At 41.5% G+C, this 576,716-nt stretch overlaps 4 protein-coding genes and 1 long non-coding RNA gene across 14 annotated transcripts; 3 read left to right on the top strand and 2 right to left on the bottom strand.

Annotated features, from left to right (window-relative positions):
- Window positions 1-4,846: 4,846 nt before the first annotated feature.
- OXSM (3-oxoacyl-ACP synthase, mitochondrial) lies at window positions 4,847-15,948 on the bottom strand. 4 transcript variants are annotated; one of them, XM_037070864.1, is made up of 5 exons: window positions 15,743-15,948; window positions 14,828-14,934; window positions 8,855-12,387; window positions 6,974-8,086; window positions 4,847-5,319 (listed from the first exon to the last, which is right to left on the bottom strand). In XM_037070864.1, exons 4-5 carry the CDS (start codon window positions 7,954-7,956, stop codon window positions 4,917-4,919), a joined length of 1,386 nt encoding a protein of 461 aa, XP_036926759.1. In that variant the 5' UTR covers window positions 7,957-8,086; window positions 8,855-12,387; window positions 14,828-14,934; window positions 15,743-15,948; the 3' UTR covers window positions 4,847-4,916. The 4 variants fall into 4 exon arrangements, with proteins under 4 accessions (XP_036926759.1, XP_036926762.1, XP_036926760.1 ...); XM_037070867.1 differs by having other exon boundaries at window positions 4,917-5,319; window positions 8,805-12,387; XM_037070865.1 differs by having other exon boundaries at window positions 4,917-5,319; window positions 14,832-14,934.
- Window positions 15,522-59,259, top strand: NGLY1 (N-glycanase 1). Of its 4 annotated transcripts, XM_037070860.1 has the most exons (12): window positions 15,524-15,763; window positions 23,678-23,792; window positions 28,545-28,796; window positions 35,324-35,489; window positions 38,715-38,937; window positions 41,239-41,360; window positions 42,330-42,475; window positions 44,423-44,533; window positions 45,786-45,950; window positions 50,448-50,633; window positions 57,673-57,850; window positions 58,210-59,259. In XM_037070860.1, the coding sequence occupies exons 1-12, from the start codon at window positions 15,633-15,635 to the stop codon at window positions 58,383-58,385; spliced, it is 1,971 nt and encodes a 656-aa protein (XP_036926755.1). In that variant the 5' UTR covers window positions 15,524-15,632; the 3' UTR covers window positions 58,386-59,259. The 4 variants fall into 4 exon arrangements, with proteins under 4 accessions (XP_036926756.1, XP_036926758.1, XP_036926757.1 ...); XM_037070861.1 differs by lacking the exon at window positions 45,786-45,950 and having other exon boundaries at window positions 15,522-15,763; XM_037070863.1 differs by lacking the exon at window positions 57,673-57,850 and having other exon boundaries at window positions 15,522-15,763; window positions 58,210-58,275.
- A 42,252-nt stretch (window positions 59,260-101,511) lies between these two features.
- Window positions 101,512-166,888, top strand: TOP2B (DNA topoisomerase II beta). Of its 2 annotated transcripts, none has more exons than XM_037070721.1 (36): window positions 101,512-102,187; window positions 115,742-115,897; window positions 116,842-116,932; window positions 121,246-121,309; window positions 126,577-126,722; window positions 127,151-127,248; window positions 128,165-128,377; window positions 131,287-131,460; window positions 132,843-132,944; window positions 133,027-133,164; window positions 135,110-135,248; window positions 135,575-135,732; window positions 135,884-136,009; window positions 137,009-137,119; window positions 137,199-137,304; window positions 138,557-138,666; window positions 138,998-139,090; window positions 139,184-139,298; window positions 140,895-141,016; window positions 141,212-141,360; window positions 142,233-142,464; window positions 144,062-144,196; window positions 144,838-145,038; window positions 146,039-146,234; window positions 146,379-146,470; window positions 149,360-149,515; window positions 149,661-149,744; window positions 152,476-152,670; window positions 155,543-155,687; window positions 155,895-156,062; window positions 157,627-157,831; window positions 158,753-158,832; window positions 159,933-160,043; window positions 163,025-163,147; window positions 164,852-164,946; window positions 166,396-166,888. In XM_037070721.1, the coding sequence occupies exons 1-36, from the start codon at window positions 102,125-102,127 to the stop codon at window positions 166,561-166,563; spliced, it is 4,860 nt and encodes a 1,619-aa protein (XP_036926616.1). In that variant the 5' UTR covers window positions 101,512-102,124; the 3' UTR covers window positions 166,564-166,888. The 2 variants fall into 2 exon arrangements, with proteins under 2 accessions (XP_036926616.1, XP_036926615.1); XM_037070720.1 differs by having other exon boundaries at window positions 115,727-115,897.
- Window positions 166,889-166,939: 51 nt separating this feature from the next.
- RARB (retinoic acid receptor beta) lies at window positions 166,940-522,621 on the bottom strand. Of its 3 annotated transcripts, none has more exons than XM_037070722.1 (8): window positions 522,174-522,621; window positions 291,635-291,783; window positions 252,609-252,750; window positions 191,656-191,816; window positions 179,149-179,325; window positions 171,109-171,313; window positions 170,128-170,286; window positions 166,940-168,417 (listed from the first exon to the last, which is right to left on the bottom strand). In XM_037070722.1, the coding sequence occupies exons 1-8, from the start codon at window positions 522,349-522,351 to the stop codon at window positions 168,221-168,223; spliced, it is 1,368 nt and encodes a 455-aa protein (XP_036926617.1). In that variant the 5' UTR covers window positions 522,352-522,621; the 3' UTR covers window positions 166,940-168,220. The 3 variants fall into 3 exon arrangements, with proteins under 3 accessions (XP_036926617.1, XP_036926618.1, XP_036926619.1); XM_037070723.1 differs by lacking the exon at window positions 522,174-522,621 and adding an exon at window positions 320,508-321,264 and having other exon boundaries at window positions 167,972-168,417; XM_037070724.1 differs by lacking the exon at window positions 522,174-522,621 and adding an exon at window positions 320,865-320,973 and having other exon boundaries at window positions 167,972-168,417.
- On the top strand, window positions 169,292-170,007 carry LOC119004032 (uncharacterized). Its single transcript, XR_005070098.1, has 2 exons — window positions 169,292-169,661; window positions 169,878-170,007. It is a non-coding gene; the product is annotated as an uncharacterized LOC119004032 (long non-coding RNA).
- Window positions 522,622-576,716: the final 54,095 nt, after the last annotated feature.

The following is a 576,716-nucleotide window of genomic DNA, read 5'->3' as shown; positions in this document are numbered from 1 at the left end:
TAACGGGGTTCCCAATTTGAGGGGGCTGGCAGCATCCCTGCTCCAAGCCTTCCTCTTCTGCAAAGCTCAGAAATTCCCTTGTTCCCAGAAAGACTGAAATCCAATCCAAATCCACGCCCAGAAGTTCCTTATCATTCCTTATCTGTCCTTTTTGAGCTGGAGATTACTACACAAACGGGTCTCCATCTCTCCAGCTTTCGGACCTCTCTTTCTGGGGTGTGCATGTGTGGGCTGGGGCGCCGCCATCTTTTCACAGCAGCTTTCTCTCCCTCCCAGGGTCTGGGATGCGCTGCCAGATCACTACAGCTGGTCACGCAGGGGCTCAGTCCACTGGGTCCTGGAGCACCAGGCTGCGGTTGTCCCACGGCTGGTGCTGGCTGGTGCTGTTCCTGGCCCGTGTCTCCCAGTGCTGCTCTCAGGGTGACAGAATGGAAGCAGCGCTGCACAGGTCACAGTGCCTCCGAGATGCCGAGCAAGGCATCTCACAAGGCTCACACCCCAGTGTGGGACTCCGCCTCTGCGAGCTGGCTCCTGAGTGTGCTAGGACTAAGCCCAGAGCACTTCCTTGCCCTACTCCAAGTGGGGAAAGCCAAAAGAACAAGAGGGCGAGCTTCTGTGTGCATTCCATTTTTAAAGCCGGCTCCCAAACTCCCTGCACGACGTAAGTGTCTGGCCTTTCAACCAATGTGGGCCAATGTCAGCCATGTTTGTCTTTGCCCCTCTTTCTGGCCGCCACACTCCACAAGGGGGCAAGGTCTCCAGTCACAGGTAGGAGCACCGTGTCTCACCCCAGTGCCAGGGGGGTTGCTCCCTGCCGCAGCTTGCTGGCCACGGCCATACACGTGTGTTTTGACCTTTTTGGTCTCAGGCAGCCTCAGAACAAACTTCTTCCTGCTGGATCAAGAGTTGCTTGCCTGCCAGGGCCAAATACTCACTGTTTACAGTAGCCTTGGATAGGAGACTCAGCCCACAGTTCCTCCCCACTCTGGGAAAGCTCAGGCTGGGGCAGGTTTCAGCTTTAATCTGCAGCCCTAGGCAATTCCTGGCTCACCTCTGCAAGGGTTCCTCTGGGGAAGTGCAGGTTCTTCCTCAATAAGGAGATCCCCTTCCCAACTCCCCAGCAATCTGGCCTGACCACCCAGTTACAGCCCCATTCTGGGGGGAATAGTTGGGTCCAAAATATCATATACTCTTAGCGCTAGTCCCTAGGAAATCATTCTCATATTTCTAGCAGTTCTTTAAGTATTCTCAACAAAGTATGTATATATAGATACATACATATACAAACATACACACATGTACATGTCCATATAAATATATACACCATATATATAGATAGATAGTGTGGGGCAAAAGTAGGCTTACATTTGTGAGTATACAAAAGTTTATTCTTGTGTTATTTATTATAGTATTTTCTATATGAACAACTGTAAACCTACTTTTGCCCCACCCTATGTATATGTGTAAGTGTATCCTTGTATGTTTGCAATTTTTTTAAGGAACGATTCTTTTTGCTTTAGAAGCTATCACAGTCCAAATTAATGTTTTTAAATTCTTGTCTTCTGTTCAAAGGCAATACATACTAAATAATAGTGAAAGGAAAATATAAACCGACACACTCAATGATATGGGTAAGTCTAAAAAACATTGAATGAAAGAAGCCAGACATCAACAAGTATATTCTCTGTGACTCCATTTATATAAAACCCCAGAAAAGGCAAACCTTATCTACAGTGAAGGAAAGCTCTTCAGGGACTGTCTGGCACTGGGGCGACTCACAACAGGGCACAGGAAGTTTTTGCAGTGATGAAAATGGTCTATGTTTTGATTGAGGTAGTAGTCACACAAGTGTGTGTATGCCTTTCTCAAAGCTCATTTAACGCCACACTTAAAAATGGGTGCCTTTTGTGGAATATAAATGATGCTGGAGTAAAAGTTGATTTTAAAAATCGCACTATCTTCAACTTCCAAAGAATCTTGGGTCAAGATATCCTGCGTTATTCAGGCTACCATCTTTTCTTACCTGGATTTTCCAATACTCTTCTTACTGGATCCCATTATAGGAACCAAGCTTCCCTCCAATCTGTTCTTCACTCTGCAGTTGGAATGACGGTTCTAAAACAAAACGTGATCATCACTCACAGTAACTATCATTCTTCTTCACATGTATCAGTCAGGGTTTAATTAAAAAAACAGAACCACTAAGATAGACATAAATATAAAGAGATAGTTATTACAGGAATTTGACCTCCCACAGTAATAAGAGTTGGTTGAACAGTCTCTATAAGGCTGTTACATCAACCCATTATTTTCTTCCTTTTCTCCCACTGATATTTTCAGTATTTTTAATGAACTAAGTTTGAAACCATAGAGGAAAGTCAACAAGATATTCAGCATACCCAGGGGTTTCAAGAGATTGTATTTGCCTAAGTGACCATTTAGTAAATTGGGCAATTACTTAAACCCATTCCTTTCTGGTGCTGCGGTTAGTTTGAACCCACAAGGCAGGCAGTCGGGAAGGTGGATGTAAAGTCCCCCTGACGAACTGAAACCTGCCAGTTCTTGCTGCTTCTGATCTTGGCAGGTTTGGGGGAGAAGCTAGGGCCCTTCATTATTATGGAGCTAAACACATTCCTGGCCCAGGAGTCACGGAAACTGAGGGTCCGGAGAAGGCGAGGCCGCTGCAGGCTCAGCCTCTGCCTCACTTCACGGTGTGCCAGCAAAGCCACAACCTGTGTGAACTACAAAATGGCTGGAGCTTCACTCCCGCTTTCAAAATCTCTCACAAGACGCTCTTAAGGTCAGTCCTAACCAAAAATAAATAAATAAAGTAAAAAGAATTCTGGGAAATGTAGTTCAGCCTGGTCAAGATGGCACATCATGAAACCATCCTAACACTCCGAACCTTCCCATTGCTCTTACAACCTTCAGAAAACATGTCAGGTTCTTTGTGACCTGACTTCCACCAGATTCTCTGGTGGAGATTTCTATCACCTACTGACCCCATGTCAAGTCATATGCATTTATTAGTATAAATGTTCTAACTTCTCCAACCTTTCCACGCTACGTTTCTCCTGGCCAGAATAATCTTCCTTCCTTGACTTTCTTCCCCTTTAACCTGGCTAAGACCTGTTCACCCTTGTGGCTTCAGCTTCTTTTAGGAAACCTCCCCTGACACAACGCTTTATCATTGGTGGCCAGTACAAAACCAGATTCAGGGTTGGTACCCAGCAAATTTCAGTTGAACAAATCAACACATGCCAAATGAGAATTAAACCTGATTGTTGAATGAACGTGGCTGAAGTCTTAGATGTAAAAGGACTAAGTGCTGTAGTCAAGGTAAGTGGACAGGCAATATATTCAGCCTATTAAAATGTGGGACATTCTATTGACTTCTGCAGAAATGAATGCAGACACACATCCCATTTAACCATTTATTCACTCTATCCCTTTGATATATAAACACCTATTGCAACACTAAGTTCCTTAGTCTGAGTTCTCCAGAGAGCAGACCCTAAAACAAGGTGATTAGATTGAAATGTGAATCCTGGAAGCAGGATTAAAAATCAGGGAGTGGGAGCAGGGCAGAAAATAAAGCCAGTAAGGCAGGTATTGTTGACCTGGTTGATACTGTGAATACTGAAGTTTTAGTTCACTCAAAACCCTTTGATAAATTGCATAAAACCTTAGATACCCCTCAGAAGGAGGCTGAGACACTTATTCACCAACTCCCATCCCTCAGAAGTTGCTTCTAGGGAACTTGTGCCCCTTCCCATCCCAACACTTCCAGCCAGTGGAGTTGAATGGGATGCACTGGCTTCAGAAAAAGCCTCAAGGTGGAAAAGTAGAAGTACAGCAGCACTTGCGGAGAAATGTTGGAGGCAAACACAAGCACTAATTATCACTGCTGCAGTCAAGTTAGAGGTGGGCCCAGGGGGTGTGGCTTGGATCACCAAGTTCTGACCCACCTCCTAAGGACCCTTACCTCCATTAATCACTAGGTACTGCCATCAGTACAGAAAGAACAAGAAATGCCAAACTAATTTCACTTCCTTTTTTCAGAGAACTGATGGTTTGGGAATTCAGGAAAATTCCACTAATTTACTAAATCTTAGCATAGATAATATGAAGAGAGCTAGATAAGTAAGGGGTAAATACCATATTTTTCAGTATTTCGGACTATAAGACCCACCCACCCCCTCCAAATTTGAGAGGAATAATGGTTGTTAATGCTGCTGTTGACTTCTGTTTACATTTACATTGGTGAAATATTATGTTATTTATGTTATTAAATATTTACATTTTTTCTTCAAAAAATGTTTTCCTATTTTCCTCCTCTAAAATCTAGGGGTGTCTTATGGTTCAAAAATACGGTAGATCATTGCTAGCTGTCTGCTTTACTCAAAGAATGTGGATCAATGATACGAGCTTCATTATATTTGTATTCCTTTCCTATGTACTGTATGGAATGGTATGCCTGGAGTCGTACCACGCAGCAACCATACCTAGCACAAAGTAGCTACTCACCAAATGTTTAGAGGACAAGAGCAGATGAAATGTCATAAAGAATTGCTCCCTCTAGAATGTCAGAAAAACACAGACCAGTGCTTTTCACATGGAGGCTGTGTTGCACCCCAGAAAACATTTGGCAATGTCTAGAGACATTTTTGGTTGTCACAGCCGAGGAAGGAGCTGCTGTTGCAATCCAGCACATAGAGAGTATTCTACAACGTAAAGGACAACCCGCCTTTCCCCAACAAAGAATCAAAGCAGTGGTGCCAAGACTGAGAAACCCTGACACAGATAAAGGTATAATGTCACGTAAGTATATGCATTTACACAAACATAATATTTTTCCACTTCATACAGTTTGTATATAACATTAAAAATCAATGCTTAATTACAAATGATTCGTCCTACATGCCAGCAATACACAGTGTTGCATTAGTACCACCAAAACCAAAGGAATTGGTGAGTCCAATACGTCTTTTCTCAGTTTTCCATTCCTGTGCCTTTAGTGGAACATAATTGAGATCAAATCCTGGTTCTGTACAGTCCAGGTTTAAAGTAGGTGGTAGTTTTCCATAATAACAAGCCAGGGCAGTAAACGCTGCCTCAACCGCCCCTGCCGCTCCCAGCAGATGTCCCGTGGCTCCCTTAGTTGAGGAGATGGCAAGGGCGTGGGCATGGTCTTTGAAAAGGTGTTTAATGGCTTTGTTTTCAGCAGCATCTCCTAACGGTGTGGAGGTAGCATGCGCGTTGACATAGGATATCTCTTTGGGCTCTAAATTTGCATCCTTTACAGCAGCTGTCATACATCTAATAAAATAACAAAAGACATTTATCAGAACCAAGTTTAATTTTAACACATAATTCATTATCTGTATGGCTGATGTGAAAGAAATATCCAAGTACACTGGATGAAAATAATCCTAATAACAGAACCCTATCTTGGATTACCACGTGAGTTAGTATGCCATCTGCTTGGGAATAATGACTCACCCCCAGTACCTAGGACAGATTCATCACCAAGAGATAAACATAGAAGCCTAGAGATTTTATAATCTCTAAAAAATGTATTTTAATTTCTCTGAAATGACTTATTCCCTTGGGAGAAAAACACACATTGATTCAAGTCTAGAAGAACTTTTCTTCCAGGAATTTTTGTCCGTGGGATGTGTGTAACTGTGGGCATGCATGGATGTGTGTGTGTAGATTTAAAATGTGGAGACAAATTTTATAACCGTGCTTTACGTTTTCCCTCACATTTAAAAGTAAAACTTGGCATATGTCCCAATAATCTAAAAACATCTGTACCATTACTTCAGTGTTTCAAATAACCTTTCAAAATCCTCTTTATTTAGGCTGTAAGAATTTGAAATAAAGTTCAAAGCCAAGCCAAAAACAAACAAACAAATCCAAAAATAAAACATTTTCCTGGAAAAACCATTGAAAAATCTCTTGCATGTCAACACCTTCTTTTTTAGTTCCAATCTCTGGGCTGGGCATATTTCCTTAAGAGGCAGCCTAGAATATAGTGTGCTTAAAAAGTTTCATCTAAACATAACTATTTCTTCAACTAGCTGGCTACTTCACATCTCTAGCACTAGCGACAACTCACTAAAACTCAAAAGTATTAATTCAGGGATCAGTAAACTATGGCCCTGGTCAGATGCCTGTTGCTGAAAACAATGTTTCACTGGAAAACACCCATTCACTTATGTACTATCTATGGATGATTTCACACTAGAAGGCAGAGTTGGGTGGTTGTGACAGATATCTTATGGCCCAAAAGCCAAAAATACTTACTATTTGTCCTTTTACAGAAAGGTTTGCCAACCCCTGGCTAATTTAACCCATTACAATATAGTTTGATCTAAGCAGGCTAACCATTCAGCTAACACATTAGCAGGGATTTCTTTTCTTTAACTTAACTCACTATCTCTTCTACAGTGGCAGCTAACAACTTGCTTTGAAAAGTGTGGTCCTCAGAGCAGTACCATTAGCAACACCTGGGAGCTTGTCAGAAAAACAGAAGCTCAACCACCATTCTAGGCCTACAGAATCAGACTTTGAGCACAAACCAGACACATCTAGAGGGAAGGGCTGACTTTTACTGTCTAAGCCTGACGAAGGGCCAGAGTGGAGGGGTGTGAGAGAGAGCAGCCTGACAGTTGTTAAGCACAATTGGAGGTATGAAAAGTTCACAAAGGCACACATGGCCTTCTTCACAACTTTTGGCCTTAGCTAAAATCCAGCTTTTCTAAGGATTTTCAAATGCTTTCAAATACTTTTATGCAAAGTATTGCATAATACAAAGAACTCAAAAACACTTTGTTTAGGCTAAAATGGAACAACAGAGATACCCTACACCAAGACGAGATGATAGTACAAGTTCCCCTGATTTGACACTCCAAATAAAATGTCTTATTTGAATAAACATTTTGAATGAAAAGGAAAAACAAGACTTTACCTTAAGGCACCTTCTCCTTCCGGGTCAGGGGCGGTTATGTGACCAGCATCACCTGACAGTCCATAGCCCAAAACTTCTGCGTAGATCCGAGCTCCTCGTTGAACAGCATGTTCGTGTTCTTCCAGCACCAGCACAGCTGCACCTTCTCCCATTACAAAACCATCTCTCTTTGGGTGAAATGGTCGACATGCCACCTTAGGATCAGAGTTTGTGCTCAGAGCCCGGGCTCTGGAAAACCCAGCAAGAGATAAAGGGCTGATGCAAGAATCTGTACCTCCAGCCACCATCACGTCAGCATCGCCATGGGCAATAAATCTAAAAGAGTCTCCCACAGCATGAGCTCCTGTGGTACAGGCTGTAGATACTGCATGATTGGGGCCCCTGAGTTTATATCGAATGCTGACCTGGCCTGCTGCCATATTGACCAGAATCTTGGGGACAAAGAATGGGCTGACTTTATTGTAACCTTTTGTCTGGAACAACAAAGCAGTTTCAGAAACAACTTCCAGAGGAATCATTCCCATGCCAATTGCAACACCAGTACTCACTTGGTCAGCTTCTGACTGAGGATGCCAGCCAGAATCTTTTAGGGCTAACTCTGCAGCCCCAATGGCCATAATGGTGGGCGAAGACATGGTCTTGATATCTGATTTGGACACAAAGTTTTGTTCATCGAACTGACCTTCATCACGACCTCTTGGCACATAAGCAGCAACACTGCAAGGGATACTCTTATATTCTTCACCAACCAGTGAAACAATTCCACTCTCTCCTTGGATCAGACGATCCCATACCAGTTGAGTTCCAACACCAAGAGGGGTCACTAAGCCAATGCCTGTAATGACAACCCGCCTGCGCAATCTAGATGCTGGCACAGATCCGAACAACCTCCTTTTATTTCTTAGTAATTGGTGGCAGAATCCTGAATATAGAAGATGAGGGTTTGTAATTTTTAGCACATTCTGCAAGCAGCTTGAAAACATGGTTGAGATTCAGATGATGGGAAACACGCTCCAGTAACAGACCACCAACGCCCAGGAAGTAGTGTTGTTTAAATAGCTTAGAGGTGTAAGAAACAATAGCCAAGGTGTTGTTTCAGGTGCTTGGTGTGAGCTGTTAATGAGTACAGGGAAAATAATGTTATACCACAGGTGGCAACCACAGGCCCCAGGGTCCAAATCTGGCCCTCCACCTTGCTTTATCCGGCCAGCACCTCGCTTCCATCTGGCAGCAGCACAGAGCTCTTGCTTAATTACTAAGGAATAGTTACATTTATACAGTCCTAAAATTACATTCAGCCCTTTGAAGGCAATGGAGGCTGATGTGGCCCTGGATGAAAATGAGTTTCATGCCGCTGTTATATCATTTTAATTTATATATGTTACCATCAGACCACCTATTTGGACTTAGCTCTGTTTTTAGTCTCTAAGTACCCTAACATTCCAAGACAGCTGAAATGAGGATTCAAGCAACTCACCAAACAGGAATCATACCATGAAAAATATTATAAAGGCACTATAAGCCTGATATGGACTGCAGGAAGCATCCTTTTTCAGGTTTACCGAGACCTTATTCTAAATGGCATTTCTGGTGTCAGTGGCTCTACACATACTTCAGGGCCTATTCTTTGAGGTGGGAGTAAGTAGACTTCTTTGATCTTCAAAACGTGGAGATTACCAGGGTTTCCAGACCACGTAGACCATGGGCAAGAATAAAGGGGTGTGGCCAAACCCCCGGCACTTCCTCTCAAGAAGGATCACGATCACACCCACCGGAAGAAAGCAACCAAAGCCCAGGTCATTAGACTCCCCTCTCCCAATCTTATCCCGACCTGATTTGGCGGTGGCAGGGAGGAATAAGACTAGACAGCAGCCAAAATACCTTCACTAGCCCTCTGGCCGCACGCACAGCCGCCGTCCTCGAGTGCGCAAGCGCACGCGCAGGTCCGCACATGCGCGTGCACGGGCACGCCTTACGGCCGAAACCGCTTCAGCGGTCACCTTGGCGGAGATCGGACTGTGGGAGGAGACGGCGTCGGGCCGCTGGCAGGAGCGCCGCCCGCGCCACCTTACGGATTCGAAATTAATCAAGAACTCGCACCTAACGGATAAGATGGCATCACAAGGGGAATTTTGTTTTGTGAAATAATAATGCCTACGCATCATCTTGTGGGAGAAGGAACACCATAATATTCTACTGCAATCGTAGTAATTTAAGCCTTAAAGTTATTAATGTAACTCCCAGAATTATTGTCGTGAAAGAGAAGTAAGCAAAATGCCTAACACCAAGAAAATGATTGTGTATTCTGTGGGTACATCTAAATGCTGTGAAACTTTAAAATAATTTTGTAAATGAATACTAATGTGCAAAGATGTTGAAACTATGTTAGGAGAAACAGATTACCCCCAAAACGTGTATATTTTTAGGTTTTTTAAAGGTCTGCAAGGATGTACAATGATCGTGATATTATCCTCTATTTTTTTGTTTAGCACTAGTCACTATATTTTGTGACATTTCTACAATGAATAATGCTTTTGCAATAATAGTTATTTTTACTTTTTAAAAATTGTCATTGGTTCTGAAGCAGTGCTCAAAATACCACACTCAATGTCTGACAAAAAAGAGACAACAGAAGAATATAGAAGTTTATTTCTAAGGGTCTGAAAAGTTTAATATCTTTATCTGCCCACAGCTGGCTATGAATCTGAATGGAAAATATACTACGGAAATACTTTAAGAGGCAAGAATCAGCAAGGTGGCATTTAGACAACCATCTGCATTGCTCACATGCCCTCACAGGTGTGAGTTTGGTATCCTATTCTTTAAATGATTGATTATATGATCTGCGTCTGAATGTCTGTTTTTGCTTTCTTCTGAGCAAAGTCTCTTGAAGTAATTGCTTCCAACTAGAGTGCTTAGCCTTCTTTCCCAGCTCCGGAGAAAAATACGGGTCAAATTTAGCTTTTCCTGGTTAGCACTGGATTTAAATTAGTTTCATATTTTATCTAAAATAGTTCAGTGAAGCCGAGTATGACCTCAAGTCACTCTTAATCCAAGACCCATTCAATCACTTCTCAGCATGACCTTCATTCAATGACAATAGTTACTTTAAGATAAATGCATGTAGTTATAAAATAACTTAAAACTTGATAAATACCCAAACTTCCTCTTTTCCTTGTAATATATTTTAAAATCAGTGTGAAAAGACCTACATTTTAAAGATGAAGTCATATGAAATGTACAGTTTTAATGTGCTATTTTATTTTTCTTCTGTAATATTACAAAATTATTTTGGATAAGTGAAAAATCAATTACAGTTTGTCAAAAAGTCAAACCACACACCAAAAAAAAAGTCAAACCTCAAAAAGTCATTTCATCTTTAATTCTACCTCTTATCTTCTCTTTCATTTGGAAAGAGGTGGGAAATCTTATTTTATTGGCTGTGATTTACTACCATATTCCTTGCTATATAACACCATGTTTTCCTCCATCAAAATCTTCAAAAGTGCTACATTTAACATAGACTCCTGCTCAGACTATTTGTAATCTTATTTCAAACAATCTTTTTAGCCATAGCTCCCCTCTATTAAATGGAATTCTACCCAGCAAAACTTTTACTATCTTTGGGTTGACTTTAGTTTTATGTTTTCATCTTTGTATCTTTGATCGTACTTTCTTTTCTTCAACATTCATTTTCCTCCCACCTTATGCTAGAAGCTGCCATACAAAAATGAGTAGGACGTGTTACTGCTTTCGAGAAGTTTACAGTCCAATAGAGGGAGACAGCCATGGAAGCGTGTGTGCAAACTACTGCAACAGGTGCTAGTGTGGAAGAATATAATAGAATTATAATAACACAGAGAATGAGTAGATCAATGCTACCTTTCAAATTCAGAAAAGCCTTAAAAAAGTGATCCTTGAGCTGCACCTTGAAAATGAGTAAATGGATGCCTAGTAAATTGGGTGGGAAAGAGCATTCTGACAGGTGGAGTAGAACAAAGGCCTGGAGACGTGGTCATCTGCCACAAACTACTAGTAGTTCAAATGGCCAATGTTAGATCTGAGTTATGTGACAAAGCAACAGTAAAAGTATGAGTAAAGCAGGGACAATCACAAAAAAATCTTGGGTGTCATGTTGAAGATTTTAGATTACAGCCTATAGGTCACAGATGACAGACTGGCAGTCCTGGTCTAATTTGGACTGCAATCTCTTACTGAATCTAAATTCCTCTAGGAAAGATATGGTCAACTATTTCCTTCACCAGGGTCTCTTCTACATCTTTTTGTCTTCAGCAAAGCCACTTCGTACATTGAAGTTACTTGCTGGTTCCTGACACCATCTAACCTTAGAGTGCCACAGGTAACTTTTTTTCCGACGCCGCCACTGCTCCCCATAGGTAACATTTTAACAGAAGGATAACATGACCAAATGTGTGAGTTAGAAAGATCTCTCTCGCAGCAGTGGGCAAGGGAGATCTGAGGGATGTGGAGATGCACATGGGAATCGACTTAAGACTGAACAACAGGTGATGAGGACTTGAAGTGAGGAAATGGCGCCGAAGAGAGATACAGGAGATGTTGAAAACACTGCTAGGGTGCTGTCCCGATTAAGTGTGGGAGGTTCTCCCACAGCTAGGAAACCCTCTCCTCCCGCATCTCCTTACCCTCCAAATGTAAGGGATACTATTCAAACTCTTCCTTGTCCATGAAACTGTGGTCAATGAAATTCGCTTTCCTTTCAGCTGGTTCTCCAACTTTATTGTGCATCAAAATCACTGTAAGGGCTTGTTGCTACACAGATTGCAGGGCCTCACCTTTAAAGATGGGGCTTGAGAATCTTTCTGACAAGTTCCCTTGTGTTGCTGCTGTTGCTGGTGTAAAAACTGCTGTAAGCTTATGACTTCCATGAAGCAGGGCCTGGCTTATCTCCTTCACTGCCTCATTGCCTACCATGGTGCTTGGCATTTAGTAGCCAATGGATGAATGAATGAATGAACACACACCCTTGTATTGGCTCGTATACAAACACTGCTTTGTACATTTCTTACTAAATAATGTTGTTTTGCTTTTCAAAATAACTTTTTTGTTTCATCAGAAACCTTTACATACTAAAGGGCTATCATCAGAGAGATATTATTTTTGTCTTTCCTACTAGATTAAAAATCTATGTCCTCTGTCCCTGACTACTTTGCACAAAACAGGTATACAACAAATAATTGTTGGTGAATCACTTAATACAATCACACAAAGGTGAATCGCCATAACAATTCCTGTAAGGCTTCAACCCATCTCTTGCGGATGATCTTTATCGAGTTCAGTATTTTCTTCTTTTTGACAAAACCAAACATGGGGAAAATGTAATAGTTTCTTCTTTCTATTCCATTCTAAAGATGGTATGCTATAAAGCTAGAATCCTGAAAAAAAGACAACAACATTATTTGGGAGCCAAAAAAAATCAAGTAAAAAATGGAATGGAAATTCAAAGTTGATTTAATATAGAACATCCTTCAGTTGCTTGAACGATAGTGGGTATAAAGAGATTAAGGGTAGCTTAATATTTTCAATTTTTGTTCTAAAAGAAACTAAGAAATCAAAATATTTTCAGCCTGACTTAAGTGGAAGAAGCAGATGGGGAAAAGAATGAGTCAAAGTCCCTTATAATAAATTACCTTAATAGCTTCCTAAATGGGGGTGTCCAAGAGAGACTAATTACTCAAGAACTTTAATGAAGTATTGGTGAAGAGTAATTTGGATTAATTTAAATTTCAGGTGATTTAAAATAAAGTACTGATCTACCCTTAAAATGATGATTTCTGTGATTTTATGAACTGTATGTTATTATTACAGAATTAAGTCCATGACACTGGTTTTCACACTGTGGCTGCACATCCCCCCCAGAAGTACCGTAAGGCCATTATCTCTGTCAAGGGGATGGCAAAGGGGATGGCATTCTGTCCCTCATATAAACACACTCCTGCTTCAATTCAAAAGCACCGCCACTTTCATGTTTTGTATATGAGTACACTGGGTTTCCTCCTTCGATTTTATTTTTGTGAAGTGTAGTTTTTTTAAATAAAATCATTAAAACTATCCAGTATTTTAAAACGTGCACAATTGTTATAAGGATATATACTGGGAATAGCCCTGGCTGGTGTAGTTCAGTGGATTGAGCACAGGCCTGCGAACCAAAGGATCGAGGTTCGATTCCCAGTCAGGGCACATTCCTGGGTTGCAGGCCAGTTCTCAGCAGGAACACACGAGAGGCAACCATACATTGACATTTCTCTCCCTTTCCCCTTCCCTTCCCCTCTAAAGATAAATAAACAAAATCTTTAAAAAAATACTAAGGATAATGTGTTAATGGTAAAAAAGAACAATTAAGAGGAATGTAATTTGTGGTAGAAACAGCCATTTTTAACCCCAGACCCCAACCTTTCATCTTTTTAGAGTGGTGGGTGGTACCTGTCCAGCCAGGGAGTAACTACATTTCCCAGCCTGCTCTCCTTTAGCTAGATGGGGTTTCATTTTTTTCCACAGCATGCTAGAGAAAATGCAGTATGTCATTTCTGGGCCCACATAGTTAAGCAAGTAGGCCTTCTTTTTGCCCAACTGTTAACTAGTACAGAAGTCACTATAAATCTCTCTATTCCAGAACTTAGCAAATTATATGTCAAATCCAGCAGGCCAGCTGTTTTTCTAAATAGTTTCATTGGAACACAGCTAAGCACATACATTTTAAAATGTTGTCTTTGGAACTACAACTGCATAGACAAAGTTAAATAGTTGAAACAGAGACCTTATAGCCACAAAACCTTAAACTATTTGACCCTTTACAGACAATATTTGTTGACCTCTATTCAATGGAGTGGAAGGAGCCTGAATCCCTGAATAAGTACATGGAGGAAAGCTGCCTTTTGACTAATGGCACGTATATTACTAAACTGTTACATGAGCATGAAAGCCATTTCTCTGTGTCAAGTCACTGAAAATTTTAGTTATAGCAGCTCCCAATGTACTATCAGTTAAACAACTATTCTTTGAAGCTGGTCCACAAACCTACATATTTAGCCCTGACCTGTGTGACTCAGTTCGTTGGGCATTAGTCTGCAAAGCAAAAGGTCGAGGGTTTGATTCCTGCTCAGGGCACATTCCTGGGTTTCTGGTTCAGTCTCCAGTTAAAGGTCAAACAAGAGGCAACCTATCAATGTTTCTCCCATCGAAGTTTTTCTCCCTCTCTTTCTCCCTTTCTTCCCCTCTCTCTAAAAATAAATAAAAAATGTATAAACCGTACATATTTATTAAAAACTCACAAATAAACAGATGAAGTGTAACTGAAGTAGATGGCATAGCTGAGGGCCTTGCTCATAGATACGAGAAGAAAATTTCAAAGCAAACAAAAGGTAAATAAAGAACAGTTAAAGAAGTTACTTAGGTAACTTCTCTCAAAAACATAAAATCAAGACAAATATTTGCTGAGGTTAGGAACGGAATTTCATTGGTAAAATACATTTTTTAAGGGCATGATAAGGTTGAGAATGGATTATAGAGGCTGAGATTCATGGTCTAAAAGGAATGACACTGACCTCATGATCTACCTGCAAAACAGAGTCACAAAACAACACTTACCCTTACTCTCTATATTTTTATTGTCTTTCCTCTCCCCACATTCTATTCTATTTTGTCCTTATTGTGTCTGCGTTTAATGCTGGTCACACTACTGGGTAAACTGAGTCCACAAAACACCATATTGCAACCTGCAGTTTGAAAAACTTCTTTAAAGAGCCATCATGCTATTTGAGCTGGGACTTACGCAAGTGATTTTCAAGCATTCACGTAACTCTAGAAATAATTCACATACCAGAAACCCAGCAGCGTTTTACTGCCAGTCATTTGTTTTTGAACGTTTGTTGCTCCTTCCTTCTGGAGTCTTTCGTCACTTCTATCCAGGAAGGCCTGGCAATCTTGGAGAATGAATTGTAAGATTGTTTTATTGGGGGGAGGGGGACGAGTGAGAGCCTAGGAGGTTTCCTCACCTCTGGAGGGGGAGAATCCCTCCCCCAGCCCTGACCACCAGGCGGGCACCCGGTCAGTCCTCCAGAGTAAATCCCGAATCCAACATACTGACCAACAAGAACCCACCCTTTCCGGTCAAAGCCCGCGGGACTGACAACCAGACCCTGCCCATCCTAGCGAAAACCCTGATCCCCCGAACCCCACACCACACCCAGCCGAGGCCGAGAACTCTGCCCCCAGAGAACAGTCACCTTGATTCCTCCGCCCAAGCCCCGCCCCTCTCTACGCGCCTATAGCCCCACGTACCCACCCTCCACGTGGTCTGGCCCCCTGACCCGCCCCTACTCGCAGAGCCCCCAATCCCTTTTGAACACCCCCTCGCCCCCCGCCCCCGCGCCCCCCCGCCCCCCCCCAACCAGGCCCTCGCCTTACCCCACGCCAGTTACCGGGCCAAGACCCCCGCCCTCGCCGACCAAGACCTGCCCCTCCCATCAGGTCCGCACCACCCCCTCCAGACCGAGTCCCCCGCCCCCGCACACAGCCCCCAACCCCTCCCGGCTCGCCGCAGGGGCGGCCGCGCGCTGAGGCGCCTGCTCAGTGCGGGACGCGGCACACGAGGGGCGGCGACGGCCGCAGGCGCTCAAGCATGGCGGCGGCGGCGCTGGGCAGCTCGTCGGACTCCGCGTCCCCGGCGGTGGCCGAGCTGTGCCAGAACACGCCGGAGACCTTTCTGGAAGCCTCCAAGCTGTTGCTCACCTACGCGGACAACATCCTCAGGTGCGGAGCTGCGGGGCCGGGCGGGTGCTGCGCCTGCTCAGCCAGGGTTTGGGGGCGCCCGGCCGGGGCCCGGGAGGGCGGAGACACCAGGGGGATAGGGACCTGGCTGTGACTCAGCGCCGCCGCCCGCGGGTCAGGGGCCTGGAGATCCGGCCAGGCCCCACCCCTGCCCAAGAAAGAGGAAGTTTTTTTGCACTTGTGACTTGGCACCTGACTGATGTCGGGGTGCACTGGCCGGACTGTAGGGCTCGGGGGGATGGCAGGGCGAGAGCGGTGGGAAGGCGTGCCCCCAAACACCTGCCTCTGATCGGCGTGTTTAACAGTTTTATGTGACAGGCCGGAAACGGTAAACAGCCTTTCATTCCCACTGCCTGGATTTTTCCCGACCTGGGAGCCTTACATTTCCATAGGCTTATCAGAAGTTAGATACTGACAGAATGTTTTCTTCTCAACATTTTGTGAAATCCTAATAGTAAGCACAATCCTGAAATGGTGTGATTTTTTTTTACCTTTTTATGGCGTTTTTGTTGATTGAAACCTTGTTAACTGCATTACTTTAAAGTTACAATTTTCACGTTAGTATCTAGATTTCACTTTAAGACTGAGTCTTTCAATAGGAATTTGTGAACATAATCTCCGTGGGTAGGAGTAATTTGTTTCATTGTCCTGTGAGCCAAGGGACAGCTCTGGATCTCTAAGGGACCTGGCAGATTTGGAGAATTGGGAGGCGAGTTTGAGTGTTCATTTTGAATCATCACCGCCCCAACTCTTAGATCAAATGATGTGGTGTCTTCAGGAGGGAAATGAAACGGAGGTAAAAGGAGCTCCAGGTGCCAGGTGCTTTAGCCTGTGGCCTCAGTTACCCGCTCAGCGTGATTATCCAGATTTTCTGTACTCCCTCAGCCCCTGGTGCACTTGGTCTTCTGAGGGGTGGGTATACTGGCCTGAAATCTGAAAGGAAATCTCTCTGAGCTTCCGGTTATAGATTTTATGTGACCCAAGTTTCAGAGACATTAGTTGCAAGGGCAGGATTTTAACCTTGGCAGTCATGACAGTGTTCGTACAGGAAACATTCATGATTTAGAAGTAAATTGAAGGAAAAACCTAGCGAGCCCTTATTATGTGCCAGTCGTGGTAAGGTGTGCAGCAGTTGTGACCTCTGTGGGGACCGCTTCCTCCTTTGTGACCCCCTTCTCTGCTCGTCTTCGCCCCAAGCGGTGTAACAGCTAGCTCTTCAGAGCGCGAGGACGCCGGTGGACGCTGCATGAATGAACTCCCAGGCTGAGTTCTCCAGAGCCCCATCAGCTGGGACCGCCCACTTGGAAAGCCAACGAGCTATTTAAGCCTCACTATTCAGAAAAGGGAGGTGGCTTTGTTATGACGATTTACTTCTGCTTTTGGTGCTGTGAAACCCCAAAATTCTGAGATCAGGGTGTGTTTCAGGAAAGAAATCCTTTGCATGCAAGTTATAGCTTGGCATCATAATCATCATTATGAATATTTACCGCACTCATAAGAGAAACTTGTCATGCTGCCAGCTTTAGCCGGCTTGTGTTTCTGATCCTAAAAAGTGTTTTATCAAAAGAGGGAATTAGGAGTTTGGAACTCATATAACTGGAGATGTGAGAAAAACTACCTTTTGTAGTTTGTCTTGAGCAATAGTATTAGTCCCTCCCCTCATATTCTTAGAATTTAGACTCCTTCAGGGGTGGGGTGGGGCATCCATCTTTGCTTTCCTCATTCAAGTCCAGTGGCTTGCTAACCTCTTAACAGAAAAGCTTCAAATTTTTTCTTTATTCCTAGCCACACTACATTATGGATCTGCCTATCTAACTTATTTGAGAATTGAGAACACTGAGGTTGTCTGGTACTTTTGCTGTTTGGGGAAATCTTATAGTGTTAGAGATATCCCTAATACTAATAGTGTCTTGATATCTCTTCCTCTGTCTCAGGGTATTGACATAGTATTTCATAGAATGGGAGCTGAAATGAGACTTTCCATTATCAGTTGTGTGGTTTTTTTAATACAATGATACTTGTTGCTATACACAAGTGAAAGTAATTCTTCAGGTTGTTTTAAATTTCTGTTTTGTATGATATTTATCCTATTCCCCAATTAAGAGTCATAAAGCTAGTGAAGTTGCAGAATAAAATATATGCTAATATATTTTAAATAAACAAATATATTTATATTTATTTGCAAATAAATATTTGCAAATAAAATATTTGTATGCACAGTAGGCAGTAGAATTGCAACTTTTACCCTTTTTTTTCAGTTCACTGATTTCTAGATAAAAATGTTCTGTTTGTTCTTTTCAAAAATTTTGATTTCTCCCCTATTCTCCTTTGCAAATTTCATGCAGTTGTTCTTTATGAACAGAACTATATATGATTGGGAAGGCCCAAGAATAGAAAGTGGTTTTTACCTTCAAAGAAAATAAATGTGGCCCTGCTTGGTGTGGCTCAGTGGTTAGGTGTTATCCGCATATCGAAAGGTCATAGGTTCAAATCCTGGTTTGGCCTGTGCGTTCGGTCCCCCACTGGGGCACTTACAGAAGACAACCGATTGATGTTTCTCTCCCTTTCTTTCTCCCTCCCTTCCCTTCTGTCTAAAATTAAAAAGTAAAATAAAATACTTCTTTTAAAAAAGAAAAGAAATATGTCTGGGAGAAAGATACAGGTATGGAAAATAGCCACAGTATAAAATCTAAAGAACAATTCCAAGATAATGTTTAATCACTTAACGTGTTTATCTGAGCAGATAGCGCAGGGACCTAACATGGAACAGTTTTTTATTATGTTTCTTTGTTTGTTTTAATTATTCTCACCCAAAGGATAGTCTCGATGACTTTAAAAGGGGGGAAGGGAGCAAGAGAGGGAAACATCATTGGGGAAAAGATCAGCCAGTTGCCTTTGTATGTACTCCCCCTGCCCCCAGCCAGGGATTGAACCAGAAACCTAGGCAGGTGCCCTGACTGGGAATTGAACCTGCCTCCTTTCTGTTTATGGAATGATGCTCCAACCAACTGAGCCACAGCTGCCAGGGCCTAACATGGAAGAGGTTTGAGAGGAGAGGTTTAATGAGTTGGATCTGGTTGATGGAGTAGCAGAGAACGTATATTTGACATCATAGGCAAGACAAAATGATTATAGTTTCTAGACCGAAAGAAAAGCATATGAAGGAGTTTGGTCTAGAATAATGATGTAAAAAGACAAGGCATGGGTTTCATTTGTGAAGCTATTTAAGTAATCATAAACATAAGTGAGGTTAGACTGGAGAGAGAAGTATTATAGGCAGGGATTGGCCCTTCTTGACTGAGTGCAGGCAGAGCTGGTAATGGGAGGAGACAACCAAAATAACTTCAGATTTCTAATCTAGGTTATTACTGACACCTGGAGACTTTGAGCGAGGGGTGGGGAGTTTGTTGGCATCTTGCGTGGTGGAGAATATGTACAGTAAGCTTTGTAATCAGGCCAGTTGGTTTGAATCCCAGTCAACCATTTCCTAAATGTGTGAATATAGGCAATTTATGTAAACTCTCGGGGCTTCAGTTTCCTCATTTTTAAAAGAAAAGAAAAAGACCTACACTATAGGATTGTTGCCAAAGTTAGAAATAAAGGACCTGGCACATATGTTGTCTATTGTTGTTATTGTTCCATTTTTCACGTTAAACTAGCTAGATTACATGAATGTTTCCCTTGTTGTCCGCTCAGAGAATGGTAATAGTCAGAGCCAGAGATGGTTCCCAGATGGTTCTAAGGCAGATAGGTATTTTTGAAAATTTATATGTATCTCAGAATAACAGATTTTTCAGGAGGACTAGAATGTTTAAAATGACCTACAAAGCAACTTTTGTGATTAGTGATAAAAATACAAGGTTATAGGGTGTACTCATGTACTGGGTTTCCATTTGTATGAACCCTTTCTGGGACTTTTGCATTCAAAAGAGGAACAGGCTAGTAAATTATCAAAATACTTACCTCTCAGTGTTTCTGAAATAGAAACATTTTGGTTTTTCTTTTTTCTGAAATGCTATCACCTCAGTGTGAGGCCCACTGTTAACGTATCTTAAAATCTTAAAATATAGATTATGACTTTTAGAAGGAAAAAAAGCATGGCTTTTCCCCACCATTGCAATTGTAAAAATGACTCCCCCCCCCCACACACACACACACAAATTAGACAGTCTGGTAGATATCAAAAGTGAGACAACGCTGAAGACATCAAAATATGTTCAAAATTATGGCTGAGTGAGATACAGGAAATTTTGCTGCCCTTTCAAGACCACATTCATTCGACATCATCATCCAATGACACCCACCCAACCCCTCCCCAAAAATCTCATGTAGAGATGCAAGATAGTTGGCTAACAAGCAAGATAAATATTACAACTTGCAGAAATGGTTAATGATCAACAAAGATAAAGGGAGAAAAGACACTGAGCAAACAACATCTGGAAAAAATCTGGAGAGGAAGTTAAGTTAATAGAATAAGATCGAGCAAAAATAAAGGTGATTCTTAGTGATACTTTAAATACCACAGATTCTGGATAGTAAACGAGCTCAAGAATAGTGGACACTCGGGGGTGATGCTGTAAAGCTAGAGGTCCTGAAAGTGTTTGCTTGACACTTTTCCAAGAGAAAAAACGGAAACTGAGGAGTCGAGGTCTGATAACGACCCTGTCACCAAGTGCTGAAAGCCTTCGACCGTGGACTTGGGCGTCATGCTAGTCTCAGTGAAATGGGTCAGTGCTCTCAGGGGTCCCTGGGACTGTCTCTTGCTTCAGCAGGGTTGGACAGAACAGACCCAGGACGCTGCTGCTTGCAGCCTCCAACCAGCCACCAACCTCTTTTCCAGTCACCACCTTTGGAACCACTTCATCCATTCTCAGCCTGACACTGCTTTTGATTGAACTCCTCATTGCCGAATAACCATGAGCTCCCACATTCATCAGAGTTATTTCCCTAAGGTGGAGGCTGCCAGCAACCAGCTGGCCAACCTGCATCTGCAGGGCATGGGCCACTTCTTGCTTGAGTTGGTGGAGAGGAAGCGCAAAGTTGCTAAGCATCTCTTAAAGCTGCAAAACCAGCACAGTGGCCACATTCTCTTCCAGGACGTACTGAAGCCTTCCCAAGATGAGTGGTGTAAAACTCAGGAGGCCATGGAAGCAGCCATGGCCTTGGAGAAGAGCCTGAACCAGGCCCCTTTGGATCCGAAGGCCCAGGTTTCTACCTGCACAGATGCTCATCTCTGTGACTTCCTGGAGAACCACTTCCTGGATGAGGAGGTGAAACTCATCAGGAAGACAGGTGACCACCTGACTAACCTCTGCAGGCTGGGCTGGGCAGGGCAAGTATCTCTGGAATGCTCACCCTCAAGGACAACTAGGAGCCTTTGGAACCTAGAGGCCTTTGAGGGGCCCCTCTGCATTTCCCTGGTATCTGGCTTTGCCTGAGCCCCTCCCTGCAACCACTAGGCATTTTTTTAACCATGTGGAGCCCTCTGGCATGCATTGGACCAAATGAGAACAACAAAGCTTTTTGCAGTGCCCCCCCTCCCCCCAAAAAGAGGAAGATAAGATTTGGGTAACTGGGCATTACTGTAATTTTTGTTTGTTTGCAACTTGCTTTTAGTGAGAAAAATAGATAAATGAGGTCCATCCATGTTGTAAAAAGAAAATAGCTTACTAGAAACTAAAGAGGAAAATGTAAACTATGCAAGGTCTGTTGTGGAAAAGCTTTATATCAACAGTTATTTTGAAACGTGTAAAACCCAATAAGCTATAGCAGAACAAGAGGGAAGAAACAGTAGAAAATGAAGCCCAGTGAAAGTCTTTGCTCATGTTGAACTCTGAAGCACTTAGGAAAAAGTAGATTAAAATAGCTGAAGTCGTTTTGCACCAGTGGAATTTATCATCTGGTTGGTACTGATGCATTTATTGGTCTATGGAATGTGTGGAATATCATGAAAGGATGCATCGTTTATCAGTAACTTGCTTTGATAAATGTAGGATTGTTTTATAGTTTAATGTTTCTTGGTTACATGGTAAGAAAGGGAGGCACACTTATGACACAGTGTGGCATAGAGGCCAAGGATGCTAAACATTTACTGTGCCCAAGGCAGCCCCCCAAATGCCCCGGAAGTCAGTAAGTAATGCCAAGGTTGAGGAACCTTGCTCTAATCCACAGAATGAAACAGTAGACTGTATCTCTTTCTTTGAGTTTGTTTCTCAACTGTTGTTCTCAGATGAACTGGGGTGAATAACCATGTTTTTGTTTTTAATTTCCAAACTTTGTGGACAATAATTTCTGTAAAATACAATGAAAATGTCATGGCAATCTCAAATTGTTAAAAAAATTACCAAGTACTCTCAATTTCTTTACTTCTCATGAATGGGTAGCAAAGGTAGATTAGTACCAATCTCTGTGAACGTTTGAGAACTTTAGAGCTTTTGTCTCTGAATATTCTAAAATAAACTTGTATAATTCTTAAAAGGTCTTATTTATATATTTTTAGAGAGAGAGGAAGGGAAGGAGAAAGAGTGGGAGATAAACACTGATGTAAAAGAGAAACATCGATCTGTTGCTTCTTTTATGAGTCCCAACCAGGGACCAAACCTGCAACCCAGGCACCTACCGCAGCCAGGGTCAGAGGGTGAGGGTGGAATTGGCAACCTTTCAGTTTGTGGAACAATACCCAACCAAGGGAGCCACACCGGTCAGGGCAAAGTTGTGTAATTTTTGAAATTAAGGAAATGGTTTTTAAAAGATTTATATAGTATTTATGAGAGTTTGGCAGTAGGGAATTATTTGATGGAAAAGAAATGTGAGATTTGTTGAGACGTTCACAATTAAAACTTTTTTTGTTTTATTTTATCCTAATATCTAGAGAACATGTACAGTTAGGGCAAGGATGGTCCGTCAGCTGCTAGCGTTCTTACCTCTGCCACCATTCTCATACCCCAGCCAGACGGCCTCAGCACGCCTTGCTGTCGGCCCCTGCCCCAGCGTCCTTCTTAATAAAATGCTGATAGAAGCCACCACCATTTTAAAGATTTGGTGTCTGATATGACAACTGCTTATCCTAAGCTATATTCTGAAGATCTTGTAAATATAATGCTGTGCTTATCTTAACTTTGTATTTCTTTTGTTTGTTTTTTTTAACAGCCTTTCTGATTTATCAAGGCTATTAAAAATCTCCAAGTTTTTCATGTTCTGGTCTCCTTGCATGTATACTATTCGGTCTTAATTATAGTGAAAGAAATTTACAATTTTATTTTATTACCATGTTTGCTATGACAAAAATATATCTTAAGCCAAAGAAGAACTTATGGTAAAGACAATCATCGGTCTAGGGAAGAAAGAAAATCAAGTGGCTTTACAGGTGTACTTAGGTTCCTGTTGGTCAGAAGTGAAGTCTTGAAGGAGCTATGGTCCATGTTCTAGCTTCTTAGTTTCTTTCATGCATTTCACAAGTGTTTATCAGCCACCATCTGAGTGTCACGGGCCATTCTTGATGATTGAGGTTCATCAGAACAAAACTGGTAAAACCCTCTCCCCCCAGTCTGGAGCTGACATGGATTTTTTTTTTTTCTCAGCAACCTAAAAACTCATAAAGGTATCTAGCTTGACTAGCACAGGATTAAAATTTCACAGGATTTTCTTATGTCAGCATTGGTATTTTCAGCTGTGAAATTAAACTGTGAGTGAGGTTGTAGTAATTGTATAGCGAGGAAAGAATCACAAAATCGGGGACTATTCCAGACTGCTCCCCTTTTCTTTAAAGTTGGGATTTATCCCACCTTGGATAAAATCCAAGTATAGCTAGTGTAAAATTTGCAAAGGAATGCAAAAATGTTGTGAAAGATATTAGCTGTTACATATAACATACAATCAAACTTTTTTTTAAATCAGAAACCCTAATGATGAAAAATACAGGTCCATCCGGATTGGAAACACAGCGTTTTCTACTAGACTCTTGCCCGTCAGAGGAGCCGTCGAATGTTTGTTTGAAATGGGCTTTGAAGAGGTAAGTCTGTTCTAGAGTCTCTTCTCCCCAGGTCACATATAAACCATTCATCATTGTGTTGATGGGTCATTACCTAAGTAAGGTAATATTTTAAAATTAACTGATCGTTTTGGAAATAACTGTGGAACTAGTTATTTCTTCACCTATTAGACCTTTAAAAGTCACAGTAAATATACCAACTCTCCCACAGGGAAAATTCTTACAGGTCTTAGGCCTTCTTAATTGGAGGTCAGATATGCAACCCAAGGACCAAATTATGGCTCACTTCAGACTTTTAGCAAAAATCTGATTTGTGAGCACATGTGAGTACTAATAGGGTATAACCACCTATCTCAGTGAAAAATAAAAAGAGTAAACAGAAAAACTGAGTTTAGTTGCCACAATACAAGTTTTATGGCAGGAGAAGAGAATCTTACTGTCTTTTGTTGTTTTGGGGTCAAAAGAAAAATGCTGTCTTTCCATCCTCTTGGATGTCTTATGGCGTAGTTTAATCTTATGACACTATGAAAGTAATTACCAAGATTGTGAATTTTCTTTGTGTCTGTATGCTTAGCCATTTATATTTTATAGAATACTGAAAGAAGTAGAACCAGGTTATGGAGATCCAGTAGTCAGTAGCAGTCAGAACTGATGAGGCGTAGAAATTGCTGGAGACATGCTGAGTTGCTGTAGGATATACTCTTCCTGCCTGTTTGCTTGCCTCCCCAGATTCTGTTCTCGGCCCTGGGGATACAGCAGTGTGAACTAGGTAGATACAGATCTTCCTTAACATGACGCTTGCATTCTAAAAGGTTTGACAGACTGTAGACTTGAAAACACAGATGGATGCAAAGAAGAAAATAAGATATGGTGACACAGTAAAAAGCAACTAGATTGCTGGGCAGCTAGCTACATAAAATGCGTGGGTCAGGGAAGGCCTCTGAGGAGATAACACTTGAACTGGGACCCATAAGACAAGAAGCAGGTCAGGTACCCAGAACTCTCCAGTAAGAGTATTTCAGGCAGAAGGACTCATGTGTGCAAAGGACTTCTGGCAGGAGTAGTTATGACACAGAAAACAGTTATACAGAGGAGTCTAGAGCATGGGGTTTTAGGAACTCTGGACTTTATTCTAAGTGAGATACATCAGAAGCCGTCAGACGTATTTAAGCAAAAAATGTTTTTAAAGATTTAAATGTTTTTTAAAAATGTTTTAAATGTTTTAACATATCTTTACATATGTTAGCTGTTGTAAAGATAATGTTCTGGGTGTTCTGGGATGGAGCCAAGGGGTAAGGCGGGGAGAGCAGTTAGAACGTTTGTTGTATCAGTCTGCGTGAGAAGTGGTAGTGGCTGGTGTGAGTTCCAGGAGGGTAGGGCCTTCTGTCCGCGTTGTTCCCTGTGCTGCTCGCTCCTGGATCAGTGCTGGTGCGTTCAGGTACACAGTGAACATTGTTGGATCAGAGCCTGGCAGCTGGGGAGATTGGGGAGAAGTGGCGGGATCCAGACTTCTTTCTGAAACGGAATCTGTAGGACTTGCTGGTGAATTGGGTATGGGGTGTAAGGGAAGAGAAGAAATCAAGATGATTTCTAGGTTTTGGTTTGAGAAACAAAGTGAGTGGAAATACAATTAATTGAGAATGAGAACTGTTGGAGAGTCGCAGATAGCAGGGGATAAATCACTGCCTCGTTTGCATAATTATCACGGATATGCTACTAAATATTCAAGTAGCAGGTAGTTGGATATAAGAATCTATAACTGAAGAGGAGAGGTTAGGCTAGAACTATAAATTATGGTGTCAACTAAACAGATTTTAAAACTATAGAAGGGGAAAATTGAGACCATTGCAGAACTTGTTTAAGGAAATGCAGATTGTTGAGTCAAATGACAGAAAAATTGAGTGACAACTGGAGACTGTACTGCTTTCTCATTGTTGAAGTGTCAAAGATTCAGTGGAATCGGATTTGCCTTCATTCAGCAACTAATTTGAGTGCCAGGTGGGGTGACCGACCATCAGTTTGTCTGCGACTGTTCTGGTTTCAACACCAAATGTCCCGCTTTCAAGAAAACCCCTCTGCCTCAGGCAAACCAAGGGTGATCACGCCAGTGCCAGGTGACAAGCCAGCTTGAAACTTGTAATAATATTTGACACAGATGGAGCCACAATTTCAGAGAAGATTATCAGGTTATGGGAAGACTAAATCAAACTTACAGTTTCTGGCTGGCTTTGGACTTGACACCTTGGGACCTGTCTGAAGTGAATGTTTCAGTGTGGCCAGGTTGCAGGAGGAACCAGTGGAGCTGAAACTGAATCTACCACTGAACAAACCTTGGATGGCTTTGAGAGGAAGTAGGAATCTAAGACCTACCCTGAAATTCTCAGCTGTGTGTTAAAATTCTGGGCACTTTGGGGACCATTTGTCTCTGAGGCTGCATTCTTTTTTATGAAAATTCTGAGGAGATTGAGAAAGACTGAGATCCAAACGAGTATGTGACTCATCGGGCCAACTTAGTGGACTGGTTCTCACCAGGAACTATACCCACTCTCCACCCGTGCCCCCATCCTCACCTCAGTAGGGTGAAGTTTTGGAGGAGGGCAGTTTGGGTTGTCTTGGTAACCGGAAGATGTTAATTACAGCATTCAGCAGGCTGGCAGGGCCAGATTTGCTTAACATCTGACAAAGAGAATTATCTCAGCAAAAAAGCTTTGAGAAACATAGGTTTGTTAAATACTAGAGTTCTCTTTGGTGTCTTAAAATGTTACTGGATGGAGTATATTAAGCCTTTAATTTTTTCCTTTAGTGAAAATATAGTGCCATTGATAAAACTTTTTTGCTACAGACACTTTGGCTGTAATCATGTTCTATTAGAACTGGTCCTGAAAAGAATGGAGGGGAGCCTAGCAACAGCAACATCTCTGTCTTATTGGGGGGCCTCTCTGACAGGGGGTCTGAGGCATAATGCTTGTCATGCTATTCTCCATCGCTGTCCATGGTGTTAGCTCTTTCTCAGCATTCCTCCACTAGTAACAGTACGAGATCAGAGCCCTCTATGTTTGAACCAAACGTCGGATTTCTCTTCCCACACTCATCATTAGATATGAGGTGGTTCCTTCTAATGTTGGAAAAGTCACCGTGTTCTAATCTGTGCCAGTTACCATGCAGGCAGTCAGCACAACGGTGGGAACAGTCTCTCTTTACTCAGCCCTTCCACCTGTACAAACGTATGATTTTTGGTCTCTGTTCAGTCTAAGCTCAAGTCAGTTATAGCCTAATGATTAAGATCATGGAGTTTGAATCCTTATTCCAACAATTCTGTAGCATTCAGCAGGTTATTTAACTTCTTGGAGCCTTTGTATTTTTATATAGAAAGTGGAAATTAACCTAATGCCTCTCTTTCAGGGTGGTTGTGAGAATTGCCTGAGATAATGTATATAAAGTGCTTAGCACATGACTAGAACATAAACACAGTAAATGGAAATAGTCTTTTTTGGAGCTATTATGAGTGTTGTGTGGAGCTTGCTGGCCTCTTTCAGCTTTTTGAAAAGTGTTCTCGGGGGACTGGTTTTCACATCTTTATCGAGTAACACCTTGGTCAGTTGATTCTCCTGGGTCTGCCGTCACGAGGAAGATAAGGTTATTCTCAGGTGTGGAGTTCAGTTTAAATGCTTACAATCTGCAGTCTGCCTGCAGAAATTTTAACAAATATTTTATCTCGTTTGTAGTTGGTAGAATTACTGTTGTAATACTACTGCTTCTTACCACCTCACAAACTGATTATGTTTTCACTTAACCTCCTTTCTCATTTTGTAATTTACTGATTTGCATTGTGAGCTTTGTTAGAATGTTTATTGTATCTCAAAGCACTCTGATTACACTACGGGTATTTATGAAATGAATCACTCCGTAAAGAATCGGACTTCTGTTGTTTGGTATTTTCCTTTGTTTGGAACACAGACATATGTATGCTCTTATTAGACTAATGTACATCGGCTCTTATTTCCCTAGTCCTTGGGACAAGTATTACTGTTAACTATCCATAGTTTAGAATCAACCAGGATGTACTTTTTGAAATCTGGCTAGAATTAGTGACCCCTAAATACAGACTTCTAATCATGTAGCTGTTCTCTAAAGACTTGGGTTTGAAAGATTAATGTGACCAGTGATCATTTTGTTTGACCGTATCTCTTTTATCATTATTTTATAGGGAATTTCATAGAAAATAGTACTATCATATACTATTACAGAGGAGTTACGTATTTCCAACTCATAAGACTTTCTCTTATTCCTAAAATATAAATATTTTTCTAAAGGTTCTTTGAACTAATAAAAGGTTCAGCTAACAAGGAAATAAATTTTCTTAATTTTCTGGTTTATATTAGGCATTACCTTTAACTGTATAATTTAGAAGTACCGTATGATGAGAAAACAGAATGATTTTTATATAATATGTATTCTATAGTATTGGCTTCATTTATTTATACACACACATATTCAGGGTCTGGGACAAGTAACACCTGCTTGAGTGTGGTTGGTAGGGCAATAATATGTGTGTAATAATTTCTAGTTTTAGTTCAAACATGTCACCTAAAATATCATATGGTGTGCTTGGGTGTGATATTGTTATTGTTATGTATGTTTTTGTTATGCTTTTGATAAAAGATTTTGAAATAAGGGGTGGTTTTTGTGCCAGACCACCCCTAAGAATATATCTAAGAATGACTGTGAGTATAAAGCAAAGGTTAAATTTTTTTCGAATTTTACACATTCCAGGGAGAAACACATCTTATCTTTCCTAAAAAAGCTTCAGTAGAGCAGCTGCAAAAAATTCGTGACCTCATTGCCATAGAGAGAAATAGCAGATTGGATGGATCAAATAAGAGCCACAAAGTAGAATTATCTCAGCAACCGGCAGCCAGTTCCAGTGCCCAGCTTCCTGCAACACAGTCGTCAAACCCTAGTGGGTTAGCCCAGCATGCGGGGAGCAGTGAGGGGCAGCCATCAAGTCCACCGTCTGCGTCAATGGTAATGTCCCAGTTAAACCTTAACTGTTTTTCTGAAGTGTCAAAACAGCGAGTGTACTTAAATACATTGACTTATTCCTGAATTTTTATCCCAGCTAGTCATAATTCTAATATGTCCACATTTTCCCAGCTCTGAAAAACTGTCAAATTTATAACAAAAGTGAGGGAAATGACTCTATTTTATTTATACTTTTAAATCTTAACTTGTGGTTTATTGCTTCCCACACTAAGTTTTGTTTATTATTTGTAAGTGTACTTGCACTTAAATGCCTTGGCACTTAAAGCAGTTATTCAGATTAGCACAGAACCTAAAACGAAGTGACGAACTTGCTGGCCAGTGGTAGAGCTGTCAGACAGATTGCCTTTACTGCATCGGTACTTCTGACCCGAACTTCACCTGTGGCCGTTCACCGTGGCAGTCATTAGTGCCAGCAGCCTAACCATTATCATTGCCTCAATTCAGTGAAAAATTCGGCTTCTTTAGGTTTAAGGTAAATAAAGCATTAATCTACTGAGAGGAGTGCTAGCAGTTAATGAGGTTTAGTCATTAGCACATATAGATGTATACTTCCGCAGAATTGAAATCCAACTGCTGTTGTCTTACAGGCATTTTTAAATAGATTTTATTTATTTATCTTTAGAGAGGAAGGGAAGGAGAGGAGGAGAGAAATATTAATATATGGTTGCCTCTCATGTGTCCCCTGCTGGGAACTGTCCTGCAACCCAAACATGTGGCCTAACTGGGAATCGAACTGCGATCCTTTGGTTCCCAGGCCTGGGCTCAATCCACGGAGCTACACCAGTCAGGGCCTCTTACAGGCATTCTTGATACACCTGAGTGATCTCCTTTAACAGGAAATTGTCCTTTGTACAAAAATCCCTTGGATGTAGGTCCTTAAGTATTCTTCTCTCAGTGTTCACTGTCAGAAAAATGTTCATGATTTTCTATCGTAATTTATCAGTAGCCAGCTTAAACTCATAGTCTTCCTTTAACTTTTGTAAAACACCTTGTCATTATTCCCCATATAACAGAACTTTATATAGAGAGTCAATTATTAAATCTACTCTTAATTTTCTCCAGCTGAATAACTCCACAGATTTTAACCTCGCCTCCCTGGTAAGCGAATGATTGGCAGTCATTCCTTTCTGTAGAGCTGGGAAGGCCTGAAGCTTGTCTTTAAAAAAAAATGAAGAAAAGCCCAGTTGGTTGGAGTGTTGTCCTGTACCCCAAAAGGTTGTGGGTTCGATCCCCGGTCAGGGCGCATGCCTGGGTTGCAGGTTCAGTCCTCAATTGAGACACACACGGAGGCAAACAGTTGTTTGTCTCACATTGATCTTTTTTCCCCCCTTCCTCTCTCTCTCTTACTGGAAAATACACATATACACATGCACATTTAAAAAAATAAAAGTAAAAATAGTGGTAGGAGCTGGTAGAAGAAGAGACGGTTACTGTTCTCTTTTATAATTCTTCTTGAGTGGTTTCTAAACTTCCTTTCATGGAGGATTAACCCTTATAAGAATATTTCTTTGTGTCTCCATCAAAAAGATAAACAAAATTAACAAACTGTTAACCAGACTCATCAAAAAAAAGAGAGAGGGAACCCAAATAAATAATATCAGAAACAAAAGAGGAAAAGTTAAAATAATTTTGAGAGTATTTCATTGCAATTATAAAAATAATAGTTTTATTAGATAATGATAAATAAAATGATTTAATTTTTAAACTAATCTTACAAGACATCATCTTAGTCTGGATCTGTATATGATCTTTATAAGAGAAGAAATCTCTTTGGACAGAAGATTTCAATGTCCAATTTTTTGTTTGTTAAACCTATTATTTTTGAAGGTAAAATACACCTACATACCTTTCAGTAGATTACTTAAATTACAAGACACATCCTTAAATCAACATTTTTTGCATTCATTATAAATGATGATGGGGTCTATTTTGACACAGAATTATTATGTGGGGAAAAAGGTAAACTCGGAATTCCAAAGTTAAACTCACATGTTGTGTGTATGTGTGTAATTCAGTTTTTCATAGGAAAAATGCACAAAAATAAATATGTTTATTTTTAGCAGGTCTGGAAAGCTATACACAGACATCTTACACATAATTTACTCTGAGTGGTGAAATTATAGGTGATTTCATATTTTTATACCATTCAATATTTTCTGAAATAGTTTTTGCCACATTTATTACTTTTATAAATAGAAAAAGGGAGTTTTGTAAGAAATAAGTTTATTGAGAACTGGCTGGTATGGCTCAGTGGATTGAGTGCTAGCCTGCTAACGGAAGGATCACCGGTTTGATTCCTGGTCAGGGCATATGCCTGGGTTATGGGCCTGGTTGTGGGCAAGGTCCTGATTGCAGGTGTGTGGAAGGCAAGAGATCAGTCTATCTCTTGTACATTGGTGTTTTTCTCCCTCTCTTTCTCCCTCCCTTTCCCTCTATCTAAAAATAAATAAATGAAATCTTAAAAAGAAATACATTTATTGAAGTCACAAATTGATTAAAACTGTCGTTAAAATACAGAACTTTTGTGTGTAAAACAAGTTCTAAATTTAAAAGCCACAAAACTGCAAAGGGTTGTATAAAGGTACGAAGAGGACTAGTAGAATGTAGAAGCGTTGGTTCTTTACAAAAGAAGTGAATTTGCTAATCTCCTTTCGCTGGTTGTATGATTTGACAAAATATGCACATTGTACTTTTTCTTATAAAACAATCTTAAATATATCTCACATTAGAAACCAAAATAATTGGAATCAAGTATGATTAGTGAAGAAAAAATCTTTTTGGTTTAAAAGATACAGATTGCACATTTTAAACTTCCATTTTTATTCCAAATAACTAACTCCCAAGCCATCAAGTGCTGCCTCGTGTACACGGCTGTGTGTGCAGCTGCTGTAATTGCCATGCAATCAGCAAACTTCTATTTTTATGACTTAGCTTTTTTCTGGAGTTGTGCCAATTAATATATAAAGAAACAAGTCAAGAAAATAAACGTTATCGTTCAAGATCGTTTGACTGCCTTTAAAAACCACAATGAATGAGGTAATTTTCAGACTGAAAGTATTAAATTGAAAATAAAAATTCCCTGGATACATTCTTACCCTCTTGGTAAGTGAAAATCTGCACTTAAGGGGGGAAAAAAAAGATGCCACAGTAAATGCCTCATTTTTATAAGAATTCTTTCAAATAAAAATGGAGACTTTTTTTGAATGTTTCTGTAGCAGTTCTAGTAAAGGAGTGTATTTCCCCCTGTTATGAATACCCCAGATTTCTTATCACCAAATCATTCACGTTTCTTTAGTCATCTGTTGAATTCATCATCCCTTCTGTTAATACAGGGAATGCGTCTCCTCAGTAAAGGACAGGACCTTTTCTGTGCCTTTTCCCCTTCTCTTCCATTCCCTCTGGGATCTCACGTGGACTGGGCCCAGTCTTAAGTCTCCTTTTCTTGAGGATTCTTCTCAGTGGCATTTAAACCTTGTTTTGAGGCCAGTTTTCATCAAAGGTTGGATGATTGACATCAGAATAACTTGGACATTCAGATTTCTGGACATAACCCAGACCAGCTGAACCAGAAAGGGAGCAGGAGAATTTGGGACTCTGCATTTTTCACAAGCAGAGTAATGTTTAAGGACCTTTTCTATAAGTTCTCTATGTCAGAAATAAGCCAGCACACAAACACCCCTGGATCCTGCATGTCCTGTACTCCTCATTTCCTCTTGACACTGAATTTTAGGGACTGAGCCCGCTGTGCTCATCACTGCATCTCAGGTAGCAGGTCTTCATATTACGTGCACTATCAGTGAAATGTTTGGGGCCATATCATCTCAGTCTATATTTGTTTATAAATTATATACATCTACTTTTATGCCAAATACTTACTGTGTATATTATAAACAATGTAAAGAGGAGGTTAAAAGTGAGAAGTGTTTATAATTTTTTACAAATATATTGACTATCATTAACAAATGTGAGCATGAATCTATATTTTAAATACTCTCGATAATTTGGAATTTGGGGGGTATCTTTGTAAAATCCCAGTAGGCTTGTGAATTTCTTTTGCTTTAAAATATAGCTGTTGAAGGGCTCATACTAAAACAGCGAAAGGTGTGTTAGCCCCGCAGTTTTCTTGTTTGCATGTACTTGTGTTATTAGTATTAGCGTCAGTGCCTACGGGTCTTTGTAATTGTTTTTTTTAGGCCACTTTGAAAGTTAATTTAGTTAAAACTACATAATATGATCTGTAAGTCCTCTTAACCAGGCACATTTAAACTGCAAAACTTTGAAACACCGTGAGAGTAGAAGCGGGGGTGGACCTTCCAGTGTTTGCCCCTCCACCAGTCCTTTCCTCCCGCGGGACAGCTTCTCTAGCCTGAGAGGGAGCCCCATTAATGGAAATGTTGAATGTCATTATAACAGTGCTCTACATTTTGTACAGAAAATGATGTAAGTACAAGTTCTAATATTCTCTGTTCACATCCCAGTGGACCATTTCGTGCAGCTCCTTTGGGTGCACGTGGCCCACTTTGGGGCACCACTCAGACAAGTCCGTCTCTTACTAACACTTACAAAACTTCTCACTAAGATCGTTGACAAGCTTCTTGCTGCTAAATTCAATGGACTTTTCTTCAGCTCGTTTTTTATCGGTGCATACATAATTTTTACCTCAGTTGATCATTTTCTGGTTTTTCTCCTACTTTAAGTAGTTCAACTGTTGGCCCCCTTGCTCATATCAAAAATCTGTGGATCATTTCTGTGTGCTTTTCTACTTTTCTAACGGCCCCCTGACCCCACAGTTCAGTCACTAAGACTTGTTGATTCTGTTTCCTGAGTTCTTTTTTATATCCATTCACTTTTCTGCCTCCCCCATTTAAGCCGCCAGCTCTCTCAAGAGTTCTGCAGTCCTCCCCATTGGGTCTTCTTATACCTGCTTCTCCACACTACATTCTGGAAACGCTGATCTGATTGTTTTACTCCTTGCCTGAGCCTCTTTCATAGTTTCCCATTGCAATGGAAAGAGGTGGGGAAAATCTAGCTTCTTACCAGCCCAGCTTCGTTCTAGCTTTCTCTTTCTACCATTCCCCCCTTAGTTCTCTATGCTCCGATCTTCTCTCTGATGCTTCACATTATACTAAGCATATCCCCTACACACATGCTCCCCATCTCCCTACACCCTGTTCGGGTCTTTTTCTTCCCCTACATACCAGCTGCTTCTCATCCTTTACATTTTACCACAGATACATAGTGATGGAACTCTAGGGTCAGAACCCTGTTGAAAAGTCTCACTATCCTCATTATTTGCTTTGTAATTCTTATCACACCTATGAATAAATTGTCTATACCATTATATCCCCAGTACTTTGCAAATAATAAAAGCTCATTAAATATTGGACTAAGTAAACATTGTTGTATCAGTGTTTTGTTTCCATATTCACAGACTACTTTGTGAGGATAATGCCCTTGTCTCTTTTGGTCTCTGTTATTTTTGACTTACTGTGGTGGTTCTGTCATTCCTGTTCAGTGCCTCCCCCCAGCCCCTTAGACTGTAAAGCGAGCATGTCTGTCTTGTGCACCCATCCCCAGTGCTCAGTACAGTGCCTGACATTGAAGTAAGTGTTTGGCAATGGCTTTCATTTTTTTCATTAATCTATCGCTACCTTTTAATAGACACATTTAACTCATTCATACTTACTGTAATGACTAACATGTTGGAACTTATTTCTGACATTTCATTTTGTATTTTCTATGTTCTCGCTTTCTTGGCTTTTTTTTTCTTTATTTTTATTTTTTCTATTTTTGTTTTGTCTAAGTGGACTGTGCCAGAAGTAACTATTCTTAGCTTGGGCACTCCTCTTTCCTTTTAGGAATCTAACCATCCTCCAGCACTGTTCAGAGGCACAGGGAGTGACAGGGAGTGACAGGGTGAGGGGGTACAGATGTCTAGGTGTTCCTGCGGAAGGCCCAGTCCAGGCTCCCCCATGCTTACTCCAAGGCCTCTTCCTACTCTGGGGATTCTGTGGCTCCTTTGCCTTAGGGATTATTTTGAGAGCTTTTTAAAATAGTTTTCATAACCACTCCCTGTGGAGGGCATATTGCTGTGATTTCTTCTTTTATTCCATTTGTATTTGCCTTTCCTCTTTAAGAGTAGTACTCTCCTGTGCGAATGCCGAATAGTTTTAAAAACGTATGTTACTTACAGGAGTGTGAAGTGGAAAGGGCTGTCACATGCGTTGCACAGAGCATTGTCTTGATCCGAGCTTGTGGACAAGAACTTACCATACCCCTGTTCCAATATATTCTCAGTGATACACTCGGAGGGAAAAAGGAGTGTACGTCGGACTGTGACTTGCGTACGGCAGTCTCCTAATGCTGATTTTGCAAAGGTTTTGAGCATAATTATCTCAGTAAATCCATACGTTCCTCTGTATGACATCATAGAACCACTGTTTTGTAGTATATGTTATTTCTGTAGCATATGAAGAAAAACTAATTTCAGTGGCTTTTTTTCCTTTTAGGTTACGGCTGGCCCAGTCATTATAAAAGTGCTTCAGGCCAACCTTCAGCATGTGCTGGTTTATGAGAATCCTGCTCTCCAGAAGAAAGCGTTGGCTTGCATTCCAGTCCAAGAGCTAAAAAAGAGATCGCAAGAAAAGTTATCTCAAGCTAGAAAATTGGATAAAGGTAGTGGCTTTACATAACCATTCATTGCTAAAAATGCATCATTGCTCAATAAACAGAAACATGAAATGGTGCCTTTTGCTGTATACATTGTGAATATCTAACCTATTTGTATTGGGACTTTTAAGGAATACAGTAACAGCATAACTTTATTGCATATACCTAGTGGACACGTTTGTTAACATTTAAAAAAACTTTTTACATGAATGTGTATTTCACAGTTTAATCATTATTATGGGTAGGTAAATTTTTTTAGGTATAGTAGAACTGGAGTCCATGGAATATACGATGGCATTATTAGTGAATTTTAATGTAAATCTGACAGAAACCATATTCATAATTAATTCATGTGATTAGACCATTGGCTCACCTCAGTTAATGCAAAGACATTATTTACTAATTAAGAATGTGGATTTTTGAAGCCAGCTGCCTGGGTATAAATTCATTTCTGCCACTACTGTGCATCACTGAGCAAGTAACTGACTCTCTGCCTCAATTTCTTCATTTGAAAATCGAATAGGAATGACAGTTTTAAGAAATAAATGAGATATCACATGTAAATGGCTCTGAACAATGCCTTCCACATCCATCTACCAACAATTAAGTTACTGTTATCATTAATGGTCTTAGGATTTTAGTTATTAAATTATTCCAACATCAGCATTTGACTTTGCATTTCTATGCAGTTGTTTCTTTTCCGGCTGTGAGGACTCAGAGGAGAATGATGATGACAGTGCTGTGTTTCTAGAAGTTCATGTTTAATCTCACAGTCATGACTGTCTTTTTGTTGGAAAACTTTCATGTTACGCAGGAAAAGCTAAATTCTCCCTGCCAGTCAGTTCTCTTCTGTAGATAACCGCTGTTATTTTGTGATATGTTCCTTTTCATCTTTTTCTGTGTTTTTACACTCATTTACAGTTATCTGTAAAAATAGTTTAAATACCATATGATCTCACCTTTAAGTGGAACCTAATAAACAAAACAAACAAGCGAGCAAAATACAACCAGAGACATTAAAATAAAGAAAAAAAATCTGACAGTAACCAGAGGGGAGGTGGGAGGGGATAACAGGGGGGAAGGGTTGTCAAGGAAAGTGTATAAAGGGTACATGGACAAAGCCAAAGGGAGGTGGGTTCAAGGGTGGGAGGTGGGATGGCTGGAATGGGGGGGGTGGAGATGACTGTACTTGAGCAACAGTAAAAAAGAGAGAGAGAGAGACATTGCTTCTCGGCTTTTTGGCTAAGATCATGTGTGAAAGAGAGAGAGAAAAGTAGTTTAAGTTGTGTGGGTTTACATAGTATTTTATCGTCCCGTGCATCCTCAGCTCCTTGGTGTTTTTCATTTACTGTTATGTCTCAGAGATCTTTTTGACACTCCGAGATGTTCTGTGGTATGCGTGATGCTGTTATTGGTACAGTTCCCTGTTGGAGGACACAGAGGTGTTTTACCATTTCTCTCCAGTCTAAATGCTGCTGCAGTGAAGATTGTTGCAAAGCACCCCTCCTGGCATACGTGCACAGATGTTTCCCTGAGACATATATACAAGTGTCACAAGTGTGTGATGTACTTGTTACAGTGGATCCCGGCAAACAGACTTTCAGTTCATACCAGAAGTGTCTGAGGGTATTGGTTTCCACTTAATGAAATTATTGAACTTCTTTTAAGGGCTTCCTGAATTTTTCTGATGGTTTTGTTAGTATTCTTACTTATTTGTAGAAACTCTTCATATATTCTAGGTACTTTTCTTTGTTAAATATGTTACTTTTCCCCCACAATGTTCTCTGTTTAATTTCACTTGGTGTATATTTTGATATATAGAGTTATAAATTTTATAAGTAATTGTTTTTAGTTTACAATATTTGTCTTGGTTAGATAATATTTTTATATAATAATATATAACATAAAATAATTGGGATGAATGAATTATAATAGGGATCTGTTATCTTGATAGGTACCTGTCCCCATGTCATTTGTGGAGCAGTCCATCCTCTTAGAACTGCTTTGAAAGGCTAGCTTTGTTAAACATGATTTATCACCTAGAAGTCTGACTTTCGGAACTCTCTTTTGTCTTGTTGATCTGTTATCTGTTCTTCACCAATATCACAATATTTTAATCATTAGAATTTTGTAATGTGTTTTGGTATAGTGGGCAAACTTATCTCATGGTTACTATTCAAAGTTATATTGACTATTTTGTGCCTTTTTGCTTTCTATATGAATTTTGCATTATTATTTTATAATTTTAATTGGGATTGCATTAAATTTGATTAATTTGTGGAGAATTAACAACTTGAGAATATTGAATTTTCTCATCCAGGAAAATAATGTTTCTGGCCTTTTAATCTTGTCTGTAGTTTTTCCTATAGTCTTTTATTTTGAGATACTTCAAACATAAATACAAGAATAGAGCATAATATATCAGACACCCATAACCAGCATCAGATGTCGTTAGAGCTTAACATTATGCCATACATTTCCTTCATGTATCAATTTTTAAATAAAATTAAATATAGAGATGAGACGCCCTGGATAGGTCTCCTAGATTTTTTCTCTTTCTCCTTTTCTTCATTTCAGAGATACCAGAGCGTTGAATATGGTCAAGAAAAAAATTTTATTTGATGAAGTAGATATGATATCATATGTCATGCTTGCATGCTAGGGTCGTTATACAGTGTAGGCATTGCCATGTCTCTGTGTGTTTTGTGGAGAGTATCCATGGATGGGCTAGGTTGTGTGTTGAAGCGCCGATAGAAAAGCTAATAGGATGGTTTTTAAAGTGTCTGGGATTTTGTGATTTCTGCCTATGATTTTGTGATTGTTTCATATTTACTTACATATATACCCAATACCAAATTTAATGTAGTAATTTTAAAGTATTTTTCCAAGTCAGATTTTTTTTCTTACTTTCTATGTGCTTTGGGATTGATTCCAAACTGACCATAGTTCCCTGAGAGATTGTTATGTCCAGCTGAGGTTAACAAATAATGTCATTTCAAGGGTACAAAGTGACAAACGCCACCCTACTGTTGGAAATGTGCCGTATACTGTTACTGTATTTCAGCCCAGCTCCCATTGGACTGGCATTTATTTCTTGCATCAATATTCTGTTCAAACCTTTTCATCATCTTTCATTTTCATATATTTTAGCTCATATTTGAGAATAAAATATGTGGATACTTTCATGTTTGTCAGCTTTAGCTCTTACTTGGTTCTGTTTCGATTTCTCAGGTACTAATTTAAGTGATGAGGATTTTCTTTTGCTGGAGCTTTTACACTGGTTTAAGGAAGAATTTTTTCAATGGGTGGATGACATTTCGTGCAGCAAGTGTGGTGGCAAGACTAAGTCTAGAGGTGAAGCATTATTTCCCAATGATGATGAGCTAAAGTGGGGTGCAGACAGGGTAGAAGATCATCACTGTGACGCGTGCCAGCTCAGCAGTCGGTTCCCGAGGTGGGTATCCCTGGACAGTAAAATCAGAGCAATCACTGAATGGAATGGGTAGGAGAGAACTTTGATTAAGTGGCCTTTTTAATTTTCATTTCAGATTTTAGGACAGGGACCAACAGACTATGACTGGCAGGCCAAATCCAGCGCACGTCATATTTCTGTCAATAAAATTTTATTGGAGCACATCCATACTGACTTGTTTGTGTGTCCAGCCTGCGGCCCACGGGTGCCAGGCAGCCCAGGGTGGCTGTGAATGCAGCCCAGCACAAAATCAGAAACTTACTTAAAGCATTAGGAGTTTTTTTTTGTGATTGTGTGTCACAATGTATTCACTGTGTGGCTTAAGACAACTCTTCTTCTTCCAGTGCGGCCCAGAGACACCGGAAGGTTGGACTCCCCTGTAACTGTTTTTACATTGCAGTGGCAGAGTCGAATACTGAAAACGGATCAGATGGCCTGTAAAGTCTAAAATAATTACTGTCAGTCTTTTTATAGGAAAAGTTTTTTGAAACTTGTTCTTGAATAGAAATTGAGTATAGTCCTAGCACATTTAATACTGTTAACCTTGTATTGTTCTTTTAATACATAAATTTCTATGTTCTGATAACTGTAATAATAATACTTGATAGAATATAAAAATAATGCTAGTGATAGTAACAGTACCGATAATTGTGGTGGTGAATACAATGCTGTACTTAATCATCAGATGGTTATGTGGAAGACAAAAGTGAAGTAACATCGTGTGTGTGTGTGTGTGTGTGTGTGTGTGTGTGTTTAATTACAGACATTTATTTTAATTAGGTGCCTTTCCTGCCCAGCCTAACCTACTTTCATATCTCTAAATTTTAAACTAGGGAAATTTGAAGTTTTCAATTAATTTTTCTATTAATTTATAAGCCTGTTATCAGATTTTCTTAATTGGCAATACTTGCAAAGCTTGTATGTATCATCAGGCAAGAAAAGATATGTGTTTAAAATAGCTAATTTTGTGTGCTTAGGGACTCTATTCTGTCCTAACTGGGAACCGTCCCTGTGATTATACAGACTATAGGATAAACAAAACCCAGTATCCAATAATTAACTAGAATTTGTGCAAGTTATTTCTTTATTCAGCATACATTTGCACAGCATACTTTGCAAAGATTTGAAGATAAAAGATACATAATCAAATTCCCCTCAAAAATTCTTTCTAGGCGATTGAATATAAACTGATAATGCAGTATAGAGGGACACAGGCCAACAAAGATATGTATACAGTGCTGTTTTTTCGTTCTGAACCGTGCTTGATTTCCTGTTAGCTGCTCTCTGTATAGGGCTGGGGTGGTGAGCACTATTAATCAGGGGCTGAGCTGGTCCTTCTACTCAGCACAAGTGTTACACAGAAGATGGTGATATAGGATGTTCGAATTCTGCTGTTTGACTTCTTAATGTAAATTTATAACTTTTTTCAATGACTTAATTACCTAAATTATAAATCAATTTAACTTATTTTAAGCAAGAGCACCTGCTTAAGACAAACTTGTCACTGCAGAGCCAGTTCATTACTGCAATCGTGTCCTTCCCTCCCAGGCTCAAGGCCAGCACTTCTGCGCTGCTGGGGCACTTGTCCTGCTTGGCTTTATCTATCAGGTCAAAATCCTTCTCAACACAAATGCAAAATTTACTGTTCTCCAGTTTTGTGGTAATTTTTTAATTGGAGACATAGCAAACGTCTTTCAAAAAACAACCTCCAAATTAACAAGCACCACATTAATTCAGAAAAATTAAATTTCAATCAGAATGATTATTAGACACACAAATAGTATTTTAAGTAAAACTGTGTTCAGCTAAACTTTAAGAGCTTTATTGAGTAGTCTGCTCAAGTTGTTCACCTTTTAAATACAATGAGGTGATTGTACTACTTGTTAGGGAAATACTGATGCTCAAAGCAGATTCTTGAAGAATCGTTTTCCCCGGGCAGGTCCTGTCTGTCCTTCAGGACCAGCTCAAACAGAAACCCTCTTCCCCAGCCACTGTCCCGTGATGCTCACCTGACCTGTATGGTCTGGACCACGTTCTGCTGTGGATGCGAGTTGTGTTCATTCCTTCTCCCTCTGAGGACTGTCAGCTCCTTGAAGGCTGCACCACTGTGGAATCATTTTTACCAAGGATTCTAGTGCACTGCCTCGTGTGCTTCTAGGCTCTTTAATTATTACTAGTATGAAATTAGAAATATTACTGCTTAGCACAGAGGTGATATAAATTCATTAGAATTCTTATTTTGGATAGTGAATCAAAACTTTTGTTGTCGTTGTTTAAATCCAGGTACAATAACCCTGAGAAACTTTTGGAAACGAGATGTGGACGATGTGGCGAGTGGGCCAATTGTTTTACACTGTGCTGCCGAGCCTTAGGGTTTGAAGCTCGCTATGTTTGGGATTACACAGGTACAGCACTGGTTGGGCAGAGAGTCGTAGGGCTTTGCAGATTTAAGGAGTGGGATTTACAGTCTAGGCTTGTTATTCTCTGCCTGTTACTTTCTGGCCTTGTCAGTCTGAGCTTCCACTTGCCTTTGGTGAGATAACAGTAATACCGACCTAATTGGTTCTTTGTGAGGATCACAAGATTTTTGCAGCACTCCTAGCATTTTGCTTAGTGCTTTGCACTATAAACATTCTTCCCATGACATTTTTAGTGATAGTGTTTCTATGTAGATAAGAACATGTGTAGTAATGTGCTATAGAAATCTTCCTTTTGTAGGGATTAGCATAAAAGATTTAATAATCTTAATATACAAAAAGTAATAAAAGCCATTGAAATTTATATTGTCCTTGTTTAGAAATGACTCACTGTCCCCTACATGTGAAAAAGTTGTCTCCCTTGTTCTTAATATTTTACTTGTGTTTCATTGTTGTTGTTGTTTTTTAAATAATAACATTAAACCTTCACTTAATAGTTACTGTTCTATTACAGTCAAATATAGAACATCAATAACCAGAGATCCTCTGTTGGACCACCGTCTGGTCCTGGATCTTCAAGGTCAAGAAAGACTGCCATTTCCGAAAGTGGCATTAACTTCTTTATATTAGCAAACTGATCCCTCTGTTTTTTATGCTGTTGTTCAGTTCAGTGTGTTCACCTTTCCGAAAGTCATGGCTCACATTATTTTTAATTAAGCCTGAAACTGACTCCAGAAACATTTTCAAAGATTGCAAAGAGACAGAGAAAACAGATGTTCTAAGGTATTGTGTTCCACAAAATGTTCAGTCTTATTAAGTAAAATTTAGAATATTACGAATAACTTTATTATATGATTCTTAGGAGTTTGTATATAGTTTCTGGATGTCATTCTGGTTTTATAAACTTAACTTTTTTCCCCGTTCTCCCTGTTGCTTTCTTGTCTCTCCCTCGGGTAGACCATGTCTGGACAGAAGTCTACTCTCCTGCTCAGCAGCGGTGGCTCCACTGTGACGCGTGTGAGGATGTCTGTGACAAGCCACTCCTCTATGAAATGGGATGGGGCAAGAAGCTTTCTTATGTCTTAGCATTTTCGAAAGATGAGGTAGGGCATAAGAGAAAAAAAATTTTTTCTAAGAATAAAATACAATTTTCTGACAGCTTTTGAAAGTATAATTGACATGAGAAAAGTGGCATGTATTTAAAGTGTACCATTTATTAAATTGTGTCATTTATATATATACCTATGAAATTACATTTACAAAATCAAGATAGTTAACATATCCACTGTCCTTGGAAGTTTCCATATGTCCCTTTGTTATCCCTATTTCTTGTCCCTGTCCAAGCAACCACAGGTCTGCTTTCTGTCATTATAGCTTAATCTACATTTCTAGAGTTTTACGTAAATGGAATCATATAATATATAGATGGTCCTACTTATGACTATCAGGTTAACGATAGTTGGTCTTAAAATTTTTTCAACTTTATGATGGTGCAAAAGCAATGCGCATTCAGTAGAAACTGCACTTCAATTTTGGAATTTTGATATTTTTCTGGACTAGTGATATGTGGTACCATACTCTCAGCATGCTGGGCAGTGGCAGTGACCCACCGCTCCCAGTACTATATTCAGTCAGTCACGGGGTAATAACCAGTACCCTACAGTGTACTAGTATTAAGTGTGTTTTCAACTTACGATACTTTCAACTTATGATAGATTCACTGGGGTGTAACCCCATCATAAGTTAAGGAGCATCTATATCCTCTTTTTGGTGAGGTGAGGAGGAGAGTCTAGTTTCTTTTACTCACTGTAATTATTTTGCAATTCATTCATGTGTTTTCATGTATCAGTGGTTCTTTTTATTGCTGAGAAGTATCTCATTATATGGATGTACCTTAATTTGTTAATCTAGGCACCTGTTGATGGACGTATTTGGTACTTCCCCATTTTTTATTATTTCAAATAAAGCTGTTACGTACATTCAACACAAGTGTTTACATGGCTATGTGCTTTTTCTCCTTTGGTACATTCCTAGCAGGAGAATGGCTAGGCCATATGGTAGGTGCACATTTAGCTTTTTAAGCAACTCCTCTGCTGCTTCCCAAAGTGCTGGTGCCACTTTACGTTCTCACCAGCAGCATGTGCGAGTTCCCAGTTTCTCCACGTCTTTGCTAACTAACATTTTTTATGGTCTCATTCTTTCATTTTAGGCTTTTTACTAGATGTGTAGTGGTATCTCGTGGTTTTCATTTGCACTTCTCCACAATCCTGAGCATCTGTGTATGTGCTTATTTGCCACCTATGTGTCCTCTTTGCCCATTTTTAAATGGGATTTTTTTATTACTGAGTTTCGAAAGCTCCTTACATATTCTGAATGCAAGTCCTTTATTAGATATATGCTTTGCAAAAAATGTTTTCCTTATTTGTGGCTTATTATTTCATTTCCTCATGACTTTTGAAGAAAAGAAATCAGTGAAGTTCAGTTTATGGATTTGCTCTTTTCTGGATCATGCTCTTTGATGTTGTATCTAAGAAATATTTGCCCAAGACAATGATACTCTCCTTGGTTTTATTTTATAAGTTTTATACTTTTAATTTTGCACGTTTATTTTGTATGTATTCCAAGTGATGGATTGAAATTCATTGTTTTACATGCAAATAACAAATTGTTCTAGCTTTTATTGAAAGGATTATCTTTTCTCATTCGAATTGCTTTTGCAACTTTGTCAGAAATCAGTTTTATAATATAAATTTTAGACACTAAAAAATAGAAAAAAAATTTATTTGTTGAATTTTGTGAAATTTATAGATAAGTTTTAAAAAGCCTAAATATTATGAAAACTTCACTTTATCACAGTCCCTTTCTTGGAAGTGTGCCCATTAGAAAAGGAATTTAAAAAGTAGCAGGTTGTCCAGTGTTTTTCCACAGGTTTTTAAACTTTAAACAAAGAATAGCACTTAAAATTTTATATTTAGGAATTACATTCTAGGTATAGGTATTTAAGGTTGATGGCTGTAATCTTCTTAAATATTTGTGTTCTGTAATTTGAGGTGGTTGATGTCACTTGGCGATATTCTTGTAAACATGAAGAGGTAATCTCCAGAAGAACTCAGATTAAAGAAGAATTACTTCGAGAAACTATTAATGAGCTTAATAAGCAGGTAGGTGGTGGGCATTTGTCATTTTTGAGAGGACATTTGAAATTTTTTGTATAATCAAGAGCCAACTTTTAACCCATTGAAAATTTTAAAGTCGTAGCATGGTTTTGCAAGCAAAAATATTTTATACAATAAATGTCTTTTCATTGAAAAGTTTCATGACCTATTTTAAATATTGTACTTTTTTACATTACATTGTCATATCTCTTAAAATTCAGTGAAATAAAATTTCAGTATATGTAACACTTGACAAAAAGGATGTTGTTTTATTTAAGTAATTGTGTCTTGAATGTAATTACATACAAACACACTTATTCAAGTATGGAAATTTCTAAAACAAGGCACGGGAAATTGTTGACAATGACTCCTCCAAGAAGACCCAGGGTCCATCCAGGGAAGATTACTTTTTTATTTTCTATTCCTTTGGTAGCATTGAGATTTTTTGCTATATATTTGTATGCTGGTTTTTTAAAAATAATTTAAAAATCAATTTTGCTGCTGGAAGACAGTTAGAATATGGGCGGATCGCCTTAATGCAGGCAGTGATTGAGGTTCAGTCTATTTATAATCTCACCCTATTTCTAATGTGTAGCCCATCAGAGATCCCAAGCTGAAAACCTGGAGAATTTTCGGAAGCCCTTCCCCTCGGAAGGCTCTGGACTCCAATTATTTACTTGCCAGCACTTTCTTTCTGCTAAAAATTCTGCTTTGGTTTTTCAGCACTTTAGCCTCCATTTCATGCTTGCTTTCTCAGCCTCTCCTCATTTCAGTTAATAATTGGCCAGTGCCTGGAAGGGAAAAGAGGTGCAGTATTGGTTTACCTCAATTTATTTCTTGGGATCTTGGTTTCTTTGGTTCCGGCTGTGTAGGTAGATTTCTGTTGCATTTGAACAGGTCTTTGTGCATGTGTATCTGCGTGTGTGTTTTCCCACTTTTCCAGCTGTTCTCAGTAGGACAGGGGTCTGACATGAGCTAGTTTGTCGTGGCCATCACTAGAGTTTCCCACCTTTATTTTAAACCTAGGACAGTAAAGGTCATGGAGATTTGGATATGGGTATGAGAATAAAGTTTCTAAAATTCTTTTGAATTTTCTAGTGTCCATTTTATTTTTCAAATAATTATACATGTGAAAATAAAGTTTCTTACTTCTTTTAAGATTCCCTTAAATACAAATGTTTTAAGTATATTCTTACTTAGAGATGGACCTCTACACTTTTCTAATCTTAATGACTTCTTTTTAAAACGTGAATTGCAGAGGCAAATGTCTTTGTCAGAAAACAGAAGAAAAGAACTTCTCCAGAGAATAATTGTGGAGCTTGTTGAATTTATATCTCCCAAAACCCCTAAACCTGGAGAACTTGGAGGAAGAATATCTGGGTCAGTGGCCTGGAGAGTAGCCCGAGGTGAAATGGGTCTAGAGGTATATAATTCATTATAGCATGATAACCTCCTCACTTTCCTGCTTCTTACACTGCCCTCTTTACTATTACAAAATGCATTGGCCATCACCTTTCAATTAAGTTTTCAATATAATTACTAAAAAATATAAATATTTAGACTGGCCAGATTGGTTAGTTGTTTGGAGCTTTAACCTGTACACCAAAAGGTTTTGGACTCGGTTCCAGGTCAGGGCACACACTTCGGTTGTGGATTTGATCCCAATCGGAGCTCTTATGGAAGGCAACCAAACCGATGGATGTTTCTCTCTCTCTCTCTCTTTCTCTCTCTCTCTCCCCCCCTCCCGCCACTTTCTCTTTCTCCCCCCACCTCCTCCCTCTAAAATCAATAAACGTATCCTTGGGTAAGGATTTTTTAAAGAGTTAGTCTATAATCAAATATAGAGTTAGCAAAACATCTTAACATAGGATTTTCCTAATTACCTATATAAATTTTGAGTATAGTATAACTTTTACTGAAGTATATACAGAAAAATGCACAGATTATAAGTGTACAGCGGAACAAATTTTCACAAATCGAGTAGCTGTGTAACCACCAACCAGAATAAAATAGAGCATCAGAAGCTCAGAAACTATGAGCTTCTATGAGCTTCCTTTTAGTCACTGCCTTCTACCCCCAGAGTAACCATTATGGTTTCTGATGAGTCTTGCCTGTTACTGTGCTTTACGTCAGTAAACATATGTATGTGCCTTTTTTCAAATGGCTTCTTTATCTCAGCATCAGGGAATCATACTTGCTGCTGCGTGTTTATGGAGTGCTTATTCTCATTGCTGTGTAATACTCCCTCATATGAATTTCTGTATAATTTATCCATGCAACTCTTGATGGGTACTTGGGTTGTTTCAGCTTTTGGCTCTTAAAAATTGTGCTGTGAACATTCATACACATGTTTTCAGTAAATGTATTGACACATTTCAGTTAGGTATATACTAGGTACATGGTCGGAATTGCAAGGTAACAGAGTAAGAGCACGTTCAGCTCTCGCAGAGACTGCCAGGTTTCCAACGTGGTGGTGCCAGTGTACACTCTCACCAGCAGTATATGAGATTTTTTCACATCTTTACATATAGTTGGTATACTCCTTTTCACTTTAGCAGTTCTGGCAGTGTATAGTATTAGTATGTCATGATTTTAATTTGCATTTTGGTGATGACTAATGAGGTTGGATTCCTGTTCTTTAAATTTTCAGATATTGTTTGGGAAGTGCTCAAAATAAGATTTTAATGCATTTAAAAGAGTTCTGTTTTACCTTTTTTCCCCACGTGAAAATTTTACAGTGGGAAAATAACAAAATTTGGGTAATTCCTCTGATTAAAGTGTTTCTGTCTTGTTACATACTTGTATATATGTGGTATTGGCTAGAAATTATTATTGCTGTTGTGATTGCTATTATATTGTCAAACTTATTTTAAGATATCTCTTGATTAATCTCCCAAAATTGAATAATGAACAATGTAAGTATAATGTCTATAATTAGAGGCCAGGGGAAAAGCTCTGTAATAGACATTAAGAAAGTACCATAGACTGTCCCTTGTCCATCAGGAGTCCACAGTTGACTCACTAGAAAGTATTTTATATGAAGGTCTAAGATTATGCATCATGAAAAATGCGTGAGAGGAAAAGAATCCATCATGGTATCCGTATCAACAGTTCTTAACAAATTAAAGTTTTTTATCTACTTTTTCTAAATTTGCCACTGTTGCATTTCATTTCTCCAGTAAAGAAATATATCCTAAAGGAGGAAACTATTCCCAGGCACTTCGTTTGCTTTGTAATTTATCCCAGCATCTTTAGCAGGCAGTTGAAAGTGTTGGTTCAGCCATAGAATTACAAGATCTAAATTCAACGAATAATTCATATCACTGCTGATGCAGTGCAAGTTACAAATGTAAATCGAAATGAAGCCAGTTTAAAAGAGCTCATTTAATTCACAGCTGTGATCAATTTAAAACATTGACATTATTTAGGTCTTCATTTCTTTTTCTTTTTTTGGATGGGTGTGCTTCCTCTTGTGTAGCCTATAAGCTTAAACTTTAAAAATATGAATGGGGTCATGGGCTTAGATTGTTTCCCCTTTTCAAATTCTTTTCTAAATTTCTCAATTGTGGGAGACCATATTAGGGCCATGGATTTAAAATGTCATTTTCTTCTTCGGAAAAAGATGTTTATTTTAAACGTAAGTTGAAAAATGTCAGTCCTAAAAATATTATGAAACTATGCCTTGAAATGAGTTGGAAAAAGAAGAAAACATTGGTGATATATACCATTTCCACAATAGCTTTATCTTAGATTTAAAAGATTTTATGAAATAGTAATGTCATTCATTCTTATTCCAGATTGTTTGTTAGTTGCATGCATGGTATGTTCAATAACATTTCTTTTTCTTTTCCCTTTTGCAATTAGTTATCCTTTGTAAAATAGTAGATAATGCTGCTTTAAATTTTGTTTCCATTTGGCTTATGTCCATTCTGAAATATATTTGCTGTTACATGCTTCTTTTGCAGTATAATACACTGACTTACACCACCAATTTCTAAAAATAATGAGCTGCTTATCGTTTGACTGTGTGGCAGTTAATTATATGACAGGTTCTACTAGGGTATGATCTTCTTATTTTATGCACTTAATGTTACTACTTTATAACTCGGACAGTGATTATTTTTCTTTCTGTCTCTAAGGTATATATATTCTTACTGAGTTTTCTGTATTTGAATTTTTTATATTGTTTGATACCTAGTACCCAAAGGACCTGATGTTTAACAAAAAAAGCACTGACTACTATCCTGATGGATTAGTAAATACATTAACATAGACTGGACTAGTGATTCTGTGAAGGTGCATGGTTTTGCCTTCCAAGAGACATTTGGTAATGTCTGGAGGTATTTTTGGTGGTTGTCATACCTGGGAGGAGGCCTCAAATGATTGCTGAGGTCCGGGATGCTGCTAAATGACTTGCAGCGCACAGGGCAGCCCCCTAGAACAAAGCATTATCTGACCCAGAGTGCTACTGTGCCAGCCTAAGCGAGAGGGACCATCGTATGAGTGGCGCAGAAAGATCGGATAAATGTGTCATCCTTCTTAAACTTTAGATTCACTCAGTGATTTCAGGGTTTTTGGGGACTGTTTCACATTAAAAATGAACATGGATTTATTTGTGGGTAGAATAATTTTAAAGTAAAGTACGAGCTGTTGTACACATGCAGGCAGTTGTTTCAAGCTCCCAGGCACACCCCTACCTTTGGGTGACAAAAAAGGACACTCCAAAGGGCTTGCAGCTGAGCATTGAAGAATGAAAAAGAATCCGATATGTGGCAAATAGAAAAAACAGCCCTCCAGGCAGTGGGAACCTCGTGTGTCAAGGCCCTGAGGCAGAAATGAGCAGTGCCTTTTGGGGGGACTAAAGGAGAAGTGATACGGAGGGAGCATAGTGACAAAGGGGAAGAGTAACATGAGATCTGGTTGGGGAAGTAGGCAGGGGACAGAGCACGCAGCACCCTGTAAGCCTTGGCCATGGTGCAGAGTGGAAGTCAGCAGAGTAAGTTAGGCAAGGAAATGACGTAGTGCAGTTTACTTTTTTTTTCCCAAGATTTTATTTATTTCTAGAGAGAAAGGAAGGGAGGGAGAAAGAGAGGGAGAGAAACATCAATGTGTGGTTGCCTCTCGTGAACCTCCTACTGGAGACCTAGCCTGCAACCCAGGCCTGTGCCCCGACCCCACCTGGGGATGGAACCAGTGACCCCTTGTTTCTCAGCCCAGCACTCAGTCCACCGAACCACACCAGCCAGGGCAACTTACACGTTTTTAAAAACTTTAATTACTGTGTGGCACATGGGCAGAAAAGGTAAAACTTGAAAGCTGGCAGTCGGCTTTAGGAGACAATTGTAGTAGTCCAATTAGGATAGGGTAATGATGGAAATGAAGAAAAATAAATGCATTTAGGTGAAACGAGAGCTATTGTTTATACTTCTCATTTTCTGTTTTGTAACAGTTGGTGCTGTATCAACATTATACTGATCATGTTTAACCTATAAAATATTTTCCAGATTTTTCAGTGGTACCAATCTTTCATTTCCTTTTTAGAGAGAGAGGAAGTGGGTAAGAGAGAAACATCAATTTGTTGTTCCCCTTATTTATGATTCATTGGTTGTTTCATGTATGTTCCCTGACCAGAAATCTAACATGCAACCTTGACTGTTAGGACGATGCTCTAAACAGCTGAGCTACCTGGCCAGGGCCCAATTTTTCATTTTCAACTTGAAGAAATCTCTTACTGTTTTACGTAGAATTCTCTCTTTCTCCCTTTCTCCATCCTTCTCTCTCCCCCTCCCTCTGTTCCCCCTTTTCTTCCTCCCTTCCTCCCTTCCTCCCTTCCTCCTTCCATCTTCCCTCCCCCCATATTTATAGATTTAAATGTATATATATCATTACCTTGAAAAACTAATTCTGTTTTCTTTTTAAGAAAAAAGAAACTGTGTTCATCCCCTCTGAAAATGAGAAGATTTCTAAACAGCTTCACCTTTGTTACAATATTGTGAAAGATCATTATGTTCGAGTTTCTAATAATAATCAGACCATTTCTGGATGGGAAAATGGTGTGTGGAAAATGGAATCCATATTCAGAAAAATCGAAAAAGACTGGAACATGGTAACTTAATGCATGGAACTGTTTATAACCTTTGTCATTGTTTAAACAGATATAGATTGGCTTCATTTTTCAGTTGTGCATAATGTGAAAACTGATATGTCAAAATTATTTTTAGTATTCCTTAACCCTGTAAAAGAAATTCTATTCCCAACATTTAATCAAGAGACCATAAGAAAGTTTTGCATTTATAACAAGGAAGTGTCTGTTTTCACCAAAGAGGCTAAATTTAATACTTTCATGGGGAAAAATAATCAGGCATATGACCAAAACTAGTCCATGGGACTAGTCCATGAGCCTAGTTTTTGCTGAAATATATTAAATATATTGTTATTTAATTTCTTCACACATACATATTGATTCCCTACTAAAGACAAGCTGTTAGGGAATATAGCATTCAGTTCAAAGTCCCAGAAGCTAACCATTTAATACACTTTCATTTCATCATAATGTGGATGATGGAGCAGTGATGTTGGTTATTAACACTCTGTCTTAAAGATTAGAGAAATGCATTCTGGACCTATCGTCATTCCCATATGCCAGCCTTCATATTGTTGTCTCGCATTATCTGTAACAAGTAAGAGGCTTTGCTGTTAACCTGCCTCACCCCTCAGATATGCACCAAAAATAAACTCAGCTATTCAAATGACCTGTACAGACCTAACCATACTAGTGATAGATTTCCATAGGAGTTAATGAACTTATTGAGAGCTTTTAAAGTTAACTTGCCAAACGTTTGAGTGGGAAGGGACTTGTGCCCTTGTAAGACACTGGGTAGACTAAAGAGCGAGTCCCAGCTGAACGAGCCACAGTGTTAGGAGCACCTCCTGCTCGGTGCTTATCACTGCAGTGGGCATTCCTTGGAGTGCAGAAACGCACAGAGACAGGAGGGTCCCTGGTTTTTCCCCAATCAGGAGTTTGTGTTCTAAAACTTAGCTTGGTGATCTTTTTGTCTTAAACCAAAAACAGCTCATAGCATTTTTGAAATTGTGGATTTAGTTAAAGAAGGACATAAACAAAACTAGATAAAATTTAAATTTTCAGGATTTGACTCTATTCTGTACCTGTAATTGATTTGTAGTGGGTGAGAGGCACTGAACAACTTCTGGAAGACTATTCTTAGCCAAAAAACGTTTCTGAACAGAAAGCAGTATAAAGCGGGTATGTTTTTGATCCAAGTACTAAAGTAGTCCGGCATGCCATTCTTCCTGGCCAGCAGTGTGAATGGAGAGAGTAAAGGTAGAGGAAGCAGTGCTGTGCTTCGGAAGGCAGGGTGTGCTGAGAAACAGGTGTGCTGTGTGGCCTGTGTCTTCCCTGTGTCGCTTGCTCATTGGTCCATTAGCAAACGTTTACTGGGTGCCTCTTGTGCGAGGCGTTGTTGTCAACTACATGGATGCAAAGAGGAAGGTACAGTTCCTGCTCTCAGTCTTTACGGGAAACCCCAGCATAAACAGCCAACTTAACTAACCATGATGAAGAGAGCTATAATAAGGATATCAGCACATTGCTATGGAAACACCAAGGAGGGGTGATTAGCTCTGGCTGTGGGAGTTGGGCCAGACTCCACAGAGCAGGCAGCGTTTGAGCTGGACGCTGAAGGATGAGTAGGTGTTCATAAGGCAAGGGAGCAGCAGGAGGGAACCGTGGAGTACATGGCATGTTTTGAGATTTCTAAATAGAGCATTGTGGCCAGAGGAGGTGTATTGTATGAGAAAGATTTAAATAATGTAAATGAGATGCAAAGGCGATTAAATGAAAAACAGGCCCCCACTCAAGTCAAGTTTATGTCTTTATAGGCTTTTACAAAGGGCATCTTTTTTGAAGTTGAATGGATCAGTTTTCAGTTTTAATATTTAGTGCCAAATGAAGAAAAATATTAGAATCTTAACTATATTGTAGGGGCTAATAACTCAGAAGTAATATATTATCGTTAAAACTTGAGTTTACCCCCAATTAAAACTTGAGTTTCCCCCCCAATTAAATTAGTATTTTTAGTTCTGTACTATCATGTCCCCAAGTTAGGGGTTGTCTGGCTCCACTAAATAGAAACAGCCTATTTCTTTTTATTTTTAATTTTGTTTTATTTGCCAATTACAGTTGACATTTTGTATTATTTTATGTTGGTTTCAGGTGTACAGCATAGTGGTTAGAGATTTGTATAATTTACAAAGTCATTCCCCCTGGTAAGTTTAGTGCCCACTTGGCACCATACATTGTTAGAACAATATTATTGACTGTATTCCCAGTGCTGTACTTTTATATCCCTGTGACTGTTTTGTAACTGCCAGTTTGCACTTACTACTCAACTTTCACATTGGCTGTTACCACACCTTTTCTCTATAATCTCCAGCCTGGAATCAAGGCAGATCATATGCAGCCTGCTCTTGGGTATTTAGATTCTCACTGTCTCAGAGGGTAGCGTCCCAGGAGCTAGGGGGCTTCTGCACTGTACTGTTTAGCAAGTACATTCTTCAGTGATGTGTGGATTTGAAAGGAATATAAACAGCAACAAGACCAGTTCACTCCTTACGAGGCAAATGGTAACACCTAGGTAAAGGGGATGTTAATGGCTTCCCAACCAGGCTCCCTGTGCACGTCCTGGTCCCTTCCAGTCTGGCCCTTGCCCCCTTCTCTGGCGTTGCCTTGTACCATGATGCCCCCACCCCACACTGCACTGTGGTGCCCTGCCCTTCTGCCCTCTCCCCAGAACCTCCTTTACTTTCTTTCTTGTTAGATTAACTTATTCTTGTCCTTAGAACTGAGCTTAAGCCTTATTCCCTCCACTCCCAGCTAACTGAATTCATTTTCCCCTTTATTGACTTAACACCATGTCCCTCTCCTTCAAGACATTTATTCAACAAATATGCCTGGGAAGAGATTCTTTGTCTCTTGCCTACTAGATTGTAAACATTCCCTGGGCAGAGACCTTGTCTTTTTCTACCCACCTTTGTGTTACTATTAGTATTCATATACTTGTCGTAGTATCTGACACATGCAAATGTTTAGTAAAGTCTGCTGAATGTAAGACAGAATGAGTGTGTATGGCATGAAAATCGGCTCGACCCTATGGCTGTGTAGACCACCATAGTAACCCTGTCTTAGCACAAACTATGTCCCTTAGACATTCTTACATACTTTGCATTTTTGAGCAGTTTTATCAATATTTTTGTCACTAGAGTCATTTTAGCACTTTTTGATGTATGGTATTATGTCAAGAATTCATTCATTTAGTCATTCAGCAAACATGCACATTGTCAGACATTGCACTTGGCATTTAGGATATAGGTTGAATTAAGAAGCAAGCCTCAAAGTGAGCATAGGCTAGTGCAGGAGAAAGACACATGGGCCAGCTATTTGGATTAGTAAGGTAAGTGCTGGAAGCATAGGGAGAGAGGGCAGGAGGAGGAGCTATTGCCCCTTCCAGGGAAGACCCTGCAGAAGAAGTAACACCGAGTGCAGCAGGTGTTACTCCACTCCTTTTGGAGGAGCAGGCAGAGGGAGTTTCTTGCTGTAAAAGGACAAGATATGGAAGAGGGTGGTGTTTGGGGGCATGAGAAATACCATGTGCAAAATCACTGAGGGGAGAAACAGCTGCTCCATCCAGGGAAGAGTAAGTTGCAGGAAATATGGGGCAGAATAGTGGGAAATGAGAGTGGAGAGGTACACAGGTGCCAGGTCCCAGGCAGTTGTGTAATAGGAAACCGTGAAAGTTCAGGCGAGGAGAGGAGGTGATCACACTAATGGCCCAGAGGCTGCAAATGGAAGGAGAAGCGTAGTGTAGAAAGATTACAGTGGGGACTCATAGTGGTTCATGTTTGATTTCGGCTGTAAAATGGAATAACCGAAAACAAGATTCGTGAACAACACCAGTTTACCGGCATTAAATTAAAGTCTCTTGAAATACAACTGCTCTTTTGGATATCTGTAGGAACGGCTGAATACAGAGTGCCTGCTGTGCAGTGAACTTAATTAGAGTTAACCCCAGCAACCTAAACAGGTGAATGATTTTAGGAGCATACAAACTTCAAATAGTGCAGTACAAACCAAACCTCTGGGAATCCGTAGCAGCAGGCAAACCAGCCTGGCCTGCAGTAATCAGAAAATTTCTAAGTGGAGATCTTCTGCAGAATGTGAATGTGAAAAAGCTGACCTGCAAATTGTTCTGTCTTGAAAGTAGTGGTTACAGACACAACCCAAAGGACAAGTGTCATTTGTGTACACTGTGAGTGTATAACTTACACTTTAGTCCACAGACACACGCTCTTGTTCCCACCTACAGGTAGTGACATGTCTGCATGGCCTTACAGATGCCAGAGGGGCAAGGGTGGGTCCCGGGGGGTGCCATAGAGATTTCAGTCCGTAGGCAAAAAACGCCGTGACCTGTAACATCACTGCTGCTAACGCAGGGGTAGCGGCGCTCACCTCTTAGTAGTCCCATAAGTTGCAAAGACGTACATGTAGAGCTGTACAAAGTAATGATGAATTTCAAAAGCCAACAGGCAAAAAGTTGTCTAACATCACGACCTTAGGAACACCCAACAGTTACAAAAATGCTTTTGGGGGGTTTCAACCCAAAATTGAATATTTGAGAGCTTAAAGTATATTATTCTCCAAAATAAATTAAAATTACTCATTCTGCAGGCATTACACATAGGACTACATTTGGAAGTGTATGTAAATACTATTGTTTTGGTGCATTTCAAATTACCAAACTAAGTATGCATATTCTTGGTAACTTCCTACCACCTCTAAAAATGCTGAATCAAAATAAATTGGTTAAAATGCTCCTAACAATATATTTTGTGAAGAAGATGATATGAATTTTTAATATAAATAGGGTCTGTTTTACCTCCATATACCATTTCTTTAGCCTGAGACCTTTTATTTGTTCACAGTATGTTTGACTGTTTATTTAAGCATTTAAAATTCAATGATGAACCATCTTATTCTTTAACTATATAGTCTTAAAAGCCGGTATCTCTAGGGTTGAGAAAATGTGTTGGAACAAGTGATTCTCTCAGACGTGTTCAGCAGCTCTCACAACCCTCCTCTGACAGTTAAAACCACAGTTCTGGCCCAGAGCCACCTGGTATAGTTCAGACAGTTTGAGGGGTAAGCTAGAAGTTTGAAGCTATGCTGACTTCAGCCTTTCATATTTTCTACCCACATTTTGGGGGGGTCATTTGAAACTACTGAGCCCTGAAAATCCTTTACATAGAAGTATATACTGAGATAAGAATTTGAATGTATTTCTGTATTAAGATTACTTTGCCCTCGTCTTTTAGTTCTTTCCAGCAACCCCACGCCCCCTTTCTTCCTGCTGTTTGGCTCATCTTTTCCAGGTAATGTCCTTTCCTAGCCACTTCTCTGAAGGCATGGTTCAGCTACAGCTAGCCAGTCGTCTGGGGTAGGTTAGACAAAGGTCTCCCAGGGAGCACTGGTGCAGTCCTGAGCCACAGGGTCTCCTTGCAAACGCTGTCAGAGGGGCGTGCAGTAGAGGACGGAACAGTGATGTTGCCCAGAACCTCAGTGAAGCAGCTGGCAGTTGCATACATTTAGGTCTGTCATCAGAGTGATAGTTGTTGATTATCTATATCCGTGTATGCATTCAAATCATTTTCCTTGGAGGGTGATTGTTTAGTTGTTTCATAATCTCTAGCTCACTGATTTTTAAAAACTTTCAAATTATATTAACTGACATATTTAACCTGGAAGAACAATATCCATAAGTTGCCAAATAGAATGGAATATCAATAGAATGCTAACAGTGATTTTTTTCACTTGGTGCCTAAAGACATGGAGTAGGATGTTTTCACACAGATGGGTTCTATATGGTTCTTCCAACTATTTGCCCCTGAGAAGTAGATTTGACATTTCTAAAACACTATGTATAAATACTTTAATAAAATGCTATTTATTAAATCTGCCTATGAATTCAGATCTTGGGCCTCCAGGGAGCTATGATTTGGTTAAGATTATGCAAGTACACCAAAAATAAAATAGTTACAGTTGAATAAGGGAATATTGGCACTTCAAAGTGGAGTAAAATCCTGGAGGACCGTGAACGCTGAGAGCTTAGACTTAATACAAGAGCCAGGTGCGTGCTGTGCACTCCAGACCAGGCAAATGATACGAAGGAAGTGGGATTTTAAAATCATTAATTAGGCAGTTGCAGAAAGATGAGCATAAACTCATGACGATAGTGACAAGTGTGGTATAAATGAAGAAAGGGCTTCCCCCCAAGGTTTATTTCAAACAAATGCACAGGTTATTGTGGGAAGTTTGGACATGAGGGATTAATAACTAAAAAGTCAGATCCTTAGGGGTTTGAGTCTGAGACCTGGCTGGTGGTGTCGGTTTTCACATCATTTTGAAGAGTGTGGATGAAATTTAGAGAAGATAAGCTAGCAGCAGGCAATGAATCTGGATGCCTTTGGTATAGATTTAACGTGGCGAGGGGCGTTGATGATGAAGGAATGGGGAGTATACTATGTAGGAGGCCATGATGAGTATTACCTTTTATTAAACCATTACTGAGTAGTGACTGAGACTCTGTGCTTTGTTGTGGCAGTGTTCCTTCCTTTTTTTTTCTTTTCTTTTTCCATTTTTTCTTTTGATTTAAAGGACATGGCCCCTCTCACCTAAGAAGGCTTATCTGAAAATCCAGTCTTTGAAAAGAGGACAAATTAAGAAATAACTTCATTAAAAAGGATTCTTCATTTTCAGCAGGATTCATCATCACGTTTAAATAGCTGGACTTACTAATTTAAAAGAAAATTATTTACCCAATTTAGTTAGCATGCAGCTCTTTAGGGCTGTACCTGTTGGGCTGCGTTCAAATAATATCTTTCTTCCACACAAAAGATACTATAGGAAAAACTGCTAATAAAAATTTTTAATGTAAAAATTTTTTAGTGGGAAAATTAGGATTTTAATAACCGTTGGTACATAGTAGCCTGTGACAATAAGACTTTGACTACATGTGTTTTCTACATTATTTCATTATTTCCGATAATTCCTGTATTTTCCTCTTACTTTGTAGGTGTATTTAGCCCGAAAGGAAGGATCGTCTTCTGCTTGTATTTCCTGGAAGTGCGAGTGCGGGTCCGTTGGCCTGAAAGTAGACAGCGTCTCCGTGAGAGCCAGCAGTCAGACCTTTGAGACGGGCGCGGTGCAGTGGAAACTGCGGTCCGGCACAGTGCAGGTGGAGCTGTCGGGCGGTGAGCATCTGCCCAGAGTTAGTCCCAGCCTGTGTGTTTACCATCTGAAGAGTAATTGTACTTATTTGAGATGTAGTTTTGAGTTTTTCTTACCCAACAATTATTCATCCTATTGGCAGAAAAAAAATTAAGTAAAATCTCTATAACCTCATTCTAATAGAAAGGCTTATGGAAGAAGAAGAATCATTTTTGTTTCAAAAGACATGTTTCCTCCATAAAGAATAATTTGTATTTATATTTATTTTTTAAGTGTTGACTTTTACCTACAAGTAAGTGTATAAAATGCATTCCAAAACCATCTCTTCATGTTCTTTAAGTTTCGGAAAGCAAAGTGTTATTTTTTTCTTTTCCTCCCACAGATAAAATTCTTCGCTCCTATCATGATTTTTCTGGAGCCACTGAAGTTATTTTGGAAGCAGAATTGAGCAGAGGAGATGGTGTCGTTGCTTGGCAACATACTCAGCTGTTTAGACAAAGCTTAAATGACCATGAAGAAAATTGTTTGGAGATAATTATAAAATTCAGTGACCTTTGAGAACCTGAACATTATAGAAAAGCTGGCAATAATCAAGGATTTACCATGTTTTAAATTAGTCTGTTGGTTCAGTGCATGCTTAGTGGGCAATTTACTACCCTCTGCTAGCCTGTTTCTTTTGCTGGCTATCATGTAACCCTCATGAAAATATATTCTTTGTACTATGGACCATAATGAAACCTTGAGTTAAAAACTCCTTTCCATATGTGACTGTAACTCGGAGTAAAGTCTTACTGCCCCAATATGAGGTTTTAATCAAAAAAGTATAAGTATAGTTTTAAAAGTAAAATGACATTCATGATTAAATGCCGTTCATGATTATGATAAAATCTTAAGCTAAAAATAGTAACAATATTTTCTGTTCAGCCATTCATTTCTTCATAAGTTAATTCAGTTTGGTTTCCTAAGATTTTAAATAACTGTGAAGAGTAGCATTCTCATAAGTTATAATGCATGAAAATTTTTATGATTGTAAATACATAGGCATTTAAGAAATAAAATCAGTTATTTTGCTTTATATCTTTTTAGTGGTTACTTTGCCCAAATAAAAATCTTTAATAAGTATGCTAAACATTGAAAAGTGCTTGAATAGACAAGAATTATGAAAACATTTAACATTGTATAAATTCAGAAATACATTATAAATTCATAATATGTAGACATTCAGAAAATACTTATGATTTTATTTTTGAGTATTTTTATCTACCTCATTGAATAAACTATCAATCTTGACTTTGCAACTGTGTTACTGTATCATACAGTATTTATATGCTATATCGAGTTGTTTGTGTGCGTTTCATATAACCTCTCCAGTTGAATTTAGTGAACATTTATGGTGTTTGTGTGCAAAAGCCTTGTGATAGTGCTCTGAAGGTGGCGGTGGTAAAAAGATGCAGCCCCTGTGCTCCACGTGCCCTCGTGACAGTTTGCAAAGTTCTCAGCTCTTCCCACGAGAAAAGTACATTCACAGAGGTTCTCACCCTGTGCAACTCCGTGAGGCTCAGTCTGCGCTACAACCCGGGAACTAAGATCTGGGAACAGGTTTCCTATTTGCTTCGTAACTGTAGTCAGACTCTCTTGAGGATCACTTTCTTGCTGAAAAGTTTCATTTCAAAAAATTACTTGGTTCATCTAAAGTTTATGAATACATTTTAATATGGAATTACATTTCAAGTCTGGAATTCTCGGACTCTTGAATTAATCATAATATTGTTTAGCGGCAAAACACATACAATTGGAGACTTTACTCAGAACCTGTTTTGAGGTGTGTGGTGTTGATGGGCACGTGAGTATTTTGATGATCAAGTGAACAAACCTGCTTAGTCCTCCTGAGAAAACCTGGAAGATCTACATGCAATTTTATAAAGCTAGTAATAAAAATGTGGGAACTCAGCTAAATGTCCTTTATCCATGAAAAGGGTATCTTATTGTGGCGTTAAGCAGAAAAACGGTCAGCGGTCACATGTCCTACATCATGGAGTTGACCCGTGGAAGAGGGAAGGTAATTGTACACTTTTCTTCCATGTATTCCATGAGAGTTTCAACCTCAACACATGGTAATAAATATTTTATTATCCAGGAAAGGTTGGAAATACTACAGAAGGTCTGGGATGAAACAGTTAATAATGTGTAAACTAAGTGAGAAGAAACTGTTAGGGCAAAAGTAACTTAGCAAAGAAGGGTCAGCAGTACAGATGTACTCGGTAAACTGGCGCCGGTATTAGGAGTCACCTTTTATAGCAGTCGTTTAGTCCGTTGTGACTGAAGAGTGAGTGTGAAGCCCTGGAGAAACAACCACACCACACCGTGTTCCTGAAACATGCTGTGATTGATTAGTCTACGACTGCCGTTGCTCCTCGTTTAAAAGGAATTTATTTCTGCCTGGTTTCAGGTCAGATCCTGTTAGGAAAAATTTTACAGAGTGCATTGTTTGGCAGTGTCTTGTTTTTTGTTTTGTTTTAGTAAGTCCTTTGCTGAAAATCACATTCTCAAAATGAATGAGAGACAAGACAACATCTGATGCTTTGATCGGTTTACAAGGAGAAAAAGTGCCTCAGATTAAGGGAGGGCTAGAGAACCTTTATCGTGGACTTTTGAGGTAGGAAGGGTTGGATTTCACCCACGCTCCTCATTCTCACTGCGGAAACTCAAACCTGGAGAAGTTATGTGACCTGTCCAACAGTGCAATGGATTAGTGATGTAGGCAAGGTTCACGTGCACATCTCAGTCTCCTACCAAGTCGCAGGGTTACAAAATTAGGGTCCTGTTGTGTGTGTGGCTCTTTTAGTGGGTGTTCTATGAATATAGGTATTTTGATAGGAACATTCTATTTGGGGAGGTATTGAAATCGATATTAGTCCCTGGCTGGTGTGGCTCAGGGGATTGAGTGCCGGCCTGTGAACCAAAGGGTTGTGGGTTTGATTCTCAGGACTCATGCCTGGGTTGCAGGACAGGTTGGGCCCCCAGCAGGGGGCACACTAGAGACAACCACACATGGATGCTTCTCTCCCTCCTTCCCCTCTATGTAAAAATAAATAAAATACTTTAAAAAAATTTTTAATTGACATTAGAACCAATTATTTTTCTCACTATTGTTTTTTGGAAACTATACTGTAATTTGACTATAGATTAGATATGGGTGCTTTCATATTGAAGGGTTTTTTTATTCCTCTACAACAACATAAATTGTGTTTTGATTTTATAGTCAGAATGAATACCCTCTTAGAAGCAAATAGCTCTGACCCAGGTGGTATTTCTTCCTCAAACACTTGGGGGAAGAAGAGTAAACCAATACAAGCTTTGATTTGTTTCATTTCACGGAGCATGTATTCCATCAGGTCTTTACATTGACCAACAACACTTGTATTTCCGATGAGAGATTTAGAAAGGACCTAAACGAACAATGGCCACCTCTTGAGTGTCTAATAAGTGCCCGTGACTTCAGCATCTCATCTGAGTAGGAAACAGGCTAGGTGACAGCCAGTATTTTACTGCCTGTGGGTCTGACAGCCATTCCCAATTCATTGCCCCACCACAGGTGAAAAAGACTCAGGTCGACACCTTGCTTCTCTTAATTTTCTAAAGACTTGCTCTGAGATCAGTGAAGCTGTGGCAGCAACTAAAAATCCATGAGGCAGGAATGATTCCTGAAGAGCTAAAATATAAAGTCCAAACAGTGGGGCCCATATTTCTTCCCAGAAGAAGGCATTTTGGGTTGTCAAAGTCTGTTACTGACTTTAAATGTTTACATTATTAAAGCCATTTTTGCTAAAAATTTAAACAATGAAATACCATGAAGTAGTGTTGCCACCATTTCCCACACTCCACCATTTTCAGAACCAACCACCAAAATTGTTACATGCCTTTCGGAGCTTTTATTGTAGATTTTCACATCCGAACATACACGCAAAATCAGTTTTCCTGGATTTGTTTTTTCGATGTAAATGGATGTGTATGTTCTTGTTTTCTTAATGTGTCTGTCTAGAAATCGTTTTTTGGTCGAAGGTCTGCCACATTATTTTTAACTGTTCATAGTATTCCTTCACCCACTCCCTTGTTTGCAGATGTTTAAGTTTTCTGCCCTTTTTTATTACGAACACTGTAGTGAACATTCGTATACACATTTCTTTCCCAGAATTTATGCAAAGATGTGTGCATTTTAATCCTTACTGTCCACTGTCCAGTCACGTAAATGAGATACACCAGCTTACCTACCAGCGGTAGTGTATCAGCGCACACTCTTTCTCTCGTTCTTGCCAAAACGAAACATTGCCGCGTGGCAGCCACTCTCCAAAGATCCTCACCTCCCGGCCTTCATGTCTTTGTGTTGTCCCTTCCACACTAAGTTCGACCTGGCCTGTGTGTCCAGTGGCGTATGGTGAAAGTGGCCGTGTGGAAATTCCGAGGTGTGGCCATAAAAGCCTTGCTTTCTTTGCTTGCTCTGGGGGACGTCAGTCTCCAGGCCATGAGGCTTCTCGGGCAGGTCTGGAGAGGCCTCCAGGGCTCCCTCCAACCTCCATCACCACTTTGCCCTTATAGAAACAGGTCCTCCAAATCCAGCCCAGCCTTCAACGACTGCTAGCTTCGGGAAAAGGACAGCAAACTGGAATTGCACAGCCAAACCTCGACGGACTTCTTGACACACAGAAACCATGAGACATGATTTTTTAAAACACGTTTGGAGTGATCTGTTTATACAGCATTAGATTACTGTTACAGGCTAGAGGTCTGTGTACCCCCAAATTTTCTGTTGCAATCCTAACCCCCAATGTGACAGTATGAGGAGGTGGAGCCTTTGGGAGATAAGCAGGCCCTGAGGGTGGAGCCCTCATGAATGGCATTTGTGCCCTTAGAAGAAGAGATACAGGAGAGCTTGCTTTTTCTGCTTTCCACCGTGTACAAATACAAGAACAGGGCCATCCACAAACCAGGAAAAGGGGGAGCGCCTTCACGAAAACCCCAACCCGATCTCAGACGTCAGCTTCCTCAGCTGTGAGAAATGTTTCAGCCCCTGCAGACCGGTCTTTGTAATTGGTTATCCCAACCCTCAGTAAGACAATCACTGAAACAGCAGTGGTATTTTTGCCAATCTCATAGGTGAAATATATCTAATTTTAAGTTACATTTTCTTGATTACTTGTAAGAGTAATAATTTTTCATACATTTGTTAGGCATGTTTGTTCAAGTTTCCTACACGTATCTCCCTGTTAGGCATGTTCTTTTTGATCATTATTTCCCATATTTTTTCACTGACTACTTTCCTTAATATCAGCTGTACTTGTTTAATGGGTGTAATGTCCCTTCTATAAGATTAGTAAGCAGAACTTGTCTAGAGGTCTCATGTTTAAGAATTACCCCTCTCTCACTCTTTTTTTTTTTTTTTTGGATGATATCACATTGTTCATCTTGGTTTCCCTTTCATGTTACCAGTTTTCCTCTGATCAGGTATATTTATGACTAAGGACTACACTGTTGATAACAGGGCGCTGGCCTGGGTTTTCTCACTCATTGTGTGGGGTATTTCTTCACCAGCTCCCTCTTCTGGTTGGGAAGACTGACTGCAGCACAAGGTGAAGTGCCTGGGGAGGCAGGCCAACAGCGAGTCCCCCACAGGGCACCTCAGCATCCAGCAGGCAGGCATGCTGTAGGCTTTCACACCCCATCCCTCCCTGCTCAGTATCATTTAGGTTCTTTTGTTTCAGAGATTTTCTTTATGGTCTAATTTTTTTCTTTGATAAAACATTTACAGAGTTTCCAAGTCAAAACTAATGTGAAAGCACTAACGTCTTACTTCCATCCCTGTTCTCTCTCTCACTTCCCTATTCCCCCACCCAACCCACTGTCGTGGCTAACCACACTGATCTGGTTTGTTTTGGTTCATTCTTTTCTTTTTGAAAATGTGGGCAAAATTTTTCTCCCCCTTTGCATCGTGATACAAACCCTACTGTCTTACTGTTTTGCACCTTACCTTTTTTTTTCACTTTATCATGGAGCTCACCCTGTATCAGTAGTTTAAGAGCTTCCTCATTGAGTGCATGATAGTTCGTATTGGGGGCTATCTCCAGTCTTTTTCAAACAACAATTTAAAATTATATTAGCAGATTTAACAAATCTGGATTTTGGTTTACATTGAAAAATTGGGTGGTGTGACAACACCGTGTTCGTAATGGCAGCAGTCAGCTGGGCCAGACGAGTAGCCGTGCTTCCTGTGTGAAGGGACCTGTATTCCCCACTATTGGGGTAATAGGGACCATAACCCCCCACCCTCTGTCCCCAGATCCAATGCTGAAGCCCAGTGTCAGTCGTCATTTACTGTCATGCTACCGCTATTTGCTCTTTTGATGGGGGACTCAAGAGTTGGAAAATTTTAGTTTTAGGTAATAATAAGCCTAGTAGTTAATGCACGTAAAAAGCTATTCCTTCAGGAACTACAGGGACTGCCCCCTCCCCACCCCCGACTCCAGGAGACAACAAGCAATTGACCTCTGTGCTCCAGAAGAGACCCTGAGCGATCAAGGTGGTATCCGAGCCACGGAGTTCCAGGGAGAGACAGTCCCCCACCCGGAACTCATAGAAGGAAAATGGCCCAGGACACAGGACCCAGATAAAATGACCAGTCAGCAGATGAAAGATCGTCAGGGGAAATGCCAGACTGCCGCTCCTACCAGATTAACCTCTTTCCTGAATTCCAAGTCCCATACCTACACTTTTCCCTCTTATAAAAAGGCCGTCGTGAAAGAAAATGGAAGACAGTCTGTTAAGGTACTACATAAGCCGCCGTCTTCTCAGATCGCCGATCATCTGAATAAAGCGCCCATAAAAACTCGACCCCTGTCTCTGCTTATTGGGCCTACTAGGTGACAGGCAGCACGGACACCGGCTTTTCCAGTTTCACTTTGAGATATATTTCTCCATTCTCATGTCTACCAAAATTGTGAAATCAAAGGTAAATAGGTTGCATGCTTTTATTTATTCATTAATTTACTTTTACCTACGGTCACTTTATTCATAAAAGTTATCTGCCTGTCCATGTTGGAGTTTGCGACTGCCCTAAAGGAATGTACTATTTTATTTGTGAATATTTCAGTCAAGTTGAAAGTAATTGCTTTATATTACACGTTGCTTAAAGCAGGGTAATTTGACATACTGAATAGCTTGGGGGAAGGAAGTTGTCTTTGAATTTTCAGAAACTTAGAATCCGTCAGTAATTTAAGCTTAACGTAATTATCTCCACTGTCAAATACAAATGCAGGAGACTTTACTTTTAAATCTTTATTTCTATAATTTGTGCCTTTCCCAACTTCTCCCCGTCCTGTGGGGCAAACACAGCTCTTTCTTACAGTCCTCTTTGGGTCTTTGTCACGAATGCGTCTCAGAGTGCCCCGCGAGCCACACCGCTGTGGCCTGTGACCCTGCCTCTGAAGGGGGGCCACACCACGACAGCACTCTCCGAGGTTCAGGGGACTCGTTAGCATCTGTAGCTGTTTTCATATTTCCCGTGCTATTACTTCTTAATGTTTTATTTTATTTTTAAGACAGAGAAATACAAAAAATGAGAGTAAACCAGTGTACTCGCTCCACCCAAAAGTGAAATATGTTAACGTTTTGTTTCATTTGCCTAATCTTCTAATGAAAATCAAAACAGCGCTTAAGAAGTTGAAGTTCCCTATTGACCCTCTTTCGCTCCCATTTCCCCCCTTTTTTTCTTCCCCAGAGGCAACTGTAGTGGGTGAGTTAGAGATTGTTTCATGTTTTCTTTTTAATTTTTACTATATAGATAAACATTTAATAATATATAATGTTGCCCTGGCCAGTGTGGCTCAGTGGATTGAGAACTGGCCTATGAACCAAAGGGTCACAAGTTTGATGCCCAGTCAGGGCACATTCCTGGGTTGCAGGCCAGGTCCCCAGTAGGGGGCATGCAAGAGGCAACCATACATTGATGTTTCTCTCTCTCTCTTTCTCCTTCCCTTCCCCTCTGTCTAAAAATAAAATCTTTAAAAAAACCTTTTAAATAATACATACTGTTGACTTGTATAGTTTAAATACACCTACATAGTATTATAAATAGTACCTAATGTTCTACAGTTTGCTTATTTTTTATATCCATGTTGATAGAGAACTCGCCTATCTTACCTTGCACAGGTGTCATCACTTAAGAGGACCATAATGTATTTCCCCTTACCAGCCTGATGGCTACGTGCTCATTCTCAGTATTTATTATAAGCAGTTATTACTATTACAACCAGTGCTATCTGTATTTCCTCGTGGATAAATGCAGTCTCTCTAGGATATGTTCCTAGAGATAGAACTGTGGCGTCACAGGCTATGTATTGCCCATCGTTCTCCAAGGTGTTTAGTGCCAACCTGCAGTCTTATTTGGCAGTTTGCTCAAATGTCTGCTTCTCGACATCTTGGCCTGCACGAAGTATTATTAAGACTTGTAATTTTTGCTGCTGTGATTTGAGTTAGATAGTATTTTGTTGCTGTGTATTTTCCTGATTCCTGATGAGTTTGAATATCCTTTCACGTTTATTGACCATTTAGGTTCCCTATTCTGTAATTGCCTTTCCAATATTTTGCCTCATTTCCTACTGGATTCTTTGTCCTTTCCCACTGATTTTTAGGTGTTCATGTATTTGGGACCCTGATTACTTCGCCTGCTGTATCTTTCTCCACATATGTGATCCATCTTTTAATATGTTGATGATTCTGTGTCAGACAGAAACACAACACAGCCAAAAACCATCTCCCCTGCTCGATCTATGGAAGGAGATAACAACCTTTAACCTAGAAGCCCTAAAGTGAGTCTTAATAGCAAAAGGGCTTTGTGTGAAAAAAAGGACAAAGCAGTATCTGCTGACGATAAAGAATGGTGTGTTAACTTCCTGGTGTTTTTGAAATACAAGACTGAATGAGATCCCATGTGTATGACAGCATGCTTATAGTTTGGAGATGGTTCAGCTTAGGGAGAAATAAGTGCTTGAAAATGAAGGCATTCTCATGCTGAATTCTTTGGTGGAAAGAAATACTGTCATCTGAAATGTTATGTCATCCCTTGCAGATGTAAAAGACTGAAAAAAAAGCGAAGAGAGCCTTTGATCTTCACTTAATAAATATGGAACCATCAAAGCCCTGGTACTTCTTGTAAACTTAAATTTGAAACAGATCAAATGCTCAGGGTGAGTGATGGCGGGAGAACTTTGTAAAATGAATTCCGGAAGCAGTTGAATTTCAAAAAAAAATCATGGTTGAAAAAAACGAGTGCTGTGATTTCAGTTGGATGCAGATTGTCTCACAGGGTGTGTTAGCCCTGAATGGTCATGTAATCAAGTTGTGAGTCTTTGCACTAAGGAAAAACATGATACTTTTATTAATAAAATACTACTAGCCTGAAAATGCTGGGTGGCAGAAGAGTTGTCCAAAAGATAGAGCACAAATCGTAAGCGCCAGTTTTTCCTTATCCACATGCATGGGAATGTGTCCACACCGAGGAGTCACAAAGTTCCTGTTCCACCTGGAGCGCCTGCCAAGGGCGCAGCGCTTCACCTCCTGCTCTCCTTCCACGCCCCTGCAGAATCCTTCGCACCAGTTCCTGGATTCACACGGGAGCTGCATATATGCCTGCTAACAAATATGCATGCATATTAAATAATCACTTCTCCAAAAACGTATTTTCAGTGGGACAATGGAAATACTTCATATGTGGTTTCTTAGACTCTGCTCCTCACATCATAAATCATGATATTTTTTGGAAAGTTGTCATTTTGCTTTGTGAGGGTAAGTTAATTATTTTTCTTAGTTTGAATGTAGTGTTATGTGTAAGCCTCATTTCCTGATAAAAGTGTCATTTTGATTTCATTCACTGCAGAAGGAATTGCATGCAGATGAAATTATACTTCTCTTTATGAAATAATTTCCACTTTAAATTATTTGCAAATGTATTGTATACATTGGGATTATATAAATAGAAACAGGAAGAAAAGAAACTACAAGCTATGTATTTAATATTTCTGCTATTTCCCTTTTGTAAAGGTCATGGCTCAGTGCACAGAATTTCTCAGGCAGTGTTCCCCAGAAAACCGAATTACACCATTTTCGGAGTTCCGTCAAAATGAAGATTCTTGGGCCTCTTGCAGGAAACTTTAAGTCAAAATTCTTAGATTGAGGCTGAGGGGAATTTGGCTGACTAACTTCCCTGATTCTTAAATGGACAAATATTTGAGAACCAGTGTTTTAACTTAATGCTCTCGTTTTTACGGTGAGGAAACCGAAGGGCAGAGCAGAGAAGACATCGGCCCAAATTCACACAAGTTAGCCCTTCCTTACCCAGTACCTAATGTCTAGAAGCCTCCATTATTGGTGACTTAGCTCATTCTCCTTTTTACCAAGATTTGACTAAGCGGGGCTGTTTGGTTCTTTCCTGTGCATCATAATATTCTAGCTGCTGCTTCTTTAATGCAAGGGGGATAAAATTATTTTTCTGATTCTCTCCTCTCAACTCTTAGAGCAGACCAAGGTTACCTCTAGAGCAAGAAGGTGAGAAAGAACAGGGAAAGAAAGAAAAAAATGGTATTTTAGATTAACTGGGTCCATCTCTGCGTCTTATTTCACTTGAAACCCACCGCTGTTTTTGTTTGTTGGTTGGTTGGTTTCTTTTTCCCCCCTCTCTTCTGTGTTGAAAACAAAAGATGGCAAGCCCATTAAAGCTGGGGACTGTGTCCTATTCTTTCCGTTGCCCCTGCTTATACCTAGCACAGCACCCAGAAGGAATATAGAAAGAAGCAGTAGAGAATAAGCGAGCAAACTGCATGAGTAAAAGGAAACCATAGTGAGTTCACTGCCTCTTCTGGGAATTGCTACTCTTTGGGTGTATATTTAGCAGTTTTGCCCCAGGACACAGTCTAAACATTTTGTACACGCTATGCTGTGGATTCTTGTACAAACTTGTGAAATGTCATTGAAGATCTGCTTCTCGACTCTGCCTTATTTTCCTTTTAGGTAGTAGTCTCAGATAAATGGATACCTTTTCATTCTTCCTTAGTCACTGGGATCGGCTCTCTCAATCCACATTCTGGTTCCTTTTCTGATTGGCTCTATCAGCATAACCGAATTGGCTTTCCTTTCCTTTTGGCTTTTTCAGACAGTGGGGGAAGGGAGAGAGAGAAACCTTGATGCAAGAGAGAAACATCCATTTCTATTTCAATTACAGTGCCCTAACCAGGGACCAGACCCACAACCCAGGCATGTGCCCTGACCAGGAATTGAACAAGCGACCTTTTGCTTTGTTGGGACAACAACCAGCTAAGCCACACCAGTCAGGGTGGCTTTCTGTTACCTTAATCAGTTAAATAAGTGCCCATATATTTTTAAATGGTATTAATATTATCTAAATTAAAACCTCTGGTTGAAGTAATCACTGGGACGCTTGGACAGCTAGTGGCACATACCACATCTTTCTTCAATTCATTAAGAATTGTCACCGTCAATTCTTACTCATCTGTCAGGTCTCCTTTACCAAAGAGATCCTTTACCAAAGCTTCATTCTGAGCTTTCTTCCTTATTTCACTTTTTCTCTTATATGACTGAACCTGTCTGGTCATTTCACTGATCAACAGCATAGATGACGCCCCCCGCTGGACACGTTTCAGACGCACCCGAGTTCTCCTGTACATCCACACCAGGTCAGTTTCTGTGCAAACATCCCATTCATTGCCTTTCTCAAACACAGCCCAGTCTCCTGGATGTCAACCTTCTTGCTAACAGCTATGTCTGAGCCACCTTGATGTCCATGACAGTTGATTCAGTCATTCAATAAATATTGCTGACAGCTGATCTGCATTAGGAACTGTTTTCTATATGAGAAATACAGCAACAAATACAATAGCATTCCCTGGCCCTGTGGAATCTATAGTGTACAGAGGAAGAAGGATTTTATGCAAAACACACACACATATTTAGATAGTGATAAACTCCAAACAAAAAGATACTGGATTATTATTTTGTCAACATGCAAAATTAGGCTGATAAACCAGTAGTGTCTTGCTTCAAAAAAGAAATCAGAAATATCGAAGCTAATGAACCTTGCTGACTGCCCAGCCTCTGAGTGAAATGACTGGCAATTTGGTGTGGCTTTATTGTCTACATTCACCTCTACCTGACAGATGATGGTTACAAGGACACAGTACCATGCATTACCATGTCACACCGAAAGCACTGAATAACTCACATGGGCTGTGGATTTTCTTTTTAAGATTGTATTTATTTATTTTTAAAGAGATGAGATGGGAAGGAGAAAGAGAGGGAGAGAAACATCAATGTGTGGTTGCCTCTTGTGTGCCCCCAACTGGGGACCTGGCCTGCAACCCAGGCATGTGCCCTGACTGGGAATTGAACCGGGGACCCCCTGGTTCGCAGGCCTGCACTTAATCCACTGAGCCACACCAGCCAGGGCCTGGGCTGTGGGTCTTGTGCGATTAATTCCCTGAGGTGCCTGCAAGCATCCCTCTTTGCGTCACACTGGTTGCCTGCACATCTACTATCCTCAGGATGAACCCAATGCACTCGTCCTTCATACAAAACACTTGACTTTTCCATCTGGTGTTACTAATGTAAATTGTGGCCCCACCTGTTGAAGGACCAGCCACTGGCCTAGTGATGTTAAACCCAACACTGATGAGCAGGAACACTGTGGTAAAGTCAGTGCTTAGCATCCGAATTCGCTTCCTTGCAGATTAGGTCTCACTAATCTTGTCAGCTCTAGTGTAGCCATTTTCTTAAATAGTTCTATAGCTTTAAATAAGTTTCACCTGACTCTGTGTTATTGCATGATATGTGAGGATAAGAATTCCAATGTTTCAAGAGTGTAGTGAGGATTAGAGAGATTTCGCATAAAGCATTAGCATGGCTCTTGAAGTAATAGGACTCAGGGCCTGGTAGTAGCCACTGTGAGCGAGCTTCTTCCCTGTCCCCAGGGGGCCAAATGGGGCCAAACTGCATGTTTTTCCAGAACTTAGGCCTTGGCCACTCCTGTTTAGATATCTTTCTACTCATTCACAGTTTTAGTTCACCTTTAGCATCTTTTCTGTAAACTTCATTTTTTTGTGTTCAAAAATGTAGCAAAAAAGAAAAAGAAACATATTAGCATGCAGTGATATTTTAACTTAAAAGCAATTAATTTTTTTATTTTTTTCTTATAACTTTTTATTGTACATCAACTCTGGAAAAAATTAAAATATATATAAGCAAAAATTAAAAGTTACCTGTAGTCTCATTGCTCAAAGATTTTAGATTCTGGTAATTGTCTTTATATAAGGATATATATTTTAAAGTTTGTGTGTCTGGTTTTTTCAAAAATAGAATTGTGCTCTGCATAATGTTGATCTTTGAAATATGTCGTGAATCATAATGTGCTTTTCACTGTTTTTTATGATTGTATAATTATCCTCTATATAAATGCATTGTAATTTAAAGCAAACCAGTATCTTGTTGGATTTTTAGTGTTTTGATTAGCTTGTTGCTTTGTTTTGTTTTTTTGCCAAGTTTTTGAAGGTAAACGACAAGAAAAAGCAGCTCTTAGCAAATATTTTTTTTTTAAATAAAAATACCCATAACATGTCCTGAAAAGATAGAGATTCAGTCTAGTTCTCAATATTTGTTTAGTAACATTTTTGTAATACCACAAATTCATGACCATTACCAAGGACCCTGATTCCTCCCTTCCTCCTTCTGCCCTTGCTGGGTCCTCCAAGATGCCAAGTCCTATCGTGGGGACTGAGGAGCCAGGCCAGCCCTCAAAGAGCTATTTAACTCTCAGTATAGGACTAATACTTTGGGGGGAGTAAATATTGAAACAAAGATTTTAGAGAGACATTTTTGCTTTAGTCTAATATAAATAAAGTCAGCCAGATTTTGTGGCACATGTACAATGAGTCCAGACAGACTTCAGATTTGAATTTCAAATGTATGGCCCTGGCTGGTGTAGCTCAGTGGATTGAGTGCGGGCCTGCGAACCAGAGGATCGCGGTTCGATTCCCAGTCAGGGCACATGCCTGGGTTGCAGGCCACTTCCCAGCAGGGGATGCACGAGAAGCAACCATACATTGATATTTCTCTCCCTCTCTCCTTCCCTTCCCCTCTAAAGATAAATAAATAAAATTTATTTTAAAAAATGTATGAACATGTAGTCTCAACATGTAGAACATCACGTTAATCAGTTCCTACTCCTTTGTTTCCTACTTACCATGAGCTTAAAAAACAAAACACAATCCTATTGCTTATTCCCATGTAACGTAACACTTAAATGAATACCATAAGACTTCTGTAATCTGTGGCAAACGTGTTTGGCATTGCAGAATGACAGGAATTTTGAAAAGGAAGTGAAATTAAAATAGAACCTAGTGGCTAAGCGTAGGCCTGACGGTCCGGGAGCCGCATGCAGCCTGTTTACAAGAAAGCAGACCTGTGGAGGCTCCAATTTTTAGAATTCAGAGATCCACATTACCATGAATATGCTGGCCTCTGTGGGCTGTTTTAAAAATAATGGCAGGCTGTAATTAACCGAGTGTTATGCAAAGTTCCCAATCTCCTGACAAGTTGCCAACATGGGCGAGGTTTGAACCTGTTGACTGGTAAGATGTAGACAGTGTTTATTCTGTAAGAAAGTAAAGCTTCAAAGATACGGTTAAACTTCAGCCTTCTGCAAGAGATGTCATACCTGATGATTATTAATTAATAGAAGGTAAATGTGTAAAAATATAATTATAACCCATTGCTTGTTTCAAAACTAATCATTGCATAAATTATGGCACCACTGGGAAGAAATTACACATACTTTGGATTCTGATACTTAATTAATTGATCCAGTAACCATTAAACGAGTCCCCATCATCTTAAATTAAAGGTGTTCCACACCAACGTAAAATCTAATTCCACATCTTTCAGTGACTCCCTTTCCTGTCTTTTCTATTTCTATCTGGAATGCCACCTTATCTCATGAAACTTGATCAAGTCCTTCTTGTTGATGATTCCTTTTAAATAGTTCTGTCTTTCCCCCATTCCTTTCGAACCCTGACAACATGATCCCAGACTTCACCCTCCCTGGCTGGTCTCTGTGCCTCTCGTGTCTCCCTTTTCTAAAATATCCCATAAATCATTGTTCACATGACACGTGATCTTTCTAAAACATTCATTTCACCAGATCATCCCCAGCTCTAAATTCCCCCTTTCCCCACGAGTTTAATTCTTGGCACATCGTAGGTTTTACAGAAATGTTAAATGCTCGATGGACTAATTCATGGACTGGTTTCCAAATTGTGAGGGTTTGCTTTTGTTTTAGCTTAAACACATGATCCACTAAGCTTGAACTTGTGACTGTGGCCTTATTTTTCTTTCAGGTTATTTTCCTGTACGACTATTAGATGCATGGTGGCATTGGATGACTGTTGGCAGTGAAATAAACCTAGAGATGAAATCATTAAATACACTTCTATCTTGCGAAATAATTTGAAATCACAATCTAACTTGAGCTTTATTAAATCTTGAATCATTCACAATATGTGTTTTTAAGGTGAAGAAACTGATTCCCATAATCCTCACTTGCAAATCAGCCTCATTATTTTCTACCTCCCTGTGTATGCTCAGCCCTTCTTCCCATTCTTTTATTTTTAGACACAACCAACCTGTCAGTCATCTGTCTGTGAGTTGCTCCCAAGCAAGACCATCTCTAAACAGGATCGTAATGTTAGGGTTTGGGGCTACTGCATAAATGTTTGTAAATCAGTTGAATACATTGAGCTTATGGAGTTTAATCATTATACATTGAAGAGAAGTTTTACATGAAACTTTAAATGTTTGCATTGGAGTTAAATGTTACATGAAACGTAAAATGCTTGCATTTGCCCACTTAGGGTTTCCAAATTTGTGATAATTTAACTTTAAGCTAGGTTTAATAATAATCTTAGATTAATTGTGTCCCACAGCTCAAATGACACATAGAATCTGAGTGCACTAAATGAGCAAAACCTGTGGGTTGCTTGAAACAGTTCCTAGGGCTATTCTGATGCATAGTTATTCTTATGCATTGTTGCTCCTCCATGACCCCAGTTGATAAACATTGCTGGCCTTTACCAGAGCTAGGTTTTAGAACCCTAAATATGAACTGATAGGAAAGTTTTCCTTTTCTCTTAGCTTAATTGCTATAAGCACTCCTGAAAAATATACAGCTTGCTGATCAGTGACTGCACACAAGGGAAATAAAATAGATTAGCCAGATCTATTCTGGCTAATGTCAGATGATTCTGGATCATTAACTCCTGAATAATTGACTGTGATATGCGTATTTTTTTGGTTCATAGTCAGACGCTCTTTCAGCTCTTCTGACTGCACGCTCCATACTTTGTAATCGTAGGCTGGTGTCAAGTCACCCATGTGCGTGCCAAGCAGACTGGGAAGAAATGTGGAAAGTTAGCTTATGGTTAAAAGTTATTTAAAATGCAGATAGCCAAAGAACTTATATGTACAACCCATGAACATGAACTAAGGCAGAGGGTCATGCTGGAGGGTGGTGGGGTACAGGGCGGAGGGGGAGAAAGGGGAGAAAAAAGTGGGACAGCTGTAATAGAATAATCAATAAAATACACTTTTAAAAGATTTTATTTATTTATTTTTAGAGAGAGGGAGCGGGAGGGAGAAAGAGAAGGAGAGAAATATCAATGTGTGGTTGCCTCTCATGCGCCCCCTGCTAAGGACCTGGCCTGCAACCCAGGCCTGTGGCTCAGACTGGGAATTGAACTGGCGACCCTTGGCTTTGCAGTCCAGTGCTCAATCCACTGAGCCACAACAGGTAGACAATAAAATATACTTCAAAAAATAAGTAAATAAATAAAGTAATAAAAAAAATAAAACGTGTACCACTCTTTTAAGCCATGCTGGAGTCTGCTTGCCAATGAGCTGCGTTTGACATTTCTCTCAATGTGCTGGCACAATGTTGCTACTTTAAATTGCTGTTGTGTAGATTGGAACTTTAAAGAGTCATTACATGTCCAAAGGACTTCAAGCCAAGTTCTACTGCGCGTTTCTTGACACCCTTGCCTCCAGCCAGTATGATAAATACACAAGTTACTCCTTCTTAAGCGCAAGACAACACCTGTAGCAGAGTCTGGAAACACCTGAACAAGTCATTCCCTGCTCAAGTGGAAATCAGCAGATACACGTGATGCGAAGCATGAATGATGCGGGGACTTCCCTTGTGCGCCTCGGAGTGGGAGTTCTCCTGAATACCTTCGAAGGGTTATTTTTACACGGGGAGCATTACCTTCTTCTAGTTTATTTACGTATCATCAAAGCGGGTCTGTGATTTGAATTAGAAATTATCAAAGGAATATATATTATTGATTTGATTCTGTTTGTCCTGAACAGCCAAGAGCATTAAGGCAATAATCTGAGACATGTTTTACAGAGATTTTTGGAACCCTTATACATTATAAGGGCTTTTTGCTTTTTTAAAAAAATACTTATTTATTTATTTTTAGAAAGAGGGGAAAGGAAGGACAAAGAGTGGAAGAGAAACATCAATGTGTGGTTGCCTCTCATGTGTTCTCCTCTGGAGACCCAGCCTGCAACCCAGACATGTGCCCTGACTGGGAGTTGAACCGGCAACCATTTACTTCACAGGCCCTTGCTCAGTCCACTGAGCAATGCCAGCCAGGACGGCTTTTTGCTTTTTTAAAAAATGAATTAATGATTCTGCTATTCGTAAACACAGGCTCTAGTTTAACAATACTTGTGTTCCATAAGTCTGTTTTGAAGTCAGTTAGTTGACATAGTGGAAAGACCAACAGCTATTAAGTAAGCCAGACCTGGTCAAATCTTGGTTCTATTGTTTCTTAACTGGATGAGGTCCCTTAACATTTCAGGGTTTATTTTCACATGTGGAGAAAAGGAATAATATCTTCCCTACTGAGATGTTAGATAGCTTAAAGAGAATATATATAAAATGCAAAACATAGGGCTGGGGACATAGTAGGTCTTTTTTATATGGTTTTACTTATTTTTTAAAGATTTTATTTATTTATCTTTAGAGGGGAAGGAAAGGAGAGAGGGAGGGAAGTATCAATGTATGGTTGCCTCTCATGCGTCCCCTGCTGGGAACTGGCCTGCAACCCAGGCATGTGCCCTGACTGGGAATTGAACCCTTTGGTTCGCAGGCCTTCGCTCAATCCACTGAGCTACACCAGCCAGGGCCATAGTCTTTAATTAATAACAGTAATAGATAAGCAGTAGAATATATACCTACAGTTATTGTCAGAACTCAGAATTTACACCAGAAGTATAGGTTACGCCGCCACTCATCATGAGAATCAGTTTTTGTGGAGGAGTCCGGAAAACCCATTTTATTTCAAACCAAGGTGAACACACAAAGAAAAGTTTCCATTTCTAAAAGCACTAACCCCTCCCCTGAGGGCTCCACCCTCCCGATCAAGCACCTCCCAAAGGCCCCGCCTCCTAAACCATCACATCCACAGCAGCACTGCAGCCAATGAATTTGAGGGCAATGCAAACACTCAGACCACAGCACCCCTGACCAGTGCACACAACTTCTGGAAGTTCTAAGAAACAGAGAGGTTCCTTGTGGCGCAAGGCAGAGTGGCGCTGGCAACTCCAGAGAGCATGCGTCACTCGGATTTGCGTATTTGGGTTATTTACTTCCGGACAGTTGACCACTGGTTGATCAGTACCTCTCAAAGCACCGGGAGTCAATGCATCCTACTTTCTAAAATTCAGCAACATTCTATGACTATCATTCTCTTTAAAAAGGCCTTTTGCGGTGGTTTTCAAAATTTCTTTCAACACACGGGAAACCGCATTCTGGTTCTGCAGAGCTCTGGCCCACGACCGAAACAACAGGCAGACAAATGTCCGGGGTAGATATTCCAGTGTTTAAGAGCAGGAAGTAGGGCTTCACTTTTTTTCTCCTTTTGCAGTGTTCACAGCATTTTCATAACAGAGTCCATGACTCAATAAATTGGGGTTTTGAGGTTTTCTGGATTCAGATCATGGGTTGGTTTTATTACTTTTCTCCAAAGCATAATATATTACCGGGTTTCTTTCTCAATATCCAAACAGTAATCGTTTTTGTTGAACTGGGTTCTCCTCCCCAAGAAGGAAATTCTGATTAACTCAAGCACACTTTGATTCAACCTCTAAGCAATTTAAAGAAGGGGGAGGGGTGGTACATTTGGTCTTCGTTTCTTCTAACGTCCTTTGTTAGCCTCATAAAAACTCCTATGGATATGAATCTTAATAGATTTCAGTTCTGTTCTATTTTCGCATTCCTGCTTGTCCTGAGGGAGTAGTATAGTTTGGTTATTGTTGGTCTGGCGGGCAGCTGGAAGAAGAATGTGGAGTTTATGGGAGTAGGGGGCCTCTCGGCTCGTTGCTGCTGCCAGAAATGTGTGTCTTGCAACTCTCAGGTTTTGTGCAAGGCACAGTAAAAGGAACCATACACATCGATGGGTATAAACGAGCTGGCTGAGGTTGGACATGTGTGTACCTTAGTCAATGGGGAGGCAGAAAGATTATTCATATCCTGGGATATTTTTCCCCTTTCCCTCCCTCTCATTGTTTTTTAAATGCCTTTCTCTTCTTAGAGTTTCTCATTTGGGTTAAGGCAAGGTGCTCTGAGGAGTCCTCTTAACACGTAGGTCAGACAGCTGACTTGTCATCTGAAATGGCAGAGGCTAGAAGCTTGGCACCTTTGAGCGTGGAATGGGCAAATTTGGAGAGGGATGTTAAGCGACAATTTCAAGGTTACACAGCTAGTAAGTGTCATAGCCATAAGCAATCTTTGACTTCTTCCTTTCTCCAAGCCTCTCAACCTTCCCATTGCTTTGCTTCCTTCCCCACTCAGCCTAGACTCTAGTTGAATTATTTCAGCCTCTGCCTCACTCACCCCACCAACTCCCATCTCTCATTGGGTCTCCTTCTCCTCAGCATACCTGGGGTTGGTCAGACCACTGTGACGCTATGCCTTACAGCCTCTTGCCACTTTGCATGCTCTCCCTGAGCCAGTGCACCTACCTTCACTGCTTCACCTAGTAAACCTGTGTTGTCACATTGCAAACTTTTGTCTGTTGCTCAGCTTCTGTCCTGGGACCTACTTCCTCCCATTTCATGAAGGTACCCACTCAGACGTCCAGACAGAATTCGTCTACTTCCCTCTCAAATCTACACCTCCCTCTATCGTCAAGACTCTAGGATCCTTGGAGGGGAAAAAAGCCAAGAAATTGAGAGCCAAGAACTTGGAATTTTCTGCCTCTTCCTCTCACCCAAAGCTAATTAGAGCCCAGTATGTTGAAAGTGAGGCTGACACTGTCTCATGCCTTCACCAGCAACATTATGATCTAAGTCACTGTGCACAGAAGTTCACGTTTCAGGATGGGACATGTTCATTCACTTACTAACGATGCCAGATATGGGCCCAGGATGAGGAGGGTTACTTTGATAAATAATGCTTGGGTGTGCTTGTTTCTTTATATGCAGTGGGGTATGTTAAACATTTCCTGAATAACCAGTCTCCCTGGGATATGCACACATCTGTACACTTCCCACCCCCACCCTGCTATCATGGGAATAATTTGTATTTAAAGAATTATCCTAAATGTATACCTGTTAAAAAAGCGACCATGAAAAAGATCATTGATTTCTTTTGGGGTTTATATAAAATAAATATCCTATTGAATGGAGAAAAATCATATGCTTTACCCAGGAAAGAACTGTAAGATCAGGTGTGATTAAACTTTGCCTGCAGGGCTGAGCTCCGAGAAGGTTTCGGGTTGTGGGACAGGTTCTCTGTTGTGACTTGACTACCACGATTGCATAGACTTGTGCCCTTTTCCGAGTGCAGCTCCGGGCACCTTCCAGCATGCCTCAACCTTGTCTCTGTGATTGCTTGCCATTGCTTCTAAAAAAGAACACCATGATGATTTGGACTTTACCTCTTCAGGAAAGATTGTCAAGAAAATAAAGGTGCACCTGCTGAAGTTCAGCTTTTTTTCAGGGATATGTTGAAGTAAACAAAGCAAGGAGCCAGGGGCCAGTTTATGTGCCTGTGAGCTGTGTGAGCTGAGCCAGGTCACTCCACTTCCCCCCCTTGGTTTCCTCTCCTGTTAGAAGATGGTTTTAGTGCTTTATAGCACAGCTCAAACAGGACACTCGGGAATTCATTGCTATGTGATAAATATGCTTTCCCAATACAGAAAGACCAACTATCTTACTTAAGACCTCTGCTATTTTGACTCTAAGATAATACCTGTATTTTCTTTAAAAATACCTACAACTATAATTAGATTTGGAGTACTTGTTGGACTTGGAGAATTAATTTTAAAACTCTGGTTATAGCATTATAGACTGTGAGCTATTAGGCAGCAGGACTCCTTGTAGAGACTAACGATATATTTTAAACTGGAGTATTTTATTGGGTGGCTGGTCTGTGACTAAGAAAGAGAACGGGAACTGTAAGAGTCAAGGTGATGGAAGGGCCTTTCAGTGAGATGTAGAAAATAGGGAAAAGGAGGCCGCCGAGGGTGGAATCTAAGATGAATCAAGTTATAACACGCCACCCTTCTGCTCAGGACTCAGGTGGCTCCCACTTCACTAAGTACAGAGTGAAGTCCTTTGCACAGCCTGCTGGACCCTGCTGCCACCTGGTCACTGCTGCTTCTCCAGACGCACCTCTCATGACCGTGCCTTTCAATCTGTTGCTCCAACCTGGCTGTTCCTGAGATGAACCAACACCATTCCGCCTCTGAGCTTTTACACACTGATTCCTTCATCCTGGAATTTTTACGACTACCACCCCCAACCTCAGCCACCATGGCTCATTACCCCACTTCCTGCAGGTTTGCACTCAAATGCCAGCTTATCGGAGGGGGCTTTCCTGACACTCTGATAATGACACTCCTCTCCCACGATCTTGGCTCCAGCATGCTTTCTTTTCCTTACCTGCCTCTATTTTTCTCATAGTCTTACCACCAACCAATGTCTATTTGTTTATGATCTATATGCTCTTTTTTATTTATAGAGAGAGGTGAAGAGAGGGAGAAAGAGGGAAAGAGAAACATCGATGAGATTGGTTGCCTCTCACAAGCTCCCACCATACCCCCACCCAGGGACCTGGCCTGCAACCCAGGCAGGTGTCCTGACTGGGAATCAGACTGGTGGTGTTTTGGTTCTCAGGCCAGTGCTCAATCCACTGAGCCACACCAGCCAGGGCTATATGCTTCTTTTATGTAAACTTCAGATGCAGGGGAGGGGCTATGCTCAATTATTACTCTTTCTCCAGCACCTAGAATTGGCTCATGGTAGATGCTCAATAAGCAGTTACTGAATGAACAAATGAAGTCAGGACATGCTGAATTAGACTTATCTCAGTTACATCTAAGTGGCATCACAAAAGCAATAGAATAATACAGGTTCATTAACGAAGTCTGGGCCATCGATTGGGAATCAGCAGCATATGTAGGGCGTGAGAGTGAACGAGATCAGGCAGCAAGGAGTGAAAACAGGGAAAAGCCGAGGATATGTCCTGAGATTCACCAGTCTTGATGTACAAGGAAAGAAAAATGGATCTTTGAAGGTCACTAAGAAGAAGTAGTGAGGAATTGAAACACAAAACCACCGGGAGGGGTATCCAGAGGACAACTACAGATGGGGTCCCCATGAGAGAAGGATACACAGTGGCGAACGCCTCAGAGCAGGGCCCCCAGAATGGTGAGGGGGGCAGCCGGACTGCAGGGGGCTGAAGACGGAATCAGAGATGAGACGGGGAGGGGAGAGGCTGGTGATGGAAGAACCAAGTTGGTAGGGTCAGTAACAAAATTTTTAAGTGAAGACGGTAGATTAATTAGATGCCATTAGATGGCAGACTTGTGTGTTGATGGAGTGAAACCCAGAAAGTGAAGGGAAAAGACAGATTGCGGGGTACAGATGACCTGATCACAGTCCCGGGGAGAGCCATCTCTCCCGTTGTTGGGGACAGGGAGAAAGAGTGGGCGCAGAGGTGAGCAAAATTGTGATGGCGTTTAGGCTGTGGGAGCAGCAATGGAGGACCTCCCGCCTGAAGCTTTTTATTTTCTTTTATTTTATTTACCATAAAGGAAGAGGTAATGTTATTTGCTGACAAGAGGGAAAAAGTCATGGGTGGATTTCCAAAGAGAGCACAGAGTCCCCCCTTATCCGTGGTTTCACTTTCCATGGTTTCAGTTTCCTGCAGTCAAGCGCACTCTGAAAATCTGAAGTGGAAAATTCCAGAAACAAGCCATTCAAAAGTTTAGCACGGGCCTGAGTAGCATGATGAACTCTCGCATGCCATTCCTCACGAGACGTGAATATTCTTTCATCCAGCATCACTACACCGCATACACGCTCCCTGCCTGTTAGGCTCTCAGGAGTCAGCTCCCTATCAGATCAATGGTCGAGGTATCACAGTGCTCGTGTTCAGGTAACCCTTATTTTAATTAATAATGGCCCAAACGAGAAGAGTGGTGATGCTGCCAATTCAGATGTGCCAAAGAGAAACTGTAAAGTTTAAGTGAAAAGGTGAGTCCAGTACAATAAGTTATTTGGCAAGAAAGAAACCACATTCATATAACTCTTATTACAGCATATTGCTATAATTAATTTTATTAGTTATTGTTGTTAATCTCTTAGACTAGTTTACAAATAAACTTTATTTTAGGCAGGATTGTATAGAAAAAAAACATAGCATAGCAGGGGAGTCCAACATATTGGCGTCTCTGGGCCACACGTTAAACACACAAACACTAACAAAAACTGATGAGCAAAAAACAGGTTTTAAATAAATTTATGATTTTCTGTTGGGCCCCATTCGTAGCCATCCTGGGCCTCAGGTTGGACACCCCTGGATAGGGTTCATTACTATCTGTGGTTTCAGGCATCTAGTGGGGGTCTTGGAACATATTCCCCGTGGATAATGGGGAATCGCTATAACACGTTTGAAATCACACCTCTGGGCCCTAGAGTGACGTGCCGCCTAGGAAAATCTGTCTGGACTGTCCAGAGATGCCCAAAGCCAGTTGTGACTGGAGAGCATGATTCTTGTAGCCACACCAGTGTTTTCAGAGGATGCCTGACCGTTTTAACGTGCATAGGAATCACCCAGGAATCTCGTCCAAATGTGTATTTTGATTCAGTGGACCTGCAGCAGGCCTGAGATTCTGCAGTTTTCACACGCTCCCGCATTATGCTGAGGCTCAGGCTCTTTGAGTAGATGGTGATTTTTGTACTCAGCAGCCCTGGTGGTCAAGTGGAACTGGTGGCAAGTGGGAGCCAAGGAAAAGTGAGAGCCAGGAGTTGAGTTTTGCAAAGTGGGTTCAATAAAAGGAAAAGGAGGAAAGGGAAGTTGAGGAAGTTAAAAGGAGACACTGAAACAAGGAGCTATTGGTCTGAGGAGGACGGAGAAGACTTGAAGATAGAAGTAGTCATCTGATGGGGTATAAGTAAAGAAGACAGGTACAAGTTACCAGATGTGGTTGGCAAGACAGATCAAAAAGCAACGGATGCACTTTCTAGAAGCCAAGATAGAAATGCAGCAGATCATTGAAGGAAAAATACTGTCCACAATCAGTTTTTAGTACTTTCTAAATGTGCAAAAGTTAACTGAATGCAGTCAAATTCTTATCCTCACTCTTTCTAATTAAACCACACTTTTTTTCTTGTTGTCTTTGCTCTAGATTTCCAATTTCTACTGGGCAGATATTTTGTTTTGGGATTAGCATTGATACAGTCCTATGTTGCACGGGGAGCTTGGCTGATTAATATATTCAAGTACTTTCCTTCTGGGGAAGTACAGGGACTTAAATGATCTCTAAATCTAATCACTCTTTATCAAGAAAAGCTTTGACCATCGTCTTTCTTGATAAAACAGGGTAATTCCATTATTCCAAACTTTAATTTTCTTTTCCATAGGGTATCCTCCGCATGCTTAGGAACACAACTCTGTTCAGTACAAGACTGAAATAATGTGGCAAGCTCATAATCTGCTTTGAATTATATTGTTTTTCATAATAAGGATCTTTTTTATTCGAATGAATTATTATTAGCAATTGTTGCGAGATGGTGTGACACTGCATGGTGAAAATACAAAAAGACACAAGGCAGGATCCCTCCACCTGGCTCAATTCCGAGACCAAGACACACAAGCATAGAAGTTGCACAAACACCACCAGGCAGTATGGTCCTTAAGTGCTGGAATGAATGAAATAGAGATTGTACCAAATAAGGCGCCTTGAAAGGAAAAGTGAATAAGGGTAATTCAAAACAAAAAGTAGTTACCAGAATGTTTGGCTGTAGGATCAATTTGAAGGCATAATTTCCAATTAGCATTAATCCTAACTTGGCCTTTAATGCTGCCGTTTTTTTATCAAAATCCAAAATCAATAATATTACCAACCAATGTTAAAACTGAGCAATTTAATTACTGCTTTAAAATTATTTAGCATAAGCTACTCAGACACACAAAAAGGCACAAAGAATAATAAAAACAAATACAAAATAACTATTCTTTCCTACTCAGTCTTTAGCCCAGTAGATACTCAGTAAATGTTTGTTGAATGAATAAATGATTCTCATTTATTATTTAATGACTTGTCTCTCCATATTTATAGTATCCTTGGAACCAAGGACACTGTTTTAAATTTGTCTTCCTCTCCCCGGTGCCTATATAATGATGGCTAGGTGGCTGGTGTTCAATAAATAATGCTTGTAGGTTGTTGATTACTTAAAGCCTAAGTCTCCCCATGCTTTTAGCTATTTTTAAACTTTAACCCTAACCTGTAGGTCTCTTTACTCAAACCCAGTACTTAGCCTAATTGAAAGTATTTTAATTGCAACATATTGATGAAACACACCTCTACAATGCTAAATTGAGAAAAGTTGAAAATTACTTAGATGATAGATTTTATTTAATTTTATTATAGGTATACCTCATTTTATTGCATTTCACAGATGTTGCATTTTTTCACAAATTGAAGGCACAACCCTTCACCGACAAAAGGATTACCACTCACTGTAGGTCAGTGGTCAGGGACCAAACCCACAATGTCTCCAAGGTGTGACTGTCTATTCTAAAGTTCTTTATTACTCATTCTACTTTTCATGAACAAATTAAAAATGGAGATTTGTTTAAAGCCTGATTTCTAATTAAAGCTAGAATTAGTCAAAAGTTGACATTGCAAAAATGGTGAAACATAGATTTTTTCTGTAAAAAAACTGACTCAGCTTGAATTTTAAGTCCTTGGGTGACTACCAGAGATTCCACAAAACCCCAGAAATCATTTCTACACTGTAGTGCGCATCTATATTACACTTCTTCCTCTAGGTCACTGTTTCAATGTGGAGTGAAAGAAACACTTGCATTGGAATTGTCTGGGGTGCATGTTGCATAGATTCCTCACTCTTACTTCAGGTCCTGCTTTATCTGACCCAGGGAAGCGGAAGTGGCAGCTTGGCTGTCCAGATGCTTCTGACTCCAGTGAGGTGCTCCAGGTGTGCGCCCCCTGTTGTCATGGAGCCTTGATTGCTATTGGTCGGCTCCTCAATGGGAGGGAAAGCCCCAGGTTGCTTGATGGCAATGACAGGCTGTGACTACAGTGAAGGATCAGCGGTGCAGAGCCCACCCCTCAAAGCAGGACTCACTTTAGTAGGACTCTGGTGCCCACCACGCCCGCCCAGTGAGTGTTTTGCTCTTGGAGGTGGTTGGGTGGTTATCCGGCATGGTCTGAAGCTGGCCACTGGGTGTGCTGGCTCTGGAGCCTCCCAGGAGGTGCAGACCAAGGTCAGCTGCTCATTGTGTGCCCTGCCTGGGACAAGGAGGCATGAGCTACTCTCTGCAGATGGCTGCTACTTGTCTCCCAGATGCTTCTTAAAGAAGCTAAGGGTGAATAAATTGTTACTGCTTTGTCTTGGCTCTGGTACTCTTGTTCAACTTTCCCTCCTACATTATCTTTATATTTCGGTTTCTATTTTTTTATTCTAATGATACCTTCCATATCTACCCCTGCTTCCAACTGCCACACTTCCCTAAGAGGCCTTTTCTCTCCTCCACAGTGCCCAGACCCACCAGCCAGTATAAAACCTCTGGGTAGTCCCTCTTACATCAGTCGCCCTCCTCACTTTAAATCATTCTCTTTGAAGTGCAAAGTGCTGTAAGGCAGTGCTCCTCGAGGATCTTGTCTGTGGGATAAGAAGCTTTGCTTGGACAATCAGCACAATACTTTCTTTTTTTTAGAAAGTCTTCCTACAATATTACATTTAGAGGCAAGCTCCTTAACTCTTTGTGAACCAAAAAAACAAACCGTTCATGGATGGCATGATGCCACTAGNTCTTACAACATCAGTCGCCCTCCTCACTTCGGTCTCAGGAACCGCAGTTACCAAAGACACTGGAAATCATTCTCTTTGAAGTGCAAAGTGCTGTAAGGCAGTGCTCCTCGAGGATCTTGTCTGTGGGATAAGAAGCTTTGCTTGGACAATCAGCACAATACTTTCTTTTTTTTAGAAAGTCTTCCTACAATATTACATTTAGAGGCAAGCTCCTTAACTCTTTGTGAACCAAAAAAACAAACCGTTCATGGATGGCATGATGCCACTAGCCACATGTTCAGCATCTATGCTACAGATGTTTATTTGCAAAAGTTTTATCAATATATATATGCGTGTGTGTAGATATTATATCACATACCATACACTTAATTTATTTAAGTACACAAAAAGAATAGTCACAGAGTTGTACCATTCACCATAATCAATTCTAGAACATTCTTATCACCTCAGAAAAAATTAATATTCTTTCCCTATCATCCACCATTCCTCCTATCTCTCCTTCCTCCAGCTGATCACTAATTTAATTCCTGTTACTATATAGTATCCTACCCCAGATATTTCCTATAAATAGAATCATGTAATATGTGACCTCTTTTTGACTTCTTTCACTTAGCATAACATTTCAGAAGTTATCCATATTGTACCATGTGTTAGTACTTTATTCCTTTTATGGTCAAATAATATTTCATTGTATGAACATGTTCTGTTTGTTCATTCATCAGCTGATGGACACATGGGTAGTTTCCACCTTTTGGATATTGTGAATACTCGTGCCATGAACATTCCTGTACTGGCTTTTGTGTGGACGTATGTTTTCAGTTCTCTAGGGTATATACCTAGGAGTGGAATCTCTGAGTCAAATGGTAATCATACATTTAGATGTTGAAAGACTGTAGGCTGTTTTCCAAAGTGGCTGCACCATTTTATGTTCCTATATGCAGAGTATGAGGGTTCTGTTTTCTCCATATTCTGTTATATGACTTGTGATATGACTGTCTTATTGTAGCCATTCCACTATGCGTGAGTGGTGTCTCACTGTGACTTTGACTTGCATTTCCCCGATGACTGATGATGTTGAGCATTTCTTTCATGTGCTTATTGGCCATGCATTTATCGTCATACAAATGTCAATTCAGATCTTTTGCCCTTCAAAAAATTGGGGTATAGTCTTTTTATTATCAGGAATTAGAATTCTCCATATGTTCTGAAGACAAATCCCTTGTTAGATGTCTGTTTTGCAAATATTGTCTCCTATTCTGTGGCTTATCTTTTCACTGTCTTGAGAGTATCTTTTGTAGTACAAACATGGCTAATTTTGACAAAGGCCAATTTGCCTACATTTTTGTTGATGCTTATGCTGTTGGTGTTATATTTAAGAATTCATTCTAAGTTCAAGGTCATGAAGATTTACCTCTAGACGTTTCTCTGAGTTTTATAGTTTTGGCACTTCCATTTACATCTTTGATCCATTTTTTCAAGTTAATCTTTGTATATGGTGTGAAGTAAGGGCCCAATTTTAGTCATTTGGGTGTGGCCATCCAGTTGTTCAAGCACCGTTTGTCTACGAGACTATTCTTTCCCTACTGAATGACATTGGTACTTTTGCTGAAAATCAGTCGTATTACAAGGATTTATTTCTGGACTCTGAACTCTATTTCATTGATCAGCATGTTTATTCTTATGCCCATTCCACATTGTGGTGATTGATTTCTGTTGCTTTGTATTAAGTTTTGAGATTAGGATTTGGGGTCTTCCAACTTTGGTTTTTGTTTGCTTGTTTGTTTCAAGATTGTTTTAGCTGTTCTAGGTCCTTTGTGTTTCGTATAAATTTTAGGATCAGCTTGTCAGTTTCTACAAAGAAGCCAACTAGTATATCATTAAGAATTTCATTGAATCTGTAGATCAGTTTGGGGATTATTGTCATTTTAGCAGTATTAATTCTTCCAATTCATGAACTTGAGATGTCTTTCCATTTATTTAGATCTTATTTAAGTTCTTTCCATAATCTTTTGTAGTTTTTTAGAGTATAAGTTTGCACTTCCTGTGTTAAATGTATTCTAAAGTATTTAACATTATTGATGGTATTAAAAATAAAATTGTTTTCTTAATTTTTGGACCATCCATTCCTTGTTTTTACTTATTAAGAACACATAGAAGAAAACCCAACTGTTGTATTTGCACAGAAAACTTTGTTGGCATCCTCTGAGCCAGTATTTTCCAAAATGCATTCCCTGAGATTTTATGTGGAGAAAAAAGTGTTCTGTGTCAAATGACTTAAAGCTCCCTAATACCTGTAAACATATAGACAGGTCTGAGAGGCCGGGCAGCACACTGAAGCTTTACGTTCTATAAAAAGCAAAGCCCTTTGTCTATTTGGAAGGACTTAATCCCGAATAAGGATGATTTTTACATCCTTCTTAAGATGTAATAAGATACAGAATTTATGTGGCTGAGGTCTTGAAAGACACAGTGAAACTATTTCATAAGTTTGCCTAGAATAGACATTAATAATTGGTCATGATATTTGTAAAATGCACTCTTACTGCCAGTGGGGGGAAAAAAACCCTTTTTAAAAGTGACATTCGAATTCAGCCAGTAAAATACTGCCTTTTATAGAATTTTTTCCTTGGATCAAGTATTGTAAATAGAATTTTCCTAACTGAATGTTTATATCAATACTCTATAATGTTCAGAAAAGGATATTTAAGACTGGAGATATGGGGCCTTGGGGAACTATTAGATGAATAAGCACACAGTCATTCTGAGTGTGGGAAGGTATAAAAAGGAACATAGTCTGAGCTGACCATACTCACATTGTCTCAGCTCCATGTGAGTTACTTAGATGAGGGTAGATGTATCTAATGACCTCCCCAAACCTCGCTTCATCACATTAAAATGGTTTTAATAGCTGTATCATTTTATGGAATACATGGCACGGTACATACATAACTCAAATATAAAATGGCTTTGTTCCCTAAAGTAGGGATGGACTATTTATTATTCTATTTTGCATATGCTTCAGCTGTGTCCTTCTGATTTGTGTCTGATGGAAAGCAACGCTTGGGGGTGAATTTTGGAACCAGTTTAGGGCCTGGGTTAAAGACAGTGGACTCAAGCATTCTCCTTACGTGAACTCAAAGCTGGCCCTTGGCAAAATTTGTATTCAGACAATTCATCTCCAACTCTTTTTTCATCTTCTTTTTCCGTAACTCATTTGCTCCTTCTCTCTAAAATACCAATCTGTCCTGACAAAACCAAATTTCTAAAAAAGTAACATGTCTTAATCTGTTGGAGCTACTGTAACCAAATGCCAGCAGCTGGGTGACTTATAAGCAACCAAAAGTCCTGGCTGCTGTGGCTCAGTCGATTGAGCGTGGCCTGTGAACCAAAAGGTTGCTGGTTTGATTCCCAGTCAGGGCTCATGCCTAGATCATGGTCCAGGTCCCTAGTAGGGGGTATGCAAAGCACAACCACACGTTAATGTTTCTCTCATTCTCTTTCTCTTTCCCTTCCCCTCTCTCTAAAAATCAACAAATAAAACCTTTAAAAAAACAACAAACATTTGTTTCCGACTGTTCTAGAGGCTGGCAAGTCTAGGATTACGGTGCCAATCAATTCAGGGTCCAGTGAAGGCCCTTGTCTGGGTTGCAGAATGCCAGCTTCTTGGTATATCTCAATGGATGGTACTGGGCAATTTGTATAGCCTTCCTTTTTATTAATAAACATACATTAAGATGGTAATTAGTTTTATAGATTGTTCTTTCTAGTTTGTTTCCCTCAAGGGCAAGGCCATATCTTACACAGTTTTTGTTAAGCTTCTCTTATGAGGTCATTAATCTCATTCATGAAGGTTCCACCTCAGGATTTAAACACCTCCCAAAGGTTCCACCTCCAAATGCTATCATCACATTGAGATTTCAAATGAATTTGGGGGTGGGGGGACAGCAACATTCAAACCACAGCATAATGTAAAGTAAAATTGAGTGAAGTTACCTATAACAGTGATATTGCAATTTTTCTGTCCTTTCTAAATATGGATTGCCAAGTAGTATTTCCAGTTAAATAAATTTTGGAACCTTGTCATGGAGGGTAGTGAGAAGGTATTTTGAATGGTCGATTCTTTCCTAATGCTTCTGGTTTTATTATGTTTGCCAGGTGACCAATAATTCCATTACACCCAGTCTACTTGGTTCTAAATGATCACCTTTCTGGGAGAGGAAAGTATCAACCTTGGATTTTTGAGGCTTTTTTGGCTTTAGGTTTTAGTGCTAGAAAGTTGGGGTGGGAAGGAGGGAAGAGAAAAGCTAGTTACAAGGACACTAAGTAGACAGATGGGAAATATCAGTAGATTTTAGGCCTAACAATAAAGCTCAATAATGTGGCTGTTAGTCTTTGTTATTACAATCTCCAAAAGGTTTTTGTACTAGAGATAACAACTCTCCAAAATATATCTGTGGAGATGAAAATAGAATTATAGCAAGTTCCTGGAGGCTATGGCATTGATTTCTTTTATCCTTGATTTTCCTACAGGATAAGTTGATTAGCAAACGATTTTGTGACTTGTTTTAAGCTTATGATTCAATATTTAACATAAAAATTGGTCAAGGGGTAACACAGGGAGCTTCAGAAATGAAAACAAATCTGTTCAATAAAAGTGATCCAGCCCAAGTGCAGGCCTTTAAGGAACAAGGAAAGTCTACATGGTTTATTCCTCGGAAGTGAAATGAGTGACGAGCTCACTCAGGGCCTGAACAGCTCTAAACACTGAGGTGCTTCTTTTGTTTGGACTCAAGGTCTCAGCTCTCTCCAGTGAACAGAGAAGCCGGATGATGAAATCAGGTGAAACTCTAGTTTCCCCAAAGCATGACTTTTCCCCACCATGACCTTTGGTGAGGACACTCTCAGAGCAAGATACCCAAATCATTTTTTAACAGCAAAAGTCCTTTTTGACATGACCAATTTCCAACACCAAATGGATCTGGTCACATGCCTCTCTCTTCTGATTTTAAAGTAGAATATTTGAATTTTCAGTCCTACCAGTAAACAATGGGGCTCTCTCTCATTAGATGCTGTTGAAAGAAGCCTGGCTGTATTCAGTCTTTTAAAAGCCAACAGTGTGGGCAAAATATGAAATGTTTGGTATCAAGTTACAGAAAAGAAGCTTCTCTATAGCTGTGAAGGGGTGAATGCAACTCAGTGGTCATGTTCTCAAATTACTCCTCTTGCATTTGAGTAATGGGAAGATTAAAAAAATCATAGAACTATTGAGCTAGGAGGGAGTATCGAATCCAAATTCCTTGCATTTTAAGATGAAGCAACTAGAGACCTAGAGAAATTGTCCTTTGAAACGAATGGTTTAACAAAGAAAACCTATAAAATTGAGGCTAGGCAGTAAAAAACAGCTGTGAAAAACATCATTTGAAGTTAGTTCCTGCAGGCAGGTGAATAAACAAGAACTAGAATGGGAAAGAGTGAAGGTGGGATGGAGCTGAATTAAAAAGAAGGAATTGTGCCGTATAATAAATTTCCTGAGAGGAATTCATGACCAAGCTAATGGCAAAACACTTCAGGATTTTACTATCCTTATCAGAGTAGTATTATCGGAGACACCCATAATCAGGGGAGGCGATTGTTATGTGGTCGTCAGAGACCCTGTGGGGTGGGTCGGCTCCACTGTAATGGAGATTGCTTCTCCACCAGTCATCCAAGAAAGCAACGAATTTATGAATGATGTATTCAGGGAGACGGATTTTTCAAAGGGCAGCCGATAAATCGTAGTTGCCTGGACTTAATATTAGAATCACTGGGAAATTTTTTTCTTATAACTCTATTAGCAATCACTCTTCCATTCATCATATTATTCCTCACCAGAATAGTCATCAGAAGAAATCTTCTCATTTTACAGGTAGGAGAATTAAAGAACAAAATAGAAGCAGAGAGTCAATAGTAACATATCCTCTGTTAAGCTTTCGAGGCCTCGGTTCACACTGTTTAACCAGGGGTTCCATAATCCCCGATAAATTTAAGGATAATACTGTAAAGGAGCCATTACTTAGTAAAGGGGAGACAGTAATAACCCTGACCCTCTTTACTTCATTGTTCTAGTAGTGAAATAATTTATGTAGTAGGCACGTTAGTTTAATTTCTAAGACTTGGCCTCTGATTTCCTTCTCTTTGAGAATGAGATAATAGTAATATTAGAGCAAATCGAATGGGAAGCTCTTGAGTGTAATAATGACCCTTCACTGCTTAAAAATCCTTCACTGCTGTTCCACAGATGTTTTAGGACTAAAGGTAAAAGTTCTTAACCTGAGCCAATATCCCCTGCTTGATCTGACCTTAGCCACAGTTGTCTTCTCTCACTTCCTCAGCTATATACCATGACCCATCCTGCCTGGGAGGTTCCATACCTGGTCAGGTGCATACCTGGGTGGCAGGTTCCGTTCCCAGTCTGGACATGTAAGGAAGGCAAATGATGGATTTTTCTTTCTCTCTCTCTCTCTCTCCTCTCTTTCCCCCTCCCTCCTCCCTCTCACTAAAATCTATAAAAAATGTATCCTTGGGTGAGGATTAAAAAAAATCACACAATTTTGTTTAGTTTAAATGTTTCTTATAAGTGGCTTGTTCTGCTACAGACATCTTTTAAATACTTTTATTTATTTATTTTTACAGAGAGGGGAAGAGAAGGAGAAAGAGTGGGAAAGAAACATCAATGTGTGGTTGCCTCTCATGTGTCCCCTACTGGGGACCTGGCCTGCAACCCAGGAATGTGCCCTGATTGGGAATCGAACCAGTGACTCTTTGCTTCACAGGCCCATGCTCAATCCACTGAGCTACACCAGCCAGGAGTGCTATAGACATCTTTAGAAAGCTGAGAAGTTTTCACTCCTGGTTCTATCAGAAGAAGCTGAGGATGTTTGAGTTAAGATATCTTTAATAGTTGTTTATGTTACATTCAACAGGCAGGGATAGTCACTGTTCTGACCATTTTCCTGTGAGTGGTCTCTAAAACAACCTGCTGGGTAGTAAAATTGTAGAATTAGAAAGGAGATAAAATTACAATCTCTGGAGGAAAAAAACTGAATTCATACCTCACTTTCTACTACGGATGGCGATGGGGCCTTGGGCAGAGCAACGTTTCTGACCTCAGTGTTTTCATCTCTAAAATGCAGCTTGTAATCAATAATACCAAGACGTTCAGTGAATCCCTTTTATGTTGTTGAAATTACAACATAAATATCCTTCTATATCAGTGGTCCTTTATCCTAATTGAATTTTGGGGGTGAGGTTGGTTCATAAAATTATCTAGACTTCAGGGGTAGAATTCTGTAATACATCAGTATATATTGTGTTCACCACACCAAGTCAAGTTCCCTTCCATCACCATTTACTCCCCTTTTACCTTCTCCTCCCTCCTCTGCCTTCCATCCCCTCTGGTAATCGCCATACTGTTGTCTGTCTATGAGTTTTTTGTTTTGTTCTGTTTTGTTTTGTTTTTGCTGAATCCCTTCACCTTTTTGACCCTGCCCTCCCAGTCCTTCCCCCTCTGACAGCTGACATGTTCTCTGTATCTGTGAGTCTGTTTCTACATTGTCGTTTTTTGTTTATTTTGTTCATTAGAATCCACACTGATGGTGGTGGGAGGTGAATATTTTGCCTTTCAGGGAACAAAATGCCTGGACATAATGAACGTGGGTAGGCAAGTGGGTGGGGAAAGGTGGTATGCTACTGGATTCCAGTGGGTAGAGACCAGGAATGCTGGTAAACATTCCACAGTGCATAGGACAGGTCTTTAAAGAATTATCCAGTCCAAAAAATCAGTGGTGTCCCTGGTTGGGTGCCTGTTTATAGTGAAATGGTTAAGTCATCTGTGAAGTCATTACAAGACTGAAATAGATTTATGGACAGACATAGAAAGATTTCTAGGAAATAAAGTTAAAGTAAAGCAACTCAGATGTGTTCATCTGATCTCCTTAATTGCTGACTTCTCGTCTGTGTGCTTGTGTGTATTTCCACAAAAATGCTGTACAAAAGGTCTGGAAGAATACATACCAACCTTTTTAATTAGCAACATTTATAGGGAAAAATACGTTAAAGAATGTTTGCATTTCTTTCTGGACACATTTTTATTGGGTTTTTACAACCAGGGGGTATTACATTTATAATTTGAAAAACCTTTTGCAAATAAATTCTTAACTCGCACAGTTCTTATGTTATAGTAAGTAATGCAAGTGCTAGCACAGTGTCAATGTGTAGTCAGTGCCAATAAAGAATAGTTGTAAGACCCTGGCTAGTGTAGCTCAGTGGATTGAGCGCAGGCCTGCGAACCACATGATCGCGGTTCGATTCCCAGTCAGGGCACATGCCTGGGTTGCAGGCCAGTTCCCGGCAGGGGGCTCACAAGAGGCAACCATACATTGATATTTGTCTTCCTCTCGCCTTCCCTTCCCCTCTAAAGATAAATAAATAAAATCTTAAAGAAGGATAGTTATAATTACTGTTTGTTGTTAGGAAAATTATATACTTTTTCTTCTTGAAAATTGAGGGAGTTCAGGAAGTGAAGGTACGCAGGTAGATGTAATAATCAAAAGGTTTCATGAATGACTTGGCGGAACTTCCATGTGGCAGCATTCTTATTTCATCACTTCAGTTTCATTTGGTGCTTATTGAAAGGACTCTTCGATCCCACCCTTTTGTGTGTACCTATAAAAGAAAACATACATGAAATAAATTGGCAACGGTGTTCCTACCACTTCACATTCACAGTATGAATCTTCTAAATTACTGATCAACTCAGTGGCATCGATGAACATGGTCTCGTCCTTATTTCTGTCAGGGGTTGGTAATACAGCATTTGTAAAAGTTGGCTTTTAAATTGAAGCATCCTATCCATATAGAAAAAATGTAAAATTAAAAAGTATACAGCTGGATGAATTTTCAAGCAAATATAACGATGTGTTCACCACCTAGTTCAAGAACTAGAAGTTATCAGCACCCAGAATCTTCCTCCTGCAGTTAACCACATCCTGACTTCTAACGTCGTAGATTAGTTTTGCCTGTTTCTACATTTTATGTAAGGGGAATCATAAGGTGTATATTCTTTTCTGTTTGACTCCTTTAGCTTAACATAATATTGTGAAATACATGTTAGGCGTAACAGATCATTTTCTCTGCTGAATAATATTCCACTATACTCAGTTTTGGTTCATATTTTATTGTGGATGTTTCCCTTTAGTAGATACTATGGAACAGTTTTCCAAAGTGACACTATTACTAGGCTACAGAGTACCAGCAGAAATGAGAATTTCTGTCGCTCCGCATCCTCACCAACAGTTGGGACTTGAGTTTAGCCACTCTGCTGGGAATGGCTCATCTTAAAATTTTAAATCACTTACTAGAGCTATTGCTTCCTTTTTACAAAGTATGTGGTTTTGTATATTTACAAAAGGAATAGAAAGATACTGTATTCACCAAATTGTTAAGAGCAATTATCTGAGTGGTGGAAGTGTGGGTCATTTTGTTCTTTGCTTTATATTTATGTATACTTTCTAAACTTGCAAACATGTTGTGATAATAGAGACAGTGTAAAAAGTGGCAGTATCCCTCAAAGTCTTTTCATTAAAATATAAGTTCTCAGGAAGTTAAGAGATGTTCCTGAAAATAGAGTTTCAAAGCCAAACAAGTTTGATTTGTTTTTTGCAGGAGTGCTCAAAGACTTAAAATGTTAATGCGTTTTATGAACCCTTTATGCATGGGTGGTCTACAATAACAGTGTGCATGGTGTCTGGGTGTAATAATTTCCAAAATAAACATTTGTATCTCAAGGAATTAGTATATTGAGACATCATTTGCAAAGTGCTGGAATGGGAGGTGCCAAAATATAACACACAAAAATAGATTACAAAAAGACAAAAAAAAGATGTCTATGAACAAGTCCTCCCTATAGGATTGAAAACTTAGAGGATTTTTAATGCTGTTTTAAGTATCTTCTACTGTGAATTTGTAGGCACTCAAAGTGTGAATCCAAGAATCCAGTCCCATGCTACTTCTGTGTTTTTCCTCTTGCAGTTTTAAGTTAGCTCTTCTATCATAACACTGGGTTGAGAGTATAAAGCATATAGCTAAAGAGATGTGGCAGGATCGGCAGGGTTTTTTTTTAATGACACTTTGTCTCCAAAAAGCAACTTATTTTTTAAATGAGGTCAGAAAAGCAGATTCAGGCTGGTTTCAAAGAGAACTTCTAGTTAGTCATACAAATTGTAGATGCATGTCATCATAGTTCAACAATAAAATTAACCACCAAAGAATTTTACTGATGGCCAGAATTATTCACCGCTATTGCCAAGTTTCTAACACATTGCCAAATATGCTATATTGCCAAGTATGTTAGCCAACTTGTCAGTGTGACAAATGGGTGTGGTTTGGAGTAAGAGAAACTTGGGTTTGAATTTCAGTTCCACCAAGCACTCAGCTGTGACTTTCTGAGTTTTCATTTCCTTGACTGTGGAATAAGAATGATAATCCCTCTCTTGGGGTTAATTAAGCTAATAGGTATGAAAGCACCTATCTGGTACTGTAACAAACAGATAGCAAGGTTCTCAGTAAATGGGGCTTTCCTTCTTCATGAAACGAAGTGTAAGCATAGAGAAGGCTACAGTTGATCTTCCACAGCAGAACGCACTTACTTTCTACAGTCAGTTTCACAGGATTGGATGCTTTTTGTCAGTTCCCTGTCAGCCCCCTCTCCTCCCCTTCTTTTTCTTCATACCATAACCTCTCTTCTTTCCTTCCTAATATCTTCTTGTTTTATATTCCTAAAGAGGAATAGTGCTTCAACCAACTCTTGATAATCTGTTAACTGATAGAGATCAACCAAGAACACTTGAAAAACCAAAAGACAAGGATCCTGGACACGTTTCAGCACCATCATGGGTGGTGGGTGAGATGTTTCACTGCAAGGAACTTCTTGGTATGTTTCAAATTCATGCTATGAGCCATTATGTATTGAACTCCTATGTTTCCAGGTGCTTTCTGGGATTGGCTAACGCCATGTAATATACCATTTACCAAACAGGATGGCCTGGTTCTTTTACTTTTTCAAACACCATTTAAACTAAAGATACATTCTTTGAAGAATCAGCATTCCTGGCCTTCTTCTGGATCTTTCCATAATCAGACAGCCCTCTCAAAGTAGGGAAGGAAGCTTGTAGACAAAGATAGTACACAAGGTATCTCAGCTAGCATTATGTAAGATATCTGGGCTAATCTCTGCTTAACTGTTATGGAAATAGGAACAAGTGCATTTTTGTTGTTCATTGGCACAGAGGTGTAGCTTTTCAAGGTTCAGATTTTTAATTTTCATCTTAGATAACCTGCAGGTACCTTTTTGGTTCTGTTTCAGAAACCCCTCTAACTTGAAGGCTCCACATCTTAGATTCTTCTTTTGTAAATATTTCTCACACTTCCTGGGCTTTCCTTTCCCCATTAAATTTTTAAATACATTGCAAAATGAAAATAACTTGGCAACTGAAGCTTTAGAGTTCCCAGCTCTTTTGAAATGGAAACTGTTTTTTCCTGACAGTTTAGTTAGAAAAGTCACTGCTGTCTTATTTCTTTAGATCCTTTAGATCTGAGTCTTATAAACCTACTGAGTAGCTGAATCAGATGACTCTGGGCAACCAGAAACTTCAAATACAATTTAGTAATACACATGCTAGAATCTATTGGTGAAGGTTAAGTGAATGACGGCACCTAATGTCCTCCAAAGCTGGGTTTTCCTACAACAAAAATGCTCTTCCAAAGTCCAAACCTAATATTAGACCCTTTCAGAGGTCAAAAACAGCCGTTTAAACTAAGGTGTATGCTAATTATATTCTCCAGGACATATAATTCACCACAGTTAAGAGCCCTCCTAGGGAGCATTCCAGCCTCTTTCTGCATGTGAGGATACAGTGAGAAGTAGGCAGTCTGCAACCGGAAAGAAGGCCCTCACCAGAACTTGGCCATGATGGCACCCTGGTGTCAGACTTGCAATCTCCAGGACTGTGAGAAATAAGTTTTTGTTGTTTATTTTCTTTTTTTAAATAATTTTTTAATTTAATTCTTGTTCAAGTATAGCTTTCTGTCTTATATTCCCAACCCTGCCCGCCCCCCCATGCTCCCTGCCTCCCTCCCATTTCCGCCCCCCACCCTTAGTTATTGTCCATGTGTCCTTTATACTTGTTCACGTGAGTCCATCCCCTTGTTGTTTATTTTCAACAAGGAGGGGAGGCGGAGTTATCCTGACTTAGTGCTGATCTATATCATGTAAAATGAGTGAAATATTCCTTCTATCGGTGCGAGTTGTTAGAAACATTACTAAAGAATCATCATAGCTTACTTGGCCAAAACCAATCAAAACAAACTTCTCTAGACCAAAAAAAAAAGTCAAACAAAACAAACACCCGATACTTATTATTATAGGTAGAAATTGAAGACCGTTAGCCTTTGTGTCTTCCCAGTGGTGACAACACACAGAAATGTGGTGCTCATTGATGTCTTTACTCATCCATAAACACCTGTTACCTTTGGTGCTTAAATGCCTTTATTATATAAGTAAAAATATACTCACAAACTATTTAGAGCAATTAAATAGTCACAAAAATCAGAGTTAATAATCTATTACAGTATTTACTATAGAAATACTTATACCCATAGCTTGAGACTAGCTTTCCTACCTTCAGCCACATTTAAAGACATATTTGCAGCCCTGGCCTGTGTGGCTCAGTTGTTTGGGCATCGTCATCTGGCAAAGTGAAAGGTTGCTGGCTGATTCCCCGTCAGGGCACATGCCTGGATTTCAGGCCAGTTCTTGGTTGGAGTGCACGCAAGAGGCAGCCTATCAGTGTTTCTCTCTTTCTTTTTCCTTCCCCTCCCACCCCCTTGTCTAAAAATAAATGAAAAATAAATTCTTAAAGAAAAAAAGAAATATAACGAACTAAATCACATGGAAAACATTTAATAGGCATTACCCGGACAACCATTTATAAGGTAATAGGTTAGTTTTTCTTCGCAGCCTAGCAACTTTGTACACCACATACATTAAAGGTCCATAAAAACTAACAGAGTGAGAGGGGGAGATAAAAGTGCAGACATTGAACTTTTAATTCAAATGCTATCTTATTTAAATGCTCACTAAAGTTTGGTCCCCCAGGCCCCAAGTGAATCTCAATGATGGAACAATACATGATGTGAGTGAAAACTCTATTGAAACTTTGCCAGGACAGTTTAGACAATTTTTATTGATTAAATTATCTACTGTATACAAATTATAATGATAGGTGTGACTCATCAGGTAAAACAGTTATTAAATAGCAAATAAATATAAACCTGCTTTTTGGCTTTAAAAGATTAGCTCAAAATTATATAAGTCAAGTTGTGAAGTTAAGGCAGAGACCTAATTTCAACACTTTTTCAAATGCCTAGTTCCTGAGTACCTAACACATACTAGGCATAATAAATACTTTTTTGATTGCTACAATAGGAAAATATAAGATCTAAAAATAAAAATTCTGAAGTTGTTAGGATAAGCTCTCATGGAAGCTACTCAGGAAACTTGATTAAATAAAGAAATTTATTTTTACAGTTCATAGAATTGACTTTGATTTTTATAGTTTTTTCATTTTGGCTAGTGTTGCTATAGGGTAATAATTATCTTTAAATATATACACATATGAATAAAGTAGTATTTCAAACAAGACAAACCTGATATAGAAGCTTTTATGATGTGGCAATGATTGCTATAATTACTGTGTAAATGATAATTATTTGACGAAACCCCAGAAGGGAAAACTGTGCTTAAGATGAGTATAACAAATTTTACCATAGATATGTTAAGTCTTCTGCACACAGTTGAAAACATCAACAGTTTTTTCAGGAGTTGAGGGGTTTTTTTAGGGGGAAGGGTAGGAATATAGTATTTACAGGGGAAGGCAAAAGTAGGTTCACAGTTGTAATACAAATAATACAATAATTAAAAAATAATACAAGAATAAACTCTGTGTTTCACATACTCGCAACTGTAAACCAACATTTGTCCACCCCTGTATCAGCTACAAAAGAAAAATAATGGCAGCATAGGTGGAGAAACCTGGCAAATTCCACTGTAAGAGATACTTTTGATATAGATACCTCCTTCTATTCATCACAAATCTCTGCTTTAAACTGGTGATCTACATACCCATATATTCAACAACAACTATTACTCATTCTGTTAGGCAAGCATTTTCATAAGACTAAAACCAGCTATAATTACTAGCCTGTCTTCTATTCAGAAAGCTAACAGATTCAGTGCCTCACCTATGAGGCAAGTAAAAAGATAAGCATGATTTTCATTAATTAACTTATTTTACTTTGAATATACTTTATTACTTCAAAATCTGAGGGGGAAGATATTTGACAAATAAAATTTAAAAATGAGACAGTTTTACATTTTATGGCTTGCTTTTATTTAATGCATGTATCTTTATAAAAAACTCACAACCTTTAAAATTATTTACTCCTTTTCAAACTTATAAAGTATGTGTACTTTGAAGATGTAAAGTCATAGTAAGTACAAGAGCAAAACCCCCACTTTAACGAGGCACAAACAGAGGCTCAGAGAAGTTAAATAACAGGCACAGATACTTAGTTGGTCAGGTTCAGAGTTCAGATTAGCCCCTGGGGTGTCTTGATTTTACAAGTTTACACTTCAAGTTCAAGGTAAAAAAAGACCTCACTGTTCTGAACCAAAGCTCCAACTACGCCAAAATTACATGGCCACTAGAGAGCTAATTAAGAAAAACTGTGTTTAAATTATTTCCATGTTTTAGAGTTCCCCATTTCTCTGTACTCAGAAGGCAGTTGAAAGATGTGACCCTCGACATTTTTGTTTTCCCTGGAGAGGAAATGCACAGTTGGAAGAGAAGTTCACAAAAACACCTTTTCACAAAAAGCAGCAATAGGTTTTTCATCTCTTTAAAAAAAGCTCTCTTGTCACAACTAGTTGATGGCACTTCATGTCCTCAAGTACTCATTTCATTGACAGTTAACTCTCTTTTTCATCTGCCCAACAGACCAGATTAAAAATGGTTTGAAATCAAAGGCCCTGTTTTTCATTTTGAACCCGTCGCAGAGCCTGGCACAGGGAGACAGAGTGCGCGCCCAACAAATACTTGTTGAATGAAATTACATTGAAAAGCAGGATGAAGTAAAGCCATCTTCCATCTGCCAAAGACTTTGGTGTGACTGTATGGGCAATTTTTGTTCTTAGAAAGCTTTAATGTGGATAAAATTATTCCTTAGTGTGCATTTAAAATTCCACCGAAAGCAATTTAAAATATCAGACATATCCTCTTAGAGATGGTCAGGCACAGTTCTGGAGAGATGAGAAGAAAAAGTGACAGTGACATTTCCGCATTGTTCGGAGCAGAGAGAAAGGTCAACAAAGAGGAGAAACGGACCCCTCAATCCAGCCTGCATTCTTTCTCTGGAACCTTCTCGGTGTGCCTCTTATCATTTAAGCTCTTTAAATGCAGTTTTCTGGAAACTGACCGTATCCCTTTTGAGGATGAAGGGAGGAAGAGGGGGGAAGGAGACGGAGGAGGGGAAGGTCTGAGCAAAGCATTCCTTCGGCAGCAGCGTTCATTGGGGACTTGGAGAGGCTGGGGTCACAGGGCCCTCCTGGCATCGGTGATCTACAACGTCTTGTTTGTGGTTTACAACCGCTCTTTAAAAATACTTTCCCTTTGGGACGGCCCCGAGCTTCTTCCTGTCACCCCACCCCCAGCGGCCCCAGGCTAAGGCAAGCCTCGGCTACGTGGGCAGCTCTTAGAGTAAACAGCACGCTCGGAGGATTACGATCGACCCGAGGCGAATTCGACCCTTTCCCTCCGCCGCCCTCAAATGACCCTTGACAGCAGCCCCTGATCTCCCTTCAAATGGAAAACCCACAGGCGCGCGCGCGCGCGCACACACACACACACACGCACACACACGCGCGCGCACACACACACACACACACACACACACACGCACAAACAAAAAACCCTAAGTCTTCCCTTCGGTTGCTACCCGCAATGACGTTTCCCCCTCGGGTCCCGCCCCTCAGGGGGCCTGGAATTTTGGGATTGGCCGAGAGCCTGGGCGACAAGGCCCCGATTGGGTGACGGGGCGCTGACTGACAGCGGGGGCGTTCGCCGCACCCTCCCTCCCCGGTGTGCGAGTGTGTGTGTGTGCGGTGTTATGCCGGACAAGAGGGAGGCGACCGCGGCGGCGGAGGCTCTGTTTATTGTCCCTGTCGGTCCGAGGAAGTCAGGGCTGCAGCACGGCCCACGAAGGCCGCCTTTGAGGCAGCAGCGGCAGGCGGCATCCCCGGGACCCGGAGCAGCCTGCCCTCACGGGGCGTGAGGAAGGACAAGGCGTCTCTGCGTCCTCGGGCTTCCGGGCCGAGCTCTCCGCTTGCACCTCCGGACCCCGGCCCCGCTGGCGGAGGCGCCCGCCGGAGGACGAGGAGCAGGAACCGCTGCTACTCAGCTGTCGCCGGCGTCCTCCCGCTTCCTCCTCCGCCTTTGCCTTAGCGACGGCGCTAGGCCCGGGCGACGCGATCGCCGCGCCTCGAGTTTGAGGGCGGCTGGCGGCGCGGCCTCCTCGGTGATCTCGGTCGGGCGTCCTCCCCGGGTCTCGGCGATGGGGCGCGGGGGGCGGCGCCGCTAAGAGCACGGCGAGTGCAGCGGTCGGTGCGGAGCGGCGGGGCCGGACGGCCCGCGAGGCGGCGGGAGCGGCGGCCGGGGCCTCGGGGCCTGTGAGCGGAGGCACCCGTCATGGCCAAAGCGGGCGGCGGCGGCGGCGCGGGAGCCGGCGGCAACGGGGCCCTGACCTGGGTGGTGAGTGGCGGGCGCCCGGCGGTGGGGGTCGGGGCCGCGGCATTGTTCCCGGCCCGCGGCGGGGCCGGAATTCCGCAGGGGGAAGGGGGTGGGGTGGACGGGAGGGGGAGAGGGAAATCCGGCCCTCGGAACGCGCGCGGGGTCGGGGCTTCTCCCTGCAAAGCCCCGCGCACCCCGCCCCTTTCCTTTCTTCTCCGCACCTCCCGGAAGGCTCCGGCTGCGGGAGCGTAACGCGCACTCGAAACTTTGGGGGACAAACCCTGAGCAGGACGCGGGCCCCCGTCCCGTACTCTTCCAGGGCAGCGAGAATGAGATGATAGGCATGGCGATAGGCGAGTGTGACTGTGTGCTTCAGCACTTTCTCCAAGTGTGGCTTAAAGAAATCCCGAAGAAAGGTGTGTGTGTGTGTGTGTGTGTGTGTGTGTGTGTGTTGAAAATGCAACCCTTTCCGAGGGTCTGATCTCAAAGAATGGATTTGGCGAGGAACGTGTCTACCGCCGTTTACACGTTCGTTCCGAGAGTCTGGGTCACTCGGGACGGCGGCTTCGCGGCGGTTAGTAGGTGTCGCTTGTCCACCTGTCAGGGCGGGATCGTTGAAAGGGACCTGCGTCGGCCTCGCAGGTGAGACGAGGCCGAACGGAGAGGCCGGGGGAGGTGACTGAGAGTGATCTGTCCTGGAGTTAGAAGGATTTCGGCGCCCACTTCCTGCCGGGAAGTAGTAGTGGAGGGAAGACCGAGAGAGACCCAGTTCCCACGGCAGATCGATAATTCACTCGCTCAGCGTAGAGTTCAGATCGGGGTCATTTCCTACACGGAGAAGCCCAGCTCAGCCAGCTGGCGATGTACCCAGGAGAAAAAGAAACAAGCATTCCATTTTCCAGGGGCTTTTGATAGACCCTCTTTCAAAACACCTAAGGAAGCTTTCAGAACGGCGTTTTTATTACTTAATTCTTCATTTTCTCTTTGCTTGGGCGAGGTGTGGGTGAGTTGAGTGGCCCTTCTGCTGTATTGGCAGGTACTCCCTGTACAAAGCTTGTTGCCCATAGCAGGAGAACATTGGGACCATTTTTTGTATGGCAAGGTGTTTTGCAAAATAACTGGCCAGGTTCTTACTGTTGAATCTCTCTAAAATTTGTGTATTATTCCAGTAATGTAATATGAGCAGACTAGAGGCCAGAGACTTAAAACGTCATCTGACATAAGTTAATGTTCCGTGTGGACATTTGGGGGAGAGGGGGAATGAAAAAACACAAGAAGAATGATTTTTTTGAAATCAACGGCCCTTACCCTGTTACTAAAATCGAACGACTACTAAAAAAGGAATTAGTTTGCCAGATAGTTCTCCTTCACTATTTGGGAGTGTTGAGGCCTGATCAGTGTTTTCTCTGAGGACCTCTGATTCTATAATGGTAAACATGTTTCTCCAAGATTGAATTGGTTGGCTTCAATATTTGATAGCAGTATTTAATTTGCTGCTATTTTACTTTGTAGATAATTAAATGATCATGTTTTCTTTCAAGCTCAGTAAGAAACTTTAAGAAATTTTGTGAAATTTAGAGTGTCTTGTTTAATATCGGAAAAATTCGTTTGAAACAAATCTATTTATTGATTAAAGATTTTTCATTATAAAAATGTTAATATAGGAAATAAAATAAAATAAGTAGGAAAAATCTTTTTATAGATTATATCCTCTTGTTGAATTAGTTCATTAAAAAGATAATTACCCCATAAGTTTACTATAAGGTTTGATGCATGCTTTAAATTGAAGTCAGATTATATGAACATCACTGTGTTCATAGTATACACCATTGATCATAGACTTGTTTAACTTTGTGGAAGATGATTAAGTGATGTGGTTATGAACATGGACTTTCAGGTGAGATTAATGGCTAAAAAGTTCATTTAGTTTTTTTCTGTATGATGACTCTACTAGTACTTAGTTGTCTTTAAGTTCTTTCGAAACAGTTTTGTTACAATGTATTTTGACAGCTGTCAAATAAGTGTGCATTTCAAAAAACTATCAGAATTGGTGAATTTTTGTGCATTCACTTTACTATTGAAGATGGAAGAAAATATGCAGCATTATCAGTGTATTATGCTTTATTTTCTTAAGAAAGGTAAAAATGCAACTGAAAGGCAAAAAAAGATCTGCGCAGTATATGATGAAGGTGCTGAGACTGATCAAACATGTCAAAAGTGGTTTGCGAAGTTTCTTGGTACAACTGACATTTTGGCCAAATAATTCTTTGCTGTGGGCCTGTCTTATGCATTGGAAGAGGTTTAGCAGCGTTGGCCTCTACCCACTAGAAGCCAGTAGCGGGAGATAGCTGACATTCTCAAAATATCCAAGTCAATGAAGTTATTGGTAAAAACGAAAAATGTGTCTTTTATTTTAAGGAAAAATGTAATGGTTTTTTGGCCAACCCAATAGATTCAGATCCTGTCTCCAACAGGAGTGCATAAGGAACTTAATATTTTGAAGCTTGTTTTCTCATCTGTAAAATAAGGTTGCCTTGAAAATTGAGATAACATATTTGGCACAGCACTGGTCTTAATAAATGTTTGTTTTTATTGATGAAATTCAAGAAGTGCACAATCAGAATGATAAAGTTGTTTTATATAAAATATCTTTAAGCCAGGGTGAAAGCAAATTATTCCTTTGCAAAGAGTTCAGGGGTTTGCTGCAGTGGCGGTCATCTGTGTCTGAGGAGGCTATGTGGAAATCGGTGTTATGTTGCCACCTGCTTGTGGGTAACAGGAAGAAGTAAAAATGGAGTTGGTCTCTGATATTATTTTGGGAATGCCATGTGTTGCTCATATTGACTTCTGTTTAGTTGGATGCCAGCATTTGGTGTTAGCAGTGAGTGTCACTGCACGAAAGTTTACATTATGATATCTGAAACCACAAAGCAAAGTGGTTTAAGACTAGCATTAACTCCTTAATCGTGTATTTGGTTTGTGTTAGATTTGCAGAATCTAAAATTTAAAAAGGTGAAAAATATAAATCCAGTAAAACTGTTTTGAGTTAAAATAGCTATGAAGGCTTCTCTGAAGGAAGCAGAGTTTCCTGAATTAGCTTTTTGTAAAGCTTTGATTTTTAGACCCTAATAGTTGATTGGATATTTTACTCCAGTCATTTATCATCTTTAAGTGGTTGTAAAAAATAAATTTGTGAAAATATAAGAATATAGTTAATCACTACGTGAATATTGATTTTTTCCTAGTAACCCTCTAATTTAATAGATTAAAAACATTGTAATAGAAAATATTCAGCATATAAAATAGTGGTGGTCAGAAAAGTATAAGGACTTTCTTTGTATCATCAGTCTTCAGCAATCGTCAGTTCAAGGTCACCCACTTTTCCCCTTCTCGTTATTTTGAAGTAAAGCAAACCCTATAATTATATCACTTTATCTGTAAATATTTTAATATTCAAATCTAAAACATATGCCTCTTTTTAAAAATTTAACCACAATTAACTGCAGTATTTATAAAGTTTTATAACATAAAATAAAATGTTTGAGTGGAAACATGGCTGCATATGAAAATATTGTTTAAAGACTTCTTTTATTTTTATTTAAATTTTATTTATTTATTCTTAGAGAGAGGGGAAGGGAGGGAGAAAAAGGGAGAGAAACATTGGTTGGTTGCCTCTAGCATGGCTCCAGCCAGGGACCTGGCCCACAAGCCAGGCATGTGCCCTGACTGTGAATCGAACCAGAGACCTTTTTGGTCCCCAGGCCAGCATTCAGTCCACTGAGCCTCACCAGCCAGGGCTAAAGATTTGTTTTAAGAATATTGTTTTAGTGGCTCATTTTTGCAAGTCTAAACTGCTCAAACAGATTTTCAAAGGCAGCTTTTTCTTTTTTAAAAAATATTTTATTTTTTTATCTTTAGAGGGGGAGGGAAGGAGTGAATATCAATGTATGGTTGCCTCTCATGAGTCCCCTGCTGGGAACTGGCCTGCAACCCAGGCATGTGCCCTGACTGGGAATTGAACCCCGATCATGTGGTTCGCAGGCCCGCGCTCAATCCACTGAGCTACACCAGCCAGGGCTTCAAAGGCAGTTTTTTCATAAATTATATGCCCTCCCAAACGAAATACATTTTGGATAGTTCTCATAGATTTATTTCTTCACAGTCTCCTTCCTGCACGTCATGTTTATTTTGGTCATTTTGCCTTAGTCTCCTTACCTTTCATCACAAATGCCTCTTTCATCCCTCTTTACCAGTCTAAATCTTAGTTACTCATCAAAGGCTACTTGAGAGTCTTACCAACCTTTTATCCTCCAATTCCTACTCATCTTTTTCTGTTACTCTTATGGATGATACAACATAAATGTCTTTTTACTGTAATTTTCATGTGTGATACCTTTGTCTTAACAATTAGATTATAAACTTTTGAAGTTAGAGATCATATATTTTACTTGTTTGTATTCTTTTTAGTAGGGGTCCCCAACCCCTGGGCCATGGACCTGTATGGGTACTGGACTGCCGCCTGGTAAGAACCAGGCCCCCAGCAAAGCTTGCCTGAGCTCCATCTGCTGGCCCACAGTGCCAGAAAGTTTGGGGACCGCTGCTTCATAGCAAAGAGCTGGATAAGTAATCTGCCCCCAGTTATTGTTAACAAAGTGGATAGTTAGTATGTACTTAACTTCCTGACAACTCTTTTTTCATTATCAGGACAAGTGGTCAAGTAGCAATATTCTTTAAATACATTCTCAAATAACATAATAGCAGTTTTTAGAAACAGTTTTTTATTCCATATATTTTATTTTTTTAATAATTCGTAATTTTTTGTTGTCATTCCATTATACTTGCCCAGTTTTCCCCCTTTGCCCTCCTCTGCCCACTCCCCCGCAAAAGTCAATCCCCACACTGTTGACCGTGTCCATGGGTCATTCATACATGTTCTTTGACTAGTCCCTCCCCCTTCTTTCCACCATTATCCCGCTTCCCCCTAGAAATAGTTTTTATAAATTGTGCTAGGTTTTCTTAGTAGAAGTGTGTTTACCTGCATGGTTTCAGAGCCGTTCGGTACTTAGATGGTAGCAACAGTTACATTTTACTAAGTATGTTTTTTACCAAGCCTCTTATATAAATTTAAGATTTAAAAAATTAAATCTTAATACAAATATGACCCCATTTTAAGGAAAAGGTTTAGTTGTTCCCATGTGCAGAGAAGGAAGCAGGGTCCTAGAAATTAGGTAACAAACTGTTAGGGCATGGCTAAGGCAGAGGTGGGTTTTAATCCAGGCTTATGTTCTTAACCATTATTTTATTCTTTTCCCCTCCCCCATTCGAAACTATTAAAAACTAAACCTATCTTTTATACCTTAATGTGACAGGATAAGCAAAGCATTTTGGGACATACCTATTCTACTAACCTATTTCATTCACACAAAAAGCTAGGGAGTACATTTCCTTTTCAGGGTATATAAATTTTGTATAGCATAATGCTCTTTAAGAGTATGGGCAATGAAATCACATCGTCTGGTTTTATAATTCCGCCTCTTTAAGTACTAGCTTTATTAGCGTTAGGAAAACACCTAACTTCTCCAGACCTTAGTTTCCTCATCCAAGAGAATCATAGTAATGGTTTCAACTTTATGGAGCTCTTATTAGGATTAAGATTATTTATATAATTCCCATAATGCTTGGCACATAGTAAGCTCTCAGATGGGTACAGGTACATACACACACACACACGCGCTCATTTTCCTTTTTTTATAGGAAGATTTTCTGACTTTTATTTACTTACTTACTTCCTTATTTATAGAAGGGAGGAGAGGAAGAGAAACATCAATGTGTGGTTGCCTCTTGCACGTCCCTGCCAGGGACCTGGCCTGCAACCCAGGCCTGTGCCCTAGACTGGGAATTGAACCCACAACCGTTTGGTTCACAGGCCAGCACTCAACCACCGAGTCACACCATCCAGGGCCATTTTCCTCTTTTTAATCCAGTGATAACCTATTTCATTTCTTTTGTCTCAGAGAAAGTGTACTTTTTATTTTGAGCAATAATCACTATAATAACTCTAGTTTAACATCTATCACCACACAGAAAACCTTAAAGACCCACTCTCAGCAACTTTCGCACTATACAATACCGTGTTATTAACTACAGTCACTATGCTGTACGTTATACTTCCAGAATTTACTTATTTTGGACACCTTTAGTCTTCCCTCCACCCCAATCTCTGCCAACTCTCAGTCTCTTCTTCATATATATGAGTTTGCTTTTTTGTGTTTGTTTTGGTTTATTTTAGGGTCTTTGTAAGTGAAATTATATAGTACCTGCATTTGTCAGACTTAATTCATTTAACGTAATGACTTTAAAGTCCTTCCATATTGTCACAAATGTCAAGATTTCTTTTTTTATGGCTAAATTATACTCCTTCATGTGTGTGTGTGTGTCACATTTTCTGTATGCATTCATCCATGGACGAACACTTCAGGTTGCTTCCGTGGCTTGGCTATTGTAAATAATGCTGCAGTGAGCATGGGGGTGCATATATCTCTTTGAGTTACTGTTTTCATTTTCTTCAGATAAATACATAGAAGTGAAATTACTGGGTCATATGGTAGTTCTATTTTTAATTTTTAGAAGAGTCTCCATACTGTTTTTTATAGTGACTGTTCTTTATTGGTGGGTAGTACATTCCTACCAATGGTGCACAAGTATTTTCCTTTCTCTACATCCTCACCAAACTTGTTATTTCTTGTCTTTAAAATAATATACACATATATACACATACATGTATATACATATATGTTTATTTATTTAGAAAGAGGGGAAGGGAGGGAGAAAGAGAGGAGGGAAATACTGATATGAGACAGAAACACAGATTGTTTGCCTCTTGCACAGGCCCCAACTGGGGACCAGGCACACAACCCAGGCACATGCCCTGACTGAGTTTGCAACTGATTGGATTTGAACTGGTGACCTTTTGTTCTGTGGTATGATGCCCAGCTGAGCCTTCTCACTGTTGATAATAGCCTTCTAACAAGTGGGAGGTGATATCATTATGGTTTTGATTTGCATTTTATGGTGCTTAGTGATGCTCAGCACTTTTTTATGTACTTGTTGTCCATCTGTATGTTTCTTAGCAAATATTGAGATTCTCTGCTCATTTTTTAAATTAAATTGGTTTTTATTGGTGCTATGTATCAGATAGATGATTTGCAAATATTTTCTCCCTTTTGGTAAGTTGCCTTTCATTTTTGTAATGATTTCTTTTGCTGTTTAGAGAGAAGTTTTTTGTTTGATGCAGTCTCACTTGTTTATTTTTGCTATTGTTGCCTTTGCTTTTGGTGTCCGATCCTAAAGATCGCCACCAACACTGATGTCAGGGAGCTTACTATCTGTGTTTCTAAGAGTTTTATGGTTTCGAGTCTTACATTCAAGTCTGTAATCCATTTTGAGTTGGTTTTTGTTTGATTTCTGTGAAAAAATGGCATTGGATTTTTTATAGGGATTGCATTGAGTCTGTAGATTGCTTTGGGTAGTATGGACATTTTAACAACATTGATTCTTCCAGTCCCTAAGCACAGAATACCTTTTCATGTATTTATGTTTTCTTCAGTTTCTTTCCTCAATGTCTGGTAATTTTCAGTGCAGAGGTATTCACCTTCTTGGTTAAATTTATTCCTAGGTGTTTTATTCTTTTTGATGCAGTTGTATATTAGATTGTTTTCTTAATTTCTTTCAAACAGTTTGTTATTCAAGTATAGAAACAACATTTTGGTATATTGCTATTGTATTCTGCAACTTTACTGAGTTCATTGGTTAGTTCTAGTAGTTTTTTGGTTGAGTCTAGGATTTTCTATATATAATATGTCATCTGCTAATAGTGATAGCTTTACTTCTTTTCAGACTTGGATGTCTTTTATAGAAAGTGTATTTTTTTTTCCACAGTGGACATTTTAGCATTTCTTATAATCTTAAGTATCCCTCATCCTCCACACTTCTCCTTGTCCTTGTCTTAGGGAAGACATTTCTGGAGTAGCATAGTTGGAAGACAAATTTATAGCTTTTGTTTCTATTAATGGTGGGTAGGTAACATAACTCTTTCTGTTGTTAATATAGGTGAAATGTGGCTAAAATAGACATAAAGCATGGCAGCCTTGAGGGAGAAAAAGGGAAGAGATGATGCAGAAGGAGAATGAAAGTGAAGGGATACTATAGAAGATAAGAGACTTGTTGCTAACGCTTTTGCTAATCCTACTCTTGTTTGCTTGGGGAGGATGAGATTTTGTGCCGATTATGTGAATGAGTGGCGCAGTTCGTTTTTAGCACCAACTGGCAGACCATCTCCTCGCCCCTCTCTGGCAGCAGCTCATCTTTCTATAGAAAAACAAGAACTGTGGATGATTGCCCCAGATTCCTATATTTTAAGTGACAACTCTATGTAAGAAGAATCTTTCTTTTTACAAAATAATCTTGGTATATACTCATTCTAAAATAAGGAGTTTGTTTTATTGGAATGTTTTTCTTTTCTGGGGTTTGAGAAGTATTCTTGATAAAGGTTGAGTCTTGGATAAGTATGAAATCTATATTCTTTTACTACCAGAAGTTAGTATTGCAAAAGTGCTATGAAGTAGATTAATATTTAAAAATAGATTTTATATATTATTTTTATTCTTTTGTTATAACTTAAGTGTCCCATATTGTATCACGTAGCTCGACAGCCAGCTATTGAACTGTGGAAAAAGTCACTTATGTCATCATCATATGTGTAAATCACAAAGAATAGAACGAAAACAACCTTTTCAGATATGTGAAGGATATGTGTCTTAACATGGGATTATTTTACATTTTCATTGCTTCTAATTTACGTAGGAATGAAAATGTTGCCCCGATTTCTTAGATTGCAGTGTAATTGGGTGCTGGAAGTATAAACAGTTTGGTAATTTGACCAACAAATAAATAAATCACAAATAAACTTAAATCACATGTTTTAACTTCTACTTTGATAAAAGTTTATTTGGAATTCTTTTGATAGCTAATTACTTTTAATGACATAGTGTTAATATCTAGTCAATATGGAATACTTAATGTAATTACTGTAAGTGTAATATATCATTACTATGAACATATAAGAAAAAGAAAAGGTTTAATCATTTTGAATCAAAAGACCCCTTCTTTTCAATATTTAAAATGAGCATAATTCTCTTAGACTGAAGGTATCAAATATATATCACTCTCTTTTGTCATGTGTACAATTGAGTGTGCTTTTTATAAATGTGTACGTATGAGTTTGCTGGTCTGTTTTTGTTAAGGCTTATTTCTTGATCTTTTTTCTGAATATTATCAGTAACAGTATTAAAACTTGATGATACTTGGGATGACTGTCCTCCTTCTTCCCTTTTTAAGGTAAAGATAGTGGTAATAATGTGATCAAAGATTTTTTTCATTTAATTTCTTTGTTCTTAGGTGGGGGTTGGTTGTATTCAAACCTGTTCTAGGTATGGGACCATCTCATTGAATAGAAAGGGAAGGGGAGTTGCCCTCTCTTGCTTTACCCTCAGATTTTCATTTTTAGTGGCCTGGCCATTACTCAGAGGACAACTTGCTAATAAACAGGAGCTGAAAGAGACCATTAGTCTAGGTTTCTGTCAGGAAAGCTTATTGACATCTTAGGAGAGAACCTTCTTTGTTGGTTCTTTGTTGCTCATAAGCTAGTGAGCATTGCAAACTATCATTTGCAGACGAGAGAGTAAGATAAATCTGATGGCAATATTAATTTCTACTTTCTACTTTGTCAAGGCTGCCAGTCTTCCTTGTTGATTTGGGCTTCACTTCCTGTTTGCCTAGATTGAAGTTAGACGATTGGGACAGCAGAAGTAGTAAGAAAGTACAAACAGTGCCTCTGGAAAAAAGAAAGCTTCAGTTTTATCCTAGCGTAATTACATTTCACATAAATATGTTAACAAGCTTTAAAATATATGTTCATTGTAGAAAATTAAAAAGTGTGTATCAGAAAATGACCAATATTTCTATTTCTCACAGATTGATTTATTGATATTCTGTGGGTATATTTTATATTTTCTTATGCATATATATAACTTATTTTGTGATGAAAATTGGCTCATTTTAATAACTTTGTTCAATATACAGGGTAGTTTTAATAAACTACAATCTTAAAATACTTGATATAATTTGAATTAAAAATATAGCAATAGAAGTCTATAATTAATACAAATATTTATTTTGGTCTGAGTAACTAAAAATACTCAGTGAAATATCCAGTGAAATATCCAGGTTAAAGGTTTATGTGAAGTTTTGGGAATTCTTTAATATCATAATTAAGAATCGATTTGAAATATCTACAAAAGACCTTAAAACATCTGTTTGATTATGATATTCTATAAATAATATGTAATTTCCATTACTTTAAATAGAACAATACATCTTTTTCTTCAACACCTGTCATGTGATAGGTAGGAACATGTATTTTGGCATAAAATGTTTTACATATATTGTCACATTTATGTTCTAATCATTTATATACAGAGGGGGGCAAAAGTAGGTTTACACCTGTGTAAACACCAGTGCACGAAACACCAGAGTTTATTCTTGTATTGTTATTTATTAATTATTGTATTTATTTCCGTGTGTATAACTTTAAATCAACTTTTGCCCATCCTGTATTATTCCTAGAGAAAATTACAAATAGTAATCTGACAAAGCCAGCTACATTTCACATGCTCTGTGATTTTTGAGACATCCTAGCAAGAATGACAACTTTTTGAACTTGATAGGAAGGTGGTAGGTGCAAGCCAGACATTCCTTACTTTCATGTGTCCATCTGGAGATGGTGGTGGCAGTTGGTAGTAAGGGGCTGTGGAGAACATTGTAAATTCTTGAAAAAGGAGTTAGGTAGTCCTTCACCCCATACCTGAATGCCACTTGTTCCAATGTGGAAGTCCAAATTAGGGAGACACGAGTCTCTGGTTGTGTCTGATCTTCAAAATGCTTCATTTGTCGTAGGATTTGTTTGAGAGAGGTAGTCTTGAATAGGAAAAAAAAAGCCCTCACTTGGATGGTTTTATAAGTTCCAATTTCATGCCAATAATTGCAAAGTTCTAAGTCAGTGGTAAGAAGTTAACTCACCTTTGATTCCATTGTATTTATCATTATTAAACACTTTTTTTAAAAGATCATTAAGATCAAAGTCATTATAATCTTTGTTTTAACTATTTTGTTTTCACCATTAGATTTTTTTCTCTAATCATCTCATCATGAAAAGCAAGGAACATAATTAGAAATACTGAGAGTGTCTAGTATTTTAAAAATATGGTTCATATTTTTGGCCAGCTAGTTCATAATCTAACTTTTGATAGAAACACAATATAAAGACTTTATGAAACAGAATTATTTTCTTTTGTCCAAAGGTATTTTTTTAAATTAAGAACTCTTTAATTATTTATGTCATTTTTCACTTATTGTTGTGTGTTTCTGGGAACTTTTTTTTTGTCTCAGAGATATTTATTCATAAACTACATTTAAAGTAATACAAAAGTTGCCCTGGCTGGTGTAGCTCAGTGGATTGAGCGCAGGCCTGCGAACCAGAGTATTGCGGTTCAATTCCCAGTCAGGGCACATGCCTGGGTTGCAGGCCACTTCCCAGCAGGGGACACATGAGAGGCAACCATGCATTGATGTTTCTCTCCCTCTCTCCTTCCCTTCCCCTCTAAAGATAAATAAATAAATAAATCTTAAAAAAAATAAAGTAATACAAAAGTTTTCCCAGGAAATCCACAGGCTTCTCACCATGCTCACTCTTTAAAAAATTTTTTCTTGTATTTTTTCCATTCCCATTTAATCTCCTTATATCTCCCTCCCTACCATAATCACCACACTCTTGTCCATGTCCTTGAGTCCTTTTTCCTTTTTAGTCGATTCCTCCAACCTCTTAATCTGTCATTTTGCTCTCTATCTATGAGTTTGTCTGTATTTTCCTTATTAGTTCACTTTGTTAATTAGATTCCACATGAGTGAAATCATGGTATTTTTAATGAACTCTGAGCAGATTTAATGAGTAGCCTTATAAGTGAGAAAATATAAAAGTATCATTTAAAGTTTAGAAAATGAGTTATGATACTGTTTAATATTGTAAAATATTAAATATGTTTAATTTTAATTTATGGTATTAGAAGATTTTAATTAACATTTGAATTTCCATAGGGTTTGTATGTTATAATTCTTGTTTCGGTTTAGACTATGCACAGGTTCTATGGTTTGATTTTTAAATATACATGTAAAGACCATGTAATGATATTCTTTTTAATAATAACTTTAAAGATGATGGAATGGCTATTATCTTTGACCTGAATTGAAGTGGTACACTGCTTGTTCAAATGCACAAAATCTCTCTCACTGTTCCTTTGTTTCTCTTCTGATTGTTTCACTATTACTGAAGTTCAAAGACCTGTGAAGATATTTTATTTTTCTCAGTGTCTTGTATTTGAGTTTTTAACCACTTTATTTATTTTTATTTTTTAAATTTATTTTTATTGTATTTTTCCATTACCATTTATCCCCCTTATACCTGCCTCCCCCTGCCCTGCAGTCACCACACTGTTGCCATGTCCATCCATGAGTCCTTTTTGCTCAGTCCCTCTACCCCCTAACCTCTCTCCCCAGAGCTGTCAGTCTGCTATCGGTGAATCTGTCTCTGTTTTGCTTGTTAGTTAAGTTTATTTATTTATTGACTCTAAGAAACTCAGGCCTCATAATACCTTTCTTTTAGTTGGATGTCTTATTTGTCAGTATTAGGGAATTCCAGAAGGAGAGAGGTGTTTCCCAATGCTATTAAGAGGACAGGGAAATTTCCAGACCATGGGAATTCGAGTTTGGGAGCCTTATCTGCTGTAATGGATATTATCAGGATTACCTGTCTCTGCCTCCTCGGAACTGGAAGAGACACTGAAATCATAGGGTGCCTCAATAAGGAGGCACATATCACCGATGCATAGCAATTATGGCATGATCTGCAAAAGTGTGACATTTGAGATTTCATAAACCATGTTTAGTATTCTCCATTATATTAGTGTTTACTAACTACATAGGTTATTATTCTATGTAAGTTACTTTTGCCCACTCTTTACTATAATCTTCAATAGGTTAATGGCAGGGGACTTAATCTGCCAGTTTTTAGGACCTTTGCAGCCAGTCAGGTTCAATCATTGTGAACCTGTAACCTGATCAGAACTAATATTCCTTGGGTAGTTTTGAGGACTACAAAAATTAACTTGATTATCTTACAGAAATAGGAGATACTTATATTTCTAGATTGAATAGATATAGGCTTTTCTAGCTGTTCTGGTGACTATGCATTATAGTATGAAACTGCAGTTTCACACTATATTATAAAAAGAACTAGGCTGTCAGTAAATAGATTGTTCTCTTAGGACTTGAAAGTCAGTGCACCTGAAAGATAATTTTGTTAAAAAGAAAACCTATGACATGTATCCATATACATTTTAGTTTACCCCTTGGTAGGTTATTTAAATTTGATTTTTTGGTTAATTTTAGACTCTTTTTGATCAGAACAATGCTGTAAAAAAAGAAGAGTCGGAAACTGCAAACAGAAATGATTCTTCAAAGAAGTTGTCTGTTGAGAGAGTATATCAGAAAAAGACACAACTTGAACACATTCTCCTTCGTCCTGACACATACATCGGGTCAGTGGAGCCATTGACACAGGTAGTCGTTTTTAAATTTTATTGGAATTAGGAGATGTATATTTATATCTACTTTTTAACACAATTTTTGTGATTATATGCTTTATAAGTATATAGTTTCGTGTCTCTGTCATCATAAGCAAAATAGAGGCTATAAGAGAGTTAGAAATATCTACATTTCTTGCTAGGGATAAAAAAGCTAAGAGATAAAAACTATCCAAAGTAAGAAGTATAGAGTAAAATGGTACTATATGTACTTTTAGAAAAGTGCTTAATGAAGTTCATGCATGCTGTGGTTTACTTTAAATTCTAGAATTTATACATACATACTAAAGTATATATGTATAAATTCTAGAATTTACGTATGTATGTAATGCTATACATATATACTAAAGTATGTATGTATAATATTATGGACTTGGCCTACACATATTATCTTGTTTGATTTTTAAAATTTTGGGAAGTAGATACTGTTATCTTCATTTTATAGATGAGGAAATGAATTTATATAAAGTAACTTGCTCAGATCTGTCAACTAGGGAGAGCTGGGATTCAAAGCTGGGTCTCTTTGACTCCCAAGTCATGTTGCGTTCATATTATTTTAATCTGGGCTCCTTATAAAATAGAAAAATATAGAGCTTATAGTAAAAATGTAAAGTATATATATTTACATTTTTTCTATTTTTCTTAAATACTGTTTCTTATAATTCTTGGTGCCTTATATTAAAACTAAATTTATGGCTAAAATGCAGATGATACAAAATGAACAGTTTTTCAGTTTTGAGGTTATTTAAATTAATTGTGAATACAGTGATATTGATTGTAACTGAAGTAGTATATGTTTTTTTTTTACTTTGAAAGTCTAAGTATTTACAGCATAAAGGACAGATTTATGTTGATACTGTGCAAAATTGATGCTAAACACTTTTTTACTTAATAAGTTTTCTTGAATTTCTCTCAATGCAGCTAATGTGGGTGTATGATGAAGATGTAGGAATGAATTGCAGAGAGGTTACCTTTGTGCCAGGTTTATACAAGATATTTGATGAAATCTTGGGTGAGTACTGGCTTGAGATTTAATGCATCTATTTCTGCTGGTATCATTAAGTCCCTATATATAAAGCCAGACTTACAATATAAATTTTAAAGGCATATTCCTTTTTTTATGCTGAATATAAATGTTCTTTAGAACATTTGCATAATTTACTATATGCAATATTTTTGTATCTGCTTAACATATCTTTGTGTTTTAACTGTTTGTTTGAAAAACAAATGTGATATATTTGATTAGTGATCCTGAAGTTGCTTTGTAGTCATGTATATGTAATAATCTGGGAGTTGCTTGCATCCCAGTCACCTGGGAGGTATCTTAAAAATAGAGATTACAGCCCTAGCCAGTGTGGCACAGTTGGTGGGAGCTTTGTCCTGTAAACCAAAAGGTTGTTGGCTTAGTTACTAGTCAGGGCACATGCCTAGGTTGTAGGTTTGGTCCCTGGTTGGGGTACATACAAGAGTTAATCCAATGAACTTGATCTCTTCCTTTCTTTCTTCCTTTGTCTCTCTCTAAAATTAATAAGTATGTCCTCAGATGAGGATTTAAAAAAATAGAGACTACAGGGAGCCTGAGCCTTGCAGATTCAGTGAGTTTAAGGTGAAATATGTAAAATTGTGTTTTTACTAACAAATACAGTATTTTTTGTTGGGCAGTCTAGTTTAACAGTCTTTGTTATGCCCTGGCTGGTGTGGTTCAGTGGATTGAATGCCAGACTGGGAACCCAAGGGTCACTGGTTCGATTCCCAGTCAGGATACAAGCCTGAGTTGTGAGCCAGGTCCCCAGAAAAGGGTATGCAAGAGGCAACTGCACATTGATGTTTCTCTCCCTCTCTTTCTCCCTCCCCCTCTCTAAAAATAAATACATACAATCTTTATAAAAACCAAGTCTGTTCTGAATGATCTCTTTGCTTTCCAAATCACATCATTAATTAAATGTCAATAAAGTCCGTAGCCTAATTAACTCCTAGGGGATGCTTGCACTTTGGAGATGTTTTTCGCCAAGGACTTTCTAGAAACTGTGCTCTGTCTCCTTACCAGTGCCACTTGAGGTTTCCTAGACAGCAGAATTGTGTGGGTTTGAGCTTCTTCCAGTGGGTCTTTGTGACAAGGAGAGGAGAGTAAAACCAATTACTCATGTTTTCTTTCTTTCACTATTGCCCCTCAGCTGTCTTCTAGTGGTTAATATATCAAGTACATTACTTATACTGCATAGGATTTAGGGATTTCTAAGGATGCTAAAGACTTTGCCTTTGTAATTCAAAAATAACTTACTGGCTTTAGTTTAATCTGTTCATAAAATCACTAGACTATTGAAGGAGACCAAGAGAAAGTAGTTATTTGTTACCAAGATAAAATATAATTAAGATATCAAAACTACAGAACAACCATCATTCAGAACCATCTGAAATATGGCTGTGTAGACCTACAACTAGGGAATTAAAGAAGAAGCCACTTCAAGACTGGTAGGAGGGGCAGAGACACAGAATGGATTGGTCCCGTATCCACTTGTGGTGGATAAAAATACAGAGGGATATCTTGGCTGCTGAGGTCCCCCCTGAGGAGTGAGGGGTCCCAGCTTCATACCAGGCCCCTCAGCACAGGGATTTAGTGCCAGGAAGAGAAGTTCCCATAACTTGTGTCTGTAAAAACCAGCAGGGATTAAGGCTGAGTGAGACAGACTTCTGGAATCCCAGTTAGTTCCTCTTAAAGGGCCTGTGCATGGACTTACTTGGATTTACTTGGACTTGAGTTCTGATGCTGAGGCTGTAGCTCAAAAGGCACCAGGGACATACTGAGAGGAACTGAATTGCCCAGTACCAGGGCCAGAGCTGAGGGGCAGCTTTCTCTGAGACAAGTGCTAACAGAGGTGATTATTCCTTTGATGAACTCTCCTTGGACAGAGCTGGCAGGCAGCCTCTATGTCTGAGACTCCATCACCTGGCTCACACTGCTTGCCCTGCCCTAGTGATTCCATAAGATCCCACCCCACAAAACTTTTGGACCCTCCCAGGTGGTTTCCAGTGTTTTTTTCCATAAAAATGGCCTGTCTTGGCCCCTGCTTCAGATTTTCCTAAAATCTCTCAAACAAGCATCATCTAGCCTCAGTGGGTCCTGTACCTCTTGCTTAGTGATCCCAGCCCTGGCACTAGCAGCAGCCAGACTTGGTTCATAGCTTGGCCTCATTTGGGCATCTCTAAGCCTAACGCAAATAGCAGCCATCTGCAGATAGCTTTGCAGCTCATGCTGGATGGCCCTGGACAGAACACATGCAGTGATTGACCTTGACCTGCACCTCTCAGGAGGCCTCTCAGCCAGTGCACCCAGTAAATAGCTTCAGACCATGTTGAACCACCTCCACAAGTGACATACTCAAGGGGTGGACTCAGTGAGCACCAGCTTTGTGGAGTGGTAAGCCCCACAAAGTAAGCCCTGCACAGCTGATCCTCCATGGTGGTCAGTGGTCACAGCCAGTTCTCGCAGCTGATTAGCCTGATGATTGGCATGCCAACAACAATCACGGGTTAACTACAAGTACATGGACTTACTTGGATTTACTTGGATAAATAGCCCACACTGGGGTGCACCTCAAGTATTTAGCTTGGGTGATTGGGGAGGCTGTGCCACTGGACCCTACAGAACACCTACTACATTACGTGACTTTACTAAGCATAGGAGATGGAGCAGCTCTACCTAGTACATAGGAACAGACAGAGAGGCTGCCAGAATGAGGCAAAGAAACATGTCCCAAATGAAAGAACAGACAAAATGCCAGAAAAAGATGGAGATAAGCAATCTTACTACATACAGAGTTCAACACACTGGTTATAAGGATGTTCAGTGCACTTAGCTAGAACCTCAGCAGGATAAAAAAGGACCAGTCAGAAATGAAGGCTACATTAACTGAAATGAAGAGTAATTTATAGGGTATCAACAGTAGAATAGATGAAGCTGAGAATTATATCAGCAATTTGGAATACAAGCAAACACCCCCACCCCCAATCAGAACAGCAAAAACAAAACAAAAAGAAAAAAAGAATCCAAAAAAATGAGGATAGTGCAAGGAGCCTCTGGGACAACTTCAAGCATACCAACAGTCACATCATGGGGGTCTGGAAGGAGAAGAGAGACAGCAAGAAATTGAAACCCTATTTGAAAAAATAATGACAGAATACTATAACCTGGTGAAAGAAATAGACATACAAGTCTGGGAAGCGCAGAGTCCAAACGAACCCAAAGAGGCTAACATCAAGATACATTATAATTAAAATGCCAAAGGTTAAAATCAACTAGAGAATCTTAAAAGCAGCAAGAGAAAAGCAGTTAGTTACCTATGAGGGAGTTCCCATAAGACTGCTAGCTGATTTGATTTCCCAACAAGAACTTTACAGGCCAGAAGGGATTGGGATTGGCAAGGAATATTCAAAGTGATGGAAGGCAAGAACCTACCACCAAAATTACTGAGCAAAGCTATCATTTAAAATTGAAGGACAGATGAAGAGCTTCTCAGACAAGAAAAAGCTAAAGGACTTCATCACCACCAAACCAGTATTATATGAAATGTTAAAGGGTTATCTTTAAGAAGGAAAAAAGATAAAAATTATGAACAATGAAATGACAGTAAATATATATCAACAATTGAATCTAAAAAACAAACAAGCAGAACAGAAGCAAACTCATAGATACAGAGAACATTTTGATGGTTGCCAGATAGGAGAGGTTTAGGGAATGTGAAAAAGGTGAAAGGATTAAAAAGGATTGAGTACAAATTAGTTGTTACAAAGTAGTCATGGGGATATAAAGTACAGCATAGGGAATATAGTCAGTACTGTTCTAATAACTATGTATGGTGTCAGATGGGTGCGAGATTTATTGGGATGATCTGTTAGTAAGTTATGTAATATCTAATCACTGGGTTGTACACCTGAAACTAATATTATAATTTATGTAATTGAAAAATACAAATATGATTTAAAATAACAATATATGTGATTAGATCCAGTTTTTCACATCTGGATCTGGAGTAAGGAGTTGTAAACTGCAGGTGTTTGCTCTTACTTAATTTGTCTTACTATATCACAAAATTGTTCCCCTTCTTGTTTTGTGTAGAAGACATGAAAATTACTCAGTATGATACATAATTTAAGAATATTATTTGGAAAATAAGGTTTTATATTAGAAGTTACCAGTAATTATTTTTATTTACTATTACCATACGTAACTGTTTATATTAAGTTGTGGTACACATGCACTTGGGTCCTTGTATTTCTTTATATAACTTTATGTTTGATTACTCATTGATATATTCAATTTTATAGTTAATGCAGCTGATAATAAACAGAGGGATAAGAACATGACCTGTATTAAAGTTTCTATTGATCCGTAAGTATATTCCAAGTTTAATTTTTTATGCTGAATTTTATTCATAGTGCCCAACTTATGAATACTTCTCAAGCGAATAATGTATACATTTAGTGCTTTTTTGTTTCCCTTTTGCTTAAGTCCTTGTTATTTTTGCTTTTAGCCAGAACATTATACTCTTAAAGTTTCTTTTCTCATTCATGATCTTTTCCCCCCAAATATTTTCTTATGTGAGTTCTCGGAGACCACTTTTCTTTGTCTTTGATGCTGTGGATGCTGTTTCAGCTACTGAAATAATTATTTTATCTTTTCTTTCTTAATATTGCTTTGGGAATCAAGGTTATGGGCAATGGCCCGTTTTAGTCCAGTTGTTTTATAGGTTGAATTTGCTTTTCAAGATCTGTATTTGAACTTTGTCATTATTTATAACATCATTTATAAATTAGAAACTGCTTGTATTATAAAATATATATACACTAGGTGTTCAGCTAATTAGATCTCACTATGGTGATTTTTTTTTTTTGAGGACTGAGGGGGAGTGAAAATAATGAAGTTTTAGGTTAAAAATATAGTTGTTAGATTTATTCTACTTTCATTAGCATGCCTTTTGTAAAATACTTATTTTTATCCTTTATAATTTTATTAGTAATTTAGCATGATTTTAAGATTTTTCTGTAATATGAAAATTTAATAATTCAGGCATAGCCTTCTGTCAATAATCTGATTTTGGATGGCATGGATAATATTGATGATATAATAAAAATATAGTTTATATTTGGTTATATCATGGAATTAACTTTGTGAAAGTCTTACCACATAACTATGCTGTTAAAGTTCTTGATTTTTCTTTATTTTAAAAAAATTTAAATCCTTTATAATAAATATATTTTTGATAATTTAGTTGGTAAGGTGTGTTGGATAAGTTACAACATAAGCAGAAATATAAGATAGTTTTAAGAAAATTTTAATTGTCAAGATTACTTTTCTTTCATATTTAAGAAATTTTCAGTTAAAAACTCTATCACTGATTATGTTTTAGGAGGCCTAGTAAGGAGTAATAGATGTTAAATTCTTTGTAGGTTTAATCTTTCTTAAAATTCAGATTTGAAAGATTCTGATTTTAAAATAAGGAAGAATGGGCTTTCCTTACATAAATTCTTGATGACCATGGCTGCAATTATTTGGTCCTTTTATCTTAATTGACCACTTGAACAACACAGACTTTAAAAAAAGCTTACAAAGAACTGTATTATAACAAAGTAATGAATAAGCAAGCTATGAAACAGCTGTGCCGGGGGTGTCTGTTTGGTGTCTCTGCAGCACACTGGAAGAAGAGTCGTTTTAGGCCACACATTAAATACATGGTGATGCATAATCACAAACAAACCTCATAATGTTTTAAGTGAATTTATGATTTTGTGCTGGGCCACATTCACAGCCATCCTGTGCCACATGTGGCCTATCGGCTGCAGGTTGGACACCCCTGGACCAAATAATGGTTCTTGGTGGCATGCTTTACCTTAAGTTTATTACAAGTTCTGGACAAAGAATAATTCTGTGCCTTTATTACTCTCTTTCTAAACTCCCTTTCCAATCAACAAACATTTTTATATGGGCATAAGAGTGACATGGAATTATAGCTAAATTTACTTGATTCTTAATGGTAATTAGATACCTTTTTTTTTCTTGTTCATCTCTATGCCATTTTAACTACTTCTGCTAGAAAGTTCTTCTGTTTCAATATAAAATAAAAATTCATAGTCAGCTACTCCCAAGGAAGAAAAATGAAAGTAGTACATTTTTACCACTTCTTTTTTACTTTACTTTGTTTATAAATTACTGATTAGAAACTATTGATTCTTCTGTTTTTAATTGAAGTATATATATATACACATATTTTAAAATTGATGGTTAGACAAACATTTTGGAAGACGTTGATGATATTTATATTTTATTTCTTTTTATCTTATTTCTGAATTTTAGTCATTTTTGTGAATTTCATTCTATAAACACATTTCCTATTTTTTCCTTTACTACATATATTACAGAATAAATCTTATTTTTATTAAAATGAATCTTATATGTAATCTTTGCTTGTTTGATTTCTAATTTAAGAAGTCATTTTAAAACAGTGTTGAAATGGGAATGAGTACTGTTATGCTATTTATTCCATTGACCCAGTTTTCTCTTCTGTACAGTTTTGATATCCTTTCAGTTTCATTCTTTCTAACATTTTTGTATAAAAGATTTTTATTTTTCTTTGTGCATGTTTGTACATGAACTTTTTGTGTAAAGGAGAGGTTGAATTTTGATAGTTAAGTGTAGAGAATATACAGCACAGCTTAGCTCTTATTCTTTTTCCACAGTACTCTGAAGTGAGTATATAATTTAAATAAAGCTGTAGAAATAAATTAGCACTGGATGTCATGCAGAATTTGGATAGCTTTTTCAGAAAATTGGAGAATTTGAATCAACTTTTTACAGGAAAACTTAAAACTTATTAAGTAATATAACATAATGGTTAGTGTTGGAACAGCTTATTTGCTGGAATCTATTTGATTGAAAACAAGCAAATGTAGAAAGCACATTAAACAGATTTCCAGCTCTTCCAGTAGTTTAAGTAATCTTGTTTATTTACAGTTAAAACTCTTAAAACTGTAGCTTTCAGAAAAATTACACTTATACTAACATTTACATTTTTTAAAAATGGGATTATAATATATATACTATTTTATATCTTTCTATTTTATTTGATATATTATTGACAGCCTTTCTTATTAACTTATAGATCTACTTAATTCTTTTTGTATGACTTATGTGTTGATATTTTATAATTTAACCTCTTTCTGGTTGATGAATATTGGATATTTAGGATATTTGCATTGTTTTTCAGCATTAGTTATTTTGAAACTTAACTTGTAGCTCATTTAAATTCAGTATTTTTCCTAATATATTTGTGAAGATTATTGATGGAGCAAAGAATGCAGTTACAGAATTTTGAGTTATTGTTTAGAGATTACAGAACTAAATACTAGATCTGGAAAGTAGTATAGATTGAAATTTTGTAATATGGAGATGACTTTGATAGAATGTTCCAATTCCATACTCGTATAGACGTACTAAATGCAGGAGGTATCAAGCCTTATTTTTTGAGATTGTGATAGACATTACCTTAATTATAGTACCATATATGCTAATAGAATGAAAAAACTTTTAAATGTTTTTCCATGAGTATATTGACTTTGGTGTCATCCTGAGATGTTTAAGATTTATAATTTTTCATTCATTGCTTTTCTTTATTTCCTTTGAATTCTTGTCTATGAGTTTTAAGCCTCATAAAGTTTTTTGAAGAAAATAGGTACTTAATAAATTATAGGTTTTAATTTCAACATAGGAACTATTTAGAAGTCTAAAACAGTAGTGCAATACATAGCCCTTATTTCTAAGGCCCACCACTTTTAGCTCTGGAGATAAAGACAGACAGTGAAAGTATCACTGACAATTTGAAACTGTTAGATACCTAAATATTTAGCTGTGAATTCTGCAGAGAATGTTTATCCACAAGTGAGATAACCTAATTATATACTGAGTTCTCCAGTGACTAATTTAGATTTTTTGCCAATCTCAATGTAAAGAGGGTTGGAAAGCATTGTTAAAGGCTGGGTAAAAGGCTTAATGGAGAACTGAAGTCATAAACTGAAGTTAGGGCAAAATTTGCCTAGACAAAGAAAGGAAAAAAGACATTATATTCGAGGTAAAGACCAATAAATAAAGAAATGGAAGAATTGAGAGTGAACACGGTCATGTGATAAAACTGACCTGATGGAAGCATAGTGCATGTTGCAGAATACTTGTAGTTGAATGTAAGTGGAGATATGGATAATGGGCCTTGAACATGGACTTTTAAAGTTGATTTTATAGAAAAGGTAGAATTACTTATGTATTCTGCACCAAAATAGTGTTATATGAGCTATAGTAAGTCCATCATCATTATGCAGAATATATTTAAGGGGAGTGGCTAGCAAGAAGACTGTTGCAATAATTAATATTTAAGGTGATAATTAGTCTATTGATTCATATACTAACATTTGGAATGAAGAAAAATGATACTGATATGAAATGAATCTAAAAGACAAACTAATAAGTCTTGAAGACTGATGCCTCTAGAGAATGACCAGGAGATATGAATAAAAATGATATGAAAATTTGAGCTTACAAGATTAGGTTAGTTGAACCTACATTGGAAAGTGAAGGAAAGAAAAGTTGGTTGCTGATTTGGGGAAAGAAGATAATACATTAAAAATCAATTTTTAAATAACTTTGTTTTATTTAATATCCTCTTGAATCTTTTATTTTAATTTTGTCTTTTAGAACAATATTTTTAAGTTGTAGTAACTACTTCTAATAACTATTAAGGGATTAAGGTGTGTATGTTTGCGTGAAACAGTGTCTAAGAGATTCTGAGTCAGAGTAGTAAATGGTAGCTTTTTAAGCCAACTTCAGTGTTGGTTATGAAACTGTGTTTCTTTGCAAATTTAGATCTTAAATGGGTAATGATATCATAGTATATACTACTCAAAACAAGAGGGTAGGCAAAATTTTCCTTCAAGACTACTATCTACATCAAGCTTCTGTTAGCTGTAGGATTCTCTGCTCCATACCATTCAGGGCTAAAATGTATAGTTTTATGATAGAAAAACCTAGAAAAGACCTAAAGTTGGTAATATCTACATATTATAAAACCATTAAAATTACTTTGTAACAATGAGTGCCACAGTACAAACAACCCTCTAACATTTAACCTAAAGGTGGGATATAGCTCAGGCTGTCCATCCTTTGTCCATCTGTATTGCTACAGTAGTTAGGTAGGAAATCAAAATGACAGTGGCCACCTTCTCTTCAGAGCTTGTGATTCACAGGTGGTGTACTGGTAGAAAGCAGCAGGAAGATCATGGCTGATGTATAGAAAAGAAAATGGAATCTCTAGCTGACTTCTTACTGTCAAATCTTCACTGCTTTTACTATTTTCTGGGAGGTTGAGAAGAGTTCCTTTTTCTGAGAAATACTGCACTATTACTTGCAGAAATCTTAGTGATCCTAATTTAAGTTATAATTTAGGGATCGGAGTGTGTGTCCTCAATGAAGTATTTTCTGGAAAGATGAATAACTGTATTCCAATTAGTAATGACAGGTATTTTGCTTATAATCAAGTTGATTCTGGTTTACTTTTTATGAAAATCAGTGTCTTCAAACTGTTTCAGTTCTAAACTCTGCTTGTTTATTTGCAGTGAATCTAACATTATAAGCATTTGGAATAATGGGAAAGGCATTCCAGTAGTAGAACATAAAGTAGAGAAAGTTTATGTTCCTGCATTAATTTTTGGACAGCTTTTAACATCCAGTAACTATGATGATGATGAGAAAAAAGTAACAGGTAAAGAATATCTAAATGGCTGATTAAAATTTTTGTTAAAAAGTAATTGTTCTCAACATAAAACTTTTATTATTCCTATGTAAAATATTACAGAAGACGAAACCTGTGAAGTTTTGTTGAGAGAAAAATCCTTTTCATAATTAATATCTATGAAAAGCTATCATATATAAGTGTAGTCTTGATAATAGTCCTACAGATGCTTTAAAATCTTAACTTTGATAGTACATTGATTTATGTTAGAACTTCTAGAACTCTACTCTGGCTGACAGGTTGAGTTTGGAACTACTAATAACAGTAAGAGATACAATTCCTGTATATGTGTTTGTTATTCCATAAGCACCATGTCTTTTGGTATTGATCAAGTTATTTTTATACTGTTTTCTTTAAATCATTTTCATTAAACCCTTCATATTTAATTGTTTTTTCAGGTGGTCGTAATGGTTATGGTGCAAAACTTTGTAATATTTTCAGTACAAAGTTTACAGTAGAAACTGCTTGCAAGGAATACAAACATAGTTTTAAACAGGTATGATAGAAATGTGTCTAACCTCTTTTTAAAAATAATCATGTTTTATTGCTTTGCTAATAAAACCTTAGGTAAATTGCAGTAATACACACACATACACATATACATGTATTTTTAAGTGTTAAGCATGTCATTATATATATTTTAAAAATCTTTTGAACGACTGGGAGATTTTATATAAGCCTTTCTTCTATTTCTTTAAAAGAAAATTATTTAACAGACTTTTCTTTTAACCTATTTACACTTCAGTGAAAGTGCCCTGAACCTCAAAGACAGTTGAAATGTATCTACTTTGGATGTTTGAAAGATTCCTCATTGATTTATGAAATTCATACTTTTTTTTAAAAAGAGTCATTTATTTTTAGAGAGAGAGGAAGGGAAGGAGAAAGAGAGGGAGAGAGATACATCATTCAGTTGCCTCTCACATGCCCCCAACTGGGGACTTGGCCTGTAACCCAGGCATGTGCCCTGACTGGGAATTGAACCAATGACATTTCAGTTCTTAGGCTGTGTTCAATCCACTGAGCCACATCAGCCATGGTGAAATTCATATTTTAAATTTTTCTTTTATTTTTGTAAGCCTTTGAAAATAGTTCAAAATTTTACATAAGCTAAAATAATTTTCTCAGAAAAGCATCATACCTATTTATTGTTGTAAAGTTGTATATAATCATATTGAAGAACTTAAGATATTTTATTTACAGTGTATAAAGTCACATAGTTTCTTCTGCTTATTTTTGATATGAGGTTGCTGTAATAGTAGTATTTAAATTTTTTTATCTTTAATATCAAGTTCAAAGATTTGTTTGTTGTGAAGCTGAAAAATGTGTATAGCTGTAAATGTGTTTCATGAGCTGAGTTTTTGTTACAAAAACTAGGAACATTATAGAAATTTTGAATATTTTCTCTTTTAAAGACATGGATGAATAATATGATGAAGACTTCTGAATCCAAAATTAAACATTTTGATGGTGAAGATTACACATGTATAACATTCCAACCAGATCTGTCCAAATTTAAGATGGAAAAACTTGATAAGGACATTGTGGCCCTCATGACCAGAAGAGCTTATGATTTGGCTGGTTCATGCAAAGGGGTCAAGGTCATGTTTAATGGGAAGAAATTGCCTGTAAGTGTTCTAAAATAGTTATTGCTTTGTTATTTTGTAGAATGGCTTACAGTTAGATCTTTAAAAATCTAATAGCATAATCTCTTTAACTGATATATTTAGGTGACTCAGTTTAAAGTGATTATTGATGAATTTGCATTAAAACATCTTGCTACCTGTTTTCTATTTATTGTATTTATTCTTTATTTTTATTCTGCCTTCTCTGGGTTTAACTGATCATTTTTTAATGATTCCATTGCATTACCTCTGTTTAGTTACACCCTTGTTTTTTAACTTTTTGGACAGTTGTCCTAGGGTTTACAGTTTCATTTGTAAATATTTTGAGTCTACCTTCAAATAATTTGATCATTTCATATGTAGTGAAAGGACTTTATAATAGTGTGTCTTCAGGATCTTCCTCCCTTTTCTTGTGTCATTACCATCATACATTTCACTTTTACATCTGCTATAAACACCAGAAGAAGAAGAGAGAATGAGGCAGAATAAACATTTGAAAAAATGGTGGCACAAATTTTTTCACAATGTGACATTGTTGTTAATATTTTATCATTCATTTACCTTTTAGAGAAATTAAAAACATAATACCTTCATTTACTCTATTTCCAATTCTTTTAGTTTCTTGATGTAGACTTAAGTTTCTGATTTTAATTATATTCCTTCTGCCTGGAGATCTTCTTTTAACATTTTGTAGGGTATTTTTGCTGTCAGTAAATTCAGTCAGTTTATGTTTGTCTGAGAGAGTCTTTGTTTTTCTTCACTTTCTAAGACTATAGAAATTTCACTGGATACAGAATTATGGGTTAACAGATTTTTTTTCTTTCAATACTTAAAGATGTCACTTTTGTTTGCTTGCATGGTTTCTGATAAGAAGTCTGCTGTAGTTCATATCCTTCTTCTTCTGTTTCCTTTTCTCCTGGCTGCCTTGAAGATTTTCTCTTTGTTTTCTTTGAGTATAATATGCTTAAGTGTGTATGTGGATTGTGTGAGTGTGTGTTTGCATTTATTCTGTTTTGTGTTTGTTGTCTGTCACTGATTTTGGGAAATTTAGGCTATTACCCTTCAGTATTTCTTTTGTACTGTTCTTTTTCTTCAGGTATTTCATTTATGCACATGTTACATGATTTGGTATTGTCCCAAGCTCTTGAATGTTTTGCTCTGCTTTATTCATTCTTTCTTTTTGTGTTTCAGGTTAAATTCTATTACCCAATTTTTTGTTGTTGTTGAAATGGTGTGTTAATTACTGTTTTTATGCCCTGTTTTTAATTTTAATAATTTTTCCTTTATTGTGTCAAGTTTATGATAAGCCTACTGAAGATATTCTTTTATCTGCTGTTTTTGGTTCCTAGTTTTTCCATTGAATTTTTTTAAAGCATCCATCTCTCTCCTGAAGTTGCATGTTGCCTGACTTCTCCATTAGAGCCTTTAACATATGAATCATAGTTATTTTAAATGCCCTAATACTTAACATACTTGTGGCATATTTGAGTTTGATTCTGAAGATTGCATTGTCTTTTCAGACTGTTTTTTCTTGCCTTACGGCATGCGTTGTGAGTTTTTGTAGAAAAATAGCTGTTGTATAGGTTAGTAGTTGTAGATTAAATAGCCTTTAGTATGAGGATTTATGTTTATACAGGGAATGGGATGTGTTTGCAGTTTGTTGTTGCTGTAGTTATTGGTGTTGAGGTTTGTTGTTGCCATGGTCACCAGAGACTTTAAATTCTTCTTTGTTACTGTTTCTTTTGTTTGGGCTTTCCTTTTGAGCTGCTCTTAAAGAAGGGTGTATCTCTTGCAGTTCTTCAGCTTAAACCCACTGTTATTATTGGAGGCCTGTTAGCATGGTGGTAGGTTGTGGGGAAAGCTCTTGTGTCTGATAAAGTCGCAGACTTTGGAGTGCACACTGGGCCTGTGTCTCAAGGGTTTGTCTTTGCAAGTATCTCTGTTTCTTCTCCAGAAATAGAGATGTTCCCTTTGCCCTTTATTCTTTCTCCTCATTGCAGCAGGTTATTCCCCGGAATTCTTACTCAGTATTTTTGAGGCTCCTTGTCCTGCAGAATGAATCTTTTTTATTAATTTAAGTGATTTGAGGTGGGCTGGGATAAGGCTGAACAGAATGAATTTATGCCAGCTATAGCGATATTTTGCTGACACTCTCCAGTAGTATCCATTTCCCATCAAAGTGAGGGTTTTGTTGTGGTTGTTGTTGTTGGTAAGGGAGATGGAGCTGTGTGGGATTCCCAGTGGGTGCTGTTCCCCTCCCTTGGTCAGACCATCGGGAGAACTTGTTTAGATTCTGTCTTTCCTGTGAGAACTTGCTGGGGTTACTGAATAAAAAGTCCTCAGGGGCTTCTTCACACACTCATACTAATACATGCTTGTCCTATAGCAATTTGTCAGAATTTCTGGTTTAATGTTCCTACTGCCTTAGACTACACGGGGCAGCTTCTGCCCCAGTTAAGCAAATACTTCTGTGTCTCCTACAGACTCCTGACTCTCTTCAAACTCAGGATAGCCAGATGTCCTGTGAGCTCAGGTTTTGAAGGTTCAGAAAATATCAGTTTGTCTGATAAGCTCTTTCCCCACCCTCCCACCCTCTCCATGTTTGAACTCAAAGTGGAAATCTACTTTGTTACTTAAAAAACTTAAAGTTTTGAAGGATTTTATAATTACCTGTCCAACTTTCCATTCATAACCTTTATTTGTCTAGTACCATGAAATGAATTGCTTTTTAAAGGGTAGGGATCAAGGAGTAGAATAGGAGAAAGTCATGAAGGTTTGAATCTGTGAAATAAGATGTTGAGAATGAGGGGAAATGAAAGTATGGGAGTACCTGATGGCATTTACCTCTGGAAAATGGGTTAAATAATACTTCACAATATAACACTGCTTATTTTGTTTTTTTAAATGAATAGGTAAATGGATTTCGCAGTTATGTAGATCTTTATGTGAAAGACAAATTAGATGAAACTGGAGTGGCCCTGAAAGTTATTCATGAACTTGCAAATGAAAGATGGGATGTTTGTCTTACATTGAGTGAAAAAGGATTCCAGCAAATCAGCTTTGTAAATAGCATCGCTACAACAAAAGTGAGTATGCTCATTCTATTTCTAAGTCAGTGACAGAACAATGCTTCATTAAAAACAACAAGACAAACAAGAATAACAAAAACAAAACCTAATCTGCTTTGGTGAAATCAAAATTAATTTATGAAAATGAAAGTTTATTGTCTGTGAAATAGCTGTCTTATAATTTAACATCCATTAAGAAGTAAATTTATACTATTACTGTTTATAGTTGAATACATTCATATTTTATGAAACTTAGAATAAATATCCTATTCTGTGTTCTGAGTTTAGAATGTAGAAGACTAATAGGAGATGAGTACATTTGTGGTTCAGATTGTACAACATGTTATCTGCCACTCTAAGGAGCTTAAATCCTATTCTTTTTGGATTTAAAAATCAAATGAAATTTGCCCCATTTAAAAGAATTTGTCCAATCACCATAATAAAGTATTATTATATATTCCTAGAATAATCTAAAGCCGTGATTTATCATTTTGTCACTCTTTTTCAAGTTTTAATATTTTTATTTTTAATGTTCAATTTTTTATAATCTAGCATCACTTTAGTCAACAGAAATCATTATGATTGCATTTTATTATATGTAATAGAAACTAATGGTCAGTGACATAAACATGAAAAGATTTTGTTTTTCCTCTTCTGTTTAGGGACTCGGAGGGAGGCAGTCTTAGTTTAGTACTGTGACTCCGCAGCACCCTTAGGGACTTAGGCCCTGGCTTTCTTTTCTTCCATCTTTAGCATCTGGCTGTTACTCTTGCCTTTTAGTTACCTGTTGCATCTGTATGCCTCATTTCTAAGTTCCAGGGAGAAAAAGTTGGTTTGGGCAAATGCATATGCCAACTAAATCTCTCCTTTTATGTCAGGGATATGATCGTTGTTTTGGAAGCCCCATCCAGTAGACCTCTGCTAACATCTTTGGCTGGTTCATGTGGGTACCTCTTAGCTACACAGGAGGCCAGATTAGTGAATCTTTGTAATCGGGCATGTTGCCAGTTAAAAACAAAGACATCTGGAGTTACCAATAAGGGGAGAATGGATATGTGACGGACAACTGACAATGGCTGCTACAGTCTCTAAGTTTAAATATTGGGAATGTCATTACCACCACCTTGTCAGTGTTCATTCTCACTTCCATGTCTTTTTTTTTCTAGTTGTTTTACTTTGTAGGAAATTGGTTAATTTGCTTAATGGCCAAAGAGACCTTATTTTTAAATCCCAACTCTGCTATTTTGACACTAATACTATTACTCTAGAAAATAGGTTTAATAGTACTGATTTCACAAAGTTGTTATAAATATTAAAAACTCATTCTAGAAAAAAATGAATATGTAAGTAAGTAGTTTGCTACCCTGACTCTAGAAGATTTTGAATTTTTTTTAATTTAGGGTGGACGTCATGTGGATTATGTAGTAGACCAAGTTGTTGGTAAACTGATTGAAGTAGTCAAGAAAAAGAACAAAGCTGGTGTATCAGTGAAACCGTTTCAAGTAAGTGATACTTTGTGTATATTGTTGAAGTATTAGGCAGTGTTGGTTTTGGTATTGACTTTTTTTTGTATGTTTTTAACAGGTAAAAAACCATATATGGGTTTTTATTAACTGCCTTATCGAAAACCCAACTTTTGATTCTCAGACTAAGGAAAACATGACTCTGCAGCCCAAAAGTTTTGGGTCCAAATGCCAGCTCTCAGAAAAATTTTTCAAAGCAGTGAGTAAAATTAGTATTACTTTTTAGTGTGTTTATATTGAGAGTTTAGTAGTTTTATTTATAATTCCTATGTGATTAGTTTCTCATATTAACAGAGACTATAGGCATATTTATAGTACAAACCAATACACCTAATTCTACAAACTTCAAAAGTTAAATAAAGAGTAAATTTTGATTTGTAAAACAATTTATTATTTTGCCAAGAATTAAAATAGGTAATCATGTACCTAGTTGTATTTTTAGCTTTTCATTGGTGATTATAAAGTCAGATATCTGCCCACCCAACAGATGTTCAAGTCCTTTTAGGACTTCTGATTTCAGCCTTTCCATTCACTTCAACTTGATCTACTGATTTTTACCATTATATAGTTTTTTTTAAAAAATGTGGTAATCTATGCATAACAAAATTCTCATATTCTACGTATTTTAACATTTTATTTTACTTTGCACATATTTATTTAGGCTTCCTTAACCTTTATGAAATAAGGTAAGAATGCAGATAAATAATAAGTCTTAGATTTATAACCAAGTTCTGCTAATAGCTTCTTATAATCTATTGTATATAATAAATAATATTTGCCTCTGTTCCCTTATTCAGCAGTACCATCAACAAACACATTAAATAAACATATATAAAGTTCCTCTAAATATGTTTGCACTGAAAATATAAAGATGAATAAATCACAGTCCTTCCACTTTGAAAATTTGTAGTTTGGTGGAGGAATAATTGCAATAGTGATGACATACTTATCAAATTCCATTATCAGAATTTCAAAGGTAGGTTCTCACAAACAAAAGCAATTTTTTAATTCAATTTTTTTTAATCCTCACCCTGATTTTAGAGAGTGAGGAAAGGGAGAGAAACCAAGAAAGATAAATATCGACGTGAGTGAGAAACATTGATCAGTTGCCTCCTGTATGCACCTTGACCAGTGATCAAACCCACGACCTAGGTGTGTGCCCTAACCAGGAATCAAACCCAAGACCTTTTGGTGTATGGGACAATGCTCCAACCAATTGAGCCACCTGGCCAGGGCACAAATGTTGTTTTTAAATTGTAGCTTAAGGCCTATAGAGATAGTCCTTCTGGATCATCACCAATTCATAATACAAATGACCCTGTGTTAATGCTTTCCCAAATTTCTGCCCTCATAAAAATTTTTGTGAACTAAAAAAAAAAAAAAAAAATTCATGAACTAATTTGATTTTAGATTTTATACTTTTTCATTTTGGGCAGATTAAGTTTGAATTTGGCAATATACTTCACCTCTTTTTATATCTCAAACATTCCAGATAACTCTTCCATACACCTAAAATCTAACTACCCAGGATGATGAAAAGTAAATAACTGTAACTTGGAGGTGTTTCACTCTTTTCACTTTTTTTATTTTGGGGTAAACATATTATCACATGTTTGATTAACTAGTAATGACGCATAATTTATAATGTGGAATTACTGATTACCAAACTTTTTAAAGGATAAGGACTATTCATAAGTTCTTGAGTTTACCCTAATGTTCACTTCATGTTAGTAGTTTTTATTTATCATAGCAAATTCAGGACTCACACTTTTGTATGGACAGATATCAGAAATGTCAGTATGTAGAATTTACCAGCTGGTGAGTTCAAGGGTAGATCAACTTTTACTGTATTCATTTGAGCAAAATTAACTTGTAAGAAAAGCTTATGTATATTTTATGGCATTTATTATAATAGAATTTTTCATATGTAATAAAGCTACCCTTTTTTCATGTGTTTATTTTGGAGTAGTTAACTGTCTGAGTTAGTTTTAGTGTGTAGTTAGGATAAAATTTACTATCATGTGTCACTATTATCATCATTATTGTTTTGCCCTATAACTGCACAGATTACAAGTATTACATTAATTTTAGCTGAGTGTCTGAACTTCTGGCTTATTTGTATATCATTATTCTTTAATTTTTAGGCTTCTAACTGTGGCATTGTAGAAAGTATCCTGAACTGGGTGAAATTTAAGGCTCAGACTCAGCTGAACAAGAAGTGTTCATCAGTAAAATATAGTAAAATCAAAGGTATTCCCAAACTGGATGATGCAAATGATGCTGGTAAGATTCAGATTTTGAAAAAAGATTTAAGTTTTTATTTATCTACTTACAGAAAATTCTCATTTTCTACGTACAGTTAGGCTGCAGGATTTTATTTTCAAAGTATAATTTCACTTGATTAAAACTGCTACTTGTACCACATACTACTAATTTTCAGGGAATATGAATACAATAAAATACATAATATTTAAACTATACTGAACATAATATAATGATTCTTACAGTCTTTCACTATCATCATTGTGATTATTAAGTTTTCTGTCTTTATTTTTCTCACTGGTAAAATTGAGGAATGTGGAATATACGTTTTTCTAACTTTCTCTCAGGTGGCAAACATTCCCTGGAGTGTACCCTGATACTGACAGAGGGGGACTCTGCCAAGTCACTGGCAGTGTCTGGGTTAGGTGTGATTGGACGGGACCGATACGGAGTCTTTCCACTCCGGGGAAAAATTCTTAATGTACGAGAAGCTTCTCATAAACAAGTATGTATTTTTATGTATATATATACTCCCACATGTGTATATGACATTTTCATACTTTACTAAAATTGTTGAATTTTTAAATGTGAATCATAACTCACTTTTTGTAGATTTCAACATTTTAAAATACTTTTAATTTTTCCTTTACATACAGATCATGGAAAATGCAGAAATAAACAACATTATTAAAATAGTTGGTCTACAGTACAAGAAAAGTTACGATGATGCAGAATCTCTGAAAACTTTACGCTATGGAAAGATTATGATTATGACTGATCAGGTTGGTTTAAAAGTGGCCACGTATTTCAAACTCATCTTTTTTCACATTGTTCTTTTGATATTTGTTTTATGAGACTTGCTCCAAGATGTACAAGTGAAAGTGATTATACATCAATTGGGGAAGAAAACATTGTTTAATGGCACTGGTTGTGTGAAGTACATTTTACATTGTCTAATTTATCGGGTAACCATCTTTTTGGTTAGTTATTTAAAAAATGTTCTAAAGTATAATGAATATGACAAGAGGAGAACACACTACATGTAGTACTATGGGGTTGAAGCCTACCTATAAGTAGGAAGGAAATGATGAAATTTATAATTAAGGGAGATTAATAAATAGGATAATGGTTACTATATCTGTATCATGGCATAATTTGGGATGCACAAAATACTAGGAGGACTTGAATAGTAAACTGGCAGTAACTAGGAAAGAACTAGAAAGTTAAAAAGGAAAAAATTTTATATGCATCCAACTGCTTTCTCTTGTGTACTCTAATTAAAGAGAAAATTTGTAGAGAAATTTTGTAAAGAAAATTTTCAACTGAAAAACATTCCATATAGTGTTAAGCAAAAATTTACCGGTTTTTGTATCAACAGAAGACTTGTGAATGCCTGTTCTCCATGGACTTTTGTCTTTCATTGCCCAGTGAAATTACACTATAACCGTGATTTATGTATTTACATCCTTAAGTCATTCTTTTTGTGAAATCTGGGTAAACTATAAAACAGATGTAATGACAATATATTATCTAATGACAATATATATCATCTAATGATAGGAAGATTCAATCTATAATTAGCTTTATTCTATATTAGGATTTTAAGAAAAATTCTTTATTGTGATCATTTAAAGAATAATATCTACTGTTTTGTGAAATGCAGTTGTAAAATTTGAATGGAATTTTGCCTTGTTGCTGCAGTCATACTTTTGAAAATTTGGTTATATAAGTAATTACACTTCATAAAAGTATTATAGCTCCCTTTCATAACATTTATTTAGGATCAAGATGGATCTCACATAAAAGGCCTGCTTATTAATTTTATACACCACAATTGGCCATCACTTTTGAAGCACGGTTTTCTTGAAGAGTTCATTACTCCAATTGTAAAGGTACTATTTACATTAATATGTTTTTATACTGTTGTATTAAAGGGTAGCAGAAAAACTAATTTTTTTTTCTTAATTTAAGGCAAGCAAAAACAAGCAGGAACTTTCCTTCTACAGTATTCCTGAATTTGATGAGTGGAAAAAACATATAGAAAACCAGAAAGCCTGGAAAATAAAATATTACAAAGGTTTGCGTTTTAAAATGTTTACATTTTGTGAAGTTACTACTGACATGAATATGTTTTTATTAGAGCATTATAAAATATTTTGCAAGTCTCTTTTAGACTTTGAAATAGCTATTGCTGATTTTTAAATACTTGTAATGGAAAATTTTATAGAGAGTAGTATAATGGGCTTCCCATGTACTTCAACAGTCACCACTTCATGGACAGTTTTGTTCCATCTACACTCTTCTCATTTCCACCCCATTAGTTTTGAATAATTTATAGACATTGTATTATTTCTATAATATGTATCACTTAAGGAATTTATTTTAAAAGTCTATAATGCCATTATTATATCTTTCTTTAATAATCTGAAACATTCAGTCAGTGTTAAAATTCTCTTGCTTGTATTAAATATGTTTACAGTATTTTATTTTGAGTCAGGATCCATACAAGGTCTACACATTGCATTTGGTTGATAAGTTTCTTAAATCTTAGTATATTGTTTTTACTTTCATATTTTTCCTTAAAATTTATTTGTTCAAAATGTTAAATTGTTCCATAAAATTTCTCACATTCTGGGCTTTGCCGAGTATCCGTATAATTTCATTAAATATGTAGCATGTTCCTCCGCCTCTTTATTCTCTGCTAACTGGTATTATACCTTGAAGGCTTGATTAGATGTGGATTATATTTATGTGGCAGAAACATTTAATAGGTGGAGTATACTGATGTCAGGAGCCTCAATATATGGTTTGTCTTTTTGTCTACTAATATGAATCAGGTACAGGTGTTACCAGCTTGATCCATGAGCTTTTCACCTAATGGTTTCAAACAACTATTGATGTTCATGATCCACTTAAAAATTTTTTCAGCTTTGTTGAGATATAACTGACAAATAATTGTATATATTTAAGGTATACAAAATGATGAGTTGATGTATGTTTACATTGTAAAATATCACTATCAAGTTAATTAACATATCCATCACCTCACATAGTTATCCCCCTTTTTTTGTGGAGAGAACATTTAATATCTATTACCAGCAGTTTTCAAATATACAGTATAGTACTAGTAACAACAGGTACCATGCTTTTTATTAGATCTCCAGAACTTAACATCTTACAACTGACAGCTCCCTCTTTTCCTCTCCCCCCGCCCCTGGCAACCACCACCCCACTCATGAGTTGTACAGTTTAGTCCCCACATAGAAGTGAGGTCATATAGAATTTATCTTTCTCTGGTTTATTTTATTTTTATTTTTTAATTTGTGCAGGGTTGGGTACCAGCACAGCTAAAGAAGCAAAGGAATATTTTGCTGACATGGAAAGGCACCGCATCCTGTTTAGATATGCTGGTCCTGAAGATGATGCTGCCATCACATTGGTAAGAAAGCTGATTTTTTAAAATCTGTCCTGATAGCCATCTCCCTGTCTTTTGTACCTTTCTTTCCAGTATGGCTTTTCTATAGTAAAGCTCTTAAATTTTAATGTCCAAAGTAGTTAATTTTAGTATTTCCCTCCTCAGCAACCTCCTGATTATGCCCTGTTTTCATAGTCCTTTAATTTAAAGACCTCTGTTTAAATGTGTTTTTGATAAAAACATATTAGAAAAAACAAGTTTCCCAGAAGTTAGTTATTTGCCTCTGTAAATTTTAATTTCATAGTACAATTTATTTTATTTTTAATATGTGAAATCATTTTCTGGAATCTTTCAGGCATTCAGTAAAAAGAAGATTGATGACAGAAAAGAATGGTTAACAAATTTTATGGAAGATCGGAGACAGCGTAGGTTACATGGATTACCAGAGGTTAGTCATACAGAGTGGTGTGATCTGGGGGAAGAAAGAGACTAAAACTAATACAGTGATAATGATAATATTGCTGTGTAACTTTTCTCTTAGCAATTTTTATATGGTACAGCAACAAAGCATTTGACATACAATGATTTCATCAACAAGGAATTGATTCTCTTCTCAAACTCAGACAATGAAAGATCTATACCTTCTCTTGTTGATGGTAAGTACCTGTCATTTAAAAAATCTTTCTCATTTTTGTATATTATCAAGTGTATTTTAACCTCATGTACATTAAGTGATCCCTGTAATAAATGTAAAAATCCTGAAGTTGCTTTAGAGATACTTTAGTAGGACTGAAATCTTTTATATTTCTTTCTTTTTTAAAAAATATTTTATTTATTTATTTTTAGAGAGAGGGGACAGGAAGGAGGAAGAGAGGGAGAGAAACATCATTGTGTGGTTGCCTCTCATGTGTCTCCTACTAGGGACCTGGCCTGCATCCCAGGCACATGCCCTGACTGGGAATCGAACCAGCGACCTTTTGCTTCACAGGCCCGTGCTCAATCCACTGAGCTACATCAGCCAGGGCATCTTTTATATTTCTTAATTGGAATCTTTTAAAATGCTTTTTGAGTTTTTCAGGAAATTTAACTTTAAGGCAGATTTTAAGAGCTTTTGCCCCAAGTTGATTGGAGACTTCCTAAAATAAATAGTAAAATGGGATTTTGATAAGTTCTAAACTATTTATCAGAGACTAAATTTTAAAAGCAGCTTTATATTTAACTTATTTTACTTGAAAAATAATTTAGAGTCTGCTAGCTAGTAATTAGAGCATATATTGGTTTTCTGTCTAGCACTTTTTAATTATCTTTTTAAAACTTTCAGCTAGTGGATCTTTGTATTCCTTGGTTTTTCAGCTCATAGCACATGATTCTACTTATCCATCAAGTTCTAGCTTTAAATTATATCCCTTTTTTGTTTCATTCTAAATTGATCTCAGATGCCTAAACTACTATGCCAATAATTGTGTTCCTGTTATTTTACTTGTGTTAATTTTGCCTCCTCAATTAGATTATAAAGTTCTCAAGGAAAGGGGCCTTGTTTATCATCCTCTTGTTTCTGCAATGCTATGGGCCCACGATGATGATGACGATAGCTAGCATACACTGAAAAGTTTATTACTATGTTCCTTGGTCTAGAGCAAGAAGAATGATAAGGAAGCAGAATGCTTTGCTTGAATTATCTCATGTTATCCTTATGATCACCCTATTAGGAAGGTAATTATTTCTCTTAGAATGATAAGGACACTGAGACTGGGTTAGTAATTTGTGCAAAGGCATATGTTAAATGGCCTAGTTGAGAACAGTATGCAGATTAGTGGATTCTAAACACTGCATTCTTAACTACCACAATACATCTTTATTTATAAGGGTTAGCCTGATTTGTGATGCTCTGATAATAGTTTCAGACTCATCGATAGTTTGCTGCTACTTTAGTCATAACTGACATTTTAGACATATGAATGTTTGGAATCTCCTGTGACAGAAGTTTGCTGCCACCGAGTGGTTCTTTAAGACCAGACGGGGGTCTTTCGATTGGTACTTCACTTTTGGAATAGACTGAGATGCTATCCAAACATGTTAGTTTGTACTCACTTTGTTATAGAATCTCAATTATTTTTAGTCAGTTATTTTTCAAAAACTAAATATATCTTTCCTTTTCTTCCTTGAATATAAAGAACATTTTTATCAATAAGAAACATTACAGCTATTTTTAAGTAAGATTTTTAAAAGAAGATTGTTCTTTTTAAAAATAGGCTTTAAACCAGGCCAACGAAAAGTTTTATTTACCTGTTTCAAAAGGAATGATAAACGTGAAGTAAAAGTCGCCCAGTTGGCTGGATCTGTTGCTGAGATGTCTGCTTATCATCATGGAGAAGTAAGCATTAAATTTAGAATCAGTTGATAACTATACTTACAGGCATGAAAAATGATAATTAAACATAATAAAGTATTTTTATAAGGCCTTTGAAAATATAAAAGAACAGAGTTTGGATTTTAGTGAAAATTAGGGTATTCATATAGAAAGTTAAAAATTAGAATATTAATGTTATATTCTGTTTCTCTTCTATAGCAAGCATTAATGATGACTATTGTGAATTTGGCTCAGAACTTTGTGGGAAGTAACAACATTAACTTGCTTCAGCCTATTGGTCAGTTTGGAACTCGGCTTCATGGTGGCAAAGATGCTGCAAGCCCTCGTTACATTTTCACCATGTTAAGGTGACAGTTTGCTGATGTAATAATATAAGGTTCTATTTGAAGTTTATTGGCACTAACAAAATGTTTAATAGGATTGTAATTATGGAGAAGTATTGTGGACTCTGTTGAGGGTGAATATTGTAAATTATTTGATAGTAAATAGAATGAACTTTGTTGATATAAATTTTTATAAATTATTGGTGAAACCAGTCCTAATGAATGTAAGGATTTTTCTGACCCAGTTTTACTTTTTAGGCTGACGAATGTGTTTTGTGATTTAGTCAGAGTAAGAGGAAATTCTTAAAAAGTTACTTATCAATACTGAGAGTTTAGGTAGGTAAGTATAGAAGTAAAATTGGATTATTTTATTCTGGCTTTGTGCCTGAGAAAACTATATTTGGTAATAAGCATAGGCAATTTGCTGTGAAGAACTTATAACCAAAATTTTAAAAATGCATTTAAAACATTCTTATTGCTGACACTTACAGATGTTCCTCATTTCCCCCTCCTTTGGGAAATGTTCCCCATTTCCCCTCCACCCAGTTCTGCTCCTGCCCCCCCCCTTCACCACATTGTCTGTGTCTATGGGCTGTATATGTATGCATATATGTTCTTGGGCTAATCTCTTCCAGTTCCCCTCACCCCCCTTCCCTCTGAGATCTGTCAACTGTTCCATGAATTTATGTCTCTGGCTTCATTTTGTTCGTTAGTTCATTAGGTTACACATATGAGTGAGTTCATATGGTATTTTTTTCTTTGGATGGCTTATTTCACCTAGCATAATGTTCTCCAGGTCCATCCTTTTAAGAAGATTTTTTGAAATATTTTTAATTATTTTTAACATTGTATTTCTGAAAACCATGACATTTTTCCATATTTTTCCCTTTCATTAGCCCTTTAGCAAGACGGCTTTTTCCTGCTGTGGATGACAACCTGCTTAAATTCCTTTATGATGATAATCAACGGGTGGAGCCTGAGTGGTATATTCCCATAATTCCCATGGTTTTAATAAATGGTGCTGAGGGCATTGGTACTGGATGGGCTTGTAAACTACCCAACTATGATGCTAGGGAAATTGTGAACAATGTCAGACGAATGCTAGATGGCTTGGATCCTCATCCCATGGTAATTATTTATAATTTATTGCTTATATTGTTTATTTAACAAATTATAATCTATAAACCACAAAGTCCAGTCATTTTAGAAAAGTAATGGAAACATTCTTATTTTAGAATGTGCTGTAGACAATAACCACTTTATTAGTCTGTAATTTTATATGTACTTTTAATAAAAGATGTAAACTTTGGAAAAAGCTTGAAGATAAGGTTAATGGGCAGATAATGTTGAAATTTAAAAATACTTCATATTTCAGGCTTTCACATATCTAAAGTATATAGAGAATAATATTTTTATGACCAAGTTAGATAACTTTAGGATTTGTTCTGAAATTACTGAATTATATTAGCATTGTAATGATGCTTAACAACCCATTGTATATATTTTAATGTATCCCCATATTTTTTATTTTTGCCCTTACATCATTAACTGTGTTTTAGGTTCTTCTCCCAAATTCTTTCCAGGAAAAAGCCTCTCAAAAAAGTGTCCATTCCTCTTCCACATGATTCAAAATCATCTGGAAATTTTCTTTTTATCATGATACACTTAAATAAAGGTCTATTTTTATTACAGAAATAGTAGTGCTTGTTCGTTGTAGAAGATATAAATAAGCAAAGAGGAAAATAAACTTCTTAAATCCATGATGTAGAAACAAACTTAATATTTTAATGTATTTCTCTACAAGTTTTTTTCATTTCTATATTTAAAAGAAAACAAAAATTATATATATGATTTAAAATCTCTTTTCCTCTTAAATACTTTAAAATATTTGTGACAGAAGCATCAAACTACTTTATGATTATAGTGTTTATTTGAGTTCTTTCAGCTATATTTAGAAGTATTTAAGTCCATGTATTTGATCAATGCATGCTTTTTGTGTGCCTGATTGATCTGTCTATTGGTCTTTCTGTCTGTCTAGCTAGCTATCTGTCTTTGAGACACTGTGTGAGATAAAATAACTGTGAAACTGTGATCTCTGTCTTCAAAAAGATAATCTCTAATCAAGATAAGACATTGGGACTGAAGTTAATAGGGATAAAGGATGGTTGCTCAGTGTGCCAGAAGAAATGTCCTATGTTGTATGCATACCTTCTTTTGATATAATAAATAAGAAATTTAGAAGAGGGAGAGAGCATTTGTAATTAGGCCAAGAAAAATGAGTAAGATCTATATCAATGAATGGGGTGTGGATAGCTGACTATGTGTCAGGGCTGCTGGATGTGAGTGAAAGTGAGAATATTCAAAATATTCAAGCAAAATGTGGAAGAAGGGTAGTGGTCTGGTAGGCAAACCAGATAGAACACATTGGGTAAAGACTGGAAGGCTTTCAAATTAACATCCAAGCAGTTTGAATTGAAAGGGTTATTAATCTAGGGGGAAGGAGATACGAAGACAATAAGCTGGGGGAAAAAAGTAATATTCTAGGGAGACTAGAAAAAATGATGCTAAGGTTTTGAGATAGAGGAATATTTAGATTATATTAACAGAAGCTGTGAATTCAGAACCGAGTGATAATTTGGAGACTATTGAGGGTAATGAAATGAGTTTCAGTCATGTTCATCTGTCAGTAAGCAGAGCCTTCAGGTATTTTTATTTTTATCTGCAGCTTCCAAACTACAAAAACTTTAAAGGGACAATTCAAGAACTTGGTCAGAACCAGTATGCAGTCAGTGGTGAAATATTTGTGGTGGATAGAAACACAGTAGAGATTACAGAGCTTCCAGTTAGGACTTGGACACAGGTTGGTATAATTATGTGAGTTGTCTGTGAAGAGGGATTGCATTAAACAGTTCTTTCTGATTAGAATATGGTCCCATCTTTGTTTTCCCTAAGTCTGTATGTATAGTGTTTAAAAACTCCCATTTTTGACCCATTCCGTTGAATTTGTGCTTTGAATATTCAATTAGAAATTTAAAAGTTTTTTAACTTATGTAAATGTGGGGTAAACTTAAGCTAGCTTTTAAAGATATTATTATCTTTGTTAATCTTGGAATGAGTAGAATAATATGTAAGAAATAGTTTTAACCCTTATAAATATGGCCAATAAGTTCATGTCAGTATCAGCTATTACAAATCTAAAGGGGTATGCATATATCGTCTCTCATCAGGTCTGGTTGATGTCATTGTCTTTATATGCTCAGCCTTCCCTTTGCCCTTTGGAATATGAGCAGATCAGAACCATTATTTTGCATGTGTTCTTTCTCTATTGAGATCCCCATCTGTTGTCTTCTCTAGTGACTGGGCAGGAGATGACAGTGATGGAGATTTCCTTTTTTCACCCTCCGCAGGAACCAAGAGTTTTAAAAAAAAGTTGCATGACTTGGGTATGAGAATATGAGTGTGTGTCATGAAAAGCTTTACTTATTTTCAAATCTTTTATAGGTATACAAAGAACAGGTTTTAGAACCTATGCTAAATGGAACAGATAAAACACCAGCATTAATTTCTGATTATAAAGAATATCATACTGATACAACTGTGAAATTTGTGGTGAAAATGACCGAAGAGAAATTAGCACAAGCAGAAGCTGCTGGATTGCATAAAGTTTTTAAACTTCAAACTACTCTTACTTGTAATTCCATGGTAACTGTTTAGACTTACTATTAATATATCCTTTCTTGCATGTCATAAGTTGGATTTTTGTAATTGGTTTCATGATGGCAGTGGCTATAAGTCTGAATACACCCCCCTGCCCCTTTGCATTTGCTATAGAATCTAGAGGTACATTCATTTCTTTTCCTTTACTTACCTTTTACTCTTAATCCCAACTCTGCATTTGTGCATCTGGGCTTTTGAACACTTTTGCACTGACCAAAAGTTATGGGAGTGATTGTTGCAGAGTTTTCGTGTTGCAGTTTTCGTTTTATGCCCGTCTCTATTAGCATTTTAACTATGGGAGTACTTATCTCCTCATGACTCTAATCTGCCAAATTAAATTTATATTTGTGTTTATTTATAATTGGGGAGGATGGTAGAACATTAATATGTATGATTACCCTTGTTCCATTCCTGATTAGCTTTTAGATTTAAAGAAGAGTAAAAGGAAAAAATCCAGCAATAGTATAGCATCTGTTTAAAAAAAGTGCCATAATATGTCAAGAAAAGCTGATGGAAAAAGGAGAAAAAAGATGGAAAGTAAAATTTTCAAAAAAATTGAAGTTTAGGTGAATTATAGCACAGTTATAACAACAAAAAAGAGAGAGGTGAATGAATATATGGGAGGGAGAACTTTAATGATTTGAAACTTAAAGATAGAGTGTTCAATTTTAGTTTGAGAAAAAAATTTGAGGTGGTTTTCTAGCCACATTAAATAAGAAACCTTTTTAAGGTCCTATTTTTACCTTTCCCAATTATTTCTGTTTTAAATATTTCTATGGTTTTGAATATTGAACTTACCAGCTTTCTAGAGTCACCAAAGGAATATTTACATTAATGTCCTTAATAGTTTTGGTTTTGTTTAACGGTGTTTAGGAGTGGTGTGTGTTTATATACTTGTATTATTAATTTAAATACTATAGCTGTCTCTTAAGTTAAAAATAGAAGTACAGATTTATATAATCTTCAAAAACTTTGTTTTGCTTAGGTACTCTTTGATCATATGGGATGTCTGAAGAAGTATGAAACTGTGCAAGACATTTTGAAAGAATTCTTTGATTTACGGTTAAGCTATTATGGTTTACGTAAGGAGTGGCTTGTAGGGATGTTGGGAGCAGAATCTACAAAGCTTAACAATCAAGCTCGTTTCATATTAGAGAAGATACAAGGGAAAATTGCTATAGGTAAGATGCAACTTTTAAAAATTTGAACATTAGTTAAAATGGAAAAAATCTTTATTAAATAGAAGACATTTTTATCAGTAGAATATAAACAAATACAAATTGAATCTCTTTTCTTGATCCTAACTTTATTTTTCCCTCACATAGAGAATAGGTCAAAGAAAGATTTGATTCAAATGTTAGTCCAGAGAGGTTATGAATCTGACCCAGTGAAAGCCTGGAAAGAAGCACAAGAAAAGGTAATCATTTGCAGAACAAGACATTCAGAGAAGCTTTTAAAAGCAACTTCCAAAACAAATCAAAAACCCAACCCCTAAAATTTAAATTTAATACTGCTTAAGGTGCCAAGTTGTCTGTTTGGAGACTGAAGTCTTCTGTTTATCCACAGAACAGATACAGTACAGGAATTTGCAGTGCACACCCACCACAAAGCACTGTGCCAGTGTGACTCAACCAGGGCCTGGAGAAATGACTCCAGGTGTGAGAAGGTAGCTCAGTCTCCTTGGCCTTTTTTCTGAGCCTGCCATTAAAGGGTGTCAGTTACGGTGGTGGTTTTTGTGAGGTGCATGTGTACTCTCTGGGAACTACACTGGTAGCACGTATCGTTTCACACTGGTCAGTGGGCACAACATGGTATCCAGTCACCATTCCCTTGATCGGGTTTCAGTTTATTCTGGGAGGAATAGAGAAAAAATGTTCAATATTATCATATTTATTGAGCACCATTTATGTTCTGTCCTGTGCTTACATCTTAGGCTGGAGATTTAAACCCTGGAATTTCAGATTAGAAGTCTGATGTTTTAACTAAATTGTCCATTTCAGATCATAAAGTACTAATATTAATCCAGTGAATTGAAACTTTGAGATTCCCCTCAAGAATTAATCTCTTGCTGTCATGAATATTTAAGAGAAAATTTTAAAAAGACAGTACAGCATTATGATTGAGAACATAAATGTACAAAAGGAAGAAAATTGAAAATGATTAACTTTTTATTCTTAATTGGAATATTGTGTCCATATGATACTGATAATGTTAGCGTCTTTGAAATACAACTATGATTACGTGACATAACTTGAGCTGAATCTTTAAACTTCCCTACATTTATGAGTTCTCAACCATAATGTTTTTCAGATTTTTCATCAAACTATATTGAAATGCTGCTTTCATTTACACTACTATAACTTTTTTCTATTTTTAACAGACAATAGAATGCTATATATTAGAGTGAGTAAAGTTAGAATGATCTATATATTTTGCAATTGTGTGTTAAGACAATAGACTCATTCCTTATTTGAGAAGAAAGGCATAGGATAAGATTGGAAACATTTAGAATTAAGATTACCCAAGCACTTTGTTTTCCTTTTAATGTGCTTTATTGCATTCTAAAACTCCAAATTATAGTTTATAAGCTACTTGCCCTTCTGTATCACTGTTGGTTTAAACCATATTTAAAAAAAATTAACTAGTTAGGTAATAAATTTAGTGCTTAGTTCTAAAATACGTGTGTTTATTTTTTTTTCTTTTTTAAAAATACATGTGTTTAGAGTTTGAGAATGCCCTTCTGGTGAAAACAGACTTAATGGGTAAAACCTAGTGCTTGGTTTTAATAATTTCATTGACACCATCAAAATCTTTTCCGCATATTGGTCATGGGTTCATTTGGGGGGTTTAGGTAACAAAAGGAGCTACCCTTACAAGTTGGAGAAGAGATAGTTATAGATAATTAGTATATTATAGTTTTTTCAAAAACAGTAGAATTTGGTCATTGGAACTTGAAAAGTTTATTTCTGAAAGTAGCCTTAGTGACCTTCATATTAATAATGATACATAACACGTATTCTTGCAGTGCTCACTAACAAACAAATAGTACTCTGGCTGTCATCAAAACCTAGGACATTCAGTTAGATTTCTAAAGTGTGGGTTTAAACAGGATTTTATGACACTCGAATAATATTTTAATTGTTCTGTAACAGCCTAAACATTCAATAGCAACACACTCCTCCATGAGGAATTTTTTAAAAACTGTAAAAATTTTTAAATTCTAAAAAATTTTATAAATTATCACAAGTTATCTAGATATATATTAATCATCTATCAGCTGAACTATACAGCATTCCTTATTTGCATACTGTTGCTTAATTGAATTTATAGTTTTGTTTATGTAATGAGGCATTTTGCTTTGCAATTTTTATTTTTATCCATTTGCTTCTAAAGTGTACTTACTTAAACTGGACTTTGTAGGAATACATTATTTCACTGAACATTTTAAATTAAATTGTAAAGTTTTTCTTTTTTGGTTACCAGAAGTGAACTTTTTGTTTTATGGAGTGTCGTGGTTAACTCAGTCATTTAAAACTATCTGAGTGCCTTAAAAAATTTAGATGCAATTAAATAAAGATGTAATGGCTGTTGTATTTAAAAAATTTCAAGGTGATGTCACCTACAATATCTGCTAAATTGATTGGATTTTAAAATTATATATTAGTGTGAGGATTTCTTATTGCAATTCTTTCTATAAAAAAGACCTTATAAATTAAATTTTAGAGTAGCCCTTATAATCCTTACTCTTACTCACCAGCTCTTAAATTCTTAAATGAAGTTTCTTAGTTCTTACATGGCTAGTCTTGCTTTAGAGAATTTTCATTAAGAATTCATCCTTACAGAGTGACTATGTCTTAGCATATTTAGGATAACTATAAAAAATTTTTCATAAGTGATATTTATTTTGGGTTTCAAATTGTTCATTTACTCACTAATATAAAAATATGATAAAATGCAGTGATAAGACATTAGTTTCACTGTATTAATTTTAATATATGGTATCTTCTCATTTTGTGACTTAGAGTGCCTGGGCAGAGCAGTTAATTTTTTATTACATTCCTAGATAGATAGGGACTGAATATACCAGTACTTTATTATACATTTTTAGAAAATTTAAACTTTTTATAGGAAAGATGTACTTTTAGGCAATTTTGCAGATAATCTAAAATAATGCCACCAAGTGAAAATGTAACATTAAGAGTATATTATATAGCACTAGTGGATTTTTTAAATCAGTATTCAATAAAATTCAACAATGATTTGATGCTATATATGACTTTAATATAAAGTTTATTGTTTTTTACAGGCAACAGAAGAGGAAGAATCACAAACCCAGCATGATGACAGTTCCTCAGATTCAGGAACTCCTTCGGGCCCTGATTTTAATTATATTTTAAACATGTCCCTGTGGTCTCTTACTAAAGAAAAAGTTGAAGAACTGATTAAACAGAGAGATACAAAAGTATGAATTTTTGTGGGTTAAATCATTTAAAACAATTTCAGTATTTCCAAATCTTTTTTCTTTTTTCAAAAATAAGTATTTTGAATTACCACTTATACATTTTTAAATTATTGGATATTTAAATCATGCTACTTTTTTATCATAGGGGCGAGAGGTCAATGATCTTAAAAGAAAATCTCCTTCAGATCTTTGGAAAGAAGATTTAGCAGCATTTGTTGAAGAACTGGATGTAGGTTAAGTCTCTCTTAAGACATATTTAGAAAAGTCATGTTCATGAAATGAGAATGAAAATTCTTTTCAATGAAATGATCTCAGTTTCCTTTAACTCTGTGAGGTTAATGTGTGTATGAGCTGCATGATGGTTAAGCTTCTGTAAAGTTAAAAAGAAAGTTGTGTCTGGTATAGGTGATTGTGTAAAGCTACGAAGTTGAAAATTAGATTAAATTAAATACTAATACTTCCCATAAGTAAAAATTTCTTGACTTCAAATTAGCTTAATGATGATTCAATTTAATGTTTTCCCCCAAAAGCTACACACACACACACACACACACACATATGTATGTATATATGATACAGTATAGGTACTTTGATTTTTAGAAAGTAGAACAGTCTCTTTGGGCTTATAACAGAAAATTTTAATGTTTTTTGATATAGCTTATTTTTCTCCAGGTAGAATTCTAATTTTTAAAAAATGTAGAGAAAGATATAAAATGTAAACATTTTCTTTTTTTTTAAGATTTTATTTATTTTGCTTTAGAGGGGAAGGGAAGGAGAGAAGGAGAGAAGGAGAGAAATATCAGTGTATGGTTGCTTCTCATGAGTCCCCTGCTGGGAACTGGCCTGCAACCCAGGCATGTGCCCTGACTGGGAATCGAACTGCGATTGTGTGGTTCACAGGCCCACACTCAATCCACTGAGCTACACCAGCCAGGGCAACATTTTCTAAAATAGGTATTTGTTTTTATCTAGTTAACTCACAATTTTATAATTAAATTAATGTAGCAGTATGAGCATCTGATTTTGAGTAGCACAAGGTAATTACTATTTATTGTTACTCATATAATAATTATTTTTGTGTTTTTTACTTATTTGTTTCATTAATTTATTGTTCACATGGTCTAGTTTTATTATCATGATCTAAGTCAGAATTAGAAGTATTATAAATAAGTGTGGTATATTAGTTGTTTTAGTAAAATTTCTGGCGTATTTTAGATGAGATCGGGTGCATTCAGGGTCTACGGCCATAGACTGACTTCTGGCATATTTTAGTGGGTTTTCTTAATGATCTTTCAACTGTTACAAATATAAGTATGCCTTGATTTATGCTTTGATTTTATTGAAAATTAATTAGATTTTTAAAATTTGAGACCTTTTTTATTCTGCTGACTTACACACTTAAAACTTAATATTCATTAAATATGAAACAATCACAGGGAAACTATTATTCCTGATTAATATTAATGATATTCTAATATTTATTTAAATTTGCTCACTGACCATTAACATGAGACATAGAAAACTTTTTGTGGTTATGTCAATAAATTTCCTTATTATTGAAAAGGTGTCACTGAAAACAATACCAGTGAATAATCTGCTGTTTTGCTTTTAGTTTGCCACCTTATTTTATTATTTGATAATAAGTAAAGTAGATTCAAACAATTTATTTATTCTGGACATATATATTTTTTACATTAGAAAGATTTAGATTTAAGTTTCATGTTCAACTATGCCATTTAAAGCCTAATGATACAATTAACTGACTCTTTATTGCATGTTGGCACTGCATTCTTTGTTTCCCTGAGAGTGACTCCACCCTCCCCGCAAATGAGAGACGTTATGTAATATTAGCTTGTTATATAGATGAAGGTCCTGAAGTTTGGAGAGGTTAAGTAACCGGCTTAGAGAGAAATGATATCACTGTGCTTAAGAGCAATTACTTATCCAGTTTCTTCATCCATAAAATGAGGACTGCGTGATTTTTAATGCCTAGGGCATAGTAGGTTCTTTATGAATTATAAATGTTGTTTTGTGAGGATTTATAACTAATAAATGGTAGTGCTAAGACTGAAATCCAGATCTGTCTGATTTCAAAGCTTATGTTATTTCTGTTAAGCTGTCATGCTATTAGGATTTCTTAAAAAACTTTTCAGAAAGTTGGCATGTTTAGTACCTTTCAAATCTTGCTAATTATTCTAAGGAATGATTTTATAAAATAAAGAATTTCAAACATCGGTTATAATTATTTCCTCATTTTAATATTATTACATAGAACCTCCTTAGTTCAATCTAACTGTATTCGCCCTTTTAATTTTCATACTTTCTGACTTTGTGAAAAAATTTTTTCATGTTTTCTGTTATTGTTAAAGCAGTAGTAAAGAATAGCTTCAGCCCTGGCTGGTGTCGCTCAGTGGATTGAGTGCAGGTCTGCAAACCAGACGATTGTGGTTCGATTCCCAGTCAGGGCACATGCCTGGGTTGCAGGCCAGTTCCCAGCAGGGGACTCATGAGAGGCAACCACACATTGATATTTCTCTCCTTCTCTCCTTCCCTTCCCTTCTAAAGATAAATAAAAACTCTTTTAAAAAAAGAGTAGCTTCATACTTAACAGAACTACCTTTTTGTATGATTTATTAGGATTCTGATGATATCATTGGAAATCTTGACTCCATATTGCAGCATAGGACTTTAGAATAGGAAGGGGCCATTTGAGTCACTCAATTACTTCGCTCCTGTATTACAAATGAGAAGCAAAATAGACAGCATTGGGACTACAGTGCAAGTCTTCTACTTACAATTATTCTTTGTCCAATTATTTTAGATTACTTGAAAGGAAGGCTTTATTCCTTATTAAGTAAATGAAATTAGTTTTAATTTCTTACACAATAGGGATTGTCTCTTCTAATGAGTTGTTTGTGTACCTGTTCTCGTCCCACCTCCCTTGTATAATTATATTTCAGAAAGTAGAAGCGCAAGAACGAGAAGATATAATGGCTGGAATGGCTGGAAAAGCAGTAAAAGGTAAAGTTGGCAAACCTAAGGTGAAGAAACTTCAGTTGGAAGAGACAATGCCCTCACCTTATGGGAGGAGAATCGTTCCTGAAATTACTGCCATGAAGGCAGATGCCAGCAAAAAGTTGCTGAAGAAGAAAAAGGTATGATATATTTCTTGCTTTAGCTCATTGGCAGATTCCACCTTCATAATGATGTATATATGTATTCTAATTTTACTGTGTGCTTAAATAATGATACATTTTGTTTCTAATACAGTCATTTGTGATAAGAAATCATTTGTACTATGAGAGCAGTCGACCCATAGAAGGAAAACCTTAGCCAAGGACCCACATGGAGAGCTACCTACTTGATTCCATTTTTAAAACAAGAGATAGAAATACTCTCCTCAGTAGCATTTTAAATTAAAATTATGGAACAACGACAAAAATGTTTATCAACTTTAAAATATAAACTTTAGTACTGTGTATGACCAATCAAGAAAGTCTTATAGCAGAAAGGGTTTGTTAGGCTGTTAAAATAAGCTATCATGTTTTACTGTTTGTTTTTACTGTTGGTTAAAAAATCATCAAGCACATCCTATGTCTCATTGACATTGATCATGCTATTGAGGATTGAAAGTATGAGACTCACCTGCTCTCCAGCATGTGAGCAAGAGTTAGCCAGAAGGAGGAAACATTGAAAATGCTGTTCAGAGCTGAGGAAACAGGAAACATGATGTTCTGAGAAAGACTAATTTTTCTGGCCATGTTGATTTTAGAACGCAAGGGATATATAGGTAGATATGTCTGACAATCTAATTAGAGCTTGGGAAATCAGCCCAAAGAGCTGGAGTGAGAGACTGGAGAGTTCTCTGTTCAGAGCTAATGGTCGAAGTTATGGGAGCACTGTGATACCAGAGAGATCATTCTCTTCTGCTGTTTTGACTACTTTCATCTTACCTGGCTCCCCACCACACAGATTCACTTAAACATGCACTCACTTTCTGCTTAGGAAAATCTTTCCTCTCCTCCGTGGTTGGTATATGTCAGGTTCGGTTTTCAGCACTGCCCTCTACACCTTATGTAGTCAATAGTTCCCTTGAGTGATGTCATCTATGCCTAGAGCTTTTTCCACTCACACAGTGACTCTTAAATCTATGTCCCTAAGGTTTTCAGGAGTGCCAGGCTGTTACTGAACCCTAGCAGTAGGGGGCCTGACACTTGTCACCAACAAATAAAAGCTCTGGAGGCAGAGTTTGGTGGAAAGGAAAGGAATCTTTTTTTAAAAAATATATGGGTATTAGTGTTATCGGGGAGAAAGGCCAGAGTATGACATCAAAAATAGCTATTCAGATATTTGTGTTACAACTACTACATAGATTCAAGAACTGAAAATAGCACAAGAAAAAAATCTGAAACAAAAAATGTTTACAGTACTGAATTAAGCTTACCATAAGCAGCTCTTAGTTATGACTGTTACCACCGAGGTTATTGGGCCAGACAACTATCCTTGTTCTCTGAAACACATGCTTCATGTTACAAAAAGTAAGTTAATTCCCACAAAGATACTACTAAAGAAGGCACATAAACTTTGGTCCCATTTAGTTTTTCCCTCTATTGAACCATGGAAACTAACATTTTAGTCTGATAGGCCTGTACTGGCAGTGGTGCCAGGCTACTGTAGCTATTTGAATGCCCAGATCCTCTCAAACTCAGCATTTCTGAAACTGGGCTCATCAGCCCAATTTAAAAGCTACTCCGTCCACCTCTGTCCCTTATCTCAGTTAATGGCACTAAGACCCATCACTAATATTGGCCAAAAACCTGGGAATTTTCCAATTTAATCAGTAGCTAAATCATGGTGGCTGCCTATGAAACAATTCCAAAATCCACCTCCTTATTTTGGTTCCCATTGACACTACCTTAGGGGATTCTGTTTGCTCTGAGATAATTTAAAGCAGTCATCTGATCATGACTTCTGCCTTTCTTCACTTTATTCCTCTCAGTCTTGTCTCTTACTACCAGAGCAATATTTCTAATAAGTCTGCCTTTTATACTAATGCTTAACAGCTTTTAGTGACTCCCCACTGATTACAGATTTCTGTGTACACTGATTTCGCTCCTGCATGCCTCCCTGTGTTTCTGTGTGACTAATTTTTCCTCTCACCTTGCCTTGAATCCTAGCAGATTACCTGTGCTTCCCTTAACAATGCGGTGATTCATGCCACTGTGTCTTTTGCCTTGGATGCTCATTCTCCTCTCCTCTCCTCACCCAGCAAATGTGATTACTTTAAGACACAACCAGAAAGGTCCCTTTGTGGAGTCTTCTCTGACCCTGCCCTAGGCAGAGTTGCTCACTTCTCCCCATGGGTCACTGTTAGACCTCCCTCTATATTTGTTATTTGTATCGTAATGACTTGTTCTCTATCTCTCTCTCCCTCTCTCTCCTCTCTCTTTCTCTCTTGGCTTTGTCTTGTAATGTCTACAGTGCATGAATCGTGTTGCTTATTTTCAGTTAATAATCTGAAGATTTTTTTCTAATATATAGAGACCAGAGCTATACCAACTTAGTTTGCAGGTGCCTCTTGGTGTACTTAGCTATTGGTCTGAAAGTCCCACTGATAATCAGAAGTAGCCTTTTTATTTTTTATGGTTGCTTTTAAGTAGCTGTCATCTCATGGTGTGTACCAGATTACAGTGGGAAGCAATACCATTTGCTACAAATAAATAAAGTATGGTCTGATCAAAGTCATCTGTTATTATTATTATTATTATATTTTAATTGTTGTTCAAGTACAATTTTCTGCCTTTTGCCCCATCCAAGCCCACTCCCCAGCCCTCCCCACCTTCTTCCTGTTTCCACCCCCTCCTTGTTTTTGTCCATGTGTCCTTTATACTTCTTTTGCAACATTTTATTATTTTTATCATCTAACATGAAGAAGCAATGTATTGGCTGAAAAGGTAGCTCTAAAATACATGGTGTTAATTTAAATTGGATTATTATTAATGGCTTGATTTTCTTTTTAATATGCAGGGTGATCTTGACACCACAGCAGTCAAAGTAGAATTTGATGAGGAATTCGGTGGAACACCAGTAGAAGGTCCAGGAGAGGAAGCACTGATCCAGTCAGTGCCTATCAATAAAGGTCCCAAGCCAAAAAGAGAGAAAAAGGAACCTGGTGAGGATTTATTTGAAAGCTTTTTTATGTGAACATTTATATATTCAGGGTGTTGCTAGATTCTTTTAACTATGTTTTTTCTAATTGTTTAATGCCTCCAGTGTTCATGAACATTTGTTATTGTATAATGGACTTTAAAACCGTTTTATTTTTGCTAATGGCACTTGTACAGTATTAGTACATATTTCATTGTTCTTTTGGTTGTAGGTACCAGGGTGAGAAAAAGAAAAACACCTACGTCATCTGGCAAACCTGGTACAAAGAAAATGAAGAAACGGAATCCTTGGTCAGATGATGAATCCAAGTCAGAAAGTGACTTAGAAGAGACAGAGCCTGTGGTTATTCCAAGAGATTCTTTACTTAGGAGGGCGGCTGGTATTGTGATACATTTTATATTTATATTATGGTTTGATTAAGTTAGTGTTACTAACATAAGTTAATATTCTTAGTATTACCAATATTACTGAAGTACTAAACCACAAGTTACAGTTTGCAAAGACCAAAATTGCTTTACAGAATGATCTTTTCTGACAAAGTTGGTCATAAAACAAATTTCCCTAAAATGAATCATGTTTTTTTTTAATTTTTATTAAATTTACTGGGATGACATTGATTAATAAGATTATATAGGTTTCAAGTGTACCTGTGATACATGATCTGTATATTGCATTGTGTGTTTACCATTCAAAGTCAAATCATTTTCTTACTGATGTTTATTACAAAGGTTGATTTATATTTCCTCCATAGTTTAAGATTTTGGGCAAAAAATGTATTTTGGTAGTATACCATAAATGAAAGGTCAATAGAAGTACTTCATAGTTTTTTGTTTAGTTTTCTACCCCTTGTGTCTGAAATTTCCCCTACTTTAGAAATGTGATTCCATGCACAAAGCGTTATTTAGGTAGCTATAGTCATAGAGTTAGGCTGCACAGTCCTATTTTGCTATTGTGTATTACTGTTAAGCATGTGATTTGATCCTGTGTGAATTTTCATTAACGTGAAGTTTTCAAGTAATTAAAAACTGTTGAGTGCCCTATTTTATAGACTTCTCAATGCTAAGTCCTGATTTACTTACCACGAATATGTCATTGTGGTTGTTTTACCTCTGGGAGATACTTGTCAAATTATATGTCAGGCCTTAAGTTCTTTGGTTCTCTAATCACAGAGTAATTCAATTTCTTTTTATAATGTGCACAGGTAGTACAATATATATGAATCTTTAACATATGTAACTTAATTTACATAAAAAGTGAATGCTTCAAAACCATTCCATGTATCAGGAATGAAGTAAAAACATATAGCATCCAAACGATTTTAAAATTTTATTTTATAGCACATGCTAGAAATTATAGTAACACTTATTTGTATTATACCAGGGTGCCTTCCCCCATAGTTGATATCTTTCTTTATACATTATATTAAATTACTGTCTTGCTAATATATTGAGGACTTACTGCTATTTTTCTCATTCATCTGAAAAATCACTCTGTTATTTTGGAACTACTATGAATAGAAGATAATTTTTATGCAAAAGGTTAAGAGAAAGATTAGCACTTTTTAAAGACCTGTCAAATTTGCATTTGTAATTGCATACATGGGAAATCTTATATTTGTAGTCACTTTTACAGTGGTGATAAGACTGCTTTCCTAAGTACTATTTAAGTGTGACAGGCAACATGCTAATAATCTTATCAGTTTATGCTTTCCTAACATATGCAGCATTACCCCATAGCCTTCTGGGAAGCACAAGATAGGTGTTAACACCATCACAATAACTGAGGCTAAAGTTGTTGCCTTTCATTCTCTAAATGATTGTCTTTTATTTTCTCTTGAGTGTTTTCAGAGATAGGTGGAATATTTTTCAAATGCATTATTCTTCATAATATGCCATGTGGATAAAGCTGGATTTTATTTTAACATTCTTCCGCTTTTCTCCTAGCGGAGAGGCCTAAGTACACATTTGATTTCTCAGAAGAAGAGGATGATGATGCTGATGATGACGACGACGACAATAATGATTTAGAGGAACTGAAAGTCAAAGCATCCCCCGTAACAAATGACGGGGATGATGAGTATGTTCCTTCAGATGGCCTGGATAAAGACGAATATACATTTTCACCAGGCAAATCAAAAGCTACTCCAGAGTGAGTAAGGAAGTAACTGTGTTCAGTTACATGGTGGAGTTAGTTGATTAGGCTCTCTCTAAGAAATTGTTAGTCTAAGTAAGGCCTTGCATATGAAGCTATAAATTTGGTTAATGTTGCAGGTGTTTACATAACTGTTGCTATACTTTAGAACATGAGTTGGCAAAATTTTTTCCATAAAGGGCTCAATAACAAATATTTTAGGTTTTGTAGGCCATAAGAGAGCCATAAACAACTGTAAAAAAACTAAAGTAGTTGTGTTTCAGTAAAACTTGATGTACAAAAATAGGTAGGAGGCCCGTGGGACATAGTTTGACGATCCTTGGTTCAGAGAGAAATTAATTACTCTTTAGAAATGGGCAGTTTCGTTTTCTTTCCTAGCTTTGGCTTTGATTGACTTGTCTTGCCTCTGATGAGTGTGGACACTGACATGTAGGATGTGAAGTATGTGAACTTTTAAAATTTTTAAGAAAATATTTTGCCACCTATTATAAAGTATTTTGCCACATGCAGTCTAGGATTAAAAATAGGACTTTTGCCAACTCTAATGGAGAGTCTGACTTTCTCCTTGGATTTTTGCCAATAATTTACTAATGTTAAATTCTGGAATGGTTCTATCAATCATAAAACTTAATTTAGTGATATTTTGAATAACTGAACCTCCACTCAGTTCCCATTCTCTTACATTAAGTCATTGGTCCGTCTGGCATCTGTGTGAATGTGCACACACCTGTACGTATCAGAGCGGAAAAACTTTTGGCTGCTCTAACAGAAACAAATGAAAGAACAAGATTTTGTTCGGTGATTATAATCCTACAGTACATATTATGTATAATTTATCAAGGTTATTTATCTTGGTTATTTCAAGGTTGAAACAGATATTTAAATTATATTGTGGTCTTTAATTTTTCTTTCTAATAGAAAATCTTCACTTGACAAAAAAAGTCAGGATTTTGGGAATCTCTTCTCATTTCCTTCATACTCTCAGAAGTCAGAAGATGGTATGCTCATTGAGTCTTTTGATTGGTTATTTATATTATTGCTATGAGTTAACTTCAGGATGTTTTTATGAGTGGATACCTTACCTTCTTTTTACATTTTCCTCAATGTAATAAGGTTTACTTTTCCTGAGGTGATTCCCAACTGCTTGGTCAAAATAGGCATTACAGAAGCATTTAGGTGGGCAGGCAGATGTTGACTGCCCTGTGTGGGTGTAGGGAGTGTGGGTGTGGGGTAGTGTTTTAATGAGTGAAAAACTATAGAAAGAAATTTTGGAAGATTGAAATCTGATTTTCATGGCAACATGAATATATGTATGACATATTTTTAAGTTACAAGGGTGGCAATATGCAGATTTGTTCTACTAAATCCTAGTGGCTGACAGACTAAAGCTTTCATAGAAGCCAGTGTAATCAGAATGTATGTTTTTATTTCCTGTATTTCTGTGTGTGGCATTTTTAAGGTCAAAACAATCTGATTAGATTGAATTGACTGTCTTGACCTTTTTAACACACACATACATACAGATATACATGGGTCTGGTACATTCTCTGTGTGTAGATAGATATGCATATTGACAGCATGTCAGAACAGTTAGATAGATATTTTAAGAGTAAGAGTCCCTATTTTGGTGTCAGAGAGGGAGGAATGGAAGGAGAAATTGATTAATTTAATTAATTTGAATGCGAAAGTAAGCCTACATGCCTTTTAAATAAATTGTCATTGATTTAACATTGATTTAAAAAGATGAATACTGATACTAAAATAATCACATTGAGAGCCTTTTCATATCTCTGTAAAATAAATCATCAGTATTTTTGAATTGGTCAGTTAACTTATAAATGATTAGCACTTGGAACTATTAAAAATTCATTATTCTATGCATTTCTATACTGTTTTACAAGAGTTTTTTTGAAATATAACATTGTTATATTTTTTATTTTCAGCTGTTTGTATATTGTGGATTATAAGATCACAAAATAGAAACTTGTAAGATCAATTATCTAGCTAAAGAGAAGTCATCAGTAAAAAGAATCAAAGTTTATCTATTAAGTGGTCCTTACAGAGTCTCTTTACTGAAAAAAAGCTTTGTAATTTTTAGATTCAGCTAAATTTGACAGTAATGAAGAAGATTCTGCTTCTGTATTTTCACCATCATTTGGTCTGAAACAAACAGATAAAGTTCCAAGTAAAACAGTAGCTGCTAAAAAGGGTATGTACTTATATTTGATTTTGTGAGCATTGCATAAACCATGTAGTGATAGTTAACACTCAGGAAATTCATATAATTTGGAACTAGTTGCACTAGGACTGTACGAGAAAAGAGTTATAAAGTAGAAATGTGTGTAAAGAGAATCCCTCTTGTTTTCTAACCATGTGAGGTGATTATTAAAATGATTATAAGACCTCATTTTAAAGCTGTAATTATAATATAACCCATGCATTAAAACTAAAGATAGTAAAGCTGTCCTGTAGTTGTTAGGTTGTAGAGTAGATTCAAATTTTTTATTTTACTAGTAGCCTGATTGTATTAGCTATGTAGGTCATGCCTTAATTCATGTGGAATGATTGGTCAGTTCTTTTGGGAGTCTTCTTTTCCTTTTTTTGAGAAAGATTTTATTTATTTATTTAGACAGGGGAAAGGAGGGGAAAAAAGTATTGATGTGTGAGAGAAACATTGATCGACTGCCTCTTGCACGTCCCCAACTGGGGACCTGGCCCACAACCCAGGCATTTGCCCTGACTGGGAATCGAACCGGCAACCTTTCCACCTGCAGGCCAGTGCCCGATCCACTGAGCCACACCAGCCAGGGCCTCTTTCTTTTTGAGTCATGTAGATAGCATCTTTCTTTTCCATAGCCTCAGATTATCTATAAAACACTCAGTTGCATCATGGATCTGTTACTAGTACAGCAGTATATACATACCTTGGTGTATTTGAAGGAGGTAAGTAATAGTGCTTTGTGTTCCAAAGGTAATTGTTACTTACACAGCAAGTAAGCAAATAGTATGGACTGTCCCTTTAGGATCTTAAAGATGCACAGTAGACAATACCATTGTAGACACACAACAATAAAAGTTGTAGACACACAACAATAAAAGTCCCCACTTACTCTGAATGCTCTAAGATCGAGGTGAGAAAGCACTTGGCTCCAGGAGCCTCTCTAGCCAGCACGTTGGCACTCTGCCTGCATCCTCTTGCCTTTACTACATCAGTGTTCACGGGCCAGTGTCTATACTTCTTTGCCCCGGAACCTTCTCTTCGTTGCTATTGGTGGAATATTAACGTTTTTCTACTCCCCGGCCACCTTCTACCAGTGATGGAGGGAAGCTGGTCTGCAAATAGTTTGGAGCTCTTGCCCCCTAGGATATGTTTTTCATACTGGCTCCAAGAGACTCCTCGTGGGGTTAAGCTCCCACATTGATGACAGGCTTGATACAACTCACCCACTACTGGCTGCCCTCTCTTCATCTCATTTTTGTATTTCTTTTACCTCCCAAGTTAACTCTTGAGTCTTTGTTGTAGCATAAGGCTGGGTCTGCTTCTGGGGAACTCAAAATCAAGACAGGCTCTATAATTTCCCTTTTTTTTGATCTTCATATTAGCATGCTATAACTACCCCGATAACGTGACAGTCTTATTAGTTCTTTCAGCTGATCAACCTGTTTCCTTCATCAAGCTATTCACTCCTGTTTAACTTAAAGAGTCAGTTTAGCCTTAACTAAAAGGAGAGGATAGCCCTGGCTGGGTAGCGAAGTTAGTTGGAGTGTCGTCCCATACACCAAAAGGTTGTGGGTTTGGTCCAGGTTGTGGGTTTCAATCCCTGGTGAGGGCACATACAGGAGGCAACCAGTGTTTCTCTCTTCCCGTCTCCTTTCCTCTCTCTCTAAAATCAATAAATATATCCTTAGGTAAAGATGTAAAAGAAAAGATAGCTTGTCCCACTGTCCTATTTGGTTGTGACCACCAGTTGTTGAACTAGCCTTGTGTCAGTGGACTGGGTGACATCTACGTGGTGTCATTCCAGGGACCCCAGCAAGCCCTCACCCTTCCTACAGAAGTACAGTTCCCACAAAACATCATTTCAAGGAGAGGGTGCATCATGTCCTTCTGAGGGATCATGTATGTTAACTCCAAATTACAAAAATTATTATACAAGTTAAATTCTGTAGCTCCGATAAGTTTACAGCAAAAGGAGTGCTTATAGTACTCAGATATCTGACCTAATGTTTGCCCAGCAGAGTTGAAAGCACCACCTAACACTGCAAGCCTGGAAACTCTTCCAGGGGAAAAAGTGGTCCCTAGAACACCCTGCTGTGCCAAGCCCGCATTTCTGCTAGGACTGCACTGGCTGAGGCTCTCGTGGTCGATTTCAGCATGAGACTTGGGGGGAGAAAGCCACAGTATCTGTGGCTGCCACGGCCATGGAGCTGTGGGCTCCTCCTGTTGCTGTAACAAGGGCCTGGTGCTAGCATCTCATTGGGGCTGGGGGTATACTTCCCATAGACTTAGTGTGGATCTTTTTTTTTAGGTAGAAAAGCCCGTGGTTAACTCAGTAATTTTTTTAAGTTAGGTTTTACTAATCACACAAATGATTAGTGATAATCAGTTTTCACGTAGACTACAAATGAAGCTGAAAAACAAGGCCTATTTTTAAAACCAAATTCATCAAAACAAAGGCCATGGGTCTATTGCTCTCTTTTTAGAATTTTCATACTTCTTCCTACACAAGTGTCAAGTCTGAATATCAACTCAATGAAAGCGAACTGAATTCTATCCTTTGTATTTGAGGGTCCCATAAAAATGGGGTGATTTCTCTAAAATATTTTAAAAGTTAGAACTTAACGTATGGTTATACTTGGGTTATAATTAATAAGTCAAATATGTTTTTTGTCTTGACTGTATTTTTATGCTTTTTAAAAGTTCCTGCTTAATTCATTTTAATGTCCCTTATTCAAAACATCTCACTTGAATTGTCAATAGGCAAATTATGCATAATTAAATAAAAAACATTGTATCACTTGTGAGAAATTGTTTGCCTTTACATTGGCACTAAGTGTGGAGAAAATATGTTATTACTTAACGCTACTCAGTTTCATATCAGCTGTAGGGAATTCCATTACGATTCACTTCAGCTTGGTTTGTTGGTAAGTATATTACATTGATCTAAGCAATGGAAATTTGCTTAATAGGAAAACCATCTTCGGATGCAACCCCTAAGCCTAAGAGAACCCCCAAACAGAAGAAAGTAGAGACTATCAACTCTGACTCGGATTCAGAATTTGGCATTCCAAAGAAGACTACAACACCAAAAGGTGAGGATTATCTTTGTATAACCCCAAACACGCCATGTGGGAAATATTTAGTCTCTTACTCATTGAGTTTAAAGAGACTGGGTACCTATTCTATTTTAAATTGCTTTACTCCTCAGTAAACCATGTCTCTAAGAATCAGTACTGAATTAATCCAAAGGGGGAAGTATAGCAATTTGATCTAGTCACTTTGTTTTATAAATCAAGAGATTGAGGAAGAGGTAAGTAAGCAGTTTGCACAAATAGGAGTGGTTTGAGGACCCCCACACAGGGGCAGGGGGCCTCACCAGAAGTAGTTACTGAAGATGTAGGTGAGTGTGTGGCACCCACCGGACCAGGCTAGGGCTCCAAGGATCCTCACCCAGAGCTTTTTGCTGACCCTGGAAATGTGATGGCTGTGCTCAGGGCCCCACGGGGGCACCAGCACCTATTCTTCTCTCTGGTGTGTCCCCTCCTTGCCTTCAGAGTCTAGAAGGTACTTACAGACGCTTTAAAAAAATGTGTAAGGCATGACTTGCTTTAAGGGCAGCTGTTCAACCTTTTATTCAGCTGACAGATACTGTCACTGTGTTTATTTTATTTCTCTAAGTGGAGATTAGGATAAGGAAATACAGACCTACCGGGAAACAGGGAGAATAGCAGGGCTGAAAGAATCCCAGTGATTGGGGAGGTCAGTACTTACGGTGTGCATGGTTTGAAACCTTTGTAAATACAAAAGTGCCATTTTGTTGATTTATTTGATCAAATGTGATATCCCAAGGTCATCTGGGATGTCTGATTGGTCATAGCTCTTAAGGAATTTTTAAAAATTTAGAGTTGCCCTGGCTGGTGTATGTAGCTCAGTGGATTGAGCGCAGACCTGCGAACCAGAAGATCGCGGTTCGATTCCCAGTCAGGGCACATGCCTAAGTTGCAGGCCAGTTCCTGGCAGGGGACTCATGAGAGGCAACCATACATTGATGTTTCTCTTCCTCTCTCCTTCCCTTCCCCTCTAAAGATAAATAAATATTTTTTACAAATTTAAAAAAAAATTTAGAGTTGCAATTTAGTTCCATTTCCTTTCACTCACTGGAATCACTGTGCAGTGGAGAACATTTAAATATTACCTTTTCCCCTTCCTCCTCCAGTGACGAGAATAAGAAGTTAGGTAGATGGAAAATGGTAATTCTAGGTCTGAGAAGGAATATAGGTTTGACAGTTGCTTCCTGTTTAACACTTGGGGGCTTTATTCTAAGATACCGCTACCACTAGTGGGGTCTGCAGTTGGTTGTTACTAGTGTGTGAGAAGTAAAATTTAGAGTAAGGATTTAAACCTTTATAATTTGTGTTAAGAATGTATTACTTTTCTAGTGATTTATAGTTTTAAAATTATTGGTCTGTGACTAATTAAAAACTAAATTTGTTTTCATTACATAACATTTAAAAAGTACTCTTCTAAGGGATTTTTTTTTCAGGCCCAAGGACAACATGTGTAAAATGCAAATGTTTTCTTTTATGTGGTCAGTATGGGTTTGGTCATTAAAATTTGTCATGAGGACCTTCCAGTTAGTTTACATTTGTGAAATATGCTTTAGTCATGTCAGCTACAGAACTGACATGATGTTTCTGCAACTAAGAGATCAGGGCATGCCAAAGAAGTCATGTTTTTATCTGTTTCTATTGCACTTAACCTTGGGAGAAAACAACTCTCTTTTGTATCATTTTAAGGTAAAGGTCGGGGGGCCAGGAAAAGGAAAGCATCTGGCTCCGAAAATGAAGGCGATTATAACCCGGGCAGAAAAACGTCCAAACCACCAAGCAAGGTGAGCAGGAGCGTCTTTGTGATGCACAGCTTTGTTTTAGAGGATTTGTAACGGGTTTATTTGCTTATTATTATTGGGTTGGCCGAAAAGTTCATTCATTTGTCCCCATAGGATGTTTGTAGTAGTGCTTTGTTGTCTTTAACTTCATTTAAAACAATTTCGTTAGATTGTATTGTGACAGCTGTCATATCAGTGTGCATTTATAGAGACTTGTCAAAATTAATATTGAAGATGGAAGAAAATAAGCAACATTGTCAGCATATTATGCTTTATTTCAAGAAAGGTAAAAACACAACTGAAATGCAAAAAAGATTTGAACAGTGTGTGGAGAAGGTGCTGAGACTGATCAGACGTGTCAAGGGTGGTTTGCAAAGTTTCTTGGTACTATTGACATTTTGGTCAAATACTTTTTGTTGTGGGCTGTCTTATGCATTGGAAGGTGTTAAGTAACAGCCCTGGCTTCTACCCACTAGAAGCCAATAGCAAGAGATAGCCAACATCTTCAAAATATCCAAACCAAAGTTATTGGTGAAAATAAAAAATGTGCCTTCTATTTTATGGGGGAAACATATCTAAGTGGACATTTTGGCCAACCCAATATAATGTCTTGTAATAGCTTTAACCATATACAAGTCCTATAAGGATGAAGATCCTAATTTTAAAGAATTATCCAAGTCTAGATCTGTATAATCAGGACTATTTCTTGGATGAAAGGGTGGTATAAATTAGCCTCCTTAAGAGTATTCCATCTTATATACTACCTGTCTAAAATATTTTTTTCAGGTCAAATAAAGGGTATTTCTTTATTCGATCAGGGCAGTTTTTTTTTAACTTGAATTTATTTGACTGTGGCTAATTTTCCCAATTAGTCTGATACTTCTCTAGGAGTACAGCATCTTTTAGGTAAATGAAACACATCAAATGCCCCTCTCTTTTTTCTCTGTCTAGTCCATTAAAAAATAGAAACATAGGAGGTTTTAGTCTTATGCTGCTTTTCACACTGACCTCTTCTATACATCTATACCCCTGGTCCGTCTTGGTCCATCTTCTCTGCAATTTCATAAACACCGTGTGCACTCCATACTGTGCCTAAGTCTCGTTCGCCTCACGAACTCGTGGGTACTTACAAACTAGACGGTGTGAATTTTTACTAGTCTGCATATTTGCTGAGTGATATGTAAATTCTGAAAGAAATAAGTATTATGAGGTCACTAAGGTGGTAAATTATTATACTTATTATTATACTTAATCCTTTTTCCTTTCATAAAAATTATTAGGTAATTGGTCTTACCCTTAAGTTAACATTATAGTTCTAATTTTAAAAGCATCATTATTTATAATTCCCAAATGTAAATAAAGTATAAGAAATGAGAATTTGTTTTAACACTAGTCTTTTTTCCTTTTCTTAACTTTGGGGTTTTAAATGTATTGTTTAAAAAAATGTTCTAGAAACCGAAGAAAACATCTTTTGATCAGGATTCAGATGTGGACATCTTCCCATCAGACTTCGCTTCTGAACCACCTTCTCTGCCACGGACCGGTCGAGCTAGGAAAGAAGTAAAATATTTTGCAGAGTCTGATGATGAAGAAGATGTTGATTTTGCAATGTTTAATTAAGTGCCCAAAGAGCACAGAAACATTTTTCAACAGATAACTTGTGTTGTCTTTTTGTCTTTTCTGTCTCAGACTTTTGTACATCTGACTTATTTTAATGTGATAATGTAATTGATGGTTTTTTATTAATGTGGTAGGCCTTTTAACATTTTGTTCTTACACATACAGTTTTATGCTCTTTTTTACTCATTGAAATGTCATGTACTGTCTGATTGGCTTGTAGTATTGTTATAGACTGCCGTGCATTAGCACAGATTTTAATTGTCATGATTGCAGACTACAGACCTGCTTTTTGAAATGAACTTTAAACATTAAAAATGGAACTGTTTTCTCTGTCTCTTTACTGAAAATGAAAGTGTAGTGAAAGCTCCCACACACCTTTAAAATAAATATATTTTATTCTTTGCCAGGAGACTCCATGGAAAAAGGTAAACAGTATATGAACATAGAAAGCATTGTTAAACAATCTCAATGTACAAACAGAGCCAGTGAAAGTACATCACAGACTTGCTAATATATCAAAAAAAATCCACTAGTGCTTAAATGAGAACTAAGAACCTGACACTTGTATCTGTTACCCACTCTACCACAGTTTTCACTCTGCTTCATAGTGACTGAACAAGGTCGAAGGATGCATATTCTCTGCCCATGCCGTTGAGGGTCAGTGTTCGCCCCTGGGCAACAAGAAGGCTGGAAAACACCCCAATGTCAGGCATGAGTCAGGAAGGACACTAGAGTTACATGGTACAGGTGGCAGACCAGCCTGTTAATTATACCAAGAAATTTCCCTAATGGCTTGTGAATAGGTAAACAAAAACTTAACACTGAAAAGTGTTTCTGCCTTGGAGGCTATCATTACTGTAAAAATGTATCTTTTTAAAAAATCGTGTAGTTATGTCATTAAACAAGTAATAAACCACTTTTAATTTAAAGTGACATTAACAATTGAACAATGACATTTGATTAACTGAACTGGCAGTTACACTGATACAGAATTCTCTTCTGCTAGTACAGTGAATTTGTATACTTTTACTGGGCAACATGAAATAAAAGATGCAGTTTGAGAGCATCAGAAAGAGCAAGGACAAGCTTCCATACTAACTAAATTAGAATATCTTTAGCCTTATCTTGTCATTCTGTACAATAGTCCCATTTCCTTACCTTGGTGTCTTGGTTATTCTGTGAAGGCAAGACAGTTATTTCGTAGCTGGACATGTACAGTAGTCTGTATCATAACCTCGGTGTCTTGACTATTTTGAGTGTGCAAGACAAAAGGAAAGCACCAACATCCAGTATAGAAAGAACAGAGCCATATTTCTGTATGTACAAAGTCTTTAGAAACTTAACCGGGGGAAAATTATTCTGACTGGGTCTTTGCCATGCAATCTTGAGTGTTCAAAGAGGAAAATAGAAGCTTTTAACTAGTTTCTGGTTGCATGAAATGGCTGTTTTTTAGAATTTAAAAAGTTTGTATTTCTAGGTAAGTTAGACAGATGAGGAGTATAGTATATATTGATACATACGAAAACTTCTTGGTCCTTCTTGAGTTTTAATATATTCTCAGTCCAAAAACTAAGCAGCAGTAAAAATGTTTTCCTCTTGCATTTGAAATCCCGAAACTGAAGGTACTGGGGAATGTTGGAAGTGGCTGGGAAGTGTCTTATTGCACCAGTGGAGACTGACTGACACCGCTGTTTTCCACTGAGTTGGGTGAGATGCTGGGACTGTGCTCGGCTGTGTTCCCACTTGAACTGGGGGTCAAGGGTTCATGTCCTTCAGAATTCTCCAGCATTTCCTGAATGAGAGGTGGCATTGATCCAGGAATTTCCATTTTCAAGGTAATTACACGTTCTGCACCTTTAAAAAGAGATAATAGAAATCTGGTAGAGATAAGGTGTTAAGCTGAATAACTAGGGATCAACTTTCATCTGCTTTGACAAGGGCGAAAACTGGGCTACCAATGCGTCCCAGAACCTACCCTGATTTTACAACATTAAAATATTTTTACTTTATCTACAGAAAAGTGCGGTGATATGGTGACATGTTTAAATTTGATAATTCCATGTATCTGTTTCAGGAAACAATACCAGTGTGTATTTATTTAACATACTTTACAAAGAAGTTCCTGATAAAAGACCCGAAGGAATGTATATCTTGGAAATGAGACAGTTGAAAGCTACTAGTAACCAACAAATGGAGGAAGTGATTTGAGTGATAAACTGTGGCAATTACCAACTTAATGCAAAACACTGCACCGTCCAATGTGTATTTAAATTTAAATTTGTTAAATACGATTAAGGGAACAGTGCCTGAATTGCATTAGCCACATTTCAAGTGCTCAGGAGCCACCTGTGGCTTGTGGCTACTGTGGTGGACAATGCAGATTACAGAATATTTCCGTAACCACAGTAAATTCTATTAGCACCGGTCTCCTTACCTACAGGAAATGACCATATGGAGTTAAACAGCCTCCCTGCTTTCACAATTAAACACATCCTAGTTACAACAGTCAAACATTGGTGCCTACTGGTTACCACTACTTATAATCCTGGCTAGGGGTGAACTCAACATCTCATTGAAGAAGCCTCTTAGGAGATCAAGGACTGAGATTCTGTCAAGCAAGTTTACTGTGCTTCTAAGCACTCGGAAATGTGGGATTTGTCCCTAGGCTCACCAAGGGGCAGAGCATGCTAACGGGGAAGGAGAATGGCAACATCGGATACTAGGGATGGCTCCCTGAGTTCTCTCCACCTAAAAACCCCAGTGGTAACAGTCAACTGTGGCGGGGCTCTAGGCACTTCGGTAATTGCTCAAATTGCCACATAAACCGAAAATCACTAGGCACAGGATCCACCGCTCAGGCAGGCAAGGACTCCTTTGCTTAGAGGTGCTCAGGAGCAAATGTGGCTATGTGCTAGAGAGCAGCGCCTGCACTGATGGAGAGAGAAACTTCACCAGTAACAATCAGCCTAAGTACTGCTCATCTTTTCCTTGATGTTTGCATGTTCGGGAAAACCTGGAGTCAAGTTTACAGCCGGAATGAAATGTATAAAACTAGCAAATGAAAAAGCTTGTCGCAGAGAACGTTCTCTTGAAAACAGGTTTTCTAGCCCTGGCTGGTGTAGCTCAGTGGATTGAGCGCGGGCCTGCGAACCACACGATCGAGGTTCGATTCCCAGTCAGGGCACATGCCTGGGTTGCCGGCCAGTTCCCAGGAGGGGACTCACAAGAAGCAACCAAACATTGATATTTCTCTCCTTCCCTTCCCCTCTAAAAATAAATAAAATCTTAAAAAAAAAAAAAAAGAAAGAAAACAGGTTTTCTAATCCTTAGTCATCTGAATTTTAAAGCTCACAATCTAAGATTGAGTAGGGAAAAGTTTGAGTTTTTTTTTTAAGGGTAGGTATTATTTTGATTCCTTTTGATTTCAGTGAGAAATAAATTCAAGAACAAAAAATGGCAGCTAGTGTCAAACATCCTGAATTGACACATGGGGCTTTAAAAAAGCAACCGTGTCGGAACCGCAAGTTCCAGTTCACGAATCCAGTGCCAACTCGGAAGACATACCTTTAGCGCTGATGCTGCGGAGATCTGTGATTTTCATTAAGATCTTTGGAAACATGTGAGGCTTGCTGGGTCGTCTCTTTCTGATATAAATTTTTAGTGCTTCCAGCAATGGTTCTTGTAGCTTATCTACTTTTGTGGGTTCTTCAAGGTCCTGGCGGTCTAGATACCGGGAATAAAGTATTAAATGATTAGTGTCAGGAGGAAAGAGTTCTCCCAGGCGAGAGGGTTTCTTCCATTTCCCCTCTTCCTTGTTCCCTCTATATTATGACTTCATTCATTTGATGATTTGATCACATACACAAATTTGAAGACACGTGCAGCTGCTTTAGGCAGTGACACTTGAAAATGATTGTCCCCTTCGTTGGTGGAAGGCCCCTTTAGGTGGCTGGTTACTTTTGTCCCAGCGAGAGTTGCTTCTCATGACCAGGAGGTGTCACTACTGAACTGAATTAAAACCAACCTTGAGCTGGACGGCTATGAAAGTCAGGTAACTCGGCCCCCTAATTAAAGCCGTTACTTTTTAAGCACTTCTGACTCAGCCTCCTGTGAGCTGGCAGGGGTCACTACGAAGAAGAAAGTCTTACTCTATCCCAGGCCTCTGTGGGCTGGTAGGGGGCCAACCCACTGACTTGTATTCCCAGCCATTAAATTAGCAAACAACGCGTGCAGGTCCCCTGGATCATCATTAAAGTGTCCCTAGGCAGTTTATTTTACAAGAGTCGGATCCTACCTTAAAAAAAAAACAAACAAACACCCATAGCAATTGGAGCGATAGCATTTTGATATTTCAGAGCAGAAGGATCCCAAACACACTTACTTCATTTATAACAATGCGGAAAAATGCAACAAACCCCAAGCATGCATGCCTGGCTTTCTTCACGCATATCTTTGTCCAAGCACAATAACTCCAAAATGGAGATGGAGTGTGCCCCATAAATGACAAGTGTAAGTAAGTTCTAGGGGGTTGTGGGCAGTCGGTACCTCCACAGATTAAGCAGATGGCACTGAGAAGGCCGGTTTCCGTGTCGTCCATTTCCAAAGGCAGGAGCTGGTTGGCAAAGGTGAACACAAGGTCAGTCAGAGGACCAAAGCCAGCATTGTGCATCTGAGTCCGATTTAGGGTAAGGCCATCTGAGAAAGTCATGGTGTCTTGTTCCGGGGTATACCTGGTGCAAATTCTAAGAATCTGGAAGAAAAAAAAAACCACCCAGATTTGTTGGATGATCAGAGCCAGCCAGTCCTGACAGCAGCAGTCAGATGTGGGCAGAGGTAACCCGAGGATGTCCAAGGCGCCCTGGCATCGCAGGGGGCACTCTGCCCTCCTGTCAGATGTTGAGTGTCCCCTCCAGCTCCTTCATTAGCAGTATAGAAGTCAAAACACTGGCTCAAAGTTACTTTAGGGAATAAAAATGGCACACGAGAAATATCTGTTTGACTAAAAGTAACTTAGTTGAGTCAAATAAACATTTACTGAGGACCTACTTGTGTCCTAGGTGCTATGCCAGGTGCTGGGGATAAAAAAAAAAATGAGTAAGCCCTGGCTGGTGTGGCTCAGTTGGCTGTAGTGTCCCCTATACTGAAAGGCCACAGGTTCGATTCCCGCTCAGGACACATGCCTAGGTTCTGGGTTTGGTCCCCAGTCAGGGCACGTGCAGGAGGAAACAGATAGATGTTTCTCACATTTATGTCTCTGTACCTCTCTGTCTCCCTTCCCCCAGTCTAAAATCAAAAAGCATGTCCTCAGGCAAGGATTAAAAAATGAATAAGATCATTCTTATTTTTTAAGAGCGTACAGCCTACCAAAAATGGGGGGAAGGACAATATGTACCATTTATAAATGCCTGATGTATATCAAATGTTACACATGCCCTACATTCAATTTTCAAATGATTTGGTAAAGTGAATATTGTCACACAGTTTCACAGACAACTATGGAGACAGCTCCCAGGAAGCTGGGAGTTCAGGAGGAAAGCCAGGAGGAATCAAGACGAGACTGATGGAGAAGAGGCAGCGTTTCAAGAAAGATGTATGGGTAGAATTTCTACAGGCAAGAAGTCTGGGTCACCCTGCCACAGTCTCCCAATCCTACCTGACATGCCCTCGATGTATGGCCCTGCTGGCCACCCTGGGACCCCTGCTACCAAGGAGACACCTGCTCACTGCCCTGTGCCTCTGGGGCTCGCTCAGAGCACAGTAACTCCAAAGCGCCTCTCCTCTGTATAGACAGCCCGCACGTGCTCCACCACCCTTCGGAGCCTGGCCGCTACAGAGCTCCATGCGTTCCAGAGCACTCGCCCACCCAGGAGCACAGCTGCGCCAGCCGCTGCGAACCCACCAACCGGGGAGCACTTCACTGCTCCCCCTGAAAAGGCTCGGAGCTGTTGGAAGCACAGGGAGAGATTAATCTCGCCTGGGCAGAAGTGACAAACCCAGTGAGTGTGGGGAGCTCAGTGTTTCCCAGATGCTGGTATTCAGGTTAAAAAAAATAAAAAACCCTGACTCCAGTGTCTTCTTGGGTGGAAGACAGCCATCTCCTGAGAGGACAAGGATGAATGAGTAGCACTGTCCGTGTCCAGTAGATAATGAAGCTAATGTTTTACTTAAAGCTAATGTTTTACTTGAAGCTAATGTTATCCCCGAGTACATGCCAGCTAGCCTGCTGCAGGTTTTTACATATTATTAATTCTCTCATCAGCCTGTGAGGTAGAGGCTATTCCCACCCCGTTTTACAGGTGGGGTAACAAACCCGAAAGCAAGTCCCAGGTCACATGACACCTCGGTGGCATGATTTGCTATCTGTCTCTAGGGCCTGGGCTCTTAACTTCTGCAGTGAGGTGAGCAGCACTGATCTGGAGATCAGCCCCATTCGTGCCCTGGGCTGGGTGCCTTCGCACAGGGCACAGCCCGCACAGGTGTCTGTGGTGGCCTTTCTGGTCTGAGAGTACAGGGCCTGGGCCCAGGAAACACAATGCTGCAAACATTACTGTATTTTGCCGTGTATCATGCACACCCATGTCTTTGTGCACATTTATACATAGGACTATTATCCCCAGGTTTAATGTGCCTCCTTATTTTTCCCTCAAAAATGTGGGCAAAACAGTGCAAAAGTACTTAGTACATACATAGTACTTCGTATCTAAATCAAGGCATGTTCTCAAACCTCTTCATGACCCTATTGCTTCATCACGTGGCACAATGAACTAGAAAGCAACCTATCATGAGTGCGAATCATCATCAAAACATCTCAAAGACTCGCCCTGGCTGGTGTAGCTCAGTGGACTGAGCGCGGGCCTGTGAACCACAAGATCGCAGTTCAATTCCCAGTCAGGGCACATGCCTGGGTTGCAGGCCAGTTCCCAGCAGGGGACTCACGAGAGGCAACCATACATTGATGTTGCCCTCCTTCTCTCCTTCCCTTCCTCTCTAAAGATAAATAAATAGAATCTTAAAAAAAAAACAAAAAAACAAACATCTCAAAGACTCCCCTTCATTGGCTGGGGGTGGAGGTGGGGAGGTCACTTTTGGCTCTCAGATGTTTGCCCAGGGCTCTCTGAGCCAGCCCAGCGGCTTCCTCTGAGCCCCTGCCTGGCTGACCTGCTGCACTTCGTTTTGGTAGTGGATGGGGTATGAAGCCATTCCCAATGTCAGAGAAACAAAGGAACCCAGAGGTCACGGGTATAAGCTTCCCCTCCCCCTGAAAGCCCAGGGAGGTGAAGTGTGGTCGGTGCTGGGCAGAACACAGGACTCTAATGCCAGGCCTCAGTCACCCGGAGAACCACGAGGAAGCGCTGCCTGCACAGGGCGGGACCTCGTGAAGGCCGAGTCAGTATGATGCCTGCCTGCAAATGCAAAACCCCCAGACGTGTGTCCAGTTTGGAAGCAAATAGGCACGAAGTGCGCCTGCAGCTTCAGCAGGCTGCAGAGATGTGGAGGCATGAGCTCCACGTCTACAGGAAGGAACGAAGCCGGGCTTTTCTTGGAAAGGAACAGGAAGCCAGGAGTGAGACATCTGTGAGCTGGCAGTGGCTCACTTAGAAATCCCGGTGCAAGTCGTGGCACACACACCCTCTGTCGCATTCTCTCAGAAGGGTTTTCCTCCTGAAGAGGCGAAAGACATTTGGATGCTGATGAAACATTTAAACTTCCACTAGGTGCTTCTCTCCCTAGAAATTCCCAAACCAAAACCAAGTACAAACGGGCCCTCCAGAGGGGAAGGAGCATGGCCTGAGACGGAAGACAGGCCAACGTCTTCTTTTATCGGGGAGCCTCTGCCCCAAAGCTGCTCCAGCCGGGCCCTCGGGCAGCATCCTCCTCACCCGCAGCTCCGGCACCAAGTGCTTCCCCAGCATGAATGTGTCCCATGTTTGAAAGCAGTGTATTTCATCTGGAGAAAGAACACGCAGACCCCACACGCTGGGTGAAAAGTACCCTGAGCGAGGCTGGCTCCCCCAAGGAGGGCCCTGCTGGATGACACAGAGCCCTACTGATGGGCGGAGCTGGTCCTCTGGGCAACAGGGGCCCTCACTTCCTGCCTTCAGCAAAGACAATCGAGTATTTTTCCTCTGCTTTCTGGGTGCCTCCCGGGAGCACCCTGCCTGAGGCTGAAGCTCTGGGAGGGTGGATCTGGGCACCTGCCACCCCGGAGGCCCAGCTGGGGTCTCGTCCACTTCTCTCCTTGTCCCTGTGACCACCTAATCCAAGCCACTACTGCTCCTCGTTCCGAGAGGGCCTCTCCGCCTGTTGTCCTGCTCCTGCAGCCCCAGCAGGCTGCCGTTCACAGTGTTCATCCGAGAAGACTTCCCCTTCTCTGCTAAAATCCCTCCCATGGCTTGCAGTCACCCTCACAGCCATCAAACCCAGACTTCTTCCCGTGGTCTTCAGGGTCTCCCCTGCCTACTTCAGCACTGCCCCTGCCTCCCCCCCGCCCCCCTTTCTGATCATGGCGGTCCTCTTTCTGAATCTCCAACAACTCACTCTTGTTGCAAAGCGTCCGCACTGGCTGTTTGCGTCTGACGTTCACGCAGCTGACTCTTCCTACTCAGAGCTCAGAAAGTCCGGGGAATGCCCCTTCCTAAAACCCAGGCTCGTCTATCAGAAAATACGCCCCCCAACTCATTGCTGCTTGTCTCTTTAAAGTGTGATGTCTCCTTCCCCTCCCCTGGAGCGTGGGCTGCACCCGGTGACTTGATGCTAATGAAAGAATGCAGGGGATGCAACAGGGACTCTGGAGACGAGGTCACCGCTTCCTTCTTTTTCGCTCTCTTAAATCTCTAGTGTCAGGGGCAACTGGCTGACATGCCATGAGGTCACCCAAGCAGGCCCCTGGAGAGAGCCACGTAATAAGAAGTTGAGCCTGCACGTGGCTAACCGGTACTAACTCGCTGGCCAAACATAATACGCTACCTTGGAAGCAGCCCCAGCAGCCCCTGCCCATGACGTGGTTGCAGCCACTGAGCCAGAACCTCCCAGCGAAGTCTGGTTCTGACCTCCAGCGATTGTGTGAGATGGCAACAATGACGGCTTTACGCTGCTAAATTGTGGGGCAACTAGTTATGCAGGAATAGATAACTACTGCAACATACACGCCTTGAACACACATCTCACGGGAAGCTGAATGCACTTTCCCTAAGTACACACCTGTGTCACCGCCACCCAGATGGAAATGCAAACGGTTCTAGCACCAACAGGCTCCCTGGGCTCCTCCCCATCCAACCTCCTCCCCCAAAGTAGCCAGTACTTTGACCTCTATTCCTGCAAATGAGTTTTGCCTGTTCTTGAACTTCAGATAAATGGAATCACACAGTACAGTTCCTCGAGTCTGGCTTTTACTCCATATTCCATCTGTGGGATTTTCCAGGCTAGTGCCTGTGGCAGTGGTTCTTTTTCATTGCTGTGTAGTACTCCCCAGCCTGATCCATCACCTGCTTTCTTTTCTCCACAGCACTGGCCTTCTCTGAGCTTACTGACCCATTGCCCTCAAGAAGATGAGCTCTTAGAAGGCTGCTCTTTGTCATTTTGTCCCCTGCTGTTTGTTTCCCAAATAGGGCATCGTCATCCACACAGCAGGTGGGCAAGGAAACTGTGCAAAACAAATGAACTGGGTTTCCTCATCAGAATCTCTCCCACCTGGTAACCCCCGAGGGGGGGGGGCATCGAGGATATTTCTAAGTTTTCAGGCAAAGGAGAAAGCTCAAATTGCTCGCTCATTTCAGTCTGTGCACTAACTGTGTTTGGCACCTGGTGGGCAGGGTCTGGTCTGCTCTGACTGTTTATCCTCCAGCGCTTGTGGGAACGTCGAAGTCGTGATAAGAGTAGCAATGACACACAGAGCTGCACACGTCCGTCTTCCCAGGCAGCGCGCAGGGCCTGCTGGGCGATCTCAGGGGAACAGTGCGCCCCCCAGTGGGGCCTGCCCCCAGCCTGCCTGTCCTGAGGAGGAAACGTGCTGGGGGTAGGGGGTGCGCCTGACTGGGAGCATCGGGACAGGCCGCACACAACACAACACACTGGTGGCTGGGAATGGGTGGCACTAGGTCACAGCTAGTGACCTGTGGCCCATCCTGGACTCTCCCTTCCAGGGCTGAGAATCACCTCTGCCTGGGTCTGTCTGTCAGTCCTTCTGGGCCCTCTGCCTCACTCTACCCATGTATCAATGGTTTAGACGAGAAGATTCTTCTGAACACTCAGCCAGCTGACATTCTCATCCAAAAGATGCTCTCTGAAGTTGTGCGTTTTCAGGATCTTGTGGTTTATTCCTTTTGCTACAAATTCTTGGAGATGAGCTCTTGTCTGGGGTAAATAAGTGTTCTTCCTGCTTTGTGTCATATGACTGCAAAAGGTCTCTGTCCCTCTGTGGGCTTCTGCTGGTTTTGTCCCTGCTTTCAGAATCACTGACTGGGACCTGCTGCATGTCTCTTTGTATCCATGACTATAGTTAAGCCCATTTAGGGAACTGCCATATAGTTAATGTCTTATTTACTTGTATTCCTATTTTATATACTGGTAAACTGAGCTTGGAGAGGTTAAGTAACTCAACAAAGGTCACAGTATTAGTTCCTGTCTCCCTGTCTCCACCGAGGGGCTGAGGGCTGAGGCTGGGCTCCGTGAGCAAACCCAGAAGCACCACGGGCTTCAGTGTAAATGTGAGATGTGCGAAGGTGACTGCTGGAAGCTGGAGGGGATTTTAAGAGTGATCTGAGCCCCCCCGCCATCGTGAAGCAGGTAGCGTTGTGGAAACAGAACACTTCCCTGGAGGATCTCAAAACTTCCCCCTCATTCTACGTTCCCCAAAGGCTGGAGCTGGGGGACTCGCACAATGTCACCACCTGACAGCTGGACCCGAGGGGAACTGAGAAATGAGCAGAGGCCAAAGTCGGAACCTGAGCATCAAGAAGGCTCTGGGTCCTGCTGGTTGGCCGCGTGACGCAAGGGACTCAAGATTTCACAGCCTTCCCAGGTGCAGACACTGACAAGCTGTGTGTCACCTCACTGGTCACTCAGCCACTCTTGACCTCTGGGGGGCCTCTCTCTAATCAGGTGGCAATTAATCCTGTCTAATGTCTTGGGGGTGTTCAGAAGCTTAGGGGAAATTCTACCGAGTGCTACATTTCAAGCACTGTGAGCAGAGCATTAAAAGACTGATTATCTACTAGATCATTATTAATATCGTTATTGATTTGCTCTAGTAATCTCCGGTGGTCTGGCTGGTTCTCCCCGGTGGCCTACACTTCTCACACCACGCCCTGCATCTTCTCTTCTCCTCTCTGCACTTCTCGTGCTTTTGGAATCCAGCTATTTGAGTCTCGAGTTCAGGCTCTGGCACTCACCTGAGCTGGGTGACTCACCCAGCCTCTAGCTCCTTCTCTGTAAATGGGCTGAATCTCTAACCCTGGGCTCACCACGTTGTGTGAGGTGCTGATGAGCTGAGGTTTGCAAACTCTACAGAGTGTGGGAAAGTGACAAACTGATGTTGCTCAGATGTTTCGGTTTTGGGTTTTTTTTTTCCTGAATGTTCCCAGGTTCATTCCAAAGACTGATTTTACAAGAAGAAAAAAATAACATCCATATTCTCAGATTCTTGGCCCCCGTAGGTGCTGAGTCATCATTACTACTTCTCCTCGAATCCCACTTGCAAGCGGAAAGACACAGTCAAGCCTCCTGCACGACCGCTCCATCCAGGGCCCTCCTCCTCCTGAGCAGGATGGCGTGTGTGCTTAATTGCAGTGAGTACCTGTGTTTGCTTTGCAGAATTGTTTATACCCAAAGCTATGAAAGATGTAATGAAAAGAAAAATCTATGCTTTTAAAGTACTCAAGAGTTCATTTTCCCCTCCTTATGTTCTGATGTCTCCCTGGAGGCCAGCCTCCCACCCGTGTCCCCCAGAGGCCTGTCGGCACCCAATCCCCCAGGGAAACCACCCCAGACAGAACTGACCGAACCACTCCTGAACTGCCACCAGGGGACAGCGGGCACCCAGCCAGCAGAGACCCCCAGGGGACAAGTTGTGACAACGTCCTCGTCCATCCCAAAGCTCTAGGAGCCACAGCACGAGAACAGCAGAAAGTGGAGAGGCATCAGGGATCCACTTCACACAGTTGGTGAAACAGAGGCTCATGGAAGGAAAAGGTTTTTGCAAGGCCACCTGATCTCATGCCAGGGGGTGGAATGAGGCTGCGGTGTGCTACCTCCAGTCGCTTTAGCCTGGAGGCCTTTCAAAGACCCATAGGGCTGCCCTGTGGAGGGGGCTCTGGGTGAGCAAGCTGTCACTGGAGGCTGGTGACCAAGACTGGCGGGACCTTTTGTCCAAGGTCATGCACTGGGTAGGCAGGGTTGGGAGGTTCTGTCCAAGTCCAGAGGGCCTCCGAGGCTTTGGTCTGTGAGCGACTGAACTGACAGGCAGGCAGGGAGGACGGAGCTTGGGGTGCCAAGGAGGTGGCCGGAGGCGAGGCTGGGGAAAGCGAAGCCTCTCAGTCCCCGCTTCTCCCACCCCAAACCCCGGGCTGAGTTCAGAAGGGCACGTACCAGGATGTCCAGGCAGGCGGCCTTCAGCAGGGTGATTTGGTCTGCGATGGTCAAGCTGGTGAAGCCTGGCAGGCGTTTAGCAAACTCCACGATCTTAATAATGCACTTGGTGGCCAGCTCACTGAATTTGTCCCAGAGGCCCAGGTCCAGTCGGACTCGATGGTCAGCACTGGAATTCTAAGAGGGAGAGAAAACACCATGGTTTCGGGGGAGCCCAGCGGGAGGCGGGAAACTCAACACATTTCCTATGAACGCGCTGGCACTTTGGTCTTGACCGGGGAGCTTCCTGGTGGGATGGCTGAGTTTTGCCCTGTACCAGGGGATCTTTAAGTTACAGATAAGGGGACCTCTCTGTGCAATTATTCCAGCTAATAATACACGAGGAAAGAATGGAATGAGGAGTCATCATGTTATAACTCTGATGGATTAATGGCTCTGGGCATTGACCGTCATCCATGGTTGCTCTTATTTTAAAAAGAGGCAACCTGCCATCTGGGTGTCCTGATGGAAACACATACCCCCACCTATGAAACAGCCGAACCAGATGGCAGCGAGCCTCCCGCTCTAACTCCAGGCAACCCAGGAGATGGAGGAACGTGCTACACTACACCGAGGGGGACATGACTGTCAACATCCAGGAAGCAGGACACCCCATAAAACCTACGAACTGGTCTCTTCGACAACGGTATTGCAAGGGGAGTAAAGAAATGGAAGGAGAAACCTGCAGATTAAAAGTGACCCCGCCCAGACGCTCAGTAACGGATGGATGGAGAAACTGGGACACAGCCGGGCGGTGGGACAGAGATGACCAGCGAGGATGCTGCGACACGAACAAACCACAAACGCGTCGCGCTCAGTGAAAGAGAGCAGACACAGAAGCCTCCACGCAGAGGGATTCCATTAGAATGCCATTATGGAAATGGTCCAACCACAGTGACGGAGAGCAGACCAGTGGTGTCCAGGTGGGGGACGGCGGAGCATGGAGGTGTCCAAGGGGACCTGGTGGAGTGACGGAAATGGCCTACGTCTTGTGACATAATGCGGAAATGACATAGAGAAGGAAAACTGTGACCTGTGTATGAGAAAATGTCAGATACTTAGGTATGATTTTTATTTCAGAAGGAGTAAGACAGCATGTCATTTGTTTGCAGAAGCATCTGTCATTTAGGACACATTAAAATATTTACAGAACAAATAAGGTGTTTGTCATTTTCTTCAAATACTATGCAATGGGTAGAGTGTGTAAGAGGGTGGAGAGGTGAGGGAAACAAGGTCGGCTGTGGAGGGACCATGGGCGTTTATCATTCTATTCTCTCCGCTTTCATAAGAAGTTTGCGATGTTACATAGTAAAATAAAAGGTAAAAACCTGACAACAATAAAGAAAAACTGAACTACTACAACAACAAAGTTTAGGCTCTCAGAGGTCCTCGGTGTCATGACGGCCATGTGCTCACCTCACTCGGCTCGCCCTGCCCCACGACCGGCCCAGGCCTCCACTGAGAGGCAGGGCCAGGCTCTGCGGGCAGGTGCGGGCAGCATGATGGTGCTGGCGGTGCAACGGTCTGGCACAGAGGGGCTGGGGGGGGCCGCTCCTGGACACTGCAGCGGCCCCTCCCTGTGCTTCCCAGGGAGGACTGGCCTCCTCATCTCTCAGCAGCTTCCACTTAGGACTCGAGGCCCAGGTGCCTGGAGGGTCCCTCATCTCTGACGGCCACAGAGCATTCCAGAGGAACCCTTCCTCTCATCCCAACAGAAGGCCAATGGATTTCAGTCCGAACCCCTGCACCTACTGGTTGGGTTCCTGCGTCCATTCAAATACTCCTTCTTTGTTCAGTTACTAATCTTCCTCCTTTCCTCCCCGCCCAACACTGTTCCTTGAATGTTTCCTGACCCACACCTGCATAGCCAGGGGCCGAGGTCTCATGGCTGAACACACCAGATGGCCTCCGCCCTTAGTGAGCTTAGGAGGAAGAACCTGCTGCCTTCGGAGCCTTACCAGGGCCGCCCCCCACCACCACCAACCTTCACTCCTGGCCCCCAAACCCCACAACCACACAGGGAAGAAGAGGCTGTTAGTTTCACTGTAAGATAAGGCACGTCCATCTCAAGTCAGGCGAGATGCCTTGCCAAGGAAGAGCTGGAAGTGGATCCCGGGTCTACCTGATCCCCAAACCTGGCCTTTCCCCCTACTTGTCTGACAGATGTGACCTCCTCCATGTGATACCCTCTCTTCACATCTCAGTCTCCCCATCTGTAAAGAGGGATGCACACCACCTGCCCCCAAAGGCTGCTGGGAAGGATGGGCAGAATCCCAGAGGGAAGGAAGCAAATGCTGCCTGGTGTGTTCTTGGGGTTTGAACAGTGTTGGACCCCTTTCCTCATCACCCGTCTTGCCCACAGCATCGCTGGGGGGTGCTCAGTCCACAGCAACGACTGTCTTCTCCACTGTCCTGCAGAGCTAACATGGCCAGCAATGTCCCCATACTGGCCCCACTCTACTGCCCATTATAGGCCTCAACCTATCTTTCTTCATGCAGTCAGTATAGAGGACGCTCACAGTGCACACAGCAATTAGACCACCACTAAGAACTTGCTGGAAATTACTGAAGGTCTCAGCTTTTGGTTAGAACCACACTGCAACATACTCAACAAAGTGGCTCTGACTGTTTTTGCTTCCTTTTCTTTCTGAAATCTCCAGCAGGATCGCTGGTGTGGGTGGGGTGCAATGGCCATCCTGCACCTCTGTCTTCCTGCCATCCTCTCCGTTCTGCCTCCAAAGCCATTTGGGGGACTGGTCCTGCCCTCTCAGCCCTTGGGGTTTTGGGTGGCGCAATAGAACCCTCTCAGGTGCAGGGAAGGCACTTGACTCTGGTCTGGCTAATCAGAGTGGTCCCTCCTCCTGGCCACAGTGATTGGATCGGAAAAGAGCAGGTAACCCAGAGCTGGCCAATGAGGCTTAATTCTGAGACTTTTGTTGGAACAACTGGGAAAGCAAAGTTCTCTGTCAGTGAGAGGGGCTTGCAGGGGCCACCAGGTAGAGAGGGCCTTCCAAACAACGACACCAGCTCAGAGGAAAGCCAAGATGAACCATGAAGAGAAAAACAGTGGCCCCGCCCTGAAGATACTGAGCTGCTGGATCCAGCTATGCCTGATTCATACAAGGAGGTTTTTTGTTTTTGTTTAACATTGAAGTTGATTGGAGTGTGGTTTCTACCACCAGCAACAGGAAGCATTCTAATGTGCAGTTATAGCTTAAGATGCCTTAGGTCTGAGAGTTTCATATTACCCCTCACCCCATCCCAGAATGTGCCAAGACTTAGAGAAGAGGTCCCCACTGCCATCATCCTAGTCTGAGCCACCATCACCCCATGCCTAGATCATTGTAACAGCCTCCTCACCCCTCCCTGGCCTCCTCGCAGACTGTTCTTACCAAAGGACTAAAGGAAACCTTTTAAAACACAAGTCAGACCAAGTCACTGTGCTTCTTAAAATCTCCGATGGTTTCTCAGACTAAAAGTTGAAGTTATTTCAATGGCCTGCAAGGCCCTCCCAGATCTGGCTCCTGCTCTCTGACCCTGTCTCCTCCCACTCTCTCCCCAGCCTGCCCACCCAGCTACACAGGTCTCCTGGCTCTCTGCACGGGTGGGGCCCGTGCCTGCCTCTGGGCCTTTGCACTGGCTGTTGCCTCCACTGGGATTGCTCTTCCCCGGGTACCTGTACGATGTCCTCCCTCATTCCTTCAAGTCTTTGCTCAATGTCACTTTCTCCGAGGCCTTCCAGCTACTCTACTGAAAATCACAAAACCCTCATGCGGACTACAACAGAAAACATAAATGTGAATTTTCAAAAAACCCTAGTACTTCAGTTAACCTCCTTTCTACATGTAAATCTCGGTTCTCTCTCTTCATTTCCTGCTCATCCTCAGGTTCCTACATCCATTTATGGTTTGCTGCCTCTATCATACAAGAATTAAGTGAGCTGCAGAAGTTTAAGATAAACATGGTATGAAAAAATAGGGTTTTCTTCCAAAAATATTTGTATCACAGCCCATTAAAGTAATGAAAAATTGGGATATTATGCAGAATTTTTTAAAAAGTATTGCTCACTTGAATTTATCTGGAGGTTGGTATTTCATAAATTACAAACTGATAAGTTCCTTTTTTTAAAAAAGGAATGGGCATCTCTCAGTATTGTATTTGGACTTCTGAAAAATTTCTCTTTACACACGTAAAATTATTTGTACCATTTTTCAGGAGAAGAAAATAAATATTGCCTTATATCCTCAATTATACTATAAGTAGCCTAGTTTTCAGTATATGTTGTTCCGCTGTCGTGATGTCTGTGTACAGTATTTTGCCATGTACAACGCACACCCACGTTTTGTGTGCATTATACACAGGATCATCATGCCCATTATTATGCCCATGGTATGTAATCATTACACCCGTGTATAATGTGCATCCTTACTCTTCCCTCAAAAATTTGGGCAAAGCAATACACACTATACATGGCAAAATGCAGTATATTTTCCTTAATGTTATATAATAATTTCTACTTTTCCATAGATACTGGTATTTCCTCTATTGAATTTAAGGAAGAAAAGAAACCATTTCAAGAATTGGAAAAAGTAAACGATTACTGATAAAGAATATGTAACTAAACTGAATTTACTTTTAGCCCCCCACACATCCCCCAAAAAGGAAATTGCAGACCCCGCCCCACTCATAGGCATTGCAGATGCTGCCCCATCCTGTTTCGTGTTTCCAGAACTGACCTCCCAGCACACCCTACCATTCACTCATTGCACAGGGGCTTCTTGTCTCACTTTCACTGCTGGATTTCAGTGCCCACAACAGTGCCTAGTACATCGTAGGGGCTCAAAAAATATTTGCTGAATGAATCGATGAGCAAATGAAGTTCCACCAGTCCTCATTTGTTTAAAATGTCACAGAACAACTAACGTGTTAAGCACGAGGCTCCCCTGGGCTGTGGATCCCCGCTGCCTCCAAAAGTAGAACCGAACCATCCAAGGAAAGTCAAGGCTCTCAGGTCTGGCACTGGACCTCTGACAAAAGCATGAGGGGGACTTTAAAAAAACCTGGAATTCTATTCTGGAGGGCGGGTCCCTTGTAGTGCAGGCTTCCCACGCAAGGTGAGTGTTCTGGGAACCCATCTGTATCAGTGTGCCAGCTGGTGGTGTTGTGAGAGGCTGAGTTTGGCTTCGGTGAATTTTTTTGAAGATTCTTTCAAAGTAGTTGCCCATTTCATGACGGGTGATTTATGAGTGCACCCGTTTACACTGCCCTGAGCGTTCAGCGGTTTTTGACCCAAATTGGCATGCACCCCCTGCCCCACCCTCCCTACTCGCCAGATCTCACCCTGAGCAACCTATTTTCTTTTTTTGTTTTGCCAAAGAAAAAAGTCCTCAAGAGGAAATGTTTTGCTGATGTGGAAGAGGTGAACACAAAATGGCAGAAGCACTAAAAGGCATCAAAATCAACAAGTTCAAAAACTGTTTTGAGCAGTGGAAAAAAGGTCGTGATAGGTGTACCGCCGGTGTACTGCATCAAATGGAGAGTCCTTTGGAGGTGACTCAAGTTCAAACATGTAAGAATAAGTACACAGTTTTTTAATAAATAAATCCCAATTTTGGGGGGGGTCCCCCTGTGAGTAGCTTGGTTAAGGGTACTATGCATCCAAACGTTTTTAATTTCTCACCTCAGTGGAAATCAGTTCATGGAGTCAGTAAATCTAGCTATTATTTTTGATGTTGGCGAGGAAAGACGGAAAGAAACGTTTGCCTAAGGGATGCCACAGAGGCCCTACAAAAGCTGGTGGCCAACGCTGCCTTCTGCAACATTCTCCGAGGAGAGTAGGCAGGCACCTTCCAGATTTATTGTATTGCTCCCTCAAGGACCTGGTGGAATACCGTGCGCTCAGGGGAACGTAAGATCAAGATGTGTGCCATTCGGGCTGTAATTAAATTTAATAGGCAGTTTATCCGGTTCAGAGGAAGACGTGATTGAGAGGGACAGGGAGGCGAGCCTACCGTGGGAGATCATTTTAAAATACAAGATCCATCTGGGCGAAGAGACAGTGCCCCAACCCAGCAAGTGTGAACAAAATCTCCATCAGTACCATCTGAGGTTACTTCATCACACACGGGGCGAGAGGGAGCGAAGCCTGCCGCACCTTCTATTAAAAATAATGCACAGTCGCCTTAACAGCATGTAAATCTCACTCAGTATTATGCAAACTGAAGGGAAGAGGCAGTTAATAAAACACAAAATAACCTGGTGTTTTATTAGGCCAGGTGCTGGATTCATAGGCATGAGGTTTAAAATGGCTTATATATTATCTTCCAGCTGTGGCAGGTCTAGAGTGTGGCTTGGTTTGGTTGGTAATGAAGGTGGTGGTAGGGAGCGTGGAGGAAGTGCGGGTTTTCTGCTGCCTTTCTGAAACTGGGCGGGGGAGGGGGGGAGGGCGGCAAGGAGAGGGACACATGGGGTGCTGAGCAAAGGCAGCTAAGGAGAAGGAGAGGCAAAGCAGAGAGGCAGGCCTTCCCCAAACTCACCATTCTGCCTTCAGCCTGGAGGGAACCCTCTCTCCAGGCAGGAGCCTCAGCCGCCTTCCCAGAATGCTGTGCAGCAGGGCCCCCGGTGGAGGGCACAGCCTGAGGCCCACCCTCCCCACCCCAGGGCCACCTTCAGCAGCTGAAAAGCCCAACTTCACTATGGAGTCCCATTAAATGGCCATTTTTTTCATGCCACGGGATCCTTTCTTATGCAGACGTGGTTCTCTGCCGTCACATGCTGCTTTTCTGACTGGCCTTGCCCTCGGAACGAGACCCACAGATGCAGGTGGAATCACCAGTGTCTACAAAATCTGCAAACCCTGCGGCAGCTGCTGGGCACTACAGCGGTTTCATCAGGGCTGCTTCTTGTTTTTTAACTGAAGAGAAACATGCATTTCTTAAAAGGAAGAAAGAGTTGAGGTTCCCCGGAAAAATGGGCACATCCACTGGGGTGGCCTCCTTCTTCCCTCAGCCCGAAGTTTCAGCCCTCGAACATCCTGAGGGGCTGATGCCCTTTCCGAGCCTATCTGCAGAAAGTTCCCGTCACATCTCGCTTATCCATTTTGCGTGTTTCTCATGCAACAACCCCTTCCTTGAGCTTACCTCAGCCAGACACTGTTTTGAGTGCTTCCCAATGAACTCGCTCCCTTTCCTTCTCCCAATACCCTCATGAGCTATGGACTGCTGTGGTCCCATCCGGCTGACTGGGGGCTGAGGCCGAAAGAGGTTAACTGGTACAAGATGCCCCAGCAGTTCGACGGAGGGCACAGGACCCACAGGGGATGGCCAGGCTCCCGCATCTGCCTCCCCACCACCTCACCCCTCTCGCGCTTGGGTATCACGTGTTCTCCTTCCTGGCCTGAACTTCTGATCTCCTAAGACCTGTTGTAGCCTTTGTGATCTCCCTCCTGGCTGGAAGTTCTGGATGCTTCCCAGAGGTGGCGGAAAGATAGCCTCGCTAGGAAGAGAATGCCATGTGCCAGGCCAGTGTCTCTTGGGGGTCAACCGACAGACACCCAGGCACTACGACAGCATGGCCTCAGAACCGGATGCTCCCAGCAGGTGTGGGAAGAGGCAGCTTGGCAGCCACCCTGCAACTCAGAGCAGACAGACAGGCAATGTCTTTAAGGCACGGCGCAGCCTGAGCATGGAGAGGGCGCTGGGCAATGGGAAGGGGCGGGAGTGAGGATCTTGAAGGACCTCCACGTGTTTCCTAGAAGCCTGGCTAAAAGCCAGGGTGATGCTGCAGGACCCCCCTGATGGTAATGTTTTAGGGTGTCCTGGACCCCTACTGTTTATGAGTCCTGGGCTGAGACATGAGCCTGGAGGGTCCCTTTGGACAGCCACAGCTCCCGCATGCCTGGTATCTCAGAGACTCAGAGATAGTACAGAGTGCAGGGGTGTGGCCTTCAGAATGGCCCGGCTGTAGGATGGAAGGCAGAGATCAGTGACACTAGATCTGGAGGTGGTCTCAGCTGCTGTGAGGGGACGTTGATGGCTTCTGGAACTCAGGGGGCACAGTTGAGGAAGAACAAAAGCTCTTCCCTGCCTACCTACCAAAGCCTTCCAGCCACGCACAAGGCGGCCAGGGCCACCCTCTTGACGTGCTTCTCCTGACTAGACACCTCCCTCGGCGCTCTCTGGCTCACATCCACACGGAGCCCAGCACACCAGGGCCTGTCAGCCAGCCCCAACCTACCTCCTCACACTCTGCACCTGCCTCCCCTCCAGCCTCCTGCCTGCCACACCCCTGGCCAGGCTCACACCATTCCCTTGGCCAGGGATGTCTCTGCCTTCTTTCCACCACCCAGTGAGATCCTGGGTACCTAGCCCAGTGCCCAGAGGGCCTTTCCTTTAAAAGCTGAGGCCTTAGGATGTGTGCTGCCAGAGGTTCTAGGAGCTCCAAGAACATGTGACAGAATTTGATTGTTCGGTCAGACTTCACGAAAGAACTGCAGGCACAGCCTGGTGCACCCCAACGCTACACTCAGTCGGTGTGATGGGTCGAGTCCCCAGGACTTGAGAAGGTGAACTTCCTTGGAAATAAGGTCCTTTCAGAGGTGATCGACGTAAAATGAAGTCGTTAGAATGAGTCCCAATCCAGTGTGGCGCTGCCCTTTATAGAAAGGGAAGGACATCTGGACGGAGACGGACATGCGCGCAGGGAAGACCGTATGGGCACGCACAGGCAGAAGGTGGCCGTGTGAAGACAGGGGACCGGAGCCCTGCATCTACAAGCCAAGGAAGGCCAAAAATTGCCTGTGACATCACAAGCTATGAGCCAAGAAAGGATTCTCCCCCAGAGACATCAGACAGAGCACGGCCCTGCTGACAACTTGCTTTTGGACTTCCAGCTTCCAGAACTGTGAGATGAAGCATTTTGCTGTCGTCAGCCACCCGGTTTGTGGCAGTCCCAGGAGAGTGACGTGGTCCGTATGTGTGAATGTGTGCTGGAGAAGGAAAGAACGGTCTAGGGCATACAGACAGGGCAGGTGTGTTTACTGGCAAAAAAAAAAAAAAAAAAAAAAAACGATTCACGGAGGTGAGGGCTGATTCAAGGTCAGAAAAGGAGGTAGCAGGGTGGGGGTCAGAACTTGGCCTTGGGACCACCCCAGTCTTCCACCTCACCAGGAGCATCTTTCCTGGGAGGCTGACCTCGAGAGTTTCCAATTCTGATTCTCTGGCTGATCAGTGTTAGCTGCTAAAATGAAAGCCAAGTCCACACATGGCTGGAACTGCTCACAATGTCCTTCCTTTTTTAAAAAATATTTTATTTATTTATCTTTAGAGGGGAAGGGAAGGAGAGAGGAAGAGAAACATCAACGTATGGTGGCTTCTCGTGCATCCCCTGCTGGGAACTGGCCCCTGCTGGGAACTGGCCTGCAGCCCAGGCATGTGCCCTGACTGGGAATCGAACCGCAATTGTTTGGTTCGCAGGCCGCGCTCAATCCACTGAGCTACATTCTTCCTTTTTTAAAGCGCTCAACTGCTGAAAAGTCTTTCTGTGGTTTAAGGATTCTGTGGGTGGTCATTTTTTCTGAGTAGATTCAGGGCACTTTAAGTCTCCATAGCTCAACTGCACGAGCCCCTCGGAGGGCAGCTTACGTCCTGTCAAGCCCCACCAGGTGATGAACAGCGGCCCACGGCAGAGCGGAGGGATGCGGGAGCAGACGCAGCCCCAAGCAACCGCCCGGGCTGGGCTGCACCACCGGGAACCCTCGCCTTCCCACCCACCCCTTTACTTTTCCAGAACCTGGGCATGCGGCTCCAGAAAATGACAAGGTGTTTACAGCAGGACCATGAGGAGAGGGCCTGCTCATTGCGCCCATTTCTGCACAAGATGCCCTGGCATGTTCTTCTCATTAAACCATCCCAGCAACTCCGTGACGTAGCTGCTATTTAAACCCCGCTATACGGATGAGGAAACTGAAGCTCCAAGGATGATTCCAAGGTCATGAAACTCCCAAGTAGCATAGGCAGGATTTGAACCGGGGTCTGAGAAGCCCCAAAGCTTAAACGCCTAAACAACATAGTCCCCAGGGTTTGTCCTAAGGACTCAGAGTGAACACCCTCAGAGCCAGAATGTTTCCCCTGGTTCACAGCCTCGTGCCATCTCACAGAGCGCAGGATGCATAGCCATTCCCCTACTGCCCATCTCTCCACGCGAAATGCCCTTTCCACGCCCTTGTTTTTGGAGGCATCACTGGTTAGAAATCTTCCCAAGGAGACTGGCTCTGAAGCATCCTGCCTGAACCTGGGTGTGGAAGCGGGTGGGCATGTCTTTTTGTCCCCCTACCTATTCTGCCACCTCCTGGGCCTGACCACTGATCCCAAGCCTACCCAGGCTGGGAAAGCAAAAGGCAGTCCTCTTTCAAAGACCTGTAGGTGGTCGACTCGCTGGCTTTCTAGTCCCTCTCGGCCTGCTCTGCCCAAGGCCCAAGACAGGAGTGCCGGCCTGGTGAGGGTGGCAGGAGGTTTCCTGGCAGAGAAAGCACCCACCTACCTATAAAAAGCTCTCCACGAAAACGCTCCGCTTGGAACTAGGAGCTTGCAGAGAATGTGTTATGGCTGCTCTCACATATTTATACCCCCACCTACTTCCAGAAAGGATCTGAAATTGCTTACAATAAAAAAACTGAGCCAGGTCTGCGTCCAGAGAGTGGAAATCGAGAGGAATCAGAGGAGAGACTCTAGGGGAGCAGCGCTGCTCCCGCAAACAGGCCCTGTGCCCCTAAAGGGGGTCGGGCTGCCTGTGCTGAGGGATCAGACTGGAGATTGCACCTGTATTTCCACTTTCCTCCCAGATCAGGAGGTGTAGAAAGTCCCTGCAAAGAGCTCAGAATGATGGGCACCACTCACCGGGGATGGATGGTGTCTTGTCCCCAAAGAGGGGTGAATGAGAAGGGGCCCTGCAGTCCTTGGGGAATTCATTCACTGGCCTTGGGCAGAAACAGACCCCACAGACCACGCAGAGTGTGGCCTGTGTACTAGCAGCACCAGCACCCCCTGGGAGCTTGTTAGGAATGTACCGCCCAGACCTGCCGAATCAGAACCTGCCTGGGATGGGAACGCCAGGCGCTTCGTAAGCGCATGGTGGGCCGGGAAGCCCTGTTGTGGGTTCTCCCTCTGCTTCCCGAGCCAGTCTTTGCTTTGGCCGGCGGGCGTAAGTCCAGCCCTTCAGGAGCTTCTACCACCCACCGCGCAGCCTCCTGCTCACTGAGAGGCTGCCCTGGCACGTGTTAGCAGCAATCTCCACGCCCGACCCCCGTGGGCCTGCTCCTGGCCCCCAGTCCTGTCCTACAGGTACAGCTGCGGCACCCACACCCAAACGCATGACCGCGTGCGTCTGGAGACTCGCTTCACGACGGCGGCTCTCCCCGTTCTTTTTTCTGTCTGGCAACACTATTGCAACACTTTTTATGTTTGTGACCTTTCACGCTGTTCTGTCCCTAGCGTGCCAGCCACCAAACCAGCAAATGCTGCGAGATTTGCATTTTCTAAAAAGGTACGTTTACTAGCGTCTAGGCAAGCAACATAAGCCACTTAAAGAGATCAGAAGAACTTTCTAGTTACACCCATTCATTCATTCATTCACTCAGCAAGTATTTACTGCATGCCACACATCAGAAATATACATCCGGGAAGATAACATATGCAAAAAACACTTAAAAATTAAAATACCTCCTGATGTCTCTACCGGCTCATCCCAGACCAGGAAACACACTTGGATCCCACTTTCTGTCCCTCCCTCTTATCTTTATCTCTAACCTCAGTGAAAGCCATTCCTAGCAGCGTACTGGCAGCAAAGGGGGCCCACCCACCACCCACCTACCTAGGGAAGGGCCACCCCTGCTTTGTGCTTTTCCAGGCCTTGGTTTTAGGGCTACAAACAAACCCTCCCAGAAGCCAGACCCTGGCCCAGGGAAGAGTCCCAATAATCCTGGGTGCATCTTACAGTTGGGTCAGTGTTTTTAAAAGATTGATCCCTTTCCCCTCTGGGTTCCCAGTGGGCTCTGTACAGGTGTCTGACATGACCCAAGTCACACCTCACTGGCTTCACTTGTCTCCTTCGCCAGACCTTAAGTCCCTCCAGGCAGCAGCCTTATCTTAATCGTTCATGTCGCCAGCGCCTCCCACACAGCCTGGCATAAGGTACGTGCTCAGTTCGTGTTTCTTGGGTGAATGCACACGCACCTGACGGAACGGGAGGAAACACCAGGCTGCCCAGAGAGTGCAAAGGCTACTTCCTACCTACAGGAGGAGGGTGGCCGCTGTGCAGCGCCTGGGCCGCGGTGCACGTCCTGGGCCGAGTTTGGGCGGATGCCCCCTCCAGGCCCAGGGCGGAGTGTGTCTGTGTGGGTGCACATGTGCACAGGGACCGGTGCCCACCCTCCCAGCTGCCCGGGGGTGGTGGTGGTGGGGTGTCCCTTACCGTGGTGTATTTACCCAGCTGGCAGAGCGAGGGGAAGGTTTCCTGGTGCGCTTTTCGGATCTTCTCTGTGAGATCATCCAGCTCAGCTGTCATTTCATAGCTTTCGGTGCACTCCGGCTTGGAAGGCTCCTTCTTTTTCTTGTTTCGGTCATTCCTGACAGCTGGAAGCGAGAGAAAAGGCAAGTCAGGGGTCACTGAGGTCTGGGCCTGTGTTTGCCAGTGCTTTGGATTCATGGGACACTGGGGACAGGAACAGGGGGGAATAGGTGCTGTAAACACACCTAGGAAAAGAGGTTGGCGGCCGGGAGGGCTGGGCAGAGAGCGACATTTGTCTTTCTGTGCCAGCACGTGCTGCCCCAGCGGGCCGACCGTCTCTATTCGTTTGGGAAGAACTTTCTGTGTGGACAGGTCCTTAAGATGGACTTTTCCCAAGCACGGTCCCCTCAGCTCTGGGGCAGATGGCCTGCGAGACATTGCCAAGAAACCGAATGGCCTGGGAAACGTCCCCAGACAAGCCCTGGTGGCATCATAATTGGTGATTCCAAGCTAAGCTTTTTGATTTTGTTTTTTGGTACTTTTTTACTCACCCACGGGGATTTTTTCATTGTTTTTGAGAGAGAGAGAGAGGAAGCCAGAGAGGAAGGGAGAAAGAGAAATATCAGTGTGAAAGAGAAACGTCGACTGGTTGCCTCCCATACACGGCCGGACCAGGTACTGAAGGCGCTCCGTCCCAGGGTTGAACCTGCGACCTCTATACGTGCTCTGACCAGGAATCGAATCCACAACCTTCCAGTTGTGGATGACGCTGCCCCCAACTGGGCCATCCAGGCCAGGCCACGCTTTCTGTTTTGATATTTTGCTTTTTAGTTTTCTGAATTTGCTGACTGGTACCTTAAAAGAAATTCACCTTAGAAGTAATGGGATTATCATTTTTATACCTCTGTGCTTTTCTGCTTCTGAGATTTTCATATTAATCATACATCTTATTATCTATGAACTTATTTAAAAATAATAATCTATGCATGTTGAACTCCTGGCCTGGAAAACCATTCATTTATTCATTCACTTATTCACCCACAGCTGCTTGGCTCCACATCTTGTCTGGCTCCCTGCACCCTTAGCAGGTGAGTGTCTTGGGCTCAGCAGGCCCCACCGAGCTCAGTGAGGGGCAGAGCCAGGCCCTGGACCCTGGGGCTGTAGAAGCCTGGGCTTCCTCTCACAGCACAGGCCTCTTGGGTGACTTCAAATTCAAGTGTAACTCAAAGCTCTGGCCACCGGCCTGGATCTCCCGGGGAAGGAAACTGAAACCCAGGGAGGCCAACAGGTAAGACTAGCCCATGTGCCTCACTCCACTCTGGGGAGCTGCCTGGCTGTGTGTGCTGCCACCGGGAGCTGGGACTCTGTGCTGCAAAATGACCCAGGGCATAATCCCATCAGCCCTGTGAGGGCCAGGCCTGGGCTGCCTCTGGAGAGCTCTGGTGACCGAGAACTGGCAGTTCCCTAGGTTCTTTGGTTTACACCGAGAAGATCCAGGGCCCTGCTTGGAGCTACAGGTGAAGGCAGAATTGAAGGCAGGCATGGGAAAGGAGAAAGTGGGAAAGGAAAGAGATAGTAATGGAGAGGGACAGAGAGAGGGAGCGAGGGAAAAAAGGGAGCAATGAATGGTACTTAAAAGCCCCAGTGTCTATATAAGCTGCTCACACCTGACCAGGAGGCAGGGCAGCCGGGAAAAAAAATTCCACATTTCTTGAGTGTCTTGAGCATGTATAGGAACTGTCCGCAGTAACGCACTTAACCCTCTTATCAGGTAGGCAATTTGAAACCCATTTTACAGATAAAGAAACTGAGCTTCAGAGAGGCTCACACGCTCGGGTTTATACACCCGGAATTCTTTCCTCACTCGGACTCACTTGGAGGGAAGTGGATTTTTGAGAGGAAAGCAAAACCTCCCAGATGACCATCTTCCCCAGGACTCTGAAATGACCCTGTTCTTTGGCTCAGAACTTTTCTCGATCTACAGCGAGTGGGTAGGGACAGTGTGAGGGAGCCCCGCCCTAGATGCGGTCTTCCCCGCCTGCCCGGACCACTCCCCGCAGGTCTGGAACACAGCAGGGCGTGGTTTACAGCGGGGAGAACACAAAGAACACAGTCGGCAAAGGGGAGACAGGGAGGGAGGCAGGGGGTAGCGTGTAGTAGAGACGCCGCTGTGTCCCTCTACACAGATTGAAGTCCGGTGTGTGAGGGGAGGCTGTAGCCTGAAGGCTCGTGTGTGACAGCAGGGGGCTCTCAGGGCAGGCCCTCCGACCCCCTCCTTTCCTGGGTCCTGCCCATGGCCCTCTTCTTCAGCTAACCCAAAAATCATGCCAGAGTAATGGCAGTCCTTCTAAAACAGAGCCCTGAAGACAGGAGTTTGGCAGTGCATGGGACGCAGGAAAGGGACACATACTGTCACCTTCATGAGGTGGGGCAGGGGGCAAATACTGTTTCTCAGGGCCCTCCCCTCCTCACCTGGGGGTATCTGGAAGGCGAGGGCCATATTTTACTAGTCTCTGTGTCCCCAGGGTTAATACAGGGGGAGGCACACAGATGGGGGCTCAGACACAGTTTCGTGAAGGACAAGATGAGTGGGTGTCTAAACATGGGATTTTTGTCAGCTGTCAGGACCTCTGTGTGGCCACACAGAGCTCACCTGAACCTCTTTCTTCCAGTCACTGAAGGTCTCATCATTGGGCCTGCAGGGGACTCACGCCCCATTCTCCAACCTAGAGGAGGAGCCAGGAGGTGGATAAAGCAGGAGGGGCATCCAAAGGGTCCCGAGCATGATTTACACACCTGGGAGGAGCCGGCCGATGTAGGCAAAGCGCTTCTCAGATGAAAGGTGCTCCATAAAATATCAAGTATTCTCCTCGTGAGGGCTAAGTGCTACAAATCAGATTTGGTGGCATAAAAGTAACGTATTTATGATCCACTATCATATTGCAAATGAAATGAATGTCATAAAAGTGCCACTTATACAAATACCTCTGATGTACGGATCTCAACCTATGAATATGAAAACAGACAGCCCAGCACTTTTATTTGAATGTCTAATCATGGAAATGAATGAAGTCATGTTCATTTTAATGTGTGCACTTGTGTGTGCACATATTATGTGTGCACTATAATCTGGAATATTGATTTCCATGCACGCAATAAAAATGCAGCGCAGGAAATATGCAAAAGGTGGGGATTCCTGGACTTTCATGGAGTTCCTGGAAGTGGGAAATATGCAAAAGATGGGGACTTCCTGGACTCAGGAAGAGATGAAAACGACACTACTGAAAACTTCTTCACGAAGGAAGGAAGGAAGGAAGGAAGGAAGGAAGGAAGGGAAAGGAAGGCAAAGGAAGGCAAAGAAAGGAAGTGAAAGAAAGAGAGAGAGAGAGAAAGAAAGAAAGAAAGAAAGAGAGAAAGAGTCAACAGTGCTTTTGTCCATAAAATTTTCCATATTCAGCTTAGCAAAGAAAGCATAATGGTCTATTTATTCTTGCCTGAATATCAAGGTCTGGAATTTGTTCATCTTGACTCTTAACCTCCTTGCTAACTGCAAGAAGCATGGGCCAGAGCTGGGGATTAGGGCCACCTAGCTGCCATGCGTGGGAGACAGCCTGTCACTGAAACACGGGTGTGCTTAAAAGAAAAACACACAAATATTTTCATTTCAGTTACAAATCATTATCTAAATTAATTATGCATATGAACTACAGGAGGATTTGAAGCCAGGTGGACCCGCGATGGAGGGAGGCATCCTGTTTCCATAATTTCAGGATTTGGGAGTGGGTGCTTGAGCATTGAGCACAGTGGTCCCCACTGTAAAGTCGGGTAGGGTTAGGGGAGTTAATACTCCAGGATTGGCATCTCCTTGAAGGTGGAAACTGGGTCTCTCCTAATACCGTACTTGCCATGTAAATGCTAGTAGATATTTGAACAAACACACAGAGAAAGGAGGTTAGTAAACAAGGTTCCCGCCAAGATTTCTCTGTCACTGACAAGTCACATGCCTTCAGGAACAGGGAGAGGGCAGGGGCCCCACGAGTGTCTGTTAAATAGCACCCCCAGAGGACTGCTCCACACCTGCAGTGTGGCCACACCCGTGCAAGGACTTTGAACCGATGTGACGGCCCACAAAGTGCCAGGTGGAAGGGATGGCCTACCATTCAGAGTGACAGTGACCGAGCAGGGAGCACAGTTAGAATTTTTACCACTTATTAAGTATGTAAGTCTTGGGGCGAATAGTCTGGACGTGGCATCCTGAGAGTTCAGCAAGGATCTACCAACATAGCTCAGCCTCTAAAGTAATTCAAAGCACCTAGAGAAAATGGCTGATATACCAGAATATACAAATACCAAATACTTTCTACTTAAAGTGGTGTATTATACTAATACGACTTTCAAAACATTTCTCAACATAGTTTCCTCTCACTGGTTGCTCTTAGATGTGGAGGTTTCGCCTCCTCTCGAGTGGACAGGGTCCCCTCGGTCCTACAGTTCCCAGTGCTTTCCTCCTCTGTTGTCTGGCTGGTGCGGGCAGCCCTGCCGTGGCTGTGTTTGGTTTGGGGCAGGTCCACTGCGGTTGTCGTCCTTGCAAGACGAGAGATTTGGAGTTCAGAGGCTCTGTTATAAGAGACAAACCCCTTTCTTTGGACAGGAGCCTTGTATGAATTATAGGAAACAGCATAAGTTCAACTCCAGAGATGAGGGAAATTAAACATTCCTGCCCGATGTGTCAAAGCAGGAGCTTGGCAAGGAGTGGCCAGGGAACTGCACGGCGCCCAGGGGATGCCTCCCCTCATAATCGGCAGGATTTCTTTACACAGCCCCCGGCAGCAATGAGCCACCTCAGTGATGGCTTTCCTTCAATCCTATCCACAGCGGGGTGCCTGTGTCCTTGGCTTTGTGTTTGTGGTAGAGCTGTGATGAAGGTCTTGACTGATGGCCCAAAACGGAACGCCAGCATTGGAAATGAAAGACACTGAGGCTGGCCCTCTTCTTCGGTCGGGAGTAGCTTCGCGCACCTTCCACCTGACCAACGCGCCTGGTGTTTAAAAGCCTCCAGTGTAGAAAAGAACAGCTCAGGGATAGACATCCATAAGCCAGGTTCAAGGGCAGGACATTCTTTCTTATGTCAAGCTGGGGTTCTCTCTGCCAAAGTTCAACCTGCCCTCGTGTATCAGGAAGACTGTTTTGTGGGGTGTTTTTAACTTCTTTGTAAAGGTACAGGCAGTCTCATATTCAGGAATCAATAGTCTTAGAATAAGGACCCAAATATCTGGGGTAAAATGACTGAGCAGAGACACAGGCACATGTTTTTATATTTCTTTGAAGAAGCAGGCATGGTAAGCCTTTCAAAATCTGTATCTGAAGGGGGGGGCATGACAAAACAAACTTCGCAGCAGCGGACTGCTCCAAATAAACCTGTACCCCGTGCTGTGTAATGTATACTCTTCACAGCAAGTTGTGGGCTTTCAAATATTTGACAACAATCTCTGTCGTGATGATTCTAATGGCCAAATTTTTCCCTGCCTCCTTTTGTCTAAACACAATTAATGTTCAGAAAATGAACTGCAGAAAAGAAGTTCAGAAAAGAACTTGACATTCTTATATATTTCTTTCCTCTTACCATGCCGTTTAAAACAGAAATGAGGTACTTCTCTTAGCTTGGAACATTTCCTGCTAAGCAGCCTCCGTCATTCCCCGTGGGGAGTACACCCCTGGGCAAACCCTGTAGATCTGGAGGCACCGGCGCACCGGTGCCTGGAGACGGGGACTGTGCTTGTGTGGTGGCTCAGCTGCAGCGCTGGCTCTGATCCTCCTGGTCCTCCTCTATGCAGCTCTGTGCATTGTGGCTCTACAGCTCCTCCTTGTAACCAGAAGGCCTAGGACTCACTTTCACAGCTAGAATGCAGCGGTAGTGATGTACCATTGTCAAGTGTGGAACTCGAAGAGATGTGGCGCTCTTCTGCTTATCCCCCTGAGAACCTGACCACTGTGTGTGAACAAGCCTGAGCTAGCCTGCTGCAGAATGACAGACCGTGTGAAGGACAGCCCAGTGAGCCCAGCCAAGATCATGCTAGATCAACTGAGAGCCAGTGTATCCCTAAACCCAGGAGAACATTCAAGCAAGATCAGCAGATTTGCCTCAGCAATCTGCAGCTAACCATAGGCTCAAGAAGACAGCCTAGTAAACCTCGCTGGTCCCTGGCTCTGTGAAAAATAAAAAAATGCTGCACTGGCTGGTGTGGCCCAGTAAGATGGAGTGCCGGCCTATGAACCAAAGGGTTGCTAGTTTGATTCCCGGTCAGGGCACAAGCCTGGGTCCCCAGTGGGGGGCGTGAGAGAGGCAACATTGATGTTTCTCTCCCTCTCTTTTTCCCTCTCTTCCCTCTAAAAATAAATAAATAAAATCTTTTAAAAATGCTTATTGTTTCAAGCCACTGAAATTTGGGGTGGCTTATTATATAGCGATAGCTAACCGACAGGATCTGTTCAAGGAGCGGGTCTGTACAACAGTGAGGAATGCCCACGTGTGGGCGGGGCACTGGGGCAAAATCCCAAGGGTCTGTATTTTAGTCCGTCATTTACTGCTATGGAAACTCAGAACGTTTGGGGGGGACTAATGGGACTAAACATCAGGGACTAATGTCCCTGAACTAGTGTCCTTATCTGAAAAACACTGACATTATTTTCTTCCATCATATACAAGATTCTTACATACATTTAGAGAAATAAATAACTGTAATATGGTGTTAATAGTACTAAGACAGTGGAAGTCCTACACCAAACTATTTATTTACCAACGATTTATCAAATCCTGTAGCTCCTAAAGACACTGAGTCAAATAAAGCATGGCTTTCCCCCGGTAAATATAACACAAAGCCCTGGCCAGGTTCAAACCCCAGTCAGGGCACATAGCTAGACTGTGGGTTCGATCCCTGGTCAGGGTGTTCACCTGAGACAATGATTCATGTTTCTCTTTCACATCGATGTTCCTCTTTCTCCCTCTTCCTCTCTCTTTAAGGTCAATAAACACATCCTCTAGTGAGGAGTAAAATAAACAAACAAACAAATAAAACACCTAAGATTTATAATACAAACTATAAGTCTTTAATACATATTAAATGCTTTGAAGTGTGAAATTCTAAAGCAGCAGTAGAGAAAGTAGAGTGGAAAGAAATGAGGCAAAGAGATAAAGGAAACAAAGAAATGAAGGGAAGGGAGGAAGAAAGTAAAGGAAGTAGGAAAACAATGAGGGAGAGAGCAAAGAATTTTTATCTAAGGCAAGGCAAGACCAGTGCTCCCGTCTGGTGCCATATAACTAGAGATTAAGGTTAAAACTGGACAGTTATCAAACTTTCAGTGGGTTCATCTCTTGTGGCAGGACACTGCATGTGAACTTGGCTTCACAGATGTGAGCATGTTCACCTCCTTGTGATCCAAGTTTTTCAGGTACCGTTTGACGCACTTGAGGAGTCTCTCTCTGCCCAAGTCATTCATTTATCAGTGAGGTATCTGAGGGACAGACAAATTTTCTGCAAATTTTCCCAACTCTCTATTTTAGGATATGAATGTAGAGCAGCTTCTGCATATTGTCAAATCAATTTTAGAAATCCAAATCATCACATGTAGAAATGGTCTGCATGGGAATGCGTGGGTGTTTAATATTACATACTTAGTTTAAGTGAAAAATTCTCACTTTAAGGCATTTAAATGGGTTTTGTCAGCCTGTGTACCCCTCGGTAATTCTCACTGGGGTTCTTAAAACACTAACACTCCTAAAGCTTTCATAGTCACCAAGTAAGTACACTGTTCAGTATAGCTTTTGTTAGAAATGCATTCTATTAATTTCAATTTTTAGAGAATCGGCAATCCATGCATAAGAAATATACTAGCCTGCTCTCGAATATGGCTAGTCAGTTAACCATAACCTACTTTCCCAATAATTATAGATAAATTTAAATTTACTGTTTTTGAAGGCTGGCTTAACTCTCAAGGTTATTTCTTACAATGGGTGGGAAGCTAACTACCAAAGTCTCTCTTAATGGCAAGGGTTTCTTTTTTAAAAATCATCCATCTGTCTATCCATTCATATATTCATATATCTATCTATCCATTTATTTATTTATTTATCCCATCCATCTATTCAGCTATTCATTCAGCTGTCCACCTGTCCATTCTTTCATGTATTTATTTGTCCATCCATTCAGCTCTCTGTCCCTCTGTTCAACTGCCCATCTGCCCATCCATCCATCCATCCATCTCATTTTTTCTTCCACTGATTGGTTTATCCACCTATCCATCCATTTGTCCATCTGCCTATTCTCATATCAATTTTTTTGGTCCATCCATCTGCCAGTCCATTCATTTATTTATTTCCCCCGCTGTTCAAATAATTATTGAGTACTTACACTGTACCTGAGACTGCGATAAATGTGAATGAGACAGGAATGGGAGCTTATTGTTCAAAAGACTCCCATTCCAGGAAAAGACAGACTCACCTAAAACCAAGAACTACCATGCAGTGAATATGATACCAGAAAGGAGACAGTCATTCTCTAATTTAAGCAAAGGAATACAAAAATCTAAGGGGTAGGGTATGAGACAGTCCTCAGACCCACAGATGAGTGAGCTGATGGTTCAGTCCGTGGGAGTCGTCAAAGCCATCTCAGTAGAGAGATGAATGCTCTCCAGGAGTGTGCAAGGCCTCCTTCACTCAGGTATCCTTAGTGCATAGTACAGCGTCTTCTCCCTCAGGGAGGCTCAACAAATAGCTCTAAAGTGAATGGGGCCTGGGGGTCTGGAAAACATATTGGCTGAAGAGAACAATATGTGCAAAGGCCTAAAGGTTGGGAACAAAATAGCTACATGAAGGAAGTTAGCTTTTCAGTGACCTTTAAAGAATCTGTCACTGGGGAGGTAGAAAGAGATGGAAAGGACATTCTGGATGTGGGGGACACGAGGAAGTGCTTTCGGGAGGAACCGCACCGCCTTTGTAGGACAGTGAGGTAGCTGGTACGAGCAGGCAAGAAGAGTGAAGACTAAGGATGGTTTGGGAGAAACGATCAGACTGGCACCTGAGGAGAGAAGGAGGAAGAGATAGCAGGAAGCGCCACAGTGAAAAATCTGCTGGATTTGACAGTGAACGTGGGAAATGAAAAAGACTCAGGAGGGACAATAAATTTGAACACGGGTACTGGGACAGAGGGTATCATGACAGAGAAGAAAACTGGGGAAGCTGGTGGGAAACAGGGAGTCCTGTTTGGGGCAGAAAAATGAGCTTGGCTCGAGGGGAGGAGAGTCAGAAATCGGGGCGGCAATTTCAGAGATTGTTAGGGAAAGGGCACTGTGGATCTGGTGAGGACACAGGTCTGGGGTTAGATTATTTAAGAGTCACAACCTTAGAGATGACTGTTGGCAGCATGAGAGGGAGTGAACAATCTAAGGAGAGAGAGAGGAAAGAAGGAAAAAGAGGGTCAGAAACTGATCCTTGGGAGGTGCCAGTCGTTGGGGGAAAAGGGAAGAGAGTAAAGGATGGAAGGAGATGAATGGTGAGCAGGAATGCTGGTATAACGAAACTCATAGAGACCAAGGGAAGGAAACAGAATTTGAAAGAGCAGGAGCAGCCTGGGCAAGAGTCCCATGTAGCCGATGGTCAGAAGGAATGAAGAAGGAGCAAAGTTCATTGGTTTTGGCCCAAGAGAAAGTGGTGCCTTTACGAGAACATTACTAGCAAAGCCAGGCTGGGGGCAGGGAGGGGGCATGGAGGTTAAGAGGAGGCCAGAGAAAGCCCTTCAAAAGTCAACCTAGGAAACCAACTTGAGTCCAGGCCCTTGGAAATGTGCTTTTCTGTAATCAAACCTGTAAGAGGGGTCAGTGAAACCACCCGTGTTTACAAATACAAAAAGGCTGTCTGAATCGCCCAGGGAATCTGACATCGTTCATTTGAGAAGGCTCACTGGAAGGTCAGCGCAGAGCAGTGAGATCTCAGAAGACACAGGCTCTGAGGAACTGTCTGTGCGGGAGGAGGCTTTGGCTCATTGAGAGATGGGGGTGCTTTCCAGGCGGAAGACAGAGCGAGACTGACTGCCAGCATGCGCAAAAGCGACAGGCAGCTCTGAACCTCTGCAAAGAAGAGGACCAGGGTTCACAAGTCAGAGTTGAGGCTGGACCACAGCTCACGTGACCTTGTGAACCTGGCCAAGGAGACTGGGATTCCAGTTCACCTGGGGAAGGAGTGACAGTGATATTGTCAGAGTTGCCTTTTAGAAGGGTCACTCTGTCAATGGTGAAGAAATGGCTGGTGGCAGGGGGCGGGGAGTGGAGGGATCACTGAGGTGGTTGCTGGGAGTCCCAAGTAAGGAACGAGGGATGTCTGAGCTAGGGTGGGAGGGGGGAGGGTGACGAGCTGTTTTCTGGCTTGGACAATGGTGAGGGCACATAGGAGGAGAAGCAGGTTGTATGGAATTCCAGGTGCCCACGTGCCATGCTAGTGGTGGTGTCCAGGGTGTGTGGTAGGCCGTTGGCTACCTGGGGCTAAGGCTCAGGACAAGTGAGTGACGGGAGACGGTCTCAGGGAAGATCCGAGTATGACAGGAATGGTAGCCATGCAAAGTGATGGCAAACCCCGTAGTCCCTCTGGGTGTTGTTTTTTCCAGCTCTTGTCCTCTAGATTTTGACGTAATGAGAAGTAGACTGGGCAGAGTGGAACTCAACATTTTATTCATTCCACCAGGAATTGCTGAGCTGTAGTTATGAGCTCTGTGTGCCAGGCACTGATGGAGCCATGCAGCAGGAACCAAATTAAAAGTCCCTGCTTTCATGGAAATAGCACGTGTGCAAGTGAGCATGCGTGTAGTGTGGGTGAGTGTGCGACACCACGTGGAAGCAAAGCACACGGAAGGGAATCTTTTTTTCAGGTGCAGTCTACAGACCACCAAATAAGAAATGCACTATTCAAATTCATAGGCTAAATCATAGGCCATTATTGGCCCACCTGGGATATCAGAAATCGTCTATGAGAAAATATTAACTATTCTTTGCCCTTGGCTTTGAAATGCAAAGACCAGAGAAAATTCTGACCCATTACAGAAATTCAAGCTTCATATTCTGTACTCATGGATCAGAGGAAATAATATTGTTAAAATGTCCATACTATCCAAAGATATTACAGATTTAATGCAATCCCCATCAAAACTCCAATGACATTTTCACATAAATAGAACAAATAATCCTCAAATTTGTATGAAACCACAAGACTCCAAATGGCCAAAGCAGCCTTGAGAGAGAAGAACAAAGCTGACGGTATCACACTCCCTGATTTCAAACTATGGTACAAACTATAGTAATCAGAACAGCATGGTACTGACATAAAAACAGACACAGAGATCAATGAAATAGAACCGAGAGCCCAGAAATAAACCCACACATATATGGTCAATTCGTTTACCATCAATACGGTCAGCACACCAAGGCTCAGTCTGTGACCAGGACTTCTGTGACTTCCCCCTCAGCCATACGTGCAGTGTGGCGGTAGCAGCAAATACGAACATGCCACCAGGGCCGACCCATCCCTTCAGGGGAGGGAGGGCTGCTCCTCGGGGCTGTGCTTAGTGTTCACTGTATATCATCCCATTTAATTCTCAGGACAACCTTAAGTGGTAGGTGGTGTTCTTACTCCCTGATCTGCACATGAGAAAACTGAGGCTAAGGGACCTGAAACGTCCCACAGCCAGGGACTGAAAGGGCCAGAATTCAAACCCAGTTCTAACTGCAAATGACACAAAGTTCATAAAATAACTTTTTTGAGAGGTTTGCTTTGTAAAAAGATGAGTGTTTATAACAAGGATAAAACAAGGACTATGACTAAAGAATTTTTCTTTCTTGGCTACCCTGAACGCCACTGAGAGGTTACTCTTGGGCCACACATGCGACTGAGAGAAAATGTTAAAAATGAAACTGCAGAAATAAGCCACAGCCTCCAAGTCAGTCTCAGCATGCGAAGTGCTGGCCAGAACTGTAGCCAACTTTGCTTTCCCCCCCCGAGTGAACTTATCAGTTTCTCAATATAAATAGATCATCCCAAATTGCCCTCGTCGGTGAAGGATTGCTAAAATCCTATTTAGTTCACAAAAAATACTCTTTCTGGCCTACGGAACTTTAATTCTCAGGTATTTATTTCTCTGGAGAGTCATTTGGGAAAGAAATAAAGCCATCTCCACCATTCTCTGCAGAGCTCACAGCCACAAACTTGGATGTTTGACATGAGCGGAGAAGTGAGCTGCTATCCCTGGGAAGGCTTCAAGGAAGGAGTCAAAAAACCACAAGAAGTTCACGAAATCACACAAGGCGTTCCTGCCAGACCCGCGCAACTCACCTCCCTCTGCCCTTCTTTTTCCCTTCCTCTGACACTCACACCCACACCTGGAACGTGCTTTTCTCTCCTTTTCATCAGAAAGACATCTGCTAAAGCCTCCTCAGCCTCAGGACTCGAGCAAGGAGGAAGGCAATGCCTAGAACGAAAATCTGGGGAGAACCCCAACCTCCCCATGGGCTCCTATTCATCACCAATCCTACCTTGGGGGGTGGCGGTGGGTGTACGATCAGATAGCGTTTGAGATCTAGTGGGAAGGCAGCTCACACCCAAGAAACAATGGGAGGTCCTACAATGACGTCCTCAGCTGCATGCAATCAATTCTAAATGTGATTATTAATTTATAAATATTTACTGAGCGCCCATTATGTGCCAGGCACTGTTCCAGGCACCAGGGATATAACTGAATAAAGCAATGTTCCCAGCTTCAAGGAGTTTCTTTGCTTCTTGTAGAAGACAGACAACAAACAAATAGGTATACAATACGATGTCAGATAATGGTAAGTGTTAAGAAGAAAAATCACATAGGGGAGAGAAATGGACGGGGAGGTTGTGTTATGGAGCGTGGGCAGAGAAGGCTTCTGTGGAGACATTTGAGGAGAGAGATGGTGGGGAGGAGCAAGTACTGTGGATATCTGGGGGCTGAAAGCGTCCCACAGATGGGGGCAAAAAAGCTCCTTGTCAATTAAAGATAAGCCAGAGTAGTGGTGTGTTACTACACTCATTAAATAATTTCCTTTAGATATGTATAGAGAACCCCACCACCGAGCACATGCACCCAGAGGCTTGGATCTGCAGCTCTAGCCCAGATCTTTGTCCTAAGCATCAGAGATGTGTATCCAGCAGCCCACTAGACATCTCTCAGCACCTCTCCTTGATCCTCTGCTAAAGAGGCTTTAGCTGTCCTTATAGGATTCTCCCTCCTTGGTGCTGTCATCTGAGCATCTGGAACCACAGCCCACCCAGGGCCCATGTCCCGTGAGAGCAGCAGACCCACCCTCTCTCTTCCTTGTCCTACATAGCCCACCAAGGTGCACTTAGTCTACCGACTGCTGCTCAAGTCCAGTCCCTCTTGGAATGACGCTTTGCAGATGAGACACCTGCTCATCTGCAAAGGTAGCAAACTGCCACGTAATACAAATAAAAAGTAAAAGGAGTGCTGTTAAGAGCTAAAACAGGCTGTCTGGTCACACAGATATCCTCGCATATTCTCTTTTGCAGAACACCCCCCCCAAAAAAAATCCTGTGAACCTTTCACACTAAGGACTACCCTGCTAAAACCCTGTCCCTAAAGTTCTCAATGATAATTTTTATCATTAATATTAGAAACCAGCTCCTTTGTAACCCCTTAAGACACACAGATACACAAGCACACACTCCCTTTTCTTAAGGCTCCTGGAAGTTGCAAGATGGTAAGCCAGCTCCAAGTACTGTCATGTTCAACAGTGTAGGCAGCTTTTGCTGCCAAGTCCCTTAAGTGCAAAGGGGTCCTCTCTCTCTCAACCTTCATCTATTTAAGCAGCAAGTATTGCCACTCCAACATCTCCCTTGAGTACTGTGAGAGAGGACTCTCTCCTTATGCTTGCAACATTCCCAAATATCAAGAAATGACTCGGAACATGTATCCTGAATGAAGACCTACTGCATTTCACAGCTGGAAGGGACCTCAGTGATCACTCAGAATCAGTCTGTGGGGACTCTTGGGTCTGGCACGGATCACAAGAGCTGGACGACAGAGAGCTGGGTTTAAATCTCGACACGATAGCTCAAGGGCCGAGTCACTTGGGGCCGCTGACCTGGCCTCTCTCCTCGTTAGCTGCCATGACCCTGAAGGAATGGTAATAATCTGGGAGAGGTGTTAAAAAGACCCAGCACTCAGCAAATGATAGCAAACTTTCCTCTGTGGCTCATAGCCCCTCAAGCAGTTTAGAGCAATTATCTTCTCCCTACATTAATTATCTCCACCCTCTGAATTTCTGGTGCGTTCAATTCTATCTCAGAGCAGACAGCTTGTAGATTTCACACCATCCTGGTCAACCTGCTTTGGCTCATGTTCGGTTCTGGAGAACTCCCCTTTTAAAATGAGGCCCCGGGAACAAGAAACAACGATGTTCCAAAATGTGCTCTGACCGGCCACCAATACGGAGCACGATGGTAGTTTTTCATGACCTGATGAACACGGATCTTAAAGAGGGAAGACACATCGCCACCCAGAGCTGGCTCAGGGCAAGCCCGTGCCTATCAGACCCTTAGCTCTGGTCTTCCCCAGACTGCCCTTCCGCTACCGACGTGGCTCCCTCTGAATCAGGACTCAACAGAAATCTCTGTTCAGTGGTGTCCTGCTTGCACCGGTCCACCATCTGCTTTTGTTGAGACCTTCTGGAAGCTTCGGAACTTCGGAACTTCCCCTTCTGCCAGGTTCCTATCTAGGGCCAATGTCAGGAGAGGCCTTTTTAGCCTCTCAATGTCCTGCGGCCGGAAAGCTCATGTCTTGCTTCTTCCTGCTGCCCCTTGCTGCCCCCACCAGAGCGCACAGCATCAAAGGGACGGCTCCAGACACGCCGCCGCGTGTTGGGGGACCGGGGTTTGACATCATTTCATACATGCTAGATCGCCCCACTCAGCTGCAAGCCATGACCGAGGAATTCATAATTGCTAACCCAGATTTCAACATGACAGGAATTGGTTAGAAGCCACAAATATAAAAAGCACAAGTTACTTCCCAAGGTGAGTCAGGTCGCTTTAAAAAAACCCCAAAAACAAAGTAAGCATAATCAGGTTAGTATTNCACAGCATCAAGGGGACGGCTCCAGACACGCCGCCGCGTGTTGGGGGACCGGGATTTGACATCATTTCATACATGCTAGATCGCCCCACTCAGCTGCAAGCCATGACCGAGGAATTCATAATTGCTAACCCAGATTTCAACATGACAGGAATTGGTTAGAAGCCACAAATATAAAAAGCACAAGTTACTTCCCAAGGTGAGTCAGGTCGCTTTAAAAAAACCCCAAAAACAAAGTAAGCATAATCAGGTTAGTATTAAGCTCTAAATATAGCCAAACCTCCTCAAAATGAGATATCCCGTGGTTTACCCTGTAACATCCGTAATGTTAGCTGCTGCTACAATGGGTATTGGAAAAATATTCAGAACTAAAATATGGTGTTTCTCCAGGGGATGTATATCAAAAATGGGGAGAAAGTAGCAATTACTAGAGAAACTCAATAAATAACCTGGCAACCTACCACTTTTCTCCAGGTGCACCAATAACATATATTAAAGGATTCAAATCGTGCTGTTTCCTCCCAAGAATTTTTTTTTTTTGGTCAAGTCTGGCAAAATTCCATTTAGATGACCAGCAGGGAAAAAAACACCCTCTATAATGCATTCAAAGGCTTAGAATGTACCTCACACTTCAAGAACTGGGCTCATCTAAGACTTTCCCTTAGCAGTGCCTTAAAGTCAAGGGAATCCAAATGCCGGCCCTCCTGTATTATTCATTATATAATTGCTGTGTTTTATTAGAAATATGATCTATTATAACCTTGAATAGAGTACATTAAATGACATTGAAAATTAGATTATTCTGATTATTAGAGGAGTGAGAAATGTGCTAAACATCTGTAAGACTGATAATCAATCAGGGTATGCATTTGAGTGTAATAAAAATCAATCTGGAGCCGGTGGGTTTAAATCTAATTTTTTAGGCATGACATTTTCCTCAGAGTTTCTTTCTAAAATGTCACCATCTTCTACAACGGTGATTGATTCTGTCTCTAGGGAGAAGCACTCAATCCAATTACTTTATCCACTGCACACAAACCATAGTCCACTTGAAAAAAAAAAAGAAAGTCAAATGAATCACAGCAATAACAATATATTTTATGAGGGGGACATACAGATTTACATCATCCAAGCTAGGAAGTCACTCACCTTCCTCTCCCTACCCAAATTCAATAGATAAAATACGCTACTTAGATGATAATATGGCTATTTCTCTTGCAGCAGAAATAAGGAATTTTCATATTGGCCTTTTAGTTTACATGGGGAAAAAAGCAGAAAAGACATTGGCTTATGTAAAAACATTATTCCCCTCATATCTTTATAGAGAAAGAAAAAATAGTACACTGATTGTTAATTTATCCTTCCTACAATCCATCTACCGCCTAATTTCTCTCCCTCTTTTTCCTTCTTCCATCTACCCATGCTTTCATTCATCAATAAACTATTATTGAACTCCAGTTGAGGTCAAGAGACTGGCCAACTTGGGCTCTTTTTTCTCTTGAGCATATTCAAATGCACACAAGTCAGAAGGATGGCTAACGAAATCACACCCAAGGAAAATGTACTGAACTCATCCTACAGGTAGAAGGCTCACTGGGTGGGCACAAACAGGAATGACTGTCCACTAACTCAGCTCACTCCCTCTGACTGGCACATGTGAATACTTCCTTTATGGAATTCTGCTATTTTCCTGGCAATGGTAGAGGACAGGGGAAGACAACATTTATTGAACAGTTCCTATGACCAAGAACTTGACATTCATTACTTGCTACATCCTCAATGGAAGGAGGGCATCTCTATGGCCTTGGCCTTGGGCTTCTGTGTGCTGGTGGTTTAGCTGAGTGGGGCTCTTAACCTTCCTCCCCACCTCACCTTCTCATTTCCCCACAAAGGAGGGGTGACTTGTCTCGGTGAGTCTGAGAGAAGGCACTTAATGGCCTGGGGTCAAGCCCTTCCAGGCCTTCTCTACACTGGCCCACCTGCAGGGAAGGACACAGGGGCCTGCTCTCCATGATGTGGAAGTTCCCAGGCTGTGCAGGAAGGGGGTGGAGGCTTCCAGGTAGCAACAGAGCTTGTGAGAGGGCAGGTGAGCTTCTATGATTTTAGGGTGAAGGTTGGGAAAGCCCTTGGGGTCCCACATGTCAGCTGCATTTTCCATTAGGCGTGTGGCCATATAAATTAATTCCCACCTATAGGAAGGAATGTTAGGCTTGCCATTAGAAATAATCTTTTGAAGACCAATGACATGAAAAAATAGCCACAATGTTAAATTCAACTAAACAAGGAGGTGAGAAACACTTGAACACTCATTTGAATACGCGTGGAAAAGAAAAAGAGCAGAGTAAAATAAATCAAAGTATTAATAGGCTTTATATCTGGAACAAGAGAGTAATTGTGATTTATACAGGGTCTGGCACAAATAATGCCCCTGTTTTATTACAAAATATTTTATTAAAAAATCCTAAGCATGTAATTCTGTGACATAATAATGTCCTACTCAAGCACACCATATGACATTTTAGGTGAAATGTTCAAATTAAAACTATACATTATTACACCATATTATCACCCTACCAACCACACCCAGGACAGGCCTTACTTCTGCCAGACTTTGTGTTTTCTTCTTTAGAAATTTCAGTACTTTTTAAACTGCCTTCGGTAAGTCTGTGTTACTTCAATTATTTTTTTAAAATACAGGTTTTCAGTTTTTTCCTTTCAAAGGCAAGCTTTTCTGTAGCACTGGTAAGGTGCTCAGACCATAAGGTGACTTTCAGAAACCAGTTGCTGACACTTTGGTCTCCTTCTGGCTCATACAGCCACTTCTCAGTGGGGTCTGGACTCCTGACGTAGAGGGGGCCTGTGATTACAGAAACAGCCACCACCACTCCCACCGGGTCATTGCCCCCACGTCTCCGCTGGGTAACTTCCACAGCCCCCCAACAGTTCTCTCTGCCTCTGTGCTTACGGCGCCTATAGGCTGACTTCGACATAACAGCCCGCTGGATTCTATTAAAACGCCAGTCACCTCACCCTTCTGCTCCGACCCCCTGGTCCCCATCCGCCTGGAGAAAGAGCTCAAGTCTGCACCAAGCCCCCTTTGGCCTTTCTGGTTCCATCTCCTGTCTTATGCCCATTCATTTATTCACCTCTTCACACACTGGCATCCTTGATGGTCTTCAAACACACTGCGGGATGCTAACACCCCAGGGCCTTCGCTTTGGCTGCACCCTCTCCCCAGAGCACTCTCCTCCCAGTTGTCCCCGTGGCTCTTTCCCTCACCTCTCTCCTGTCTTTACTCAGACATCATTTTCCCATGAGGCTTTCCTTGACTACTTCATCAGAAATTGTGCCTCCTACCTCCAATAATCAATCCTATTCCCTTTTCCAGATACATCTCCCTATTTCTCTTTCTTATTCTCTTTTCCCCCCACTAGAATGTAAAAGGGCAGGAATTTTAGGACTTCCTCCCTTGGCTAGCACCAGTGCCCAGAACAGTGAGTGCCCTGTGTACTGTGTGGGCCCCTGATAAATCTTTGCTGTGGACGAAGGCTCTGGAAGGTGAGGCTAGGTGCTGGGCCGGGATGCAAGGCACCGCTCTGCGTCTGTGGCCTTGCAACTACCCATGCAGGAGCTGCAGCCGACCAGCAGGTGGCAGAGCGACATCCTGTCTGGTGCTGAAGGCCCTGATGCAGCAGCTGCGCACCTACTCAGAAAGATGCCAACTGTGTGCACAGGGGAAGGTATGGGGGAAACGGTCTGCACTAAGTTACGTCACACCATCTTCACCCTGGTTCTGGCTGGCTTCTGCTTTGGGAGAGAAGGGCAGAAATGCCAGCCGCGGCGGGCCAAGAGGCCCACCTCAGGCAGACTCCTAAGCCACTCTGGGCACCTTTATTAGACAACAGGTGACAGAGCAGACAAAAGAAAGCTTCCTCATGTGTTTTAGGAGAACCCATCACTACCATCTCACTTGAAGAGGAGAGTGCACAGGGAGGCTGACTGGAAAATGTAGAGACTAGAACGAAGTCCCCCAAACGCCTATATCCTATTTCTTGAAACCAACTGCTCAGGTGAACTTAATGCAATTATGATGACCACAGAGTCTGCCCTAGGTTTCTCCTGGGATAAAAAATATAAATATTCCCGAGTGAGGTAGGCCAAAAAGAAAGGCAGTAGGCGGAGGCTGGGGAAGGCAGCAACCCCATGGAGATACTGCCTGAAACGTGGGTTTACTGAAGCAGTGCTTGGGAATGCTTGTGCCCAACAAGTCAGCAACTAACTTCCCCTGTTTTCTTTTTTTTAATTAGCAACAGAGGCTCACGTTCAACAGTTTGGAAAACAACAGTATTTGCAAAGGAGAGACCATAAATCATCATTAATCCATGTCCCAGAAGGAAGCCCTGTTAATGCTCTATTTTTCCTGTTCCTTTTTACATGCTTATATATTTTTCCATTATACATCATAGAATAGCCAAATTTCTGATCTTTTTCATATAAACTTAACATTATGGACATTTCCCCATATCATTAAAAAATGGCTTTCAATAGCAGTGCAGTCTTCCTTTCTATGGGTGAATGAGTTTATTAACCATTGTTTTCTTGTTCATCCTTCATGGCATTACCCATATTTTTGCTAATATATATATATATATAATACTGCAATGAACATCTTTGCATACTATCATTGCATACATTGTTGTTATTTGTTAAAACAGCTTTCAGGAAGGGGGGTGTAAAGGCTTTGGAAATACATGGTCCAATCACAGGCAGTGTCTCGTGTCACGCACGGGTCTGCCACAGCCTTGGATCTCGCTGTTCCCTGCAGATCACTGGATACATTCTCTGGATGGAGGTCGCTTTCGCATTTCCAATCTCACTTATCTGCGTGGGGAGCAGACGAGTTCCACTCCTGTCAGAACAGCCCATCAGCTAACCCGTGTTAGCTGGGCTATTACACAATCTTTCTAGTCAGTCCACCGTTCCAAGGAACATTGCTATCGTCCATCTCACTTAGGTCAGTGCTGCTGGCTTAATAGTTCCCCACTGGGCCACAGATGGCCAGTGGTCGGATATAGCAACGTAATCTGATTACAGGACAGCTGTGACCCCTTTGGCCAACCTCAGCCTTACGCTGCAAACAGCTACCGCCCAGAGGGAGTGGATTTGCCAGGCTGCCTGTCCATATAGAGCTATTGAGATGCCCATGGAGGGCCCATTCTAAAGCAGAGGGTTTTAATCAGTTTCTCAGCCTGAGCAGACACAGTGACCTTTGTCCTTTTTGAAAGATGTGTGTTAAGAGAAAGTAGAAGCTGAGGGGACAAGGAACAAGATTTCTTTCTGACAACTCACAGTTAAGAAAATATTAACAGCTGATTCCCACTCATAGTGAGTTTCATCTGCTAAGAGCTAATTCATGTGGATGCTCAGACCCCAAAACACTACGGGCACATTGTGAGGTCATGAACCATGCATCTGTGTGTATGTACATCAGGGTTTGCCCACCTGGGCGTGACAGGCATTTTGGGCTGGATAATTCTTTGTCATGGGGACTGTCCCTGCATCTGGTGCACAATGGGATGTTTAGCAGCATTCCTGGCCTCTCCCCACCGGAAGCCACCTCAGCTGTAATAAAAATGTCTCCAGATCTTGCCAGGGGATAAAATCACTTCTAGCTGGCATCCAGTGGTGGATGTAAACATTACCATCTTGAATTAACGAGTAGGAGCACAGCTTGGGAATGAGACCTATCACAGCGCTGACTATGGGAGCAAACACTCAGCTTGTCCAGCTTCTGAGACTCACCTGCAAGCAGGGGCGAAGATGCGTAAGCCACGGAGGTGTAAGGGGTACGTAGGAAAATAGATGGCGAGTACTTGGTGGTGCCCTTAGGAAGCACAGCAGACATGGCGGGTGCAGCTACCACCGTGTGGCTTATTTGCAGACACACTCGGGGAAACGCCTGTTGGCCCCAGGCACAGGTAAAGCAAAGGGATGATGGCTTTTTCAGAGGTGTCTGCACACATAGCTGCCAAGTTTCATTACATCCAATTTTGTCATTTGACCAAATTTGACCACTCTCGAGCCATTCTTAGATGAATCAAAACCCAACTGAACGGAACAGCGTTTCCTAATCCTACAGGAGGAACAGGAGACCCTTGATTGCACCCTGGAGTGGTTCAAGGCAGTCTGGGACAGGGGCAGTTCTTGGTATCTCTTTCTCCTCCTTACCATCAGCCTAATTTCCTTTGGGGAAGTGCCTCTACCCCACAGGATATAACCCTGATAGGACAGAAAATCCAGGTACCCGTCCTATTCATTTAGTACAGAAGATGAGGAGGGGCCATCATTCCACCCCTCTCCTCCGCCCAGTCAAGGCCACGGGTCCCAGTCTCTGCCAATGGGTCATTCTCTCCTGGGTACTGAGAATTTCAAAGATGAAAAGTGATCAGGATTCAGTCTTTCTAATGGTGACATTCTGACCCTACTGTCCACAGGGGGCCTCCTTCCCAACTTCCCTGAGCCACTGGATCCCAGGTCTTTCCAAAACCTGGGTCTATAGCCTCTACCAGAGGTGTCTAGCCCACTGCCTGTGGGTGGCATATGGCCCAGGATGGCTATGAATGTGGCACAACACAAAATCGTAAGTGTACTTAAAACCTTTTCTTTTGTTCATCAGTTTTCATTAGTGTTGGTGTATTTAATGTGTGGCCCAGAGACACCCACAGCTTGGACAGCCCTGCCTGGGAGCACCCCAATAGGTTTCCTCTTTGCTTAAGGTGGCCAACTTGGTTTCTATTTTTCATGACTGACAACCCTGACTAATACATAGCCACAGATAATTCTTGCAGGAAGAAGAACCCTACAGAAATAGGTAAGGTGAAAGATACGTGGAAATGCTTTATGCAGAAACAGGGCCCACTCTCAGGTGGTTTAAATGCAAAGAGAACACAGGGGAGGAAACGTAGGACAAAGAAGACCCTTGTTATTGCTGTTATCACCATTCTCAAACTCCACACCCAGGGGCACCGATAGGCATCTGGCCTCCCCAGAACAGGGCTGTCCCTGCTCCACCGATGGATGATGGTGTGAGCTGTTTCTTTAAAGATTAAGCTTCCAAATAGAGGAGGCGTGGTCAAAATTTCCAAGGTTACCTATCTTCTTTCTGAGTGCATCGACAGAATTATAATGATGCCAACTGCATCTTTCCGTCCAGTCTGTCCTCCTGTTAGCTCTCTGACTTAGTCGCCTCCCACCCTCCCTGTGACTCACTCTGGTCCAGCTACCGGGCCCTGCTGGCTGTTCCCTGAATGTACAAGGGCACGCGGACTTGCAGTTTCTCAGGCCTGGAAAGCTCTTCCCTTCGCTATCTGCATGGCCCACTGCCTCACCTCCAGGTCCTTCCTCAAACAGCGCCTTCCCGCCGAGGCCCTCCCTCACTGCTCTCGCTGGAACAACAGACATGCCCCTGGCAGTACCTTCACGGTGCTGGTTTTTCCCCTTGCCTCTCTTACTTTTCTCGAGAGCAGCTACCACTAATTAACTTAGCAGATAGGTTATTTATCTATCTATTATTGTCCGTCTCCTCCCACTCGGGCTTTCTGTCTGTATGCCCAGGGCCTAGAATACTGCCTGGCACTTAGTAGGCATGCAATGAACGAATGAACGAAAAAATGAATGAACGAATGGGTCTGTCTGAGGCTAGATGCAAGTTCCCGTTTCATGTTACCTTTCAGAGAGGCAAAAGGTAGCACCAGGAAAGGCCCATTCTGACTACACAGCTGCACCTTTGGGTCTGGCCCATGTCCAAGGCCAGTGTCTTCGTGGAAGCACCGAGGTTTTGGTTGGCACCCCCAACACTCCCTAGAGAACTGCCCTCTGCTTCAACGACCCCGACACGAAACGCCTTGTTCTGGCATTTCACACCTAGTCAATGAATGTTGCTTAATTATTAAAGATTGCTGCTAGTCAAAGACCACATATTGAACATCTTTGGACATTATCAATATCCTCAGTTCCTGTGGAAAATGCTTTTTTTTTAAACGTGGACCCAGGCAGAGGTCTCAAAAATGCAACAAAAAGGAAACGCTGGCAGTAAAGGCAGGCAGCCTCGCATCCCACTCACGTACTAACTCTTTGGAAGGTTTTATGAACAGTGTTGCAAAAGCCTAGAAGTGAGACAGAAAAAGGCAGCCTGTAGGCCAAACTCCCCTCCTTTCCCCCCCACAGCAGACGCCACTGATTGGTTATAGTGTTGTTTTTGTTTTTGTTTTTCTGAACTGAACCAAAATACAGCCTCAGACTCCTTCTCAACATAGTGATCCAGGCAGATCCTGGCAACCGCTTCTAACTGATCAGGACTAGCATAGAAAATGAGACCTCTTTGCCAACCCTGACCTTAACAACGAAAGGCTTGAGTTATACCTAGCTTTCCTTCCCTCCTGCCTTCTTCAGATGACAATTTACTTGACAAACATGATCTAAGTCCGCTATGTAAAAACTGGAGGGGAAAAAACAGCCACCTTCTTGAAAATGAATGGCAGAGTCCTCATCTACTACCATGGCGGTGGCCGCAGAGGGGTCCAGGAATCCGTGGAGAAAGGGGCCAGAGAGCCATTTTATAAAGTCCTCATTTGTTCTACTTCCTCTTCTTAGGACCCTCACTAATCTTAGCTGCTCCCCTGTGTGGGGGTTCTAGGAGCCTGGACCGAACGAGGAGGTGGGCACAAGGAGATCCAGGGAAGCACCAACACAGCCTCATTCATCATACGCACAGCCATAAAGTCGGAACAAGGGTTCAGGTGCGGGACCCGTGAGATGGAAGGTACTCCCTGAAGTTCAGGGTCTTGGCTGTGTCAGGGGAAACGTGTGTAACTCTGGGCTAACCTCCTCTGGGCACTGTCCCTGGGACCTACCTGTTCGCCTGTGAGGTCTAAGAGGACTTGTCTTCAAAGCAACACCCTGTGTATGTGACCGGCACTGTTCTGGGCACCGGTAGTCATGAGAACCAAAGGCAGCCAAGGGTCTGTGGGGAGTGAGACCACTGTGGAGGCTCGATATACAGATTCATCAACGTAGGACAGAGGTTGGCAAACTGTTCTTTCTAAAGCGTTTTCCCAAGTCTTCTTGTGACCTAGTTCTGAGATCACCAAACTTTACAGCCCATGGGCCAAATCGAGCAGAGTTGAGAAATGACCTGGAGCTGAGGCAGTGAGCCATGTGGACAGCTAAGGGAAGAGCTTTCCAGGCACAGAAATTGCAAGGCCACAGGCCCTGGCGTATTCAGGGACAGCAAGGAGGCCGCCATAGCTGGACCAGAGAGCAAATCTCTCAGGCTCTGTGGGCCGCCCAATCTCAGCTCTGTGGTTATACCGGGAAAGCAGCCACAGGTAATCGGGATAAACAAATGGGATGGCTGTGTTCCCACAAAACTTCATTCACAAAAACAGGTGATCTGCTCGATTTGGCCCATGGGCTGTAAGGTTTGGTGACCTCTAAAGTAGGTCATTCGTAGACTTGGGGAAAAAGCTTTTTTCCCTCTAGTGCGGTCAGGGTAAAGGTCAGACGTAGGAGTTATGAATGAGTGAGTCACAACTCAGTCAGGCAGCCACCGAGGAGGAGGGCTCCACTATGCACCCACCTCCGGGCAACAAGTGAAGAGGGCCGAGCTCTTTCCTTTCTCTTTAATCATTTCTATTATTACTTTTCCTAATTACAAGAATCCTACATGTTTATTATAACATGCAAAACAATGTTAATGGTCTCTTTCCCACCCCTCTTCCCTCCCTGGCCCACTCAGGCAAACCACATAAACTGTGTGGTGTGGTCCTAGGACACAGTGACCATGCCATCAGAGGCTGGCATGCTGGCTATAATCAGATGCGCCCTCTGCATGTTATGGAAACAGATGTCACCGCGGTCGTAGCAAAGAGACCTCCCCGGTCAGCAGTTCTCAAAGGGAAGGAGGATGAGGGAGGCCGCTAAAACCAATGGAACATCACCTTGGGCGTCTGCGGATAACTCATATTCCAGAGTTCAGCAGGGATCTCATTAACTGGCTCACCCTACCCTGAGGTGTGAACCAAAGAGCTGGTGCCCACCCAGACACTGAGGCTCCAGATCCAATTAACTGGGAAGATTAAAAGGACTAAACGGCTTTCCTTTCCCACTGGCCAACATTTCTCCTCCAAAGAAATTTTAGGATTAAGATTCTGACGTGGCTATGACAGAATTCCACTGGTTGAATGAATAGAGGCCTGGCTGGATGGTGGGTGAAGGAAGGAATCAATCAATTCATAAATTAGTGGGTCAATGAACAGAATAACTTGCCAAACGAAGATGTTCATAGGAAAGAGAGAGCATCTTTATCTTATTACAAGACAGCAACACGACATGGCTGCGAATTAGGTCATGCTGCCTTGGGTTGCATTATAAGAAATATAGTGTGTGGACTGAGGGCATGCTAGGTTCATTTCTGAGGGACTCACTCATTTTAGGATGGACATTAATGAAAGAGAAAGCAGAGAGTGGCTAGGAGGGTAAGACTGAGGATGGGATATTGAAGCTACACCACACAGGGAACCATTAAAAAACTAATGGCTTGTGTTGGAGGGAGAAGGTTCAGGAGGGACACATGCCTATGACCAAGTATCGGGACTTATTCTCAGTAACTTGAGGAGGTAGGTCTAGGGCTAATGGGTAGGACAGAGAGGTAGGGACGGGTGTGACACCAGGAAGAACTTTAACTCCCTCCAAACAGAATGCTGTCTGCCATGGTACATTGCTCCCACGGTGCACAGGCTGCACGTTGTACAAATCAACGCCAAGGGGCTGCATGGGTCTCCAGGGTCTCTTCCAAACCCCGAGCATCTATGCAGTTACAATCTTTCAACTACTTTCGGAAACACAGGGAATTGCCCGGTCTCTTGGGGTCTTCATGGTTTTATGAATTAGGAACTTGAATGTTACCTGTTCATAGATCATTCAAAGTCAATTGTTCACAGGTAAGAATATTTGCTGATGAGCTTGCAATTAGCAGAGTAGAACTAGATCCTGAAACCACACATGTGACAGGCTAGGGTTTTTTTTTTTTTAATTATTTCTCTCAGCGCAGGTTTATTTATCTGTAAAATGGGCTTAATGTTCAATCTCTATCCTCTTCATGAAGCTATCAGCAGCATCACATGAAATAAGAGATGATGTAACAACAGTTTTTCTCAATTTTCTGGGGGAAAGGGCCAAGATTTTTTATTTTTTGTCGATTTCTAATTCATAATAAACAAATACTTTTATAAAATACAATAAAGATAAACTGCCGGAAAAAAACAAAATGCTGCTTGGATATTGGAGCAACATCAGATTGCTGAAAGTTTCTAAACGTCTACTTAATTTCCACATCTACGTCATCGGGTCTGGAACCAGTTTAGGGACCAGGTCTGGTGCCCAGACGCCACCTGAGCTGCTTGCCTCTGAAATGTTGAAAAGTGTTATTAAAAAACAGCATTGCTGTAATGTGAAGGCATTTTTTTAAAAACCACAATTGTAAGACATCTAAAGCCCTGATGAGAAGACGATGCAACTGAAAATGATGTTCAGCAACCAAAAGGACCCCTTTCTCGTTGGATAACCGCTGTGGGTTTAATGGCATTCACTGGGTCAAATGACAGGACCGAGGAGGACATTCCATAATTACGAGATGGGTCCAGCCTCCCCCTCCGTCAGACGCGCCACAACCTTTCTGGACACTGATGTACTGGCACTTGCAATTTCACTTAAAGTCCTTTCACGATCGGAACGGCTGAAGTGATTCAGTGTCTGACAAAACAGTTAAAAAGACAGACACTTGCTACCGGGAAACAGTATTTCTAAAAAAAGAAGGGTTTTCAATTGCCGGTTTTAAACCTAAGCGATTACTTGGAGGCCTCTGAAAACTTCCAAAGAAAAGGGCCTGGACACAAGGGACTTCGTTTCTATAAAGCATGGCGGCAGCGGTTTGGAGAGTTACCTCAATGAAATAACAGTTTCTACGTGGATGAGCCGACCTAGAGTTCCTGACTTCCACGCAGAAACAAAATAGGTGGATGGAGATCTTGTGAGCTGTCTGTGGGGAGGGCAAAGGTAGGAGATCGGGGTTGGGGCAAAGTCCGGAGTGAAAATCAGCAAGATTCGTCATTTCGATTCTAGGCAAAACTTCCATCTTTAGTTTGGTGACCTGCAGGGGTCTGTCCCAGGCTTTCGAGGGGTTCCTAAGTCAAAAGGCATCACCACTCAAGGCTGGACCGATACAAGAGCTCCTCCGACACACCAGTTCAAAATACGCACTGGCACGTGCATTCCTCTCCTTCCAGAAGCATCTTCCTGACATGGCAACGCGGGTTTAGGAATTAAGTGCCACGGCCAACAGCCCTCACATTGCCGAGATGGGAATTGTGGTATCTGCCACGTTAAATAGTGGATTGTGAAAATCAAATCAGTTGGTGCACAGCAGTGGAAATAAAGGCTATAATCAACACACCACGTGTGTGCATGGACACACACACACACAGAGCTACAACCAATCTTGACGTGCAGGGGAAAGGCAACCTCAGGGAAAGCATGACACGCAGTTGAAATAATTTACAAGAACACACTCTCACGTTACTCCATTAGCTTGGCAGGAGTTTAAAGCATTCAACGGCCCTTTCCAGATGCTTCTCGTTTTCAGCCACTTTTCTGTGCGGGGGGCCTCTCCTGACCAACCTCCCTTCTTTCCCACCAGGCCAAAGCACACTTTCAATCCCCTCTGGCCCTGTGGGTTTGGGGTCTTCTCCTGAATCCCTTCCAGGCTGCCGGCTCTGGCCTCCACCCTCAGCAGGCCCTTCCTCGGCAACCTGCAGAGAGACCCCCGAGTCAGCGTTTTGATCTGGGTGCCTCCCAGGGAAGCATTGGATGCGGTTTTTCTCTTGATTCTTGGAATTTAGTCTCTTACTCCATTTCTCTGAACTGCATCTGCCATCTTGTTTAGCGAAATGTGAGTGTCTTTTCCTTCTCAAACTGAAATTTCACCAGAAAACTCCCCAACTTTCTTTTCCTAGGGCTTCTGAAGTTCTTGTTTTACGACAACGCCCCCTTCCTCCCAGACACTCCCCGCCCTCACCCCTAGGCCTTCATCCGCCCACGGAGTTCCGAGACGTCATTTCTCCCAGAAGCACTTCGCTGCAGATGCTCGGAGCACCAACACGTCCGCATTTTTAACTTTTTTAGACGTACTACATTTCCCATTCTCACCGGATCCCAGAGATAAATATATACACATTTGGTTTTGAAACCACAAATGTTATCTCGTTTTGCACTCGACTTTGGGAGAAACGGCTCAACGTGGGACATTTTCCATCCTCCAAACGCCTCAGTGCCATCTCGTCTACCCGCCACCACGGGTGTTGCTACAAGCTGGCTGTGTGGGTAGAACGAAAGGGTGTAATCTGACTTCCACTGAAGCCTGAAGAAACCGAACCTGCTAAGTCTCCCGGGGCATTCACACTTGAAAATTCCTAGTCCCTCATGTGTGGGATATATAACAGAAGAAATAAAGGCACAAACAAAACAAAACAAAGACAAACTCATGACTCAGACAACAGACCGGTGGTTACCAGAGTGGAAGGGAAGTGCGGGGAGGGCGAAGCGGGTCAAATGCGTGCTGACACACAGAAACCAGAGGTTCCGTGCTGAGCACGAGGTAGTGTAGACAGATGTTGAATCATGACGTTGCACACCTGAAACTTACATAAGGCTATAAACCAGCGATCGCCAACCCTTTTCAACTCACGGCAACATAAAATACTTCCTAAAATTCTGTGGCCCACACAAAAACATGTCTTTTGCTGAGCTGACAAAAAGAAGGTATAATTTTGATTCATTCACACCAGACGGTTATTGTCGTGTTGGCTGTGGTCATTTTTTTTTTTTTTGACAATCTAAGGGAAAAAGAGGTCAGTGCCCCTGGCTCAATAGTCCGGCATTGCACGTTATAAAAATTCTTGTAGCACACTGGTTGAAAATCACTGTTATAGAGCAATGGTACCTTAATAAAAAATACAAAATAAAATACAATTCCCTATTCTGGTGGGAACTTGGCATGACAGATGTCATTAGCAGTAGATTGGGATTCCACAGACAGTAGTGTTAGGCCTGGCTTTGTCTCTAAGCGGCTGTGTGATTTTAAAAAGACTCTTAACTGTTCTTGGCTTTAGCTTCTTGTCCTTAAAGTGAGATGAGATGCTTTTCCTTTTGGGGGTATCCCCATGAGGTCTACCAGGGGGCAGCAGCAGGTTGGAAAAAGGACAGTTCTGAGCAGTGCGGGGTGAGGGTGGGGAGGGACTGGGCACCACTGCTGTCATCTTCAGTAGCCCCTCACCTTGGCGAACACTTATGAATGGCTTCCCCTGTGTCCAGCTCTCCTGTTAGCACTTCTCTGTATTATTTCATTTTCACTGATAAGGCAGAGATTCTTCTCTTCCACGTTAGGGATAAGAGCATGGCGGGGGGTCTCCGTACAAGGTCCAGAGCCAGTATGCAGTGGAACCAGAGCTAAAGATAGGATATGCTCCTAACCACCAGGTGATACAGTCCTCTCCAACATCATTCCAAATGAGTGATCACTGACCCCAACCAAGAGATTTCCAATCCAGAGCTCAACACTCATGGATAAACAAACAAACAAACAAAAAAGAGCAACTCGTCCTACAGCTATTGACCCCAAAGCCCTGAGAAGTGAAGTAGCCAACAGAACACACCTGGCCCGGCCAGTGGCTGAATTAAACCCAAACCTGGGTCCTTGCTTTTTCTCTCCCACAGGGAAACTCAGATCCGATGACGACTTTCACATCCCCCTGCTCCGAACTGTTAGTACAATAAATCCGACCTGTGCTTAGGTGGTCTCTCCCACAGCCCCATCGATGTTTTGACCCTTCCACTCGCCCTAGAGAACACAGTTGAGGCTTCCCAGAGACACAGCTGGCCTTCCAAGGAGGGCCTGCCTGGCACCCCGGAACCCCACCCAGCAGCAGAGGCGGGTTGTTCAAGTTTGGGGGGCACTGGCCGTGTTGCGCTTTCCTGTTCCCACAGTGAAAGATGACCGGCTCTTCAGCGCCAATCCTGAAGGACTCGTCACATACATCAAAATGGAAATTGGAAACATGGTTCGATGAATTCATAGTCACATGCTACATAAGGGCGTCTTGGCCAGCAATGACCTGCATGCAGAGTGGTGACCCTATGGGACTGTAATGGGGCTGACAAATTCCTAGTGACACCACTGGTCCTGTGGTTGTGGGGATGCTGGTGTAACTAAACTGGACACCAGTTGTACATGGTACAGCACACACAATTATGTATGGTACATCATACTTGACGGTGATAAAAATGACTACGTTACTGGTTTATGTTTTTACCATGCTTTACTTTTTAACGTTATTTTTGAGTGCACTCTTTCCACTTAAAAAAAGTGTTTGCCATAAAACAGTATGCCGTAAAAACAAAAAACAGTAGCCCGTGTCCGCAGCCTCACGCATCTCATGCTTATCGTGTCTCTTGATTGCATCGTTCTCTCTCGTGCTTGACTTGGTCTCGTGTTGTTTGGTGCAGTAACGCGCCATGCAGGCTTGTCGTCTGGGAGCAGCAGACCACACCACACAGCCGAGGTGTGCCGAAGGCTACGCCATCTCGGTTTGCACAGGTGTGCTCTGTGACGTTCAGTGACACATTCCTCAGAATGCATTCCCATTGTTAGGTGACACGTGACTGTATTTATGACATTTTCTCTGAAAAGAAACATGGCCTCTGACAAGAAAAAGGCTGCATGCAAACACGTGTGCCCAGGCAACACTGTGCCAGAGGGGCCCAGGACACTGCTTGTGTGCTCACACCCAGAGAACTTAGCGGAAAGGGAATAGTGGGGAACACACATGTGACATCCCCATGGGATTGACGAAGCAGTGACCTTTCTCTGCCTTTACTTACGGGGTGACAATAAGTTTAAGACCCCTGGTTATTCCTCAGAGTCCCAGTATTACTGGAAGACCCAGTAATAATACTAGTAATAATAGTAAAAATAACACCTAATAGTAACAGTAATAAAAATAACCAAACTTTATTGAGTTCTCACTATGTACCAGGTACACAGAACCCAAGCACTGTACATAGGTCCCAGGCCCCCATCCAACCTTCTCTATCTTTGAGGTAGACACTATTATCACTCTAATTTTCCACATGTTCTGGGTTATTTGCTCAGGGTTTTATGGCCAGGAAATGGCGAGAATGGGTTTCCAACTCAGTGGATTGATTCCAACGTTATACTACTCAGGCTTTCCAAGCACTGGTGATGAAAGAATAAACCAAACCCTTGACACTGGAAGAAGTCAGAGCTGAGTGGACTGAAACCTAATCTGGGGGTTTCTCCTAGGGACCCACGGCAGAGTCATTTCTTCAATCGGGATACGCGGCACACCTGAGGAGGGAGCCCGCTTTGCTTCTCGGGAGGACCTCTGAGAAGCCCCCGAAGACACCGGGAGACTCAGCGAGAGGCAATGTTGCCACCAGAGAGAGAAAACCAGGGCTTGATTTAAGACGAACTCAGAAGTGTTCGTGTTCGCAGGTAAGACACTTGATTTTGCCCAGGAGTTCGTTTTTCTTTAAACCATGCCCTCAATTATATAATGTAATAACTTTTTTTATTACAGACAGTCCCTGCTTTACTTTAAACCTTGTATCTGGTTGTCTTTATTCATTTAGCACTGCCCAGAGCCTATAAGTTCCTTTTTGTTCCTTCTATCAGATGATGTTATCATTTCTGCTAATAACAGAGCAGAGCAAAGCAACAAAGCAGAAACGTAGGTATACACTTGCCAAGTACTTTATTCGCCGGCACATAAAATGTCATCTACCCTCTCCCTTCCTACCCACGGACCATGTCCCAACAGCACCCTGCACTCCAGGTGCTTGTATGACCCATGGAAGCCAGAAGCCTGAGATGTAAAATCATAAACAATCCTACCCTCTGGTGAAATGACAAACCACAAGCCAGGCAGCTCTCTGGACATTAAGTTTGGCCCATTATCTTAATGTTTTATATTTGTCTCCGTGATGTTTTACATTTCCTTACTTTACTACTATTATAATTTTTCTATATTCTACTATTTCCTGATTCCAATATATTTATTTTATATCAGGGATTTCTTATTAGTAAAACACTACCATATATCCATAACTTGTTCCATCTTGTGGTATAGAGTATCTGATGTTTCCATAAGTACGATAATGTTCACCCTAATGTTCACCCTGGTTTTTTTAGGGTGATAATAATTTTAGGGTGGTAATAATTCTTTTCAATATTTTTTAGCCTACTTTGACATGGCCTTCACAATGAATCCATTGGATTTCAAGTTGAGGAGGCCTCTGTAGTATTTTTAGGAAGTGTTGTTCTTTCATAAAGATTTCTCCTGTGATTCCTTTCAACTCGTTAGCTGCACAGAAGGGAACCCTGCTCTGTATAATAGGACATCTGGTGCGACCTCGGGACTACCTGCCACCTGGTGTCAGCCAGCTGAAATTGCATGCACAGGACGCAGGTCCAGGAGTGCCGGACGTGGAGAGGCTTGGCTCTAAAACGAACTTGAACTTGAAACATCCTGGAGAGCAATACCTCTCTTTCCAAACGATTTAATTCATTCCCTGGGAAGAATCCCTCATCTGGTGGCTCGGCGCCTGGGCTACTCTCCACCACGAACGAAGTTAAATTCTCACTTTAGAGGCAGTTAAAGGAAGCCTCTTCAAGGTTCCAGCCATTTGGACCATGTCCTTAATTATCTGAGAGCGGGATCTTCTTCCCGGATCTTTGCCAGAAAGCATTTGCTAACCAAATCAGTTGGGCAAGCATATGCGTGTAATATATGGTAGGTTTCAAACATAATATTGCTCTTGAGAGGCAGGGCTTCAGAAATAAAATAAATTGTCTCCAGAGAAACTACTTCGAGCCTCGAAGCACTGTTTCCTCTTTTGCTTTTGGGAAACAGTATCATAAACAGGAGAAATTTCTTCTAAAATAGAACATATTACTTGTTTTTTTAACAGCTCCTCTCCTGTTTCCCCCTTCTACTGTTAATAACATCTGATGCTACATTGGAGGGGGAAGAAAAGGCAGTCACATGAGTCCAAAAGCACGCGTGTATGACTTGCCGTGTTTAAGCACTGCTGAATAAATGTACATTGAACACGTATTTCAAGTGAGAAGCCGTAATCAGGGGTTTGGAGAGATTCGGTATTACGCCACTAATTCACAGAACACCATAATTATGGAACATGTAGGCTTTCTGCATGTAAATTATAATCCATGACTCGGAGAGAGCCCTTTGCAGCTCCCACAGCCCACGGCATGGCGCTCTTCAGGAAAATTGACACGAAGTAGAACAAATTAGGTCAGAGCTATAGAGAACCATTATTTCAGCCTTAAACACTTCATTAAACATAAACAGCTCAAACTCTCCCTACCCCACTCCTCCCTCCCAGCCCGTGTTGAACTGAAGAAGTCCAAAGGCTGTGAACGGTGTCATTTTTTACATTTGGGGGTGGAACGATTATTTTTACCAACAAAACTGAATCCAGATTTCTGTTCTTGTCCCTTCCACAAAGACCCCGAGGGAAATTAAACCAAGCTCTTCTTTGCCTCCCTCAAATTCCTACCTGGCAGGAAAGATTCCTGACACACAATTTTTATAATTTGTACACCAAGAAACTGGTTGGCTTTCTATTTCCTTTTCCTTCAAGTGTCTGTATCTTCTCTTATTCTCAGATAAAATCTATCAACGTAGGAAACAGAAAACGGAATGCCTCTGGCTGAAGGAGGGACGGGCTGGGGACTTTCCTGCAGGGAACCTGGGGACTTCTCTACCAGAAGCCTTCCGAAAAGAAGCTGGAAGTTTCTTGAACTATCATTAAAAGGCCCCACTTAGTTACTCAGCTCCAGGATTCTACTACATTCAGATTTCCAAGTTCCAACGTGAGTATAACAGACATTGTTGGTGCCCCACCCATACATGTACCCCTTGGCCTTGACTTTCTCAGTGTATTCTGGCCTGACCTCCAACTGCCAACACTTGCATCTCTTTGCTTGGGGGTTTTCTTTGGCTCTGGAGTGCAAGTAGTCCACAGGGAATGGGACGTAAATTCCCCCAAGAGATGCACCACAACCAAAATTACTGCTTCTTGGAAAATAACCCTGAGGCTCCTGCTTGGTTCCCAGACGAAGCTGCACTTGCACCCAGGACAACTGCCCTGAGAACACCCTCTTTTTTGCTGTCCGCTCTCCCCTGTCTCCCTCCACTTCCTGCCAGTGTTACCAGGGATCATTTAAAAAAAGAAAACCAGATGCTCTGTCCACTTAATTCTTGTCTCAGGGTTCACGTCTGGGGTACACAGACTAACCCATAAGTGCAATGAGAGCCTGAAACCAGAAGGGGCATCGCTACATGCCGTCACAGTCTTCAATTTCAGCGGATGACTTCATAGCTCTTTACTACACGTGGCAGGCAGGATAATGCACCTTCTGCCCCCAGCCCTGTCCCCCGCCAAGAGGTCTACATCCTAATCCCTGGACTGTGTGAATATATTATTTGGCAAAGAGGAATTAAAGATAAAGATGGAATTAAGGTTGCTAATCAGCTGACCTTCAAATATAGACATTATCCTGGAGAATCCAGGTGGACCAAAGTAAGCATAAGAGTCCTCTGAATGTGGAAGAGGGGACAGAAGAGTTACAATTGGAGAGAGAGAGATACTATGTGAGAAAGACATAGCCAAACAATGCTGGCTTTGAAGATGGAAAAGGACCACAAGTCAAGGAATGTGGGCCGCCTCTAGGAGCTGGACGAGGCAAGGTACTGTCTCCCCTAGTGCCCCCAGAAGGAACACGTCCCGGCTGACACCTTCCTTTTAGCCCAGTGAGACCCACGTCAGACGTCAGCCTTCCAGAACTCCGAGGTAACATATCACTAAATTTGTGGTAGTGTGTTATCATGGCGATGGGGAATGACTATGCACATAAACAGAAGAATTAGAAAGTCTGAAGTAAATAGCACCACTTATACTTCTCATCCCCCACCTGTTTCTTCCTGGTACTTCTCCCCCTACAGAATCAAAGGGGGTGCCTGCAGCTCAATGCATGGCACAGACCTCTGCTGAACTCCTGTTAGGGATCGGACCGTGGGCTAGACCGGGGGCTGATGGGGCAGAAAACCCTTAGGCGGCTTCCATCTAGTGGGAGACAGAGCAGCCCACAGTCGGTTACAGTTCGGCAAGGTCAGCACGGTAACAGAGGAGGGGCAGGCGGCGGGGGTGCATGGGTTGGCCAGGGGTCCATGGGGTAGCCCAGGGCGGAAAAAAACAGGCGAGGCCAGCGGGGGCTGAGAAAATGAAGGAACTACCGACCACGCAGACACTCTGACGCTAATCTGAGGAAAATGGTGAGCCAGCAAGGGGTTTTAAAATTGCTTTTTTTGAGTACAATGAATAGCTATAAAAATTACATATAAGGCATGAAAAATCACAGGATAATACATACACCTGTGTGCCTACCATACTCTTTTCTTTAATAAGTTTTTTTTCCAATGGAGTTATCATTTACCGAGAGCCAATCTACCCTGTATAGTGTATAGGTCTATGAATTTTGAAAACTGCATAGTCATGTAAAGACCATGATGATGGAGACACACAGTACCGTCACCGACCAAAATTTCATCACACGCTTTTAAGAGAAAGTTCACCTTGTTTTCCTTCTCCATTCCCTGGGTGTCCCCCCCTCTCCCTTCCAGCTATCTCAGCCTTCAGAAGCAACCCTATTCTAAAGTTTGTGTTTATCATCTCCTTGCTTTGCTTTTGGATTTTACCACATTTCTATCCATAAAAAAAAGAGGTTGTTTTGTTTGGCATGTTTTGTAATTCATACAAATGAAAACATTCATATTTTTCTGTGACTTAATCCTGTCAGAATAAAACCTAAGATTCATCTATACTCTCTACTATATACTATACAATTTCATTGTTGTATAGTTTCTCCATTGTTTGAATTGACATTATTTAAGCATTCTACTGCTGTTGAAATTTGAATTGTTTCCAGCATTTTGCTATTTTTGAATAGTGTTGCTGGGAACATTCTTGTACACATTTTTCTAGGAGAAAGAAATAGGTACACATACATACATACAGAGAGAGAGACAAAGACGCTAGGTTATCATGTATATACATCTTCCACTTTGCCAAATAATGCTACATCGTTTTTCAAATCTGTTACAGCCTTCACCCTCCAACCAGCTGTGAATAATACTCCAACTGCTCTTCGTTTCATTGTCCTGTTGAACAATTTTCATCAGGTTGAATTTTTTTTTTTTTTTGCTTCTGAGAGACCACTCTGGGACAAAGAAAAAACGAGAATGACATAGCTAATGGATGTGAACAGTAGAGAATTCTAGTTTGGGAAGGTTACATCAGATTTACAGAAGGATGCCCCAGAGGGTGAGTTCTTATGTTTCCATTCTAAGAAAGCCTGCCTGTTAAAAGCTGATGGCCCACTTTTGGGAGTGGACACATTAGGCTAGTCCATGTCAACTGGCCAGTTGGAGGTATGCAACCACGGGTATGGGAACCAATCTCCTGTCAGCTGCCCATGTCCAGCTTCCCTAGCTGAAATACAGAAAGTCCTAGATGTGGGGTGAGCACGTTTGCCTAGAGCTCACAGGAGGAGGTGAGGGAAAGAGACGGCTTTGAGTTTCCACCTTATTGGATCTTATCCGATGGACTGAGGCGGCCAGTTCTGAGTCATATGCTAGAAAGCAAGCCTTCCCCCACTCCTTCTCCCGATGAAACTGAGCTTGAAAGAGGGAAACACCTGAGTGGGTGAGTTACCTCAGCTCAACACCAGAGGAGAGCCGGTCCCAGGATTCCTCCTGACCCACCACCACCCTAGTTCAGTGCCACTAAAATGCTGGGAACAGGGTCTCAGGCCAATGCTGCATGGAGTTGTCTGGCCTCAAGAGGGCGCACCTGAGACTGGGCTCCTATTCCTGCCTCACCCCTCCCACAGTGCCACGCCCCTACAGCTGGGCACACAGTCCTTCACGGGCTTAATTGACCATTTCAAAACTGTGTGACAAACTTGCTTGGACCCCGTGTGGGCCAGGATCTTTCTCCAGGATCTCGATGTTTGGCTTCAAGTCTGTTCTTCCTTCCTCAAAATCCACCAGCCTCTTTCCTTTCTCCTGGTGCCAAGTCCCCAGACATTACCAATTAGTCAAACATCAGTGTTTGGCAAGCATTTTCTGAAGGCTCTGGCTCGGCTTCTGGAGCACCTCATCTGCTCTGTGGGCCTCCCGCCCGGCCTTGCCAGGGGCCTTGTCACAGGGGCAAACACAGCGCTCATTATGCTTTGAATAGGAGAGACTGAGGTACAGAAACAAACAGCAAGGAAAACTGGGGGAAAAGGCCTTTTTTTTTCCTCAGGCTTACAGAGTGAATTGTTTGTTTTCTTTTTCTCTCAAGTTCTGTAGAGGCAAAGATAATTACCTACAGTTAATTTTTATTCACTCAAGGAGAAATAATCACATGTAGGTTTGTTGGAGGGGTGCCAAGAACATCTAGTTACCCTCAAAAAACCCCTCCTTGCTGTGAGGCACACGGGTATAATAATTGTCCTTTGTTCCACTTACCCTGGGCTTGGAAGGATCTGGACTAAATGTTTCATATACAAGCAAATTTTCCCACCACAGACTACTGAGGTCGGCTTAGCCCCATTCTGTACTTAAGGGAACGCCAGGTCACAGACAGCTCGGGGTTAGCTGGAATTGAACCCACAGCTAAGCGCCCTCAAAGCCCCGTCTTCTTCACCGCTGTGCTAAAGGGAATCGCTATCCTTGAAACCCACAATGACTCTTTCGTACCTTTTTCAGTGCCTCTCAATCGAAGGTCTACCAGCCAGGTCTCCCTACAGAGGAAACCGAGTCACAAAGGGCCCACCACTGGGTAGACATCAGTAGGCAGATCGCAAGGAGTCCCTGGAGGCTTTGCCTCACTGAGGAATGATGCTGTAACAGTGAATGTTGAGGGCTGAGGTGCACCATTTTGGTCGCTGAATTACACGGACCCCCAGAATCTGGAGGGCAGGCTAGTTAGAGTAGACTAGGAAGGTTCCAACTTGGATCAGGGAGAGAATCATTCCTGCCCCTGACCTGCTGTGACTTCGAGCTTCTCTAAGCTTCAGGTTCCTCATCTACACAAGGGGTTGGGTGGTGTCGGCCTCGTGCAACAGTCCTAAGGATTAAATAAAGTAGCCTAGAAACCGGTCACCACATGCCTGGCCCAGCGCGAGCTTCCACAAAAGCTGGCTCTCTGCACCCTGCTCTCAGGAGAACACACATGCACCCACATACAACCAGCTGCATACTTAACCACAAAGAAGGTTTTCGGGCCAGGTCGCTGGTGAGTAATATACCTTCACCAGCAAAACTCCATCACTAAAAGCATGAGTCATGAATCGTGGGAATCTAGAGACCCACCCGAGGAAAGGGGACATTGTTAGGCACTAGCATCCAATTCAATGGTATATCACCCAATTCTCTTTAAAGGTTGAGATTGGCCTGCCAGAATTGTATTGAAGGCCAGAAAACCAGTAGCCACCCAACCATCCATCCGTCCATGCATGCATGTATCCATCCACCCATCCACCTTACCTATCCACCCATCCATTCATCCATTCCAACATTCTCCATGTATGTTTTATGTGCTATGTAACATTGATTCTATCTCCAATTTAGTCATCAAAACTTATCCACTTCTCTTTATTTTCAAATTCTATTTTTTTCACTGCCACCATCTCAGTCCACACCATCGTCACCTCTTGCCTGGACTTCTTAACCAGTCTCTCCACTTCCATAGCCAGCTCCTTCTCCAAACCATCCCTGCCCCTGAGCACTCAATGCTTTAAAACTGCAAATGAGTTTATCATTTATCAGTGGTGCCACATTATACTGAGAATAATATCAAGCTCCTTTGGTGGGCTACCAGAGCCTGCCAACCTGCCCCCTGGTCTCCTCGCCAAGTGGACCACTCCTTCCCCCCTCTCACTATGCCCAGCCCCACTGGTCTTCTTCTATTTGGGTCCCCAGAGGAAACCAGACTTTTCCATGACTCAAGACCTTCCCTTACGCTGTCCCCACTGCCTCTCATGGCCTCTCTTCCCTGTGGCACAGTCGCCTCCTTTTCAGACTTTGTACCTCCTCACTGGGGTCTTCTCTCCTCAGCCAATTGTACATCCTTTCTCCTACTTATTCTCTATCACAGCTTGGTGTGCATTTTCCTACTTCAATGCCGACCTGAGCTGTAAAATTCAAGCTCCAAGAGCATGGACCATGATCACATCTGTTTCCATCACCACTCGACCCTCAGCAAAGGGCACAGAGCTCTGCACCTGCTGTTCCTCTTCCTGGAACCCTCTTTGCCTCCTGTTTGCCTGGCTTGCTCCCTTGCTCCCTTTATGTCCATGCCCAAATGTTACCTTGCCAGATAGATGTTCCATGACCACCCTTCACCAAATAACCCCCATCAGCCCCGTAATGCTCTGCTTTATGTTCTTCTTTATATTTCAAGGGCTCGGTAGCCATTAAGTATTGGCTACCATATTTTCCAACACAGTTCTAAGCTGTGACGAGCACCTGATCTATTGCGTTGAGTTGTTTATGTCTCTCTGCCCTCCCCCCTGCCCCAGGCAGAAGCTCCATGGCATCAGAGACATTCAATATTGACTCTCCACACCTAAAACAGCATCTGGCATACAACGGGCATACCACAAATATTTTTTTGTTGAAAGATAAAATGGTAAATACTCAGGAAATATGTGAATAATTGAGGGGACTCGTGAAGGCATGAGTCAGAAAGTATTTTCTGAGGGGTCTGTAAAGACAATAGTAGAGGCAAAATGTCTGACTTCAAGGAGACAGCTATTGAGGACAGGAGACAGAGGCCATCTGGTGTCACATCAATGTCCACCTCTAGTCCTCTCGTCTGTGCCCATCCCCTGTCCACTACTTCACCATCAGGCTTCCTCTGCCCCTTATGTTTAAATGACACAAGCTTTTAATATTGTTTATCTTGCTTTGGCCTGTAAGTGAACATGGAGTGTTTCACCCCCAAATAGGCAGGACAAGCCAGCATCCTTGGAATTTTATTTTCACGACAGAAAGATTTTTGAGCAGTTTTCCCCACCTGTTTGACACCACAAGTATGTGGGCTTTTTGAAGAGCTTTGTCAGTCCACTTTCTGAGGGTGAAAGTTTACAAAGTGCCCCATAAAGTATACTTTCTGATTGTATTCCCAGAGCCATAAAAGCAAAACTTTTCAAAACGGAGGGAGAACGAGAACATCCTTTGAAGTGTTCGTTCGTGTGTGGTTTTAAGTCTTACAGTTATTAGAAGAGAAAGACTTGTACTAAAATACTTCGAACCCTCATCTTTATCCCAATCAAGATGGGAAAGACAGTGATAACAGGGAGGCTGCTGGTAACTTTTCAAATCTAACGCTAATTTCTACTGGGATAAAAAAAAAGTTCTGATTAAATCGTCCTTTTGATCTTTCTTCCTGGCCAACACTTTGACTAAAGAGACCTTAAAAGTACGGACTCACTTTACCTTTCTGCTGTTATTGTTCCATCTGATTTTTCAAGGAGTCCGTTTAAAATGAACGCTTATGCAGGTACCGGGGTAACAGAAGTAGGTCACCCTGATTTGGCTGCGCGTCTTTCTGTCTTTCTGACTTCATCGGAACTGGCAGGGGAGCGAGGGCCGAGGCTCCGACTCCCCTGAAAGCCGCAGTTTGCATCAGCTACACGTGGTGGAGAGGGAAAGGCAGTGCCCCACTTAGTTCTGACTTCAAAATGCTTCTCGGTAACCTTAAGAATTCCCTTCACTTTTTAAGCAAATCCCCTCCTCACTGCAAGGAGCCACCTATCCCGTATTGAGGGCAGAGCACTGAAAACCTTCAGAAAATTAAATGCATGAGCCTTAGGCATTGCCCATAGGATGTAAAGCTATACCTTTTTAAGAGGCAGTTTTCACACTGTACTTTATATGGGAGTGGGAATGAGGGATTTTTTCCTTCTTCTATTACTAAAAATGGCCCATTTAAAAAATTATGCCATGTTACTAATAGGGCCTGTGCAAGAGAAAAAGACTTTGTAAGAATCACTGCAGAAGTTTTATGGTTATGTCCCCCCTGTTTCAATTCTGAAAGTGTGAGTAAGGGCTGATTCTTTATTCAAATAGGAAAGTGATAGGTAAGCTACTTTCCAATGATGTTCAAAACGCATTCATTAAGCAGATTTTTTTAAAGTACAATGGGGCAAACACGGTCCCTGACTTCTCGATGCTTCTAAGTTGTAGTTCATTCAGCTCAGCTGATGAAAATGCATTCCCAAGAGCAAGATGATATGGTAATAAGCGCAGTCCCCTTGGAATCCGAACACCCAGGTTCTACTGACACTTTCTGGCATAACCACCAAGCCCCTGACAGTAGCCAAGTCCTTTTAGTTCTGTAAATCTTAGATTCCTAGGTCTTTAAATAGGATTTGAAAATAGTATCTTCCTGGCTTGCTTCACATGATACTTGCCAACATCCAACTACCTGAAGGCGACTGACTGTTCAGGTTATAAAAGGATCACTCACTCTACAACAAACTGACCCCACACCTCCTTTAAACAGTGATTGCCCCACCCGACCCTGTATCTAAAAAAAAAAAAAGTCTTCCTATTTCTAAGGACTCGATTTGTCCTGCAAAGAGGCCAGAAATCAAGTAGGAACAGGGCAGAGAGCCATCCGCTGGGCAGACGTCTCTTAGTATCTCACATGTAAAGACAGAATGTTTCTGACAACTTGGCACCACTTAGTGGAAACCAGTGATACTCCCAGTGCCTTCGGGCACCTGTTTATTATGATGCCACTATGTGTTGAGGTCTTTGAGCAAAGTTGTCACCCACTGAAACACTTCCATGTGTTAAATATGAGTGCTGGTGACCAAGAGAACTCTCTAAACAGCACCATAAACAAGCGGACCAGAAACTGGATTCTGACGGTGGGTTCATCTGTCCCTTATCCGGTGCCCACGGGGACCAGGTCCTGGACGGGAACTTGGAGACCAACCAGCATGAGTCTCCTGCTCTATGTACAGAACCCTGAGCCAAGAATTTCGGGCTATAACCCATGACACCCAAACCCATCTAAGAGTCTGTTACAGACATGGACGAAGAGGGTGGACAGGGACGCCTCAGGACCAGAGATGCCGGGGTGGGGGCCTCTGAGAAGACACGCAGACCTCTCACTTCCCTAGGGCTGGGCCTCCAGGCTGGACTTTCCCTGTCTTCCTCCATCACGGCTGCTACTGAGCCTCCCAAAGTGCCCTTGGGCTTTTCTTCTGTCCTCCTCCTCCACGTGTGCTGACAAAGTGGAGCCAACACTTTTTCCTCTAAAGAAACCTAAAAGTAATTTAACCTGCTACCTTTCCCAGGAGAGCTTCCATTTTCACGAGATTATAAAGAGAACTTCCTGCTAAGTGAGGGACACTTTGAGTTAAAGATTAGAAGTCAGCAATGAGTGGGCTTTGCTTGGGCCTGGGGGAGTGGGGGTGGGTGTGTATATTGTCACCTACTCATAGATATGCGGGGTCCCTGTGCCTCCTGAGGGGTTGTCCACACCCAGCCTCTTAGTTTCTCCCTTCCCAAGTACAGTCTAAGTGAAGTCTGGGGACACAGGAAGTACAAGTCTTCTCACAATTTCCACATCTATACATTCATTCCAGATTCCTAGAAATTGCAGAATATAAATTTATATCTTTGCTTCTCTTTATCATTCATCTAAACATATAGCTACCCCTCCGTACCGCTTCCACTTGAAGTGTCTTATATCTCTTCTTGGGCAAGGTAAGTAACCTCTTTGTGTCTTGGATATTTCATCTCTGAGATGCTGACCCTCTTTAACAACAGGCGATGAGGAGAACGTTCCAAGATTCTCCACGTAAAAAAGTGACCCATGAAGAAAAGGCAGTGAGAAAAGTCAATCCCGGTGCATCATATGTTTTAAAACTTTATGAGGAGCAGAGCCCAGGATGAATTACGGTAGACTGCACTGCAACTGTGTCCTGGAAGCAAATATAATTCTCAGTGAAGCGGCCTCACTGACTCCAGTTAAAGGGATGCTATGGGCTATTGTTTCAGGCTGTATGACATCTGGAAGGGATCCTGCCAATCACAGCCTCAGTGCTTTTGTTTTACAGATGAGTAGTACCCAGAGAGGTTAAGTGACTTGCACAAGGTCACTCAGCTGGCCAGGAGTGTGGCTAGCCTCCAGGTCTCACCTTGGGGAGTCTCAGTGGAGTGCTTTTTAACAGGCTGCTACGATGTTAGGCTACAGAGGGTATATTCATGCCGATTGCACAAATCTCTTCTTCATTTATCAATGAATAACAGCCCAGCAGCACCAAAGCAGTAGAGAATCTCATTTTTCGTTTCCAAACACCCTAAAAACTGTAAGAGGCACCAGAAATAACTTAGAAGAGACTGTCAGCTCCTGCAGCAGCAACGTACACGTGTTGATTCACCCTTGAAGCAGGTGCCTCCGTGGCGAGATCGGATGTGAGGTGATATCTGGAGCACCCCCAGTTTTGTACACTTAGATTCTAGGAGGAAACTAAGAAAGACGGCTGCCTCTTCAGGACGGGCAAAGTCTGAAAGCTAAGTAGGTCGGGGAAGTTCTACTGGGAGGAGAATATGCACAGAGGGGCTGTGCGTTGTGCGCACGGGAAGTCTTGGGTGATGTGGATCTCAGGAGGAAAGTAGTGCCTCGGTGGGGGAGTCCCAGACACAGGTTCTTCCGCAGCCTTGGCCAATAATATTGGCTGCAGTTCTGTCTTCTGTTTCTCAGGTGATGTGATCTGTTAAAGGACTTTTTTTCCCTTCCTTCTGTTCTCAGAAACTCCCTTAGAGGTGGGAAGGGTAGGAATGTACATCTTTGTATTATGAGTTACAAAATAAAGGCAGGGTCCCTTCTGCCTTGGAGCCCACCTTCATTTTTTAAAAGGTTTTATTTGCTTATTTTTAGAGAGAAGGGAAGGGAGGGAGAAAGAGGAGGACAGAAACATTGATGTGTGGAAGAAACACAGACGGACTGCCCCTTCTATGACTCTAACCTGGCCTGCAACCCAGGCGTGTACCCCAACCAGGGATCGAACTGGCGACCCTTCGGTTCAACCCACCGAGCTACACCAGCCAGGGCTGGAGTCCATCTTTAAAATAGGCCAGGACACCATGCCAGTCCATCGAAGTATTATTTGCTTTAATTTCCTCTTTGGTAGTTTATAAAGGCATACGTGAAGAGTAATTGGTTATGAGTTACTGTAAACTTTAAAGCACTTCACTATACATAACATGTGGGGTTTAATGTAACCTGACCATTTAGACAAAAGGAAGTCATGCTGAAAGGGCCCCCATCCCAACTCTGGCGCCACGGCTCACAGCCTTTCTCTCTTCTTCTAAAATAACTCTCACAACCAGTTTCTAGATGAGAAAACCAAGCTCATTTATTCAGTCTCTACTTGTTTTACCTAAAAAAGAAAAAAGCCATCTACTGGATGTTTAGGTTCTCATCTGTGTGTGTTTAAAAAAATTTCATGGCTTTACAGTCAGTTGCATTTGCACCCAGAAGAAGGTCCTTTCACTGCTCTGGCTCCTACATGAAAGGATTTGGGGGGCGGTGCTAGGGGAGGATTTGTTTGTGCATTTTCAGTCCAAAGTTGGAATTAGACGGGGTCCCTACTGAATTATCAAGACCTGAGACTCCAAGGCCCCTAAGCCCTGAGTAGCGCATATGAACTGGACAGAAATGAAGGTGCGGTTACAAACTGCACATATGTTTGGCATCGAACTAAACTCTCATAACCAGTGTTTAAATTAAAATAGAAAATTTAAAGAGAGGGAATGGATTATGGCAGGGGTTGGCAAACTGCTCCTGTAAAGGGCCAGACGATAAGCATTTCAGGCTTTGCAGGCTGTACAGTCCCTGTCACACACACTCAACCCTGCTGTTCTAGCAGGGAAGCAGCCGTAGATAATATGTAAATGACCGCACGTGGCTGCGTTCCCATCACATTTTATTGATACAAACAGGCGGCAGGCCAGGTTCGGCTCACAGACCGAAGTTCGCCGGCCCCTGGTTTATGGTCTATTAAACTGAGGTACATATGGATGGCCTCCTCTGACATCAAGATGTCAGAATGTATAGGAATGGACTGGTTTCTCCCTGGGGAAACAGACACATGCAAAAAAGTAGTGGTATCTATTTTCTGGACCATTTCTATTTAAAGCATTGCCCATACCCAACGTTACTTAGCCTAAAGTGTTAGATAATTAGAGAAATAAAAGTTCTATCTCAATCAATCTAAGGGGAACCGCTTTTTTAAAAAAAATAGCTTTTCTTCTTTTCTTTAGCATACAACAAACGTGCACTGAAGTAAAATAACAAAATAAAAATACAGATAATCTCAAAAAAGAATATAACAAGACATTTTGAGCTATAACTTCCAAACTTTGTATTTTTATAAATATGAGGTCAAACTGTGCATAGTTCTGTGCATACTTCCTGATTTAAAAATAGAGCCAGTTTTGGTTAAATTTTAAACAATGCAGTATCATTAATCATCAGGAAAATTTGCGGTCCAAAGTTGAAATTATATGGGGTCCCTACTGAATTATCAAGACCTGAGACAGCAAGGCCCATATAACCTGAGTAGCACAGATGAACTGGACAGCAATGAAGGTATCAGAGAAAACCACAATGAAATAGCACTTCCCACCAAGTAGAATATCTAAAATTAAAAAGAGCGAAATATTCAGGCTTGACAAAGATGTGGAGCCACCAGCATTCTCAAACACTGTTGATGGAGTGTGAAACAGTTGATAAACCACTTTGGAAAACCAGCCAGTTTTAAGAAAATTAAGCACATGTGTCCTTATGACCCCATAATTCCAAGTTTGAGTTATAGACCCAAGAGAAATAAGTGTCTATAGCCCCTTTGGAAAACATTTGGCCATTTAAAAAAAAATAAAAGTTAACACATGTCCTTATAACCCAGTAATTCAACTCTCGAGTATACACCTAAGGTAAGTAAGTGTCTACGCAATGCACGAATTTCAGCACATACGAGGATGTTCATGGCCGTTTTATTCCTCATGGGTCCAGACTGGAAACAACCCAAACATCCACTAAGGTGAGAACTGCCTTTCTATAAATGAAAGGCCAGTAAGCAAAAGGAATCGAACAGCCAACGGACCCATGTACCAATATGGAAAAGTCCTACAAACCTAATGATGAATGAAACACCAGATACAAGAGTGCAGACTGCAGGACTCCATGCATATGAAGTTCAAAGGCAAAACTAATCTCTGGTGATAGACATCAGAACAATTTACCTTAACTGCAACCACCACCCAAATCAAGATACGGAAGTATTCCAACCAGAAGGTTCCCATAGTCTCCTTCTAATGTCTTGAATGGAAACATAGAAAAATGTAGGTATTTATCAAAACTTACAAAACAGTACATTTAAGGTCTATACCAGTAAGATACATAAATTATACCCTACTAAAGAGATAAAAGTACTAAAATATAGTTGATTTTGACTGAAAAGAGAAAATTAAATAGAAACTGAGAAGATACCCAGAAAGACAGTATTTGAAGGAGCAAACTCTTAAATAATGATGTTTGAAATGGACTGAGGTGGTAAGCCAACCCTTGTTTTGAGAGGACACCATGATTGTGCTTTCTTTGGTGTCCAGTCCACAGTTACTTCTGTTGAGGTCTAGGTCATAATGACCGCTACCATTTCCTATGCCCCTTTTATTCCAGTTTGGAAAACAGATGAGATTTTTCTACATGGGAGGATGTCCTAAGGAAGAACCACAAAAAATGTCAAGGACATCCTAAATGACATCCCCCAGTTCTCACTTTATACGAACCGCTGGGAACCGTTCATCCTCAGCACCAGTATCTGGAAAAACCCGTGCTTCTCCCAAAATGTGGCTTTTCTCAAGCTGTGGACACCCAGAGTCCTGCCTGCCTCGCTCTCCCAGGAACGCAGGAACCAAACGGAAGCCCTTGCCCGGCCTGGGCACACTCAGCACACTCATCAGACTCTTCAGGTGATTAGCCGAATGTCTTTTAGATCCTTTGGTTGTTTTTTCAAAAATCAAGATGGGCTTTCTATAAATGCAGAACCTTTTTGTTAAGTGTGAACAGCCTCACAGAGAAATCCCCCTGGTGGCTGTAAAAAAAGGCAGGTCGTCTGTTCTACCAAACCTTCTGGTCAACGTCTCTAAACCAGTCTCAGTGTGAGCACTTACTAGTGCTCACTGGCTTTGAGGAATGAATCAGCATGAGGCTGTGATGTCTTTTTACTTGTAGAAAAAAAGAAAGTCGCCCTGGCTGGTGTAGCCCAGTGGATTGAGCACAGGCCTATGAAAGCAAAGGGTCGCTGGTTCGATTCCCAGTCAGGGCACATGCCTGGGTTGCGGGCTAGGTCCCTGGTGGGGGACACATGAGAGGCAACCACACATTGATATTTCTCTCCCACTCTTTCTCCTTCCCTTCCGTTCCCTCTAAAAGTAAATAAATAAAATTTTTTAAAAAGAAAGTCAACTAGTTAATAAACTATACTCTACACAGGTTCATAAGTTCCATTTTGACCACGTGACATCTCTGAGAGGAACTTACTGACACTACTGATAATTAATCATTTAAAAATAACAATTCTGATGTTTTCTTTTTTAAAAGCTGTTTATTATTTGATGGCTTGAAATAGTTTTCCAAAACACAACATGCTGTAAATGGATCCATGGGCTATTAATTTGCAGGGCATGGCACCGGAGGGAAAGCTCGTTAGGCAGGTTGATGCAATTACAGGTATTACATAACCATCCTCAGAGGACTCAGAGTGAATCCGGGATAACATCCCATCCCATCACCGCTGCTGCTGCTGCTGCTGCTGCTGCTGCTCTTGACGCATTTGGAGATGCACGTGACTAAGGTCCAAATCAGATGAAAAGGCAAAAGGCGGAGAGGTAAAAAATACCTCCCGTAGAAACGTGAGTGTGTTGAAAGGGAGAGAATCCTTCTACAGAGAGGATGTTACACTTCTCCCCTGCGATAAGGCTTCGCCAAGTACGGGAGGGCATGGCCACGCCCCCTCCAACACCACTTCCACATGCGATCTGGGTTTTTTTCTTTTAGACTGAGTTAAAACATGCACAGCACACACAATTACTCCAGCACTCCGCAAGGCTCCCACGTGCCCCTTTCAAGTCCTGAGGTCAAGTACCACGCTCACCTCTACCATGTAGATCAGTTTTTCTCATTTTAATCTTTAAATAAATGGAAATACATAGAATGCGGTTTTATTCTGAGTCCTTTTATTCAGCCTTATGAGTATGAGATTCAGCCACGCTGTCACTAGCTGTTACTAGCAGTTGGTTCCTTTGCTGTTTAGTGCCATGCATATTCCATTATTTGAATTTGTCACAATTTATCTACATTTTGCTGCTGATGACATATGGGTTGCCTCAAGCTTTGGGCTATTAGGAAATGAAGCTGCTGTGAACATACTTCCATATATCTTTCGGTGGGCCTATGCCCTCACTTCTCTTGAGGATGTTCCCAGGAGGGGAATTAGAGTCACACTGATATATTTAGCTTTAGAAAGTGTTGCTGCCCAGTTTTCCAAACTCTGGCTCCACTTATACTTCCACCCGCCATGGACGAGAGTTCCAGCTGCTTCACATACTGCCAACACTTGGAATTGTCAGGCCTTGTAATGTCAGCCTTTCCGGTGGAGTAAAGCGCCACATTTCCATTGGGTGGCCAGGATTATTATTCAGGAACACAGAGCCGTGCAAAAGCACTCTGTGGGAAAACAAAATGTGGCCTCGCATTCTGAGAACTGGACACCATCATCTTCCTGGGGATGGTGGGGAAAGCCACCTCCTGGGGCTTGCTCAGCCCCGGGACCCAGTGCGAGGAAGTCCTGAGGTCTCTCTTCCTCAAGTAATTCACGGGGCTTCATCCATTTGTGGGGGGTGGAAAGTAAAGTTTGAGCCTGAATATCTTCACATTGCTAAGAGCTCCAAGTCCAAGAGCACCACAGCCAAGTTTCCTTCAAGTTTAAAATGGCTCAAGCATTTTGTCCAGACACTTTGCGCACACCAGGTGGGAATCCTTCACTCATTACAGTTCACACTTGATTCTCCTCCCGTCCTCATTAAATCCCCTGAGTCAACAGAGTTGACTAGAAGCTACTTTTATCTTTCCCTCTGGAAGGGCCTTATCATGGCTGGCTTCCAGGAGGGTGCATTTTGAAACACCAGTGAAATCCCTTAGCTCTATTTCCATGTCTAAACAATGTTGCTGAATCAAAATACGGTAGATAGGTCTGACCAAGTGATGTTATAAAATGGCCCCTAGAAGCAAAGAAACACAGGGGGTTGCATTCTCCAACATCAAAACCACTTACCTGTCCCAAAACCATTTTGGAAATAAAGCAATAAAAATTTTTTAAAAAATCACGGGAGTATTTTACGCTGGTGCAGTGAAATGTTGGAACAATTAAGTGTGTCTCTGGGGCAGAAACATTCTTTCTCCCGAGGAAGTAGGGTGTTCACTCTAGTTGGCCCAGGTACTAAAAGGATGCTTGTTTCCATTAATCTAGCTCATCAGATAATTGGGCAAATCTTTATTTGCTAGTGTTTAAAGGGAGCAGGATGAGAGAAATGGCTGTGCTGGTTAATATTTTGTGAGGGCAAAGGGAAAGGAGGTGAGTTTCAGTGCTCAAAACCACTCCGAGAAGAGCGCATTCCAGACCGCGTTCTACGCGCGGATTTATGGAGCAATTTCCAGAGAATGGCTGTCACTGGAGAAGGTGCTTAAAGGGCCACATTCATCGCCCCAGAACACAGGGGCTGCGAGGGAATTTCGGGTTGCTATTTTCAAGGAGACATTTGTTTCCAAACAAAAGGTTCTCCGCCAGCTGTTTTAGAAGCACTTGCATATTTATTCAGCCAACTCTCTGTGCTGGGGATTGTCTTTGGGCACTGAGGCTTTATCAACGTCTATTTCAAGCAGAATTTTTTTTTAAAAAGCCCAAGATGAAAACACAGAATATTTCCAGCCTAGGATGTGACATGTTCCCTTTTCTTACAGAGCTGGTATTTGCTTTCTCCCTCTATGAAAGTGCCTCCTGTCTTCCAACCTTCACTGGTCTCGGTTTAACTGCTGTTGCTCACTTTTCAGTGGTACATGAACGATCGTGCACTTTAACAAATTACAGATTTGATGGAATGCAGTGTGTAGGTGTGCTCAGTTTTGAGGGAAAGCACATTCTCTGTGTTAGGACCTATCCACAAGCTCACTCGGTACGTCCACCGTGGAACAAACAAGGTCAAGACTTTGTGCCATAAGAGGAGTAATATTTTAGAATTCATAGGGTGCAAATTAGGGAAGGCGGCAAAACAGAAAAGGCAAAAATAGGCTCCTTATATTAATGGGACATCATTCAAATCCCTAACTCTTAGGAAGGCCAGATGAAAGTTCCTGATTTACAATCTCTACTCCTAAAGTACTCTGTTTCCAATCCATTTCAGAAATTTCTATTAAGTACAAGGCATTGATTGGCCTTACAGTTGAGGAACCAAATAAGAGTAGAACGAGATTGTACCTGCCCTTAAGATGCTCACAGTCAGGGCAGAGAATACTTATGTGTTCTCCCTCTGCTCCCCGTCTCCACCCCCACCGTGCATACAGCTACCTACCTACCTCTTTGGCTCAAAAACAAGTTTGACTTTCAAAGTCACCCAGTAGAGGCACCACTAACATGTCACAGTGTAGAGAGGTGAGAGGAATTCAGAGAAACATGTTGGAGTGTCTAGGAGAGAGATGGAGGGCCTGCAAGGAGAGCCGCTAGGGAGTACAGAGGCAACCACACACACCCCCTGAGGCTGAATCACACGATGGGCATGCTGGGCGTGGCTGGTTCATGGGGCATTTCGGGAGCAGGACAGGGTCCTGGGTTGGCTGGGGCTGGCTGAGGCAGCTGTGCAGGGCTCTGTCCGTGCTGACACACTTGGAGGCAATTCTGCGAGCACTGAAGGGCCATGAATCCCAACCTGGGATCCTCTGGCTCAGAGCTGATATTTGGCTCTGTGGTTGTTGCATCTGAGCCCTCAAAGACAAATGTCAAATTTGACAGTGCCTCTTGTTTGGAGTAAATGGACCACTGGGCCGAAGGAGCATTAGCTGTTCTGTACAGTCTCGAAGGACCGTATTGATGATCAAACAGGCCACTGTTAGGAGGCCAGAATGGGGCATTATCAGAGCAGGAGGAAGAGGAACGGGAGCTCACACTTAGCTAAGAAATATCTTTACTTTCTACCAGAGATGCACCCATTTACCCCTCCCAGTGGTCCTATGTGGTGGGTCCTATTATTAGAGAAGGAACCAGAGGCACAGAGTTACTGAATAACCCGCCCAAGATCACACACACAGCAAAGGGTGGGCTGCTTTCGAACCCCGGCTGCCCCTCGAGTCTGTGCTTCAAGCCACAACACTACTGCTCTCCGGTCTCCAGACGGGGGAATAAACAGTACAACTCGAGGTCTCCCTGAATCCTCCTATTCCCACCACCTCACCTAAATGCTGGAATCTCATCCTGACAGTCCTACCCATTCATCAACCCCTCATTGTACCAGGATTGTAGCCCTGAGCATCCAAGAAAAGCAAGACCCAGCTGCCCAAGACCCTCGAGTCCTTTACAGCTCAGGACGGGAGAAGGAATGAGGGGCAGGTCAGTGGGATACTGATGGCAACTGAGGCACCACGGGAGACTCTGGGGGCTGAGACCCACCCCAGACTCTGTTCTAGTTCTGTTAAGATACAAGAATATTCGACCAGCCAGCACATAAAAAACAGATTTGGTTGAACTTGAATTCTTCCAGCACTAGCCTCACCATTTTTCACACACTCTCAGACAACTATGCTCTTATGGTTTCTGTCGAAATTGATTTTTCTTTTGCTTAAATAAAATTTAGAGAATTTTATATTGCTACTATAAAAAATCATATTACTTTCCATAAAGAAAAGGGTAAAAAAATAAACAGCATTTTCAGGTAAATTGCCTGTTTTTTTTTAAAAAAATAAAGTATTATTGGAACAAAGCCATATTCATTCATGAAGCTTCCAGGAAACAACGGTAGGTACAGTCGGGCAGTTGCAACAAACATCAAATGGCCTGCAAAGCCTAAAATACGGACTATCTGGCTCCTGAAGAAAACAGCTCGCACATCTCTGAAATAAATACAATTTAGTGTGGACTAGATATGGTTGCCGGTCCTCTCTCTGTAAAAAAGGGGGATTAGCAAAGGTTCAAGAGGTATTAATTAAGGCTGTTCTGGCATCAAACTGAGGTTTTTCTCGTGGGTAATAAAGAGACTGAACACTGCAAAGGGAATAACTTCATTACTGCCTGATTTGATATGATTCCACGTTAAATTCAATACTCCCTAAAATTAGGCTGCGCATCACTGCGTGCAGGGTTTGCACTTGGGGAAAAACTGAATTAAACTAGTATATATATATAGATCAAGTCAAATCATGTACGTAAATGATAGAATATGTGATTTGGGAGCAACGGCGGGTGAAGATACTGAAAAGTTTTTAGCACTAAAGGCACACAGGAACCCTATGGGTAAGTACTGGGAATTGGAATCACTAGGGCCCAGAGGTTTAAGCCAGGGTGACTTGAGGCAGGTCCTCAGCCTCTCTGAATCTCAGGACACTGAGGATCATAATACAACCTAACACGATACCAGTCCTACCTGCGCCATCCGATGACCTGGAGTCTTGGGAGGCTGTGCTGTCGGTAAAACACTCTGCGACCACCAACTATCCCATTAACCCCAACATCCCCCCAGCCTTCCTCTCAAATGGGGGACAAAGGAGGATGTTGGGAGAAGGGACACTTTGCCTGCCTGGCGATTTGGTGTGGTTTTGGCACTGCCCGGGAGACCCCGGTGGCCTCCCCCTGAGCTAACCGATGCAGGAAGGGGGCCAGGCGTCCTTTCTGACACCCCAGTTCGGCTTTCCCTCCGGCGTTGGGTTCCACGATACCAGGATCCTGTCCCATTCTCTGATTACACGTGTTCCAGCGTCTCTGGGCAAATGAGCCATCTGCCTCTCAGTTTCAGTGGCCGAGGAAGGTGGATATTTATTTTGAAAATGATGCCTTCAAGCTTTATTTTTAATGCCCTGACTTACCATCGGGGCTGCATACCTACACTGTGGCATTATAAACCATTTGGGAGGAATAGATCCTCTGCATGCCACTTTTCTCCTGAAGGGGGACTGACATTGACATTAGTAAAATAAAAAGCAAAAACCAGCTGCGGCAGCAGCAACTCAAGCAGAGACAGAGCCTGTGTCACCACTAGGGGGAGAACCCGAGAGAACAGCTTTCATTTATTTAGCACCTACCATGTGCTAACCACGGTGCTAAATGCTTTATCCTCGTGAGGTCCAATGCACAACACAATCCCGCCAGGTTTCCACCATAAGCCCCATGTTGTAGGTTAGCTCCTTCCACTTGGAGCAAAATTACCATCTTGCCCAAGATAAGATGACGAGAGAGCAGGTCAGATCGGAACCCAGCTCAGGCTAACCCCAAAGCCCCTTGCTCTCTCCTCTGCTCTGTGCCTTTGTGTAACGAAAATTTCTCCTTTTCCCAAGGTGAGACCGTGCTGAGCATCCCCTTTCCGTGAGACGGGCTGCAGGGAGAAATGTGTTAGTAAAGCTGAAGGAATTTTGATACTTCCTTTGCAGTCTGAGTATCAATGGGCTTCAAGCCCCACAGTGGCAGTGACATCACTGGGCTGCCAGGGCCCCAGTGGAATTTTTTTTTTTAAATCTCCTGGACAGATGCAGGAAAACATTAACATCTGGCAAGTGGAAAGGGGCAGCAGACTTTTAGTTTCAAGCTCTGATGACACTTTCAGATATAAAAATATAAAGTCTCCAGCCTTTCATTTACTTTTGGGGGGCTCTTGGGGGAGAAGGGAATGTAGGGGGTTAATGCTGCATCTCTGGTGAGCTGAACAAAATGATCACAGTGAACCTCAGAAACGCAGTACCAGGCTAGGATGCAACTGGGGAGCAAATGAAGAAATAAACTAAAATTAGAAAGACATTAAGTGCTCTGATGATGATTTTTATGTAATTTCCCAAGTACACAGGGCAACCTACAATATGAATTTCCTCATTATTAAGCCAGTAAAATCCAGCCATAGAAGCAATGTGCACATCAATATAATTTGTGCACCAACAGAAGTGATTTTAACTGAGGTTAAGTGCCTTTAATCCAAAAGGTTTGTTTTAATGTAAGTCGAACACTAAAGGGGAAATGAGAGAAACACAGAACAACACAGAAACCTCTTATGAAAGTATCTAAGCATCTGTACAAAGCACATTCATTCTATCCAATCGACCCATGGGGACGTTCATGTCTAAAGTATAAATCGAAATTTAGAGACTTTATAAGAAGCTATTTTTAAGCTCAATATGCCCCAAATGAGAAGGTGTCAATGAGTGCTTAGGGACTCTTAAATTCAGAGATTATTCAATTGCTCTATTCTACAAATACACTTATGAAACTGTCATAGGAAAAAATGCTGCAAAATAAACACTAAGCAGCATTCTCAAACAAAATCAAAGACATGCTTTGCCCACCATGCGAAGGCACAGGTTGCACATACATAAGCCCAAAGAGCAACCTGAAGAGGTTCCTTTGCGAGTTAATGGCCACTGGTTTTTCAGAAAGAAAAGAAATAGAATGGGGGAGGCAGCCACAATACCTTGCATAGTATCTCGGTTACAGACACAGGGTAGGGGACACCCCCTCTTGAAGGGCAGAGGACCATGGGAACTGGACAACTGTTAGAAGCATCCAGGGCCCACTACTGTCCCTTCAACACAGCACACAAGTCTTAATTCTGGCCTAATTCTTATCTTCCATTTGTCCTGTTGGTCTCCCGACCCCAGTGTCTACCCTGGATCCTTTCCTTTTGTCCAGGAGCAGCTCGATAGCTAAGGTTTGTTTCACAAAAGTGAGTGAGCCCCCACACTCCACCACTTGTCCATTCTGCCTGTCCACCATAACTGTGCTTTTGCCATGCACAGTTCCGCAAGACGCCTGCTCAGTTCAACCGTTTTCAATAGCAAATGCAGTAGAGGATCTAATGTCTTCTGGGGAGGGAACTGGCAAGAGGAAGCAGATTGTAGGGACTCTGTTGTCTAAACAAGATTAAAGGCATCAATTCTCACATCATGCCTGGGCTCTTTGTCAACCCTGATGTTCCTCATATCCTGGTAGAAAACACAAAGCCAAAGAAGTTGAATTACTTGTTCGGGGCCTGGATCAAAGAAGCACATGAATAAGAGCTGAATAGATGCACACACAGAATTGTTCTGTGTCTGACAGCTTTTCAGAAAGTAAAGCCAGGGCGATGCTGGATTCAGTTCTTTCCAAATGGCCACATTTAACCACTTAACTGCTCTAACGTCACTGAACACAACATCGAGCCACATGGGGCTAGAGAGCAATGAAGGCTTGATGCTTGCCCTTCAGGAGCTTGCAGTCGAGGCAGTGTGTGTAGAATCACACTGTCATAAAGCCTGCGCTTCATGGAAGTGTGTTCAAAGCACCACAGAGACACAGGGAAGAGTGAGCAACTCTGCCTAGACTGTGGGGTGGGGTCCAATGGAGGCGTCAAAGAGGACGTGACATTTCAGCAGTCTCCTGGGTCTCAACTGAAGGACGAGGAGGAGGCGGAAGCCCAATATGCCAGGGAACAGCCTCTACAAAAATATGGAGGTATGAGGCTTGTGGGCAAGGATGGTCCAGGGTGGCTGGAAGCAGGGGTGTCTATTAGTAGGAAATGAGTGAATGAGAGAGGAAGCTGGAGATGAGATCCCAGGGCAGCCCTAACTGGCATACCTGGCCATTGGATGAGCCTCTTACAGCAGAAGTACACAAACTAGAGCCTTTGCGACAAACCCAGCCCTTCACCTGCTTTTGTAAATAAAGTTTTATTGGAATACAACCACACCCATTTGTTATGTATTTCCTAGGGCTGCTTTTGTGCTACGTCAGAGCTGAGCAATTCAAAGAGAGGATAGGGCCCACAAAGCCAAAACTATTCTCGATTAGGCCCTTAAAAAATGTGGTGATCCTTGGCTCAGCAGTTTGAACTGTCCCCTTGAGTTTCTGTAACTGAGTCAAAGGCCTTTGTCAGACTTTCTAAATGCCTACGGTCTGTGAGCAGCAGACTCTCACACCTTCTCCTTCCTTATGGTGGACAATGAGCTGTTTATCTGCGTGATAAGCTCATCCAGGCATTGCTTTCACAATCCCAAATTTTATGTCTTCATTTACTGTTCCTCATGTTTAGTTCTTGTTTTTATTTCAGGGCTTGGGTGCATGCTTGCCTGGACTGACATGGTTACTCGCCTTCCACCCCACCAGCAGATGCTCATCACTCAACTTGGAGGCATTCTGCTTCCCCTGCCTCCTCCCTGACTTCTTCATAAATTTTTGTACCACTTTTTAATGCTGCTGAAAATCGATTTTTTTCACTCGCTGTTACTGCTTTCAAATTCCATGCTCTGACAAATAGCTATTCCTCTGTAAAAGGGCTCCCCTAGCCCTCCAAACCCCTTGGAAAACAGAAGGTACACCAACCAGCGCTTACAGAACAGAGGGATGAAGAATACTCATGCTTTTCTGATGGGCCACACGACAAGATTTCTTTTATCAGTAAACCCCCCTATACATTTAAAACCATATTCAATCTATAAGAATTAAATTTACACATGATTTTCCAGGGTTTATCTCTCTAACGTAGAGCAAGTAGTGTGAGTATTGTTTTATTAACCACTGGCAATAAAGTAGAGTCGAGAAGGTAACTCAGAATTTTAAAAGCTCTTTTTTGTAGCATGCAGTGTATATTACTACCTGGGCCCAAATCCCCTTACTGTGTTACCTTGAGTAAGTTAATCAACATATCTGTGCCTCAGCTTCCACATCTGCCAAAAAGTGGGGCAGGGAGAAGGATTTTAACTAACCTACCTCATAGGGTTGCTGTGAGGGTCAAATGGGATAAAGCACCTAAAGAGGATAACTCAGTGCCTGGCACATGGGAAACACCTTACCTTAGTTATTACTATAATCCTTAGGTTTCTTTCTTTCCCTTCTTTCCACTGTACCCCCTCCCTTTCCCTTTTTCTATCCCACCCCAGCCCCTTTATGGGGGAATAAGAATAAGAATATACCAGGAAGGACACTGTGTGACCACCCTGCGGGACACAAGGTGTCCCCATCTTTCTGACTTTCCACTGAGGAACACTTTCTCCCACACCCTGCCCATGCGGTTGGGGTGAGGTCAAACTCAGTCCTGTCTCCCGGGGATAGGCACATGATCCAAACAGAGTCAATCGCTGTATTCTACCCTGGCCGCAAAGCCATGTGTTCCTAGAAGGGCATGTGACTGAGGTGAGGCCAATCACAACGGGTGCCTAGGCACTGGTGGAGTCTCCTTCTTGTTGCTGGGCAGACTATAGACCTGGAGCTCTTGGTACTCATCTTTATTCGCACTTGGGAAAATCTTCCCGGAAACGAAACCAACATAGCAAAAACAGCTGTGACGGATGAACAGGAACAGTGTCCCGAAAAGGAACAGGAGCCCTTGGTTCCAGCTGTGTTACTCTGAACTGTTACTCGTGCTGATTTTTTTTTTTTTTTTTACACCTTATGGCACTTTGAGCCGGGTTTTCTCTTACTTGCATCTAAGGAGCTCTGACACACACTAACAAATTGTCCCAACCTAGGGCTAGCACTGAACGCTAATCTTGCTAATCTTGGTATCGCAAAGAAAGCAGGACAAGGAGAGGTGGCAGGCATGGCCTGTAATCCCAGTCTGTCTCTAGCCAGTTGGGGATTGCTGGGAAACCCGTTTCACCTTTCTGGGTCCTAGCGTACTTGTATGTCAAATGAGAGGTGAGTGAAAATCAATCTCTGAGATCCCTTTTCAGTTCTAACATTCCACGAGTCTATTATTCTTGGGTTCTTTTCAGTTGCGTATATTGTGATGTAAATAGTTACCGATTCTCATATTTTCCTGCTTCCTTCTCTTTCAACTTTTAAAATATTCTATTAGAGCCTCAGTCCCTACACTCCAAGTGTTTATTTCTCCCCTTCAATTTCCTTCTATGGAAAATGTATTTATTTTTGTGTACTTGGGCATAATGAGCCCATTTTCTTCCCATTTCTATATTTTTAAATCTGATTAAGGTGATACGCTCCTTGAGGGTTGAAACTAGAGTTTTCCTGTGGGAGTAAACATTATTTTTTTTAATTGCTAACCAAGCTGCCAGTTTTTACAGAGCAGCAGGATATGGGTTTTAAGAAATGTAAGCAGGAAATGGGTCTCCAGCCCACACAAAATAAAGCAAAAGTACTGATTTTTCTTGAGTCCACATCTGGCTTACTCATTTATAATTTCAGCCTGAACTGAAATTCTCCCACAGAACTACAGGGTGACATCCGTGTCTACAGAATGGCAGACCGTGATCGTCCTGTGAGTCCCACTCACCTCTATGAACCTATGAATAATCTGGCTATTTCAGGTCAATATCATGCTTTTGTCATCAATGGGGGGATGTGGGGCCTGAGCTAAGTGAACGTCTGTCTTGCCACACACACACTTCTTGAACCATGGAGAGCTAGTTGCAGACACCAAGAACAAGTACATTCTCTTACATAATAGCCCAATGACCAAAGTCAGGAAATATGAAGTTGATGCAATGCTATATTCTAATCTGTAGTCCATATTCAAAGTTTAGTAACTGTCATCATAATGTCTTTCATGGCTATTTGACTTCTGATCCAGTATCCAATGTAGATTATGCATTGCACTTAGTTGTCATGTCTCTTTTAATCTGGAACTGTTTCTCAGTCTATCTTTGCCTTGCATAATCTTGGCAATTTTGAAGGGGACTGGCTATTTTTTATAATTGGGCTATTTGCTTTCTTATTATTGAATTTTTTAGAGGTTTTATATATTCTAGATATGGGTCCTTTATCAGATGTTTACATATATTTTCTCCTAGCTTGTGGCTTGTCTCTTCATTAATTTTACAGTATCTTCTGGAAAGCAGGCATTTTTAATTTTGATGAAGTCTGATGTACCATTTTTTTTTATTTTATGCATCATAAGGTTGAGCCTCGAATTCATTCTCACTGGACCAGACTTCGTTACATGTTCACACCACGAACCCAGGGCCGTGGCTGCGACATACAAAATGCTAATTGGCTTAAGTCAACTGAGTTGGTTCCAGCCCTGACATTTTCCCTGAAGCATAGAAATCCAGAAGGCAGAAGAGCGAATGAAACTCTGGGTACAGTTAGGACACTGGGCAGGACACCAAGAAGCATCCCTAAGTCGTAGCTCCCAGCAGGGAGCCTGCTGCTTTCTGGGCCCCTGCAGGGTGATGCTGCATTATTATGGGCCTTTCCTCCCCAGTCAGGCTCCTCCTCCATGGCCACGTATACCCAATTCCAAAATCCAAGAGCCCCTAACCTGTAAGATAAGGCTGCAAACCCCACTGCAAGATTGTGGCTAAGATGCCTGGCTATTTGGCCTACACTCTGGGAGGGCAATGGTCATGCCTCAGGCATCTCCAGAGTCCACTCACAACAGCTAGTGGAGGGCTCCACTCATAGTCTGCCTTCGCCGAATCACCAAGTGATGGAATGAATGGAGCAACAGCAATCCCATTAAGTCCTGCACCAGCACATACCCCATCATCTTCCTTACACCTGCCCAAACCGAGCCATCTGCCTGTCAATTTCTCACTCCCTACACTGGAAAGCACGGAAGAGAGAATCTAGGAATGAAGCTTTTTGTCCTCTGCCTATATTAAAGCATGCTTATTTCAAATCCCTACGAGCAGCTGTTTATGGTCCACTCATTTAATCTACTAAAATTTTCTTTTTTTACATTAATAAAGCATATAACTGTTTGGAAGAGTGAGTGGAATGGGAGGCAAAAAGCTACATCAACTTTGGAAAAATGCCAATGTGCCAAATTTCTCCATGTTTCTTCCACAACAAAAAATTTACATTTCCTCCCCTCTGTAAAAGGGCAAACTATCACTACTGTCAATATTCATGCCTCTCACTTCATTTTATTCTCACCAACGCAGGCAAAACCCTCTCTTTCCATTGTCAAGTTGGGGAAGTATAGGCTCTGAGTGGTATGTTCGAGTTACTAGTGGCTCTGAAATACACAGAGTTAGTAACTGCCCTGGAATACAAACCTGCCATCCACGACACCCAACTCCTGTCTTTTCACCAACTGCCACTCAAGTTTTATCTGAAAAATCCCCACAGTTATTCTATTTTCATGCCATCTCTGTTTACACCTGCTCTTGGCAATATATCATCAGTGTCTGTCCGAATTCCACATGCTGACGTCCCCCTCGACTTGATTTTAGAAACTGAGCCAATCATATTTATAGATAAGGCAAACAGGAAAACAATGTTAAGACTCCACTTACATTCTTTGGACATTCCCACTTCAAAGCACTTCTGGAGTCGACAGTACTGGCATCGGTTCCTGGTGACTTTATTAATAACACAGTTCTTATCTCGGTGACAAGTGTAAATCATGTTCTTCTGAATACTTCTGCGGAAAAAACCCTGCAAGCAAGCAAGCGAGACGAGAAAACCGGGTAAAACGACTGAGTTTCGAGAGAAATCACAGCCAGCTTTATCAATGCATTGATTGCTCATCCTGAGTAATGAGGTGATGGCAGGAGAAACGTTGACTTATGTAAACCTGAAAATCCTTGTAAAATAGTAACAGTTCTCCTTTTCTTTTTTTGCAAACCAGAGAGCCCCTTTTAATCCAAATGAGACATGACTGTTATTATCTTGCTAAAGGAAATGAATACCTTTAGCTGATTCAGTTGGAAAACATACTGCAGAGTTGGGCTCCCTCCAAATAAGCTAACTTCACAAGCGGTTGCCTTGCCAGCCAGAATGGCTTCTGATGAGTCCACTCTCAAGAAACGCAAGGTAAGAGGCACCGTATTTGTCAAAGAAGTTATTTGATTATAGACAGAATTAGGCCTTTTCAAAGGAGTCTTCCCTGAGTTCTTTCACATATCTAACTCTTGTTAGGATACTTACAATACGATGTAATTTACAAAGTATTTAAGAAAAAATTACCCAGAAAACGAAACAGACAAATGACTACCCATTTAATGGCATATTAGAGCCATCTTTCCAATATAATGACCACTAATCACATATGGCTATTTAAATCAAAGGTAATAAAAATTAAATAAAATTAACATTTCCATGCCTCACTTTCACTAGCTACATTTCCAATGCGCACCAGTGGCGTACGGCCAGTGGCTGCCACAGTGCACAGCACATGGGCACGATATTTTCACACCCGCAGAAGGTTCTAGTGGGCAGCACCGCACGGCAGCACTGAGTGACAAATTCACTTCAGTCCTCTAACACTCTTGACAAATGTAACTTTCTGTGCCTTGCTCTCTACCACTGATTGGGCCCAGACTATAAGGATTGCGGATGACTAAAAAAATAACAAAATGATATTTGTCTAGTATAGGTGCAGACAATTTCTGCTTGGTAGGCATATAATCCCTCAAATTGCTATTTTATTCCCTGGTAGGACAATGTTAACCAGTTTTGTACCTAACTTTGCAATATTACTCCAGCATCCTTTTCTCCTTTCATTCCACTGCGTCTGTCCGTCCTTCTGTCCTACCTGTCCACTTACCTAGATATCTCTCTGGTATCCTTTTCTGCGCCAGTTTTCTCACCCTACTGATCCTGTCATTATTGAGTTAAATAAGTCTTCAATGTGTGCTTGCTGAATATTGGGATGAGTTACTGTTTTTTAACTCTTTGAAAATTGTATGTTGACAAAAGAGGCAATTTGTCCCGATTTGGGGGAAGGGCTGAGGAAGTAAAGCAGGCTTTTGGCGCCCAGAGCACAGTTTCCTGGCCCTCTCTCTGTCCTCCCTATCTCTATCGCACAGTTGTGCAGACGACAGATAATCAGTGAGGCTTGGTAAACGCACGGATGAATGAATAGGGAGTGTAGGGTATATCTGCCACCTTTTCTCTCTTCCACTGCCCAGCACAAACCCCAGTGTTGCTAGGAGGTATTAAAAGCAAAGAGTTTTACATTCTCAACTGAGATGTCATGTTTACCTACACCAGAGACAATTCTCTCGAACGTAAGGCACATCCCACTAACATGTGTTGAACAGCAAATAAGACTCACCGTGTGAGTTCAACTTTCCCTGTAGCCCATTAACACTCCAGGAGCCAGAACGAAAAATGTTCAGAGCTAAAGCACAATTAGCGAAGAAAGCTCCTGTAACACACATTGTTCAGGATATTTACGTGGGCACCCTAGGATGTTACTGTCTAAATAAACATACTTTTACTGGCATGCTTCAACTGTGAATGCCTGGAAATCTTGTTGCAGTCTGCTGCTGCTGTCACATCCCAGACACACACATTTTCCAAGAAAACACAGTTTATTTTTGTACCGCTGGAGCTACAAATATGCTCAGAATCTAAAATGACAGGTTACAAATACTCTGAAACCCTCAAAGAATCTGTGCAGAATGGTCGCCTCAAAACACATCCTTTCCTGCAGAAAACAAGTCCCCGCGGGGCCCTCTTGGCTGCCGGGTGCACACACACGCATGGACCAAAACTCCACCGTGCTCCTGCCGAAAAACACGGACCCGGTGGAAGACCCAGTCGTTTCAGCATAAGTGAAGCTGGTGAGCTATGGGCAAAGGTGACCTCCGTTTATTAAAAACTGAATATCCAGTTCAGCACATTCCTAGCGCGTGATCGTGGAGGAGGGAACAAACCCCCTCACGGTGGGCGGGTGACAGGAGACAGAATTAGAGAACTTCATGTGTCGCGAATTATCCAGTCAGGGTGGTTCCCTAACAGTGACGGCAAGAAACCAAATAGCACGTCTTGGTTTTCCAAATCAGATTTTTGGCTGGATTTCAGGAGAAGGTCTAAGTTTCAGTAAATCATTTCCACCAAGGTAGGATACTTGCTGACTAAACTATACGCTGTGAGGTATTTTTATACATGGGTTGGGTAAACAGAAATGCCCCCTGAGGCCCAAAAGAGGTTTACGTTGTGCGGGCCCTTCTCCCTCGCAGATGCTGTGAAGTGTTACACAAAACTGCCTAACAGGCTTTTACTCAGGCCACTGCTTTGAAGACTTAGTGTGTGTGTGGGGGGGGGGGGGGGGGGGGGGCGGGGGCATAGCCTCATGCCACCTACGCATTATTTAATACGTCTATTTAGGTTGACTCTATTTATATTTAACGCCATTTAAACGGACACTTTTCAACTCTAGCTTAATTGGAAAACCAGCCCCAACTGTCAATATGAGAAGGCCCTCACCAAGTGAAACGCAAGTCAAACCCAACCATAATCAGGTGTTGCTTCCCTCTCATGGGCCACTGGATATGCCCAGGGCTTGGAGCCCCGGCCTCCTCCCTCCTTGCTGAAAAGGGGACTGAGCAAGCCTTAGGGACAGAGGAGCACTGCTGAGATTTTCCCTTGGGAGAATGCAGAGGAAAACGAACAAGTTTCTTACTATGTAACTCAATGTGGCTTAAAGCCATGAATCCACTCCACTTACAACTGGGAGCCTCATACTTTGGGAAACAAAACTGTAACCCCAAACTTGTCATGTGTAACAATGGGCTTTCGATGGACTGTGTTCGGGTGTGCTAGTTTTTCATGGTAGTAGGTGGCTAGAGACATATCTGGAGGAGAAAAGATGGAAAAGCTAAGTATATGAGGTCTCTCCAGAAAAGGTCCAGCCTTTGATAATACAATGGGAATGGTGTGTGTGGCATCGGCGTAATCTGCCAGCCAAGGAGAGCGGACTGGAATGCACATGTGTGAACACTGATGACTTCACTGTACCAGTCAATGGGGGCAGTAGACGTAGTCTAGTGAGCACAGGTACTGTGTGGCCGTTGCATTAAAAAGGCCTGAACGAGTAGAACAACGAATTTGCATCAGACTTTGTGTTTAGCTGGAACATTCCTCTGAGGACACTATCAGATGATTCAGCAGGCCGCAGCTGTGGGCAACTGGTGGTCAGCAGCTTCATCACTACAATGTGCTCCCTCATGTATCACATCCCATGAAGTTTCCTTGCAAAACACCAACTCACCCAGGTGAGTCAGCACCCCCTACAGCCCAGATTTGGCGCCTAGCAACTTCTGCCTTGCCCCAAAACTAAAACCCCCTTTGAAAGGAAAGAGATTTCAGACCGCTGATAAGATTCAGGAAAATACAATGGGGACTGGGGTGTCATTGTTCTATGTTTCTTCTATCTTGTATCTTCTTCAATAAGCGTCTCTATTTTTCATAGTACATGACTGGATACTTTCTGGACAGGCCTTGTGTAATGAAGAAGGACTTGGTCCCATGTGGAAGAGCAGCCCAAGGGGACAGAGGGGGTACGCAGAAGAGGAAGACAGGGGAAGTCACGGTGCTGGGTTGCTGTCCTCTTCCTTACCACCGAGTGGTTTGGGGCAAGTCACAGCCCCAGGGGACTGGGTGGCTTATTTCTAAGATCCTTTCCAGGTATAAATTTCTGGGATTCCAATGACTGATCATACCAGGCAGTGATGAGATGGGATGGCTTTCGAGTTGAGAACGAGGGTGTTTCTGTGGACAAAGGAAATGGCCATGGAGGAGATGGTGCCAAAAGACTAAAGGAAGGAGACATCCTCAACCTGTGCGGGCAAAACGGCAATTTCTTGGGACTAGCCTAGGGCTTAACAGACACCCATATGAGGGCTTTCATATAATCTTGGAACTGCATCATCACGACACCTCTGTGAGGGACCCCAGGCAGACACGGGTGGCTGGACTGAAGGAGGAACACTTTGCTAACTGGCCCATGAGCTCATGGCTGCAAGTTTTCATATCTGTTTTTTTGACACCAAGTCTTGGGTTGCTGAAACTGCAATTTTACTCTTTCACTTTCCTAGAACATTGTTTCCTGAGTAAATCCAGAAAACTCCTGTCAGGGCTTCAAGATGTATGTCACCTCATCCAGGAAGCCCTCTCTGGCATAGACAAGCATGCACAAATTGCTTCCTCCTCTAGGCCACGCTGGTATTTTGCTTTTCCTTCTCATTACGACTATTTAAGTATGATATTGAAAACATTAAACAATGCTAGTATCTACTTCAGAGGTTCCATGGGCAAGATAGGGGAATGCTGGCTTGTGGCCAGTGGTCATGGCCTAGGGAGCTCAATAGGCATCCTGTGTTTCCACATTAAGGTACCACCACTGAGTGTGACATCTTCCTTGCTGGAGTCCACGCCTCCCTGACAGGGGGAAAGAATAGAAATGGGAGCTAGCTCCCCAGAACTAAATTGGGTGGGTTAGTGACCTCCAATATGGTCTTGGGATGATATATAATATGGTTTCCCTGGACTCAAGACAGTGGGCTTGAGGAAAGGGAGGGAAAGACTCAAGGCAATGTCTACTAAACAACTTGTAGGAAAGTGTCTTAATATTTCAGCACCTAATAAAATTGTACTGGTCCATATCCCCAGGACCGGGACAGATCCCGACACAGTAGATAGTCAATAAATAGACATCAATGGAATGAACGAATGAATGCATGCATGCATGAACTCATAGCTATAACCCAAGCCAGATGGATAATCCTGGGTGTATTATATCTTAATTCCATAAAAATTCTTCAATAGTTATGCATTTGTTGAGGACGATACTATCTGTACTTAAGAATAAGCAAGCAATGTGACTGTACTACACATTTGCAAATATTGCCTTTGGAAAAACTGAATAAATGGCACACAGGAAATGAAAAAGGAAACAAGCAGCCAGATTTCTCCGAGGTTAATCAAAGATCCACTGATTTGGCTTGTAATCAAGTTTAGTCAATCAGGACTTCTGTTGGTTAACCGTGGTTTGTGCTGATTAACTATGATTTCTGTTGTTAATCATAACTTCTGTTGGTTAATCATGACTCCTATTAATTAGCCATGGGTTTGGGGTTGGTTAACTATGACTTTTGTTTATAACCATGGCTTCTATTGATTAATCATGCCATCTGTTGGTTGCGACAGTCAAAGCCAGTAGCACAATTAACACTGTAATTACCTAGAAAAAGAAGACAGATCTTCATCACCAAGTGAGTCAAGTGTTTTCTAGTCATGGATTTTTTTTCACCCTTTCTTATCTCGGGATCTTGCTCTCACTGAACGAGGGTCTAACTAAAAAGGGACAAGAATACTCACACGGTAGAGGCGACCACATATGCATTAGAGCCATCTGGTCCATGGGTCGTTCGTTCCTTAGCACTAATTGCCGAATGCCCGTAACTCACTCAGGTGACTTCTGTGTCCCCTCCAGGGAAGGAAGCACCATTGTTCTAACAAATCCTCTACTGTCTACAGTGCAGAAACCACCCTCAATCAGAAAGAACGAGAGTCTCTTCTAAAACTAGATACTCTTTCCTATACTTGGAAATCTAAAGTTCCTAATTCTCTTGATGGGCTAGTCTCAAATCCCAAAGCTACAGAGACCGTGGAGAAAATCAAAGTGGCTAATGCCACGCCCTTTGTATTTTGATGAGATTATTAAGTTGGGCAACAATCTCTCCACTAATACCCTCAAATCACAGCTGTAAGTCTTGGAATTTGTTTGTCTGTTCACGGAGCCTGTTTCACCTTCCAGTTTTCAGATGTTATCACACATCGTATTTCCCACCTTCTCCCACAGACGGTGATTTTCATCAGTTTAGACCCTGGCTTGCTGATCAGGAATTAGGCTGTACTTCGGGCACATGTGGATTCGAACTCTGACTCTGTCACTTACTATCTGTGTGACACTGAGTGAGTTACACTAAGGCTCCAGTTTCTCTCATCAGTAAAATGGAAATAATAAAAATACCCGCCTTGTGGGATTACTGAGCGTACCCAGTTAGAGAACGCCTATGAAGCATTAACACCTTGTCCGACACACAGCAAGTGCCCCGTGAATGGTGTCTACCATTATTGACAAAGCCCCTTTCATTAAAGCTTTCTTCTGACTGATTTTCAATATACTTTCTGTGTTCAAAATAAAGATTTCCAAATAGGATGGAACACTGTTCTGAAACGCTGAATGACACAAACTATTGTGAATAGGTAGGCAGCCTCATGACTCCAGAGGCTATCTCTATCAGCATTTACTTATTCACATACTGATTCATTCCTTCAGTGCCAATTACCTGGAGCAGAGGTGGTGGGCTCTCTCGGGCATACTACTTTGCACAGTTGACCCTTGGTGCAGCATGGGTTTGAACTGCATAGGTTCACTTATACACAGATTTTTAAAATAAATATGTATAGTACTATAGATATACTTTCTCTTCTTTACACTTTTCTTAATAATATTTTCTTTTCCTTAGCTTACTTTATTGTAGGAATACAGCCTATAGTACATATGTTACAAGAAATATGTGTCAATCAACTGTTTATGTTACCAGCTAGGCTTCTAGTCAACAGTAGACTATTAAAAGTTTTAGGGGAGTCAAAAGTTATACTCAGATTTACCACTGCATGGGTCGATTGATGCCCCTAATCCCCTATTCTTCAAGGGTCAACTGTTGAAGGCATGATTTCTGCTCTTTCTCAGTCCACCAAGAAAAAGTCGCGTGAACGCTCTGTGGCAGATGCTACCAAGCAGTGTATTAAGAACTTACAAAGTACCCAGGATAGTGCCCGGCACATAGCTGGCACAAATAACATATTTACTGAGTATAGGCCATGGGAATCGGAAGGTCTTAGTGGGGAACTGGCACTTGATCCGGGCTCTAAAGAAGGGATGAGACTTGAATGGCAGGCTTTTACCATCATGGGTGAGCAGCAGGGGTGGTGAGAAAGCGCAGGGAAGCGCCAGTGGTCCGCGTTGGCAGAGATGTGAATAATGGGGATGGATCATGAGAGTCTGTGTGTGTGTGTGTAGAGTCTGTGGAGAGAGATACACACACACACCGCTGGGAGAGTGGACTGATGTTCAGGCTGCGGAAGATTATGAAGGCCCCACGAGGCACTTATTGGAGAGGCATTTACTCTTTGGTGCAGGAGACAGTTAGGATTATATTTTGCCAAGATTGTCCAGGAAGCTATGGATCGCTGATTTCATCATGCTGTTATTTTATACATTATAAAGTAGGCAGTGAATTCTGGATATCAATACAAATACCTAAAAATCCTAGCCTGTCCTCAGAGCTGGGAAGAAATGTAGCTTAAGAATCCTTGATTTCTTTTTTTTTTTAATTTTTCCATCACCATTTATGCCCCTATACCTTCTTCTACCTTACTCACTCCCCGTCCCTCCCTCCAGTTACCACACTGTGGTCTGCAACCAAGACTTGATCTCTGAAATAACATTTCAATCTGTTGACTCCTATTGAATTAATAAGGTTGCTTAAGAGAATTTACATGGCAGTGTTTTGAAGGAAAGTTGCTTTTCAGCATTAGAAACCCTTACAGCAGTTTTCACATGGGCAGAATGTGTCACCATCGTTTGAAGAAAGGCACTAAGTAAAAACGATTTTCTTCCTTTTTTGTCAGAAAAAAAGCAACTTGGCACTGTATCAGTCATAAAAACGCATTGCATCAGGAGAGAAATCACCCAAAAAGCAGTGTGGGAGGCACATCTGTTTGCACTGGGCTTTTGCAGAGTTAATTTCTATCCCATACAAAGTTCAAAAGGGTAATTTCTCCTTCCAAACTGAAAGAAGAGAAAGAAAGTAAGGAACCACTTGGTTGCTTTGTCTTGGTCATTAAAAAGATTTCAATCCCATCACAATCACAAAATAACCAGGTGGCTGCCCTAGCTGAGGGAGGCCTTCACCCTGGCCACAAGGCTGGAGGGCAGTGTGGCCCGACCCCAGGTCTGCACAGAGCTGTGATTCCCATCCCCAACCAGAAGCAGAGACGCTGCCGGTAGGAGAGGGGCACGGAATAATCCCATCACAGTTACTTTGGGAAACACAGTTTTCACACCAGGAAACACGTTGCCTTAAACAAACAAGAAACACCCTCTGGAGTGAGTGGAAGTCTATGCGTGACAATGTCTGAAAAGTTATTAATAGCAAGATTTGGGAGGGAGAAAGAGAAAAGTAAAGACCTTTTCACCCCACTGGAAGACAATGGGTGGGAGGGAGGGAGAAAGTAGAAAAACAGCCTACTATTTTGATGACAAACCGAGAGCTTCCTCCTACCCTGGGAGGGCAGGCACGGATGTACCACCAGGAGCACAGAACGAGCCCAGCTAGGGAGGGGGCCACACTCGGAGCCACAAAAAGGAAAACAAGGTGAGATTCTTCCTCCAAACAAGAAAGTTGAGAAGTTGAGCTTTCCCAAGGGATAGAGGCTTAGAGTTGTTTACTTTAGTTAAAAAAAAAAATCCCCACCAGGACAAGGTCCCACTGTTAAGAATCGGTAAAGATGCAGGGATGAAGCAGTCAAGACTGAGTGCTCTGGCGTTCAACAGCCGTGGCTTCAACAAGGCCCATGATTCTATAGCGCCTTTTGCCTGCTAGCTGAACGGAGAATGTCTCTTCTGTCCTTTTACTTTGAACCTGGCCATGTATTTTAGGCCTGGGATTTTCAGCTTCCTTGGACCAGAACTTTCCTTAGCAGGTTCACTCTTGCCTATGTAAGAAAAGCAAGCCTTTATTTCGGGAGATGCCTAGAAATGTGGTTCAAAAGAAAGCAAGGACTATGGATTTAGCCAAAACATCGTCTCCGTGGGAACTGACCTTTCCGGAAAAGTGTGGTCACGGCATTTTCCTGGACTTTGTCAGGTGAACCCCTGAGAGCCCAACCTTTGTTAGACCCAGAGGCCAATGCTCTCAATCCTTTTAATCCCCAATTAATTAAAACTCCCTGGAAATCCCAACAAAAAGGCAGTCTGTGTTCTTAACTGAGAACCTGAACTCACAACATCAGAGATCGAGGTCTAGCCCTCCAAATTCCGGATGTTCCAGGAAGGGCAGAGAGCCAATGCACTCTGGTCAGGGTTCTTTAGAGGGACGCTATCCAGGTAATAGAAACTGAAAACCGATAGTAAGAACAATTAATTGATTTGATAAAATATCTTTTAATGCAGGTAAAAAAAATCTTTTTTTAACCAAAACATGACCTTGTTTAAAATAACAATATATTATTAAAGTGGCCAGCTATCACATAGGTCTGATTATTAGAACCCTTTGTCGGTAGGTGGCCAACCCATCAGGTTTTGTGGCCTAGAGTCGAAAAACAAAATCCGGGAGTAGAGAGTTTCCTAAGGCAAGTAAACACAAGTAGTTAAAGTGGCCGCTTTAAAAAAGTGGAGGGACCAGTCACAAGCAGGGCCAGCTTCAGGAGCACGCAACCTGCAGTGCCGCTCAGGTCCCTGTACTTAGAAGGACCCCGTGCATGGCTTTTTGCTCTGCTGCCGCTGTCTTGGAATTCCAAAGCATTGGAACAAGAGGCAAACATTTCCATTTTGCACTGGTTCTCTCAAAGTAAGAAGCCAGTCCTGGCTCCAGAACACCATGCGTAGCCAAGGGTTCCAACCGTTTTCCTTCGTGAGGATGTGGAAGTCTTGGATAGTTTCTCTTTGCCTCTGGCTGACCTCGAAGCTAATGTTAAGACTGTGATCAGACAGAATTAAGCAAGTCTACCAAAACTGCAGTGTCCCCGTAGGACCCCCCTGGAAGCTTCTGAGCAGCTCCACGACCCCAGCAAGAGCCGGAAAAGAAAATCGTTCAGGAGGCATTTTATGTTCTACTACTGGATTTTATTTCCCACATGGGTAGGGGACATCGGAGAAGACTGGAAGGAACAGGGAGAATACAGACAACTTTTTCAGAACTACATAAAATTTCCTCCGGAATAGCATACACACTGAGGTGCAATTTCAGGAGGGTGTCCAGAAGCTCACCTTCAGACCCCCCCTGCTGCCTCTGACCTGTGACCAGGGAGCCGTCTAAAAAAGGGGCGAATTGGAAATGGTGAAGACTAGGAGATTGAGAAGTTAATCTCTTATCAAAAAAAAAATCTGCACAGCAGGTTAAATATTATAAATAGAGTATCTTGGGCCCAATTCCCCTCTTCTCAAGAAGTTGAGTCTCTGAGATATGGCAGAAAGAAAAACTAAAGACAGAAAAAACACGAAAATGGATTTCACTGGGCTCCACATCGCTTTCTTGAAACCTGGTCTTGAGAATTTACTTTAAACCAACTACAGACATCTGTTTTCTAGATTACTTGGGTCAGTTATTTTGTGCCCTTCCATGGTGAAACCCATAGTTACCGATTTATTATCAGGAGTTCTCTAAATATAACAGGGCAAGAAGCCAGTGCATTTAAGTGTTTTTAATTCTCAATTATTTCACTTAGAAAATGTACCAAAATAGCTCCTAAGGCACGACCCAGAAGTTCGCAGACCCCAGCTGCTTTGCACATTAATTACTAAATCTTGCCTGGACCCAAATTAAAGATCTTCATCTGCCCTGAAGAAGGGATACAAAGGTAAGCAGAAAGCACAAGGAAATAGAGCCAAATCGTGCTCAAATATATACTTGAACTTCGCAGACGAGCGTGAATTTTTAAACCTCTTTTAGAAGTTTGGTATGCAACATTTCACCATGAACAAAGCCAGGACTTAGCTCTGTCATAACTGCTGGGTGATGACAGTGTACGTCACCATAGCAACTGCATATCACATTATTCAAAGGCCTTTCACAGACACCAATAATTATGATGTACTTGGCATTGTTTTATGAGGTTAAAAAGGCCTTAAAGTAGAAAAGAAAAATACGGTTGTCCACAATTTGCTGTGCTTTTTTCCAAGTGAATTTAATTTTCAGTGCCATTCTGGAATCTTCTCACTGGAGTTTTTCTCACTCGTTTAAAACATGTTTACGTCCTGAATCTGAAGTGAAAAGGAAGAAATCAGAGAGGAAGTATGGGTAGGAGAAGGGAAGCCAGTCAGGCAATCACGTTCAAGTCTTCAAGAGCCAGACAAGGAAAATCACGGGCAGCGACTGGACGTGGCCTTCTGCTTCTCTGCTTTGACAGCACAAAAATCTCGCTAGCAGTTTATCGAGAAAATACTGCCAAAGCTCCGGCTTTCGAAATGGGTTCTGTCCTTGTATGGTAAAGCCGTGGTGTCTCCAGGCTAAGACCTGATACAATGCGTTATCCCAAGTCCACAGAATGGCTCAGAGCCCGCCTACCCCACCTCTCCTCAAAGTTGCACAGCCCCCTGCCCCCAACCTACACTGCTCTCTCTCTCCTCTGTGCCTTTATACATGCCCTTCCCTATAACTCAAAAGTCCTTTCCCTGCCTTATCCTATCATACCAGCTCATGCTCTCAGACGTAGGCCCCGAGAGGGGTCAGGCACCTGTGAATCCCGACCTGCTATGCTAGTATCCCCTGTTGAAAATTCTACATTTATTCTACAACATTGCACTGCTTGGTCTTTGTGTCTCATTCTTCTTCAAAGCCAGAGTCCTTCGCAGGCAGGGCTGTCTCTTCATCATCTTTGTGATGAAACATGAACAGTTTTTATAATTAAAATAACATGTTGCAAGTTATCTTGCCTTTTAAGAATCATACGGACATTCTAGGTAGAAGGGAAGGGAGGAAATGAAAAGTCCACATAGAAACCTAAATTCAATAAGTATAACCACCAGCAAAATTCCTTAAATATAAGGAGAGGGGAAAAGGAAGTTGTATTTTCAATAGTGAAATTCCAATATCATAAATTCAGACAGAAATACTAACTTCATGATTTATCCCAACCTTCCTTCTCTCTGATTCCAAATTAGCAAGAAATCAGCTCAAATTTCACCCACAGCTCCCCTTTCTCGATCTTTAAAATGTAAGTTGCGATATTATGTCAGCACGGTGCCAAGACTTGAAATTAAATAGGTCCCCAAAGCAAAAGGTACAGCTCTTTTAAACAATGTGAACTTGCCTGCAATTAGCACATTACAGCTTCCACCAAAGTACCACACTATATAAAAATGCACTCCGGCTGCTACTGCTGTTTTGAGGACCTTGACTTTTCTACTTTCTGTACCTATTTTATAAGAGAAAATCTGGCAGAATATACACAACTAATGTTTTAAGGGTTATTTCTCTGCTTTTCCCCTTTCACACCTGACTTTAGATGCTAAAAACAATGGCAGCCTCTTGATTGCCCTGGAGAGAAGTGGGGGGAATGGTTCCAGAAATAAAAGAGGTACCTGTCAATTAGTCAGAGTGTTCTCCGCTGTTCAATGAAGGGTGGCCTAATGGATGTAGGGGGACTGGTTTTATTTTTCCTGACAGAGTCCTTATTTTTAAACTCTTAGCTTCATTTTCCAAAACTGCTGGCTTTAGACAGAAGAAATATATATCTTGAGTGAAAAGCTGTACATTCTTCTTGTATTTCCTGTATCAGAATTACATTTTTCTCCTTGGCGGCTACTTCCCAGCTTTCCGCTGCCCTGGCCGGGCTTGTTAAGGGACGGCCATGCCTGATGTCATATTCTGCTCCAGAAGAAGGGGTATTAGAGCCAGCCCCTGGGGCCAGGAAGCCTCGTCTGGGAGTTTGGAGGGTGTTTTAGCCTATTTTTGCTCTTTTCAGATGGTCATCCCACGACACTTCATTTACCCTTCTAATTTTCTCCAGAAGGACAAAGGAGATCACTTAGGTGGGTGTGTTTATTTTTGAACTCATCTAAAAGCACTTCGGTCTCTCTTCAGCATCTGCCTGTGCGTGGAACTGGGGAATTCTTTTCCTTAGATCAAACAGGACTGGAAATTTCCTTGAATGGGTTTGGCCTTCTTCCCTGGAACACACACATTTTCAGGACTGATATTTTTACCCAGGGTTTTCTCCAATGAGCAATTAAAAGATGTTCCCAGGCAGGTGTAGAGAAAAGAGTCAGGCCCCCATAAATCATCATGAAGCTACATTTAACCACCGAAGGACTGAACGGCGTTTCGTAAACGGCCGAGCGGCTGTGTCGCCGTGGAACAGCAGCGTGCCCAGACGTCAGGGATTTGTGGGGGCAACGCTTTCCACTGCCAAGGGGAGTTCCGGCAGCTGCATCAGCCCTTCAGGACTGGGTCAACCGCCGGCTCAGGGCTGGAAAATAAGTTGTGAATCCCATCATCCTGGTAATGTGAGATTTAACGTGTCCATAGGGGGAAGATAAAATGAATCGCGTATTAATTTCTATTTGTTTTTAACATCATCTGAAGCGGACTTGGTTCAGGGCAGAGACATCTGCAAGAGACACATCAGGACCGAGCATCACCCCTGAGTGGGCGTTAGCACAGCCCTTGTGAAAACACCAGGCAGTGACACAAAAGCGACGTTTTCACCCTGCCCAGAAAACGGAAAGGGCTTTCAGGGGCCCCTCGGAAGGCGAGTCTGAATTAATTTGTAATTTCAGGTTTCCAAATGGCTTTTATGAGCTTGCTTACCCGAAGTATTTCAGCGCATCATCTCCTTTAATTTTTAATTTTTATCCACACACTGTGCTCCAAAAATATACCGATCTGAATCATTGCCCCTCATCTTGTTATCTTAATGGGGGAAGGATGGAGTATCATGCCGGCCATTCCGCATTAGGTGTCCTCATTTACAGATTGAAGAAAAATAAAGTGCCGGACATAAATTATTTAAAATCTATTGTATCAGTGTGTGTTCTGTAAGCATTCACTACCGGCAAAGCAGACAGATTATATTTCACTTTTAATTGTGTTGATACCTTATCTGCTTTGTTGAAAGTGGAGAGTGGTATGTGAAACCACCTCTCACGCTGAGGAACAGAGAAGCTATGGGGTCCATTATTTAAAGCCGCAGTAGCCCATTTAGTGGACATACCATTAACACACTCCTGAAAAAGGGAAGACCTGGAGTTGCTCTTTACGTCTGTGATGTGTCTATTACTGTGTCAAACACGAAGGAGGACGGGACAGAGCCGCTTTCCCTAAAGAAGCTTTTAGCTGAGGGAACCGGTGACAGCAGACACTGCATGTCACCATCCAGGCACAAAGGCAGCCATTGTGCGTGAGTGAGAAGGAGGATCGTGCCCCCGTCTGCTCCCCAAATCTCAGGTGTGGGGTAAAGAATAAAAATGTCGATCGGATGAGATTCTCTACGGGAGTGTTTGAAGACCCTGTCCTAATCTAAAGAAAATATTTAGAACAATGAAAACATATTTAGAAGAGAAAAATTACTCATCTCGGATTATCAAAAAATTATACACAGGGTACAAAAAGGTTCCATACTAGAAATTTAAAATGAGCCCTAATCACTCCCCTCCCTTTTGACTTCCCAAGACTTCATCCAGAAATGCCCATAGATACAGGATACGTCGGTATGTTGCCAGAAGTAGCTACCCATTATCTGAATTTAAAATTCCCCCTCCAAACACAGGAACTCAGGAATTCATTGCCGTTAACTGACAGAGGGAACCGGTGACAGCAGACACTGCATGTCACCATCCAGGCACAAAGGCAGCCATCTAAAGAAAATATTTAGAACAATGAAAACATATTTAGAAGAGAAAAATTACTCATCTCGGATTATCAAAAAATTATAAACAGGGTACAAAAAGGTTCCATACTAGAAATTTAAAATGAGCCCTAATCACTCCCCTCCCTTTTGACTTCCCAAGACTTCATCCAGAAATGCCCATAGATACAGGATACGTCGGTATGTTGCCAGAAGTAGCTACCCATTATCTGAATTTAAAATTCCCCCTCCAAACACAGGAACTCAGGAATTCATTGCCGTTAACTGACAGACGAGCGGTAGAATACAGGCAGATAGCGACTGCAGATTTTTCTGATTAGTTCGTTAAGTGGAAGACTTGTCATAACTCTTTTGTATCCTCAGCACCAAACCCAGTCCCTTATCTGGCTCTCAGTAAACAATGAATGAGTGGAGGGCTACCAGGGGGAGAGCCACTGTTCGCCAAAGTGCCTCTGCCAGGGTGGTGGGATGGCGGAAGAAAAAAGGCGCCCAAGTGGAAGTCCAAAGGACTGTGGGCTGGTTTTACTCTCTGCCTCTAGCTGGCTTTGGGACCCCAGGCAGGCTGTCGAACTCCTCTTGCGGTTCCATTTCACACATTTGAAATTATCTCCACACGCCTTCCAGTGCTGACGTTTGAGATTCCCATGCGTCTGAACCAGGAAACACACATTCACATGTCCCCAGTAGGAGCCTCAGGTCTGTAACTTTCGTGGGTGTGTCTGCTTCAGTAAAAGGGTTGAAGACAGACCAATGTCTGTCTTCATATTTGGAGAGACCAAAATATGGGTCCTTTTTGTCCTGAGTTAAAATCCAGGAAACAGACAGCTCCCAGCAAAATAACAAAGGCAATACTGGAACACAAAAAATGAACTGCATTGTATGTGGCATGTGTGAGTTTCATTTCCACACTGTCAAATATAATTTGTGGCAGCCCACTTCAGTGAAAGCCAAAAGTTAGTCACCACGCTGTTCTTGCCCTCCAAACCTCAGCACCCCAATCCAGTGTGAGCTCCACACTGAACTCCTGACCTTCCCAGCAATTATCCCCGGAATCTAGACAGCCCCGTCATCACCTCCAGTCAGTGCACGAGAGAGCAGTGGCCAGGAATGTCCCTCTGCCTCTGGTCCCGAAGGCAACCAGAGCGAGGGGGAGGCTCCTGCCTGCCTTTCCATCTGGTTTCTCCAATAAAAGGCCAAGAAATAAATGGAAATGAAAAGTATACAATTTAAAAAAATTACATTTGACTTCCTTTTGCTAATGCCTGTAAGATGATTTCTGGCCTGGCAGGAGATTCCAGATGGGCTGTATAATGAATATAATTTAATACGAAAAACCGGAGTTCAAAGAAACACATTTTTCCATGTCAGAAGGTAGTCGGTTGTCTCACACTGTTTAATGCAAAACACCAGGACGAGTCATTGCGTTTCTTTTCTTATTGCACATTGGCCTTTAATCCCAATATCAGTGTGGCCAGACCCGAGGCCATCAAAACCAGAAGCTGTCACTCTCCAAAATGGGGCTGGCTCTGGGGCACGCTCACCCAAAGGGCCAGAGACCACTAACCACCCAATGTGTTTTCCTCTCGGGTCTCAGGATTTATACCACCAATTAAGGCCATAATGAGTGCCCCAGGTTGACCTCCTAGGGGCAAGAATTAATTAAGCACAGTATTTCTTAGTAAAGAATGACATTTTTTCCAAACGAGTTATATAAGGTAGCCATATTTCCCAATATTACTGCACTTCTCTGGACAATCCTTAATTGTTAACACCAATAGAGTGGTCCAGGAATGTGGCTTAGTTTATGTTTTTAATTTGACAATAAAAGAAAATCTTTACTTTTATCCTTATTTTGGGGGCAAAGAGAATGTTTTGAGTATATTGTGAGTACGAGAAGCACAAAGTTACTTACATTGCTAATATATATCATTTCTTTTAATTATCCACATCGCCACAAAAGAAAAAAGCTAGGGCTCGTTTATGGTCTCCTTCTCAGCCTTCAAAAATGAAGAGCTGTGTTTCAAACCTATTTGTTCCCCGAAAGTTCTTACCATTCTATAAATTTTGTAATAAAGTTTTTTTTTTTTTAAGCTAAAGCTTCCCTTTGTAAACTGTGCCTTAGGCCACCTATTCCAGGGCCTGGCTGCCTCCTTCTGTAAAGAACCAGATGCAACCCTTTCAGGCTCTTCCCCCAACACTCAGCTTGGCCCTGGGAGGGTGAGCGCAGGCAGCCCCAGACGACTCACAAATGAATGGGCATGGTGGTGTTCTGAGCAAACTTTCCTCATAGGCATGGAATTTAATTTTACCCCACTTCGATGTGTCATAAAATAGTCGATTTAAGATTTTTTTCTAAGCTTTTAAAATGTAAAAAATATTCTTAGCTTTCGGCTGTACAAAAACAGGTGGCAGACCAGATTTTGCCTGTGGGCTGCAGTTTGGCAACCTCTGGTCAGAAATGCATGTATTTTTAAGTGCTCAGTGAGGTTTGAGAAAACATGATCTCTCCCTCCTTCCCTCTGTCTTGCTCTCTCTCTCTCTCTCTCTCTCTCACACACACACACACACACACAAATACACTCTAATTACCAACACCATGGTCTCTGATACTGTTGATGTAGTCCAGAAAAAAAATGTGACTTCAAGTGTGTCTCTTTAGTGCTATGAACCAGAACATGAAGCAAATCTCAGCCAAAGGAACATTTTGAAGGTGGTAGAAGAAAGAGACCTCCTTCCTCTTGCCCTTACTCATGAAGAAAATTCCCATTCTAAATTAGAAATCATGTCCTCTCTTCTTTTAAGGAGTTAATGTAGCCAGAACGGATCAGGACATCCCTGCAGCCTGCAAAACCAATTAATGTATTTAACTCTAAAAAGCAGGAGCTCTTTAATTTAGTTCATCCATCACTCACAGAACATTTTGGTAGAAAATATTAGGATTTCCAAATAACTTTATAGCTCTGTAAATTGCCGACATACCATCTGCAATTGAATTAACATTTATAACTGAACTGAAATAATAAATAAAGCAAATTACGCTGCAAATATTCGCAAGTGCCCGATATGCACTTGAGAACAATAATTAGCATTTTATAATCACGCTTCATTTTCTTTATCCAACTCCCTGTCACATTAATGATAAAATATTTTAAACTGCACTCTGTCGGTGAACGGCAGCACAATCTCTACATTGGCCATTAACTAACACGGAGGATGAAAACCGTTTGTGCTGCTGACGTAACGCATCCAGAGAAGTTTTAGTCCTAATCACACTCTCCAGTCTCCCTGGCTCTTGGCTCTGTTTTTTGTTTTCCCATGCCACAAAAAAAAGAAAAAAATCCAGAAAGTCAATGCTTTATTTGCACCATCCAAACCTGAAGTTCTATACATCCTTTCAACAGTAGGGGGGAAAAAAGAATAAGAGTTAAAAATGTATTATGCTCCTTGGCCCTAAAAAACTGAAAAGCATCTAGAGGTCAAAAAGCTTAAGTCACTCGAATGGAATAACTCTGGTCCTCCAATTACTCCTTCCGAAGTTCTCTCTCATTATGAGCTGACATCCTGAACTGTGGTTTGTGTAATTTTTTCCTAGCTCCAAACAAAAATTAACTTGACTAAATAAATCAGTCAAGAGTAAACATATATATATATATATTTTTTCCAACTAGACTTTGCATCAGTTAGCAAAATTTCCCCCAAATTTCCCATTATCGTCCTCCAAAACCACTTCTTTAAAACAATTATATCCAGATGCTCCGTTGACTCTTCACTGCCTTGCGCTCCTCCCCCATTTGCACTTCACATTTCAGGGTGTCCCTACCGGGTTGCCTGCCTCTGTGTGCAATTCCCACATCTCTTTGGTCCAGACTGAGATGCGTTGCAAGTGTAAAAGGAACTTCAGATTATGAAAAGACTAAGTATGAAAAATAATGTAAATCTCTCAATAGTTTGATGTCAATTAACTATTGAAATGATAATATTCTGGATATTGAATTAGATGACATAGGCTTACATTCTTGGGATTTACTTGTTTCTTCTTAATTTTTTAAAAAGGGGGCTACTAGAAAATTTTAAGTTATGCATCTAAATCACATTTGTGGCTAACATCGCATTTGTACTCGACAGCGCTAGTCTAGTGGGTCCTACACGCAATGATGCCTGAAATTTTTCTGTTGATTACGTGCTCCGATTTTGACCCAAATGATTATCACTAAAAGGTCAAATCAAGTAAAGCTTTTGATCAAATAAACTCTTTACGAGTCCCACCAGGCAACTCCAGGCACGTCAAAGACCAGTGAGCCTGGTTTTAGCCGGCAAGTTCTGCCTAATCGTCTTTTTATTACGATAAAAGTTCAATGAACCAGATGTTTACTTGGAGATACAGGGAGAATAGCTACGATTCCACAGGCTGCGGTGGGCTCAGCCTCCTCATCCATCCAGGTCCTATTTTCAAGGGTCAGGCACCTTACTGTAGAGGCAGCCTCGTGGTTGGGGGCTTGGCTCCAGCTGCTGGATAGCCTGGGTTTAAATCTTACCTCCGTCTGTTATGAACTGCATGGTCCTGCACAAGTCAATCAACCTCTCTGTGCCTTGTTCCCTTGCCTTTAAAATGGAAATTGGAATATTTTCTATCTCATGAGGTTGTTATGACAATCAAAAGAGCTAATACATGAAGAGCCTAAAAACCACAAAAACACTCAAAAATATTAGCTGTTATTATTATTATTATTATTGTCTGCCTTTAAAGGCAGGCAGTAGCTTTCACGGTGCAAATGGAAGTGGTGAGAGGTGCATGTGAAGCTGCCACAGAAAGTGAGATGGGACCAGGAAAGCAAGCAAGCCAGGTAGGTGTAGGAGGAGAAAAGAACCCCCGCCCCCCAAAAAGGCTAGGAGGTACCCCAGGTACAGGAAGGTGAGGATGAACAGGAACATTGCCCCTTGAGGCTCTTTCACAGGAGTCACGCCTGTCACTGGCTACTGACTACAACTCACCGGCTGCGCATGCCTCACCGAGGGAACAATCTGCTAATTTCAGTGGTTAATACGTTTGCATTCCAGGTTAAAAGGACAGTCTATGCTGTGGGTTTCTGGATGAGCTTTTCTTTCCTTCAGCGACAGTTTGTCACAGTATTTTTAATCTTGGGGAAGAATATCGAAAAACTTCATCCTCTCATTCTCATCCACGATATCTTCTTAGCATCTAAAACAGAAGTTGCAAACTGCTAATCTGCAAGCTGAAGAGAGCCAAAAGATATGTTTACTTTGGCTCCTCCTGTGATGGCCCGTACAGCCTTTGAAAAACTTTTAAATTTGTTGCCAACATTTAAAAAAGTAGGAGATTTCAATTACAAAAGAGATTGGCTTCATGTTTCTGCCTAATATTTTCTTGATTAATCATTGTATGGTCTCCATGTTTTCCAGTAGTGAAGTGCCTGCAGAACCAGAAAAGGCCTTGAAACAGCCATAGTCCTCAAGTCCGTGAGAATCAGTTCAAGTGCGGGAAAACTGGCAGTGCCAGTCCCACTGCCCCACGGGGCAGCAGCACCCAAAATAAGGTCCCCAGACTGGGCCCCTGGCATTATCTGGGAGCTTATCAGAAATGTGCATTCGCAGGCTTTTCCCTAGGCCCCCTCATCTGAAACTCAGGGGGTGGGTCTCAGCAATTTATAGTTTAACAAGCCATCTTGAAGAATCTGATCCCTGCTAAAGCTTGAATGCCATGGGCACGGGGTGGCAATCGAGAAGATAGCCGCTGTCCTTGTCACACTCCCCCCACCCTCTACTATGCCCATTTACCGGCATCGTTCACTTACCTCCTGGCCATCTTAATAAAGAGCCCAAATTCTCAACTCGAAAAAATAAAAAAGTAAATGCTGCTTCTCAATGGGGTGTTTTTTTTGTTTGTTTGTTTGTTTGTTTTTCCAGAAAATGACCAGGTATCCTTTTACTCTGAACTGAATTTCACAGAATAAAATATGGAGTAACTTATACCATCAGAATTATATGAAACAAGATCAAAATGCATTCTGGCCATTCTTTCAAGAAGTAATGAATCAGAGGGTGGTAAAGATGAAAGTAAGTAACCTTAGTAATTATCTGAAGCTAACCTGGCTTACCTCTCAGGTGGAGAATCATGTTCATAAAGGAAAAGAGAAAGCAAAGTAAGCTGGAGCCCACTGACTTGGTCCGGGCCCTATACCTCTCTTGGAAAAAGTATCAGTTACAGTACCTTCCTCATAGAGTTGCAGTGCAGATTAATGGAATTAAAATACGTGTCTGGCACATAATAAGCGCTAGGTCAGTGCTTTCCTCACTAAAGAAATACTGGGTATACACTACCATGTTTCTTCCTCAAAATAATTCTAGTGCTCAGATGAGCTATTATTCTCATTCTACAGAAGACAAAACTAGGTGTCAGTGACTTGTTCAAAAAATCACGGGAGCCAGGCAACCCGGTTCCCAGTCCAGTGAAAATCACTAGCTCAGGTGCGGGGAATGAACCACACCATTGCAATATTCCATCTCACTAAGACTGAACCCACCATGAAGTATACCAATCTCTCTTTTCCAAGGAAATGCAACCACTCTTGTTATTCTGGGACAATGTTCAATTTGTGGGTCATTCAAGTTCTTTCCCAGCTTCCTGGTCATCGCACTGCAAGTGATTCATGAACAGAAGAAGGAAGAGGAAGTCAAATCAGTCTATTTCACTCCATGTGGCTGTTGATTCAAAATACCCAGTGGGGGAGGGGTTGAAACCGCCAGTGGGATTAACATGACCTGTGGATTCTGTGATGGGTGATAATCCAGCCTTCTTTGTAATAAATAGTAGAGGCTTGGTAGGTGGTAATCCAGTGAAACTTTGGGATCAGTAAGAGATCTGAAGACTTGGAGGTCTCAAAACTCTGCCTCACCCAGTAACAATTAAAGGCCACCCCAACACACTTCCACCATTCTATGGATCTCCTTAAAATGCACAAAATTCAATACTTTAAGAAGTCAAGGCTGCAAGTATTTATTTATAAGGACTTGAACAAAATTCAGCACATTTTACTTTTCGTTTGTTTGTTTAAATTTTAAATAGGAACAAATTAACAAATAGCTCGTGGAGTTAATCTAATCTGAAACATAAGAAAATAACAATATATGGTCAGAGAAGGGCATGGATTGCACAGCAAGGTTGAGAGTTTTAAAAGCAACCATCTAAAATACAATAAAACATCTCTCGTTTCACAATGCAGCAGACCACAGTAAAACCAATGAACATGCCATGATGGATTCACTAATTTTTAAGTAAATACCCCTGCATATTTTCTCACTGCCCTTCCCTTGACATGCTGTACTTTATAAAAATTCAAGTCCAAGTTCAAAGAGAAAAAAAACAAGAAGATAGACAGCATTTTTTAAACAGCCCAGCCTCAAAAATATGTACAGAATTTATGCATGTTTCAAGTGCTCTTTCTCTTTTTTCCAGAGGGTGTAATTAAAGGCCCATACACAACTTCCAAACTGAGGCCACAGAGAGTTTCGGGAGTTCAGCACCCTGACCGTGCACAGGAATAGCTTGCCCAAAAAGGAATAAATAACTATCTTGGCAGGGAGCTCAGGGAAGAACAAGGAAGAGAGCATCTCACATTAGAACCCACATTTCATAAAACCAAAAATTCACTGGGTTGCCTAGAATCAATAAGATCATAGTCAGATGCTCTGATACAAGCCAGAGGAAGGCAGGGGGCCTGAACTTGAGGCTAGCTCCCTGGGAGATTAACGGGTAGCCTGGTTCAATGCAGCTGGCCGAACTGGCTCTGCCTGGGCCTTCCTGTTTACTTTTTCCTTCTCTTTTGTCAGAGACAGTATGTATATACTACGTGCATTACATTTTTTTAAGTTACCTGTGAAGCAAGACCCCACTCACAGCAGCTTTAAGGTGAGCAGTAGCCTAATGTTCCCCCGCCATTTCATTCAGGGAGTGCATGCCCTAAGGCAGAGAAAGACTGGTGATGGGAAGCCACCCGTTTGCCAACGTGAGCCAGGAGTCTTGCTACTGCATAAAGGTGCATAAGGTTTCCTGCAAACAAGCCACTTACTTCATCTGGCGGCCAAATATAAGAGCCTCTGGTGCGAACCAAAACCCAGTGTGAGGCAGATGGGATTCTCCAAAGACAGCCACCACGGTCTCTCCCACCTGTAGATACTCCTCTGATGGGAGCGTGCCTCTGTCCCAAGGAGAAAAGGGTCTACGTCGTGTCCCCTTGAACCCAGATGGCCTCGGGACTTCTGTAACCAATAGAATTGGACAGACAGCACACTAGGAATCTTCCAAGGAAATAAAAGGCTATGTGGCTTCCACCTTGGCTTCTACAACTTTGGCCTTTGGACCACTGAACCACCACGTAGTCAGTAGGATGATTCTGAGACTGCCATTCTGTGAGGAAGCCCAAGCTACACTGAGAAGCTACACACTGGTGCTCTGATCCATTGGCAGTATCAACTACCAGGTGCTTAACTTAAGACACCTCCAAATGATTCCACCTCTTCAGACACTGCCACATTCAGACACTGCCAGGTACAGAGTCTACTCAGTGACACACCAGACAACACAGAGCAGAGACAAGCCATTCCCATTGTGCCCCATCTAAATTCTTGACCCACAGAATCTGTGAGCAAAAAAGAAAAATATTTTATGTCTCTAAGATTTACAATGGTTTGTTATGCAGCAACGGTAACTGGAACACACTATTTAGATGATCGAAGGTCATTTTAACTCTGCATATTTTTATCTTTAATTTCTCATCAGAAATTAAATCATAAGGAAGAAGGAATTCCCCTCTCTCTGTCCTACCTACATAACAGAGTTATCGCAAAAAAGCAAGAAGACGCTGTATTCATGAACTCTCAGTAAACTGCAGTATACCCCGTACTTGTTAGGAATGATAGGATTTACCATTTCATAATGAAAGGAAGCCATCTGTTATTTCACCGATGTGAAATATGACAAGTGGGGAAAGACCAATATTTGAAATTCAAAACCAGTTCAATTTGAGGCTAAGAAGCGACCTTAATAATTGATACAAAAAGTCACCCTTGGCACACACGGGCAAGCCATGTCATCAGGCAGCAGGCTAAGCCCAAGGGTCATTTTTGTATCATCCCTTCCACACCCACGAGCAGTGTGGTGAACAGCAGCAGGGAAGGGACAACGAGACAGGTGGCGTGAACACCCCTGCAGACTCCTGAGTGCCCAGAGAACTCACCTCCTAAAAATAAAAATGGAGTGAATAATGATGCCTACTGAAACTGTCCTTCTTCCCTTTCTAGGGCATTTTCAGCCAACACTGTCCTGACCATGTTCTCTACCTGCCCCTTCACTTCCGCCCTGGGGTAACTTGGACCTAACGCAATCATTGGGCTCAAATATGCTCCAATCCTGTTTGGTTTCTCACTGTCTCTTCCACATACTACCTATTATAGATTCTTTCACCAAACGCTTATTCAATGCCCCTATCACGCCAAGCTTTGTGGTAAGTGCTGGAAATACAGATCAGAACGAGACTTAGCAAAGCCCCCTATATCCTCACAGGACTTACACACTAGAGGGAGGGAGACAAAAGCCAGTGAACACCTAAACAATTAATAACATCCTTTCAAACAGTAGTAAGCACCACAAAGGAAGTCCCACCATGGGAACCCTGGCCCGTGGTGTGGCTGCCAGAACTTATACTTCAACAAAGACCCCACAGGCCACATGAGAGAAACGGTGATTATACAGGGAAGGACAGTGTGGAGGCCTAGGAGGGGGTCTCCACCTAAAGACGGGGCTAGAGACTGCCCTGGGGCTTCTTGAGGCGTTCATTCTGTAGTAACATTAGAGATATGTTATGATCAAATTCAGTCTGGAGAGGAAATGGGGGGTGGAATACTTTTTTTTCTTGAATCTTTCCTACAAACTTGTTAAAAAAATTTTGGCAGAGAAAAGAATGGTATAACAAATAGAAGGCACAGACGAGTAAGAGTGTTTTTACCCAAGGGGCTTTACCTAAACCAATAGGGTTTGAGACTCGTGGGGAGGGAATTCTCCTTCCGCAGCAAGTGGATGCAACCGTAGGTGTGAGACGACTGGAGAAGCACAGGAATAGGGGTGTGTGGCGGTGGCCCTGGTGGTGGAGGGGGTGGGAAGGAGGGGGAGGGCAATCTGTGGTGATTCTGAGAGCAGAAGGGGTTAAACATCAGAGAGGCTTCCCAAGATTGTCCATTCTCTTTCTAGACCCATAGTATGACTGCCTTTCTCTAGTCGATATATGACTGCATTTCTCTATTCAATATAAAATTGCTTTAGTCAGTGAATTGTGTGGGGAGGTGACAGAGGCTCCGATGAAACATCCCACAGAAAACATCCCATCATTGGCACAGAAGAAATGGCTCCATTATGAGTTTGGGTTCAAAACCAGATATATTAGGTGGAGGCAATTAGACTCATTTAATAGCTTTGTTATGTGATTCATCATTCTGTGCAGACGCTACCCACCACAAATATTTACACAAATAAATTCATTATATGTATCTATAATATGTGCCCGAGACTCAGATTTTTGGTCAACGGGCAATTGTTAGCGCCAAACAATCATTAACATAGAACATTGTTTCCCACATAACTCTAAAGCAGGAAATAACCATTTAAGACCAAAATACAATATTAGGTGAGGGAATTTACATTTAATTCCATTTGGGAGGAGTAAGCAGAATTAGCGGACACACTCTCTAATGCCATCTGCCACCATTTCTGGTGTTCAGGCTTCTCTTGTCAGAATGCAACACAACAAATATACTGCAAGCTTTTCAAGCATTTTAGCATAATGTTTTTGATGAAATTATAAACCTCGTATATCATACATCTGAATGGAAAAGATGCCATCAGAAGATGTTATGAATTACTGGGACTATCAATTTGTAAATTTGGGGCACCAATATTGAAGAAGCATCTCATGCAGCAGGACATGACTCTGGCAACTGATAAATACATAAAGTGCCTCTCCACTTTATTATCCTATAACCATTTATGTATGTTAATGAGGAGCAATATAAATGATATCGTCAGCTTTCCAAAGTATTTCTTGGCTTAGAGGATGGCCACATGCCCAAGGTCTCCAGATATAGCTCATCTACAATTTGAGTACGACATACACAAGTAAGATCCAAACTAAAACCCTCCAAGGAACAGTCAAATGATCCCTGCTGGGCCTGACTAATGAGGATAATTTTCCTGATTTGGGGGACTTTCCAGGCCTGCGTGAATGGGGCTGCTGTATCCTTAGCACGCTGCTATTTTCAGATTCAAAAGCACAGAGGAGAGCTAACATCGCCAGATCATTCTGGTTTCCTCACATTTGTCTAACCATGGAAATCCTTCACATGCCCAAAGTCTTCTCCCTCTCACTGCGCTTCCCTAACCGTTGGCTACCGCTCGTTACGCTAAGGTTCATGGGAACCTGACAAGAGCATTTTACCTGCTCCAGTTCAGAGCTGCAACCCATACAGAGGATGGTTTGTTTTTTCCAGGCATAGAAAAAGCCTCCATAGAAGCAGACTGAGAAAGTCATTGAAGATTTCGCTTTTCCTCAATGGAATATTTGCTTTGCAAATCCACCAATCTCTCTTGTAAATGAAGCATTACATGAAATCATAAGAGGGAGGTGGGCGTCAGGTGAAGCCCCAAGAACCACCTCTGGAACACTTGAGAACAAGTTACCAAGTTAAATTTATTGTGTGTGCTTCTCACACTTTGACGCCAGGGTATGGGAAGCAGATGCCCTGGCAGACGGGCCACCTGACTGCACTGACAAGCTGGATGACAAACTTCACAAAAACAGTTCTACCTTACACACTCCGGCAGCCTGCGCTCTGCCGCTTTGAAATAAAACAAAACCAACCCAAACAAAAATGCCCTGGGGGGGGCGACAGTGCGGGCCACAGAACTGGTGCCAGAAATCCGGGCAGGACGTTGCTAGCCAAGGAATGTCATCTTTTCAATGTGGAACGAGGAACAAGGCTCTAATGGGGCAGGGCTGCCAGAACCCCAGCTTCTCCCCTTTACCCCAGACAATGCTCTCATTGTGCAGGCAGGGAATGCACGCAGATTTCTACTCCTCTCTCTAGACTGTTTTTCAGGGATGAGTTCTAGGGTCCACAGAACAAAACTGTCCCATTTCTGGCATTGCTTACCCAAGCGGCACATCCAGCCGCCTTTCTGAAGCGGAAAAATACCGAACAGCAACAGAAAGACACAGCTCATAAATGGAACACGAGAAATTCCAATCCCAAGGAAACTATTATGGTAAGAGAAGCTCGGCAACGAGGAAATATCTAGAAACATGTGTGGTTTTCATGGCACACACGCTCTGTTGGGCTCGTAGGAGTCTTGTGAATAAGGACACGCATTTTTGGTGCAACGTGAAGAGAGAAGACAACTATTTCATCTGGTGATCCATGAAGGGACACCGGTCCGTTTCCAAAGCTGCAACAGGAACTGGCTTTGCAGGTCTTCATAAGAGACGTACGTATGTCAGTCTCTAACTGCTTTCTTGCCAAAGGAGTTTTCTGGGGTCATTCTGGCTACAAGTGATGTCTCTGCCTGTGAGCTGTCACCGGACTCTCACCCCTGAGAAAAGTCTCACTCTCCGGGAGACAGCCTTCCCGGTCGCTCAAGATGGCAAACAGAACTTACGAGGAACACGAAAATGTTTAGAATCACAGACTTTGGTTTCACACGATTCAGGAAAAATAAGTGCAGGAATACATCCAGGTTAGTTTCCACAATAAGTATTTCGGTAACGGAATCAGACTGTAAATCAAGGTCACGAAGGGGAGGTCTTAGTCCTATAAACTCTTAGTTTCCTTATCTGGGAAATAAAGGGGCAGAAACCGATTCCACCTAACTTCTCTACTTGTTGTGAGGATCACATACGACACCTAAGGCAGAAACTGTTAGGTCTTCACCCAATTCATTATATCTCTCTCTCATAATAGGTCTGGACCTGGGCACGTGGCCAGAGGATATCTTTCGCCGTCCATTTCGGTGCTGTGAGCAGCCATTGCCAATGATGTCTTCCCTCCAGGCCCTGGGCTTGAAGAAGCAGGCATGCTGCCTCCTCCACACTCTCCTTCCTCTTCCAGCGGATGCTAAGGACCTGGTGGGTGCCAAGCTGGAACCCTGGAAAAAGCCTGAACTGCCCAGTCACTGTGTGAAATACCAACCAGGTATACATGCTTCGAACGGTTGTCAGAGATGGAAATAAACTCTGTATGACACATTGCACATGTTGGAGTTTTCTTCCTTGTACTGTGGCTGAGCTCAGTCTAATTTAATTCCATATGCAAGAAGCACTTAAGAAACACAAACAAGCAATTGGAACGCAAGATATTTTTATTGTTTCTAGGGTTTTATGCAGTTCACCCACATGGGGAGAGAGGCCACCTTACACAGTGGGACGACCACGGACCCATAGCCACATCCTTGTGGAGGACCTCCCTAGGGCATTTCACTTCTTACCACTTCTTTCCCAGAGTTCTCCCAGGAAAAAGAAATAGAATTGGAAGCTTTCCATTTACCCTCTCTAGCAAAAGGTTTAGAAAGGGAGAAGGCTAAAACACTCACCTCCCAAAAGTAACTAAATCATCACCTACAATGGTATAAACTTTTTTTAAATAGAAATGATTTTCAGTCATAATTTACCAAATTTTTTGGACTGTAAGATGCACCAGACTATAAAGCATACCGAGGTTTTAGAGGAGGAAAATTGGAAAAAAAATATTGAAGCAAAAAATGTGGTAAAATATTTAATAACATAAATAACACAGGCCATCCCCTCCCACCCACGGCAAGCCAAGTGAGCTACATTCGGACCATAAGACGCACCCCCTTGCCTCCCAGATTGGAGAGAGCGCGTCTTACAGTCTGAAAAATATGGTATATCACTTTCAGGAAACCCAAAAGTATACTTCTATTTCTTTGATGAAAATACGTCTTTTCTGTTTGTTTGTTTGGTGTAATTGTAATATATTGGCACAATTCATTTTTAGATGATGGTCGGTCCCTAGGAATTTTGTAAAAGTAACTTATTTTGCTCTTCATTTGCTTTAAATCAGAAAAGTGTTGATTTTGGTGCTACCTTTTTTTAAAATTGACCAAAACTTCATGAAACAGACTTGAGACCTCATTGGGGAGGGAGCCATTTTCCAGTCAACAGGTTAACTATGGACACTGGAAATTATTTCTCTACTGTACATGAAAGGTATAACCTTGAGCAAGATTACAGGCTTTCAGCTTGTTTAATAAACCAAAACAGCTAACAAAAGTGGTCTCAATATTCTAAAACAACAACGTAAGCATTTAAATAAGCATTTATGAACTTTTAACTATAAAAGATTTAAAAACTACTTAAAACCACCAACTTAAACAAACTATCATCTGGCCAACACACACACACACACACACACACACACACACACACGCAGAAATAGAGGGTTGCGGGCTAACTTAGAATTCACTCTCCACTTCCTGTTTATTTATGCACCAGAAAAAAAAACAGACAGATTTTCCTGCCTTTTCCACCCAAAATGATTTCTTAATTTAGAATAACATTTATCCAGAAGAAAAAAAGAGTTTTCTTCTCCTGTAGGAACTGTTAACTAGGAAAGGCCAGATTGCCATCTCAGCTGTTTCGATGTGGCTAAATCGGGAGGTAAATTCTAGATGTTGAGAGTTTTACTTTCTTTAAATCACTAAGATCTCATAGCATTCTTGAATATATATTCCAGCTGCAAGTCCTGAACAGTTAGCTAATAGGCAATTTCAAAGAGAATAGCTCTTTTGCAGTGAAGGGTTAACTCTGAGGTGGAAGGAAGAAATTACTAAGAAAATGAGCTGGACTTTGGCCACCGAAGGCCTTGACCTGTTTAGAAAATTTCACAAAAGTTTCCACAAATGTTATCATCACAAATCCTATATAATGAAATGTAATCCAATACACAATTAGAATATATCTACTTACATTACTTTGTGCATTACCGTATAGTTATATCTGCTTGTTACGTGTCATTCAGTTCTATATTAATCACTGTCTATTTAGATCTAATTTCTGATAAAAGCGCTAATGCATCGAGGCCCCACTATGTGCAGAGTGTTGTTATGTACAAGGTACGCACAATAAAGCTGTGGTGAAGGACCAGCTACAACCCTCCTGAAGTTTACAGTCTGACAAAAGAGGCTGATATCAAACAAACGAGTCCATAAATAAGTTTATTACAGCTGTGTTAAGTGCTACAAAGAAGAACAGAAAATTGAAAAATGGGGACCTAGCCTGGGATCTCTAGAGAAGGCTCCTCGGAGGAAATGACAGGTACTGGTCCCAGCCGAGCATCTTTCATGCCTGGCTCATCCCCCAAGGCTTGCACAGGGCTATGCAAAACTCATACTAACAGAGTAGGAGAGTTCCCATTTCCGCACAAAATCGTTACGGGCTATTTCAAGTTCTCCTGTTTCCCTAGTCGTCTGCAACCTTTGCCTGGAACACTGTTCTCCCCTTCCTCATCTGAAAAGCACCTCTATCTGTAAACCTGTCTCTGCTATAAAGCCTTCCCCGGAATGGGTCAGAGGGGGTGAGGCCCCTTCTCTGAGCCCAGCATGCACTCGAACCACGAGAATCCCAGAGCGAGGCCTGTGCACTGTTTTTATTTCTGCCCATTCATTCATCTGCACGGAAGTGAAATAGTTACTATGTATCTCTTATCTAACAGGCACTGTTCTATGTACTTTTTAAACACTGGCACACAACATTGGGAACAAAACACTTAAAAACTTTTCATCTTGTGTGTATATGCTTTAATTCTGTTTTGACTTTGACGTTGTCTTTGTAGAATGGGGATTAAACTACAGATCTATCTACCTCAGAGTGATACTGTAAAGACCTAAGGAACAGGCCAGGTAAAGGCCTTTAAATACGTTGCATGAGCTGAAGACAATGTGATCTAAGGTTCTCCCGCCACCACCACCCCCCGCCATTTCTTGTGCAAGTTAATGGAGCCACAAAGTAAAATGCAACACAAAAGCTGACTTTGGTACTACACTTCACACGAAGATGCTCCCTGAGTGTGGGTGGGAGGCTGTGAGCCTTGGCCATGAGGACAAGCTAAAGCATAATCTACTCCCATGTGACCTCGGGTCACAGCTCCGGAAATTTTCCCTTTCAATTTGGAAATGTAAAATTTAGGCAATTAAATAGCCTGTTTTACAACGTTCAATTCCTATACCTAGAGCCTTTCTCACAGAAAAGTACTTAAATATCTGATGAATGAAAGAATAAATAAACAAATTCTCTGTTGTTGGTTGATTTCAGTAAGGAGGATAGCTCTTTGGGTCTATAAGGGGACCTACAACTGTGGTTCAAAGACTATAATAATGAACTTGATGGCAGGCTTCCTAGTTCAGTTTGAGCTCCTATAGCACGCAGATGTCTTGCTTTTGTTATTGCCTTTATTTCTGTTATATTGTTCCCAGGGCCCGACTCGGCAGCAAACCCCCAAGCACAAGCAAACTATCAGGGTGGGCAAAGCCGAAAATGCTCTCCAAACAGAGCATAATGTTCATATTTACCCACGCCCACTAAAAACAAAAAACAATGTCATTTGAAATGGCCTTGGTCAAATAAAATCACTAGGCACATTTATAGTATTTAATGGAAGCTCTAAAATTAAGTACAGACATCCATCTTCCTGATTGCAAAACTTTTTGTGCCTGACCACACTACTTGCTGTGTGCCAGGAAAAAAAAAAAAAAAAAACCAGACCAGTAGCTGAACACTGTTGTGGAGATGAGGGCTCCCTCCTTCAGAGGCAAGAAAAACAAAGGCAGATGAGAAAATGGACAAAATTAGCCCTGAGGGACCGAGGGGGCTAGTGGAGCTTAAACTCCTAAAGGCGGCTGTAAATAGAAGGCTACCACCGTGACCTTCAGCAGGCATTTCCTCTGCGCCTTGGCGGAGAAGGCACGCCATCGGGCCGGCACCCGGCCTCGCCCCAGGGGCCCTCTGCTTGGGCTGGACTGTGGCTCCCAAATGCTGGCTTACGGATGGGAAGTTTCCACCCAGCAGTGGCGAAGCAGAGAGGACAAGGACAAAGCACCGGTTGGGCTGGGAGCGTGCCCATGGGTGGGTCCTGTCGGCTAACTGTCCCTTCTTAGGAAAAGACTGACTTGTGAGCTCTTCCTTTACTTTTTTAAAACACTTTATTGTACAAATGTCATTTCGTTTATGCAAGGATCAAAACGATAGAGTCGTTTTACTTTTACATAGGCTTCCACCCATTTTTGTTTTTGATTGGCTACCCCATGAAACCCCCAATCTAGACCGTAACACAACACTGCTTCCCAACCTCTGTTTCAGAGTGGCTGAAGCAATGGCGTGTTTTCCAGCAGGCACAGGATTTCAATCCCAGCCCTAGCCAAGGCAGGCTATGTGACGTTGGTCAAGTTTCTTAACTTCTCTGAACCTGTTTCCTCCTCTGTAAAATGAGGAGTATAAAGCCTACTCCCTGCTGTGCTGCTGTGAGAATCAAAGTATGGGTACAAAACGCCCAAGTGCCTGGGGTAGTGTTTTCCTTCTCCCCACACTTGCAAATACTGGGGACTCCCATGTCATGTGAGCTGGCCCGAACAAGAAATGATAGGTAACGAGTCCCAATTGTCAGGTTCACGGTTTTTGGTATAGCACGTAGTTCAAATGTGGGGAGTTGCTTTTGTTTTACAAAACTTCTGAGGCCCAGGCAAGTTCCTAGACGCCGCGCAGAGGGGAAGAAATGGCCCCAGAATCCAGTGTTCAGTTTCTGATCTAAAATGCTCCCCTTCCTCCGCACACACCTGGTTCCGCCACAGCCCTGATAACTCAGTGACCCACTGTGAACTCAGGTGCCCTGCAGTTACTCTCTGCCCGACCATCCTGTTCATTTCCTTCCACCTTTGGATTGTTTGCCATGGGCCCTCCCATACAAGGCAGTAAGTTCCAAGAGGGACTTGTCTATCGTGTTTACCGTTGTGCCAGCACCTGGCACAGGCCTTCGAACTTAGTAGGTGTTCAATAAATGCAGGTGGAAGGACGATGGAATGGTGACTACAGATGTCCCGAGGGACTTACCCCTGAAACCGGGAATAATAGAAGACAGCATATAATCAAAGGGCGGCTCTGGGACACTCACCCTTTGTCAAGGTGACCTTGCCCCTTTTCCTCTTAAGGAATGCAGCCCATTCCTCCACCCACTGAATCTGGACTTGACAATGTAACTGCTTTGGCCAACGGGTCATTAATCAATGTGATGCAACCAGGGGTTTGCACACTGATGATGTCTTCTCTTAGTGATGGGAACCCATCCATGACCACATGGACGAGTCCAGTCTGGGCTAACAAACAATGTGGGAAGAGGGTACGGTCATCCCACCAAGGTCCCAGCCATGTGAGTGAGGCCATCCTAGCCCGCCTGGCCCACGCCAAGCCAGCCCAGATAGAAAAACCCACACAGAATGATAACAAATAGTAAATGTCTACTGTCTTAAGCCAGCAAGCATTTAGGTTATTTGTTAAGCAGACAAAGCTAACTGATATAGCAGCTCATAGAATACATTCCCCAAACCACTCCAAAAGCTCCAAAACAAGATGCCAGGTGCTTTCAGAAGTAGCTCACTTATGAGAAAATAACTAATTTCTCTGACTTTGTGAGATAAGGAAGTGGGAGCTGAGCGAGAAGAAAGAGACGGAAGAATACCAGACAGGGTGAGTGGTCCTGAAGCACCCCCCCCCGCAGAGCGCTGGGCAAGTGGACATCAACTCTGGTTAGGCAACTCTTCTAAGAGGTGGGGAGGGGATGCCGTGGTCCCAAGCCTGTGCAGTTCACCAGAACCATTTGCCCTGCCATCTCAGGCGTGAGTGCTCTGGACCACCAGTTCTAAGTTTTAGAAATTGTAAGAAATAATGCACCACCGTATATGCTTTTGTGGAAGTCATGGTACTAGGCCCAAGGGCCAAAAGTGAGCTACTGCTTGTTTTTGTGAGTGAGGTTTTATCGGGGCACAGCCATGCCCATTCTTTGACACACTGTCTACAGCTCCTTTCCCGCTGTAGCGGCCGAGTTGAGTAGTTGCAACAGAGACCATACAGCCTTCAGAGCCTAAAATATTGACTCTCTGGCTCTTTACAGGAGCAGTTTGCCCGCCTCTTTACTAGTGATCAGGGGAGCTCCCGTGGACTGGCTGGGTCTTCAGCTGAGTCTTGAAGGAAAGAGACGGTGTTCATTTTGATACAAAGGAATGAGGAACTGCTGAAAGAACATTACAAGAAAGAATACTAAGATTATAGCTGATGTTACATCATGGTGCACAAAAGTCACTATAAGTTAAAGCTAATACAGACAATAGCCAAGCACATATACCACTTAGTGTGTGCCAGGGATTATTCTCCATGCCTTGTAGTAGTTCGTTCTATCCTCACAACAATATTATGAGTCAGGTGGTTATTATTATCTTCATTTCACCAAACGAGAAAAGGGACACATAGAGTTAAAAATGCCTTCCCAAAGTCACAACGCTAGCAAGTGCCAAGCTGGGATTCACTCCAGGCTGCACGCTTTTTGAAAGGTACAAAAATAGAAAGGTAAAATATGATGAAGGCCCCAATGGGGCATAGATTCTAGCTACAAGCAATGAGACGGTTTCTTGCATGAAAATCGGCTCTATCGCTTTATATTGTTAAACCTTGCTGGCTGACCACCCGACATGTTCACTTTACATACTCTGTCCTCTGCGAAACACTGTCATGGCTCAGCTGGAAATCCCCTAAATGGGACATCCGTCTAGCACATCCAATGGTTGTGTTGCTGGGGTGGTCGCCAGGGTGATGCTGTGTCAACAGAGAAGCCACCGGCCATTCCCAAAGGTGGACCACAACCTATCCATTAAACTCTGACCCTGAGACCGCTGCCTGGTTCCTAAAAGGACAGAGGTTCTCTCTCTCAAATGATAATCGATAAGCTCATCCCAGTAATGAGAGGCAGAAGCCACCTCTTTAAGAAGGCCACTATTTCTTAAAATTATCACCTGGGTGCTGTTTGGGTTCCAACTGTAGAGCAGAGGCCCTCAGCCCAGAGTAGGGATTTCTGATCTCTAGCCAAAGGAAAGGAAGGGCCACCTCCTCTAGGGCAACAAGGGGCTGAGGCCGCCCAGAGTGGCACCAAGCATGGGACCCATTATGGATAAGCAAATGAAATACAGGCAGGATTCCAGAACAGAAGCTGTCTCTTGACTCATCTCCTTATTTTCACAAGGAAGAAATTCCTAGTAGATAGTGTCCAGTAAGATTAGCCTTTACAGAATAACGGGGCTTAAATTTATATACCTTTTCTACAGGGCATGGTGGCAATTTGTATCAAAAGCTGCAACATTGTATAAAGCCAATGACCTAGAAATTCTATTTGTATCTATTTGTAACTCATTTATCCCAAGGAAATAATCAGATACATACTTAAAGTCTATACATCAAAGCATTAGCTATGAGAGAGAAACTCTGGAAACACACTCAGTATTTAACAAAAGGTGATGAATTAAATAAATGAAAACCAGTGTGCGAGGTAAAGTTCTACTTTGGTAAAAAACAAGAAAAAAATAAAAATAACAAAAATAGCAACATCAAATACCCATAGAAAAATAGGGTTAGTAGGGGGTGTTTTTTCCTAGGGTAGAACTATGGTTGCTTTAATTTTTGAACTTTTTCATACAATAAATTCAGCATTGTGTTGGTAATTTGAAGAAATTATAATAAGTTATTTTGTTTGGGGGGGTATTACATTGTACTTTTGCATTCCCACGTTTTTTAGTTATGTGAATTTTGTTGCTGTGTTTTTCCAGCAAGCAAAAATGCAGACCCGCCTCTACCAAAGGGAAGAGGCAGTTCACATTTTCAGAGACCCACCCACAAGACAAAACTCCTTGAATCTGACAACTAACTGGCTGGCCAGCTCAGCTGACCTTCAACTGGGCTTATCGCTCTGTTAAAAAGATTTATCATAACATGACTTGGAACAGCTTAACCAAGTTCATCCAAGTTGCCTGTGGTGATGTGGGTTTTGTTTGCATTGGGGTTTTTCCTGAAAAGAATCAGAATCCTAAATTAAAACAAGAGATTTGGAGAATTAGCGAAGGGCTGATTAAAACAGTGTGTACCAGGCAGAATTGTGAAACGGCTTCACATGTAGGGCCTGGGACCTGCACAAGAGACACGCTTGGTAATTTCTTTCCCAGGACATGGTGGGATTGGGGAAGCTGAGTTACAATAAACCTCATTGAGATTTCTGGACACAAGGTGAGTTAAAAGTTTTAGAAATAAAGGAGTGTCTTTTAACTTTCAAATCAGTATTAGAAAATTATTTTTATAGCACACAACAAAATATTTGTATATTGGACAAAGTGAACCGGTATTCTACAGCCTTCCGAAACCTCAGGATAAATTTAGATTCACCTAAAGGTTACCAGTAATAGAGTAATAATTAGACACACAAATGTTTTGCTTTTTATCCAGCTGCCAACTGGTGGCTGTGTCAATGTTCCTGACACTGTACCTAAAGCCACTGAAGGCAAGCAAGTGCCTGTCAAACAACCAACACAATTCCAGAGGCAGAGAAATGTGCCTAAGCCGTTCAGGAATTTCCCCAAACTGGTCTTGCCTTGTAAAATAATACATGTTTATTCAAACGATTCGGAGGAAGGGAAAGCACACACAGTTCCGTTGAGGGGCTGAGTGACATTTATGTGTTTGTCCAACCTACATCTTTAAGTCCCCGCTATATGACAGATTGCGTGGGAGATGCTGGGCAACAGAACCAGAGGCCTCTCCACTCTGTGTTCACAGGCAATTAGACATGCAGTGTGATAGAGTGAATGTACAAAAAAAAAAAAATCCTCAATTTTCTCTCCCTGTATTCCTGCCTCTCATGTGACTTTGCAACTCCTTGAACTACAAATTTGAGTTTCTGTTCCTACTTCCTGAGTATGGACTGGCCTTATGACTTGCTTTGGCCAACACGATGAGTCAGGAGTGACAGGGTGCCACTTCGGAGCCTAGGCCTTCAGAGACCTTGTGTGTCCCACTTTTCTCTTCTGCCTGTGCAAAGAGCCAAGGCCAGCCCACTGGGAATGAGAGGCCGCATGGAGGAGATCTGAGCTGAGGGGGCCCCAGCCAACAGCGTACCCCCAGAGGAAGAGCCCACAAACCAACCTGCAGCTGACCAGTGATGCACGCTGGAGCACAGCTGAGACCGGATGAAGCAGCAGAAGGAGCCTGGCCTTAAGTGCCGACCCAGAGAACCGCAGGCTAAAAATTGGGTTGGCCACAATGTCTGCTATGTTTTTTCCATGCAATGGCTCTCACAGTGCTTAGTTGTCTTTAACTTCATTCAAAACCATTCTGTTAGACTGTACAGCTGTGATACCAGCGTGCATTTTAAAAAAAACGTATCAAAACTGGTGAATTTTTGTGCAGCCATTTTAGTATTGAAGATGAAGAATATATGCAAAATTTTCAGCATATTGTGCTTTCTACTTCAAGAAAGGTAAAAACACAACTGAAATGCAAAAAAAAAAAAGATTTGTGACTTTATGGAGAAGGTGCTGTGACTGATCGAACATGTCAACAGTGGCTTGTGACATTTCTTGGTACTATTGATATTTTGGCCCAATAATTCTTCTGGTTTTATGCACTAGAAGATGTTTAGCAGCACCACTGGCTTCTACCCACTACAGCCAACATGCTGAAAATACCCAAATCAATGGAGTTTTTGGTGAAGATGAAAAATGTGTCTTATTTTACAGAAAAAATGTAATGGACTTTTTGGCCAACCCAATAAAAAGCTACCGTTTTAAGCCACTTGGTTTCAGGACGGTTTGTTACACAATAGTGCCTAAACAATGCACATAGAAACAACAAGTGCTAACTCCGATAAGCCAAATACGAAGTGCCACACGGCACCTGATCGGAGCACCTGCGATATTATTCCCACATGTTTACGATTTCCAGTGAACCATGCAATTTAGGTACATAAACAACAGGCCTGAACACCCTTCAGAGAGAACATAAAGAAGCTGTGTATCTGGGGAAGGGCTGGCTCTAGACAGCCATAGTTCCTTTGAAAAACTGTCTATGGATGAGTTGGATTTGCCTGGGAAGTCATCCTTTGTTTCTTTTCTCTCTTAAAAAAAAAAAAAAAAAAAAAAGCTCTTTCACTCAATTAAGCCTGTTGGACTCGATAACAATTGTCTAGCTTGATTCAAAGCAGCCATATCCTCTGACACATGTTCAGCCTCCAGTACTCTGTCGGCTGGAATTTTAAACCCAGTCCCCCTGAATTTATGACATCCCCACAGTAGCAAGTCCCTACAGGCTGAAAATCAAACTGTGATTCAAAGGCCACAGGGCTGAGGAAACAGCCAGAAGATAAATCCCAATTTCAACCTTGGATTCTCTGCAAGTTGATTCAGTGGCTTGTCAGTCATATTTAAAAATAAAACAAAACTACAGAGACACCAGACGGCATGTTTTAAGGAGAAACAGGGTGATGCTTCTCAGAACTCCTTCGAAAGGCTCTCGCTACCTGAAAAGGACTGGTCTGTGCTATTTTAAGGGCCCTACAGCATGTGGCCCCCATCAATCACTTGCAAAAGTTTCTGAATTTTTAACTAATGAGATATAAGAAAGAAATCAAACCACTGAATGCAAGCGAGGCCACCGCCCTGACCGAAGGTGATGGGACAGGTGTCCAAGGGGCCCATTTCTGGAGCTGGGGAGGCCACCGTCACTGAGCAGGCGGAGAAGGGCAGCCCACTGGGCACGGGGCCGTGGGTACTCACCTTACAGCCCTCGCAGGCGCTGACCCCATAGTGGTACCCCGAGGACTTATCCTGGCAGACGAAGCAGGGTTTGTACACGCGGGGGGGAGGAAGTGGAGACGGGGGGCTCGGGACGAGTTCTTCAGAGCTGGTGCTCTGTGTTTCAATCGCTACAATGGAGAAAGAGAGAAAGCGGGTTTCAGTTCGTTTCTGTTTACCAGTGAATGCATAGGCCTCTGCCCCCCACCCCCCATTCAGCAATAACACTGCCAGAGATAGGCCCATAAAACCAGCCGCCATCGCAGGCACAGCAGTGGGGACACCGACACGGACAGGGTGCTCGGCAGTTTACAAAGCAATCCTGTATGTCTCTTTCATTGGGAAGGAGGTGACTTGACCTCCATTTTACCCTCAAGAGTGACAAAGTCAGAGGCGTGCAGTGACTTGCCCGAGACCAACAGCCAAGCCACAGAGTCAGATCTTCACACTGCGAACTCCAGGCTCTCACTCCTCTTCTGTTTCTGCTGGCTTCTGATTCAGTTAGAGCCTCGGAAATAACTTGCTTGACCTTGTTGCTCAATTAGCCAAAAGCAAATTTCCTGAGGACAACTGAAGAAAATGCCCAAAGGTGCCACTCAGCCAGCACATGGGGAGGGGCTCTGGCATGTGTCCTAACAGATCTTCATTAATAATAGTAATAATATCGGCAAGACCTCTGCTACTCAAAGACGGTGCTCTGGACCCGCGGCATCAGCATCCCTTCAGAAAACATACTTATCGGGCCCCAGGTCAATGGAATCAGAATTTACATTTTAACAACCCCCCCCCCCAGGAGATCAAATGTACAATTAATGTTTGATTAATTGCTTTATGCTAATCATGGCCGAGAGTTATGTTGCTTGCTCTTTATTCTGGATTTAGAAGTACAAAATTCCTCTCTTTCATTGTTTAACCACCCAAATTCCATGGGAAACAGGACTTCATAAAACTTAAGACTCAAGTATTCTCCACTTCCTACTCTATGGACAAAGTAAAAGCAAGGCCCAGGCATGTTCCTATCCCAGGCAAAGATGCTTATAAAGTATGATGGGTATGGGGAAAGAAGTGATGGAAAGTGATCGAGGAATGTTCCAGAATCTCCCGACCTTCAAATCTCTTGACACCATACAGAAGGTTCTCCAAAGTATAAAATTCCCAGCTGTTCCACTGCCCACAGTCTCCCGGACTAAGGCATTCTGCGGACTGAACTGTCCTATAGCCAAACTTCCAGCCTCTGCCGCCAAGGCACCCACCGGATGCACTGTATCAGTTCTCATCTCACAGTCCTGCCACCGCACCAGGCTGGGAATCCACCTCAGCTACGTCAGCAGCCTCTTCACTGTCCCTGCTCCTCTATGCTGGAGTCCACTCTTCAACCAAGCAGGAAGGTAACTGTTCCAAAAGTTAAAAGCAGTCCCCCTCACTTACCTGTTTAAAGCTGCCCAATAGTCACCAATTAGATCAAAGCTCAGCTCCTCCCTACGTTCTGTACAGCTCTCCATGACACGGCCCAAGAGCAACAGCGCTGGTTCTCCTAACTGACAGACTTGCCAGGACTTGTCTTCTACTCAAGCTCTCATACCATCTTAAGGCAATTGCACACCAACCACTTCTCCTACCTGGACATTCTGGGACATTCAGCTCTCTGGCTCCTTTTCATCTCTTTGATCTGAGAGCAAATGGTACCTTCTCCCAGGTGACTTCTGCAAGTCAAATGCCCTATGCCACTCCTCACTCCTGGACACTACAGCCCATTATTTTATTTTGTTTTCTATAAAACTCTCTAATTCTACATTTAGAAAGTTTGTGTACAATTTTATTTTATACCTCTGCCATACCCTCAAGTATGGGTTTAGTGAGGCCAACAAACTTACCTACCTCGTTTACAATGTGTTCTAGGCCCAGAAGAGGTCCTAGCACAGAGCAGGGAAGTAATAAATAAATATTTGTTGAATGAATGCATAAACTTTTTCTTCTTTCATTACAAACACGAAGTGCTTCTCTAAGTCCATAAATTACACTCACTTGCTTACTTTAAAAAGGAATTACTTATCCTTTTGGAATAGAATGAACTATTATTATAGCAGTTTCATAATTCAGAAGAGTCTTGGAATGAATTCGGTACAGTAGCACAGGTTTAGTAGGTGAACCTACTGAGTCCTCGCCGGCTAGAACCCGGGGATCTGGGACGAGAAAGCCCCTGCTCGGGATGGACAGCCTGGCACAATTATGTCAGGTGTCCGACAGATGGGCTGGCGTCTGAGGTGTCTCGAAGGCGCATCGAATGCAAACCATGCCTCACACCAATCAGCTTCGCTGAAAGCAAACGGGTGACAATGACATCGAGAGGAAACCAGTACTTGTTAAAAGTACAAAATAATAGATTGCTCTGGGTTAGAACCTAAGAAAACACACACGCACGGGATCAACCACAATCCTCTCACCCCGAGAAAAAACACTGTTGTCGCCTTGGCATGCACTGTCCAGACATTTTCCTACGCATAGAAACGTTTTGGGTTTGTTGGTTTACTGAATTCTACTGCAGATTCTGTTTGGGACTTAGTCTGTTTAACTTTTTCTATCAGGAGTTTATTTCCTCGTCAAAAAAAGATCTCCCCACAAAACATTCCACTGTGATATGAAGATCTTCACAGCTAATCTCAGCATAGCTCTCTATTTCCTTAGGATACAGTCTCAGAAGTAGAATTATTTGTCCAAACCATATAGTTATCTAAAAGTATGTTGTTAGCTTCTAATTCAGGTTGACAAACTGACTTCTAAGAAGGCCGTGTCAATTAACACTCCTAAAATTGATAGATAAGTCCTTTCCTAATGCCTCTGAAAACTTTTAGACTGGTTCTACCGGTGACCCTCGACGTCTGCCCGAGGGATCCTGTCGCCCCACCCCACCCCCATCCGTCAGTCAGGCACTGTGTTCTCTACAGAAGCAATGTGGTGGGGAGGGGTGTGTTTTAACGCCCTACTCGCTCATGTAGAACAGCTAATCTGGCTTGACTGGGGAAGTTGTAAATAGAATTGTTAGGGCTGGATTCAGCTGTCACAGCTATGCCCTGAATTTCAAAAGTGGGTGGTAATTTCCATAAATATGCCACTTCAAATACATGTACTCAAGCATCTCGCCCTCCCAAAGAGAAGAAGCCTAACTGCGGGCGATTTAATACCCAAGCAACTTGGGACAAAGTACACAAAAAGGGAGAGGCCTCTAAAATCCCGAAACATTTTACAAAGGTTGGAAAAAAGCTTTTTCTATGGATGAGAGTCATTTATAACAAATGAATGAATCGAGAAGGCCTTTCCCAAATAGCTGCCATCAATTCAAATGTTCCACTGGAAGCCATCAATTGTGAGCCCTCTGGGCTCTTATTAAGGCTGGGGAGATTTCACCCACAAAACTCTGAACTTTCCCATATCTGTGCAATGGATGTTCACATCTTCCATTGTTTATTTTTGCTGAGTGACTATAACATGCCAAGCATTGTATTATATGCCATGGACAGAGCATGATATAATCTCTTAGCCCAAACTTGTCACTTGGCCATGACAAGTTTGGCCTAATAGAGTAAACCAATGATTAGAATGTCACAGTAGTTCCAAAACTTGGCTATTATTAGAACCACTTGGGGAGTTTTCACACAGGTTATATCCCAGACCTATTTATGCCAGAATATCTGGGAGCGAAAGGCAGGCATGAGCATGTTTTGAAAGAAAAAAAAAATTTCCCAGGTGAATCCAAATTGTAGCAGTTTGGGAACCACTGGTATTATGATAACAAAGAAGGTTTCGAGCTTCAAGGGAGGCTTCCCGGAGGAGATGACCAGGCTGTGTTTTAAAGGATAAATCAGTTCTTCCTGTCATGGTTTAAATTTGAATCCTACAAATGCCATAAGTGAATCCCACTCAAATCTAAACAGAAAAGTCTTCTGTATGACAAGAAATCATCATCTTGCAAAAAAAAGTTCCCATTGGTAGTAAAGAATTAAATATTCAATTTAATATTCACCTATATGCAAATATCACCCTCAAAGTTGGTCCTCTGTGGTCCTCTATTTCCTCGGTGTGGAATGTAACACTGAGAATAATGCAGAGCAAAGAGGAAGGTCTCCGAAGACCAGACTGCCCAAGCTGCTCTTCAACAGACATGCCACAACCGGTTCTGGAATCAAAGCCAGGATACAGCACCAGTATAAAAGCGGATCCCTACTTAATGCAACCTCTGGCCTGTTTGATAAAGTAGCAAAATACTTTGGCAAAGTTTATTAGTGCTCCTCTTCCCCTTTCATTCCCCAGCCCGCCCCAGCCACCACCAGTACAGACAGTGGGAAACGAGAGAGGCAGGTGACCTACTGGCTCCCCTTTCACCAGCCACTTGGGTCTTTAAGGTACCTACAGAGTGCTTGGCCATTGATCTGTTCACTGTCATCCTGCTTAAATCAATAATCTATTAGTTCCTTTAAATTAGAGTTAGATTCATCAAATGCCCTTGAGAGGCCTCAAACATTTTGTTCCTTACTCCGAGCAAGCACAATAAGTCTGCGGAATGATAAAATTTTTGCTGGAACACTCTGCAGGCTCAGCAGACAGTGCATCCTGTATCAGCGCATTCAGCGATCTTGGGCAGGCCCCAAAAAGCAGTTTTTAGACTTCCCAGAGGGGAAAGAGGCTTGTGTCATTCAATCAAACCACTGTCCTCCAGCCATCCTGATGGGATTTCAGTTTGGGGAAGCAGCCTTTGAGGAATAATTAGGATCTGCTTTTTGCCTCTTGCCTTTATTTATTTCCTTGCTTACTTATTGTCTCATTCAGTGCTCTTTGGTGATTGCACCGCTGACAAGCTGCAGCCTCCAATGTGGCATCTAAACGGCTCACCAGATGGGCTGCTTTGCTTCGTCAGGGAATGGCCAAGACAGAGGAACTTCTGCTACTGGGGTAGGATGGATGCTTGGCTTCATGGGTCCATGCCCAGAGCAGAGTCAGCACCAGAGGTGCTCAGGGGGCCTCTCTGGGCTGCACACAGGCAAGTTGCACAGCCCTGCATGAACAGACACCAGCTTCCAGCCCATATTTTAAACCCCTTCATCCCTGCAACCTAGACATACCTGCCACTAAGGAAAGCAAAGCTAGAATAAGTTTCTTGTGTAAAAATTCAGTACAGGTCTTGTTTGCATCTAAATCCACGCTCCTCAAAGTGTGGTCCAGACCAGCAACAGAATTCCTGGCGGTAGAGTGGCAGGCATTTGCTTTAAACTAGTCATTTCCATTCTACCTAGGGTAAAGGACCATTTCTTAGCATCCCACTGTAAACCTATCATGAGTTGATAAAATTCAGTAAGGACAAATCCCTAGAAAAAAATTTATAAGTAAAGTGGATTGCTAGGAAAAAAAAAAGATGAAGAAAAAGGTGTCCAAAATATAAGCTCCAACTTAGAAAAAGTGTTAGTGGAACAAGCTTACTCTGTGCAATGGCTGTAAAAGCCTTTAAACGCTTGTTCTCAATCTCTGCATTTACAGACTGGCCACCGGCAATTTCGGGAAGCGCTCTGATCCACAGATGGCACTGTGAGAAGCACTGCTCCGAAGGATGACAAAATCAGAGGTTCTTCGCAGGCAAAACAAAAACCAAACAAAACCCCCACCAAGGGGGATGCTGCAAAACAGAGTGCCAGCACGCACAGGGCCACAGCTCTCTCAAACAGGGCCACAATTCTGGGGGTTAACGCATTCCCAAAATTCAAAAGAAAAAACAATTTAACGTTGTTGTTGCCTGTTAAGAGGACTTGGCACTTACACACTTCACTCACCTGAGAAAACACAGGATAAATGTCCTTGTTGTTACAACACACCTGAGTGTCATTTAAACACACAGAAAGTCTCCAACAATAGCTCCCTTCACAATTCCTAACATGCTTGGCATTTTTCTGAAGGTTAGATTAAGTAGCAGATACCATTTTTAAGAGAGAGCTCAGCATACAATTTTTTTTTCTTTGTGAGAACTAATTTACTGCTGGCTAAACCATGTTGACAGATTTCAGGATTTTATGTTGAGCCTGATTAGAGGCAGGCATCTTGCATTATGAAAGCCCTGTCTTTTTACTAGAACCTTCCATGATTAAGACAATATTTTAATGCACTCTCTGGGCAGCTGAGCCTTAAAAGAAAAAAAGGAGTTGTAAAGCAAAAGGCATTTCCTGCACGTCCCCCAGGGAATTTTGAGCCCAGAGCTCCAGACCTGGTGGGAGGGAGTAATTTCAGCTAATTAAGGGAGAATAGCAAAGTGTTGCATTTGGTCAAAACATTCAGTTGGGCTTCATTTTTGTTGGCACCAAAGAGAGCTGGTCTGGATTTTTTCCCCCTTTTTCTGTGGATTCACTGCAGGACTGCAAGGCCCATAGCTCACATACATTAGGGAGAAAGTCAAAGGAAACACCAAAGTTCAACTAAAGTACAAGTAATTAGAACCAGATTCTCCTCTGCGTGCATGTGCGCATGCGTGTGTGAGCGCACTTATGGACCTTTTATTAAAATATAATTTACATGCCTCCAAACGTTCGAGTGGAGGCAAACGAACGCCATACTGTCGCTCATTTAATTTTCCCGTCGCCTCTTCGGGAGGGGGTCTGCTTTTAATCAACTTTCTGGAGAAGCGGTTTGTCTCCACACGTGTGGGTTTTGCAAATCTGTGAATCGCATTCTGAAATTAGGTAATTGCCACACAAGAAAAACTCAGCTTTAAGATGGACTTTGCCGCATACTGCTGCTGGCTTTGTTATTATTAAGCAGCTCCAAGATTAGCCCCGGGTTTGGGGCAGGCGAGGGAAGGAGTGGGTGTTGGGAGAAGGAAAACAGCATTGTGGGGCTTTGGCAGTCCTGACTCTATAACCTGCCCGTGACCCTGAAGGAGTGTGTGTTTGCCCGGGTCACCGGGATCCTGGCGGAGGGCTGGAGCTGGGTTATGAGAATCCCTGCTATTCTGACCACCCATGCAACAGGTGCGGAACACAGGCAGGGGACAAAAGTGGGGCCGTGGAGGAGACTTTGATTTTTGACTCCTTAAAGAAAACCTTGCTTTGCCAAAGGTGGCCCACGGTGGGCAGCCACACCATCACCCGGCAACTCGTTACAATCAGGCTCTCAGCTCCACCCAGAAATGCCTGCCCATCCAAATAGGCATTTTTTGAAGATTAACTAATTAATTAATTAACTTTTTAAAATTTTTTTTTTTTTTTTTTTTTTAGAGAGGGGAAGGGAGGGAAAAGGGAGAAAGGGAGGAAGGGAGGGAGAGAAACACCAATGTGTGGTTGTCTCTCTTACGCCCCCTACTGGGGACCTGGCCCACAACCCAGGCATGTGCTTTTTTAGACAGAATGGAACCAGATACCACCCTTTGGTTTGCAGGCCATCATTCAGTCCACTGAGCCACACCAGCCAGGAATGAAATAGGCACTTTAAGAAAATCCCGTCAATTCCTCTGCACAAGAACAACGTTTGAGATGCCCTGACTTAAAAATGGCTCATTACCGTCCTCCCCTCCCCAGAATCTCAAACATTGCCCTGAGTCAATTTGGCATGGGAACTCGGTGAGCTCCCCTTTTGCACAGGTCCTCACTAAATGCCCCACCTTGTTAAGTACTTAATATATTAAAATCTTCAAGCTGGGTGTGTGTTTATGCTCACCAGAAACCAGAAGCCTTCGTTCTCTCCCACGGAATTTTGGCAGTAGATTTCAGTTGGCAGTGGGTTCAAAGTTGTACCAGAAGAGCCTTAGCTAATAGTATCTACTATTTCCTGAGCCTTTACTGTGTGCCTGGGGTTGTGCTTAGTGCTTTTAATATGCATTAACTCATTTACCCCTCCCCAAATCACTGGGAGGGTTGGCACCACGAACTCTGCACCTTAGAATTGGGGCATTTAAAAAGACAGCACCCGTCTCCGCCTTCACAGAAGAGATTTAAATGGCTTGCTATCTACTAGTATCATTTCATGAAAGCCCACAGCTCTAACTGCTCCCTTTCCAGCTCTCTCATTTATTTCCTTTGCTAGAAACATCGCTGGATATGGTCTTATTTACTCAAATTTGAGAATGGCAGAATTGTGTCCCTCCCCTTCTTCTAATCCACAGTTGTAATTTTCCGAACGCCGATACAATCCCAGACATGGCTGAATTGAACAAGATAGTGTGGCCCTTTAAAAGAGAGAAAGAGAGAGAGAGAGAGAGAGAGAGAGTAAGGCTCAGTATCCACTAATCACCGTAGTGGAGCTACACCGGCCTGGGCTCCCGGCCAGGAGCAGAAATTATATCTAGGACTGACTTTTACCATGGGAAGTGCTGTCATATTTTCATAAGGGACCGTGACACGTTCGACACCTACATTTCATTTTTATAATGTGCTTTCTTGCTTCAAGGAATAGAGTCGAAAATTATCTCATAGGTTGTTTTGGGTGACGTTTTAACAGACGATGCTTTATATCACTGTTTTCTAGGGCATACTAAGATCGCTTATGACAAGGTTCAAATAAATTCTCCCTTAAAATCACTTAACAGGCAGACCCGTCTAAGTACTTATTAATGATCTGAACTGAGGGGGCATCAGAAACGGAACCGTATTAACTGAATAAATGCTGGGACGGGCCTCGGGAAGCACACGTGCGTGGAGCTAATTGCATCGCAAAATTAAGGTCCCCTGAAGAGTTTATCTCAACATCGAACGATTCGGCTCCATATTCTACTTCCAATCGGGATTCCCATCATTTCTGAAAAGCAATTATTGCACCAATAAATGGCATTCTATTATCTGTTCAAATTTCCTGCACACAAAGTAGATTAAAATAAGAGCATTAAAATGTATATTGTCTCAGAGACACCATTCCTGGCTTCTGTACTGTAAATATATTTTTAAACCATGCTGGTGCCGGCCTTATAGAAAACTAATGGGGGAGATTGGACTACTTGGACTACTTGTCTCCCCCATTACTTTCCTATAAGGCTGGCACCTCATATGTTTCATCACATGAGGTCTAAGAAAGTTCAAGTACAATTACACCAGAATTTAGCCAAACCCCTGTTAAGCACGTAAGGCTCTGCTTACTCCGTCATGTTTGCTGCAAAGAATCTTTTTGATTTCATTTTATTTTTCACAGGTATACACTCATATTAGTGGTCTCAAAATAACTTTGGAACCAATTTAATCCTCACTGTGTGGGTTTTCTTGGTTCCAGAAAAGAATTAAAACACCATGAACCTGCAGAAAATTGTGTGGAGGAAGTAATGGGAAGGGCACAGGTTTTGCTGCCAGATGGATGTGAACTTGAATCCCTCTTCTGCTGCTTTTCTTTGCTTCTCTGGGCCCTAGTGTCTTTTCCTGACAATGCAGGCACTCGTAAACTTTCTGTTGGCAAGCCGGTGAAAGGTAGGCAATGTTTGCAACTTGCCTGGCACACAGTAAGGGCTTAATCGGTGATAGTCAACCTGGACTCCACTCCTTCCCCCACACACATTTCCCTGGTACTTCTTTAATCTAGGATAGCGGCTCCTAACCAACACAGATTTTGCCCCCACCAGAGACATTTTGTAGTGTGTGGGCCCGTTCTGGCTGTCATAATGGTGGCCTCCACTGTCTTTCAGTGGGTGGAAGCCAGGGGTGTCACTATATATCCCACAATGCACAGGAGAGTGCTCCTCTCTCCAAACAACACCGTCCTACAACAAGAAAGAATCATCGGGCTTCAGTTATAAATAGTGCTGCGTTTGAAAAGCCCTGATCTAGAGGCAAGGCTGCTACTTGCGTGGAGGCTTGAGGACAAAGCAGCGGGACAGCAAACAAAATAACTTCCCGCAGCGCCGGAGAGGTGGAAACTGCCCAGGCCTAGAAGAGAGAATGCATTCGCTCAGCTCCCAACTCTGCCTCCAAGCAGTCATTTTGCCTGCCTGAGTCTCAGCGACCTAATCTCACAAGCAGAGATGACAAGTATACTTCCCACACCACAGGATTTACACTCTGTAAACTACAAAACTATAAAAACACATAGTAACAATACTGAGCACTTCATTATTAGAGTGTTTGGAAAGGTGGGTAAACCATATCTTAATCTGACTAGTCCTACCTCAGAAGAAGAGAGAAACATCTCTAGAGCCTCCTTGAATAACAACTTACAATGTTAACAACTCACAGTCATGGAGCAAGTATTCAATACTACGGGCTAGCCTATGGTGGGGGGGGGGGCAGCTAGGTGACTTGCTGAAGGCCATACAGACAGGATTTTGAGCAGGAATTTGAAGGCACGTGGTCTTGGGTTCAAGAGAATGGGTGTGACTCAGGTGGGGAGAGAAGACAATGACATTCTCTCTTGTGACCACACAGAACTGCTTCCACAAGAGGTTGGCGAAATCCCTGGCCGCGAGTTTGAGAATATATAGTGTGTCTAAGTCAGACAGACATATGGCTACCCAAAAATAATGACCAAAAGTAAACTGGAAAACTGAAAAGGGAGCTAAGGGAACAGAAATAAAGCCCTTTTCTTCTTTCCAGTCAGAGCAGTAAAGTAGGAAAGTCCCCCAGAGGCAAACACAGGAATTAGAAGACACGCGCACAGGCACATGCATGCATGCATGCGCGCGCGCACACACACACACACACACACTGCCTTCTAACCCCTCCTGCATCTTCCCTGCTGAGAAACCAGCCCCCAGCAGGCAGTGGCAGCAGCTAAGACCAAGGTTCTGAAGGCCCCTGGCGGTGGCCCAAGGGCGTGGGACTGCACACTGTGAGGAGCAATAGCTTGGGCCAAATGCGCTCAGCAGTACCGCCAGCTTTGGGCTGTGCTGCGAGGCGGGGGGACTCTGGACACCTCCCCTCCCGGGCTAACCTGGTTCTCCCTCTCTCCCCGTGGGCGGCGACACGCACACCTTTAACCAAAGCTCACTTGGCACAAGGAGGAGATCAACATGGAGAACGGTCCCTGTCTGCAGGCTTGGAATGCCCCAGAGGAGGAGCTGCCGGCCTTCTTCCCTGAGGTCCTGGGTGTGGGGGAGGGGTGACTAGGAGCAGAAAGACAGTGAGCGCCCTTTCCAAACCCTCTCGTTGACTAATAGGAAGATTTTGTTAGTGCTGCAGTTGAGCAGAACACATCAGTTCTAAAGTAGACGCTTGGGGATATTTTATTTTAAAAGATTAGTAAGTTTCTAAATGGAGTTGTTCAGATTAGAGAAACACTACAACATTGATTTTTTTCTCTCGTAACAGTGATTCCTCAGTATTTCTTGATGTGAGAAGGATGAGAATCTCAAAGTGCTTTACTTTTAGTTCTTAAAAAAACTGCCAAGGAAAACTGAAAAAAAAAATCATTCAAGGAAATGTTCACCCATCTCCCAACTATGAGCAGGACCCAAGGCCCAAGTCATTGGGGATATTCTTTCCTTCAGAGAACTTTCCACCTTTGTAACATGTTGTGGTTTGAAGTGTGGACCCTGGAGCCATCCTGCCTGGGTTCAATCCTAACTCTTACTTACTTGCTGTGTGACTTTGGGTAAGTCACTTAACCTCTCTGACCCTTCATTTCTCCCACTATAAAATGATAGCATATTCCTCTTTAGATGGTTGTAAGCATTAACTAATAAAGCACTTGACATAATGCCTGTTACATAGCAGTGTTACACAGAGTACGTCGTCACTGTTCCTCTATCAAGGACCAGGCTTGTGTTGATGAATTTCAATGTTACCTTCTGATCTTTCTCCTACCCATCAGCCTCTTATCTTGAGTTCCTGAACTTTGCTTTCATTTCCCTATCAAAATAGTTGGCCCTCCTGATGTACCTAAGAGATTCTGTACAAGGTAACAGGAATAAAACAAGTTGAGTAATCCTTGCCTCATTACACTATGTCTTAACTCTCCCTTCCCAGCCTCCCAGGCAATAATCTAAAATACTGCAACAACCATCTCCTCATGGTTTTCCTGGCCCATCCCCAACCCACCTGCCTAGAAGCCTCAGAAACAGCTTCTTTAAACAACTCCTTGCAACATGGATTTGTCACTGGCCAGCCCGCCATAGCTGCTGTAACCCCGAGTGACAAACCTTGGGAGGGACCAAAGGGGGGGGGGGCTGGCAGCACAGGGCAGGGACTACCAACCAACACCCAGCTGCTGACGACTATTTATTGAGCACATGGCAGGTCCAGACACCGTGATAAATGCTGGGAAGCTACAGGGAAGTTAGAAGACACTGTTCTTGGCCCACACACATGGACAACTAAAAATACCGCATGGTGAAAATGGCCCCAACCTGGAAGAAGGGCCGGAGGGTGCCCGGGGCTGTCAGGACCTGGCATACTACACGCACACACAGAGGCCTCAGTGGCCTTGCCTTTAAACACCCAGTGCCTAAAAAAGTGCTCAGTACACAGTGTGAGTGCAATAAATGTTGGTTGAAAAGAAATTAATGAAGAGAATGAAATCTGTATAGACATCCTTATTCGCGCTATCAACGGAATGATGACGTTTTCAGCCAATTCAGCAGAATCTGCCAAGAGCACACACACACTAACGGAGGTAGATGATTTGAGGTGTGTTTTCACTCATGTTACCCCACGCATTCCCTCACGACAAAGTGTGAAGAAGAGGGGGATTATCATCATTCTCAGATTTTTAAGACTCAATATCTTAGGAGGAAAAGGAAGCCTGGAGACATTAAACGACTTGGCCAAGGTCACATGGTCAGGAAATGTCTTGATCCAGAACCGGCCTCCTGAATCCGCACACAGATTATTATAAACAAGAAACAAAGTGCTCATTTATATTGTAAACCATCCTATTAATTTTTTCATGTTTTAAGACAAGTTCGGCAAACTGTGTATGGAAAAGGACGGATAGTAAGCACGCAGTCTGTCTGGAAAAAGTTCAGCCATCACTAACATAACAAGAACTGTTTGTACAACATTGATGTAACCTGACAGCCATGGAGAGTGGACTGGAATGCGCATGTGTGAGCAATGAGGACTCCACTGTACTAGTCAGTGGGGGTGGTGGGCACCGTTGAGTGACCACGTGTACTGTGTGGCAGACGCATTCAACATGACTGAATAAGCAGAGCAATGAATCTACATTAAATTTTGGGTGGAGCTTGAACATTTCTCCATGGAAACTATTCAGATGATTCAGAAGTCTGCAACTGTGGGCAATCGGCGATTGGCAGCTTCATCACAACACGCCCACTCTTGCATCACATCTCATGCAGAGTTTTTTTGGCAAAATATCAAATAACCCAGGGGACTCAGCCCCCTACAGCCCAGATTTGGTGTCCTGTGACTTCTGGCTTTGCCCAAAACTAAAGTCACCTTTGAAAGGGAAGAGATTTCACACCACGGATGAGATTCAGAAAACTACAAAAGGACAGCTGATGGCGACTGGGAGAACTGTGTGATGCTCGCAGGGGGCTGAGACATCATTATCCTATGTACAATGGTTCTTGTACTTCTTCAATAACTGTCTCTATTTTTCATATTATATTATGGCTGGATACCTTTTGAAGAGACCCATACTTTAGGCTTTGGGAGGTATATAGTTGGTCTCTGTCACAGCCACGTTGGTCTGCCATTGTCGGGGGAGAGCAATTACAGACAAGATGTAAATGAACAGGTGTGACGTGTTCCAATAAAATTGTATTTATAAAAACAGGCTACAGGCTAGATTTGGCTCAGTTTTTGGACCCCTGCTTTATGATGAAGGATATTAAAACTATTTCTTCATATAGTAACTGCACATGTTAATATAAAACCCATGCTTTTCTTTGCTTCCAGGGTAAAGACAGAGTACGACAGCCATATGTCACAGAGATGAGGGAATATTTTAAGGATGCTATCACTATAGTGTGTATAATATTTATATACACCATAAATGTGCAAGGTCTGCACCTTCCCTTCAAAACTAACCCCATGTATACATTTTTATTAGTTAGAGAGGTCAATATGTCTATCATAAGTACATTTTAAAATTCCTCCCTACATATTCTGTCTATTGGGATTATTTATCTCGCCTTGTGCCCTGGCCTCGAGCCAGGCAGAATATGGGGGCTTTAATACCTTTAATGCATTACATGGGTTTTTTAGAGCTCCATAAGACAAAATAAAATGCGCTCTCATGGTCATACATGCAATAAACCTGATATGCCACTTAATATTTCACGTTCCATTTTATATTTCAGTCATGATGGTTTCCAGCTTTCAACGTGCAAAACGACACAGTCTCACCCATTTTTTGCTCCCATTTTTTGTCGTGTGTTTAGAGAACGCCTGAGAATTCAAAAACAATCAATCTCACTGTGACTCTGAGGGGTGATTATTGTTGCTCCCCAATATTCTGACGAAGACCTGAAGTCACTGCCCACTGGCACGTGCCACCTACTAATGCAATCGGAACTGGTCACGTTTATATTTATTAGGCCATGTCACCTTGTGTCTGCAGCTAGTGAGTGTGGTAGCCCGTCTCTGAGGACGGCCTTCTTGGGGAGCCGCACCCCTGTGCAGACCGTTACCCTGGAAGGTGAAGCTGCTACTGAGATTTTCTTCTGATCAACAGAATGTGGTGAGGGGAACGCTGTGTGACACACGGGGCGAGATGCTGAGGGGCCCTACAGCTCCCCTCTGGGTTTCTCTTAATGCTTATTCGGGGGAAGTCATGTAAAAAGCCCAGGAACCACCATGCTGGGAGGAAACCCGCATCACAAGAGGAGGCCGTATGGAGACACATACTCAGGCAGCCTCCAGCTGTCCCATCGCTCTTAGCTGAGGAACCAGATCCGTGAACGGAGAAGCTCTCTTGAACATCCAGCGTCGGCAAGTCCTCAGATGCGTCCAGCCCTGCGCCCTCTGACTGTGGCCATGGGAAAGACCCCCAGTATGACAGAACCTTGAAGTTTTAAGCCACTAAGTACTGGGGTGGTCTGTTATGTAGCAATAGATAGTGCGGTTAATACTATAGTTATTCTTAACTGAAGATTATTTATTGTGGACCCGTGAAAAAGCTGTGTTCAGGGCCCACCTCAGCTCTTCCAGAATCTGGTAGATAGTAGCAGTTTCAACCAGAACACCTGGCAGGGAGCAGCATCGTACGCACGGTGCAAGATTTACATGCATTCCTGTGAGTTACAACAGCAGTGGAATCACTCCACCTGAAAACCAAGAACTAAGACATTCTGGATTTTTAAAAAAAGAGTATGTTAATTGCTTGGCTATGAATTCAAACACTGTGATGATTAAAATATCATGGAATAAGTCTCTTTAAAAATAAAACTATCCACTGTTATGCAGTGGGTCTCTCACCCCCCCCCCCCCCCGGCAAACTGCTTATAAAACTCACTCCTACCCACCTGAGACCACATGCGAACACCACCTGTCTATCACCTGCACACACCCTCTTTTATTTTGAGCTGCAGCTGTCTCCTTATAGGGTCATTGTGTTTTAATTTGTACCTCCAGGGGACAGTTTGCATTCATCTCCCCACACTGGACACTGTGATTCAAAATAACAGCAAAAGACCTGCAGATAATGGGCCATAATACTCACTTGATACCCACTAAGGAGGGTTTCGATCACTTGCTCTCAGTTACCTTTCCTGAAACATCTGTTTCATATGAGCCCGTTAAAAGTGCATACATCTGTAAATAATAAGCCTGTGCGTGCACATAATTTAATGAATTAGAACATAAAAAGGAATTGAACAGTAGGGGCACAGCAATTAGAGTAACTGCCCATTTTGTTTTAAAAATGTATTGTTTCCAGCTTTCACTTGGAAACCCTTTTATTATTCTGTGGGTTCTGAGGCTTCCAGCCTTCCTCGTTCCCCCTGCCCACAAAGAAAATAGGAGTGCACTTTGCAAAGTTGGCAGAGGGAAGGAAACCCACATTATGCAGAGCTGAGTGGGGCACTTCCAACTCACTTCCTCCCCCTCAAGAGACCTGAAGTGGGTACCTGACCACCTCAGTGCCTGGGAACTCTCATCCATTAAGTGGAGGAAAACCAGTGCTTCCTCTCTGGGCTGCTGTGAGGCTTAGATGACGCAAGCCATTTTGCGAACCTAGCAGATAATGTGCATTTAATATTAATGGTGATGATGATGGTGATTATTTCATTTTTAAAAATCAATCACAACTTGCAATCATCCAGGGGGAAAAACACAAAATCAAAAGTCCATCTTGGCCCTGGCTGGTGTAGCTCAGTGGATTGAGTGCGGGCTTGCGAACCAAAGGATTGTGGTTCGATTCCCGGTCAGGGCACATGCCTGGGTTGCAGGCCAGTTCCCAACAGGGGACTCACAGGAGGCAACCATACACTGATATTTCTCTCCTTCTCTCCTTACCTTCCCCTCTAAAGATAAATAAATAAAATCTTAAAAAAAAATCTATTCCTAGGAAATCAAAGTAAGCACCAGAGATCAGGGAAGTATCCCATTCTTATATTTCCGGGCCACTTTTCCAGCTAACACATTTATAATAGCTTGTCGTAACAGCTAACTTGAACCTCTCAAATTTTGACAGCTCCCTCAAATTTGCTTCAGGTGTTTTGAGTAAGCCACAAATATACAAATAAATAAAAGCCGACCCCTCTTGCGATGTTCTGAATTTCAAGCTTGTTGTCACTGAACTACTTCCAGCATCTTTGTTGAATACCGAGTGTGTGCCAGACGCTGGGTTACAAAGCAGAGCACATATATATGGCAGAAGTCACTTCTGGGAAGCAGAGCATGGAATTTTCCAGAACACATGCAGAGGCTTCCACAAGAGTGTGGCTCATTCTTCTCTGCCTCCTTGAAGTTTAAGATACTTAGGCAAGTTGAGAGTAGCTGAAAAATGTTGGAAGATTCTCTGTGTCCATCCGAAAACCAATCAGGAGTGGAGCACAGGACTAGAAATTGCATGCAAGAATGATATAATTGCTACAAAGAATGTAATTAAGTCTAGCCCACTGGAATTCAGTGAAAATCTTGGTTTAGCTGGCCAAATAAGTGTTAGCAAAATAAGTACCAAGTATTTGCCAGGCCCCAGGAAAAACAGTTCCACCCAGAAGGAAAGCAAGGTAAACAATGACTGAAATCTCCACCTGATGGTTTTCTGTTTACATTCTCCTACAGTCTATTTACCAGCCACATAAAGATATAATTAAAGCTTGATAATAGCAATAGGAAAGAGGAATAAAGGCTAAAAGGAAAAGGGAAATAAAGAGAATGAACAAATATTTAAAAAATAAATGGCTGACGTATCTAGAGCTGCATTCTTCCCATGCACAGGCCAGCTAAATATATTGAAATTAAATAAAACTAAAAATTTAGTTCCCCAGATACGTTAGCCATTATTTCAAGTGCTTAGTAACCACACATGGCTAACAACTACCGTACTGGATAACACAAAATTACAGATCATATTCATCCCTGCAGAAAGTTTGGACAGTGCTGATACTCAGCAGAGTAAGTGGTGGTATGCCTGACCATGTCCACGACTCAGCCACAGCGAACTGCGCACTGACCAGGTCCAAGTACGACCAGACGAGCCTTGGCAAAGCAGAAGTAAAGGACGCACCGTCTGACCTCAAAGACTCCCCGGGTTAATAAGAGAACCCAACCAAAAACAAACAAGACACACCCACACAAAGAGGAGAAACAGGCAGCAACACAAAACAAAGGTGTTTACTTTAATGGTAGATATGGTGAGAGTATCCAGGTGTCCCCTACAGGATTCTTTCAACTTTTCTGCCTTTAAAACGTTTTTCATAATAAAATATTGGGGGTGAAAATCTCTTACTGAATCTTACATATCGGGTACTATAAATACACGCTCTTATTTAAGTCTACAATATGCTTGCAAGGTGAGCATGATGGACCCATTTTACAGATGAAAACATGGCAGCAACTTGGAGCGCAGCACAGGCAGCCCATGAGGGGTGCCCCGCTGCACGTACCCCAGTGCACTGCACCCCACCACTCGCTACCATGCTGTCCACACTGCAGCGCGTAGCAGCCCTTGCAGAGTTACATCTACTTCCCTCTAGAACCCACCACACGACCTTTCATAACTCACTTCAGTCCGTCCGTCTGTCTCTATTTCTTCAAAATGTTCTAATTCAACAACTGGCTTTCCAACAAGAGGAACAGGTAGAATATGGATTATAAAATCAAAACAATATACTGCATTTGAACTATATTAGAAATCACAAAAATAAGAGCATTATGCAGGAGGCTAACTAATCATCATCATTTTTTAATTGTTTGTGCTATTACAGTTGTCCCTGGGTTTTCCTCCCTTTGCCCACCTTCACCCAGCCTGCCCCCTCCCCCAGTCGCTCCCCATATCGCTGTCTGTGACCATGGGTTATGTGTAACATCGTTATCATTAATGTAAACTTCTAATAGTTTTCTGAGGCGTAGGGCTCTCCAAAGAAAACAGATACTTAAAATAGGAAGCAAATACAAAAATAATGATTCCACTTCATCATCTCTTAGAAAGTCTTCCCCTATTTTAAGTAACAGAAGACGCAACTGTGCTGCTTGGCTGAGAGACGCCAGCCAGCGGGGACCGTGAGTGCCCATTTCTGCATGAGGGTTACACGCGAACCACAGATTAACGGGAAACACTTAATTTCCCATCTCTCTTTCCTGTGACTCCTCTGTAGGTGCAAAATTAATCTTGACCCCAACTCCTGTGGGCTGCAGGGGGCCAGGCCAGTGCAGACTTCAACGACAGACAGGATCCAAAAAAAAAAAAAAAAAAAAAAAAACCACCAAAAAAACAAAACAGTNTGTACAATTTAAAAGGCTGTGGCTTCTCTTAGAGACATGATGTGATAGAGGGACTCATGGGAATTACATCTCTCCCTTTTCCACACTGCCCCCAAACCGAAGCACTCTATGGCCATTCTTCGTATTGTCAGTGTGCAAAATGTTTTTCAGGAATTCTTTGGTCGTCGGACAGAGATGACAGAGCAAACTGTGGGAGCGGGTGACCCCTCGGGGGGTTACTGCAGTGGAGGGCGGAGGGACCTTCCTGGGCCTGAACACCCAGCTCCGCCACTGGGTGATGCCCTTCACGTTTCTCACCTTCTCTGAGCCTCAATTTCCTCTTTTGGAAAAATGAGGACAATCATGCTTCCCTCACAGAACTGTTTGTGAAGATTAACAGATAATACACTGCACGTACAGTCATTAGAGTGGAATTGTGTTAAGTATTCAACCAGCCAGAAGAGAAACCAAACTAACTAAAATCGCACAACAGTTCTTCCGTGTGGCCTCTGCTGTCAGAAGACAGTAATCCGTTGTGGTCAGAGGGCACATGCTCCTCTGAGATGACTGTTCCGGCCACTACACATGGCTGCGCATTTTCCGACCCTCCCCCATTGGGAGGTAGACCCACGGAACCTGGCCTGGCCCTGTGGTGGCTTAGCAACGGAATACGGCCACGTGACTCTATGCCCGCTCTGGGCTCAGCCTTTCACAGGGAGCATCCGCTTCCTTCCTCTGAAATGCTCCATCTCAGAATATGGGGGCCGTGTGAGAAGCACAGGCCCGCGCAGCGAGGCCGGGGGTTAGCCCCAGCTGAGCTCTCTACCAACGACGTGGACTGGCCACCATGGGAGCAAGCCTTCTGGGGTCTCCAGCCTCAGTCAAGCCCTGGATGACACAGCCTCAGCCGACATCCGGCGAAACAGAAGATCTGTCCAGCTGAGCCCAGTCCAGCCACAGAAGCGCGAGACAATGCAACATTAGGCCCTTCAGCTTTGGGGAAGTTCGTTGCATAGCAAAATGTCACAGAAACGATCATAAAGAAATCAGTGAGTTTGAAAAACCTCATCTAATCAGACCAACTCCCCAAAGAACATTATTTAACACACCCTCCAGAAGCATTCAGATGAGAGCCTTCAAGGTGCCTGTTTGGAAGGAAAGTATGCACTTATTCTATGACTCAAGGTAAGTTTAATATTCTGCTTTGTAGACTGCACTTAGAAATTACCTATGAGGCCTACATGCAGGAGAGCTTCAAGGCTGCTCCTTGTGACAAAAATGTGTCACCCTCTTGACCCCTCACCTTATGCATCACCTGTGGTTCTGAGTGGTTTTAATTCTTATCAAAATGAAACTCAGGTCCACAGTTCTGAGGAGATTCTGTGTTTGTGTCATAAGGGGGCTGCATCACGAGAACTTTAGTGCACAAGTTTGTTCCATACTTTGTGAGTCCAGAGAGAGCAGGGACAGCGCCAGATTTATCCTGCCGGCTCCCCCGCCCCCTCTGCCCAGAACATGTCAGGGAGCCTGGAACATGGCAGACACCCAAGAGCCCTTTGTTGAATGGAATGCTGCAAGATCTAATCCATCAGTGAGTAATAAAAATGTACTGTGCCCCTGACAGCATCCTTGGGCGATGTGTATTGTAACAACTTCAAAAGTGACAACGCTCCCTTGTAAAAGTCAATCCGTTTGTACTAAATCCGGGGGTTTGGTTAAATGGATGCCACTGAATCAGGACCACAGCGCTATCCAAACGGTGACAAACGGGAAGGACTGTCATCTAAGTCATGAGCCACACAGAGAGGAACTATTTCGCTGGGGAAAACAGATACCAGCTAAAAAAGACTGTTCACCATTACCAAGACACATAAGCCACAGGTGTCAGGAAACAGAGCAGAAGGTCTACTCAGTGACATCTCCGCGTCTGTTTTCAGGACAAGAATAGAACCCTCATTCTACGTATCCTTCAATGCAGACATTATTATTCCCATTTCATAGCTGTCGAAATTGATCCTGTGTCAAGTCGGGCTATTTCCGTGATCTCAGACCATCAGGCAGGGAAGGGCTGCAGGTGGGGTGATGTATGGGAGGGTAATGACGTGAGCGAGCGTGCAGATCTCAGTGAGTTTAAGCGGCAGTTAAACTCTGAGAGTGACAACTTGTCACAGGGCAAGAAAACCACTACATCTTCTCTAGAGAGCTCTCGGTGTATATGCGGTAGGATAACCTCCGTATGAGTGCACGCAGCTTCTGCCTGCCAGAAGACCAATGTAGGTGTCTGAAACTCCTGCCCGATTACCAGAGAGATGCCTTTGTCAGTATCTTCCAACTTTCCCTGCAAAGCCAAACCTGCTCATCCTATCTCTGGTTCCTATTGTTTCCTCTGATAAGCAGGGCCCCAGTGAACAATTAAAGCTTTCAATAAATAATCTCTAAGCACATTCATTTGATTGACTGTTATTTGATACAGCCGTTAGTTTCAATGGGGCAGTTAATATTGATCACATAAAGTACTCCAGACAAACATGAAACAGTTCCAGAACTCCATGGATTATTACCCTTTATCTGCCACTCATCTGGGTTACTTGTAATGGTCACGGAATTTAAAATCAATAATAACAATTAGTGTTCTGTACACCAAAAGGGATGAATCATGTGAAATGGGTTTTCATATAAAATCAAAGGGACGCTGGGCTCATGCCACGGAGAAAGGCTCTCTGCATTTCCAGGCCACATTTGGCAAAGTCATTTTAGGCAAGTCTTCAAAAAGGGGCAGCAAGAGAGAAAGAAAGCTGTTTAGAAGATGTGGCCACAGAGACGCCCATGTGAAACCCTTGACAATCTTAATCCTAAAAGATGAAGCGTGAAGGATAAAAGTGATCAAAAGTGCTAACAAACGTGGTGAAATTAATGGGACTGCCAATATACTCCCTCTGAGATGTGGTTCTAGCTACCTTTCTCAGCTTCCAATTCGTAGGCATCAATCACGATATATATATATATATATATATATATATATATATATATACTTATTTATTTATTTATTTATTGGCAATAAAATGGCTACAACAGTATTTTAGCTCCGCGGCCCCACCGCTGTAATGTTGGGATAATTAAAATGCAAAGCAACAGAGAAATGTTTCATCATTAAACTGTAACCAGAGCACAATGTGAAATCATCCATTCCAAAGTCTTGTTTTTCATCAATTATTTGTTATTTATCTGATGTAAATATAAGGAGGACTAATTAAAATGTATGCCTTTTTATACAGCTTCTTGTCATTAAAGCCAATGAAAGCATTCTGAGGCCCATAATGAAATAATTATGTTTGCCTTTAAGAATTCTCTTCAATAACACATGGCAGTGCTGAGCTAAATTAAAACATCAGGAGCTAAATCTCGCTTGCCTCCATTTCCATTTTAGTTAATTATACCCCCAAGCTTTCCAATAGACCAGATCCTAAAAAATCTTTTGAAGCGAAAATGGCCTTCATATCATCAGCCTTTTTATAATTATGGACTTTGATGACAAGACAAAGGTACTGGAGCCCTGAAACCTTTCATATTCGTGAGAACAGGGATTTATTGCAGGGAGGTCTTCATTTGCTCTGCAAATTAGAGAAAAACTGAGATAAATATGAGCCATATCTCTTCCCAGTTAATTGATGGACAGGTCTTATCTGGATCACTTCTATCACAGTATTTTGAATTCAGCTATGTGGGTTTGTTGGGGTTTTTTTTCCTGACTTGGTAAACTGTTCATTCTCAGTGGTGAACAGTAATTACAGTAATTGATCAACAACAACGACAACCAACATTTCACTAAATCTGAATCAAATTAGGAGATTTACTCCTCTTTAACACTAAACTTAAAAAAAAAGAGAGCGCAATCTTGAAAGTAGCTTGAAGAAAACTATGAACTTGAAAAAAAACGAAACTGGCACATTTCCATTTGAATTTCTCCTTCTCCAAACCTCAAATCGGATAGATTTGCAAAAGAAAAGAAAATCTGAGTTCCAGAGAAAAGGAAGACGGAAAGAGGGGAGGAGATTCTGTGGGGCTGGTGGCAAATGAAACAGCTTCAACAATGCCGTCATGTGATGCGGATGGGGGTGGCTGCTCGGGGTTTAGAAAAGTAAATAGGAGTCCAAGGGATTAACTCTGATAATGTGACTTCCCCCCCATTTCGCTCGGTATGGAGACTTCGGACGAATCGTCGGTGGTCATTTTTGGTGACTGCTGGGCAGACTCTGGTGAGACATCAGAGGGAAACCGCTGACTCCCAGGAAACAAATATCTATGACATGACAACGTTAAACTGCCCTTGCAGTCTTAGGTCTGTTTTTATTAAAATCACTTCCCCCCCCACCCCAAGTTATTCTTTGTTCTGTTTAAAGCAATCTCCTTTTGGGAATGAAGGGCACTGTCACTCACAATCTCCCCTGTTAACAGGAGCTTTCTTCTCCCACTCTGAGCTGGTTCACTTCAGCAGCTGCTACGGGAGGGAGCCCGAGGCTCCTGGGATCTTCCCCGTGCCCTGGCGGGAGGAAACGCTGGGCCAGGCCGAGTCGCCCCGCTGATGTCAGTTCCTGTTATCCTCGCCTTATCACGCTGCGGACCAAGGGTCTTATCTAACTGCCCCCCCCCCCCCTTCGGCTCCCCACCCTGCAAGGCTGGAGAAGAATCAAGTCAGCAGTTCCATTGCCCGTTTGAAGTCCTATCTAAGCAGCTCTGAAAGCTCAGGATAAATAACATAATACCTGCAGACTCACCCTCTACTGCTTTCTTGGTAGAGAGAACTTCTGCAATGTTTCAAAAAATTCCTTTAAAGGGGCCTAGGGGGATGAGATGGGACAGGAATCACGCTTCTTGATGTTGAAGTAAGGAAGCTGGGAAGGAAGAGGAGAATCTGGGGCAACACATTGACTGATGAGACTGTGTTATTAGATCTTACAGATGGGGCAGGTTATCTCATCTGCTATTTAACAAGAGGTACTTAGGCCGAGCCACTTACAGACAGAAGGCTGATAAATCTGCAACCTGAGTTAACTTTGCTCTCCTCTCTCCCTCAACCCCAATTCCAACTTTTTAAGGTGAGGTCGGTACGGGTCTGGCACAAATAATGCCCCTGTTTTATTACAAAATCCTTTATTGCAAAATCATAAGCATGTAGTCCTGTAATATAACAATATCATGCTCACTCACACCATATGACATTTCAGGTGAAATGTTCAAATTAAAGCTATAAATTATTACGCCCACATTATTACCCTACCAACCACACTCAAGCAAGCCTCACTTCTCTGCCAGACCCTGTAGAGTCACTCATAGTGACTCAGTCCAATAATTCTCTCCCCTCCCTGACTCCCAACGCAGGCACAAGTGCTGGAGGCAGAACCACCATCATAATACTTAAATCCATTTGCAAGGGATGTCTGCTATTTACAGGCCTGTAGTTTGCCACCAAAGGAATTCCGGTTCAGAATTCACATTCACAAGGAGATCTTCAGCATGAATGGGAAAATTAAGCTGTGAGCACTCTAGTTAGATTGACCATAGAAGCCAAACAAAGACAGTCTGTGCCACTCCTGAGTTCAAGGGGCAGCCTAGGAGATGTCGTAATATTGAAATAGCTGGCATATTTCAATGATTTATGTGGGAACTGTGGCAGTGTATTTGAAAGTGGGTTATTCTAGAAAATCAGAGATATATGACGGCCGTAAGTACCCTATAATTTGAAAGGCAAGATTCCATAATATCTTTTGGAGAGGTTTTTAGCCAAGACTTTTCTGATTAACCTTCATCAAAACTCCCATTTCCGAAATAGTCTATTTAATTGATAGTTAACTGAATTTATATTAGAACATTTAAAGTATAAAAATGTCACTTAAGGATTAATTTATTGGCACTTACACGTAACTCAAACTCTGTAGAAGATTCTTTTTAAGATGTTCGGAAATGAACAGGGTGCATATTATTTAACAAGTCCTGTGCGACTTCTATTTTGCATCTTGGCTTCATGTCTCCATCTGCCTCCCCAAGAGTCACTTTCTAACTAAAAATGTCAAGCCTTTAAAAAAATTTTTTTGGGGGGTGGATTTAAAGATTATAAATTCCTTGAGAGCAGAATTTATCATCTTTATCATTTACCATGCATTTCTCTTCTGAAATCCTTTATCGATGCCTGTGGAATGTATAAAGGAGAAAACAGTAAGGTTTTCTTTCCCTTTCAGCCAAATCAGGGGCTTGACATGTTGAAAGTAAATTATAAATATCTGATGTGCGGAAGGTCTTTATTTTACTTTGGTGCTGTAAAGAAAAGTTCATGACAATGTTGACTGGGTGTTATATTGTCAAAGCCAGGCCTCCAAAAATGAGAAGAAAACTTCTGATTCAGGTCAGCTAACTTATCAGAAATTGCCATTCTGGTCATTTATCTACTAAGAAAAAAAAAGAGAGAAAAGAGGCCTGTTCCAATGCAACAGCTTTGCATTTGGACTGGAGAATCAAATGCTAACCAGAGTTTCCAAATCAATTCCATAAGCGAAGTTTAAGCGGACAGATGTCTACCGCTCCTACTGTTTTGTTTTAATTTTGGAATCTACGCTTTTCTGGTGATAAAATTTAAACTCATGCATTGTTTTCTTCTAAGTGCCCTGTCCATACCTCCCTACCCAAAACACCAAATTATCTGGATGTTGACAATTCTTATTTTGGTAAATCTCTTTTTTTCTACAGGGAAGAAAACTTTCTACAGGGAAGAATCTCCCACTTGTTTTCAACCGACCCTGTCCTGCACTCTGAGATTTAAGCAAAAGTCCTTTTCTTCTCTTCTTTCTGATGGTATTAGTTACCACCGTCATGTGGCCGAGAAGCAGAAAATTATGTCCTACTTTAGAAAAACAATTGAGCCTTTTCACTGAAATATTTATTCAAAACCCCATTCAATTCATACGGTGGCTGTCAGTCTTTATTTAGTCTCTCTTTCAGAGGGTATCTTTGATTTTGCCACTTTGACCCCAATTTATATCTCACTAGGAGAGGATTTAGGTAGTGTTTAATACTTAAAATTCAGGTCCCAGGGCTTTGGGAAGGGGACTGACTTCATTTCTTAATCACACATAGCCACACTCTTGTTGTTGTTTTAAAAAGATTATTTCTCATTAATGGGGACAGTATTAGTTCAAAAAGACTTCTTTTTTTTTCTTTTCTCGTTTGATGTGCTGAGTAGGGAGAAGACAGGGAAAAAGGCCAAGAAATTGTAGCACTCACCATTTCACTGAAAGCAACTATATTTAAACCACAAATATTCGGACCTATCCTATGCCCACTGAGCAATTAATGCTGAAAACATCTGGAGCAGCCTAAAACCAAGATAATCCAGGAGGCATCTGAACAGAAACTCGGAGACTCCATACCTTCCAGGGACAGTCTTAAATCATATTATTTATACCACATTCCCTTAGTAGCCCACTAATCCTGACTTCGCATTTTTATAACCAGCAATTCACGGGCCCTGCCCCAGCAGCAGCTGGGTGGCATATCAGTTTTCTGTCTTCACAATTTTTTAAGAAATGATAATAAAAAGAACATTCTAACACCTTTCAAAAAAAGCTTCTGATGTTTTATGTTCAAAAGATTTACTCTAATTACTACACACACACACACACACACACACACACAAACACACCACCAAAAAATCAGTAGGATCTCAAAACAAAAAATAGTTTTGGTTGGAATTTAGTACTACGTTTTTTTTTTCCTCCTTGCCCACTGTTTCCTCTACAGTGAGATCACAAACAGATCTACTTCTCGTCAAAACACTCATTAAGGAAAATGAAAAGGCTGTGGCTTTTATGTTCTTACTTATGGAAAGGTAGCCCTAATCTGATTGCTTTTATTCAAAAAGCCCTAACTAGCTTTGTCACCGTGAACCCAGCATGGCATGGCAGACATTTGTTGGAATATTTGTTTACACTTAAAAACTTAATTGCTTGATCACCTAAACTGACCAGTCATAAACTGGTTTATGGAGGAGAAAGCAGCTCTGTATGGGGCATAAGCAATATTTACACTTTGTTCATTTAAACTAAAGTTGGGGCCTGGGATCCAAGCCCTTGTGAAATTGACCACAATACGCACTAATTGCCCTGCTTACAAAAATAAGACACTGGAATTTCTGAAATCCCTTTGTCAAATGTCTTTATTTACTTTTCCTAATGCAAGTTTCTTTGATTAGCTGAACTCTGCTGTTATCAACACTTCTTGCTTATCGGCTGGCTCTGGGCGAATGACACATTTACCATTCCTCTTCCCAGATAAGGCAAATCCCTTGTTTAACTTGTTCAAGAACAAACAAAGCTTTTCCCCCCACTCCTACAACTTAAGGGGCATGTTTGGAGGGTTAATTACAAAAGGGGAATGTCTGCTTGTAAAAGCTCTATGAGGTCTACCAGCTCTATGCCAGGGTCTGGAGCATATTTTTCCCTCTTTAAAAAATGTTTCATTAGGACTTTCTCCTACAAGAAAAAATGTGAGAGCGCCCCGGTTTCCTGCCCACCCAAGTGAAGTTGTTCACACTTTTCATTGCTTGAGAGGATAGGTCTAAAAGATCTGGTAGAGGGTTGGAAAATTATTTTTTAATGCTTAAGTTTCTCTGAGTTCTCTGGAAAAAAAAAGCAGCAGGAAAGAAAAGGCATTTGGGGAGCAGCTGGGGATTAAGACACCTTCTGAAAACGATATTCTTTTTGCCCTGGTTATGACTCTATGAAATACTGAGTCAGACAGCCAGGCTGTTGGCATCAAATGGTTATTGATTTTTCAGCTCCAAACCTGTTGATTTCCTGGCCCAAGAAGCAAGTCGTTATCCTTAAGAAAAGTTTCAGAGAGGGCAGTTTAAATCTTGTCCGTGTCCCTTCTCCTTTTTCTTCTCTCTTTAGATAAGCAAGCCACCATGTTATTAGGAAAACTCAATTTCTCCCAGTTAAACTTTGACCTTTTTGAAAACAAAGATTTAAAATGTCATTTTCAGGCTAATGCTCCAATGAATTGTCAACTAAAGTACTAAAAACATTTTGATAGATAGCCTGGCCATTTATCTAAATCACTGTCAGGGCGAAGATGCATCCTGCAGGCTCCCACTACGGCCACCGAAGGTGGGATTTTCTGGGACTTCTGGTCATTTCTCAATCATGCAGCCAGGCTACTGTTGACCAGATGCGTGCCTCGGCATGGTGTCAGCAGCAGATAACCAAATAGTCAATCAAAAAATAAAAAAATAAAAAAACAACTGGGCTACCCCACTTAATTTCCTTTCCTATAACCAACGTCCAGGCTCCTGGCTGAATTGCAAGATACAGAAAATAATGGATGGCTCAGCGCAAGGGGTGTTCGTTGCCAGTAGTTTTCTAGCAAAACAGCAACTTCTTAGAGCAACAAAGTGACTCGGAAAGGTGGCAGCAGGGTCAATGCTAAGAAATATTGCTTTTCCTTAGCAAGGAAAACATTGGAGGCTACAGCTTTAACTGGTGGTTTATGAACTTCAGGAGCTGCAAGCCATCTCAACCGGGCAAAATTCCTCGCAAGGAAGATGTTATACTTTAATTACTTTGGGCTGCTGAAACACACAGGGAGGGGCTGATATATACAACTGGTTAACTAATCCAAAGAACAGCAAAGTCAAATTCCCCCTGCAAACATCTTAGTAAAAAACTGCACAATGTGCCCAACTGCCTGACTTGAAGAATGTTTCAAAGTCCTGTGGTCACCCTCTACTTTCCGCCCCCCACCCACCCCCACACACAGATTTTTAAAACCGTTTTCAGGAGACGGTAAGGCTGGTAAGGAGAGGAGCCGGGGGTCGGGAGGGCTTGTTTGGGAAGAAAACACCTAACAGGAAATTTTCAGCAGAGGGGATCAATATGCACACGCCGGCATATTACACCCTTTCAGCATTAAATCATTAAATCCTTTGTCTTGCTCCCAGTGCAGTTTGTTGCCAATGTCTTTATTGCATGCAAGAGAGACAATTAATTTTTTTTTCTTGGTAGAAGAAGGGAAAAAAATAAACCTACATTGAGCAGTGTGCCGATGTTGCCATTCGGTTTGGGTCAGTCCACTGAAGCATGCTTTGAGAGCTTTCTCCTGGAGCATGCAGGAAGACGGGCTCGCGGTGTAGAAATCCAGGATTTGCCCAGGACTCACTGACAGAACATCCATACAGTCAAACATGATCTCCCCTGCACCGAATGTCTGCAAAAGTGCTTATCCTCTAGGTGTGGAGGCAAATGGCATAGAAAAGTCCACCCAACTCCATCAAACTCTGCCCCTTTTTTGGCACGTAGGCTGTTGGTCTTTTTCCCAGCCCCGAATCATGAATTATGACAGACAAGCCAGCTAAAAGCCTGTAATTGATCCAAATGATCATTTACCATTTTCCAGGCTTGCTCGGCCAATCCAGCCGGGGCGGGGGTTCCCGGAAAGATCCCAAGTTCTCCTTCCAAGCCAATGCCTGCAAAAAGCCTTCAGATTGCAGTCCGGATCCTACCCCGACGGTGCCCGGACAAACCCTGCCCGGCTCGCTCGCGTCCTCGGCATCCCAGTCCTCAAACAGCTCGCATGGGGGAATTCTGGTCCCCCCTTTGGCAAAGAATAGACCCTCCTGCCTCTGAACAGCTCACTTCCTACTACTTCTGTCACACAGAATGAAAGATTGAATTGCCTAATATATGCGAGTGAACTTTCGGTGAACCCTTCCCGGGCTGCTAACCTTCAAATGACCCAACGAGTCTGACATCACCAACTCCCAGGATTCTCACAGAGCTTAGAAACTCCCAGCAGCCCTGCAAACGCAGACAGCCAGAGAGACAGGCAGCGAGCGAGCGTGCAAGCCGGCTCTTTCTTTCCCATTTCTCACCTTAAAAACAATGCAAGAAGTGCTTTTAAAACGAGCAGGGGAGGAGCCAGGACACTGCTCCCAGCTCACGCTGAGCGCCAACTTCTCTCCCTTTTCACCTTTTTATTTGCAGACGCTTACTTTGCAAGCGAGTGTTCCCCCATGCGCCCCCCCCCACCCCCGCCTTCCGCCCACCCTCTAGCCCCCGGCCCACCCTTTAAATTCCTCTGTGCGCCTCTCTGTCTGTTAAATTCCTTGTAACTTATGTATTTTTCCACTCCCGAAAAAGCACAGGCAAGCCCTAAACTGTAGAATAGAGAACAGCTACCCCTCAGGGAAGGATTGGGATGAGAAACTTTCCATTTCATAGTGTTTTCCCCTTTATCCTTCTTGCAAGCCCTGGCCGAAGGCATTGCATTTGCTCCGGAGTAAAAAGCCAGCTTTCTGGATTCAGTTACTTTTTAAAAACTCCCGAGTCTATAGACAGCCTAGGGAGTAGTCAAGATTAGTTACTCCCGCTCCAAACACACACAGTCCTTGATACACAGGATTCCGGGTCCTGAGCTGAGCAAGCATCAGGCAGTGCTCAGGGGCATGGATGTGGGAGTCAAGCTGAACTAGATTCCCAATTCCCTTTGTGTGGTCTGGGACAGGAATGCAGCCTCTCTGGGCCTCAGTTTTCTCACCTGTAAAATGGAGCTATACTACTTACTACCCACCCCAATGGGTTGCAGTGAGCACAAAAAGAAAATCGTGCTTGTATGAGTTAGGACACAGCCTGGGACAAATATTAGCTTATTTTTTAACCATGGAAATAAAAGCCCAGGGAGCCTGAGACCTGCCTGAGATCATACAACTCAGAATCTTAACTAGAACTCAGCTCCCTGGAATCCCAGTCGAATGTAGAAATTACTTCGCTGTGTCCACAGCCTGGCACCCCAACAACCTGTTGGTGGCCTCTCTGATCACACAATCACCACCACGGCCGAATTAAACACATATTTTGAAAACTGCTTAAGTGTGAGGGCCAGTTTTCAGTAATACTAGCCCCTGCCCAATCTGGCACTTATTTAGAATAGTTTTAAGGGAAAAAAAATATTTTTGTACTTCCTACTCTGACCCTACCTAGAGGAAGGAGAAGCTTTTTAACTGAGTCTTAAAACACTGAGAAAGACAGACGCAGAGTTCGCAGATAAACTCAGGCACTCACAGGGCTTTCGAGGGGAGAACCCAACCACCCTGCAGCCACTTTGCATAACTTGCCCACTGCACCTCAAGGAGAGGAGACTCTGGGGAGGAATTAAAACACCCTACCCCCTCCACCGCCTCTCTAATATTTACTTATAATTCTCCCACAAAACAGGGTAGGCAAGTGGACAGCCTCCTAGCCCCTTGCAGGGAAGGACGCTGCTCCAATCTCCCTTTTGTGGACAGTGCTGGAATGTGCATTGGCATGCGCGCTTTTAAAAAGCTTGTCAGGGCGCACCCCCGCCCCCCCACCTCTGCTGCTGTCTAGCAGAGTTGCTAAGTGGCACTCCTGGAGTAACATGAAAAGTATGCATCGCACACACTTACCAAGTCAAAGATCCTTTCATGAAGGTACATTAACACAATTTTCAGCACAGCAAGCTGAGTTCTTGCTATTGAAAAGTTCAGGGTGATAAAGGGGTGAGATTTTGCTGAATCTACGTATTTGTTATTTTCTCTCTCTCTTTTTTATAGGGCCCTCATTTGGTAACAGAGCTGTATTATAGGCAACCCTTTAACACAAAGAAAACACGCATTTTTAGCAAGGAGCATGGCACAATTTACAAAACATTTAACACGCTGCCGTTAAGATAGTTGTGAAGATGCACACAGCACCATATGATGTGGTCACCTCTACGTGGTCCATGAGACTTACAGCTCTGAATGTTTATCTGAGGTCCTCAGAGTCCCTTGGAAACTGGGCTTATTTTGTACCTGATACTGGAAATGGATGACCAGTGGTTCGGGGAGGGAGGAGGAAGCATCTGTATGAAAGCGCAGCAGGAGGAGCTAAGAGATGACAGCCAAGGCAACGCTGTCAGGTGGGGGGATGCATGTCTGCTGCCAGGAGAGGCCTAGCACCTCCTTCCTCCACACCCTCCCGGGGGTAGGGTGCCTTGGTCCCAGGGAAATGAGGATGGGATTAGTGTACCCAGAATCCTGTTCACTGTCATTTCTTAAGCGAAAGAACCAGCCTCATCTCGAAAGAGACACAATGGCTTCCAAACTCCTTCTCTCAAATACTATGTCGTAATGCAAAGACAATATAAAGTATGTGCTTTGTAGGGGTGGGAAGTTTGGTGTTTTCTCCTTTGCCCAAGAAAATTTAAAATTTATAATCACCTTAGGGTCCTCTTAACTGTAGAGAAATAAACTTAGGCCTTCGGATGAACGATCAGTATTTAAATCCTTGTGAGCAGAATACTATGGGTTTCTTATAATGCAACAGTATTCAGTCAGTTCATCATTTCTCATCATGAATTAATTATGCTGAAAGCAATTATTAGAACTATTATTTAATCCGAGCATTAATTTAGAAAGCAACCCTACAGTTTAACCACATGTTTCTTATCATTTCTTTCTCAGGGACTCTAATTCTTATACTTCTTGAAAGCTTGGTTCTTACTCCAAATTTTCATCTTCAGTAAAATTAAGGAAAGACACAGAATTAAGCCCGTTCTTTAAATACATATCCATGTACTATAAAGATTAATGACTAGGTAGAAGGTGAGAAGTGGTCTAGTTAATTTCTTGATAATGAAATTGACATCATGGGCCCCTCTTTTAAAGATTAATCAAACAGTTGGAAAAAATCTTTCCCAAATATCCTCTTGGTACAGCATAAAATAAGATTTGGATATATGTCATCTCCTCACTTAATGTTGTCAAAATGTTCCACTGTAAGCAAAATGATGTATAACAACCAATTTAACCATAGGCTAATTGATACAAACAAGAGTTAAATTCCTAAGACATTTTATCACCTAAATGACATTGAACGAAAGGACCTGTGCTTCCCGTCTTTGACCCATGATACAAGAAACTCTAATACGTGTATTTCCAACCACAAACAAAAAAAGCTCAACTTTGAGACCAAAAGCCATTTTGTTTCAGAATAACTGTGTGTTTGTCAGTGTGACACAGCACATTTGAAAGCCATAATCATAAAACAAAAATTTATAGCCAGGGTTCAGGGTCTACATCTGTTTCTCTGGTTTGTGTACAGCAATTACCCACTGGACAATCCAGAAAGAAGCGCCATGAATCACGCTTTGCAAACATGTTTGAACTGGAGAGTCCTGTGAAGAAAGAGCAGGCATCCCTGTGTAGCGGTATCACAGCCGGCCGTGTTCAAAACCAGTCAAGTGCTTTGTGTGATGTCTAAATAAAGTGGTTCTTACAGGTGTGGGCACATCCACCCCAGGAACAAGTCATGCAAAGTGCAGGAGCAGGGGGAAGGGCATGTGGAGAGAGGTGGATACTGACTGTTTTAGAAAGACACACCTGTCTCTTTCAAGTTTTTTTAAAAATATGTATTTATTTATTTTTACCATTAATCTTCTATAAATCCCTCTTGCCACAATTCTGCCAGGAAAACAAACGGTTAGCACTGAGTACTGTCTGTTTCGGCAGGGAAGTCAAGGCAGAGATGTGTGGCCACCCCAGGCCAAATGCCGAGGCGGTTCCCTGGGCTGCCACGGCACCAGGAAGAGTTGCTTGTATGTCAGTAGATGGGGGAAGTTCTAACGTCCATCAACACGCAGGAACTGTTTCGGGCCCTTCCATCTGAATACCTGCTAATGTACCTGGACTGTTCATGTCCATGCATCTTATACCAGAGGACACGCAAGCACTTCCGAAACATGAACTTGAGAGGTGGCTCTGTGCACCACTGCCGGCTGGATCCTCTCAGAACCCCAAGAAGCATGTGTTTTCCCTCAAACACTTCACCCTGAGTGTTGGCCACTGTGTCCTTCCTTCATTTGGCTCCTTCCTCCCCAGCTTCCTGTTTTGTCCAGTTTCTCCAAGTAAGTCTTCCCACCTGATTCCTTAAGAACATCATTCACTCCAGGACAAGGGGCACACTTCTCTCTTTCACACTTCTGAGTTGTTTTCTTTAGCACTTCTCGGCTTTTGCTGCACATGGCTCGTAAAGAAACTTCTTAAAGCCCAACAATTTCTGGTGGTCCCAACTTAGCACTTAAATACATCCCCTCCGGAAGGCCTCAGCACTGAGCAATAAGCTCCCAGCTGTTTCTCAGCTGACAGTCACTGCCGCTGGCATCATCTCAATGCTCAACTTGGGAGACACTTATCTTTGGCTATTTCCTCTGATTTACTTTTCCCCCTTTTTAATTTAGATTTTGTTAAGGTAAGACATAGTCATAAAAACTCAGAGAGTCTAGTCTAGAAGATATAACATGAAAAGTATATATATGTATGTATGTGTGCATATACATGTGTATATAAAATATAGTCTGTCCAGAAAGAGTCCAGCCATGGTTAATATAATGAGAACAGTTTGTGTGGCATCGATGCAACCTGGCCGCCAAGGAGAGTGGACTGGAATGTGCATGACTGAACAATGATGACTTCACTGTACTAGTCCGTGGGGATGGTAGACGCCCCCCCCCCAGTGAGTGAACATGTGTACTGTGTGGAAACTATTCCGATTATTCACTATGGGCAATTAGTGAATGGTAGCTACATCACGATAACACACTCGCTCATACATCACATCCTGTGCAGAATTTTTTTGACATAACATCAAATCACCCAGGTGACTCAGCCCCACTATAGCCCAGATTTGGCAACATGCAACTTCTGGCTTTTCTCAGAACTAAAACCACCTTTGAAAGGGAAGAGGTTGCAGATTGTTGACAGGACTCAGGAAAATGTGGTGGGGCAGCTGAGGTGATTGGGAGAACTGTGTGAAGCCCCGAGGTGCCTACTTTGAAGGGGGCTGAGGTATCATTGTCCTGTGTGCAATGTTTCTTGTATCTTCTCCAATAAATGTCTCTATTTTTCATAGTATAGGACTGGGTACTTTCTGGGAAAATGTGTAGTTAACTCCTCTATGTGTTCATTCATCAAATGTTGAGTACCTACTATGTGCACCATTATGGTAGGTGCTAGGCATATACCTGTTTATCATTGCGGGGACTGTTTGTGGCTTTTACACAGATGTAATCAAACAATACATATTGTTCTGTAATGTTTTTTATTTAACAATATTTCTTGGTCATCTTTTCCTAATAAACAGAACTTTTTCATTTAATAAATGAGTACATAGAGATTTATTTATTAAGGTAAATAGTGTTTCTTTACATTAATGTGCTGTAATTCATTTAACTAGTGTCCAGCTACTACCCATTTAGGTTGTTTCCAATTTTTTAGTGTTTTAAGAAGCCGTGTGCATATGTGTACCAACACATCTGCTGGATAAAATTCTAGGAGTAGTATTGCCAGGTCAAAGATGATGTACATTTTACAGTTTGATGGCTATACAATATAGTACTCCTGGATGGTTGTGCTCAAATGTATTCTCCTTTTGTTCTAAAGCATGGAGCAATAAAGTTTGTCTATATAGGAAACATGTTAGGCTTTTCAGGTTATATGGTTTCTTCTACAATTGCTCAGCTCTGCTACTGTAATATAAGGGAGCCATAGCTCACAGATGTATACATTTTACACACACACACATACACACACATTATATATACATATATATTTTTGGGAACTGCCCTGCCTGGTTTCAGAAGCTGTAATCTCCCATGGCTAAGGCTGAGTAAAAAGACCTTGGGACCATAAGCCATTAAGGAGACAAAGCTCATCTTCCTTGTACGGATGCCACCCCTGTCCCCCTTTTACTTTACCCTGCTTGGCCCCAGGTGGATGACTGGTCAGACAATGATGGGTAAGATTCCTCAAAGGAGGGACAACCTACAACAGGCACAGTTGTGAGGGGGCCCTCAGGGAAGAACTCAGGGGGCTATAGAAAAAAGGGGTGATGGACCCTTGCCCCTTGGCTTTGACATAGCCTGAGTCCTCATTCTGTCTGCAAGAAGTCTCCTAATCTCTTGGCTGCCTGACTTAAGCCTGAAACAATGCTGGAGGTAGGTGCTGCCCTGTGCTGGAAAGGGTGGGTTCCCCGCAGCAATCAGGCCTAAGAAAGAATGCACAAAATCCTATGAAACCTACTTTGCTAATACCCTCAATTTAAATGATAAGGGTCCAAGCATGAAATGAGTTTGTTTCCCCAACATTTTATGAACCTTTAGGTATATGACCCTGATTCAAAATAAGCCCTCAGAGTTCTTTGAATGTTATCTGTTGTTTGATCATTACTGCCTGACAAAGATTGATGAGATTTACGTATATGCCCTGTATTCCCATGCATTTTAAACCCAATAAAAGCCCATTGAGGAACAGGCTCCTGGCCCTACTCCTTTGAGAGATTGGCCATCTCTCCTCCCCAAGAAGATCATGTCTTGGTAGATTTATTCTCATCCATGGTAGACAGGGTGCATTGTGGGGGGGCCCTGGGGGCAGAGACCGCCTATAATATATGAATGATTGTAGGTATGTGTGTATGTATATACATACACACATAAACATATATATGCATATGTATATATGCATATATATATATATATATATATATATATATATATGAATGGGCATGGATGTATTCAACAAAACTTCATAAGAATTAGCAGTGGACTGGGCGTAACCCATGGGCTATAGTTTGTACACTCTGTTCTAAACCAACATATCACCAAATTCCACATTGCCTTGACCCCTTCTCTAGAAAACCCACCTATGTTCATTTGAGTTTTGTTAGATCCCTTCATCCAGAATCACTTCTCCTTCTGCCTTGCCCCATAGTTTCCCACTTTCCTACCTTACTCTCTCCACTTCCTTCCGTAGGAAGAGCCGTGATATCGCATTTCTGCCCTCCTATGAGCCCAGTGTCCCTGTGCTTCCTTTTCTCCACCACCGAGCCTTGCTTTAAAGTCCATTATACCCATCAGCGACCCACTCACCCCAATACATAAGGTCAGTATTTGGGAGCTGGAAAACTTAGCGATGATTCTGAGAACAGATGCCAATGGCACCGCCGTGCTACAACATGCCCATGACGTCCCTGTGTTATCCTGCTTGAACTGTGTTAATGTCTCATCTCAATGCATCTCTAATGAGCTAGGATTAGATGTGCCACCCAGTTGGCAGAGCACTTAGAAGAACAGTAAGACTCTTTCAAGGATGGAAAAAAGCACAAAAGATTCTCAGACTGATTTGCAATTATTTCATGTTAATATTATTAATAATGGATAATGTCTATAACTGAGATGCCTAACTTAATTCCTAGTTCAACACTTCATTTTTGGAAAATCATACGTATGAACAGAAGCTATTAGTTGGCTCTTAAACTGCTGTTTAAATTAATTAAAATCCAATACAATTAAAAACTTACTTCCTCAGTCACACTAGCTGCCTTTCAAGGGCTCAAAAGTCACATGTGACAGCACAGACGTAGAATACTTTCAGTATAGCAGAAAGTTCTATTGGACCACGATGCTTTAAAATGTCAGCTCAGTAACCAGAGAGGCAGTATAGCGTCATGGAGGACCATGGAGTCTGGATGTCAACTGACTGTACTTGAATCCCAGCCTCCCCTCTACCCATGTGACCCTCAGCAAGTAACTTAACCTCTACACGCCTTAATTCCCTCATCAGAAAAAATGGAGATCCTAACGAAACCTATGTTAAAGGTCTGTAGAAAAGATGAATTGAGGTGATATAAGTGAAAAGTACTTAGAACATTGCCTGAGATGTAAGTGCTTTAAAATATTAGTGGAAGAGCTGCAAGGAGAAAATTAAGCCAGGAACACCTAGCTCAAATACTACTCAGGCACGACTGCTACCAGGTGCAGAGGATCCTCGTCGGGGCTGTCATTTCCAAGCAGAATGCACATTTCAGGCTGCGGGATCCAGACACTGGCAATTAGGGCAAGTTCCCTGAGAGCTTTTGCTGTGTATGCCTGGTTAGGTACCACCGCACTGAAGCATGCATGTGCGAGTATGTGAAGTATAAAGGGGGATGGTTTCTTTTCTTTGCAAAGCAGACAGTCAGAATGGCAATAGACTATTTGACAAGCCCCACCCTGCCGCTCCTGTGGGAGGCAGGAAATATATGACATGACACGCTGTTTTCTGCAGCAGTGGTATTTAGCCTCAGGAAGGTAAGAACAATTATAACTAATAAAATGTCAAAGGTATTGTACAAGATGGAAGACTCGTTTTATCTATTTTATCCTATCCATCTTTCCTTCCATCCATCCACCCATTCCATCAATCCCACCCACCTGGTCATTTATCTACCTGATATCCACCCATCCACCCTGCCAGGTGTTTACCCACTACCTACCTATACACACACACTTCTAGTTATCCACCCACTCACGCGTCCATCTACCCATTTACTTATCCATTTACCTGTCTCTTCACGCTCTGACCCAGCATCTAACCACCAGCGGTGATAGAGTATGGCTTTGGGGCAGGCAATAGGCAGAGTACAGAGAGGGACAAAAGTAAAGCTTCTTAGATTGTGCATGTGCTTTTCTGTAGAATCCTTGGAAAGGATTTCCTGGTGAGTTGTACTGGCAGAGATGGAGTCAAAGTCACTGACCGCTGGAGATTTCAGTTAAACAGGTGTGATAGTCAGGTCGGGCTGGGTGCCCCTGGATCTAACACTGATTTCCAAGAGCATCCAGGATGTGAAATGCTAATGAAGCTGAGTTCTATTAGCAACACAAAAGTTTGTGACTCTGAGGGAAAGCTGAAGGCCCCCAAGGAATTTCCATTAGTTTCTATTAGCAAAAGGGATGTACAAAGTCACAAATACATCAGAGGCCACTGGAGAAGGAATGGAGTTTAAGTTCTATCCTGGGGTCTGACAGAGAAAAGGGCAAATAAAAAAGGCCAATGTGACTGAGCAGGATTTGGGCCAGATAGAAATCGCTGAAATTTCTGTTGGGGAAACAATGATTTGCCGATACAGATGTTACACACACACACACACACACACACGCACAAACACAATGAATACAAGAGAAATATTTCTGTTGAAAAAATTATTCTCTCTCTCCTTTCAAACAGCAGGATATATACATATACCTCTACCTTTTCAACCTGTACCTCAACCAAGGGCTTTGACACTTCCACGTGAGAGGGTACCACGGTGGCTTCCAAAATTAGTTTTTGACACTTTGTCATTGTCTGCTTTTTTGTTTTGAATTAGAGATGCTTCAAAAGAGTAGCAAAGATTTTTCGTAAGGCAGCAGTTTCAAAATGGAACATAACATGTGGGCATGGGAGGGCAAGGAAGTGCAGGAGTAGAACTATGAAACATCGCCCTCTCTGTTTAAGTGAAGTGCCATGATAAAATATAAGATCACTGTAATGATTCTCAAAGCATTGCAAGTCTAGGGCGTCCCACCCAGAACCACATAATGAAAATTGCTAGGGTTGGGGTAAAGTCATTTGCATTTTAATCAAGGTCCTCGGGTACTAACTCTGCACACTAAAGTGTCAGATCTTCCACTCTGATGGGACACTCCACTTGGTGAATGACAAGAAATAGGTCATTAGAGGAGCTGGTGTTAAGAAAAATGAATTGCTGGGAGTGGAAATGGCAGAGCTCTGAGCTCGGAGTCAAGTCCTGGCTTTGTACTCAGTGGCTGTGTGGCTTTAGGTATCTCCACAATTCTTCTGAGCCTTGCTTAGTCATCTCATAAGTGAAGATAATGTCTGCTTCAAATGATAATGTCTATCTACTTCAAAGGAAGATGGTGTGGAAGAATAAAATCAAATACTGTATGAGAAAAATGTTTATAAATCTCTAAAGTATTATATATGTTAGACATTACTATTCACACTTTAGGTAACAACTGACAGAAAATACATTCATCTCGTTTTATAAATTATGTGGCAAACTGCCAACTCTAGCCTCCCTCTGAATTCATAATCCCCTTTAAAATCCACAATAGAATTTTAGCTGAGCATATGGCTACCCAGATAGAGACCACATTTTCCAGACTCCTTTGCAGCTAGATAGTGCCTGTATGAACATGTTTTTATACCAACAAAATGTGATCAGCAATGCGGTGTGTACATTTCATATTGATACAGGGTGCAGCCAAGGGGGGAGCCCAGAAAAGATTTGGAATGGTGTCCAGAACTCAAAGTGTACAGGAATATTGGAGGAAATATTAAGATGACCTCTCCCCCCCCAAGGTGTCAGTTGGGGGAAGGGATGAATGGAGCAGGGCCATTGAGAGCTGTTTTGCATAGCAACAGTTTTGCAGCTAACCTCTGGAATGGTCATTTAACATATCTATAGCTTTTAACTGGTTTCATAGATATGTTAAAGAGCTGTGGCCAAGTTTTGGGCCAGGGAGAAGTGAGTGGCTGCTACCCAGGCGAGAATTGGGAGCTGCTTCTCTGAGAGAGGGCCTGCTTGAGAGCCATGTGGCTTTAGCAGAGTGGGGGCTAACCAGGCTGGAATTGAAAGCTGCTTCTCGGAGAGAGTGCCTGCGAGAGAGGCATGTGGCTTTAGCAGAGTGAGGACCCCCCCCCCTTGGCCAGGGGAGGGGGAGAGCCACGCTGTTTTGGAAAGATGTAGACCCCTGTAGCCATTAGGAGGGAGAGACACGAGGTTTCAGCAGAGTGCAGACCCCGTCTTGGCCAGGTGAAAGGGAAAACCACGCAGCTTTGCCAGAATGGAGATCCCTGCGGCCAGGTGAAGAAGAAAGACGTGCACTTTTGGTGGAGTGCGGCTTTGGTAGAAGAGGCCCACGCAGCTTTGGCGTGCTCCCTTTGGCCGAGTGGCCTGGAAAGCAGGAGAGACTTTGACTAGAACTTGGTACAAAGAACTCTTGCCAGTGAAAGGTGCCACATGACTTTGGATTAATTGGAGATCCTGCCTGGACAGGCAGGCGACACAGCTCACGTGCCAGCGACCTGAAAAACGGACGTGTGCTCTTTTCCTGATTTACGGTACCCGGAGTTGGGACAGTGGGAGAAGGGAGCGCTGTGTGTGTGTGTGTAGGTGTATACCCTTAAAGACTTTAATATTTTAAGGAAGGCATTAGGCCTGAATAGCATTAAATAAACATTTTGTTTCCTTTTCACAAATCTCTGGCATTGAGAGATGTCTTTCCAATTGGCGGCGGACAGAAGAGCCCTATAGATATTAGTGTATCGTCCTTGGGAGGGGCCCCTGTTTTCTGTAGCAGTTTTTGGCACCCCTCGGTGGGCCAAGTATTGCACCCCCCTCGGACCCTTTGTTCGGTAACAATATCACTTTCTTAAAAAGTGATTTGCCACATTCCACTTGCTATTCTTTCCCTTCCCTGAGAGCTGGAATGCTGTGGGACCCAGCAGGCAAAGCAGTAGGATGGAAGGAACCTGAGTCCCTGAATGTTCTTGTGGAGCATAGCTATCCTGCCAGCCTAGACTATTTATCTCTATACAATTACACTGAGAAAAATAAACTTCTACCTTACTTATGCCATTATAGCTTAGGGATCTCTATATTCAAATTAATCAAATTTCCTTTGATGTGTTAATTTAAAATAAGGAAGAAGATGATATTAATATCCCTCATGCAATTACCCAACCCCTGGGAAGTCTAAAGGTCAGAGGCCTGCTTTTCTTCCCTAGTTGGGCCAAGGTCTTCTTTCCTTTTTTGCTGGGAGAACTGGTCAGTAGCAGAGAATACAGCTGATCTCCACGCCCACTCAAGTTCCAGATTCAAAGAAAATATAACAGAGTTTTTCTGCGTGGCACAGACAGAATGTGTCAGAACTGTAAAGAGGCCCTCACTTCCAACTCTGACCATTACCAGGAGCTTCCTAGGATGGGCTCCCATCCAGGCTTGGGCCAGTTCTAGCCATGTGGGCTGCACGTGAAGAAGGGGGCAGCCCTCAAAGCTCTGTTACGATCATATCTGTAACTTGTATCAAATCTGGGGGGGAAAGGAGGCCAGAGACCCGTCTTAACACTAACAACGTGTAAGAACTTGCCTGGTCTGATCAGTAACATGAGGAAGCTGTTGTGACGTGTGGTGGCAAATACATGACCGAGGTGTCTCTTATGAGTCCATGCCAGAATTACTAATGCGTACCTCAAAAGGTCTGGGTAAGGCTGCCCGACACAAGACTAGCCCAGAGGTTGGCAGATTACAAGGCCAAACCCAGCCCAACACCTGTTGTGGTGAAACAGTTTTACTGGAGAACAACAGTTGTGCATTTATTTGTTTCCATATTGCCCATGACTGCTTTCAATCAACAACAGAACTGAGGGATTGCGATAGGGACGGTATGTCCCACAAAGCTGAAAATATTTATGGTCTGAACCTTCATATATATATAAAATGCTGACTCCTACTCTGTAGGCATTCACAACACATCTGAATTGGCTTTGAAATGAAGTCAACCAGCAATCCTTGAACTGGAGAAAATGGAAAGTTTCCTCAAGATCTAAAATTCTCAGTTCAAATGCCCCCCAAACCCTCTGCAGCTATTTTCTGGACATGCCCAATACACTCCTTCAGCTTCTCTGAGTTTACTTTTGCTCTGCCTGGAATACTCCTTGCTTAGATACCAACATGAGTTATTAAATCCCTGACGTCTGTTTCTTCATGATTAGGTTGCTTTAAGTGAGACACAGTTGACTCCATCTAAAATAGGACTCTAGGTCCCGTGACTCACTGTCTGTTCCTGGGCCCTACATTTTCAAATGCATTGTCATTCTTACTACCTGGACTACATTTATTCTTTATTGTGTGTCCCTGAGAGCAGAAAGTTACCTCCTTGAGGGCAGCGCCTCTCTTCAGTTCACTGTGATGACCCTGATAATAAATAGAACATTACGCACAGTAACCCTTCAATAAATATTTGTTGAGTAAATAGATGAGTGAATGAACAAATAGCAGTTCTTGGTAGACAGTGATTAAGTAGAGCCATGCACGACTTGGTAGAAATTTGAAGTTGTCGGAAACAACAATCTGCTGTTTCAAGGAGATTAGAATGGCCTCACTGTAAGTAACATAAAATTCAGACTAATTATTAAAAGACATCATTTAAAAAATAAAATCTATGGCATAAGCCTTATACTTTTAATGCACTGATAAAGAAGCCAACATATATGCAGACCAAGAGAAAGGACAATCATTTCACTGCAACAGGCAAACAAATAACCAAAGTGACCCATAGTTCACACCAAATACAATACCAATGTGGATCATGGGTTTAAAATTAAAACATAAATCCATCAATTTTTGGATAAAAAATTGGAGAAAATATTGTGACCTTGGGTTGGGCACAGGTTACTTAGATATGACACCAAAGTATGATGCATAAATAGCAAATTGATGATTTGGGTTTTATCACAATTAAAAATGTCTTTCCTTTGACAAACTCTGCTAAAAGAATGAGAACACAAACAACAGACGAAAGGAAAAGCATGCATTTGAAAATAAATTTGTACCCACAATACATAAAGACATGTCAAAATTGAATCATAATAATTCAACCACCCCACCTTCACCCTCAGCGGGTAAATGAGTCAAACAGAAATGACACCAAAGACAAACTTCAACAGCAAACAAACATGTGGAAAGGTGCTTGATATCATGAGTTACATGGAAATGTGAAGTAAAGCCACAGTGAGAACCTACCACACCTGTGCTAGAATCACGGCGGGTCAAAAGACCGCCACACCAAGCGTCGTGGGTGTGGAGACACAGACGCTCTCCTGCCCTACTAGCAGAAGGCTACAACCATACAAACGCTTTGCGAAGGGTATGGAAGTTTCTTAAAAAGTTAAATATGTACCTACTAACTAATCTAGCCATTCCACTCCTCATTATTTCCTCAAGAAACATTAAAGCATATTTTCACTAAATAACATGAATGTTTATAGCAACCTTATTTGTAATAGCTAAATTCTGGGAGCAACCCAACTGTTCCTCAGCAGGTGAATTGATAACCATGCAATGGAAAAAACTCTTGGCAATAAAAAGGAATGAACTGATATGCGCTATGACATAGATGAACCTCATCATAATTATGCTGAGTGAAAGAAGACAGACACAAAATAGTATTTAATGTATGGTTTCACTGACATCAGGAAATTTAACACACAGTAGCAAATAGCAAATCAGTGGTTGCCTAAAGACAGGGTTTGGGGGAATAGGGATGGACAGGAAGACAAGATTACAAAAGCACATGCAGAAATTCCTGGGGTAGGGGTAAATATGTTCATTATTACTATTTTTAATTGAGATATAATTGAGATATAAGGTTATATTAGTTTCAGGTGTATAAAATAATAATTAGATTTAGGTATGTAGTGTGACTTGATCACAACGATGTCTAGTTGATACTCATCACTACACATAGTTACCATTTTTTCTTGTGATTAAAACTTTTAAGATTTACTCTCTTAGCAACATTCAAATGCAATACAGTATTGCCAGCAATAGTAAATAGGCTGTACTTTATACCCCCAGAATTTATTTATTTTATAACTAGAAGTTTGTGCCTTTTGATGACCCTCTCTCATTTTGTTCAACCCCCTACCCCCACCCTTCTACCCTTGCCTCCCGTAATCATCCATCAGTCTGTCCTCTGTAGCTACGAGTTTGCGTATGTGTGTGAGTGTGTTTGAATTTCACCTATAAATGAGATCACGCGACATTTGTCTTCTTCTGACAGTTTCACTTGGCATAAATTCACAAGTTCTATCCATGTTGTCACAAATGGCAAGATTCCTTCTTTCTTATGGCTGCATAATGTTTCATTGTGCGTGTATACAATGCATCTTCTTCCTTCATCTATCAATGGACACTTAGATTGTTCCTGGGTCTTGACTATTGCAAATAATGGTGCAGTAAATGTGAGGGGGCAGATATCTTTATGTTTTTATTTCCTTTGGATAAATACCCAGAAGTGGAATTGCTGGACCATATGGTACTTCCATTTTTAAATTTTTGAGGAACCATAGTAACCACACTAAGTCACATTCCCACCAGAAGGGCACAGTGTTCCCTTTTCTTCACACCTTCCCCAATACTTGTTCATTGTTCTCTATCTGATATCAGTCATTCTATCAGATGTATGGTTTTGATTTTCATTTCCTTGATCGGTAGTGATTAGTGATGTTGAGCACTTTTTCATGTACTTGTTGGCCATCTGTATGTCTTCTTTGAAAAAAAATGTGTGTTCATATCTTCTGCTCATATTTTCATTGGATTGTTAATTTTTTTGCTATTGAGTTGCATGTGTTCTTTATACATTTTGGATATTAATCTTATATCAGATATGTGATTTGCAAATATTTTCTTCTATTTGCAGGTTTCCCTTTCATTGTGTTGATGGTCTTCTTTGTTATATATGCTCATTATTTTGCTTATGGTGATGGTTTCATAGGTGTATATATCTGTCAAAGCATCACATTTTACACTTTAAAAATTACAGTTTAATGTACGTTGATCACACCCCAATAAAGCTGCCATGGAAACAGTATTTAACAAACTATATAACAATCAGTACAGTAGAGACACTAACCCTTGAGGACAAATACAGGCCACGCTAGTGTATCACAGCTAACTGCTAACTAGTCTTGTTTGCAAGAGTGCTCAGTTTCACTGGTTTGCTGGAAACAAAACTTAAGCTCACAATGCAATACCACTGCATATCCACCCGCATTGCTAAAATGAAAACCAAAAAACAAGCAGTGATATGAAGGGTACGCAAAGACGTGGAGAATCTGAATGTTCATACACTTCCGGGTGGAATTGAAACTTGTTCAACTCTTTGGAAAACCCTTCGTCCATATCTATTGAAATCTGACATACTCAAAATCCAGGACATGGTAATTTCATTTCTGTATATATACAAAATAGAAATGCACACATATGTTCACGTATAAAACACTGGTCATAGCAGCACTAATCATACTAGCTCAAAGGAGAAAATTACCCAAATATTCATTAGTCATAGAATGAATAAGTAAAATGATATATTCGTCCAATAAAACACTATCCATCAACGAGAACAGATGGACTTCAACTATATTCAATAACATGGATAAATGCCACAAACAGTGATGAGTGAAAGAAACCAGAAACACACACAAAAAGCATAACTCCATGATTATTTCTATATAGAGTTTGAGAACAGGTCTAATTAACTCATGCTGTTGGAAGTCAGAATACCTGTTATCCTTGGGTCAGGATTGATGACTAGAACAAGAAACAAAGGGGCTCTTGGTTTTTTGTTTCTGGATCTGGGTGCTGCTGGTTGAATGTGTACATACCGTTGTAAAAAATTTAAAAAGTTCCAAACTGTGGGCTTAGGATTTGTATACTTCATATTTCAATAAAAAAATGTTTACTTAAAAACTAAAGAGTGAATGAGACAGATGACTCACAGCTGTTTCTGTTGTTGTTGTCTTTTATTTTTTAAATCCTCTCAATTGGTCCTTGGATTAAAAAAGTTTGAGAGCAAACACTCCGGTCAACAACCTTGAGAGGGTGAGGAGCTTCAACCATCAGCAATTCAGATACTTGGGGGAAGGGGAGCTGGGAGTTTAGAAGTCACTACAGAACAGGCTTTGAATATCTAACTCTAAAGTACAAAGAGCATTTTGATGAAACCTCGTGTCAGCATCTATATAACCAGGTTCCTGGTTAATAGCAATGTCTAATGAAGAAGCACCAGAACCTCAACATCTCGGGGCATAATTTTTACTTTTAAATAAATATCTAAGACATTAAATTCAGGAGAAAGAAAGAAGTGAGGGGCAGAGAACAAAACAGAAAAGTAAAATATGCATTTTTCTCTAGACAATTGTCTGCTCTCAATTCCCCTCCAAGAAGCACTTTACTCAGGGTGTATTAAAGAAGCCCAAGGTGAATAGATCATTCACAGAGTCATTCCCAGGGAGTCTCTGGCTCTGTAATGGCCCAGCATGACTGTTCCTCAGGCCACTTACAATTCCTCAATGACGGAAGGAGGGCCTTGTAAGCAGGATTAGTGATTCCACTTGAAGCCTGCCACTTCCCTAATGTCGCTGCTTCTGCCCCCTTCCTCACCCAGCCACCCAGTTCCCAGGCCCCTGCCACACCACCCTGCTGGAGAGGAGCACATCCCTTTCCTAGAGCGCCCTGCTGTTTCGCCCCAGGATCTCTGCCTCTTTTGGACTTGCTGAGACTTTGGGTGGCTTGAGACCCTCCTCTCTGGATGCCCAGGGGTCACTGTCCTTTCAACCAAGAAATTCTTTGTGATACTGACCCATCAAGAGGAAGGGGGTACATACAAAGGTAGGCCCTCAAGGGCAATTCCTTGGCCTTGATTTGAACTGTGTGGGTTCTCACCCAGGGCAGTACTATTCTTAGGCTGCTTTGGGAGATATTTTTGGTTGCCTCTGTGACTGGGGAACCACTGGCATTTAGTGGGCGGTGCTAGAGGTGCCAGTTGTTCTGTACAACGAAGAACAGCCTCCAACGTCCCACACGACTTTAGAATGTAGTGACTACTAACCTGAGCCTTCTTATACACATACACACAGACAATTTTTGCACTGTTTTGGTACGTCCTTGTTCTTTCAAGGTACAAGTTCCTTGTGGATCGAGGGAAGAGTGTGTTTTGTACTGTGCAGAATTTTACCAAGAGTCGTTTATCATTCCAGGCAATCATATTGATTCACCCAAAATGGTCAAAACATATCATGTCTGTGAGTCTGCATTATAGCCGGAGTTTTAGTACTGGCTCTAAAAGAGACGACCATTTGGCTACCTTATCTTGCCTTCCAGTGTAGGCATGCCCGACCATTTACATTTTAAAATATAACTTCATTTATTGTAACTGGCTTTTCATTTTTCTTTATATTATCATTAGGATATTATGCTGTTTTCTAAAAATAATGTTTTATAGCAGGTAGGTTATATTATCAATAAATTTCCTTTCAGAATAACATGCAATGTTTTATAAAATATTTTGTATATAAAGGAAATGTTGGGGAGCAAAGGGCTGGGATCCACTGATTTAGAAAAACAGCTCCAATTCCTGTGAAAAAAATTTCAAAGGTTTTTGTATGATCGTGACTTTTTATGTCAGATACTGGCCGACCTTTGCCCAATGGTGTGCTGGTAAATATTTAACAACTGGCTCTCCCTGGGGGAGAAGCTCCGACTTGCAGTGCCTGCTGATTTCTGTGGTGCCTGTACTTTGATCATGGCCAGTTTGAAGAATCTTCTAACATGACATCGCTGGACGCAGAGTTGGGTAGAGGCCCCAAGCATTGGTTCCTATGAACTCATACAGGTGAGGGAGCCTCAGGGCCCACTAGGTGTCAAACTGCTGCCTAGACACCCCTCCAATTTTTTCCAACAGGATTTTAGAATAAGTTAGGTTTATTCTAAAATGGACCATGAAACAAATTAAGCAAAGAATAAATAAATGAAACAAACCAACAAGTCACAACCATATATGGGTAACACAGGGCCCTCGGCTCTGATGGTTCACTGATCCCAGTTTCAAAGGAAACAGAAACAAGCGAGCATGAATTAAATAATTCTTTGTCAAGTCAGCTGGTATCAGTTGAAAGTCCAGGATAAAAAGAACTGCCTTGTTCAGATGAGAACTAGACGGTGTGGCAATATGCGCTCAGCATTTATTCTGCTGCACTTGGAGAGAAAACCCTGGAGACAGATCTGTGAAACTGTTTAAGGACGGCACCTGGAAAAGCAGCATTTAGTAATTAGCGAGGTAACGAGAGTTCGTGCGTGGCAGACCAGGTACCCTTGGTTGTGTCTTAGTTGTAAATGTTTGCTAAATCAAAGGAAGAGAAACCCACTGTGAGCAACAGGGTGGCCCACACTCAGTTGTTTCGTTTCCAGTCACTTTTAGAATGGAGGGATCAGCCCGGTGTGTTTTGGCCAGAGTACAAAATCTCACCATGGGAGGATGATGGATGGATCACCCGCTAAGAGAGCGGGTGAAAACAAGAACTGGATTGTTGTAAATGGCACTCACACATGAAAAGGTGGTCAAGATCTATAGCAGTGCACAACTGTCTGATGCAAACATGTGTCTGATTTAGAATCTGTCCAGGATCAAAATGAGAAAGAATTTCTTTTCTTTTTTTTTTTCTTACAATTCCCTGCTAGAAGAGTTCCTGAAACGTGAAAGTAAGACCCCATTGCCTAAAGGGAATAACATAACTCTCTGTATCCATGGGGACTTGAACAGTAACATTTCTGGAGAATGAACGTGGGGGAACTGCTCAACTGGCTTGAACATGAACCCCATGGTCGACTGGTCACTTTAAATTCGGCGTATGATTGAACGGGACCCCACTAACCAAGTCCTTAGTAATAAAGAGAGCAAAACTTTGTACAGTTTACAGTCTGCAAGCTTCTTTAGTGCTTTCACATCTTGAGAAATGTCAAGCATAGTTCCACTTCAGAGAGTCTGTTGGCCAATAGTATTCTAGGACTTTGCATTCTCCCTGAATCCCAAATATTCAAGGTGATCCCAGAAGGTTCTTATGCCCCGTGCCACGATGGAGGTAACACAGTTCTGAGTAAGGCCTTGAGTTGATGATAAATGTGTTCCAGACATGCAGAAGTTTACAGTGACTGTCAACCAGGAGAATGTACAAGCCCAGCGGAAAATGGCAGATGGTGCGCAATCTGACGAGAGTGGCGAAGGTTCACAGAACCTTCACTCGCAGATGCTCAATGACAAAAGCAAAGTCAGTTGTATGGTCTCTTGGGAAAGCAACAAGAAAATAAATGTAAAAAACATTTGTTTTTGCTGTGTCAGTAGAAGATATTCATGAGCTACACATTTTTCTCTGGTAACAATGAATGGCGGAAGCTCAAAGCATTGGGGTCAGACCACTGTGACCACAGGGCCCTAGGTCATCAGACATCATCACGAAACACCCGCTGCACTGGCGCACTCATTCTTGAGCAGCACGGTGTTTCTTGTTGTTCTGTTTTATAAGCCATGGTGGCATTTACCATGTCATTGCTTGCTTTGCCTGCTGCGTGGAGCCAGGCAAGTCTTCCTTCAACAATTCTGTAATGGAAAAAGACCTCTGGTTGCACGGGAGATGCTACATGAACCATAGCCCCCAAATTCCTCGTGACAATTGCCTGGAGTGAACACCAGTTGTTTGTAGCCCATTAAGTTGGGTGTTACTGTGGAGTTAAGAAGTGAGAGACTGAGTCTGTTCTGCGTAGTGATGAAAGATGGCACATACTCAGTTTGTGTCTTAGTTGGGGTCCCCCCAGAAACAGATATTCAGAGGAGGTTTTGAGTGTAGTAGTTAAGGTGGGGAATTCCTGGAAGCAGTGGTGGGGAAGTGAGGAAGTGAGATGGTGATGGGGCATGGGTGTTACTGAGAAGTTGCGTTCATGGGCAGTTGGAGTTCAGTCCTGCTGGGGATCTTGGGAGAAAGGGTAGAATACCCTTGAGAGTCATCCTACCAAATGGGCAAGAAGGCTCGGAGATTTATCCGCCAACTTCCCATCTGTCCTTGTTGAGGGCTGCTTAATTTTCTGACACTTCCAGCTTGGGCTGCTTGAGAGCTGAGCATATTCTCATGGCAGGTGCTTGAAGAAGGGGAGCTAAGATAGGCATAAAAAGACGAGAGGTCCCAGCCAGCAGGTGAGACGGTGTGCTCCAAGGTGCAAAGCCGAGTCAGGGACGATGGTGATCGCATGTCTTACTGAGCATGTACCACATTCAAGCAGGTACGTTGTATGTATTCTTAAGCAATCTCTCCAACAACATTCAAGGTAAGTATTCTACACAAGGAAACTGAGTTTCAGTGAACATGCCTCAGAGGAGAGTTGAATTCCGAATTTCACTTTGTGTCTGTTTTACTCAAAAGACTTCCTTTTGACTACCACACTGCCTGCTCAGTCCCCTTGCTCATCTGTGGTGAGACCTGGGGCAGGTATTAAATATTACGTTCTGGTGAGGAACACTTCAACTACTGAACCACAGGCAGTAGGGGACCCCTGATGGCATCGTAAGGAGCACAGGATGTGGCTGGTAGGAAACATCCTGAAAAGATCATGGTGGAAGTAGCCATTTAGGTAACCATCAAGAAATGGGGGGATACAAATTGAACAAAAGATGTTTTTGAAAGACGGTGTCTACTCTAGAAAAACTTGCAGGACTTAAAAAACCACTCTGCATTAAAGGCAGAGAGAGGAAAGTGAAGATAACTTCAAGGGACCCAAACCAAGGGTTGGTGGGTACGATCGGCAGCCACCAGGAAGCCTTGGCATGAATGGGGAGCTCATGATTTATCACTCTGAGTTGAGGCAATGCAAAATATTTGAGCATGAGGGTCTGGTGTGACAATGGTGGCTGTGGCTTCTGTCACCCTGCTCCTTGTTATGGCTAATCTGGCTGCAAGGTAGATGATCCTGTCTTGTTTCACGTGTTGAAATCTCAACATCCCATGGCCTCAGGATGTAACCATATTTGGAGAGAAGGTCTTTAAAAAGGTGTAGAGTTAAAATGAAGCTGCTACGGGGAGGCCTAACTCAATACAACCAATGTTCCTATAAGACAAAGAGACGCCAGGGGTGCCTAGGCACCGAGGGATGACCATGTGAAGGGGCAACAGCAGTGTGTTCAACTGCGAGTTGGACTTCCAGCCTCAGGACTGTGAAACAATAACTTTCTGCCGCCATTCAGCCTGTGATCTTCTGTTACAGCAGCCAGAGCAAAGCAATGCCTCCCTCTGGGAGGATGGAAATGTATGTGTGCTCTATAATGCGAAGCCATTAGCTACACGTGTACATTGGGGATTTGAAATGTAGTGAATGTCACTGAGGAGGAGGGATTTTAAATTTTACCTCATTGTATCTAATTTAAATAGCCACATGTTGCCAGTGGCTAATAAAGATGGCAATTGAGACCTAGACTGTCTACTCTGCCATTCCTTTTCGCATCCCATACCGCCTTGGATGATGGACATTTCTGCACATGCCTCAGTTCTCCGGCCACAGAGTCAGCCAGGTGAGAGGAAAAAAATCCCTCTTAAGTAAGTCTGTATTTTCACCACAGCAACCTCAGCACCTGGTGCATGGCGATGCTTGTAACATTTCTGTGAGCATATGGTGGTTGCCAGTTTGTCCTGGATCATTGCTATAGATTCCCTGTCAGCCTTCTGGCACAAAAGAAATGCTTTCAATGACTTCCATGAGTTCCACTAGATGCCAGGTCTCGTTCTAATCTCTGGAGAGTAAGGGATGGTTACAATACAGCCTTGGCCTCGAAGGGTTCCAGGGTTCCGGTCTCATAGAATAAACAGAGAAATGAAACTAAGCCTCCTTCTTTGATCTGCAAATGGCATTTGGCCAGGTTTGGAGTTTGCCTGAGGGGATTTAGGATTATACTCCTCGTATTTTTTTTTCCTTTAGTCCTATAGAATTGATTTTGTTTCCCATGGATTGGAAACAATATATACAATAAATGCTGACTGGGCATGAGGCCTATTAAGATCCTTGACAAAACATAGTAAGCAAGTGATGGTCTCTGAGAAGCAATCAGCAGCTGGAGGACGGGTGTGGAAGAGGCGTGAGGGGTAACCTTCCAGGACAGAAACTTTGAAAAACTTCACTTGCTTTATGTCATTGTAACTAACATTAATGTATCGTCAGTGAGGGTCTTTCTCTTCGTGGGCGATGGTTGAACTGCAGAGGCCACGCCCAGTTCATTGTCGTCTTCTCCCCCCATCCCATCTTTACCGCCCCCTGTGTGGGACCTTGTCAATCACAGGTGCTCAAAAGGTCTGCTAGAGAACAAAAAGGGGAAAATGTTGATAAATATTTCTGCATACCTTCTCTACACCCAGTCAATTCTCCATTCCCTAGAAGCATATTCTTTATTTAAAAAAAAAGGATAGGGAGTCAGCCATTTTGTCTTCTTTTGCTCTAGTAAGCAGTAACTCTTGGGGGAAAAAAACTCCCCCAAACCAGTGGCTCCAGGGAGTGGAAGGGGGACCAGTGTTAGCAAGTCAGCCTTCCACCAAGGAGCATGTTGCTGTTGGCTACACGGCACTCCAGCTACACTAACCCTGCTGGTATGTGGAATGGAGTGCAGCCAACGCCTTATGAATATGGAAGGAAACCATCAGGGCTCTGCCCGGACTATTCATCGGTGAGAAGAGACCTCTGGAAAGAAGGAAGTAGCGAAAATTGCTGGAGAAAATGCAAAACAATCTGAGAATCCATTGACATTTTGACAAGTATCACCCCTCCCTGCTTTCGTCAAATCAGATGAAGCAGTGAAAGCCTGAGTGATTTTAGATAAGAGTTTTCATAGTCTAAGATAGAGCTTTTCCTTGCCTTATCTGCAGCCTTTGAAAGGCTCCAGGTGGATCCTGTCCAGGAAAAAATCTTCAAATATTCACTAAAAATTTATTAGGAAAGCTTTGCCCTTCAACTATAAGCTTCTCAGGAAAAAAAAATTAAGGTTAAAGTTTTTTTTTTTTTTTTTATAAAAAGGAATTCACAGCTTGTGAAACTTGGCATCTTAAAAAAAATAAAGATGATAGCTGATTTCTTAACAGAAAAAGGAATTGGAATAAAAGTGCTAAATATCAGTACTCAAATGTCAGAGAAGACAAGATTTTTCCAGGAAAACATCAGAACTGATCAAAAAAGCTGAAAAAGTTATGAGGATGTCAGTATAGTCTGGGACACAGCCTCTCCTTACGTCAGAGCACATTAAAAAGAAATCACAGAGCTAAAATTTTAATTTCTGTTCTGATTCTAGAGTTAAGCCAGGGTAACTTGATTTGAAACTGATATTCCTAGGTTTACTCAGGTTTAAAGGCAAAGTTGAGGTCAAATTTAAGACTAGTATCTCATTCTCCAGTCGAAATCACATGAACTCAATGAAGCTTCACATGGTTTTCCTTCTAAACCACGAACAAATCAATAGTGTTGGATGGAACTGGCTTTGAGTAATTGGGTTTTGTCTAGCTTGGGGCTGCGAATTATATTCTTGAACCTGTGGTGATGCCTTCCATCAATTTTGGAAAATCCATGGCCCTTTCCTCCTTAAAACTGCTTCTCTCCCATTATCTTTCTTCTTTCCATTGGGGAATGCTAATCTATATCTATCTATATCTGTATATCTGCATACCGATCTATATATGTATAATTTTCAATGTGCCCCCTATGTCACTTTTCTGTATTTTCCATCTATTTAGCTCTGCTCTGTGCTTCACTCTGAATATTCTTTCCCAACCTCTCTTATAGGTCTCTCATCCTCCATTTTTCTATGCCCATTCAGCAACTAACTCATCTACTGAGATCTTCATGTCAGTTAATATATTTTTCATTACGAAATTTCTACCTGATTCTTTTGAAATGAAGTCTAGTTTGCTGGTGAAATTCTCCATCCTACCATGTATCTCTTGAATAGACTAATCACATTTATTTAAAGGAAAGTATGGTATCTGGATCACCTATGGGTCTGTTTCTATCATCTATTTCTTCTTGGTCCTGTTTCGTATTATGATAGAATGAAGAATCGTGGTTATAAAGAAATCGTAGAGGTCCTGCATGATGGCCTCGTCCTCTGGGGAGGATTTACTCTCTTTGCAGGCAAAAGGTAAATCTAGGTATGTAGAGTAGGAGAAGTTTATCTAATCTAATTAAAAGTCCATTTGACCAGAGAGAAAGTGTTGCCTTTCTTAGGTCCTGTCTCCTTTGGGTTCGCCTGCTCCTAAGGCGTTGTCTTTCAGGGGTCCCATGGGGACCCTGGGGTGGTAGAAGAGCCTATCCTCCTGAGTTTGAATTGTTGACTTTCCAGCACCACAAGATTCTAACCCTCCTCCGGTCCCCCCCGCTTTGTAGCAGCTTTTCTTTGGTTTGACCTTTTACCCCCTTGCCTTAGACACCGAAGAATGAGAAACTCACTGAGAGGCGGAGTCTGGGGCCTTCCTTTCTCCGAGAGCTTTGCCCCTCAAGTCTGGGACGCCTTGGCAGATCGGACGCCTTCAGGCAGGTTTTTGTTTGAATTCTCTCTGGCCTTTCTACTTGTTCTTTTTAGGAACATGGGTCCGCTACCAGCTACCTCATCAGAGCCAGAAGTAGAATTGTTGAATAATGGTGGGTTTTGCCAAAGCAAAATCCCAGAGGCAGAAAACTATCAAAAACCCAACTGGGAAAATGTATTCTGTATGTATTGGTAGTGGTGTGTTAAAATGAATGAGATCATAATACCTTTAACCCGGGGGCATTCATGTCCTATCAGACCTCTTCTAAGGTGCAGTTCCATTCTGATTCTGTTTTTGATTCAGTTCCATTCTGATTCTGGTTTTTTTTTTTGCTCCTTTTTAATATTTAGTCCAAGACCCCCAGTAAACCTTTGGTGAGTGATTCGGGCAAATATTGAAATGTAGTTTCTCTGAAACCTTGTGCTACTTCTCCTTAGCACCTTGCAGAACGACCTGTCACAGAGCATGCGCTGTTGAACACGCTGTCCCCTTCTCCCTCACCCAACAGATTGCGGGTTCTCTGGAAGACAAGAACTACGTTTGATGCTTATGCTGGAACCTCCAAATTACCCAATATAGACTCCTTGACGTTTTCCTTTATCATTATGATCATTCCCAAGGCAAAACTCCCATACTTCTAGTATATTTTGTGCAGAAAAAGATGGGGTGGAGGAAGTGGTGTTCCAAATGGGGCTCCTGTCTGGGGAAACAGGAGAGTTGCAGGGACTGTGTCTTTAGAAGTCAGTTCTTGCCTATGCAGAATTGTTAAGCACTGGCCTCTTTTTTCAGATCGTAGTACTAATGGGTAGTATTTACTGTGTGCTTCCACGGTGGCTGGCAGTATCTTAAGCACATTATGTACTATGTTATTACATCTTCAGAACACTCCTAAGAGGAAGGTTTTATTAACATCCCCATTTTGCAAATAACGAAACAGAGACATAAAGTGGCAAATTACAAAGTCCAACCCTAAGGTTTGCTTCTCTGGAAACAGCAGCTGAGACCCTAACCCAAGGCATTCCTGGTGATGGCCTTTGGAGGATGGGAGTTGATGGGGGACTTGCTGATTATATATAGTCTCTGCCTGAGAGACAAACCTTGAATTTTCTTCTGCTTCCAATCCAACAATTTTTTCTTTCATGTTTAGTTTGTTTTACTCTGTCAGTCAGGACTGAGTTCAGTCACAGCAGCTACAATGGCTTAATAAGCTAGGGGCCTATGTTTTTCACAGATGGAGAATTCTGGAGGTAGTCAGCTCTCAGGACAAATGGCTCCCTAATGCCCTGGGGGATCCGAGCTCTTTCCACCTTTCTACTCTGCTAGTTAAATACGTAGCTTTCATCATCATGCTTGCAAACTGGTTGCTACCCCTTCAGCATCCTGTCTGCATTTCAGCTGGAAAGAAAAAGGGATAAAGCGGGACAAGATAAAAAGTAAAGCTAATGATTCTGTTCCCATTTAAATAGTTTTCTCTGAAGCCTCATTAAGGGACTTTCTTTCCCTTTAGTTGGCCAGGACCGTGTCAGACGCGGCTACACATTGCTACAAAGGAGCCAAAAGATGGAATATTTCAAGTGGGTAGATTCTACACTGAAGAAAATCAAGCTTCTTTTAATCCGAAAGAAAGGACAATAGCAACCCAAAGTATCTGCCATAGTTCCTAAAGTCCTCATTGAAATTAGACAGACACGTTCATCAGAAGTAAGCAGGCTCAGTAGACCCTATTTCTCAGTGAGCATCACAGGGATACGTGGAGCTAGGACAGGAAGCCCACGCCCTCCTGCTCCGTGTCTACGAGTGCACCCACCTACCTGTGAGTGTCTCATGTCAGAAAGCCAGGACAGTGTGGTGAGGAGAGCCCTGAATTTAGCAGCAAAGGGACAGGGATCACATCCTGCCTGTGACACGTATGCTCTGGGGACCTCGGGCGAGATACGCACGTCCCAGTTCCTTACCAGTAAGATGGGCATACTATAGGCATGTACCCTACCCACTTCACAGAATTGGGAAGATCAAAATAGTGAACATGGAAAGCTTTGAAATCTGCTGACCCTTGCGTTTTACTTATTTCTTAGGACACATTTAAAAATTGAAAATGAAGAAGTATAAACGGAAGCCAGCTGATTATTTTTATACATCTTTTTATAAAAATATATATTAATATAAATAATTTTATAACATGATAGCATACATATACGCATGTAGTTTTTTGTTGAATACAATTTTCACGATATCTTTGTAATGGAATGTGACAGAATAGACAATGTTCAATTTTGACACTTAAGATCCTGGAACCTACGTCGTTGCCTAATTTACTTCTTTAGATTATCCCATATAAGGGAGAAAGAAGGGTTTGAAATTATCAGTGTATCTCAACATTAAAACTGTCATCTCTCCCATTGGAAGTACAGCAACTGTGCTGTGTTTTCCAAGATATATGCCGGCAATATTTCAAAATATGATTAACAGTGCCAATACTTTGTAAAGTTGGCACATCTTTTCTCATTTTGCCTTAGTGATGTCGTCTATCTTTGTGAAAGCTGATATATTAAATAGCTTTTTAAAAGCCTTATTGTGGCCTTTCTCTCCCCTCGGTACAGTAGTGTAACTTTTATCGATAATAATGGGAGGGATGTGGGAGCATCGGGGCAGTTATGTGGCTCCTGTAGTTAATGGTGATGGACCAGCCTGGCAACCACGACCCGGAGTTCAGGAGCCCGCCTCAATCACTGAACTCCCCAGAGGGGAGTGCTCGGGGCCTGGCCGTTGTCCTTCCAGCCAGTGCCCAAACCTGGAGCTTTTCTACCTTTTTATTTGGGCAGAAACTAGTGTGTGGACACATGAATGAAGTCACATGGAATGGTAATAATTTTCACGTACAGTAATATGATCTCAGAAATCCAAAATTACGGGAACTTTCACCCAAAAGATTTATCTTGGCATCAACCTGAATTTTGGTGAAAGAGTACATGAAAAGTCAAAACTTTCAGGTAAAGTTTTTCTATAGCAGCTCTCGAGACTTACACAAGGAAATGCATGTTTTTCCTAAAGAGCTCATCCACGTGTGAAAATCACAGTGTTTGAGATGGTAAAGAACTGTGGAACGGACTCCCTTTCCAGATCAGGAAATTGAGGCCTACTGTGGCTAAATGAATTACACAAGGTCATATGGTTGGCTAGTTCTAATCCCTGATCACAAATATAGAAAACGTTACAATGATGGAGAACTTGACCACTGAACAAATGCATATATGCCCATTTGGGACAGAATGGATACTCAATAAGTACTTTTTAAATAAGTTCAGTATCAGGTTTTTAAAATGTAAAGGACAGAGCTAACCTAGTGTAAAATCATTATCAAAATGATGAATGCTTTACTGAAATTACTGGGAAAAGTCAAACAACTATAGTATAGTAGTCCTATGGGGCTTAGGAGAATGCCCAGGACATAATTAGAGCCGAATAAATGTTTGTTGACTGAAGGAAGAGGGTTATACATTTAATGTATATGTGATAAAATACCCCAAAGAGTAATTTTTAAAGCTATACTACTTTTTCCTTTGATGATGATGTTAATTATTGTGAAGCTCAAACTTGGTAAGTACAAAAGATTATGCATTTGGTTATTTTATTCAAAGTAGATTTCCTGTGCTATATTTTAAAACCTGTGCTATTTTTCAAAGAGGAAAAATGAATGTGTCTACTCATATACACACAGGTATGTCTGGCACTTTATACCCCACAGGTTGTCTTTTACTCAATAAATAACCCCGGCCCCCACCAACCTTCAGACTCATCTCTCAACAGCCTCACTTGACCTCTTTGGCTGCAACCAACTTGCATTTCTTTCAGCTCCTTCCAAGTGCCCTAGGCACCTTCTTTACTACCTGAGTCAGTACTCTCCACCCAGTTTGCCTTCGTTCCAGACTCATATATTTACCAACTTCTCTTTCAGGCCTTTTCAAACTGTCTAAGGCTTTTCTCTCTGTGTCCCATGCAACCTAAACCAAACAACTATTATTTCTATACACAATTACCTTATCCATTGAATTGTGAATTCTGAGAGGGTGGATATCCATACATGCTATTTATTTCTGTGTCCACAGCAAATAAGCCATACCGAAAACAGAGGGGATGGAGAACGAACATTTGTAAGATGAGTGAATGAAAACTGCCAAGCTCTCGCATGGACCAGACACCCAGTTCTCTGCCCTGGTCCTCTGCAGACTGTTAGCTTGCTTCCTAGCGCTGCCGAGTGCTGGCTAGCAGACGTCACCACATTTTATCCTCCCTGAAACCCGATGGAGCTGATTCTCTCCAATAGGCCCCCTTGTCTATTGGAGAGAAAACAGGTTTAGGAGATATTTAGTAACATTCTCACAGTGACACAGCTGTGTGGAATGGGGTGCTGCAGGAAAACTAGAACAGCGAGACAAACGGACCCTGCCTGGTAAAAGCCACAGCAGTAACAAAAACCATCCAAACCGAGGCTCTCCCTGAAGAAACAGCAGAACCAAAACGAAAAAGCCAAGCTGGTTGCCATGTCAAACAAGAACGGCAGGAACTGATGTGTCACCCAGTCAACTCTAATACCTGGAAATTTAGCAGAAAGATCTCCAGCTTAAGAATTTTCACCACTTCCCCCAGGGATCCCACCCAGTTTCCCTCCATGTGGACACGCGTCCTTCAGCGAACTTGAATTTGGCACGTTGCACTCAGAGCACAGCTGGCTCCACACATTCTGCAAAATTGCTTTTACTCTCTTCCTTTTCCTTTCTTTTTGCAACCAGCAATATGTTTCTGTCGCCCAGTTTATCCAGAGGGCTCATGTGTTTCTGTGCAATGAAACAGCGAGGTGGCCTTTTCCATCCCTCAGTCAAAAAATCTCTCTCCCCTGACCACTTCAAAGAAAAAGCTGGCGATATCCAAAGCCGTGTCTACATTCCTTTTTCTCCAATGCCGAGACAGTCACATGGCGAAGGAAGGAGGAAAAACTCCTGTCCACCTCTCCCATGCATTTGTGAATATTTACAACGCCGTTATTGTTTATGTTGAGTCCTGTTCATTTCTGTCAGCAGGCTTCCTTTGTACAGTTCAACCACTTTCTCATGCTAAGCTCTCTGTGAATTGTCACAATGGTTAATGGGACATTCTGTATCAAATACTATTTAATTTTAAGGCATTTCTGCCTGCTAATTTATTACCAACTGCAAATTTCATTTTGCCACGGCAAAAATCAATTTGTTTGTTCCCTGTTGAAAATAGTTTTTCAAATAAACTCTGATGGTACACTTATCAAGCCCTCTTATCTTTCATTAAACTAATGCTTTCAAGCATAATTAAGAAGGGACTGGAAACTAAGTATATTGTAATTCTCTCGTATTAAAGAAGACATAGCAAAATAAATTTGCAATTGTATCATTATATCAATCTCCACTATGACTGCAATAGTATTATAACCATAATTAACTAGCTAAAGCACAAATTACTAATAAATCTTTAGAAATTAAATGCCTAATTTTTCAAAACCAAGTCTTCATAAATTGATTATTCAGAATTTAGAGGCTTTTTAATTAGGAAGAAATTTATGCAATGCTGTATGTAATAATTAGGAATCAGCTTTTCTGCAATGCTTTTGAACATCAGCAAAAATTAAATCTTGGAAAAATAGTCTGGGTTAATTAGAGTATTTCACTGTCAAAAATCAACATATAGGTAAAATTTAGAGGTTAATGTGGCCTTTCCATTTCTTTAACTTCCACCCAGCCTTATGTTCTCAGTGCAGGAATCATTAACCAAATCCAAAAATCAATGCGGGGGGGGGGGAATTCTCCCCAGTGATTTATGCCTGTAGGAAAGTTTTTATTTTATCCAATAGTTTCAGCAAACCTCATCAATCCAGGTTAAACATTTAACACTCCCCCCCACCCCATTCCCTAAGGGTAAAGCAGAGATATTTCTGAGTCCAGCCATCATTTTGGGCAAGTGATTATTTTGACATAAGACACAAAAGCTGCTTTGTCAGGAGGGTGGGAACATCATTTGGGGTCAAACGGAAGCATGGCTGAAGTACGACCTCATGATGTGTGTGGTCAAAAGCCCCAAAGGGATGGGGAAGAGGACCTGAGGGTGGGCCACTTTACATGCCCAGAGGCCTGCTGCATGCAGATGTCAAAGCCAAGGCCCTCCTCTGTCCAGACTACCAGCTGGGAGGTGCCCTGTGCCACATCTTGTTCCTGTTTACACGCAGGACTGTAGGGAGATGCACACAAAGATGAGATGTAGAACTCATTCTGAGTTCTACAAAACCCAGAATGATCGCCCACACAGTCCAAAAGCCAATTGTTTTTTCCTTCTTGTTTCATGTCCTCCCTGTCTCGGTCCTCTGGATACAATCCAGCCAATGTGTTTTGCCTCCACAGGTGCCAGAGGGATAAGGCCAACTGGGGTGAAATTCGCTGTAGCTTTATCTAAGCGCTTTCCCTTACATCTTCCTTTTGAATTCACCTTCCTCAGTAAGGAACTGAATCCTGAGGTTCCCCAAAGCCAGTGTCCCCTTGTCTGTCCAGGAGACAGAGTTCTCCTCCCCTGCCAACTCCAAGAGGCGTTAAGCCACTGTTTTCTCCTCTGGGGTTTCCTTGTATGTCACCAAGCCATTTCTTCAACTGAGGTCTCTCAGAAAAACTACTAAAGCTCCCAAGTGCATGGCTCCAGAGTGACAATGGCTAACAGATGCATTTGTACTTGAGCAGAACTGGCCTGTAATTGCTGCTCGTGAGAGAGAGGAAGGGAGACTGTAGTGCCACTGTTCGCTGTTGCAGGCAGGTAAGAAACTCGGGGCGAAGCCATGCTGACGGAGGGGGGGATTGCTTACGCCTACAGAATGGAATTTCAGGCTTTGACAGCTGCTAGGTAAGTAAGTGAGAAGCATTTTATCCTGGGTAAATGCAACACCACACATTGTGAGCAGTGGAGAACGGGTTGATGGCCCCAGGGTGGTGACACCCAGGTTGCACATGTTCAGTAGAGTCCCCAGGAGAAGAGCAATTGAACAAGTGGCCAATCGTGCCCATGTCAAAGATTCTGCATAGTCTTAAGTGAAAGGCACAGCTCTCCTAGAAGGGAGCTTTGAGAAAGTGGCTTTGCCTCTCCAATTTTCAGTCCTACTGGAAAAACCACATGCGCACGTACTCGGAGAAAGCCCTACTTGAATGCCTAAGGCTCACCAGAATCCAGAAGGCCTTCATCTCATGCCTGGATGCTTTCAACAGCCTCTCAGTGGGTATCCTGATTTCAGTCTCCTCCATGTAGCCAGAAAAGAAGCCTTCTCAATGGCTATTACATCCCCGTGTCAAGTCTTTTAAGGGCCCTACCTGCCATCAGGAGACATCCCACTTCCTTAGCTTGACTTACCAGGCCCTCCCACCTTGGTCCCTTGCCAACCTTCCCAAACTCATGTCTCTCCAGGAGCCCCCAGGCATTCCGAGATTATTCCCTCTTTTTCTCCTCTCTGGTCAGCTCCTGCTCATCTTCCGTGTCCGCTTAATTGCTCATTTCCCCAGAAGCCTCCTCTGACTACCCAAGCCGGGTCAGGGGCCCTTGTCCTGTGCCTCCACAGTCACTTTTGTGACCCCAGGACAGCTCTCTCAGATGGTATAGCATATTCTTTTTTTGAATGAGCTTAAGTTAAAAAGAACATTCATTGGACTGGGTTAGCTCATAGAACTGAAGGAAATGCTGAATGGTCTTGAGGAAAGCAGAAATTAACCTGGGTCCCTCCCCGATTCCCATGGGGAATCAGGGCCTTCAAGACTGGTCTTGCTGTGTCGACCTGTCTCCATTTCTGGCCTCTGTCTGTCTATCTGTCTGTCACCCCTCCCCTNATAGCATATTCTTTTTTTTTAGTCTCTGAATTTTTCAAGGTTGCAAGAGACAGAAACTCAATTTGAATGAGCTTAAGCTAAAAAGAACATTCATTGGACTGGGTTAGCTCATAGAACTGAAGGAAATGCTGAATGGTCTTGAGGAAAGCAGAAATTAACCTGGGTCCCTCCCCGATTCCCATGGGGAATCAGGGCCTTCAAGACTGGTCTTGCTGTGTCGACCTGTCTCCATTTCTGGCCTCTGTCTGTCTATCTGTCTGTCACCCCTCCCCTCTGTCAACAACATGTTTGCTCTTATCAGAAGGATGGAAGCGTGTCTGCCAGGGGGGCCTAAGCTCACATTTCTCTCACATTTCTTTCTAATATGGAAAGTCTTCAGGAAGACTTATGATTATTTCTGTTTGGGTCCCATACTTGCCCTGGACCAAAACCTGTGGCTCTGATTATGGGAGGATGTAAGGATGGGCATCACATTTGGACCATATTTCAAGCTCTTGGGTAGAGGGAAGGGCAGGGAGGAGGACAGGGCAAGGGTGAAGTCAGCATAACATTGATTATTGTTGCAAAACCAACAACCACAACATCTCTGGGAAAGTACAGTAAGCATTTATTCTTCATGCAGCTGGAGCTTGGCCAATACAGACTAGGGGACTCTGCTTGAAGCTGCAGGTCTGGCTGGTGGACTAAACTCAGGCTTGTTCCATTAATGTGCCTCATTCTGGTGCCCAGGCTGAAGGGGGAGTGCTTAGGGCCATAACAGGGGTACAAGGGAGGGAGTGAAAGCCCATGGTGGATCTTTAGGACTGAACTCAGAAATGGCACACTGGATTCAACAGCATTCTATTGGCTAAAGCAACCTACATAGTTGAGTGCAAGTCAAGGGCTGGGGAAAGGTACTGTCACCTCAGTGGGAGGGACTACAGGGTCACAAAGCAAAAGGGTATGGGTACAGGACAGGGGTGAAGACCAGGCTCCAATGATTCCAATTATAAGAACAATTTATCAAAGGAAGGGTAATATAATTTCCAGAAGGGATAGTTCCACACAGAGAGAAGTAATAATGCCCATTGTGTTCTCCCCGGTGATGCCCTAACTTTTGTGTAGGCAGGCAATGTGGCTCAGTGACCCATTTGCATGGGCCCTACCTAACTCAGTGCTTCACACACAGCACACAGTCAAAAGGTTGTATGTTGAGTTTAATGTAAGTGATTCAGGCATCACAGAGAGGACAGACACTCAAATAATTTCCTCTAAAAACTTGAAATCAAGTTGGGTAGACTGAATTTCATGCAAATAACTGGTATAAAACAAAGAAATACATGCTCCTTTAATCCTGGCAACATCCCATGGGCATGTTGGGGAGGGGAGATGAATTCCAAGCGGGTAAACTTAGGGGACATCCTCGGAATATGTGGGATTTAAGCAAAGCTTTAAAGGGGAAGGAAGCAACTTCGGGAATTTACTTCGTGCCAGCCACTCCACCCAGCGGAGGGCTGCCACCTCATCCCCTACTGCCCATCGCAGAGGGAGGCAGCCCTGCCAGGGTTTTCCACATGAGGTTTGTTGGGTGCCCAACGTTACCCAGCTAGAAGGTGACGGGGGGTTCTGATCTGGACACAGGCAACTAGCCTGTCACCTTCTCATTGTCTGTGTCTTGTCCAGTGACCGATGGTACACATATGAATGAATAAATGAGTAGATAAATGTATGGTGCCTGACTTTCTTCAAAATTCTGGTAAATGGAGAAATCAGGAAAAGGCATGCAAGACAAACAGTCTGCATTCTGGTGCGGCACATCTCAGAAATGCCCCGTATATGTGTGTGACTAGAATCTCATGTATGCAGAGGGCGTGGCAAAGCACAAAGCTAGGAACTACACAGGGGACTGCCCTGGAGGGAAGGGCACGTACTTTATTCTGCCTGTCAGTGCCTATTGGAGTCAGGGTACTACACAGTGTATGACCCCAAAGGTAAATGTTTATGATGTGTGAAGACAAAACAGATTGCAGCTGCCATGTAGTATGTAGTAACGTGGAACCAGGAATGTGGCACCTCCCAACTTTTTACTATCAGCATGCTGAGGCAAGAAAGAAGGGCACTTAATTAGGAAAACAACTTACTTCTTTCCCCCTCTTAAGCTTTCTGAATGGACAGAATGGGCTGACTGGTCTTCTACCCTTAAAAGCATACAGAAGGCTGGACTATCTGAAATTGCTCTTGTTTGGAGGGTGTATTATGAAATAAACCACAACCCACTGCTGTTGAGTATATTACACATCACGCCACCTCCTTGCATTGCAAGCTCCTAGCAGAGAAAAGAGCAGGTGAAGATTCCAGAGAAAGGGGAGCCAGTCCTTTGGGGAGGGTGTGACTACAGAGCCAGGGCTCTGAGGCCTTAAAGAAGACAAAGCTGGGGAACCAGGCCCCACCCCAATTTCTAACATGCTGCCATCCAACAACTACACATGACCATCATCATCTATGCCTTCTTATTTTTTCACCCAATCCTTATCCAAAGATATGTTCATTGATTTTTGAGAGAGGAATGGAGAGAAAGGGAGGGAGAGCAACATCAATGTGATAAACATTGATTGGTTGCCTCTCGTATGCTCCCCAACCGGGGATTGAACCTGCAATCTAGGCATGTGCCCTGACTGGGAATTGAACCCATGACCTTTTGGGTGTATGGGGTGATGCCCCAACCAACTGACCCACCCAGCCAGGGTGGCTTTTCACTTTTCAAAGTGAGAATCAAGAGTCCAGGTTACAATTCTTAACACAAGGCCTCTGCCCAACCCAGAGGACAAGTCTTTCCTTGTTGTCTTTTCACTGACACTCACCCCACCCTGTTGGTTAATAGGAAATAATGACAATAAATAAGCTTGATCAGGGATTGAGAGGAGAGAGAGAGAGAGAGAGAGAGAGAGAAAGAGAGAGAGATGGAACATGCAAGCCACTTTCAGGTAACAATCAGACAATTTATCAAGTGTCATGCTGTAATGGGGACTCTGCTAGGGACATATGGACCCCAGGACATTCTAAATAGATGTATCGAATATTTGGGAGAAAGTGGATTTTGTTGGTTTGTTTGTTTGTTTTGAGGAGACAGCAGTTAAATTATGTTTTTGCTTTTTTCTTCTTTCAAGTAGAACCCACCCTGACAGCCAACTACAAAATGACTTTATAGTCCTGTGTTGTCTATATTAACATTCAATAAAATTGAAAATTTAACTGGTCATCTAGTGGCTACCATAGTGGCTTGCACAGATACAGAACATTTCCATAGCAACAAAAGGTCTATAGAATAGCATGGCTACATACGAATGGTGGCCATCCTCTCTAGCATTGCCAGGCCCCTTTTTCTACTAAGATGAAGTCTGAGAAAATTATTGGATAGCAGACACTATCAATATGGGGGCTGCCAAATCTAGTAAGGAAATTACTTTTTCATTTCTTAGAATACAAAAGGGGCCTCCCACTTGAGTGGCTGCCATGTCTTTTCATGCCCAAAACCTCCAGGCCATGCCATGCTGTGGGCTGGCAGAGAGGAGCCAGGTGGTGGTGGTAGGGGGGTGGAGGACGCGCCCTGGGTTGTGATTCAGAGGTCATGGGCTCTCACCTCAGTCCTTTGAGTGGTTGTGTGTCTTTTATTCTTATAACCTCACTGAATTTCAGTTTCTGCATGGATACCATGGAGATAACCAAACCAATCTGGCTGGTTAAGTGAGTAGAAAGGTGTAATATCCTAACCAAACACAGGAATTGGTATCTGTGTAGTGACTGCACCAGTGGCCTGCATTCAGGATTCGTTGCTCTAAGATTGTAGTGTGGACACTGAGCCTTCTAGCCTGGATGTTCTCACTTCATTTCTTCTCTGAGGACTTCTGGGAGGTCTGCCTATGGGTGAAGGTTCTGGCCCCCGAGTTAATGTATATTTGGGGGCATCCCATACAGCAGGTGTCAGCTGTATCTTCTTAATGCAATTAACAAGAGAGGCGTCTGTGACCCTCCTCCGTATCCAACACACAGTTGCACGGGTGCTAGTGAATCACCTGCTACTTGTCAGGACATGGGCAATGCCACATACAACTACGGATGAGCTACCTAGTTCATGTCCATGAAAGGGGAACTTCTCCAACCACCAAGGAGCACCCTGAGGAAAGCATAGTGTTTTTACCTAAATAGTGTCAACTTCCAACGGTCCTGAACATACCCCCAAATGGACAACTCAGAAGCCTTCGACAGAGGTCATTATACATTCACTGCCAGGGCACAGGAAGATTCTGATAAGTGAAAGGCACTAATGTTTATGTCTGGACCATCTAGTGCGACTTATTTTGAGAATGAAGGCCATCTCTTTGTTTTGATCTGCCTTCACCTGCCATATGCTTTTGCAGCCCTGTTCTTTGAATCCAAAGAAATAGGTAATTCACCACTGTGGACAGAAATGGCGCCAATATTCCCCAGTTCGCGTATTGCTACCTCACACCCGCAGCTTCTTCACTACGCAAGTTGCTCCAAAGAGCATGACCCCGAAGCACACAACGGCTCATCATGTTGTGGTGGTAGGTGGGCAGAGGTGGGTATGGCTCTGTTCCATTTCTGGACGCACCTCTAGATTAGAGAGGATATCTACCTTCAGGCCATGGTTCTCCAACTGCAGCATCATCAGAACGGCTTGAAGAACTCGTTAAACCTTGAATCCTCCGACTCTGTCCTTGAAGTTTCTGATTCCAGTGGCTGGGGTGCAGGTCAGGGTCCTAGGGCTTGAGAGTGTGCATTTCTAACAGGTCCCTAGATGCTGCTGCTGCTGCTGCTGCTGGTCCAAGTACTAAACTTTGAGAATCTCTACTTGCAAGCCTTCTCAAACTTGATCTGGGTGGACACAGGCAAGAGACCATGTGTTTCCCGAAATGCGGATTTTCTTATGTTCCATACCCACTTGAACAACTTAGACAAATAATCATTAATTCTCCTATAGATTCCCAGTGTTACAGGCATGGTTCTACCACTTAGAGATATTGACTCATTTAAGACAGGTATTATCTTATCATCACGGTTTGGCAAATGTGGCTGGGACAAGTAATTTTCCTAAGGTTACGCAGCTCATGTGAGAAGTTGGGGTTCGAACACAGGAAGTTCAGCCCTGGAGGCTACAGCCACCATACCACACTGCCTCTCCCTTCCTCCCTTGCTTTTCCTCCCCGGGAAAATGGCAACATTCCTTTAAGACAGGACTCCTTGGGAGCCTCCCCTACACGCAATGCTAACGGCCTCAAGATTGCCGGATGGCAGTCTTGGTCAAGTTTATTTGTAATACCTAGTAACGATAACAGAGCAGTTTCTCCTTTGCCTACACCCTGACAGTTTGGGAGTATCTTGACTCAGTAATTATTTTACAAGGGATGTGGAATGACTTGACAAAGAGAAAAGCGGAAACCTGAGTGAAGGAAGAGAAATAATAAACAGGAAAGAGAAAATAATAAAGCAATAGGAAGAAGGGTAAAAATAACCAGATGGAAAGGTCAAGATAGATAAAACGTGGGAAATAAGGATTCTATATGAGAAAAAAAAATCCAAGAAACTAAACATGCACGATAGAAAAGTTAAACTCAGGGTCGATGTCACACTGAGAAAATAAAAATATAAAGTCTCCGAGTAAAACAAGTCAAGAGGAGAGAATACAGGAAACAGGAGGAGGAAAAAATCAGAGGGGGAGGGAGACAAACGATGCCATTCATTGGATTTTGAATTCCTGTTATAATAATTGGGCATTTAAGCTATATCAACATTCTTCATCGTTAGGATATTTTGCAATCTTTTAAAATACAGGAAACGCCATTTCATTTTGTCCTAACTCTGGCCACTCAAGTCCTGGTTGCTTGTTTATTTTTTCTTGAGCAAAAGAAGTTTCACTAAAGGTTGGCATGCAGGATAAATCTTTTAGAGGAAAGGGGGGAAATAATTCAAGGGGAAGGAAGGATTCATTGGGACAGGGGGCAGGTCAGGGAAATGGCCATATAGCTGCATTCCTGAAAGCAAAGGCCTGCAAAAACTGAACCTGCAGTGAGGCTGTTTGCTCTGCCCTGGGATGGAATTGGGGTCGCCTCCGAGGCCAGTCCCAGAGCCTGAGACTCCAAACGTTCTGTTTTAGATTAAGAGCTGGGTTCACCCAAGGGGTACAGTGTGGGGAAGAGGGTGGATGATGTCAGCTCCAGTCGGAGGGCCTGCATTTTGCACGGGAGCATCTGATGGCTCTGGAACCTCTCTAGAAACGAACTGTTTCATCGGGTGGGGCGAAGGGTGGTGGGCGGCAGGGAGAGCGGCATTTACTTTTTATTCTACCTCCTTCCCATCACTCATCAGACCCCTCACTTCTCTCTTGTGATGTAATAGGAAACTGTTGGATTTTAAAAGGGAAGACACGCGGAGTTTGTCACCTTTTCCCTCGAACTAGTTCCTATCTAGTCCAGTGTTAATTTTCCAGCCATGTAGCTTACAACGATGTTTCTGTTCCTGCAGAGTCTTTTAGCATCTTCCTTCCAGGGCTCTCCCCCCAGTTCCCTGAGTCCAAGGGAAGAGGGATCTGTGAGGCCATATTACACAATGTTATGGAATCTAAAACACTGATGAGTGTAAAGAAGAGGCATCATTATGTCAGGAGCCACCAAGAAAACAAAAAGCCTGCTCTTCAACCATGATACACCACGTTTTCAGAGAGAGCTCAACTTCAGAGACCTTACAATGTTCAATAAACAGAGAGGAATGTGGCGCCTCCTCCGTTAGACTCCAAGCTCTTTGTGAGCAGTGACAGTGCCTTAAGTCTCTCGTCTCTAAGGCACATCTAAGACAGAGGACAGCTGTTTGTATTTCCCAACCTATTTTGCTAACAACTTTGAACTGAGAGAGAGACAGAGATGTTGTTTGATCCTGCATTTGTACAGCATGTTATGCCCATTGTGTCCTTAATGTTTTCCAAGCCATGTAGGAGCCAAGCAGGTACTGAATTTTTCCTGTCTTACAGCTGATTACCCTGAGGCTCAAAGATGGGATCTGCTATTTCCATGGACTCATCACCAGTAAGAGCTGAAACAAAAATCCAAAGCTAGGTTTGAGTCTCTCTTTTTTCTATGCTTTTGGGGTTTAAGAAACAGTAGAAAATAGAAGAGAGAGAATCCTCATCTCCCATTCCAGCTGCAGAGAAAAACCCTGCATTTAGCTGGAAAAAAGGAAGGTTTCACGCCCCACGTGCTCTGGCCTGGGGTCCCTTATTTTATCTCCGTGGCAGCTACCTGTCAATGTGCGGTGCTTGGAGCTGATGGCGGGGAGTTTGTACACACCAAGACTATCTAAACAGACCATTAAGTGGTAGTAAAGTAACACATGTGGACGACAGGTCAATAAATTCCCTAGAACTTATGTTGCCTGCAAGGAGCTGGCTGTTGCTGGATGTGTTTGTGTTTACATAAAATCAATGCTACAAGCGATCTTAAATAATTAGGAAAGACACCATCATACTGAGAGTATTTTACATTCACGATAATAGCTTCAGCATGCATCTCCCTGATCTTTTCGAGGGGGATATTGTGTGTCTTTTTTTTTTCCTTCAAACTGGCCATCTCTTCTGATAGCTTCTTCATGAGATGCCGATGCTACTTTGTGAGGAAGCGGGGCACACATCTTTACCAGTATTTTACAGATTAAAGGGCCTGAAGTTATTTAGTAGCAGAGTCATCATGAAACTCGGCTTTACATGTGTTTTCCTTTTATTCTCTAAACTCAAGTGCTTAAAACATTTGTGGGAGAGAGAAATCAGGGGAAGCGGGTATGCAGAATACATACTAAATACAAAAGTTGGAGAAAAATAAAGAAAAAAATTTGTGTTGGCTTGTGCTAAAAGCAGAGATCATTTAGACAAATATGGGCTCTTCTCTTAACCACACAGCCTTCTGGGTGATAGTTATCCTTCATCAAGTTTGAACAAGGTGGATCTTTAAATGACATCAAATATCCATTCATGATGCATTGCAGGGGACAGGGTGAAGCCAAAGGTACCACTGTGGACAAAAATTCCTTAAGGGACTTGTACGACACGGACCCACCAGACCAGAGGCTCACACCACCCCAGCTGTTGCCTCAGGTAGAGGGAGCCGCTCTGGCATGTGACAGCAGTGCCATAAATCCACATTCGCCATGGAACGCCACAGGTTCCATATGCTTCCTAAAGTGCCTACATAAACTAAGTCTCTGGAAGACATGTGCAAAGTGCCCTTGTGCTCACATGCCAGAGTCTCGTGCTAATGCAATGTGGTGATTTTGCAACTTCAAATAACGTTCATTTTAATTGCCATTGTTAAGATCAAATGCTTTGCAGCTGTCTCTGTTTTGCAGATGAAAAACATAACTTTGATGGCTAACGTGATGAACTCTCACGTTCTATTTTCTCATCTAAATTGCCACACTTCAGTGCCTTAACAAATGTCTACTATGTGCTTAACCAATATTTTTGGAATTAAAAAAACTGTGACTAGGAAGAGGTGGCAGGCAGAAATGTGGGAAAAATACAATTCTCAGATTTAAAAAAGGTGGGGGGAGGGCTCTGGTTATTGCTAGGCTTCTGATGAGCCATATGACCTTGGCAGTGTAACTGAACCCTCTCGTGCCTCATTTTCCTTATTTGTAAAAATGGGCAGGTTGAATGAAGTGACTCAAAGATTTCTGCCAGCTCTAAGATTTGGATTTTTATTTTTTTAAAAAACTTTTATTAGCATATATTTTATGCTGAATTTACTCCAGGGCCGTCAGTTTTTGTTTCATCATTTTTTTCTGGCATGTTTTTCCTTCCGTGCGACCTCCTCTCTGGTTTAGGAGCAACCTGCTCTTTTTCGGTTGGGATCTTCTCAGTATGGTACAGAGAGCTCATGGGTGGGTTCATCTGCCCACGGGCTCTGTAAGTTCTGCGCTGCATCTTGGGAACTTTGTTCCCCAGGACACGCTTGATGACCAGAGAATCTATATCTAAATCTATATCTAAATGTTCAGAGGTACTCTCTGCGTTTCTAAACATGTGTGGCAAAACTCAGCACTAGTTTGGGGCCACCAACCCTGTGTGCAGCCCCACTGTTTGGCCTGGGCACGGCTACCAACTCCGCCATTGTATCGACGGGATGGCACACATGGCTTCTGGAAAGTGACATCCTTCAGATGCTTGGTGGCTTTTCAAATATTCATACCCTTGATGTCCTGGGCAGTTTCATGAGTATACTTAAAGTGAACATGAAGAATTTGAACCTCTGATTTGCTTATTTTCTGGGTCAAGTGAATAGCGAACCATTTTCAAGGTCACCTCAGGCTGCTTACAGGAAGAGCTGGGTTCTAAATTTCAACCATATGCTTCTCCTGGGGAACGGTAACTTGTTTGAATTTTCTCATCAAGGGAACATGACTCAGTTTGGAAATTATGTCTCCTCCCTTTTCCTTTACTCTAAAGTCCCAACTGCACCTTATATTTAAACCAGCACAGAGAGTTTCAGTTATCATTAATCACCTCTGTTAAAAGGAAGTACATACTATAAAAGATGACTTAATTAACTCTGCCTAGTAATTTTTATCTGCTTCTAAAGCCCTATTTCCTAATACCATAGTTGATATAAACTGTGTTTTTTAATTTTTTACTTAAAGAAATATTGACCTACACGATGCTGTGTCTGGCGTCCAAGACCGTTCCTATTCTGCCGGGACTGTTTATGTGACCTCCACATGTGCCTGTCTGCTCCGTTTTCCCTCTGTGTGCCCCGTGGAGGACAGAACAATACACAGCTCTGAACCCTGTTTTGTTCAGCCCCCTTTTCAGTATGGTTGGTATTTGGTCTAACAAGAAAAGCAAAGAAGGGACAATTAGACAAAGTCCAGGAATACCTGTTCTTTCAGTGCTGATAAGCTCAATTGCGTGGGGCATGTCTGAGCGGAATCTGTCATTAACACAATGTACTATTTGTCCAAACATTGGTAGGTCACAGTATTTCTCTACAAGCCAGTGAGAGCAAGAGAAAAACCAAGACAGGTTATTAATCACTTAGTATTTCCCAAGCAACGATGAAAAAAAAAAATGAACCAACATAATGGAATGAAAGAAGATTATGCAGAAGAAAAACAAGGCATTTTTCATTATTGCAAACTGAGCCCACCCAGGTCCTCCCAAGTCCACGTTTTATATGTGTTGTACTGGGTAGGCTCTGGGGGTCATGCAGGGTTGGAAATGGGACCCGTGCCTAACGAAGGACACCCTGGTACAGTGCTCATTTCCTACAGAAGGAAACAGAAGTTCATATTTGCACGTCTTCAATATTTGTGTTGGAATTGCTTCCATCAGTGGTGTGGGAAACCCGAATAAGTGCACTGAGCTGAACCATGCTTGGGAGAGCCTGATACCATCCGCAACAGGTCGGCTTGGGGAGAAAGATTCAAGTGTCCATTAATGCCCCATGGAAAGAAATAGTGTATTTTCCTGCTATCCACAGCTGTCAAGGTGAGAGGGAATTACACATATAGTCTGCATTTTTTATACATCTGTCAGCAAAAGCCTGTATCCAAATTTAAAAATCTACTACTCAGGAACAGCATGTGTATTGTTGACCCTCCCAGGAGGACTTCTGTGTTATAGAGCAAAGCATAGATTGTAGGGTGATATAAAGACAGGGTTTTATCTGGGGCCAAAGGACTATAATTACTTACAGAGACAAAAATTTCTTTCAGTATTCTCTATACTAATGAAACATAACATAGTGAGACTGCTTGGAGTTTTTGTCTTATTGGACTACATGCAACACACGAAAATGAATGGAGTTCTCACTCTGTGTTACACATCAGGCATTTTTCTGGGGTGACTGATAATGAGCTTACAGGGAGGTAATATTGTGGTGGGTAGAGAAATGGTAAGATGTCCAAAGCAGAGTGAGAAAAATACCATGTTATGTAATGGATTCTACACAACAATAATAGTTTGTCTTTGAGGTTTGCTTAATAAACAGTGCAATATATTAGACCTGCAATAAAATAATACTCTAAGAGCTAACATTTACACGGTGCTCCCCATGGGTCAGCCATGGTTTTAAGAGCCTTGCATGAATTAACTCATTTACTCCTCATTAATCCCGAAGAGGTAGGTGTAATTTTATCCACATCTCCTAGGTGAGGAAATTGAACCACAGGGAGGTTCCGTAATGCCCCTCAAGGACACACAGCTAGCACATGGGCGGTGGAAGTCTGGCTTTGGAATCCATGCTTTTCATCATTCTCACTCAACAACAACAACAAAAATGGTGTGGCTAAATGCTTATAGCTTATCACAAATAGAACAACAATTTTGATTATGGTCCACGTGCCCCAGCGTACATCTATGAGCATGTGATTGGGTTAAAGGGATCGTACAGATTCTCTCATCTACTAGGTGGAATGCATTGATGAACTGATGGATCATAAAAGGATCCAAGTTTGCTTGGAACAAATGCATCCATTATTTAACTTACATATAATTGCCCCATTTAGTCCCTTTAGACATCAAAAGTATAAATTGGTACTTAGTCAACCCTAACAATTAGTCAGCAGCCTAAGGACACCCCCAAAGCTCATCACCTTCCCTGACTCAGGTGTCACCACATTATTGAAGAAGTCCTCAGAAAGGCGGTAACCACTGGAATGAAAACAACAGGAAACTTAACTGTTGAGTACCGATGGCTGTGATATTGACTATAACAACCATGGTTCTCTAGACATAAAATAGATCATCATTACGAGATAATTCAGCTCCAGTGACACAATCGTAGAAATACACCACCATCACTGAGAAAGCGTTGACTCACCTACTCTGTGTGGGGTCCTATTTTATTGCCTTGTTTGAAGACAATGATTTTTCAGAAGTGAGATATGCTGATGGGGGATAATTTTCCAGGCTTTATTTTCTCTCTGGCAGATATCCCTTAAAAGTTTTGGTGCCTAGCAATTGGAGTAGTAATTTTTCCACAGTTTTCTGACAACCCAGTTTCTTTCTCTCTGTGTTAAGTTTTCAGCAAAGGCCACTCTCAGCCTGGAAGATGATCAGTGCTTCCTGCACTAAATAAAAGGGATGGGGCTCGGGAAAGGTATTCAGGGAAAAAGGAGAAACAAAATAATCTTCAAGTTTTCTTTGTGGAGTTTTCCCAGATATGGTTCTGTAAATCTTTCCTAGGCAAAGTCCAGGTTATAATTGCTCAGTTTAGCTAAATTTCTGCTAAAATCATTAACATCTGAAGAGAGAAACCTTGTTCCCTCTGAAGAGCAGAACACACATGTGAGGCTGAACCCACTCGTACCAGAGGGAGCCTGTGGGGAGGTCTTCTACGTACCCCTCTAGGTCTACTCTTCACTCTTCTTCTCGTCCCGAGGAACTAACATATACTCCGACTTCTGGTTGGTTGGCAGGTATCAGGATGGACTGGCAGGTATCAGGATTCTGAATTTGAATGTGTAGGTCCCAGCTCCCTCCCAGATGGGGGCAGCGGGTTGGCTTTATCCCATGAAGAAGGCCCCAGCTCCAGTGGGGTGGCCTCCTCTGGCCCTCTGCAAAACCGGGTGCCTGTCTGTGCTCCGGACCCTTCGGGTCTGGGCATGATAATGAAACCTTGTTACTGCTAGTACCAGGATCCTTCTTCATCTCTGTAGTTCTCTCTGAACCCTACTCACACCTTTAGATTCTCTTAAACTAGCCAACCTGCTTCCTCTTGGAAACTTATGATGCAAAGTGCTGGAACAATTGGTCCTGAGACTTGCTTGATTTTTTTGTTCCCAATCCTTGGACCCCTTTTACTGTTTTCCCCTATTTCCTTTGTGCACATTGTGAGCATAGTGTGTTTATGTATCTTTGTGTCCAACTATGCCGTCTAGATGCTGACCCCAGTCCCCGACTTCTACATCCAGCTGTGCCCTCTCACTTCCTACCCTGACCATTCACCACATTCACGCCTCTGCTTGGGCCTGTCAAGGCTCAGTATGATTCCAACTTGAACTTGAATTTGTTTGCTAGTGGCTTGAAATATTAAAACACAACTGAGGACTTAATGTAATCATGAGCCTCCCTCACTTTCTTTTTTAAAAAATTAATACACAATGATTTCCTCACCAAGTACTCTAGCCAGACAGGTATCATTCTGTGAGCTAGTCTGAGGTCTGGTTCATTACCTTCCTGCCTATTTGTTTCCTATCGCCTGGGGTGCACCATCAAACCAAGACGAGAGAAATGGCTTCTCTATTTGGACACAGTTTGAGTCACTAATGGGTATTTAGCACAATTTAGAAGGAATTGTGGAAGGTTATATGGTCTGTCCCCTGTCATAGTAATAGAAGGGAATCTACAGGTCCCTTTTAATTACTGGAAAAGAAGAATACATGAAAAAACATATGATAAGAATATGAAACAATTCGTCCTTTTGTGCTGTAGAACATTGGACACCTCATCTACACATTAGGCTTCATAGCTAAAATGATTAGAGGGAAGAAATATTTAGGATCTCTCAGTACTACTAAGATTTTTCATTCTGACTTTCGGGAATTACTTATCATCCCTTATCTTTCCAGCTCAACAAAAGCAACATCTAAAAGGTATAAGGTCTTCCGTGTACCTTAGAATATCCTTCATTATTTTTCTGAACCATCCTTATTCAAAGTGTGGTGGTTCTCACCAAAGTATGGGTTCTCTTTCTTGATTTCTTATTTTGGCTTTTCCTGTAACAGAACTTCAAAGTATGGTGGACCCCAAGATCAGTCCTGCAACCCCCTTTCTCTACCCTACTCCTATACTCTCTCCTCTCTCTCAGTCTTCTTCTTCCTTGTCTTCCCCTCTCCCTCCCTCCCTCTAATCTCATCTTGACCATGGCTTTAAAAATCATCCATGTGCTAAGGATTCCAAAAACTGTACCGCTAGCTAGACCTCTCTCCTGAACTCTAGACTTGTGTATCTAAGAGCCTGCCTGACTCCTTTTCTCCCTGAGATAGCCAATAGATATTGCAAAAAAAAAACACAAACAAACAAACAAAAAAACACACATGATCTTTAGAAATCAGAACACTGCCTTTCCTTCCCACACTGTGCCTTCCAGCCAGTCTTGGTCCTCTATCATTCCTTCTCCTGTCAGTAAAAGATACCATTATTCACCCCATTGCTCAGGCCACAAACTTTCTTTATTTTTTTCTTTCTCTTCTATCCACACTTCTAACCCACTGGTTAATCCTGTGGCTCTACCTCCAACACAGATTTCAAATTTACTTCTCTCTCTCTCTCTCTGCAATGAGAAACCACTGTCTTTTCTTGCTGGAACATAATACAGCCTCCTCATTGGCCATTTGGCTTCCCCTCTTATCTCCCCTACAAACATTTCTCCTCATGGTAGCCAGAGAGTGGTTTATTTAAATCAGCAGTTCTCATCTGGAGGTGATTTTGTCCCCCAGGGGACATTTGACAATGTCTGGAGACACTTTTGGTTCTCATAGCTGGGGAAAGTGGGTTTTACTGGCATCCAGTGGGTAGAAGCCTGGGATGCTGATAAATCTCTTTTAAAAAGCACCCAAACAAAAAAAACTGCCTGGTCCAAAATGTCAATAGTGCCGAGGTTGAGAAACCATATTTAAATGGAAATAAGAACATGTCATGCTCTTCTTTAAAATCCCCCAATGGCTTCCACTTGTATTTAAAATCCATACTTTTTACTATGAGCTCCAAGATATTAGATAATGTGGTCCCTCATCATATACCCCTTTTTCCCCAATCTCCCTGTCCCTCAAATAGGCTAGGCTTGTCCCTCAAGTTACTGATAGTTGTTGTAAGCCCGAAATGTCCATCATCTAGATTTTCCCAGGGTTCCATAGCAAATGCTACCTTCTAGCAAGGCCTTCCCCTGACTACCCAATCTCACACTACCATATTTTATTTTTCATTTGCATGTATTGCTCTGTTTTTCTGGTTTGCATACTGTTTACGTATTGATTGTTAGCTCGTGAGAGCTGGGAATATTCTCACCCTTTATCTACAAAGCCACATTAAATGCTCTCTATATATTTGTTGAACGAATTAACTTTATGTTTGTACAGTAAGGCCTCACTGGCTTTGTGTGTTTTTGAGCAGCCTAATAAGTAACACTTACATGCAAGAATAATTTTTGCTCCAGGACCAACATTTGTTCCAAAAGACCTAATGAGCACCTCCCGAGAGTGCTCTTCTCATCCCTAAATGTTCACAATCTTTCCTTTACTGGTTTGCTTGCAGACTCCTTCATTTGTTTATTTCACAAATTAGCACGTTAGACATCATGGAAGCTGCTTTGCTCTTAAGAATGACTAAAAACTTCTTCACTCCTTGAGAAACGCGCTGCCTCAACTTGCCTGTACGCCCCTCCAAGAAATCAAATCTGATAATCTTACTTCTCTGCTTAATGACTTGCCCCATCGACACCGTATTGGGCTGGAGAGCGAATGTCCCCCTGCCCACTCCCTCCCTCTCCACCAGTAGGACTTGTCCACATCCCAACTCCAAGGCACTGTGAACGTGACCTTATTTGGAGAAAGTGTCTTTACAGATGTAATTAAGTCAATGATCTCTAGATAAAACCCTCCTGGATAATGCAGGTAGACCCTAGATTCAAGGACTAGCATTTCTACAAGAGACACACAGTGGGGAGACGCAGGAGAGAAGAGTCCATGCGAAGGGGGAGGCAGAGATTGGAATCCTGGCACTACCAGCCAAGAAATGCCTGGGGCCATCAACAACTAGAAGCAAGGAAGGATTCTCCCCCAGCGTCTCCAGAGAAAACAAGGCCCTGCTGGATTTCACATTTCTGGTCTTCAGAACTGGATGAGAAGAAATTTGTTGTTTTAAGCCACCCAGTTTCTGGTAATTTCCTCTGTAGCCACAGGAAACTAACAGAAGTCCCTACACAATACACATCTGGTTCTTTAGCTTGTCACTCAAGGCTCTCCAGGCTGCAGCCCCCACCTGCTTTTCCGGTCTCACCTCCAGGTTCTGTCACTGCTTTCCACGTGCCGCCCATTTTCCCAGGCGCACAAGTCATGCTGCAGTCAGATGCTGTTATTCATGTTCATCTCCTTTTATGCTTAAGCTGCTCCTTTTGCCTGCCCTGCTCCTCCACCTTCTCCCACTCTAGTTAAGCCAGAAGACTCTCGCTCATATTTCAAGGCTCCATGTCCCTTTTTCTGGTTTCTCATTTTTTCTTAAGCACTTTACTACCCTTATTGTACCAATTGCTCCTTTATGGAACCTCCATTGCTTGGAGTACCCACCCTCACTATAGTGCTAATTTTTGTGTGACTCGACTTTGAAACTTAACATTTACTAATTAATTTCAATTCCAAAGTATTTCAGAATACAATCTCCTTATTTAAAGAGAAGATTATAGAAGAAGCCAAAGTATCCCTTTAACCACCCCATCCAAAACCTGTTCTTTTTTTTTTAAAAGATTTATTTATTTATTTATCTTTATAGGGGAAGGGAAGGAGAGAGGAGAGAAACATCAATGTAGGGTTGCCTCTCGTGAGTCCCCTGCTGGGAACTGGCCTGCCACCCAGGCATGTGCCCTGACTGGGAATCGAACCACGAACGTGTGGTTCACAGGCCCACGCTCAATCCACTGAGCTACATCAGCCAGGGCCAAAACATGTTCTTTTCCTCAGAGATATAGCTTCTATTTTGCCACATCTCTTGTAACTATGTATGTAAATATAAGAGGGGACAGTATTATTTCATGTGTATTTCTAAACATATGCCTTGCACATGCATACATGCACAAACACACGTGTGTCTGTGTGCGTTTTGTTCTGCTCTGTGCCTTTTTGCTCAGATTTCTTACTAAAAACCAACTTTCAGTCATTTCCAATTTACCATTATAAGCAATGACATGCTTGCTCAGCGTGATGGTACCTCTCATGGCAGGTACAAAGAAGCAGAATCACTGGATGGGCACACCTTTTAAATTTCAGCAAATAGCATGGAATCTTCTTTCATGATGGCACAGGATTGAGAGGACCCACTTAAACAGTTCTGAAATGAGTTAACCACCGAAAGTAAGCGCCAGCGTGTCCCGTATCCCTAGAGCGGTACCTGGCACCAAGCAGGCACTCCACAACTATCGGGTGGAATGGACGACCATTTCTCTGTTTTAATGGAATGTGAGCTGCTTCTGGGCAGAATCGGTGGCTCACTCCTTCTCCTGTGCCTGATGCCTCCATGCGTCTCCTACAGAATAAGTGCTTGCAACTATTTGTTGTTGAGTCTGTGAAGACGTTCTCAGTACTATCACGCTGTACCCTGTTTTTCAGTTCTCTGAGATCCCATCTAAGTGCTAATCAGAATAAGCTTACAGAATAAGCAAAAGAAACTGATGTGTAGTTATGAAATGGAAACTATGTGCTTGATTTAGCCCACCCCGCGGCCCTGTGCAACTGGAAACAATTATGTAATGGTAGATTTCAGAATCCACTCATAAAATGCCACTGGTATTTGAAATATATGGTTAAAAATACGTAAGTAGGGCTTTTTCAAGAGTACATCTCTATGATATGGCTCAACTTCCTCACCTGTATTCCTTCAGTGGTGCAGGTGGACAGGGGGATTGCACAGGGGGAATTACTCAAAGGAGTCCATCCGGGTCCTCAGTTGGATTTACAGGTAAGAGACAGAAGCCCGTGATAGAAAAGGAGCAATGGATCCTACGGGCTGATCCCTGGGCTAGCTCCACATAAAATTAGGCAGATTTCATTTAAAATGTAATGAACACACCTGGAAATCTGCTTGCAATTAGAAAGGAATAATGAACTCATCTGTCAAGGCCAGGTCTGTATGTCAGCATCTCAGAGGGCAGAACCGGGAAGGCCTTGGGGTGAGGCAGGTTTTCAATGAAAACACATAACAAGCCTTTTTAAGCAGATTGCCACCTCTTCATTTGTGTGCAGGTACATTTTTGCTCTTTAGCTATATGAAAGAGAGTGTGTGCGTATTTAAATAATGTATGACAATGAACATCTTAGAACTTGTCTGCTTGTGTATAAGTGCTGTGTACATCCAGATTATAGCACATATGAATAATAAATACTATTGTTTCCCAAGTAAGGTGGTATAGCTATTTATCAACTTTGTTGCCAACAGTACTATTTAAAGAATTCTTTAGTTTCTCTAAAAATGCAAGGCAAAAATCCTCCATTGCTTCATCTACACATTTTCAGGTCTTCACATTTCATGGGATGATTAAAAAAGCAAACCGATAGACAAATATGGGGTCTGCTAGAGTGGCCGACAATTCATTTTGCCAAAGAGGGACGTTCAAAAAGAGAAACAACTATCATTTTGTGCCATTGCCATTTCATGAAATTAAAGACTTTTATTCACTCCCCCTCTCAAAAAAGTCAGAAGGACATTCTGAGAATAAAGGGAAGCCTTTAAGTGTGAAGAAATTTAAGGTTATAAAAAATTGAGGTTTACATATGGATTTCTTCCTATTTTCTCCTTTCACAGAGGAGCTCCAAAAGCCTGATCTCCTATGAGCTCCAGAGTTAGGACTCGGGAGAGAAACCACCTTTCCAGTCTGGCTGCTTCAGTACTCCCTTGATCCTCCTGAAATTCTCCTAGGAAACCTCATGTGGCTGAAGTTTGCTTAGGCTAGGGGGTGGATGCAATTCCACCAGCATTTACAGAGAACCTACTGTGTGCTCCACCCTGAGGTAGGTGCTTTGCATTTGCCAAAGACACAGAAATGCTGGCTTGTACTCTAAGCTGTGTTCATTCTTGTGCTCATTTTTGCTATTTCAGGGGGAGGAGTTCCAGGCAAAATCCAGAACAGGGAAAGAAAATTCTTATGACAAAGTGTGACTAATGCCATTATGCTGAGTGTCAAAGGAAACTGCTCAAATGCTACCATAGCTTGGAACTCTCTGCTCTATGGTAGAGATAAATAAATAAAAGATGCTCTATGCCAATGTTGAAAACCCAATTTTCAAGTAAATGTTAATAAGCACGTCTACCTTCTGCTTTTCCTGGTGATCAGTCCAACCTTTTGAGAACTCTCATTCTACATGTCTAGGTCGGCAAGAAGGAAATGATGGAGTGTGAACCCTTGCCTGCTGTACAAAGGGTACAAGACAGGCAGCCTGCTTAAGAGTCATCCTCTTCTGCCCCTCTCTCAATTCAGAGTTCTTCAGGAAATCTGTCTGTTGCTGCAACCCGAGGACCTGCTGCAGAGATGCCAAAAACACTGGATACGGGCCTCTCCGTACGTCCACCGCTCTGGGGGTGATCTGCTTACCTCGTCAGGTAAAGGGAGGCCCGTGCACCACTCCAAAGGTGAGGACAATACTTAGGACATGCTCTCACTGGAGCCCCATTTTCTCTGCCCCACAGAGAAGTCATTCACACTCACAGACGATGTAAGGACTCTCATCACAGGTTAAGGACAACCAGTGCCCCTCACCAAGGCAAACACTTGACAAGAGTAGTTGACAGGTTTTTAGGATCCCTGAGCTACAAATAATTTGACTGTGAAGGTAAATTATTTATTTTTAGTTGTCCAACTCATGTCCCTGCACCCACCCCGATTTTCGGAGGTCTGGCAACTTAATGTTTTCTAGGAATCTGAGTGGTGGGCACCTACACAGATTCTACAGCCCCTTCAGATAGAGATTGTTTCTGTTAATCTGATTATTTGCCTCACACAGTGAGGACTTAATTGCGTTTTTGTGCAAACACTGAATAAATGGTGAGCCTAGCTGAGTCTCACACCTGTAGAGAAAAAGTCTGTAGTAAGGAATCTGTTCTGGAGCACTGTGGAGAATGCTTAAGGAAGCGTGCTCCCTAAAGATGCTTGTATTTGTCAGAGTGTAGTGTTAAACAAACAAACAAACAAACAAACAGCCATACTGTCCTTTGACCCTCTTCCCATAGAGAGGCAAGTCTTTGCTCCTCCCCCTTGAATTCAGGCACAGCATGGCTACTTCAGAGGCGCAGAAGCATTGCCTTGTGATTTCCAAGGTTAGGTCATAAAAAGCTATGCTGCTTCCACCTTGTTTATTAGAATAGTTGCAATGTAGCCACCACGTAAATTTGATGACCCCAAAGCCTCCAGGCTGTGAGAAAGCACAAATCACATGGGAAGTTAGACACTTCAGCCCACAATCCCAGTCTTTGAGCCCTCTCACCCAGGCCACACATGTGACTGAGTGAGGGTCTGTCTCCAGCCTGCACATCACTCCTGCTCCCCAGGTATTTCCAGCCGAGACTAGATAATGTAGAGCAGAGATAAGCCATCCCTGCTGCACCTGGTCCCAATTCTTCACTCGAAATCTGTGAGCAGAATAAAATGGTTGCTTTATGCCACTAGGTTTTGAAGTGGTTTGTTACACAGCAATTGTCACTGGAACATAGAACATATTTTCAATTTGGGGGACCGAAAACACAGATGGTTTATTTACCCTCTTTAAGGTACAGAAGACATTCTGGGAGAGGAGCTACGAGCCCAGATGGTCTCTTTATGTATTCCCACATTCAGAGGGGTTTTTAGGGCCTCTTAGTGATGCAATGATTCTTCTAGATATCCCCCAAATAACAATCGAAACACAGCATAAGATGGACAATATCAAATTGAAAACTTGGTTCTCATTGAATCAAGTGACAGCAATAATAATCAGATACTAGTAGAATGATACAACCGAGATATGCCCTCAGAAGCACAATGGAAGTAAGTTTATAAACTAAAATAGTTTTAATAGGGACATGGGTGCATTTTAATAGTCATAGCGATGAAGTACCTATCCACACCTTTTATAAGAAGAAGGAGATTGTCATTGGGAAATTCTACTAATTTCTGAAATTGAAGACACAAGTAAAGTGTGCGAAGTTTTGCACTGAATTAGAGGTGAACACAGGGCAAAATTACCAGTTCCTCGTGGCTCCCTGTTAAACAGAAACAACCCTTACCCTGGCATTGCAAGCCCTGTACAATGCAGCCCAAACTTGCCTTCTATCACTCTCCTTTATTACACATTCAAGCCAAATGAGTCCCGCTGAGCTTCTAACACATGCCTTGCAATCCCACCACGGAGCCCTTGTCTATGCTATTCTTTCTGTCTAGGACACAGGTCCTTAACCTTGGGTTCACAGATGAGTCTCAGGGTGTACGTGCACCTTCTGGAAGTGCGTGCCAAATTTTGTATACATTTGCACATGCCCACCATTCTGGGAAGGAGATACATAGGATTCATCAGACTTACAAAGGGGTCTGTGACCCAAGGTTGTTTAAAAAGTACTATCTTCTTTTCCCAAATTAACCCTAATTCTGCCAGGAGTCAACCTATTCCTTTGTCAGCAAATGTTTACTGAGAGCCTGCTTCATGTCAGGCACTGTTCCAGCCACATGGGACACAGCAGTGAACAAAACAAATGAGGAGCCTACCCTTTGGGGACTGATATTCTGGCAGGAAGATGGAGATAATAAAACACATAATTAACAACAAAAATGTATAAATTATATAGTAAGCTAAAACATAAGTTCTACAGGAAAAAATGAGTCTATAAGTAGAATCAGAACTTGGGAGGACTGGGGGAAGGAATCCAATTTTAATAGGATGGTTAGGATAGGCCCTATTAGGATGACCTTTGAGCAAAGCATTGAAGATGGTAAAGGAGTGATCCATACGGACATCTGAGAGAAGAGCATTTCAGATTGAGGAGCATGGCCGCCCAAAGGTCCTGAGATGAGACCTGCCTGGTATGTAAGAGGAACAGCAAGGAGCCCAATAGGGCTGAAGCAAAGTCAGGGAAGAAGAGAGCAGAAGTAGATGAGGCTGACAGGCATTGTTGATTCCGTAAGGTTTTGAAAGAAATGGACAGTACAGGAGACTTGAGAAAAAGTAAATGATGGAATCTGATCTGTGTTGTGTGGAGAAAAAGCTCGAAGGGATGGAAAGGGTAGAGGCAAGAAAAATCAGCTAGGAGGTGACTTTACTAATAATCTAGGTGAGACAGCAGGTGGCTTGGCCCAGGAGGACAGCAGAGCAGAGGCTGGCAGAGTCTGGATCAAGTAGGCTGAAAATAGAATCCATAGGATAGCCTCCTAGATCAGATGTGGCCTGAGAGAGAAAGGAGACAAGGATGACATCCAGGCTTGTGGCTTCAACAATTAGAAGGATGTTTGCCATTGGTCAAGAGGAGAAGGACTATAAGGGAATAGGTCCTGGGGTGAGGGGTAAGGTTAGAAAGTCAGCTTTGGATATGCTGAGTTAGATATCCAAGTGGAGATGCCTAGTTGGCAGCTTGATGAGTCAGGTGCTCTAGGGGAAGTTTTGGCTGGAGATAACATTTGGGATTCATCCAAAATATTAGCAGACGGAACAGAGCAAGGCATCAGAAAGACCATTCACCATGACCAAGTGGGATTTATTCACCAGCTATAGACAGTGAGGAGAGCCATCTCCAACAGCTCGCATCCCTTCTCTGATCCCCTAAAACATTTTTCACCTAGTAAACTCTTTTTTTCATTTTTCTTTGTACTATAGTTTTCTAAATACCTTTTCTCATTCTCCTTAATGGGCAATAAAATCTTCAGATTCTGTCCTATCCAACTCTGTGTCCCTTGTGTTGCCTTCAAAAAATACTGGTTTAAGCTCCTTTCCGTTAACTTTGATATTTCAATTGCCAAGGCTTGTAGATTGATTGGAAGTAGTAATTTTGAGTTTTCTTCTTCTTCTTCTTCATCAATATTTGCCAGAAAATCCAGACCCTGTTTTCATTTTCTCTTTAACGTGAACCACTAGCAAGCCAGCTTTCTCTTTAAAACAGACCACTTTTAAGACGCTCAGAATATTTATTGTAAATAAAACAGAAAAAAATGTTGAAAGGCAAAAATAAACTTAAAAAAGTCTCCTCTCATAGTTCCCCTGAAAGTGAGCATTCTCAATTAGCTGAGTGAAATTCGTGAGCGCTGTGCGTCTCTGTTGCCATCAGTAATCTTTGCTAGAGCTCTTTGCTACTAACTTACAAATAAAGAATATTCTTTTCAATAAAAGGGAATTTTCCAAGAATGATACTGAACATTTTCTTTGGAAGAATTAAGAAGAGTCATTTTCTGAAAGAGTCAATTTCTGTTTAATGTTTTTAAAAAGTAATAATAGCTAAGTCTATTATAGATTCATCTCATAAACACATAAGAGATGATCACAAAGCCAACAACATTATTCTCTGTGTTCGGGTGTAAGGGTATTTCACAAGACACTAGGCTATGACTTGCATGACTAAACTGAATCTTGTGATTCTTACATTCAAACTACTTCAGCTCATTATGAAGTTTTGAAAAGTATTGTGTTCACAATGTGTTGCTTTCTTTTTTGTGCAAGTCTGCTAACAGAGGGTGATATTTAATCCTGAACGCCATGGTGACTTACAAATGGCTCTTCTTAAAACTGATTTGGGTAGTCTGACTGCAGACTAATGATAATTAAAATGAAAGGTCGGATCAGGCTCAGTGATTAGGAGTAGAAGTCAACCACGGGTGGGGAGGGAAGGCCAAAACCAAACAAACAAAACCCACCCTGCAGCTGAAGAAACTCCTGTCAAGAAGAGGCTAAGTGGCTTTGATTGAAGTGCCTCATTGTGTGGCAAAGGGGCTAAAACAAAGGGATTCCATCAGATTATCTCCCATCTGAAAGCCCCTGGAGTGTGGGGAGGCCAGCCAAGGAGAACCTGGTCCTCAGTAAAGGTGGATGGAAAAGATTCAAAACAAAACAAACCAAACAAAAAAATACCCCAAACCAAACCCACCACCACTAACTGCACTAACTGGTCCAGTGGTGATTCCAAGCTTCCACTTTTCCCACTTTATAAAACTCCTAGTGGGTGTCATCTGTCTTCTAACAGTTGAGTAGCAGCAAAGCACAGGTTGTTTTTTAAGTATTAGCACCTCCAGTTTCCTAAAGTGTGTAAAACTCTGTTACCAATACATCAAATGCAACGAAGACAATCACCAAATGACTGGGGGCATTTCATGCAGAAGATGCAACTGCGATGCAGAGTTTACTCTGAGAGGCTGAAAGGCAGGCATTGGGAGACCAGCGAGGGTCAGCTTCCAGGTCTAGGGCCCATGATGGGGATGACGGTCTGACTTATTTTGACCATGGGGAGGTTTTTCATGGCTCATGATAGCTCCTTTTCTCCATTGTACAAAATAACATAAAATAAAATAAATTAGTAGTTTACACTTCTGGGTCTAAGAGGATGTTGATAGAACTTTTAGACCTAAGAACAGACCACCCCCAAGAGGAAATTTCAGAGTGGAAAAACATATCGCCAGGGTAACACATGATCTTAACCTGATTTAGCATCCTTTAAAACCACAGTCTCCTCCAGGATTTTCCTGATTACTGTCTTCAGAAGCATGAAAAAGTTACATGGGATTTTCCTGATTATTGAATGCAAAAGCATGAGAAATTTCCATGAGTCACACGATAGACTAGTCTAATTTGAAGTGTACCACTAGGCAGTGTTGAGGGTTACATTTTTATTATGGCTACATAGCAGTTCTGGGAAAAGGAAAGTATGTTAGTCGTAAGAACTCACATTCCCTGCGTGGAGCAGAATCTCCCAATCAATTCACATTTTCTTTTTGGCGGTAGGAGCAGAGAAAGTCATGGATCCCTTTGAGAATCTGAGGAAAGCTGGGGAGTGTACATGTGCTCCCCAGAGAAATACACGGGCATATGGTCCTAATATACTGCATTCTATTTGTTCTATTTCACGGGGTTCACAAACCTCTTGACTCCCTGTGCTTAGAAACCATGTGATGTATTAGGGCCTAGTGGAAGTCCATAGATGGTTTGAGATGATGGTATAGAACAAGAGATGCTGCATGCAGTCAAAGACCATTGTGCCTGATTTGAGCAGCTTTCTGGTCCCCCTATAGTCAGTCCCCTGGGAAAAAAAGTACTATCTACGGGTAAGAAGTATGAAAATACCCACTTATGCTCAGCCACTGCCAATGTCAAGAGTTATCAGAAAGGCAAGGAATAATCTGAATTTTGGTGTCAATTAGTATTTTTCACAAACATTACCAAATCTGTTTGGGGTAAAACAAAATAATCTCACCTGTAGTTTCCCCCAGAGAACACCAATCTTACAGTTAAGTCTCACAAGTTAAGAGAGAATCAGTTTCCAGTGAAAATAGTTTCCAATTGAAATTGTCCAGGGTAAAATCTCCTCATTCGAGTTGTTCATTCGTGATTGACTCACAAATTAATTTCAGCAACTTTCCATGGAGACTCTACTGTGTGGCAGATTCTATGGAGTGATGATACTCAATGATTCAACAGATCTTATCTGGGGGTGACAGTAAAGTATGGTGAGAATTTAGAGCGGGGTGTCCTGACCACTGATGTCAACTGCATTATCACTGGTCCGTGGGAAAGGTGAATGAGAACAGAAGTTGACCTGGGGGCTCCTTGCTCTCATGGGTCGGAAGGTTCAAGTAAAGGCAGCTGTGTGCTGCTGCTGATGGTGACACCCCTAAAGGGCAGGGAGGACCTCCCCTTTGTTTCTGTGTTCTAAGCGCCTCATCTTACTCTGTACATAACAAGTGCACAATTAATGTTCGATAACTCCCTAATAGCAGGGTGATTATGGTCCTATCATACAGATGAGAAAAACTCAGCCTTCAAGAAGGTAAGCAAATGCCCAAAGGTGTCATCGCACGTTACACATTTGTGTTAAGAATTCAAGACTTTTCAGCTCCTAGTTCGATGTTATTCCCATGATACACACAGGCCAACCGGGAGGTGGGGAGTGACAAGTGATTGTTATACACCCCTGGAGTGGTTGTGGTAAAACCATGGAGGATGAGAGTTGTAAAGCTGGACTTGACCCTGTTCAGAGCTGCCCGGTAATTTTGTGCTGCTGATAATTAAACAGTCCAGTTTTGACAGGAATGAGCAATAAACTAATTAGTGAGTGAATTGGAACCAGACAGAAGGAGAGAAAGAAAAAGACAATAAAGAAAAACATCCAGTTCCTTAAAAATTGGGACAGGTTAAACCTGCAAAAACAAGGCATGCGCAATGTGAAGGACAGATTTGCTTGCCAAGGCTGATGCGGGAAGATAAAGAACCAGCAGTTTTCATCTAGCTTCTGAGACACTTTTGTTATCAGAGACTTCAAGACTGTTGCCAAACCCAAGAGAATCTGGGATTGTTTTCTTGTTCTGGTTTTGAAGAGGCAGGGCACATGTTCACATCAGAAAAGACTGGGATTCAGATGGAGGGAGAGAGCAAAGGAATCTGGGGTGATTCCAAAGGGGCCCGAAGTTCACATTCTGTCTCTTGTTAAGGTCCTGCCATGGCCTGGCCTGGGTTTGCTTTCAGGAGCTCAACTGAACTATCTCAGCGCAGAATTCCAGATTCACAGACTCAAAGCTGTGTCTGGGGTTTAGTAGAGTACAGTGATGTTTGCATACAGGGTGCAAACTCCACAGGACATTAAGGGTCTCTCATTTGGACTTAAAACACATGGTGTTCTGGCAGTTCTAGCCCTAGAGTCTGAAATGCCTCAGAAAACTCGGATGCACAGCTAGAGCTTATTTGATTAAGGGCATTATAAGCAGAAACAACCCTCACACGAGTGCTCTGGAGGAACGCTCTTAACCAGATGCCCTTCTTCTGCACCCACACCAGACTGAGGCTCCCATGGATAGGGTGGTTGTACTTGAGTACTGTAAGCAGAACCCAGAATGGGGTGAGGGGGAGGGGTGGGGGGGTGGGGTGGGGGAGGGGATGCAAGATGGGAAAACAAGATGGCCGCGGAGGGAAATAACCAGGACACAATCCAAGGGAAACATTTGAAATGCCTTTTCAAAGCAATTACTTAACCTTGTTTGAAAACACACAAATGCCTTCTGGGCTGGTAAAGTGGTTGAAAACCGCAGCTCAGAGGACCACTTTGCAGAGCACCGCCACGACTGGGTCTCAGATAAAGAAACTCCTTAAACAATAATAAATAGACTGGGCGTTCAAACAGGAGGCTTCACGAATGACAGATACAGAGACCTGCAACCAAATCAGATGCAAGCACATAAAATTCATTAAGGAAATCTGATCTCCTCTTCTGTGATCGATAAACAATCAAAAGAACAAATGGACAGGGGGACTGAGCACAGGCTAGGATTCTAACCCCAAATACCCAATTTCCAGGGGATGTTATAGAAAAAGAAGCACAGAGAGAAAAAAATTGGTAGGAAGCAAAAAGGAGAGAAAGAAAGGAGAGAAGAAAGCAAGCAACCCCCCTCCTGGTATCTCAGTGAAAGGCAGGACATCATGAAAAACTATCTGCTTAAGCCTCTTTTTAGGAATGAATAGCTAATGCTCACTAACCAGTTTTAGCAAGAATGAGGATATCCAAGGTTTAATTGGAAATAATACAGCATTGCCCCAGAGGCGGCTCCTCCAAACTAAGGCATTAGATAAAGCCAGGTTCATGTTGCTCTCACCTCTGTATTTGGAAACAGGAGCACAAGGCCTAATTGGCCAAATAAAGGAACCGGAGGCTGCACGGAAAACCCTCTAAACCCAAGATTGATGCCCACTGACACTCTGAACAATGACACCATGGGAACCAGCAGAAGGTACGCACGCACCATACACAACAAGGGGGCACGTAGCCTGAGCGGGACGAAGGGGACACAAGTGCCAGCACAACTTACTTTGGAGTTGTCCTGTGTGCCTCGTAGGCATATTCTCAAATAGGACGTTTCTGTATTCATTTATGCAATGGCTATTTTTCCAGGGACTGCTGCGTGCCAGGCTCTGTTGTCAGGGCTGGGCATCCAGCAGAGAGCAAAAGAGACTGAGTGCCTTCCCCTGGGAGTTTGGCATTCGATCAGCATTTACACTGAGGGGAGGCAGACAATAACCACGTAAACAACTACTTAGTGAGCTGCTAGGCAGTGGTGAGTGCTATGGAGGGGGGAAAAAGCAGCAAGATCGGGCAGAGAGAGTTACCAGAGGAATGTTTCAGTGGGAAGTTAAACAGAGAGGCCTGTTCAGCAGATACGTGTCCTGGTGCTCTGAAAACTCTCAGATAAAGGCAAAGCCACTTTTCCCTCTTCTGGAGGCACTGGTGTCCGTCCTGAGATTGACACCCTGGCCCTGTTTAGGCTGAAGTGCGCGACAGTGGTATGGAATGCACAGAGCTCTCAAGCAGCAGGGAGTAGAAGAGCCTGTCACTTTGGTGGTCCTGATGACCCCTAGCCCCCTTCCTGGTGTTCATGCCCCGTCCACTGGAGTTTGGGCTGGCCCCATAATTTCTTTTAGCCAAAAGGATGCGATGGCTACAGTGCTGAGCCAGGTCCAGACTCCAGTCTTAGAAAGGCCTGGTAGTTTCTGCTTTGGCATACCTTGCTTCATAAGGGCTTCTACTCCCCTGAGACCGACCTGCTGTGAGGAGGCCACCCTAGCCACGTGGTTAGGACCATGAAGAGGAAAACCCAGGCCCCAGCCAACAGCCCCAGTGCCAACTAGTCAACGGAAGTGAGTGAAGCCATCTTGGAAGGCAGCCTCCTGCCCCAGCTGAGAGCCCCTGTTGACCCCGCCTGGAGCAGAGACGAGCTGTTCTCCCCAGCACTGCACACACTGCAGAGTCATGAGCGAAGGAACCAAGAGGTGGTTGCTCTAAGCAATTACATTTGGGGGAGCGTTTTGTTCTTAGTGAATGAAAGCGATGACTTTTAAGTTCAGATAGTAAAACTTGAATTCTAAAGTTAATTTCAGATAACTTTTAACGTACAATTTTCACTTGGAAAATTTTTTTTCTGGTTTTCGCTTGGCTCTCTGTGTGTATGATTTCAAAATACTTCATTTGAAGACACGAATTGCGAGATCTCAAATATGGGGAAAAATATATTCTGACTTAAGGCTTAGAAGTCGGCATGTGTGCTATTAGGGAGGCAAGAACACGTTTCTGCTGACCTGTTCCTCTCACGCAGGCCAAACATTTATCCTGCCATAACTCTGTAGGTAGGAAGCTGAACTGGAGTTGACCTCCGTTAGCATTTCCCAAATGAAGCGACAATACCCCGCCCTGGAATTCCTGACAACACTATCAACCTCATACAGCAGCCACTCTCTGGCCATCGTCGGAAAGTGCTGGCAAGAAAGTCTTGTCTAAACAGGGGACAGATCTGCCTGGCTTTATGCAAAGGAAAAGGAAAAGCAAAGCAATTAATTCACCCTGGGGAAACATGCTGAGGTTAGGAATTCACCAGGTAGTGCAAACTGTCAGCTGCGTTCACAGAGAGGATGCACCATCCTCCCTTGCCCTCTGGGCCCTTTCCGCCTCACGGCGGGGGAAGGGTGGTGGGTGATGTGGAGTGGGTGGTAGGGAAATTTAGGACATAGATGGAGAATGTGAACCAGAATATAATGGGAATGTCACTTTTTGATGGCATTGGTCTTAACTACATCCATGTCATATGTACCCAAGTTCTGGGAGAGGATACAAGCCTGGGGGTCTTGAAGATGATCTACTGAGTGGTGCTCAGGCTGTGCTCCTGAGTCCAGCAGTAGCAGCATCAGCTGGGAACTTGTCAGAAATGCAAATCCGTGGGCCCCACCCAAACTTGACTGAATCAGAAACTCTGGGGGACGGGGACCAGCGATCTATGTGCCTGAAGTGTCTGTTACTCCCGTATCTCCCCACGGCATCGGGGCTGCTAACTCAGACTCCCATGGCACTGTTGGTAAAATAAATTTGAGCAAAGTGAACTTCATGAAAGAATAATAATACATAAGATAGAGAAAATGAAACTTCATTAAAAAATCTGTGTCCCTAAAGACAATATTCTTTGTTACTTATTATTGATAACTTTTTTAAAAAGATTTTATTTATTTATCTTTTAGAGGGGAAGGGAAGGAGAGAAGGAGAGAAGGAGAGAAATATCAATGTATGGTTGCCTCTTGTGAGTCCCCTGCTGGGAACTGGCCTGCAACCCAGGCATGTGCCCTGACTGGGAATCGATCTGCAATCGTATGGTTCGCAGGCCCGCATTCAATCCACTGAGCTACACCAGCCAGGTATTACTGATAATTTTTTATAGCATTACCAATTTTCAGCTGAGTGGCAATGTCCCCCTTTTGAAGGGATACTCCATTGATCAGGGTGGCTAACTCTGTACCACTTCATGGGCTCAAGATCGCTGGTTAAGTGCACCATTTGGGGTGGGAAGCCTCATCCAGTTTGCACTGACATCAGTGAGCTTGCATTTCACATTTCATCATTTCAGAACTCTCTTGCCCGTGCTTCAAACTAACTAGCGTAGACCCTGGCAGTTTCCTCAGGTCCCCCTTGCACGAACCCGGCCCTAGATCATCCAATTTTCCGATTTCTTAGGCTCTGCCTTTGCACAGTCGAGCCTCATGGAAGGAAATTTATGTGAGCTTCAAGACATCAGTTTTACCGTCTGGTAATCCGGTATGTTTTTCTGGTTAAACTGCTCCTTCATTCTCAACAACCACAGTATTGAACCTTGTCCTCAAACCTGTATTTCCAACGCTGTCCTTGCAGCATGTATCACGGTTTGTATTGACCCATTTAGAAGATTACTAAGGAACAATGCTCTCACCACCTTGCTTCGGGCAGGGCTGGCATCAATTTCACCCACCCCCATAGTCTCCTCTTTGGGGTCTAAATCAGGGTAGACGCTCCGAATGCATCTACCCTGACGCAGTAACCATTTGAATGGTTACTGTTTGATGAGGGAGGACTGGCTGATTTCAAACCTTGACCTTTGAGCTGAGTCCTTCTTCCAAAATGCCAGCAAGCCTTGTAGGGGGCCTCAAACCTTCTTGTCTGAACAGCTGTGTCAAAACATCCTGTGTTGATGGAAGCTGCAATCAGTCACTTCAAGTTTCCTGATTAATTGGTGAGGGGCAATGAGGATGCATTCTGAAGTGGCTGCACAGTTTATAAGTGGTGTCCCATGTTAGGCATGGAATAAAGTTTCTCAGGGCAAAGTTGCCAGGGACTGGTGAGCTTCTCCGAGACATACAGGAAATAGAAAGGAGAAATAAAAAGCACTTAATTCAATAAAGATGCTAATTCATCTCACCATCAATTTTTAATCATTTGACCATCTGATTAATCAGTCAATTAGTTTTGTTTGGACTACGTTTCCTTCCTGGAAGCATTTGGGGCTGATGGCCATAAAAGACACAAATATAATAACCCTAAAAGTTATTAAAATAAGTCTGAAGAAATGCTGGCTCTCTCTCTATTTCCTGTCTCAAGAAAATCCAGGCAACTAGGTCCAAGGATGTTCCCCTTGAGGATGTTCTAATATGACACAGATCAAAGAAATTGCAGAAGGAATTTAGAGACATGAGCAGATTAAAAATAAATGGAAAAGGTGTGGAAGTTTTATTCGAATAAGAACCAGGGTCAGAGGCTACAGGGTTAAGGGCCTCAGCTGTCCTTGCCTTGGCCACCCTAGACCAGAGAGTCCACAACTAAGCCAGCAGCTGACTGCACAGCAGATTCTTGTGTGAACCCAGCTGAGATCAGCCAACCCCAGTCCAGATCAGACGAACCAATCATCTGATCCCATCCCAAACTGCAGACTTGTAGGACCATGAGCTTATTCCATAGCGGTTGATTTAAGCTACAAGTTTTAGAAATGTATCCTATACAGCAAAAGCGAACTAATATAGTTAATCTCACATAATCACCTTTGGAGAAACAAATACTTATTTGCTTCCACAGCAGCTTCAACACATGAAAAATTTTTTTGAGCTTTTCCCGAGTCCATTTAAGTTTAGTCCTTTCAAGAATTTCATGTAGCTTAATCCTATTTTGCTACAGACATAATATATTGACATTACACAAAATATCCATAGGGGGAAAATAAAATACTATGAATTCCTGCTTAGTAGTCTCACTTGCTTCTTCTTGAAACAAACCTAAAAACACTCCAGAGGTTAAATTTTGACTCCTGCAGCCCCTGGACAAGCTCTTTGGCGAGGCCTGTTTGTTTAGGTTTTTATGCTCCTGGGAGTATTACTACTACTGAGTTTGAATTGGGAACGCTTTTTCTTTTTTGGAAGCCTGAGTCATGGGCTAACCTAGCACATCAACACCCACATTTTTTTATAAGGTGATAAGTCAAGCAATCCAAACTGCAGCATTTTCTGCTCTCCCATACTAAGAGCGTCTATATTTGCAAGCCAAACAAACAAGCACAAAAGGTAAAGGAAAGAAACTACTTAAGAACACAAATGGATATTTTAACTTACAAACACAAACATGCCAAGTACTTTCCAGAGAGCGTGCATGAGAAGGACAAACAAGTTAAGCTTAAGCCCTAAAAGCTTTCTACTCTCTCTGGCTCCCACGTGTGTATAAAAGGTTTCAACGAACAAGAAAAACATGTTGGGATTAGGATTTGATTCCAGAAAGCTTTTATAGTCATATAGAATGACCAGGAGTTACATTAGCTTCAAAAGGCATACCAAATAAACCTGATTTTTATCAAATAGCATTAATACTTTATGGACTGAAGTTATTTTCTCAAAGTATTTACATAATTAGGAACTTGCCAAGCTGTGTAAATGTTTATGGCTTTAGGGTTCTCATCACAGAGCTCTCGAATTCAGTCAAACGGGAAAATCACGTGTTTGTGTATTTGAACTTCCAGATATCAAATGCAATACTTTTGAACCCCAAATTCTAGGCCCAGTCCTGACTCAGTTCACCACTCGGACGCAGCGGGCATTCCACATTCCACCCCCGTGTGCCCCAGCTGCATTTTGATAAGTTATTTTATTTCTGTGTTAATTGACCCGGCCACTGGCAAGTCTCTCTGACATAAACATTACTCAGAAACTAATTGTTCTGGATTTGTTAATGAGAAAACTTGCCCAAGATTCTCAGGACCTCAGACTAAAAGAACAAACACACCTGTTTTTCACAAAAGTACCATTTTTTTTGACATACATTATTCGGCTCCTCTTAAAATAACTTGAACATTCTCCAGCAACAGGGGCCTCTAAATTATTTCAACTATAAGCACTTGCAACAAGGCGTGAGGGGATTAATTAGTTCATTACCCTGGGGGCAACCAATTCAGAGAAGTAACTAAATCATTGGAGGGAGTTTCTGGAACACACCGCCAGACTCCTCACTCTGAGCTAAAAACTTTCACCAGAACCCTTTCCTTGGGCTCCGTGAAGCCACACGTGTAGAGACCATCACAGTAGGCACAAAGCTGAAACTTTCCTCTCGTAACTTCTGTCTTTCTGTCTGCTTGAATTTTCCATTTTATCAATTGCCCACTTCTGTCCTTTGAGTCCTTTGTCCTGTACACCCCTTTGTTCCCTCAGGACCAGCCACAAATGAGCAAACGGTTTGGTAGTCATGATCCAGTTACACAGTTAAATAGGGTTTTGAAGAGCAGCAAACCATATACCTCTTAGAAAAACACAGCACCCACTAGCATATCAAAGTAGGGACTGTTTAACCAGTATCTCCTAAAGGAAAGAATTCATTTATGTATTTATTAAGGGACTGTGCTCTGAGGAATACAATTTGGGAGAAACTTTTTTGGGAATATTCTTTTCTTGAATAAAAATTTCTTTTCTTAAGGATTTTCCCCAATTCAGAGTTCCATGTTCTCCTTACACTCAGAACACAGGAACTATTACTTGAGATGGAAAAACAGAGATGGGGGGAAGAAATGAAATTAATCTCTGCCTCCAAACTCTAATTATGTCTCCTCATGATGACTCACTTAACAGACTAAAGGCAGAGGACCATAAAATGTTCAACTGGGAAAATATTGACTGAGTGTTCCATGGGCACAGTACTCTGCTGGGGGCAGAGACACTGACAACGAGAGTAGGTGGCCCTCTGGAGCACTGGCCGGGTAGCTCAGTGGGTTACAGTGTCATCTCAAGGTTGTGGGTTTGATCCCAGGTCAAGGCCCATACAAGAAGCAACCAATGAATGGATAAATAAGGGAAATGACAAATCAATGTTTTTCTCTCTCAAAAGAAAATCAATTTAAAAAAAGGAGACATGCCCTCATCGCCCAGATTTGCACAGTCCTGGTGGAGAAAACGAGAGAGCCACAGAAGGAGGTACAAGCCTTCTCTCATTTGCAATAATTATAGAGCAGATGCTTTATGCTGAGGTCTTCCAATCCACGCAGAACCTTTAAATTGGCATCTGAAATTCTCATTTTCTGACACCCACGCGCTACCAAAAATAGGGGGCCTGCAAAATGCAAATGGGAACTTAGCCAGGTACACTTCGTATCCTGAGTATTTGACTTTTTCCCACTTACGCTGTGAACTCTGGCATCTCCCTTTGTTGCACTCACCACAGTGCGGACTGGACTCCTCACTTCAACGCCACATTGAAACAAAGGAATGTCTCCTACCGCAGATTCCTCTATTTACTTTAGATGAGATTCAAGCCCAGGCTAAGCTGTGCTAGCTACCACCTCTGTTTCTGCCCTTGCATCCTTAAAAAGACCATAGAAAAAGATTGGCTGTCAAGGTAGAAGAATGCATTGTCAGGTCGGACTGTGTTGAGCTGCAGGTAAGAGAAGACCTACTCATAGAGGCTTAAACAAAATGGGTTATTTTTCTCACTGAGCCATCAGCCCAAGCGAAGGCATTTTGCTGATGTTGGTCCTAGGAGAAAAAAGGTTGGTGTCTGTTTGCTTCTTCCTTTCGAGAGGAAAGCAAAGGCTTTTCCAGAACCCTTGTCTTAGGAAGTCCTGTCTTTATCCCATTGACCAGAGCGCATGTCCCAGCACTGTAAGAAATGGAGGATAAGAAAGTAAACCTGAATAGGTATTGTGGGAGCCAATAAGTTCTTGCCACAAGATCAATCCTGATTTAACCTCCAAAGATTTTTTGTCATGGTTGATATCCGTGTTCTTGTCCTGGTAGACAGCTAAAATGCTGAAATACTGCCGTAAGGCTATAAATTAAAAGTGTATACACAGAGGAGTTTGAATATCAGTTTTACTTGCCCTTTGTGCCCTGGATGAACTCATCCCTTTCTTCAATTGAAACAGAGGAGAGATCTAAGACCATCCGACACACTTCACGTGACTGCTGAAACGACAGCTCTACTTAACGCCTTGAGTTGTCTGTTTTGCCTATTTTATACTCTTGGTCATTTGTTGATTCATTCAATAAACACTTAATTGAGGCTTTACCAGATGCCGGGCATTGGGATAGGTGCTAGGGTACAGTTGTGAATAAGATGTAATTTCTTTTTCCGTGAGGCTTCATTTCTAATGGAAGAAACAAATCACTATATTTAGTGATAATTGTGATCAATGCTATGAGGGGAAATTATGAAGTCAGATGAGAATGGACAGGAAGTTAGCATAGTCTGGGGTGCGTAGTCCGGGGGATGCTTCTAGAAGGCACACTAAAAGCAGGGTTTCTGCGTCCCAGCACCACTGACGTTTTGGGTTGCAGAATTCCTCGTTGTGATGGGCTGCCCTGTGTGTTGTCGGGTGTTCAGCAGCAGCATTTCTGGCCTCTACCCACTAGATTTCAAGAGCTCTCACCTCCCAGTTGCAACAACCCCAAATAGCTCTAGACACTGACAAACATTCCCTGGGGACGAAACTGTCCCCAATTCAGAATTTCTGATTTAAACAGAAACTGGGAAGACAAATAGGAGATTCTGTTATACTGAGAGGGAGAGTTCAACAATTCAGAGTTTATCTTTCACCCAAAGATATCTTTCAACCTCTTCCTTTGGCAAATTTGTAAAAACCTCTTGTTTTATTCAAAGAGCTTTTGACATCTCTTCTTCTTAAAGTGCTCATGGAATAACTGGGAAAGAGGCGCTAGATTCCCTGTGAGTCACACCCTGATTAAGTAGTAAATCTGATGACCTTTTTCCCCCTCACTATTTCACAAACTACCCGTCGTGCAGGGTGTGCACGACGTCTGGACACACAATGTTATTTTACTTTTTCAGAGATAGAAGATGTCCTGGACGACATTATGTTTCTCTGTCTATGTTTCCAGACTTTACAGATACCCATGCACTTCTTTTACTTTTGGCCACTCCACAGACTGGCATCAGGGGCCTGTTTCACGCCAGGCACTGCCCTAGCTGCGACAGTATAAATACGAATAAGGAAAAGACCTGTGGTCTCCCTGGATTTACTCTCTTGTTTCATTCAATTGCAGTACTAATTGAGCTGTAGAGATAAACTGTTAGTGTTTGATCAGGTTTTTCCTGGGGTCCACCTCTCCTTTCAAATGGAAACAGACTGAGAGGCAAGGGCAATGCCTATTTAGCTCACAGTTCCCCATCTAAGGCATTGTAAAGAGGAGATAGAGACAACTGTACTTGAACAATAAAGGGAAAAATGAAAAAGAGGATAGCAGCAGAAGATATGATTGATGATAATTCTGATAGCAAATGACTAATGGCAATGATCCCACAACTGAAGTGGCAATTCCACTAAACTCGATTCTTCCTAATTATTTGCTGAATCAATTGAGATTTGGTACTCATTGACTTTGAGCTCTGTGGATGTCTTCCCCTCAGTGAGATCTCTCCTAAAACTCCTTGTTAGGCTTTTGATCTCCTTCCTTCTTGTCCCTTTTCCCTGGGACAGACATTCTCTTGAAAGCTTTCTTGTTCATCTCCTGCATACCCAAGTTGACTGCCAAGGTAAAAGAAGAATGTGTTTTTCTTGCTTTGTGGAACCAGGTATTTCTAGCAAAAAAATTTTTGAAAGTACTCTTTTGCTTTCTAATTAATGTTTTCTTTTGATCAGAACCACAGATGGATGCACACATCCAGGCTGTTCATAAAATAAAATCAGAGGCATGAAGACTGATAAAAACATTCATTTCTACTTCCTCTGTCTACACAAGGGAGCGCGACGGTGGGGGGCTCATCATGTATGTGCTAAGGAATACACTTGAAAATTTAAAGAAAACAGGGCTTAGAACAGAGAGAGAGTTGCATCTGGAACTCAAAGTAATTGGGAGATTTTGAGCATTGATCAGATGGAGGTGAAAGCAATTTGCCTGGGAAGCTCCCTAAAGCACAGAAAAATCACTAAAATGGTGCAGCCAGGTAAACCCAGCAGTTCACTGAGTTTCCCTTTCCTGCCATTGGCCATTCAGAATCCTTTTGAGTCGGCCCAGCATGATGAGTGAGACTGGCCCTAACACACCTCACTCCTTCTCAGAGGAAGAAAAATAGCAGCAGGTCTGTGCACTTGACCGTCAACGACATTTGCCCCAGGTGTTCCCCCTTGCTTCACATGTTCCTTCCCAATGGTTAGTAGGCTGGAGCACTTTTTATTCCGACATTCACGCAGGGGTCTTTAAACCTATTCAAGATTTCCTGCCTGTCTGATGCTGCTGGTCACCTCCACAGTGGGGCTCTCATTAATTTATTTCTGAGAAACTGTCTAAATCACAGCGCAGAAGCTGTGGCAGGAGTTATGCGAGTTCAAGCAGTGCTGGGTGGAAACTGCCGAGGACAAAGTTCTTTTCCAGAAAATGAACAGGTTGCCAAGCACTGCAATATAGATTATTAGCTGGACCAGTCCTCAGACCCCGTCCTCTGGAGGTGCAATGCCACAGTGCCTGGGAATGTAATAGACCTGACTCGCATCCCAGGCACAGAGGCAACTAAGGAACAGAGAGGGGGATTCCACTGCACTCATGGATGTACGTGTAAAAACCAGACTGTCCTTTCTTTAGAAATGCTCTCTAATTTGGCAATGGGTGTGTTTTTTTTTTTTTGGTAGGGTAAGGCCATGGACATAGGTCCCGGAGGACTTCTCTTTCAGGGTGTTTCAAAACCAGTCCAATATATTCAGATTTTATGAGTTTGCTCTCAGAATTTGTCATGAAATAAGGGGACATAAAGCTTTCAAAGGAAAGTTTCCTTGTTATTACAGTCTCAGGCAAGGTGATAGTTAAGTATTTATGATACAGAAGGTAATGGGCCCTGCTACTTAGAATGGACCACAGTTATTCTCTCATGGACCTGTTCCTGAGGCTCCTTGCTGAGCTGGGCAACAACCTTCTAGTGGAGATTTGGGGGAGGTCTGGTGAGGGGTTCGTGTAGGGAAAACCCATGTGGCCCTGTTGGAGGGGGCTCATGCGGTTAAATATTTACCAAGTGGCACCCAAAGTACTTTTGTGTTTTAATCACAAGTACAGCTATATTGGTACAAACTGCTGAACATCAGCTTTCCTTTCCTGAATGAAATGAAATGAAATGAAATGAATGAATAAATAAATGACTTTTCCTCTTAAGAATGATCAGGTTGTCCAGGGCCTTCAGAAAACCATACAAACTTCTAAGGGTCACTTCAGTTTGTCAAGGCTTTTCCTAGGAACTTCCCTATGGGTAAGTGTGGAGAACCGAACAGGCTAGCAGCTGCCTTTGGCCCTACCTCCAAGAAACTAGAGAGACTCAATGTTCCAGCCAAAGTGATCAATAATTGACAGTGGGTAATTCAATACGTGTTTTCCCCAGCCACCCTTCTATAAAAGTGGCTACGAGAATACCCCTCTGTTTCTCTTCCCCCATTCAGTTTAGACACTAGCCCACCCTCAAATCCTGTCACACATTCCAATCACGAAAAAACAAACGGTGTAACAGTAGCCAGGGGCCATCGGACCACAGCATCCCCATGGTAAACACAGCCTCTAGATGCTATCTCCAGCTCTCCCACGGCAGGTCTGCTGCAGAAGGGGCTGGGACTCACAGTTGGGTGGGTTTGGAAATGGTGGGTTATATCATCCACGTGATCCAAATGTAGCACACAGACCCAAGAAAACGTCTTTGTTTTGGCGCTCTTTCGAGGGGTGTGTGTGCTCAGTAACGGTGACTTCACTCTGAGGTCTATGATTCAATGAAAGACACAGAGTTAATTATGTGTAAAGGTACCTATCATGATTTTTTTGACCTAACTTTCTGGTGCTTTCAACTATTCTCTGTAGTTTCATGCAATTCAATTAAATTCATTCATTTACTCATCCAACAAATATTTACCGAGTATCCACTTCATTATCTACTCTTTTAGGCCCTGGGGATGTAGAAAGGAAGAAGGCCAAAAATAAATCTATACTCATGGAAGTTACATTTTAGGAAAAAACCCATATAAATCATAAGCGAAGAAATATTTATTGTATAATGTCAGGTAATAATAAGTACTCTAAAAAATTAAGCCAGGTAAGGGGTGGGTGGAGATACCTTAGCTAGGGTGGTCAGGGGGGACCTTAAGGAGATGACCCGTGAACAATTGTAGGGACGGAGACCTGTAACTCTTTGGCGGAAAACTGTTCCAGGCATAGAAGACAATAAAAGCAAAAGCCTTGAGGTTGTAAATGATCCTGGTGTATTCGAGTCACGTTAAGAAATCCTGTATCTGAAGGGGACTGAAAAAGGTGTGAGTGTAGGACGTGAGGTTAAATGTTACTCTTGCCATAGCTTCTCAAGTTCTCGCCTTGTGTCAGATTGAGGAAACTTTTCAAATAAATGCTGTTGAGTTCTCTCTGAAGAATGAAATGCATCCTAAGCTACAGTGTTGGGGAGTAGGATACTGAAGTAGAGAATCATTCTCCTTAAAAAAAGTTCTTTATTATTGTTGGTGCATAGAATGATTTTCCATACAATTCTATAGTCAATGTGTTCTATTTTTTTCTCTTTTTTTTTTCCTGTGAGGGAAGAGAGGTGAGGATAGTGATGATGGTGGTTGACATAATAAAACTTAAAACTAAATACAAAACAGAGCGGAATGTACATTTCTAGTCCCTGCCTCTTCTGATTTAGTTAGTAGCTCCCAACCCCCGTGTTTCACACAGTTGCACTTGTCCATGATATCCCATTCCCACAGACTGGGATCTAAGGAAGTTTCTCCATCAGAATGTGATTTCCGTGAGGGCAGGGCTGTTTATCACGGTAGCCATGGTGATTTGAAAATAGTGTTTGAATGGGTGTACACCCTCTGTCCCGCTCCATCTACTTCCCTGCCATGTCCATTTCCTCCCTTCAGCCTCACGGAGCAGGACACTCCCAGCCTTGCAAGTGAGCAGGTCCACGGTGCCAAGCACACCCTCTCGTCCCGAACATGTGGTGCTACAGACCATGTCTTGGAAAAACCCCAGTCCTCCTGGTACTGCTCAGGCACATTTACCTTTAGGTAATTGGCAATGACCTTAGGAACAGTTCAATGGAGTTTCGGGTAATGAAAGAGAGGTAGCCACCTTGGTCCAAACAATTCCTGTCCACGCCCTCTTTCTCCAGAGCTGGAGTATTTATAAGTATTTAACATCCCAAAAAATAAAAATTAATAATAATAATAATAAAACAAAAAAAAAGGGCAGGCATGTGTTACAAAGAAGTCAACACTGGGTTCTTGCCTGCAAGACGTTGAAAATCTGCTGAGGAAATAATAAGATGCGATTAGACTAAATGCTGAATGAGTAAAATGATTTCAATACCAAAGTGCATTGACTTCTAAATGTGTCTAATGTGATCTTAGAAAATAAGTACTTGAGTATTCATGGAATTAAATGTAATCGTGTTTTTATCTAGAGGTTATTAGTTTTTATTTTTTAATCACGTATATTTTTATCATTATGAAATAGTAGTCTTTCTAAATAAAAACACAAAGGAAAAAAAAGGAGTAAGGAAGGAAATAAAAACTATTCATAATCTTTGAACCCAGAATGACCTCTCTTAACATTTTGTCTTATTTCCTTCCAGTGTAGTTTTTTTTCTTCTTGCATAGATAAGATCAGATGGAATACATAATTTCATTTCCTATTTTCCTCTTAAGATCATAGCATATTTCACATGTTTTTAAAACCTCTGTTAATTGGCTAAATAATATTAAAATAAATAGTTTATTAATTAGACTTTGAAAGTTTATATATGGCTACATTGCTACATACTCCACCAAACTTTTCTGGTTTTGGATGCTTTACACCATCTACTTTGCTTTCCTTCGGTCTGTTCCCTGGCCATGTAAGTGAGAAAATATTAGGAAAGGAATTCGGCAAAGTGCATAAAGACAAGGTCTTCAGAGTCGGAAGCTCAGTACTTGCTTGTCTGCCCCTGCAAACAGTAAGCATGTGGGATTCTGGCTCTTTGGCCGGGCTTTCTGTTCTCCAGCAGGGCTCCTTGCAGGAAGTCAACTCTTGGAGGCCTTTCAGTTGACAGCCAAAAGATGGGGTGACTGCTGTTAACAGTGACGCTGGGCAGAAACCTTAAGGGGTGGCAGCCCTGGGGAGACCAGTGGAGCCAAGAGAAGGTAATGAAGTGACAAACCTGGCCCGACATGCAACATGCAGGGGACAGAAGCCAAGTGAATACACACCAACACTCTGGGCTCAGGAAGTCTGTTGCGCAGTGGGTTGCATTTGCAAAACTTTTTGGTTCATGATCAGGGCCCTGTAACTAACGATTATTTTATCAGTGAATTATTTTTTTAAAGAATATCCATGGATTTTGCTTCCTAAGCACTGTGGATGGCTTTCTAGCATGGCTCCTATATAGTGATAATGACTGCTCATTGAGCAGTTAGTGTGTGTTCGGAACTGAAGCACTCCCTGGATGCCCGCACACCCACTCAGCAAATCCTCCCAACACCTAAATTACACAATGTGCTTGTTCTATTACTATCCCCTGATTACAGATGAGGAAAGAGAGGCCTAGAGAGGTTCGTTGGCCAGTTAGCCAGAGCCCAGGCTCTTCGCTATTCCAATTTTTCTTTCTCCCTAAGTAACCCCCCAAAGAACATGGTTGTGTCTTATCATCACACCCTCCACAACCCAACTGATCTGAAAAATGGAGATGACCAAGAAATAACGTTGACTTGAATTGAATCAAGTCATATTGGATATCCTTCCTTTTGTGTCCCTTTAATTACTTTGTCAAAGTAATACATACACATAGTTAAAAATAAGTGACAGCCCTGGCCAGGTGGCTCAGTTGGTTGGAGCATTGTCCCAACACCAAAAGGTTTCAGGTTCAATCCCAGGTCAAGGGACATACCTAAGATATGGGCTCGATACCTGGTCAGGTCATGTACAGGAAGCAACCGACCAATGTCTCTCTCCCTCTCTCTCTAAAAATCAATGAATATATCCCCAGGAGAGAATTAAAAAAATAGTGACAAAAGAAATATAACAATTAATCTTCATCCCCTTCCCCATACTCCTAAACTTCCACCTTCTTCCCTTAAATCTCCTTTGGTGATCTATTCTGGTCTCCAGATTGCCAAATGGCTTTTATTAATATCTCTTAGTATGTTGGATTTCTACATTGTATATTTATATCCTTTATGAGACACGGGGATCTAGCTTTTACACCATTCTCCTCACCATAAATATATATTTTTAATAATAAATTCAAGGTATTTATAATTCCAAATAAAATTTTGGTTAAAACAAATGTTTTAAGAACTGTGTATTGTTTCCCACAGAGCCGAGTAGTATATTATGACTACTCTCCATTTCTAAATACAAACGTGTTTGTGATTGCTTGTCTTAAACTTTGCCTTGTTTTCTATATATCTTTAATTTTCTTTCAAATGACCCATTGTTAGTATTACTTTCTAATAGCAAATAGACTAGACAATACATCAGTTCCCTGCTTTCCCCTCTTTGGAGAACTCCTCCTTAGGGTACTGCATTCTCTTGATCTAATATGAGCTCCTTTCTAGACTCATGGTTCAGTTTTTCATCTGGGACGTAACCTTTCTCATCATCTGACTGTTGTTTTACTTTTTTGACTTCCTGTGTTGGATATTCTATTTCCTTGGTCCTTCGTATTTAGTTAACTGTTCTCATTTAGCTGGAGGATCAGGTTAGGGAAGGATGCAAGGGAGACAAACACTCTGAAACCTTGTATATCGGAAGATGTCTCTTATTCCATGTTTACACCGGATTAAAAGTTTAGGCAGGTATGGAATTCTAGACTAAAAGTCCTTTCCTCTCAGAATTATAAAGATAATGCTTTCATGTTTTTCTCTTTTTTAATGTGGCTAATAGAAAGTTTGATGTCCTTCGGATTCCAATTACTTTGAGTATGACTTTCTCCTCTTTCTGAATATGTTGAGTTCTCTTGTATTTGTTATTTTGAAACATACCAGTAGTATTCCTTGGTGTGTATCTTTTTATTGATTGATTTTTAAATTGCTTTACCTAAGCATTTATTGTGACCTTTTGGTCTGGAACTTCATGTTCTTCAGATCTTGGAAAGTTTCCCCTTACAAAAAATTCTTCTCATTTACTTTTTCTCTTCTCTCTTTTTTGGAATTATTAATAATCAAATGCTAAACATTCTGAGTTGATGTAAATCTCCCCCCCCTCATTTTATAACCTTTGTGCCACTATCCTACCTCCTTTTATTTGAGAGTTTAATGATATTTTCATTTAGCCTACCTATTAAATATTTTAATTTCTATAAAATGATGTTCTTTTTTTTTAAGAATTTATTTATTTATTTTTAGAGAGGAAGGGAAGGAGAGAAGGAGAGAAACACTAATGTATGGTTGCCTCTTGTGAGTTCCCTGCTGGGAACTGGCCTGCAACCCAGGCATGTTCCCTGACTGGGAATCGAACCACGATCTGATGTTTTCTTCTAATAAAATAATTTATATTGCAATATCTGTGCCTAATAATGCCTTTACTTAAAAATTTGTCCCTCTTAATTAAACTTGTTGGGGTGACAATTGTTAACAAAATTATACAGGTTTCAGGAGCACGATTCTACAGCACATCATCTGTACACTGTTTTGTGAGTTCATCACCCCAGGTCTCCATCCATCACCATTTATTGCCCCATACCGTCTTCCACTTCTCCTCCACCCCCTGCAATCACCACACTGTTAATTGTGGCTTTCTGGGTTGTCTCCAAGTTTCAAGACACACTCCAGGGACTGAGAGCAGGAGTTACAGGTCTGCTCAGGAGATGCTAAAGGGTGGTGAAACCACAATGTAACTAGTTTATGGGGGGAAAATGTGAAGTTGTAAGACTGAAATCAGGAAATTATTTATGTTTTAAATACCATAGTCTGTAAATCACATTATTTTTGATATTTTCTTCCTCCCTCTGAAAGACATTTGGGCCATTTCCAGGTATTAAAAATAGTCTCCATTAGACAATTGTCTCAATAGACAATTGGGGACATTGAGCCTGACTAGGGGTCCCTTTCAGGATGACTTGGTTTCTGCTCCTTTCCATAGTTTCCATACGTGGCCTCTGGGAAGCATAAAACTGTCAGCACCCAGCGGGTGACAGTATTCTCTCACTGTGGCCTTTCTCCTTGGTCTACTGTTGGGGCAGTTAGGTATCAATGACTCTGCCATCCCTCCCCACCTTAAATTTTACAGAGACATGTAGCAACACCTTAGAGTCTTTCTGTGAAAGTTGATTTCCTTTCCCCAGAAGGAAATGAGGAATGAAAATAACAGTGGTAACTCACTCTCAAGAAATTCTCACTACTGGTCTTTGTCCATAAATCTCCTCACCTTCTCCCTCATATATGCTTGTGGTGGGTGATGATAAGGGATGCGAAACTGTCTCACGTCATCTCACGTGGACTAAACAGGTGATCTGGAATCTGTTGATCTTGGGTTTAGCTAAAGTTGAGACCACAAGAAAATGGCATCCAACGTCTTGTTTCACTTTAGCAATTTTATTTTTATTTTCAATTGTTCTTTCTTCTATCTTTTCAGTTTCTTGCTCTTTATTAACATACAATATCTTCAAAATTATCTGAGACTACAAATTCATCCTTTTCATTATTTTCTTCCATTTCCTTTATTATCTCTGTTTCTTTTAGGTACCTCTTTTGTTTGTTTACTTTTGCTGTTTTACATTGGATGCTTTCCTTAAATGCTGGGTGGTTCTTAATGGTCTTTTGTCATTTAAGAGTGAGATACTAGAGAGTCTGAGTGGTAGTTTGGAAGGAAGGTAAACTTGTGGTTGAATCGATCACACTGAATTGGAAGGCACCCCAGGCTTTGGGATCATAAATTCACTCCAATTTTGAAAACTTATCACTACATTAATCCATTTTAAGGCCACAGTTTGTGTTTTTTTTTCCTCTCCCAATTCTTCCTCTTGGTGTGGGCATAAGAGACCCAGCATATAAACGGGTGACCCTTGATTATCCAGGACAGCCTGGGGTTTCTGAAGAGTTTCCAAACCAGAGCTTCCCAAGTTGCGGGCAAAATATTTCCTATCCAAATGGGTGAAATACAATATATCAACCAAAATTATGGCATCTACTTTCCTATTCAGTTCATACTGTCACAGTTCTCATTTTGGGGTTTTTGAATAAAACTTGGGTATTTAAATTGAGTAGGTTATTACTAAGATTGTAGTCACTCCTGGGTTACTTTTGTTGAGGATGAATGCTAGGGCACAAATGAATGAGTTTGTCTTTGGGGTAAAATTGGCACATTTTCAGAGTCAGACTGTGGTAGATTGTTTTAAAACCTGGTCACAGCAGTTCCCACTCTATCCTATGTGATCTTCTGCAGCATGTCTCTGTCATTCCTTCCTCTGTGTGTCTGTTCCACCTCACCTTGAACCTGGATGGCCCTTTGACCTGCTTTGATCCATAGAATGTGGTAAAAATGACACTGTAACTCCCAGGGACAGGTCTTCAGAGATTGTGTGGCTTCTGTTTTTGCCCTAAGCCTCCACGTAGTTAAGAGAGAGGCTGCATGGAAGAGCACGAGGAGCCCCAGCCCCTAGATCGGACCATGGCCCCGACATATGAGTAAGGCCTCTGGGGCCCCTCCAACCACAGTAATGTTCAGACAACCTCGCCTAAAATAGAGACAAGCTGTACCTGCTGAGTCCTGCCCAAATTCCACAGAATTTGGATCCTGGATCCATAGAACCAGGAGCAATAAAATGGTTCAGGTTTGAAGGCACTAAGTTTGGGGTGGTTATGCAGCTCTGGTAACTGGGACTCACTTCAGAAGAACTGTTCGGAGCAGGAATTCGTGACTCCAGCAGGACTGTGGGTGTCTGTCCTTATGTGTACTTTTCACAGGATGGAGTCCACAGATTTTGTCTAATTCTTAAAGGAGTCTCGTCTCCGAAAAGGCCTCAAGTCATTGGTTTATGGGTTAAGGCTAAACATTGTATCCTCACAGGTTTTAGTTTTTTTATAAAGGTAATACATTCTTGTATTATTATAAAAATGAGTCTACAAAATGAAATAAAAGATTGTCTCCAAGGCATGGTATGTATCCTCTCAGGTACTTAAATATTAAGACTATATTGGGAGAAATTAAAATAGTATATGTGTGCCTATATATGTATGTGTCTCTCTGTGTATATGTACATTCATATGTAAATGAATTACTTTGCTTGGTAAGAAAACCAGACTTTTGACCTATGTATTGCAAATGTGTTGTACTAATTTGCTTTTCTGACTTTTTAAAAAAATATTTTATTTATTTATCTTTAGAGAGGAAGGGAAGGAGAGAAGGAGGGAAATATCAATGTACGGTTGCCTCTCATGGGTCCTCTGCCAGGAACTGCATCCCCTGCGGGGAACTGGCCTGCAACCCAGGCATGTGCCCTGACTGGAAATCGAACCGTGATCCTCCGGTTCGCAGGCCCACGCTCAATCCACTGAGCTACACCCGCCAGGGCTGTTTTTCTGACTTTTGACGAGAGCCCACTTTTGTTTTGTGGTCAAATATATCAATATTCTACTTTATAGTTCCTGCATTTCATGTCGCTTTTAGAAAGGTCCTGTTGTTCTTTAGTATAAATTATCTTTATCATAAATTATATCTGTGATTTCTTTTAGAATTTTGTGGTATTAACTTTTTTTCTCTAGAACAATTGTTTATCACTCCAGGGTTTACCTGAACTTTTTTTTTTTGAAGAAATGAAGTAGGAAGCTCACTTTACTTTCTCTCCCAACATTTCTTAAGTAGTACATCTTTTCGGCACTCGTTTGAATGGCCACCTACTGCACTGACTGTCCATGCACACTGGGGCTTCCTTGGGTCTCAGTGCCGCCAGACTCACCACGGTGCTTCTGTAGCAGTAACTCACTGTTTTGATTGCCATCGCTTATCATGCATTTTATTATATGGAAAGGAGGTCCCTCCTCGTTCCTTTTTTCAAACTCTTTTTCTTTGACTAGTAGCATATTTTTAATTTTACCAGATGAACTTAAGAATCATTACATCAATTGCGCATCCATCTTCCAACTGCCTGTGTCCACAAATTCCCCAAACATCTTGTTTGGTTTGGAAGGTATCACACTGAACTCATAGCTCTGGGGAGAAGTCACAACTCTGTAGCACTGAGCCCCCCTACCCAAGGACACCATCCTTTTTGCATTTGTCCAAGAACCACTTACTTCTTCAACCAAGTAAATACCGAAGGCTTTCCCTCATATGTTTCAAAGCATTCTAGTCAAGTCCCCAAAGCCTAAATGTGTCGCACATAGCTTTTAATGGATGGTCCGACCTGTTTAGCTCAGAGACAATTGTATTTGACAGCCTTGATGGTTTGCAAACTTGTCCTGGGCTTTTACGGTGCTCAGCACTAAATAAAAGGTCTGGCTGTTAAGTTCAGGCAGACACAATAACACCTAGAAAACCAGGGCTCCTAAAAAGAAACCCAAAGTCCCTTTGATGAGCTTACAGAGCTCACGATTAAAAGGAGAATATGTAGTAAAAGAAATACTTTTAATATCCACGTTGTGTGGATACCTCGACATTTCCCAGATACACTCCTCTCTGTTCTATAAATCAAAGTGTTTTGCAGGGATTAGGTAATGAACATTGAGGCTTTAACTGGGGTCTTACTGTATGCTTCAAGACTAAAAAGAAATACTTGGATGAATTTACCGGCAAAGAAGCCAGATAATAATGGTGCAAATAAGTTTGTAAATCCTACATTTTTTTTAGAAAAAGGCTTTTTAGTACTTTTATAACATCGCTAATTCTACCCACAAATGAAAACCTGAATTCTAAATATTACTCCTGCACCAGAAGTAAGACATAAGAATTCAGAAACAATTCAGTAGCTCCTTGACATGATGCACAATTTAAATCCCAATGATACGGGGGTGGCATGGAAGCAGGCACTGGCGGAGGGGAAGAGACGTAGAAACACTGGGAGGCAGGCTGGTCAGTTGATGATGAAGTCAGAGCAAGAAGGCCCCTCCAGGGCCAGTCTTCAGACTGTGTGTTTTGGGTCTGGTGAGCTTCCTTTCTGTAGTCCTAGTGTGGTCGGATCAGTTCCCAAAGATGATCAGACACAAATTCAAACCGAAGCTGGTATGAGAGAATAATGCAGAAAAAAAGGGTCCTACAGGGCAGTGGCAAGATCTTATGAACCACTTTAATTTACTACGGTATTTTGAGAAAACACAGTGAAGGTGTGAGGAAAAAAGAAAATGCCCTATTGTTTATGAAAAATTCTTGGCAATCTTTGATGACTGCATAGGGGTGTGGGTGTGTGTTTATGTAAAGGAATCCTAAAAGTTTAGAAACTGGAGGTTAGTAGGTTCTAGAGATTGGGGGACTTCTTGGTATCAGAGGCATCTCAGAACCCCTTGCTTTGGTCTTTTCTAGATCGGTGTATCGAGAGGTCAAAAGCAACATACCCATTAATAAAAAAAGATGGTCCTTATCACTTTTAGTTGCTGATTACAGAGAAGATATCCACACTATTCCAGAAATAGACAGATACACAAAAAGCCGTTGACCTCCCAAATGAAGTCAAGATATCTCTAGTTACTTGCTGCAGTGAACAGTTCCAGGCTGTGTTACTTTTTCAAAACAATAATAATTTAAAAAATGGCCTGAGAGTGTATTCTGAATAAATAACTGTGAAATCCACACAGTGCAGAATCCACTGTAAACATTGTTTTTCTGTTCTGGAATGTAAAACTCCTTAGCTCCACAAACACAGTGTTCACTTTGTCCTCAGATTACGTTCTCATCACGACCTGGGCCCTTGTAGGCAGTGGGGAACTCTGTTGTTGAACAGAAGGAACTCAGAACTGACATGTACACATAGTGTCACGTGGAGCTGAGTTCTTAGGCCTGGCGGATGTGGGGGGAACACCTTCAATCACTAGTTTGACCACCCCTGAATCATGGTTGGTCAGAGGGGCTTGTCTGGGCTGAGGGATGGAGAGTGGATGTAAGCTCCGAAAGCGCTGCGGGGGAGTATGGGTAATGTGTTTATGAAAGTCCTACCCATAATGCAGCAGTTGGATCAAAATATTCAAGTGCTCTCACCTGTGAGAACAGCATGGCCACTGCACAGGAGGAAAACTAGTATTCCTTCCCATGAACGTGATGAACACTATTAAGATAATTCCATAAAGATTTAGTAATTAGGTAGGAATTGCCTATGTCGTCAAACTGTAGCCCAGGAGGGTCATGGGGCTACAATGGCAGGAACACAGGGTCACATGGATAAGAGGGTATGAAAACATTGATGTGAATTTCATCATTCCTCCCAAGCCCCCATTCTTGGAGGATAAAACTGCACCATTACTTTAAACCTGTTGTCTCTCATAGAAGAATTTCCTTTCATTTCCCAGGCCTGAGAACACAAATATATTGGCCCAATATATCATTAAAAACCATCATTAATACTGTAGTTAATAAGAATTAATAGCTAAATCAGGTCTTCTTAAATCTATCTTATTATTCAGCATCAAACACAAGCACGGAGTTCGGGGTGAAGATGCAGATGAGTTACTATAAACGCCGGGCACTGCGGAAGTTAGGATAAAAGGTAGGTAAATGGTCAGAGAGGAAAGAACGTTAAGGATATCACCTAAGGACAACCTTGAAAATGATCAAAACCTTTCTGGAAGTCCCTCTGTCTTGCAGGTCTTGAGGGAGTCTCAAGACGATCATTTAAAATTGGGGGGGCCACTCCCAATTTTGCCAAGACCTGGTATAGTTGCCACGTGGTGGGGAGGAACTCATCCTTTCAGGAAGATCGAGGAACTCTGCAGTTTTTCCCCTCAAGAGTCTCCTCTCTAATAAGGACTGGAACAGATCCCTGTCACTGTTCTAGATAACAGATTACCTACACATACGTTTTCAAGTGTAATGACACTCTTGCTTATTAAAGACCTCTCCGCTGAAGGGGCAGAATATTATGAACTGGCCGAGCCATTCATTTTCTTGAATACGTTATTCAGTATTTTATGCTAAACCAGCAATACACCATCCATTTTAGTACAATGATCCTTATGTTCAATAAAATTGAAGTGTCGCATCATAAATCATTATAGTTATTTATTTTACATTAGACACATTAGCTACTATATTCCATAATCTATTACAATAAGGTGGATTTAAATGGACCCCAAGGAACTGCAATAATAATTCAAGAACCAAATATAGCAATTTATGGATAAAATATGCTTAACCTAAAACTGCACTACCTATTGCGATGGCTGTGAACTCTGAATGGAATTTAGTGCGGACAGTGATTGAACTTGGCTGTGCATAGAGAGAGAAGGAATTGGCACTTTCCTCTAATTTTCTGTTCATTAGTTTTTTAAAATATATACCATTTAAACTATACAATTTGTTAGTGAGACAGACAAACTTCACTGGGGAAAGGCAGGCTCAAATGAAACTTCTTCTGAGTGACATATATTCCAGACCTCTAGTTAACCATTCAACAGGATGTCTATTATTTCCAACAATAGTGGTACCCTGAAACTTTATCACATTACACTAATTCCACAAATTCCAAATTTGTGAAAATCCATATTCAGGCCAGGTGGTGTAAAGAAAAGTGTTCGTATATCTAACTGGTAGTGTAAATAAAGTACCAGGAGAAGGTTTTTATACTAGAGAAGTGTCCAAAAGCATCCTTAAGTTTGTAGGAGGCATTCTTTCACTTATAACTGAGATAATAATTACAGTCTTATCGATTGATGAAAAGAGTTTTCCCAACAATCTCTTCTAGATAATATTTTATTGGTCTACTCCAGTTTCCTGTAGTTATCTAGAAGCAATACAATTATGTTCTATGCTTCCCATTTTCTACTAATTTGCTATTTCTCCACTTAGTCACAGATAGTGAGGTCGTGATTGTATCTACGCAAATGATTACTATCCATGCTATTGACACTCTTAGGCCCCTCTCTTGGCAATCTCAAGCCTAGTGATCCTAAGAGTGAGATTAGATTCATTATATCTCCTGATATGAAGTACTTGCTGCTTAGGATTATTAAAAAGTACACTCATTGCTGTATTTAATCTGAGATAGCATGGCCCAGAATTGCCCAGGTCAGTTCTTCCTCAGGAAATTAGAGACCAGATTAAATTTCCCGCTTGAAGGTCACTCACCTATCCTTCTGCCTACCCTCCCACATTTTCCTCCTTCCTTCTCCCTCCCTCCCTCTCTTCCTTTCATTTCAGCCATCTGATAATCAACCAGTAATCCAGCCAATAAATATCCAACATCTCTTTAATGCCTTCTCTGTGCCAGACACAAAGTAGGCACCAAGGAGACAATGAAGAACAAGAAAGAGCAACTATCTTTGTAACAAGATACAGTAAGCAGCCATAATTGCCCTGGCTGGTGTAGCTCAATGGATTGAGCGCAGGCCTGCAAACCATAAGACTGCGGTTCAATTCCTAGTCAGGGCACATGCCTGGGTTGCGGGCCAGTTCCCAGCAGGGAACTCATGAGAGGCAACCATACATTGATGTTTCTCTCCTTCCTTCCTCTCTAAAGATAAATAAATAAAATCTTTTTAAAAAAGATACAGTAGGCAGCCATAATTGTGCAAGCTCATTTAACCTCACTTAACATTGTAGATGGGCTTTGAGGCTGTAAGCAAAATGACATACAACAAAACCAACTTTAACTCAGGCTACTTGGTGTAAAAAAGGGTTAGGTTTCTACAGCATCTCATCAATGTTATAACAAAATGATGTTGAGGACCTGCTGTACCTTCAATGATTGTAATATTATCCAATCTATGCAAACATAGTTTTTTGACACCATTTGTAAAAACAGTTACACCATGGTTAGTTATGAGTTTTCCCTCAGTCAAAAGTCATAGAATTGTAAGTTCATACATATGTATAATTTTGAGGGTAACGAGAGAACCTGTTTTGATTGACTGACCTGATGTGAATTATTTATTCCCTCTCGTTCTCATTTCTTTATCTATACAATAGGGGGTTAACCAGCTAGCACTTAGGAGCCCTTTTTTAATTCTAGGGTTGAATAATTTTTGTTGTCCCTTGAACGAAAGTGTCTCAACTACCAAAAAAAGCACAAAATTTCATCACTGTCACATGAGTTAGTCCTCTGCAATGCAATGTATCCTGTTTTGTCTTTTCTTCTTCCCCACTCACTACTAACACCAAATTTGCTGGTCTCTCATCCATTCGAAGTCTAGGCTACATTCTTAAAAATTATCATCCTCTGGTGACAGTGCTAACCCTAGATTTATTCTCATTATTTTAATCCTCTTTCAGCATCAGCTTTCTCTTCTACTGATACATCTGAATTATACATTATTTTCCCCAGGGCATGCTTTTCCAAATGAAATAAAATTTCATTTTCTGTTCTACTTCTAATCCCACTAGATTCCTTGGCTTAAAATATTTATAAATACCACTTTGCATCATTTTTCATAATTTGGCCCTATTACATGTATTATACCTGGTGCTCTTGGGGTTCTGAATTGTGCTCACCCATAATTAAGACTTTCTTCTAATTACAGTATGTCACCTTTTATGTGTTTGTCAATTATGGAGGGAAATGACACTTCCCATCTCTCAGTAAATAGACAGAATATGAGTTATATAAATATATAGAATGGACATATGATACAATGGCCCTCAGATTAACCTGTGGGGCCAACTAAGTGCCACATATAAAATGTTTACTAAAGATATTAGGCACCTTTCTATACAAAATTTTCAGGCCAAATTTGGAAATACACAAAAATTTCTGAGCCTATTTTTTTATGCAGAAGTAGAATATGGATTAGGGACCAGTTAGGGAAATAATCTCATTTTAGTGAGCCAATGGAATGAATTTAAGTACAGCAACTAGTCACAAATGTTTTGTAAGAGCTAAAAACTGAATGGGATGGTGATAGAGATTAATGCAGGCAGGAAGTCACTCCCTGCCTAAGGCTGGAGGGAGAAAAGGAAGAGATGGCGTTAACAAAGGCCTTCTCGTCCCTTGTCCATGGTTCTGTTAGGCCGAGCTGTGCTGGAAGCAGTAGATTGAGAGGGAAGTTAGTGAGGCCCAAGCTCAAGGCATGCTCACTGGTGGACCATTTATGCAAGGCCCTGGGAGGGCCCTAGCAATGTGTGCACATGGTCATATGTGTATAGTTTGAAGACTATGTTATTTTAACTCATGATTATGACTGCTATCTTTTGTACTCTGCCATCTCTGCCATCAGACTCTCTCTCAAGTTAGGTGGCATTAGAGTGGCCTGGGCACACTTAGGGACCGGCTAGAGTAGTTGATTTTAGTTGGTGTCTGGTGGGACCTATGTATGTATTTCTGTGTACAGTCTGTGTTTAAACTTCAGTCACCTTCAAGGTACTCCCCATTTGATGCAATACACTAGTGAGACAGTTTCCCACTGCTTATATCAGTTTTTGAACTCGTCAATTTTGATGCCTTTCAGAGCTTCTGCAGCTTTTGTATCACCTCTTCCACATCAGTAAACTCTTTCCCTTGGAGGGTTTTTTTCATCTGGGGAAACAAAAAAGGTTGCTTGGGGCAAGATTGTGTGGATATAGAGGATGGGGTGTGGGGCTCATGCCATCTTTGGTCAAAATAGGCTGAAAACAGTGTAGTGTGGGCAGGTGCACTCATAAATCACCCATCATGAAAAGGGCGAAGGCACTGAAGGAGTCTTAAAAAATATTCACTGAAGCTGAACACAGCCTCTCACAATAACTTTAGCTGGTCCACTGATACAGATGGGTTCCTCACCTAGTGGGGGAAGCCTGTACTACAGGGGCCCATCCTCCAGAAGACTATTCCATTTTGCGGGGAGTTCTCCCCTCGTACACAGGGGCTAGAGATGCTGGACAGCACACAGACATCAGACTGTCCCACACTCCTAAGAATTTTTCTACAGTTTGCATGACTTTAAATGTCCCATCAGACACTCAGAGAGGTGACAGAGGTTTTTCATGGTGTCAGAGTGGCCTGCAGTAAAACATGCCCGCTCAGTGTTCCATTTCACCTGGTTTCATGTCAGAGGTCTTAACTCGAGGACACTACTGAAACCCGGTTGGTGACAACATAAAAAAACTTAAGCTGCACTAAAAATCTTTCTGCTTTTCCTTGAAAGCAACTCAGCAGAGGTTGCTCACCATTGACAGTGATCCTAAAAATGTATATAACCACATTAATAAGAAATTGAGAATAAAACTTTGCTAAATTAATAATAAAATTATTCCAATCAGCATACTGAATTATATTTCTGTTTTTTTTCTGCAAAAATTATTGACACAGGGAGAAAAGAAAAAGTATAAATTAAAGATTCTAGGAGAATATTATGAGAGACATACCTCAGTAGTTAACTGATAAAATATGATCTTAATTTCCCAGCTTTTTATTTTTTATCTGTTCTGTTTTGTCTCATTCTAAGTGAATTTTTAAAATTTTGAATTTCCTGTGATTTTTTCCTATTTAAACATTCCTTTTTGTATATAATCCTGTGTTTATCATTTTGAATTATTTTTATGTAAGAGGGTTCCGAAATTGCATAAATCTCAGGGCCTACAAATCAGCCGACACAGGAGCTTGGGGAGTGTATTTCATAGCAGTTGTGTGACACAGAGTAGAAGAGGGGAAGGATGGGAATAAATCTGAGAGCCAATGGGCAGAAGGCGAGGACTTGAGGAGCACACAGTTTCTCTGTGAAGGTAGAAAACCAGACGTGGAAGTTACACAACCAGAGATAATGGCTGACATCATACCAGGAAATGCAGGAAGCCCAGCTGCTTCCTACATTGAGTACACACATCCCAGCTCACACTCCCAAAGTGCTGATGCTGGGTTTTGAATGGTTCCACCAACACATCTGATAGAGCTGTTCCCAGAGGTGCAATGTAGCTCTTGCACGATGAACCATACACACGTGTTTTCCTTTGAGTCACGAGCTGTGAAATCTAAGTTGGTTCATCTCCATTTCACTGGAGGAGACAGGGTCACTCATTTGTGCCCTAGGTGCTAGGGAGGCTTGGAAAACATGAGGGTTTCCTTATCCTTGTGAGATGGAAAGTTAACAAAGAAAAACAATGTTAAAAAAAAGATCCCAAAATATCCATGGTAAAATGAAATAAAATGACAGCTTAAAGAGTGAAGGCAGCCCTGGCTGGTGTAGCTCAGTGGATTGAGTGTGGGCCTGCGAACCAGAAGATTGCGGTTCGATTCCCAGTCAGGGCACATGCCTAGGTTGCAGGCCAGTTTCCAGAAGAAAATGCACAAGAGGCAACCATACATTAATATTTCTCTTTCTCCTTCCCTTCCTCTCTAAAAGATTTTTTTCCTCTCTAAAACAAAATTTTTTTAAAAAGTGAAAGCAACCTGCCCACATTCATGTAGATAAAGCTGGGAGGCTACCCCCAGACCTGGGGACACAAAATGAAATGCCTGCCCCATGAGTGATGTGCATGAGTAGGAAAAAAAAACCCAGCACAGGTGTGTTGAGAAATCTCAACTAATACCTTTGGACCCCAAGACTGGGGATAACAGAGAGCGGTAGAGACTGTGTCATATTGGAGTGCAAATGTCTGTAGAAAGGGACAGCGGTTCCTAAGCTCTTGCTGATTATGGCCATGTGGGAACACTGGCCAGTGAGACAGATAGGCTGACTTTAAAACAGAGAATCAAAATCTTGATTTGACTGTGAAATGTCCTGTTTTATAAATGTTGTTAAAACATTCAAAAACTTGATAAATATGGCTTGGGCCAAAATTGTGCAAGCTCATCTGCCACTAGATGATGACCTCAGGCTTCTACTTGCAATTTCTTCTCTGGAGCGAGCCCCGGCCCACTGAATTACGCGGCCTCCTTTCTGAAGTGGACAGCCTGTTATAAACCCACAACTAACTCCTAGGCTTTGCCTTTCCTTTAATACTTGGCCAGATCAGAGTCAGAAGAACTGTTTTTGTTCTGACTTCATTACTTTTTAGCTGCATAATCTAAGAGTGAGCCTTTTAACTTCTCATAATATTAGTTTCTCATCTGCAAAATGAAGATTTAAAAAATTATCCACTATGCCCACCTCCCAGGGTTGAGACAGAAATCAAATAAAACAACAGATTTGAATATGTTTGGACAACTATCAAGGTCAACAGCAAAGTTGTGTACAATTTTAATGATGACCTTAATGTTCCAAAAGCTAATTAGCCAAAATTTCTCCTTTTTACTTACAAAAAATAAGACAGTAATTTTTCTTCTGTCTCTGATTCTATTCCCCTCCTCCTTGGCATTTCAAAAATGATTGCATTGAATTCACTAAGTTCATTAACCACTTCTCCTTATGCCACAGGAAACAACTCCCAACTTATATTCGAACACAGCATTTATTTTTTCATATATCTCCCTAATCTTTCTCTTCCTTTCTTTCTTTCTTTCTTTCTTTCTTTTTCTTTCTTTCTTTCTTTCTTTCTCTCTCTCTCTCTTTCTTTCTCTCTCTCTCTCTCTCTCTCTCTCTCTCTCTCTCTCTCTTTCTTTCTTTCTTTCTTCTTTCTTTTTCCTTTCCTCCCTCCCTCCCTCTCCCTTTCTTTCTTCTTCTTCTTTTAACCATGTACAACAGTAATGAGTTTTATTTTCACTTGAATTTGTCCTTGGAGACTGGAAACTCTCTGGCTTGCACGAGGAGACAGAATTACTGAGGAGGTCAATGGCGAGCCAGGGGGAGGGCAGCTTCAGTGTGTATATCCATATTCCCCACTGTCATTCCTGATGCTTTTTGAGAGTTTGTGTCATGAGACTGAACTGTCTATGTACCATATGTGCCCTGGGGAAAGCCATTCTCATTGAAAGCCAAAATAAACCCATCACTTATGTGAAGAACAGAACCCATTTGGCAATGGTGATCTTTCCCATATTGCCCTTCTCCAAACATTTCGTTGACACCCCCAGCTTCCTGGGGGAATCCCTCAATTGACCCATTTATATTGACGTTGCAATATCTGCCACCAACACAAGGAATGTCCAAGGAGGTACATCTATAATTCGATACTGGAGCTATTGTTAATTAAATAAAAACTGTAAACAAAGAGACAATCTGTGATAAGTGGAAAAGGCCCAGACTGGCAAAGCTCTTTTTCTCCCCCCGCCCCCCCGAGCTATGGGAGGCCTTTTTGATCAAAAAAGAAATGAAGATATCCTTCACTACAGACCTGGATAGTGTGGGTGGCTGGTACTGTATCTTTCAAAATTTATATCAGTGGATTCTTCCAATTATTGTCCACACAGGGCCGGTCAGAATCGGGTCCCCACTCCCACTGTCTGATCTTGCCAGGTGAGATACCTTCTGTTTTCACAATACACCATATTCCCCCTCTCTTTGCCTTTCCTTACATTGTTCTGATACATCCTCCACCTACCTAGAGCCTACAGGGCTTCTAAGCTGGCACTGGTACAACATCCTCCGTGAAGCCTTCCTTGGTCACCCTCATCCCTATTTTACCTCCCTTTCCCTTACTCTCACCCAGACTGTCACACCTTATGTTGTGTCCTGGTATCTAACTGCCAGTCTCATCTGTCTAATCAAACTTTCAGTTTAGGGCCATTGTGTATACTTCTCTCATTTCTCAAGTGGCTAGTCCAAGGCAGAGCTTGGCGCAGAATAGTAGCTCAGTAAAAAAAATGATTTAGACTTCTGGCCAAGATGGAGGCATATGTGGAAACACAGTGCCGCCTCCCACAACTAAGTTTAAAGACAACAAAGTTTAGTAACAAAAACGCAGCCAAAACACAGAAAATTGAACTGTATGGAAGTCCAACAACAATGAACCATTTAGCCAGACAGGTAAGAGGGGCAGAGTCAGCGGTGGAGTGGGGTCGGGCAGGAAAGACCCTTAGGTACTGACCCAGGAGCATAGGTGGCGGTGGCTGGCGGGTCCCAGGTGTGCGGTGGCAACAGGCGGACCCAGTGAGGACGCAAGGCAGCTGGCTGACCATGGTCACACATTCACGTGCAGATAAACGAAGTGAAGGAGCGAACAGTGAGACGAACTGCGCAGACTAGGGCCCCAGCGATGGGAATTAGAGCCTGAAAGCACCAATTGGAAAAACTTTCAGGGTCAAGGTGCTGGGAGAAGCTCCCAGGCTCACAGAAATTTTTTGGAGAGACCCCCAGGGTCCCGGAGGGTACACAGGCCCACACACCCGGGAACCAGCACCAGAGGGGCCCAATTTGCTTGTGGGAAGCCGCAGAGGGGACAGAAATCTGAGAACAGAGCAAACCGCCATTTTTTTCCCCTCTCTGACCCCACCCCCACATAGAGCATCACAACCCAGCTACTGAGTTGCCCCGCCCTGATGAACACCTAAGGCTCCACCCCTCATACATGACAGGTGTGAACAGATCAAAACATTATGACTCAAGAACAGCTCAAAGCCCCAGAGCCTATAATTCTAAGGGACAAAAAAATAGCCAACCTTTCAGATGCATAGTTCAAAATGCTGGTGATCAGGATGCTCACAGAACTGGTTGATTTTAGTCACAAATTAGAGGAACAAATGAAGGCTCAACTAATTGAAATGAAGGGAAATGCACAGGAAACCAGTAGTGATGGAAAGGAAACTGGGACTCAAATCAATGGAATGGACCAGAAGGAAGGAAAAAATGACCAAACAGAAAAGAATGAAGAAATAAGAATTCAAAAAAATGAGGAGAGGCTTAGGAACCTCCAGGACATCTTTAAACGTTCCAACATCTGAATTATAGGGGTACCAGAAGAGGGAAGAAACAGCCACAAGTGGAAAACTTATTTGAACAAATAATAAAGGAGAACTTCCCCAGTCTGGCAAAGAAAACAGACTTTCAGGAAATCCAGGAAGCTCAGAGAGTCCCAAAGAAGTTGGACCCAAGAAGGAACACACCAAGACACATCATAATTACATTAGCCAAGATTAAAATGAAGGAGAGAATTCTAGAAGCATCAAGAGATAAGGGGACAATCACCTACAAAAGAGTTCCCATCAGACTGTCAGCAGATTTCTCAAAAGAGACCTTACAGGCAAGAAGGGGCTGGAAAGAAGTATTCCAAGTCAGGAAATCCAGAGACTTACATCCAAGATTGCTCTATCCAGCAAAGCTTTCATTTAGAATGGAAGGGCAGATAAAGTGCTTCTCAGATAAGGTCAAATTCAAAGAGTTCATCATCACCAAGCCCTTATTATATGAAATGCTAAAGTGACTTATCTAAGAAAAAGAAGATTAAAAAATATGAACAGTGAAAGGACAGCAAACTCACAGTTATCACTTACTCCCTGACAATCACACATCTGAAGACACTCAGGCTGAATGTGCTGCCTTCTGTCTGCCACAGTGTATTTCGAGGAGTCCAGGTCCAATGTAGCATTTACATGAAATGAGCAAACCCTCTATTTCTACAAGGGGAGAGACTGTTGTCTTGTTACTGTGATAACCCAAGTGCTTTTTACACTGTAGGTACTAAACAAGAGTTGCCCGATGTTGAATGAATGATTACTTGGAAAATGCGGTTTGCAGTTGGACAGGCTAGGCTATGCTGTGAAAATAGTCCCTGAATCCTAGCCACCTATAAAATCAAAGGATTATTTCTTACTCAGGTTCGATGTCCATCCTGACTTAGGAGGGGGCTGTCCCATGCCACCTTATTCTGAGATGCAGGCTGATAAATCAACCACCATCTTGAATACTGCTGGTCATAATGCCAGAGAGGGTTCTGAACTGGCATTTACCATGTTTTGCCATGTATAATGAACTCCAGTGTATAACATGCACCCATGTTTATAAACATGCACCCATGCATAAGCATGCACCCATGTTTATGGTCCAGACTTGCAAGAAAAAAATCTTTTGGTTTAAATTTTTTATTCAATGATTTATTTATATTTAGAAACAAAACCAATGATTGTATTTGAGGATATTATTTTGTATACAAGCATCATTATTGCTTTTTAGAGTTACACTTGTAACACATAAACCTAAATAAAAGAATTAAAAACATTTATATAGATACAGAATTAGTACTACCCATGTATATAATACACATCCTTATTTTTCCCTCAAAAATTTGGACATAAAATGCTAATTATACATGGCAAAATATGGTAAATGCTTGGCCTGGAAGTGACACGCATTACTTCTACATTCCCAATTCACCGGACAGAGGGCATCATAGGCTCCGCCCCCAAACATAAGCAGCCATAAGGGGAATTTTACCACATTGCCCAAGTGAGTGTAGAACAGCATTTGTGACTCCCATTTAGTATCTTTGCTCCTAATTTCATCCCTCCCATTTGAAGTAAACTAGGTTAGAGTAGAGCAATTATCTAAAAGGAGCCACCCTTCACTTGGAGAGATGAAGAGAGAAAGCAATAGAGACATTTGTTTTGGTCTTTCCCAGTTAAGAAGCGATTCTCACATGTTAAGGAAGCAGGTTCCATTCATTGCAAGGACAAGGTCACAGTTCAGGCAGGTAGGACTGGGGAGAAAAATAACAAAAGTAGAAAAAGTAGCAAGATAATTTGTAGTATATCAGCTGATGTTAGGGTCTGAATGTTTGTGTCTCTTTTGCCCCTCCCTCACACCTCTGCCAATTAATATGGTGAAGCCCTAACTTCCAATGTGATGCTAACTGGAGGTGGGGCTTTGGGGAGGTAATTAGGTTTAGATCATGAGGGCGGGCTCCTTGTGATGGAATTAGTGCCCTTGTAAGAAGAGGAAGACCAAGAGATGTCTCTCTTCATGTATACCCACCATGAAAAGGCCATGCAAGGACACAGCAAAAAGGCAGTTGCCTGCAAACCAGGACATAGGCTCTCATCAGAAACCAAATCTACCAGCACCTTGATCTTGGAATTCTCAACCTTCAGAACCATGAGAAAAATATGTCTGTTGTTTAAGCCACCCGGCCTGAGTCTACCAAGACAGTTCATTTCATGCCTAGTCTGAATCAACAGTGAGATGTATTCTCCTCAAAGGCAAACTAAATCTTAGTTTACAGTAACAGAAATAGAACTGTGAGAGTGATGGAGGTAATGCCCCTACCTAACTCCGCATTGGTAGAACCACAGCTGGAATACTGCATTAGCAGCACATGGTGATAAATAATACATCCAGAGGAATGTGACTGGATTGGCAAAGGACTCACTACTCTCCCCTAAAAGGAACAAAGGAAGTAAACTGGAGTGAATACCTGTTGAAGAAGGGAATGCTCAGGGAGAAAATAGCAATAGTTTTCAATACCTGAATGATTATTGTGTTGAAGGGGGCTCCTGCCTGTCTGTCTCTATGCCTGCAAAGCAGAGGAATATAACCAATGAAAAGAGTCTTAAGAAGATAGATTTTTATTTTACCCAAAGAAGAATTCCTAACAGAACTATCAAAATACAGAATGGCAGGTTTGGGGATTTGATAGTTTTCTCAATCCAGGAAATGTTACTGAGGGTAATCAAACATCAGTCAGTTGGGAAATAGGATTAGGTGGTCTCTAGGATTTCACCTTATTCCGAAATCCATGGCTTTAAATTCATAATTTAACCCTCGCTTGTGCTTATTGCTCAGGCCGCAGCTCTGAAAGGCAGCACCACCCACTCTGGGCCACCGTAGCACAGGAGGCGATTTTGAAGGAGCACAACACCCGAGGGCACGGATTGGCAAACGTTTTTGCCCAGGGCCAGACAGTAAATATGTTAGGCGTTGTTGGCCATGGTCTCTATTGCAGCTTCTCTACTCTGTGATTGTAGTGTAAAAACAGCCATAGATGGTACATAAACAAATGGAGGGATCCGCGTTCCAATATAAATGTATTTACAAAAGCCGGTGTCAGGTCGGATTTGGTTCATGATCACAGTCTGCCCGCCCCTCCGAGATGCAGAGAAAGGTGCAGCCAGAGGAGCTGCCTATGCAGGAAATCTACACGACGCGTGCCTCCTCCTCCTTCTCGTAGTGAGGACACGGAGGCGAAAATGTCAGAGGGTCTACTCATCGCCGTCCAAAGACAAGGAAACTCAATAGCCCCTGGCTTAGCAGGAGGTAGAGAGAGCTCTGAAGAAAACACAAATATTTCTGATAATGGCTGGAAAACACAGGAGAATAGAGTAAAAGAAAATGCGTTTTCAGGAAAGATATTTTTGCTTGGTTTCCAAACCTGGCTCATGGTACATTGAAAGGAAAAAAAAAAACCAACTACAGCCAGAGATGCCATCCAGACATTCATGTGTTGGCCGAGGGACTTCTGAGAATGGCAGTAACTATGTAACAAAATCAAGACTGTGCCAGGGACTTATGTGGCCGTATTCTAGTTATTAACTAACTTGGAAGAACAACTCATAGGCGCTGTCAACGATTCCTGGACACAGTAAGACCAGACGTAGGTCTCCGACCCTAGTAGGATGTGCAGGAATGTGTCTTAGCCTGGTTAGCTTAGCACGCCGCCCCAGCAGGCCTGGGCAATGGAAGTGTGCACATCTATGCCTCTCACCAAGGATGAAGCCAAGACAAGCAGACAATTAAAACCAATAAATGGCTTTTGATTTAAACTAAGAATAATGTTCAACCCCTCCCCGCTGCTATCCACATGTTTAGCTCATAATCAGGCATTATTATAATGGTATGCAAATTGCAGAGACGGCACACATTCTTTCCAACTATGTTTTCATTAAAGATTCAGCTTTTTTCTTCCCTCAGAATAATAGTAAATGACATGCGAACTTCATATGAACTATAGGTCATGAAAGGATTTCGTATTGGCATTTTTAATCTAAAAAAGTCTGGTGCTGGAAAATCAATATGTTTCAGTTGCCGCATTCGAATGCAATTTTCCTCATGTAACAGGCTTTCTTTCTTTCCTTCTTTCTTTCCCTTCTTAGCCTCTTTTTTCTTAAAGAATGAATAATTCCTGGTTTTTCTATGAAACAAGCCACCGTATTATAAGGTAATGACATCAATAACACATTACATGTAAACAGAAAATGAACAAAAAATCATTCAAGGCCCTTTTGAAACTGGAGTGCTTTTCATCAGCACTATTACAGGTTCCATTCACATTATCGGATTGAACCATCCTGCATAACCGAGGTGCTGACAAGTCCTGATTACCCAATAACTCCTGTATCCCTTTCAGGCAGGTTCACGGAGAGGACAGGAATACCAGGCCTTGCTGGGGGGCAGCCGGCCTGCCACGGAGACCCAATCAATGAAACTCAATGCTTTCTCACTCCCCTTTGCCAGAAGTGGGGTGCTATACTTCCTGATGCGTAATTGGCCTTTTCTTCCCATGTTCTCCATTGCATCAGATAACAACTGTTTATGATACAGTCGAGGAGGGGCCGGGCTAAGCCTTTGAAACTCTTTCTCCCAAATACTTACAAGGCTCTGGATGGGCCACCTGAGTGTCACTTCAGTACAGAATCAACAGAAAGAGCTGTTCTGAGTGAAAGACACTCAGACCAGAGTGGGTACTGCACAGGCTGAATCACCTGACTGTTTGAACATTTCCAACAACCAATCACCGAATGGCTTTCGACACCTCCCACTTGAGTCACTCCACTACCAGGATATCAGAAGACCCTTCTCCATTGTTTTTTTTTGCATGCCACTGCGTGATATCATAATCTTTCTCAGGGAATTCTACTTGAAGCCCAAGCTCTTTCTGCCATTCAACCAATGGGACTTCTCCCTCCTCACCAGGAGGGGAGTGTGGTGGACCCTATCACTCAGGTGTGGTAATAACCAAAGCCAGCAGCCTGGCTGGCCCGCCTGATGTTTGCCAGCCAAGGATGATCCTTCTAAAGGCAGAAGTTCTGGGTGGAAAGGACTACAGTTCCCTTTTTCTAGACAACTTTTCCAGCCTTGGCCAGGAACTGCAGCCTGCAGCTTGTGGGGCAGCTGTGAGCACAGCCAAACCAACCTTTAAACAAGCAAACTGTGGTTTTGCCTTTTGGGTGGTACATCACCATATATTTGACGTAATCTTCAGCTTGGGAGGGATCATATTTTTAAAACAAATTTCTTGGCTTCCAGCTTGGCTCTGGGATGTTGCTGTCTGAGCAACTTGGGCTTCCCTAATTAATGCTGGCTCCAGCTTTTTTTCCCCCCCTTTCCTTCCCCCGCCTTCCTTAAAACCTTTTCTCCAACAGTTAAAGTCACACACAGACACACTTGCAAGCATAAAACAACAAATAGAGTGCTGGGCTCCTTACTGAAACATTTGAGATTGAAATGAGGGTCTGACAGTGTGGCCTGTAGCACAATTTAGCATATCCTCTGTGTAGAAGCAGGGTGGGGCAGCAGTCAAGGGCATGGACTGGGTTTAAATCCCAGCTCACCATTTGCTGGCTATTCACTTTGTGCAAGTCTCGTAGCTCCTTCGTGCCTCAGTTTCTGATCGTGTAAAACATGTAAAAGGCTTAGCACAGTGCCTCATACAGAGGAAACACTCGTTAAATGTTAGGTATTATTATGAATGTGAGTAGTGAGACTCTACAGAGAAAGTCTGGCCTGCAGAGCTTGATGGATTTGGGATTGCATTTGAGGGCTGGGGAGAGCCACCGGAGAGCCCTGAGTAGGGGAGTGACATGACTGCAAGTACATCGAAAGGATCGCTCTGCTGCCATGCGGAAGCCAGTCCGGCAGGGCAAGAGTGGAAGCAGGGAGAGCCACTGGGGGACTGTTGTAAGAACGCAGGTGGGACGAAAGGGAGCCTTGGATCTGTGGAGGCGGGAACAGCACCGGTTAGGTTCTGGATGGCTTTCGAGATGGAGGCCGTAGACTCATGGCAGGGTTAGATCCTGGGCGTGACAGAAGGACAGAACCAAAGATCACTCCAAATGGAATTGGTCAAGGTCAATGAAAAAGCCCAGAAGAGTCCAGATGAGAGGCAAGCTGAATAATGGAGAAACAGACCGTTTTAGGTCGTCTAAAGATATAATAATCAAGCACTGTAGGTTCTGGTGGATGAAGAAGAGAGGTGGGTAGGTTCAAAAAGGTGGGCAAGCAGAGGATTTAAAGGCATTCAAACCAGAAGGAAAAGCTTGAACAAAAATGAAATGCAGGAATGAAATGAAACATTTAATGTCGAATAAAGAGGAGACTAGCATAACTGAATCAAGAAGCTCTGCTAAGAAGCAATAAAAATAAGGTTACAGCAGTCCGTTGCAACTGGGTTCTGAAAGGCCTTGACTTACTCCAGTAATAGGAGTAATGGGCTGGGCATCTGGAGACTTGGCTTCTAGGTTCAGCTATGATCTGTGTATCACAGAAGAGGCCCCTTTATTCTGTAAACCCCTGGATGGTTGTAAATGTACCACTAGAGATATGTTATGAAAATTCCCAGATCTTACAATTGATATTGGATTATCCAAAACTTAAAGATTAATCATTTATATGAACACTATTTGACTCCACACTTAGACGGTGGAACACATTTCCTGTGCATTTTTTAAAATTTATTTATTTATCTTTAGAGGGGAAGGAGAGCGGGAGAGAAACATCAATGTATGGTTGCCTTTAGTGCATCCCCTGCTGGGAGTTGGCCTGCAGGGAACTGGCCTGCAACCCAGGTATGTGCCCTGACTGGGAATCGAACCGTGATTGTGTGGTTCGCAGGCCCGTGCTCAATCCACTGAGCTACACCAGCCAGGGCTTCCTGTGCATTTTAATAACCTAAATTCAACACAATGTGTGCTTTTGGTTATGGAATTAATGAAGCAAATTTATATTTTGCATGTGTGCCATTTACTGTATACGGTGCATTTCTGGGTGCGTTAAGCACCAACACTTAAATTAACCATTCGGGGCCATAGATGCCAAGCCACTTATGCTCTAGTTCACGTGCAATTTAAAAGATTTTCCAGGAGTAATTTTTTTCTAGTTTCAATTTTTGCTTTAGGTATCAGAATGTAGATCTTGCCTAAGATGCCAAGTTGCTCCAAGCCCTCCTAGTTCATAGTCTTGGGATTACATTGGGAGTTTTAAAAAGGAGTCCCCCCACATGGTCTGATTTAATTGATCTGGGATGAAGACGGGGTGTCAAGATTGTCAAAATCTCCTGGCATGAGTCTACTGTGCAGCCAAGTTTAAAAACTAGTCACGAGCCTTTTGCCTACTTTGAGACTATTTTACTTTTAAGATGAGCAAAGGAGTGGTGTGCATGTACCCCTATTACTGAGGCCGAGGGGGTTAAACGCATCTTCCCTCGTGTCTCCAGGTGCCTGTGGCAGAGGTGAGATGGACATGGGAGGAAATGCCACGCTTTGTTTGTCTGGAATTTGGGGCTGTTCTGTGTTCTTTTTCAGACCAAGTACTACTCAGCCTCAGGATCATACTGCCCAGGACCTGGCCTTGTTCAACCAGTGGGCCACCCACAGCCACACTGCATCCTTGAACCCTGAGCTCTGCAATCTGCAATTATGGAAAAAATCCAAGACCAAACAAAATAAAATAAAATGCAAACATTCTGCCAGGCTGGTGGGGGGCTCTACAGGGTTCGAAATAACCCTGTTGAAATTCTGCCAGTGATTGTGGTAAATTGTTATTGTATCGGGATTTCACAAAGAAGGAAACCCGAGCATCTAAAGGGCCCATTTATGGAGAGAAGAGAGACGATGAGCACCAACCACCACGCAGCAATTATTGTTACTTGACGAGTTTTCAACCGGGGGGTGGGTGCTGGCCAATGTCTGCCCTGCTAAAAATCATGGGGGACTGGAGAGAAAAGCTAAGTGCAGACAGGATGGGGTCTTCGTTTTGGCATTTATTCAGTCATGGCCTTTTGTTTTACTCACTCTTTGGGCTAGCTCAAAAATATTAACTGAAGCTCAGCTTTGCTATGCTTGTCAGTTATTATGTTCTAGCCTGATTGTAGTTGTTACCAAACAGAAAGTCCTATGACAAAGTTCGTCAACAGGGGTTCATTGTTAAAAGCATTTGCCCCCAGATTAAAGGGGTGCGGCAAACCTGTGAGGACAGAATCAGTGTCAAATGTCTTTGCTTCTCAGGCCACAGTCTCTATGAGTTTGGGATTTCTCATGTGCAAATGGAGATGATATCTACTGATATCACACTTCCGAGTGTCCTAGGCTTCGGGCTGGAACTGCTGTGCATGCCATGTGGCTGTTTGTGGCTCCTGGGAAATAACCAAAGGGAATACGTTCAGGTTCCAATGATCATGGAGGGTCAGAGTCATTCTAAGGAGAGCACAGAGCCTGCCATCAGATTACCTTCTAGACCAGCCTGCTTCACACTTGGGAAATGAGGATGTAACGAAAAATACTGAAAAAGCCCCTGGCCCTACAACCTCTCTCTCTGACACACACACACACACACACACACACACACACACATTTTGTGACATGGAGCGCAATGGGCTAACACCCAAACCACAGAAATGCAGGATGAGAAGAATGGTTCTCACAGGACCTGGTATGATCCCCGTGAGGTGCAGCCCAGCTTTGGTGGGAACTCACTCTTTTCTTCTAACAGTTTAGATGAGATAGAATTCGCATAGCATAAAAGTCCCCTCTTTGAAGTGTACAGTTCAGTGCTTATAAGCACATTCACAAAGTTGTGTGACCATTCCACTCTCTAATTCCAGAACATTGCCACTGGCACTGGTATCGTGGTGGTGGAGAAACACCCTGCAGCAGCCTCAGAAACACCAGAGACGTCAGCTACTGCCACCATTTCAGAAACCAAGCAGAAGAGCAGGAAAACAGCCCACGTGGGGGAAGTTGGCATATATTAGATGCCTGTAGGGGATGCCAGGAAATTACTCTGTGCGTGGGGAGGGGACTCCCGGAAACCGTCAGCAATAAAGGGGAGGACTAGAATCCTATAAAGAAATTCCATCAGATAAATATTGGCAGGTGTAGCCTGGGGAAATCCGAGGATTAAATGAGACCATGTACATAAAAATGACCTAACACAGAGACACTCGCGTGAAAGGCTCTCTTACATTCCCTGGACACATATCTGAAGGTGGAAAGACCTAGCTTGGTCTTTCTGCTCAGGTGTCCGTATCAGTCAGGGCCACCAAGGGGATGCACTGTCAACCTTCATTGGTGGGCATCTTATAGTCAGTCCCATCTTCCCTGAATAACCATTACGGCCTCTCCTTTCTAAGCCTTTGTGACTCCATGACAGAAAGCATTGGCTCCCTCCATTCTTCTCAGAGGACAACCCACCTATGGGGGTCCCCGCAGGATTGCTCTACTGTGGGACCTTGTCCCTTGGGCCTCCTGAATGGACGCAGGAGCACATTGGACCTGGACAGTCATATTCTCTCCTCTAGAATAGGAACTGAATGATTCAGAGACTGGACTGTCTCTGTGAATGGTCTGTCCAGGAAACCATGTGGGGTGGGGAGTCGCTAAGTGACCATGTTTTGTACCAGAGAGCATTTTACGCGCTGTGAAAAATCCGAGTGTCTTTGGGACCTGTTCGACCAAGCATAATCTAAAAGTTGGGCCACCTTTTGCAGCGTCGTTATCATGTTTCCACACCAAGAAGCATGCGTTTGTGCTGAACAAATTATAATGCAAGGGTACTTTGTAGAAAACAGTGTCATCTTCTGTCGTGTAAGAGAGTGTCTGTGAGAAACAACACGGCAGTGATCATGGAAGCCCAGGTGAAACTTAGAGCAGCGATTCTCAAGTGATTTCATGAGCTATCTTACTAAGGCATACACTGTGTAAATACGAGGACTGCTGAAACGAACAGGGTGGTGTTGAAATCACATCAAATGAACTAAAAATCAATTTGATATATATTTAAGGCCATGTGTAGCTGCAATTACACTTAATGGCAATTAGGCTTAAAGGCAAACTATCCAGGTGGATTCATACAATTATGATGACTCTTCCATAGTCAGCTGTGGGGAGGGGACAAATGAGTCTCAAAAGGGAGAGACAACAGAATTAGTATTTCCAAGTCTTTAACTCCCTTTATTAAAATATTTTATTTATTTATTTTTTGGTGCCATAGACACTTACTAGGCTGGTAAGGACTGTGACCCCCTTTTTTGGAATAATGTTTCACAACATAAAATATATAGAAGGAAACCAATTTTATTAAAAGAGAGTTAAAATATTTTTTAAATGTCTGATATGTTCCTCTATATTAACTCATTAAATAACATATTAGTGGTAGTTTTTAACAATCAGCACAATTTAGGAATAGTGATAAGTGTGGATACTGTTATGAGATATTGTAACAATTTAGATGTGATACGAAAAAAGATCATAGATGCTGTTAATAGTATTGCATTTGGTTGCTTTCATTCATAATCCTAAATTTCAGTTAGGAGTGACTGATTATAAAGATATATTTTTTTTCCCTGTCAGAGCTGACTGATCATCCAGATTTATGTTAAGAAGCCTGTCTTGAAGGGAAAGGCCAAAAGCAATTAGCCACCATTCTCCAGTAAATGCTGCACAAATAACCACTGTTTTCCTATTACCTAAAACTGAGCTCATACACTAATGCTTTCTTTAGAACAAGTCACCTGTGTGCCATATGCCAGAACACTGTTTGGATAACTACACAAGTCCATGATATCCACACTGGGAAGGGTACCCCCTAGATGTGCTGTGAACATTAACACCATCAGACATGGCCACCTTGGCACAAAGCCCCGCACAGAGGCAGCCACAGGGACACGCTCAGATTCTCCAGTTCTCTCCTGGCCTGTGGAATCAGGACTGACTCCTTTTGTCTGAGTAAACCCCTGGTAGTTCTTGGACAACTTGGGGAGACTTGAAGAGGCCTCCAACTCCTGGAATCAGGTTTGTGTACAGCAGTTACTGGAAAGCTTTTGGGAAGCTGGGAAGTTTTGCTCCTCCTCAGAATCAGCAGAGCCTATGCGTCCAGCCTCCCGGGGCACCCAAAACCAAGATAGCTGATGGAAACTGCCCACACTCCTAACAATGGTGTCCCCTCTGGGACTGGAGTTCAGAGACTGGCCTACACTCACCACTACGCCAGTCCCTGTCCTGGGACTTGATTCTGAGACAGACACACGAGGAGTAGTTGAATTACAGGCATTACAGGAACCTGGGAACTGTGCATGCTGGTTCTTCATTACCTCCTCTAAGCCTGATTTTTAAGCCTATATCAGATGAAAAGATCTGGTAGCAGCTCTTAATAAAATTATACAAGTGCTTACATAGTCAAAATGGTCCTTTTGTAAGCTGCACAAATAAAGACCATTACTCCCCCACCCCGAATCTTGGCTTTGAAGAAAGAACACATGCTTAGCTGTCCTTTGTCCTATGATACAAAAGAAAAGCCCCTTTCTGTGGAATATTTGAATCATGCACTGGCAGTTTCTCAAGGTAAACAGAGTAAATTAAAAATTAATGTTTCTCATATGTATACACACGCATACAAGAGAATGTGTGCCTCACCAGGCAGTAAAAGCAGGGGAACCATCCGTCACTACAAAAAGCCACTAAAAACATGGAAATGCGAGGACAACATCAAAAAATTATGAAAACAATCTCCTGGATAAAGATAAATGTTCTTTCCGTGATTCGTCTTGTCTAATTAATCCCATGTGTGAGACTGGACAGAAGGACGAGGGGGGAAAAATGGATCGACACTTGCTTTTAATAGGGGAGAGAACAAAAGGAAAAAATTTAATACTTTACAGTTCTGATATCTTAAAGGAAAGGAAAAACCCCACAAAGATCTGCTTTTCCTGCATGATTAGCTTCTCCTCAGGAATTAGGTTTTTGATAAAAGCTGTTTCAGATTACAGGAAAACAAACCAACCACAGTTCTGATGAGTTCCTACCATGTTACATCTCTTTAGAGAAGGCAGGAAAGCCTCTGGCCAGTCCAAATCCAACAGAAAATGAAAAGTAAACTCTAGTTGGGAAGAAAGAAAAGGGGCTTTGGAAGCTTCAGTTTTTTGTTTTTTGTTTTTTTTCAATTGTAATGTCAGAGGTAGGCAGAGGGAGGCTGGAGGTTTAGATGAGTTGATGACAAGCTCCTTTCTTTTTCTGATAGTCTATGTTTTAGTTATTAGTTTGATTCTTCTGCAAGTGGGAATTCTAGACCTTAGTTCCCCTTCACTGTCCTAGGCCAGTTTTTAACCATTTGAGAAAGCAATGAATGCTCTTTTCAGAAGGATGTACACTTACTTAGACACATATTATTTTGTATCCCATCACAGAGGCGTGTGACTATCCTAAGATCTATATATGTAGAACTCTTACATATATATATACATGTGTGACCCTATAAGAGCGCCACACATACAGATCTTAGGACAGTCACATGCCTGTGTGATGGGATACAAAGTAATAGGTCATAGAGGTCAGATAAAAGGCCTGGGTCTGGGTAAAAAAGCCATTTTACTTTCCCCGAAGACCGTAGAAATACAAGAAGTACAAGCTCTACTCAAAACTCAAGAGTCTTCAGGAACCAGCTTGGTCCACGGGCCTCAGGGAACTTGCATGATATTGGAAGAAATATCTCTTCGCTCCTATAACTTCTTCAGAAGAGCTGGAGATGATGTCATAATGAGATCTTTTCTTCACTTACACATACATGGGTTCAGGCAAGAAGGCAACAGGACTTCCAAGTGACAACCAGTGATGGTGACATAGTCTAGTTCCCGGGCCCCTGAGACTCACTGAACTAAAGAGTGAAACAGTCTGGACAGGGAGTGGTAAGCACCACTTCCCAGGTGGAAGGAAGGAGCGCTTTTGTTCCCCAGTGATTCAGATCATTCCCACTGTACTCTCCCTCAAATAATTTACCAGGCCTTTATCACCAAGTAATCAAAAGAATTGAACTAAGAGTTTTGGATGTTTGCTACCTGCCAGGCACCACGTACTCATTGTAACTGCACGTGAATGTCAACAGGTAGGTACAGCTACAATCAACGTTTTACAGACAATGAAACAGGCACAGGGACAGAATTTGCCTCAGGTCCACCAGCTACAAAAGGGGGAATTCACTTTCCGCTCCCCTTTCCAATGATGCGGCTGTTTCAGTTTTCCTTTATGCGCTAGCCCCTTTCCGGCTTCTGTGGGACAGAGTCTTGGGAAGGCTCTCCACGGCCTTGCTCTTCAGATTTTCTACTGTGGGTGAGACGGTGTTTTCTTGTTGTTTTTGAAACATTCCATGACATGTTGGCCTCCTGATCCTCTTCTCAATTTCTCCTTTCAAGGCTCATTTCAACTTTGGTCTCTCTTGGTGTCTGACGGTCCCTGGAGTTTATTATTTTATGTTGGATTGTGCATCCTTGTATGTATGTTTCTTGTATGATCAACTCCACTGGACCCTAAGTCTCTGCTATAAAAATCAATGGATACTTTCTGAGTTGGTGAACCAGAAGACTTTCTGAGACAGTGTACGATGTGAGGCTGCCCTTTCCCTGAATCCTCCACATATTCTTGCTGTCCCTCCTAATGCTCTTAGTTCTCCTGTGGTTGCGGGTGGTGATGGGGCTGAAGAGTCATGGAGCTCGTTCTCAACATGTTCCTTCCTGCTTTTGATGGTACGCCTCCCCCTTAGGTTGGCACCTAATAGTTGGCCTTTTAGTACCTTAGTCAAAACTGAGGCCGGAAAAAAAATCCTATTTCACCATCTTATCACAGCAATTAAAGCAGGTCACTGACATGTCAGAACTTCGGGCAGGGCCTGAGAAAATTGTCAGTTGATACTTAGAACACAGTCCTCATTGTTAGGCAGATTAAAGAAAGTTGCTACAGGGTTGGGATTATTCTTAATCGCACTTTGCAGATGAGGAAACTGAGGAGCAGAGAAGTTAAATCACACAGCCCAACATCACACAGCAGACACAGCCAGGATCTGAGCTGAGATACTTAAGCAATCTTGTTCTTAACCACTACAATGTATTCCTTCTCTAGCCTAAGAGCTACATGGTACATGATAACATATAAGTCTACCATTTAGGGTTATAGATGGTCCTTTTTGGAAAAATGATCAGATTAAGACTGTCTTTAAAGAAAACCACATGGAAGTACTTTCTGGTATCTATGATGTTCGGGTACAGGACAGATCACGGAGTGAAGGGTTCACTGGGCCACTGTTATCATGGTACCTGGGACAACGAGCAGAGCAGGGGCAAGATGGGGAATGGATACGAGAGCAAATCAGTGCAGCTTCCGGGTTTCCCTTTTATTTTTACAGGACCAGGAGGGGAAAGACTGGGAAAGCGTAACACATTGCTAACTGGCCTCCAGGATGCTCCCACCATGGGGGGTGGGGAGAACCAGAACATCACTCCCTCTCTGCCTCTGCCTTAGGGGGCTTCCCTGGGTGATGGAATCTCCTCGGAGGTTCTGGCTCCCCTCACCTGCCCAGCTCCTAGGCTCTCACAGCACCAGCTCTTCCCACTGTCCCGGAAGCCTCAGGGGTGGAAGCCACTTCCCGCTGAAGCTAACATCCGGGTTGTCCCAACTTCCAAAGTTCTCCTTTTGGTTCTCCCAACAAACAATTTGTTATGTTAAATTTCCTCGGTTAGAAATAGTTGAAGTGGTGTTTAGTTTTTCTTACCAAATGCTGACTGACGGACAGCTGGGATGGATTTAAGAGAAGGACTTGACTAAGGCCACACGGTAATAGTGCGGTTCTTGTGGTCCCCATGGTTTCCTCGAAAACCAAACCCTTTCTATTGAGACCGTGCTGCTTCTCAGGGAGCAAGCGATGTTTAAAACTTAATTCTTAACGAAGGACAAAATAACAAAGACATATTTTTAAAAAACACTCAGTCCTCTTCAGTTTGTTAACTCTTTTGATCTTTTTGGCAAGTTCTGATTTGTTCACACATTTTTTTTGTAGACGTGGGGCTTTTCGCTGGGAAACAGGCTGCATTTTCCTTGGTGAATCCTTTGGTGAGCATCCCTTCTTACCTCCTCTGAAGTTATTGTCTCCTGGATATATGGGCTGAAGCTCAGGAGACTTACCAAAAGGAACAAAGGGATTCAAACAAATGAGCAGGGTGAGGCCGAATGAGTTCTGAGTAGCTCCTCCTAATTGTGCCGTGATATTGGGCCCCAGTGTTCTTTGCTTCAGTTGTAAAAATGCAACTAGGCTGTGACCCTGTGAGCCTGGCAAGGACAGGTGGGGAGAACCAGTTCTTCATCTGGGTGCAGGGAACAGACAGGAGACAGGAAATAGGAGACATACGCGTATGTGCGCACATACACACAGAGCCAGAACTCCTGAGCCTGAGGTATTTCAGAAGCAATGGGGATACCAGGTCTTGACGGTTTTAGGCAAATTGGATGAGTTGTTGCCAGAGACACAAGCTGATTCCTATCTCTGCATTTGCTTAACAAGTAACTTCAGTCTTGGGAAATTACTTTCTTTTTGTTCCGTGTTCTGCAAAACACCACCTGAGGTTAGAAAACGTTGTGTTGTATGTTGGGTAATGTGATGTGCCTTCTTCTTGTAGTGAACAATAGCAACAAGACAACAGCACCAACTATAACAAAAACAGTGAAAATGGTAGTAGAAACTAACATTTGAGGGCTTATGATGGGCCAGGCGAAGTGGTTAATTATAACACAATAAATTCCTCTTAATAGCTCTACAAGGTAGGTGCTATTATGACTTGACATTACAAATGAGGAAACTGAGAGCAGGGAGATGAAGTCGCTTTCCAGAAGTGACCAAAATGCTAAGCAGCAGAGCTGGGATTTGAACACTGACAAGTCGATGCCTTTGCCCACGATGTTGACTGACGCGCTATACAGCCTCTCCAAGGTGTGTGAGAAACATGGATATAGGCATGTGATGGAAAATTATGCACAAGGTATCTGATCTGGTAGTGTGACCACACACTCAGGCTACAAATAGCTAGCATAGCTAACCTTCTGGACTCATGTGCTTCCCCTCCCATCCGCCCCCAGGGCAACAGAAAAGAAAACCACTCACCTGAATGTTTAGGGTCTGTTTCTACTCTTCAGGGTATCTCTAACACATGACTTATTTTGCTTGCATTTTCAGGGCCTCTTCAGTTTCACAGACACCAACAGCGTCTCTGGGCTAGTGCTAAGGCAAACGCTGTTTCTGAGTGACCAGCCCTGAATGATATGAGACAACTTTGCTTCATAACACTGTGCTACTGAAATAAAGGGCACGTTCGCACACGCACCCTTTGCAGCTGGGCCTCTACTCCCCTCTTGCCAGTGGGGACAGCTGACCATATCAAAGGGAAGGGAGCTCCTGAAGAGTCTGATTTCTGAAGACTGGCTTCTGAGGATCTGAGAGAGCAAAAGAGGGAGGCATTAATAGAAATCTTTGCTTGCCTAACTCCGTCTGTGATTTGAAGCTACACAGAGCAACGCAAGCTCCCTCTTGTTTTAGATGGACTTTTTCATCTCATAATCTACTTAAAGAAAAAAACTACAAAGGTTCGTTTCTGTAGGCTTTCCCTATCTCCTCTCCCTACCTCAAAGGAAGGGCAGGGCCTAGGGTTTGGCTCCCCCAACCCTTGAGAGACAGCGCACCATTTACTTAGTGACGTGACCCTGCTCACATGAGAGGCGGCCTCAGTATGTGTCCCACTTTGTCTTTCTATCTATGATGTTGGGGAGGACTGGCTCCCGACAGGCATTTCTTGGGTTCATTTCCAAATTACGTGTTGGTGGCACGGGGGTCTGAGGGGCCAACTTGCCATCTGATGGCCCTTCCCTTGCTTCATGAAGAAGAGTGAGGGGCAACTCTTGCCTTTTTGTTAATTAGCCCAATTCTCCTCTCGGGGCCAAGAGAGCCAGCTTCCCTCACAGCAACCCCTGAAACACAGTATTCTCCAAGCCAAGGGCAGGGAGTCTGAGAAACAATTCATCTCTATCAGGGTTTGGCAAAACAATGGAAGGAAGGCTTACTCCCCCTTCCCACGTATTAAAAACGAAGTCCTATTAAATTGGTAAAATTTTAATGAGAGGAGAGGTTCTATCGAACCTCATGGGGGGGGGCAGAGTTAAAGTCCCAGGTTAAAGATTAATATTCCAAGTTCAGAACAAAAGGATGCTCTTTTGTGGCTCTGTGCTTATGCCTCTGAATGTAAACATTGTTCTGAGAGCCATTTTTTCTTTGCCAGATCTTTAAAGGGTAATAAATTAGCCCGTGGACAGCCATACAAGCTGCTACTAGATGTGAATGTGAATGTGTCTGAAGAAAAGGCTGACTTTCAATCAAAGTCTATTGAAAGAATGGTTGGATTTTCTAAAGAAGCATGTTGTGCCTATTAACCAACTTACAAAGGGGGCCATTTCCTTGATTTATGTTTGGTTGCTATAGAGATCCTGCAGCCCAGACTGGCAGGTGAAGCTCCCCTCTAACAGTCTCAGAGGTTTTTCTTAGTTATCCTCAGAGGCCAAACTGCAGCACTGGGTAAAAGGCCGTGTGCAAACAAGCTGTGTGTGTCTAAAAAAAGGGAGAGAGAAAAATTAAACATCTGGTCCACGCATTTTCACACATCTCTCTTAAGTCACGACTTATTATTATATGCAAAACTTAGGGCGAGCATTTTTTACAGCCCTTACCACCACGAGTACAAAGAAAAGTTCATTGTTCTATTTGGGACCATTAATGACTGGTTTCTGCAAGTGCAGCTTATGGCTTAAGTAATGTTACAGACTGCACAGCATTCAATGGTTGAGTTCGAAGCGATCTTCAACAGTGGGCTGTGCCTTCGTGGCACGAGGGAGATGTATGTGTCTACATTTCTGTTGAGCAGAGGGACTGGAATCATCCCATGTTCATGCTGGGGGCGGGGGGCTCTTAAAGATAATTTCGCCCCCACCCTCTATTTTTCAGACGTTAAAACTGAGGTGTTACAGAAAGCGGGGAGTGTGCCCAGGGGGACGCAGATGATCTGCGGTACCGGGAAACTGCCTCTTGGTGACAATACTCTTGGCACATTCCCCCATCTCATGAGCAAGCCATGGAAAATTCTAGGGTCAGAGGTGAGGAGAGGGCTTAGACATTGATGATGGGGTAATTTTACATTTAATTCTCAAGGAAAACGTTACCACTGGGTCAGACAAACCAGAGTGGAGGTTCTGGGGGAGGCGGCATGGGGGGAAGGAGAAGAAAAGAAGCAGGGGAGTGAGCAGAAAGCTAAGTGCATTCTTCACTGTCAAAGGTCCTTAGAAAGGGAACAATGTCTTAGAAAGAGGTCAAGACAGCCAGAATGGGTATCAACCGATAAAGCCCCATCTCTCCAAGTAAGTGAACGGCGTGCTTAGGGTCACCGCTGATTCCCGAACCTCGTTACCGTGCACTCAGTTGGAGCTTCCTAGTGTCAGAGACACTCCTCGCTGAGCCTTCTGAATGTTTTGGGGGAGACCATAAAGAATTCTTCTTCCCCAGTCACGGGGGTATGTCGCCCATGTCCCTTCACACACAGTGTGTTCATTTGCTAGTGCTGCCATAACCCAATACCAAGGACGGAAAGGCTGAAACAACAGTCTGGGAGCTAGAAGTCCGAGATCAAGTATTGGCAGGGTTTTTCCTTTCTTTTTTAAATTATATTTCATTGATTATGCTATTATGGTTGTCCCAATTTCCTCCCTTTTGCCCTCCTCCACCCAGCACCCCAACTCCCGCAGGCAATCCCCACACTGTTGTGCATGTCCGTGGGTCATGCGTATAAGTCTGTTGGCTGTTCCAGTTCCCACGCTGTACTTCACACCTTCCTGGCTGTTCTGTAACTACCTATTTGTACTTCCTAATCCCCTCAGCTCTTCACCCGTCCCCCCCAACACCCCCCTCCCTCTGACAACCATCCTCTGAGACTTCTGGCTGGCTGTCTTCTTTGGGTGTCTCCACATGGTCTGTTTCCTCTGCATCTCTCCTCAAAAGGACACCAGTTAGACTGGGTTAGGGCCCATCCTAGTCACTTGATTTAACCTTAATTATCTCTTGAAAGGTTTTATTTCCAAATACAGTCACATTCTTAGGCACTAGAGGATGGGAATTCAACAGACGAGTTTTAGGGAGATACAATTCAGCCCGTAACACATAGTTAGTTACAGGAGATTTCTATTTGAATAGTCTGATAATTCATCAGTCAGTCCAAAAAAGGGAAAATTCTCCAGAATGCTCTAGCTCTCCTCAGTCCCCAACTCTGAACCCCAAAGGGGGATTTCCACAGCCTTGACTGGTACCTGCCAGCATCTTTTCCTGATTTCCAGTAAAGCCAGGATTTCTTCACAGCTCAGAGTTGTGGTGAAGTCCTTTCGGCCACTAGGAATTCCTGGTAGCCTCATTCCCCTCAGCATCTTGGAGTCTATTGGCTAAGAACTATTTATCTGCCAGTGGCTGAAAAATGGATCCTTTTGGTTTAATTTCAAACACAATTTATGGCTTATTCCACTGCTCTCTAGTACTTCCAAGAAACTGAAGGGAATGGCCCAGACAGAAAAAAAATCCTTTTCCTCCCTCCCACTCTTTTATTATGCTATAAACATTTGTTAATAGAGCAATTATCTCTTAAGTTGTAAAGGCTAAGTAAGTGTGAGGAGGAAAGGGGCGAAGGGAAAGTGCAATTCTTCAAGCTTAATGAAGTCAAGTGAAATGATCTCAAGTGGTTGGGAGTTATGGAGAGCAGAATCTTTTTCTTTTTTGCCAAAGTTGAATAAATGATTATATGCCATTCTGTTGATCTAAACCTCCCCACAGTTCAGTTTTTTTTTCAGACTTCATACACAAATACACAATTAAGACATCTGTGGACAAGCCTGGCCTTTTGAAAAGGCAAGTCTGTGCTTGAGAGATGGTTGGTAGTAATGGGGAATACGGGTACTCTCTCTCTCTGATAGCCTGCAGTTCATAAAGTGATTTTCACTGAGCATTGGCCAAGTGTCCGCTAGCATGCTCAGTGTTTTACACATGTTTCTCCTGTCAACCTCACAGCATCCCTGTGAGAGGTATCTTACTTATAGTTTTGGCAAGTGAGGAAACAGGGTCAGACACATTAGGGAACCTGAGGGGGAAAGAGCTGGTGTTTGAATTCAATTTCCTTTGGCTCTTGACCTAGGCTCAACCTGCCACATGGCACATCACCCAAGGCTTCTTTGCTGCTCCAGGTCACTGTGTGCACTTGGACACCTCAGAGCATTGCTTCAATGGTGCAACTGTAAAGCTGAGTTAACATTACCTTTGGCTCATGGGATTATTAGTCCAAAACTTGGGGCCCCCAAATACGGGTGAAATGTGAGGGGTGAGGAATAATGGAGGGTTCTGATTCTTAGACTATTGGAAAATGGCCAGTGGATGGGAACTTGCATAGAAGGGAACAGGTGGGGAAAGATTAGTATCTCCAGTTTCTGCAGGGCCTGTTAAAAGCAGAAACTTCAATCATTGAGAGAAGAGGAGAAAAGGAAGAGAGGGGGACAGTCCCAAAGGATGATACATTCTCATGAAAGATGGCAGCTCTGGGCTGATTTTGCTTGGCTCTCCTCTTTCATTGTTTCTGTCTGTAGGGAGTTCTGCTGGTGATCAGGAATCAAAGCATTTCCAGTGGAGAAAGACAGTCTATGGCCAGGTAATCATTCACCAAATGAATAAATACCACCTGGGGTAGAGTCCTTCATACACGCAAATTGCCCTGAGTCATGTCCTAGGCTCATGGGCTATTTGAATGAACATATAGCTGGTATTTGCTTTCAGGGGACAGCAAAAATTTCAAGACTATTCTGCACCAAAGATTTGGACCAAAGAAAATAGCACATTGTCTGCGTCCTTTGTGCCTCAATCAGCTCCAAAACTTGCTGTAATTCCCACCTCCAGCCTGGCATGATATAGGGGAAGAACTGATCAATTGCTCTATAGTCTACTTTTGAACTCAGTTCCCATGTCTCTCTACACCACTTCTTTTGTGGTTACAGGTTTATTTATTTATTTTTTATATCCCAGGGCATCTTAGCCATTTCCCTCCTTCCTCCCCAAGCCTGGACCGCAACACAAACAGAATTGACTGCTAAACACAGTATTGCCTGTAAACCACAGTGGACAATTTCCTGTGACTGCTTCTTAGTATTTGCAGCTTGAATTTCTTTGACAATGTTTTGCTATATTCGCCACTTGCTTTTAATACTAAACATAATATTTTTCAATGTATGAATGCACTACATATTTGATTTTTTATTAAGTATAAATTTTAGTTTTAAGAAGTTCACCAGCTTTGTGGAAAATTTAATGGTAAAAAATTCCTTTCCCCTCCTCACTTTTTAATGCATATTGAATGTCTAAGTTTGTAACCCTACATACACATCTGCTTTTATCAAACTCTAAGTGAATATGGTAACAGCAAATGTAAGAGAAATGTTTCTGTCACAAGGTACAATTATTTCTCAAGATGTCTATTTGCATCCTTCCTGGATTTAATTTTCAAAAGAAACTGAATAATGAAAAATATGAAGTACACAAGATACTACATTAATGTAGAACATTTTGCAGTTTACAAAAGGTTTTTCCATGCATTTCATCAGTTGACAAATGGGAAGTTCCTTGAAAAATTTTCAACTCATCCAGAGAAGTTGGAATTTGTGAGGCGATTCTTGATATCAGGGAAGGCTGCTGGCCCTACGCTAAGGAGGCCGAGGGTGTTTATCTATGTGTGGACCAGGATGGATGGAAGCATTTACCATCCACACTTCCTCCTTCTGCCCTGCTAATGACCTCCGTTCTGGCCGGCGGGACCAACATCCCCTAGAATGAGAGGTTATTTAGCTTTGATGTGAGTGCAGCCTTGGGACTCTCTGTAGAGAAATTGCTTATTCCAAAATTTTAGCTACTTTCTCTTTCTTACAAATAGAAACATGGGGAAAAATGGGTCTTGGAATAAAGAGTACATGAGAAAAAATAACGCCACGTCAGAAATGAATTTTCGGTGACGAAGGAAGGATGCATTGGCTGTCTATAGAAAGGAGGACACCAGAATCTATGCAAGGGCACCCGTGGTGGCTAACTTTGCTCAGGCTGATGTGCGTTCCAGTGATGCATTCTTCTACAACACACACAACCCGCATCACTGGTAGGATCCGAATTAATTTGTGTGCTACAAAACCGCAAATGACAAAACTGAGTAACCCAGTAAGAAACGCATTACTTTGTGCACTGCATTTAATTATAGTCTGGAGAACATCTTCATAGTTGCGATGTGTCTTTACCACCTCTCCAGTCTCCCCTTATTAAAGAGAGAGGATTATTAGTGATAGAGATATTTTCATTTGTGATCATGATATATAACGTTTCTTATAAAATAAGTATATTTAAGTAAAGACATAGGTGAAGTATTGAAAGAGAATTAATATGGGTGCCACCACTGTGGGGGACTAACTTCTTTGAGCCTTGATTTACTCTTCTGTGAAGTGTGAAAATACCAACCTTGTAGGGCCATTGTGAATATGATTTAAAAAAATCATCAGTTATTAGTTACTATTAAAATGTTCAAATGGCCAGCTAGATGTTGGTGAAGATGAAGCCAATCGCCTGGGGATCGGGGGCGGGGTAGGTAAAGAATCAGAGAGAAAAATAATTAGGGGCTTCTGGTCCAGATGATTCTGTAGATACATGAGGTTCTCACTTCCTCCCACAACCACATCAAAATTACCGCTAAACTACAGGACAACCATCCTTCAGAACTGCCTGAAATCTAGCTGAACAGGAGTCCTACAACTAAAGATATGAAAAAGGAGCCACATCCAGAATGGTAGAGGAGCAGAGATCCCAGAGGGGCAGGTCCCACACCCATGTGTGACAGGTAAAAATTGGAAGGGATATCTTGGCTGCAGAGGTTCCCCATGAGGAGGGAGGAGTCTCAGTCCCACACTAGGCCCCCGAGCCCAGAGTTGCAGTGCTAAGAAGAGAAGATCCATAACTTTTGGCTGTAACAATCAGAGAGGATTGTGACTGAGCCAGACAGAGGGTGTCTGGAGTCCCAAATGTTCCTCTTAAAGGGCTTGCACATGGACTTAGTGGGACTCACTCACTTTGAGTTCCAGCATTGGGGTAGCAGTTCAAAGTCACCAAAGACATACAGGGAGGAACTGAATTGTGTGGCATCAGAGAGAGAGAGAACAGAGAGGCAACCTTTTCCCAGAAGTACTGGCAGAGGCCATTGTTGGTTTTCTGAGCCCTCCTTCCACAGAGCTGGCAGGCAGGTGCCATATCTGAATCTCCATCAACCTGGCTATCACTGTTCACACTGCCCTGATGACTCTGTGTGGCCACGCCCCACCCAATTGCAGGCCCACCCAAGCTATTTCCAGTGGCTTTTCCATACAAATGGCCAGCTTTGGCTCATGCTTTGGACTTTCCTAAAATCTCTCAAACAAGCAGCACATGGCCTCAGCATGCACCACACCTTTCACAGTGGTCTCAGACCTGGCACTGGAAGCAGCTGGCCTTTATTCACATCTTGGAGGTGCCCCAGGCGCACCTTGCCCAGGACAAGTAGCAACCATCTGCAACTAACTTTGAAGATCATGCCAGGTAACCTCAGGCAGAACACAGGTGATGGCTCACCTTGGCCTGCACCTTCGAGGAGGCCCAGAGCAAGTACACCTGGTAGACAGCTTCAGACCACGTTGAAGCACCACCCAACCACCTCCACAAGCAAAACACTCAAGGGGTGGACTCACTGGGCACCAGAGTCCTGCTGAAGTAAGTCCTGCTTCATGGTGTAGGTCCCTGCACAACTGATCAGCCATGGTGGTTACAGCTAGTCCTTGTACCTGATTGGCCTGATGGTAAATCACTGCACTGGTGTACCAACAGCAATCAAGGTTCAATTACAACAGGAGGGTGTACCTGGAGTGCTCAGTTCAGGTGGGAGGCTGTCTCACTGGACCTACAGGACATCTACTATATAAGGCCATTCTACCAAGCCTGGGAGACATAGCAACTGTCCCTAATACATAGAAACAAACATGGGAAGACTGCCAAAATGAGGACACAAGGAAACATGTCCCAAATAAAAGAATAGAACAAAAGTCCAGAAAAACAACTAAAGAAAATGGAGACAAGTAATCTATTGGTCAAAACACTGCTTATGAGGATATTCAATGAATTCAGGGGAAAAGTAGAGGAACTTAGTGAGAACTTCAACAAACAAATAGGAAATATAAAAATGGAATTGGAAAGCAAACAAGAACCAGTCAGAAATGAATTCATTAAGTGAAATGAAGCATACATTTCAGGGAATCAACAGTGAAGTAGATAAAGCAGAAAATCAGGCCAGAGATTTGGAAGATAAAGAAGCAGAAAACACCCCATTAGAACATCAAAAAGAAAAAATAATCCAAAAGTATGAGGATAGTATAAAGAGCTTCTGGGACAACTACCTGGGTGCCAATACTCATGTCATAGGGGTGCTAGAAGGAGAAGAGAAAGAGCAAAGAATTGAACACCTGTATAAAAATTAATGACAGAAAACTTCCCTAACCTGGTGAAGAAAATACACATACAAATACAGGAAGTACAGAGAGTCCCAAACAAGCCAAACCCAAATAAGTCCACACCAAGATACATCATAATCAAAATGCAAAAGGTTAAAGACAAAGAGAGAATCTTAACAGCAACAAGAGAAAAGCAAGGGAGCTCCCATAAGACCATTAGCTGATTTCTCAGCACAAACTTTGCAGGCCCGAAGGGATTGGCAAGTAATATTTAAAGTGATGAAAAGTAAGGACTTACAACCAAGGGGACTCTACCCAGCAAGGCTATTATTTAGAATCCAATGAAGAATCATAGAAAGAACTTTCCAGACAAGAAAAAGCTAAAGGAGTTTATCTCCACCAAAACAATATTACAAGAAATGTTAATGGGTCTTCTTTAACAAGAAAAAAATAAAAGATAAAATATATAAATAACAAAATAGCAATAAATACATTTCTATCAATAATTGAATCTAAAATAACAAAATAAATGAATAAGCAGAACAGAAACAGACTCATAGGTAGAGAGAACATGTTGACAGTTGTCAATGGGGAGGTTGAAAGGATGGGTGAAATAAGTGAAGGAATTAAGAAGTACAAATTGATGGTTACAGAACAGTCACGAGGAGGTACTGTATTTTTAGGACTGTAAGACGCACTGTACCATAAGATGCACTCAGGTTTTAGAGGAGGAAAATAGGAAAACAATTTTTGAAACAAAAAATGTGGTGAAATATATAATAACCTGTGACCTCTCTCCAGCCTTCAGCCACTACCCAAGAGGCATGTACCACCCTCTTTCATCTGGGTTACTGCAAGAGCATGTTAACTGATCTCAACTCAAGTTTCCCTCCAACTGGCTTTCCAAAGTGTAGCTGGGATGATCTTTCCAAAATATTATTCTGATCATATCACTACCACATGCCCATCAAACAGTGGGTCTCCCCAACACATGGCTTTTGTATATTCTAATCCCTTTGACTGAAAAGCTTCTCCTTTTCCAGTTCACCTAGTTAATTCATTCTGTTTAGCATTAACTTATTCCTCATTATTCACCACACCACCTCACTGAAGAATTCTCTGATCACAGCTGTATATGGGTCAATGTTAGGATTAGAAAACTCATCTCAAGTTTTAATCATACATTCATTATTGTGATCACTGAGGCAATGCTGCTCTCACCTGTAAAACTGGAAGCTCCCTTATGGCTCCGCATTACCTGGACTTGTGCAGGTAAATGAGTGAGTGACTACATGAATAAACACAGGCCTGAATGAATACGGGGACCCTTATCTCACAGTGCCGCTCTAAGGACACTTGGTAAAGGTAACTACTAGTCAAACATGAGCCAAGATTTTGGTTTATAATTTTGAATATTCCTGAATGCACATCCAAATGGTTTTAGGAAGCACCATGAGGCCCTCTTCTACCTTTCACCTTGTAGGAATTTATAGAGCACTGAGTGCCCACATAATAGAATGCTGCCTCCTCCTCGGTATATTTACTATTACTGTACAAAAAAGTACTCACAGCTTAGTGGCTTAAAGCAAAGACATTTGTAATCTCTTAGCTTCTTTTGGTCAGGAATCTGGGCATGGCTTAGCAACATTTTCTATTCAGGTTTTCTTAGTGACTGCAATCAAGGTGTTGATCGGGCTACCGTCATTTTAAGGCCACAATGGAGAAGGATCAACTTTCAAGTTCATGTGTATCTTTGAGGCTGAGGGCCTTAGTTCCTCAATGAATATCGGCAGATTGCCATGTAGACCTCTCCGACATGGCAGCTTGGTTCATCACCACACGCATAATGATGAGAGAGAGAGAGAGAGAGAGAGAAAGAGAGAAGGAGACAGAGAGTGACAGAGCGGGGCATCAGCAGGACAGAAGTCAGTCCTTTACATCCCAATTTTGGAAATGACTTCCCGTCATTTTTGCCACAATCTATTTATTAGAAAGCCACTAGGTCCTCTCTGTACACACAAAGGGATGGGGTTATCCAGGGAGTGAATGGCAGGAGGTGGGAGTCATTGGGAGTCATTTTAGAAGGCTACCAGCCCACTCAGACAAACACCCATGGGAGAATCACTTAGAGGCCATATTTCTAATTCTGTCTGACTGGGCCCTAACCCAGTGTCATTCACAAATTGGCCCCATAGAAATGCTTGTGAATTTTCTTGGTAATGGCATAATCCTGCTTGGTGCAGAAGCCCCACAGCAGACGGCCTTATTGATTCATGGCTTAAAATTTCTTTGTTTCTTCCCAAGGTGTGTCAGGGAGAGAAACAGTCAGTTTGACCCAGGAAGGTCATACTGACTCCATTTCCATTACATAAATATTCACAGACTCTGGGGAGGCACCTCTGAGGTGTCAGGTATTACGCTTTAATTTCAGCAATTATGTGGCCTCCTGTCACACTGATGTGACACCATTGCAGAAAAACAGAGGAACTGAAGAATTTCCATGTGGGGTCAGGCCCAAAATAGAGAGGGAGGTCATTTAATGTTCTTTGACCTAAGTAGTCTGGGTATAATAGCAAAGAACCTGCCACGGAAAAGGCTCACGCTTTCAGGTGCTATTCTCAGGGCTCTGATTAGTTTCCACAAGCCCGGCTTTGCTTTCTGATCTGGTCCACACTGGCAAAAGTTACAGGTCATTGCCATAATTCTAGCAGAGGCAAAGCCTCCTGGGGGACATACACTCTTGATTGTGGCCTTATTAACACTATGCTGTGAGCAGCCAAAAGAGATGATAGGAGTAAAACAAGAGCTTCGAATGAGAAGGCAAGGGGTTAGCCTGACTTAGAGACTGACTTGTTGGGAGACCTTACTTTTGAGTACATGGGTGGCCCTGAGACTCCGCTCCCCCATCAGAAAGAGTGGACAGTGGCCCTTCTTCATACGCCCATGAAGTCCTGTGGCAGATCGTGGGATTGGCTTCCCCAGACTTCATTATATCTCCTTCTATTTAGAGAAGTTGAAAACAAATTTGACATTTGTTGGACTATCTTCCTTGAGGTTTGGAAGGGGGAAGTGAAGCAGAAGCCATTGTCCTTTGGCCATAAAGGGTGACGAGGAAGCTCCCAAGACTTGAGTGGCGGCAGTGGTAAGCTGCCCCAGCCGCACACTGGCAGGACAGCAGCCTGGTTTCCTGAACTGTGAATCACACCTATGATATCATGACCTTAACCTCATTGGTCTAGTGGCAGCGATCTGACTTCCTCTCCCCCAGCTCTTCCAGTGACCCTATAAGCGACTAATTCACCCTGCAAGTATTTGTTGAACACCGTCTATACTCTAGGCAGGGATTAGAGCCCTTGGAACTCATCAGTGAGCAAGAGACACAGAATCCTATCTGTAGACATTACATTCTACTGTGCGTGTAGGAATAAACATACCAAGTAAGTTTTTTGTATTTAAAAAATTAAGTGCTGTGAAAAACAAACAAACAAATAAAAATAAAATGGTATAAGAGGAACCAGAAGTACTGAAAGTGAAGTTTTAAAGAGGGCAGTGGGGGGTAAGACTTGCTGCAAGTTGACATTTGAGGGAAGATTTGAAGGAAGGGGGAGCAGGGGATGCTTTCTGAGGGAAGAACACCCCAAACAAAGGAAAAAGTCCGTGGGAATGTGACTGGGGAATTTAAAGAACAGGAAGGAGTCCAGTGCGGCTGAAGTAGAGCCAGCCAGGAGAGGAGAGATGGGGCCAATCAGGTACTAGATGTCCAGATCTGGTACCTAATTGCCTATATTAAACCTCTTTCTGCTGGAAGCAACTAGAATGATCTCTCCTCTGCTAAACTGTGATTGACACCTACCCTTTGCACAGTCTTATCCTAGCCTTTATGAAATTGCATTGAAATGATGCTTTTGTCTTCTCGCCCACCACGAACACGGTGCCACATTTATCTCTGTACTCTGAACACCTGGCCCAGGCCTCGCAGGGCGGTGACGTGATATGTAATTATTAACACAACACAAGTATAGCTATATCCAAACCACTGCCTCTTCCAAACAGGAGACTTCTCCATGGGAAGATGCAGCCTCCAATATGGCTGGATACGTGGGGGTATAAAGATCTTCCTCACTAAAGTAATACATTTAGTATTCTAATGAAGTAATTATAAAAGTAAGTAATTACTGAAATAACCACATCAACTCCCAGTCATTAAAATCCTCCTAAACAGAGCTGGCATGATGGCTTAGGCTATTAGAAACCTTGGCAACCACCCAACGCCTACAATAGCTTCTAATTAATTGATCTCACCTCTAATCTGCTATTGTTAGCCCAGTGCTGATCATTTGTTTGGCCTACAGATCCTATTGCTCCTTCCTTTTGATTGTATTTGTTACTGTACCCTCTCTATCTCTTTCAATTAAGCACAGGTTAAGTGGTTCACCCGCAAGAGAATAGGAGATAATGGCACCAATCAAAGTAATCTCTTTAATTTGTTAAATGGATTACAGGGAAACCCCAGCCAAAGTGAAGTCATAGCTAGTGGCCTTCACTTGAACTATACACAAAGAGTATCTAATTATTAACCCACCATAAGCCAAACTTCATTGCAGAATACATGTCTACAGAGTCAGCCAGGTAGAAGCAGTTTTCAATCGTGGGGATGGCTCTCTGACTAAATTGTTCCCATGGTAATATTTCCCCCACTGGCTTCTTTCCCAAATTTCTTGCTTCCCTTACCTTTCAGGGGCAGCGCACATCCTCATATACCAATCACGCTACTGCCCAGCACTCCGGTCCAGAGAGCAGATTTATACTCTCTGTAAGGACATGCTCTAGCTAAAATTCATTTTTCTTATTTATACTATAAATGCTAATGTAGTTTCATAGGCATGATGACTCTAGTTTCTGCTGACTCTGAAAAAAAATATGTTTAAGAGTAAACAAGTTTGTCCTTAAGCCGATAAGTGATCTTCCTTCTCTCTGCAACCCTGCTTTTTCTGTCCCCTAAACACATTTGATTCTGAGACCTGGGGTTGGGGCAGAGGACAGAAAGGTGTCACACCACTAGGATTCTGGCTCTGCACGTGACCTTGGTTTGTTGAGTGAGCAGGCAAGCAAGCGAGCAAAGAATGTTAAAGTGAGTCATTTTTAAAATATTTTTTTTATTTATTTTTAGAGAGAGGGGAGAGGAGGGAAAAAGAGAGGGAGAGAAACATCATTGTGTGGTTGCTTCTCATGTGTCCCCTACTAGGGACCTGGCTTGCAACCCAGGCATGTGCCCTGACTGGGAATTGAACCAGTGACCCTCTGCTTCACAGGCCCATGTTCAATCCACTGAGCTACACCAGCCAGGTGTAGTGACTCAGCTAAAGTGAGTCATTTTTCAGTAGGTTAAAAACAATGGGTAAGAGTGAGAATCAAATGAAAGGTGGCAAGCATACAAAATAAAACTCTGTGAACTTTTCAAAGGCTGAGGTACCTGCACCCTGATTTGAATAACTCAGTAAATATTGATACAGCTTCTGTGTCTTCTGGTTTTCCAGTTTTCTGGGATCACTGTTTTTCTCCAATATCCAACTAAAATGACCTGACCTCCAATCTCTCACATTCTGCAGTAAGTCTAGTGACCTTCCCAACATGTGGACCCTTGTCTGAGAAGGCTACGGTCCAGGTTATTTCCACTCAGCATTCTTGATCTTGACCCATTCATCTCTTAACCTCCACTCCCTATGTTGCCTCATGGGAGACTTGACCTTCTTATCTTCCCTCTTCAACCCAAAGACTGGCCCAACCCCTCTCCTTTTGTTTTTTAATGCACCACTGACACAGGGGGTGTAATGTAATTTCGCTGAAGTTTGGGGCAAGACCGTCCAGAGGGGCATTGACAACACAGGGTAGAACAGGAAATGCTGGCTTTGTGTTCCCCTGTCAGTTTTCTGACCACTCTGAAATGAGAGGGGCACACCTTTTGACACTTCTTCTTTGTTCCCCAAATGTAGTCTGCGATTACTAAAACGTGCTCTCTAGTTCTTAAGAAGAGAAGAATGAGATGTGGAACGAGTCTAATGAAATCCCTTCTATTATAGTTCACTTCATTTTGTGTTCTATATTCCCACTCCACCAACTACCTATTTTTCGAATTTTTGTGATACACGTGTATTTTAAGGCTTTTACATGAATTATCTCATTTAATCCTTACATTATCCCCATGGTGTAAATTTCATATTACAAACCTCATTTTACAGAAGAGGAAACTGACCAACCTAGGGATGTCCTGGTTTCACGTGAGACCCTCTGTGTGCCTCTGACTTTGCTGCTCAATTTAGGATAATCTCATTCACTTGAACAGACACTAATTCGGAACCCATAGCGTTGTAGCTACTGAACTTGGTATTGGACATTCAGCCGTGAACAAAGTTGGCCTAGTTACTATCCTCGTGGGCTTTCTAGGCTAAAGGGCATAAAAATATTGGACATGTATGATGCCCAGGGTGGCCCATATTGTCAGGGAGGGCAGAGCACTGAATCTGCCTGTGGTTGACAGGATAACGGGGCAGGGTGTTCAGGCACTGAGCCGGGTGCTGAAAAATCCAAACCGATTGACTTAGGCCTCTGAGTTCTTAAGGAAGCTGCACGGAGGGCCTGTGAGTACAATGGGGTAACCACTGTGAGTGAGAAGCGTTCCGGGTCGCTGAGAGCACAGTGGAGGAGACATGAGAGTATGGGGCCAATAGACACTTTAGAACTCATTTAAAAGCAAAGCAAAACAAAACCCCCGCGACATTTCCAAGCTTCTAGGCAGAAGCTGTCCAGCTAGTATCCTTTGGTATACGGGGTTGAGAATAGGCTCCCACCTCTTCCTTCCCTCCTTGTCCTGCGGGTCCAGGGCCCTCCCCATCCCATTGCTGCCAGTCTTGTCTTTGAATTACCTTGGCAAATGGAATGTGTGTAGCAGTGACAGTGGGCCAGTCCCAAGCCTAGGTCTTCAGATGCCTTAAGTGTTTCCTGTCACCCCCTTCTCATACTTCTGCCATTACTGTGAGAAGGATATGTAAGGCGGCAGCTGCTGGTCCCAGAACAAGGAGACAGGAGAAGCAAAGCCGGCCTCTGCACTCATTCTCACCAAGCCCTGCAAGGCCCTGCAAGGCCCTGCAAAGCCCTACAAGGCCCTGCAAAGCCCAGCTGGCCCACAGACAAGAAATGCCTCTGTTATAAACCCCTGAGATTTGGGGGTTGTTTGTTTCGAGGCCCTACTGGAGCAGATACACACAGGATGTGCCTCCGTCCTGCTTCCAGACAGCCAGGCTCCATCTGTGCTGGTGTTATCACGGCCTCAGCAGCCCTGGTGTTCCCTCACCACCCTGCTGCATAAAGCGGCCATCCCTCTCCACCCCCCACCCCACTCACTGTTTGTGTTTTTCCTGCTTTATTTTTCATTAGACTATAGAAAACTATTTCACACATGATGCATTTACTTACTTCCTGCCTTCTTCTCCACTCCCCACCCCACCCAGAATGTACTCAGCTAATACTTTGCTGTGTAATTGAGTGACTCAGTCTAGGGTGGTTCCCAGCCATGGCTTCACACTGGAATCACTTGGGGGAGTTAAAAAGCCTCCCCTTCCCAAACTATAGCCTGGCTCCCAGTAATATTCTGATCAAATTGATCTGTAGGGAGGCCTGGTCTTCAGGCTTTAAAAGGACTATCCTGGGTGATTCTTATGTGTAGCAAAGGTTGAGAAGCTTTGAACGGTGGGTGTGTTGGAAACCTCTGAGGTCAGAGATGTTTTCCCAAAGGCAAGGCCTGATCTGGGTCTTACATGATGAGATGATAAACCTGGTGAAGAGGGTGGAGTGGGGCTAGAAGCGCATTATTTGGTAGGGCAAGCCGGCAGCCACCAGCCACCTGTGAGCACTTGAAACGTGTCTAGTCCAAACAGAGATATGCTGTAAATATAAAATATACACTGGATGTTGAAGATTTAGTATGGGAAAGGCAGTGCAAACTATTTCATTAATTTTTATATTGGCTATGTGTTGAAATAGTATTTTGAATATGCTGGGTTAAATGAACTATACTGTGAAAATTAATTTCACCTGCTTTTAAAAAAAAAACGTAGTAATATGAAAAGTTGAAAAATACGGGGGGTGGCTCAGGGTACATATCTAGTGGGCAGCTCTGGTCTGCAGGACTTTCCAAGCCAGAGAGACAACAGGAGCAAAGTCCAGAGTAAGAAGCATCCCGGGAGGGTGGCGAACAGCATGCAGTGCAGTTGGGGCACACAGGGCAAGCAGTGCAGGGCGTGGCAGGCCAGGAGGAGTGTGGAGGGCGGGCTGCTGAGGCCTGATCACCGTGTTTAAGGCAGCAGCTGTATCCCGGAGGTGCCAGAAAGGGATCTTTCTACAAGCGGATGCCCCCACCTCCACACACAGGCACTCTGTGGCAGACTGCGAGAGGAGCCTGGGCAATCCTGAAGAGGTGAAATATGTGCAATAGTGGAGGCCAGTGCCGGCCAGCAACTGCTTTCCTATTCTAAGGCACTTACAGGTTGATTCATGGGCAATTTGAAACCATAAGCAGTTACCGTGATGAAACATATAGACCAAATGATATCACATTCCTTATCTTTGCCAGTGAGCACACTTTCCCCTCTGCCTGCCGTCACACACACTGTCACCTTGAAAGGTGTTATCCCATCACTGCCTCTGACGGGCTGAGTAGGGAAGTGCCACTTCTAACGCCCCTGTGAGATAGACCCATTCAAAGAAGTATTAGGCCGCTTCTGCTTTGGTAAGAGGCAAGAGGAAAGAAACTCGAAGCATAACCAAATTAGAATGTCATGCAAATATAATTTCCACCTCACTGCCCATTAGGTGACGATTTTAAGGGACAGTTGTAAAAACTTCTGGAGAAAGAAATGAAATGATTGCACAAGTGAGCAGCTGGAAAGACTTGGGCGTAAAAAGAAACACCAGCTTCTCACGCACAGTAACTGAGGGCAGTTAGAGCCCTTTGTTAGATGTGCAAACATCAGTGAGGATTCTATGCCCAGTGCAACATGTGGATCCACACAGAAGACACTAAATGTTCAGCTGGAGTCTAAATGCAGTGGCTGAAACTACTTAGCATTGGTCACCCCGTTCCCCACTGTACACTGAGCCAGCTGGGGCTATTTGCGTAAATAGAGGGCACTATTTGAGGCTTGCGTGCAGCAGCATCACACAGTGTATATAAAATGTATATGAACTAGTTGGCATGTCAAAAGATAAAATATTTCTTCCCATAAGTTAATATGAAGAGTTCTGTTTGATCAGATTAAGTAGAAAATGGTATTCCATAGATCTATAGAATTTGGGTATGTGTGAAGATGAACCATCTCATTGAACGGGGGAAGACACTGAGGCCCAAGAGGCACGGAGACTCATCCAAGGTCCACACCAAGTCAGCAGGAGGGCTGGAAGTCAAGCCTGAGTCTCCTGTGTCTCTCTCCAGTGTTCTTATTTAACTTGCTCCTTGTGGTTGACCAAGGGGCTGAGCTGTCTAGAATAAAACTACTTGAGGGGCTAGGAACAGGATTTGGGATGTTGGTTCTCAGCTCTGATTACATGCCAAAATATCCGCAGGCATTTAAAAAGTCCTGGTTACTTGCCCTGGTTGGTGTAGCTCAGTGGATTGAGCATGGGCCTGCGAACCAAAGGATCACGGTTCGATCCTTAGAGGGCCCCTGAGTGATCTTGGAGAAGACCCAGCTTCCAAAGGCAGGGCATTACCTACCTGAGGCCTCTGCTACAGAAAAGGCAGAGTTCTCACCAGCAATATTATTTTGACCTCAGAATGTTTTTGTTAGTCAGACAGATGCTGATGAGCTGCAAAGTCAGCTTCCTGGTGCACATAGTAGGAGCTCTTGGTACATATACTGGTCCCGACCAGCTGATGCCAGCTGTGTTCTTAGCTCCTAGAAGAGTGGGTTTTCCCACCCCAGACACGTCGCCAGGATGATGATACATAGTCCAAGTTAAACAAGTTTTTAAAGCAAGCCTAGAATTGTCCACAGAACTTTCCACAATGATGAAAATGTTCTCTATGTGCTGTCTAATACAGTTGCCACCAGTCACATGGCTACTGAGTAATGTTGCAAGTAAAATTAGGAAGTTGAATTTCAACTCACTTTAATTATTTTATATTTAAATTTAGATAGTAGGCACACATGGTTAGTGACCACTGGATTGGACAATGAAATGAAGGTCTTGGAATTGTTTCAAGTAGGTATGCAATATAGGGTTTGCAGAGACAAGAATAAGTATTTTAATTTTAAACAGTGTGGTTGCCTATTCATTCTCTACATGTCATTAACTTGCTCAGCGGGACTGGACATTAAAAAAATAACATTAGCAGATAGTGGTCTGTGACAATGAAGGCACAGGAAATATTAATTTTTAGAAGTGCATTTGTGCATTTAGTTTTCCTTTGTGAACAAGATTACTCAGTTGAGTGAGAACATTTCTGACTTGGAATATTAAAGTCTATGATGAGAATGAGTTTTAGGAATAGCAAGGATCTTATAGCAACTGCCTTGCTTTTAGTTGCTTGAGAGTCGTGTTGCAGGAATGATGGAGCTAATGACAACCTTTCTGTGGAAACTCTTCCAAAGGCACATTGTTCGAATGCCAACATCAACTTATTCTCCCAGAAGCACAGAAAGCACCAAGCTCTCCTAATGCAGAGGCCCTTGGCCAAAGAACATCACTAAACTTTTCCGATCGCTTCTTTCAGGCCAAGAAATAGACACTCTTTAAGGCTCTGCATTTGCAATGAGGTTCTTGGGATGTTGGTATGTTTGTCCTATGTGACTTTCCAACAGTTAGTTATTTTTGGTTAGCACTTTATTTTTCATATGAAAAACCGTATCATGTTGATGGAAATGCAAACCTGCTGCCACCTCTATCTTGGTATTTTATCTTATTCTTAAATGCTTGCCAGTGTTTCGTGATTTACACTAACAAAAAATTGAGGAATCGTACATTTAAGCCATATTCCATCATACTTGGTGGTTGTAATAACAGACCAACCTCACTTTATTATTGCAGAATCAGACGTTATGAGAGAACCCTGGTTCTTTGCCAGCACTGTTATGAGCATTATTTGTATTTCCCTGAAAGGTGGGACAGGTGATTCATTTCTGCAATGAAAGAAGATCTGGTCGGGGGATGGTCTGATTTAGAAGAGAGAGCAGGGCTGCTGATGCCTCCAGGCTGGGGTTTAAGTCCTGACACCAAACTGACCAGTAATGTCAGCTCAGGGACCCTGTTTTTCTGAGATCCATTTCCCTTATCTACACAGTAGGTCCTGGAACAATATTACCTCAAGGGGCTGTGAGAACACAGGGGGATGCATGTTTTCATGTTTTGTAAGCTGAAAGTTTCATCCAGGTGTGAACTTACAGTCTAGGATAACACGGCCGATTCCTCTCCCAGTAAGGCGAGTCCAGTATATAACCCTCCTTTTTTACAGGTTTATGGTGAACTTGAGCCAATATGTATACATTCCATTTTGTGAAACATTTTTTGTGATAAAATAAACATGACACGTATTTTGATATTTAACTTTTACAAGGGCACGCCCAGTGCAATGGCATTAAGTACACTCGTACCGTGGTGCAACCGTTGCCAATGCCCATCTCTGGAGCTCCCTCGTCTTCCCGACCAAGACTCTGTGCCGCTAAACAAAAATCCCTCATTCCCACCTGCCTTCCCCGTCTCTAGCCTCTGGCTACTGCCATTCTATGCTTTGTCTCTGTGATTTTGACTATTCTAGTACTCATTATAAGTGGAATCATACAATATTTGTCATTTCCTGCCTGGCTTGTTTCACTTAGGACACAGTTGACTCTTGAACAACATGGCATTATTGATGGGTCCACCTATAGATTTCCCCCCCCATAAATATATACAGTACTATATATAAAGTAGTACAAATGTAATTTTCTTCCTTATGATTTTCTCTAGCTCACCATATAAGAAAAAGGATATCATGTATAATACATATAACATGCAAAATACATGTCAATTGACTGTTCTCAGTGAGGCTTCCAGTCAACAGTAGGCTTTTAGTAGTTACGTTTTGGGGTGGTCAAAAGCCATATGCATATTTTCAACTAGGAGAGTGGGTGCCCTGACTTCATTGTTTAAGGGTCAATTGTAATGTCTTCCAGTTTCATCCAGTTGTAGCATGTATCAGAATTTCACTCTTTGTTAATGTTAGGTAATATTGAATTGTACGGATATACCATATTTTGATTATCCATTCATCTGTCCATTGACACTCTGGGTTGTTTCTCCCTTTGGCTCTTGTGACCCATGTCACACTGTGAATGTGTGTGTATGAGTATCTGTTTGAGTCTCTGCCTTCAGTGTTTTGGGTTATACTCGGAGATGGAATAACTGGATCATTTGGTAATTCTATTTTAAATTTTTCGAGTAACTGTCACAGTTTTCGATGGTAGCTGCACTGTTTCGCATTCCTCCCAGCAACACACAAAGATCCCAGTTTCTCTACATCTTCCCACACACACTTATTTTGTTTCATTTCATTTTTTTAATAATTATCTCAATGGGCACGAGGTGGTATCTCATTTTGGTTTTGGTTTGCATTTCCCTAATTATTCGTGATGGTGAACATCTTTATATATGCTTGCTGCTCTTTGCATATCTTCTTTGGAGATAACCTCATTGAAGCCCTTTGACTATTTAAACATGACATTCTTCATGCCAATGAGAGTATACATATCTGTTAAAAAAATATTTTCCAGGATCTAGCAGCAAACTCATAGTGTCTTTAAAAATAACTCTTAAGTGAATACTTGTTACTATTACTGTTATGTTAATCATTTACAATTATTATTACTGTTTTATCTAAAATGATTAAACCCTGGCTATGTTCTAGGCACTGCGCTAAGCTGTGCACATGTTTTAACTTGTTGGATCTTTACACCTGCTCTTCAAAGCAAGTTTTGTTAGTATTCTTATTATACAGCTAAGAAAACAGCCTTAAAAAGCTAAGTAACTTTTCCAGGGCCCATGAAGCTATTGAGTAAAAGAAGTGGGACTTGAACTCAGGCAGTCAGACTTCAGAGCCCTGGTTCTCAACCACCACATCTTACTGTTCTCAATGATGGATGCTGCTCAGTGATCCACTGATGAGCCTTATGGGCCGTGCATGTTAGAGGGCCAATAAATAATAGGTTATTGCTCACGATCTCTCATTTCAGAATACTTATGGAGATTCATGGACTCATTTCTATGACTCTTCTATGTTCTTCTGAAGTGATTCAGTAATATGGCTATCATTTGCTATTATTGAATAGCCCAAAGATGAGATGTATTTTGGAACATACCCAAAGAACATATTCCTAAACACCATACTCTCTTGGCTTGACAGATTACTAGAGGAAAAATGTGAGTCATAATTACTTTTGGCATTGAACATTCTTATGTACTGGAATAGAATATTTAACCTGATCCATTTATTCCAAAATCTACTGAGTGGCCATCCTGTGCTAGGTACTACTCTGGGTTCCAGGGATACAAACTGATCAGAAGCCTTGCTTTTGAGTCGCAAGGTGGGATGTGACAGGCATTGAATGTGCAGTGGTATAACAATTTCAATATCAAATCATAGTGAGGAATAGAAAGAAGAATAAAGCAGGTAAGAGGAGAGAGAGTTTCTAAGGTGCATGGAGGGGCTGACAACACTGCCAGGAAAGGCTTCTCCAATGAGATGATGTTTGAAAGAGATCAGAAAAAAATAAGAAACTGAACAATAGATAAAGAGCGTCTCAGACAAAGTAAACAATGAGTGCAAAGGCCCTGAGGCAAGAGGCTTGCTGGAAGATTTGTGTAACAGCAAGGAAGCCAGAGACAGTGGAACTGAGTGAAGGGTCAGGGGACTGAAATATATGAACCCTGCTGTTCCTGGAATCCTCTAAGCTGACAATGAAATTTATTAAAAATCACTGACTGCGGTGGGGTCCAGTATTGTAATATACTATATCTAGTATATGGGGAAACAACGTGGAAAACATAAATTTGCTTTGGTAGGGCACATAGAACCTGGATTATTTTTCTGTTTTCTGGGTGATCACGAATCAGAAGTGTTATGAACTGAAAGAATTATCCAGGGGGAAGGCACTTCCGACTCTAGATTAGAGATGGTGTGTGTGCTTACTTGTGTGTGCACACACCCAAATGGAGCCTAAGATTTATTTCTTCTACATTAAATGATGAGCCCTCCAATGCCAGATATGTTTGCTCTTTCAAAAAAAACCAATGATGGTCACCAGAGCCTGTCTAATGGAGAAGGAAAAAAGAAGTCTATAATTGAGATTTGTTAAAAGATTAAAAACCAGGGTTCATGTGTGAGGGTTTGCCTGTGAGTTCAACTACAGATTTTTTATCATAAAATTTTGTTTAAAAAGTTTTACCATTCAATTATATGTTCTCACAGATAATTAAAAAAATATATATACACCTCTTCCAAAGATAAAAACTTTGACAGATTATAAAAATTAAGAAGATATATTAGTTTCAGTAGTATATGTATACATTTGCCAAATTTCCACATTGGATTTCTATTGTTAATTCTAAATATCTCAATCCATAAACACTGGAAAATAAGAGTGCTTAATTCTATGCCATTATTACAAATAATGGCCTGATTTTTACGATATATTTAACCAAATACTGCAGTAACCACAAATTATAGCCCTTCAGTTCTTATAAAATGAACTCCCACCCAGATAACTTCCACATTTGAACAATTTAAATGACTGTATTTCAGAAATAATACCCAAACATTAAAAATCTCTTTGCAAAAAGAGCCTGTCACGCTTGCTATCGAGTAAAAACACCCTCAGTCGTGTGCAGGAAAGGAAGGGTTCTGTAGGATTTCCAGTGTCCCAGCACCGCTGTCAAGCATGGAATTTTATTCTTATAGACAAGAGGACACTGAATGAGAGGAGACTAAAGACGGATCAAAGAAGGAGGTGGAAGACTCAGGAAAACCGTTTGAACTTTGGAGAGCGAGTGAGAGACTAAAAATAAAGACAGTGAAATCCTCTGGAAAGAGAATTGGCCACGGCAGTGTGAGGTGGAGACGAGACTTGCTAAAGGCCGTCGTGGGACTGATGGCCGCCATTCGGTCTCTAAAGAGAGGCCTTCCCTGCGTGAACAATTACAAATGGTGGTGCTACCACCATGTCCCCACAATGCCTATTATATTATAGCGGCTCAAAATTAATGTTATGTGATCTATAAATAAAGTCTGAGGGGAACGCAGGTGCTTAATCAGTCCCGAGTCAGAGTCAAACCCGTCCTCCCTCTTGAGGAGGAAGCCTAGGAGAATGATGACAGTGATTATGTGTTTTTGTAATGTTTCAACTTTATAAAAATTCACAGACATGTCCTTTTCTATTTCACAAGACACTTCCATTGGATTGCACTAAAATAAAATAAAGCAATATGTAAACTTGGCTCCAAAGTAATTAAGGAAAGTAAAATAAAGTAAAGCAATATGGAGTATTGGCTTTAAAGTAATTAAGAGTAAGTTAATTGTTAATAAGCTGTTCAAGGAGTTCTCTTGGACTTTTGGAAGATGCCAGCAACAAAAAACCAAGAGAGAGGCTGAAGGCACATGGCATCGTTCAAGCTTTTGGCACGATGTCCTAGCCTTTCTTTCAGATTAGAAAACAAAATGGCTATTCTTGCCCACCCTATCTACAGAGTGAAAAACAAAACAGTCTCCCTTCACCTCAAGGTTCTCCCAGGTGTACTGGGATGATGGTGCCCCTCAGAGTACTCCATGTTTTCTTCCCCACTTCCTCGGATTACAGATTGACCAGGTTACAATTCAGCAAGAACTTTAAATTCAGTGAAAAATGCTGTCAGCTTTATAAACAAAGTAGTTTACAAAAAAAAAAGTACCCACCTGGCTGGTGTAGCTCAGTGGATTGAGTGGGGGCCTGCGAACCACACGATCGTGGTTTGATTCCCAGTCAGGGCGCATGCCTGGGTTGCAGGCCAGTTCCCAGCAGGGGACTCACGAGAGGCAACCATACATTGATATTTGTCTCTTCTCTCCTTCCCTTCCCCTCTAAAGATAAATAAATACAATCTTTTTAAAAAGTACCCAAACTTACAAATACATCCTATTACTTTACCCTGCCACTAACCGGACTGCTAAAGAGTAAGGGAGGTGCTTGAAAACTTATGAATTCTGTTGCGACGCACAAAACAACCCCCTAATATCCCTTGCCTTTGATGGCTTCTATTACATTCTAGAGCTCTAAGAGAAATAAGCTTGTCAGTACAAAATGCCTTAAAGGCCTCTCCCCCTTCGGAACTGCTGAGAAGACATAGAATTTGTTGACTGAGGGGAGGTGATCAGAGTGTCCCCCCGGGACAGCATCAAAGGCAGATGCTGTAAGCAACTGCAGATTTAATGCGCTTCTCCCCTCCGCCTTTCCTCCCCAGCACGCTAACCTTCCCCTGGGACTGACTCTCATTAAACTGACAAAATGATCATGTGTGGACTCATGGGTAGGCCCAAGGATTTTCCCAAAGACCAAGGTGGCTTTGAAAGATAATACACAGCTCATTTTTACACTCGAGGCCCACTGCCTACGTGTCTTAGAAGTCGGCTGGCTGAAAAATACCAAATGGAGCCAGCTAATTCACTCAGTTCTTTCCTTAAACCCACGAGGCTAAAGGCTATTGAGTTTCATGAGAAATAAACAAAATTTCAAATTAACTACAGTGACCTCCCATTTATGTAGGCTGGTTACAGAGAGGATTGTTTGGGTTGGCAGAAAAAAGCGGTTAACTCAGAGTTACTGTGTACTGTGCTGGCTGACACCAGGCGAGTTATTTAATCTTTCGTGCCTCAGTTTCCACACTCACAAACTAGGAATAGTAACTGCATGTATACCAGAATATTGTTATAAAAACTAAATGAATGGCCGCATGAAAAGCACTAGGACAATGTCTGATACATAATAAGAGACAATAAATCTTAATTATGATAATAAGAGTAATGCAACTTACTAATATCAAATATTGGTTGACCAATTTTCACAGAAATGGAATTATTAATGTGAATAACTGTACTTACTGAGCACAGGTCAATCCTTCTGTGCTGGTCCTTAAAGAGATTTTAGGTTATGAATAGGTATTTGTATTACCTACATTGCTTCTGAAATATTTACTGAGGGTCTACTATTTGTTCTTAATGTAGGAGTTCAAAAAATAAGGAAAAATGAACAAGGAATGCTAGAGATAAGCAGAGTTTTATAGGAACATAGAAAAGACATCACGGTAGGCAAAATAACAGCCTGTCCAAAGATGCAAGCCCTAACCACCAGAAACTTTGACTATGTTACATACATGCTAAAAAGGAATTAAGTGGCTAAACAGTTGACTTTGAAATAAGGAAATTATCTTGGATTTTCTGAGTGGGTGCAATGTTAACAGATGGTCTTTCAAACTGGGGGAGGGAAGCAGAAGAGTGTGTGAAAGCGATGCTTTGCAGGAAGGACTTAAGTGTCTGTCACTGGATTTGAAGCTAGAGGACAGGAACCATGAGCCCAGGAAGGTAGGTGGCTGGCAGAACTCGAAAACTTTAAGGAAACAGAGCCTAGACAAAGCGTCAGAAAAGGGACAAGCTCTGTAGAAACTCTGATTTTAGTCCAGTGAGGCCTACAAAGACTTTAGGTCACAAAACTGTAAGCTAACAAATTTGCATTGCTTTAAAACACTACATGTGTGGTGACTTGGTGCAATAGACATAGAAGACTAATGAAGATACAGAGTCTGACTTGGGAGTGGAAAGAAGAGGAGCAATGCGGATAAGAAAAGTTTTGGGGAGGGGTCATGGCTAAGCTGTAGAGGATGACCAGAAACTGTGTAGAGTGAGGGCATAAGATCCAGTTTGAATGAAGACTAAGATGGGAATCTATAAATTGCTTGGGGTATTATGGACATTTTAATGATGTTAATTATTCCAATTCATGAACAGGGTACGTGCTTCCATTAGAAATAAAGGAAAAAATAAACAAATGGGACTATAAAAAGCTTAAAGAGCTTTTTAAGTTAAAAAGCTTTTCAAGTTAAAAAGCTTCTGCATGGCTAAAGAGACCAGCATCAAAATGGAAAGGGAACTGACTGTATGGGAGAACATATTTACCAATGATACATCACACACAGGTTTAATCTTCAAAATATATAAAGAATTCATATGATTGAACACCAGGAGGATAAGCAATCCAATTAAAAATGGGCAAAGGACCTAAACAGACACTTCTCCAAGGAGGACACACAGAGGGCCCATAAACATATGAAAAAAATGCTCAACATAGCTAGCCATCAGAGAGATGCAAATTAAAACCACAATGAGACATCACCTCACAGCTGTAGGAATGACTATCATTAATAAAGCAGAAAGCCACAATTTTGCTTTGGTGAGGATGTGGAGAAAAGGATACTCTAGTGCACTGTTGGTGGGAATGCAGACTGGTACAACCACTGCAGAAAACAGTACGGAATTTCCTCAAAAATTAAAAAATGGAATTGCCTTTAATCTAGTGATTTCACTGGGATTTCCTAAGAATTCAAAATTCAGAAGAACTGATACACCTCCTTGTTCAAGGCAGCATGATATGTAATAGTCAAGTGTTAGAAAAAGCTTAAGTGCCCATGAGTAGTTGAATGGATTAGAAAACTGTGGTACATTTACACAATGAAATACTATGCAGCACAAAGAAGAAGGAACTCCTACCCTTTGTGACAACATGGATGGAACTGGAGACCATTATGCTAAGTGAAATAAGCCAGTCAGTGAAAGACAAATACCATATGATCTCACTTATAAGAGGAATCTAATGAACAAAATAAACTAACAAGCAAAACAGAACGAGAGACACAGAAACAAGGAATAGACTGATAGCTTCCAGAGGAAAAGGGTGGGAGGAATGGTAGAAAGTAGGAGAGAGACTAGTCAAAAAACACGTATGAAGGACACATGGACATGAATAATGGTGTGGGGATGGAGTGTGGGAACTGGGGGGAGGATGGCCTGGATGGAGGAAGTCAATGGGGGAAAATTGGGACAACTGTTATAGAATAACTAAGAATTTGAAAAAAGGCTAAGATGTGACAGTTTCATTGAACCATTGAACAAAGTTTGAGAGGTAGAATGTTTGAAAATGAGGTTTGATAAATTGGGAGCAGTCCAGTGATTGGGGGCTTCCCATTATAGGCAGTCTAGTTTTTAACCTATAAAAAAAGAGGATCTCAGTGAGTTTTAATCCATACAGGGAATAAGAGGATCATCTTTGTGTTTTGGAAACATTAGTAGGGTAGCACGACAGAGGATGAGCTTGAAGAGGGCAGGCTAGGTGAAAGGAGGCCATGTACGAGGTCCAAGTGAGAGGTAGTGGAGTCTAAAATAAGGCCTAGGGAGTCAGAAGAGAAAGGCAGTTCTGATTTGGGAAACAGTGGCTGGCAAAATTATCAGGCATTAGTGATGGTTTGGATGCAAGACATGAGGACGAAGATGAAATCCAGAAAGACCTCTGCATTTCTACCATGAAAATGCCCTCAAATGAGATATAGAATGGAGAAGGAGAAATAGATTTAGGGGGTAGATTATAAGTTTATTTTTGAATGATTTAGGATGACCAGATGGAGACACAGAGCTGACAGCCAAATACACACACCTAGTATCCATGGGAAACTGCACTGATGACATTGGATTTGACATCTCAAATAAGGAGTTGCAACCTGCATCTGAGGAATAATTTGAAGAGAATGAGAATAGTGGGCTAAGCATAGGGCCCTGGAAGACAGTAGCGTGGAAGAGATGCTGCAAAAGAGGGATGCTCATAAAAACCATTAAGGAGAAATGAGCAGGAAACAGCCTGGAAAACTAGCAATTGTGGTACCTCAGGAGCCAAGGATATAGTTTTAAGAAGAAGAAAAGGAGACATTGGGTCAAATATAGCAGGGTTCAGAAAAGTAATAATGGTATTGGCGGTCAAGATCATCAACATCCTATCATTATAATGCTAATGACAAGAGCAACCAGCACTTTTTGAGCACCCTTTATGAGACAAGTACTATGATTTATTTAATCATTGAATACTACACACTACCTACCAGAAACTACTCTAAGTGCTTTAGAAGTTTTAATTCATTAATTTTTATAATGAGCCTATAATGAGGTAGATAATATTACTAGCCCCATTTTACAGATAAAGGAAAAATAAAAACATGGGAGGTTAAATAACTTGCCCAAAATTACTCAGTAAGCAACAGAATCAAGACTTTCCAGAGGCCACTTTCTTAACCTCAACTCTGCCAAGCACCTCATTTCTCATTTAATTTTTGCCATATATAAGACAGTGAGTAGATTCCATCATTCTAACTGAAAACTTATATTTGAACAAATAATGAAGAAAAACTTCCCCCATCTGGCAAAGAAATAGACTTCCAGGAAGTCCAGGAAGCTCAGAGAGTCCCAAAGAAGTTGGACCCAAGGAGGAACACACCAAGGCACATCATAATTACATTACCCAAGATAAAAATGAAGGAGAGAATCCTAGAAGGAGCAAGAGATAAGGAGACAGTTACCTACAAAGGAGTCCCTATCAGACTGTCAGCTGATTTCTCAAAAGAGACCTTACAGGTAAGAAGGGGCTGGAAAAAAGTATTCTAAGTCATGAAAGGCAAAGACCTATATCCAAGATTGCTTTATCCAGCAAAGCTTTCATTTAGATTGGAAGAGCAGATAAAGTGCTTCCCAGAGATCAAGTTCAAGGAGTTCATCATCACCAAGCCCTTATTTTCTGAAATGTTAAAGGAACTTATCTAAGAAAAAGTAGATAAAAAACATGTAAAGTAAAATGACAGCAAGCTCACAATTACTAATAACCACATCTAAAACAAAAACAGAAACAAACTAAGGAAACAACTAGAACAGGAACAGAACCACAGAAATGGAGATCACATGGAGGGTTAGCAACAGGGGAGTGGGAGGAGGAGAGAGGGGAAAAAGGTACAGAGAATAAGTAGCATAGATGGTAGGTAGAACATAGACAGGGGGATGGCAAGAATAGTGTGGGAAATGCAGAAACTAAAGAACTTATGACACATGGACATGAACTAAAGGGGGGTGGAATGTGGGTGGGAGAGGGTGTGCAGGGTGGAGGGGAATGAAGGGAAGAATGGGACAATTGTAATAGCATAATCAATAAAATATATTTAAATAACAAAAACAAATAAATAAAATCTTAAAAAAAGATTCCACCATTCTAATGAAACAGATAATGTGACCAAGGATTAGCAAAGTTAACCAACTTGTCCAACGTCATCCATTTCCAGCAAGATTGAGATCAGGCTGAATCAGGTGAGATCAAGCTGAATGAACCAGCCTACACANGGACAGTCACCTACAAAGGAGTTCCCATCAGAGTGTCAGCTGATTTTTCAAAAGAGACCTTACAGGTAAGAAGGGGCTGGAAAAAAGTATTCTAAGTCATGAAAGGCAAGGACCTATATCCAAGATTGCTTTATCCAGCAAAGCTTTCATTTAGATTGGAAGAGCAGATAAAGTGCTTCCCAGAGATCAAGTTCAAGGAGTTCATCATCACCAAGCCCTTATTTTATGAAATGTTAAAGGAACTTATCTAATCAAAAGTAGATAAAAAACATGTAAAGTAAAATGACAGCAAGCTCACAAATACTAATAACCACACCTAAAACAAAAACAGAAACAAACTAAGGAAACAACTAGAACAGAAACAGAACCACAGAAATGGAGATCACATGGAGGGTTAGCAACAGGGGAGTGGGAGGAGGAGAGAGGGGGAAAAGGTACAGAGAATAAGTAGCATAGATGGTAGGTAGAAAATAGACAGGGGGATGGCAAGAATAGTGTGGGAAATGCAGAAACTAAAGAACTTATGACACATGGACATGAACTAAAGGGGGGTGGAATGTGGGTGGGAGAGGGTGTGCAGGGTGGAGGGGAATGAAGGGAAGAATGGGACAATTGTAATAGCATAATCAATAAAATATATTTAAATAACAAAAACAAATAAATAAAATCTTAAAAAAAGATTCCACCATTCTAATGAAACAGATAATGTGACCAAGGATTAGCAAAGTTAACCAACTTGTCCAACGTCATCCATTTCCAGCAAGATTGAGATCAGGCTGAATCAGGTGAGATCAAGCTGAATGAACCAGCCTACACATTGAAACTAATCAATGCTATTATAACTGGAAGGAGGAAGCTCCAGATGCTACCTCTCATAAGAGGCAGGTCCCCCTTCCCTGTTTAAGACACAGGGTCTCTCTTTCCTCTTATCTAGAAGATAAGGTGAGGATCCGATCCAATCTACTCAAGGACTGAGCTGGGTTCTGATGGTTGTCAGTTGGAAAGACTTCTTTCAATTCTGGTTTGTTATTTTCCCTTGGGTATGGCTGGTCTGGCTCCTGATTGAGAGTCTGGTGGGTCTCTGTCTCCTATGGGATTATGGGAGATTCTATTCTTCCCTTCAGAGGTCTGTTAATTTTTTTTCTCACATAAAGGAATATGAACAAACCCCAATTAAGTGAGCTTTTTGGTTATTTGGTTCATATATAAATGGCAGGCAAATATCTGGGACATTTCTCTTTAAATTAGGAATTCTTTATTGGCTTAAATCAGAGCATGGAGCCTCCAAAAACTTGCATTTATGGATTTCTCATTCTACACAAAATACTGCAACTTTCACTGTGAACAAAGCTTTGCAAAGTTCTAGTGTTCTTGCATTTGCTTCTTCCAACCAGACTTAAAGGAATGCAAATGGGGTCCCCTACTCCAAGGAACTCTGAGTACTGGGTATCAGAGGCTCATCTCAGAACAGAGTCAGTACAAACAACAAACAGAGCTGATACTCAGCTGGGCCTTGTGCCCAAGAAAACCAGCCACACACGAACTCACACCATGGGGGAAGGAAAGAAAAAAAAGTTCCAAAAACAAAATGAGGAGAGAAAAAGAAAGGCCGAGAGGCTGGCTCCATACTCACCGGCCCCCACATGAATACATGAGAGAAAAAACCTGAGAAAAGCTTTCCTAGACTTGCCCAGGAAATGGGCTGCAATCTCTTGATTATTTGGAAAGACCGAGAGCTTTGACTCTATGGGGAAAGGAGATGGCTTTGGTTCCTGTATAAAATAGAATAGGTTTTATTTTTTTAAAAACCAGAAATGCTTTAATATCTATATCTTTATATGTAGAAGTCATCCTAATTGAAGCCTTTATTTGGAAATGTATGGATTATGGATTGATGAAGGTAATGATAACTGCTATAGCAGATAAACCTGAAGCCTCAGTGGCTTAACACAATGGAAGATCACTTTTTTGCTCATGTGAAGTCCACCAATTAGAAGGGAGCAGGTAGTGCACTGATCTGCTCCAGGCAGTAGTCACTCAAGCACCTAGGCTACAGGTAGTTCTGTCATGTATAACATTACTTCCTATGTCGCCCAGGACAATGGCAGAAAATGGGAGGAAGAGAGTAAGGGTTGAACAGGAGATTCTTATTCACCAGGTCAACAGTGACATACAATACTTTTGCCCACATATCACCAGCCGCATTGAACTTGGTCCCATGGTCACAGCTAAATACAAAGAGTATTGTGAGATGTGGCCTCTAGAAGGGCAACCACTTTCCAGCAAAAACTCCATATCATAGAAAGGGACACTAACTGTTGGTGAAAGCAGATGTCTCTTCCCCAATGAATCTACTGTTCTTTACCACATCCATTTATCATGTTGGTTTGAAAAATAAATAGAGGAAGAAAGGAAGTCCCATTATTAAATCAGTACATTTTCTTTGTTTAATTATTATTGCCTGAGAGGAGGACTATTGACAGTTGGGGTGAGACAGTTCTTTGGTTGCTGGGCTGTTTCTCATACAGTGGTATGGTCACACCCCTGGTCCCTGCCCACTAATGTGAGAGCACTCCCAGACACCGTGACAACCCCAAATGCAGTATGTTTCCAAACATCTTCTTCAGAGTTGGCACTGCCATGGCTGAAAACCCCACACGGTCACAATTTCAAGGTATTGGCTAATTCTGAACTCTTGCCGGATCAGGTTATCAGAATCGTCTCATAAAGCAAACCTCCCAATGGCTTCCAACCTGATTAACACTCCCCTAGGAAGCCATGAATTCTGCCTGCTTTAACATATCAAATGTGACCAGCAGACGCTGTGCCCGACTCTACCGCAAAAGAACGCTGTCCTTCCAAAGCAGTCACCTTAGGGTGACTAGCTACTTGGTACAATGATGTTACTATTTTTTAAAAATTCCTTTCTTCTTTTTTTGGAGGTTTCTTTTTTTAATTGTTGTTCAATCAAACTTGTCCCCATTTCCCCCCATTACTCTCCCTCACCCTACCCACCCCGACTTCCCATATTCAATCCTCCTCCCCCATGGTCTTTGCCCATTGGTCCATTATCCATGTTCCAGGATGACCCTTCCCCTTCTTTCCCCTGTTATCCCCCTTCACAGCAGCACAAATGACAGCCAAATGCTGGACATAGCATAAGTGTCCATCAGTAAATGAGTGGATCACAAAACTGATGTTACCATTTTTAAAAATGTTTTTGAAGCTCTCCTTTTGGGATTTTCTTGAGAGACAGCGTGACATAGAAACACATAGTCGTTGTACTTGAGGGAACGTCAGAGGGGCCTTAGTCCAATCTTCTAACTAGTGCTCAGTCCTGCCTATTATGCCTCTGTAGCCGTTCTCCCACCTTTATTTATTCAACAGCATCTGTCCCGAGCGGCTGCCTTGAAGCTGAGGACAATGGAGTGATGAATACCAGTTACTGACTTCATAATGTAATAAGGAAGACTGCTATGTAGATTAATCTTTACAATATAAGTGGGTAAATGCCATAGCTAAGACAGGAAGGGACTGCCGTGGAATACAAATAAGGGATGGACTAAATTAGCTTCGAGTAGACCTTGATTTGTGGTTTGATGAAAAACGTTGAATTTTCTAGATCGAAAAGCTAGGTGGTAGGAGGGGCATCAGAGGCATGGACTTGAAGGACTACCTGTATTATAAAAGCCTAGGGGGTGTGGGGGTATAAAAGGAAAGAATAAAAGACCTGGAAAAGATAGAAGGGGAACAAGATGGATGGCTAGATGTTGGATGGAAAGGAAAGGCTGTGAGAACTGTGAAGAAACGGGCACACAGAGCCCGAGAGAGAGTGGAGGCAGCACTCACTGTTGAACTTGAAGGGACTTAGAAACAGGGCTTTCGGTTTAAACATCTCTAATATTACAGACCTGATCAGACTACTTTTATATCTGGACAATTTCAGATGTTGTAAAGTTCTTCTCAACATTTAGCCAACATCTGCCTCACCTTACTTCTTACCCTCTTGCCCCGATTCTCCTTTCTTAGAAATGCAGATGGAGCATAATTACTTTGCCACAGATCAGCCCTTCAAGAATCTGAAGACAGTTATTACATCTCCATGAGTATCCGCTCTTATCTAGGCTAAATGCCCTCTTGATGTGTTTTTCTGTGAGGATGTTTTTAATCCCTTATTCTTTCTTATCACAGTCCTCAGTGCTGGACATATTCCAGTTGGGCAACTCTTCCCTGAAAACGTGGTACCCAGATGGAGCACACTATTCCTAGTGTGGTTCACCAGCACAAACTTTGATCTGCATTCGAGCATCAAATGAAGTTACCAAGCAGACATACCACATTACTAGTCATGCTGAACTTCCTGTCAATCATCTTGAGTGCTGCTGGTAAATTCATTCCCTATTCCATCGCGGGGCAGATGGTTTTTGAATGTGAGAGTGTAACTTTATATTGATCAATTTACATTTCCCTTGCTAAAAGATTTGGTCTATTTTTCCAGGCTGTCAAGAGCTTTTGGAATAGTACTTCAGGTTTTATGATGTCTTGGACAAACATGATAAATATAAAGCCAGTGTCCTGTTCTAAGTCTCGATAATAAGACAAGGCTAAGACAGAACTCCATAAACTGCCACCCAATACCTCTCAAAAATAGGCTGTTTGTGTAGGTTTTTATCTTTATCCTTGGATATTCCTATATTTCCCCACATTTTCACATCTTTCATTTTCATATCTGGGTTGATCAGAGAACTCCGTAAGCAGCCAAATTCGTTTCCTGAGTTTGCTTTATCTTTTCTGCTCCACTGACTATGTAGTCAGAACTTCATTTCTGACACCCTCCTGTCCTTGTGAAGGCTGCTTTTGAATCATTGTTCATAAATTTCTAGAAGTTTGCTCAAATATTTAAAAATCCTGAAATCATGCTTATAAATCTGAACATAAGCCATTTCCCAATATAGTGCCTTTTTCTGGTATAAATTTCAAAAATATATGGACATCCTTGGAGGTGTCTACCTCTTTAATTAATTTCTTTTAAATTCCTTTAATTTCTCCTCAAGGATTAAACAAGTTTCCTTCATTGTGGCCCTTCAATTCTAGGAGATTATGCCAAAAAGAGTGGGATAGCACAGGGAAATGTATTTCCTAAACTGAAAAAAAAATAGGAGAAAAAAAAGCTAAGTAAAGATAATAGCATATTCTGTGGGTTCTTCACGAATGCATATTTAACTCGTAATTTTTAAGTAGGACTGGCATTTCTTGATGGCAGGAAGGGCCCATATCTTTTCCATAGAATATTGGTTCTTCTGCTTTGATCACAGTGGAGTGGCAAGCACACAACAGGGGTGGGTGAACATTCCCTGAATAACTAACCACAACTACAACAACAGCATGGTTTAATGTTGAGATGCACACATACTTTCGTTTAGTGGTTGAAGCAATTAGGGACTTGGAGCTAAGTCCAACATGTAACACTATTCTTCATAGAAATATTCATAAACACAGAGACATCTAGATAACAGGTTAAGAGGGAGTCACAAATAAATCAAAGTTTAGAAGGAGAAATTTACCTTTAACACATTTCTGTGTTGTGTACCTAACTAACTCAATTAGACCTCAATTTTAAAAAAGGAAATCTCAATGAAAGGTAAGTCTACAGGAAATAAATGTTATGAATTCACACACACACGCACACACACACACACACACACACACAACTATAGCCACAGAGGCCTTTACTAGCTAAGTCCAAAGTTACAAAGGAATCACTTTCAGTTTTTGAAAACTTGTACATTTAAAAGACCATATTCTGGTTGTTTTTAGACTTTATTAGCTCATCTAATAAGCAGAACTGTGCCGCATAAACCACTCTAATATGATGTAAGATCTCTCTACAATCAGAATCTAAAATTCCTTTTTGTATCCATATTATCAGCTCCATAAGAGACCTATATGGCACTTACTGAAGATAAAATATTAGCTTTTATTTTTTCACTTACAAGGTGCATGATTAAGAATTCCTGTTGCCAAGGGTGCAATGCTGCTCCCAACTCCAAGTTCAATTGTTCGGTGAATTTGTAATTGCACCCTTTCTGAGGTATGGGAAAAGCAGAGGAGGAAATTCACAAAAGTGTCACAAAGTGGATAATTACAGATTCCCATGAAGAATTCACAATGGTGTTAAACGTGCCAGGGAAAGAGATTGTTTTTCCACAGAATGATCTCTGATCACCAGCACCAGCTAGATAACTGCAGAGGTAAGGGCCCACCCTGTGTTCCCACAAGGAATTAAACATCAAAGTCCTGGGTCCCAGAGCAAACTCCCATGTGTCTGTGAAGGTGGGAATGAGTTTTTTTTTTTCCTGAGACCTCACCTGGCACTCCCTTTATTCTCCTTCTTGGTGACAGAAATGGGTAGGTGTTAACCCCAAACTAAATCTAAATTTAAACCAGTCAGCAAAGTTAACTTCTCAACTAATATGGAGGGCAGCCCCAAGACAGAGAGAACTAGAAAGATGCCGACATTTGCTGAAATTGTACCAGGTGTCGGGCATTGTGCTGGCTGGTCCTTAAAAGTTCCATGTCAATCAATTACGATTCATATACCCAGTTACAGATGAGATCAACAGACATCCTAGGAACATGTGAGTCGTCCAGGGCTACAAAGTCAGTCAGTGGCAGAGCCTAGAATCTCTCTGAATACCATCACCCGGTCTTCAGCTGCATCCTACTTCATTTTTGTATTCTCCTTCCTTTTACCCAGATTCAGTTCCAAGTACTTTTAGGAGGCGGCTCCCCACCACCCAAATTAGTCAGCACCCTCGCTGCCTCTTACACATATACTCCTAAGATCATGACTTGATATTAAATATTTTAAGCATGCTCTCACTGCCTTCCTTTTAGGCCATGCCTTTAAAAGAAAGCTGCCGGAGAAGAAAACACCAGCTGGCTACTAAAGGAGGCCTTCAATAATGGCATTGTCTCGGTGTTACATCCATCAGTTTCTTAGCTTTGCAAAAGCAGGAGTGGGGAATCTTTAGTTCATTCAGAGGTGATCAGGCCAGAGGTCATTAACTAGTGATCACCAACCGTGTAAGAAAAACTGAAGACTAACTCAGATAACTCATTTACTAAGTTAAGAAGCTGTCCAGAGAAGTAAATCCTCTTCTTCACAGAACTGCCGTTCAGTAAAAGGTACCAGAGAAATCGGAGAGAGGAAACATTCCTGAATGTCAAACCTGTTTTCACTGGGGGACACATCAGCCTCGTGGTTGCCTTCCAAGGGCCGAATATAATTTTAGGACTTTATAAATGTAATTACTCTGTAGCAGTTCAGTGAGACCTTGGTGCTGTTGCTGGGTAGAAACAAGGCACCGGGCTGGATAAAACAAGGTGGAGGGCGGATTCGGCCAGCGGGCCTTGTGTTGGCCACCTGTGCTCTAGGCGGTGGTAAGGCCTGATGAACTATCTCCATTCCATGGTAAATGTATATCTTTGTTGACCTGGATCAGCTACATGCATCTTTTTCCTTTACATAATTCATACTCATGAAACACGGACATCATATTCCTTTTTTTCTATGAGTCATTACATGTCTCATGATATCATGTCAACCAACTAACAAGTTGACATTTTATTTCAGATCATTTCACCATATCTTCCTTAGAATACATTATTTTAGCAACATGTTTTTAACATTTCTCTTAGTTTGGTCTGAATTGGTTAAGTTCATGCATTATGAAATGGACGATGGGACAGCTGGATATCCACATTTCAAAGAAATGAGTTTGGACCACTACCTCATACCATATACAAAAATTAATTGAAAATGAACCAGAGACCTAAATGTAAGAGCTAAAACTAGAAAACTGTTAGAAGAAGCAAAAGTATACATTTTTGTGACCTTGGATTAAGCGATGATTTCTAAGATATGACATCAAAATCATAAGCAAAGAAAAACAAAAAAAGACAAATTGGACTTCAACTAAAATTAAAAACTTTGGTGCTTTGAATGACACCATCAAAAAGGTGAAAAGGAAATCCAAAGAAAGGGAGGAAGTATTTGCAAAAACCATATATTCGATACATGATTTTTAAGATTTTATTTATTTAGAGAAATGTCAATGTATGGTTGTCTCTCGTGTGTCCCCTACTGGGAACTGGCCTGCAACCCAGGCATGTGCACTGACTGGGAATCGAACCACGATCCTCTTGTTCCCAGGCCCGCGTTCAATCCACTGAGCTACATCAGCTAGGGCTGATAAGTGATTTTCTTTCGGGATATATGAAGACCTCTTACAAATCAACAACAAAAAGACATATAACCCAATTAAAAATGGCCAAACTATTTTAATAGGCACTTTTCCAAAAAAAGATATGCAAATAGCCAAACAAGCACATGAGTAGATGCCCAGAATGATTACTCATGAAAGAAAAGCCAATCAGAACCACTATGAGAGGCCTCCAAGGATGGCTACATTCACAAAGACAGACAAGCCGAAGTGCTCATGGGAATGTGGAGAAAGTGGAACCCTCATACATTTTTGCTAGTAGAAATGCAAAACGTGCAGCTGCTTTGAAAAAGTTTGCTCCTCAAACAGAGAAACATACAGCTGTTGTATGTTTCATACAATTCTACTTCTAGGTATACACCCAAGAGAACTGAAAATATATGTTCACACAAAAACTTGTACATTAATATTTTATAGCAGCATTATTCACAACTGTGAAGAAGCCGAACCAACCCAAATATCCATCAACTAAAGAATGGACAAACACGCCCTGGCTGGTGTAGCTCAGTGGATTGAGTGTGGACTTGGAAACCAAGAATGGATAAACAAAACACTGTATTTATATAATGAATAGCTTTTGCTCACAAAAAGGTATGAAATACTATACATGCTACACCATGGGTAAACTCTGAATATGTTTATTGTAAGTAAAAGAGGTTGGTCACAAAAGATCAGATATTGTATGAGCCCTTTTGTATTAAAAGTCCAGAATAGGCAAATCCAGAGAGACAGGAATTAGAATATCAGTTGCCAGGGGCAGGTGGAGTGATGAGTTACTGCCAGTGGGTGTAGAATTAGATAGCAGTGATGGGTACATAATTTTGTGACTATATTGTACTAAAACCCATTCTATTGTTTGCTCTAAATTTGTGAACTTTACGGTATATGAATTTTAACTCAATAAAGCTTTCTTTTTAAAGAGTATATATTAGTTACTGAGGAAAAGCTTATACATTATTGTATCTTTGGAGCTTCCTGTTTAAGCAAAGATTACCCGACTATGTAAAACAAAGAACTGTTTAGAGCATACATGCCTCCTTCTCTGTAAGTTATAGTACAATGCCATACAGTATCTGAAATGTGTAAGTGGAAAGAGGAAAATAAATGACAAAAGGAAAAAGGAATAGAATATTTATTAAAATACTATTCTGGTCACTTTAAGAGCATTGAATACAGTAATGTTGTTTTGGGAAGCCATCCTCAGAGACTGTCTAATATATGGCACCGAGTTATTATGAGATCATTTTAGTTCTTTAGTAACCAAATTCTCTAAATGGACTGTCTAAATACTGGATATTGTTCTATATAGAATTCCTCTGATGTGAAGTATTAATGCAAGAAAGCTTTTAACTGTTAAAGGAAATCTTTTCAGATAAAAAGAGAATTTTAGTAAATGGAAAGATGGTAATTATGATAATAGCATAAGATATTCTCTTTTAAGCACGACCAAAAGTACAGAAAAAGTATCAGTTGTAGAAAGGGCACAGTCAGATTGGTTCAGAACTGAAAACCTATTAACCTGTGTTTGCAGTTGGGTAAAAAAATAGGACAATAGCACAGACAAATATCAGAATAATGTTTTTTTCACGATCTCTGAGGTTTTAAATGAAAATCCTATTAAAAAGTATATTAACTAGAAGCATTGATGTGAGATTTTCCAGATAAATAACATCTAACTTCAAAAATAGTCATAGTACTCTTCTAAAAATATTATGTGAGGAAGAGTTCTGTTCTATTTTTCTAATACCATCTACCAAACACTGAATTCAATGCAAAATGCTAGGTCACTGGCAAATCAGAAGAGTACTGCTACAACCTTTAGATACATGTATGTATCTACATTCCTCTATGATACATGTATGTATCCACATTCAAGTTTAAAGCACCAGCTTTTTCATACAAAACAAGAACACTTCTTCCTTTTCTCTTCCTTCTTCTCTACCCTTCTCCTCTACCTCTCTCCATCTCCCTACATCGCTGCTTCCGTAGATCTTCCATTTCATTTCTTTCTCCTGTTCTTTTTTATAAGTAACATAATGGCAATATATAAAGAAAGACTTTCTAGAAGAGGACTTTTCCTTCATTAGAAATTCAGTATGATGACTTTTAGAACCTGTTGTTTTAAGGTAAGAACAAACAGACTTATCATCGTCTTTGAAATTATTTAGAGCTTAAATGCTATTGATAAGTGAAATTAGGTGGGATGCCCACCTGTCCACCCCATCTATCATTTTTACTTACTGTTTAATTCTAACAATCAGTGTTGTTTTGGGGGCACCATTAATATTTGTTGAATGAATGTAGCAGGCCCCACAGGTATATTTATAAGGTCATCCACTTACATAATGAGATAAGTTGACCACATCATGAATACATCAGAACTTTGAATATGTCTGGGAAATACATGAAAAGGATATCTAGAAAGGCCAGAGAAGATAAAATTAAAACTAAGCTTCCCTGAGACAATTCACATGTTCTTTCTCCTCAGGCTGCATAAATCTGGGGTTGATGATATTATAGGGTATCTAGAGACCTTTGATTTATGTGACCCCAGAGTTGAATTTAATGTAAAAAACAGAGGTGAAGAAAATCTTGTATCTGAATAAGTATCGGGGTACTTTTTGGCATTGTTATTCATAGATGCAAGTACCTGAGAAATATCTTGAGATTTCTGTTTCTAGTTTAACATGCAAATGGAAAGGGAACAACAGTCAAAAATGGACTTTTATAACAAAACATTTCCACCACGTGTGGATGTTTGCACGTTTCTTCAGTGTGCCCTCGAACCTTAGAACCTCACTCAAGTGCTATAATAAGTAATAGAAAAGGGCTTAACCACATGAAACAGCCAATTGGCTTATTACATCTATGGAACATTTTGTCTGCGATTTCAGTGAGTAAAAAGCATGATGACTATTACAGACGCAGAGCAAAAAGGGAACTGAACTTCAACTAAAGTAAAGAGTGCACATCCTCTACCTTCGGTCACACTCTGAAAATAAACCCAATCTCTTTCTGGTGAGAAGAAATACGCTAATTCACCTCAGGTGTCTCTAAACCTTTGAATCTATTGTCATCCTCAGCCCAGCTTGCAGAAGCATTTTTTGCTTATTTGTAATATTTGATGGCAAAAACATACGCTGCTTGCCAAGGTGGAGTGAATTTGCGAGAGATGTTCTCTCTACATATTACAACCCAACAGTCCAGACAGAATGCAAAAGGCAACTCTGAGGACTCTGGAAAGTAAATATTCAATTGTAGGCAGTTAGGGAGGAAAGTCAAAACTTGCAGAATGACCGGTAACATTGCATTTTCTGGTTTACTATTGTGGGTAACCCCGCGGCCTGAGCTACAGAGCTGGGCAGTGGGCTTAGGCAACAATGACTGAGAGAAACCCCTCTTTCTGGCCAGAGGACGAGAAATAGGGCTTCCATGAGCTACAGGTTACAGGAAGTATACTACCCTGCCCTGCCACCCAGCACTACTGAGGACAGTCTTGGCCTTGAAGCTGTATTAATGGTGGTGGGGACAATGGCTTGGGTATATAGAACTCCAGGAGAAATACCTGACTCTCGGGTCAAAGGAACCAGCAAAAGTGGTCCCCGAGGTCTGGAGCATTTGGGGGATTCCCTGTCATTGGTTTCCTCGTTCCTTTCTCTTTTTGCTTCACCCCAATGGGGGATTAGTCATTCAGAAATGTGCAAGAATTTAGGGGGGAGAAACCCACCTTTCTGGGCAGAAAAGGGGGTCTTGCTGAAACCAGAGACTGTGGGAATGTCCCAGGGAAGGAAGGACTAGGAACACAGAGATAACAGAGAAAATAGAGTAAGATAGTGTTCCAGCTGCTCTTCTCCACTTCACAGAATTTGAACAAAATGGGACATTTTCCCCTTTTCTCATTAATCCCCATATCTTGGGAAGGGAGACTGACAAGGATAAATAAAAATAACACCCTATTTACCAACATAAATAGTTACTAAGAACTGGAGTAGGTTATTTCCAGTACTAATTCTGTATCATAAACTTAGCGTCATCCTTAAGACGTGCCTGCAGGGAGTGCATGTAAATAAATGACAGGATTACGAAGATGCTACCCCAAAACATAGTACCTTGGTATGTTGAATATTTTAAGCTGCAGGAATTTGAGGAATGGCAGATGCAGGAAGAACTCCCTGACCTCTCCCTTCTTCCTTGAAGCAAGTCTTAAGTCCCGCTGTGAGCAGCAACACCCCCCCCCCCCAAAGCATCCTCACCTCCAGTGCTGGAGAGGGACAGAGAGGAAGCCACATGAACTTGCTGAGTTTCCCACCCCAGTTCACTCTCCTTAGCCTATCCTCTTTCAGTCTATCACATGTTCCCATGACTGCCCACTCTTAACCATTCCTTCAGGGAATTCTCCCACGACATGTAAGACTTATATTAATTAAATGTGTTTGATTTTTCTCTTGTTGTTCTGTCTTTTGTCGATGTGATCTACAGAGCTCCAGCAGGAATCTCTTAAAGAAGGCAAATGGATGACAAGAAATTCTGGGTTTGGCTTCAGATGAGCTAGAATAGACCCAGTAATCAAAGGGACCTGGCTGTTGTGGCTTCGAAAGAAGAACCGGTGCAGTACTAAGTTGGATAAGAAGGTACAACCTGTGTTCTCTGAGAAGAGCAGGCATTTTCTTTTTGCCCTGCTTACCGATAAAGTCTTTTAGTTAAACTTCCCAGAAGTCCGCTGTACTGAGTTTCTTACTTTGAAATGTCTTTTTGCAATAACCCTTAAATGTAACAGCAAAGTATAAGTTTATTTCTGGTGACTGGTGTTAAATATGATGAGGATATTCCCAGAAGTTGGGAACCAATGAAACAAACACATAAGGTAATGTCTGTAATTTGGTAAGAGTTTCTTATTTTCATAAGATTTTCAATAGAGGGTTTGAGATATTATAGTTCTTGTTCAGTATATCGATTAGTATTTTACAACAGAAAACAGAGAAGTTAATATTACAGAAGACCAATTAGATCGGTGTTGTCTAATATGGTAGTCCTATGTGGCTACCCATTTTTAAGTAAAATAAATAATTCAGCTCTCATCACCGTAGCCACATTTCAAGTACTCCATCGCTACATGTGACTGGCGGCTACCATGCTGGACAGCACTATAATAGCACAGTATAGAGACACAGACTGTGCTTTTGATCCTATAATTCTGGGTTAACCTCAGATTTCTATCAGTTGAGGAAAGGATGCTTCCTATCTGGGAAAATTAAGTGATGCATGTAAAATGCCTGTCAGTGTGCCTGACACAAAATAAGTGCTAAATAAATATGAACTGGAATGATAATTATTGTTAGAAATTTACTACAGGGTGAATACAATTCAAATGAGGAATTTAACTCTTCTTTGAAATCATCTACTCCAATTTTGAGTAGTAATTTGTGTTGATGAATAGGACATTATTTTGATTTATTCTTGTCAGTCTATCTTCCTGAGATTTGGGGACTAGTGGGAGGAGGGAAAAATGTCCATTTTTATTTATCATTCCATGAAGTGAGGAGGAACAACCAGACCACTGTCTCACTTCCTTTTCTATGTAGCTCTATGCTCCCAGTGTGTGAAAAGGCATGATGTAGGTTGGATTTAAAAAAATAGCGGTAAGTTCACTGTGCATAGTAATTATAAAATCACTCCTCCAAATAATTATTAAGAAACCATTTGGAAGAGAGTGTATTTTCATGTAATAGAGAACAGCAGTAGGAATGTAGAAGAGAAATGGGGAATCTTAGTACCGGGGATTCTTAGGCTAAAACTTCAGGATAAGCAAACTTTATTTATTATTTGTTTTAGTCCTTCAGTGTCACTATACATCATCATTCAGAATGTATTTACTGAAGTTCCTTCCTCACTCAGAAATAGGGTTTGCAATACGAGTCCTTGATGGTCTGAAAAACTATAGTACACTTCATTACTGAGCATACTTAAAGAGAGGATGAGCTTCGGTTGGGGTGACCTGTTACACCCAGCTCATCCATTACATCTCTTGTCACAACTGTTTACTTTTTCACACTGTGCTGGAGCCATTAAGAAGAAACACGAAGGTAGGATTGGCTACATGCTGTTATCCTTTTGACCTGCCAGGGAATAAATCTTAAATGCTCAATTTAATGCTTTCTAACAACGACTGCTGGGGACTATGTGTGTGTGTGTGTGCACATACCCACGTGTGGTGGGGAGGTGCATTTTAGAAAAAAGCACCTATGTGCAACACAAAACTAGATTTTACTGACATATGTCTATCACTTTATCTTTAAAAGGGAAATAGGTCCATGTATCTATTTACCGCTACACAACACAGCTACTCATTACTGGGGCAGAATGCTTACTTACATATGAAGGTGAATGAGTAACAGTAAAAGATAACAATTTATAAAGATCATTGCAAATGATGGTAATCATGGAATTGCCTGGCAGTGATTTGAAAGAGGATTTTAAAACTTTTTTATACTTCTCAACCTCAGTGTAGGAATATCTATGTTTGTACACTTTCAAGAAGTTACAGTAAACTCATGCAGAGATGATAAAGTAAAGGTATGAATATCCTTTTTTGTAAAATTCATGGAAATGAACAAAAGCCATTAAAAATAGAATTCATCATTAAGTTAGCAGACAATCACACGTCATAGTGGACTATGAAGATACTTTGCCCAAGATAGTGACCTTTGTTCCAAACTGGGGATTAAAAAAAACACCAATAAATCCTTGCAAAGCTCTCCAGCAGGCTACAAATTGTCCTGAAGGTGACGTGGTGGGTCCTGAGACACCAAGGTAATAGTCCCTCCCATGGAAGACCGAGGACTGAGTTAGTAGATAGCATATCAGGACAAAAAAAAAAAAGCCCTTGCAGACTTCTGGGTCCTTGTAATGCTGAGATAACTCACTAGAGATGAGACGGACAGAGAAGAAAGGAGGAAAAACAAGAAACAAGCAGGAAGTTGGTCAGGAAACTTCGCTACGAGTCACCCTAATCTCCACCCCAGTAGTTTGTTCCCCAGGAGAAAAGTGCTCTTCCAGAGCAGAAGGTCCACTAGTGAGAGAGCATCCGTGTTAATCTCAGCCTCCTCCCCATGTGCATGCGTTCGCTCATTCTCGTGGTGATCAAACAGAAAGCCAGGCACAGAGGACTGGCATTCCGCAAGGGTCCAACAGGACACCTGCATGTGGTTACCACCACACTCCCGTTTCCCACCAAAAGAAGGTGAGAAGGTACCTAACAAGCAGTCAGTAAATTGTAGCATATTGGAAGTAAAGAAGACTATAGATATTCCTGTATACTTTAAAAGAAATAAAAAGAAACATGAAATCTTTGATAGGTGGGAAGAATATTAAAGAATCAACATAGGAGATGAAAGAAGAGATGAGATCATTAAAAAGATGAAAAGGAATCTGGCTATGGTTAGGGAAGGAACAAAAGAAAGCAATAAAACTATTATTAAAGAAGAGAAAACCACAGAACAGCTGGAAGGAGAATGGATTCTGCTAAAAATAGAGGCAGCGACATGAAGGGCAGCAGACGGAAATAGAGTAAATGCAAAGGGAAACAAAAAATCATTACATTTATTTATATCATGTATGGCAGGCACAGAATGAAGTGCCCTTAAAGTTCACAACCACCTACCCACCAACCAAACAAACCCAAACCAAAAACTCTCAAAGGCATAATAGGAGAAAAATTTCCTATGAAAAGGAAGATCTATTTCTGTAGAATCAAGGGCACTGCAGTTTTACATAAAAAAATAGTTGCAGAATAATTAGTAACATATTATATCTTGAAGAGGTTTTTGAACTGCAAGGATAGAGAGAGAAATCTGAGGGTTTTGAGACAAAAAGTATCAATCAGCTATGAGGTATAATAGCCAGGCTGGCCCAGTCCCCTCCACAGCCACACTCACTTCCAGAAGACACAGAAGCAACGTCTACTGGTTATTAAAAGAAAAACAAACTAATATGCTCTGTGTAGATTTCAGTCACTTTTAAATGGAAGAAGATACACTTGAGCTACTTTCTTTATCTTCCATAGCCAGGTGTCAAAGGTTACTTTCTAAAAGCACCTCTACATATCAGCATGGGCTGTATTTGTATTATGAGAAGTGAAAAAATAGTCACAGAAGTATGTGTTTAATATCATCCGAACTGTGAACTTTGAGGGATAGGATTGGCAAGAAAAAAAACTTTTTAATTAAAACTTATGAACAGTATGAAATTTCTGTAGTGCTTTTATGATTAATATCAAAATAAATCCCTTTTTGAATAGATACATATTGTCTCTTCCATGCTGAGTCAAAATGTCAGGCTGATGATTTGAGTGATGTTGTTGCATAATTTATAATGCCGAAAACATTGCTTTTGTTTCCACTCAAGGTAAAATACTCAGACTTACATTTTTTCTTAAGTTTCTTTGCTTTCTAAATGTAGTTTCAGCAGAACTATTTGCCTGACCATTGAGCTCATAAACCTGTCAACTGGCCACCTCTAAACCGCACAAATGGACTCCCAGTACCGTGAATCTCTTCAGGCAAAATCTGTTGAGCGTCCCACTGTCGGTTTCTGCAATAAAATGAACTAAAGTTTGAAACTAATTGGGCTCGTCAATGAGAGCAAACCACCTCATCAGGCGAATCAACAATTACGGTAAGTTTAAATGTTGCAGGCTATTGCATAATTGGTCTTTTGCAATGATATGTTCTGCATTGTGGAGAAGATCATGAAGTTAAGTCTTCTTGGGGTGCTGTCATGGGTAACTAATTGTAAGTCCTTCCAAAGTCCCCACGTTAAGCTTTTCTGAACCTGTCACATGCTGATCGGTTTCTAGTGTGTCTCCTTTTGCTTGATTTAGAGAGCAGTCTGATAAGGAGGGACATGGAAGTTGGAAGACTCTGCCGGAAAAGCGAAGAGAGGCATTGTGTTTGATTGAGTACCCACTAGAAATTCACACAGCAGCCAACATGTTTGAAGACAAGTTGAAGGTGAAATCAAATTCATGTCCCATAGCAGATGTTGTACTTGTTCACCTGTCACACATGCAGTAAAGATATTAAAAAATCAGAATTGGCAGGTTCGCAGGTTTCATTCTGAGAAAACAAGAAAACTTGTACGGAGAGCTGTATAATATGCTGGGGAAATTCACCATAAAGCTTATTTTAAGTTCCATTTCAAAAGAGATGGGTCATAGTACATTTTTTTTCCCTAAGAGACATCACCATGGAGGTTTTGGGGGCCAAAACTAAATTATCATGAAGTCAGAGCAAGTTCACTGCTATTTTAAAGTCATTGTAATCTAGCCCCATTGCTTGTTTAATAAGGGCTCTGCTTGCAATACCTACTAAAATAAACTTTGATAATATAAGTGCCTAAGTTTATAGAGTAACCATGAAGTTTAATTGAGGATATTTGTAACTCCGTGGGTCACCTAAATGAACAAGGGAAACACGACATTTAAAAAATCTGAATGCAAATAATTTAGGAAAATGGACCTCCTCTCCTCACGCATCACATACAACTGAACATTCTTGTGGGCAGTTTGACTACAAAGGTGACGGCTGCCTTGGTCAGTTACAGTCATCTGTGGACAGTTTGAACACCAGGGACTTAAAAATTACCTTACTATATAGATAAAACTACTTTATCTGTCTTCTAGCTTTAAGAATAATAGATGCATTCTTAATTGAAAGGTGACTGAAGAACTTTGCAAAACATAAATTTGTGATGGGTATTGGGATGTCCAATTCTAACTTCTTTTTGGAAAGTCCAAAGACACCATACTATTGAAGCAAATTAAAATCACTTATTGATCAGAAATGACTATTGTCAATAGTGTGGTGGTTATCTTCATCAAAGTGTGTGTGTGTGTGATCTATAATGTAGTTGTCATGCTGCCCATAAAATTATTTCTTATTTTTAATTGAATATTATATTATAAAGTTCCAGGCAATGCTTTAAAAAAGCCAAATCATGGCATTTCATCTCATTAATGTCCCATTTTGAGAGAATTAAACATTTTTATGATATATTAATCATTAGAAATTTAAGTGTTTCAGAAAGTATAGGACCTTAAATGATGCTGAATTCCATCTGCTTACTATGACAACATGACCAAATGTGATGCATATCTCCATTTGAAGGCATTTATACATTTCCAAAATGAAGTCACAGAGGAGGCCCTCTGCCCATTGCCCTTTGCATGGAGCTCTTTTGCACCATTGGGAATCACCTGCATGATGTTAACCCACTAAAGTGTTTTTTCTCATACAAGGCAACTCCCAAGCTGCCTTCTCGTGAAGTCTTCCCTAATTCCCTTCCCACACTGAAACCCTTTGTTTTCTCCTTTGTGCTATCAGAAAACATTACTTCTTCCTGTGTTATAGTATTCTAGCTCTTAGTATTTAATAAATAATTTTTGAACTGATGGATGGATGGAGCAAGGCAGAGTTTTATCCAGTGGCAAGTTTTATCTAGTTTTAACTAAAGCACTGATGTGGGTATCACCTTACTGGATTTGTTAAACCAATACAATGCTTTGTTAAACCAACACTCTGTCAGGTTCAGTTGTATCTTAATGATTCACTACCTCTATGAAATCCAGGGCACTGCACAGGCCTATATCTGAAAAAGTTTTACCAGCTGAATTCAAATCCTTGTGAACATTAGGTTGCATAGATAGGGGGTGTGGCAAGAGCTGAAATTATCTATTACGACTTCAGTTGAAATGCATTCCATGTGAACACCTAATTTCTCAAATATTTAGTGACTTGACAGAGAGAATGTATCTTAAAGGTCGGGCAGAGTTTTAGGTGAAGATATATAATCGTTGCATTTTGTCAGCTGCTGAGACATCCAGTTGAGTTGAGGTTTAGCCTGTTTCAGTATAGAATTCGCCCTTCTTTTATCTGTTTTACTTGCCTTGGCATGGATTCTAATTCAAGGTATGTAGTTTCTTCTTGTAAAAGCTATTTTTTCCTCAAATTGTTTGAAAATACCAATCAGTATACCAGAGGGTACACTCCCAATTCTCCTGAGTAAAATTTTAATATGAACAAGTAGGCAAAGTAAGAGAACTCCCTTTTGTTTTCAGTTCGATTTTGCAAATGAAATGCTTGTTTATTAGGATTCATAGGCTATTAAAAATTTATCTTTGCACAAAACTCACTGCCAAATGTGTGAATTGGGGTAGCTCATTCTTTAAAAAAATTTTTAAAGACTTTATTTATTTATTTTTAGAGAGAGGGGAAGGAAGAGAGAAAGAGTGGGAGAGAAACATCAGTGTGTAGTTGTCTCTCGTATGTGCCTTAGTGGGCACCTGGCCTGTAACCCAGGCACGAGCCCTGACCGGGAATCAAACCCGTGAACCCTTCAGGGAGCAGGCCAGTACTCAGTCCACTGAGCCACACCACCCAGGGCAGGGTAGGTCATTTCTGAGAGTTCTGTTTCCTCTTTTGTTAAAATGAGGACATTAGACTAAATCATCTTTAAGTGTTAACATTCTATGGTGTTCTCTTTCCAAGTATACCACTTCTTGGTCATACTTTCATATGTTTAGAAAAACTCTCAAAAGTTGAGAGCATAATTCAGAAAATTACTAAATATTTAGAAATAGTTCTAAGGCAAGTAAAGGAACAGGGCATAATAAATGGGCTGAGGTGATTATCCTAAAACTGGCAGTTTGGGATAAAATACACTGGAACAAAAAGGTTTTCCGAATGCACAGGTGATCCGGCTAAAAATAGGCCTGTAGAGACCTCGAAATACGTGCAGAGCACCAACGCACTTTACAAGCACTTTTGTGATAAGTGCTCAATAAGTGGTAACGATTGTCATTTTTATATTTTACTGTTTCCTTATCTTGAGGGACGGCTCTCTTCACATGACTCTTGTGCATGGAGGATGAACATCTATTAATGTCTTCAGTCTCCCACTGAACAATGATTTATTAAGCACCTAGTGAAAGCCGGCACTGGGCTGGGTGTTGCAGACACAATGGCAGCTAGAGAACATGGTTCTCACCATCACTTAGAGTCCAAGCTTGCCACTGTAAAGTATTCAATATATTGGAACAGAAGGCATTCGTTTTCTGAATGAAAATGCGTATTGCCACCTCTATGCTTGTTATTAAATTCATATGGATATTCCTCCTCGCTCCTATCTTAAATATCTTTTACATTTTTATAAACATAAGTCTTAATGAAATATCACTCCTCAATAAAAAATTAAACATGCATATATACAACAACACAGAAGCAACAAAAAAGAAGTCAAACATAATTCCTGTGCATTCCATGTACACGGAATGCTAGGAGAGGCCACACTGTGGTGCCGAAGGGAGATGAGTGGTTGTCTAGGGCTGGGTATTGAGGGGCTGGGATCCGCAGCAAAGAAGCATAAGGGAACTTTATAGCGTGATGGAATTGTTCAATATCATGATTGCGGTGCTGACTGCAAAACTACATACAATTAGCAAAACCCATCAAGATGTGTGCTTACAAAGGGTAAATTTTATTCATTTTAAATTACACCTCAATAGAGCTAAAAAACCATGAGTTATTATCTACCTCCGAAAAAAGGTTCAGGAGAGAAGTGCTACTAGAAATAAATAGGAGAAAGAAAGAAATGGTTTCTTTCCTAAAAGCTTTCTAACTCTACTCCAAAAATACATTGTATAGTTGAACCGTATTAGTTTTCCTTTTCAGACAAACACCTTAAGTGAACATATTCTAACAAAACACATCTTTAGCTTTGTCCAAAAATGAGAGTGACAAATCATTATGAAGACGACTACTGCATTTGCAGTGATATTATCATCGAAGGGATAAATATTTACAATTCTTTAGATATGGATCCAAATAAAACATTCTTAGAATTAGAAAATAAGTTTTCAAACAAAATGGTTTTCATTCCTTCAACCCATTATCCCTTTTTGATTTTGCTGCCAGGAAGTTCCAAGGTAAATATAATACCAACTATGTCAGCTTTAATTTCTCTATTTAGTAGAGAATATTTTACTTTTGGGGGTTATATAATTGACATATGACAGTGTGTAACTATAAGGTGCACAGCATATTGATTTGATAGATTTATATTGCAATAGGATTGCCATTGTAGAGCTAGCCAACATCTCATATTGTGTCACATAATGACTATATTTCTTCTAATAGTGGGAATAGTTAAGACACAGTCTCTCCTGGCTGGTATAGCCCAATGGATTGAGCACAGGCCTGTGAACTAAAAGATGGTGGTTCGATTCCCAGTCAGGGCACATACCTGGGTTGCAGGCCAGTTCCCAGCGGGGGATGCATGAGAGGCAACCACACACTGATATTTCTCTCCCTCTCTCCTTCCCTTCCCCTCTAAAGATAAATAAATAAAATCTTAAAAAAAGATACAATTAGTAAGTTTAATGTTTACCATACAGTTTTATCGTCTACAATCCCTGTACTACATAGTAAATCTCCAGGATTTAGTAGTGGCAAAGCCTTGATTTTTGCATCATTATCTTCTACCTTCTTTCTACTGCAGTGGCATCACCGTATGAGTTTTTTTTCATTCCTTGCCCACTTTAGAATCAGAGATGGTAAGAATCAGATAGCAATCCAGAAATGCTTCAATGCTGTCAGCTATGAAACTGAACACTCTTGAAGTGTAACTCTTCGGGAAAGGGCCAAGTGGCTCAATCCCCCGCCCCCCCAAAATCAAAGTTAGATATCTCTAAACTCGTAAAAAATCCTGGAGTTAGTCAGAATAGAAAAATTGAAAGAGTCTGAGGACAGATGGGCATTGATCCGAATAGCTTAAAAACAGCCAAACTTCCTAGGGTAAGAAGGGTGGGGAAGTCCATTATGCAGAGGTTCTTGGGCCTTGGGCTGTATCACCCTGCATCTGCCGCTGGAGGCGTTCTGTACTGGATCGCCCTGCCTCTGGAATAACACCTTATGAGTGGGATTCACCCTGTGGATGAATTACACTAATGCATCATTAGAATGACAGGTCACTCTGGTGATGTATGGCCAAGTAACTTAATGAGAGCGATAGCTCATTCCGATTGCGCTCCCATGAAAGGAGTTCTTCTGTCTTCAGAAGAACTCATCTACAAGCCGATTCTGCTTAATTACAGGATACAACATACGCTAATAGTAATGTCAAGATGTTCTTTGGCACCAAGTTTTTGGCACTGATAAAAATACAATTTATGGCTCTACTCTGTACACTTGGAAGCATTCACATAGGACGCACAGTCTCAAAATGAGGAACAAGATAGTCTAAAATCTACTTGGTTTTTAGGCGAGAAAAACAAACAGATTTCTACTGTTGATCTCTACATAGGTGCCTGGAAGGTACAGATTTGAGTGTTTGTGTCAATCAAACCGTCTGGGAAGCTGCATTTAGTTGAAAAGACAGGGGGGAAGAAGGAAAAGAAATACAGTGACTTCCCCTTCAGTCTGTCAGAAATTTCTTATTTTACAAATGGTATCTTCACAGGGACCTTTATATGGATTAGACACAAAAATAAACAACCAACATCTTAGGCTTGTTGGAAATTTTGACAGTACTGGTATTGGCCTAAGAAAGTAATAAAAACATAATGATAATGGGGAAGGGGAGGATTCTTTATTAAACTTTTAATGATAGGCATTACTATTTATTACATGCTGGCTTTGTATTGGGTCTTTTTAATCCTTACAGCTATACCACAAAGCTCACATTATTATCCCCATTGTACAGATAAGGAGACAGAGGCTCTGAGAGTTCATATAACTTGCCTGAGGTTTAATCAGCATTCAAATTGGGTCTGAATCACCCACTGCACAAAACTTCAGCCCCTGTGAAGACACTGGTTTGATGCAAGGTTAAGATGATGTTGATAATCAATGTTTGGAACTAGAGTTTTTAAGACAAAGACCATAATATTGTTCATTGCAGATAACCCATGTTAAGTGGAAAAATTCACAAACTAAAGAATAATTAGAAAAGGGCTGGAAATGGGTTAGATAAAAGTGACTCTAGAAGTGGGATTGTTTGTATAAAAGAAGACTTGAATACGAGTATTTAACTCTTTGTGAAAATTTCAGGGGCAGTTGCCTGGAAGAGGGAGCTGGCTTATCCTCTGTTTGCTCAGCTTCACAGAACTAGGACACGTAGAGGAACACACAGGGAGGCAGATCTCAGTCCATTTGCAACTATCGGACCGAGGAACTGGGCCGCTATCACAGTATCAACTTCCCCCCAAATCAAAAGAGCTCAGGATGAACAGTGTGGGGCCTGGGGAAGATACTGTGAGTCAGAAAAGAATTTTCATTTTCAGTAAATATTCTGACAAGCTAGATATCAAGGAAATTTGCTCCCCTAGTGGTAAAATACATCATCAGTCCCTTATTTGAAACCACTGGGGCCAGAGGTGTTTGGGAGTTCAGAATTTGTCGGAGTTTTGAAAGGTAATTTAGTGTATATGCCATTTGTTACACATGATCCCCAACAGGAGGCTGGGCAGCCCTCTGTAATCAAACGCAGAAACATTCCTGCTTTTATGCAGCCACTATGGAAAAGAACATGGTGGTTCCTCCAACAAACCAAGAATAAAGCTATCTTATGACTCAGCAACCCCTTTTCTTAGTATCAACCCTCAAACTTTGAAAACGCTTACTCATAAAGATATATGTACCCTATGTTCATTGCAGCATTATTTGCAACAGACAAGAGATGAACAACCTAAGTGTCTGTCGATGGATGAATGGATAAAGAAGTTGTGGTATTCAAAATGATGAAATATTGTCATTTACAACCACATGGATGGGTCTTGAGAGTATCATGTGAAGTGAAATAGGCCAGACAGAAAAGGACAAGAAGTGTATGATTTCACTCATGGGTGGGATATAAAACAGAAAGCAACACAAGCAAACTCACAGAGGGAGACCACAGAAAAGGGTGGGTACCACAGGGATGAGGATGAGTAGAGGACAAAGAGGATGAAGGGGTGAAGCACATAATGATGGAAGGAGGCTGGACTTTGGGCGCTGATCACACAATGGAGTGTACAGATGTATCATGAGGTTGTACACCTGAAAGTTACATCATGAGAACCGATGTCATCCCAATGAATCTAATTTAAAATATTTCTGCTTTTGTTTTAAAACTCTGACTAATCATTTAAAAAAATCCCCAATAAGTAGCCTCACATCAGTTCATGTTAGGTCAGATTTTTGTCATCAAATAAGGTATGAAAAATATTTCTGGATTCTGAAAATTTGTAGAGAAGGGTCAGTGGACTAGTATTAACTGTTATGTGTCGATTGCTGTTGACATGGCAAATACTGTACCTCTAACAGAGCAACTCAACAAGCAGGATTTGGGGGCCCCGCTGCAAAGATGGAGAAACTAAGAATAAGACACACAAAGTGACCTTCTTGAGGCCACCCAGTAAATGCCAAAGCTTGGAAATGAACTCCTATTCACGTGGCTGTAAAACCAGACTTCAGGGGTCTATAAGATGAACTTCCCTCCCCAACTTGAACCCAAGGGTGTATTTGAATTTGGTAAGAATCTAACCCATGGCTCAGGTCATTTCTGGAGTATACAAAGGCAGACATATCAGGCATATGTGTGCCCCTCCCATGATACAAAGATATTATGAAAACACGTGAATTAAATCTTTCTAAGGACACTTTCCATTCATTCAAAGTGATGACATGTCGGTAGAAAGATGGCTTTTGTTTAACAATATTCTAAAATAGGTTTGAGCAAGATTCACAAAAAACGTATCCATTTTATGTGCAGCAACAGTGCTCTACCAAGCGAAGCACCATAAGAACAAAGGTCCTATTTTAAGGAATATGCTGGAAGGATGAAAAGGTTCTCTCAATCACACTGGAAAGACCACACAAAATGTGTGCTTTTCCTATTGTCTCAACTGCTAGGAAGCTTAGGACATTTTATGTCCAGTGTTAGCATGTTTTTTCTAATTTCTCTTGCCTTCATTATCTTATTGCTATTCATACATCCTTGTTTGATTGAATGTATTATACCTGCATCTCGTATCATAAGACACTTCAGAAAAGTTTTTTTTGGAAGTGGGGCATAAATTATAACCAAAAAAAAGCAGATCTGCAAAGCTGTTGAGTGCTTATGTGTCTGTGTGTGTGTGAAGTGTGAAAACAAAACCTAAAAAATGTCTGACGTTATTCATCACTTCACGCTTTTGCAAGTGCTATTTATTCATCTCACTTGACCTGTATCAGTGACCCCATTAGATAGCCAAGACCATGAATGACCATCCCCACTTAATACATGACTGTCAAATATCACATAAGAAAAAAGTGGCTGTGTTAGCTTTTGAATGTGGGTCTTGTAACCTCAAGGCCTGTTAGTTCTCTTTCTCTTATAGATGGCTTTCTCCAAAAAAATCACAAGGCTAATCAAAAGATTTTTGATAACTGTTAACTATTGATTAGAAATATAAGATCTAAGCTATTGCAAGATGAATTCTCATACACAGAAAAATTGTTGTTCTGTTTTTCTAAACAGAAGAAAATTGCCTATTGGTTGGTGTCCGCTGAACCATGCAGTTAGGGAAATACAGCTGTCAAAGTGACTGGTTGGGCTCGAGTTATGGAGACAGAGTCCAAAGGCAGTTCAATTACAATATTTAATCAATGGCCGCATATGAGGGTTTTATGAAACATGTTAAATAGTGGATTTTTTATGAAGATGAGACAGAGGCATCCTTTAAGATAATCCTATATTCTTATTCAATACTTGTTTATAGAAAAAATGAATTCAAATCACCACATTTTTCTCAAATGCCTAACTCTGAGCATAGCAACACTAGTTTTAAAACAAGGTATATGTGCCACGTTACATAGATTCAGTTTTATTTTTTTAATATTTTTTTATCCTTACCCAAAGACCTTTTTTCATTGCTTTTAGAGAGAGAGAGAGAGAGAGAGAAAGAAAGAGAGAGAGGAAGGGTGGGGGAGATAGAGAGAGAGACAGAAAAAGAGACTGACAGAGAAACACCAATCAGTTGCCTTCTCATACACTCTATGACTAGGGATCAAACTCTAAACTTGGGTATGTGCCCTGACCAGGAATCAAACCCTTTCAGTCTATGGGATGAGGCTCCAACGAACCAAGCCACACCAGCCGGGAATTTACTTCTACTTGTCATCCCAGCTTGTTCCTTTCCACTTCAGGAAACACACTGGAATCTCTTTGTAGGAACCTACAAACCTTTATGAGGTTGGCAGAGCCAACGCGTAGATGTCGTATTCTAAAACCACACCGGAAGACAGTCCTCTCACAAATGTAGTGGGGTTTCCTGAAGTCTTCAATTTGTGGTTCATGGGCCAACACAACATGTTTCCTCTGCAGAGTCTGATAAAATAGGGTTTGGGAGTAGGGGGTGGAGGAAGGTGCGATGCAGCCCCTTGGAAAGTGTGATATAACAGCAAAGGGACAGGCCCCCTGTAGGCCCTGTCTGGGCACCGAGAACAACAGTAGGCTCTTTAAACCAAATTGCTGATTTTGGATCGCAAGCAACACATTAGTATTACATCAACTAGTAAAGACAAAATGGCTCAGGCCCAAGAACAACTAAGAGCGGTGAAATGCGGATTCCCCAACTTTGTTCATGGACACTCTCTCCTTTTCCTCCACCAAGGGGCTCAGAAAATGAGAAGAAGGAAGAAGACGTCTTCAGACTTCTTGATTCTTTACTACAGGATGATGTATGGATACACATGGGCTTTTTAAACCTAGAGGCAATTCTTTGATGAATTTCCTTTTAAGAGAGAAGATCATTAAAAGCTGATTTTAATCGGGACCTTTAGAAATCATTATATATATAGTCACTCTTCTACTTCACTGTAAGCACCTTGAGGGTGCTTGATTTCCTATTACTAGGGCCATAGTACTTGGCACATAGCTGGTGCTAATTATATACTTGTAGGTGAATAAACGGACCCTTTCATGATGGGTTGACTAAGAGAGAAGTGATGAGATGCAAGCGTCTGCACCAGCGGGAAGTTCGAGGGCAGCACCCAGGAGCCATCTCACAGAGGTGGGGGCAAAAAGCCCTTTGTGAAGGTAGGAACCCATACTGCGCTGAGACAAGTGGAGACCCAGGCTGGGGTGGCACAAAGACCACTGGATGGGATGTAAGGGCGGTGGAGTGTTAGTCCTGGCTCTAGCACCTCTGTGACCCCGAGTCCCCTCTCTGAGACTCATGTTATATTTATGACACGGGAAGAGAAGTGTTTCTTTAGCCTTCCTGAAGACTAGTGCAAGGATAAAGGATGAACGTGCACTTGAATGTCTCTGCACAGACATACTCAAACCCTACAGCAACGCCAGGCCTTAGCAAATGAGTACCTACTTCTCTCATGAAAAGAAAAGAGAGAGATGTAGGTGTTGATCAAGTTTTATGTCACAAGGGCAGAGTGCCCTGGAATCATCCCTTCCCAGGGGACAGTTAGAGATCCAGGCTGGGTGAACTACTGGTTGGGGCGCACCTACAAACACTTGGTTTTGGCTTTCCCAGAGAGAAGAATTTTTTCTTTGAAAATAAATGGCATTTTCTATGCATGTTTATATTTTATGATCATACACTCTCACAAGTGAAAAGGAACAACTGGGGGAACTGTAGAACAACATCTGGATACTTAAATGAGCCTTGAAAGCGGTAAAAAGCAACATGAGAGGTGGGATGTGTGAGTAGGTTCGAGGGGGTAGGGAGTTCAAGGCTGACAATTGTCACGGCATTTCTGAAATGGAGTCAGAGGAAAATGTCCTCCTTAGAAGCTGGGGTCCTTCCAAAAAAGGAAGTGAAAGTGGGGGCCCCATTCTTTGGGAAGGCCATGGTGCTGTAGTGAGGCTGGAGAAGATGGTTTGTGTTATAGTCAAAGGCTTCTACCAATAACCAGCTAGCTTTCCTCAGAAAACAAAGGGAATGAAAACAAATGTTACTGAATGGCAATAACAAAAGTTTTCTTTAGATGAAAACAAAAAGAGGAAAGAAGGAGGACAAAAAGAAAAAGAACTACATGCATGATGGGCTAAATCTTTCAACAACATGTTTCCAAACTGACAATGACTTTTTTAAAGGGCTTCCATTTCTCCCAGGCTTGCTCCTGGCTGGGCCTTGAACTGGTGGTTTCTTAGACTCAGAACCCAGAGCTTTGTGGGGGGCTGTCAGGAAAGGGAAAGAACTTGATAAAATCCCTACTATGTATCAGACACTGAATGGGGTACTGTTTGCACATTTTCAATTAATATACAGAGTTATGACACATGTTATTACTTTCATTTTACAGATGAGGAAAAGGGGTTCTCAGAGAGGTTTAGGGACAGATACAAGGTCACACAGCCAGGAAGTAACAGAGCCAAGATCTAAGCCTAGGTCTCCCATAAGCAACTTTGAAACCTGGGCTCACTGCATTATGTCACCTTGTATCTGTTGGCTATAGGGCTTTCCAGGGTCAGGAAAGAGGGGTGGAAACCTTTAGACTCCTTCTGTCTTCTCTTCATTATGGCTGGGGGAAGGGCCGTAAGAGCACAGTTGGCACCATTGTGTAACCACGAAAATGTTCCTCTAATAAGGATTATAAATTACAAATTACAGAGTGAAACAAACAAAATGTTTTCCTCGTGACTTCCTAAGGATACAGAAACATCAATGTGCCATTTTTTTAGGAGGATGCTTGGATCTCTTTATTTGAAAACATTGCTAAATAAAGTGAAACACTGGAGCATTTATCCTGCTTTCCTTCTACACACTATATGACCGGGCAATCAAACAGATGAGGGGACATTTTTCTGTACAGAAATATTTGGGTAAATAAACGAAGAAAGAATGACAGAATCAGAATATCACCCCTTATCCCACAATGAGTGAAGGACATAAACCCTGAGAGTAACTATTTCCAAGATAAAGAATGGATTAGACACAGTGCACACTTCTTGATGAAGAACACATCACCTAAGAAGACTTCTCCCCCCAAACAATCAACTCTGAACGTGATTAAGCTTCTAGATTCAACTGCCAACTTATAAGAAATTCAGAGGCCAAAGAAAGATGTTAAACCACACCATGGAAGTGCAGCCTGAAAAATCAAGGATGTTGTGCAAACTATATAGAAGAGATGACCTGGTTTCCTCAACACACAAATTTCAGTGAGGTCAGAAAAGAATTATGGGGCAAAACTATAGAGTAAATGATATCTAAATGATACTAAAAACTGAAAAAAAGCCACACTAATGCTAGTGTTTGGGGATGTACACTTGTATTATTTAGATGATAAAAGTATTAAAAAATTAAAAACTTGATTACCATAAGTCAGAAAAGCGGTCCCTCTCTGGCGTGATGGGGGGTTGTGTTTGAGGGGAGACAGCTGGAGGGCCCCTCAGGGACTGTGCAAAGTTTAGGTTCTCCCAGGGAGGAAATTGTAAGGATGTTCATTTTTAATGACTAAACTACTCATCTGTGTTACTTGAAAAAATAATAGCTTTTTACAAGATTTATTTATTTATTCTTTTTTATCAGTTTATTTTTTTAAAGATTTTATTTATTTATCTTTAGAGAGGAAGGGAAGGAAAGAAGCGGAGAAATATCAATGTACGGTTGCCTCCTGTGAGTCCCCTGCTGGGAACTGGCCTGCAACCCAGGCATGTGCCCTGACTGGGAATCGAACCTCAATCCTGTGGTTCACAGGCCCGCACTCAATCCACTGAGCTACACCAACCAGGGCTATTTATTTATGCTTAAAGAGGAGGAAAGGGAGGGAAAAAAGGGAGAAATGTCAATTGGTAGCCTCTCACATGTGCCCTGACCAGGGACTGAACCTGTCACCCAGGCATGTGCTCTGACTGGGAATCGAACCTGTGAACCTTCTCTTTGCTGGATGATGCCCAACTAACTGAGCCACACTGGTCAGGGCAATAATGGTTTTTAAAATATATAGATTTAAATATACTGCATGAGTGTGCATGTGACTGCTCCTCTCTGACCTGCTTCAAGCACGTATTTTCAAGTGGAAGTTTAGGGCTCTGAGCTCTAACAAGTTAGGTCATGTCCCAGAGTATAAAATGCACTTCTGGGAGAATCCTTTTAAAATCCAGCTTATTTAAAATGAAAATTCTAAGCTTCTGTTGTCTTTATAAATAATCAGTTCCAGTTTGGTTTCACAAATTGTAGAGATGCAAATCAAAATACACCAGGAATTACTTTCTTGAATCACAGAATGACTCCATTTGCAGAATGGCCCTGGGAATCACACTGATGCTAACTCTGAGACCGAGCGGCCTCTTATTTTTCCACCTTTGTGTACCACTGGCCTCTCTTCCCTCCAAGTTTCCTTTCCAAAGCCTGAAGGCTGGAGGGGCTGTGATGGGCCAGACACAGGAGAGGCTGGCTTCAAATCATCACATAAACAAAACCCCCGTTAGCAGCCTTCACCATGCCCTGCCTCTCCCCCTCCTGGTGGACCAGGTGTCCAATTACTTTCATAAATTATGTTCTCCATTTGTCTCTTCATTAAAGTGCCATGTGTAGAACAGTTTGTAGTTTGTCAAGCCCTTTCACGTAGATGCTTTCATTTCATTTTCATGCTTTCTTTAAAAAATTACATTCATGATTCAGATTTAATTGCTCCATCTACAATGGCATTTCATCTCGATCTGCGGTTCTCAACTCTGCCTGTAGGGAGTCACCTGGGAAGCGTTTCAAACCCACTGCCGCCTGGGCTTTGTCCTAAACCAAATGAAACAGAACCTTGGGTCCTGGAGTCTGGGCCCCGGATGGATGGCTCCGTGCAGCTGCGACTGACTGGCTGGGATCTTTACAAGCTCGGGCAAGATCAGTCAGCTGCATTTGATAGGTATTTATTTCTTTGCGTATTTCCCATTTCACATTCATTGCGCCTACGTTCCAACCACCAATCTCTCTTTCCCTAGCCATTCCTATTGTAGTTGCGTGTGGTTTACCCGTATCCCCAGAAAGAGCTTCTGCGAATCTTCTCTGAGTTAAGAGAGTGATAATGGAAAGGGAATCAGTGAAGCTCACAGCTCTGTTCCTTCCTAACTACACGACCTTGGGACAGGGGCTTTGCTTCTCTTAGCCTCTGCTTTTGCATGTATGAAACGGGAAGGGTAATGTTCTCCTTTCAGCGTTCCTATAAAAATAAAAATGATATTCAGAGAGAAACTGCTCATTGTCAGAGCACAGAACATGGAAACTTTGAGTCTTAAAAATCCCTTGGGAAGCGTGTAACTTGTGCCAGATCCACTCAATCTCCGATGTCTTTTCAGGTGCATTTTACGACACCTGCCAAAATTTTGCTCAGGATGCTCACAGTAGGGAAATTTCTTCTACAGTCACTTCTGTATTTTTCAGTGTGAAAAATGATATATGATATATGATATGATATATATGATGTAAGTATCTGTAAGTCTTATAAGACTTACAGATACTTACATCATATATTTATATTTAATTTATATCTATTTGTATATTTTAAATGGAAAAAAGCCACCGAACTCCATTACCTCAGAGATAGTCTCCCTGTGTGTGGCTGAAATACGTGTCATAAGAGCACACACTGTTCAGAGTTAGCAAAGTGACAAGATGATGAAACTAAGGGCAGAACGGTAATTTGCCAAAGATACAGAGTTAACCAGGATCCAGACCAGAAACTAAATTCATATTGATATTAAGAAAGTCCTATTCATTGAGAGGTAGACCTAGAACAGGAGTCTGAAGATTTTCTTCAATAAAGGTTTGGAGAGAAGATCTTTTAGGCTTTGCAAGTCACACGAGGTTTCCCTGCAGCCTCCGACCCTGCAGTGAGAAAGCACTCGGAGACCATTCATAAGGCAATGGCCGTGGGTGTGCTCCAACAAAACCTTGTTTCCAAAAGCAGGCTGCAGACTAGGTGCCAACCCTTGGTCAAGATAATCCTACTAACCTGCCCATTTTATCATTCTTTGTGCCTAGCACTGTGCTGGGTGTGTTGAGTGGGAATGAGGGAAGGTGGGAGGAATATTCTCTCTAGGATCGACTAACAGTATAGACTGTACCTGCAAATCCATCCTTAGCCTTCTTACTTCACAAATCTTATCTGCTAGCTGGTATTTAATTCTATTATTATCTGGGCAAAGCTGATAACTTGAGAGTTATGGGGCCTATTTTGAAACCTCATCTCTAGAAAGCAGAGCCAGCCCTTGAGCCAACGAAAAAGATACCTGAGAGCGCCTGTGGGTTAATTTCAGTGGAATGTGGTCTATAATAATATGTCACAAGTGGGATTATCAAATTTATTTTTTATTACAGAGGGTTTTTTTAATCCTCCCTGAGGATGTTTTTTCATTGCTTTTAGAGAGAAAGGAAGAGGGTAAGGAGAGTGAGACAGAGAGACAAAGAGATGGGGGGGGAGAGAGAAAAAGGGGAAGAGAGAGAGAGGGAGAGAGACAGGAGGGAGAGAGACAGAAGGGAGAGAGACAGAAGGGAGAGAGAGAGAGAGAAATATTATGTGAGAAAGAAACATCAATTGGTTGCCTCTTGTAGGGTCTCTGACTGGGGGACGCATCAGCAACCTAGACACGTGCCCTGTCCAGCCAGGGCTACAGAGTTTTTTTGTTTTTTATTTCAAAGTCAAAGTTGAATGTAGGAAGATGGCAGATGAAAGCTTCCCCACAGTATTTTCTGTCATACCACAGAGCACACAGGTGCACAAGGTCCACCAGGTATGCTGAAGACAGACCGACCTCCCAGCATAAGGGAGGGGGACAGTCTCACTGACTCTTTATTTTCCAGTGGGATCGCACTGTAAGTCACAGAACGAAGCCGTTTTTAATGTTTAAAGCGATGTGGCGGGGAACGGGAGAGCTAGAAGTAGAGAAGTAAAAACCCACGTCCACTCAGCGCGATTGTGCACGCTGCTCCCAACACAGAGGAGGAGCCCAGCTAAGGGGGTGTGGGGGGGGCTGACGTGCACTCTTCCAGCCATGCATCTGTGGGGTCTGCCTCCCTCCAAAATGTTCCCCTTCTGAACTATTCACAAAGAATAGTTCTATGCAGGGCTGTCCAACCCGTGGCCTGCGGGCCGCATGCGGCTCGGGATGGCTAAGAATGCGGCCCAACACAAAATCATAAATTTACTTACAACTTTTTTTTTTTGCTCATCAGTTTTTGTAGTGTTTGTGTATTTAATGTGTGGTCCAAGACAACTCTTCCTCTTCCAGTGTGGCCCAGAGATGCCAAAAGGTTGGGCACCCCTGCGTGGTTTACCCACAGTCCTGTAAAAAAGCAACCTTGGCAAACCTTTGGGTTAATCGTGACAGCAAGGACCAAAAGCACCATTTCATCCTGCCCCGCAGGATCCCGGGTCCTCATCGCACCTATAAATGTGTCTGGTAGGGATCAACCTCAAAGCACCCTCCACACCCGCCCCAGGAGTGACTGTGCACAGAGAAGGCACCCATGCTCCCCCACAAAGAAGGTCAATGAAGTAGCAATAAGCCAGCAACAGCAAAGGGAGGAGTCAATGACTTTCTCCAGCGACATCTGCATGACCAACCTGACTGCCACATGCAGCTGGGGTTCCTTCCCGCTGACGGATAAAGAAGTCCAGAGGCTGAGACACAGAGAAATGCCAAGCCAAGTATAGACTAAGCTGGCCTGTGGACTCACATATATTTATGGTCACTTGTCACAATGACAGTGAGAATAGGTGGCATGTCCTCAGCTTCTGTTCCGCTTTTAACTCAGAGCCCTCGTATCAATACAGGGAGCTGTGATTCATGTTTGTATTCAAACATTAGGCTGAAGCCAGGGCATTTCACTGCTGACGCATTCTGCGTGGGCCACTTTATTGAGTGAAGAGCTCCTTGATAAGAGGAAAGACCTTCTTGTGAACTCAGAGGGGATAATGAAACAGTCGGCAACTTCCTAGGGGGATGACTGGCCCTGGGTTCAGGTCACCTTCTCGCAATGGCTAAGAAAAGGAAAGTACAAGTTCAGCAGCTTAGGGGTTGGCAGCCAGAACTGAGGGGCTCAGTGTGACCCCACTGCATTGTTTAAGAAAGGAAATAGTTTTCTTCCGTAAAGCAAACGAGGAAAAGAAGATAAAAATGTCATGTCAGAGGGCTGGATCCAATGCATTGTGCAATGGAACATTTTGCCTCTCTTCTATGAAAAAAGAGCAGAACCAATTTTAAAATGGTAGGGAATAATGTTACATTTTAAGACAGAATGATACTGTCCCGAGAGCAAAGGGAACATCAACAAAATGAAAACACAACCTAAGGAATGGGAATAATATTTGCAAATAGCATATGCAATCAGGGGTTAATCTCCAAAAATAAAAAGAGCTCATATAATTTCACAAATTGATTAAAAATGGGGAGAGGATCTGAATAGACATTTCTCCAAGGAGGACACCTAGATGGCCGACGGGCTTATGTAAAGATGCTCAGCACCACTAGTCATCAGGGACATGCAGAGATATCATCTCACCACTATTAGAGTGGCTATTATCAGAAGGACAAGGGACAACAAGTGCTGGCAATGATGTGAGGAAAAGGGAACCCTTATGCGTTGTTGGTAGGAATATAAATTGGTACTGCCATTCAGGAAAACAGTACGGAGCTTCCTAAAAATTAAAAATAAAAACAACAAACCATTAGACCTAGCAATTCCGCTTGTGGATATTCATCCAAGTGAGACAAAATCACAAAGAGCTGTCTGAACCCTGCTGTTCACTGAAGCATTAAATAGCTAAGACATGGAAACAACCCAAGTATCTCTCAGTGGAGGACTGGATAAAGAAAATTTGGTGTATCGATATATCTGTATCCATCTATGTAATAATTTACATAATGAAATGTTATTCAGCCACAGGAATGAAGGAAATTCTGCTATTTGTGTCAACTCATGAATGGAGACTGAGGGCATTATGCTAAGGGCAATAAATTAAGATAAAGACAGATACTGTATGACCTCACTTAAATGTAGAATCTAAACACACACACACACACACACACACACACCCTGAACTCATAGAAAGAAACAGTTGGTGGTTGCCAGAGGCAGGAGTGGGCAATGGGTGAAATGAGTGAAGACGGCCACAGGTATTAACTTCAGTGATAACATAAGTAATTGCTGGTGGCGTAATGGATGACATGGTAACTGTGTTTTGTTTTTTTTTTAAAGAGACCGAATGGTGCTGCTATTTAGAATGAGATTACACCTTAGGTTGGTTGGGGCCTTCTAACGTGGGCCTTATTTGTATAATTTTTAAATATAAAAAAGAATGTAAAAGGACTGCCTGTGACTTGGCTGAAAAGTCAGCAGTTGAAATTCTACTAAATAATTGGAATAAAGCTGAGCTATCAGTATCTAGCTGTCAATGCACAGACAAGCCTTCTGACGAACCATGATCTTCAAATACAATTTCTCTGGATAGTCTAATTCAAATTTTGAGAACATTGGAATAGGAGCTTCCTGCTATTCTATAATTAGCTCCCTCTGATAGAAACAGGGATCTCTGGCTCCTTAGGGTTTAATTCAAGACAGTAAAATACACTACCCCAATGAAGAGTCTGGATTGCATTCATTCACTCAAACAAATATTTACTGAGCACCTTAGTGTTGTTCTTAGTGCTTGAAGTATCTCAGCAAATGAAACAGGCAAGTATCCTGATTCTTTTAGAGTTTTCATTTTATTAGAAACAGAAAGACAGGTAGATGAGTTGCTACACAGATAGGTTTAAGCAATACAGAAAAAATGAAGTAGGAGGAAAGAGGAATGTTGGCCTTTTAATGTACTTTTGTTTTGTAATTTTACTAGTTATTACTACTTGTCAAAAATGAACAACTGCCTTTTCTGTCTGATATATGCTTTGCTCAGTATTATGCAGAATATGTAAGAACACTGAACTAGGATAGAGGGAAGAGGAAACGAGAGTACATGTCCTAGACTGGCTGTGGATCCTTGGGCAAAGCACCAGACCCTTCTCCATCTCATGTTCTTCACCATTAGGATAAGGGCACTGAACTCCCTCATTTATTTTGCAGCTCCTTCTCTTCTTAACCTCATGATTCTAAAAGTGTAATATGACTTTAGTCAGGGAGAAGTAAACAACCAAGATCAAGAAAGGTATTGGGGGCAAAAATCCCTTCCTTTTATGAAATTCACAGTGACCGACTTTCTCATGATTGAGTGGCTAAGAGCACAAGAACAGTCCCCGGCCACATGCCCAGGATGGACTACTGCAAAGTTGCTAAAAGTCAATTCCAACACTCAGGGTAGCCGTTAGTCTAGGGAACTTGAACTTGTGGGTGAGGAAAGGTAGAGCCAGGGTTTGCGGCATCTCTCAGAAGTTAACGGGTATGATTGAGGCTCCCAAGCTCACCAGCACTGTGGCACTGCTCACCCTAAACCTACTTTTTTTCAGGAAGAATTGAGCGAGTTCTAGGATACCTTCAATCTGCAAAATGAATCTGGACGTAATTTTTGTGTGTCTCATCGCGCTTCTATGCTGCATCCAAACACTATTAATTTGGTCATCTGCTTCTCTTTAAATGGTTCCCCCAGCCAACGCATGAAGCCAGGAAAAAAGCTGTCTGGAGTGGGGAAGGAGCGCATGGGAGATGACCCTGAGGGATTTCTTCTGTTAAGGCTCAAAATAAAAACATATTCAGGAGACCTGCGCTGGCACTGTCTCTCCAGGCGAATGACCCCATTATCCCGTGACAACCAGCATAGCCTCCACTGTAAAGTGTCAACGACATATACATTTTTACCTGAAAGTTAACATGTGACTGGAATGATTTAGGAGTAAAATCTTGAGTGAGCAATAGAGATTTCTCCTTTAGAATTAGAGATTTCGCTTGGACAAGCCTTAAAATATCAACTTCATAAAGAAAGCATGTGGGCGATCTAAATTATAGAGGGGCGTCTTGCATTGCATGGGCTCACGGAACCAGGAATGGGGATCATCTGAGATGGACTGTGTCCAGAGCTGGCAAGTTGCAGCTGGATGAACATTTAGCTGTCTGAGCATCCCTAGTACGCAGATATTTGAGCAATTAGATATATTGGAAAAGGCGCCTGAAGGTAGCTAGTATCTATCCTATTTTAAATTTTTTTTCTGGCAAGTTGATTGTTCATTTTACAGGGAAATACCAGTAGAATATTTCTTGGATGATCAAAAAAGGCTAGGGGGCCACGAATCACTAACAGACGTAGCAGATGCAGTCACTGAGGGAGACAGGCCCACCTTGTCGACCTTGATCCTTTCAGAGCATCCCAGCGGCCAGTACCTGCATCTCTTTGTGGGGGGGTTCTCTCTGCTACCTGAGCCCACTACCACTCTGAGTGTGGTAGCAGGAGGTCTGGGCAATGAGCATCTTTCCCTGAGAATCTCAGTCAGTGGGAGGGTGGGTAGAGAACCAAGTTGTTTCCCCTTAGGGTGGGGTACCTCAGAGGTGCAGGTCTTCCTATGGGACCCAGCACCAGTTGCCCACACGGTAATTTGCATGATAGTGCACACTTCACTGGCTCCCTTCTCTTACCTTTTTAAAGTCCCCATGCCCTTAACTTCCCTGGACCTCCTAATATAACCACTTGCACTCGTATCTTTGTTTCATAGTCTGTTTCTAAGGGAACCCAAACTAAGCAACTGACAGATGCAACTGGAATGCTTTAGTTTTTCTGGCCTGTAATAGCTCCCTTGAGAGATATAATAATAGTAAGGCATAAGAATGTCCTACTTGAAAGTCGGGCACCATGGAGAAAATTTCATCTACATACTTAAGAGATTATGAAAATTTAAAATTCTATTACTGGTATACCTGGGAACCTACTTTGCAGGTAGATGTTGACCATGATAAAGAATTTTTTAATGACTCGAAGAAAACAGAACAAAGCAAAGATAATGACATAACTCTTCAACAACCTGGTTTGCTTTAGTTCACTGACCAAATAATTGATTTAAATAGTCACAAACACTGATTCTGAAAAATTAACAATTACATAAACTTCAGATATATATCGTTTTGGGTATTTTATGGAAGCAGTTTATACTTTGATATAGCACTGCAAATGTTTTATCATAACATAGTTTTTCCTTGAAATATGTGATTGGATTCATAACATTTCTATGTGTAATTTTAATTAGACTTAATGTCCCATTTTTTTTTTCATCCTGGGAATGAAGCTATAATTTCACAATAAGTCAATGGTGAAATACAATCCATTGAACTAAAAATTCACTATCAAGTTCATTTTTAATGTGTCTGTTTCATTAAAAGCATTTTAAATTCAATGTGATACAGACTGCAGCCAAGGGTGGGGGGGCCATAAAAGATTTGGAATGGTGTCCAGAACTCAAAGTGTATAGGAATATTGGAGGAAATATTAGGATGTCCTCACCCCACCCAGGTGTCAGTTGGGGGAAGGGACGAATGGAGCAGGGCCATTGAGAGCTGTTTTGCATAGCAACAGTTTTGCAGCTAACCTCTGGAATGGTCATTTAACATATCTATAACCTTTAACTGATTTCATAGATGTGTTAAATAGCTGTGGCAAGTTTTGGGCCAGGGAGAAGGGAGTGACTGCTACCCAGAATGTAACTGGGGGCTGATGCTCAGAGAGAGTGCCTGTGGGAGAGGCATGTGGCTTTAGCAGAGTGAGGGCCCCCTCTTGGCCAGGTGAGGGGGAGAGCCACGCTGTTTTGGAAAGATGTAGACCCCTGTAGCCATTAGGAGAGAGAGCCACATGGTTTCAGCAGAGTGAGGACCCCCTCTTGGCCAGGTGAAAGGGAAGACTATGCAGCTTTGCCAGAATGGAGATCCCTGCGGCCAGGTGAAGAAGAAAGACACGCACTTTTGGTGGAGTGCAGCTTTGGTAGAAGAGGCCCACGCGGCTTTGGGGTGTTCCCTTTGGCTGAGTGGCCTGGAAAGCAGGAGAGACTTTGACTGGAACTTGGTACAAAGAACTCTTGCCAGTGGAAGGTGCTGCATGACTTTGGATTAATTGGAGATCCTGCCTGGACAGACGACACAGCTCACAGTGCCAGCTACCTGAAAAATGGACGTGTGCTCTTTTCCTGATTTATGGTACCTGGAGTTGGGATAGTGGGAGAAGGGAGCGCTGTGTGTGTGTGTGTGTGTGTGTGTGTGTGTGTAGGTGTAGACCCTTAAAGACTTTAATATTTTAAGGAAGGCATTAGGCCTGAATAGCATTAAATAAACATTTTGTTTCCTTTTCACAAATCTCTGGCATTGAGAGATGTCTTTCCAACTGGCGGCAGACAGAAGAGCCCTATAGATATTAGTGTATCGTCCTTGGGAGGGGCTTCTGTTTTCTGAAGCGGTTTTTGGCATCCCTGGGTGGGCCAAGTATTGGCCCCCCTCCTTGTTCGGTAACAAATGAACTTTATAAGGTATAAAGAAAATGCTTGAGAGTTCAGTAAAGATGAAAAGAGGAATAACGGGGATAAAATCTGATAAATTTATCTGGAATAAATTCAGATATTACTAATAACTGAGTTAAATGAGTTAAATAACGGAGTAAACTGAATAAAATGATACTACAAATAACTGAGTTAATGTCACAGTGCTTTTTTGAATCTCTGAATCATATTAAAAAATACTACTTTTGCATGTTATTACTAAAGCCTCCCATCCAAATCCAACAATGTTAAAGGTCTGTTTTCTTAGCCATGAATAACTATAACAAAGCTTTTTATCAATTATAGTGTCAGAAATTGAGTTTATAAGACACTGCATATTTTTAAGTGATCTGATTTCAAGAATAAGGCCTGGACTGATGAGGAATTAGTAGCCTCTCAAGAAACAAATATTTGCAGGTGAAACTGTTTGAAAAAGAACTCTCCTATCAAGACCTAAAGGGAGAACAGGCCACAGCTGTGTGATGTGACTTTAGTGGTGCCATAACAACTTTCTGTTCCAACTATCTATTGTCTTTCAAACACTGAGGCATGCCAAACATGCGCTTTTAGAGTTACCTTCTAATATTTTTTTGGTTAAACCTTGTGTTTCTGTTAAAATAAAATATTCCCCTTGGCTCAGTGGATTGAGCACTGGCCTGCGAACCAAAGAGTCGCTGCTTCAATTCCCAGTCACAGCACACGCCTGAGTTGTGGGCCAGGTTCCCAACAAGGGGCACATGAGAGGCAACTGTGCATTGATTCTCTCCCCCTTCCCCTTCCCCTCTCTAAAATAAATAAATAAAATCTTGATAAAAGAAAATAAAACAAAATACCTACGGGTGATGTATTAGTCATTTGTGTCCTTTCCCACCACACTCCTTTGAGTATGCCTTAAAGAGAAGTCGGGAGAAGGAGAGAACCACTGCGTGTTCAAAGAGGTCCAGATCAGAGCACCTCTCAAAATCATGTTACACTGCGGTGCACAGATATCCACACCCCTCAATACACGAATGGGTCCATCTTAATTGAACAGCTACATAATAATTTTACTAACTGGTTAGGCATATAAATAATTTGAAATACTTTTGATATATGTTTCAAACCTGAGTTTAAATATGTGGCATGAAAAGTCATATATATAAACATATAAAATGTTCACAGTGCACAGGTTTATATAGTCTCCTCCATTTCCCTTTTCCCTTTCCCGTCTGATCATTTTCTTTCTTACTCTAAAAAGCAATAATCTACATATAAAACTGAAAACAAATTAGAAAGGAAATTGTTAAAATGTCTCCCTGCAAAACATAACACAACAGCTGGTAGCAGGAGAATATATTCCAAAGTTGCATGAACAGATAAGGGGAATAAACACTAAAATGATGAACAATGAAATTTGATTATTTCCACTCTTTTTTATGACAAATTTATTGCTTAGAATAAAATGCTGACAAGCAATTACAATTGAGTTAATTGAAACATATAAAACAATAAAAAGCACAATCAGATAGCAGTTTGATGGAACAGAGAAGTGATTCCTGAACTTTTTAGGGTCTTAATGTTTTAATGTTCTTATATTTTTACTCCCGTGCCAACAGATTTGTTTTCTGCTTGGAAGTTAATTTCTGAAAGACTCCTTCCTACATTAGAACAACCTTCATGGTATCTAACACCAAAGGGAGGTTGGATTCTATTCCACAGGAAATTAATTTTCTTAGGATTAGGCAGAATGTAACAGCTAGGGTTTGGGAGAAGCTGGGGATCAATGGGGAAAAGAGACACAACTCGGCACAAATGATCAAGATGAAAAGGAGGGTGGCCAATGGAACAACTGATGTCATGCTTTTCCATCACTTGGAATGTCACCTGCTATTCGAGTCTCCCACCCCTGCAACTCGGGTTTGCTTTTGTTTATTTGGCGACATGGTGAATAAAGTTTCATGTATTGCTTTTTCCTCTTACGCGATCTGAAGTAACTTCAATTAAGAACCTCTTTCTTGGATGTAAGTTTCATGAGGGACTGACTCTTTGTTTTAGTCCCAGATGTACATATGTTCAAAGTGCCCAGAAGGGTGCTGGGCACACAGTAGGTGCCCAGTGTTTGTCTACAATGGACCAGACTCCAAGCCAATCACCTGCTCCTACAGACACTTGTTACTCAATGTGGACGACTAACATTTTGAGTAGAACACTTTCTTTTTCTTTTTTCTTTTGTGGCACAAGATTGTCTGGTCCAATACAAGTGCTGAACATCCTTGGCTAGCATACATTAGTTGTCGGTGACAGCCCTCAGTTGTAAACAGCAAACCAAAAAATTCCTACATATTTTCAGATGTTTTCTAGGGGGACAGTTCCACCTCCCAGGTGAGAACCACTGATGGAAAACGGGTGGATAAAGAGAATTGCTAAATGCTAAGTTACTACAGAGCATAATAGGTTCTTTATTAAAAGGTTTTAATTCTTATTATATATATATAAGCAGTTCACTTTTTAGTGTCTATTATATTATTGAGTAGATGTACCTTAATCTTCATAATTTTTCTTTCATTCATCAAGGGTAATATGAACATCATGTTCAGACTTGTAAAGCCCAGATTCATTCTGGCCTAACTCTGTGTAGAAATGACATAGTCACCAAACAGACTGGAATGTAAGGGTCCAATTACTCCCCATGGCAAGTAAACTTTCAGTAATAATTATATACTTTAGTCTACCTGTAAATACAAATTTACTATAGATTAATCCTCCTCTCTACCTTCAAAAAAGGGCCAAAATCGAAATTACTTGTCAGCATTAAACTTTTGAACAAGTCATTTCATTCTTCAAGATTTATCCAAAGTAAAATCTTTCAAATGGGGAAAACCCTTGGATGTGAAAGTTATAATTTCCTGGACCAGCAGAAAAAAATAGAAACCACATAAGTGTTAGAGATGCATATAGTGGCTTATCTCATCCATAAAATATTATACAGAAATTAAAATAATTTGGAAGCATATATTAAAATAAAATAATTTCTTACATAAAAGATTACATAAGTGCTTTATATAAACATACACAAAACTAAATAAAAAGACAAAAAATTGGTTAAAAAAGTTGAATTGGATGGAGGAAAGAAGACATGATATAGGAAGGGAGGTAAGTCTGGAAAATAGCGCTCACAAACCCTGCATTTAAAGCTGACTACAAAGGTAATGCGAAGCCTTCTCAGAAGCAGTGGAGAAGGAGAGAAGTAATCATCAAATGAGTGAGTGTCCATGGTCATAAGATGAAAATTTTTTTTTGCTCACTAGAAACATGATAATTTGTGCTATAGAATAAGAAAAGATCTTCCCCCTATAATGGCTCATAAAGGGAACTGTGGAATATATAACAAGCTCTATCTTCAGCAACGTCCAGCAGAGCACTAAACAACAGCACGCACTTGCAACAGAAAGAGAAGCAGAAACTATAACTAAAAATTGTCTTCGCTTCCTGACTACAATGATAAAAAATTATGTATGCCTATGGACCGAGACCACAATAAAAGTAAGGAAAATATAGTTTAATTTTCTAGGGTTATATTTCAGATAAACTACATTCTAATGATTCAATATTGGGATGCTTATGAGCTATTTCTACTCAGTAAATGCATGCGTTGAGATAAACTGCAGGCTATAGTACCTAACAAAAACATGAGAAAATAATCTAAGTTGTAGTGGCTAATATCTATCTTTATTGTGTCATTCCTGAAAACATAGTTAACTCGCCCAAATGACTGACCAATAGTTTTGAAACAACTACAGTGATTTCTACCAATCGAAGTCTTTTAAAAAGGTAGCAAGAAATCTGGAGAGTAATTAGCTTATGAGGAACTCCAAGAGGCTACAGCATTTTCCACTCACTCTGCTTTATCTACAGATTGTTTAACTATGAGACATTATTTACTTGTACTTAAAAGGATCAAGAAAGGTTTCTGATTCCTGTTCTGATACTTACAATGTTTGGGGGCAATAATACTGTCTTTACATCCTATACGATCCAAAGATGAAGAATTATGTGAATATTACATTTTGAACATTTAAAGATCTCAGTCATTGTTGCACTTCTACAAAGCTGTTTAAATAAGCCCTTCCAGAATAACTGCTGTGATTCTGCATTATGTCAACACTCGTTTCTTCCCCTAAGAGACTCCACATTCCCGGCCCCCACCCCTTCCTTTCTCCATGTCCTCACCCCCCCTTCCTTGCCTGCTTACATTAAAGGAAAGCCTACACATCAGCAAATTCACAGGATTCCTTGACTGTGTAATCAGAGACAACATGGGAAATTTTTTTCCCAACGATTTAATTTGTCATCAAAGCACACTACTGTGCCTTGTTACACTGGATTCTAGATATTTTAATCTCCACGGAGAGACTGTAATTTCGGAACACAGAACTCCCGGTTTGGGAGGTACAATTCAAGTCCTTGCACAGATGGTGTAAACCAAGTTAAAGTCTTCCCCCAATGCAAGTGACTTCATTACTGCTCAGCTTAGTGACTGGAACACAATCCCGCACACTGGTTTAAAAGCTCAGTAGGATCTTTCCACTTATTCCCCCATATGCTTTGAAATTAAAATTCATAGTGATTCATCTGTGGATTCTTTCTTCATTCAACAAAATTACTGAGAATCTCCCTGATTAAAGGCATCATTCTAAGTAAAGTTGGACATAATATGGGATTCCCCTTAGCTAGATGACCATTTCATGGGTTTAAATCATTGACCACATTACTAGGTGAAATGCCCACAATTATTTATTACAGATATAGAACTCATGTGGTGAGGGTCCAGAGGAAGTAGACATTAATTCTGAGGGGGGCTTTTATCCAAAAGGGGAGAGAGAATATTATCCTGCAGGCAATGTCTGAGTTATTTGTGCAATGCTGGCGCCAGCATTGTGAGTGACAGAGTCTGTATGAGAAATATGATTGCCTGGGGCTTTTCAAACTGTCTCCTCCTACCCCTTTCATTGGACTAAAATGTACTTATAATGCGTGAGAAAAACAGAAGTTGTGCCAGGGTCTTTAATACATACAGACGACTTTCCAGTAACTTTGTATTTACAGAATTCTGTTGGTCTTGTTCATGTGGATAGAGAACAGGAAGAAGATGGGTACACCCCAACACAAATCCGTGCAAACCAACCAGTTGCCTTGAGGGAATTAATTGACTCTGATTCAATTTATCACAAGTTTTCGAACCAGATGATATCGTTTGATGGCACATCTGGTAACAACATAGAAACTCCTAGTCCCAAGTGATGAGACAGGAATTACTTTTGTAAATCATTTATGACTATTATTGATGTGGGCTCATTCTGAGCAGCAATGGACAGAAGTAGCCAGGGACAAAGACAAAAAAATATCTGGACTGGGAAGAAGATATTTTTGGACTAGTCCAAAAATATCTGGACTATCCTTTCTCTTTGAGATGCCTTTTTAAAAAGACCATCATTTATCATTTGAAACTAGAAAATTGCCATCATCAATAGGTTGGGACTAATTAAGCATACCTCAAGGAATCACCCAACAGTCTCTTTTTCATTTGCCTGTTAAAGAATGCCTTCTTTAGTTGAGTAGTTGAAGCTTTCCACAAAAAAAAAATGTGGTATGTCCTGATGGCACAGAGAAATTGCCAGTTAAACTTCTCCTGCTGTGCTCTGTAATGCGAGATCCATAAGATTAGGAAATACTTCATATTTCCTCCCAAATAAAAACAACACATCTCTACCCTAATGACCACACACAAGACAGCATCACTGGCATCGTCATTCAGAAACAGAAACCAACTCCTCCCGTCAGTGTTCTTTTGAATGTGTGTGTCTGGGGGATGGGGCTGAGAGAGCCAAGGAGACCTGGGAGTACTGACTATTCCTTCCAGTTTCCAAAGAAATAATCTGGTTGGGGAAAATGCACCCTTAAACTCATTTGCTTCTGTTGAGGTCATTTTCCTTCCATGAGAAAGAGTCTTCATTCTATATATTATTTTCCTTTTCTACGTTATCTTCAAGTTCTTCATATTCCTCTTCTTCCCACACTCTTGGCTTCCTTGTTCATAAACTGGCCCAGTCAAAGGGATACATTGGGCCTAAGTGAGGCTCTATTCAAAGTTCCTCCCCAGTATCCCTTCATTCAGTCCTCATGCTGGCCCTACTTCAGGAAGATAACATTTGAGCACAGCAGTGCCAAGAGGACAGAGAGAGGTGATTTGCCCAGTGGTCAAAGAGCTAAATCACAATGGATGTGTTTCTAACCCCCAAGTCTATGCTTTTAAAAGATTTCACCAAAAAAAAACCTATTAAAATGAAATAAAATGATTTTGGCTAAGCAGCAGGACACAAAATAAATATCTAGAAATCAGCTGCATTTTTATACACCTATAATGAACTATCAGAAAGGGAAATTAAGAAAATAGTATCATTTACAGTTGCACCCCCCCCCGGCCAAAAAATCCCCCAAACAACTCAGGAATAAATTAAAGCAAAGATGAAAAAGACCTGTATTTGGAAAATTACAACACTGAAGAAAGAAAATGAAGAAGATACATATATCGTGTTCCTGGATGGGAAGAATTAACATTATTAAAATGTCCATACTACCCAAAGCAACCTATAGATTCAACACAATTCCTATCAAGATTCCAGTAACATATTTCACAGAATTAGAATATTTCAAAAATTTATATGGAACCACAAATGACCTCAAATAGCCACAGTAATCTTGAGAAAGAAAAACAGAGTTGAAGGAATCATCCTACCTGACACCAAACTATACTGCAAGGCCATAGTAATCAAAATAGCAAGAACCTTGAGAATATTATGTTAAGCTAAATAAGTTGGCCAGAAAAACTAAGAACCATATAATCTCACTCATACGTGGGATATCAAACTAATCTCATAGACACAGACAACAGTATGGTGGTTACCAGAGGAACGACAGTAGGAGGGTATAACGGGTAAAGGGGACCCAATATATGGTGACAGAAGGTGATTTGACTTTTGGTGGTGGCCACAAAATGGGTTTTACAGATCATGTACCAGAAATCTACACTCACAACTTATATGATCCTATTAACCATAAAAATGATATACACAGGGGTGGACAAAGTAGGTTTACAGTTGTAATATAAGTAATAATTAATAAATAATAACACAAAAATAAATCTGTACTTTGTGTGTGTACAGCTATACATCTACTTTTGCCCACCTCTGTGGATCAGTGCAAAAGAATAGAGAGACCAGAAATAAACCCATGTTTTCATGTTCAATTTATATTTGAAAAAGGAAGCAAGACCATATAATGGGTAAAGGCAGTCTATTCAATAAATGGTGTTTGGAAAATTGAACAGATACATGCAAAAAAAATGAAAGTAGACCGCCTTCTTACACCATAAACAAGAACAAACTAAAAATGTATTATAGACTTAAATGTAAGAGTAGAAACCATAAAAATTCTTGAAGAAAACATAGGCAGTAAAATCTTGGATATTTCTCATAGCAACATTTTTTCTGATATAGCTCCTTAGGTAAGGGAAACAAAAGAAAAAGTGAACAAATTGGACTATATCAATCTAAGAAGTTTTACACAGTAAATGGAACCATCAGCAAAATGAAAAGAAAATGCACTGAATAGGAGAACATGTTCACCAATGACACATCTGATAAGGGATTAATATCCACAAATATTAAAGAACTTATACAACTCAACAGCCAAAAAACAAAAAATCCAATTAAAAATGGGCAAAAGACATGAATAGCCGCTTCTCCAAAGAGGTCATACAGAAGGCCAAGAGATGCAAAAAAGATGCTCAAAGTCACTAATCATCAGAGAAATGAAAATTAAAACCACAGTGAGATGTCAGTTCACACTGGTCCGAATGGCTGTCATCAAGAAATGAACAAACTGCAAATGGTAGTGAGGATGTGGAGAAAAGGGAACCCTTGGGCACTGTTTGTGGGAGCACAGACTGGTGTAGCTGCTGTAGAAAACAGTATGGAGTATCCTTAAAAAATTAAACTGGAAAGTGCCTTACAACCCAGCAATTCCACTTCTGGGAACATACGTGAAGAAAACTGGGACACTAATCCAAAAGAATATACGCACCCTCATGTTCATAGCAGCATTATTTACAATAGCCACAATTTGAAGAAGCCCAAGTGCCCATCAGGGGAGGTGTGGATAGAAAAGCTATGGTACGTTTACACAGTAAAATACTACTCGGCGGTAAAAGAAGAAAGTCTTACCCTTTGCCACAGCATGGGCGGCCCTGGAGATCATTATGCTAAGTGAAATAAGTCCAACGGAGAAAGACAAATACCATGTGATTTCACTCATAGGTGGAATCTAATGAACAAAATAAACAAACAAAATAGAAACAAATTTATAAAGACAGAGAACAGACTGACAGCTGTTGGAGAGGAGGGGCGTTGGAGGGGGTAGGTGGAAAAGTCTCAGAGACCCAGACAACAGCATGGTGATTACCACAGGGAAAGAGGGGTGGGGGAGGAAGGACAGGGTAAAGCAGGGATAAAATGGTGATGGAAGGAGACTTAACTTGGGGTGGTGCATACACAATACAATTTACAGGTGATGTATTATAGAACCGTGCACTTGAAATGTATATAAGGTCATTAACCTATGTCATCCTGATACATTCCGTAAATATTTAAAAAAAGAAAAAATAAATAACATGCTGCTCTCTATTTTTCATGGCCTGGTGTCTGTTGGAGCTGATTCAAAATTGTTTTGTAAGGGAAATCCCTGTTTCTAGGGGGTGAAATAGGCCTTCAGCTCCTCAGGCTCTTGTTAAGAGAGTATAACTTCAAGTTCACGGCTTTTCAATGCTTACAAAAATCCTCGGCTCAGGAAAATAGCTTTTATGGACAAGTGCCTGAAGGCGATGAAGACCATTTATTTATCTTGACACTCTAATATTTATTTTTGGATTAAGTTGAGATTGTGCGAGAACTGTGTACCTAGAGACAGGGTTTGGGACCCTCACGGGGACCTGCCTTCACGGACTGAGCTTTAGAATGATGAATCTGGCCTGCATTGCAGACGTTATTAAAAACATGAACATACGGAAAGAGAGTTGGATTTACAATATCATTAGGATTTGCTTTACAATACAGTCATCTATGCTTGTCTGGGTGGCTGCGTGACTTCGTTTTATGAACCCTATCAACTATATAACCACACTGATTCCCTTCTTGGGATGGGCTTTCTTTAAAGGTCATCTGAGCAACATTTATTATCTACCTTGTAGGCTGCATTTTCATGTACCGTCCTCAAATTGATTCCAATCAATTTTCCCCATACTTATTTCCTCTATCCCCAAGTGCATGTCTTTACGATTTCAAAAAGCAGTACATATAGTTTGTAAGTTGCCATAAGATCTTTATTCCCAAATAAAATAGCATATATGTTTCTTCTAAAATACCTTATATATTTATTGTAGAAAAATGAGATAATCAACATAGTTTCTCATGTAGGTGGTAACTGTGATTTTTATGGACAGTAATGTTGATACAATGGGAACCTAGCTGGAGTCTCTTTAAGCAGAAGAGGAGCTGTCATACATGGAATAAATTGGCACCACGTGGTACAACCTTTGAAGAAGTTGACAGAATAATGTTCTCATTCCAAAACTATACCCTTGGAAATTCTACCCCTGCAGTCAGGACCTTAGCTTAAAAGTTACTATTTCAAAATGCAAATGTCCCTCTGAAGGGTTAAATCCTCGGAAATGAAATCAGACAATGAATACCTTCAGTGTGATACTTTGCCCTTGGAAGGCAGGAATGCTGATTTAGAGGTAAGATATGTGTTTCCGTTTAATACAATTGAATTAACTCAATAAGAAGCCTTTCTTTTATTTTAATTAATTTCACAAGTTATTTAATGTATTCATTCATACAGCAAACATTGAGTGAGCACCTACTATCTTCCAAGCACTAAGTTGTAAGGATACCGCAGTGAGCAACAGAGATAAAGAAAACATTGTGGATAATGCTATGACCTAGAAATAAATATTATTCACATGCTCCCCAGACCCCCCCAAAACATTCCTGAGCATATATAATATATATCGGTTAATAAAGAATAATATTAAGTATTTTTAACACTTAAAACTAAATTCTATTAATTTTATAACTTGTTTTTCCCACTGGACATTTTCATGTCAATATATTCACGTCTCCAACAAAATTTTAAAGGACTGTTTATTGTCTTCACACTCTCACACTCTCTATAGTTTACTCAATCCCTTTTCAGTGGCCAGGGAAGTTGTCTCCAGTTTTTTTTTTAATTTTTAAAAATTATAAACAAGTCTGGGCTAATGTCTGTGTTCTCCAAAGCACTCTACAACATTTTCTTCTTAGGAGTAAATTTATCAGAGCAAAAATGCAAAGCCATCATAATAAATATTTTAAGGCCAAAATTATTTCATGCAAAAATATATCAATTTTCATTTTCACCATCAAGGCTGTTTATGGAGTATTTTTCTCCATAGCCTGAAAAACAGTGAGATCTTTCTATTAAATCTTTGTCTTCTCATGAGCAAGACATAAAATCTTAATTTGCATTTCATTTTAAATTTGCATTTATACAATTATGGTTAAGGCTAAAATTTTATATTGGCCATTTGTCTTTTTTTTTTTAAATACATGAATTTTCTGTTCCAGGCTATTGTTATTTTTTACTTTTCTATTTTCTGTGCATTTCTAATACATGAAGGATACATGTAGTCATGGTTTTTCTTATCTTTTTTATGTACACTTAATAACTACAAAAATAAATATATATATACATATACATGTATGGTATGAAGTTCATTAATAAAAGGGGTATTCAGGAATTGGCTAACACTCCTGCTGGATTTCCCAGGTGTTCCTTTACTATCTCACCTACTTGCTTATTTTCTTTAACCCCAAGGGAGGTATCTATATTTTGAATTCGGTCCTCATATTCTCTTGAGTTTTTAATGTATATTTTTCTAAACAATGTTACTTTTAGATTTATAAAAATGTTAACATCCTATATGTAGTCTTACAGAATTTTTCAACATTATATTTCTATTATCTATCCATAATGTTGCCTATAGTTTAATTTTCAATGATGAATGCTATTGAATTTAGTGACTATGCTATGACTTACCATAGCATAGTAATTTTGCATTTGTCTGCTCATAGATATTTGGATGACATCTACTTTTTTTCAATTTTAAAACAGTGCTCCATGAACTTTCTTAAGCATGGATCCTGGTATTCGTATTAAAACATTTCTCCAGGAGAATACTAGGTAAGACCAATTGCTTGGTCATAAGAAATCTGAGTAATGCGAAGGCCATTTTCAAGGTGATTATAGTAAGTTACACTCTCTGGGGCAATACATTTCCTAGTATCCATTGATTAACATTCTCTTTGATACTTGGTATTGTCACCACACGTCTTAATTTTTGTAAATTTGATATGAAATGGCATTGCATGATCTTGATTTGCATTTCCTTAATTACTAATGTGGGCTTGATATGGGACATTTGAATTCTTTTTTAGCAAAATGAAATCTACTGTCTAATTTTGGTTTGGATTCTTTGTCTTTTTCTTCTGATTTGTAAAAGTTCTTTACATATTTTTATACATCCTTACATACTCTGTCTTGTTCACTGTGTTTACAATGTGAGTGCTGGATTTCTGGAGTCAGGCCTTGTCTTTTTCCACGACTCCAAAGCACCTCCCAATATGGGACTCATGCCTTTTTTCTGTTCTCAAAGAAAGGATCAAAAAATTGTGGCAAGTACTAAAGGTGATGTTAACCTTTGCAGCGATATGTATATATTTAAACCTATTAGGTGATTCACAACTGAACCAAACAATAGTAATGATAATGGCATATGTATCCTTTGATTTGTTACTTAGGTTTTGGTTCTGAAATAAGATTTCTTACAGAAGAAAAAAGAAATTCTGAAATTCCCCATAGGAAATCAGGGCAGGGCCTGAGGATGGTATAAAGGTCTTTTCGGATCTCAGCAATTGCCATCAGAACTCAAGGAGATCCCCGTTTTGTCAACTATTCCATCAACCCATTCTGATAAAAAGAAGGTTTACTGAATATGCTGAAGGGTAGCTTTCCTTTTAACCACGCGGTCCTCATCAAAGTGCTATGCACTTGTGTGAAATGTCATCATTAATTTTTTTCTTCAGGTGTCTTTTCCTGGAGTGGTCAACTTCATAACCATTAAGGAATAAACATTAGAGTAGCTTTGTATTAATAGAAGGAAAACCATAAGCCTTGAGGAATGTACCTTATTATAAACATCATTGAAATTAAATTAAGTACTATTAGAGATGTCTTATAGAGACTAAGTGAGCCACAGAGTCTGCAGGCCGAGGAGGAGGGGGATGATTCAGTTGGTCGTTGCCTCAGTTCCCTGGTTCTGAAGGGAGCTCATTTGCCAAAGAAAACCTCAACCGCACGTGCAGTTCTTGGACATTTACTCTGTGGTAAATACAAAATCATTCAACAGGCAAGGGTACTCACAAACAACAGTCCTTTCCAGTACCCAAACTCAAAATCACCTCCTGGAGAATTCTGAAGTCTTGGCAGAATAGAAACTTTGCGAAGTGAAAACTTCCATGTGCCCAATATAGACATTTAAGACATATGGAAAAGTGCATATGCATGTAGAACAACCTGAACATTTGGGAAGCAATTGTTAGGATGAACAGTTGACAGAATGACAGTCCTGTGACAAGTAAGGTTTATGAGTGGACAGGTTCTGACTGCAAAGCAATGGATAAGAGCGATAATGACAATGGCTGAGTTTTTACTGTTCTAACGCTGTTGTAAGTAGTTCACATATAACTGATGACAGTTTCCTCACAGCTCGTTCAAAGTACCATTATGACTCTTATTTTATAGGGGAGGAAGCTGAAGCACATAGAGGTAAAAAAAGTCTTTTCAAGGACATGAACTGGGGTCTGGAAATAGTCTGTTTTGCCCCATTTCTAATCTCCTGGCCTGCCGCACCACCCCACCAAAATGATCTGCATTAACGCCACTTTTGGTTCCACTGGATCGACCTTTCCTAATTAGCACATCTGTCTTCCACTATAAGCTCCCTGAGTGAGGGGCAGTCCCTGTTGAGTACCTCTCACAGCACCCCATTTCGGAATTCATCAGGAAATAATGGCTAAATAACTTATTGCTGTCACCAATGCTTATAGGGCCACAGATAACCATGGTCCTTGCCCCAAACCCCAACATTTTTATTTTGTTTAAACACTTGCAAAGCTTATGGACATTAGATGAAATAGCTCAGCACTAAATTAACAATATACATTCTCATTGGAAAGAGGTCATTTTCACCAGTACAACAGTTTTTGAGATTTTAGTTCCAAATTGGGGCAAAAAAGTAACTCCATACATGCAGATCTTCACATTATTAAATTTAATTCATCTTATTACATAAGAGGACAGTGGCTTAGGGACTCACTTCACTGAAGACAAAGTTGACCAGGGAAGGGTTTGGTGAAGCCCAGAATATTTAAGTAAAGTTTGCACATGGAGTGGTGCAACCTTAGGTAGCCTCAAAAAAATTAGAATTTTGTTCATAAGGAACTAAAAACTCCCAGATGTGGAGAACTAGATGTAAAGACTGTGGTACATGTGGAGTATGGAACTAAGTGTGGAAAAACCAGTTCTCAGTATAAAGGAGAAGGAGCATAGCATTAAAGGAAGGGTGCCAGGGCTGCCAGGTAAGTCAATAAAGTGATGTTCAAGATAAGTGCCAACCAATAATTACAATGATAAGGTCACTGCCACCAACAAGCTCTCAGTGACTGGAACGTGAAATATGAACTTGTAATATGAGTGATCCTTCTGGAGGATCTCACAGGCCCCAATATGACAGTGAAGGGAAACCCCGCTGCGTTTTGAGGCAAAAGCTTTAAAATTAAGAGCAAAATGGGTATTAAAGAATACACGTGGAGGTCAAGAAAGGGATAAGAGTTTAACATCCAAGGAGAGTACCAAAAGAAAGCTAGAGGAATGAAAAAATACTCATTGAAAAAAATTATGGACATGTGATTTGTGAGTATGGATTTGTAGCCACCAGAATCAGGTGAGCTTGGCTATGAAGGGAAAAGAAACTTTCCTAAAACATTATTCACTAGTTCACACCAAGAGAGCTACGCAGGACAGGAAAAGAAAGTCGCTGTGGGGGTAAAATGATGAGAAAGTAGGTGGAGAACAGGATGCTTTTAGTGGGGCAAGAGACCAAGAGCATAGTTTTTCCTTCTTCAGGGGTAGGAAGGTTTAGTCCCTAGTGATAATTCTGATTGTCTTCTTAGGGCTGCTGTACCGAAGTAGCGCAAACGTTTTTGGAGGCTAGAAGTTGAAAATCAAGGGTCCCGCCAGCAGAGTGGGCTCCTCCTGAGGGCTGTGAGGGTGAATCTGTCCCATATCTCTTCCCCAGCTTTGGGTGGTTTGCTGGCAATCTTTGGCTTTCTTGGTTTGGCAGCTGATTAACTCTGATCTTTAGATTGGCATTGCTCCTGTATTTCTATGTCCATGTCCAAATTTTCCCTTTTGACCTCATCTGAATTTGATCATCTGAGGAGACCCTATTTCTAAGTAAAGTTACGTCCATGGATACTGGGGGTTAGGACATCAATACCTGTTGAGGAGACACAATTCCACCCATAACAGTCCCATAAGTTTTTCTTGGTAAATCCTAAGATGACACCTCCTTCGATTCAGAATCTGACATAACGCACAAGTGAGAACCGATCACGCTGATGGATTTACCCGGCAAGTCAGACAGACTCCAGGGTGCCTAGTATAACACCTACCACACAGTGTAAATAAATATTGGAAGAGTGAATTCATGAATAACACTATGTTTGATGCCCACGACCTTGGTATATGGGTTACATATCACGAAATGGAGACAAAAACCGGGAAGTTCCTTGCCAACCCTACATGCCATCCAAGATAAGAAACTTAAAATACTTCCCTTCTTTCCATGGGTTTTCTGCACATGGCGTATTCCAGTGGGGTGCCTACTGTCCCGTGCCTGCCGTAATGATTGGGTTTGACTTTGCAAACCTCTCCCTGTGCATTTCACTTATAAACATCCCTCCTGTCCTTTCAACAACCAGATCATTGACTTCCTAAGCAGTTTACTTGACACAGTTACTTTTCACTGATTCACTCATGTATTCATCCATCTATTCATTCATTCCAGTGACCATCAACATTGTGGAGACCATGCTTCTTTTAGTAGCATTTTAGAAAACCAGCTTTACTATTTCAAAATGAAATTTGTAGATCATATAGTTCACCTACCCACACATTTTTAAAGAAGTTAATGTAATTCCCTGACTGCAATATCAAGGATAAATTCCAGCAAAATAATTTACAATAAAATAATAGTTATTTTAATGAGTAAATGCTCAGGCACCAGGAAGTGTGAGAGGCTTGCTCCTATATGCAGAATTGTAGGACTGTTTTGGCTGCAAATTCGATTGATAAAAACATGCGCTATTGGTGACTCGAACACAGGATAGCACTGTCATCAGTGACATGATTTTCCCAAGTGGTGCATGATTCTTAAAATGTCCCAAAATAAAATAGAAGCCTACACCCGATTTCCATGGCAACTCCAGTCCTAAGTAATTTGAGGTATTGTGCATTATAAATGCACAATATTGTGCATTTATATGTAAAATGGAATTATGGTTTAGATTTAGTTAATCATAATTGATTCCTGGGGCACTCTTAACACAAATTTCTGGTGAGACTTTGAGAAGCCACCAGGATGGGAGGCAATTCTTTATTATTTGCATCTATTGGGTACAGTGCAGCACATTCAGCCCCCCGGCTCCTGCCCACCGAATAAATGCCCCTAGAGCTCCCTCACTGTGACGTCCAAAAACACATCCATACATTTCCCGAAACCCCAACCAGTGAGGACTGTGAATTCAGCCATCCACATACTGTAAAGAATTTTCCATGTGTCAGGCATCAGGTTAACAGAGGAAAAAAAGTTATGAAAACTCAAGACTGCAGAATAGAACATGTATAATAAAGCATGCTCAGTGTGTATGTGGGTGGGATGTTACTAGCTTTACAAAACCAAGCCTTAGAGGGCAAAGAACAATCAGGGTTTTAGATCTAAATGGTTTTAGGTAATTATGATTTCCCAACAGGAGTGCAAAATCCTTGAAGGCAGATACAGTGTTTTTAAAAATCTTTGTATTGCTTCGATAGCCAACACGGATTTGTTAAAAGAAGACTGACTTTAGTCAAAGCAAGAACAGTTCTAACCCAGTCTCATCATTTTGAGCAACCTCATGAGTTGGTTACCTGGGTCTTTGTTTCTTTATTCCCTTTTCCAGTTGGCAGACAGAGATAACACATCCAGCACACTAAATCAATAGCAAGTACTTTTCATACCCATGCTCATGGCAAAGTAAAAAAAACCACACACAACAAAAACTAAGAGCATTGATGGTGCTACCTGGCTATTGGTTGGCCTGGTGGCCTCAGGTTCTTGGGAGTGACCTGGAGCTCAAAAACCAGAATTCATTAGCCTCTCTCTCTTTTTCTTGTCTGTTAGTCTGTTTCTCTCTTTCCCTCCTTCCTTCCTTGCCTCCCTTTCCCTCTCTCTCCCCTTCTCTCTTTCCTGTTTAAATTACCAAGAATCATTCAAATATCAGGGGGAACCAAAGTTGAAAAACAGGGAAGCCAAGACAGAATAGGGAGCGGTACCACTTTAACACAGCGTACATCTCTAGAGCTTCTGTGAGACTGCCTGACATACATCCTCAAGATGGCCCAGAGGGTGGCCGACTGGTGACAATTCTATCCGTTATGTCCATATACCTGTGCAGAGGTTAATCTCCCATCACTCAAGTTCATCGAAATGGGGTTTTCTTCATTAAGGGAAAAACAAGCCATAGGAAATATACAGGAGCTATAGATTGATGAATTCATCAAGAGAAATTTGGAATACATCCAAATTTTCCTATATCACAGCCAACTGTCGTGGTAATTCCAGTTTTCACAGGTTCAATTTTCATAAAGTAAAAAATATTTTTATGTCTCTGCTTAATTTATCTAATTAGTAGAATGTCAAAATTAATATGAGCTCTAACCCATCATTCTTTTCTTCATTCCCCTCCTTTTTTTTGGTATATTTTTCCAAACGTGCTCTCCCCAGGAATAATCATTAGCAGGATAACTTAGAGATAAATCCATTCCTGTTTTTGTGATATCCTCTGTGGACTGAAAGCCTATTTGTATTTAAGAAGACACTTCCAGAGCTGAGATTCTCCTTTGGGCATTGTAGTTAATTCGATAAAACTGAACAATAATCTTTTTGTTTCTAACCCATGTTCACATACTCTTGATCCCTTTGGGGTAAAGTTCAACAAACAGAATGAACCCAGCTCCTCATTGGAACTATTCAGAGAATTACACACTACACTCAACCAGAGAGTCTGGGGAAATTGTAGTGATATTAAGAAGAAGACACAACGATTTCTTTATTTTGGGGGAGGAGGCACTGTACACAAATAATCAATACGTATCATCCTTTAAGAAATGAACTCATATAATATGCACTTGGCTCAAGGCCTATGGAAGACAACTAGAGCTTTCAATCACCCCAAAATATAAACTCCATTTCTAAATCATTCACGTAAAAGCATCTACTTCCCCAAGCCTCAGACCTTCAAAGTACCCAACGATCAAAGGCAGATCTAATGAGCTAAATTGTTATATTTGAGTTTACTCAAATTCTTAACAAGTTTCTTTTACTTTATTCTACCTTATTTTTATTTGGCTTAAAAATGGGAAGGATATAATATATGACATTTATATACACACATGCACTTGGTATTCATTAAATACCAACAATATCCTAAGCTCAGACATATTACAATTAGATATGATCCTTGTTCAGTGGGGTCACTGTGTATGTTTAAAGACAAATATAACTTGCAGTAGAAAGTAGACCAGACCCCAGAGCAAAGGGTGATACATAATAGAAATTAATGAGTTGGTTTTAGTTACCAATGCTCTACATGTATTTAAAACAGGATCGATGCCTCTGGGCCAATTGTTCTTAACATGCAGTAGAAAAGTCCAGTCTGGCTGCACACACTGCTTTAGACAAGTTGGGTAACAAGGCTCCTCTTCGCTTAAAATAAGATATAGAAATAAGACTCACTTTATGTCCTGTCGTTGTTAATTCTAGACTCATGGTCTTGTCTCTCCAGTAAGTTTAAGCCTTTTACAAGCCCATTTTGTTATTTTGACAGGAGGGTACTTTCTGATCATTAAAGAACTCTCCTTTTAAGGGTGCTGAAGTTAAAATGAGATCATTTTGAGAGCGACTCTGAAGCCAAAACTCAACGATATTTTCCAGCTCACAACAACCTATAAAAAAGCACATGCACAGCAATAAAACAGAACAAGCAGCCATGAAAGGAACATTAAGAGAGACAGACGGACAGCTGTCCAACTTTCACAGAGCTCAGGAACATGAGATTTTGAGTGTCCTCTGGCATAGAATGGCAGGCTTCCCTCTCACTGGAAGTCACACTTGTGTGGAGGGGAAAAGCTCTCTGCTCACACGACAGAGCTGAGCAGAGGCATCTGAAGTGACTCCTTCACTCTGGGGCCCACCCTCTTCTCCCCATTTTGGTGAAAAATGATAGCTACATCTACAGCCATTAGTGAAACTGAAGAGGTTGAGAAGTCCTTCAATGTCCTTCTTCTCCAAGGACTTCCTGAAGCATCACGGAAAGGAGATGCCCATAATGCACCTGTGTGATTAATCTGAGGGGTTAAATTGGCCTCACTGTTCAACACACAGGGAGAGACATGCACTTCATGGATCTAAGACTTGGGCTTGGAATTTGGTTCCCACAGTAACTAGCCATTTAAGCTCTTTGCTTTCCCTACGCCTCATGGTCTTCATCGGTAAAATGGGGTTACTGCTCACGGCCTGGGAGCAATATTAGGAGGTTATTACAAACAATTAAAAAAGACATACATTATATGCTCAGTGGATTATCCAGGAGGTGTTTGTTGCATTGCAGCTTTTTACTACTTATTTTAACGTTCTCTTTTCTTACATGTTTCCTAATTTCTAGGCTTACAGAGACTCCGTGGTACATGAATGAAGTCAGAATGGAAACAAGAATGTGCACATGGAATAGGTGCTTTAAGTTCACCTCTCGTCTGAACACCTTTTTTTCCTCCTTTAGAACAGTGTTTCTGAAAAGTGACCACATCTTTCCCTCTGAATTGTGAATGGTGACAAATGGTCAAGCCAATAGCCAAGAGTCTCACGCTGCAGAACAACAGGGTCCACCACGGGCACCAGCCAAGGAAACCTGGGTCTTGGGGCATGAGGAGAAAATCCGAGCCATCCATCTTCGGCTGGAGTTGAAGAGTCATTGGAGAGGATGCAATTTCATTCCTTTCTAGTACAACTTCACTTTCTATGGCATACCCTTCTGCATCCTTAAAATACGTGACTATGATAATTAAAGGAGACTATTCTTGAGATAAAAATATTTTACAGTTGAAGAGAGAGAAATTCAAAGATGTTAAATAACGAATATGTGGGGTCAAGGACATCTTTGTACTTGGGAAGGGGGACGTGTGTACTATAGAGAAAAAGTGGTTAAGTATATAGAGTTCAGATTCTAATTTAGGAGAACAGAGGACCAGAGAATTAGAAGCGAATGGACAGAAGAGTAAGAAGTAGGTGCAACATCAGTAACCACTGTGAAAATTGCCTTCACTCCCCTTGGAGGAAGAAGGTTCTTGGGGATTTGTAATACATGATGCTAAAAGAACCTTGTTACATCACAGCAGAACCTAGACATGTACAGATTCAGATTATGAAAGAAACACCGGCAAATCCCGTAGTCCAACACCATGATCCTTGTTACGGAATTATTCCCCAATGTGTCCGCTCCCTTTGCATTCCAGATTAGCCGGCTTTTTCACCCAAACATGTGTTCTGCTAGTGTTTGAGACTTTATAGAATTTGGCTACCTTCTTAATTAACCTCAGGACATGGATAAAAACTTTAAGTTTATTTTTAGCCAAGAGAAAGTTTGTGTGTAACTTTTAAGACCTTACCCTTGTTCCTGGGTTTTTCCAAACCACAAGCTGTAACAAAGACAACTCCCTATTCACGGGCCAACTAACAGACTGAATAGTAACAGAGGCCCCTTTCAGTAATTTTCATTTGAGTGGCTTTCATGTGCTTTGTCTGTAGCTAAAAATAATAAAAGTGTACTAGCCAGGGTTTGAAGGAAGCCAATATTGAAGTCTCCAGCTTGAAATGTCTGTACCTTGTCATCTCTCTACCCCTTCTCCAAATGCCTCTGAGTGCGGTTACACAGCCCCCTCTCCCTAAAGCCCTCAGAACAAACTGTCATTAATGATGCACCCTCTTTTTATTGAAATGCAAACCCTCTCCTTCCAAAGGTTGAATCATATGACATTTCCAAGGTTTGACCAATTTTGTTGATCTAGAAAAATGGCAGTTAAATTGCCTTGCAGTTTAATCTACTAGTGATAGCACCTGGTGCTTTATTAGTAATCGTGAAATGAAAAGAACGGCTTTGTACTGAGAAGTGAAAGGAACTCTCGATATGACATAGCCCAGCTCACTCAGGGTACAGGCTGAGCCTCTGGGGCTCTGACTGGGGGAAGAAATTAGAAAGCTAACATCACCAATTGGAGACAGAGCCTGAGTAGATTCTAGATGATTTGATTCCTATCTCAGCACTCTTACCTTCATAACGGGGGTCAGCAAACTGTTTTGGGGGGAAGAGCAAGGTAGTAAAGGTTTGGGGATTTATGGGCTATATGGTCTCTAACATTGTAGCACAGAAGCAGCCGTAGACAATGTGCAAACAACTGGCTGTGGCCATGTCCCAATAAAACTTCATTTACAAAAACAGATGTTGGGCCACATTTGGCCCACAGGTTATGTAGTTTGCCAACTACTGTTCTATACAGTTCTCTTACCTACAAATGCCTGCAAAGAGATGGGCGATGCATTTGTATACTGAGAACCTGCTGAGGTGTTCAGGAGTCCCAATCCAGTGTACAGATCTCACCCATCCTTCTACTGACTATGCTCTGCATTTTTTTCTTGAACTCAGTAACCAAAGGAGCCTAAAGTTTCTGGGATGTGCTTGTGCACACCTCAGGGCTGCAGGTACCTAAGACTTTGCCATCTGTAATATTAGATCACCCAGGATGGGAATAATACTCATGTCTTTCTTAACTTCTTGGCTACATTTGCAAAATAGACTTCTAATCTTAGATAAGAAATGCTTTAAGACATGGTGTCCATCAGGCTGGTTTAGCTACGGAACTAGATACAGATGCTCTTGGGTGAAATTTTAAAAGCTCCAACAATTATTTAGTCAAACTCATTCATGTGTTAATTGAAAGGAACTTCATCATATCATTTACATTAGGTGAATGATATTTTGATGACAGGGACTCCTTCCATCTCTCCTGATGGCAAAGAAGCTACTTTGGCTATAGCTACTCTCAACTGGAACTTGAGAAGCATGGGAGAATGTTATTCAGAATTTTAAAAGAATTTATAGGTCACACGCTCTGGTCAGAAATCTAAAATACAGAAGGGAAGACTTATAGTCAGGTTGTTCCAAGAAGGAAAACAAGTCTGGGTATGTCAGGCATGATAATACCGTGATGACTATCAACATCTCTGTAGTGAAAGTCTGTTCGTCCATCTGCCAGTTTGTCCATCTGTGCACCCAAACACGCACACTCTCACACACCCCTCCCCTACTCACAAACCCCTCCACCAGGAGCTGAGGGATCCTAGTAAGGTGGGATGACCCTTTTCTCTCAATGAGCTGAAAATGTAGTAGGAAAGAGAAGATAAGGTAGAAAGAACATAATTGAGAAAAAAATTAAGGCAGTGCTTCAAAATAACAACTTCTAAGTACCAAGCAAATATTGGGAGGAATTCCTTTTGAATTAGCAAAATGCAAAACAATCACCAGGAAGCACTGTGAAGCGCACTTATCCAGCTTTGGGCCAGGAAGACTCTGGGATGTGTGCCGCAGATGCCTGACGCAGCAGCTCAGTGGGAACAATTTTTTTCTCTCCAAAGGCCAAGCCAGGCAACCTGTTTCTAAAAGGTAGGAAAGCTCACTAGCTCCAAAGTTTGACCGTAAACAAAATTTTTTAAGATCACATGATAGGGATACTTTCTATGAGTAAGTCATAACAGTCTCGAAGAATTCTAACTCTACTTTTATTCTATTGCACTTTATACCCAACACTTTAAAAGGATCAGGAGTAAGAAACAGCTTAGTAGAGTCAAAAGTGGCCAAGGACATTTAAAAAGCTTATGTGATATGGATTGGCAGTAGAAGTACCAGGGAAGTTGAGAACAATTGGTATTATTAGTACCTGGGAAATGAGTGAAAAAATCAAGGAAACTTCACAACCAAAAATTCTCACTAGTGATTTTTATGATACCAGCTACTAAATCACTATTCACATTATCAAGTGGCCAGTTTCGTCAGGTATATTGGTCACATATGCTGGTTACTTTTTGTGCTCATGTTTCATAAAATTGAGCAAAATATCAGCATAGTTTTGAATGACCCAAATTCTAAAATTCACCATTTATCTGGTTTCATATTTCTTCCAATAGCACTAAAGGTATAATTCTAGTCCAAGAGAAACCAACATTGGATGGAATGAAAACGCCCCCTGGAGATGAGCCATCTTGCTTTCTCAGGTCCATTAAGCCAATCGACCAAGAGAAAAGAGAGCGCATTCCAGGGGTACTTACTTGCAGGTGACGGGGTGCTGCACCCACTTGGAGGAGGGTGCCCATGAAGGCCGTGGAGAGGAGGCAGGGAAAGTCCTCCGATGACGGGCGGGAAGAGTAACGGGTAGGGTGCGGCTGGGTAGTGAGTCATGTGTCCGCTCACTGCCGGGACAGGACATGCGTGGCTGCTGGTGGTCATGTTTCAGGCCTCACAGAATAAAAGGTCCTCTGGGGTGCGAACACATCACTCCGGGCCTTGAACCAATGTTGTAGTGGTAAATTCGGGGCAAGATTTGAGTCTGAGCCGTGTTCTGGAGCAAAGGCAAGACAGTTTAGCTGAGGATCTTGCTTCTTCCCAACATGGTTTATCCACCTCTCATTTTGCTCTGCTGATTATAGTTGCCTCTGTTTTTCTTCTTTGTCAGTTTGAGGCTGGAAAATGCTATCACTTTAAAAGTCCAGAGCTCCTAACCCTGAAAGAAAGAAAATAAGTATATATATTTTACATCAAAAATATTCTCTTAATCAAGTTACATGAAAAGTCTCTCATATTAATCTGTCTCCTAATTCTCTGTCATTTTCCTATACTACTTTAATTTTCTTAAATGTTCACATTCTAATATAAAACAAAGCTTACACAGTTTCAAAATAACTCTGATATTAAATAACAATCTTCATTCACCATCATTCCTGTAACTCTCACCCTGCTTAACTTTTCTCCATGGCACTTGACTCGATCCATTACACAGGGGAAGTGTTTATTTTTGTCTGCCTCCCCTATTAGAATGTACTCAGCGGGAGGGAAAAGGTTTTCTGTTTTGTTAACAGCCATGTTTTAAGCTCCTAATAAAGTGCCAGAGAGGCAACGGATGCTTAATAAGTATTTTTTGAATAAATAAATGAATTACTGATTTTCTTGCTTCTTTTAGAAAAGTGAATTAATATTGTCCTAATCTCTTTGCTTCCAAAATTTTACATATTTCATATGAAGAACTTTGGACTTTAATGCAGCCATTGGGAATGACCCAGCCGACAAGATAAATATAATTGTGGGAGAAAACTATAATCTTGTGAAAGCTAAGTAAGAGACACAGTCATTAAAGATCAGAGAAATAATTCATATCAACTCCTTATTGTCAATGGTAGACATTTCCTTTTAAGAACACCACTCACCCATCTATCTCTTCATCGACTGATCCATACAACCATCGTCTATTTGTCCATCCATTCAATCATCAGACATACGCAGAGTGGAACAACGCCACTGTGGTTCCTGCTCTCATGGAGTTTGCAGTTTACTGGAAACTAGTTGAGACCATGTCGTTCAGGAGGACAAAACTTCCCTGACCCCTACACCAAAGGGATGCTTGGCACTTAAAATTCCTTGAGAATAGCAATGGAAGAAGACTGAAAGAGATTCTATGGTGGGCTGACTGTGAACTTCAGAGGTTTACCTCAGCCTTGATGACCAATATGCAGTAAAAGTTCCAAATTCTGGAGCTCACTGAATGGCAAGCCCTGGAGGTAAATCTATGTGGCACGAAGCAGGAACAGTGTCTCAACACCAGCACAAAGGCCAGTTGTCAGAGTCTGATTCTGCAGAGCCAGGCTGTCTCTTCAAACAATGGCTCCACCACTTGGACAACCACCTCACCTCTCAGTAGGTCGGTTTTTATTCAACGATTGGGATAATAATAGAATTTACTTCAGAGGGGGGTTGTGGGCATTATAGAATAAGAATGGTGCCTGGTGCACAGTAAAGGCTAGGTGAGTAGGAAACACTGGGCACAAAATTGACGTTACACACGTATGTTGTCAAATGATGTGCTCCTGAGAACAAGCTTGCTAGATTGCACAGGAGGCTCTGGGGCCGGGGCAGGGAAGAGAACATATCGCAGTAGTCCGAGGAAAAGAGTATCAGGACTAAAACGTCTGTCAGAAGAAGAGGTAGGAAGTAGGTAAATGTAAGAACAAAGACTCATGAAAGCTTACTGATTTCTCAGTTTGTGAAGTTAGCCAGTTTGGTTATTATAAACCCTAAAATGTTCTAACACATAGTAACTTCACTTGATTACCAAGTGTCAGGCACTTCACTAATGAGCTCTTAGCTGTCTAGCTCTAAGAATAGGCCCATAAGGAAATTCTTATTATCCTCATTTTTCAGAGAAAAAAATACCAGTATTTCATTGTGTAGAATGTATACTCTTTTGCCCAATTTTTTTAGGGAAAGCTAAGGATGTCATTATATGTGGGTAGTACTAATTCCATAGCTATATTAATGTTTTTAATTCTTTCATTTTATGCTTATGTGTTAAAAGTATAATTCTAGAATTATTTGTTACATAAAAATTTCTTGTGCCATATGTTCAAAAATAAGTGTCAAAACTTCTTTATAATACAAAAAAGTATCTAAATATAAGTAAATAAAAATGAATTAAAAATTTAAAAGAAACATTTTTTTTTTTTACTAAAAGTTTGGGCCAAAAACATGGATGTGCATTATACACAGCAAAATATGGTTAAGTCTCAGTGTGTTTAAATGATTGCCCCCAATGTCACAAAGTCAGCCTGTGGCTGAGCCAGAAGTTGCACCTTGAGCTGGCTGATTGTGGCATCTCTGCTCTTTCTCCTCTGACGTGCTGGGCTTATACTTATCCTGAGTGCCTGCATTGTCCTGGTTGTACCCCACCAAGGAAAAAGTCCATGAGCAGTTGTGATGTGAGCGGCTGGCCTCACTGAGATGACATTCTTTGCAGGGCCTTGAATTCCTGGCCTATTAATTTTAAAAATGAACATCATCAACTGACCATATGGTCCCAGGCTCCCTGGAACTCCGGAACCTTACAAAGGAGACCACATTCTGGGCTGGCTTATGTAACACGCAAAAAGTGAGGTCCCACCCCAAATACCCGTGTCCTTTAAAAACTTTCAAACCACAACTTGATTCTCTAATGAAAGGAAAGTAAATGGACTATGAGTGGTGAATGTTTCCAGTGCTTTCCCTCCTAAAAAAAAAAGAAAATCACAGGCCACCTAATATATTTAACACTTGAATTTTGTAGTTTGTAGCAAATTAATTAGAAAATAAACAATACCATTTAGTGTGTGCTGCATTTCCACTCAATTTGATTTTTAAGTCACACACACAAAGCCCAGCATTGTTATAAATGGTCTTTTCCATCTCCATTAGACAAACGACCTCATTAACTGGTGGAGCTGACAGTTCAGCAAACCCACCCCCGCAGGGCACAATTCTTAGATTTTAAAGCTGTTTGTTTGTTTTTACCAACCAGGGACTATTTCTACCCTCAATATCTTTTATTTCTCTTTGCTTTCAAACACTGCGGACTCTTGGCATTCTGCCTGCCTAGTTGAAAGGTCTGGTATCGTGCCTAAGATCTTTACAAAAATTACGGATACTGATAATAGGCAAAAAAAAAAAAATCAATGTGTCAGGAAAATCCTGTTACGTTGGTGGAAAACCGAACAGTCGCTGGGTCTGTGTTCACATATGTGACTGATTAAGGCTATTCCTGGAAGCAGAGAATTTTCTTTGTTTCAGGCTTTTAGAAAAAAAGCAAAAACAAAAACAAACAACGATGATCCCCAGCATTAGCAGTGCTTTTTTTTCTTCATGATTTGAGAAAATCATGAAGAAAATCGTCTGATTTGAGCTTGGGCTCACTCGGGGTTCTTTCCTTCACCTGTGGCAAAGCAAACAGGAGCTGGGGTGCATGAGGGGAGGGAAGTGGGGCCTGGGTCGGGAGGTCTTGCATCTACAACCCATCGTGCCCCGGGTACCAGTTTCTTCATCTGTGAAAGGGGCGAACAAAAGAGAAGTGGGTTTTAAATCAAGTTTCTTAAGCTGTGTTGTTCAGGAAACAAGCGTTTAACAAGAAGACATGAAACGAAAAAATGCTGGAAATAATATTTTAGAACAGAAAACAGCAAAGAGTTTTTTAAAATATATATTTAAAGTTATTTATTTACCTTTAGAGGGGAAGGGAAGGAGAGAAGGAGGGAAATATCAATGTATGGTTGCCTCTGGTGTGTCCCCTGCTGGGAAGTGGCCTGCAACCCAGGCATGTGCCCTGACTGAGAATCGAATCACGATTGTCTGGTTTGCAGGCCCTTGCTCAATCCACTGAACTACACCAGCCAGGGCAGCAAAGAGTTTTAAATAACTGTTTACATTGTAGATGTTGTATAGTAATCTGCCTTTGCTAACCAGGGCAATGATGCCAGGCGGAGGGATGGGTCTGCTCACTGGTCACTGGGACCACGTGTGCCCGCGCAGCAGCTGAGGTCCCAGAAATTGTTAAAGTCTATGCTTGTATCTTTGAGATGGTATTATCAGTAAGACACAGTGTGTTTTTTCCAATTAAATTTGTTAACGGTTTTGTTCCAATATCAGGTTTAAAAAATTGCATGTTAACCACTTCGGGTCTCCTTCAAGTCACTGGAGGTAGATTTTGTATTCATTTCAGCTTAATTTTTCATGTAAACTTCTAAGCTTATACTTCTCGACATTTAAGTGTATTTGATAAACATAACACCTATGATTGTTAAGAAAAAGCCACATAGTTGTTTTAGCCCAGTGGCTCTGAAAGCAGTCTCTGAACCTCGGTGTTAGCATCACCTGGAAACTTACTAGAAATGCAGATTCCTCGGGCCCCATCAGAGACCTGAAAAATCAGAAATTCTAGGTGAGCCCGGCAATCTGTGGTCTAACAAGCCCCCAGGTGCTTCTGATTCAGCTGGGAGTTGAGCACCCCTGCTCTAGACCTGACACTGGCACATTTCTTCCGCAGAGAAGGCAACTATTTTAGAGTGCAGGCCGTCCAGTCTCCGTCACAGCCACCCAACTCTGCTTTTGTACCAACTTCTTAGGGCACAGAAGCAACCACAACTGATCCATGAATGAGTAGGCATGGCTGTATTCCAATAAAATATGATTTAAGAACCAGCAGCCTGCTTAATTTGGCCCTTGGACCACGGCTTCCTGAATTCTGCTTTACATTCATAAAAAAAAACAAAAAAACAGCAATCTGCCTTCCTCATCCTTAAGCTCTCCTTCCTACAAGCAACTATTTGAAAATATTTTAGCTGGGCTTCTTTCTGTTACTTACATTTATATGTGAGATACTTACACATTTTTTCATAATTTTGTAAAATTTTCCTTACTATCTCTTGGTTTTTACTGCAAATGTGATTTAGCTCTCTTAGGCTCTTGCCCACACATACAGAACGCTCCCTCCTTTCCTACTCCCAACATAATTTCATCACAATTTAAAAAATGAAAATCATTCAATCATTGATATTATTACATGTACATAATTGTGAGTAGGTAAATATTGTTACAGCTGAGCCACGATGCACTCTATTTACAGTTCTTTTCTTATAAAACTTTTGGTTTTTCCTGGAGTTAATAGTTGCTTTGTTTATAGATTTTGATTTTTTTTGTATCTGTGAGTAATTCTTTCCAAACTCTCTGACAATTTCGCCAGACATGTCATATGGTAAATGAGTTCTGCAAGGGGGGCATTGCTCCCACTCCAGGGCAGGCCGGCTGCTTTCCCCGTCTCATGCGTGGATGTGGCAGTGGGGCTTCTGATGATTGTTTTTCTCTGTTTTTGGAACTTTCTTTTCTAGATCTCATGTCTTCCACTTTGTTGGTGTACGTCTTCCTCTTGGTGGTATTTCTTTCCCTAAAAGCTTTCTGAGAAATAGTGCATGGGAGAAGATATTTTAAAGTCTTTGCATATACTACAATATTTTATGCTACACCTTTTACCTGTTTGTTGGATTAGGTTAAAATTGTGGATTGGTAACAACTTTTTAAACAAAAATTTTAAACTATGTTGCACCACTTTTCAAGCTTTCTACATTGCTCTGGAAATTTCTAATACTACTGTGATTTCATACCCTCTATGTGTGACACTTCCCTTTTTCTGGAAGCTTCTATAATCTTTTCTGTGTCCCTTTTGGATCTTTTCCTGCATTGTACTAGACACTTGGTAGAAGTCTTCAATTTGGTAACTCCTGTTCTTCTGTTAAGAAAAATTGTACTTTATGCTTTTTTTGGTCAATACCTTTAATATATATATTATTCCCTTTTTGGATGTGTCCTATTAGATAGTGGACCTTCTGAAGAGAGTATCTAATTTTATTATATATTTTCTTATATTTTCCTTCTCTATCCACTTTGTCCTACTTTCTGAAAGCTATCCCCACCTCTAACTTCCAATTGCTCTACTGAAGTTTATATTTATGCTACCATATCTTTAACATCCAACAGTTTTTATTGCTTTCCCCTCCTCTATTTATAATCCTGTTTTTTGCCATGAATGTCTTATCTTTTCTGAGTATCTTTTCTGAGTATCTTTTAGGATATTAAGGAAAGAATAAACAAATGGGATCGCATCATAATAAAAAGCCTCTGCACGTCTAAAGAAAACAGTACTAAAATAAAAAGAGAACCAACTGTATGGGAAAACATATTTGCCAATGATACCTCAGACAAGTGTTTAATCTCCAAAATATACAAAGAACTTACACAATTCCACTTTAACAAGACAAGCAACCTAATTAAAAAGTGGGCAAAGAACTTGAACAGACACTTCTCCAAGAAAGACATACAGAGGATCCAGAGACACATGAAAAGATGCTCAATATTGCTAGCTATCAGAGAGATGCAAATTAAAACCACAATGAGATACCAATTTACAGGGGTCAGAATGGCCATCATAAACAAAGCAACAAACAGTAAGTGTTGGAGAGGTTGTGGAGAAGAGGGGACCCTAACCCATTGTTGGTGGGATTGCAGACTGGTACAACCACTGTGGAAAATAGTATGGAACTTCCTGAGAAAACTAAAAATTGACCTGCCTTTTGACCCAGCAATTACACTGCTGGGATTATATCCTAAGAACCCTGAAACACCAATCCAAAAGAGCCGATGCACCCCAATGTTCACAGCAGCACAACTTACAATAGCCAAGTGCTGGAAGCAACCTGGGTGCCTGTCAGTCAGTGAATGGATCATAAAACTACATTTACACAATGGAATTCTATGCAGTAGAAAGAAAGAACTCCCACCCTTTGCTACCCCATGGATGGAACTGGAAAGCATTATGCTGAGTGAAATAAGCCAGGTGGTGAAAATACCATATGATCTCACCTTTAACGGGAACCTAAACAACAAAACAAGCAAGCAAAATATAACCAAATACACCAAAATAGAGAACAGGCTGACATTGACCACAGGGGAGAAGGGAGGGAATTTCAAGGGAAAAAGGGGGAAGGATTTACAGGAACAAGTATAAAGGACACATTGTCAAAAACTAAGGGGGGTGGAAATGTGGGGGTGGTAGGGAGCACTGGGGGGGGGGTGGGCAGGGCTGGGAATATAAGACAGAAAACTGTACTTGAACAACAATTAAAATAAATAAATTTTCAAAAGAATAGTTTTTATTTTAATGTCATATTCTGCTCTCTACATTGACTGTTTGACTTTTTTTTCCTGCATTTTATTTGTTTTAATATTATATGCATTTCTCAACTGTATTAGCTCCCCAATTCTAATCCTATTCATTTATTATATTGAAAAGGGGAAACTTCTGGCAAGCTTTGTTGTCATGAGCTAACCTTGTCAAATGGACAAGTTTCCTGAGAAAGTGACCTAACTTGGGTACTTCTTTGTGGGATTCCCCACATGTTAGTTTTAAGCTTTTTATTTTGGGGTTGGAAGGCAGACTATGTCACCCTGAAATATGCTGCTTCAGTATATTGATTTTTTTGAGAAGTAGGCACTTGAAAAAACCAGTAAAGGGCAGGGAGAGGCTTCCACTTAACTACTTCGCCCAAGGACAGACCCTCCGAGAGGAACTCAGTTGCCATAAATCTCCTCCCTGGGGAGTGTCATCACCCAGCCAAAGGCTGAGTCATGGCCACAGAGGAGAATCTAGTCAACATTATACCCAGAGAAACTTGGTTGCAAATGATTATTCCTTCCATCTGTTCTGGTAAAGGCCCATTCGTCTTCCCTAGAAATCATTTACTCCCTGCTAAGAGGCTCCATGGCCCCACCCCCTTCCCTATTAAGAAGGTATTTATTTAATCCTGAATTCTAACCCACCTCTAGAATTACTCATTCATCTCTGGTTAACTCCAACATAAACCCAAATGTACGTTTTAATACACCTTTTTTTCTCTTGTTAATCTGTCTTTCATGTTCTAGGCCTGTTTTGGCCTAGAACATAGAATGGTAGAGAGGGAATAATTTTCCCTCCCCCAGGTTCTTTGGTAACTTCATTGAGACATCCTCTAACAGTTTGCCCAGGATGGGGAGGAAAGAAAAGGGCTTACTGAAAAGACTTCTGGTATTTGAATAGAGGAATAAGCTTGGGGCTGCCAGTGGGCTTACTATTAAATGTGGAGTCTTTGCCCGGCTGGTGTGGCTCAGTGGATTGCCCACCTGCTTGTGAACCAAAAGGTCACTGGTTTGATTCCCAGTCAGGGCACAAGCCTGGGTTGTGGGCCAGGTCCTCACTAAGGGGCACATGAGAGGCAACCACACATTTATGTTTCTCTCCCTTTCCTTTTCCCTCCCTTCCTCTATCTAAAAAATGAATCAAATCTTAAGAAAGACATGTGGTGTCTCTTTCACTTCTTCCTCCAGTTTTCAGTCTCCACTGTACACCGATGCTTAGTGTTAGTGTCCAGGACTCAGCAACCTCTCTAGTTTAATATCTTCAAAGAACAGACTTACCTTTCCTACCAGGGTTGGGTTGCAGTACTCACTAGAATGTAACAGGTGGTGGAGCAGCTTTATCTGCTCTTAGTTCAGAACTTAACCCATCTTTCTAACTCAATCATCACTCCCACCTTCCTGCATGTCTTATGTCGCCACTCTCTGGGACCGCCCCAAGTCCTACAGCTTGCACCTCCTTCTGTCCCCCCTTCAGACACTTAGCAATCTGCTGTCTCCACTGCTAATGTATTACCCAGTACTGTCCATCTACTTTCTATCTTCAGAAAGTGTTGTTGCCATTTCTTGTCTGCAATTAGCTTCACTCATGTTCTTGTTAACTGTAATGGCTTCTTTTTCATCTCCTTCCTATCATTTTAGTAAATGTTTGGGAGGGAAGAAGAAAAAGTACATATGCTAATCTATTATATTTCACTAGAAAGTCACAAATTTCAAGAAAGTAACCTGTGATCAAATTAGTTTGAGAAACCTAGACTGAGTGATCCCTTATGCTGTTCAGCTCTAAATTCCTTCTATGAAAAGGGAGTTAAAGACTAATCTAAGAGGGACTTCTGGCCAAGATGGAGGCATAGGTGATAACACTGTGCCCCCTCCCACAAATAAATTTAAAGACAGCAACGTTTTAGAAACAAAAACACAGCCAAAACAGTGAAAATTGAACTGTGCGGAAGTCCAACAAAAACAAACCACTCAGCTAAACTGGTAAGAGGGGCGGAGTCAGTGGCAGAGCAGGGTTGGGCTGGAAAGATTGTTGGGTCCGACCCACCCAGGAGCAGGGGTGGGGGCGGTTGTTGTATCTCAGGTGTGGGGTGGCAACGGGCAGACCCAGTGAGGGTGTAGGGTGGTTGGCTGACAGTGGTCACACATTTGCGTGCAGATAAACCAAGCGAGGGAGCGAACAGTGAGATGGACGGCTCAGGCTAGGGCCCCAGCCATGGGAACTAGAGCCTGAAAGCACCAACTGGAAAGACTTTCTCAGGGTCGAGGGGCTGGGAGAGGTTCCCAGGCTCACAGAGAGTTCATTGGAGAGACCCACAGGATCCTGGAGAGTACACGGGCCCACACACCTGGGAACCGGCAGCAGAGGGGCCCAATTTACTTGTGGGAAGCCGCAGAGGGGACAGAAATCTGAAAGAAAGTGGAGCGGACCAAAGTGCCATTTTTTCCCCCTCTCTGACCCCGCCCACACATACAGCATCACAACCCAGCAACTGGGTCACCCAGCCCTGGCGAACACCTAAGGTTCTGCCCCTCATCCATAAGAGGTGCGATAAACCAAACATTACAACTCAAGAACACCTCAAAGCCCCAGAGCCTATAATTCTAAGGGACAAAAAAAATAGCCAACTTTTCAGATGCACACTTCAAAATACTGGTGATCAGGATGCTCACAGAACTGGTTGATTTCAGCCACAAATTAGAGGAACATACGGAGGCTAAATTGATTGAAATGAAGGGAAATGCACAGGAAACCAATAGTGATGGAAAGGAAACTGGGACTCAAATCAAGGGAGTGGACCAGAAGGAAGAAAAAAATGACCAAACAGAAAAGAATGAAGAAATAAGAATTCAAAAAAATGAGGAGAGGTTTAGGAACCTCCAGGACATCTTTAAACATTCCAACATCCGAATTATAGGGGTACCAGAAGGGGAAGAGGAACAGCCACGGGTGGAAAACTTATTTGAACAAATAATAAAGGAGAACTTCCCCAGTCTGGCAAAGGAAATAGACTTCCAGGAAATCCAGGAAGCTCAGAGAGTCCCAAAGAAGTCGGACCCAAGAAGGAACACACCAAGGCACATCAGAATTACATTAGCCAAGATGAAAATGAAGGAGAGAATCCTAGAAGCAGCAAGAGATAAGGGGACAGTCACCTACAAATAAGTACCCATCAGACTGTCAGCGGATTTCTCAAAAGAGACCTTACAGGCAAGAAGAGGCTGGAAAGCAGTATTCCAAGTCATGAACTCTAAAGACTTACATCCAAGATTGCTCTATCCAACAAAGCTTTCATTTAGAATAGAAGGACAGATAAAGTGCTTCTCAGATAAGGTCAAATTCAAGGAGTTCATCATCACCAAGCCCTTATTATATGAAATATTAAAGGGACTTATCTAAGAAAAAGAAGATGAAAAATATGAACAGTGAAAGGTCAGCAAACTCACAGTTATTAACAACCACACCTAAAACAAAAGCAAACTAAGAGGACAGCTAGATCGGGAGCGGAACCATAGAAATGGAGATCACATGGAGGGTTAGCAACAGGGGAGTGGGAGGAGGAGAAGGGGGGAGAAGGTACAGAAAATAAGTAGCATAAAAGGTAGGTAGAAAATAGGGGGGAGGGCAGGAATACTATGGGAAATACAGAATCTAAAGAACTTGTGACGCATGGACATGAACAAAAGGGGGGGAATGGTGGGAAAGGGGTGTGCAGGGTGGAGGGGAGTGAAGCGGGGGAATAGGACAATTGTAATGGCATAATCAATAAAATATATTTTTAAAAAAGACTAATCTAAGAGGAAAGGTTTCACTCAAGACCCCAGCTGAGATATGGTTCATTCATTTAATGTCTAAATTGTTATCTGTTTGTGGCAAAAGAAACACAGTACTGGCTCCAATCGGCAACTGAACAACAATAATAAAAAGTGAGATTTGACTGGCTGTCATGAATATGCCATGGGCTTTGTCAAACACTTTCTACTCATAAACAAATAAAGATGGCATTTGACCTACCTTAGCCATGCCCCTGCAGGCATATTGAATAATTAGAAATGCCATTTAATTCATTGGTGACTTGATAATGTACTTTCTTGAAGACTGCACGTTGGAGAGAGGACTCTTTTTAGTTTCCCCTGAGACACAGGAACCAGGCACTTCCACAGAGTGAGGAATGTTAATTTCACTGTGCTGGCTGCAAGGGTGGTCCAAGAAACGACACAGACAAGACTTCAGGGGAAAACACTATTCATTTCCTCCTACTAAAATTTAATGGCACCATGACTGTTGTGGCTCACATAAAAAATGGGCAAAAGTGAACAAAAGATAGATTTTTAAATTTCTTGTGATGGAGTACAGAAGACTCTCCTGTATTTCTTCAGCTGATTTAGAATTTGTTGTGGGGAAACCTTTGCTTCAACAGGCACTACATGCGGAGTCCCCTTTCCACAGTTTATTTGAGCTCACATCTCACTGCTTATTTAGGGCGCTGGTTCCAGGTAATGCCACTTAAAATTTTTCAAATGCATTCAGCCAAATACCTGTTTTCAGCAAAAATTCCAAACTCAGCACACATCCTGTCAGTTGCTTTCAGTGCCGTTCTTGATAGAAAAGAAACATTACTGTATGGAAGTCAGTTTTGTCTGCCTGGTAGTTTTGCAGCCTTTCTTAAATCCACCATCTTCAACGTAAATATTATCGAGGAAATTACAGTCAACTTAGGTCCAGGGAAACCACAATGAGTAACTTAAATTTGACCAAAAAGAGATATTTCTTAGCTCCTTTTAGTTTAATTTGGGAATGAAAGAGATAGAACAGAGTCATTTAGAGGAAATAAATCAGTACAAGGAGTCCTTTAGACTGCCAAATAGGCAGAGAGTGAAAGCTGAATCATTCCTCCTCATCAGGAGGAGGTCACTTGGTGCATTAAAGACCTATTTTTCAAAGCATATACAAAACGACCCTGTACCCCTTTTTAGGCCATTGTAAGAAGATTCCACCTGCTAAAGACACATAAAGTGAACACATGACTTTCAGAAAATAACCAGCAGAAATATATATACATTAGAATGTATAACGCTTAGATTTAATTTAAAAAATTATGCGAGTAGTAAACATATATTTTTGAGGAGTCAGCCTTCAGTCCAAAGTTGCTGTGTACGTTAGCATGGCACATACCTGATTCTAAAACATCATGCATGGGGTATGTGCTGGAGCAAATACCTGATGCTACCATTGCTTGTTTTTTTAAAAACAGCGGCAGGCAATCCCTTGTACAATGGCTTCCAGGCTTTGTATCATGGAATTCTGCCGAGCCAAGCAAAATGACTGGACTAGAGCTCAGTTTTCAAGGGAAAATCAGCCATCTATAGACTGGTTAGTGGTCCGTGCTGTAGTCTAGAAAAAAATTAGTTTTCCCAATGGGAATCTCCATATTGAATGGTGACCCATTTATCCTCCCAGACTCTTACTATTAATTGGTTGTGAATGCCCAACACACCAAGAAAGACACAGAGAGAACATGGCAATCAACTGGAAAGATACAGAGAAGTTGGGAGAAGACAAGAGGTTAGAGGAACAACGAATGAGGAAGAAACATAGGACACTAGAACAAAGGTATTTATAAAAGTAGATAGAACAGGCCACAATAGCTAGAATTGCACTTGTAAGGTTGGCTTTAGTGTCAAGGACAGTGCTGTGAATTTTGTGAGGCCTGAATCTTTAACTGTTCAATTGTTTTATATTTTTCCTTACTTCTCTCTTTCATTAATATATAACAAACTACCAAATTGTATCACTAAGCCTCATAGTCCAGAAAAACCTTATGCCTTTTTATGGAAGGAAAAAGAAAACAATCTTCAGTTCGCTGAGATAATAGATCTCTGATGAAATGTCAATTTGACATTTGAAAAGATGCTCAGTATCACTAGCCATCAGAGAGATGCAAATTAAAATCACAATGAGATACCACTTCACATCTATCAGAATGGCCATCATAAACAAGTTACAAACAACAAGTGTTAAAGAGGATGTGGAGAAAAGGGAACCCTACTCCACTGGTGGTGGGAATGCAGACTGGTGCAGCCACTGTGGAAAACAGTATGGAATTCCCTCAGAAAACTGAAAATTAAACTGCCTTTGGACCCAGCAATTCCTGCTGGGATTATATCCTAAGAACCCTGAAACACCAATCCAAAAGAACCCAGGCACCCCAATGTTCATAGCAATGCAATTTACAATAGCCAAGTGTTGGAAATAATCAAAGTGCCCATCAGTAAATGAGTGGATCAAAAAAACTATGGTACATTTACACCATGGAATACTATGCAGCAGAGGAAAAAAAAAAGGAGCTCCTACCCTTTGTGACAACATGGATGAAACTGGAGAGCATTATGCAAAGTGAAATAAGCCTGAAGTTGAGGGACAGATACCATATGATCTCACCTTTAACTGGAACATAATCAACAAAAGAAAAAAGCAGGCAAAATAGAAGTTAAGAATGATTTGACAGCAACCAGAAGGGAGGTGGGAGGAGATAATGAGGGAAAAGGGTTTTCAGGAACTACCATAAAAGACACATGGACAAAACCAAGGGGGAGGGTGGAAGCAAGGGAGGGAGGCGGGTTTAGCTCAGGTTTGTAGGGGAGTGGTTGGGGTAAAATGCAGACAACTATCATTGAACAATAAAATAAGTATTAAAATAATAATAAATAAAAAAGATGCATAAGACCATTAAGGGAAAGTATCATGTAAGATTGTGAATTGAGTCATAAATGTAAATCTACATAGATGTATATCATATCCATGAATAAAAAAATTCAATATTAAAAAGAAATAGATTTACCTGAATTAAAAAAAGGAGAAATGTCAATCTGTATGCCGAGCTTAAGATTGTTATAATGTTATCAAGTATGATTTGTAAGCATCCATTTATAAATGGCGCAGTACTGAAAAAGAGCTAAAAAACCAGATTAACTGGGACTCTTGCAATTTTTAATTTAGTATAGAGATTATAAAAACATAAAAACCATGCCTTGCTGCAGTCAAACTCAGTTTGTGTGCATATCTGCTGTTATTTTTAAAAGTTTACAGCATACTTTTTATTCATTTTACAAAAGAAAAATTTACATAATAGAAATAATGGGGTTCCCCAAGCAGTGAATTGAAACAGTAAGTATTTAATATTCATTGATATTTTAATATTACAACATGCTTATAACTTTTAGAAATAAATCTATTCCAAAAAAAGTTCTAGCTATAAATGTATTTTAAACAAGTTTATGCACTTGCCTTTACAAAATCAAAACAACAAAAGAGCAAGAATTTTGATGAAATAAATCAAGCTGTGACATGATTTTCACCTTACTAAGGAATCAGAACTGTCATAGCTGCCACAGAACACCGAAGCACCATACACACAGGTTACCCTGTCCAGTCCGGATCAACTCAGGGGTTTGCACTAATGTTTGGTCCCCCTGCTTATATGCACCAGGATAAGGTCACCTTGGGGTGCTTCTTTTAAATACTCTTGCTGCCCAATATCCAGTGGACTATGGGTGATACTTGAATACCCTCATTTACATCAATTTCTCAGCTGGGACAAGATGCCTATCGTTTCACCAACCTCCCTTGTTTTCCCATGCCTTCTGGACAAGATACTCTACCTAGCTCTTGCCAGCTGCCTTCTTATCCCTAAAGGCTGGATGTTATCCCATATCTCCAGATGTTAGCTTTTTGTTTAAGTCAATCTGGACATGTAAGCAATCTGGAAGTCTCACCAAATATACTTCTGATGACCTCTGCAGTCATTGCAGCTGGGTTCACACTCCATTCACACTGGGCCTTCTTGGAGAGGGATCAGTGTCTATTTTGCACACTGTGTATAGTACTACTGTACCATACTGTGTATCATATCCTTGAGAACAAGCTCTATGGCCAGACAAATTACCACAGCTCTGGTCTCTCCAGTCTCACATTCTTTTCATTCACACTACCTTCACCTTCTGAGGTCAAAAGAAACAGCATAGCTATACTAAGTAGAAGAGAGCTTTGCAGTTGCTTTTCCAAAAATGGGTTAAAAATATGCATGCATCTTTGATCCCTCAGCCTCCAGTGGCTGGTTAGGGCCTGAGGGTGGAGGAGGTGGGACAGACCCCTCGGCCCAGTGCATTCATTCCTGAGCAGACTCCTTTGCTTACCACCATGGCCTGTGCAAATATTATTCCTCCATGTGTAGCGTATGTGAAAAAAAGTTGGGAAGCAACCACATTAGAACTGTGATATAATAGAGGGAAGGCAAATAAACAAATACATTTTTTGCACGTGTGGAATTTTTGAAAACTAGTTTGAACTCTAAATCCCTATTCTGATAGACAGTGGGGAATTTAGTCTACTGTTACTAGGGCTTTCTCCCCATTCTGGGATTATGCAAAGGATGCGGGGGGTCTTGTGCAACCAAAACCGTGGGGGTGGGCTATAAGAAACAGGCCAGACAATAACCAGCATGCAGAGGATGAGGAGAAATCAACTCTTCAACACTGCCCGTGAGAATATAAAATGGTGCAGCCCTTTGAAAAACATCTTAGATCTTCAAAAACTTAAACAGAGAGCTACCATGTGACCCAGGAATTTCACTCCTGGGTATATACACAAGAGAACTCTAAATACATGTCTATGTATTTAAAGTTAAAAACTTGACTATACATAGCAACACTCTTCGAAATATGTAAACGTGGAAACAACCTAAGTGTTTATCAATTGATGAATGGATAAACAATGTGAGGCATATCCATATAATGGAACATTATATGGCCATAAACAGGAATGAATATATGCTCATGATACATGCTTCAACACGGATGAACCTTGAAAGCATGACACTAAGTGGAAGAAGCCAGACATAAAAGGCTACAAATTATATGATTCCATTTATATGACGTGTTCAGAATAGACAAATCCCTAGACAGAAAGTGGGTTAGTAGTTGCCAGGGGCTGGTGGTAGAGAGCAGTTGGGAGTGACCTAAAGGGAAGGAAAAAAAGGGAATTTTTTTAACATGATGAAAATATTCTGGAATTAGACAGTGATGTGGTGGCATAACTTTGTTGCCATAAAAGAAATCACAAACCTTAAAAGGGTTACTTTTCATATTATAAAAATGATATTACCAACCTTAAAAGGGTTACTTTTCATATTATAATCTTCATGATTAAACCAAGAAATAGATACACAAATCAGCCAATCTACCTACTATCAGGGTAGATGCCTCAGGCCTTAATCAACACAGATTGTGCTGATAGGTACCGAAGGTCTGAGCCCAGGGGTGGCCTGTATGTCTGGCTGTCCTGGCCTCTGTGCCCTGGGTACAGGTTCTAGCCTCCCCAGGGCACCAAGCAGTCATTTCCTGTGGAAGGGCTCTCACCTCCAAGGGGCTTGTCAGGATGAGGTCAAGGTTCATACCACTCACAGGCCCCATCAATTCTTGTCCTCTGCTCACCTTCAAAAAACCTTCCATTTCTCACATCTTGCCTCATATATTTTCTTAAATTCTTAAGTTCAGTATTTTTTTAAAATCTTATTTATTTATCTTTAGAGGGGAAGGGAAGGAGAGAGGGAGAGAAATATCAATGTATGGTTGCCTCTCATGCGTCCACTGCTGGAACTGGCCTGCAACCCAGGTACGTGCCCTGGCTGGGAATTGAACCGCGATCTTCTGGTTCCCAGGCCCACACTCAATCCACTGAGCTACACCAGCCAGGGCATTAAGTTCAGTATTTTGAAATGTTCTTATCTACTCTTATCTTCTTCTATTTTTCCAGGAATGAATTTTGCCAGTAAACTTACATGTGTTACTTAAAATATTAAATAATTTAAAAACAAATTGAGCAAGATTATCTACTCAGACAAAACTAGTTCTGCAGAGACATATGCACAAGGATATATGCTAAGAAGAGTGAGGAGGCAAAAGCACAGAAGAGAGTAATGAGAACTGCCTACGTTTGAGCCTGTAGAGACCATGAATTAACTCTGGAGGAGGCATTGTTGGCAGACAGTCCTACGTTAATGTGAACAGGACATTGTCTTAGCTTGCTAGGACTTCTGTAACAAAATACCAGAGACTGAGTAGCTTATAAACAACTGAATTTATTTCTCACAGTTCCAGAGACTGGAGAGTCCAAGATCAAGGTCCAGCATTGCCATATTCTGATGGGAGCCCTCTTCCAGGTTCATAGCTGGTGCCTTCTTCTTGTGTCCTCTCATGTGGGGGGGACAAGCTAGTTCTCTGGGGCTTCTTTTATAATTCCAATAATGAGGGCTCTGTCCACATATCCTAATGACCTACTAGAGGCCTCGCCTCCTAATACGGTCACCTTGGGGGGTTAGGATGTCAACATATACATTTGGTGGAGGGGGTACACAATCAATCAGACCATAGCACATGCAGAATGAGATCTCTGTAAAACAGCTCCCCTAGACCAGCAGTTGTAAATGGAATAATGGCCCCCAAAGTATCCATATCCTAACTCCTGTACCCTTAGAATATTGTCTTATATCACAAAAGGGACTTTGCAGATGTGATTAGAGTTGAATCTTGAAATGGGGAGATCCAGGTAGCCCAATATAACAGGGATCCTCATAAAGGGGAGGTGGAGAGAGGAATGATTATAGAACAGAAGGCAAAGTGATGATAGAAACAAAATTTGGAGTAATATTCTTTAAAGGTAGAGGAAGGGGCCAACAGCCAAAGACTAGAGTCAGTGCTAGAAGTTGAAAAAGCCAAGGAAACAGATTCTCTCTTCAGAACCAGAAGGAACCAATTTTGTTGACACCTTGACTTTAGCTCAGTGAGCTGATTTTGAGCTTCTGACCTCCAGGGCTACAAGAGGATAAATTTATGTGTATTTTAACAACTAATATTGTGGTCCTTTGTTATAGCAACAATAGGAAACTAATACACCAGCCCACTCTGAGTCTTGAAGGATCTAGTCAGGAACATAAACCACAAACTCTGGCATTTTACTTATCCTGGAGCCAAGAGCTGTTTTTTTCAAAATAGAGCTTTTGTCCCCTGAGAGAGAAAACCCGGGTGTGGTATTGGTCAGGGAGAGAAACCCAAAGATGCTCACCACTGTCTACTGAAATACCGTACAAGGCTGAAGAGGAGATGAAGCCCAGTGATGTCTGTTGTAGAGATGTGGGTTTAAAAAGAGGCCAGGGGTCAGAGTGATGTCAAGAGAAGAGGCAAGAGTGTGGCATCTTTGCTGGGAATGCACAGCCATTCCTGAACGAATGTTTATTTGAGCATTTTTGCCATTCTGCCCTGTCATGTGAAAATTGCACAAAGCCATCTATTTATCTGCAGCCTCAGAACTTCCCCGAATCTTGCCAGTTCTGGACATATGGGGCAGAGCCATTTAACCTGAAACGAATGTGATGGAGGCAGGGAGAGAAAAGGAAGAGAGGATCTGTGTATGCACGTGCATGTTTGTCAAGAGAGTCTGGGACAAAAATAGCCAATTTCATGACTATTGTGCTTGTTGTTTTATTCTTTTTCACTGACAGGTTTCCTTCACTGTCTTAGTTATCATATCTACAGTTTTTAAGAGACTTGGGGGTAGAAGAATGAAAAGTAGCAACCTCTTTCCCACGAATACAGACCTGTGGGAAACATCTTATTCTGTTTGGGAGAAGAGAAAAAGATAGTACCTAGAAGAAAAATGGAACACTGAACCTTGCTTGAACACTAAGTTTGGTCTCTCACGTTAGGGAACAGGTCATTTCCTTTTAAGTTACCCCAAGGCCTTCTTCTGCCTAAGGTTGGCTGTTCCGTGGGGCGGCCCCCGGTCCCATCGAGGGGCCTGCTCTCTGCCTCTGTTTGTCAGGGAGACTCCTAAAAGGTGTGGCTGATCAAAGCTGACACATCTTGAAATGGTGTTGTCTTCCTCATCTAAATGGAAACACGTATGTAACATGGATAAAATGTAAAACCAGTGTAAGAAATCTACCAGAACATGCAAGCGGTACTCTTACTTCAAGCAGTAAAGAAAGAGGCTCAACAACTTAGGCAGATTATGCTGCTATTACTAAGGACATTTTTGGAACACCTTTTTGGAAGAGAACCTCACTAGAGCTGACTCGGCAGAGACATTGCTATTTTCTCGCCAAATCCCATTTCCTTCTCTTTCCTGGCCAGACCATATTTCCCAATTTCCCTGCAGTTAGGTAGGGGCATGACTGAGCCCTGGCCGGTGGAATGTGAGTGGATACGCTGTGTGCCACCTCTTGGCCTGGTTCCCAAGTGCCCTGTGGGATTCTTCATAGCGTCTCTTTTCCTCAGTTCCTGGCTGGATGCACAGAGTATGAGGTAGGATTCCGATGACCAAGGAGATAGCAAAGCCCCGACATAGAAAGAGCCTACATTCCTGAATGGCTGTATGAAGCAGACTTACTGACCTGCACTGGACTGTGACATGAGTGGGAAATAAATTAGTATTGAATCAAGTAAATGAAATCTGGAAGTGTATATTATAGCTTGACTAATAAAGCCATTTATTATTTAAAAATAATTAATTCATGATGGTATTGTACTTCCATTTTTCATTTCTAAATCCTCCCTGCTCCTACTGACTAGACTTCCTTCTGGTTATATTATTAAAGCAAATCTACACCAAACATGAAGAGTGGCTACCTTCCTAAATCAACTGATGCTTGCTACAATGACAATTAAAAAGAATTCTGAGAAACTTTGATCATAAGTACCAGCACTGAAATAGGCCTATAATTTCTCCAAGGGTCATCTGTGAAACCAATAGCACTCATTTAAATACATAACAAACTTTATAAAAGATTGTACCATAGTAAGAATTCAGGCCACTGATTTATAAAATAATAATTTTAAAATAATATCATTTAATTAATCACAGCATACTACGATTGTGGCATGGTTTGGCTTGACGCTCAGGGTAAAGTGATGATGTGATCACCAGGTAAAATCATGGGGGCCCAGTTTCCAGTTTGGAAATATGAAAAAGGAAGTTCATAAGAAAATATAGTAGCATTATCTTGACAGCTTGTCTGGTTAAGGCATGAGCTATAATGTATCTTACTCATATATGTTTTCAAGTAGGATTTAATATTTACAATATTTAACCTCAGTTGTGCAAATGTTATATTATGGGATAAACTGCCATTTATCAGCTGTTGCAGCCTTTCAAAGTCAAGATATCCACACTTTGGAAAAGCTATCGATTCAGAACGTGTCCAGTGACAGACATTCTGGACAATAATAGTCCGCTATTATTAAACAATAGTCCGCTGCATCCGTTCCAGCCTGTTTGATTAAACCAGTAGGCACAATGCTTTATGGATTCGAACTCTGCAAATAGAGAGGTGATGCTTATCCTAGGAAACAAGTTATTTTAATAAAGCTAATGTAGAGGCAAAGGATACAATCTTAATTTTATCGAACCTCAGTTTCCCAATTTGTGAAATGGGGATAACAATAGTACTTCACTCACTGGTTTGTGACAGGGACCAAGTGAGTTAATATGTGCCAAGTGTGCAGAACTGTGCCTGGCACCTGGAAAACACTGGTTAGTTATTCTTGCTATTGTCGAGTCCATGAAAATGCCTGATACCTTTAAGAATATTTGATTGATTATTTAAGCCGGTTCCTAGTCACAGGTACCTGAAAATAAAATAAAACACTTTTCCCCACATTTATATCCGGCAAATAATCTATCGTACCCTATATTACTCACACATCCATTTATATTAGATGCTTCGGTATGCACAAATACAACATACATGCTTTTTTTAAAGTCAAAATTCTTGACTTAAAAAACGATTTAGGAAATTCCTTCAGGAAATGACAAGTGTATGAAAATGGTCCTTATTTCCTTCTGCATGTGATTTTATAAGCGCCTGGCACGCTCTCCAGCCAGACTGACTCCAGCTTCTCTGCCTGCAAGCCAGCCAGCCCGGGGTTTAACTGGAAGGCTTGCCACCTTCTTAACTATTGTATCACTCTAGCAATCTGTAAGAGACCCCTCTTTTACCCCTGTTCTCGGTAAGACTCATCCTGTGTCTCTATTGCTTAAACTCTATTTTCAGGAGGGAAAAAAAATCAGCCCAGAACTTCCTCTGGGCCAAAACACAGCCTTGGGCGTCTTATGCTAGGAGGGACTCAAAAAACCTGGCTGAGGCATTTTTTGAATCTGTTGTATAGGGAGGAGAGCATCCCCATTTAGATTCAGTGCATGTTTTTACAACTATTTAATTCTCTCTTTGTCGACACGTAAGAGTCAAAATAAAAAATTAAGTTGAAAAACTCCAAACACCACATTTTTTAAAAAAAAAATTGGTGCAAGTGTGTGTGCAATTGGACTCACTTAACATGCAGGGAAATTAATGGCGAGAAAGCTCTCACTGGTGTTGTGAATAAATGGCCACATTTCCATGACATTTTACTGCAGCCACTCAAACAGATGGGATTCCAGGGCTAACTGGCCTCTGTTGAGATGAATGAGATTCCACAACTATTAGCACATTGGCATAGAAATGGGTCGGATTCGGTTGCAGAGGCATTCTTACAGAAACAAAGAAGATCACAAAGCTACCCTGTCCCCAGTGCCCATCAATGCAGGCCCATTCGTTATCGAATCCCATTCATTCTGGCTGAAGCTACTACTTTCAATATCAGATGACACACTTTAGGATCCTCCACACAGAAATCCTGAGGACTTGTCAGCTATTAACTACTGTTCATGCTGATGTGGCTGATTTGGCTACAGAAGACCAAACAGCCCTTTCTCAAGTGATGATACAAGTCAAGAAAAAAAGCAACCTCCCAAAATGCAAAAAAACAACAACAAAAAAAACCAGCACCAGGCAAAAACCAAACATGCACACAAAAAGCACACTCACTGATAAGCAAATGGACTAAGGCCTCCTGTGTTGGCAAAGGTCATCCAAGACATTGAAATTCAATAAAGGGGGTTTCAAGTTAAGGAAAACAGGCAAGCACCAGGGAACCTATCATGTAAAAAGCCTGGGGACAAGTGCCCCCTTCCCTATAGAAACGAGACAGCATGGGGTATGCTTTGCAGATGGACCAGGGTAGCGCACAGGCTTTAGCTCACATCTGGCACACAGGTGTATGGCCCGTATTCCTAAATCAGCCATCGACAGGCATGTGCAAGGAGTCCTATTGCTATTTTGGGTGGAAAGCAAGAGGAATTATAGCTGAGAGATCATAATGCTTTTCAGAAAAAAAATATATGGGTGCCTGCCAAAACATTCTTCCTCCAGCCGATTATATTTTTTATTCCACCTACTTAATTAACTAGCTCCTCGGTGGATCAAATGATATTAGTGAGTTAGAATAATATTGCCACTGGAGCGGCCATTTAATTCTGGCAACTCTAAAGCAAATTATTTCATAAATGGATAGTTTATTCGATTCAGTTCAGTTCCAATTCAATTCTGAGCCCCTCCTATGACCAAAGCACTGAGCGAGACCTGTGGGGGAACCCAGAGAGGGAGGAGCAAACCCTGTCCACAGGGTTAACAAGGAATGGTGACTGCTCACGAATCACAACGATCCAATGCACATCAGGTGTGTGTGTGTGTGCTGGGGGTGTGGTAAGAGGAGAGGGAACTATTCAAAGAAGTAAGGGATTACTCGCATGCATAGGAAAGCAGAAAAGACTTGATGGAGCAATGGGCCTTGAAGATGAACACTGAAATACACAAGACGGAATTCACCAAACAGACATGAGGGGTTATAAACATTATATTTTGGGGACTAGCAATAATCCAGTTTAGATGTAACATAAAATACATATAGAGAATGACGTGATATAGATCGAAACTAGAAGGTGACAATGAGAATGAAAAGGCAGGGAATAGATGTGAGAATAATACAATGAATTGATTGATTGAATGAACTGGGCAAGTTTCATGAGCTCATGATTGCTGGGTTAGGTTCTACACTGGGTGCTGGGGTGAAAAAGCAAAAGACATACTCATGCCACTTTCCTCTTCCCAAGTAGCTCACAGCTTCGTAGGGGAAAGATAGCCCATTAGGGTCGCTCCATGCAGTAATGGAATTCTGTGCCCAATATCATGAGAGCACAGAGAGGGGACACCTAAGCCAACCGAGGGCTGATGGTGGAAGTGTGCCAAGTGAGCTGGGGGAAAGGGGCTTCTACACAGAATAGAGAAAATGCAGGATTATGGGCCGGGGAATAGTGTGAGATGAGACTGACAAGGAAGGAACTAGACAGAGGAGGGCCTGTGCTGCACTGTTATGAAGAGTAGACTCTTTTCCTGAAGGTAACAGCCAGTGAGTCACTAACGAGTTTGAAGTAGAAGACCGATGTTATTGGATCTGCTTTCACAAAGGCCACTTTGTAACTGCGTGGCAAAGCCTGGAGGCTGGAGAACCAGACACGAGACTACTGCACTGGTCCTATTAGAGAGAGGGCCTGAATCTTCGGTCCATGGTTGTGATGAATCCAAAGGATGTTACTTGGGATGAACTAAAACATGGATTGGATGGAGGGCATGAAAGGAGAGTAAAGAATCAAGGTTTACTCCAGAATTGTGGCTTTAGAAACCAAGCAAAGGATAGCACCCTCCATCAAGCCAGAGAACAGAGAAGGAGCAACAGGTTTCGGGACGAATGCAGTTTTGGATGAGTGAATTTGAGGTACCCGTGGAACATAAATGCCGAGATGTTCATTAGCACCACCTGATGTTAAACTAAGTCAAAATTTTACAAAGAAAAAACAAGGTATCTCTAATCATATGCCACAACACAGCAGGCTCCTTGAAGAGCGGCATGATTACTGAATGAAGTAATTTATAGTGACTGTGATAAAAGTGAAACGCATATGAAGATTCGGTGTCAAATGCCAAAAGTTTCCATGTAGTGTAAAGTCTCTGAATTCTTTTATAGATCTCTTCAGAGAGAATAGTTTTCAGAAGACCCAGCAAATGGCAGCAAGGTCTGAACTCTAATTTGCCCAGCTCTTTGATTTAATAAGCACTTAGTGAGTAACTATTAGGTATAACGTACAATACTGGGTGAACCGAGAAACATCAAAGACTTGGATTTGTCCCGAAGAGTAAGATGTTATTACGCATGCAATTGGCAGGACAAGAATGCAAACCCACATAACGCACAGTAAAGCTTCCTGGAGATGAGGAATGAACCAAGTGCTTTGGGAGTTTAGAGCAAGGTGGGTACAAGACAAAGTCAAGGTAAACAATGGGTGAAAATAGTGAACTAATCCTTATCTAGTTTTTGGTGGTTTTGCATCATGAATTTCTTTGCATTCATTTTTATTTAAAAAAATATTGAATTAAAATATCAGCTTGATGGCTGAGTAGTTTTGGTGCCCCTGTGTTTGGTACGCCTGAGGTGAGCACCCTACACCTCAGGCCTCACCTCAATCCTGGCTCAGGAAAAGTGATCCATAATTCAGACAAGGCAGATAAACAACCAGGGATTATCAGAGCCCTCCAAAAACGCCCTTTCCCTCCTAAATTACTCTAGTATCTTCATCCCTCTCATAAACAGAGCTGCCTCTTCAAAACAGTTTCATCAATAGCTACAATTAGAGCTTTCCTTTTGGGCGAATCCTCTATGGTTAATTATCAAGAGAAAGATGATATTATTGTCTATTAATTAGCTCAGATTTTGCATGCTGCTTCTTCTAAGGGTAATTTCCAATGGAACCTAAGTACAATATATATTTTGAGTTCCATTCATCTCCCAACAGGTCCTGACTTTTAGAACTCAACAAAAATATTTCGAGCAAAGAGAGTTGGAGTTTGCGGACGCCCCCCCTAGATGCTAAGCTCCCTGGGGACAGAAATTCTTTCTAGCAGATGCTCCACTGCACCCTCAGTTCCCCGGGGCTGCGCCCAGACCATAGTAGTACTGAACTTGCCTGAATGCTGAAAATAGGAGATTCTTAACCACTACAGTAGCAACCGTTTATAAGAACAAGTTCGAAGACAGTGACATTATTCAGTCACAGCTGTCTATTACTAGTGTTTTCTATCAGCGCAATGCCCACAAAAATTCAAGGCATGACTTCTCAACTGTAACTTCATCAAATTGTCCCTTTCGGATCAGTTCTTTGCTGACAGCAAACAATTTTACAAATTTTACAAAAAGATTTTATGGATTTTAAACTTTTACAAAATCCCTGAACATACCTCTGCATGTTCTCAGTAAGGAATAGAGTTTTTTAAACCACATTTTGGTAGACAGTTTATATGTGGTATTTTGGTAACTAACCTAATTTGGAAATTTCTCACTAGGAGTCTGAGAATGACGCCCACAAAACAAAACCCGTCACTGTGCCTTTTTTGGGTATCATTGCCCCAAACATTTCCTGTGAAGCATAACTCAGGACGCTGCTCCCCTCCCGAGAACGCACACAGGTTGTAGTGGGCGGCACCCATCAAGAGACCCAAAACACTTCGGCACTTTTCCTCGGAGGAATTTCACTTCCCGTCTGCCCTCAAGTGTTTGTCAGGGTTCCACGCAAAATAATGTGTAGAGAAAGCTCCTATCTACTACGGCAGCCCATGTATTTTTAGAGGCTTTGAATGTTCTTGGGAAGTGTCATCCAGCCAGACGCCCCACCTGACCTTGTTTATGAATTCTAATGAGCACATAGGTCAAAGCATTATTGCTGTAAGTAGCATTTTTAAATGATTTTAATGTATTTCCATGAGATGTTGGCTGCCAAGACTCATATTTGTGAACTCCAGGATATAGAGACTACACAGAATCTTGTAATATCACAAGCAGTTTTAATGTACCAGGCTGGTTGGTATCACTGTGTGTATGTGTGTGCGTGTGTGTGTGCGAATATATGCACTGTATATCTATATCATTTTCATGGAATAATGTATTTATTTTTACCTCGAGGTGTAGTGTTTAATTCTATCTAATAAATTGTAGTTTACTTCTTCTTACTTTTAGCTCCAGATAAGCAAAAGAAGAAGTCAATAATAATTTTCCCCTCAGTTGTTTTATTCTTATACCAAAATAAAGTTCCTTTGGACTGAAGAGGAACAAAAAATACCAATTATGAATCTACTTTATAACATATTTTGTACCCATAAAAATATATTAACCAGGTTTACTGTAGAAAAGGGTGAGATCTTTAGCTAAGTTATCCTAAAATAAAACGGCAAGTAAGTAGAAAGCACAGCAATTTGAAATCAGGGGGAAAACCAACTTTATAGATATCCACATGTCTAGAGAGTATTTAAACTATTTAACTTCATAAACTCCAACCGGAGATGTGATTTCTGGTGTTCTGCCTTATAGAATCACTTGGGAATGAATAATTCATAGGCTTTTTACCAAGTGTCAAATGTAAATCAGTCAAATATAGCAACATGATATTCATGCTGAATTTCTAAGTACTTAAAACATTTAGATAGAAACTTTCTTTCCAAGAGAGCGGGAGGAAGGATGTAATTTCCCCCCTGCTCCCATTGCTCAGGCATATTTGCATTACACACTTTAAAAAAATAACTTATACAAAGGGATTTAATTAAACAATAAACCAGTTAGGTGGCAGAAGTGAAGAAAAGAAAAGCAACAAAAACTTTCTCCATGTAATGTTTTCTTTATTAACATACTGATGTGAAACTAAACAGAAAAAGCAATCTAATAACAAACATTCCTTTGAGACATGTTCAGGGAGCAAAAGGACATCCACTTATTGTTCCGCCCATCCGATTGGTCCATATATGGCAATAAAGGTACAATAGACGGAAACAGGAAACAGACAGGCACATCTGTAGTATCTTATTAGCAGCTAATGGATATCTGAGAAGAACACGCATATAATGTTGAATCGTCTGGACCAATCTCCAAAGCAATTACTCTTAATTACTGGGTTCTGTTTATAGATTCAACTTAGTGTGTACCCTTATGTATCAAGGAGATGAAAGCAGCTGGAGGAGGAGAAGAAACGAGGCTCTTAAAGGAAAAGTCTGACAAGATGCTGGAGGATCTCCTTTTGGTAAAGTGAAACTTAATGTCTTTCCACTTCCTGCCTGACGTAAGGGGGCTTTCTCCATTGTGAAGGATTCAAGAAGAGGCAGAATTTTTTTCCCCCAAGCTAGCTAGGTATGAAAAGTATCCTTGTCATTTGCCTTAGGAAGACGTAAAGGAAGTCAGTATAAACAAAGTAATTGTGCAGGACAAAAACCCTCCCTCAAACGGTAACGCTGAACACTTCCAAGGGGCGCCATCCTCCCCGCTCCAACCAAATGCAGCGCTGCAGTTCAGAGGCACAGCACCTGCGTGGCGGGCCTGCCAAATTGGAAGCCGTAGGGCGACATGAGCGGTGGACCAGCTGTATCTCCATTAAAGACAGCACACAAAATGGGTTTTCCAGGCCAATCCGGTCAGAAGAGATCTGAGAATATACAGAGAGCCACTGAGCCAACTGCCCACTGTCTGCAAATGGAAAAAGTATCATGTAGGTCAGCCATGTCCCCCACCCAACACATATCACACACCTGCCTTAAAGAAAGAAAAAAAGGAAGGTCCTTGTGGGTAGTGGATGTTTGATTTGTACATTATTTGTTCCCACGTAAACAGCTGTCCGGTATCTTTCTTGGAGGTCTCCTTGAAGTCCAGCCCCTTGACTGGACTTCACAAACTACTGGAAGACTTTGTTTTTTAAGCATTTCTGATTATTTTTGTGATACACTGTTCTGTTCCCTTGAAAGTTGGAGAATTTCTTTTCTGGTCTCATATAATCCTGTTCTGAAAAATTGTTCTGATTGAACAACTGGTGCACTAATAGATGACCTGTGACTGTTCTATCAAATGCCTTTGTGAGAAAACTGGGTTAGATTTCTTAGGAGGGTCAAGGAGAAAAGTTTTTACTTGTCTGGAGTTTTCCATATGGCAGGATAGACGTGATTCCTTTGCATCTGTCTTTCTGAGTATCTAGGAGTCTGTGCATGACCCTCTTCCTACCTAAAGCATCTGAACTAAGAGAAACCCAAGAACTGGCCATTTCCGTGGTCAGGAGCATTCGGCAAACAGGCTGAGCGGTGCCGGCTCCAGACCTGGGGCTCTTGGGGTCACTGCTAGCGGGCAGCTGTTGCACACCCAGGCTGATCTTCCCTGGGATGCCCCCTTCCTCCTGAAAGCAGCTCCAGACCAGCACTCCTGCCTGTCACGTGAACCAGCCTCTCTGTTGGGCACTTGACTTTTCAGCTCTAAAGTTTAAGATTCTGAAGCTCACGCTGTTCTGATGCTTATGAATACAGTCAAGGTTGTTAAAATTTCACTAACTTTATAAACGGCATTCTTGTGCAGACCTACTCTTTTGAGGCACATGACAATTGCTAGCAAAGAATGACATACAAAGGGAGAGTTTTTTCATGGGAGAGAGATTGAGAGAGAGAGAAGTGTACATGCATGGATTCGCGCATAGTTAAACTATGATAAATGGACTGTGGACTATGGATGTGGGAGGTTAAGTGGGAGACAAAAATAATACATTTAAATATTAGATGGAGATTGCCTTTGCTCTTTCTGAGTCTGTGTTCCAGCCCCAGCACGAAACACCAGGAATACAAGTGTTTTCAGTCAGTCTGTTTTCCTGGGCAGCTCTCAGGATGCGTGTATGAGCATCAACCTACTCAGCAGATAATGAAAGTGGCTCAGAGAAGTAACTTGTCCACAATCCCATTTTCTGGTAAATCTGTGGCTGGCATACGTGCTCTTTGTTATACACTGTGTATTATTCTATAGGTTATACATTTATCTACATGCATCACTGCAAAGGATTAAGGATGCTAAATGCACATGAATGGTCCTCTTTGAGTGACTTGACTTTCCAGGGTAATTGTGACAATACTCAATTGTCAAGAGAGGCATTTTGCAAGGGTTTGATAACTTGTTCTTCTGGAAGTTTCATCATAATGCACTCTATATATTTCCTACAGACTAAATCGTCCTTCCAGTGCCCCATGCCCATTTCCCTCTGCTTTCTCAAATGCATACACGTAATTAATTTTTTTCTTCCCTGCTCAAGAGTGTCATTTCTGGGTGAAATTCAAAGAGATTATGAGATACCCAGGTCACTAGATGGCTTTCAGTTCCTCTCCATAGCATGCTGAAAGACAACAGATTCTTTACTTTTACTTGGTGTCTTTCTGCTACTCAGTAGCTATGAAGACAGACCAGACACAGAGAGGAATAGCCGAAGTATGGCAACATGATGAAGATAATTAAATGGCAAAGAAAGCGGAGGAAGCAGCCACAGCCCCTCACTTTCAGAAGCTAAACTGTTGTTCAAGGGTAGACACCTAAGCCATGGATTTCAAAAAGAAAAAGGAAATACTGAGCAGCTACTTACACGGTAAAAACTCTGTGACTGGCCTTTTTACCTGTAATAATTTGGCTCAAACCTTTCAGTAATGCTAAGAGCTAATGAATTATCACCTACGCTTTACACATGAAGAAACTGAGACAAAAAGAAATTAAATAACATGCTCAAGTTCACAAAGGTAGAAAAGATTTCAAGCAGGTTCTGAACTTGTATTTTCCATTGCATCAGCTGCTTCCAATTAAGAACAGCCATAGTTATTGCTTAGTAATCAGTGATCATCTCATTGGCTGTTTCAAGTCAAACTAAAAGAAGATCCAGGGCAGAGAGAGCCATAAGGACCGTTGGAAGAGCCCCCTCTCACTGATCCGACCTCACTGGTGCAGTGAGGTCTTCTGACCCAACAATTTTGTAACACATCAAGGTTGTCAATTGTAAGAGCATTTAAAAACTATTTTTGTGAAATAGTTGCCATTGTTCAGTGACAATCATATTTTCTTTAAAAATTTTTGCCCATGATTCATGAAAACAATCCTGCCTCTGGCCAGTGGATGGAACTTTTTTTTTTTTTTTTTTTTTTTGCTTTTAAAACCTGTCTGCAAAGGGTCTTCCTGGCTGGCTCATTTAGAAGGCTTACATCAGCATGTCAGGGTATTAGTTCTCTTAACCACTGCACCCTCTGCAGCAAAGATGTAGCTTACATACCCCAGTTAGGAATTCTTTTAGCTGCATGTAACAGAATCTCTGAGTGGTTTAAGCAGTAGAAGTGTTTGAGTATGTCACATAAACAGCAGTCTGGAGACAAGGCAAATCAGAAAAGGAGAGTAGTTCAAAGAAATCACTGATGACCCCAGGGCCCCTTATCTTCTTTCTCTCTTCCTTCTTAGCAAGTTGGCTTTCTGCCTCATGGTAACAGATGGTCACTAGGGTCAGTTCAGGACGAAGAGTGCGAGGTTGTAAAAGGGTATGTAGGGCTTTTACCAGGACAACCAAAGCTTTCTCCAGAGGCTTCTGCAGACTTCTGCTTAAATCTCAATGGCCATAACTATAGCACATGACCAGTCCATGCTGCAGAGGAAGCTGGGGAATGAGTCATTTTCTAGCCTCTTTAGTGGAAGCCAATTGGGGAGAAGAGGGCTGACATGGCTGTTGCAATGGGCAGCATCTGCCTCTGATACACTGACTAGAGAAGAGGAATTAGGTCCAGACTATTGACATTACATTATTTGATAGTATCAGATTCCAACACACACATTACTCTCTTTATTTCTACTGTACACGAATTTTCGAAGCCTGATAGGAGTCTCACCTATACTCCCTTTATTATCATTTTTTAAAACTTTGGATGCGAGGCAAGAGATAAACAGATCTTACACTAATCGTTATTTCTAAAGACTTCCTTTGTTACTCAGAGTACCTGAGTCATCTGCACACAAGGTCACGCTACTATCACTTGTAAACCGATGTCAGCTCTTGTATTTCTATTTATTCTCCATATCCCCTCCACCTCTAAAAAAGGGGAATGCTGTTCTGGCTCCAAAGTATCTTTCCACTTGCTATGGCTCCAAAGTATCTTTCCACTTGCTAGCACTGGAACTCTCATCCTGGAACCCAGACGCCTAAGAAAATTCATATCAAATAGTGGCCATACTGTCTAAACTAGAACAAACCTCAAAATCCATTCCTACTCTGGAAGGAACTCCCTTGGCTTGTGTGTGACTCTCCCAGAAAAATGGCCATTGCTCCTTAGGACAATGAGCTGTGCTGGCATGGATTGCTTAGCCTGGGTGTCGGGAAGAGTCTACAGGACAAGTTATATTTAACAGAGAGAGTAAAGAAGGGAGGGCAAGTTTCCCAAGCTTGCCTAATACTACAAAGGAATCACTTGGAGCATGTGTTAAAAATGCAGATTCCTGGGCCCGCAGCCAGAATTGAATCAGAATTTGCAGGCAGAGTTCTGGAAATCTGTTTATTGTGTTTTAACAAGTGCCCCAATAAACATTATCATCAGTGGTTCTCAACCCTGGCCGCTCATTAGAATGATGCGGAGAACTGCATGAAACAACACTGACTGGAGCCTTACCCTTCACCAAAACATCAGAGCACACGGCTCAGCAGTAGTATTTTTAAAAACATTTTTGTCAGTCCTACTGTGAGGCTGTGACACAGGCAGGGACTCGGGCATGGAAGCCATATGTAAGTACAACAGCTTTGGCTCTCTCAAAGCAATTGAGAGAGCCAAAGGAATTAATTTGGGACCCAAACTATGTTCAACCCTGTGTTCTGCATATTTCATAAACTAAGTTTTATTGGAAGACAACCATGCCCATTTATTTTGCTTTTTAAATTTTTTTTTAAAATTTTATTATTTTTTAAATATTTTATTTATTTATCTTTAGAGGGGAAGGGAAGGAGAGAGGAAGGAAACATCAATGTATGGTTGCTTCTGGTGCATCCCCTGCAGGGAACTGGCCCCTGCCGGAAACTGGCCTGCAACCCAAGCATAATGCCCTGACGGAATCGAACCGCGATCGTGCTTTTTTAATTTTTAAAAGATTTTATTTATTTTTAGAGAGAGGGGAAGAGAGAGGGAAAGAGAGGGACAGAAACATCAGTGTGAAAGAAAAACATTGACTGGTTGTCTCTTGTACATGCTCCACCTGAACTCTCAACCCAGGCATGACCGGGAATCAAACTGGCGACCTTTCACTGCGCAGAACGATGCACAAGTGACTGGGCCTTGCTGATCGGAGCCATGTCCATTTCTTTACATGGTTTCTGTAGCTGCTCTCTGCTGTACCGTAGAGCTGACCAGCTGCAACAGGCATCATACATGGCCCACAGAGCCCTAGCTGGCTCCTTGCAGAGAAAGTTTACCTGAACCCACTGAACATCTGGACTAAGAATATTTAACAAATTACAATAATAACAGTAAGCTCTGGTTAATAAGAAGACATGGTTCTCAGGGCTCTGCATCTATTAACTCTTTGATTCTCCTTTTATTAACAGGAAGACTGAAGATATGAGAGGTTGATAAACTCATCTAGGGTCACAAAGCTAGCAAAGATGCATCACAAAGATGCATCTTTGCATCACAAAGATGCAAGATGAGAAGTTGAACGCAGCTCTCTGACTCCAGACTGCAGTATGTCCCTCTTTAATTTAATTATGATGTCTCTTAGGCATGACTTCCACAACAAGGTACAAGAAGAGCAATGTCGAGTCAAGGGGACAGGCCAGTATCTGGAAAATCTGTCACCGCATGTCCTTCCTTCATGCTTAATGTCCACTGAAGCAGTCAGACTGGAAAGGATTCACTCTTTCATCAAGCTGAAAAAATGGTGAGTGCTGAACTGTACACTTTCTTTTCCTTTTTAAAATTTACAATGTTCAATATGAGTAACTCTGTAAGCTGGAGCGCTAAGAATCACTCAAGGCTCCCAGACATAATGGCATTATGATCGCTTCCTTGGCTGCGTTGAGCCTCACACCCTTAATTTGCTCCGTGATATATTAAATATGCTCCTCGTTTTCCACAGGGTCAGCAGGATAGACAGTTTGCTGGTAAAGATTAGACATTACTCTGGAATCCTCCTTGGCTGTGGCTGTTTGTCAGGGGAACAGAAAAGCAGTTGGAAGAGAAGAGCGTGCAGCTATTAAACGCAGAGGAACAAAGAGCATGTGGGGCTGGTAAGACAAAAATAGCAACTTTATTGTCAATATTTTGCTTTACAGGGAGCCAGGAAAACAATGGAAACATATCAATTATATGCTGAGACAATCCAGTCCACAGAAGGGCCTTGGGTGTAGCTTCTGGATCATCTGCCGCTAATAGGAGAGCCCACATCAGTTCAGGTGCAAGGACAAAGGCCGTGAAAGTTCTAATTAATTTATATCCCCAAATTAGACACACAATATGTCAAAGTGCTAATCAGAAAAGGTAAATGAAGCCCTGGCTGGCGTAGCTCAGTGGATTGAGCGCGGGCCTGCGAACCAGACAATCGCGGTTCGATTCCCAGTCAGGGCACATGCCTGGGTTGCAGGCCGGTTCCTTGCAGGCTAACTACCAGCAGGGGACGCACAAAAGGCAACCATACATTGATGTTTCTCTCCCTCTCTCCTTCCCCTCTAAATATAAATAAATAAATAAAATCTTTAAAAAAAATTATAGTGTAAAAAAAAAAAAGAAAAAGAAAAGGTAAATGAAGAGTGAGCAGAGTCCTGAGTCCCACCAACCCACTCAAACCCCTCCATTGGTTTAACTTATTGTTTATTGGCCCATATAGTCTTGAGATACCTGCCTGACCATGTGCTTGTATTGACCTGGAACCACATTCTAGCTTTATTGGCTACCAGTGCCGACCAGGCATCTAAAAGACAGGGTCAGGCTGTTGGTAAGGCTGACAATGGTGTTAGTTAGCAATGGGAGAACTGAACTAGTCTACCTCATGTTTACATCAGCTGAGATAAGCCTGCTTAGCATCTGTCACTATGCCGTGTACTCAGATAGTTGAAGAGTCAACTTATTAAACGTTTCCCTTTTTGGTCTTACTATATTATGTTCCCCATCCCCTCCTTTTTTTTTTTTTAATGTGTAATTCTGCTTTGATCTAAATTCTTTAACCAGAGAACTTTGGTGTCTGACTCATTGCTGAATACCTTCTCTTTCCCTTACCACTTTACTCTTTGGGAAGAGTTTTTCTCTTTTTCTTTGAAAGATTTTATTTATTTATTTTTAGACAGAGGGGAAGGGAGGGAGAAAGAGAGGGAGGGAAGCATCAATGTGTGTTTGCCTCTTACACAACTCCTCCTGGGGACCTGGCTCACAACCCAGGCATGTGCCCTGATTGGGAATTGAACCAGCGACCTTTGGTTTGCAGGCCGGCACTCAATCTACTGAGCCACACCAGCCAGGGGGGAACAGTTTTTCTTATAGTACCCATGCCTAGCCCAACTCTAAAAACTCTCTTCCCTAATGCTTTTTTCTCTTGGGATTCCAGGAAAGGACTGCGGGTCTCTCTTCATCTGGAGGGTAGCAACCTCTCCTCTACATGCAAAGGGAGAAGACATCATTCATCTGAAGGGTCTCCATGTGACATCATGAGTGGAGACAATAACCAATGACCTAAGACCTTAGCGCTGCTCTTGCAATCTAGAACACCCAGATGTGGACAATGATGGAAGCTGGAGAGAAAGGGAAGGGGATCTTCCAAGGCTTCGGTTGCCATTTTTCACAGAGCCACAAAGTCCCAGAAAGGTGAAGAAGCAAAGTAGAGCATACCGTCTCTTCCAAGGACACAGGCAGTTCTTGCTCTGCTGTACTCAGCAGACTCCCTTTCCCAGTCAAACAGGGAAATCAAACTAGGCTACTAGTTGCTGTACAAACGTTTTCCCTTTCCTTCTTGCCTGCTAAGGCCGGCTTGCCTCCTTTCGTTCACCTGACACACCCTGCCGATCACTGTTGGTTGAAATGCTAATACACCACCAATTCCCAGTTCAAATATCACTTTCTTTGAGAAGCCTCTTTTACTGACTCTGCATCCATATTGTACTGAGTTTGCAACCCTTTTTAAGTCCCCTTCAAGATTCTACTGTGTGTTAGCTTCCCAGATATTAATGTTAAATCATCTCTGCAAGTAATCTAATTCTTGAGACTAGAAGCCTTGCTCAAGTAGCTACTCAACAAATTTTGCTGAATGTATGAACTGAAGGTTGTTAGTGACTGGTGATTTGACCTAGGTAGACAGGTAAAAAGGAAGGAAAAGGTGTTCCTATAATAAAACTTCTTTTCTGGGGACCTTGGCCGTTGCAAAGTTATGAATATCTTTTGTAGAACGTGAGCTACTGTGGGTTCTCCCATTTAGAATTGGAGAAAAAGAAAGTGAATGTGTCCAGACTGATCGCTGGGCTTTAGGCCCTGTTCCTTCCCCCAGTGAGAATCAGACCGTGTGCCAGGCACCTTATATACTTTACTCCAACTCTCCCAACAGCCCATCTAAGTGATCAGGAAACTGAGGACCCAGAGAAGACTTTAAGTTGCATCATTCCGACGGCGGCGAGGGCAGCGTCTCAAACCAGGCAGTCTAATTCCAATAGGTGCGTACCCACTGCTGGCATACAGTTTCCTAGTGCTGAAGGTGGGACAGCTCTGGGTCGCTCGGGTTCAATGTTATAATGGAAAAAAGGGAAAGACCCACAGAGGTTAACAAGGCTGTGGGCACCTCTGGGTTAAGAAAGCAAGTTAAGGAGCACAGTGTCCTATTGAGGATCCTGATGGGGATGCCCAGGGGACACGACTGTAACTCAGGCTGGTGTGACACACACCTTTCAGAGCCTCCCATCTGGGCTGCATTATTATGAACTGGACTGGTGGCATTGACCTTGATTTAAATACTAGGCCAAAACAATTACACAGCTCGGTTAAGTTGTGTACTGGAGGGGTTTTAGAAATGTTGGAGGAAAAAAGGGCATACAAATGGCAAATCCATTTGGGATTTACATAAGGAATACAAGTTTTAAAATGCTCAGCAATGCCCCTTTCCTCGTCATCCCTCACTGTCAGAGAAGCTTAGTAGCTGCCTCTTCTAATTTGCTTCAATGTGTTAGCAGCTGCTAGCTAAATTGTAACCCCTAACAGACTGCTAGGTGAGTTGGGAGCGAACGTGCGAGTACAGATTCCAGAATGGCAAAGTGAGCGAAAAATTCATTGGCAAGAGACAATTTACCTAATATCTGTGGATATTCCAGAATAAATGCCCCACAGCTAAAAGCTCAATTGCTCTGCATGCCCCAGCATTGAATACCTCTTTCAAAAACAGTCTAGAAGATTCATATCACTGATATGACATTTTTTTGCAAATCATGTATATTTCATGTAGGTATTATATTCTCTGAGGTCGGATCCATCCATGTCACAAAAGCCTAGACAGGAACGTGGTCTGGATTTGCTTACCGAGCAGCTACAGTTCCTCAGTGGCCCCATTTTCTCCCTCGTCTTGACCACAGGTCATAAGATAAAGCACAAACAAACCAGCTATGGATGGTGGCCTGTTTGCTGACTGCTGTGCTCTGCTCTTCCTTCCTGTAGGCTCTCTCAGAGGCAGGATTCCCTCTGAAGAAGGAAGAAATATCAGCTGCCTGTTAACCCTAAGTTACTGTTTCCTAAAGCTAATGCTGATGGCAAATGGCCATCATGTACTCAGACATGCCATTGATAGGCTATTTAACAAACAAACAAACAAAAACTAGCAGTGATTTCTGCATTGGAAGAGAATTCTAGGGAGGGGGGTGCATAGAGATTGTAGCTCTGCCTTATAGTATTATTGTGAGGGATAAATGAATGGGTGTTGGGTTTAGTTTATAATGCTACATGGCAGGACATCTCAACTTCTGTGTGCATTTCAGCCTCTCAGGGATCTTGTTAAAATGTAGATACTGAACTCTAGGAGTTCTGGAGCCAGAGATTCTGCATCTCAAAAATGTTCTCAGGCTGTTCCATGCTGCTGGTCCTCAGACTACACTTGGAAGGGCAAAGCTAAGAGAATTCTATGTGCCGACCTCATCAGAAATATTAGTACTTCCAATGCCCAACCTTACAACCCCAAATCTGCCACATACGTCTACCCCACTCATTTGACTTTCGTATCACTAGTTGAGGGAGACAGTTTATTTAATATACGGGTAACTTTGTTTTATAAAAACTTGGATTTATTCAACTCATTTATACCCCTTAGAAAAGAACTGACTTCAGGAGCCCTAAAAGTAGGAAGCTCCCCTACTAGGAAAATAATGATTTATTTTTTAAAGTTCTCCTTTGAATATAGAAGTACAGGAAACCATGATTAAACTGGTAAACATGTAAATTGGGATATGGAGGGAAAAAGTAAACAGCACGAGATTGAAATGATAGCCCTTTGACTCTGTTTGAAAGGCTAACTCTGTTGGGTCTTCTGGCTTTTAGCTGCTCCCAGACAATGGGAAGCAGATTTCAAGGGATAAGAGTCTCAGAAATCGGCAGATTGTTCCCCCTATGAGTGGCCACCCAGCAAGTGAATGAAAGGCAAAAAACAAATACTACTAGAGATAGAAGTTAGACCAAAAAGAAGCCAAAAGTCCCCGAAATTCATTCTACTTGTACCATCGTTACATATATGGTACATTAAATTAAGATACTGGCAGAATGTATATTTATTTGTCCATGTCAACACTTATCCAGGGAGAGGCGAATATCCTTGAGACCATTTGTCAGTTTTCTGCCTGATAACAGTCCACAGGATTTCAGTTCACAGTGTTTTTGAACCCTCTCTTAGAGAACCATCTTACACAAAATCATATGATAAAAAAGAGTTTTTAAATATTGGACTCATTAATCAGTGATTCTAATACTTAATTCCTTTAAGGCTATAGCTAATACCTTTTTTTTTTTGCTTATACATGGCCTCAGTTAAAAATACTATAGTGACTAATGTAGAAATATATCTATTCTGACAGTTCCCCCAGATAACTGATAGTAACTTTAACATAAAATAAACTTGAAAAGTCACCTTGTTTTTTCTCGGAAACTAATATTGTTTTTAAAAGTCCCCTTATGTTCAAATCCATCAAATGATGACTCAGTGTTAATTAGAACACTGGGCTGAAAGCTTAAGCAGACACAGTGAGAAGTAGTGGAAGTTAGGTAATCGTCTGTTTCGAGTTATCCTGTTCAGCCCTGATGTAACAAACCAAGAGCAGGAACTGAATGAGTGGTCCTATTTGAACCAATGTATAACCAAGACACTGGAAGAATTTTCTTAAACAAACAAACAAAAAAACAACAACTCCGAGACCCTCAACTATTGTGCTGCTTTTTAAAAGATACCTCATAGCCTGGGCCCCAGATATAAACAGCTAACTTTTAGTAATTTCTTCGTGGATGAGTTTGCTTTCATCTCCACACTGTAACCTGAGCCTTCCCCAACAGTCTCCAATCACCTCCTGACTCTTGGCCATGCCAGATGTTGGGGAATAGCTTGAAAGACTGGCTTGTAGCTCCCTGAAGACTGGAATTCCCTATAACCCAAAGGTATATCATCTGAAGTCAAAACAAAGCCTTTTTGACTTGTTCTGCAAGGGTCTTTTATCTCTTCAGTTGCCCGACCGTGCCTCCCCTGAATGAGCTCTCAAGTTTGATCTTAGGTGAAGAGGATGTTTTGAGTACCTTTACCTCTGTGTGGACAATGGCTATTTCAGGGGGCTCCAGTCTTTCAAAACCAAAAGCTTTCTTAAAACTCAACTAACTCTTGCCTTTCAGTCATACAAATGGTTTAGCCCTCAGTCACGGCTGAGGGCTGAGAAGACAAGGATAATTGGCATTAGAAGGATGGAAGGACTCTTTGGCCAAAATTCTTTTTAAAAATGTCAGTGGGACCTGAACGTGACTATATGGCTTCTTATTACACAGTCATTTAAATGACAATAAACAAAGCAGCAGCTAAGAGACACTCACAGGTCTGGTAAATCTTACTTTAAGGTATTAATTTCTGCTGGGAATATAGACTCAGTCAAATTCAACACAAATGTGTTTATAATTTATAAAGCTCCTCAAACTTGAACATCCACATGCAAAATAATATTTTCTACTGAAAATCAAATGTTTTGCTTTCTTCATATCTGACCTAACTGATTTCACTGAGCTTTCTGTAAATCCCTGTAAAATATTAATAAACAAACAAAACCAAAACACATTGGGTACACAAGACCCAGTATTCCTGAATTTCAACATCACCACGCTTCGTAAAGATAAGGAAACCAAAATCGCATTCTTTACTCATTTCATAATGAAACAGAAAACATATCTTACAACATCAAGTTATAGCATGTGCAAAAATAAGGAATTATAAGCATTCCAGCTGCATTAAAAATTCCTTGAATTGTACATTCTTAACAGCTTGTTTGCTTTGGCTGTAGAAGCCCATTCTTTTACATACTCAGTTATGGTAAAAAAAAAAAAAAGTCTTTCCAAAGGGTAAAACACGTTCAGTGTTTGAAGAAAATAATGGAGCTTTCAGCCTATGTTAAAAATCCTGCGACTCATGCCCCTTCCTCTAAAAGCTCCTCAGTGGCGTTCCAGCGCCTCTGTGATTATGGTTCGAAAAGCTTTCCGCTGCTCCTTGCTTAACATGCCCCACCCCCACCCCCACCAGTTTAGGTGCCGTGAAATTGCTGGCTCTTTCATGCTCCCAGACAATCTGCTCCATATTTAATGCCATTAACAGTCTCATCCCAACTTGCTGAATATATACCACTCTATTTCTCCATTGAACTATCCAATAAGAACACCACTAACCCTTCCCACAACATTCCCATAACCCAACTTTTAAGCCAGTGATGATTCTTCTGGGCCCCTCACTCTTCATCTCCGAATTTTCCCCATTCTTCAAAACCAAAATCCGGTTCTACCCCATTTATGAAACCATGCCCTTCTGCCATTTCAGCACACTGCTACTGTTAATTTGGGACATGAGGCACGTACTACATTCGGCTTTGTGTGCTGCTTCTAGTGTGGTCCTCTATGGCCATTTAACTAGTTAAGCATTATATTTTCATGCAATAATCTAATAATCTAGAAATTCAGCTATTTATGAGACAAATTAATCCAACATGCTCTGTGGATTATATTTTACCAAAGCACAAAATAGATGTTCTACTTAAGTTTGAAGACCAAGGGAAGTTTTCAAGATAAGCCATAAACCCATTCAAACAGGAACCACATACAGATTTTTAGATAGTCATCTCTTTATTTTAAAACTAAGGGAATTTTTTAAATAGAAGCATACATAAAGAAACCAGCTTATTTGCAGGTGTCCTGGCCTCAGATTGTGCTCGGTGTTAATCAGGCAGTTCAACCAGCACCAACGCCCTTCAACAGGACCTCCAACGAGCCCTTAGGATAAAACGTTCTGTCATGACATACGCCTGCCAAGGGTTTGGTCTATTCTCCGGGCACGCTGAGGGGCCAGTGGGCCTGAAATGCTTCCTATTTGGGAGTTTTAGGCTGCGCATGCCTCCTATTCTAAGAGGAGTCAGAAACAAAGATTGCTGACCTTAAGAAGGTTGGGTCACAAAGGACTTGTTCCACATATGAGTGTCGCCTATCCTTCCAAATCCAAGACTCCAACACGGTCTTATAAAAACGGTTACGGTTTTATACTTTCCTGCCTTTGCCAAAGGAATGTTTTCAAAGATACCTTAAGCTTTTTCTTGATGAATTAGTTTTAACATGATGATCACTGTCCATGATCCTGGGACCACCTCTGAGGTTTGCCCTGAATGGCGTTTTTCCCCTTGGCAAATGGCCCCAGATTGATGTGTCCTTAGGGTTCCACTGTCTACTTTTTCTGTTTTATTTCCTATATTATTTGTGCTTCATACACTACCTGTCTCAAAAAAAATGACTTAATACAGTAGTTGCTTTTAAAAAAGTCTTTGCTCTCTTTCTTTCTTCCATTTAGCTTTATCTTCTCACTGAAATCAATGTGTTTCTGGCTTTCCTGGCTGTATTATTTTATGCCCAATTGTTTAGGTGAGACTCCCAGCGTGGCTCAACCTATCCTCAAAGCTTTGAGGATAGCACTTTGACATCACCAAGAATCATGTGTTGCACAAGCTAATATTTGTCATTCTAGGCTTTTCCTACTTACCTCAATTTTTTTTTTCAGCTGGTGAATGGATGTTTACATTTCATAAAATTTAGATGTCTGGATAAGGCGCAGGGTTTCTGTGATTCTCAAGAAAACAGAAATGATATGAATAAGGCTGTTTAGACAGTCCAATATGGTCGTCACTAGCCACAAGTATCTGTTTAAATGAAAATTAATTAAAATAAAAAAGTCATAACCCTATTGCTCCAGCTATATCTTGAGTGCTCAATAGGTACACGTGGCTAGTGCCTACTATATCTGGTGGTGCAAAAAACATCTTTGATGGCACAGAAAGTTCTGCAGCACAGGGATGCTTAGGATTAAGGAGAACATTTTTCTAGGCATACTAAACACAGACTATCAAAAGGCAAGAAATGATGGCCTCCAACGGGCATTTATCATGACTCCCAAATTCTCACTACCTGACTTTCAGGCAACATAGAGTTTAATCTTCATATAGTATTAATATCTTGAAGTTCACGAGTAAAAATCCACCATGGGGGAAAGTCTTATGTAACAGCTAGAAAGTTCAGACGTGATGCTGGCTTTGTGATTCAGACTCAGGGGGAGGCAGTGGTACTTAAGGCTTAGTTCCACTCTGATTCTTCTATGATGGGTATGATGGCTAAAAGCAAGCATACATCTAGTTCTTAAAGATCACTCAGTTCTAATCCAATGTAGATCTTATAGTCATTTGTTTTGCCCCTAAAGTAGACTATTTTTTTAAAGATTTTATTTCTTTATCTTTAGAGGGGAAGGGAAGGAGAGAAGGAGAGGGATATCAATGTATGGTTGCCTCTTGTGAGTCCCCTGCTGGAAACTGGCCTGCAACCCAGGCATGTGCCCTGGCTGGGAATCGAACCGCGATTATGTGGTTCGCAGGCCCGCGCTCAATCCACTGAGCTACACCAGCCAGGGCTAAAGTAGACTATTTTGGTTTCGGGTCGAAGTAATATCAAGTTTTCAGGGAAGCAGTTTAGTTGACAGTGAGGATCCACACGTATTATCACATTATCATACCACGCAATGCCTTCGATTACTAAATGCCAGCACGTCTCATGTATTAGCTCATTTAATTCTTACAACAAACCTGTTAGGAGGATACCTGGATGTCCTCGAAGAACAGAGATGCAGAAAAGATGAGTGAGTAACCCAGATGACAGCTACTACGCAGCGGGACCTAGGACTAAAAGCCAGGCAGGGTAACTCTAGAACTTACGTCCTCACTATTTCAATCCACTATGTCCCATGTACCACTAAGAAACGCGTGGATTTTTGACTAGTTAAAAATTTTCATAATAAAGAATTTCAGAATTCTACTAAATATCATTTAACATTTCCCTGCTGGCTCAGACCACAATTTGGATGATTCCAGAACTCCTGGTTTTCATTTTAAGTAGGAATTTCACTAAACTAATAATTTGTAAACTACTAGAGACCAAAGAAGTTCAGTTAAGAACATATCAGACAACTGGTTTACTCCTCTAGCTTCGCAAGTAGACAGAAAATAGAAAAAGTAAAAAGCAGGACTGACAGAAATTGTTGTAAGAAAAAGAAGAAAGATGTGATTTTTTTTTAAAATCATGGAGAAATGGCTTAAACAAAAACCCCAACAGTACGCCCCAGGAAATCTCAGTTTTTGTTTTTGTTCAACCAGGACTGTAATATTTAATTAACTTCACAGCTGGGTCAACACATTGATGACATTTTATACTCACTTTTCTTACATGTTTCAGTGAAAGTGATCTTTCCACCAATGCTTCCCCGTCCCTCCCCCCAGTTCATACCCACTTATCTTTTTCATCAGCGCTGACCAACTTTTCTACTTGGAAATGTGTGTGTGTGTGTGTCTGTGTGTACTTCTTTGCCAACAACTCTGTTTATCATATCTTCATGCTGCCTCCCTTTGAATCCTCAAAAGGCTGCTGTGTAGGCAAAATAAAAAGCATGTGGATTATGTGTAGTTACAGAAAACATAATCTTAAAAAATGGGTATCAGTTGAAAAAGAAAGGCTGACTTTTAGATAACTTAAGAGATATAATAAGTGTTTGGGATTTGTTCTCAGCTCTGCTTTAAGCCAAAGAGGCAGTAAACACATACCATCGATTCTGAACCATGTAACTGTTGCCTTTATAATATTTCTGCCCACAACTCCTGCCTTCAAGGATGCTGCTGGGATATAGCTGCCACTGACTACGAGTAGATCTCAAAACTTGCAAAGTGGGTACCAGAGGCTTGGCAAAAATTCTGACAAAAATAGTGAGGCACTCTTTTAAGATATGCTGTATCACCAATGTTGATAACCTAAAGTAGGATAACTCTTAGAGAGATATAATTGATGAGTCTGAATTAAAAAAAATAATTGAGAATAGTCCCTCAATGTCCAGAAGTTTAGGAACATCTCAACCAATGTGTTTCACTTATACTTTCCCTTTTATATATGGTTAAGACTGATAGATGATAAGAATCTATGTCTACATTGTCTAAAAGAGCTTTAATAAATTAAAAATAAAAATTTTCAGTGATAAGAAAGCATATAGCCATGGTTTAATGCCAGCATGCTTTCTTTTTTAGTGGTACATAAAAAAATGATGTGTCTTATAGAAATAACATCCTAGATGTAATAATGGTGGCTCAGAACATCAGTGTGGTACCTGGCATAAGTCCTTGCCCTTCTCTTCCTCCTCCTCCTTCTCCCTCTTCTGCTCTTTCTCCTTCTTCTTCATTATGAGTTCTTTGATCAATTACTTTACACTCCTGATTTTGAATTTCATCATCTTTTAAATGAGGGCATAATAGTATACATAATAGTATGTTGGGGAGGATTAAATGGAATAAGGAAGGGGAAGAACCTTAGTGCAATGCCTAGTGTATAATAAGGACTCTATGCCAGCTCCTGCTATTATGATATACACGCATATGGGCAAGTCACAAAATTCTTAGATGCTGAGTTTTCTTGTCAAGTTGAGTCTAAAATTTCTTGGGTGACCTCATAGGGCTGTTGTGATATTCAGGCATCATAATATTTATGAAAGCACAAAATGGTAAACTGCTATAACAAATATGCTATTAGTGTGTGTAATTATAGTAGCAATTAGTGGTGTTACAAATATCCTGTCTCTATGGTTATGAGCCCCTTGGTACTGAAGGGATTTACTACCTGCGTTTGAGCAGAGATGGAAAGAGGGAAGAGATTGAAAGCTTTTCTGAGGAGTGGAGAGGAGAACCTGAGATTTGACCATCTCTAAGATTCGCTTCGCAGCTCCAATAAGATTTTTCCAAATTGAGTATCAATAAGGTTTATTGTGTTGAGATAGTGTAATGTGTCCAGATGGAGAAATATGTCAGCACACAAGCCTTGACTCTTGATGGAGCCGCAGCCTCTACACTCCTGCTTTTTATTCCCTTTGCTTCAAACTCTCCTCTTCGTTGACCTCGCCACCATTTGCACCCTTAATCTCATTTTCTATCCTTTCTCTTGTGAGCCCACAATTTCCTCTGTCTTACTCTGTCCAAAATACATCTAGGGCGGATCGTAGTGAGAAACTTCTCAGCTCCGTATTTTGTTTCCCTTAATTTGGGAACGGGGCGGGGAGTGGGAAGGGGAAGAACTGTTGTTCTTGGCACTCACTCTGAAATTAGAATTGTAAAAGTGTTTGGGGCCTTGTCTTCTCTCCCACTGGCTATGCTGGCAAATGATTCTACCCTCTACCCCCTGGCCGCCGGAAAATATTTCCTATGGTGAACAGGATCCATCATAGACTTTTGATTCCTGAAATCTAAAACCTTTACAAATATATTTTTCTTAGCAAATGAGGAACGTTGAGAAATTACAGCATGCCAGACGGGTTTAAACAATTCATCTGGTATGTTGAAGCTAATTAGACATGCAGCATAAACACTGCCATGATAAAAATGTACAGAAAAGGCACTTCACAAACAATATGACTCTAAAACCCTACATCTGATAAAAAATGTTTAAAAAGAAACAAGGCTGTGCCAAGATTATTTTCCAAAGTCCTTTATTTTTAGTGCAATATCTACAGAAGGAGCCAAGTCACTAAATAACTTGATGTTTGAGAGTAAAGAACTCAGGTTAAACACAAAATTATTACGAGCGCAGGGGAAAGGCATGGGCCTTAACTGGCTTTTCTTGTCCTTGGCTTTAGGCTTGAGAACTTAACTCCCAACTTGGCTTAGTTTGTATACCCCTCACCTTGCAGAGATTTTGGGACTAATTTCTGTGTGTGTCCTCAGATCTCAATGGACTTTCAGGCTTGCTTTTATGAAGACAAAGAAGTTGGTTTCACAGAAATAAATCAAGAAGTTTACAAGAATTCATGACAAAGATTTCCAAGCCTGTTGAGACACACTGCCATGCTCTATGAGATGAAAGCAGAGATGAACAATTTGCTCACTCAGCATTTCCAGATCATGCATTTTCTACATGCAAAGATGAGAAATGGGTGAGTGAAATAGAACTCTGGCCTCTTAGAATCTCTGCAAGAAAGTCCAGACATTTATAACTAACTATAAAAGATGACGATGTTCATTGTTGATCTGTAGCAGGAAAAGCAAATGCCCGTATTTTTTCCTTTCTCTCTCTCATACAAAAAAAACAAAAACAAAAACAAAAAAAACATACACACACACACACGTATAGGCAATGGAATCCCAGAGCAGCAAGAATGAGAGAAAAACAATGTCATGCGACAGAAAAGAAAAAGAATAAACACAAGGCAGGACATTACTAATCTGGCACACTTTTATAAAAAACAAAATACACATGTTCAGTCTGGTTGGGAGAGTGGTGCAGAAACACAGCACCTTAGATCAACCTTCAACCTCTAATTGTCAAAGTTGGTCACACAAGGTGTTATCCACCTGACGCATTTGTAAGTGAGGGTTCAGCCGCATGTTGTAGGTGGTACTTTAGCTGAGCCTTAAACAACTCGTAGGGTTTTGTCAAATTTTACTGGTGGGGGGTACATTCCAAGACAGTGAAAGCACTCAGCAATGACTGGTGCTACAAAAGACACAGATGTTTTATTCTCCTACTTGGAAAAAAGAAAAATAGACCAGGCACCCCAAAGGCCTGTCATGTGTGTGTTTGTCCTATGTCACGGTTACATCCTGGGTGGGAACACTGAGCCTACAGTTTCCCATATTGGGGTAGTGAAGTCTCCACAAGGCCTTTCACCGGGTCTTCCTGCAGATGTTCCAAGCTGGGTTTTCCAATTCAAAAATGTAAGGGGACTATGGAGGGTTCAGGGAAGGAAAGGCCATAAAAAGGAGAGCTTCTGAAATAAAATCCTGTAAAAATCAATTTTTAACAGACAGGAAATATTGCTAAACAATTCTAATCACTTTCTTCCTCTATCATTCTGTGCCAAGAGAGTAGGTAACCAACACCAAAAATAATCACTGTAACATTTAGGAAGACAGCAAATTCAACCAGATGTAAAAACGTGCTTTGATTCAAATTTTCTTTTAATGAATCTCCTGAAGATTTGAAATTAATTTATACGAATCACTAATTCAGTCATTCAACAAGTATTTATTACATACCAACTATATGCCAAGAATTAGTGAGAGCTCTGGTCTTTTATTTATAATTAAACATTTTCCAGCCTATCATCTAGACAAATTGGAGGGTTAAAGTGAGAGTAAGTTTAAATACAAAGTCTAGGACTATTAAATCTACTTCATCTTAGTAATGAGATTAGTTATTTTAATATAAATAGAACCTACACAATCTGATTCCAAATCTGTCTGTTATACACTTATGCTCCAGACTTTGTTTCAAACAAATGGAAGCTCGGGAAACCTGACACTCTTTCTCCACTAAAAGACACACTCAACTGAAACTTTCAAATGTACATTCAGGATGATAAAAGACTAGTCTGCCTTTGTACGAAAACTCCAAAATAGAAATCAAGGTTCTACTATTTACACACAGGAAAAATTTGATTAAGAATGAGGAATGACTGACATAATCTCTTTTCACTAAACTTATCTGCTGTGTGAGTAGTTTATCCCCTACAACCAATAAAACAGCACGAAATACACTGAGTGCAACCCTTAAAGGAGAAAAAATATTTGCCAAAACACCAAATTCTAATTCACTAGCTTTAGGGGATGGCATAAGCACTATTTTTTAAAAATACTCCTCTTTCTCATTAGCACCTACACCGGCCCTGCTCCCACTATCCTCCATGTCTTTTAATATCTGCTTTATATTGCACCATTTTGCCTTCCTCGGCTAATTATAGAATTTCTTCAGCTCTAGCTTCTCACTAACTAATTCTCAGCAGGTTCTAATCTGCTGATCACCCCATTTGTTACATTTTCATTGTTAATTATTGTAATTTTTAATTTGCTTTTTTTTCCTAAACCTCTTAAAATTTCCTCAGGCCCCTCGATCTGTGCTCAGTGACTGACTTAAAACTCTCCCAGCATAGCTAATTGTTCTGAATGAGAGAACTTCGGTTGCCTGGTACCCCAGGGCTTGCCTCTCTGTATAATGCCAGGGCTATCCTTTATATCATATTCCATGTAAAACTATCTCTCTGAATTGGTGCTCCTGGAAACTATTTACATAGATAAAATGCAAATGATGATTCTGTTTACATGAAATGGCAAAACAAAGGCCATCTCCTAGAATTGCATAGTCCCCAGCGTGCCCAGAAATATAAGCCTACTTATTTTATGTACGTGACTTCAAAACCTCACTGCCACTGCTTCTTATTTTCCTGTTACAGAGGTGAGAATAAGGAGGCTCAGAAAAGTTCTGGGACTTTCTCAAAGTTGTGTGACTTAGAAGTAATGAGCCATGATTTGCATGCTGACTTGATAGACTCCAAAGTGCACATTCTTTGCACCACCTGACATGCCTTTAATTACTCTGAGGTGGGTGCTCCTTGCTCCCTGGCTCTTGAGTTGTCAGCAGGTTAGAGCACCCCGCAAGGGAGGCCAAGGGCAGGGCAGTAAACACGCTAGTGAGCCCAAGCACTTCGCTCTGCGCCAGGACCACAGACCAGGCTAGCCTGTCGTGACCATTTAGCAAGTGTTTTCTCTGTGTTCTCACACAGCAGGTCCAGGGCTCTGTCAGCACAAATGCCTTATCCACAGTGGGGTCCCTTTATTATGAGTGTCATTCTTACATAAATTTCCCCAAATGGTGTTTTTTTCAACCCATTTGAGTTTGTGAACATAAAAGTTAATGATACTAAAACTCAACACAGAAATGAACTATTCTTCAGAAGAAAATATTTTAAACCTATAAACTGTACACTATGCATGTAATTTCTGTCTCTCTCTCCTAGAATAAGAAAGAAGGATAATTTCTAATAGTGTTCAGTGTCAAACTGGAAAAATGGGGAGTGTTTTGATCCAAGGAGTTAGGGTTAGTTTCCTTCCCTACTCAGTCCTTCCCTCCCCCTCTCTCTGTCCCTCTTAATACCACTCCCATCACCTACTAAATGCCAAGTCCTCAAGAAGCTTATATTCTAGTGTGGTGGTGGGAGCCAAAAAATAAACAAGTAAACAGAGATACAAAAAGATATTTTCATACAATAAGGGCCAAAATGAAATACAGCAGGCAGACGAAATACAGAGAAACAGAGCGCAATGGTTGAAAAAGGGCCCCGAGGAAGGCCACTCAGAGGAAGTGACCTGAAGAGTCGGAAGGGACCAGGAATAGCTTTGGAGACAGAAGGACGTGCCAGGACAAAGCTCAGAGGTGGGAAGGAGGTTGGTGTGTTGTGTTCAATGAATAGATAGATGGCTGTGGGTTTGAGTGAGGTTCAGCGGGGAGAGGGCCCTGGGACAAGGTGCGTGAGCTTTACAGGGTCAGAGCAGGTAGCCCTTTTATGCCATAGTCACAGGTTTGGGTCATATTCGGAGCATAGGGGAAGCTGTGGGAGGATATTAAGCGGGGAGTGACAGGGTTTGATTTATGCTCTTCATAGACCACCCAGCTGCTCTAGGGCAAGAAGGAAAGCCGGCCAAGGAGTCAGGGGACTCTTCTAGAGCCCAGGGGAAACATGTGGGTGGTTCTGCCTGGAATGGTACGGTGCAGATGGAGAGAACAGGATGGACAGGGGGGCATATTGTAAAGGGACAGATGACAGGACTGGCTGATGCACTGAATGCGGTGTGTGAAGGAGAAGGCATGACCGAAGATGACTCAAGGTTTGGCTTGCCTTTTCGTCGCCTTTGGGACTAATTCTCAGATGAAAGAGGCAACTGCTGATACATCAACGGAGCAATTCTGGTAAGTCATTCAAAAGACATAGACATGGAGAAAGCTCATCAGGTGGTAAGCTCGCATTTGAATGCCAGAGGATGTAGCTAACCTTCTGAAGATGATAGTTACATCCCTGTGACTTGCAGCGTACTGAGCTGTCTGGTGGGCAATGCAGTCTCAGTCCCCATTCCAGAGGCCCTGAATTGGAACCACTTTGCAACAGCATCCTCTGGGGATTCCTATGCACACTAAGGTTGGGGATGCGGGGACGAAGAACGCTTCTAGCTGTTTGGAAGCCTCAACTTTAAAAAATATACAGAGGCACCGCGCTTATTGAACAACCTCCAAAAACACACGTTACTCTCCCTGGGACAACACAACCAAACACATTATTAAAGCTAAGTCCTGTAAGTTTGCTTCAAGTCTCCTTACCAGATTTCTTTCCCTTGGTCTTACCTTCCCATCTTTTTAGTAATTGCCGCACGAGAGAATGGAAATCTGCACAAATCTGGTTAGCAGACTTCAGGGTCTTGTGGTCAGGAATACTGTTCTCTGGTCATATTTTAAAGGAAACATTGCTTTCTCCAATTATAAATAGAGGTCATAGCAACTTCTACACAGACCCCCCTCGATGTTTTATGATGTTTTTAATGAAAAAAGGCAAAAGAGCTAATACCTCAATATATCACACATGCCAGAGCAGCGAAAAATTATAATAAGAATCTATGTACGCAACTACATTTTCAACAGGCTGTGAATCTACCGAGAATGGGACCGTTTATATAGAGCTCATTTCTCACTGAAGTTCAGGAGAACCTCACTGAGAAGCGCGCTTTCCTTAAAATCTGGGTTCCTTCTTGGAGAAGTCCCAGAAAACTGTATGCAAAAACCATCTGTTTAAAAACAAAATCAAGATGTTTTTCAGAGCTGTGATGCTGATACTTCTGCATTGCTTGCACAGAGGTTGTTAATCAAAGTTTGGAAAGAATTAAGTTCAATTTGAGTCAACAAGTATTTATTGCACACCTATAACACTTGGGTTTTTTTTTTTTGAATTATGTGCATATAGAGCTACTGAAAATTGCTGATTGAGAAATTTTTACATTCACAATTTTGAAGACAAAAAAAGTGAACTTTCCTTAAAACTTAGAATACATACAACTATGGAGATTTAATTCCACTTATAGAGTATTAAATTTATTGTGTCTTCTTTTCCCCTTGTTATTAAATATCTGAACCTAGCAATACTGCTTAAATGTCCCTTCCTCAGAGAGCTCTTTNGAAAACTGTATGCAAAAACCATCTGTTTAAAAACAAAATCAAGATGTTTTTCAGAGCTATGATGCTGATACTTCTGCATTGCTTGCACAGAGGTTGTTAATCGAAGTTTGGAAAGAATTAAGTTCAATTTGAGTCAACAAGTATTTATTGCACACCTATAACACTTGGGGTTTTTTTTTAATTATGTGCATATAGAGCTACTGAAAATTGCTGATTGAGAAATTTTTACATTCACAATTTTGAAGACAAAAGAAGTGAACTTTCCTTAAAACTTAGAATACATACAACTATGGAGATTTAATTCCACTTATAGAGTATTAAATTTATTGTGTCTTCTTTTCCCCTTGTTATTAAATATCTGAACCTAGCAATACTGCTTAAATGTCCCTTCCTCAGAGAGCTCTTTCCTGTCCATCCAAACAAACATCAAGTTTTGCTCTTGCTATTCTCTCATGTAGCCTAGTTCCTTTCTTTCACAGCACTTACCACGGGCTCTAATTTTATTTTATGTCTTTATTTGCTTTTGGCATTTCTTCCCCTTAGACTGCTCCTCATGAGAAGAGGGGCTGGTCTGATTTTCTCTCCGACATATACAAGCAGCCTAGTGGGGTATCCTTCCAGACAACAAGAAATATTTGTTGAATGAATACACAAAAGTGTTCAACTGTCCAAATCACTTTTCTGCTCCACTGATCACTTCCTTCTCATTTCAGATGTCCTGATTAAAACTCATCTTTCTTTAACTTCCTTATTTGCCTACTTATTCACTAAGCAATGCTTGTGTGTCCGGGTAAAGTACATTTGTCTGGAAGAGAATAAACATTTTTTTAAGGTCTGTGAAGCTAAATCTCAGCTCTCCTAATCATTCAACAATTAAGAAATATTAGAAACTTTTTATGGCTTTATTTAATTTCCAATTTTCACATTTAAATCTACATGGAAATCAGTAGAAAATTAGATGATTTTCACCAGTGACTAAAAGCTGAATGATTACGTCCAACATGCAAGTAATTAGTACCAAAATTTCCATGAAAAGCATTTGTCTTTCACTGATGTTGCCAGATGAATAGTGTAATTCAAAGAAAAAAATTAAAAAAGACTCATCTGTTTAGGGAATATCTAAGGAACTCAGAGGTGACCCAGTGGAACGGGTCCTCGTCTGTACATAGACAGCAGGACAGCTGCAGCTAGTCCGACAACCAATAGGAGGCTAATAAAACTGATGGTCCACAAGCAAGGAACATCAATCACGTGGGAAGAGAAAGCAAATCCCTCAATCTAAACTTGTCTCCAGGTCAAAACCTCAGAGCTGCATTTGATTAGATGTGTTTAACAGGTTCATAGGGAGCAGCCCAAGAAAAGTGGAAGAAATGTTTAGAAAAATCTCTGAAATAGTCCATTTTACTTCAAAGGGAAAAGAAAATTCTACGACGGTTCACTTGAATCCCCAGATCTATCATGCCTGTGAGAGTTGTAATGAGGGACTCTCATGCACATTTCATAAAATTCCCAGGACAGGACCAGACACCTATTAATTTGCTAAGTGTACTTTTCCATCATAAAGTAATAAAGATCATAAATGACATTTTTGGAAGCAGAGAACTAGAGGGCATCGGCCATCACGGCTAATGTCACCAGAGGTCACTGATAAACTGATCATGGTAAACGTGAGTAGCACAATTAGGTTTATTTTCTATTCGTCAGTTAAATGTTCTTTGCTTGCCTGGCAAGTTTACTGGGAGGGGATTGGTATATTCACTTTAAAGGGGGGACACCAAATGCATTCGAGATAAAAAAGGAAAGCTTAATAATATTTATTTGTATTCTCTGGCTTTCCAAAAATTTCTTTGCTAAATCATCAGTGGTCTGAGGCTGGGAAAGACTTTAAAAGGCCATTTAGCCCATAACACTGACTGAACTTGGACTATGATGCCAGCTCTATGGTGTCTCATTTGTGGAGGGCACCGTAAAGGACTTAGTGCCTAACATTCATCCCACTCCTCCTTGATCAATTACTGATGACACAGTTTAGAGAACTTACTTCTACTAAAGGGTTGTGTCTGATTATTCAAAGGCTATCCTTGGTTCTGATTGGTTCAAGACTAAAATACTGTGGCCAGTAGGATGTGAGACAATGTCTGTTATTGGCTTTTTGGCAAGTTATAGAGCAAACCACAGACTACAAGATGAATCTCACACTGAGTTCGGATGAGGCGTGGATTTACCTGGCACACTGTTGCCTTCCTCAGGTATGAGCATGGAAGAACGTGACAAGCACTGTCGTGGATGAGTACAATGAACTTCCAAATGGCTTCCAAATACCTCTAGTGCTATGGTCCCTTGTCTCTTTTCAAATGATAATTCTGGAATGTTCAATAGGTAAATCTTAAAGAATGAGTAGGAATTGGCTAAATAAATCATTTTGAATAGGTTTTTTATTGATTCAGTGCATATTTACTAAGTACTTACTATCTATATATTACTATTAGATATTAAAATAAATATAAAATATACATTATTATTACACTTGGCATATATTCTTTGCAATTCATTCTGGGGGGAAAACAAATCCACATTCCTTTCACAGATTAAGCTCGAAAATCTTGCTAAGCCAAAAATCAAATGTCCACTGTCTTCAACATCAATGCCTGGGAAAAATATTATATTAGTGTGCTTAGACATTTTTCTTAGGAACAGTATGTATTGTTTATCTTTACAGGGAAGTTCATGTGTCGATTAGCTGTGTCATATTATGCTTCAACTACTAATGTTAAGTCAAAGGGGCTATTTCAATAAACTTAAATAGGGACCTAAAGACTCTGAGAGCTGAAAGGGATGTGAGCAAAATTCCTTCCTGTTCCCTGACTTACTCCTGGCAGTAAAAGCCTCATCTTTTGCCTTGTCTTCCACAAGCTCAAATCATTAGCTGTCATCCTAACATATAATTCCAGAAAGCTCTCCCTTCTGTACTTGGGGAACTCTGCCCTGTCCTTCAAGACTGAGTCACATGTGACCTCATCAGTGCAGCCTTCCACATCACCTCCCAGGAGTAATGATTCCTCCCTCCTTCAGCCTCTCCCAGCCCTGTGTACGCAGCACGTGAATGCACATGTATGCACTTTTGTTCTAGTACTTTTCAAAGTATATAAGCAGTTTTTGGTTGCTCTATTTATTGGGACCAGGGTTGGTCAGCTTTTCTGTAAAGGGTCTGCTAATAAATGTTTTAGGTTTTGTGGGCCATAGGGCATTGCAACTACTCAATTCTACCAGTGCCTTGGGAAAGCAACAGGGGCAATATGTAAATAAATGGGTGTGTTTTGGTAAGACTTAGGCTGTAGACAAGATTTGGCCAAAGGCAATAGTTTAATGATCTCTGATCCAAATTTCCAATGCTGTAAGCCCAATATTACTTATGAAATTTCCTAGCCAGGTCCCTGATCTTCATAAAATTTGCTGGGTGCTTTTTAGCTACTTCCCAAAATT

This window comes from Sturnira hondurensis, unplaced genomic scaffold (assembly GCF_014824575.4).
Source record: "Sturnira hondurensis isolate 20B ecotype Veracruz unplaced genomic scaffold, ASM1482457v3 Scaffold0019006, whole genome shotgun sequence".
NCBI classification, from domain to species: Eukaryota; Metazoa; Chordata; class Mammalia; order Chiroptera; family Phyllostomidae; genus Sturnira; species Sturnira hondurensis.
Note: the sequence above shows the minus strand (reverse complement) of the source record. Positions and strands in the feature narration are given on the sequence as shown.

Excerpts from the sequence above, each read along its gene's own strand:
- TOP2B (XM_037070720.1), top strand. The coding sequence starts at position 102,125 with ATGGCCAAAGCGGGCGGCGGCGGCGGCGCGGGAGCCGGCGGCAACGGG. Across the intron at positions 115,898-116,841 it reads CAGTGGAGCCATTGACACAG|CTAATGTGGGTGTATGATGA; the intron begins GTAGTCGTTTTT and ends CTCTCAATGCAG. Across the intron at positions 146,235-146,378 it reads ACAAGGGAAAATTGCTATAG|AGAATAGGTCAAAGAAAGAT; the intron begins GTAAGATGCAAC and ends TCCCTCACATAG.
- NGLY1 (XM_037070860.1), top strand. The coding sequence starts at position 15,633 with ATGGCGGCGGCGGCGCTGGGCAGCTCGTCGGACTCCGCGTCCCCGGCG. Across the intron at positions 23,793-28,544 it reads TTGAAATGGGCTTTGAAGAG|GGAGAAACACATCTTATCTT; the intron begins GTAAGTCTGTTC and ends TACACATTCCAG. Across the intron at positions 38,938-41,238 it reads CTCAGCAGTCGGTTCCCGAG|GTACAATAACCCTGAGAAAC; the intron begins GTGGGTATCCCT and ends GTTTAAATCCAG.
- OXSM (XM_037070864.1), bottom strand. The coding sequence starts at position 7,956 with ATGTTTTCAAGCTGCTTGCAGAATGTGCTAAAAATTACAAACCCTCAT. Across the intron at positions 5,320-6,973 it reads GAAGGAGAAGGTGCCTTAAG|ATGTATGACAGCTGCTGTAA; the intron begins GTAAAGTCTTGT and ends TTATTTTATTAG.
- RARB (XM_037070722.1), bottom strand. The coding sequence starts at position 522,351 with ATGACCACCAGCAGCCACGCATGTCCTGTCCCGGCAGTGAGCGGACAC. Across the intron at positions 191,817-252,608 it reads AGTGGGAATGTCCAAAGAAT|CTGTCAGGAATGACCGAAAC; the intron begins GTAAGTGGAGTC and ends TCTCGCTTCCAG. Across the intron at positions 179,326-191,655 it reads AGCTGGGTAAATACACCACG|AATTCCAGTGCTGACCATCG; the intron begins GTAAGGGACACC and ends TCTCCCTCTTAG.